Source organism: Schistocerca nitens, chromosome 2, assembly GCF_023898315.1.
Source record: "Schistocerca nitens isolate TAMUIC-IGC-003100 chromosome 2, iqSchNite1.1, whole genome shotgun sequence".
NCBI lineage: Eukaryota > Metazoa > Arthropoda > Insecta > Orthoptera > Acrididae > Schistocerca > Schistocerca nitens.
Genome location: NC_064615.1, coordinates 658923235 through 659499950, shown reverse-complemented (window position 1 = coordinate 659499950; position 576716 = coordinate 658923235). Strand labels below are relative to the sequence as shown.

Here is a 576716-nt window from a genome sequence, read left to right as displayed (position 1 = left end):
GAGAAAGTAGCCGGACTTTCGGATCAGTTCACTAATTTATCTACGAAGGTAGATGATAATCTGAATGACACAAAACCGGTAGTCTTTAATGACACAGAAGAGAGCGAACAAATTAGGAAACTGAAACAAAATCTGAATCAACACCAAAGAGAAATCCGGGAAGTACAAGATCAGCTGACACAGGTAATACAAGAATTACGTATTTTAGAGGACACTCGCGCCCCAATACGGGATGAGGGACTTAGAAATACGGAAAAGCCGCAAAATAATAACACAGGGCATTTCGAAAGTTATGAAAGAAATTGGCAATGTGCACCGAATTTTGAGATGGAACGGCCGACACGACCTAACAATGACCGATATGCGACTCGCCGACATGATGATTTTGACTATAAGCTGTTCATTACTACACGTAAATTCAAAACATTTAAGAATTCTGGCAACGACATTCATCCACAAGCATGGCTCCATCAAGCATGTTTTCCTCCCAACTGGTCGTTAGAACACAGATTAGAATTTATGTGTGGCTACTTAGAGAATGAACCAGCTGTAAGAATGCGATCGGTCATTCACGATTGCCACAGTGAAGGAGAATTTTACCATGCCTTCCTCTCAGCATATTGGTCTCAAGCCACACAAGACCGAGTAAAACATGGCATCATAATGATGAATCATTTCGAACAATCTGAATTCTCCAGTCTTGTGAAATATTTTGAAGACATGTTGCACAAGAATCAGTACCTGTCAAACCCATGCAGCCCCTCAGAACTCATCCGCATTTGCTTAATCAAATTACCTGAACATTTACGACATATTATTTTAGCAGGACGTTGCAAAGAAGACATTGAGGCTTTTCAGGGACTGTTACAAGAACTGGAAATTGACACTGACAATCGGGGAACGCGGAAACAGGAGCACAACAATTACAGGTCACATCTGTCACAATTCCGTGATGAAAGAAATAATAACTGGACACGACAAGGCTATTCTCGCAACACATATCGTGACCAAAACAGACACCACCCGTATGACAACCGTTGGCAGAGTAGTAATAATTACAGGGAAAGATCACCTCTCCGCGGTAGTGACTATCACAGAGACAATCAGAGAAACAGACAATTTGGGAACCAAAATAATTATTATCAAGGGAGACAGAATAACTTTAGACGCAAGGTCCAGCGCGCAGTTACGATTCAGGGAGAAATTCTCCACCACGTGACCGACAAGAAAGAAACTATGGCATCTACCGATATGACGACAGACGATATGATCGTAACGACAGACCTGAATTGCATCAGAACTGGCGGGATTCAAACAGAGCGGGGCCCTCTCGAGGAGGTGAATTTGTAGAAGTTAGGTCTCCAAATCCCAATAACGACGTGCGCCAACAAAGAGACAATAGGCAATGACTCACACCGCTGGCTGCCACAAAACGTACTTATGAAACTGACGACGCAACTGCCGTAGCTAGTAATTACGTAAAAATGGAAGACATTAGGGACATCTTACTCCAGGAACACGACGTAAAAAAAAAACAACATTGCATATCCTGTGATTCACATTACTGTAAATGACGTAAAATTTACGGCAGTACTTGACTCTGGCAGTCCCATCTCAGTAATTAGTGAAACAGCTTTTAGGAAATGCAACAAATCGAACGATTGCCCCACACTTCCGTTACGTAAGATTAAATTACAAGGTGCAATCTTTGGAAAAAGTGTAGATGTACGCCAACAAACCAATTTAGAATTCTTTTGCCAAAGCCACAGCTTTTCTATGAACTTTCTTATTGTTCCATTATTGTCGACGGAAATTATATTGGGAGTAGACTTTTTGAATGAATACAAAGCAATCTTAAACTTTCATGATGCTGAAATAAGTTTAGAGAAAGAAGGTAAGTCAATAGCTTTGAAATTTGAAGATTGGCTCTCAAACCATGACGAAGAAATTAATCGGCTTTACCTCCTGTTAGACAACAGTTCGGAATTTTCGACGGAACTTGATACTAACAATCACTCTGCAAGTACTGACAGGGGTGATATCGACGACGCATTTGATACTAATGAGTTAATTCAGAATAAAATTCAAACAATTGAGAATTGTAATGACACTGATGGGCAGGACCTTTTTGAGATTTTACAAGTACATTCCACAGTTTTTACTCATAAAACAGGAACAATCAAGGGATTTCAATACCAATTTCGTGTTCGTGAGCATACTAAATTTTGTGTTAGACCATACGTAATTCCGGCGCATTATAGGGACCGTGTTAGAACAGAAGTACAATCTATGCTTGACGAGGGCATTATTGAGCCTGCAGTAAGCTCATACAACAATCCATTACATGTTGTTGAGAAGAAAAATGGATCGATCAGGCTTGTCTTAGATTCGAGACAAATCAATACTATCATTATTCCTGAAACAGACAGGCTGCAAACGTTGGAAGAACTTCTTCAAAATTTTAATGGTGTAAACGTGTTGTCTTCCATTGATCTCAGATCCAGCTTTTATCAGATCGAACTTCATCCAGAAAGTAGAAAATACACAGCTTTCCTTTGCTTCGGCGTTTGTTATCAGTTTCGGAAACTTCCTTTTGGTTTGAATATTTCTTCTGCAGCATTCATTCGCGGGCTAAATTCCATATTACCTGAGTTCTTAAAACGTCACATCACCTTATATGTGGACGATATTCTAATAGCAGAAGCTTCATGGGAACAACACAATCGCATCCTCAACAGCGTGTTACATATTTTCGCAGAATCTGGAATTACAGTTAACTTGGAAAAGTCTGAATTCGGTAGGTCAAAGGTGAGGTTTTTGGGACATATTATTTCTTCTGAAGGCATTCAGCCGGATCCTGAAAAGTTAGAAGCAATCAGAGCCATTCCAGTTCCATCCACAAAAAAACAAGTCCGCAGTTTTCTAGGTCGCGTAAATTTTTACCGTCGTTTTCTGAATATGCAAATTCTTGTTACACCAAAACTTTGTTCTCTCACTGGAAAAAATACTATTTGGAACTGGGACGAAGAAGCACAGTTGGAATTCAATTCTTTGAAAGAATCTCTACTTAACGCGCCAATACTAGCTCATCCAGATCTGTCACAAGATTTCTGCCTTAGCACGGATTCTTCTAAAGTCGGACTTGGTGCCCATTTATTTCAAGAAGCCATAGAAAATGACACTACTGTTCAGAAAACCATTGCTTTTGCAAGCCGAGTGCTAACAAAATCTGAAAAAAATTATTCCGTTACTGAATTAGAAGCTTTAGCTATCGTTTGGGCATTTAACAAATTCCGTTTCTTTCTTTCTGGTAAGCACGTAAAAGTATGCAGTGATCATCGTGCATTACAATTTCTTATGTCTTCAAAATTAAATCATGACAGGTTAAAACGTTGGGCATTGTTTCTGCAAGAATTCCGCTTCACAATAGTCTACATTCCCGGCAAGGAGAACATTGTTGCGGACGCACTGTCACGCGCACCAGCTGGGCTTGAGAGAAGTAACATAGAAGGTAACCTCGAGAAAAACTTCAGTATTCTTTACATTCAGAAAGTCGCCTTTGAAAACTTCATCACCACATCTTTAAAGGACATTGCTCATGAACAAGATAAAGATCCGATTTGGAAAGACATCAAAAGCAAATGGCATGAAAAGACACACACACAGATTCGGCATTATTATCTGGTTAGAAACAACATATTATTCAAACGCTGCACTGTTGATGACAAGCTATGGGTACTTTGCATTCCAGACGATTTTGTTAATAAGCTCATTTGGTACATTCATTTCAGCTACGCACTTTTTGGTCCACGAAAATTTTATCATATTCTTCGAACGACTTGTTATTTTAACAATATGGAAAAGAGAATTCGAAGAGTCTTGTCTATTTGTAAACTTTGTCAAAAGGCGAAACCATCTACTATCTCACATCGTGCTCCGTTGTTTCCTATCATTCCTTCTAAATTAAAAGAATTTGCTGCAGTTGATCTATTGGGACCCCTTGTCAGAACATCGAATGGATTTTCGTACGTTCTAGTCGCTGTTGAACTTACTTACAAATTTGTTTCTTTCAATCCGTTACGTAAAGCCACTGGACGATCTGTATCCAACGCCTTTGTTAAAAATTTCTTACGTGAAGTTGGCCACGTTGCTAAAGTCAGTTCAGATAACGGACCGCAATTCAGATCTGCTGTTTGGTCACGCATGCTTCGCAACCATAAAATCAAACCTGTTTTTATTTCATTGTACTCATCACATTGTAACCCCTCCGAACGGATTATGAAAGAAATCAATAAGCTTTGCAGACTTTATTGTCGCAGAAAGCATCAGCATTGGGACAGATATTTACAGTTATTTCAAAACGTGCTGAATGAAATGCCTCATGATTCCACTGCTTTACCACCTACTCTTGTACTAAAGAATGAAGAACCACCGAACAGAATCAGAGAGCTTGTACCTTTCCCGAATACACGTAAACTTCGACACAAAGATATAATTGATTTGGCTTTTAAAAATATAAAATCTGCAGCAGACAAAAGGAGAAAACTACACGGTAAAGCAAATGCAAAGAAATTGTATATTGGTCAGGAAGTTCTCATTAAATCTCATTCATTGTCACATAAGAAGAAACACTTGAGTCACAAATTCTTTCTAGTTTACAATGGACCTCACAGAATCCGACGTATACCACATGATAATTGTGTTGAAGTTGAAACTCTGCGTACTAGGAAGAGTAAAGGTTTACACCACATTTCACATGTAAAACCGTTTATTGAAAAATAATCTGCTTTTTAACTTTGTCTTTGCCATATAACTTTTCACTTTACATTACTAGTATGCTTTGTAAGATTTAAGAAACTGTTAACATGCAACAATGTTTGAAGTTAAATATCCAGTCAAGAACCAAAAGAACTTATTAGAGAACTTATTTAAACAGAAATTACGAATGCATTGTTATTGGGAACAGACGACACAGTGTTATTGTGTGTGTGCATTCTTGCTTGTTTGTTGCACGATTACGTAACGACTATAAGGCTCACATACTTAGAACATTTACCGGTACTGCTAATGAGATTCTAATGCAACATTTTGGTTTACTTGAAAATACATTCTGGATTTAAAGTACTTTCAGTGAGATACCAGATGACATAGTGGTTAGTTTATGTGACAGCTACACGGTTTTATCACGACGCTACTAATGAGTGACACTTTACAATGTTGCTTTTGCAGTGTTTCTGTTTTATATCTGCACAGTTTTCTGCATTATTCTGGAAAGTAAAACGTGTTTTAGTAGCAACTTTTTTGGTATAGCTACAATGATACAGCCTTTTCCGTAGCACAACAATACGTTACAGCACAGTACTTTCTTCAGCGTAATAACTAAGATATCTATTCGCAAAGTATTTCATTTTGTGTATCGTGAGGTAAGTACATTGACTTCTGCAGAACTTAGCTTTCAGAGGACGATAACTACGACACTTCCACAGAATTATCTTACAGCAAGATGCACATTTAGCAATACAGGACACGCATTTGAGAGATTAATTTTGTACTTAAAACATTTATTTTTAAAGATATTTGGAGTACAATGATACAAAGGTTTTCCGTGATACATTTCATTCCATTGCTGTAATCTGTAACACCTGAGGGTATAATTACATTAATCCTCAGGGGGGTACACGCTTACTTTGTGTACCATGTGTGTGGCAACCACAAGGAACCCTAGCTAATATGGTATTTGCTTATGCAACTTTACACATCGGTACCATATTTCTCTAACACATAAATTACACAGCTATCTGATCATTTAACTAAGAGATAAACATTTTTTTTATATACATCAGTGACACATGTTTACGCAATTACACAGTTGGATAACTTCACACTTACGAAATTGTATTTTGTCTGTACTTTGTGAACTGTTCATATTTTTTCGGAACCATTGTGATACTATGAGAGCTATGAATGATGTATTTGGTATGGGATCATGATTTTTAAAGTACGTTTGAGGTAGATGACACTATTGAAATAAGCAGAGAATTTTTTTAGGTTTTGAAATTATTGCAGAGAGCGACGACGATTTTGAGATTTGACTGAGGTGTTATGATGTTATTTTTACGACAACGATGTGTATTATGCTGTTGCGGTATGTTTATGATCAATAAGATGATGCTATATAAGGAATGTGATTACGTGTTTATATGTATATGAATAATGAATAGAAGGTAGGGACTCTGACTGGTGAAAAGGGATGTTGTAAACCGAGAATCGTACTTTAAGAGTTATGAAATGTGTGTAAATGCGTGAATGTATCACAATGCCGGCGAAAATTTTTTGGACACTGTTATATTCATACGATTTTGTTTCTACAGATTTGTAACGCAAATTCTTGACCTATGAAATTTCTATATGAGACTGTCGCTGTAGCGAAAACTGCTGTCGTAAATATTTCGTTAAGAAAGGTAAGTGACTGTGAAGTAATTCGTTGTGAGCGGCCAGGTGTGTCAGACGCCTGGAGAAAAAGCCATTATTGCGAGCCCTTTTCAGTGGCACAGGTAGAAAAAAAAAGGAGGCCATTATCCTCGCTATTGACGTTCCTTTGTAGAGAGCATCGCAAAAACGACACGGTCGAACTTGAAAACATATGTTGACACTGTGGAGCTCTTAATTTATGATATTTACAGAAATGCCTAATGAAATGACGAGAAATATTTTTACATCTGCACACCTGATTATGACAAGCATCTTTCTACGAGAGTTGAGAGAATGTCTACTAACTTATGAAATGTCACATGACTATTGAATGATATTTTTATGCTTTGGTTTGCGTAATTGCTTATTTCATTTGATATCTAGTTTCTAGCTGCACTGCAGCTTTGGTTAAAATAAAATTTTATAGATGTACTAATATAAATATTTTCTGTCTACAGATCGATTAAATAATAATTTTTTCAAAAAAATGAGGGAGCACAAAAAGACATTTACCTTCACAGGAACTGCAATCATTGTTTTCTTTTCAAGTACTTGTTAATTTCTTTTGTAGAATAAATTGTGATGCATCACTCTAGTGTTAAGATGTGACATAGGTATTAGACATGGCCATTTTTAGTGTAATACTTTTTCTGCTTGAACTTTGTCATGTTTAGGTATAAGTTATGCTGTTTGCCAGGCATAGTGTTGTTGAATTTGAATTTGTGTTACTCTGCTAAGCCAGATTTATTTTTCTTGTTTGCTGCGCATTGCCTCATATTAGTTGTAATGTGAATTGCTTCGTAATTTAGATTTACTGTAGCTTGCTTTGTAAATTTCAATTTTTTTTGTCATTGCTGTTTGTGTTAATTGTTTTGTGCTGCTGCATTGCCTCGTCCCTTAGTTTAATATCTGAGCTCAGTAGATTTAAGTTAGCTTAAGAGGGGGTAGACTATATAAGAACCTAACTATGGAGAATAGGGAAAGAATGCTTTGAAAGTTATATGAAAACGATTTGGGCCTAAATGAGTATTGTACAATGAGCCATATTTATTTTGAAAGAAATATGGTTAGAATACAGAAAAGAGGTACAGATAGGACTTTTTGGGAATAATGATGAACGAAGGGAGATCTCCAAGAACAAAAAAGGTTTTGTTCGCAAAATACTGCAGTACCAAAAGTTACACTGAAAACGAACCCTGTCCTTTCCATTGTGTTATCCCCCTATGTGTTTGTGTACCCTTGTGTATTTGTTTTCTTCCTGTCTCTGTGTAGTTTCATAGAATTTTTTTCTAATACTATTCACTATGATGAGGAATACTGTTATCCTCAAATGTAATTGGTATTAATAATATGTTATTTAACTTGTAAATATGCTTAGATATTATTTATTCTGTTTTGTTTTAATGCCCATGTGTGAAGCTGATGTTTCGAAAGTTATTCTGTACTTTTATGTATCTACTTATCTCATAATTCCTGTAACATTGATGTATATGTTTATTTCTGTTCTGTTGTAAAGCCTGTACTACAAATGTTATCTGTATTGTTATGTTCTTTAATAATGTATTTTGTACCTTTGTAATTGTATTCTTATGTTGTAAATTTATAATTGTATAGACACCAGTTCATCATATTATTAACTTGTAAGTTACATTTCACTGCGCACGTTTTTGTTGGTCATAGTATATGGACAATATGTGAGAAGTAGGGACTATCAGTGTTTGCACGTGTGTTAATAATTCAGCAAGGGACTGGATAACAGCATTGTTGGTTCTAAGGACAATTCCAAAAACTTTGTGAGTGCACAAGTGGTGGTTATTGACTTGCTATATTATCCGCAAGACTCTTCAATGGTGATTGTGCACCTGCAGTCACAAGAGATGGCTGCTGGCCATCTCTACAAGGACTACAGTGGGTCTGCATCTTTGATGACCCACCGGTACCATTATCTCTACAAGGACTACAGTGGGTCTACATCTTTGATGATCCATCAATACCATTATTTCTACAAGGACTGCAGTGGGTCTGCACCTCTGGTGGCCCACCAGTACCGTAATTTCTACCAGGACTACAGTGGGTCTGCTCTGTGATGACCTACCCACTAATACTCTTCAAAACTTCGACTGACTCTGTTGTGGGTTTGCTCTGTTGTGGCCCATTACCTGTCTGCATGTCAAGAGTCAGCACTGTCTTTCTGTTGGAAGGACAACACTACTTCTTCAAGACTGCATGGAAATCCACTACTTCCGTGAGCATTTTCTTTTACTGCTCAGACTTTTAGAAAAACACTGATATTTTACTGTGATGAACGATTAGGACTGTCTTTATGGACTGTGAGAAAGTTTAGCTTTTGACCAACATTGTATCAATAAGTGTGTGCATTTGATTTCTTTGTTATTGTAATTATGAAAAATTTTATCAAATCATTATTGGCCACTGTCCAAAACAATTTGTAAAATTTTTTGTGGGGAGCATGGGGGCTATGTAAGTAGGCTGTTTAGGTTTTTTTATTGGTAACGCCACCTCTGTATGAAAATCACTGGCTGTGCTGTGTGCAGTCTGTGGCTGCTTTGCATTGTTGTAATACTCGCCATTGTAGTGTTAGGCAGCTGGCTGGGAACAGCGCGTAGCGTTGCGCAGTTGGAGGTGAGCCGCCAGCAGTGGTGGATGTGGGGAGAGAGATGGCGGAGTTTTGAAATTTGCCTTGAACTGCTACATATATTATGACTATTGAGGTAAATACATTGGTTGTTCTCTATCAAAATCTTTCATTTGCTAACTATGCCTATCAGTAGTTAGTGCCTTCAGTACTTTGAATCTTTTATTTAGCTGGCAGTAGTGGCGCTCGCTGTATTGCAGTAGCTTGAGTAGCGAAGATTTTTGTGAGGTAAGTGATTTGTGAAAGGTATAGTTTAATGTTAGTCAGGGCCCATTCTTTTGTAGGGAATTTTGAAAGTCAGATTGCGTTGCGCTAACAAAATATTGTGTGTTAGTTTAAGCACAGTCGTGTAAAATTGTTTAAAAGGGGATGTTTCAACTGGGTGGATTCATTCGAAACATACAACGGGTTCTTCCAGATGCTGTATAGCGTAAAAGGTGCAGCCAACTGCAGGTAGTACCAATAATGTGTGTCACTTTGGATCGGGAGAGATTCTCTTTGGTTTCCGGTGACTGTCAGAAGTGGTAAAAATCTGCTAGTCTTATTTGCCTTTGGATCGGAAGAGGTATAATTATTGTTTCGGGCGGCTATCTGAAGCGAAAAAGACTACCAGCCTGAGAGATGAAAGCAGAACTCAACACTTGCGGCATAGTCGACAGGACCGACCGTGGACCTGTGGTGCAGATCAAAGTGGAGGGTTTGAATCAGAGGTTCATACGGTTTTACTACGGTGTTGGTAGTAGATTTCTGCAATTGCGCCACCGGATGGTGGGGTTTCAGGTTCTGCTAAACAGTCCCACGTGACACAGAGGCGGCTCCTACTCGGAGCTGTGTGGCGTGGACTGGCAGGTTTTTTATGCTGGAGGGTCTCAGGGAAACAGAAAAAGGGCTTCTGTCACCAAGGGTGTAGGTCGAACACAGGCAGAACCGTTCTGAGTTGTAAACTGTCGTAGTTGTGTTGGGAAAGCACGAGAGTTCCAAGCGCTCAACGCATTATAGACACTGAAAGCTGGCTAAAGCCGAAATAAGTTCAGCAGAAATTTTTTCGAAGAACCTAACGATGCTCAGATAAGATAGGCTAAATACAGTTGGCCGTGCCATATTTTCTGCTGTAGGAAGCAGTTTATCTTGAAACGAATTTAAGTAGGTCGTTTCTGTCAGTATTCGTAGAGGTCATTCACCCCCCAACTGAGTTGATACAGTTGTTGAAAGAAAACTTGAGTCTAAATTCAAACACATAATCGGCTCACAGACATATAATTAATGGTGACATCAAGTTACCCTGACATGTCGGCGAAATTGTGTTAAACGCATTCTCTGAAAGTTATTTCGAGCAGCTAGTTCATGAGCTCACTCGAATAGTAAATGCTTTTGATCACTTGGCAACAAATGGTCATCAGCTTATAATTAGCATCATAACGGATACAGGAATTACTGAACACAGGGTCGTCGAAGCGAGACTGAATGCCGTAACTCTCAAATCCTCCAAAGATAAACGAAAAATGTGTGTATTTAAGAAGGCGAATCAAAGTTCGCCTGACGCCTTCCAGAGAAACAATCTCCACTCGTCCCAAATTAACGCTCTAAGTGTAGACCAAGTATGTCTTGAATTCAAAGAAATAGTACCGACAGCAGTTGAGAGATTTATACAAAAAAAAAAAAAATGGAGCTTATCTCCCTTGGTAGACAAAACGGGTCAGAACAATGTAGCAAAAACAATGAAAAAAATTGTTGTTGTTGTTGTGGTATTCAGTCCTGAGACTGGTTGGATGCAGCTCTCCATACTACTCTATCCTGTGCAAGCTTCTTCATCTCCCAGTACCTACTGCAACCTACATTCTCGTAGTGAGACTGAATGCCGTAACTCTCAAAACATCCAAAGATAAACGAAGAATGTGTGTATTTAAGAAGGCGAATCTAAGTTCGCCTGACGCCTTCCTGAGCAACAATCTCCACGCGTCCCAAATTAACGCTCTAAGTGTAGACCAAGTATGTCTTGAATCCAAAGAAATAGTACCGACAGCAGTTGAGAGATTTATACTAAAAAAAATGGAGCTCATCTCCCTTGGTAGACAAAACGGGTCAGAGCAATGTAGCAGAAACAATGAAAAAAATTGTTGTTGTTGTTGTGGTCTTCAGTCCTGAGACTGGTTTGATGCAGCTCTCCATACTACTCTATCCTGTGCAAGCTTCTTCATCTCCCAGTACCTACTGCAACCTACATCCTTCTGAATCTGCTTAGTGTATTCATCTCTTGGTCTCCCCCTACGATTTTTACCCTCCACGCTACCCTCCAATACTAAATTGGTGATCCCTTGATGCCTCAGAACATGTCCTACCAACCGATCCCTACTTCTGGTCAAGTTGTGCCACAAACTCCTCTTCTCCCCAATCCTATTCAGTACCTCCTCATTAGTTATGTGATCTACCCATCTAATCTTGAGCATTCTTCTGTAGCACCACATTTCGAAAGCTTCTATTCTCTTCTTGTCCAAACTATTTACCGTCCATGTTTCACTTCCATACATGGCTACACTCCATACAAATACTTTCAGAAATGACTTCCTGACACTTAAGTCTATACTCAATGTTAACAAATTTCTCTTCTTCAGAAACGCTTTCCTTGCCATTGCCAGTCTACATTTTATATCCTCTCTACTTCGACCATCATCAGTTATTTTGCTCCCCAAATAGCAAAACTCCTTTACTACTTTAAGTGTCTCTTTTCCTAATCTAATACCCTCAACATCACCCGACTCAATTCGACTACATTCCATTAACCTCGTTTTGCTTTTGTTCATGTTCATCTAATATCCGTCCTTCAAGACACCATCCATTCCGTTCAACTGCTCTTCCAAGTCCTTTGCCGTCTCTGACAGAATTACAATGTCATCGGCGAACCTCAAAGTTTTTATTTCTTCTCCTGGAATTTAATACCTACTCCAAACTTTTCTTTTGTTTCCTTTACTGCTTGCTCAATATACAGATTGAATAACATCGGAGAGAGGCTACAACCCTGTCTCACTCCCTTCCCAACCACTGCTTCCCTTTCATGCCCCTCGACTCTTATAACAGCCATTTGGTTTCTGTACAAATTGTAAATAGCCTTTCGCTCCCTGTATTTTACCCCTGCCACCTTTAGAATTTGAAAGACAGTATTCCAGTCAACATTGTCAAAAGCTTTCTCTAAGTCTACAAATGCTAGAAAGGTAGGTTTGTTTCCCTTAATCTAGCTTCTAAGATAAGCCGTAAGGTCAGTATTGCCTCACGTGTTCCACCATTTCTATGGAATCCAAACTGATCTTCCCCGAGGTCGGCTTCTACTAGTTTTTCCATTCGTCTGTAAAGAATTCGTGTTAGTATTTTGCAGCTGTGGCTTATTAAACTGATTGTTCGGTAATTCTCACATCTGTCAACACCTGCTTTCTTTGGGATTGGAATTATTATATTCTTCTTGAAGTCTGAGGGTATTTCACCTGTTTCATACATCTTGCTCACCAGATGGTAGAGTTTTGTCAGGACTGGCTCTCCTAAGGCCGTCAGTAGTTCCAATGGAAAGTTGTCTACTCCGGGGGCCTTGTTTAGACTCAGGTATTTCAGAGCTCTGTCAAACTCTTCACGCAGTATCGTATCTCCCATTTCATCTTCATCTACATCCTCTTCCATTTCCATAATATTGTCCTCAAGTACATCGCCCTTGTATAGACCCTCTATATACTCCTTCCACCTTTATGCTTTCCCTCCTTTGCTTAGAACTGGGTTTCCATCTGAGCTCTTGATGTTCATACAAGTGGTTCTCTTATCTCCAAAGGTCTCTTTAATTTTCCTGTAGGCAGTATCTATCTTACCCCTAGTGAGATAAGCCTTACATTTGTCCTCTGGCCATCCCTGCTTAGCCATTGTGCACTTCCTGTCGATCTCATTTTTGAGACGTTTGTATTCCTATTTGCCTGCTTCATTTACTGCATTTTTATATTTTCTCCTTTCATCAATTAAATTCACTATTTCTTCCGTTACCCAAGGATTTCTACTAGCCCTTGTCTTTTTACCTACCTGATCCTCTGCTGCCTTCACTACTTCATCCCTCAAAGCTACCCATTCTTCTTCTACTGTATTTCTTTCCCCCATTCCTGTCAATTGTTCCCTTATGCTCTCCCTGAAACTCTGTACAACCTCTGGTTCTTTCAGTTTATCCAGGTCCCATCTCCTTAAATTGCCACCTTTTTGCAGTTTCTTCAGTTTTAATCTACAGGTCATAACCAATAGATTGTGGTCAGAGTCCACATCTGCCCTTCGAAATGTCTTAAAATTTAAAATCTGATTCCTAAATCTCTGTCTTACCATTATATAATCTGTCTGATACCTTTTAGTATCTCCAGGGTTCTTCCATGTATACAACGTTCTATCATGATTCTTAAACCAAGAGTTAGCTATGATTTAGTTGTGCTCTGTGCAAAATTCTACCAGGCGGCATCCTCTTTCATTTCTTAGCCCCAATCCATATTCACCTACTACGTTTCCTTCTCTCCCTTTTCCTACACTCGAATTCCAGTCACCCATGACTATTAAATTTTCGTCTCCCTTCACTATCTGAATAATTTCTTTTATTTCATCATACATTTCTTCAATTTCTTCGTCATCTACAGAGCTAGTTGGCATATAAACTTGTACTACTGTAGCAGGTGTGGGCTTCGTATCTATTTTGGCCACAATAATGCGTTCACTAATCATCGGATTTAAAAGAACGCAAAATTCCCAACGCTGGCAATCTTTTACAGAAGCTCGAAATTTATCGCGTACTTCAATGCGAGATGCCTATAATACTTTCCACAAAGAAACATTGTCTCGAAAACTGGCAGAAAATCCAAAGACCTTCTGGTCGTATGAGCAGTATGCCAGTGGAAAGACGCAATAAATGCCTTTTCTACGCATTAGCAATGAAAATACTAGGGATGACAGTGCTGCTAAAGCAGAGTTACTAAACACAGATTTTCGAAATTCCTTCACCGTAGAATATGAAGTAAATATTCCAGAATTCGATTCAAGAGCAGTAGTGTTAGAAGTAGATATCCCCAGAGTAGTGAAACAAATTAAACCACTTAATAGAATCAAGTCTTCCAGACTCTATACCAGTTATGATCCTTTCAGAGTATGCTGATGCAATAGCTCCATACTTGACAATTATAGGCAACCGCTCTCTCTAGGACAGTTCCCTGCCAAAGAATAGAAAGTTGCCCAGCTCACACCAGTATTCAAGAATTATTCCTGGTTGAACAAGTATTCCTGGTTCGTAGGAGATATCCTGTGAAGTTTGGAAGGTAGGAGACGATGTACTGGCGGAAGTAAAGCTGTGAGGACGGGTCGTGAGTTGGCTTGGGTAGCTCAGTTGGAAAAGCACTTGGCCACATATGACAAAGGTGCCGAGTACGAATCTCGGTCCTACACTCAGTTTTAATCTGCCAGGGAATTTCATAGCACCTCCCGCTTCGCCGAAAAGTGAAAATTTCATTCTCGAAATACTGTTAACTACTGGGTGTCAAGAGCGACAACATAGAGAGGCACAACATAGTTATAACATAGCACACTTAGCGGTTATGTAACGATGATGGAACATAATCATACCGGAAGGTAAAAGAGGGAATGCGTGTGTTGAGATGAAATGTATGGTAAAGAAAGAACTTCCCACCCACATGACATAAAAAGAATGTTAGAACAATATAAGATTAGACATTGATTCGGAAAGAAATACCCCTTCACGTGTTCACAATAATTGATTTAAAGGACTTCCGCAAGGCGTTCGATACAGTCCCCCACAGTCCTTTAATGAACAAGGTAAGAGCATATGGACTATCAGACCAATTGTGTGATTGGATTCAAGAGTTCCTAGATAACAGAACGCAGAATGTCATTCTCAATGGAGAGAAGTCTTCCGAATGAAGAGTTATTTCAGGTGAGCCGCAGGGGAGTGTCATAGGACCGTTGCTATTCACAATATACATAAATGACCTTGTGGATGACATCGGAAGTTCACTGAGGCTTTTTGCGGATAATGCTGTGGTATATCGATAGGTTGTAACAATGGAAAATTGTACTGAAATGAAGGAGGATCTGCAGCGAATTGACTCATGGTGCAGGGAGTGGCAATTCAATCTCAATGTAGACAAGTGTATTGTGCTGCGCATACATATAAAGAAAGATCTCTTATCATTTAGCTACAATATAGCAGGTCAGCAACTGGAAGCAGTTAATTCCATAAATTATCTGGGAGTACGCATTAGGAGTGATTTAAAATGGAATGATCATATAAAGTTGATCGTCGGTAAAGCAGATGCCAGACTGAGATTCATTGGAAGAATCCTAAGGAAATGCAATCCGAAAACAAAGGAAGTAGGTTACAGTACGCTTGTTCGCCTACTGCTTGAATACTGATCAGCAGTGTGGGATCCGTACCAGATATGGTTGATAGAAGAGATAGAGAAGATCCAACGGAGAGTAGGGCGCTTCGTTACAGGATCATTTAGTAATCGCGAAAGCGCTACGGATATGACATATATTCTCTAGTGGAAGACTCTGCAGAAGAGACGCTCAGTAGCTCGGTACGGGCTTTTGTTGAAGTGAGGAGTCAAGCAGTATAATGCTCCCTCTTTCGTATATATCGCGAAGAGACCATGAGGGTAAAATCAGAGAGATTAGAGCCCACACAGAGGCATACCGACAATCTTTCTTTCCACGAACAATACGAGACTGGAATAGAAGGGAGAACCGATAGCGGTACTCAAGGTACCCTCCGCCACACATCGTCAGGTGGCTTGCGGAGTATGGATGTAGAAGTAGAAAGGTAACACGGGTAAGACAAATTGGGGTCGATAGCTGGAAAAATTCTTGCACTGCCTGTAGTAGCGTGGTTCTGGAGTACTAGGGGCCGAATACCCAAAGTGATTTCGTTCTCTCGTGGCGCTGGTAGAAATTATCACAAAATTATTCAGCACTTAACCGATACTTGTACGCTGGTCTCTCCAGCGTGGTTACGGCGCTCTGAGCCAGGTCGTACTCGAAGTAATGGGCGGGCGGCACACAATTTTCTTCAGTCGTCATTTGGGCAATGCGGCGAGCGCAGCGACAGGTGCCGTGAGCGTGCGCGGCGGCCGCCCGCCTGCCTCTGCTGCCTTTGTGCGCGCCACGCGCGGCCCCGCGCGGCGTTTCATTAGAGGCACTTGCTTGCCGCCGGCCACACCCCGCCCCTGCCCACCCCCTACGCAGACCTCCGCCAGCAAAAGGACACCTTGAAAACTTCAAAGCAAACGCTCTCTTCCTTTTAGCCCGCCGCCCTTCGCAACGGGCTCCTCATTACAGCAAAATCTTCCCCACGCTCGCAGCCAGAGGACTTGCTGTTTGCAGGTGCATTACTGGCGGTCTGGGGCTTTACCGGATAATATACCACTGCTCCGTGAGGTGAGTTAACGGTTCTCGAGGCAGATGGTGCCCACCTATCAGAGCGACAAAACTGGTAGCCTTGTAATTTTCAACTTTAATAACGCGTTCCGTAACGTTACCTACCAAGTGGTAACATGAAAAGAGAGCGGGAATTGTATTTGTAAGCAGGAATCTGGGATTAAGGTCGATGTAGTAGTTACACTCACTCGGTAACAATATTCTACAATAATACGTACGTGTACACTATCCGTTCGAAAGCGCAGGTTAATATGGGACGTGTCCACCCTTCACCTTTAAGAAGCTTTAACTGTGTTGTGGACACTTTTAGTTTGGTGCCTAAATGTTTGTGGAGCAATTGGAGCCCACCTTATTCAAGTCCCCAAACCAGAGAAGCTAGCAGTGTTCCAGTACTGGATGGTTCAAATGGTTCTCAGCAGTATGGGACTTAACATCTGAGGTCATCAGTCCCCTAGAACTTAGAACTACTGATACCTAACTAACCTAAAGACATCACACACACCCATGCCTGAGGCAGGATTCCAACCTGCAACCGTAGCGGTGGGGCGGTTCCAGATTGAAGCTCCTAGAGCGGCTCGGCCACAGCGGCCGGCCCTCCAGTGCTGGAATCTGGAGTGAATTCAACGTAATTTATCCCAAAATGATCTCTTGCTTTGAGGTCGGGACTCTGGGCGTGACAGTCCCTTCCAAGAATGTTTTGGTTCATACATTACAGAATTGAGTAGTGGGTGCTTATAAACAACAGGCACTTGGTTTGGGTTGGGTTGTTTTGGGGGAGGAGACCAGACAGCGAGGTCATCGGTCTCACCGGACTAGGGAAGGAAGTCGGCAGTACCCTTTCGAAGGAAGCATTCCGGTATTTGCCTGGAGCGATTTAGGTATATCACGGAAATCCTAAATCAGGACGGCCGAACACAGTATTGTACCTTCGTCCTCCCGAATGCCAGACCAATGTGCTATCCGCTGCGAATAGGGACTAAACAATATGTTGTTATTGGAAGTGAGATATGTGAGGATTGGGATTTTGAGTTTGACCTGGTAGGAAATGTGGAAGTATTTGTGTCTGGGTTCATTAATCGATAAGACTGGCCAATGTGAAATGGACATATTCCGCAGCCTAGCTCGAGCGAATGTGGTTATTGGGTCATTAACTGGTCTCGTTGGGAGTTAGAACATGTCCGGACGAACGAAGCTGGTATTGCTACGTGCTGTGTCTGAAAGCATTCTGACATATACATCGGAGTATAGATCACTGAAAGAGGGACTAAGAGGGATATCTGAGCCTATCGATTTGGATGGGTTACGGCGAAGCTTGAGAGCGACCAGCTCGGATCGACTGACGAACGAGTATGTAAGAATGGAGATGGATACAGTGGAACTAATCACGTATTGGATCGATGCTCGAGCACTGAGGTGGTATGGACACGCCCGACGGATCGACGGCAGCAGTTTTTGCTCACTGGGTCTCCACCATGGAGAAGGAGACGAGGGAGGCTGACGGCAATGTGGAGGGGATATATACAAAAGTCATGGAAAACAGAGTCTGACGGATGAAGACAGTATATTTCTGAGAGCAGGCAGATGTTGAAAAGTGTAAACGCCTGCTACAGTGGAGTATGTAGGTGCTGTCCACATGCCATTGCCCCGGAGATACTACTATATGACTGCGTGCATTGTCATGCTGATTCAATCATTGTACCCGAACTGTTACTCCACTGTAAACAGCACACTGAGCTCTAAAATATGTTTATAATATTCGACATTAAGCATTATCTTAAGCGCAATAAGGGGAACACAACCTAACAACGGAATACACCCCTTACCGAAACACCACCTCCTTCGTACTTCCACTGTTGGCACTGCTCATGACACAAGATAAGGATCTGTGTGCGTCAGCCAAATGCAAACCTTTCCATCTGATTGCCACAGAACATAGTGTGATTCATTACTCGTTTACTGTCATCCACTCTCCAGTGGCGTTGCTCTTCATACCACATGAAGCTTCGCTTAGCACTGACTACAGAAATATTCGGCTTATGAGAATCTGCTCGACCATTCTACTTCATTTATTTTACCTCCCCACCCACAATAATTATGATACTTGGGCTGCTGGCTGCCCTTTGGAACTCTCGAGTGATTTCTTACGCTGATTTCATGTGAATTTTTACAAACATCCTCCGCAATGCTCGATACTCCCTACCAGTCACTGCAGTCCAACAATAACCATGCTAGCATTGTCATCGCCACAGAAGATACGGAATCCAGTTAATTTTGGTCCGCTGCACACGAAAACGGTTGTGGATGGCAGATTATGTTCGGGGCTTGAAGATGACACCATGTGGTGTCGAAACTGGTAGCATGTTTTAAAAAGAACAAATGATGTTAGATTCAAATACAGCCGCTGGCTTTGTCGTCATTATTGAAGTGTTTTAGCTATGGTTGTTCCTTCGCGTATCCAATTCATAAACATATCACTAACAAAATGGTTCAAATGGCTCTGAACACTATGGGACTTAACTTCTAAGGTCATCAGTCCCCTAGAACTTAGAACTACTTAAATCTAACTAACCGAAGGACATCACACACATCCATGCCCGAGACAGGATTCGAACCTGCGACCATAGCGGTCACGCGGTTCCAGACTGTAGCGCCTAGAACCGTACGGCCACCCCGGCCGGCCAAATCACTAACAGTTGAGCAGTTTTAGAAGCATTGAATGCCCTTGAAAGATATATTAAAATGACATCCAGTGTTTATTGTGGTTTACAGTCCGAAGAATGGTTTGAGTCAGTTCTCCATCCTACTCCACCCAGTACAAGCCTCTTCATCTTCAAATACCCACCGCAATCTACATCTTTCTGGATCTGGTTACTATATTCATCTCCTGTTCTCCCTCTACGTCCACTACACAGTCAACTGTGGCAAGTTAAATACACCGAGATGTGTGGAACAACTCGTTAGCTGCCACGAGCAGTAGGGCAGAACTTTCCGGTAGATGCCTAGAGTTCTGAAGGTACTGACCTCCTTTGCATTTGCCTGAAATTATCTATGGAGACTATTTAACCTCATGGCCCTTCCTTGGACGAGTTATTGGATTTGCCGTGTGACAAAAAGTTTAGGGCGCGCTGCCTAAATGTAGGCACGTGTGGATCATGTTTGTGCACATGCTTGTATTTGCATACTTACTTATGCCGTGTTGAGGAGTCCTTCGGATTAAAACTGTCCATTTTAACTGGCCATCTGCCATTTAGTGCGTACCCCAATTACAGTGTCTATTAGCCTTTGTGAGGCACTAGTAAAGGCATACCTTGGCCTTTTAAATCTTGTTTGAATCATTATCTAATTCTTCTTTTAAATAACCTTGTACATACCTTCTTGTTATTGCTGGGAACGTTAACTTGCAGTGTTATGAGAGGGCCGCCCCTATACTGAAGTTTTAATTCTTGAATCTTTAATTGCCCGTTTAAGTATTACTGTGTAAGTTAATCGTTGTCAAACTTGATTTGCTTTTTGTTGCTTGGTCGTGCTGACAGCGTTGTATCGGCAGCGGTTGACGCACTGCTGTTCTGCTAGTCAGGGACAAGAACGCGTTTTCCTTCTGCTTCGGCAGCTTTCCCGTCATCGCAAGATACCTAAGTGTTGGCGGGTCACAGCGATTCTGCGGATCTCCCCTTCCAGCCGCAAGTTGAGTAGTTTGTTATTATTCTTTGGGTCTCGTGCCACGGCAGGAGTGTCGCCAGATTACGAAGTAAGTGACTCAGTATCCCTATTATGGAAAGGCTTTTGTGGGCGTGTGATGAAAGTTTTTTGGCAAACTGGGCACTGAGCCTCTTGATTTCGTAAAAAAAATTAAGGATTTAATTGCCATCATCATTTTACTTGTGTTTTAGAGGCACAGTTGTTTATTTAAGTACTTAACTTGATTCATGTGCAATCAGTGAAATACTACTGTTCCTTCGGTCTTACAAGTGGGTAGTCTTCGGACAGCTTGACCACATCTTGTTTATGTGAGAGCAGAATAACAAGGGGAGATGTATGTATTTTAATGTCATTTAGTTAATTTTCGTTGAACTTACATACTGGTCCTATTGTGGGATTAGCCACAGTTGTTATCTAGCTCCGTGGACAGAATGCCGCCGCAGGTTTATTTAATTAACGGTTTGTAATCGGGCCACAATTGCTTTGCTCATCGACGTTTTTTAGTATTATTTGTAATTGTATGTATAATGCAAATGTCCTTATATATTTTGAATTTAATTCGCAAATCTTAAATATTTTATATTTTTCGCAAAATTTTATTAATTGTCATTATGCTAATGACCGGCCTTGCCGCAGTGGATACACCGGTTCCCGTGAGAACACAGAAGTTAAGCGCCGTCGGGCGTGGTCGGCACTTGCATGGGTGACCATCCAGGCCGCCATGCTCTGTTGCCATTTTTCGGGGTGCACTCAGCCTCGAGATACTGACTGAGGAGCTACTCGACCGAATAGGAGCGGCTTTGGTCAAGAATACCATCATAACGACGAGGAGAGCGGTGTGCTGACCACCTGCCCCTCCTATCCGCATCCTCAGCTGAGGATGACACGGCGGTCGCATGATCCCGGTAGGCCGCTCTCGGCCTGACGACGGAGTATCACTAGGCTCATGATTAATTGTTATCAAATAAAAATATTTGTTTAGGAATGATAAGTGACGCATACAGTTGGGTCATCCTCCCAAGTATTTTCCTTAAATTAAACCCGACCGTTGTTCTGGATCTCACATTCATTAAACGAATTGTCATAAAACAAGTTACACCCGAACAGCTAATCCTGATTCCCACCACTTGGTGTTAATTAATTACAATACACCCCTTTCCCATTTTACAAATTTTCATCTTATGGAGAAACTGCAACAATTAATACTACTAGCAAAAGACTCGTTGCGCGTGACCGGTTACGATAGCATAAGCCGCTTAGCCAACTAAATAACACAATCGGGCACTGTGCCCTAGGCAAGACAGACAACGAACAGCTAGATCTATAACATAAGAAAACGCTATTAATACACAGAAGTGATCTCAGAAACTAAACATCGCTACATCAACCAGTAGGCAATTTACAACCAGTCGTGAACAGGGGCTTTATGGGTAAAATTATCGGCCTAGTTATAGTTAGTTCTCGTGCTCCAAACTATTTTTCAAAAGGAACAGAGAAGCGGGAGCCTTAAACATGCCACCGAATACAAAATTTGCACCTGTAACTTTCTTGTATGGTATTTCATAACAGCGCCTTTTGTAGTACGCTTAAATAACCACTAGAAATATTAATTCATGAACAAGTTTTGAACTCTGCTTCAACAGCATTTGGTTAACATCTTAACTAGGAAAGTGCCAGAGTAGCATCTCCTAACAGAGATATTACAGAATGAAATACGTGCCTGTAGCACAACAAGAAAGCAGTCAGTCAGTTTCCTTTCTATAATCTTAACGCTACGTTCAGAACTTCCAGGGCAGTGTTACAACCAAGAAAACGAGCTCCGACAAGGCACAAGATCGATACAAGTATTAATGCTGGATATAACAACTTTAACGCCCTAACAGCACAGAGCAGGAGCCCGCTAGTCAGAAGAAGAGGAGGAGGAGGAAGAGGAAGACGAGGAGATTGGTGTTCAGAGTTACGTCAAGAAAGAGGCCATTAGAGACGGATTAGGGAAAGATGGGGAAAGATAGCGGCGGTGCCGTTTCGAAGGGACCATCCCAGCAATCACCTGAAAATATTTAGGGAAGTCACGGAAAATCTAAAGCAGAATGGCCTGGCGTGTGTTTGATCGGTCGTCCTCCAGAATGCGAGTCCAGCGTGCTAACCTTTGCGCCACCTGGCTCGTGATAGATGAGGAGCAGTGAATGTCACTCACCGTTTACTATCCATTCGAGAAGCGCAGCGAGGAAGCAACTCTGCCTCTTCCCTGGACAGGCTACGGCAGACACAGACAAGCTCCGACAGCCATCGGCAGCAACCACGTCTGCTTCACTCCCCCAGCCAAACACCAGTTCCACATGAGGGAAAGCGTCAGGATGCTGTCCCACAAAGCCATGCTGCCTAAACTAACCGCTGTGACACTCAGTGCCCAATGATTGGTACCGACTGCCTCCCTGACGAACCCCGTGCCCTCTCTTTAAGCCACTGCCATCCACCCGCAGCGGTTGCTAGCAGACTTCTACACTCTCGCAGGCAGACCAGTGGGAACTGAGAATATCATCGGGAGTTACGGCTCATACCTACCTTGAGTCATCGCACCCCAGCCTTCTTATGTCAAACTACGTTTCTTTCGTGACACTGCCTAGCGAAATGGCGTATCTTGCTACAGTTGTAATATGGTGAAGTCACTATCTCCCCCTTCTTGAATTGAGCATTCCTATCTTCCATCACGGGATTTAAATCCTGGTGGTATCACCCTACGTAACACTTTCGATTTGCAAACTCACCCTCTCTTATTGACCGAGCCCTGTCCCCCGGCTATAATCCTATTTTATTTTGAAAAATATCAGATTCACGCATACGTATCTGCTGGAGGGGCTTGCCACCCACAAATGGTTCATTGTTTCCATAAAAAACATTAAAAGACGACAAAATGTCAACTGAAGTCATATGCAGCGAACGTGCGCTCTAACTTCGTTAACAAAATATTATATGTTGCTAATTTATTATGGTTATGCACTAGATTAAATATTGTCCATTCCACGACGCCACTCACTACTATAAGAACGAACAGGAAATGCGATCCGGAACCGCAGCTAAGAAACTCAACACCATGAAGAAACAAAAATACCTGCAGAACGGGATGATTCAGACACTGCCTCAACACTCTCCTGTACCTCACCAAAGCAAAAAATTGTCTCTACTGAGTTCTGGAGACCGCTGAGCCACTCACTTTCAAGAGAGTGACTCCTCGTCAATCCCAGCACTGCCTCGTGAACCCTATGGGGCGACAGCCACAGCCGTTGCAGTAACAGTTTAATTAACCTTGTTTCAGTTGTCAATGCAATCACATACAGATAGTGCTTTTATGACATGTGAGTTAAAAAAAACTGGGTGTACCAGTGATAATCATTTCACCTAATAACTATCACCTGTACATGAGGAGGGTTCAATGATAAATTATCCATTGAACTTGCCTCTTAAATTTTAAGTTGACAAACCAGAATAACTCGAAAAATATGTTGTTGTTCTTGCGGTCTTCAGTCCTGAGACTCGTTTCATGCAGCTCTCCATGCTGATCTATCCTGTGCAAGCTCCATCTTCCAGTACCTACTGCAACCTACATCCTTCTGAATCTGCTTAGTGTATTCATCTCTTGGTCTCCCTCTACGATTTTTACCCTCCACGCTGCCCTCCAATGCTAAATTTGTGAACCCTTGATGCCTCAGGACATGTCCTACCAACCGATCCCTTCTTGTAGTCAAGTTGTGCCGCAAACTTCTCTTCTCCCTAATCCAATTCAATACCTCCTCATTCATTACGTGATCTACCCAACTAATCTTCAACATTCTTCTGTAGCACCACATTTCGAAAGATTCTATTCTCTTCTTATCCAAACTATTTATTGTCCATGTTTCACTTCCATACAAGGCTACACTCCAAACAAATACTTTCAGAAACGACATCCTGGCACTTAAATCTATACTCGATGTTAACAAATTTCTCTTCTTCAAAAACGATTTCCATGCCATTGCCAGTCTACATTTTATATCCTCTCTACTAGGACCATCATCAGTTATTTTGCTCCCCAAATAGCAAAACTGCTTTACTACTTTAAGTGTGTCATTTCCTGATCTAATCCCCTCAGCATCACCCTATTTAATTTGACTACATTCCATTATCCTCGTTTTGCTTTTGTTGATGTTCATCTTATATCCTCCTTTCAAGACACTGTCCATTCCGTTCAACTGCTCTTCCAAGTCCTTTGCTGTCTCTGACAGAATTACAATGTCATCGGCGAACCTCAAAGTTTTTACTTCTTCTCCATGAATTTTAATACCTACTCCGAATTTTTCTTTTGTTCCCTTTACTGCTTGCTCAATATACAGATTGAATAACATCGGGGAGAGGCTACAACCCTGTCTCACTCCTTTCCCAACCACTGCTTCCCTTTCATGCCCCTCGACTCTTATAACTGCCATCTGCCAGCTGTGACTTATTAAACTGATAGTTCGGTAATTTTCACATCTGTCAACACCTGCTTTCTTTGGTATTGGAATTATTATATTCTTCTTGAAGTCTGTGGGTATTTCGCCTGTCTCATACATCTTGCTCACCAGATGGTAGAGTTTTGTCATGACTGGCTCTCCCAAGGCCATCAGTAGTTCTAATGGAATGTTGTCTACTCCCGTGGCCTTGTTTCGACTCAGGTCTTTCAGTGCTCTGTCAAACTCTTCACGCAGTATCTTATCTCCCATTTCATCTTCATCTACATCCTCTTCCATTTCCATAATATTGTCCTCAAGTACATCGCCCTTGTATAAACCCTCTATATACTCCTTCCACCTTTATGCCTTCCCTTCTTTGCTTAGGTCTCTTTAATTTTCCTGTAGGCAGTATCTATCTTACCCCTAGTGAGACAAGCCTCTACATCCTTACATTTTTCCTGTAGCCATCCCTGCTTAATCATTTTGCACTTTCTGTCGATCTCATTTTTTAGACGTTTGTATTCCCTTTTGCCTGCATCATTTACTGCATTTTTATATTTTCTCCTTTCATCAATTAAATTCAATATTTCTTCCGTTACCCAAGGACTTCTATTAGCCCTCGTCTTTTTATCTACTTGATCCTCTGCTGCCTTCACTACTTCATCCCTCAGAGCTACCCATTCTTCTTCTACTGTATTTCTTTCCCCCATTCCTGTCAATTGTTCCATTATGCTCTCCCTGAAACTCTCTACAACCTCTGGTTCTTTCAGTTTATCCAGGTCCTATCTCCTTAAATTCCCACCTTTTTGCAGTTTCTTCAGTTTCAATCTGCAGTTCATAACCAATAGATTGTGGTCAGAATCCACATCTGCCCCTGGAAAGGTCTTACAATTTAAAACCTGGTTCCTAAATCTCTGTCTTACCATTATATAATCTATCTGATATCTATTAGTATCTCCAGGATTCTTCCAGGTATACAACCTTCTTTTATGATTCTTGAACCAAGTGTTATGCCAATAATTATAAAATTAACTGATTATAGTGAACATTGGCACTTATTGGCCGGTTATAAACCATCAGAAGTCATCATTGAAAAGGAGAGTCAATTGTTGGCATAGCATTAACATAATTCATTTAATTGTGCCAATAATTAGTATAACTAAATGAATTATGTTAATGCTATGCCAATAATTGACTCTCCTTTTCAATGATGACTTCTGATGGTTTATAACCGGCCAATAAGTGCCAATGTTCACTATAATCAGTTAATTTTATGAACATTATTCTGTCATACTGAATATGCTTTGTAACTGGCCAAGGACTGCCACTGTTTATTGTAATACGATTACCCATGATGCCAATAATTGCTATATTCAGTTAATTTTATGAACATTATTCTGTAATACTAAATACATGGTACAGAAATGTTCAATAACTGGGCTATGAATGCCGCAAACTACTACTGTAATTCCCAATGAAGACTACTATGTGACTTAATGTCCTTCACCTTCTGAGCTAACTACCCTGAATTACTGCAATATCCATTTGTCCTGTCCATCCTCATGATCATGGAGCACTATATTTGGTTTTTGCACTAATTCTACGTTGGTGTGCCTTGTAAGAGCGTGGTGTTGACATGACATGCTGTCCACCACCGTGAGCGATGAAGACGTTATTATGGTTCCACTGTTTGGTGTACCTGATGTACTGCCAAAATGATAACATGGAATATTACTACGACATTTCAGTGTCTTGGCTACGCTGATAAATACTTCTGGGAAAAGAACTTCAGATTGTCTCACTTGGTGTTGTACTTCTGTGGAAAGATATGGACTTCCAGTGCAGCTGCGTGCAACCTAAGTGCTAAAACCATGACGCAATCCTTCCTATTCCTTTCCTAATTCTTGTAAAATGAAAAAGTCATATACAGTGCGTGTGCACTTCCTTTCATTTGTTAATAAGATCAGTTATCCTGAAATTACTAAAGACTTCTATAGTGCATGTGCACCTTATTACACTGCATGATTTGTTTGTTTGTTGTAAAAAAAAATACTAGAGAGTATTACAGTGCGTGTGCACTTTTGTCATTTCTCAATATGATTTGTACTCATTAGGTTTATTTGTCGTAAAAATATTAGAGAGTTTTACAGTGCGTGTGCACTTTATTCCATTTGTACTCATTACGTATACATTTTGTGGTTTTCTGATATGTTCTGTACTACAGTGCGTGTGCACTTTTGTCATTTATCAATATGATTTGTATTCATTGTATATAAACCTTAAAGTTGACGAGATAGAGTATACACAGATTTTCAGTGTGTATATTTCGCTTTATTCTAGACAATACACCGTATGATTGTCATTATGGTCGAATTACTACTTCTAAGATAGGAGGAAGCGCAGCATCGTCGTTTGTTTTTCATCTGTTTATTGCAGGTCAATTTCTTTAGCTATGTACAGTACTATGTACTGTTTAGCTATGACTTGGCAGAAAATCCTAAGAAATTTTGGTCTTATGTCAAAGCGGTAGGTGGATCAAAACAAAATGTCCTGACACTCTGTGACCAAATTGGTACTGAAACAGAGGATGACAGACTAAAGGCCGAAATACTAAATGTCTTTTTCCAAAGCTGTTTCACAGAGGAAGACTGCACTGTAGTTCCTTCTATAGATTGTCGCACAGATGACAAAATGTTAGATATCGAAATAGACGACAGAGGGATAGAGAAACAATTAAAATCGCTCAAAAGAGGAAAGGCCGCTGGACCTGATGGGATACGAGTTCGATTTTACACAGTGTACCCGAAGGAACTTGCCCCCCTTCTTGCAGCGGTGTACCGTAGGTCTCTAGAAGAGCGTCGAGTTCCAAAGGATTGGAAAAGCGCACAGGTCATCCCCGTTTTCAAAAAGGGACGTCGAACAGATGTGCAGAACTATAGACCTATATCTCTAACGTCGATCAGTTGTAGAATTTTGGAACACGTATTATGTTCGAGTATATTGACTTTTCTGGAGACTAGAAATCTACTCTGTAGGAATCAGCATGGGTTTCGAAAAAGACGGTCGTGTGAAACCCAGCTCGCGCTATTCGTCCACGAGACTCAGAGAGCCATAGACACGGGTTCACAGGTAGATACCGTGCTTCTTGACTTCCGCAAGGCGTTCCCCACAGTGGTTTAATGAATAAAGTAAGAGCATATGGACAATCAGACCAATTGCGTGATTGGATTGAAGAGTCCCTAGATAACAGAACGCAGCATGTCATTCTCTATGGAGAGAAGTCTTCCGAAGTAAGAGTGATTTCAGGTGTGCCGCAGGGGAGTGTCATAGGACCGTTGCTATTCATAATATACATTAATGACCTTGTGGATGACATCGGAAGTTCACTGAGGCTTTTTGCAGATGATGGTGTGGTGTATTGAGAGGTTGTAACAATTGAAAATTCTACTGAAATGCAGGAGAATCTGCAGCGAATTGACGCATGGTGCAGGGAATGGCAATTGAATCTCAGTGTAGACAAGTGCAATGTGCTGCGAATACATACAAAGATAGATTCCTTATCATTTAGCTACAACATAGCAGGTCAGCAACTGGAAGCAGTTAATTCCATAAATTATCTGGCAGGACGCATTAGGTGTGATTTAAAATGGAATGATCGTATAAAGTTGATCGTCGGTAAAGCAGATGCCAGACTGAGATTCATTGGAAGAATCCTAAGGAAATGCAATCCCAAAACAAGGAAGTAGGTTACAGTACGCTTGTTCGCCCACAGCTTGAATACTGCTCAGCGGTGTGGGATCCGTACCAGATAGGGTTGATAAAAGAGATAGAGAAGATCCAACGGAGAGCAGCGCGCTTCGTTACAGGATCATTTAGTAATCGCGAAAGCGTTACGGAGATGATAGATAAACTCCAGTGGAAGACTCTGCAGGAGAGACGCTCAGTAGCTCGGTACGGGCTTTTGTTAAAGTTTCGAGAACATACCTTCACCGAAGAGTCCAGCAGTATTATTGCTCCCTCCTACGTATATCTCGCGAAGAGACCATGAGGATAAAATCAGAGAGACTAGAGCCCACACAGAAGCATACCGGCAATCCTTCTTTCCACGAACAATACGAGACTGGAATAGAAGGGAGAACCGATAGAGGTACTCAGGGTACCCCCCGCCACACACCGTCAGGTGGCTTGCGGAGTATGGATGTAGATGTACAGTGCAGTTATTTTCAAGTATGATAACACATCGTATATATAATTGCACACGGTATCAGTTGACATTACAGATAACAATGTAAGTTAAACAGATGGTTTTAACTGATATTTGCTATCTGTAATGTGAACTGATACCGTGTATTGTCATACTTTCGACGAGTCATCACCATTTAACTATAACTGCGCTCTTGACAGCTACACAGTATCAGAAATCGATGTATCATGAACGGATTTAAAATCTTCAGCCGATGCTGCCCTCCCACCTGTCTTGGATAATATTGATAAGATCGTGAAGCACTCTGTTCCTGATTGAGACAAACCTGAATAATAACACTTCAGAGAATTACCATATCCAGATCATGGTTGAGGTCGAGATGCGTTAGTTTGTTATAAGAGATTAAAAGTATAAATAGCGGCCAAGACGGAAAATTATGGTGACTAATGATAGTGATGAGAAGTAGACGATTTTATGTCAGTTAGAACCATAGGATACAATCGTTTGCGCCGGGAAGAGATCCGCGCCATTCAATATGGCAGAATATCGTTCTTCCCCCACCACACACCCCTCCTGCAAGTCATCGTTGCCAACAGAAAGGAAACATCAAAATATTACACATTAAGAAATGTATAAGCGGTGACAGACAAGTCGCACTTTTACAGTTACAATTAACTGGTTAACAATTAACTGGTGTTTTAAACCGCATATCTTCCAAGAGCCGCTTGAAAGTGCCACGAGATTACCCCTCAGCCTAGCTTCCGCTCTACTCAGCATACCGGAGTTACAGAGAACTACCTGATTCCCTACCTTATACGGATTCAGTCATCTAACTTTGCTGTACCGACGAGCCCCCTGTTCATGGGCCGCCACATCCCTCTTATCTTGCCTAGTAACACATCTTCCAGAGAATACAAATTAGCTAATCAGGAATTACTCTTTAAGGCAGTAATTAATGCCACAGTGGTATGTTCATCGTGCCTCGTGGCATTAAAGAAGAAAATGAGACATTCCATTAGCCATAAGAATGGTGATTCTATGAGCAACATAGGCTCAAACAAAGCATAAATAATACCTTCTCTAACCACAAATACCAATGTAAATACACTGTTCAGAACACGTCATAAATATACACCGTATTACGATGATGGAAACAGGAATATTGGTCCCAAGTCAGCGCTACATGTTTGCCAACATAGAGAATGAGCACTCTCACGCCAAAAATTAGACTGCATGTTCAAATGGTTCAAATGGCTCTGAGCACTATGGGACGCAACTGCTGAGGTCATTAGTCCCCTAGAACTTAGAACTAGTTAAACCTAACTAACCTAAGGACATCACAAACATCCATGCCCGAGGCAGGATTCGAACCTGCGACCGTAGCGGTCTTGCGGTTCCAGACTGCAGCGCCTTTAACCGCACGGCCACTTCGGCCGGCGACTGCATGTAGCAAGGAACATGAAGGCCAAGGATGTTATCTTAAAAGAAGAAAATAGGGAAATATAGAATCGCTGGAACCGTAAACATTATAACGATCAGCAGAGAAAATGAAAGAGAGCGCCTTGAACGCAGAGGATTGTGTGGACCGGGGTTAGGAGAAAATCAATATTGAAGCACCAGCTCCAGAATCAATAGGTACACGATTTATAAGGCATGACAGGTAAACAAAAGAACATCACGGTTTTGTAAAGAGGTTACAAAAATGTACAAAAAAGCATTGGGCTCAATTTGATAGATAAAATACTTAAAACACAAGCGTCTTCTACAGACTTCAAAAGAACTCATAGTGAGACAAAATCACTATGGGATCGTCGGAGAACTGACTTTGAGAAATCGTTTCTGAAAACGAATAGCATGACTTCTAAGGTCTGCAGAAACAGATGACAAGAATGATACATCAGAGAATTTGACAGACTACTTGAATGTTAATTACATAATTACGCATTAAATGTTTAATAGAGATGCTTAAAGGTGAAAAATCCACCAGAAAGCGGAAAAAATCAGAAATCAGCATACAAGTAATGGATGATGCGGATGAACGATAGTCTAACTGTTTCACGTGGTGAGGTAAACAGTCCACCACATTAATGTGGCCATCAGCTATGTTCGACGTCAACGTGCAATACTTATTCACAGACTTGTGTGGCCACATTAGTAGTTGAGGGTATATAAGGAGTGTCGGGGCGACGCGGATATCACGGCTGTCGTTGTCGTAATGCGGAAACGGGGCGGTATATATGGCGCAAAAAAGGATATGACCATTGCCTTTCGTGCCAAGGGTGGAAGCGCTTCCGAAACGGCTAAGTTAGTAAACTGATGACGTTCTTCTGTGGTTAAAGAGTACCGTGCATCGCAAAACGGCGCCATGCAAAACCGGTTCCGAGGCAACGGTGGTTGACCAAGGGGCGTAGATCACAGGGTTGGACGACGGCTGTGGATACAAAATTGTTAAGGCTTCCGTGGCCACTTGTTGACAAACTGCCTATTGGCTTCTGTCTCGGGTTCTTCGGCCGACGTTCATCTAATGATTTTTCTGACGTTTCGCCAGCACGAGTGGCTGGCATTGTCAAAGCTTCACCCTCCATTGGAGGGTGAAGCTTTGACAATGCCAGCCACTCGTGCTGGCGAAACGTCAGAAAAATCATTAGATGAACGTCGGCCGAAGAACCCGAGACAGAAGCCAATAGGCAGTTTGTCGACGGCTGTGGAGTTGTGTAGGGGCGAATAGACTAGCAACGGTTGAGCAGCGGACGGGCCAGATGAACCGAGGGACTACCAACACCGCCTCCTCAATGACTGTTCATCGGAAGCTGCTGCGCCTGGGCCTCCGCAGCAGGTGCCTGGTTCATTGAGCCATGCTGACTACCGTTCTTCGGCAACAGAGGTTGCAATAAGCACGCCAACATCGCAACTGGCCGTCCACTGTGTGACGACAGGTGGCCTTTTCAAATGAATCACGGTTTATGCTCCACCGTGGCGTGCACTAATTGTCATAGACATCAGTGTTTTCTACTGGTCCGTTTGGTAACCGTAATCAAAGAACTGTACCGAAAAAAATGTTAAAATACCTGTAAGGACCTTATGTTGCCAGCATGCGTGTAAAGCAGAATGCAGTTTATGTCGCTTGTATGCTTTTGATCGTGATAGGGCATCCGTGCATTCAGATTCACATATGCACCTCTGCTCCACTACTTGCGCTATACTATTCCTGTGTTACTACAACATCATGTTCGTTAGATTATGTTAACTCATGAAATATTCGCCAGTTGGAAATACCAATATACCAGAAACAAAGTAAGCAAAATGTATCTCATCAAGTGCAGTGAATTACAAATTAATCAGAGGCAAGAACTGATTAAAATATGTGTCGTATATAAAAATCACCTCTGGTCACAAATTCTTGGGTTCGCAAGTCTTTAGATGGTAGATAATTACAATTGTTGTATAGGATTCTTAGAGCTTCTCGTGAAACAAGAGTACATGATATAAAAACCTGATATGCCCACTGTAAGTGTTCCTTTGGCTTACACTTTATGTCTTCATGTGTATCCAACAAACAATATCTGGACAAGCCCCTTCCACATTTTTATAATTTTTGTTAGCTTACACTTCTTCTCACTGACACCATCATTGACGCTAAATACTCGTTTATTATGATGTGACAGGTGAGCTATTAATGTGTTCATACAGGGTGCAACTGGCATAACCGCAGAAACTTTCATATCTCGTTCTTTAATATGTACAAAATGGGCGTGCTGGTTATTTTTTCCTCTCATCGATCAGTCTTCCCAAAAGCTGGTCACAAGCTTTTGACCTGGTGTTTTCTGCTTGATCGTAGTTACGTAACTAAGCGAACGACGCCTGCCAGTACAGAGTAACCATTTTGTGTCCACACATCCTCATTTTAACACCTGACCTGCTGCACGGGAAAATAAGCAATAATGGTTTGCTCTTGCTGTATGCCTGTAAACGTCTGACTTGTAATAGCTATCATTACTAGTCTGAAGATGGCGTAAATACTGATGCAGTATTGTTCGGTACACCGTCCTCAGTCGCCGATACAAATATCTGCATTTGTACCCAGTATAGTACTTACGTTGTCTCATAAAAGTTTCAAAGCGCTTATAGTGATTAGAGTATGCAGAATGTATTCGGAAGCATCCTGCAAACAGGTTGATATACCTTGGCAAAAGCCTAAAAATCCAAACCGCGATGTCTGTAGCAGCCAACACTCCAGATCTTCCACTTCAAGGACCACATTTCTGATATTAGAGCCATTTTAGTAACTGACCGTAATAATAAGTGCAGTGCAACTGACCTAAAAGGTTCCTACACACAACAGAATACGCTACCCAAAATATCAGTGGCCATATAAGTGGCCGCTTAAGCTAGATTCTGCGTAAGACAGTCGAAGGCCAACGCATAATTTTCTAAGCTATACATGAGGACGTCATGCTGGCAGAAGCCGGCCGCGGTGGTCTAGCGGTTCTAGGCGCTACGTCCGGAACCGCGCGAATGCTACGGTCGCAGGTTCGAATCCTGCCTCGGGCATGGATGTGTGTGATGTCCTTAGGTTAGTTAGGTTTAACTAGTTCTTAGTTCTAGGGGACTGATGACCACAGATGTTAAGTCCCATAGTGCTCAGAGCCATTTGAACCATTTTTTTTTTTTTTTTTGCTGGCAGAAACACAACTTGTCAATATGTGAAAGGTTTCGTGAAGGTTTGAAATTTGTATGACGTTTGTTGCAGTCACTAAGTACTCCCATTTTTAAATAGTTTTCGACGGCTAAAGTGCGGGAATACGACCATCGCTTTTCTTACCCCCACCCGTACCCCATTGATAGGTGCATGATTTAAACCATATACCAATTTTTTGCAGACATTAAGTGATATGTTTACGAAGCTTAGTTGAAATCGGTCTAATTCTTTAGGAGGAGATGTGGAACATACATACGTACTTGCAAGCATACGTAAATTCACTTTAACATTATTATGGATGAGGAAGAGATGTTAGCCGCAGTGCTAACAGTTTGGTTGACATACTAATCGTTTCAGTTTAGTATTTGATTCTTGTTACATATTTACTCCACGTACACTGCTCTGATCTGGGCCATAGCACTGCAATTTCCACAGGGCGAGATCGACTGCGACCCGCTCCTTGGTGCGGGCAGAGGCATTACAGGAAACGGCTTACATGACCAGAGGACAACACCGGATTGCCTTACGTAGCTGCCCGCATCTCGTGGTCGTGCGGTAGCGTTCTCGCTTCCCACGCCCGGGTTCCCGGGTTCGATTCCCGGCGGGGTCAGGGGTTTTCTGTGCCTCGTGATGGCTGGGTGTTGTGTGCTGTCCTTAGGTTAGTTAGGTTTAAGTAGTTCTAAGTTCTAGGGGACTTATGACCACAGCAGTTGAGTCCCATAGTGCTCAGAGCCATTTGAACCATTTTTGAACTTACGTAGCTGCTCCGTTCCTGCACTACTTCTGTTAGTATCCCAGAGCTATCTGTGCTGTGTTTTCGTCTTTTGGAACATTGAGTGAGATTACTTAGGCGGCTAGTGGAATACGGCCATAAATGGCGCAGCATGATCCCTGAGAGTTTCACTTAGGAGCTCAGTCTGCTGTTCCGCCGACAGCGTCAAATGCAACAGAACGTATCAAAAAAATGGTTCAAATGGCTCTGAGCACTATGGGACTCAACATCAGAGGTCATTAGTCCCCTAGAACTTAGAACTACTTACACCTAACTAACCTAAGGACATCAAACACATCCATGCCCGATGCAGGAATCGAACCTGCGACCGTAGCAGTCACGCGGTTCCTGACTGAAGTGCCTAGAACCGCACGGCCATAGCGGCCGGCCAGGACGTATCACAACACAGACGCAGCTACGCTGCGCGAACTGCCGGTAATTGCTTTAGCCAGCTCATGGGAATGTTGCTACAGTTGTTAGTTAGGTAACTGATCATTCCAGACATGCTGGAAAGTTTGCTTGATGCCGTGGGACCCAGCAACGATTAGTCGGCGACATTAAAATGTTTTGTCTGCTGGGAGAGCAAGCCAGGCAGCAGGTTTCAGTTCATTGATCGGCTTTGTTAGACTGTAGAGGAGAGGGCTGAAGAGGAGAGAGGAATTCACAAGCATTTGCTCATATTGCTCTACTCCAATAAATCCCCTCATAGGAGGAAGAGAGAGGGCAGCGAGCATTCGAGGTGAGCTGGAGAGAAGAGCGCTACCGTTCTGGCGCGAGCTTCCGAGTATGGCTAGTATTCTTCTGTGGATCTGGACGCGAGTTCTCTGGTTCCTGCCTTGGGTGTTAATTTTGCGGACTCCGATTTTGATTGGTAAGAGTACGCTGTCCATTCCACAACGCTTGGAGTGCTTGCTTCATTCACAAGAGCGTTTAACTTTTGGTTCCTGTGAATGAAACGGAAACTCAGTTGAATGTTGATCGGCTTGGCTGGGTACATTTATCCATTTCCTTTCAACATGAGTTGCATTGCAGATAAGCATGAGGCAACTATTAATTTTGTTAATGAATCGCTTAGTCTATGTACCTGATATTTTGCGTGTAATGGTAAATAATCCAAACTCCCATCCCTACACCACAGGTATTTAATTGTTCAATCTCGTTAGTGGTGGCATAGTTTCATGCTTTTTTGTGTATATGGCATTTATTCTCCGAGAGAGGACAGTGATAATCTCCTTGTGTATTATGTTATTTATTTACCTGTAATTTGGTAATAAATTATAACTCCAAACTCTACTTTTAATATAACGACGACTCTTTTTAACTTCTGTTAAATAATAATGTGCATAGGGGCACACTACACCTACTTTGCTATGGCCATCCAACGAGCTATTCAAATTTCCGTTACGTACAGTTATTAACATCACATTTGAGTCAGTGGGAGGAGAAATAATTCAAAATGATCTCCCATTCTGCATATTCAGCGATCATGGCTGAAGTTCATTTGGATCCCTTCCATAAACATCGGACCCTGTCTTAAAAGTTTAACTCCCACTGCAATACACTATGTGATCAAAAGTATTAGGACACCTCGCTGAAAATCACTTACAAGTTCGTGGCGCCCTCCATCGGTAATGCTGGAATTCAGTATGGTGTTGTCTCACCCTCAGCCTTGATGACAGCTTCCACTCTCGCAGGCATATCTTCAATCGGGTGCTGGAAAGTTTCTCGGGGAATGGCAGCCCATTCTTCACTGAATGCTGCACTGAAGAGACGTATCGATGTCGGTCGGTGAGGCCTGGCACGAACTCGGTGTTCCAAAACATCCGAGAGGTGTTCTATAGGATTCAGGTCAGGGTCTGTGCAAGCCAGCCCATTACAGGGATGTTATTGTCGTGTAACCATTCCGCCGCATACGTGCATTATGAAGAGTGCTCGATCGTTTTGAAAGATGCAGTCGACATCCCGAATTGCTCTTCAACAGTGGGAAGTAAGAAGGTGTCTAAGACATCAATGTAGGCCTGTGCTGTGATAGTGCTTAGCAAAACGACATTGGGTGTAAGGCCCCTCCATGAATAACATGACCACACCATAATAACCAACGCCCCCGAATGTTACTGTTGCTACTGCACACGCTGGCAGATGGCGTTCACCGGACATTGGCAATACCCACACCCTGCCATCGGATAGACACATTGTGTACCGTGATTCGTCACTAGACACAACGTTTTTCCAGTGTTCAATAGTCCAATGTTTACGCTCCTTACACCAAGCGAGGCGTCGTTTGGCATTTACCGGTGTGATGTGTGGCTTATGAGCAGCCGCTCGACCATGAAATCCTAGTTTTCTCGCCTCCTGCCTAACTGTCATAGGACTTGCAGTGGATCGTGATGCAGTTTGGAATTCCTGTGTGATTGTCTGGATAGATGTCTGCCTATTACACATTACGACGCTCTTCAATAGTCGGCGCTCTCTGTCAGTCAACAGACGAGGTCCGCCTGATCACTTTCGTGCTGTACGTGTCCCTTCACACTTCCACTTCACAATCATATTGGAATCAGTGGACCTATGAATATTTAGGAGTGTGGAAATCTCCCGTACAGAGGTATGAGACAAGTGACAACCAATCACCTGACCACGTTCGAAGTCCGTGAGTTCCGCAGAGCGTACCATTCTAACCTCTCACGATGTCTAATGACTACTGAGGTCACTGATGTGATGTACCTGACATTATATGGCAGCACAATGCACCCAATGTGAAAAACATATGTTTTTGGAGGTGTTCGGATACTTTTGATGACGTAGCGCATCTGATATACAAGGCGAAGACGGTAAAACGAACAATTCCGGATATAAAAGTCACTATGATAAAAGCCATATAATGTAGAACTGTTACGATTGTGACATTACACTGCCCAGAGTTTGGTAGACCGCAGCTCGGAAACAGTACGGTATAACTGTCTAGTTGTGCACTAAAAGAGTCACTTTAAAAAATAAAGCTCACTACAGCAATATTGATTTGCGTCTTCTGAATTAGGTTTCCTTCCTACACATCACATGAATTCTAGAAGAGTTCTTTCAGCAACAGTAAGATTGATTCCCCATATCAGCCGTTGTCAAATCCGAGTTGCATCACCATATCTGATGGCATCTAGGTGTACTGCTTAATAATCATCCTGATTCTTTGCAGGCATTCAGTATTTATCCTTGTTATGAAATAATACTATATTGAATGATGATTGAAAACCAAGAGAAATATAAAAGGCCCTGGATGCAAGCTGAGGAAAGCAATGGGGGAATCTCGGAGATCTGCTCATGTGATAGGACATTTCGTAAATCTTAGGGAAAAGAGCGATCTCGAGAAACTATTGTCAGGCACATTAATTAAAGCGGACTTTTGTAGGACCATACACCCAAGGACCCGAGGAAGCGTTGACTTTTAAATATTTGGTCAATAAGATTTTCAGATGTGGATAGTGTAGCTGCTGGTGTATGGGAGCACCAGTGGAGACTGGCCAGAGGTATATTGGCCTATCAAGCTGCTTAAAGTACAGTAAACACATGTATGCGAAGTGCACACGAAAATGAAAATGGGAGGCAATCTGCAAATGGAACGGTACTCAGCGCTACGTGAATGTAGCTAATGCACCCGAGGGCGAGCGTGGTCCTGGACTGCGTGTTCCCCGGCGTGCACTTTCGCCTGCCGACATAGGAAGTGGTTGCTGGTAAAAATACTGTGCACGTGTCTGGCGTTGCCAATGATGCTGCTTACATTTGTGGATTCGACAGAGTCGGCATCACTGTCACTCACTGGTGACTACTTTAGTGGTTTGTGTAAATAGTATCTAATACCATAATGAAACGTAGACAATTTATATAAGAAAATTAGGAAAGCAACTACAGTTAATGAATATATCTGGTAGATGACATAACCATGACCGACACGCTGCTTCTATCAAATTATATGACGGTCCCAACCTAAGCAAATTTCGAATTCAGGATTGTGGTAATAGAGATGACAGTGGCTGAAACATAGGTCTGTTGTATGAGAATTTTTGCAAAATGGAAACAGAAATTTTATGGACATACACAGAATCTTATAATATTGATGCTGTGGTAAAGTTCTATTTACTGACACTTTCTGAGTCCTAGCGCAGCTGGGAGAATTATTCTGTTTACAGCAAAATAACTGCATCTCCACGGAAACTGGAAAACCACGTAAGAGGAAATAGTAATACGTCTTCTCTAGTGTCCCACGCATCTGCCAAATATATTGGAATGACATACAAAATTCGTGAATTTCAGAATTTCCTGACTTTTTCTGGGTAACAAGTAATGCTGCTCCCACTGTAAACCATGGACCTTCTCGAGATGGGATAGCTTGTGTGTCACAATGATACAAACAACCATATAGTATGTGCAACAACGACAGAAGGTTATCTGTGGAGATGAAAAACAAACATTGAGGTTCCTGAAGAGGGGCAAAACGCTTTTCAGTTTCTGGGAACAATTTTCTTTTTTTTTTCCTGATTCGTTTCATGTGAGTCACCAGGAATTCCTCTCCAGCACCAACCTCTTCATCACAGAGTAGCTCTTGCACCCTAGTCCCAAATTATTTGTTCCATGTATTACATACTCTTTTATCCTCTACTGACTGCAACCTCCTCTTGTCCCACGGAAGTTACTCCCTGTTGTCTTATGTCCTTTCATCCTGTCGCTTCTTCTTGTCTTTGTTCCCCGTATGTTCCTTTCTTCGCCGGTTGAATGGAGAACTTCCACATTCTTTACATCAATCCATCTGATTTTCAATAATATTCTGTAGCAGTATATCTCAAACGCTCCGATTTTCTTCTTTTAACGTTATCCCTCAGCCCATGATTCTCTACGACTATGCTATGCTCCAAACGTACTTTCCGAGAAAGATTAGTTTGATGCAGCCCTTCACTGTAGTTATCCATATACAAACCTCCTCATCTTTGCATAGTTACTGCTACCTTCATCCATTTGAACCTGCTTACCGTGGTCAAGCCCTGGACTTCAATTCACTTAGAACACTATTCCTTAATGCTTCAGGATGTGTAGTATCAGTCAGCCTCTTCTTTCAGTTAAATTTTTCCATAATTTAATTTTCTTCCTGATTGGATTCAGTGCTTCTCCATCAACTATCGGTTGTACCCTACTCATCTGCTGAATACTTGTGTAGAGCGACGTTTCAAAAGCTACTACTCTCTTCTAATTCTTCTTTTTCAGAAAATTTCTATTTTCTTGAATATCCGAATTCGGAGCACGGTAATTTCAGCTCTAGAATGTCACCCCAGCGGATATCATCGTCATTAAGTTGTTCTGTAGAGATCCACGTGGTGAGGAAATACAACTGCTTTAGCCTCCTATTGGTTTCAGCCATTCGCACTACAAACATAGCGTTTTTGTGTGTAGATCTGTCTTTAAGCTGACCAGGTCAAATAAAATGTCATACAGCAGGTGAAGAATGACTTTATTGATCACATACTGACGCGCTTGGGAATTATTTCCATCTTCAGAGTTCCAATACCGACTGTCAACTCGTGTTACCAGCAAATCTGGTAACACTCTTGTCCTTCTGCTACATTTGGCCTTGGAACTCTGAAAATGGAAATAATTCCGAAGCGCGTCACTTTGTGATCAGTAAAGTCATTATTGAACTGCTACCTGACTTTTTATGAGACCGAGCCAGCTACGTACAATGACGAAAATGGTCTTTAGCCTCCTACGTGACATTATCACACCTTTATTAAACATACCGTTGCCATTTTGGCTAACGTTACAATGCCAGGTAAGCCAATCATCCCCTCCATGACTGCTGAGAGGCTGCTCCCCATCTTCAGCTATCACAGGTCAGTCCGTCTTTCAATGCAGTTCACTCACGCAACGGCTGTTTGCACCGCTGAGGCTAACAAGCCACCTCATTAAAGCAAGGGCTTTGGTCCGTAAATGGACAACACAACTCTGTACCAGTAATTTCCTCGTCAAGGCACAGTTTCTACTATTTAAGATAATAGCAGACTACAGATAAGTTTATTGGAAATTTGGCTCAAATGGCTCTGAGCAATATGGACCTCTAATGTCATCAGTCCCCTAGAACTTAGAACTACTTAAACCTAACTAAGCTAAGGACATCACACACGTCCATGCCCGAGGCAGGATTCGAACCTGCGACCGTAGCGGCGGGCGGTTCCAGACTGATGGCCCTAGAACCACTCAGCCACACCGGCTGGCCCGGAAATTTGGAAATTTGTGGTAAGTTCTATGGGACCAAACTGCTGAGGCCATCGGTCCCTAGTGCTACACACTACTTAATCTAATTTTAACTTACGCTAAGGGCAACACACACACACACACACACATGCCCGAGGAAGGTTGGTTGGTTGGTTTGGGGAAGGAGACCAGACAGCGAGGTCATCGGTCTCATCGGATTAGGGAAGGATGGGGAAGGAAGTCGTCCGTGCCCTTTGAAAGGAACCATCCCGGCATTTGCCTGGAGCGATTTAGGGAAATCACGGAAAACCTAAATCAGGATGGCCGGACGCGGGATTAAACCGTCGTCCTCCCGAATGCGAGTCCAGTGTCTAACCACTGCGCCACCTCGCTCGGTGCCCGAGGAAGGACTCGAACGTTCGACGGGGGGAGCCGCGCGGACCGGGGCGAGGCGCCCTAGATCGCACGGATACCCCGCGCGACATATAAGTTCATTGTTTGAATGGATAGGAATAAGGAGAAAATTCAGGTGAGTCATGAATATAAAATACATCTGCTTGTTACTGCTTCACAGAGGCGGATCGTCCCTAACAGTCCTCGGCAAGAAAGGGACTGCATTTCATACACCAGCTTACTTGGCGGTAGTGGGACATTCCTCAACCGTGTATTAATCAGACAGCGGTGTTGGGTGCTGTGGCGAGTATGTGACAAATTATTTTGGGGAAAAATACGACTGCCGGGTATAGCAGCTATTCCGCTTATTCAGTGTGGGCTCGTTGGAAGCGTCGCGCTCTACTATCGGCAGCGGAGTGCGCTGGCGCCCATTTATTACTTCCAGTTCACAGTTATGGACTCCAGCGCCTACCTTTCGGAATTAATCCAGCGACCTGGAGAGGGCGCCGGGCCGCGAACTTGGAGGCAAGCTTCGCCGAATATTACTTTATTGCCCGGCTCGCACTTTTAGTGGCGGGTCCGTTTCTCATTACCGCGGCCGTAACGATTATCTTGCCAGCGAAGAGGACCGACTCTAACTTTAATTTCAAGCTGGGTCGCATTTGGCAGCGAGCCATCTTTCACCGGTAGAATGCCGCCTCGTTCACTTCAAGTGCACCGGATATTACAACTTACCGCAGGAGCTCCTGAGCGCCGTATAAAGCCTTTGGAGGGGACCTCGGGCAATTTTAATTGCGATTTATTTGCAACTAGTCAATTCAAAATTTCTGGAAATTGGTTTAAAAATCTTACTATATGAAAGTGTTAAGCCACCGACTCAGCAAAGACGAGCTAAAGAGGCTTTCATATAAAGCACTGCGCTGGTAACCTTCCATTCCTTAACGAATCGAATTATAAAGCAGCTTTAAATGTCTAACTATAAATGAGCTAATGTGTTAGTAATTTGAAGCTAACCCACTGAGTCCCAACAATATGGGAAGATATAAAATATTACAAATTTCTAGAAAATTATCATATTATGAAATTAATGCATGGAAGCACTGGCAAAATGTAAACAATCTATTGGTTTAAGGAGATGGTTTCACTTTGGAACTACCGGAATATACACTTTTAAAGCACCCATCATTTAATGTGACACACATGAAAGCAGTTTTTCCTTTCTCCTATGCGCAATACTATATCTCGAACTTCCGTGATCTCATAATGCCTAAATCGGTAATATGGAAGCAGCCTTGGGTATGGAAACAGCGTAATAATACTAACTCAGTCTGTCTTCATATCTAGCGAAAGTACACTTCCGTTGCGGAAATTATTTCCTCGAGTAGGTACAGTAGAAAAGTATTCAGAGTTTTGTACGGAATACAGCTTTTTGCCTAACGAGGAACAACAAAGAGATTGCAACAAACGTCATGGTCAGGCAAGCGTTAAAGTTCTCCGTTCGAAATGTATTGTACATAATGTTAAAAATGGAGGTCAATAAGGAAGAAAACTTGGCCTAATACGTCAAAATCTACCATTGAAAAGAGTGTTATTATCGTTTCATAGGTGAGAATGTATGCATTAGACGCCGCTACTTCTGAAAGACAAGTTGACAACTGTGTGTGACTATTACGGATTTTGTCGCGAAGTGTGTTATGTCATTGTCACAAACGAAAGTGTCCCCGTCAGTGGTCACAACAAAACGCTACGAAACTGATAAGTCGCACTTTGCGACTCGTAAGCACTGTGAAGGAAAACGGAAGGAAAACGGAATCAAAAACATTCGAGTTTCTAGTAGGATAGAGAGATAATCGAAGAAGTTCTTTATCCCTCGCGTGTACTATCGGGAAAACGCAACTCCAGTACTCCAGATAAAGCACTTTATTTCACCTGGTACGTGACTCGTAACAGATGGGTGGAAGCTATTTCACAATATACGAAAGGAACGTATTAACCACGATTTCGTTAACCATTCTATAGTGTAGGTTTCATCCGACGATTCATTTGTCCACAGGCAAAACACGGAGCGTTTATGGAAATCCGTTTACGGAAATCCTCTTGGTCATTTTTTAAGAGAGAAGTTCGCTTAGGGGAAGAGTATGAACTCTATATATCCCATTACTTATATTTCCAATACTTACGCCTGTCAGGATAATATCTCCCGTCTGAAACTCCACATATTTCACAGAGACATTGCTTGATTTTATCCTAGCTACGGAAAACGAGGAATGTTGCCGGCTGTCTATACCACACGTAGCATTGTCCACGGAGAGGACGAGTAAAGTTCAGTAAAATTACTCCTTTCCTTTACTACATCGCTGTTACTTAAACGAGTAATATTACGCTCCCATTGGACATTTTCTTCGTTTTAGAATGCGTTCTTCGTTTCTCGTCTATGTTACCGATTGTGAGGCATTCGATAAACTATATATCGCTCGTAGTGCGCAGACGAACTCAATAAACAAGGATTCTTCCTACTTCCCCTAAATCAAATTTTAGTACTAAATGACACGCAAAAAGGGCCCTAAATTTAATGAATTTATATTTAATCACACAAATTGTAGAAATGCATGGGGCCACAGTGCTTCCATTTCGAAACCACTCATAAGAGGGGTAGCAGAACCTCAAATTTACTTACTTTAAATTTCAATTATTTCCTCGGTATGATTACTGGAAAAAAAAAGAAAATAAACATGTTACTATCTCCTACAGCTATGTAGCAATAAGGCTGCTCTCACTATTTCTTTGAATGCTGTAAGTGACAAACTACAGTGAAGTACATTCGTAGAGATACCTCATTGCACGGATTGATGTCCCCGACATGGAATAGCATCGTTAGTTTCATGCGAATGGTTCCGGAACTTCGCCACAAAATGAATACAGTGATAGTTTGAGGCAGAATCCACCTGTGCTCTAAGGGGTTGGTACATAAGTTCATAGCTTTTTTTTCATAAGTTTAATAAACAGATCACATGCAAAAGATGGGGACTTTAGTCAGTAATAATATACACTCCATAACTAATTAAAACTGTCTGCACCTTTGTCCATAACGACCACCCCTTCCCAACAACACTCGTAAGGCCAACCACTTCGCTTCCCACCTGCTAGAGGTCTTCTCCATCCCTAATGATCGCCACTTTGATTATTCCCTTTTTTCATCGCCATGAAACGCCCTGATACCTCGGTCGCTCCACTTGCTCCCAGTCTCCAGTACTTTGGGCAATTAACCCCCTCTGACATCAACACTCCAACCACAGCACAAGTCATTGAACTTATCCTCAGATCAAAACGCAATATGGCCCCTGGTGAAGACTGTGTCATCTACTGCCACCTCAAAAAATGCCCTTTCTGCTTCCTGACTGTCCTTGCCGATTTATACAACGTCATCCTCTCCACCAGCTTCTACCCGACATATGGAAGACTTCCCACATCCTCTTATTCCTCAAACCCAACCTTCTTCCGCCGCCTCTTCTTATCGTCTCATCTGCCTCACCTCTGTCTTCAGTAACGTCTTTGAATCCATCCTGGCCGGCCGAAGTGGCCGTGCGGTTAAAGGCGCTGCAGTCTGGAACCGCAAGACCGCTACGGTCGCAGGTTCGAATCCTGCCTCGGGCATGGATGTTTGTGTTGTCCTTAGGTTAGTTAGGTTTAACTAGTTCTAAGTTCTAGGGGACTAATGACCTCAGCAGTTGAGTCCCATAGTGCTCAGAGCCCTTTGAACCATTTGAATCCATCCTCTCCCGTCAGATCCATCACCATCTTAATCATCACCAGCTTCTCCCTCCTACTCAGTGTGGCTTCTGACCCTCCTTCTCCGCCAAAGACCAACTCCTTAACCTCAACCACCTTCTCTCTGTCTAACTTAACTCCTGTGACTCAGCCATTTTTGCCTCCCTCGACCTCCAAAATGCTTACAACCATATGTGGCGTCCTGTTCTCCTCTTTAAAGTCAAAACCTACGCTTCTGACAAATTTTGTCCGTTTGGTCGCTTCCTTCTTCTCATGCCATCCTTCCTATATCACCCTCCACAATACCCACTCCTGTATTTTTTATCCCACCACTGGCGTCCCCTGAGGCTCTCCCCTCTCCCTTCTCCTGTACACTGAAGATATGCCCAAGCCACCCCCACCTGTACACCTCCTCCAATACGCTGATGACACCACCTTCCAGGCCCTCTATCCAACAGTCCCAAAGCACTCTCGAAATCCACCTTGACCGGTTCACCAGTTGGTGCAAGGTGTGGCTCCTATGCATCAACCCCTCCAAGATCAGGCAGTCATCATAGGCCACACCACCCACTCCCTCCGCCTCCATGATTTCTACCTAACCATTTATGGTTGTCCCATCCAGTTCACTCCCTCCCCCCCCCTCCAAGATATTTTGCCTCACCGTTGACTATCACCTCACCTGGACCCCTCATCCCCTGACCATTCAACAGAAAACCCATACCCACCTCCACCTCCTGAAACCCCTGTCTGGCCATACATGGGGATTGCACCCTTCCACCACCTTCCACACCTACAAATCCTTCATCTGTCCTATCCTGTGTTATGCCAGCGGTGCCTGGATCTCCGTGCCCTCCTCCACTTTGTCAAGGCCCTCCAAGTCTTAGAATGCCATGCCCTCCACCTTGCCTTCCAAATCTGCCATCTGTCCCCCACATAGCTCCTGTATGACCTCATCCCCTTCACCCACTTGCTCCTTTCCACCAAAATATCCTCATCGTTTACACTGTCTGAAGGCTTGATCCCCACACTCCCTGTTCTCCTCCTTCACCTCCACCCCCCACCCATTGCTGCGCCCCTACAGCTGCACCCCTCCCTTTCTCCACCTCCACAACCTCTTTCATCAGGGCAATTTCACACACCTCCCCTCCTAGACAATGAACTTTGCCATGTTGTCTACCCTTCCTACCAACTTCAGCCTGGCGTAGTTCCCCCCATCCCCAAGGCCCTTCCCTTTCATCTCCCCTCCTTCAGAGTGGTTTTTCCTCCTTCGTCTCCACCCCTGAGTCTCTGCACCCCCTACTCGGCTGTTTCCCTCTCCTGTCCTTCTCTCCCCAGGCCCACTCAGTGCGCCTCCTGCCTGTTTCCCCTTCTCTCCCCACCTCTAGCACAATCGATTCCCCCCTCCTCTTTTCCCTTCTCCCTCATGTCTGTACCCCTGGCAGATTATCCCAGTTGGCTTTTTGTTATCAGTGTGCAATGTCAGTGTTTGGTTCAGTGCTGTACTTCAGCGACGTCAAGTGCTGTGATTTTAATCATGTGCTGGACTTGTATGTAGTGTTGCTGTCCGTGATTGTTCTATGTCATGCCACCAATCACAACTTTAATGCTCCAGCCATACTTCGCCTTGCGTTCTTTTAATCGTCGCAGTTTTTGTGTACACAACTTTTTTCGATTTTTATCTCCATTTTTACAGTCACCCCCTTTTGTACACTATCTTCCATTACGTTCCTACTTTTTTATATCTCAGTTTTGCCATATTTCTCCTTCATGTTGTTTAAAATATCTCCCTGTCATGTATGTACTGTCTCTCGGCTGAAGAACGGCGCCTATGCTGCTGCCAGAGCATCCCAGATAGGAAACTGAAATCAATCATGAAAAAAATAAACAACAGTCTGCAACGCTGGGATAACTTTTCAATTCCGCTACTGTGTAAATCACGTGGTTTTGAGGCGAAGAACTTGCCATGCCACGTTCAGGGTTCATCTTCATCTGAAAAGGAAGTCCCATGGAGGGTGTTGGATAGAGAGCAGAAAAGGTGAAAACGTGCGGCCATAAGATCAGCTGAATAAGATGAGTGCTGAAAGGCTTCCTGACACAACTCCTGTAGAGAGTTTCTTGTCCATCAGGCAGAATTCGGGGTTGCGTTATTGTGGAATAGTATCACTGAAGGTAGGTATCGTCGGTCGTTGTTCTCGGACAGCATCTCAGTTGATGACCACAAATATAGCAGTGATGGTTAAACCTCGGGGAACCAATTCCTGTTATGCCACACTGTAGCTGTCCCACAAGATGCAAAACTTTCTCTTTTGTAGATGCGCTCATGTCTTTGTACAGGGAGTTGCTGCTTTGTTTTGGACCAACTACTCCTTTCTTTTCCTTGTGTTATTTTAAATACAATATTTCTCTTAAGCAGTAATGTTACAGAATAGAAGTGGTCGGTGGCGTTCACGAGACAATTAATTACAAGCAAGTAGAGATGCACATACGACGACTCACTGATATTTGTGATTTTGGCTTACAGCATGCAGTACCCTAATATACGATGTTTGAACCTACTCCATTGTGTGCACATGTCGCATAATAGTAGAATGAGCACAGTTCAACACATTTGCCATTTCTCGAGTACAATGATATGGTTAATTGTGGATTAATGTGTTTAAACGAACATCATCAAACCCAAAAGTTCTCCATGAACGTGGAGAGTCACTTATGTCGAAATGATCTATCTTAAAAAGTGAAAACCATTTTCTTTCGTCATGTGTCTAATGGCATTTTCCTCATAAACGATACAAATGTTTCTGGTTGCCTCCACTGCTGCCACCCCTTTACTGAACTCAAACAGAAGAATATGAAGCAAATGTTTCGGTTTCTCCACTTGGAACTGCATTTCCCATGGCTCACAGCTCCACTCACTATATCCAGATGACAAAATAACTATATGTAAACCGAAATAGTCAAATAAGAACAGTGAACTACAAAAAATAAAAAAAAGAAACGGCACTCGGAATACAAAATGCAAACCACAAACGCTACGAACCTATACACCAACATAATAGTTGAATACGTAAAATACTACCAATTATTCCTTCAGTAGTATGGAATTGTTCGCCCATAGACTAATGAAAAAGTCAAAACCGACTTATGTTTAGAAAGCGTTTCAAATTACGTTTAAAATTTGTTGGCAGTAGCTAAGTGCTCTCATTTCAAACAATCGCTGAATCCGAGATACGAAATGATGAATTTACCGAAAACTAAGTTTTATAGGCCCTCTCACGAAAATGATGAGAAAAGCACATCAATACTCTTCTGAGATCAGATTCATATCTTTCTCAGGTCCATTCTAGATCTTCCATAACAAAAAAACTGTCTTTAAATATAATTCTCTGACTCTCAGTACTGAGTTGAATCCTTGATTGGAGATGGTTATCATACGAAAGCTATTCTGACTTGTACAGTAACAGATATCAGATATCTCAGTAGTTCATAACTTACTGAACAACACATTTGAAACCTCTATGTGCCCACGATATTTCTCTAAATAACAACTACTATCATCAGAGATATCATTTTCACTGACATGTTGGTTTGTGTCTCAGAAATAAAATGTAAAAAGAAGCATACAACAAATGATAAACGATTTGTACTATCCTGTATGAATCAATCGCTATGTCAAAATAACATGATGCAGCCGTGACTGGTTCAGCTGAAATTCTAGAAAAAGCGAATATTTCCTGAAATATTGCAACTGGGTATGTCTACTGAATGGAAACGTTAAAAAGCTAGGAAGCTCCCCCTTGTGCTACTGGAAGGCTTAGAACTCTCCACCAAGTCAGTAAAATCACTTTGATAATTTAATGGGAATACTAAATGCCAAAATGATGATGGTTTTCTTTAAAAAAAAATAAGTAGTTACATAGAACTGCGATGATCTGCCAATTAGAAAGTGAAATATCAATAAATACCTTATGATTAACACATAAGAAACATTAAATTACTGATTCATATTCAGTTGTTTATGTCGCCTTCTGGAATATTTCCGTAATTAACATTCTCAACGTGGATTAAATGTCAGTATGCTATTGCCTCTATTGACTACAATAATTTATATCTGTATAATGGGTAATAAATGATTTCTCCAATATCTAAATATGATAGTCATAAAATATCCCGAGTGGGGATTAATCGATAAAATGTAAACTATATATCGTTCAGAATGTTCACAAAGAACATATGAGAGAAATGCAGTGAAAAGATTTACGATGTAGGCAGTGTACAAAAAAAAGTTTCGTTCCTTGAACTATCCCTATACTTATATAGTTGTATAGGTTGTGGAGAGGACTTGGTAGATCAAATTACAAAATAGGAACCCATGTTCAGCAACGAGACTTACTGGTGTTGGTTTGTGTCTGTGCTGAGGCGCCATGACTGGTCTCATTTAAACTCTTCTGTTAGGAGAGGTAATTTAGAAGTGGAATAGCTGCTTGGATCAGATACGGGGTCTCATATTCGTGTTGTTCCTGTTGACTCTGTCAGCAGGTGGGACAATACTATGGGCGGCACTGTCACATGTGGTAAAGTACCAGTGGTTACAAGTGACAGATTAGCATTTTTTTAGGGTAGGGAGGTTAGAAACAAAAAAATGTACCGAGACAGGCTGAAAATGATATTCATGTTGTTAAAACAGGCAGCCAGAAAGCTAATTTTAATGTACGCAGTTCATGTAGACAGCCACTAATTGAAACGAGAAATACTCAATAACTGGCAGGAAAATTAGGTTCATTCAGTTGTAATTCAGCCACTGCACAAAATCAGTTATCGTTATGGCATCAGAATATCCGAGGACTGAGGGGTGAGCTTAATGAGTTACTTATTTGTGTTGAAGAATTAGAGTTGAGCAAGCCAGTTGATATAATCTGCCCCTCTGAACATCATGTGACCACTAGTATAGATATCTTAAATGTTACGGGATTCAAGTTAGCTTCTTATTTCTGTAGAGAAAATATGGAGAAATGGAGTAAAGAGGAGTTGCCATATTTGTCAGAAATGGTATTGATTTCAAAAATTTATATATTAATACATTTTGTTCAGAGCAGCACTTAGAAGCTTGTGCAACAGAAGCAGTGTTTCATAATATGTCCTTTATAATAGTAGGTATATAAACACTTCATAAAAAAACTGGACACTCTCATAGTAAAAAACAAGGAAATAGTGCTTGCTAGTGACTTTAATGTGGATTTATTGAAAAGCTGAACAATTATTGTAGTCAGTAACACTATCATTCAATTTAATTCCTACTGTGAACTTTGACACTATGATATGTAAATGGTCTGAGACTACTATTGATAATATCTTTGTAGACAAATCTTGTGAAAAAGTCATTCACAAAATTAATAGTAAATGGGGTATCTGATCATGACATGCAGCATTTTGTGTTAAATGTCGAAACTTGTCAGGATAAAAAAATCTATTAAATCTGAGTACAGGAGGGCAATAAATAAGTGGAAACTGAGAATTCAGGAAATGGCTGAAAGACATGAACTTGATACATGTTTGGCCCGCATCTCGTGGTCGTGCGGTAGCGTTCTCGCTTCCCACGCCCGGGTTCGATTCCCGGCGGGGACAGGGATTTTCTCTGCCTCGTGATGGCTGGGTGTTGTGTGCTGTCCTTAGGTTAGTTAGGTTTAAGTAGTTCTAAGTTCTAGGGGACTAATGACCACAGCAGTTGAGTCCCATAGTGCTCAGAGCCATTTTTTTGATACATGTTTTCAAAACTTCTCACTTAAATGGAAAATACAAAGCAATCATTAATGAAGTTACCTCCACTTTTGTTTTCCCTTAAGATAACTCAGATCACACAGAAGTAAAAAATAAAAAAAATAAACTGTGGATTCCGCAAAAAGTAAAGATATGATGTGGGACCAAGAGCAGACTGTATCTACTACCTAGGAACAGCTATGATGTGTGAATTGTAATGTATTAAAAAGAGTACAGCGAAATATTGAAACATGTGATCCACAAATCGAAGCAGTTTTATTATGAGAAAAAGTTAATTACATCAGTCAACAAAATAAAAACTGTATCGGATATAATGAAGACAGGGACATGTGGGACCAAAAAGGAAGAGGAACAGATAGCTCTAAAAATAAATGAGACTTTGGTAAAAAATACATGGAGTGTTGCAAACCTCTTTAACAAGTAGTTCATTTGTGTTACTGACAGCTTGGGGTTATCAGGTTCGGTTAACAGTGCAATGGAGTATGTGAGACCAGTCTTTAAAAAAAACTTCAGAAAAATGGAAATGACACTCGCATCTCCCAAAAAAGTAGCATCCATTATAAAATCCGTAAAATCTCAGTATTCCAGTGGGTATTATAATATATCAACAAACTTAATCAAAGAGTGATCATGTAAGTTGAGTTCTGTCTTAAGTTATTTGTGTAATCAATGTCTTGTCACACGAGCATTACCATACTGGTTAAAATACGCTGAAGTTAAGCCTCTTTACAAGAAAGGAAATAGCGAGATACCATCAACCGATCAGCCAATTTCACTTTTGCCAGCTTTCTCAAAAATATTATAACAGGTTGTGTTTAAGCATCTCCTTAAGCAGCTGACTGCAAATAATATATTGTCCGAGTCATCGATGGATTTCTTGATGGTTCTGATACAGACAAAGCAATTTACACTTACAATGAGTATGTACTTAATTCATTAGTTAATAAATTAGAGGCTACTGGCATTTTCCATGACCTACCAAAAGCCCTTGACTGTGTGAACCACAGCATTCTCTTAAGTAAATTAGAGTATTATGGTGTCAATGGCAATGCTATGAAATGGTTTGAGTCTTAGCTATCTAACAGGAAAGAAAGGGCGTCGTTGTGAAGTACCTGTGGAGTAGCAGTCAGTCTTGATCTGACTGGGAATTAATTACATGTGGTGTTCCTTGAGGTTCCATTTTGGGACCATTGCTTTTTTTTGTGTACATTAATGACAATTCAACTGTTACATTGCCAGATGCTAAGTTTCTTCTGTTTCAAGATGATACTGACATTGCAGTAAGTAGCAAGTTAAGTTCAGATTTAGAAATTAATAAGTGGCTGAAAGCTAATTCACTGTCATTAAACTTTGGGAAGACCCACTTTATGCAGTTCAAAACCTGTAAGAGATTTCCATCCAGCATGTGTAAACATGCGAAGCCATGCAGCTCGAAGAGGCTGACAGTATTAAATTTCTTTCATTACAACTCGATAATAAATTCAGTTGCTAAGGCATACCAGAGTAATGCTTAAGCGCCTAAACAACTCTGTATTTGACGTGAGAATATGTCTTATGTAGGGCATATAGATGTAAAATTCTTGCATACTGTGCTTACTTTCATTCTATTATGTCATATGGGATCATATTCTGAAGCATCTCATGAAACCGAGCAAAAGTTTTTAGGGTGCAAAGACATGCGATAAGAATCGTTTGTTGTGTAAATTCAAGAACATCATGTAGAAACCTGTTCAAGAAACTTTGTATACTAACCACTGTTTATCAGCATATTTATTCCTTAATGAAATTTGTTGCAAGTAATAGATCTCTATTTCCAATTAATAGCTCAATACATAGTATCAGTACTAGGAATAAGAACAATCTACACAAAGACCTAAAATGACTTACCTTGGTCAAAGAATGGGTCCAATATTCAGGAACACAAATTTTCAATAAATTGCCAGCAACCATTAAAAACTTGGTTTCAGATAAAGCACAGTTTAAACAGAGTTTGAAAGACTTTTTGATAGGCAACTCCTTCTACTCCATAGATGAATATTTTAGCAGAGACTGTTAAACCAGCTTAAGTAAAAATATCTGCTACAATTTGTTTTGAGAGCACTTGGTGACAACAGTCAAGATTAGGTATTTTGTGTATGATAAATTTATGAAAAGTACAAACCGTGTTTCATTCTGACAGCATGTTAATTCTGTAAATGTTAGCTCTTCCAGTTTACCGCATTGTGTTAACCTATTTCGACAGTCTCCTAACATATGATCAGGGTAGTAAGTATTATATTCATATCTTTTATGTTATGCTATATTTTATGACATGATCCACACCCAAGAAAATCGTCTCATTTTTTGGTTCTAGGGAACGAAATCTGAATCTAATCTAATCCAGAAACATCATCCAACGACGCTATAGAGTGTCAAAGTTCCAGGCACCGGTGCTTGTAAATGAATGCAATTGCCGAATGATTCTGTGACGATGCCACAAACTTTCCACAATGATGAAGAAGAATAAACGTATCAATCTGATTTAAGGATCCCTGTACCAGAGACGAAAGAGTCAAAAGTTATAAGCAAAAACCTATCTGATACCTCTGACAATGGAACACATGTGCAGGTACTGTTGGTGCTAAGACTGTAGGGTAGGAAACTTTCAGAGGTAGTAGTATGGATTAGCACAAAGAAAAAATGTCCAATAATCATGAGCAGTAAACTGCATACCTGAAAAGCTATGACCACTTGTTCATCTTTGCCACTGTGAAACACTATGCATTTTAGAGCCCATGTTTACTGGACACTTTATCTTGTTTTGACCCATACTACCACGCCCGAAAGCTGCCTACACTAAAATCTTACCAACACCAGTACATATATTGTATTGTCAGATGTATCAGAACAATTTTCTCTTATAACTTTCGATTAGATGGTTCCCGGTACAGCGACTCTTACTTCAAATTCGTACATTTATTCTTCTCCATCATCGTTGAAAGTTTTTATCATCTTCACTAAAGCACCCTGTACGTACATACATTTACAGCCGCCATCACCTAAAACATTGACTTTCGGTCGCGTCGTTGGATGACGTTTCTAGACATCGATTCCAACGTAAAACTTGATCTACTAATTCCCCCCTACAACCTCTAGAAGTGCGTAACATGAATTGCGAACCGCTTTGTATAATACAATGACTCGCATAGTCTTCGTTACTGGCTCAGTTGACATTTTACACTTCCATACATCACGTACTAATCACCTTAACGAACTGTTAAAGCTAAGCAACTAGGAACATTGTTCTTAGACGATGATGTTTTCTACACGAGTGCATCATCGTTGGACGATTTGTAGTTTAATGCAAGAACACTTACACGAAAAAAACGAGGGTGGATAAAGAAAAACTTTAAGTAGTGTGGGAAGGCAGAAGGAGAAAAACCATGTGAGTCTATGTCATTAATATGGCGGTTATTATCTTGGAAGAAACTAGTAAATTTCAAATGGAAAAGAGGTCACACTACATATCTGAAAACTCAACAAGAAAAACTACTTGAGCGTAGCTTTATGCTCTCTGCAGTTACGTTACGTCTTCTTACAGAACAAGGCAAATGATGATGATAACACATACAAGAATGTGTACAACGCGTTGTCCCCCTAATTCAAATTATAAAACTACCTGGCAGATTAAAAATGAGTGCCAGACCAAGACCGGAATTCTGGATCATCAACAACCCATTCCCTGAGATGTGCAAGGTGGCAGGAAATACTTCCTGTAACAACTATGGAACCAGATCGAATAATGGTGCGTTGCCTTATAAATAAACTTGTAGTACATGGTGTTACTCATGCTACAAACCTGAAGATGAAGCGATTGAAACGTCGTAACTGGTTGCCAAATAAAACAATATCAAAATAACGGCTGTTGAGACAGCAATTCAGCAGAGCCCCGCCAATCCGAACCCCGGTAATCCGAACGTTCGGTTCATCCGAACATGGAAAGTGTTAGTCTAAGTATGGAAAACTGTGCGATAAACTGCTGTACCTATACACTATTTTAATTTACACAGTACAATAAACATATATTAGAAAAATTGGCAAGAAAACATGCATAACAATGAAAGGAAAGCTGTCCAACTTACTAAAATACAGTGGACATGTTATCCCTACCTTTCAGATGACAAAAACAAACACAGTCATTGTATTTTGGCGTAATGAAGACAGTCTGTTACATGACACATAGTTGTGCCATCGTCTCATAAATATCAAATCAGCAGGTGTAGCAGTAGGCTGTTGCTCCAAATAGCGTAGCGCGAGTTCAAGGGATTCTACTGCGTCACTGTATGGTACCAGCTCTCCTTTGTCACTTCCGTCCATCACTCCACCTCTTCCCGGTCTTAAGTCACAGCATCAACTAAATCAGCCTCAGTAAGGTTCACCACACATGCTCCATCCGCTGCCATCCACTCATCTACGTCTCCTTCACTAGCTTCTTCACATCCAGGGATTGTCTGTATCATTTGTAGCAGATTTTCCTCTTCATTTGCAACTAGGTTGTCCTGAAATTCAAGACATTTCCACAGTTTTCTCCATTATTTTGTCAGAGTATTTTCTGAAATATTCTGCCATACCTCAGCAGAAAAATAAACAACATTATTCACACTGGTCTCTTTTATTTTGTCCATTAAAGGAATGCTGTCATCTTGGAACAGCATTCTTAAAAATTGTTTTCTGTAAATCAGTTTTAATGTTTGCAGTGCGTCCTGGTCCATCGGCTGTAGAAGTGGTGTAACATTCGGCGGCAAAACTTCGCCACTATTTCTCCATCACAAAATTCCTCAGTGCTGGGATGAGATGGTGCATTATCAATCAAAAGTGTTGCACGAGGGGACAAATGATTTTCCTTAGAAATATATCCAGCAGAGGGAACAAACTGGCCGTGAAACCATTCTTTGGTCAGCTTCCAACCCGTCCATGCTTTTTTCTGGTTGCGATGATATATGGGCAGGGACTTCATGTTGCAGTTTTTAAAAGCTCTGGGAATAACAGATTTGCCAATCAGCATAAAGGGTAGCTTGTGTTTACCAGCACCGTTGCTGCACGCTAATGAAGTCACAAGATCTTTGCTCATTTTAAAACCAGGAGCATGGGCACCTGCTTTTGACGTCAGGCTTTTTGTTGGCAATGCCCTAGAATTAAGGCTAGTCTCGTCGGCGTTATAAATTTGTTGGGGAGAATACTTTCTCACTCTTATCATTTTTTCAAACTCATTCAAATCACGTTTAGAAGAAAGCTTCTCTCCGGTAATTGTTAGCTGACGGATTGCATAACGTTATTTGAATCTGTCAAACCAACCTGTACTCGCACTAAAAGACTCATCACCATTCATTAACATGTTCAGGTAAACAGCCTTCTCCTGAACCAGTGCTGCACTTAAAGGAGATCCCCTTTCTCTTTCTTGTGTAAACCTAAGGAAAGGAGCTTCATCCACTTGATCATACTGGGACTGTTTCAAAGTCAGCCGATTTTCGAGTCTTTTTCCCGAAGACGTTGCACAGGGCTGTCCAAGCTTCACTCGGTTCTTCTTCCAATCACAAATGGTTGCTTTACCAACGCCCAGTTCCGTTGCCAGTTTAGATACATTCTCACCATTGTCTATCCGCTTCTAAGCATTCAGTTTTCCTTTCAGCGTTAACGTTGTGTGTTGCCGTTTACTCATGACGAAAATATGTCCACCACTACACCTGAACGAATACAATAAAACTGTTACGCGTGCCAGCGATCAGTAACTAACATAACGAACCCTTTTGCGAGCCAACTGGCAGTGCACTGACTTGACACACTACAAAGGTCTCAACAATGCACCAGAATAATGGCAGATAGTGAGATTGAGCCATTGTTCCCACACTTTTTCCCAGTTGTTACCACGATGTACCTACTTATCTGCTTGTATACTTCATTCTAGAAACTCGTCACCGTAATTCCGGCTAATCCGAACAAATCGGTAATCTGAACAAGGTCCGGTCCCAACTAGTTCGGATTAACGGGACTCTACTGTATTACATTTCATCGACCGGCCACTGTCCTAAGCTCTTGAGCGCAAGATGGAGCTGCAGTTACTAGGGAGGATTGCAATAATGAGCATGCAGCGCATTGTAAACCCTTCACATCTGTGACCGCGATCCGAGAATAAGTTATAGATTCTCTGCAACATTCTGTGTACCCCACACCACTGGTTGGAGACTGATAGCAGCTGAACAGTAGAGATATCGTCCCTTGCGTAAGCTCCAGTTAACACCACAGCACGGGCAGCTGCGTTTACAGCGCTGCCATGACCGGGAAGCATTGGCTGCTGACGTCGCTTTGTGTTCAGCGATCAGTCGCGGTTCTCCACTGCCCTGAATGACCATCGCAGGCGAGTATGACGGCGACCTGGGGAGCGTTAAGTTGTGAGGAGAGATCTGCTGTATCTTCAGGTCAGTGTTGGTAATGACCGATGGAACTCTGACGCCACAACAATAAGTCATTGTCACCTTGTTTACTGATGTGTTCCCTCTTATATTCCAGTATCGTGGCGTCGTTTTTCAACATTACAATGCTCGTACACAAATGGCACTTGTCTCCATGAACTGTCAGCATGCTGGGTGATGTACCTCTGTTGTCAGCAGGAATCCCCAAAAGTGTCCCCTCCTGAGGCAAGCTGGCACACAACTTTGTAATTGGTCTTTGATATCTGGATACTTGGAAGGGATGTAGTTCACTCCTGAACTGGTCTCACACACTGTCCTTGTCACTTTCGTCCCAATCGACTTATTGCATGCACCAAAGGCAGAGAAGGAGCAGTGACATACAGATAAGTAGGCTTAATTTATTTCAAAAACTGATATACAAGCATGCTAATACTACAGGGTATTTCCGTAAGAGGATGTCAAAACATAACAGGACTCTCGTACCGGCCCCTTATCAGTTAGAGAGTCCGCAAAAGAAACAAGCGAGGTTGGCTGCCGCCCTCCCTTCAGGAGCCCGCCAGTGAATGTAAATATCAACAGACTTTCCGCATAAACATGGCATTACTCCTTGAAAAGCCGTGTGACAGAGATCCACCAATTGGAACTAATGTGACTACGTGTAGCACTCCGCCGAATCGGTGTTATAAGCACGCCAGCAGAGACAGACCAGCTGTGTGTACCTACAGCTAGGACAGCTCCAGCCTGCAACGACGCAGGCTCTAGCCTAGTAGACTCTAGCCATAGCCTTCGGTGGAAAGTTTCATCTTGTCGGGCGTAACGCCACTTTGTAATTATGTAGCGTAGTTATAACACTTCTGTCTGCTACTGTTATACCATAACCTTAAAGTTGGAAGCAGGTCGTGAAATAACACTATCTTGTTAAAGCAACTATGGTATAAAGCGACAGAGCAGTCTTACCCTCTGAGAGGAATTTTGTTATGTTGACCGTGTTGTACCTAATGGAGGTGGCTTATCGGAAATGAAAATCAGAATTGCGTAAATATTCGAACAGTAACAAACAAACTTTTGCCTATCTGCACTGTTTAACTGATAAAGAAAACGGTCGCCAGCCTAACTAGGCAAGAGAATGATTAACATTCTCGTTCAAGAAAATAGTTATTAGTAACTCTAATGGATAAACACAACCTATACTTGGCCACACGCGAGTGCAATAGACTCTGACACATACATATGTTTACGTTAAGATTGAAGCTAACAACTGGAGCAGCACAAACTATTTGCAAAATTATAACAGATACCGAAACACACTAATACTTTCAGGGCTTGTTCAAACTGAATGGTATTTATATCATTACTATTAACATTCACTGCAGGATCATAAATTGTACGTATGTGAAGTCTCCCTCATTTAAATACTTTACTATTTAAAATGAAAGTTAATTGGAATCCACTCACAGGTTGCTTCTCATTATCATTTGAATAAAGAAATTATGGTTTTTATAATTAGTGGTCTTCCCATTACTTGTTACCCAGCATTAATACAATAGACAAACTGTGGATCCTGTTATATTATTAATATGCACTTCCTATACATACACTTAACAAACATGAATATATAAAGTTTCACAACTGCAGTTTTCCACTTTTACTACAGTGAAACACAATGTTGGCAAAATTGCAAGAAACTAACTCACCTTTTAGAATTTACTACTGACAGCAATGTGATCATTTACTAAGCAAAACTTTATAAGCCTCAGTCTTGAGAAATTTTAATTTGAAGTTGGCAACAACACATTAATAAGCAGTTTTACTTGGAAAATTATTTTCAGCAAGCCTCATTAACTTTAACTTTCTTTTTACTATGTTCAAGAGGAATCAATTAGCAAAACACTGGGCTGTAATGTACTTTCAGTAAGGACACTCGGAAATCACTTTAGTTCAAACGGAGAGGAACCTGAGAGATGTTATGATGAGGAGGAAAATGAAGGTAGGTACATAAATTCAGATATAAATTACCTTATATTTGAGCACACTAACACATCCATTAAGCTGATCCTCCACTGCACATCATTGTAGCATTCCGATGTAATGATTGCGCAATAAGGTGGCGATTGCATGTTGGCAGGTGGAATTGCAGGTAGATTTGCTGGACTCATTTCTTAGTGGCGATGATAGATACAAATTCCAGAATAGTTCCAGCTATTTATCCATCCATCCGAGGCATTGGAAAGTAGCAGAAAAGCCTCTCTCGGAACCATCACAATATGCAATTTTTACATGGCAGTGCACAGTTTGGTAGCTCGTCCCCGACTCGTATCTCGTCCCCGCCTGTTGGCTCGTCCCCGACTGACTCTTGTTCCACCTTTTCTACCTAGGCCAACCAGAATTTGCGCGCGCTACACAGTTCCGTTCCCGAGGGGAACCACACTACCTTTTACATACAGAATAACTAAGAACCCTAAGTGAGGATCAGCAGTTTACATAACAGCAACCAAATTCATTCAATAAAACAGAACATTTGCACATATTGACATTTCTACGAAAAATTATTCACACAGAAATTATAATTATATAGAGTAAGTTTCGTTCCCTCCAAATGGTACAAAGAATTTAAATGACAGATATACTACACAGCATAGAATCAAATCATGACATCAAAGTTTTAACAAAGAAAGGAGTATACAGTTTTGTGTTATCGTTCAATCAAACAATATTTACAGAAGCTTAACGATGTAATATTAAATGAAACAAAAGCAAAATAAATCAGTAGAGAATTAGGGCTATGGTGTTACATAGTATATTGGTTATTATTTCTGTTCATTGTCTTGTACACTTATCTGGTTTTTGCCGCCACAAGAATTGTTAGGTTTCTTGTTGTTCTTTCCTTTGGAAATTAGTGCACGCCGAGAGGGCCTTTAAGTTACATAGAGTGCGTTCAAGCTTGATCGTTAGTTCTTTCTTGACTACCACAGGACGCTACAAGAACATAGGGAAGTCTCCAGAGAACAATTTTACGTAGGGAAACTGGGGTCGGAGAGGCTATCTTATCGATATATGGAAGTAAACTTGTCTACCGTTTTGTCTAACATTACTGTTTTCCAGCTTATTTACAACTAACATGCGTACAAATATACGTGTACTGCGCTGTTTATTAGAAGTACATTCTTTATTTGCTCCAAGAAAACAAGAAGGAAGAGTCTGATTTATAGGAAATACTGATGCAGGTTTTGTTTACCTTACTTATCAATGAGGTGGCTCCTTTTGTTTCGTGGCAACGGCCTTGCCGCAGTGGATACACCGGTTCCCTTGAGATCACCGAAGTTAAGCGCTGTCGGCCGTGTTCGGTACTTGGATGGGTGACCATCCCGGCCGCCATGCGCTGTCTCCATTTTTCGGGGTGCACTCAGCCTCGTGATTCCAATTGAGATGATACTCGACGGAATAGTAGCTGCTTCGGTCAAGAATACCATCTCACGACCGGGAGAGCAGTGTACTGACCCCACGCCCCTCCTAACAGCATCCTCAACCGAGGATGACACGGCGGTCGGATGGTCCCGGTAGGCCACTCGTGGCCTGAAGATGGAGTGCTTTGTTGAATCGTATTTACAAGGTCCCACGACAGAACACGCTATGATACAACGACAGACCCTTTCATCACTCAGTGATATTCAGAGACCTAAGGTACAATACAATGGACCAATACTGGCAAGTTTCGCAGAACTCACTGACATGCACTTTCTGTTTCGGGAAGTACATTGCAATGCTCTCGCTGCTGAAAGGCTGTACAGGGAAGAATTTCCTAACAGGTCTGATCCGTCATGACGTGTGCTTATTTCCCTCGATCAACGAATGCTGGAGATTAGTACAATGGAAAGTAGAAACGGGGAACCTGGAAACATGAAGACCACTTGCACATACGATTTTGAAGAGCAGGTCTCCAATGGCTTGCAGCGGACCGTATTACAAACACTCGTTGTATAGTACGAGAAATAGGCGCTGCTTGTACTAGTGTGTGGCGAGTACTCCACCAATAACAACTACATCCACATCACCTACAATATGTCCACGCATCGCTTGTTACTGACCTTGCACCAAGGATCGCATTGTATCAGTGGTTGTAAACCCCTTAGGTTGTTTGATTTTCAAACAGCTGAGCAAAACTGAACGTACTCAGACATTTCTCTCTTCACTTATTCTGATCATCACTATACTGACACACAATATTTTTAGCGCAACGCAATCTGACTTTTAATAATCTCTACAAAAGAATGGCCCTGACTAACAATAACATATACCTTTCATGAATCACTTACCTCACAAAAATCTTCATTACTCGAACTAGAGCAATACAGCGAGCGCCAATACTGCCAGCTAAATAAAAGATTCTAACTACTGAAGTCACTAACTACTGATAGGCATAGCTAGCAAATGAAAGATTTTGATGGAGAACAAACAATGTATTTGCCTTAGTAGTGTTCAAAAGTCATCATATATATATATCAGTTCATGACATCCAGTCTTACAAATGTACTCTCTCTGATGGACACACGTCCAGATCATCCGCTCTCAAACTCCGCCATCTCACTCCCCACGTCCACCAATGCTGGCGGCTCACCTCCAACTGCGCAACGCTACGCGCTGTTTACAGCCAACTGCCCAACACTACTATAGCGACTATTTCAACAATGCCCACCAGCCACAGACTGCACACAGCACAGCTAGTGATTTTCATACAGAGCGCTAGGTGACGTTACCACACTTATATAGGAAGTGAGTCTGCACCTTTGATGATCCACCAGTACCATTGTTTCTACAAGGACTGCAGTGGGTCTGCACCTCTGGAGGCCCACCAATACCATAATCTCTACCAGGACGACAGTGGGTCTGCTCTGTGATGACCTACATACCAATATTCTTCAAAACGTGGACTGACTCTGCGGTAGGTTTGCTCTGTTGTGGCTCATTACCTGTCTGCATGTCAAGAGTCAGCACTGTCTTTCCGTTGGAAGGACAAAACTACTTCTTCTAGGCAGCATGGAAATCCCCTACTTCCGTGGGCATCTTCTTTTACTGATCAGACTTTGTGCAATGAAATTATACTGTGATGAATGATCAGGACTGTCTTTATGAGAACAATTTTTGGTTTTGACGAACAGTATATCAGTAAGTGTGTGCATTTGATTTCTTTGTTATTGTAATCATAAATTTTTTTTCAAATATGTATTGGCCACTACCCAAAACAATTTGTAAAATTTTTTGTGGGGAGCATGGGAACTACATAAGTAGGCTGTTTAGGTTTTTATGTTGGTAACGTCACCTAGCGCTCTGTATGAAAATCACTGGCTGTGGTGTGTGCAGTCTGTCGCTGGTGGGCATGGTTGAAACAGTCGCTATTGTAGTGTTGGGCAGTTGGCTGTTAACAGCGCGTAGCGTTGCGCAGTTGGAGGTGAGCCACCACCAGTGGTGGATGTGGGGAGTGAGATGGCGGAATTTTGAGAGCAGATGATCTGGACGTGTGTCCATCAGAGAGAGTACATTTGTAAGACTGGATGTCATGAACTGATATATATATATATATATATATATATATATATATATATATATATATATATATATATATAATGACTTTTGAACATTATTGAGGTACATAGATTGTTTGTTCTCTACCAAAATCTTTCATTTGCTAACTATGCCTATCAGTAGTTTGTGACTTCAGTAGTTAGAATCTTATTTAGCTGGCAGTATTGGCGCTCGCTGTATTGCAGTAGTTCGAGTAATGATGATTTTTGTAAGGTAAGTGGTTCATGAAAGGTATAGGTTATTGTTAGTCAGGGCCATTCTTTTGTTGAGATTATTAAAAGTCAGACTGCGTTGCGCTAAAAACATTGTGTGTAAGTTTAGTGAAGATCAGAATAAGTAAAGAGAGAAATGTCTGAGTACATTCAGTTTTGCTCAGCTGTTAGAAGATCAAATAACGTAAGGGGTTCACCAGCACAGTAATTCACTAATTTTTCTAAGGAGTCGTTTCATATGTCGACCCTTAGCCGAGGATATCTCACTGGAATCTTTTGACTTTTTTCTTGTAGTTCTTGTAATTAGTGTAGCTATTGTTTGTTGCTAGCGTGTAATTATAGAGAGAATTTTCTTTGTAGTTATAGTTTTCCATTGTTGTACAGTACAGCAGTTGTGGCATGCATGTTGATTTGTACCAAGTATTTCGCAGCTGCACTAGCAATTAACGAGATATTATTTTCAGTGCTACGTTAATGTGTTTTCTTTAGTTTGCTCTTCAAATTGTGCTTTTCTGTGTTATTGTGTGAAATATTGCGACAATAATGTCGTGTGAAAGACGCATTACTAGGCTCCAAAGTAGACTGAGAAATAACAGTGAAGACGAAAGCAGTGTGTAACGCCACCGAGTAATGAATTAACTAATGTTCAAAGTAGTAATTTGGTAATTGTGCATAGGGAAATGGAGCGGGCTGCAAATAATGGTGTAGACAGTGAAACAATTAGTGAACAATGAAGCATTATCGATCGATCGGTCGGCAACAGCTCGCCTCAGGAATCTGAAATGAAAGGACACAATCTTGCAAATACTGTAGATTGAGGTTTTGCGTCCTCACCGTTTTCTCAAGTAAGACAAGACACATTTTCTGCTTTTCAAAATGAGAATATTGCCAGTTCAAATGCACTGCCGAATAGCACTGAGGAACCTGTTTCAGACACCAGTGCATTGTTATTATAGTTAATGCAACAAATGGTACAAAGGCTAAAGAAGTTAGACAATACGCTTGAACAAAATTAGAAACAAGTGGGACAAAATCTTCAAAAGTTAGACGCAATGGAACAAAATCAAAAACATTCACAGCAACAGCTTCAAAAGTTAGACACCACGCTTGAACAAACACGTGAAGATTTAACTGCTGAGTTACTTAAAATCGAATCGAAATGTCAAAAAGTCTGTAATGACTTAAAAATACAAATTTGTGAGCATTTCCAACCTATTTTTTCGCGTCATGAAAATGCATTACAGAGTCACGAAGCAACCATAAAGTAACTGCAGGCTATTGTTCACAAAAATCACGACACCTTGCAAGCTAAAATTGACTCAGTTGCATCTACCGATTAGATTACGCAACTTGTAATAACTCAGGAAAACTTAAAGGACACAGTGGATACGTTTTCAACACAAATGGACGCACTGAAACTTGGTTCAGAAAAACACACTGAGGAAATCAGTTCATTATCGGAGAAAGTAGCCCAACTTTTGGATCAGTTCACTAACTTATCTACAAAGGTAGATGATGATGTGAATGACATAAGACCCGTAGCCTTCACTGACACAGAAGAGTATGAACAAATTAAGTAATTCAAACAAAATCAGAATCAAATTAATACGCAACATAGAAGAGAAATCCGGGAAGTACAAGATCAGTTGGCACCAGTAATACAAGAATTACATATTTCAGAGGACACTCGCGCTCCAACACGGGAAGAGGGACTTAGAAATACGGAAAAGCCACAAAATAATAAAACAGGGCATTGCGGAAATTATGAAAGAAATTGGCAAGGTGCACTGAATTTTGAGATGGAACCGCCGACACGACGTAACAGTGGCCGATATGCGACTCGCCGACAGGATGATTTTGACTATAAGCTGGTCATTACTACACGTAAATTCAAAACATTTAATAATTCTGGCAACGACATTCATCAACAAGCGTGGCTTCATCAATTCTCTCATTTATTTCCTCCCAACTGGTCATTAGAGCACAGATTAGAATTTATGTGTGGCTACTTAGAGCATGAACCAGCTGTAAGAATGCGATCGGTCATTCACGATTGTCACAGTGAAGGAGAATTTTATCATGCCTTCCTCTCAGCATATTGCTCTCAAGCTACACATGACCGAGTAAAACTTAGCATCATAATGATGAAACATTTCGAACAATCTGAATTTTCCAGTCTTCTGAAATATTTTGAAGACATGTTGCACCAGAATCAGTACCTGTCAAACCCATACAGCCCCTCAGAACTCATCTGCTCTCAAAACTCCGCCATCTCGCTCCCCACATCCACCACTCCTAGCAACTCACCTCCAACTGCGCAACGCTACACGCTGTTAACAGCCAACTGCCCAACACTACAATAGCGACTATTTCCACAATGCTCACCATCCCCAGACTGCACACAGCACAGCCAGTGATTTTCATACAGAGCGCTAGGTGACGTTACCAACATAAAAACCTAAACAGCCTACTTACACACTTGCACATACGATTTTGAAGAGCAGGTCTCCAACGGCTTGCAGCGGATCGTCTTACAAACACTCGTCGTATAGTACGAGAAATAGGCGCTGCTTATACTAGTGAGTGGTGAGTACTCCACCAATAACAACTACATCCACATCACCCACAATATGTCCACGAAGCGCTTGTTACTGACCTTGCACCAAGGATCGAATTGTATCAGTGGTAGCTTCAACCATGAATTGATTGGCCATATTTGCTCCAAATCACATGTTAACTGACGAGGACCCATTTAATCGTGCTGGTATTTTGAACGGCAGGGGTGGCCTTGTGTGGGATGAGTAAAACACTCACGCTGTAGTAAACTCACAGCATCAAGTACGTTTTGCTGTGAATACCTGGGCCGACACTGTAGGAGACAGTCTCATTGGGCCATATCTTCTACCTGGCTGTCTAAGTGGCCACATGTACTTGAGGTTCTTGCAAAGAGTTATACCTGAGTTGATGGAGAACGTATCCTTTGCTGTTCGTGAAAGGATGTGGATACACATGACAGTAGAGTGCCTCACTTCAGTGTGGGTGCCCACAACCATCTCAGTGAAGTGTTTCTTGGTCGCTGGATTGGGAGTTCCTATGCCATGGCATGCGAGGTCACCTGACCTGAAACCCCTTGACTATTTCCTAAGGTGATATGTAAAGTCACTTGTACATGAGATCCCAGTGGATATGGAGATGGAAGTAGTTGCCAGATTTGTAGATGCCTGTCATGTGATTCGAAACACACCAGGGATATTTATCATGGTGGGTCAGAATCTTGTCAACGGATTTCATACTTGCATAGAAGTTGATGGCCTTCAGTTTCAGCACATTTTGTAGGATACAGTACAAACGGTACGTTCATTCTGCTAATGAACTGTAACTAATGTAAATGAAAGAATGCACTTTAATGTGACTTTATTCATATTTTCTCGCTAAGCTTGGTTCTCTGACCCCTGGTTCCCTACCTGAAACTATGGAACGTCCTCTACGTCCCGTTAAATTCCTGCACGCTATTATAGAAGCGTCCGGCATAAATTCTCCGCAGTTATACTCTGTTGAAAGCAGCAGTACTTCCCCAGAACCTTATCATATTCCTAATTGAGAAGACCCAAAACTTTCTACTTGATATGCATTGATTAGTTATGTAAATGGCCAATAACAAAAAATTTTATAAAACCACCATGGAGGCTGTAATTCCAATTAATAAAATAAATAAATAAAAGAAATTTCTCTTAAGGGTCAGTATACATGTCTTAATACTAGTCTTTAAGCCTACATGGTTTTTGAATCTGGTTGATGAGTTACTTAATATTGTATTGATTTTATCATAAAAGATAGCATAATGATAGAAGTAATTTTAACAGTATTCTAATATCGTATAAGTGTATGCGTTTAGCTTTATATATAAACAGTGTCTGAATTTAAGTATACAACATGGATTTAGTAGTGTATAACGTCACAGGAAATACTTCAGGGCGAATTTTAGGATTGCGTGGAATTTTCAATGTCAGTGGTCATTGTGCTTTGCTCTGTCTACATTATTCTTTGACCAATGTTCATAAATTTGTGGAGAAAGCCATAAATCCATACCAACTGTAAATCAAAGAACTTCAGTAAATTTATTTATCAAATTACATATAAAATGAGACTATCTAGAGGACTGTACGTTCCAACAGATGCGTGAAGTACATCCTTTAAATTTTAGTTGAAATAATTTTGTGAGCGGACTATTTACGAACTTTAACTTTGTTTATGGACCTACTGTATATTTTCGCAATGATTATTTGGGGTAATAAACTTAATTTATGCCGCGACTGATGGTGGGAAACTGCAGTTTCGGATTTGGAGTGCTTGCTGTCGATTTTCGTAAATTAATGTACAGCTAAATGAATGTTGCTCGCACGTTTTCTGCATTAGACGCTCTGTTCGCATTTCATACATGAAATATTATTTAACTGTTTTTAGATTTGAATCGGAAATTCATACGAGACCATCATTTAATCGTATGTGAATATTATTCACTAAGCATGTGTTTGGTTTAAATTACCATCCTCTGGCTCAGTCAACATAATGAATCATACGGGATTTATCCAGTCATTTCTCTTGTTTGTATATCATTTGCTAAGTTGCCCACTCATAAAAGGGTAGAGAATCAATTACATAAAAAATGTACAGGCTTCGGAGCGTCAGGGAAAGACCGATCCCTGTGATACCGTTAAGAGCTAAGCCAACAAATTAGGTCGTAGATCGCTAACAGCGGCTAATAAAACCACCTGTGCGGATGTACTGTTACTTACAAGTCTTTCCTCGGTCCTTCCAGTCAGTTAAGAAACGGCTCGTTGGACTAATTCCTTCGCAAATTACCCTCTTCCTGCCCAAAGTCTTAAGAATTTGGCCAAATTACTACCCTGGAAGGGAGAACTGACTCAGCGCAACCATGCTTCGTCGCCTGCGATTAAAGCAGAAAAGTGAATTAAAAAGAGTAGAAATACTGTTGAGCTCTCGAAAACTGACATAAGGCCGAGAGATAGGTGTCTGACCACAGGCTCCTCCATACCAGCATCCAGTGACACCTATCGGCTTCGTGTGACATGACCGTCGGGACTTTAAGGGACTTCCGAGGCCTATTCGGACGAAGAGAAATACAGTACTAACAACATTCAGTTGAATCCTATGCTGTGCCATCCATGTAATTACACGTAAGTATGTGCATAATTTTACCATTCAATCATCCATCTTCTGACTAGGTTGGTGCGGCCCGCCACGGATTTCCTTCTTGTACCAACCCCTTCATGTCACAGCAACTCTTGCATCATTACGTCTCAACTAAGCTCATGCTCATACATTAAGGATAATTGCAGAATGTGGGGCGACACAACATGGCACTACACAAAACTGGCACTAATAGCATAGGCACATAGGGAACACACATGACGCACATCTGTAAGCCACGGTGTTGTGATAAGTTGAGAAAACCGTCCCGAAACACATGTGCTACAAAACGCCACTGTTTCCTGCGCATGAACCCCGACATCAATATGGGATATGATCACCAAGCACACATACACAGGCCGCACAACGGGTTGGCATACTCTGGACCAGGTGGTCGAGCAGCTGCTGGGGTATAGCCTCCCATTCTTGCACCAGTGCCTATCGGAGCTCCTGGAGTTTCGTAGGGGTTTGTGCAGCGATCCCAGACGTGCTCGATGGGGTTTAGGTCTGGAGGACAGGCAGGCCACTCCATTCGCCTGATATCTTCTGTTTCAAGGTACTCCCCCACGAAGGCAGCTTTGTGGGGCCGTGCCTTATCATTCATCCATCAGGAGGAAGGTGGGACCCACTGCACCCCTGGAAATGCGGACATGTGCAAAATGACGTCCCGATACATCTTACCTGTTACAGTTCCTCTGTCAAAGACATGCAGGGGTGTACGTGCACCAATCATAATCCGACCCCACACCATCAAACCACGACCTAGATATACGTCCCTTTCAATGACATTAAGTGGTTAGTATCGGGTTCCTGGCTGACATCAGATGAAAACCCGTCGGGAATCACTGTTCACACTATACCTGGAATCGTCCGTGAACATAACCTGGGACCATTGTTCCAATGACCATGTACTGTGTTGTTGACACCGGTCTTTACGGGCTCTCCTGTGACCAGGGGTCAGTGGAATGCACCTTGTAGGTCTTTTCAGTCGTCTGTAGACTGTGTTTCTGGAGACAACTATTCCAGTGGCTGCGGTAAGGTCCCGAGCAAGGTTGCCTGCAGTACTCCGTGGCCGTCTGCGATCACTGATGATGAGATAACGGTCTTCTTGTGGTGTTGTACACTGTGTAATTCCCGTACTGTATTGCCTGGACACGTTTCCTGTCTGCTGGAATCGTTGACATACACTTGAGATTACACTTTGTGGCACACAGAATGACAGTGCTACGAACTGCTGTGTTTGACCAGCCTCCAGTCGCCCTAGTATTCTACCCCTCACAACGTCATCAATATGTGTTCTTTGAGCCATTTCCAACACACAGTCACCAGTAGCACGTCTGAAGACGTCTGCACATGTACTTGCTGCGCCGTACTCTGACATGCACTAACAGATCTCTGCGTATGTGGACTGCTGCCAGCGCCACCGTGCGACGACCACAGGTCAAATGCACCCCATGGTCATACCCCGAGATGATTTAAGCCCGCAAACCGGTCACCAGAGCGTTGTTTCACCATGAATCAGCATTATCCTTAGTTTATGAGCATGGGTGTATTAATTTGATGTACTCCTACCTTTGTCTTGTTTCACATTTTCTATCCTCCACAGCTCGATGTAGTCGCACGGAAATTACTCCTTAATGTATTAATACTTGTTTCGTTGAAGTCGTCTGTAGACACCTTTCTTGCAATATATTCGATAAACACTTCATGAAGTAACGAACCTAGAGACACTCTTCTGTTAGTTAGTGTTGCTTTATCTCTGCACGGGAACTGTAAAGGTATGTCTTAAGCGAGTCGCTTAAACTCTGCAGTTAGCCAGCCAGGGTATCGAGTAGTAAGGACTGCATGACCTTTGGAACACACTTTGCTTTCCTGACTGCTGCCGTATGTATGAGGACCTCTTTAGTATAGATAGTCTTTTCTTGTAATGAAAGAAATGTGCGAACTGAAGAAATACCGTTATGGGTTATGGTGGCGTTGTTGCTTTAATGAGCTAACTTTGCAAAATTTGAAGATACGTGAATCGTCAGCTTTATTTTCTGGAGATACTTTGCAGTTGTATTTGATGAGGGCGGAGTAAGCCTTTTGTTCGTGTTCATGTTTATATTAGAGTAAGTTGGAAAAATGTCCCCTCTCTGTTTAGTCGTCTACGTCTACAATTTGCTTATGTCATAGCTTTTCCACTCATTAAATATTGCATGTGTTAATAAGAATACAGGGACATTTCAGTAGCCTTTCGGAAGCATTTAAGGGCACTTGTACATATGACATGAGAATTGTATTCTTTTCAGCACATATAGACAGGTTGTTTCGAATTCCTTGCAACAACTGAACAAGGGAGATATATCATGTCATGGGGAACTACTTTTGCCCGAGGTGAAGTAATATCTCATACTTCGCAGCGACGCTAGGTTTCCTCAGTACTGACGGAGTCCACGAACCAGGTCTGCAGCGTATTAGCATCCCCAGTATATTGAGATAGATTTTCGAGAGGGAAGTTGTGATAATATGCATCTCTAAGTGGAGAAAGATTTTTAAAAGGTAATCCGACATTTTAATTTTACTGGACCTACTGCCTTTCACATGGAGCAAATGATAGGATGATAGAGGGCACACACTACACTCAGTGTGCCTACATTTTTCCACCTCTCAAGGGCATAACCAGTCTTAAACGATGCATTGTTTCAGCGTGAAATGTCGGCGAACATTTTGTCACTAACAGAAGTTGTTATCCAAGACATGCTGAACCACCGCTACATCTTAGTCGCGAAGACCACCTGAGGTTCTTATCTTTGATTTTTATTATAATTCTCATCATTTTCTTTATCATCAACTTCGTCCTTTCAGTACTTAGACCCTTCCGCCTGTTCTGGCCTCAGTCCATCTTTTCCTCGGTAGTCTTGGTCTTTGCGGCCAGTATGTCTGTATGACACTGCCACTTGTGGAATCCTCGTAATATCCATTCTATCCAAACGGTCTTGCCACTTTTCCATGTCAGTCCAGTTTATCTCGTATTTCCAATAGTTGTAAAGGATTCCATACATTCTGGTTTCTAGTTTTATCAAGGTAAGTGTGTCCGGGTAGTGCTTAAAGAAATTCCGTTTTGTGGCTTGTTTAAGGCTGTGGTATTTCTGTCCTAATGTGCACAGTTATTTGCCGTGTAGCAAAACCGGCACTGCTATCATCTTGTGTAGCTTCATTTGTATTTTGGTCCACGCTGTGTTCAGTGTTCTTTAAATAGTTCCACACATTGCTCGACATGTTCCTAATTTGCATCCTATAGCTCTATCGTAATCAGACGAGATATCACAGACTAAATAATTAGTATCTTCAGTCTGATCAAGAATATTCTCTACCAAAATAATGTTTCGTCTTATTGGGTGTTTTCCATGGAATACCATGGTTGCTGATTCTCAGGTAGAAATTTTAAAATTATGTGCTTAACAAATACTATGTAGTAAATAAATAGCTCTTTGATAATTATCAGCAGTGTTTTGCATAATCGCTAAGACATCAGCGTATGCTAGCACATTTAAAGTAGTCCGTCCTGATTTCCCTGAGACAGGAGAGATTCTGTCCACCAATCAGCATTGTTTTAGAAAGCATCGCTCATGTGGAACTCAGCTTTCCCCTTTCTCACGTTATATCGAGCGGACATACTAGATTTTCGAAAAGCATTTGACAGTGTGTCCCACTGCAGACTGTTATCGAATGAATGAGCTTAGGAAATAAGTTCCCAGACTTGTAACGTCTTCTTGAGTAACGGAAGCAAGTACTTTGTCTCGTTACCTAGTGTTCATTAGAGGCATGGAGATCGTCAGCAGTGCACCAAGGAATTATGATGGGACCGCTGTTATCTTCTATATGCATAAATGAAAATGGTTCAAATGGCTCTGAGCACTATGGGACTCAACATCTTAGGTCATAAGTCCCCTAGAACTTAGAACTACTTAAACCTAACTAACCTAAGGACATCACACACACCCATGCCCGAGGCAGGATTCGAACCTGCGACCGTAGCAGTCCCGCGGTTCCGGACTGCAGCGCCAGAACCGCACGGCCACCGCGGCCGGCTGCATAAATGACCTACCGTATATGGTGAGCAGCAATTTGCAAATTCCTGATGATGCTGTGGTGTAGCAGAAGGTGTCGTCGTTGAGTGACTGTATATGGTACAAAATGATTTAGAATTTAGAGTTGATGTGGTGAATGGCAGCTGGCTCTAAACGTAGAATAATGTACATTACTGCAGATGATCAGGAAAAACAAAACTTTTTTTTATTTTCGAAAGCGGCATTCGTAACGTGGTGCTAGACACAGTCACGTCAAGTAAACACCTAGGCGTAAAGTTGCAAAGTGATATGAAATAGAACGGGCGTATAAGGATTGCAATAGGATAGGAGAATGGTCGACTTCGGTTTATTGGGAGAGTTTTAGGGTAGTGTGGTTCATTTGTGAACGAAACTGATTCTGGATTGTTTTGGATTCCTAACGATCCGGATTAAAGGACGACATCTAATCAGTTTAGGGGCGGATTGCGAGATTTGTTACAGGTAGGTTCAGTCTGCACACAAGGATTACAGGATACTTCGGGAGCTCAATGTGGAATCCCTGAAGGTAAGGCGAAGTTCTTTTCGAGACACATGTTTCAGAAAATTTAGAGAACCAACCTTTGAATCCGACTGCAGAACGATTATACTGAGCAAACGTATATTTCACGCAAGGACGATGAAGATAAGGTAAGAGAAATGAGGGGTTGTACAGAGACATATCGTCTGTTGTTTTTCCCTGGCTCTGTTCGCGAGCGCAACAGGAAATGAAATGATAAGTGGTGATTAACGGCACCCATCGCTACGCACCAGATGGTGGCTTGCGGAGTAGATATGTGGATGTAGAGTAGGTGTGGAATATGATTCTGGCCTTCCACTTTTCTAGGATATCATCCACATCATAGTTGAAAAGCGTGGGTGATAGGAAACACCAGCCTTAGCCCTCACTGTCGGCCGGTGTGGCTGAGCGTTTCTAGGCGCTACAGTCTGGAACCGCTCGACCGCTACGGTCGCAGGTTCGAATCCTGCCTTGGAGGTGTGTGATGTCCTTGGGTTAGTTAGGTTTAAGTAGTTCTAAGTTCTAGGGGACTGATGATCTCAGCAGTGAAGTCCCATAGTGCTCAGAGCCATTTGAACCATTTTTAGCCCTCACTTAAAAACTATATTACGCCCAATGTAATTTGATAATTTGAGTTTGAAGCATGTGCCATTATATAAACCCTCTGTACAAGTGTATGGAGCGTAATGCCGTTAGCCATTATATTCCATACTCGGTACCTTCTTACCACATCAAAGACCTTCTTTAGAACTGCAAAAGAAAAATAGGTAGGCAAATTGTATTTCCTTCTTGTTTCTGCTAGCTGTTTAATAATAAATACGTAGTCTGTACAACCTCTACCCTCTCTGAAATCATTGTTTTCATCTTGCAAGATTGACTCTACAATTGGCCTTAATCGATTATTTACTATACGAGAGTAGACTTTATAGGCTGAATTTAATATGCTTCTATCTCTGTAGTTTACGGATTTACTTCTCTCCACTTCCTTAAATACACAAAAAATAGCGGTCGTTAACCATGTAATGAGGAACCTCAATGTAAGGCAGCAGACGATGAATAGATGAAGATGACGGAAGCTGATCCTCTGGTCCTGGTTGCTTTTTAATCTTCTGGTTTTTTAATACGACCTCTAATTCTCCTAAACCACGTAAATGAATATTTTTTACAAATTCTTCTGTCCTCCCTTCACTATTAGTAGAAATATCTGCCTCAAACTTAAACCACCTACTTTTATTGTGTTCAGTCTCTTCATCATATGTCATCACATGTATTCGTGCGTTGCGTCATTTTGGTTTATTTAATGTATTTAATAATTTATAAGCGAATCCTTGTCTCCCGTATATATCGTGTACCAAATCGTTCAAGAATTCTCCCTGGCAAAGCAATCGCAACACCAAAAAGTATTTAACGTAGAATACTGAAAGTTCAAAAATACATTTATGTAGTTAACATATTTAAGTGTTTAATAATGAAAAGTCACAGGTAAATGTAAGCGTGAGATACGTGAAATTGTGGTATGTTAACTGCCGGTTTAGCCGCCACAGTGTTAAATGCAAGCATGCAAACGTATTTGTACAAGAGCCAGGTAGTTTGTGGGATGAAGTTCGAAGCCTGTTGCACTTGGTCAGTCATCACAGAGACGGTTCACGCTGTTTGTGACTGTCGCTCGACGATGTCCCAGATGTACTCGACTGGAGATAGGTCTGAAAATCGAGCAAGCCAAGGCAACATGTCGACGCTCGGTAGAGCATGTTGGTTAAAACAGCGGTATGTAGGCGAGCGTTATCCTGTTGAAAACACACCCTGGAATGCTGTTCATGAAAGGCAATACAGCAAGTCGAATCACCAGACTGATGTACAAATTTGCCGTCAGGGTACTTGGGATAACCACGAGAGTGCTCCCCAGACGATAATTCCAGGTGTGCCGCGCGGGATTAGCCGAGCGGTCTCAGGCGCTGCAATCACGGACTGTGCGGCTGGTCCCGGAGGAGGTTCGAGGCCTCCCTTGGGCATGGGTGTGTGTGATTGTCCTCAGGATAATTTAGATGAAGTAGTGTGTAAGCTTAGGGACTGATGACCGTAGCAGTTAAGTCCCATAAGATTTCACACACAACTCCAAGTGTACATCCAACGTGTCTAGTATGCTGACAGGCTGGTGGCTGGCCCTCCACTGACCTCTTTTCTAGAAACACACGGCCACACTGTCATCAAGGCGGGACCGGCTTTCATTAGAAACGCAACAGATCTCTACCCTGCCGTCGAGTGAGTTCTTACTTGGCACCACACAACTCGCAAAAGGTGGTGGTCTGGGGACAATGGAATGCACGCTTGAAGCTGGGATTGGCACGGGAGTGCTCCTGCTGCCATAGGATATCGCACCCCAGACCTTAAATCCAGGTGTAGGTCCAGTGTCTCTAACACATCGACAGCTTGGTTACAGGCTCTCAATTGGCATCCTTCTAATATACGGCCAAAGTTGGAACCGAGGCGGAACTAGCTTTCATCAGAAAACACAACAGACCTCCACCCTGCCTCGAATGAGCTCTCGCTTAATTTCAAATGGCGGTGGTTTGGGGTCAGTGGAAAGCACGCTACAGGGAATCTGACTCGGAGGTGTCCGATTTGTGACAGTTCGTTGTGTCACTGTGGAGCACAGTGCCGCCCAGATCACTGCCTCAGATCCAGTACGAGGCACCAGAGCCATACGACGAGCACGACGGTCTTGCCTGTCGGTAGTGCCACGTGGCGCTCATACCTCAGTTGTCTTCGGAATGTGCATCCTCGTCACCGCCGAAGCCAGCAATCATGTACCGTGTCTATATTCCTGCCAGGTCTTGGTGCAGTATCGCACAATGAGCATCCAGCCTCCAGCAGCCCTATTAGACTACCTCGCTCAGATTCAGAGAGGTGTTGATAATGGCACCTTTGTCGTCTTGTCATTCTTGACTAACCATCAACTCACCACGTTCAATCTTACGGGCAACTAACGCTCACGATCATAACACCGTGTGTTTCAAGCAAACCTGATTTGTATCTTCATAGTGGTGCTACTAGCGCCACACTTATGCGACTGTCGCGAAATTTGAATAGACATCATCTTTAAATTGAATAAAAACGCCTGTAAATATCTTTTTTTCGTATAGAATGTATTCGTTACCTTTAAGGCATAACTTGCGCAAAACTGTAGCATTAGTTTACTCATACTGAGTGTGAAAGGAGAAGAAAAACTCCTTAGCCAAGATCACAATAAAACACTTTATTATGGATAACTGGTTTCGATAAACTATGTTACCATCATCATATCTTCCCACATGTTAATATAAACATCTGGTGCAAACGCACACAAAATCATTCCATTAAATCTGTAGATGACATGGGCGACGAGTTAGCACGTCATAATTTTAAGTTAAAATTACTATGTACACTGATCGCCACAACATGGCATCCATATAATCACACGTCATGCCTACTAGGGCGCCACAACACTCAATGTGGCACTGAATGTGACACGGAGAAACAAGCTATTAATATCGTGGCTCATCGGTGTAAGTCCTTCATTTTAAAAAATATGTGCTGTTATTCTTTATCCGTATTTCTTCTTCGGTTCACTTACCACTACTATACTTAACTTCATTATGAACTTCAGTAGTATATTTGTAGTGACGTTCGATGTCAGTATTAATTTCCTATAAATTTCCACCACTCATCCGTGCTTCTTTTGTAGCACTGCAGTTGCTTGCAGTGGCAGAAAATTTTAAAGAGTAGATGAAAGAAGCGACACCTCCTTACCTGACAAGTTGCAAGCTACAACCTCCCATCGCCATCCACCACCACCATCCCCTTCCCACACCATTGCCCTCACCTTCCCATCTCCTCCTCCTCCATTATCCAACCAGAATTAGTGTGGAATTAAAAGCAAAGAATCAATCACAACATAGTATTTCAGGAGGCATTAAAATGAAACCCCAATTTATCATTCGAGTATGCCTCGTGGCTGAGCTCAAAAGAATTCGAACAACCTGAATTTTTGCCGTATGTTCAAAAGGATTTATACGCAAATTTACGTGAAGGTTGTATTTTGCACTCAATTCTTTACTTTTTCCTGTCCGGAGCTGTCACTTTCTCGCCCCAATACTGGGCTAAGTCAAACGCTCCACGCTTGTTCAGGTAGAGGTCGTTTAGGGAGCAACGTGCAGGACAAATTCGGAATGTTAGAAGACGTTCCATGTTTTGTATTTCTCCGCAGTCACCGTTATTATCATCAGTTTCTAATAGGCTCCATTTTATCAAACTGACTTTTATAGAGGCCGCACCAGTTAGCATTTTCCTTGACTCGTACTTTAATTCCACACCACATAGTAAATATTCTGAAGTAGAGTGCCCGACAGTGCTTCCATTCAAGTTGTTGTTGAGGAACCGATATCTTAATTTCACTCTATTTATCCATAAAGGCTACCGTGTAGTGGATGACGCTTTTCGTAAGTATTTTTAAACGGCTCATTAGGCTCATGATCTATCCCACGAAAATTGGAACTGCTGAAACCTTCAGCTTCGTGGGCCTTCTCCAGTGGAGGGCGCTTGATGCATCCTGTGACTAACTAGACGTTTCTTTAAAGCTTATGTCGATTTTCTTTGCATGCGCTGATCTAGAACAGACAGGGCATGCGTACACAGTTACGGAAAAGCAAAGTGATAAAGCGGTAGTCCTAAGCACAGAAGGTTTTGCACCCCACTTACTGTATGTTAGCTTTTTGAAGGATATTGTTCATTGCAGCTACCTTATTTTAGGTTTTTTCGCAGTGATGTCTGTATGTCAGGCAAATGTCATGCGTCCCTCAGAGGAATGTCGGTGGGTCTGTGTCCTCGAAGGTAGACCCATTCCAGTTAACATACAGCTTTCTATTTGCTACGCTTGCGTGGAGGTAGAAATGGCACACTTTCGTTTTAGTGGTTCTTCTTTGCGCTGTGATATCCAAATCGGCATCATAGAGAAAAAGTCTCTTATATTTCGATACTGACTGATCGTTCGTGTACATATCAAACGGAATGGGAGCTAGAGACTTTCTGAGCAAGGTCGTTTTCCTGCTTCTTCAATCGACTTTTTCCTCTTCTAGAGTGACGTAGGATTATCGGTTCTGCAGCAAGGATAGTACAAGTTTTGCTAGTTGATCTACCTTAGCAATACGGTAGATTTCGGGTAGTTATTTTCAGTGGTTTACTGTATCGCAGTAGGCACTTAGGTCGGCGAGAGCCAAGAACGTTTTTATTTATTTTCATATTCCTCCTCTGTGTGCTCTGTGAGTGCCAAGATCTGGCCAGTACAAGATTTTCTTGGCCTGAAGCCAGCTTGCTGCGGGATTAACTTTGAGTCAATGACGCTGTTGATCCGATTAGTGGTGGTAAGGTCTTATAGGACCAAACTGCTGAGGTCATCGGTACCTAAGCTTACACACTACTTAATCTAACTTAAACTAACGTACACTAAGGTCAACACACACACCGATGCCCGAGGGAGGACTCGAACCTCCAACGGGGGGGGAGCCACCCGGACCGAAACAAAGCGTGTCAGACAGCGTGGCTACACCACGTCGCTGCTCCGATTAGTGATCAGCCTCTCATGGAGTTTGAAGAGGTGGCACCAAAGGATATGGGGCGATAGTTGCTTGGTGAGTAATGCTTTTTTTACTGGTTCTATGAGTGCTCTTATCTCGAATTTCCTCCATAGTTTAGGAACATTAAGTATTTCTTGGCAGTTGTTAAATCGGGTTAACAGCCAATTTTTGGCATTCAATCAGAAATGCTTTACCTATTCCACTCCCACCCACCCACCCACCCACCCACCCACCCACACACACACACACACACACACACACACACACACACACACACACACACATCATCATCATCATCATCATCATCATCACTAACACCAGGCGCCTTTCCGTGGTTCATAGAGTTTGCACTCTCACTGATCTCTCTAATTATGAATGATGTTGTGACATCCTTTTCTCATGATTTTATTTTGTTTGTCTTGCCATTCGGTAGTAGTTGGTGCGTAATTTGATTGGGTGTTGCTCTAACAATTATTTTCTCTCTTTTGGCTCCCAACTGAGCTTTATGATCAGATTCGATGCAGTTTTGCTGCTACGTCGCATGTCCATCTTCTCCTAGGTTTCAACCTATATCTTTTGTCTTCTTTCACTTAGCGCTGTCGTAATAGTTGTATCACAAGCTATCGTGTCGACACTGAAAGAGTTTTTTTCAGTATAATTCTTCTCGTACGGCTATGATGTGTTTGGTAGCCTCAGAGAGCCCTGGTATTAAGTTCTGTATACAGCCTCTTTGAATGACATTATTTGGCACTGTAAGGAGAATTTTTGTAAAAAAAAAAGTGTGCAGTTTTCGTTTACTGGATTTATACAGTATTTTTAATTTCCTGGTCTAATTCCCTAGAGAAATTCGTTCATGTGGTTTTTTTTAAAGCACTCAACCTTCTTCGAAAGTGTATGTTAAAATGTCTGACTGATGAGAAGACCTGCTTTGCAATGGGCCTACGCTGAAGTCTTGTGAAAGCTCCAAATACATTTTAACACAGTTGGCTTAGTGTTGTTGCTCACAAATCATTTGTCACGGTTGTGGCCTCGTTTCCAAATTCTGCTCATGAATGACTAGGGCAGTTCTGAGTCATGTAGGGAAAGAAGATATTCAGCGGAAAGAAGATATTCACTTCCTCCATTATTTTGGCAACTAGCGATTGCCATTAGTTTCGTTGTATTCCCAGTTAAATTCACCACCTATAAATTGTGTATTTCGGTTTTTGAAGTTTTCTGGCGTAATAAGCTTATGGTTCTCATCTGCGGCATTATAAACTGATGTTACTATGAGGGTCCCGCATTAGACCCCTATGATCTCAGTGCCATTTACTGCTGTTTTCCCTGTGGAAGTTACGGCCACGTCAGGTCTAGCGCAAACTCCACAACCATAAATAGTGTGTGGAACCCTATGGCTAAATGCATCCCGTTAATTTGGGACCTTTGTGCTTGTTCATCTCTGTGCGTTTCCTGCAGACACAATGTGTTCCATTTACGCACTTGGCATAGCTGTGAAAATATGTCTTTTTGTTATCCCCACGACATACAAGCTAGCAATAGATAGAAATGGCTCTGAGATGTGTCTTTAGATTTTTCCGTTGGAGAAAGGACTGGCCGACACTCTCGTCACCAGTCTTGCAGTATTACCGTATCTAAAATACGTGCACTCTCTCTTCCTCTCTCTCTCTCTCTCTCTTTCTCTCTCTCTCTCTCTCTCTCTCTCTCTCACACACACACACATACATACATACATACACACACACACACACACACACACACGCTCGCATATGTCGAATTTTTGCCTAAAACATGATTGTGAAATGTCATATTAAATGTCTTAATGCTATTTTCATATCTATTTGTTTATAAAACACATGCTGATAAAAAAATAACATCCTTAGTTCCTGATTCTTATGACTACAGTTGGAAACCCATAATGGTCATCCAGATCAAACATTTCCAAATCTAAATTGTTTCATGGTACGTCAAGTGTTATAGTGATAGATTTATGTAAACGGTTTTATCATTTCAATCTGACGTATGTTATTTGTGACTCAGAATACGGACTGCCATCGCTTGACGTATATACAAGTTTTTCAACAATATTGCACCTTAGCAAGCATCAGTTTATCAGGGAAGAAGAAAATGTATCATGTCCTGCACTAGAAACATCTAACTGGTGTTAGTGAATGGCATTTATTACTTTTTATTACGCATGACTGGGCCTTGGCGAGCATATATACAATAAAAAAAATTTCAATGAAATTCATGCAGAATTATGGTGCCGAGACTTTCTAAAACTGTACTTCCCACAACCAGCTACTAAATGAGACCACCATCTAATAAAAAATGCAATGTAAAAACACCACAGTCACAGACAATATATCAGACTGACAAATGTTCTGGGGAAACCTGATTTGACTAAGGAAGAAGGTATTTTCACAAGATTTTGTGATACTGGCATGTATCCCATCGCTTAATATGCGTGTTTTTGCAGTACACGAAGAGAAATTCTTTCATGCTTACATAGACAAAACACGACGAAAGACGGTGGTGGAAGAAGACAGAGATGACACATTGCCAAAGGCCATGGGGTAACAAGACGTAGTTGGGTGGTAAATACACCGAAAATAAAATATTTCCTATCGAAATAAAGTTGTGTGTTACTAGCTATACTCCCGTGTTTCATAACGAAAGTTAAAGAAGGGCCTTTTCCATACCGACTCTCCTTAGTGTTCCATACCTCATTTGCTAAAAATGGAACTCATACAGAGTCACTTTCTCAATAAGTTCACTTTTCCTAGACCAAAGTCAAATATAAATTACACCTGTCGAAAGATGCAAAGCAATCCCGATATATTGTAATACACACAGAAAAATCTGTAAATCCATACGTCCCAGCGAGGTATATTCAATGTTAGTGCGTATTTGTAAAGATAATTACTGCCCTTACTTCTGTCACTGCCGTTAACTTCCAAAAGTACTATCACTAACGATTTTCTTTCTTTTATATTAAAAACCCGAACAGTGACTTGACGAAACTAACAGCACCACCTACTGGCTTCTGGTGAAGTTCGCTATCACTGAGGTAAACAACCGAACTATTAAGCTGAGCACACTTCTATAACTTTAATTACGATACACTTTTTCTTTCATGATCCGATATCGACGAAATGAAACTTTTAAGTTGTCCCAAGGTACACTCAGGATACCTGTGAAAATTCCATGAAAATTCGTCTAGCAATTTTTAAGATTAACGTCTTAACAGACAAACGGGCAGACACCATGGTTTTGCAGTTTCATTATTAGTGTTTATTTATCGATTTGCAAAACATATATAGGTTGCTTATCATATTGCACAAATGTAATTACATGATTCTGATCGTGAGCAAAAATTCGAACTTCATAGGAAAATTAAATTCCATTCTTTCTCAACATGTGGTAGACTTTGAGCACAAAATAAGCGTGGCTCTACTGTCCAGAATTAATCGTTTCGTAGAACGGCACTTTAGACGAGAACAAACAACGCAAGCAGTGTTATTCTCACGTGCATTTTCTTCAAAAACTCTTCTCTAAAGTTAAAAGTTTGGTACCAAAACATCACTTTGCATGCATAACGTGCCTTCAAATTAAATGTTTCCATATATAAATCACATGCATGCACTAGATCATGTTAGCAAGAAATTTTGTTCATCTTTTCTGAGATGCAGTAGGAATTTTTCCTACTGATGTCCTGTTAAGAATAATATAAAATATGGAGAATATGGGCAAGACTTATGGGCCAACTGGACGACTAAATACAAGATATATATGTTTAAATGTAAGAAAAGTAATATTTCCTCGTGAAAATGCACCTGCGCACAAAAGTTATTTTTTTTTTATAGTGGAAATACGAACTTACTGTTGAAACAGTCGTCGTATGATATCTCTTCCCCAGGCTGACTGAAAGAAAATGTTATGACAGCTGTAGAACTGTAGGTATCAGGGGTGGCATCCACTCATGTTGAACGAATCTAAATGACCTATTATGAAATCTAAATTCAAATATCCGTCTGAATTCGTCCACTTTCCGCCTTGCCATGATGATGACAGGATTTCTCGTGGATGTTTCCATTAGTGCCTCAAGTTAGTTACAATGGGTTAAGATTCCCGTAATAGATGGCTGATACGAATAAATCAAGAGAGTCTACAGCTGACACGCAATTGCCGAAAATTTCATGCCCTTCCCTTAGAAAGTACTTATAAATATAAAATCTAAGCAACTATATCATTGAATTGGCTGTCATTACGCAATATTTCGTTTTTGTGCAGTGCTGCAGCCTCTGCTCGTTTCCTTCTCTGCCAGTACTTTTCGCCTCGTTTTCTCACTCAGGCGCAACGAAGATCCAGGGATGAGGAGTCAATGGTGTGCTCTGCCAACGTTTTGGGCGCTCTGCAGAGCAGTAATTGTCTGGGCTTGGTTCCAGAATTGTCGCTGTGATCAGTTGGCACCAGCAGAGCGCTGTCCGTAAAACTGCAACGCTGGTACCACTGAAGCACCCCGTCACGTAGGATCGGAGTGACCTCGGACGCGAAAAACGTTTCCCGGACAGCAAGACATAGCGGCGGAAACACAGTGTCTGTAAATTGTATGTGTGTGATACAGACAGTGTCGCTGCAAAGATACTTCGACGTGACTCACCGCAGCCACATAGGAAACGCTATCTGGATCTGTGCAGAAACCCAAATCTTAACTGAAGACTTTAGCATACTAACAACGACATTATGGAATCACCACTAACGCCTTAAACATTCTCGTTCTGTTAATTCAGTTCAATCTGTTCTGAAATATATTGTTGTAAATCGCAGCATTGTTTTATAGCACTCAACTGGTTGCATAAATTACCGCTGCACTTAATAAGCTGCGAAGCTCTCAAAACATCTCTTGGATAATCTCATGTTGTTTAGTGTATATCGCCTCAATAGGGTGGGGTATGAACAATAAGAACCTTTCTTTCACAGATGATACTAAAAATAAATCGAATGCATGGTAAACAGGTCGCAGGAAACATAAGCAAGTTATTAAAAAACAACTTATTTTGGAGGTAAAACCAATAGTTCAATTTGAATACCTTCTCATCAAACTCTCAGCAGCAAAAAGTGAATTTAAGTCTCAGATGACGTTCTTAGAGCAGCCTTCTGGCTATATATTCTAAGGGAGGTAATCAAGCTATCTCTTTACGTCTACATCTACATCTACATTGTTTCTGAGCAATTCAGATTTAACTGCTCAGCAGAGGGTTCATAAAGCTGCTGCCTACAAACTATTTCTCTACCTTTCCACTCTCGAAAAGCCCGTGGGAAAAACGAACACTTAAACTTTCCCGCGTAAGCTCTGATTTCTCTTATTTTATGATGGTGAGCATTTATCCTTATGTAGGTGGGCGCCAACAAAATATTTTCACTCTGAGGAATAGTTGGCGACTGAAATCTCATGAGAAGATCCCAGTACGACGAAATCGCCTTGCTTTAATGATTGATATCCCAATTCGCGTATCATATCCGTGGTATTCTCTCCCCTATTTCCTGATAATACAAAACGAATTTCATTTACTGGACAATTTCGATGTCCTCCGTCGAACCTACCTGATGGGGATCCCACAACGCCCAGCAGTTCTCCAGGTGTAGGTGGACAAGCGTAGTGTAAGCAATTTCTTTAGCCGTACTGACCCATGTTCTAGGTGTTCTCCTAGTAAGTGGCAGACTTGGATTGGACTTCCCCGTAAAGTTACCTCTGTGAACGTTGCAGTTTAAGTCGTTAATAACTGTAATCTCTCATTATACAGTTGAATTTACAGCTTTTAGGTTCGTTTGATTTACCGTGTAACCGAAATTTAGCGGATTCCTCACAGTACTCATAGGGATGACTTCACACTTAGCGATATTTAAACTGAATTGATACTTTTCGCAACATACAGATATTTTGTCTAGATCATTTTGCAAGTGGTTTTGGTCATATGACGATTTGACACAACGGTAAGTGACTGCATTGTCATCAAACTATCTCAGACGGCTGCTCAAACTGTCTCCTAAATCGTTTGTATACGTCAGAAAGAGTAGATGGCCTCTAACACTTCCATGGGGAACACCTGATGTCACTTTTGTTATAATTAGAGAAACGTATGTACAGCTACTTCGGATGCACAAAATTTTGTCAAATGACCACGGTTTCGACTGCACTAGAGTAATCTTCATTAGAATAAAAAGTTACATGGAATACATGTAATCACACCATGGTTTAAAACATCTGAGCAAACCATGGTGTGATTACATATACTCCATGTAACCTTTTATTCTGATGAAGATTGCCCTAGTGCAGTCGAAACCGCGGTTAATTGACAAAATTTTGTTCAACCGAAGTGGCTATACATACGTTTCTGTAATTAAATAGCGTACGGTTGCTGGATCATAGCCAACAAAATGTTCCAAATTTCAAAACTTCTGTTTTACTCGAAGATACTTCGTCAATTGCTACGAATTATGTTTAATTTCTGGGCTCTCTTACTTGGCGGGTCCAGGAAGCCTTTCATGTGCTGTCACATCTTTAACAGAAAGTGTTTCGTCCGCCCCCGGTAGCTGCGTGACGGATTGTTATTCCTCTGGGACCGCATTCGATTCCCGGCTGCGTAGAGGAATTTTCTCCGCCCAGGAACTGGGTGTTGTGCTGTCCTCATCATCATCCTATCACCTTCACCGACAAGGTCGCCGAAGTGGCGTCAAATTAAAAGATCAGCACCCCCCGAACAGTCTGCCCGAAGGGAGGTCCTAGCCAGACGATTAAATTTTTTTAAAAAAAGTGTTTCCATGTAATACAACGTGTTGGATAGATAATACTCCATTCAAATTTGTTCCTTAAACGAATTTTAACATTAGTAGCTACATGCAATAAAACTGATTTCTGTATTTACTGCAGCGGATCATGTTATGTTATCATAGATTGTTAGGAAAGGCAGAGGAAACGTGACTGCTGATGTGGTACTATTTTTGGAATTGCTTATACATAGATACAAATTTCCTGTCGAGCTTTCACTGAGTACTATCACCTATGTACAGTTCTCTATAAATATACGTTATCAGTACATAACTGTAGACATCCGTTTCACTCGTCAGCACAAAATTATTTAGGTCTTTTATATCTGTATTTAAATTGGATGCTATTTGAATTGGAACGCCAGGAGTCATAACCGTTACGAACTTTTACTTTACTGTTCATACACATCACAGTAGGAACAATATGCAAATAATTTAGTAAGTGTAAAATATACAACATAGAGCTCACACCTCTGGCACCAACAAAGGCTCTAGCCCACATGGCTATCGAGTCGAACTACGATTCGATGACGTGTATGATTACTCCATGTTGTTTCAAATCTGTGCTATAATTCATCAGTCAGAGTGGCTTGCACGCGGTGACCACCTGTTTTCGACTGAAATATCTGGAAAAAGACTGGCCAGGGTAATAATAGTACGCCCTCGCTATCAATGCAGCTGAGCACAGGTCTTCACAGGCATTATGTCATTTGTAGGGCGTGGGGTGAGTTGTGGGGAAGCACTATTGATAGTTAAGAACAGCTTTCATTGACGTCAGTACGTGACCGCCCTTCCCCTTTGTCCCAGGCTGCTGCTGATGAGCGGGTAGCGGCTTCCATCCTGGCTGCGTTTTTGAAGGAAGGCCTTTGGTGAGCCAGCAGTCTTGGAAGGCCACGGCCATTGACGTCAGAGGCTTGCTACTTTCCTCAGTGCCCCGTTTGCATCACCACGATGGCGCACGAAGATGCTGGACGTGGGGATACGACTCGCTGCCCTCTGGCAGGAATCGGATGGCGGCAGGCGCGGTGGCACGAAGTCCTGCTAGAAACTCAGTCTTGACAGCAGCTGACATGGATGGCGGGTCATCAAGACTGAGGCACCAAATCACTTGAGGGACAGTCCTGGTGACAAGTGCAGCCTGGTCTGGAACTTATAGGTGCCGACTTCTCTCGCTGTCCAGCCTAGCTGTAGCGCAGTGGTGGTGCTGCCTGTTTCCAGCGACGAGGAGTGACCTGTCGCCTAGAAATGGACTTATTTATATGACTCTGACGCTCATTTTTTTTTACTAAAACCCGCACCTAGGAAGTCGCCTATAACAGGAGACTTGTCCTGGCGTGATGAATCGCCCCGTTGACTTCCATCCTGGCTACACTATAATGAGCAAGTGAAATCAGAATAATAGCAAGTATTATGAAAAACCATTTACTAAATGCAGACATTTTGAAATACAAACTAGTGGCAACTAAAACAAATTTCCATTTCCAAGACAGAAAAATCATTAAGACAGTGAGGAAACTCAGACCATTTGCAAATATAATGTTTTCAATGTAGACTGTCTTCTTACGTTTCAAGATGGTGCACGACTGACGAAGGATGGAGTATCTCACTTACCTTGAAATTCTGTAACTGACGAATTAACAATATCCTCCTGGTAGTTCAAATGGTTCAAATGGCTCTGAGCACTATCGGACTTAACATCTGAGGTCACCAGTCCATTAGAACTTGGAACTACTTAAACCTAACTAACCTAAAGACATCACACACAGCCATGCCCGAGGCAGGATTCGAACCTGTGACCGCAGCGGTCTCGCGGTTCCTGACTGTAGCGCCTAGAACCGCTCGGACACTTCGGCCGGCGCGCCCTGTAATACTACGGTTATTTATGCACGGCGTAAGATTGTACTAGGGAATTTTCTATCTTGTGTTTTACACCATTTATCACTGTGTCGTATAACATATTGTAGAAAGCTAGTATAGCCATTATTACGCATGAACAAGAAACATTGCTTAGTATGGCGTTTTCTGCATTATTTTTTCGTCTGAAACACCCCATGAACCCAGGTGGTTTTCGCGTACGTTTCTTGGTAGCCCTGCAAAGAAACGGAATAGATCAGTACAAGAACCTTCTATTAACTCACCTGTCAATGAACAGTTACTGCCGCACGGGATTAGCTGAGCGGTCCCAGGGGCTGCAGTCATGGACTGTGAGGATGGTCCCGGTGGAGGTTCGAGTCCTCCCTCATGAGTGTGTGTGTTTGTCCTTAGGATAATTTAGGTTAAGTAGAGTTTAAGCTTAGGGACTGATGACCTTAGCAGTTAAGTCTCATAAGATTTCAGACACATTTGAACATTTTTGATCAGTTACTCTAATAAAGGAACAACATTTTCGTAGCCACAATTTAATGTGAACCTGTAGTACCGCCAACCACAAGCACTGATTATGAGTGCATCAATGCGTAAAAGAGTTATGTAATTATGGCAGCTGGTTAACGAGCGTAGATAGTGTTCGCATTATTTAGATGTACATCATCTTATTGTTCTCTCTGATTTATTCTTCTTAACACAGAAAATTGACGGAATAGCATCTAGCCTCCCATAAATAGACGATATAATAAAACTTCCTGGCAGATTAACCGCCGGACCGAGACTCGAACTCGGGACCTTTGCCTTTCGCGGGCAAGTGCACTCGGTCCGGCACACAGTTTTAATCTGCCAGGAAGTTTCATATCAGAGCACACACCGCTGCAGAGTGAAAATCTCATTCTAGACGTTATAATGTCTCCACTGACATTATTTCTCCGTACGTCATAGTCAAAATATCATATAGTGATTTGTGTTCATACATTCATTCATCAGTCATGAGCACTAATATGTGAAAGCTACTCCTCAAAGGGGATAAAGAATATTACGAATGATAACGTTTTTGTCTGTCAAGAGTACATATTGTGCATTTTACTGTGTGATTTAAAAATATTTACGAACTGAGCTGTTAACAAGTTGGTAATTATTTGCAACGATTGAGAATCATGCACATACATTCCGCAAACCAAGTAACTAAATTTCGCCACACGTAGATTGTAGTGCTAAATATATCTCATGTGTTATATGCTCTGATGTTTAAGAGCGCAAGCACATTCCCCCATCACATTTCCTCTAAACATAACTGGAAGGAAAATTTCTGATCGAATGGACTGGCGATCATGAATCGCTCACCATGCACTGACTGCAGGACTGCCAGGCAGCCACGATAACAAAAGCCTTGTGAGTAGCTGCATGCATGTCTCCCGGTAACCACAAACACTTGGAGGCTTCAAGAACTGTCGCCGTGATAGCCCAGCCATCAACCGATAATTTTACATGGGGAAAACAATCATCCAGCACAAACACATGCCATGTTGCATCTTATCAAATTTCCACTTAAAAATCGAAGAATACACACAGTACACATGTCTCTTTCTGCTGCCACTGAACCAGCTTACTGGCAAGTTCGCTATTCACCCAGCCACACAGGGGGCGCTACAAGCTCCACTCCTGGGACTAATCCCCATGGGTGCAGGCAACGGCCGACCAGCTGATGAATTTCTTTGTACCCACCACACAAGACTAAGCTGCTACTTCTAGTTGGCCAGCGCCTCATGATGGATCCTGCCGCTGGCCGTGGCACACTGCAAGACAAGCAGGTGGGACTTGGGCATATAATTACTTCAGTTACACACCTAACATAAAATCTCCAGTTCAAACAATCCATTGCACACAATCCTAAATGGGGATTATATGGTCCATTCGCCGCGAATTTCTCTCAAGAAATGTTGAGTCCTTTTTCGAAGACAGAAGTAATAAGAGCATTCACACTTTCTCACATCGGTGAAGGACCACTGATTGTTGGGAAAATCTTGTACAGTAGTATGGCACATGCTACATTTCCTCTAGGTGTCTTCTCATGTGGTAAAAATTTTTGTTCCTTTCAGCTCAGTTCGTAAATTCGGTGAAACTGCTGTTTGTATGTGGGAGACGTAAATTTCGTTAAACGATCTCGCCCCAACGAAAAGAATGTCTAATTACCATACCAACTCACAAGTCATATCTGTGACAATCTAAGCCTTTCTTCCATCCATGCAGAGTCATGTTAATGGTACCAAGTCGATTGGCTAACAAATTAAATTGATCATGAGAGCCCCTTTGGATGGTGAGTAATTTCTTTGCACTTGGCAGGTAACTCAAATGGAGATCCTTGGAGGGAAGGCGATGCTGTTTACCAGGAATGCTATTGAGAACATTTCGCCTAAGGATCATGAAGATAAGATACAAGAAATTCACACTCGTACAGAGACATGTAGACTGTTTCTCTTCCTGTCACTCCATTTGCGAGTGGAATAGAAAGGGAAATGACTTATAGTGGTAAAGGATACCCTGCATCACACACCATACGATGGCTTGAAACTATGAATGTAAATGAAGATGTAAATTTACTCTACCTATTAAGATGTCAGTCTGTACAATTAGAGGCACACAGAACTCATGAAAGGATGTTGATTCTCATTGTCAACAAAACAAAAGATCGATCTCCTGGTGCTGACTGTCTCTCAGTAAAAATACACACATATACATAAATATAGTGCAATCGTGGTAAGCGCTGATAATTGTACTACATTTACAAGCAAATTTGGACTACATACCCAGAAGTGCCTATATGATTACGTGAGCACGAAAGTCACCATCTTGGAACTATATGTAAAGGGAACTTTGAAAGCAAGTGGCTTTGTAACGTAGTTTATTTCTGAGGGTGTTTTGGAGGTATATAGGTGGGCCAAACTGTTTGTTTTGCATCAGAATTGTATCCTCTGCAGAATGGAGGTACTCCCACATTCACCTCCTGAATCAGCATTGTTATGCAGTTCTGCATGTGGTATGTGTGCCATTAGGTTAGCTCAGCCTAAATATAAAATATGCTGTAAGGCTGGCATCTTTCAAAGTTTCTTCTTTAGCTGCGAAGCAACGTCCTGACTGACTAAGTGAAGCTGGGTTCTTTTGTACCAGTGACAAAGATGACAACGTGTGTTTCTATTGTGATGGAGGGTTTAAATATTGGTATGAAATGAATAACCCATAGTTTAAACCTTCTGTGTTGTTTTCCAAGTGCAGTTTTGTGCTTCTTCCGATGGGTTCAGATTTTCTGGATAATATTTGCCATAAGAGAGATGCAAAAATTACTGTTAAGTTTGCAGCTAATATTAAACCTCCATCCAATTTCCTGAAAGCAGCATCAGAACACCATGCGACTGTGCGTGCTTCTGACTATGCTCATCTGTGTAAAATCTGCTTTCAGGATGAAGAGTGAGTGGTATTCCTTCCATGGAGATATATTTCTGCTTGTGTTAATGTTGACCTCTGTTCTGTGCGTCAGAGATCTGTTTTACCTACGCAAAGAACGCTTTTGACGAATGTAATGGTGTTGTAAGAGATTATTTTATTTTAACATGTACTTTTTACACTTTGTTAACATCATTGTGACAAGGCATTAACTTTAAAATGTGTTCGCTTCTTTTTTTCTACATCAGCCTCATGTAAGTCTGCTCTTAGCGGGGTGGTTATGATTACAGTGCTATCACAACTCCTAACCTGTGTTGAAAAATCGTAATTTTTTAATTGTGAGGCATGGAACTAATATATAATACCACAGTCCTGTCAATGTATACAGTCTTCCATGGGGTTAAAAAACGTCATTTGGTCCACCAGCAGCGTACTATTGTTAAGATCTGTGTTATTAGAGTGCCATATGATCCAATAACAAGTGCTTTGCGACATTGTCTGCCCACTGAGCTAGTAGCGACCTACATTCTATATTGGAATATACTGCAGGCAGAAAAAGAAAACATAAGTGCTGCCTATGGCCACGTGTAAAATTACGTTAGTATAAGCATTACACATGAGGTGTAATCTGAATGGGTGGTCGAAGTTGCTTGGTTTCTTAATGTAGACATTATATGCTGGATGATAGAATGAAGTCATATGTCAGTAGTTTAACAGGGGCAAGTGTATGCACTCTAGAGACATTGTACCAAATACCACTGTCAGGAGCATGGTATATATTAGGAGTAATTGGTATAGATGTAGTGGGAAAAAGCATCTAAAGCAGAACTGGTTTATGTTGAAATTGACTATCAACTTGCAATATTGCAATGGCTTCTTATGGATGACTACTAGATTTTGGATTTGGATATAGAGGGTGGACTTGTGGGACTAAATGTTTGCAGAAACTTGTACATCTTCCTCAAGAAAAAAGAATACAGTTTTTAAGCTCTGATCATTATGTGTGTAAATGGAGTGTAAGACTGTGGTTTTAATAGCACTTTTGTTCATGGTGAGAGGGAGAACCACACACACATCATCAATTTACTTATTAGCACTGTCAAACGTCTGAAAACTATGCGACAGTATTTTGCAAATAATCGTTTCTTGTATGCTTTGAATTCCACATTCATTACATGCAAAACCTGTTGGAATAAGTGTACCACTTTTCGATGAACTTTCGTTTACGTTAGAATGATTGAGTGACCAAAATCACAAACGTCACATTCGCATCTTTATGGCGCCAATAGCTTGAGCAAAACAATACTACAGATCTACTCTCGATTCACTGTAATGCATGCCACTCCCTGCAGACCATTTGTGTTCACGGCTCTTTGTTGCTTTAGAAATATATCCTGTGATGGCTCTCAAGCTGTTAATTTTAATGGAACAAATCCAAGCACAATGAATATTGATGCACTAACACTTCTGCAATCCAAGCTGGGAATGCTGAGATAGAATCCGCCCCGTGTTATAAATGTCAGTTCGCTGCACCAGTTCCCCCACTCTATCTGAATGAGCCCCACTTTAGTCCCACACTATAAATTCTCAATTTCTACTGTAACTTTGGTGTCATTTTCGGCTGCTGTCCTCAAATTAACACACATAGATCGGTTTGTGGTTAAATGATATTTACTGGTGAACAGTAACATCGATCTGACAGCTCGACGCTAGATAGTCACCGTCTACCAATCATGTGAGCCCTCATGTGTTCATGTCATATGACTGAACTGCAAAGAAAAAGTACTATGCGGATGTGGTTAGACTCATATAGGTTGGTGTGCTGCATTCAAATGTGTGACGGAAAAAACATTACATATTTCTCACGGAAAGATAAGGGCAGATTAGCGTATATGTGGAAGTAAGCAGGCAATATTTTACTCAAACAGCGTATGAGACTAGGATAGATGGGTAATCGATAACATTGGTGTAATGTATCCTCCAATATACACTGTACTGCTCCTTGCAGTGTATTTGTTTTAGATGTGGGATGTTCGTAGGTCATGGAGTCACCTGCAAATAGATGGGAAGACCTGTGGTGGAACTGGTAGTTGACGTGAATGGAACTGAATCTACTGAAAATTAATATATCTTGCTATTAGGAGTGTTAACTGCCATATAAAGCCAAGTAGTAAGCATCTGGGGATGAGCTGAAGTAGAAAGCATGTGTCGGGCATTTATTCATTTGCTGGAATCTTCAGGAAAGCAACCCAAGCGCTAAGAACTTATAATTCACTAAGCAAAAGCAAAAGGATAAGTCAGCCCAAATTCATCACCATGGATTTTTAAGAAGGGTGTGATCTATTCCCTAAAGGGTGATGCTGTAAGAGGCAATTAACTGCAGATCCAGTCGGTATGTGAGCTAGAGACTGTTGGATTATAATTCGGATTGAGGTGTAAGAGTTATTATGATGACTGCTGTTGCTGGAGGAAACATTGACATTGGTTGAAAATTTGGAGTTGTAAATTCTGGTAAAGAATGATTTTTAACTTGGAGATCAGATGCTACTAAGTACAATTTCAAAAGCCTGTTTATATTTAATTCATACCAGGGATATAATCCTTGGCTTTTGTTCCTACAGTAATGTCTTACAGTGGCTTTCAGTTTTTATAAGAATTCTACCACGTGCTTTCTTTTAATATCATACTTTACAATCTTATGATCATCTGTTCTTTTATCTTTTATTCCTCTCCCAGATACAATTCCTTTCACAATGGTATTTAATCTTGTTTCTCCAATACCAAAGAGTTCCCGATAGAATGCAGCACCTAAAAAATTTTTCTCACCCCATCCCCCCCCCCCCCCCCAATCCCGATTTCACCCTGCAATTTACTGAAACCCATGTTAGCATGTGATAGTTGCTTACTTAACTTCGTGGAATAATAATTTTTTTTTGTTTTGATTAGCACGTTGGAACATTAACTGCAGGTGTTCCAGAGTCTGTTGGATCATTTACTCTTTAGACTCGGTACAAAGATACACTTCATGAACAAGAAAAATTTTAATGAAAAATAGTTCGAATCTGTATAAAATCCCAATCTTACGTGATATTTCACTGTGACAACTATTGGTTTTACTTTGGCACTCCTCGAATGCACCGACGCTTGGACTGTTTACATCCAGAAGATATGATAATTTTTGATCTTTTTGTTTTCTATTTGGTGTAGAGCAGCAATTAAAACAATCCTCTGTATGTTAGCAGTGAGGCTCAAAATTCACTAAATGATGATCTTTATCACGATATCTAGGACAAAAAGAATCATAAAGTGCTATTTATTGTGGCATTATTTGCTGATGAATGTTACGGAAACAAATTTTATTTTTCTAATAAGAACGTATAAATAGAAGATTTACCTGACTTCTGCTTCCACTTCTCTTTTTAATTTCTTCTTCATTATTTTTCTTACTCCACGATCTTCGCGCTTCTCCCTCAAACTCAGACTTTCCTCAAATCCACTGAATACAGTACACACACAAGAGAACAAATTACTGGTGTTATGCAGTACTAACAATAACGATTTCCTAAAACGATGTCAAATACTACCAGAAGGCAACAGTGGCGACTAAAACTTAGAACAGCAAGCATTGACACAAGTTAAAGTCGACAGTACTGCCAAAGTAGATGAATCAAAGGCAAACAGAAACTTAAATGGTGGACATTATACATTCTGACTCATTACATCAAGTAGACAACATACGATTTGTTTTAACCGCTCATTTGCAACATACTTTTTCGGTGTTACGGTATACAGATAGAAGCAATCTGATTGCTGGGGCATGTAGAGCACATAAAATACCACCGGAAACTATATCAAACTCAATTTTGTCCAGAGGTGGGCAATGTACGTATTGATTGGTTGCTCCTAAATAGTAGGCATCTTTGATTAACCGAGGGATGGTTCGTGGAAATACATGATAGTCTAGAAGAGGATCCCCTGTATAAAATAAATATAGATTCCGTGACTAAGAGGAACAATAGTCGAGAAGAAGAAAAATACGCAGCATAGAACCTATTTAGATACTCAAATCTGATAATAAGTTGGTTTCAAACAGTAAAGAAAGAAAAAAAGTACCAGTAGGTATTGTCTTTCTTCTGTTGGTATCAGTTTAAGTGGGTCACCTAGAAATTCTCTTTTGTCCGAAATTATCGCTCGATTTTCAAGTATCTTAATAAGTGAAATTTACAATTCAGTCGTATTTAATGTTGGAGCAACAGCGTACATCATGGCTCCTGGAATACTCTTTCGAAATTGTTATAATTGTTTTCATGCTAATAAGCAGTTTTCACTGGTACAGAAATATACGTGCGTGCCCCCAGGTCCTCGGATATTGTAGAGGACACAGCGTAATGTCGTTCGACGTAAAATTCCTATTATTTGAACACTGAATTCGTCAGCCCTCAAGGGAGATTATTTGCATCGGATTTCGCAAAAACAGGTGCGGGTTCGGCTGCGCCGTCACGCCTGATTAAAATTTCAATAAGTCCAACCCGCCACAGGGTGAGGCCAGGGAAAGCACACGGACTGTCGGAGCTGTCTATCGGCGCTGATTTTTGTCCGGGCGTTCCCTCTGTTCGAGAAATTACTGTGTTCCCAACAACGTGGTGAATGCGATTAACGGAGAACCTCGTGGTGAAATTAAAATGTTTCTACTGTAATGAGAAATGCCATTTCCCGTTGGAAACTCATCAGCCAATAGGCAGCAAATTTCTCACGTCATCGATTCAGTAACAATGGCGGCAGTTCCCTGCAGGTTTCAAAAATTGGTGGTTGCTTAAATGCCTCATTGGTGTAGGGGCTCTGCCGTTGCTAAATTTATCTGTGTAAATGTATAAATTATGCTGTCAAAAAAATATATGCCCTGAAGAGCTTTAAAAGTATGCTACGTCCCAAGTTGCCGACGCCCTCACAACACAACACTGTATACTGAAAATATGTAACACATCTCTGCACCTGAAGCATGAACATTTATTCTGAGAGATTTTCTGTATAGATCCTCCTCCTTATTTTTACTTTAAAGTAGAATTTATCGTTAGCGATATTGGTATGAAACGATTTGAAGCTCAGAACACTTACACAGGTCTCGTTTTGTTTCTGCGATACCGTACTAGAGTTATCCCGCCAGGAATTCCAAGAGCCATGGAAAAAAAATTGTTGATTACCACTCTGGGAATAAGTCATTTCCCCGTTCCATGGTCATGAATAAAGTTACAATGCCTTTGGCACTGTATCATTCCGAGTGAATGGGTGCATCAGGTAGCATGACGTTACGTCAGTGCCGCTACCGTTTTGTGGTATCATCTCGACAGAAGTCACTTCGGAAAAACAATACGTAAATACTTGGTATTAAATTTACGTAGTTACGCTGCCTGACAAAAGATGGTGCGTCTGCAACACATATATTAAGAAATATCAGGAATTTCGCGTTACCTCGGCGATCATGTAACGAAATAGAGTAATCGATGTCGCGATATATGAGTCCTTGCTAATACTGACTTGTTGGTCACTAAGGAACAATATGAAATTAATTACCGCCATTTTAAAATGTCTCTCGTCCTTAGATTCTCTTACACTACACTCGTCTTTATACAGAGGTATTCGTACGATATGCAGTAACAGAAACACTTACGAGTTAACATATAATATCATGTACCGCGTTCGCATCGCATTCCTCCGAGATTAGAAAATATGCCAACTGAAAGACATGATGGTCTTTAATGAGACTCCAAACTAATCAGAAAGATATGATACGTCGCGTATTAGACATTACCTGGAAAAGGAGTTACATGAGATGTAGCAAATCATTAAGACCCAACGTCAAATCATTCAGGTGCATTAACTTTACCTCCTGTGCGTATTCTACCATGTAAGGGAATTTTCTTTTCTAATATTTTCAAAATCTGTACAACTAACTCTTAATCTTCTTCGTCTTCGATTTTCTACATAACAACTTTATGAATATTTTGCTAGCGAAATTTTATAATGAAATAACAACGAGATGCCAAAAATTATGTAGGAGATATATATTTAGTACCATACTCACCTAATTGAAAGTTTTTAAAGTTCGTGATGGAGGTATGTTCTCCCTTTCGAACTAAGTGAAAGACCGTTTGTGTTTTGCCATGTATATTTCCCTCCTTTCATTTGTGAAGCTTTTTCAATGCCGATTTTCAATGTTTCTAATGCTTTTGTGTGGTACTGGAGATGTGTTTACCCGGTCCCCATACTCCAGATTAGGAGTGTTGCTATTTTTAAAAATTTCGGGACTCCCATATATGGATACTTAAAAAAAAGGTCTTTATAGGCTGTGGACGTATCGAAAAAATTATCGATAAAACGACGGTAAAACATCGACGTACTGGCTATAAAAATGTCTACTGCACATTGTAAATATACTGCTTGCTTTGGTAGTGTATATTGAGTATTGGTTTGTACATTAACAAGCCAGCAACCTGCCTATCCCCCTTAGAGCATGAACTGAAAGGAAAACGATGTACATTCATGCTTGGCGATAATCACTTTGCTAACAATGGTAACTGCATGTAAGTGGCATGTTAAAAGGTGTCCGATGGGTCGTCGTTCGGTTTCATCACACACCGGATTTGTCCGTGCCACTTCGTGTTGATTTCCCGCTTTTTTTTTTATTCATTTCAGCGAACACCAGCGATCTAGCAGTTGTAGTGTCAAAATGCCGTGGTGAAGCTAAACGTTGCAGTTTCTATTGGTACCGCCGAGACCAATTACGTCAGCATTTTCTCTCACACATCTCCGCTAGCTGCAAAGACCAGTAATGTGATTTAGAGTTCTGTTCATAATTTTCAGCAACCATTTTTAAAGAGTTTCGGTGTTTTTTAACGCAAATCGTGTGGTATTTCTTCACATTGGGAATCACGTTATTCCATATATATATTTGGAAAAATATCGAAATATCGATATTTTATCAACAGCTCTACTCCAGATGGACGATTTCTCACGTATTTCTCACAGCACTTCACGTGCGCTTTTCATTATGTGTTGAACCATGGCTCATTAGAGCCTGCAGGCTACTGGTTTAACAAAGTTCCATTATTATTACTATTTTCATGCAAATCTTACGTTCTGCACCAGCCGTAACAACTACACGGTCCAGCGCGACCATGCGTACTGTTTTCCAGCTATGATCTTTGGCTGTAATAACTCACAGGTTCCGACAAGAAAAGGATTGTATGTCACTAAAGGTAAGCTTACCACATCATTAAATTTAGCAGAAAAAAAGGTTTTCATTTTCTTGTCACCTATGCGAGGTACCACTCCTTTGTCAGAAATTTAACTTTCAAACATTTATCCAGGACACATTGGTGCACAAAAATTGGGATATAATACCCTGGCGACTCACGTAAGGGACCAGTATCTGATGTAAATTTGTGTACTAAATTTTATTGTCAATACAGTGTTACCAGTTTCATTGCGTCTGATGTGTCATGAGAGCAATAGACAATGAGAGAAGATTGGAAGAATCACATAATTCTGGAAAGTAGCTATTGTAACGCGAATTGCAAGATATTTATAAGTACAGATAAATTAACCAAAAACATTGTAGACAGCAGTCTTTGTTGCTACGTAACACAAAAGCTTAGGGCTACATTGTTTATTCTCCTTTGCCCATGCTAGTAGTAGATCCCGCTAAACAAGTGTAATGACCCAACGCCCAATTCTCTTCGACATTTTAAAAGCTTTGTATTCATTAGTTTTGACGATAGTTAAATTGGTTTGTACAAGATAGCTGATTTTACATCCCGTGGCGCAGCATGGCGCGCCGATAATCGGTTCTTTCAGGATGTTAGTACCGTCTGTCGCGAAAGTTCATTTCAGCAATATTATTGATTGTGTGCTGATATTAAAACAAAAATACATAATTTTACATACGTAATTTCAGTAACTTTATGTTACGTTAAAAATAGGGAATCCCTCAGAACTGGAAACTGAAACATGCGTTGAGACAGAATTAAATGCCCGCAATGTTGAATTCGTTGATGTGATCATTGAAAACATCGAGGCTTTAGTTCGCGGGACATAGAACGCTATGAGCGAGAAAAATAATCCTTCACAAGATCTATATACCGCATTCTGTCGTTAGAGGCACTGATGAAATCAAGGACGAACAATCCGCTATCAAATAAATTGAAATGTTAACTCAGTGAACGAAATTTAGACTAGTTGTAATGAGACGACATCTAAGCAAAATAAAATGTTTACTACTCTGGATGATGTTGTCAAAAGGAACTGGGTCCTACGAAACGCTGACTAACCATAATGGAAGATTAGATTTAGAGCTCGCACATGTAGTACAATGGTGTGCAGCTGATTTATTGCTTCAGAAAGACGATTCGGATGAAATAGTTAAAAACCATCTGAAATTGTGTTGAGTAAAGATTTACCAGAGTGTTGTGATAGTACCATGTCGAACGTCAGTAGCAAACAATACACACACACGAGTTATCTGTTGTTAAGCACACTACCTGTGTTATTAGAAGAAGTTATGAGAGTATCAGTTCCACACTACATGGCGGAACGTATACAGGGTGTTACAACAAGGTACGGCCAAACTTTCAGGAAACATTCCTCACACACAAAGAAAGAAAATATGTTATGTGGACATGTGTCCGGAAGCGCTTAATTTCCATGTTAGAGCTCATTTTATGACTTCTCTTCAAATCACATTAATCATGAATGGAAACACACAGCAACAGAACGTACCAGTGTGACTTCAAACACTTTGTTACAGGAAATATTCAAAATGTCCTCCGTTAGCCAGGATACATGCATCCACCCTCCGTCGCGTGGAATCCCTGATGCGCTGATGCAGCTCTGGAGAATGGCGTATTGTATCACAGCCGTCCACAAAACGAGCACGAAGAGTCTCTACATTTGGTACCGGGGTTGCGTAGACAAGAGCTTTCAAATGCCCCCATAAATGAAAGTCAAGAGGGTTGAGGTTAGGAGAGCGTGGAGGCCATGGAATTGGTCCGCCTCTACCAATCCATCGGTCACCGAATCTGTTGTTGAGAAGCGTACGAACACTTTGACTGAAATGTGCAGGAGCTCCATCGTGCATGAGCCACATGTTGTGTCGTACTTGTAAAGGCGCATGTTCTAGCATCACAGGTAGAGTATCCCGTATGAAATCATGATAACGTGCTCCATTGAGCATAGGAGGAAGAAACTAAAATGAGCTCTAACATGGAAATCAAGCGTTTCCGGACACATGTCCACATAACATCTTTTCTTTATTTGTGTGTGAGGAAAGTTTCCTGAAAGTTTGACCGTACCTTTTTGTAACACCATTTATAAACGAAACAAGTCATTCGTATCTTTCCTAATCATGTATTTTAAGGCGCTGGGGGTAACTCGTTCGTTACAGTCAGTCTTTTTATGTGAATATCTTTTAGAAAACAAACAATAACAGCAACAGGAATGGCGCGACGCAGTTCTCTCCTCCGGGCGGGCTGTTTTATCGTCACGGTGGATCAAGAGACTGTCGCGTCTATCCTGTACCTCAACAGCGACGCCTCCGCCACGTTGTGCTTGGCAGGCCCGAAGCGGTCCACCATATTATAATTGGAAGAGAGTATTACAGATATCACCCAGGTTACTATAGCACAGGATGTTGCAACAGCAGAATAATAACAATAACAATCGGTCTAAGCGAAAAATGAGAAACCGCAATCATCCAAAACCTAAGACGCAAGGAGGTCTTGCACAAAACCGTTCAACTGATTGGAAGTGGCTAACACAATCCCGTCGTAAATATTACTGAGATGGAAAAAGAGTATCGCCCAACAACGTCGATATCGAAAAATTAAACTCGGCGGCATTAAATGTCGGTCGTGAGATGGAGTGGAGGCAAAGTAAGTACTTCCGTAAATCATTGAGTATATAACTATGACAAGGACATTAGGAGTGTCTGAAGCACAAGTGCCGTGACTGTGGCAAAGAAGTATTTTAAGCTTACTGTTTTGCAACTGTGCATGACCTCTTTCTATAATAATGTCATTCTTCCGACTAGGAGAGGTATTTTCGAGCACTAAAGATAAACTTCGCGCAAGTCACTGAATTTGCCCGCAAAACTGTTACCTTTTCTTGTCGCCTAACTGATGCGTCTCTCCTTTGCCAGAAATTCAACTTTCAGATATTTAACCTATGAAGTACGTATTGTGACATGAGATGGGGATACATTATAGAAACGAGAAATCAGGGCTCATATTAAAAATGGCAAACTAAGAACCTGCGTGCCTTATCATTTAATCCGGAAATTATCTTTTATTCAATAATATTCGAGAGAATTAAATTCATGGTGTGCCACTTGATATGGCATGAGCATAGTATTAATCGTAAAGTATGTTATAGATACCCCACTTACCATTCGGACTTCCGGTGACAGGGCCATTTGTTAATTCAATTTTATACAGGCTGTTTAAGATGTGATGTTTAGGGATGTGAAAGGAATGATAATTTGAAACAAAAAAGTCAAGTAAACATGGGCTGTAAAACTCATCCCCTAAGAGCTATGAGCATGTCTTGATCTATGGCAGTGTGAAACAAATCTCTTCTACTGCAAGCTCTTTGTTTTCCTTATTTTGGGAAATTGTAGTATGGACCAAAATAAGAAAAAAATGCCTAGTGAACATCTGCTCTAAGAATCATACCTTAAGAGCTAGGAGCACTTGTTCATTTTTGCTGCTTTGAAACACAACACTCCTAATGAACAAGTGCTCGTAACTTTTAAGTTATGCATTTTAAACCATATGTTCAATGGACATGTTTTTCTTGTTTTGGTCCATAGTAACACTTCCCAAAATATGGAAAATAACGAGCTTGCAGCAGAAGAAATCTGTTTCACAGTATAGAACATCAATAAATGCTCACAGCTCTTAAAGTATGCATTTTAGACCCCATGTTTTCTTGATCTTTTTGTTTCGAATGGTCCTTTCTGTCATATCCCTGAATTTTGACCATCCGTTCTCAATCACCCAGTGTATGGTAATGTAATTGTTTGTTATGTTTCGTGTTTTCCTGAGCGGATAAACGCTAAAAAAGATAACCAATAAAAATTAAATGCACCGAGACACAAGGAAATGATCGTTCCTGCACCAAAAAAAATGCAAGTTAAAATTTTCATGAATTTTTACTAACCTTGCTGCGTCATGTTTTAAGGTTTTAGAATATTAAGTATACAAAGTAATATGACAAGAGTTTTCCTTCAATGTTATTCTCTCTGTCATAATGCAATACAATGATCAGCGAGTACATTATGACCACCAACCAACTATTGATATGAACCCGTCCAGGCGATAGCAGTGTCGCCTGGCGAGGGATGACTGCTCGTCATACAGACACGCAGTGAATGTAGCATTGGTGCGCCTGCGTCGCAAAACAGGACAGGGGGCGAACTATGGCGGAACTAACAACGGACTTTAATTCTGAGCCCAGTACAAGTGCCTCTGAATCCACAGTGCACCGAAAACTTCTACCGATGGTCCTCTGCAGCCGACGACACATGCATGTGCCAAATGTTAACACCACGGCATCGACATCTACGACTGAAACGGCCACGTGACCATCGGCACTGGACGTTGGCGCAGTGGCAGAGCGTTGCATGGTCTGATGAATCCCGATACCTTTTACATTGTGCTGATAATAGGGCGCGGATCTGTCGTCTTCCAGGGGAACGGGTCCTTGATACCAGTACTACAGGACAGAGACAAGCAGGCAGCGGCTCCATTACGATCTAGCGAACATTCTCTTGGGTCTCCACTGTTGTCCGTGCCAAAGGAGGACGAAACGACTATTAGGTAAGTGGTCATAATGCTCCTGCTAATCAGTATATATCTGCACAAACTGAAGATAAAAACCTTTGCAAGCTGACAACTAACAAAACGTAATGATGACAATATAATAATAAAATAAATTAAAATTTTTGATAACTATTCATATGGAAGGAGAGGCTTCTACCTGTTAATGGAAAGACACCCCTCCCCATTTAACCTTCCTTTTCGCCTCTTTCCTCTCCTCGGATAGTCGTAAATACATGCGGTAATATTGTAATTTGATTTAATCTGATTAATAATTCACTATTTGCAATGGTATCTACAATCAATGTAGTATGCTATAGATGTACTTTATATTTTCTACTATGGAAAAGGTGTTTCAGGAAAGACAACGTTGCTCGAAAGCCATCAGACCATCATAATCAGTGGTGGCCAGTAATTCGGTCCACGAGCCATGCTCGAGAACGAGTGCTATAGTGCTAGACCTGGTTGGCACATTATCCCTACCACCACACTACGCTGTGTGACTCTGAAGAGGGGGAAATGAGGGAAACAGCGTACGCGCCGCATTTGAAAGGCAGTGCAGTCGCACTTCATAAAACTTGGTTTTATATTTAACGTTTCTCAACAATTTACATCAAATACAAAACTAATTAATTTTAAGGTTTATTTAATTATTTCAGGAGTGTGGAGATATAATTTTTCAGATACAAACTGTCAGCATACGGACCATGGATATTCGCACTAGTGTTGCGACGTAATTGTGACTTAATTTCGTGATCAGAAGAAACGTTTTTAACACACATTGTTGAATGAGACATTGTAGCACTTTTGCACCCTAATTACAGAAAAGTGGAAAGCCTACTTCAGGAAAGCAGTGTAGATGTCCTAGACAGTTTTAACGTTAAAGGAATTTCTATTTAAAGCGGGAATAGCCATACAGGTAAAACAGTTAGATCAGCAGAGGCAAAGAGGTCCTTTCATCTGAAAAAGCAAACGATCCCGAAAACAGCTAGAAAAATGTAAAATTTGCAATGTTCTCAAAACGGTTGGGAAACTATCTTCGTAATCCTTTCACGGCCACGATGAATTCTTCAAACCTCGCGTTTTCTTTTCCGCCAACGAGCTTAGGGAAGTGGACTGTCTTCGTCAGAATGTGTCTCTTCAGCAACGCAATTTTCTTTTTAAATGCATCCCTAGCAAATCAGAAAGAAGTTTTCTTGCACAGTCTGACCTAGGACAGTGTACACTTATGTGCTCTTAGAATGTGAAGCCTACAGGCCATTCCGGATATTCTAATTTTCGTTCCTGCACTCCGTTTTCCTTCATAAATTTAATGACAGCGAGTTTTAAACAAAACAAAAAAATCGTACCAGGCATGATATTTGAAAAAATGTTCAAATGTTTGTGAATTGTAAGGGACCAAACTGCTTAGGTCATCGGTTCCTAGACTTCAACTAACTTGTGCTAAGAACAACACACACAAACACACCCATGCCCGAGGAAGGACTCGAATCTGCGGCGGGAGGGGCATCCAAATCCGTCACATGACGCCTGAACTTCGCGGCCACTCCGTGCGGAAAGCCGGCTGCCGTTTGACTTAACCATCGTACTTTGCAGTAATACATGAAATCTTCATACTTTTCTTTCAGTCACTTTGAAAAGTGGTGCAGCTGACAATGGAATAATGAGTGCGAGTTCAGAAATTCAACTATTCGATCCACCAATTTCTTCACGTGCCAGCAAATTTAGCACAAACTGCTCTTTGACTTACGGAACAATGAATCCCATCTGTAGCTTTTTGCTCTTTCGTTGCAACTATGTCTTTAAATTCATTCTGCATGGTATTGTAATGACGTTTCTATGCATTACCTGTCGCTTATGCGAATTGAGAATTCTCATCCACCTCTTCTGTCATCCCCATTCATTTTAGAAGACAGACGAGAGATCGCTAGGCTGCCTGTTTTTGTGTAAACAGTCTCTGGACCTGTGAGCGTCCTTCACACTGCGAACAAATTGCCAAGGGTAAACAGCGCTGACAGCACGATTCTGTGGAGTTCAGAGATCTCTGAAGGCCGAAAACTGCCGCACGGCAGCGTTAAATAAATTGTCGCGGTGTTCCGGGTACTTCCGAGAGGGACCGAGCGAAGCCTAGTGGCAGGCCGGGCCTTGGTACGCCAACCACACCCGAGGTTTGGCACATCGTGGCCGGCGTACCATTTACCGTTCATTTCGTTTATCGAACAATGGCACTAAAATGCTGTTGGGAACTGGTGTTGAGTGGGAAAGTGCTGAGCCATTATGAATTTATCGAAGTTTCTAAAAAAACACTTACGAATTTATTTTTAAGAAGCAAAAATCCAAGAAGAACACTAAAAAATTGCCTCCAGAACAGAAAAGACTAATTTTCAATAACAGAACTGATAGCAAACACCTGAAAACGGCAACACTATAAAATCACTTCCATTTAGTAAAGATACATTTACATTACAAACAGCAAAACAGTTGACGAAATGAATATGTCACAAAAATCAACCAGCAGCTATTCCCAGTAATTATCAAAACGCCATTGCCTTCGATGTAGCCAAATTGACTGAAAAATGTGGTTCAAATTTATGATGATGGAGGCAGTGGCACAGGCAACGCTAGTAGCAGTAATTACTACTCCTCCACTAATACAGGACGGTGGTTGCCGCTACCACAGTACTAGAAACTGTAATCAAAAATTTCAGTTGTGGCACACAGGCATCTTTAACTAGACCACAGTTAACAAGAGATACCATCACCTATCCAGTAACAGAGACTACTCGTTAATTATTAGTATAAATTAAACATACCACAAATGCAGAAATGCACGAAAGTTACGCAGGAAACTAACTTGACTATAGGCATGAGTAACGGGATACGGAGCCAAAATTGCCACCACACGACACCAAGTGACGTGCCCACTAATCGGGTGCTCACCGTGACCTCTCGTAAAATCCAGCGCCCATTGATCAACGCTTGATTAGAGAGCGCTGAAAGAAGGATGTAACGAAGATTACTCGTACTCGGAAACCCATAGGTATCATTCAGCAGACACCACCGGGTCTAATGCTTGCAAAGGGCAACCACAATGGACACGAACTGCTTGCAACTTCAATAGCAGATGACGCTCCGAATACCGTGCATCCTGCCGAAGTTGCTTTTAATGAATAATGTTCACGGCTGCGCGCAACACCCAGCCCCGCCAAACCTGCAGTGAGCAAAGGTACCACTCTCGCCAACGGACAGACGCTTGGCTTCTAGAACACGCCGCCTCACTTGCGCTACTTGCCGCCCGTGTTACACTCTCCTCGTCTCCAGGTCGCCGCAGCCCTTAACTACCGTCTCCTCTGACCTGCCCTCTACCGGCGACAGTAACGCTCCATACTCTCTTGTGGCCAGAGGGATTCCATATCCACGGGAATTACGTGAAATTAAAATCGGATCCACAGCACTGGTACATTCTGGAGAGGTGCATCACTTCGGTAATGGAAGTAACTTTCACAGTCTTAATAGAGTCAAAAACACCAGTAAATATCAAATGCATACATAACTTTGGCTAGGATGAGCAAGTGGGTGTGAAGCCGTAGTCTCTAATCCTGTGAGGTTAGGATGACTGTTCTGTATAATCTGAAAGCTGACAAATACTCGTTGCTGTCAAAAGTTTAACTGAACATAGCTAATACGAAGTCTCAATAGCAAACTAGCCCACTCGGTAGTAGAAGCGATATTTCCAGGTCGTCTAGTCTTGTTGAAATGGGGCGAAATAAAGACGGCAATCGCTGAGCTCCAGAGGGCGCTGTGGTCGTCGTAGTTAGTCTTCTCTCGTAGTGCCAACTTACGAGAGCGTGCACCTACGTTGTGGCATCGTAGCCATCGACGCCACACGTTCAGCAACAATAACGGAATGATGCACTCATCAAACAGCAAATAGGCGGCTGTTTTATTTTTTCCGGAAAACGAGTCAACAGTTAACAGAGTAATTATTAATTTGGTGTGTAGACTTAAGGTTAAATCATCATGCATCGCATTTGTAATTTGTGTTTCTAACGGCAAAACGTTTACTTCTGCACTGGATATCGTTCAGCAGATTTATTTCTCTTATAATAATGGTTCAAATGGCTCTGAGCACTATGCGACTTAACTTCTGAGATCATCAGTCGCCTATAATTTAGAACTAATTAAACCTAACTAACCTAAGGACATCACACACATCCATTCCCGAGGCAGGATTCGAACCTGCGACCGTTGCGGTCGCGCGGTTCCAGACTGAAGCGCCTACAACCGCTCGGCCACATCGGCCGGCGTGCAGGCCGTAGTTTACAGCTAATTTACGTTTTTTCCCATACGGTTCAGTAAAATTTTCACCCTGTATGTGTGCGAAATAAATATAAGCTCATCATCCGCCAAAATAGTGCTAATTATTAGCAGTTAATTTAAGAGAAACGACATGGACGTATGTTAAATCGGCCCCTTGAACGAATATGACAAGGGCCACATTAGTTTGTGAGAGCCACTCAGAGTTCCACTAGGGAATTGTTCCGTATGACATAGCAAAACACACATAATTGCATTATTGCAGATGTAAGCACTTATAACGGTCATATTGTCCAAAAATGTTTGATAGTAATTTTTAATCAAAGTTCAATTTTTTTATGTAGTGACACAACGCAGTGTTTTGCAGTTAGTCACTCAGTGAGTTCATAAGACAGAAGAGAAGACATGAATGACAGTCTGCAGTAGGTACTTAGGAGTATTTTATAGTCACTCCATGGTGGCACTTCTACCCGGTCTACAATGCCCAACCCAAATAAAAAATCTTGCACCATTGGCTAGTGTCTGTGACTTTCATATATTAGGGTCACGGTGTGTTAGTCAAAAGTTCATTTTATTTCATTACGGTACGGTGAGTAATGATCCATTTTATAAGCGAAGGATGTCAGGACCAGGCTGATATTGCGGAAGTTAATGTCCACAGGATTTCACCTACCAAAGCGAGGGCACAGGCGATACCATTCCACTGTGTTAAGATCCATCTTCGTAGCCAGGCTCTGGTTTGGTCATCGGCCAGAACAGTATGCAGGAAAGATCAGTTTGATTCTTCCGTAATCCCAAGGTTACCTTAATCAGCTTGTCAGATTTGAAGTGAGTGAAACAGTGTTAGCGTAGAGTTATAATACCCTCGGCATGCCGCGCACAAGACGTAGTTAGTTAAAGATAGTTCAGTTATACAGGGATAATATTTTACATAAGAAAAAGAAGTTCATACATATTTACAAATACATTTGTCATGTAGATAATGGATTTGAATTAAATGTAAGATGTACTTAAGATTATTATGATTAGAGCGTGTATTCGCTGTTTTACATTGTCACATTTACTGAGCCATGTCACGACCAAAAATAGTCGTGTCACGCTTTAGATGAAGTCTTCGCTTAAGCTAGGCGAAACTGGTCTGGGCCAGGGAGCAAGGAAAGTGGCTCTGCATTTGTTCTTAGCGAACGTGAAGGATGGAGGCAGGTCTGGGTTCAGCGTCTTTGCTGAGTTGGCTGTGCCTCACCGGCAGTAACGCGTCCGGAGACCGTCACTGAGTCTGGGAGTACGAGCCATGTGTTGTGAACGCGAGGAAGTCTATCTCGATCGGACTTGGATTACTCTTGCCTTCCCAGTGGAGTTCACAGCAGTCTTCCTCCGTGGCTTCTTGCTGTCAACTATGGCTTCCTAGAGGCTGTCACCATTACGGCCGCTGCACGGTTCTGCCGTTTGAGCATCGCCACAGCCTCTGGTTATTAGAAGAGGGAATTTTAAAGTTCTCTTTGATGATTTGCTAGCTGCTTAGCCTTCTCTAACTTTTGAGGAATACATAAAGTTAGCACGTCCGTCAGTTCGTTGCTGTTCTGAGTGGTTTGAGTGCCGGATTACCTTGCGCATTTTAGCCGGTGTTATCTTGCGTTGAGCTGAAATTAACTCTGTCGAAGCCCGGTACTCCTCTCAGTTTATCGATTGATAAGCCTGCATAATTTGCCCTTAAGGAACCCTTAACTGATAAAGGGTGCTAATATTGGTAAGTTGTTCTCGCTGATTAAGCAGGATCTAGTAACTATAGAATTCTTTCCTCTCGTTGGGGTGCTATTGAAATTTTGCTCTAATAAATTATTTTCATAAGCGGTTTTTGATATATTTCCTGTGTGTGTTGTGGATTGAAAAGTTGTTGCCATTTTGAAGAAAATGATTCGGTTATTTGGGTCTGCTACAAACGTAATTTTAAAGGGGCTATTGGCTAGTGCATAATCCTATGATTTAAACTTAAGTGGAAACTAAAGAAAGCCTTGAGCCTTATAATCAATATGTGATTTCTATTTCTTGAATTTCCATTGGCACTTCTATTTAAAGAAGCATGGACTTTAAAGGATTTTTATTGTGTTTGCAGAAGAGGCAGCTCCCAGTTGTAAGGCCACCAGAAATTTTTTAGTGACATCGGGCTGGTACCCCTAATCCGGAGGATTTTCTTATTATCTGCTTACTTCAAATTTTGCTGTTGTGACTGAAATTTTCATGTTAGTTGTAAATTTTGTCATGAATTAATTTGATTACGTCATTGGTACTTATAAACGTTACAGAATTTCTGTTTAACTTGTGAAATTGTAAACGGTTACAAAATTTCTGTTTAATTTTTAAATTTTCGAAGGTAGCAAACTTTCTGTTCACTTTGTTTTATTTGCTAGCTTTAGGGCAAGAATAGAAGGGCACAAAGGAAGGTAGTTATTTCCTTGGAATTTAAAATTACATCCTTAACTGATTAAAATTAATGTTCATGTTTAGCTTAATTGTTTTCTTAATCCAGTCTGTTGTAAGGTAATAAAAAATTGTGATGCTATTAATAAATGCCTATGTAATCGTTAACATTGATGTTCAGTCACTTGAGGCCCGATCCTTCTTTCCAAATCAGCCAAAACGCAAGTAGCACGTTACAACCACGAATCAGTTCATACACTCCTGATTAGAATTTCCTAAACGGTTTGACATGCACAGTGCGATCGTCCGCGCTAAAGATAAATTTCTTACATCGTCTTATTCATAATTTAAGTCAATAATGATGGCTGGCAAAGCCACCGACACTCAGGGCTGACGTCACACCACGCAGAGCGATTATCTCAAGTTCAGTACGTGGTTGGTTGTTGTTTGACGGATGCGTGGAGTTCCTCTGTGAGTGCTCATGAAGTATTTGACGAGGTGCTACAGCTCATACGTATTCCACCTCCACACAACACCAGAAGCGTCTGACGAGACACTAAGTACATCACAAGGTGAGCTCAGCGCAGACCCAGTGCACACGCCTACATCACGATTTGTTGTCCACAACAATATGTTTCAATACTATGCTATTTTACTGCACATAATATGCGTCCATCACTCTTCTACCACCTATAGTATTAAATATTACGGTATTTCCTTGAAGCTGTACTTCAACATAGCACCGTTTATTATAATACTTTTCACAGTTCTGATCTCGCAGTTTTCCTCCCCAGATTCCGAGATTTCCGAATATAATATTTTTGGTGAATTGTTAACAAATTTACTATGCACACCTCTTTTCATAAGAATATTTTCCATTGGTTTATACATGCCCTTTTCACTGTCAGTTCTTAGATTCCTATAAAAGAACGTGGCCTGATTCATCTGTGATGATTTGTGGAAAGTATCATACTTACTCAGAGAGGACAACAGGGTCTGTCACAGACTAAAAAATTCAGTCTCTATACAGAGTGTCGCTGTAGCAGAAAACAAAATATGAAGAAAAACTGGAAAGTAATAAAACAAACGCTCAAAGCAGAGCAGAATGTGTAATCACACGTATAGCTCTATGGAAATCAAAGTAGATTACTCATTCAAAGCTTACTTAATATCTCATCCTAATATTTACGCAACTTTGATATGAATCGTACCGATAATATTCTGCACACATACCAATTACGGAGGTCAGAACACCTCCCTCTTTGTCTTGAGTTTGCGGGCTTTGAAGAGACAAAGGTAATGATTGGGTGGTGGTGTGGCCCTCAACTACCTACCCTCATACTCAGAGTTGAAATATTAAAAGTTTTGGCTAGTTTCGTTGTTTAGGGGTTGGGATACGTAGTTGCCACATTACAGGCCAAATACTGCTGAGTCTACAGTATACGATAAGAATACAAACATGAATCGAATGGTCGTAGGTTTCTATCACTCGGCAATTGCGAATTATGAATGTAACATATAAATTTATAAATGATATATTGCAATCCAATAAAATCTGCAGGTACTATCTTAACGACTTTAAATGATGAGTACGATAGTAGAGCTAGTTTTGAGAATGTGGTATATTTCTACAAAACACTTATTAGTGTCTATGATGCAGCAAGTAAATAAAATGTAAGTTGAATAACAGGTAAACAACGGATTCCGGCAGCACGTAATTGGTTATAAACAACAACACAGCTCTCGAGATATTCACTTCTAAGTGCACACTACGTCTTCACTGTAGAAGCCACGGAAATCTCACAAGTGCACAAGTCGGCACTCTCAAGTATTTCTATCCTCCACGACCATGCGCAAACTGCTCCACTCTCCAAGTCTTTCCGCCGACTCCGCGTCCGTAGAGCCTTCGCGTCCAGCACTTCCCGTGTCCTGTGCCACACCGTCAAGAACTGCCCCCGTGTCCTCTCTTGAAACGCTCCTCCTCCCCCACTTCCATACAATCTCACCATTAACAGCGCTGTCACTGGCTAGAGCGCTCCCTCCATGTCTCCAAGCCAACGTACACTCACAAACATATTTAAGCACATACGAATACTGGATTTACATTTAAATACTTGAAATTAAATAAATATTCCTACGGCTGGACCATAAATACCTTCTAACACACATTATTAAATACATAAACAAATTAAATATACATACATCACAGTAGCCTAATGTCTCTGTGCTTCCTATAACACACTAAATAATTAACCAATTTCTTTATGGATCGCATATATCGGATATAAACAAAGACATGGATGAATAAATATGTTTATAAGCATACTGCTACAGTGTTCTCGTGTAACTGTGGAGTACTTATGGCCTGACGCGATCGATAGTAATCGGCCACTTTGACCTACAATAACTCATGTACTATCCAGGTTACATATCTGTAGTTTATACCAATTTAGGTTTAGACTAACAGCTTTCTATGGACCTATCGATCGACGAAATAGGATGAAGCGTTTAAATTTGGGAAATTCGTTTCTGGGTGTACTGTATAATTAACCGTCAGATACTAAATTTTAAACTAATGAAGGTATTGAAAATCTGATTACACCATCAGAATCGTTGTGCAAATAATGATAATGTACATGTTTCTCTTTGAGGTATCATGATTCACGTAGCTACTGTTAATTTCTATACGAACTGTGAAATGTCTGCCATTAAGGTTTCACAAAGTCTGCCATCTTTGGCCCTCCCGGCGCCCAGCATCACCAGGGAAATCCCAGCCACGTGCTCGATGTGCTCGATGGGCCACACACTCCGGCCGTTGCGGATACTAACGAACTCGGCCCGGCCGTGCGGCTCGAGCAGTGGCCGCCAACTCTGAACTTACAAGGGAACCTCCCCATCGCACCCCCCTCAGATTTAGTTATAAATTGGCACAGTGGACGATGGCAGTCAAGGAGTGCCGTAGGTTCAAGTCGTCCCTCGGGTGAAAAGTTTAATTTTTTATTTTTCAGTTTGTGACAAACTCTTATGTTATCATCACTTTTTTGGGAGTGATTATCACATCCACAAGGAAACCTAAATCGGGCAAGGTAGAAGAATCTTTTTACCCATTCGCTAAGTGTACGAGTTAGGTGGGTCGACAACATATTCCTGTCGTGTGACGCACATGCCGTCACCAGTGTCGTATAGAATATAGCAGACGTGTTTTCCTGTGGAGGAATCGGTTGACCTATGACCTTGCGATCAAATGTTTTCGGTTCCCATTGGAGAGGCACGTCCTTTCGTCTACTAATCGCACGGTTTTGTGGTGCGGTCGCCAAACACAGACACTAAACTTATTACAGTGAACAGAGACGTCAATGAACGATGTTACTAATTTATTTCATAGTTCCGCACAACTTCTTTCTGTTTTCTCGATTGATCTGTGTTCAGTTTTTCAAGGCCTATCCACTGTGCCAACTTATAACTAAATCTGAGGGGGGTGCGATGGGGAGGTTCCCTTGTTAGAATATATTCAGGGCGCCACAACTCGCCCGTTACCTCACAAGTTTAAGGTAGTGATATTCAAGCTACAATTCCTTTTTCTAATATTTACATACTCATATACAAATGGGTAAAGATTATAATAGTCAAGGCAGCATCGTGGATGGTAAAGTGTTTCTCCTCCAACTTAGTGTTAAGAAACCAATGTTGCTTTCAGCTGAATATCTATTTTCAGTCCTATCATTATCATCTTTATGATAAGCAAGAATATAGCTCACCAGATGTGGTATTCGTACAATCCTATAAGGACCAGTATGAGAAGTTACCACTTACTACACTACTGGCCATTAAAATTGCTACACCACGAAGATGACGTGCTACAGACGCGAAATTTACCCGACATTAAAAAGATGCTGTGATATGCAAATGATTAGCTTTTCAGATCATTCACACAAGGTTGGCGCCGGTGGCGACACCTACAACGTGCTGACATGAGGAGAGTTTCCAACCGATTTTTCATACACAAACAGCGGTTGACCGGCGTTGCCTGGCGAAAGGTTGTTGTGATGCCCCGTGTAAGGAGGAGAACCCTGAATACCTATCCTCAAGGGGGCGTTCATTGTGAATGCAACTTCGCTAAAGCATATTACTAGTAATGAAAGTAACACATAAATCCTGGTTCTTAAAAAACTTAGCCAAATCATAAGAGAGGCTTCTGATGAACGGGATCTTCACAAATTTGGACCTCGAAAACCACGAGATTGGGAGATCTCTGTGCTCAGTTAGTGATAGTTTTTCTTTATATAGCTTACCAACCAGCACAAGACTATAGACATTATTCACAGCGATGCGTTCCAAATTCACTAGCTCTATATCTATGGAAGAAAGGCTGAATGATATCTCACTAACACTGTACACATGGATTTGCAAAAATCGGCGTACACTGATGAGGTTGGCGGGCGGAAGCATGGAATATTGAATCGCTAATAGTAGGTTGACGATAGATGTTATACGACAACAAGCTGTAGTCGCAAGGCTAAGTATTTAAGCGTCCTATTACGGTTCATCGCTTCGTGCGTAAATACTGTCTTTTCGTGCAAGGTATTAAATTCTTCAGCTAGCAACGTCATGCCAGACATAAGATCGCTGGAGACAATAAAAATGTCATCTACGTACCGGCGATAAAATGGTACCTGTTCAGAGAGACTAGTGTTTCGTCTTAAATATTTAATCTCAAGATGACTGACAACAATATCCGCTAGACAGCCTGCTTAACCGTGGCCCATGGAAAGACCATCTTTCTATTTGGAATACTGGCTGTAGAAAGTGAAGTAATTGTGGGACTTTACCACCCTAAGTGAGGTCATTAATCCTGCCATGTCAGCTGCTGTCCGACGCCGATGTTTGAGGAAATTTCTCTGTGTGTTTAGGATCGTTTATCCAGAGTTTCGTTTGTATACAAATTTTTAATATACAAGGGCAGCAAACAGTAATCTAGTGGGAACGTTTTGCCTTAAGCTATACAAAGAAAAAAACCATCCGTAGCTGAGCACATAGGTATCCCAGTCTCGCTTATTTCGAGGTCCAAATTTTTGAAAGTCTTGGATGTCTTAAGACAAGTGGGCACCAGTCTGCTACACTAGAAAATTTGAGAATACTACACCTTGCTGAGAAGGAGAAAATGTTTAATCTCCTCGAGGAGAAATAAAATGTTAATCGTCCCTATACCGATAAAGACAAGTTGATGAACGATCAACCGATTACGAGAACCTAGTCATATTATAATACAATGTCTCCAGTGTTTGAAAAGTTGCTACGATTATACCTTCATTTTGTCGACAATCCAGCTGTTAACTTCTATGTTTTGTTGTGTTCGAGCTCGGAGAGTTCTATTATAAACGGGGCTTATTAGTGACGCTATTTTAGCATATGTGACTTTACCATTTTTCAATATCCTGCAACACATATTTCTATTCCAATGACTAGAAATAGGTCTTTGCCATGGGTCTGCAATGCTTACGACTGCCCTTGTTCTTGATATCTTGATGTTTAGGTTGTTTTTGTATACATACGCTGTCATAGCACTTTAAAACTTAGTTCTTTTACTCCATATGATAATTTTTGTGACATATTTTCACTTTCTGTTTTGCCATCATCTTACATAATTGTTCCATTTTGTACAGAGGTACCTTATTGTACTTTTGGTTTCATGGGGTACCACTGGTTTGCTTATGTGCAACTTAAGTTATTGGATTTACAGAGTTTTTGTATTTTGTAAATACGACTTAAGCCAATCGTGCGCACCACCTGGCACCTCTTGCCATACTTGTTCTGTCATAGCTATATTTGTGTGGTCGCCAAAAATGCGTTGTGCTGCCTGCTGCACGTGGCTCATACCGAGTTTAATTTGTAAGCATGGTCATATTTTATACTACTGTGGTCGAATTAGCGGGTTTTTCAAGGTAATATGCGATGTTCAGTGATATTTTTCAGCCACTTTTCTATACCTTCTTTAACTAAAATCATCTTACATTTTATATGTCTTATGATAAACGTATTACATATCCAGTTACTGTTGAAAACATTTTCCATTTTATGTGGCTTGATGATGGATGGGTTTTACATTCAGCTACATTTACGTATGGTTCTATTACATTCAGTTCATTTTACCTGTGCCTCTGCTTCTATTAGTTACTAATTAAGTACCCTATTGCCTTATAAGATACGTTCACTAAGTGATGTTATTCGCTAAAGACTAAAAAGCAGTGGCTCCTATCGTCATGAAAAAAGTGTCATTATATTCAAACATGCCACACTGCTATCCAAGGACATATCTAATTTTACTTGTCACGCTTGGAAAACATTCCTACGATTATATGGCACTAACCACGACTCGCACTCTTTCATCCAAAAGGAAATCCATGCGAATATTTTTAGAGGGTTCAGTAGGTATTTTAGGACATATGAACAAAGTCATAAAACAAAATGGGCCGAATACTTGGACTTTTCTGAACATGTGGTAAACAATCTTCCCGTGCATAAGATACAATTTACAGCAGCTGATCTGATAAGCATATATAGTGAGAAGAATGAATGGAGAAATCAACTACCCAGAGTACGCAGAGAAGATTATTCCTGGTGACAAAGGCAAGGAAACAGTTAATTACTTTCACACAACAGGCAGGCTTACATAAATTACAATATGATAGGAAACTACGGCAGATACAGACATGTCAAGTAGAAAACTACGTGAAAAACACACATCAAGTCATCACTTCTGCAAAGAAGGTACACTACTGGCCATTAAAATTGCTACACCAAGAAGAAATGCAGATGATAGACGGGTATTCATTGGACAAATGTATTATACTAGAACTGACATGTGATTACATTTTCACGCAATTTGGGTGCATAGATGCTGAGAAATCAGTAACCAGAACAACCACCCCTGGCCGTAATAACGGCCTCGATACGCCTGGGTGTTGAGTCAAACAGAGCTTGGATGGCGTGTACAGGTACAGCTGCCCATGCAGCTTCAACACGATACCACAGTTCATCGATAGTAGTGACTGGCGTATTGTGACGAGCCAGTTGCTCGGCCGCCATTGACCAGACGTTTCCAGTTGTTGAGAGATCTGGAGAATGTGCTGGCCAGGGCAGCAGTCCAACATTTTCTGTATCCAGAGAGGCCCCGTACAGGACCTGCAACGTGTGGTCGTGCATTATCCTGCCGAAATGTAGGGTTTCGCAGAGATCGAATGGAGGGTAGAGCCACTTGTCGAAAGACATCTGAAATGTAACGTCCACTGTTAAAAGTTCCATCAATGCGAACAAGACGTGACCGAGATGTGTAACCAATGGCACCCTGTACAATCACGTCGGGTGATACGCCAGTATGGCGATGACGAATACACGCTTCCAATGTGCGTTCACCGCGATGTCGCCAAACACGGATTCGACCATCATGAAGCTGTAAACAGAACCTGGATTCATCCGAAAAAATGACGTTTTACCATTCGTGCACCCAGGTTCGTCGTTGAGTACACCATCGCAGGCGCTCCTGTCTGTGATGCAGCGTCAAGGGTAACCGCAGGCATGGTCTCCAGGCTGATAGTCAATGCTGCTGCAAACGTCTTCGAACTGTTCGTGCAGTGTGTAATAAATTAACTACATTCACAAATTTGCTTTTAGGTAAGAAACAGAGTCAAATGTGTGACTCTGCACTGCAGTATTTCGTCATTTTCGGCACATAGGTTATGGCTACAGCTAGTGATATTTAATGCTGAGACAGTTTAACATTACTTTAAAAGGATCTACGCTTTGTTATGCATACTGCAATTCAAGCTTATTTTTAATAGAGATTTCAAAATTAATTAGAGAAGAACTTTATACATTGTCCGAGTACATTTCAGCAACAACTTGCATGTTACTCAGTAACATGGCCAATCAAGTTATATACAATATGGCGTTGACCCATTTAAAAGCAGTCCACCTCCCCTTTAAATGTGGATGCAATAATTCGACTTCTGAAAACTGTAAACTGCTACAGCAATGGATAGTTTCAAAAAAAGTGGTTCAAATGGCTCTAAGCACTATGGGGCTTAACATCTAAGGTCATCAGTCCCCTGAACTTAGAACTATTGAAACCTAACTAACCTAAGGAAATCACACATATCCATGCGCGAGACAGGATTCGAACCAGCGATCGTAGCAGACTGAAGCTCCTAGAACCGCAAGGCCACACCGGCCGGCGGACAGTTTCATGCAGTAATCGATTGTTAACATTATTGTGTCGCCATTACAGTTTATGTCATATATTGAAGTTAGACATTTCCCTTTACGGTCTGCCAAATGACTTTATCGATAGAAGATATAATTGAAATTGTGAAAGTATATGCGAAAAAGTGTTCGATTTATGAGACTTGCAAATCTTTAGGGGTCAATTATCCGGGTACATTACTACCAGCAAAGAGGGCAATATAGAGTGTGTATAAAAGCTGGCAAATCTACAGATCTATGCTAAATGTAAAACTACAAAGAATTCCTACAGTTTGCACTCGAGAAGTTACTGCACACATTCGTAGACGAATTATTCAGAGCCCAAAGAAATCTACACGTAAACTGGACGAACAGGCGCTTGTAAGTAGGAGGAGTTGCCACCATATATAGAAATGTCTTAATTTGAAGCCCTATCGTGTGAGGTTATGCAGCAATTACAGGAAATGACAGTCAGAAACGTGTAGATTACTGCACGTGGCTTTTGAATAACATCAGCTATGGTTTGCTAGATATTTCACATTACATCATGAGTGAGAAGAGAATGGTTTCCTCTTTCCGGTCATGTGAACTGAAAGACTACATGATACTGGGCAAAGAAGAACCCTAACGTCTTTTGTCAGCAGCCACTCCATGGTGAGAAACTTGGCGTTTGGTGCAGCGTAACAGGAACGGGCGTCATGTAACCGACATATTTTGATAATGCCGTCAACATGGTTGCGTATATAGAAATTTTTAATACACTTTGCGCTCAAATCACTGAAAATGAAAGACAATACTGCTTCTTCCAGCAAGACTGGGCAACATGCCATGCGTCTAACGTTACCTGGGTATCCTGGAACGAGGCCGTGATGTCTTCACTGAGGACCGAACTGTCAGCAAACATTTATGGCCACAACGTTCGCCGGATCTAGCAAGATGTGGTTTATTCCCTATGGTGACACTTGAACGGCAGGTTCTATGAAGCAAATTCACACCCAGTATAGGCACTGGAAGACAACATCAGCAGTGAAGTTACGGCCGTCGATATCCGAGCTTCAGCTCATTTGCAGTATGCATAACAAAGCATAGATCGTTTTAAAGTAATGTTAAACTGCCTCAGCATTAAATATCGTTAGCTAAGCCATAACACATTTGACTCTGTTTCTTACCTAAAAGCAAATCGTTGAATGCTGTTCAACTGTTACACAGATTGATTGTGGCCCTGGCTTCCATCGTTACTAATCAGTTGCATAAAATTATCCTTAGACGCTCACAGCTGTGTATTGATGTTGCAGAGGGTCACATTCAACAACCTATATGAATGTCCTTTCCACTGAATTTTTCATTGCAAATGAATGGTAAGTCCATTTAAGTTCTTCATATCAGTAATTTCGCTGCATTTGTGTCGTACTTACACCGGCTATTTTCATCTGCGCTACGCTGTATAATTTGGCGCTAACCCGCACACACTCCCCCTCCCACACTCGAAGGTATACACTCCTGGAAATGGAAAAAAGAACACATTGACACCGGTGTGTCAGACCCACCATACTTGCTCCGGACACTGCGAGAGGGCTGTACAAGCAATGATCACACGCACGGCACAGCGGACACACCAGGAACCGCGGTGTTGGCCGTCGAATGGCGCTAGCTGCGCAGCATTTGTGCACCGCCGCCGTCAGTGTCAGCCAGTTTGCCGTGGCATACGGAGCTCCATCGCAGTCTTAACACTGATAGCATGCCGCGACAGCGTGGACGTGAACCGTATGTGCAGTTGACGGACTTTGAGCGAGGGCGTATAGTGGGCATGCGGGAGGCCGGGTGGACGTACCGCCGAATTGCTCAACACGTGGGGCGTGAGGTCTCCACAGTACATCGATGTTGTCGCCAGTGGTCGGCGGAAGGTGCACGTGCCCGTCGACCTGGGACCGGACCGCAGCGACGCACGGATGCACGCCAAGACCGTAGGATCCTACGCAGTGCCGTAGGGGACCGCACCGCCACTTCCCAGCAAATTAGGGACACTGTTGCTCCTGGGGTATCGGCGAGGACCATTCGCAACCGTCTCCATGAAGCTGGGCTACGGTCCCGCACACCGTTAGGCCGTCTTCCGCTCACGCCCCAACATCGTGCAGCCCGCCTCCAGTGGTGTCGCGACAGGCGTGAATGGAGGGACGAATGGAGACGTGTCGTCTTCAGCGATGAAAGTCGCTTCTGCCTTGGTGCCAATGATGGTCGTATGCGTGTTTGGCGCCGTGCAGGTGAGCGCCACAATCAGGACTGCATACGACCGAGGCACACAGGGCCAACACCCGGCATCATGGTGTGGGGAGCGATCTCCTACACTGGCCGTACACCACTGGTGATCGTCGAGGGGACACTGAATAGTGCACGGTACATCCAAACCGTCATCGAACCCATCGTTCTACCATTCCTAGACCGGCAAGGGAACTTGCTGTTCCAACAGGACAATGCACGTCCGCATGTATCCCGTGCCACCCAACGTGCTTTAGAAGGTGTAAGTCAACTACCCTGGCCAGCAAGATCTCCGGATCTGTCCCATATTGAGCATGTTTGGGACTGGATGAAGCGTCGTCTCACGCGGTCTGCACGTCCGGCACGAACGCTGGTCCAACTGAGGCGCCAGGTGGAAATGGCATGGCAAGCCTTTCCACAGGACTACATCCAGCATCTCTACGATCGTCTCCATGGGAGAATAGCAGCCCGCATTGCTGCGAAAGGTGGATATACACTGTACTAGTGCCGACATTGTGCATGCTCTGTTGCCTGTGTCTATGTGCCTGTGGTTCTGTCAGTGTGATCATGTGATGTATCTGACCCCAGGAATGTGTCAATAAAGTTTCCCCTTCCTGGGACAATGTATTCACGGTGTTCTTATTTCAATTTCCAGGAGTGTATTAGTTGTTGCCATTCTTTGACTGCTCGTGAAACCTTCAAAGAAACTAAATCTGATGACCAAGAAAATGGGTTGCTTTCGCTACTAATTCTGATGTACTTTGTGTACACATTGTTCTCTAGGGACTCCTCTGACAGCCCAAGCGGCAGCTAATGTTGATTGGGCCTAGGCCGGCCCTTCTGGGCTAGGTGCGAAGGGCTGCTGGCAGCTAAAAATACTTATGATAATGTATTGGAAGCAAGAAGACTGGTAAAATTCAACGATCATGAAAACAATCCAAGGAGACATATCGTATTTGAGAATACAGCACAATGTGAATCAGTTTCAACCCTACACCATTGTAGATCGACGTCGGGCTTAGAGAAAACAGTGGTAACGAATGGCTTTATGAAATGACGTGTACCAGACACCAACATAGATGATGTAGGAAAACCTGTTCTACGATATGATCAAGATAGTAAAATAAGATGTGGCATAAGCTACATAAATCAAAATTAAATACAATTGTTCCAAGGAAATGCTTACACCTGTACAGCAAGGCATATTAATGCGAGACCAAAATATTAGTTCACATTTAAAAAGTCATACCAGAGCGCTAATGTTTGTCACGTCAACATGGTTTAAGCCACGTAATAAAAATTAAGTTACACCTGCAAAGTGGCAGTTATCGTAATTAAGGAATCTAATACACAAGATGGAGGATTAGAGCTATTTTTCAAGTATAATGTAGGTATCACTATTGCATGTGTGGTGTCTGTTCTTTTGCACATGTCAGAAAGAACAGACACCACACATATGACACTAATATGTAAGCTTTGACGGCAGTTCATGACATCTTCAATGAGGATTCTCCATAGCTCCGACGTCTTGCGATAACAATGCGAAATGCGGCAAGCAAAGAGGAAAATGGACGGATGGGCTCTACGGTAGTAGTGTGCGACAAGTTGGGAATTTGGACTGCAACCTAAGCGTGCTGGGATATTAGAAACGTTTAAGGCCATCGTTCGAGTGAAGACCAAAATTCCGGTTTGAATTTCGGTCCCGCACAAATTTTCACTTGTCGTCATTGAATTGTTTGTTTCTCCTATTGCGGCTGACGTTGGTATTTCTGTCTTATCACATTCATGATGGGGCACCATTATGTCAGCTACACTACGCTTCTCTGTCTTGGTGTTCTAGTTTACACGAATCGAAGAATAAAGATTGGCCAGTAATATACAATTCAAGAACCTTAACGACGTTTCCACAATATTACGTCGTAAACTGTTCTTAACGCTAAATACATTTTTTGATATAATATTCGTATCAATGACAACATGCCTTTCTTTCTGTCTCTGCATCTTGCTCCTATTTTCTTTTTCCGCAGTGATCATGTGCGAATTTCCACTATATTCCTTCAACTCTGGTAACGAGCCAAAATATTAATCTCTTTACGAATTTTACACAAGATCTATACTACGTGACAAAAAATGGTGTGTCACTGGACTCACATTCGGGAGGACGACGGTTCAATCCCGCGTCAGGCCATTCTGATTTAGGTTTTCCGTGATTTCCCTAAATTGCTCCAGGCAAATGCCGGGATGGTTCCTAATCCGATGAGACCGGTGACCCCGCTGTTTGGTCTCTTCCCCCTAAACAACCCAAAAAATGGTGTGGAGGAAGGAAACGAAAGGGAAGCCATAGTTGAGAAGGGAGTGACAAAGGGTTGTAGCCTATCCATGACTTTATTCAGTTTCTGCTTCGAGAAATTTGTGAAGGAAAAAACAAGGAATATTTGGAAACGAAATTAAAGTTCACGAAGAAGAAAAATTATTCCGGTCTGAAAATATCACTGCAATTCTGTTAGAGATTTCTAACGACTCGAAGAGCAGTTGGACGGAATGATGGCGTCCTGAAAGGAAATAATCAGATGAATATCAACAAAAATGAATCAAGCACAGTGGAATATCGTTGAAATAAATCAGGAATTAGATTAATATATGAAGTATTAAAAGTAGTTATGAGATTTGTGTTTAGACAGTAGAACAACTGATGGCTACTGAAGTTAGGAATATATAAAATTCAGATCGAGAATAGCAAGAAAGGTATTTGTGAAAAACAGAAAATTGTAAACATTTAGTATAAATTTTACTGTTCAAAATTTTTTCTGAATATGTTCATATAGAGTGTAGCCTTGTATGGAAGTGAACCAGGGACAAAAAGCATTTAAAACAAGGAGACCGAAATATTTGGTACCTGGTTCTGTAGAAGAATGTTGAGGATCAGATGGGTACATCGAATAAAATATGTTTAGGTACTGAAGACAATTTGCAAAAAAATTCTTTGAAAACGTTACTGAGATCGCTTCATAGGACACATCTTGAGGCATCAAGCAATCGTCAATTTCATAAGGAAGGAAGTGTCAGGGGAAAAAGTGTAGAGGGCAACCAAGGCTTGTTCATTCGGATGTAGGCTGTGGTAGTTACGAAGAGGTAAATAGGCCTGCACAGGACAAATTGGCACAGAGAGCTGCGTCAATCCAAACTTCGGACCGAAGACCACAATAAAAACAACAACGACAGCAGTACTTTGAAATGATTTATGCTAATAATTTAAGCCCTTTATTAAATACCCGTAGTTTTTCTTCGCAGGTTATCTTGTCTGCCTGCTATAATGAGGTGCCATGTGTAAAAGATCTTTTCACATATTTTTGTTGCTTCTCAGGCCAATACTTCCGTAAGGTTTATTATGCAAATACTTGATTTCACATTTTTATGATACGTCTGAAGTACACTTACAACTATCTCCGTTTCATAAAGCTCATATGTCTCTAAGTTTATTCATTTCTGGCCAGTCTTTGGTGAAACTATTTTTCAGCCTATTAATAGATGCTATAGGAAGTTAATTCTCCTTAGGATCATTGCCTAATTTTAAAAAAGCTTTTTTTGCTTTTAGGTATACCGTGTGGTTTCATTACCACCCAATTCCACTGTACATTCTCCTCCAAAATATCCATAAGGCCTAAATTTCCTGAAGTAATATTAACCAACCCCGTAACTTCCTCTCCGCAACTATTTGCGTGATCAGTGATCATATGGCGATAAAAATATTTAATTTTATATTTTCTTTTCTTGTACTTATTTGCCTGGACCTCTAGATTTTTATCCAGGTTCACGAATTTCTCAGTTACTGCTGAGTCTGACTCACCTTCTCATTTAATTCTTCGATAGCCGTATCGAGCGCATTTTTTTAATGATCTAATATATCTTTCTTCTCCCCCTATTTCCACAAAAGGGATTTTACCATCTACTTTTGTTTCCAGATATTTTTTTAAATCATTAATACGTTCCTATATTTTCTTATCAAGCTTCCTCATTTTCTTCAGTAAGAGCTCATTTTAACGTATCTCTTCGTGTGTCTGTTTTTTTCTGTGTTTTACCCTCTTACTTCTTCGCACACTAAGGTTGCTTTTTCAACTCAGTATTGTCCACAGAAACTAACTCTCTGATTATTTGCACAGAATTTTGTTCTAATGACTTCCACTGTTAGATATTTTCTAGTACATGTTTCATTTTCGAATCTTCTACTTAGACACCCTACAACTAGATTCTTTGTGCTGCTTTATTTCCAACTTAGATATATTTGCCGCTGAAATTGTACTTAATTTGTCAGTAATTGCCTGGATCTCGCTACCAAAACTGCAATTTTGGGACTGTTGTACTATTATTAGTGTAGTCGTATTACGGCACAGTTAATATGAGTAAATTCATTGACTTTATTATGCTAGTTCAATTTTCTTTCATGTTACAATCGTCTTCTCCAGTGCAAAGCTCTCAAACGGTCTATAAAGTACTGCACTAATTAAAATTTATATCGATAATTACCTTAACATGCAGTTCGCATCACAAAAGAGAAACCGTCTAAATGTAACGCCAATCTGCCTCGAAATTAAGTGTCATAAGCTGTTGCTACTACTTATTTGTGGAACATTCCAATTACTGCAGTGCGGCAACACAGATTTGATTCTATTTCTGAACCAGAGAGCTAATTACTGAGTGCAGTGAAGCTGTTATCTGGACTGGCTGTAGCCCCGAGTCCCATGGGTAATCACACAACAAGACACAATAATCGTGTAAAACTATCCTCCCAAAAACAATGCACAAAAAAGCATAGAAAATGGCGCAAACAAATTTAGTTATACATCTCTCACCAAACCGTTGTTTTAATGGACAGAATACCTTGTAATACCAATCTCAAACGCCAATCTACTCACAACGCAGTAGTATGAGAGCAAATGTTTCCGTAAGAGTAAGACCAAAAATAGAGAATTACATTCACCCTTATATTAGCATCAGCACCATCACTTTGTTTTCATATGTTCTCAATCGTACTATATTGATTATTAATGATTAGAGCAGTAAGACTAAAAATAGAGAATTACATTCACTCTAAGATTTGCGTGAGTATCATCACTTTGTTTTCATATGTTCTCATACTACATTGATTGTTACTGATTATGAGAGTACCATCTTCAGTAGTGAAATGTGATGAGGAAGAAAAATCAATCATTATTCCTGTGAACAAGTTGCCAGGTGCGATACAACTCCACCTTTTGGTACAATTTGAAGCTAGTAACTATGGTAACAGGTTTTGAATAATTCTTCATAAGGTACAATACTAAAACAGCGATGACTCATGATTCTAATAGTATAATACAAGACAAAGCAACAGATTTGAAAACAGTACAACATACTGCTTACTGACAAAAATTATTCTCAGTTGCTGAGTGTATACAGAGGGACCAATCTGCAAAACTGAAAGTGACGTAATTGAATTATAGGAGTTCTTCATCATGGTACTGTAGCTGTTGTCCACGCCTACAGTTTTGACAATGAGCAAATCCACGGTTTTTTAATCGCATCTTCTGCACTCAGGTAATCCTCTTGACATTGCCCATTATGAGATGCTCTGAACGCCATCACACATCGACTGATAGAAAGCCACCTTACTAATGACCAATGTCCGCCTTACCCTCACTGGCAACCAACAGCTATTTTAAAACTACTAAAAATCCCTAATGATAACAAGAAAAATAAGTGTTATTTACAGCGGTATTTCTAAATAAAAGCTTTCATTGCGTCACTATGCTTCCACAACAAGTGACCCCACATGTATAAATATCGAACAATATCTTAATATGGTAATTTATAAAAATTAATCTTATGTGTTTCAATGCAACACGAACGGTCGAAAGACAACACTACATACTTGTCAATCAGATTAGGTTTTAATTTCGAGTGCCCTCGCGCTCCCTGCTAGGTGGCCACAAGGCCGCAGGTTGGGTACATCCGCTGTCTGGCCTAGCGTTTGTGAAGATAGCCTAGTACCCTACTCCGATGAATTTTTTTAACTTTTTCTTTCTTTTTTTGTTGTTTGTTTCACATCAGACCGAAATGCAGTAGTGCAGGTTCTGTGGATCTCTCCATGTACGCTCTGTAACGACGCTCTACAGCACTGCAATTTTCATTTTCTGCTAAGACAGAAGAAAAGAAAAACAATGCACCACGAAGGAATCTGTACGTGTGATGTACATACAAAACCAAACAAATTACAACAGCTTCAGGAAAACTGGATGCTTTGCTCAAGAGAAAGAGCTTTACAAATCGAGCATGTAAATAAAGCTTTGGTCCACCTCTGACCCATATGCTAGTAATTATTCGGCTTGACATTTATTTATAGAATATTTTGATGTCCTCTTGAGTGAGATCGGGACAAATTCTGTCCAACTGACATCTTAGATACCAAGCCGATGCGAGGCTCCTGCATATAAGCTCCAAAGGTTCTCAGTTGAGGATGGACGCGGTGACCATGCTGCCCAAGGTAGGTTCTGGCGAGCACGGAAACAAGCAGCTGAGAGACTCGCCGTGTGCGAGTGGCCGTCATCTTGCTGAAATATAATACCTGACTGGTTTCCAATTTAGGGCAATAAAAAGGGGCGTAGAATGTGTATGACGTACCGCTATGCTGTAAGGGTGACGCGGATGACAGCCAAAGGTGTCCTGCTATGAAGAAAATGGCATCCCAGACAGTCACTCCTCACTATAGGGGCGTATGGAAGGTGATAGTAAGTTTGCTATTCCATCGCAATCCGGGATGTCTAGAAACCCTTCTTCAGCCGTTAATTTCATTTAGTGAGGTAGAACTGCCTTCAGTGATGAATCTCTCATTGAACTGTAGCCTGATGGCCAGCAGAGATGGATCTGGTGACATGTCGGACAATGGTGGGGTACCGGCCTGACTGTCGCCCGACTGACGGCTCGACAAGTAGTAGTGTTGGTCTGCGATTCCATTCATTTTCATAGCTGGACCCCTTTGGTTGTCATCCGTGGTACTCAAACTGCACAGTCGGTTCTCGACGATATTCTCCGCTCCGTTTTATTGCCCATTATGGAAAGCCATTGAGTGCTGACATTTCGGAAAGATAGAGACTTCCCAAACACGCTGAACGTTTCTACTAGTTGTCTTCTTGATTGCTAAGCCCTATACTAGCCAGCAAAGTCGCCGGATCTATCCGGGTCTTTCCCCAGTGTACACAGATCGGATCATTATGGGCCGGACCCTCCACCCATATTGAGGTTTTGACCACCTACCGCGCCAGCTGGACAAAATTTGGTTCGATATGATCAATCAGGGGAACATGCTTCAACTCAATCCCAAGCTTAATAACTGCTTGAATGAGAACCAGATAGGGATCAATAAGTTATTGACTTGCTCCATTTGTAAACCTCTTTCTGCTGAATAAATGATAAAAATTTCTGAAGTTGTAATTATTTGTTTGCCTGCGCCTTTACATCACATCTACGGATTTCCATCCCATTCAAATAAATCCATTGTGTGATGTCGATTTTTTTCTTAGAGTGTATTCCTACATGCATAAAACTCTAATTTTTTGAAACATTGTACTGTACGTAATACTTGGGGAGAGAGCCTGATTATTATTGTGTGCGAGTGAGGGCATAGCATGTTTATAGAAGTAGCTTTCGACTGTTTTCTCGATTTGCTATGCGAACTGTTTACGATACATATCGCGAGATTTGAAGTTAAAATATAAATTCATGAAAGTGCTTCCTGTAGCGGACTATTGTTCCACAAACTAACGTGAAAATTACGATGTACGTGCAGCGGAGTAACGTGTTTGCTGAGTGGATTGTATTACGTATGTAGCGTGGAGTGTGAAACTGATGGACGTACATGTCAAGAGATTTTCACTGTAAACTGTTATATCAGGTTATACTAACTGAAAGCTACGGGATAGAAAAAGTGAAGAGGCAGGTTTACCAAGTGGACTGCTTTTGAAGTATAGCGCCTACTGTGAAATTAAATTACAAATATGCTTCTTGACATACCAATAATTCACACAGTTATTGAAAAGCTATGCTATTCCGACAGTGTAGTTACGGATTTCCTGAGTGGACTGTTTGGACGCTAAGCACGTGCTATAAACTATAAATAAAAGCGTGGAGCACGTTTAGTCTACAGCGCCGACTACAGATACTTCGATCAACGAGGAGGCGGTAAATAACTCACTCACTCGCTATACAAGTGGCTAATTTCAAGAGGACCACTACAGCGGCAGTGCTTGTTAAGGATTACTCATCACGTTTAAGTGCCGCCAACGTGAGACGGCGACACGCCGTGTCGCACAGCTTTGTGTTTCTTCATCGGTTTTTATGACGGTTAAATATAATTTCAAAAATAAGTAATTAACACTTTCTCCTGGTGTTACTATTACAACTTTCGCTGTTGCCACGATCTCACAAAATTTAAATCCTAGGCAGTAATGCAAGCATTCAGTAATTTAGATAGTTTAAATTAAGACTCGTTTCATTTATTAAACAATTTTCTGCAGCAAGGCATTATATATACTTTCGACATCGCTTTAACTCGTGTAGAATTTACATGCGCTACAGGCCTACATTCGTCTGTAGTGATAAAGAGTTTTACTTTTATTGTTGTCTACCCATGTTTCATATAGCATAACACATTTTTAATACTGATAGTACAATACGCATGTCATTATTATGTCCGCCAGTAAGCCAGTTGTCTACGACTGATCAGGAAAGAGTGTGTGGCTTTTGTTGATGAAGCATTTAGACAGTGTGAAAACTTTAAATGTAACATATGCGTGTTGCTAGTCGTTTTTTAAGTCTAGAAGTCGTCATGCTATGGTATTCAAGGACTACGGCTGGACCGTGCTTACCTGTTTGGATGAATAATAGTTCAAATGGCTCTGAGCTCTATGGAACTTAACATCTGAGGTCATCAGTCCCCTAGAACTTATAACTACTTAAACCTAACTAACCTAAGGACGTCACATACGTCCATGCCCGAGGCAGGATTCGAACCTGCGACCGTAGTGGTCACGCAGTTCCAGACTGAAGCGTCTACAGCCGCTCAGCCACACCGGCCGGCTGAATATTAGTAACTGTGTCAGTCGAATTGAGAGTAACATTATGTAGATTCTGGAAACAGTCAAAATATTTTTTAGTTATTCCAAGGTGACATACTATTTATCCAATACTTAGGTAAATAAAGACGTATCAGATATCGTCCATTTAATAGTTATTTGGTAAAATTTTTCAGTTTGAAAGATAAATTATTTTTGTTAAGAAATTCGGTAGTTTCTGGTAGAAAAAATATTAGGGACGTTACTGTTTCGTTGAACACTGCCGGACCCGACAAGCAATTTCGTCACCAAGGATGCTCTGATGCTACTAGCTGCTGTTACGCGGCTGGCACCGAGCCAGCACTCTGCCGTCATGTCGTCACTCATACCCTGTGAGACACGGGTCACACCACGACAACTACCACTGTGTTGCTGCATGGAAGGTTGGTCAGTAAATAATGGACAAGTGGCTACCCCATTACTGACTACATGACCACCGCAGTACTGGAGAACCCAATCCACACATGCGGCATTGATGTCAGAGGTGGCTGCAAGGCAAAACAGGTCAGTAGCACCCTATAATTACCTGCTGAAAACGCTTCTCTTTACACAAAACTATAGTGTTGATAATGATTGTATGGGTATACAGAACGCCTTTTACTTGTCATACAGAATGACTGCTCTGTCCAGATGTGAAAAAATGAGACTATTCAATCACTAGACTAAGACAAAAAAAGACGCACCTCGAAAGAATAGCCCAGATGAGACGGAAATCGGTAGATGTGATACACATATAAACAAAAATTGGGTGATTTATTCAAGAGAAACAGCTTCACAATCTCAGAAAGTCGGTAAAGCGTTGGTCCACCTCCGGCCCTTGTGCAAGCAGTTATTGGGCTTGGCTTAGATGGACGGATGGTAGTAGCTGCCCGCCTGACGGATGTCGTGCCAAATTCTGTCCAGCTGGTAATTTAAATCATCAGTATATTGAGCTGTTTGAAGGGAGTCGTCGATAATGCTCCAAATGTTCTGTACTGGAAAGAGATCCGGCGACCTGGCTGGCCAATGTAGGGTTGGGCAAGCACGAAGACAAGATGTAGAAACTCTCGCCGGGTGCAGGTGGGCATTATGTTTCTGAAATGAAAGCCCAGAATTGCTTGCCAGGAAGTGCTACAAAACAAGGTCCACAACGTCTTCGACATATCGTTCTACTGTCAAGAGGCCGCGGATGACGACTGAAGGGGCCCTGTGATAAAAATAAATGTCAGCCCAGTTCATTACTACAGGATGTCGTGGCACAGGTCGGCGAGAATCAGGATGGTATCCCACTGCTTCCGGGGCGCCTCCAGACTTGTCATCACTGGACACGGGACTGTCGATTAGGTCTGATTTCTTATCTGCTGACGGTCGGAGAAATGTGTCGTAGACACATAGATCAGACTAGGGTTTAGTAACTAAAACCTAGGAAATCATTCTTCAGGTCTCATTCAAACGAGCAGCACCACAGACGTAGTGGGAGTGGACCACCAGACTAATGCATAAGTTCAAAATCTCCGAATCGATGTAAAAACTAATTAGCCTCCTCAAATTCCCCAGCAAGCAGAGACAACAATCTACGTCGAAGTTAAATCACTCCGATTCAAATTAAAAGACCCGTTACTGACTGAGCGATCAAAGAAATTTTAGTTGTTGGACAAGAAGCATCGTTATGTCGCCAGAAGTATAGGCGTGGCTACAGTGGTGGAGCAGAATGTAGCTGGAGTCATAATAACGGAAACGAACAGGAACAACTAAGAGATTGTATTGCCATGAGGAATAAAGATTACTAAAATATCGGGCATAATCAAAAGCGGTGTAACACTAAATCCAAAAGAGACATCGGACGTGAACTAAAGTACAGGATTTGGTAGAACATAAAACATTTGACAACTGATGAGCAGAAGGTGTTAGCTAAAGTTTTGCTGTCGTACACACAACATTTCCGAGAACATTTAAATTTATTTGCCAACCATTTAGTTGAGCATCCTACTCGTATCGCAAACGCACCACCGACCACTCAGAAACTTTATCGAATACCTTAGAGCCAAAAAAAGTTGGTAGAAGGAGTGGTTAAAGAACAAACAGTAATTTTGAAACCAAGATATCCCGCAGATACACCACGGTTTCTGGAGAACCACAGTTCCGTTTTTTCTTTGATTACCGAGCTCTGAATGCAGTAACATCATCAGCCCTTTGCCGCTTAACGAGCTTCGTAGAAACTCCGGATTACTTGGACAGATGTGAAATTTTTCGGTTCTGATCTGACATGTGAATGTCTTCAGCTGATAGTGTATCCAGATGAACAAACAATAATTTCTTGTGTTACTGCAGATTTCGTATGACATTTGGACTTCACAGTGCACCAGCTACGTCACTTCACCTGATGAAATCAGTTTTCCGAAGGCCCACACCAGCGTAAAATGTTATATACCCCGACGACGCAATAATTTCCGGTGAAGACGTGAAGCAGCACAACACGAGACTTCAGAGAGTTTTAGAGCGCGTAAGAAGCGCTAATATGTATTTATCAATAGAATAAAGATAATTTTCCACAAAGCCAAGTGAAAGCGTCTTCCCTGATCCAAAATTAACTGAAGCTACAAGAAATTTCCTGAACGCTTGAAAGGGACATACCATTGCTGGGATTAGCGAATTTCCACAGACATTCCTAATTGCCGGTTATGGAAATATAGCACATCCAGTGACGCAACTTCTGAAAAAAGGAGGAAGTTAAAACCACTCTAACCACATCTCCGGTGTTACCCTATGCAGCTTTGAGCAACCTCTTCATTCTTTCAGACACTGTAAGCTAGGACGAGTTCCGCATGCGGCTGTATCAAGACGGTGTGCAAGCGCGGTATGGATGATGGGCTCTGGGAGGACATGCTCCATAATCTCTCCTTACAGCGGCGAACACTTCAGCATACAACATGCACAGTAACGATTGCCAACCTGAAAAGGTGCTGGGATTTTCAGACTAGAGCTGGCTTTGTGACTGGTAGGCACATATAAATTCTTCGGTTCTTACATGGTATTTCCATTACTGCTCTGGTCTATTTCCATGCGGTGGATTCCGGCTCTGTTTCTGCTAAGAAAGTAGTTCACAGAGGTGCACCTGCTGTGAGAGCGTTATGGCAGTCATTATCGACATATAATGTAACTTAATCGTGAGCTTACATGTGCTGTGCCTCATCTTAACTGGTTTTAGTTGTGCCATTGCAAATGAACCTATTACTTACAGGAATAAACCCCGACAGTCCTGTGAGATCTGCCGCCCCGTGATTTACTCGTCGACGAAAACTGGTTCAGTGTCTGATGTATAGAAACCTGGTACCAACTGCAGTATGACGATATGTTGAATTTATGCGTGCGTTTTATTTCACATTCCAAAGGGAGTACAAACAGTAACTAGTGCTCTCATGTGATATAATGTAATCTATAAATATGGCTCCCCTAGGTTGGATCTTGCAGAAGATTTCACATTAATTTGAACTGGCTGCGGTGGCCGATGGATGTCGTACAGTTTTTTAATTATTGTGTCTTTTGTGGATACGTATTGTCAGTGGGGGTGAATTTATTTTACGACATCAGTCGAAAATAAACTCATCGGGTCGGGTCTCTAGGTATTACTTGGTACTCAGTTAAGATAGGTGGGACTGGGCCAAAGGAACTGTGTAGTTCACCGGGTTTCTGAAATAAAGAAATAAAGTACTGAATTACGCTGTTGGTTCATTGAAAAGGGCAACACCGGTTCCTTGCTTAAATTTCAGGTGGCTTTTTAAGCTTGTACAAATTCTTCCTATTGAATGAAGGTTTTCAAGAAAAGTCTACCTATCTTCGTCGGCGATTCGTCTTCTGTTTTGGTATCTAAAGTGTAAATCTTGTTGCTGGAATTCCGTGAAATACTAGTTTTGAATTAATTGAAAGCTGAGATATGAAGAACTTTTAAGAGAAGGTATTTAGCTGTTTAATGCAATTTACTTAACGGTCATTTTAAACAATTCAGTACTTCCCTTACGAGTGCTTAAGTTAATAATCAAGTGGGCCAAATGTACCAGCATGGACCTTACAAAAGCTGTTCGTGTGAAATGAATTGTGAAATGGGCTCGGCAGGATACCACTACTAGATCCTCGCATCCTAACCATATGGTAATTTTTCGGAGTTTGCTATTGGCGCTATTTTGTCTGAAGAAATTGAAGGCGATGAACACCAAGTACAATTTGCTGCCAGACAGTTAAAGCAGAATGTATTACACCACCATAGAAAAGGAACTTAACGTCTTCGTCATTGATACACCACACAGTAGATGTTTCTTGACAGGAAGAGTGATTATAGACAATGCTGCACCAAAATGGTTTTAGAGTTCTTAAACCTGAAGTTCCAGTTTAACACGGTGGGCATAAAATCTAATTGGGTTCCAGTATAAGTTTATCCGTCGAACCGATGAACAACAGGTGAATGCTGAATGATGAGTCGAAAGCTTCATGTTACGCGTAACTATAAGTCGGGAGGAAAATCACCAGTAAAGGGAACCGACTGTTTGTTCTCGATAGCATTAGAGAACAAATCATGACGGAACTACATAATCCTTTATTTCAGGATAGATATACTGGTGGCCAAACGGTAAAACTGACGTTTCTCAGCCGGTTACACAATGTGATTCCCGCAACGTATGGAATAATTTGGAAAGGATTAAAGCACCATTTTGAGAATTTCTCGTGATCAGTAAATACTACAAAAGGAGGATTGGATGTTACTGGACCGTTAAGTAAGACTAAGGACATTTGACCATGTTAGACCATTTTTACAGATATCTACATCTATATCCACACGACCTCTCTGCTCTTCGCCATTAAGTGAGTTTTAGGGGATTCATCAAACCACATTCCGCTCTTTAAAAGACTGCGAGGAAAATGAAGACTTATTACTTTCCTTGCGAGTACTGATTTATTATACTACAATGATCATGTAGTAGGGCACCAAGAAGATATTTTCGCATTTGGGACAAAAATGTTTGGTTTACATTTCGTGAACTGATATTGCTACAAAGAAAAATATCTTTGTTTTACTGGTTGCCACCCCAACTCGAAGATCTTATCCGTGACACTTCTCACCTGGTTCGCGATAATACAGTTTGAGGTGTCCTGCTTTGAATATTTTTGATGCCCTTGTGAATAAAATCTGATACGGATACCATGATGTGCAGCAGTACTCCAAAAGAGAACGGACAAGCTTACTGCAGGCAGACTGTTTAGTGGATCTGTTACGTGTTCTGATGGTTTGCCAGTAAAACTTAGTCATTGGTTCGGTTTTCACACGACAATATCAGTGTGATCGCTCCACTATAAGTTTTTTTGTAACTGCAATTACTAAGTTTTTAGCTGAATTGCCTACCTTTCATTTCCATGATTTATGACGTAACGAAGAGTTAACGGATTCCTTTTAGTACTCATGTGGTTGACCTCACACTTTTCTTCAGTTAGAGTCAGTTACCAGATGCTGCACCATACAGGTATCTTGTCGAAATCATTTTCAGTACCTGATCAAAAAACCACGACTATAACAAAAGTGCTTTTTAAAAGAGTGAATTCCAAAGTCTGGAGCATCAGAAGGCATAATAAGTGACCAATGACCGAACTTTATGAGTTAACTGCTTAATCAGACATGTCGGCTGATGCAGATAACGTAGCTACGAACTAACCAGCACACTGTGAAGGAAAAGGCTTTTACGAGCAAGTCCATAGAACAATCTGGAAGATGGTTAGGACCTGGATGAGCAACGAAATGTTTTTCTGCTGCATGTCGTAAATGCCGACAACTCAAAAATTCACGAGTCAACTGACCTGTCTGTATGAAGCAGCAAAAAGTTTCAAATGGCTCTCAGCACTATGGGATTTAACATCTGCGGTCATCAGTCCCTTAGAGCTTAGAACAACTTAAACCTAACTAACCTAAGAACATCACACACATTCATGCCCGAGGCAGGATTCGAACCTGCGACCGTAGCGGTCGCGCGGTTCCACGCTCAAGCGCCTAGAACCGCTCTGCAACATCGGCCGGTGCAGCAACCAGGAGGAGGATCCATTCACCCGTAGTGTTCACTGGATCAACTGATGATGTCCTCAGTAAACACGTAAATAAATCAGTTCACAAACTAAAGGGGGCATGAAGGGGAGTGAAATAGCGAAATCAACGATTTTTTCTTCAAAAAGCTAAACAAACACGATCGCCAAGCAGTCACGCCACACTATCGCGTTGGCTATCTTGTCTACCTGAGCACCGTAGTGCTGAAGAAGAGTCAGGTCAGAAAGTATGAGAAGTTTTCGGAAGGCCATACCCAAACCTGTAGCGGTTGCTGCCAGTCGCTCTTACTCCGTAGCCGCCTTTCCTTTCGAATGCCATTCATGTCAATAGTGCAAAGCTTTTTCTGAGTAGACTGACTGAGGAACCGAAATACGACGACGATAATCGAGAGCGGAGCACACCAATTTCTAAACCCAGGAAGCGAGCATCACAAGGTCGCAGTACAGAGTTCAGGAGCAAGGCGCCACCACTCAGCGAACGAACCAGTCCCAGACATCGGTACAAATTCTTTAGATGCTGTGTAGTGTGAATGAATGCAAGGCGTGGGTCTGTTTTCAGCCAAGTATATGTGTGAATGTGTTGTGGAGATACAGAGTTAGCAGCGCGGAGTCACCGCGCTGTTTGAGGCGTCATATCACGGACTGCGTGGCCCCACTTGCCGGAGGTTCGAGTCCACCCTCGGGCATATGTATGTGTGTTGTTCTTAGCATAAGTTAGTTTAAGTAGTGTGTAGGTCTAAAGACCGATGACCTAAGCAGTCTGATCCCTTAGGAACTCACAAACATTTGAACATTTTGAGATATAGAGTTCCAACAACTTCGTAGAGTGCTCATTGATAACTGAAACGTATTCCACAGTTTACCACAAGAGAACTAATTATAAATGTTCATTGTGAATCTAATTTTTGCTACGAAATTGTGTTCCATTAATGCTGTAGTAACAGTACCACAGAAAATAGGTTGTAATTTGAAACACGATCAGACACGGTAGTTCCAACTACTAGTGCTGAACTAGTACTTAAGTACAATTTAACTATGATTCAACAGCGATTCCATTAAGAAACCAGTTGATCTAATGCACTGCGTTAAGGATAAGGATACAGTTTTGCAAATGAAATGAAATGGCTCTGAGCACTATGGGACTTAACTTCTGAGGTCATCAGTCCTCTAGAACTTAGAACTTCTTTAACCTAACTAACCTAAGGACATCACACACATCCATTCCCGAGGCAGGATTCGAACCTGCGACCGTAGCGGTCACGCGGTTCCAGACTGTAGCGCCTAGAACCGCTCGCCCATCCTGGCCGGTTCTTTTGCAAATGGAAACGTGTTGGTATAATGAGAGGATCACACCCAAAATGCAGGTAGAGTGTAAAATTTGCTAATTATTAACAAGATATTAAATGCTTCTAGAGCCTTCTGCAGAAAAAAATCTTGATTAGGCGCAAACATGCATGTCCGTAGGAACATTGCATCTTACTTCTTCACAACACTGGCACAGCAATTTTGTAAATAAACTGCTCCTAAGCTTCATTAGCGACTCGATTCGTAGCGCCACAGACATGTCTTACCATTGCTGAACTGACAATTACGACAGCAAAGGAAGCGAAGCTGCCACTGAGGTTTCGCCAGCGTCAGTAGGGAGACGCTGTATCCTTCCACCTCCTACGAGTCATCGGCGTAAAAAATACCGAATTCGGCTCACAAGTCGAGTCTAAGACTCCTCGCTGCCGAGTAGACCAACTTCTCTCCAACTCTGCCGGTGACTAATAGCCCAGCAGACTTGCTCGCTTCTCTCCTCGAATAAAACGATTTATTGACATGTAGTTAGCTCGGATTCAGAAAATATCGTTCTTGCGAAGCACAACTAGCTCTTTATACTCATGAAGCGATGAGTGCTATCGACAGTTGATGTCAAATCGATTCCATATTTTTAGATTTCCAGAAGGCTTTCGACACCGTTCGTCACATGCGTCTTCTTACCAAACTGGGTGCCTATGGAATATCACCTCAGTTGTACGACTGGACTCGTGATTTCCTGTCAGAAAGATCACAGTTCGTAGCAATAGACGGAAAGTCACCGAGTAAAACAGTCCGCACTGATAGCTGAGTGGCAATGCGCAGTTTTATAGCTGACTCGGTAGCTCAGCACGTTCGGTCAGGGAGCTGGTTGGCCTCTGTAACAAATAAACTGCCGGCCAGAAAGGCCAAGCGGTTCTAGGCACTACAGTCAGGAACCGCGCGACCACTACGGTCGCAGGTTCGAATCCTGCCTCGGGTATGGATGTGTGTGATGTCCTTAGGTTAGTTAAGTAGTTCTAAGTTCTGGGGGACTGATGACCACAGCAGTTAAGTCCCATAGTGCTCAGAGATATTTGAACAAATAAACTAAGTGGAAGGATCAACAAACTAACTTGAATGGATGTCATGTGACGTCCGTAACGACCAAACACAACGATCGACACCGATAAAAATGAAAAAAAAAAAGGAAAAGTGGTCAGCGTGACGGATTGCCGTCCTACGGGCCCGGGTTCGATTCCCGGCTGGGTCGGAAATTTTCTCCGCTCAGCGACTGGGTGTCATGTTATCCCCATCGTCATTTCATCCCCAACCGGCCGCAGGTCGCCAAGTGTGTCATCGAATGTAATAAGACCTGCACCAAGGCGGCCGGACCTGCCCCGCTAGGGACCTCCCGGCCAATGACGCCAAATGCTCGTTTCCATTTCCATCGAGTAAAACAGAAATAATATCCGGCCTTTCCCAAGGAAGTGTTATAGGCCCTCTATTGTTCCTGATGCATATTAACGACATTGGAGTCAATCTCAGTAGTCGTTTTAGATTCTTTGCAGATGATGCTGTCCTTTACCACCTTGTAAAATCATCACATGACCAAGAAGAATTCCAAAATGATTTAGGTAAGATATCTGTATGGTGCGTAAACTGGCAGTTGACCCTGAATAAAGAAAAGTGTGAAGTTATTCACATGAATATTAAAAGAAATCCGCTAAATTTCGATTACGTGATAAGTCACCCAAGTCTGAAGGCTGTAAATTCAACTAAACACTTAGGGATTACAGTTACAAGTACCCTAAATTGGAACAATCACGTAGATAATGTTGTGGGTAGAACACATAGAAGGGGCGATACAGTCTGGAACCGCGCGACCGCTACGGTCGCTGGTTCGAATCCTGGCTCGGGCATGGATATGTGTGATGTCCTTAGATTAGTTAGGTTTAAGTAGTTCTAAGTTCTAGGGGACTGATGACCTCAGAAGTTAAGTCCCATAGTGCTCAGAGCCATTGGAACCATTTGAACAAATATTAAGTCAAAATTGACTAGATTTCGACGCTACTATGAGCGTCGTCTTCAGAATTAAACTAACTGTTCTAAAACGTATTAGGTGTATAATACAGTAATAAAATTATAGTTTGTACTGACTGGAAAGAACTGCAGTACTTACAAGTCACATTTTAAAAAATCTAAGCCGGAAAGGCGACGTCATGAATAGTTGTAAATAAGATGGCGATCCGTTAAGGGCTGCTCGTACTTGAGTGAACAAGGGTTGCAACAGCCCTTAGCGGCTCGCCATCTTATTTACAACTATTCATGACGTCGCCTTTCCGGATTCGATTTTTTTAAATGTGTTTTGTAAGTACTGCATCTCTTTCCAGTCAGTACAAACTTTAACTTTATTAATGTATTATATACCTAATACGTTTTAGAACAGTTAGTTTAATTCCGAAGACGACGCTCATGGTAGCGTCGAAACCTGGTCAATTTTGACTAAATATTTGTGACCGAGGTCTTATTTGTTCTAATATAAAAGAAATCAGGGCTCGCACAGAAAAATGTACGTGCTCGTTTTCCCCGGAGTGGAAGAGTGGCTCAAAATGGCTCTGAGCACTATAGGACTCAACATCTTAGGTCATAAGTCCCCTAGAACTTAGAACTACTTAAACCTAACTAACCTAAGGACATCACACACACCCATGCCCGAGGCAGGATTCGAACCTGCGACCGTAGCAGTCCCGCGGTTCCGGACTGCAGCGCCAGAACCGCTAGACCACCGCGGCCGGCAGTGGAAGAGTGGAGACAGCTTGATGGTGGTTCATTGAATCCTCTGGCGAGCACTTCATTGTGAATGGCTGAGTAAAAAAAATGGTTCAAATGGCTCTGAGCACTATGGGACTCAACTGCTGTGGTCATAAGTCCCCTAGAACTTAGAACTACTTAAACCTAACTAACCTAAGGACTGCACACAACACCCAGCCATCACGAGGCAGAGAAAATCCCTGACCCCGCCGGGAATCGAACCCGGGAACCCGGGCGTGGGAAGCGAGAACGCTACCGCACGACCACGAGATGCGGGGTAATGGCTGAGTAATCACGTAGATGTAGATGTAAGCTTTTTCTGTGGCTCCTGACAACCCCAATAGCCAATGGAAGCGCTGGTCCAAAATTTACTGCCAGTGAAAAGCTTTTGCAATAACATTTCAGTTCGCAACTACTCAAACCGTAAGTAAAAGCCAATCAAAGACATTTCTGCGTGTAGTGAGAGCGTATCCAAATCTGTCTCCCGCCTCTGCACGGAGGTGACATCTTCCGCCCCCACAAACATACGAAAAGTATGTAGTCCTGAGTGCTCTTCGCTTTCACAAAACATAGAAAAGATGTTACCTGCTCAAAATGTTCTACAGTCACATTCCAGGGACTCACCGTTATTAACAGAGATTGTGGTCGTTGCATCTTCTGGAAAGACATTATATTGTCCAGCTCAGTCCCTCATACTATCTGCAACCGTATATCAGGAGAAAACCTTCGTCCTGGAGTCTGCAACTGTCTTGTTTCGCTAGTTGGCTCCACAATGACTGCGTCGCCCTGTTGGCCGAGGCCGACTCTTCGGCTGTATCGTCCCCTTGGTTTCCTTTCAGCACATAGGATGTGGCTCTTAACACCGCCCCGTTGACTACATCGGGGCCCACAGCTTTCCACAAAACATGCGTCCTGTATCTCCGAAGCCAGACACAGGAACTATTCAGTATGAAACGAAAGAAGTAGAGAAAACAGACTAAAGAAACAATTACAGACGAATATCGCAGTCGCACATTATCCCCACGGAATCAGTTCTAGTGAAATGATCGGATCTCAAATTAGCATTAACATAGTAAACGAATGAGGAAAATGAGAGAAGGAAGCCCATTCTCAGGATGTGAGGGAACCGCTACGAGGCACACGTTCATACGTGATGGAGCCTCCCAGCACAAGTGAACTTATCAGATCCTGAGAATAGTAGACAGAATGTGTGCAATGAAATGGGGACTATTGGCTGTGACGCGACTCTTTTTGATTTTGGCGCCAATCAGAGAGACATTATACGATTGCTGCACGTGTGTTTGACCTGGTCGCCGTGTGGACATCGGGGTGGCGCGTGCGGGGGGGGGGGGGGGGTGGGGGGGTGCGTGGTAATAATCGGGTACTTAGCGCCTTCCCTGCTTGCGCGGTGGGAGGCACGGTGGCTTCCCGTTTACGACGCCGGGGCGGCACTTGGTGGATGGAAACACGGCTAGATAGCAACGCGCAGCCAGCAGTGCCACTTCGTTGACATGCGACGAACTATTGCTTGAATGATTAAATGGAAGTTCTTGGACCAAATCGCTCCCGAGTGCGCTGTACGTCAGTAGTGATCACAAGAGGTTGCTGTGGGCTATGAAAAGTTGATGCGTAGCACCGGAATGGGAACTGGTGAGCATATGTCTCGGGGAAAATCTTGTGACTGTGTCAACATCCGCTTGTTTCTATAATGCCCCAGGCCATGTTCTAACACTTACTGCCTCCATGTTAGTTTGCTTGCCCAGTGATATGAGGTATTCATTTGAACTCTGGCAATCAGTTACGATTGGACGAGCGTGTAAGGTGGAACCAACAAGGCACAATTTCTCTCAATCATAAGGATGCCGTTTCATTGTCCACCTAGGTTCATGTGTTTCTCATTATTGAAGCATGTGGAAGTAGGGCTTTCTAAGTTTTACGTTTTATCTGATTAATTGAGTTTTATGTCAATACATATGAAAGCATTACAAAAGTCCATTTCCGTTCAAATAAGCTAGATTTTTTTAATTATATTTTTTATTTTAGTTGAAAATATTTTTTTCAAATTAAGATAAAGGCATAAATAAATAAATGACCTCAGTAGATTAGTTTGGTGCTTTAATTATTGTTAATGAAGAATTGAATTCATCTAAGGGTTACTCGTGTAGCGCACTTCTTTTTTTGAGAGAGTGAGAGAGACAGAGAGAGAGAAGATACAAAACCACTCAGAGAAATAAATGCGTTACTGTTTCACAAAAATATTTCTTTTCTTGGTAACTAGACTTTGTCATTTCCCTCTCCATGCCTTTGCTAACCAGTACTACAACTATACTGGCAAGTGACGGAAAAGATAGTAGTTTAATATAATGTCGTGCTTTATCTAAAACATAAAGATTAAGGATCATGGAAATGCATGTATTTTTCATATGTAAAAATGCCGCGTGGCATACAACGCAACCGGACCAAGTGGTTAAATGACATGAGATTTCGATGCACCCCTTGGACATTTCCAGGTGGAATGACTGCTGATGGCCTGGTGGTATGCCCTTATGTACCCTAAGTAACAGCTGTGACGTTACTGGCGCCTGTGGTGGCGCCGTTTATGGACCTACGCTGACAGCGTTCGATGTACCTGTTTGAACCTCGCGATCGCTGGGTCCTAAACCGCGCTCATTGCAGTGGCTTCCCTAAACACACAATTCCTGAAGTTGTTAATGCCAGACACGAGAGAGGTGTCGTCAAATTAGAACCAATGATGGTTTTCCAATGTATGCTCAGGTAGACGATAAAAACCTCTCACAGTTCATCAGCGTCCACTGTTTGTCCAGCGCACGACTGGTTACACTTGCAAGGTGGTTTTTAAACCACAGGTGGTCAAAGACCTATAAACCGATTAACTGATATCAGTAATTGCCGAATTTTCTACGGATGCCTGCAGCTCCTCAGCAGTCGGCATATTTCAACCGACAAGGAGTCACAGAATGGCATGCCGGCCGGAGTGGCAGTGCGGTTCTAAAAACCTCTCACAGTTCATCAGCGTCCACTGTTTGTCCAGCGCACGACTGGTTACACTTGCAAGGTGGTTTTTAAACCACAGGTGGTCAAAGACCTATAAACCGATTAACTGATATCAGTAATTGCCGAATTTTCTACGGATGCCTGCAGCTCCTCAGCAGTCGGCATATTTCAACCGACAAGGAGTCACAGAATGGCATGCCGGCCGGAGTGGCAGTGCGGTTCTAGCCGCTCCAGTCTGGAGCCGAGCGACCGCTACGGTCGCAGGTTCGAATCCTGCCTCGGGCATGGATGTGTGTGATGTCCTTAGGTTAGTTAGGCTTAATTAGTTCGAAGTTCTAGGCAACTGATAACCTCAGAAGTTAAGTCGCATAGTGCTTAGAGCCATTTGAACCATTTGAGCCACAGAATGGCAAAGTTACTTATCCTCATGTGATTACGTAGGTTTTCCCGGCGTAATAAGTCTTGAAAGTCTCTTCGGGTTTGCTGCCGGATCCTAAAATCAACTTGATATTTCGGCGATCCATCTGGCCGCCATCTTCAGGAGAATGCTCCTTCTGCTCATGAGCCCCGCTGAGAACTTATACTCCTCCTCGTCGCTCCTATTGTGACATTTAAGTGGTCAACCACCTACAAACGCCACTGTACAGATATTATAGGCGAAAGGTACCCCAGCAGAGAGGTAAGGACCCGCACATCACCTTTCCGAGGCGGCTGGGAGGATTGTGTAGACATGGTCGCCGCAACGCTCGCCGAGTGAAAAGCTTCCTCTAGGAGGCAAGAATCCATCAAGTGGAGATGCCTGTATCCACTTCTGAGTACTGGACATAACTTTTCCTGTTCCCATCTCTGTCTCCACCTGTTTCTTCTATACTATGAAACACCTTCTAATTGCACCAAAGTCAGTTCCTGATGTTGTAACAGATGTCCTGTCATCCTATCTTGTCTTCTTGCTAGTGATCTCCGTACGTTGCTTTCCTCGCCGATTCTGCGGGGAACAAGCTCATTTATTATCTAGTTTTCAGCAAGCTCCTGTAGCACCACACCTGAAACGCTTCGATTCTCTTCTTTCGCGGTTTTTCCATAGTCCATGATTCACTACCGTACAATGGCGCACTCCAGATGGATGTTCTCAGAAACTTCTCTCTCAAATAAAGGCCATTGTTTGTAGACGCCTTTTCACCTGAAATGTCCTCTTTACCTGTGATAGTCTGCTCTTCATGATCTCCTTCCTCAGTCCGTCATCTGTTATTTTCCGGAAAGTTAGCAGACTTTCTTCATTTCATCTAATTCACCGTCACCAATTGGCATAAAAAATTGGATACCCGTTAAACTTACGTCTGCTACTCGTGCTTTTTTTTTCTTTTATTTGGTTTACCTTCAATCCATATTCTATATTCGTCAACTAATATTTTTATACTTTCACTGAAGATGGCAATGTCATCAGCGAATCTTATCTACATAAACAAAATGCAAAAGTTCGTTTGGTGAAAATCGTATATTTTCTATATTTCTATAGCCATTGCTTTTAAGTTTTGACACAACTTTGTATTAGAATACGCGTGTGTTATTATATACCTACTAGAGCGCACTTGTAATTTCCACACATCAAAAAAAGTTTTGCATCAAACCGGTTCCCAGATGTCCTGAAGATAGACTTTGACTATGGATATTGTATCACAGACACAATCGCTTTGACTGTCGCTAAACCCGCCAAAAGACTTAAAAAACAATGTACGAGCAACGCCTATTACACGTATGCGGTCCGACAGTCGATCAGTTCCAGACATTCCACCAGGAAGGAGGTACACGGCTCGTGTTGTCTGTAGTTCAACCATGCCTAGACGGTCAGTACCGCCGTTCGATCGCATCCGCATTGTTGCTTTGTGACAGGGAAGGCTTTTAATAAGGGAAGTGTCCAGGCGTCTCGGAGTGAACCAAAGCGATGATGTTCCGACATGGAGGAGATACTGAGAGGCGGGAACTGTCCATGACATGGCTCACCCAGGCCTCCCAATGGCCACTACTGCAGTCGATGACCGCTACCTACGGATCATTGCTCGGAGGAACCCTGGCAGTAGCGTCACCATGTTGAGTAATGTTTTTCGTGCAGCCACAGGACGCCGTGCTACGACTCACGCTGTGCGCGATAGGCTGCATGATGCGCAACTTCACCCGACGTCCAAGGCGAAGTCCATCTTTGCAACCATGACACCATACAGCGCCGAACAGATAGAACCACCAAAATGTGGAAAGGACCGTTCAGGGTTGGCATCACATTCTCTTCGCCGACGAGTGTCGCATATACCTTTAACCAGACAATTATCGGAGACGTGTTTGGAGGCAACCCGGTCAGGCTGAACGCCTGAGATACACCGTCCAGCAAGTGCAGCAAGGTGAAGGTAGCATTATGTTGGGCCGACGTACACCGCTAGTGGTCATGGAAGGCGCAATAACGGCTGTACGATCCGTGAATGTCACCCCCCGATCGATAGTGCAACCATATCGGCAACATACTGGCGAAGTGTTCATCGTAATGGACGACAATTCGCAACCATAATGTGTACATCCTGTGAATGACTTCCTTCAGGATAACGACATCGCTCGACTAGAGTGTCCATAATGTTCCCCAGACTTGAAACCTATCGAACATGCGTGGAGTGGATTGAAAACGCTTTTTATGGACAATGTGACCCACCAACTACTTTGAGGGATCTACGCCGTATCACCGTTGAGGAGTGGGACAATCTGGACCAACAGTGCCTTGATGAACTTGTGGATGGTACGACACGACGAATACAGGCATGCATCAACGCAAGAGGACGTGCTACTATGTGTACAGCAATCTGGACCACCACCTCTGAAGTTGTCGCTGTATGGTGGTACGACATGCTATGTGTGGTTTTCATGAGCAATAAAAATGGCCGAAATGATGTTTATGTTGATCTCTATCCCAATTATCTGTACAGGTTCCGGAACTTTTGAAACCGAGGTGATATCAAACAATTTTTGACGTGTGCATAAATAAATATGTAATGATCGTTGGCTAAGCAATATGACTGTTTGTTTGTACAAAATCATCATATATTGGAAGTTCTTCACTGATTGCTTCGAAATTGTGGTACAATGTGGCATTCCAGTACGCTCGTATTATTATATACCTATGTCTAATATATACGATATACAATTAAATATGTAATATGTGAAGAGGAATCGTTATTACCTGAAAAGTAGAAACGTTCTCGACTTATTTAGTTTAAATTTTGACACACTCTAATCAACATTCAGACAAGCATTGGTTATATATTTTTAATATATGTAACAGACCAACATGAATAACATATAATAATGAAACGTTTTTAGCAAGGATGAAAGCTGTTTAATGGCTTCTCAGCTTAAGATTAGAATACCACTAGAGAATCTGAATAAGCAATACCTATAAACGAGGCTCAAAGTCAGAGAGAGAGGAGATGTAGTGGCACTGGGAGGAAATGCACACAGAAAGTGGAAAAGAGTAGATGGACAGAGAGAGAGGAGATGGAGGGAGAGAGACGGGAAAGGGAAGATGGACGTATAGAGGGGGAGGAAGCGGGAGGAGGTAGAGAGGGAAAGGGGAAGATCACAGACAAAAGTGGAAGGAGCCGATGTACTAGGAGAGGGGAGAAAGGGAGATGGCAGGAGGAAATTGAGAGGGAGGAGGGAAGAGATAGTTTACAAAGCGGAAGGAAGAGGAGGTGGACAGAGAGAGGATAAAGAGCTGGAGAGAGATAAGGGGGGAGAGGAGATTGGGATTTTTATCCAATTCCTATGCCTATTAGAGAAATGTGTTCTTTCTGTTTTCTTCCTTTTCCATTTAACCAGATTGAGCCACAACAACTCGTGGCTGGAAAAGCTAGTCATTAGTATACTTCTGCTCTGAATGTTAATCCCATTCTTTAACCCTCGTTTTATTTCCATCTGGCCCCTTCGATGTACAGATTGAGAATTAGAAGTGAAGACTGTATCCCTGTCCTTCACTCTTCTATTTCCAAAGTAACGATTTTTTTTCACAGGAACGTTTCAGTTTTAGTCTGGCAAGACATATTATATACCACACTTCCTCAGAATTTCTGCCCTTATTGGTTTGCATGGAAGCAAGTGATGTGAAGCGTTGTATTTGTTTTCAATAATTTATTTATCTGTGATAGCGTATGTGTTGTGCAGACGCACACAGTGTACAAGGGGTGCCTGCGAGTGAACAGTAGCCGTGTCGCCTGTACCGGTGAATGGAGCATCGCGGGCGTGGCCGTCGCGCACCGCCGCTGCGCAGCCGGAGCCTCGCCCCCCCCCCTCCCCCTTCCCATGCCCTCACCGTCCACCCGCGGGCCCGCTCCTCCGCCCCCGGTCGCGGCCTCCGCGCGGCGCCCCAGTGAGTGGCGGGAGAGCGCGCTGTCGGGACGTGCTCCTGCCTCGCCTGCGTCGCTCGCGGGCAGTGCCGGGTCGCGTAGTGTTAGTGCGGTGCTCGCAACACCTGCACGTCCCTGTCGGCATAGACACCTGAGCATCCAACCGGAGGACACATAGGTAAGGCACCACCCCTGGCGCATCTGTGTTCCCATCTACTTCTCTTGAACAGTCGACTGTTGGAGCTAATGGTACAGAGGTAATCAAGACCTTGTCTCTGTAAAACCTCACTGGAAATGTCGTATATAATGCTCTGAAGAATTGATAAATGCTGGTTTAGCCAGTAACATGAAGCTCCTGGAGTAATAACTGCCAGTGTACAGTACTAACGGCTTACGGTATAAATAAACGGAATAAATCCCGATATTCGTATCAAATATCGACAGTCGCTAAAAACAATCCTCCTAAGTTCTTGTATCACTGAATTTTTGCATCGGCATGCATAGAAAGTGATGGAATGCGCATCTAGTGGTGTTGCACGGAAAACACAAGCTCCTAGGAGAATGGTATTCGACAAATTGCAATGACGTGTTAACCTTGTGGAGCGCTTTAAGTTTCACGCAGTTAAGTATTATACTTAAATTTAAAAATTTCACTTGTTTAGGAATGCGAGACTTAGAAAATCATTGTGAGCCCTCATTGTAGTTCTTTTATGTTTGAAGCGACACTGTTCCCGTACGAATTGATATTTTCCCATTCATGCAGATTTCATTCTTACTTAAAATAATCATTGAATCTCTATGTACAAATGTATGACGTTACAGAATAAACAGAAAACTAGCTTCAGATCTTCGTTGCGTGCTTATATTCAGCAACTCAGTCGTGCGTTAACGCATACACTGACAGTGTTCAGTTTCATGTCAGCTTCTGTATTTACTAATACTTTCATGGCTGACGAATTATTAATTTTAATTTACACATAGGAACAATATATATTATATATGAATTGAAGCAGATCGTTAATGTTTTTATTAGAAAACCATAATCACATGGATTATTATTTTACAACATCGAGTATGTGCTCATATCATGTACTATCGAGAATGAAACTTCCACGTATTGGGTACATACTGATGTCTTTAACTTAAAGAAGTAAGTTACAGAGTTGATGGATACTCCTTTTACGAATTAAGCAGCCCGTGGTAAAAATATTACAAGCAAAAAGCCTTAACCATGGAACTTTGGTTCCTAATATTCGCCATATCGCTGTCTCCGAAAGCAACAACCTATCGCCCACCCTTGTCCCTGTATAGGCACCCACCCCCCTCCCCTTATCATGAAGATTCATATTTCCTTAAAAGGATAGTCGCAGCGTCTATGAACAATTTATTCTGTCATTAGTTTGACCTTGCTTACGTCTCGGAACGAATAACAGTACACATATCTTTCCTGCACGAAACGCATCTACCTGTGTGGCTCCGATCTAATTCATCGTAACAGCCACCTGTACCACCTGAGCGCTAATTATGACTAAATGAAAGCAGCCTAATTTCATAGAGTAAAAGTAGCAGTTGTAAGTTGCCTATGCAGTGTGTAATCTTGGCTGCTTCGTTGTTGGATCCATTGACGGACCTACTTACTGAACAACCTTGGTATTTATGGTTCCTGATTCTGATAACAAATTCAACTCACCTTTATTTAGTTAAGAAGCGATAATTATATTTATACTAAAGTTTGAATTTTTTCTCTGTTATCAGTGTTATCTAGGCTGTCATCTCAAGCTATGTACAGTCCACTCTGAGCACTGCTTATCAACGTTTATCTAAACATTCAGTACTTGTGGTGTATTATTATTTTTATTTTTTTTTTTTGCGTGAAACATTATTGAATGCGAAAAACATTACAATTACACAAAGTTAATTCTAAATTTTACTTAAGACAGTAACATAGGATAAATGGGAGGAGAACTTTTTTTTAAGTCGATATACTCTCTACACTATTGCTCTTCGAATTACTGAGTAATGTTTCGTGCAAACAGCCTCCTCTACTCAATTTGGACTAATCTCGATATGATTTTTCCCATCGTTACTGCGTATATCCTTAGCCTGAATCTCTCAGAGCCTTTATTTACATTAAATGGGGCTTGGTAGGGCAATGACATTTTCGAATAATGCGTTTTAGCTTCATTAAACAATAGCAAAAGATGACCCTTGCCACTATCCATTAAACATCAATGTCATCTGTAAAATTTGTCAAAGTCATTTTTCTGAATTTTGTACAACACATCTGGCTGGCAGGTGCTGGTCGTTACGTAGAAGGAAGTGGAACGAAGACTGAAGAAATGTTGACACATACGAACGCTCTCTTCCTCATCTTAGTAATGTCAACATTTCTGTGTATTTGTCAACAAGCCGATACTACAGATATGATAAATAGATATAATTGCAAAGCTTTGTTCATCTCGATCATGTTGATGCAGTTCGGGAAAACGACATATAAATCGTTCCAAAGCAAATGTTATCAGTTTTTTGTATGAGCACGTAGCCGGTCACGAGACATTCAGTGTCATTACCAAACATCACGTTGATTTCTATATCTGATTGCCAAATATGAGCTAAACAAAGAGTGAAGTTGAATGTGCTTCATTTTTGTGCGTTCTGATCATCAATGAGGCTCACGAAATTTGAGCGCATGTGTCCCTTATTGAACAGTGTAAATAAAGCACTCAACCTATTGATAGTCACTGAATATATTGATGCTCTAGCAGAAAGGGCATGTAGCTCAATTTGTGGCACATTATGTTTGACCGACATTTACTTAGAACTATAAAGTGCTCCTACGTATTTCAACTCAACTTAATTACCATTTTGTCACCTCTTCCTCAAGTCAAAGCTCTAGATTTATAACTGAAACATTATGGTTATAAATATCTGTTTTGTTGTTCTAAATCCCAGATATATTATTTAGTAAGTTAAGGGAGAAATATGTACAGTTGATGGAAATGTTCATAACTGGCCGTGAAATATTTAGAGTAATACTGTGCGTGACTGAAACAGTTGTGATGAAACTCTTTGCTTAGTTCATACGGGAATAGGAACCCGTCTGTTGACCTGACTCAAAAGAAACCAATCTACTCCCAATAATAAGGATCTGCATGGCTTAGTGTATTTTTAATGCATATTTGTCGACCATGAACTGTGTCCTTACGCTGTGAAAAATTTCAAAGAAAGGTCTGTCAGTTTATCGACAATAGGCGAGTTGTTACTACTGACGTGTTATTGAGTTCCCGCAAGAAAAAGGAAAAAGAAAATAACGTTCTACACGAAAAAATAGCGATTATTGCTGGAAGCATGTGCTGTTGCCCAAATAAGTCCAGTTAGTGTACGTCCCAATAAAACCCATATTAGTAGACACTTTCCTGCATTCTTTCCGTCATTGCAGAACATTTTCGGCGTGAAGTCTCCCATAAGATGAATGATAATTTCTTTGTTTTGCAGCTGTTTTCGTGAACCCGTCTGTAATAACGTGCTGCTCCTACAGTCTCACTACTTTGACAACTTTCTGGCTTATATGGGACAACACAAGGACTCGCGTCAAAGTTCGAGAGGTGTAATTCGCTAATACACGGCGCTAACAATTGCAAGCGTGATGGTTACTTTTAGTCAGGGCAGAATGTTTGGTTGACAACATAAGTCAATCAAACAACAGATGTTAAATGATCTCCGGGGCGACTACTTAGCTGAAGAATACTTGAGGAAATTTTAGAGCCAAAAGTGTATACTCACGATCTCTCTTCTGACATGGCGCGTCCACCATACGCCGAATGGCTCGGGAGATGAAATGGTCCCGTGCACCGTAACATATTTTTCCGCATTGGTTGTCAAGTGATGGATTTTGTGGAAGTACCGAGAAGACCTATAAATTTTATGGGAAAGGGGAAGTCAAATAAAAATGAAACGGATGGAAAGAAGTAAGTAAATTGTTAATCATGTCAAAAGTCTTCAGCATAATTATTAATACATTAATCCCGTTGTGAGACAAGACGGGCAGTTCCTTCGTGAAGAAATGTTTACTGTTGCTCACGGAACCAGGGTTCGTGCTCCTCCTCGTCCGCAACAATTTCCACATTTCTGGGGCCCCTGAAGAAAGGCATACGTGGCCGTCGATGTGTTTTGGTTGAAATGGTGCACTCCAGGTTACTATCATGGTTCTGTAGGAAACTGCAAACAGTTCTCCGTGAAGGCATTGACCAGCTCGTCTCACTGTTCGATAAAGTATTAACAGTTACGGCGAGTACTTTTGGAACTATAAACTGTTAACATACTTTCTTCCATCCGTATTGTCCGCCAGTTTAGCTGAGTGGTAACGTGCTTGCCTCCCATGGAAGCGGGCACAGGTTCGATCCCTCGCCGGGTTGAAGATTTTCTCCGCTCGTGTACTGGGTGCTGTGTTGTCCTCATGCTCATCATCGACGCGCATGTCTCCCACTGTAGCGTCGAATGAAATAAGACTTGCATTTGGCCGCCGAATTTCCCCGAATGGGGCGTCCCGGCCAACGATGACAAACGCTCATTTCATTTTCTATCTGTATTGTTTTCATTTGACTGGCCCTTAGGAATAAAGTGCTTGATGTTGGTCCGACCCGAAACCACTTTTGGCCAAAAAATACGTCTTCCAGACTTTTTCACTGGAATGGAAAACTCAACAGTTGCCCTGCAGACATGTTTAAATGCTGTTTAACGCTGGATAAATTTACGCGAAAAATGCCGCTTTTTCAAGTATTGGTGAAATAATACATTTTGGATTTTAGTATTTGCACGTAAGAAATAATATGGCTAAACCCACCATTACTGTATCACATGATTTAGGACCGATCACTCTGTTAGAAAATATGTTTAAATATTATCATTTCCTTTGCTTTACGTAATGTGACCGTTCAGACAATAAAAAGCCTTACTTCGTTGTTACCATTCGACGATACCAGCTGAATAAATTTATTACCGCTGCTACATTTTAGTATTTTGTAGGTATTAATTACCTCACATCTTAATTAATGATCGTATTTACAAACCTAACCTCTTACGACACTAATTAACGTTCTTTACACTATTAGACGGAATGTCGTATGATAACTAATATTTCTCTTACTTAGAACATCCTCTAATATTATATAAAAAATTTAAATTTCATATCTCCGTTTATTATTTAACACGATTTGCACTCCACTGTCACAGGTGCAGTCCGAAAAAAACCATAACATTTACCTTGTCCATACAAGAAGTACTTCAGCACAAACTGTACGTTGCAGGGTACAAACTATAATTACGTTACAAAATTCATCGGTAGTACTCCAAAATCATGAATTTAGTGCTGTGATTACATAGGAAACCACTAGGGTTTGTTATGAAGGAGAGGCTGACCGAAAATCGAATCAAGTTGCGCTAAACTGAATTAGCTCATTCTACAGGTGACAACAATGGTCCAACATAAGGTGATGTGTGATGGTGGAATTCGAATGAGATCACGTCGTTTGTGGGAAAACCGGGCCCTGATATGTAGTTATTACTCGTAATGGGGGAAAGGAGAGCAGAATTTTCACATGACAATTATTGTAATATATCATTTTCGTTATTACTCATATCAAAATACAGGGTCATTCCTAAAAAGCGGTATCCACGTCAACAGCGAATAAGGACTGCTAAACGTGCAAGTCTGTGTGGAAAAGACTCCATCTGAAGTTCATTCCCGATTAATTCACAAGTCTTCAAATTATCTTCATTTTCCATAGATAATCTATATTTAGATATTTAGCAAATTCACAAGAACAATAACCGTAAAGGCTTGCAGCAGTCAAATATTTATAGGAGATATTTTCTTATTTATCAGTTAAGGGACCAGTCATACCAATTCATAAACAAGGAAAACGGCTAGCCTGATAAAGAACTGCATGGCTTTCGCATTTCATATAAGAAACCTCGAAATCAAGGGAAACAGGAAACCCTGGTCATACACACATAAGCTTCAGTTCTGAGACGCTGAATAGGTTTGAATATATGTGTGTTTGTACCATTTGTGATGAAAAGTTAACAACAAAATTCGTTTCTATGAATTTGTTGATGTCTCGTATACATAAGCCGTAAAATAAGATATATTTTCGTTGAACATAAGCATTCAGTGAACGGTCTAAATAATAAGTGAAAGCGAAATTACGTGAAACGGCGAGTGATTCGACAACGATCAGTTACATATGTGTCGGTTACTTTTTTATGGTTTCCAGTAGAATGTTAAAATGGCGCTCTTTGTATCCTCCAGTTTAATGTTAGCTCTATATAAAACTATATTATGAGCCTTAACGTTTGTATCTGCTGCTTGTATTTGCTACAGCATATTTTGAAATTTCATAACAATATTTTGATCTCTAGAATAATTTTCCATCGTCTACGTGTCCCCTTGAACCTATATTTCCGTTTTGCTGTGAATTTCTGTTGCTTCCTTGTTAGTTCATAGCACTCAAAAGATATCACAATCTTGTAGAACACTCTCAAACTACTTCTGTATTGACCTTTTATCATTCATCCTTCTACAGCTGAGGACAATATATTTTCTTGTTTTCACTTCTTCAGAAACACGTTTCTATAATATTATGGCCCGTTGTTGCGGTTTCCAAATATTTAAATCAGCGGGTACGTAGGCTGTGTTTCACGGGCATCTATTTTTATCTTCAAGCTATGATGCTACACCTTCTGTTCAAATTCCCTCCAACACTGGTATGCAACTGTTTCTTTTCGAGACGAACAAGACCTAGTTTTCGGTTTGACATATTATTGCCCTAGCCTGTGTGTAACACAAAACGGAATCTCAAAGAATATCTACACATCACCAGTACTTCAAAACTTTTAGATGCGGTACATTGACTTATACGGTACTTCTCTAAATATACTAGATTATTCTACAGCTCTATGGTGACTGATTATAGTAAAGAGCACCATGTCAAAGCCAGTATGTTTATTTCGAATGTAGTTAGGATCATACGTGATTTGCTGATATACACTGGATTGCCAACAAGTCGTCAGCAGTAGTTGTACATCCTACTTTCTGTTATAGAGGGAGTAAATTTGCACGATACAGAGGTTACAAATAAAATTTGAAGGCGTGAGTGAGAGAACAGCAGTGTAAATAAGAGGACGTGATTTCTTTCGTTGACGAATTTGTATAGTTGCCGCGGGACACCGTTTCTCGATACTGCCGTAGAATAAATTTATTCTGTAGCGCTTCCTGTACTCGTTTGAGTTTTTAGTAGAGCTGTAAACAAGTATGCTATTATTTTTTTATTGAGATGTAGGCAGATGGGAGAATATTAGTTTGAAACATACAGGTTATTTTCCGTCCATGTGTTAGAAGTGTTGCCTACCGTTTATGTGGCGTGTGAGAACCATGCCGATGCGCAGCCATTGTAAATGCCTCTATTGTCCGTTTGCTGTGCTCATAATGACAACGCATTTCCGCAAAATAGGAATATGATTGTCAGTGCACATCAATATAACTGCCGGGATTAGCAAAGTATGTTTGAAATATTTACTCTGCAGATGCAAACAGTTTGAAACAGCGGTGATATTCGCAGCTGGTGGAAAAATTCAAAGCTGTAGCAACGTTTTACGGTAATGCTTTTCATAAACTATATGCATGAGAGGCCTCTAGGGATGTGTTATTAGAATTTTAAATACTTACATCTTTTAGTGGATAATGACTGTTTGATTTTAGTGCCCACGAACAGAAAAATAGCATGGATATAATAATTTCAATTTTGGGTGACAACAGCTGAAACAACGGAAAAAACACAGTAGCAAAAGGTGCAGAGTACTTGTATTTTGAAAATCACTTAAGAGTACAAAATTCTTGTTACCAAGGCATTTTTTACTTCTCATGACGTACGAGGGACTGTTATCAGATATTCTGACCAAAACGTTTAAAAAATTGTTGTGTTGAGGTATGAATGTTCATCCATTTCAGCTGCTAATTTAATTTGTTGTCAGTCACAAAAGACATATCATGTCTTACCTGTGGTTTTCTTATGCATTAGTGTGTCGGTTTGAAGCTTAATGCAGAAATATTTGTTTGTATCTGACGTTTACAAATGCCTCAATAACGTCGTTTTAATATTTGAAACACACTCGTGACATATAATTCATCATAACATTCAAATGAATGTTAGGTATGCTGTTTCTCGTGTAATTATCATCGCGATATAGCGTTTTGGCGACATGTTCCAAGCACATTCTCAGCATTTCCCCTTTACTCTTCACTCGATTGGGGGCCTGTGCTTAACTAATTGTGGGTGAACGTCGATCGTAGTTTTCCAGACTTTGGCATATTTATACATCACCCCTTACTGCTTTATAATAGCTTGTCTCAATAGGAACGATACGAAGAAGAAGAATAGCGTACTGGTAACTGGTAATATGACTTAAAAGGATTAACCAGTGGAAGGAAGACGCCCACAAACATTTCAACCTCTTACTATTTAAATGAACTGAACGACCGTTATGGTGCAGTTATTTGGGGACTTGGTTATTATTCAGGAAGTGTGGAGTGCAAATCGCTGCCCAGCCATTACGATTTACGTTTCTCACAACAACCTTCACCCATTCGCTGTGAATGTCCTGGTGCGTTGTCCAATAATTACATCTACCATTTGCTCTCGGATCCTTATCCATATAATCTATTTGTTGAGATTGTAGACTGTTAAATGTAAAACCACAATTCACGGTGCTATCCACGAACAAATAGTCACTTCTGCGACAATGATTAGGGAATTCTCTCTTAAAATGAATTGATCCAGAGAGACGGATTTATAATCCTGTACATGTTAAAAACAAATGCGCCGGCCGGTGTGGCCGAGCGGTTCTAAGCGCTACAGTCTGGAACCGCGCAATTGCTACGGTCGCAGGTTCGAATCCTGCCTCGGGCATGGATGTGTGTGATGTCCTTAGGTTAGTTAGGTTTAAGTAGTTCTAGGGGACTGATGACCTCAGCAGTTAGGTCCCATAGTGCTCAGAACCATTTTGAAAAACAAATTCAGTACGATTCTCTTGATATTATTGTTTGCTTCACAAATTATTAGTAGAGAATGTTTCAGTCCCTGAACTGCCATTTTGATCTGTGGATTTAAACCGTGAAACACCACTGGATGTTCATATGTATGCAAAGACTTTTGCAGAAGTTTGTAATTCCTACATTTGTTTCTTTTCATATGCTGCGATATCGGCAGAGATTATCGGTGAGCTGTTTACTTTCCGAAATTGACCAAGTGCGGGTGAGTCTCTCGTACTGAAGGTTGCTGGAAACCTAATTATGTATATACATATCTTTAGTTCATCGATATTGTGGATCGTGAATCTCAACTATTTTTGCCTATTTTCGATATAGATACGGGAATTCCAAGACCATATCAAAATATGCACAGTAGTCGCTCGGATTAGACTAGACACAGAAAAAGAAGAGAGCAGGGGACTTCAGTTAATATATGTAGATATATACGATTTAATAAAATAGTGATTATTTACTAACTAAAATAAGACTACAACTTTGCATGCAGTGATGTTCCTCTATTGAGCTTTTGACAAACGATGAATACAATATACGCTCTAATGGCGAAAAGATACTTTTTATGTGATGTAATTACTATTTAATAAATTTTAATAATTTTTACTTTACTCGTACTTTGAAACCAAATTTTCGAAATTTCATGATTCTGCCTCAACGGAAAGTACACTGTAGGTTCTGATGAGTTTGCAAGTATCAAAGTATATTACATAAATGGCCGAACTTTTGACTGAATTGACATACGAACTCAAAAATTTCGCTCCGCCTGTAGACAACAAATCTTAATATACGACATTAATTTCAACTTGATATGCAAATCTGTTCGAGAACAAAAGGAGCCTTAACACACTAGCAAACATGGATACGTACAAAAAATGACAAAATAGTTTTTCTTATAATATAACTACAAATTAACGATTTTCGGGTGTTTTCTTTACCTGTACCGTGAAACCTTACTTCTTGTGGAATTTCATGATTCTAGGCCAACGGGATGTACCTTATAGGTTTTGATGACCATGATTGGAAGTTTGAAAATATGCCACACAAATGACCGAATCTTTTTACTGAATTGACTTAATTTTTTTAAACCTCCAGGGTATCATACAATCTAGTGTGTGACCTAAATTTGAAATAGAAACGTCAATCTGTTCCAGAGAGAAAGGGATCTTAACGGACGGAGAGACAGACTGGTAAAAAACTGATGCGATATAATAACAAATTAACAATTCAAGGCTTTGTCCTTCGCTAATGCTCTGAAACAGTGCGCCTTTGCAAATTTCAGGATTTTAGATCAACGGGAAGTACCATATAGGTTTTGATGTGTGAGTTTCCGAGTGTCAAAACGTGTGACATACATGATCATATCTTTCGACTGAATTGACTCAGAATCTTAAAACTTTTACACTGCCAGGGGGCCATAGACCATAATACGTGACATTATCATGATACCTTCACTCGATCCCAAGAGAAAGGCTTCCTAATAGTCCGACAGACGATAGACAGGCAGACAGAAAGACAGACAATAAAGCGACAGGACCGACAGACAGTTATACGGACAACAGAGATATCTCACACACATCAAAAAATGTTTTGCATCATTTCCGTTCCCACAGTTCTGGATCCTGTACAGAAAATTGGATTAGAGATCAACATAAACATCATTTCCGCCATTTTTATTCCTCATGAAAACTACACTTTGCATACTGCACCACCATGCAGCGAGACCTTCAGAGGCGGTGGACCAGATTGCTGCACACACCGGTACCTCAAATACCCAGTAGCATGTACTGAACCGTAAAATTAATACTGGTACACCAAAGGTTATTAATCACAATTAATACAGAAAATGTAAAGTGGAAGTAGGTGCCAAGAAATAACTGGTGAAATTACACACAATTTTCAGTAACACACTTTATTCAAATTTGGTGCAAGACTTTACGATATTTAAAAAAAGAACCAACAATCGTTTAATGAATAAGTCATAATTTACGATAGGTAACGACTTTTAAATTATTGAATTATTGTAAAAAATTTCACGCTAGTAAAAGGCAAGTACAGGCAAGCAATTTAACGTATACAACGGGACGCTGTATAATATTTCAAGCAGTGCTAAATTACAGGTGAATTGCACTCAATTAATAAATGAATACAATTTGAATATATGGCTTCACTTTTGGGCAGACAAATTTCCCATTTGGTTACAACAGCCGTAGCTACGGCCACCCACAACACCATCACCCAGGCTCAATAAATGGCGCAGAATCTAACTTATCTACAACATATAAGGACAACCCTGTTTACAAAAGTTCTCAAAATAGAAAAACCAAGACGCATGAATCACGCACACGACACACACACACACACACACACACACACACACACACACACACACACACACACACACACGGTTAATAACAATAACATTTCCAAATTGTATAAAAAACAAATTTTACTAATTTCTGCCAGTTAACTTACGGCAAACACACCCGCTCGCAAGGTAGGACTTGCGAACCTGTACAACATTCTCCCTTCAAGACAACAATTTATACCCGTAATAAAATGGCAAACTTTTGCATGGCAAGAAAGCACACTAATAACCAACAATCTGTATAAAACACTTCAGGACGTTGAGTAAGCACCTTAAAAGGTATTGAATTGAACACACAACACTTTTTGATGACTGGAAACAATATAAAAAAATCCACAACCGCGTACATTAACAACCTTGCTTGATTATAGCCAAATACACATAAACACAAATTTACGTACGTTACAGCTTCCAGATGAGCAGGAGTTCGTTATGTAATTGACTAGTTCTTACCATCAGGCAAAAGGAATTTTTCTTCTTTCTTAGAGTACCTTTTACACGTGAGTCTAGTAATACTAGTTATGGCAGGCGAGAGAATGGATCAGGTCTTAGTGTCTTGCATTTTAGGCCATGCGGTTAAAGGCGCTGCAGTCTGGAACCGCGAGGCCGCTACGGTCGCAGGTTCGAATCCATAAACACAAATTTACGTACGTTACAGCTTCCAGATGAGCAGGAGTTCGTTATGTAATTGACTAGTTCTTACCATCAGGCAAAAGGAATTTTTCTTCTTTCTTAGAGTACCTTTTACACGTGAGTCTAGTAATACTAGTTATGGCAGGCGAGAGAATGGATCAGGTCTTAGTGTCTTGCATTTTAGGCCATGCGGTTAAAGGCGCTGCAGTCTGGAACCGCGAGGCCGCTACGGTCGCAGGTTCGAATCCTGCCTCGGGCATGGATGTTTGTGATGTCCTTAGGTTAGTTAGTTTAACTAGTTCTAAGTTCTAGGGGACTAATGACCTCAGCAGTTGAGTCCCATAGTGCTCAGAGCCATTTGAACCATTTTTTTCTTGCATTTTGAACAGTACAGACATTGGTGCCTTAGACTTTCACAGACATGGCAGAGGCTAACAGTCGAATGAACCAGTAGGTAAGCTGGGAGGGAAAATAATCAATCCGAATCACAGATTTACTCTGCCTCCCCCCCCTTTCGTCCTCAAAAGGGGACAAACGGACCACGCTTTCTAATATTACCACCTTCCCGCGGGCGGGCAGACGAGAATGAATGGCGGGAAACCCCCAAAATATACAGCTGGTATAATTAAACTTCATAAAATCTGTTCACAATCAATACTCAACTTCCGGTGCGTTACGACTCCCAGGACTGAACCAACGCAGCACCTCCAAATGCTCTGCCGAGCCGCCCGCTGCCACCCGTTTCAACGGACGCATGAATGTGCGCCGATTTTCAGAACCTCCTCGCCGGTCGGCAGCATATGGCCGAACTGTAAATTAGGTCCCTCGCGGACCCACGCTCAGGAAGATTCCTTTCGCGACGAGCAGTTAACGCCCCATACCACGGAGCCGCTGCTCGCGTCGCCTACGCTGATGCCGCGGTCTGCGTGCTGTCCCTCTAGCACCGGCAGAAGAAGTCGCTTCTTGATGCCCCGACTGCCAACTTTCCACGAAAGAGCATACAGCCACCTCTTAAGCCCACGCGCACAGCCCACTTTTCCCCTTTCCCGCTAGAGGAAGACACCGAAGCCTTCAATTGCGACAACGGCGCCACCGCCAGAAAACGGAGGGTGACTGCTTCACGCTACGCGCAGCGGCGCGCTTTTCAAACCTAACTTTACTACGGCTCATGCCCTCTTGCATTGATACATGCCTGGATTCTTCGTAGCATACTATCCACAAGTTCATCAATACACTGTTGGTAAACATTGTCCCAGTCCTCAACGGCGATTTGGAATGGATCACTCAGAGTGGTTGGTGGGTCACGTCGTCCATAAACAATCTTTCTCAATCTATCTCAGGCATGTTCGAAAGGATTCATGTCTGGAGAACATGCTGGTCACTCTAGTCGAGCGATGTCGTTGTCTTGAAGGAAGTCGTTCAGAAGATGTCCACGATGGGGTCGCGATTTGTCTTCCAAGAAGACGAATGCCTCGCCAATATGCTGCCGATATGATTGCACTATCGGTCGGACGATGGCGTTCAGGTATCGTACAGATGTTACGAAGCCTTCCATGACGACGGCATTCGTCGCCCCACATAATGCCATCCCAAAACAACAGGGATCCTCCACCTTGTTGCATTCGCTGGACAGTGTGTCTAAGGCGCTCAGCCTGACCGGGTTGCCTCCAAACGCGTCTCCGACGATTGTCTGGTGGAAGGCGTATGTGACACCCATCGGTGAAGGGAACGTAATCCCAATCCTGAGCAGTCCATTCCGCATGTTGTTGGGCCCATCTGTACCGCGCTGCATGGTGTCGTGGTTGCAAAGCTGGACCTCGCCATATACGTCGGATGGAGTTGCGCATCATGCAACATACCGCGCACAGTTTGAGTCGTAATACGACTTCCCGTGGCTGCACTAAAAGTATTATTCTACTTGGTATCGTTGCTGTCAGGGTACCTCCGAGCCATAATCCGTAGTTAGCGCTCATCGGCTGCAGAAGTACACCTTGGGCGGCCTGAGCTAAGCATGTCATCGACAGTTCCTGTCCCTCTTTATCTCCTCCATGTCCTAACAAGATCGCTTTGGTTCACTCCGAGACGCCTGGAAACTTCCCTTGTTGACAGCCCTTCCTGACTCATAGTACGATGCAGACGCGATCTAAGTGCGGTATTCACCGTCTAGGCATGGTTGACTAAAGACAACACGAGCCGTGTACGTTCTTCCTCGTGGAAAGAGTGGAACTGATTGGCTGTCAAACCACCTCCGTCTAATAGGCGCTGCTCATGCATGGTTTTTTACATCTTTGGGCGGATTTTGTGACATCTCTGAACACTCAAAGGGATTGTGTCAGTGTACAATATCCATAGTCAACGTCTGTCTTCAGGAGTTCTGGGAACCGGGTCGATGAAAAACTCTTTTTGATGTGTGTATAAGGGATCCATTTCCACGGATTGGACCACGAAATCCTAAAAATGAAACTGATGTGAGTAAAATTTTGGCCAATCTCTACCGTCCACCCTCGGTAGCTGAGTGTCAGCACGACAGAATGTCAATGCTAAGGGCCCGGGTTCTATTTGTGGCTGGGTCGGAGGTTTCCTTCGCTGAGGGACTGGGTGGTGTGGTATCCTTATCATCATCATTTCATCCCCATCAACGCGCAAGTCACCGAAGTGGCGTCAGATTGAAAGACTTTCACCCGGCGAACGGTCTACCGACAGGAGGCCATCGTCACACGACGTTCACATTCAGCGATCTTTACCGATGGACCTATAAAAAATAAAAAGCAGTGTAAAAGTCTACATACAATATTTCATTTATAAATAAATAAATGCGCAACATTACTAAATAAAATGTACTATTACAGACTTGCGACGGCAACGTCAGCACGTGCTATGATCTACATTCCCGCGATGTTTATACTAAAGGTCCGACAGGGGATAGCTTTTGTAAACCCTTGCATAGAAGTGATGAAGAATTATATGCACGATTTAAAATAGTAATATTACGTATCATTTTTTCACAATACGGTGCGACATAACCCTCACTAATATGATGCCCGCCGTATTCGGAACACTTAACTTCTTTATCTGTGTCTTCACCAAATGAAACTATAGGATCATCACATAAAAATGGCTTTTTAGTCGTTATCAAACAATTTTTGACCACTCTTCAAAATTGTCTAGTGATATTCATCATTTTAACTCTGAACATACTTCAATTCGTAATTTTTTATTTAAGTCATCATTCTTCTGACGGGTTTGAAAAGAGCCGCAGCGACTTCCAATACTGTACTAACCTCTTCAGCCCGAAGTAGCACTTGCACACAAAATGCTCATTTATTTGTAGCGTAATCACAATCTTTACCTTCCGCTACAGTTTTTACTCTCTACAGCTCCCACAAGTATCCTGGCAGGTATTCCTTAACTACACGTCCTATCTCTCTGTCCCTTCATCATGTCAAGACGTGCCCAATGATTCTTTTTCTCACCTATTCTGTGGAGAACCGACTTATTTTGTATGTCAGCAGTTCACCTAATTTTTAAAACATCCCGTTCCATACATACCAAAGGCTTCGATTCTCTTCTTTACCAATTTTTCCGTAGTCCACGATTCACTGTCAAATAATGTTGTACACCTAACGTACATTCACAGAAATTTCTTCCTCTCCACAGAATCCATACAGTGAAGAAAATGAAGACAGAGTCTAGCAACGAGGTGTAAAGGTAATGAGATTAGCGATACAAGTGACACCACAACTGGCAGCTATGAAGTATACGGAAATAAGGAAATCTAATATCTTGAAAACAAAATAAAGGGCTGTAGCAAGGGGGACATATGAAGCAGATTAACTCTGGAAAAGAGAATCATGGACTGCGGGAAAACTGAAAATGAAGAGAATCGATTCGTTTCTCACGTTGTGCAAGAGAAGGATGTCGAAAATTAGGTCGACTAATAAGGTAATGAATGCTGTGGTTCCCTGCAGAATCGTAGCAGAAAGGAAGATATCGAAAAGACTTGACAAGAAGGGACAGGTCGGGGGAAACAGAGACTGGAATACATTCCACAAATATTTAAGGACGTTCGGTACAAGTTTCACTCTGAGATGAAGGTTGACGATTCCAAAATAAAAAAGGAACTAGAGTATACTAATACATGTATAGTAATACTATGTGAGGTGTTTAAGCCGTCACCATTTAGAAAGTACTCCTGCTGTTCTAGCTCTCTCAGTGATCTATTGCCAACACACAATTTGCGTGTGCGTAGTGTGCGTAGTATTGCCTGTAGCCGTTACCATAAGTCACCATAAATCGCACATACAGGAAGTATATACAGATTGAAGAGCACGTACAGGTTTGGAGATGACTTGATTCGTCAGCTAATTCATTTTTGAAACATGGTTAGACGGCGTGGCTTATTCACTGAATGAAATTTTTGAAGCCCGCATCTCGTGGTCGTGCGGTAGCGTTCTCGCTTCCCACGCCCGGGTTCCCGGGTTCGATTCCCGGTGGGGTCAGGGATTTTCTCTGCCTCGTGATGGCTGGGTGTTGTGTGCTGTCCTTAGGTTAGTTAGGTTTAAGTAGTTCTAAGTTCTAGGGGACTTACGACCACAGCAGTTGAGTCCCATAGTGCTCAGAGCCATTTTGAAATTTTTGAAAACCGTACCTTCTGTTCGAACGGTCGTTCAGTTTTCGTTGCTTTACATAGACTCGGCATATTACACACGAACGCATACAGAACACGAATGCAGAGCTGTCATTGATTACTCGAGGACATCAAGCTGTAAAAGCCGGCCGGAGTGGCCGTGCGGTTCTAGGCGCTACATTCTGGAGCCGAGCGACCGCTACGGTCACAGGTTCGAATCCTGCCTCGGGCATGGATGTGTGAGATTTCCTTAGGTTAGTTAGGTTTAATTAGTTCTAAGTTCTAGGCCACTGATGACCTCAGAAGTTAAGTCGCACAGTGCTCAGAGCCATTTGAACCATTTGAACCATGCTGTAAAGTTATTATTTTTACGTAGCTACACTCAAGTGTGCGAGCTTACACACAAACACAAACTAATAAAGTAATGCGCTGAGGTGTTCCGTTCAGTGATGCAATAATAGGAGTACTGGTATTGGTTTCTCAAAGGTGCGACGTTAATTTATCAGTTTTCACATCATGCATCTAAATATAGTATGACAGTCGTAACATGGAGTCATGTTGAGGAGCGATAATCAGTGGGTAAATAGCACGATGCATTACAGCTCATAGGAGGTTCTACGATTCTGATTAACAGGCCATAATATTGCAGCTCCTCCTCGGAGCCTGTATCAGGACAATGAGTATGATGACCGGAGACGGAAACACTAGCCGATCAGACCCACGTAATTCTCTGTGTGAAATATTACGTACAGCAATGAAATGATGGCATGAAGTATCTCACGGGGGTTCTGTCTCTTAATTGAAAAGTAGTTAAGGAAAGAACACTGGTAGTGTCCAGTCGTTGTCTCCGAACAATCCGCCACCAACCTCGCCCCTCTTTCCTTTAAACATATACAAGTCACAAAATTAATTCAATAAATGATAATGAGACAAGGTGGTTGTTCGGATTAATGATGGGCCCAATGTATACATGTAGAAGTAATATACATCCAGCAAACAGTTAAGAGGTTACCTGTTTGCATCTGCTTAACTTGAACTTCCACGAACGCATAAAACGGCCTGGTACGAATTCATCTCCTGTATGCCAAACTCTTCATCTTCTTGCAACCTACGTTGCAATGTACCTCATCAGTTATTTGCCTCATTCCTTACCCTATCAATCCATCTAATTCTCAACATTCGTCTGTAAAACCACATCTCAAATATTCCGACCCTCCCCCTTACCGGTTCGACCGCCGTCCATGTTTCACTACCATACCATATAACACTATACTCAAAACGTAAATTTTCAAAAATTTCTTCCTCTAATTGAGGCCTATGTTTGATACTAGTAGTCGTGTCTTGGCCAGGAATGCCATTTTTGGCAGTGCTAATCTGCTTTTGATGTCCTCCCTGCTCCGTCCGTCATTGGTTGTTTTGCTCCCTAAGTAGCATCTACTCCGTGACCATCAATCCCGATGTTAAGTTTCTCGCTGTTCACATTTCTGCTACTTCTCATTTCGTCTTTCTCAGATTTACCTTCAGTCCCTATTCTGTAATCATTAGATTGTTCATTCCATTCAGCAAATTCTGTTATTCTTCTCGGCTTTCATTGAGGATACCAATGTCGCCGGCCGGAGTGGCCGTGCGGTTCTGGGCGCTACAGTCTGGAGCCGAGCGACCGCTACGGTCGCAGGTTCGAATCCTGCCTCGGGCATGGATGTGTGTGATGTCCTTAGTTAGGTATAATTAGTTCTAAGTTCTAGGCGACTGATGACCTCAGAAGTTAAGTCGCATAGTGCTCAGAGCCATACCAATGTCACCAACAATTCTTATCAATGACATCTTTTCACATTGAATTTTAATTACATTCTTTAACGTTTCTTTTATTTCCGTCATTGCTTTTTTTGATGTATGGTTTGAACAGTAGGAGTGAAAGATTACATCTCAACCTTACAGTTTTTAATCCGAGCTCTTCATTCTTGATCCTCCACTCTTATTATTCCCTTTCAGCTCTTGTATATGTTGCATATTATCCGTCTCTCCCTACAGCTTACCGCAGCTTTCCTGAGAATTTAGTACATCTTGCACCATTTGATATTATTCAACGCTTTTTCCAGATCGACAAATCCTATGAACGTGTCGAGATTTTTCTTTAGTTTTGCTTCCATTATCAACCGGAACGTCAGAAATGCCTCTTAGGTGCCTTTACTTTTCCTAAATCCAACTAATCATCATCTAACGCAAACTCAATTTTCTCTTCCATACTTCTGGATATTATTCTTGTCAGCAACTTGGATGCATGAGCTGTTAAACGGGTAGTGCAATAGTTCTCGCAGAGATGGAAGATAACAAATGAATATAACACCTTCGCAATTTTAAGTGGCTTCACATTCTCCACCTATGGTGTTTCTCGACTCATCGATGTATCAGCTATATTCTGTGGATCTTCGCTCAATATTATACAGGTTGTTTATAAATGAATATCGGGGCTTTAACGCTTTATAATATTTATTACATTAAACTTGCAGGTATAAATGATATGTCAAATGAAAGAGCAACTCAAACAGTTGTGTTTGGCACCAGCAAGATGGTGCGCCGCCTCACTGGCATAACGAAGTACGCGACTGGATGAATTTCACCCAAGTGCTGGATAGGCCGCAAGGGGCCCAATGACTGAACTTGCTTTGCATGGCCTCCACGTTTACCAGACCTAACGTGATGCGATTGTTTCCTTTGGGGCTTCATCAAGGATCATATGTACGTGCCTCCGCTACCAGCATACCCCTCTGAATTAAGAGACCGGATTGAAGCAGCTGTTGCTACAATCACTGAAGACACACTTATCAACGTTTGGGAAGAACTCAGCTGTAGACTTGATGTGTGCCGTGTGACAAATGGTGCTCACATTGAACATATATAATGATCTTGGTAAAACTGTTTCAGTTGCTCTTTCATTTGACATGTAATTTATAACTGTAAGTTTAATATAATAAATATTATAAGGCTTGAAAACCCCCGATATTCATTTATAAACACACTGTATTTCACTATATGATTTTTTTGTCTATAAATGAAATCATCTCCCCTTATTACCTATCATTAATGAAATAAAGAGAAGGCGGAGAAGAAAGAAATAATGAGAAATACTGTAGTGCCCAAGAAGACTCCTTTGTCTCATTCTGGGTTACGCAGAAAGAAGAAAAGAAAACTGAACGATTTCAGATAAGCATTACATATCTTTAGCCGCAGGAGCGAAAAAAGTCTTATGTGCAATTGTTATTGGCAATAATTATTGAGTTAACAAATATAGTATTGATGGGCACACAGAATGTTTTCTCGCTGAGGTCATATTTAGTGTGATGATGATTGAGCCAAAATAAAAATTTCTGCCATAAACGGAAGGATGGAAGAATTACCTGTGCAAAATCTTCGTATTCCAGATGCCTTTGCTAGGAATGAACCGTATGCTCTAGACGTTTTAAATGTTTACGATATTTTCTTTACAGTCTAGCCAGTTACCGCGAACTTCGCATTTAACATACGAAATACATTTGACATGTGCAAAGCACGAATGTAGTCAGAGTGAACCACGAAAAAAGGATCGTTTAGAAACTGATAAAATAAATAAACAGAATCTACTCTCGTAACAATTAAATTAGTTTACGAATTAATCATACACGCTACAACATGTGTCAGTAACAGTCACCATAATAAGAATCGGAAGATGCATTCAGAGGTGAAGAATCAGAATTTGTTTCGTGATTGTGTTACGTTGAATATAATTAATATATGAAAATTACTTTTGGGGATAATTTTTACTTTTTTAATCTATTGAAATTGTAATCTGTTTCAATAACTATGACATAAATAAAAGGAAATATTAATACTAATAATTTTAATACACATTATTAATATCTCTATGTTCCTCAAAGAACAGGCGGAATGTTCCATATAAATGAAATACTCTGAGGATATCGCTTCCTATTGTGCCGCTGTCGTTGAAATACGCATTGCTACTCATCTGTGCAGGAAGCGAATGCCCGCAACAGCCTGGCAACCCAACACGCTCTACTGTCACATTGCAGCAACGGTTCACGCAAGAAGGGGCAATAGCTCACCGACAGGAGTTGTTTAAATCGTTATGTTGACTGAACCGCACAAAAAGAATTCCAATCGATATGTAAAGCATACGATCTCTCTGCAGTGCATCGGCCACAGTAACAGATATTACGGTGCTTTCAGACATGCACACTGTTAGTTGCGTATGTATATCTGGCATTAAATACATGCCTCGATAGATAGGCTGCTGTCTTAGTTGCCTTGTTTAAACAATTTCACAGATGATACATTAGTTGCGACTGACCGTTTCATTATGTAGAATGTAAGTACTGTAACAGTTGTGTTACTAAATGTGACACTTCTGTCACTAAATGTAACTGAGCTTTCTCTTTTGATGCAAGACAATTGTCAGGATGAGCATTCTAAAGCATTAGGATGAAAATATTAAATAAATTAACTTTTCTCTCTTAACAACATGTGGGCAGGGTGGGTTCTTCCTTGGCTCGGGTATGAGGTCGAATGAAACATCATTTTTACATAAGATAACTTTTATTGAAGATTTGTACAACTGTATCTTACGGAATGTTCTGGTTCGGAGAGCGGCAGCTGTGTCGTTTGTGAAGTCTTCTGCTGCGGCAGCGGCGGCGGCGGCGGCGGCGGCGTCTGATTACGCGTAGCGGTGTGTATCTCGTGTCGCTGTCTCGCCCAGTTGACTGGAGACGCACAGCGCGAAGTGGCCCGTTTAATTATTGCGAGCGAAATCGTGCGTCGGATGATACCTTGGGTGTCGCGTCCCAGTGTTTCTCTTCTGTAAGCGGCCGCGTGTGTTATGCGTCGGCCAGCGGAGCGGCGCGGCGGGGGGAAGGCCAGTGTGGCGGACTCGAACCACGGACTCCCGCTTGCCAGTCTTCGGCTGTCAGGTCTTCATCCCAGCTCACAGGTGACTACTGATGTGAGGCCGTCTCCTTCCCGTCCTCACGAGTCACATGACGACACGAGTCACATGACGACACAGCTATCTCTTCATACTTTTAAACATGTATGTGCGAGGCATACCATTACAACAAATGCATGCGTCGAGGAGCGACTCGTCACACCCGGCAAATTCTTAATAATTATTTTATTTTTATTTAATTGTCTTCTCCTGTAAGTCCTCGTTTATAGTTAAGCATATTAGATATTTGTGAAACTCTGAGAATTTGTAACAACAACTGTACACAAATCACCTGAATCTTATTTCAATGATGCATCGATAACGATGACCAACTCTGTCACACATGGCAGCATTCCATTTCAGCCATTACGGCCCGAGTGTTCGCAGGAAAGCAATATTGGTGAGTCGTAACAGCATTGGCTTGAGGGTACTCGCAGTTCCACACGCGGCCATTGAGGTGTTTTCTATATTCAGCATGCTCAAAGAAATCTCATATGTAAATTAAAGTCGTGTATGCGGAAGGCAACTTAGTCCGGGATTTGCTGAAAACATTGAATAAATCCCACACGATTTACGAAATCATATGTGACCATAAGCTTATACTTCTGAAGGTGGTTCATTCGCTCTAAAATGAGTCTTCGTTGCACGTTCGGCGTATAACGCGGCAGTGTGCAAGGGCTATTTGCCAAACGCAGGCTAAGCACGCCACTTGTTCCTACGAGATAACCATTACCTTTTTTTACAGACCTCTATCGTCGAAACGGCGACAATGTCAATACCACTTTGTTTGCACAGATGCATAGTAAAATCTATCGCATTTCTGGACTTTCATGTTTACTTACTTTTATTGAAGTGTTTTCTATGACACATTGATAGGAGGCGCACACGTCACACAATTTTTTTTGCGCAGCACGCTACGAGCACCATCGGCAGTGGAGAAACCAAGCAAATAATTCATACAAAATATTGAAAACAATGTGCCCATAATTTGAGGTACAATTTTTTTCGTTCATAAATTTTCATCAGGAAAGGACGCATCAAAGGGAAATCACTTTGTTTGAAATAAGCAAAATGGTTGTCTCTTAATCTTTATTTAGATCAGAAGCGGGCTCTCAAAACCGTTAATTCTTTTCAGTAACTGTTTCTTGAAAACTGGTCATGCTGGAGTATTTTTGTAGATATAAGACGTCAGCTACAAATATTTGATCAGCTTCAGTATGCTCGTGAGATCAAGAAAGTTTCCATTTCTTGACAGGTTATGTTGAAATAAAATGAGTAGCTATGTAGTAAAACATGAAGAAGGAACGACGCCATCTGGATTGGCCTGACAGAGCAACGACAGTTTCGCTGCTAGCGAAAGCATATTGCCACCTGACATTCTTGTTACGAAGGGGGGGGGGGGGCACGACTTTGTTTTGTTTCCTTTGGCGACATCGTGCGGTACTGTGTGTGGGAATTTAAGTGTGAACAAGGACTCAGCAGTCCTTCAAATAAACTAAAAGCTAATTACATAACTTTTTTCCGAGATAATAGTAGTATCAGTACGCTTCGTACACGACTTTGAAAAACATGGTAAGAAAAAAAATACATTATTTTGCAAAGGTCAGTTGCAGCGTTCATAAATAATAACTCAGAATCACTATATAAATGTATGTATTAAAGTAATACGCCATTTCTAAATGGGCAGAAGCTCGAAAGACATCTTAGCATATGTAAAGTAGCATAAAACGCGGTTGGTTGGTTCGCTGAATGATCTGGGGGAGGGGACCAAATAGCGAGGTCATCGGTTCCATCAGATCGGATTACGGATGGACGATGAAGGAAGTCGGCCATTACTTTTCAAAGGAACCATCCCAGAAATTGCCTGAAACTATTTAGAAAAATCAGGGAAAACCCAAATCAGGATAGCCGACCGTAGGTTTGAACCGTCGGCCTCCCGAATGCGAGTCCTGCGTGCTAACCACCACGTCGTCCCTCTTGGTATATAGAAAGTTATCAACAGATCTCAGTCATAATTATTACGGACAAATTAACGTTAAGATATTTACAAAACCGAATGAGATGAAAGACAGGAAAACAGTTCCAGCGGACCTGAATTATTCTCGTCAAAGAAAAATAGTAGTTAAAAAATGAAGGAGAAAGACACAAGAATTGTATATATTCATTCTGTTTGTACCACGAATGTTCGATGGCTACAACTGATGATCTTGATTGATATGGGAATCACTGCATTACTTTTAAAAACGTAAATAAATAAATAATAAATAAAAGATTAAAATAAGAATTGTTTTACATTTGTGGTGAGATGTAAGTTGCAACTTCCTTCCTGTCTGTTGGGACGTCAGCCATATGTAATTATCGAACGGCTCGTTGATTCCTCGGGAGTTATACGTCAGTAGTGGTCTAAAAACATTCAAGCATCGTCAAACAGTTTTGCACGTCCCTGACGCAGCGTGGTGAATCATTACTACCCTAACAGGCACGATAGCATTTGCGTCGGTGACACGTCGAGACGAATCACCGTCGATACTTCTTAGTATTTGCTGAGCCGATACTAGGATGTTTGCGATCTCTTCGCGCTATTGTTACTATGCACAAAATGGATGATGACTATCTCTCTTGTTAGATAAAGGGGTTGATGGCAGGTAACTTTCATTCTTCCAAAAGTTGAATGAAATCCATAGAGGCGATTCTGGGTGAACATTCACCTGATTCTCCCACTCCAGTTGCAGTCATCCAAACTCAAAAGAATCCCGCTGCTTTTTTCATTTCACCCTGTGACAATAATGCCGTAACGTGAGCAGCGAGTGTCACCGGATCTCCATGAAGACGATATACACTCCGCGCTCCTACCTTCAACCATACTACCAGGTGCGAAACGTCTGTACGAGCTAGGAGGTGGTAGAAATAGAACCCTATCCTTGCTCCTCGATAACATCCATTGTTCCATTGTGGGCTTTTGTTGATGGAAAGCAGCAGCGCCAAGGCATCTGCGGACAGTAAATATTAACCGACTCTCTACTTAATACCATAGCTGACACGGATGACATCTTGGCGCTAGCATCTAAAAAGACTTGATGTAGCTCTATTTATGTACCTTTTGACTAGTACAGAGACCTTCTTTCGTTTCCATATTTTCGTAATTTCTGAGACTATTGCTTCTGCAATGTGTGGAATTTGGTGTATGCGAACACGGTAATGATAACACGCTACGATCATAGAAACGTATGGCATAATTCGGAAAGTTCTGTCTCTCATTATTCATTTCCTCGTCTTTATATAGCTGTTGACGCAAGTCTAGGGGGTCGTACCCTTATTCCAAAACGAAGAGCGGGCAAGTAAAATTGCCAGGTAAAATAAATGCATAAATAAATAAATAAATAAAGAGCGGGCAAGTGTAGCTCGTGACTGTACACATTCAGGCCTTTCTCATGCAATATTCTCCGGAAGATAACGGTTACGGTTGAGATTGAAACATATCTCTGGGAGTGCAGCGACTTGTAATGTCAATATATCATGATAGGAAACTGAAGTTCATATTTTCGACATTGTCTCCTTCATTCCCTCTTGCCCAATAGTAAAATGCAATAACAGTACGCTCAAACCATTTCTATTCTGTGTCCTAGAGTCCTACATGCAAGCTGTAGTTCGTAAGACACACTGATCGCTTCGATGCTGAATGTAACTAATTAGCTCAGACATGATACGGGCCAGTCACACAGTAAAAGCAGGCTACTTTTCAATATCAAAAACGATCGTCGGCCTTATTCGATGGGGTTGGGCAACTTCTTAATATCATAAATGCTGCTAGACTGTGTTAGATACGGACGCGATGCCAACGCAAGTTCCGAGACTAACTTATTTCAACTACGACAACAGAATAGCACACCTCACGTCGTAGGAGTAAAACGTCTCTGTGGCAGTATTTAATCTACAGAATAGTAGATATCAAACTTTTGGGAGCAGGGATGGTAAAAAAGAATGAATAAGACAGAAACATAATGCAATCACAAATAATAAATATTGGTATATTACAACTTAGGGTAGAAGACACCAACAGTTTATCAATTACCACTATGTATATCATTCACGTATTCAAACATATTTCGTATGTTTCACTCGATAACAGTAGCTGAATCGAAGGGCCCTCTGAATTAGAGCTGGGTCATATTTCAGTCACATGTATGTTGGATAACAGAAACTGTCAATATCACGTTAAAAATCTCATCCGTCACTCGAAAATACAGCATCATATTTATCATCACTTACATTCTTTTACACTGAATACATTTAGTTAATTCATGATATTAGCATTTCAGTTTCTGTTCCTCCACAATCACTGACACTTCTTGGAAACCTAATCTCCATCCTCTGCGTCAGCATTTCTTGCTTGATTTCCCAAGCAACATTTTATATCTTTATTTACTGTTGGTGGAGAAACAAACTTTTAAAACTTTCTTCTTGTATATATTACAGTTTTATTCTGATCCTAATTCTTTCACTGTCATTTATTTTACTCTGTATATCATCATCATGAACGTATTTTGTATCGAAACTGATATAGCTGAAACATTTCCCTTGTTATACGTTTTATTACCAACTTAATGTTGGACTCGAGTTCTATGTAAACCAGTGAAAACCATAGTTTAGTTATCTTTATAGAAATCTTAAATATTAATCTTAACATATCTTATTTCATTCCTTCGTTAATTATTTACTTTTCTAGAAATACGTGGACAGCGGACAGAATACGATAGAGCTCTTGATACTTGACGATCATTAATCCGTGGGCCAGCTTTACTATAAATCTCTAATAACGAATAGAATCGATAATCTAGCTATTAAATCTGGTACAGGATAACATAATTCTTGTGTCTCTGCTCCGTATGTTGGGATTGGTATTACGAGTTATCCACTTAGGTCCAACACAAGTTACCTGTTTCGCATACTCTTGGAATGTTTGGTATCAGATGTACCTCTCCTCTGTGTATCATAGCTTTAATCTTAAAACATTGAAATTTTCTTCAAATTCTATAAATTTTTAAAGTAGGTTTTGGCTAAATGCTCGATGATTTTCCATAAGTTATTGGAAGAAAATAAAAATGATCAGTAATTTATTCCACTATATTTCGCTCTTAGATTCTGGATAACACCAGGCACACTCCCGAATAACAGTAGAATAATCTAGCGGCAGGGAAAACTTGTAGATCACACAAATGTTTCCCCAAGTACGTGAAAAGTGCAACATCCACGTAACATCAATAGCTGAATATACTTTTCTACTACACATTTGTTTCACAATATGCGATGAGGTAACCAGCGTTTCCTTTCCTGTGGTCTGCAGATTGTGTAAACTAGATATAATTCTTTATTGTTCTTGTAAATTGTGTTACCACCCGTTTTCCAGTTTTGAGGATAATCTGTTACTTCCAACATTTATTAAAAAAGTTGTAGGAATTAAAAATGAAGCAACAGTCTCTAGTACGTAAATAACACCTTACAAATTCAAATGGTTCAAATGGCTCTGACCACTATGGGACTTAACATCTGAGGTCATCAGTCCCCTAGAACTTAGAACTACTTAAACCTAACCAACCGAAGGACATCACACACATCCATGCCCAAGGCAGGATACGAACCTGCGACCGTAGTGGTCGCGCGGTTCCAGACTGAAGCGCCTAGAACCGCTTGGCCACTCCGGCCGGCTTACAAATTCCATTGCGGTTTTTGCCATTCTTTGTGGCTTCCGTAACAGCTGTTTTCTCTTTTAATAGCACACGCTTTTGGATACAGATGACCAAGTACTTTTCATTCAAGTGGCTTTATAATTTCGTCGCACTGTTCAGTTCTGATATTGTTTTTCGATACTGTTTACTTGAGTTGTTTCTCTCTCCGACTTGAATGCTGCTTTAAGAGTTTTGCATGTAAGCAATTGGCGTCTGTAAATGTCATATGTTACTAATGTATTACTCCCAAGCGTTTTGATGGGATGTAGCCTTGTAATAATATTTCTGTTTTCCTTAGAGATCTCTGTTTTAACGTCATAACTATTTTATAGACACTTTTAGAAAACAGCTTTCTTTTTCTTTGAAACTTCTACATTTATAACTATGGAGGCCTCGTTTTCCGGTATTTTTTATCCTGTTGTTCAATTTCTATCTTTTCATTACGCTCTAGATGATGGGCAATCCTCTTTAACGTAGTCCTTCGCACTTAATTGTTCCCTTACCATTGTTAATCAACTTCGATGTAAGCCTTTAATAATTTCGTCTCCAAGTAACTAAACTTTACACCCTACTTATTCTTGTTTCATTCTCGAATTGTATTTCGCGTTATTCCAGTTGGAATATAGTGAGACATTACAAGGTTGTGATTGGAACTTATGGTATATGATCTGTAAACATTTATGACTCTTACTAGGCTTTCCTGTTGTTTCCTATAACGCAGTCTATTAATAATCGGAGAATTCTTTCGTGTGCAGTTAAATTTATGCATTACTTTTCTAAACAAATTGTTAGGTATTTTTGATACAGAAGACAGTAAACTGACATACTAGTTGACTCTTACTGAACCTCCTGGAAGACTGTAACAGCGTGCCGCACCATGACTCGAACCGGGGACATTTACTTTTGAGTTGTTGTTTACGGTAGTTTTTTTCAAAGTGCCCGCTACAATGAGTGTAGGACTACATCCTACAATATTAGTTTACACTTCACTTCACACCTTAGTTTCATAGTAGGCTGTGGATTCGTCACTTTTTATCTTCTTGTAGAGCATTCACAGCAAGTAGTTTGGTTGTACCTCTTTATTTTGATTCATAATGACCTTTCCTTTCCCAGCTTGTGTGTGAAAGTACTAGTTCTTTTACGAAACCTTTTTACTGACCATTTTTTCATCCAGAAGGCCAGTTATTGTCAGGGTTTTCTCCCCATTTCCGCAAGACAGTGTCGCTAGGTTCTTCTGTTCACACTGCCATACTCACCCCACAGGGGTGGGGAACGATTTTCTTTCGCTTTGAGAGATTGCTGAAAACTGCATTAGCTGCGTAGGAGGGACAGGAGAATGACCCAGAGAACTGGAGAAGTCAAGGGCTGACGTCAGTAGGGTCATTAGATCCCTGAAGGAGAAATATTCACCGGTGATGTGTAGGAATTCCTAGCTGTAGCTCCCGTGCATACAATTCCCTGTTAGAATACAATTTTTCCAGAAGATTCAGTAAGATTAATATGTGTTCAGTAACTTATTTCATTCTGTCCGTGCTACCTGGACCCTCAAGAATACAGTGCTTCCTCATTTCGTTTTTGTGTTTGTATCACCTACAACATCCCAACTCCTGAAGGAGTCGTCTCTCTTCCCTTGCGATCGGTGGTTGATAATCGAAGGAGACATTCTGTAGTACACATAAAAGGTAGCAGTAACACATGGTGTTCCCTGAGATGGATCACGCAAAGATAATTATCATGGTTCTAGGACGACTCAGAAAAATTTATCTCTCCTTCAGTAAATGTGGTAACATGAATTACGTTCCCTGAGGCGTCCACTGAAAGTTTTATAAAATGATTCATTCTCCTTTTGTCACTTTTTTACCGTTTTTTTGGACAAGACGATGTCTTCAGTTAATTTTGAACGTGGTGATAATTTCCTCGAATTGTTTGATAGCTCTATAGACCGAACTGTACTCTTAAGTTCACGAGAAAGTTCTTACAGCGCTGTCTATGCGATCGTTATGAGTTCATTTAACTTTTGCCTTGCTGCGGAACAGCTTCTTCAACTTCCTTAGCAGCCTTCTACTCACAATGGTTGACCTTTGCGCCTCCTCAGTATCTCGCCCGGTACATCCTTAATCACGAGCTAGTGAATAATACATCTCAAATTCAGTTGAAGATAGTCTGCTTTCACTTCTCCAGAACTGAAAGTCTCTAGTAATTGAAATCTTGCCTGTGCTGGGTTTTCTAAACAGAAAACTTTTCTGCTTTCTTTGCCTGTCCGTTAATTCCTGGTAACCGCTCATGCAACAAAATCTTCAAGGTCACTTAATACGTATGAGCAGCCGTGTGATGCCGTCAGCAACAAATTTCCAATTCACGTCCTTGTAACTTTCGTCACAGCAACCTTCGTTCAAATCAGCTGCAGAAAAATCGGAACTAAACCAGTTAATAGCATGCACATGTGCGATAAGTTTGTCTTGAACGCTTTTAACATCGACACACGTTTCTGATACAGTGATCTGCACCTACATTAGAAAAAAATTCATATTTTTGTATGCTACTGCTTTTTCACGTCTTTTATTTCAGAAAGAACTCTCTAGTACTATTTAGTCTAATATTGTACCGGCAGCTACGGTCGCAGGTTCGAATCCTGCCTCGGGCATGGATGTGTGTGATGTCCTTAGGTTAGTTAGGTTTAATTACTTCTACGTTCTAGGTGACTGATGACCTCAGAAGTTAAGTCGCATAGTGCTCAGAGCCATTTGATATTGTGCCAGTTATGATGACACCCAAGATTTGCAGACAGGCAACGTCTGTAGCTTGCGTATCTGTTCCAATGTCAACCTGGCTTTATTTAACCGGAGACACGAAATTAGCCGCCTGGATGTGAATGTTTCTCCATGGGAAGTTCAAATCGCTTTTAGAAAACGGACGACGCAGCGTGTTGCATTGTTTGCAGTTTCGAACAAACTATCTTTCGTTAACTTACTGTTATGCAACCCAAAGAAGTTTTATAGTAATATATAGTTCGTGCCCTATAATGTCACATGAAAGCAGTCTGTTATGACGTCATTATGGACCTACATCAGAAATGCTGCTTCCTCTCACATTTTAACAGATCCTTTACGGGCCCACTGACGTTTGTCAGACCGCTAAAAACAAAAGTGAAACAGGTCGCTGAACACCACATAATTCCTCTGAACGTCTCAGTTCACTCTGGTATGTCTCTGTTATCTGTGGAATGGTATCAGCAGCAAACGGCGGATGACATCTAAATATCTCAGAATCTAACAATCGGTATCTAGATCTACATCCATACTCCGGAAGCCGTCTGACGGTGTGTGGCGGTGGGTACTTTGAGTAGCTCTATCGGTTCTCCCTTCTATTCCAGTCTCGTTCGTGGAAAGAAAGATTCTCGGTATGCCTGTGTGTGGGCTCTAATCTCTCTGAGCTTATCCTCATGGTCTCTTCGCGAGATATACGTAGGAGGGAGCAATATACTGCTTGACTCCTCGGTGAAGGTATGTTCTCTAAACTTCAACAAAAACCCATACCGAGATACTGAGCGCAGGAGGGAGCAATATACTACTTGACTCCTCGGTGAAGGTATGTTCTCTGAACTTCAACAAAAGCCCGTACCGAGCTACTGAGCGTCTCTCCTGCACAGTCTTCCACTGGAGTTTATCTAACACCTCCGTAACGCTTTCGTGACTACTAAATGATCCTGTAACGAAGGGCGCTGCTCTCCGTTGGATCTTCTCTCTCTCTCTTCTATCAACCCTACCTGGTACGGATCCCACACCGGTGAGCACTATTCAAGCAGTGGGCGAACAAGTGTACTGTAACCTACAGCCTTTGTTTTTTGATTGCATTTCCTTAGAATTCTTCCAATGAATCTGTCTGGCACCTGCTTTACCGAAGATTAATTTTATGTGGTCATTCCATTTAAAATCACTCCTAATGCCTACTCCCCGATAATTTATGGAATTAACTGCTTCCAGTTGCGGACCTTTAATATTGTAGCTAAATGATAAAGGATCTTTCTTTCTATGTATTCGCAGCACATTACACTTGTCAATTGCCATTCCCTGCACCATGCATCAATACGCAGCATGCTGAAATAACGCTCGCTGTTCACAGTTTCTTCAAAGAAAAAGGTTCCAATAAGTCCGTGACTGGAAATTGCTGCCCACGCTGTAATCCTCGGGGCATAAAGTTGTTGTTCATGAAGCACTTGTAGGTTTTCAGTGGCCCAAGAGCGTACATTTTGTTTGTTAACCACACCGTATAAATGAAAATGCGCCTCGTCAGAAAACCAAACGTTGTTGAGAGTTTCTTCCCTATCCTCCGCCCACTGAGCAAACAATAGCCTCTGCTGCTTGTGTTTTTCAGTGAGCTTCTGTGCACAGGTCATCTTGTATGGGTACATATGGAGGTCACTTTTAAGAATACGTTGAACGGAGCGTCTGGATATTCCAAGTTGCACTGCTGCCTTTCTACATAATTTCCCGGGACTTCTCTGTACAGAAACTCCTACCACTTGAATATTCTCCGGCAAACAAACAGGCTTACGCCGAGGTCGCTTCGCTTCCAATACTGTTCCTTCATGTACAAATTTATCGTACAAACTGTGGATGGTTTTCTTACAAGGGACCCATCGTGTGTTAAACTGTTGTCGAAAACGCCTCTGAGTCCCAACAAGGCTTTTCGTTTCTTGAAAAAGTAACACAATATCCGATGGTTGCTGTGTCGTCAGTCTTCCGTTGTCAGCCATTGCTGCTTACTAATCTCTTAGCGGTACTATCATGAATTACACGTCATTTCGTAACTCATTTGTTTTTCCAAGCTCTGCTGGTACTGATGTAAAGATCCCTGCGGGATATCTAATGTGCGTCGTAAATTGTGAAAGAAACAATTGGTAACACATTTAGTGCGCCACCCTGTATATAGAAAGTAAGAGCCACCCTAACACACTTCCCTGTGGCATCCTGACGACACCCTTGTCTCTCAAGAGTACTTACTGTCGAGGGCAACATATTGGGTTCCATCAACTAAGAAGTCTTCGAGCGACTCACACATCTCAAACTAATACCACAAGCTCGTACATTCATTAACAGACTGCAGCTGGGCATCGTGAGAGATACTCATCGGAAATCTGGAAATATGGAATCTTGTATGTTGTTCTTATCCGTAGTTCGCAGAATGTCATGTGAGAAAATGGTGGGCTGTTTCGCGCCAGCGATGCTTTCCAAAACGGTGCTGATTCGTGTACTCAAGCTTTCCGGTCACTTCGAAATTTATTATAATCGAAATCAGAATATGTTCTGGAATCTTGCAGAAAAGCAATGTCAAGAATATTGGTTTGTAATTTTGCTCACATCATTCGTCATCTGTAGTAATGACCCATTTCTGTCTTGACGATACTGAATTACATCGTGTAACGATATTCTAAACTGTCACTTTTATAGCGTTCTGTCACGCCACTCGGGGTGAAACACTCTTCACCAGTGTGTACAGTACTCGTTCCTCTTCTGATGAAATGTCGTTCATTATCAATAGTTTACAATGTGACTGAACGACACTGGATGCGCTGGCGTACCACCTGCTCTATCGCCGCCGGCGCCCCCTGAAAGGAATGCCGTTCTCGCCTGTGTGAATCGCCGTTGTTCAAATCGGAAGGTTGTTCTGGCGCGTACGTGTGTGCCTAGGCAGCACTGCGCAGAGCTGTTAGTGCCGCTGCAGTAATCACGCAATTAGGCGTGTCCTCATTGTCTACGAATGCAAACAGCGTAGTCATTGCTCTGCTAATTTACTCTGCAGTGATTGGCTCGTGAATTACGAATACAGAACAATTCGCCCTTGCTCTGCTCTCGTTCCTTTCACATGTAAGTGATTTCTCGTGTACCAAAAGGGAGATTAGCGCAGTTAGTGGGAGAGAAAATAACATTTGTAACTACTTGAAGGATGGTACATCACGTTTATGCGAAACTGCTGATGTTACATCGTTACATAAACGAAGTGGAGCCCTGAATGTGGTCAGACACGAAAAGGAAGTAACAGGAATTAATTTATGATCTATATGTAACTTTAAAGGATGAAGTAGAGGGTGTGAATGGAAAGTTCAAATGAGATCAGTTTGCTTTAGAAAGTTGAGGTGCAATTGAAACTCACATTAAAATCGTTAAAGTTTGCCTTTTTTAGAATATGTTTCCTTGTTACGGAAAATGCTAACATAAGAGTTAATGTAAGTTACTCAGGTAGAAATCTGAAATAAAGAAATAAAAAAAGGTCACATAGAGAAGAAATACTAGTCACACTGAATTGTTTCCGTGTAGAGTGATGAGGTAGACATCAATAGTAGACATAGTGGCCGATAACTTCTCCCTATCGATTTCTCTCTTACCTATATTGAAGCAAGAGTTTACCAACGTTTTAACAGCATTCTCCCAGTAGTACGATGACCGTTCAGTAAGTAATGCAATACATTTTTCTCTGAGAGTAGTTTGATTTTAATCGTGATTTCAATACGCCAAATTATTCCTCACTCATTTGGCTACAAAACCCTATTTTTCAACATAATTTCTGTAAATTCGATGGCATTAAGCCAGTTTACTATGGGGACTTGTATGCCCTCATGGTACCACTCTATCTGTCGACGTCTTGCTGCATTAATATCCCCCCCCCATCATCCACACACTACTTCCGGCGGACAGGATCCTTCATTGGGCCAAAGGGAACTTCGAATGTGTGCGATCCGGCCTGAACAGTGAATGAAGAAGAACAGTCAAACTAAGTTTAATAAGGTTATATATGATGAAGTGATGAATCCATGCTGATCGCTCCGGCAGTGTTCGTCAAAAAGTTGTCACCATCAGCCTCGTAACGCGAAAGCAATTCCGCACAGAAGGCCCTTCATTTCTCTTTATGGTCTTCTGTTAGGCGCCGCGGAATCCAGAGGGGACACCCCTCTGATTACCCCAACTGGTGGACGAATGTTTCAGCACTACTGATAGCGACGTCCAGTTGAGCAGTGAGGTGTTTGATTGTGATCACCTCGGATGAGGGTGTCCGCACGCTTCAACACTGCAGGAGTCGCTGCTATATGCAGCCGGCCAGCATGCGGCAGATCGGACCCAGTTTCAGCAAGCTTGTTGCAATGACGATAAACGCTTCGTCCAACAATTCATCGTGCTTTTTTTCAGTGCCAGACCTCCGCAGACATCCTGAAAGCACCTGTGAATATCTGCAACGGTTTTGTTTCCACAAAAAGAAATTCATCGACAGCCATCTGCTTGGAACGCATACTGTTACAAACACCATTTTGAAAGGTACGTATAGTGCCGCCATCCATCGAAACTTCACCATTCACCATGAAAAGAAATATGTTGCATTACTTAATTAATGCCCCTCTTACCCATTCACCAGGGCTGGTTTTTGCATTATTTTTTGGCATTACATGGTTACATACAGAAAACGATTTCTCCAAACATTTTTAATCAGTCGAATAAATTTAAGATTTTTTTATATCTTTGTTCTTTAAAGACAAGCGATCCAAGTGTATCAAAAACGAACTAAATGTTTTTAGTTCATCTTTCAAGTGACCATCTACCTAATGAAACTAGATATCTTGATGCGATATTGTTGACTAGAACTAGACACGTACCGCGACAGTCATGGATCACTGTGTCATTGATGACAGTCTAAATAATTCTAATGTGTTTATCCCCAAGACGAGCGACGTACTTTTCCAGTCGGACTACCTTTGTAAACCGAGTCGGTAAAAATTGCAGTAGTACAACGCAAGACTGCCTGTGGTAACACGTAGTTTTCCCAACCTTTAGGTTTACAGTCGCCCCCACCTTGCACATGATCGGAATATTTGGGTGCTTTCAAACTTGACTCAGCGACACACTTGCCTGAAATTCACGACCACCAAAAAACACTAAAATATTTATGAAGATCTAGAGGTGCCTGTGTGCTTTCCTTCATATTAATTTACAGATGATTATTTCGTAGTTCTAATATTGAATATTTCCGTTTGCTAAGGCATCTCCACTTCTTCGGAAGACGTATCTTTCCCATATTCATTCACAGTTGTACGTACCATATATATATATATATATATATATATATATATATATATATATATATATATATATACAAAGATGACGTGACTTACCGAACGAAAGTGCTGGCAGGTCGATAGACACACAAATAAACACAAACATACACAACAAACGGTTGGTTCATCAGGAAAGAGGGAAGGAGAGGGAAAGACGAAAGGATGTGGGTTTTAAGGGAGAGGGTAAGGAGTCATTCCAATCCCGGGAGCGGAAAGACTTACCTTAGGGGGACTGAAGCATGTATTCAGCTTTGTTCATATTACAACGAAGTTACTTGTTTGTTGAGACATCAAGGTGGTGAGTGCTAGACCTAGGGCTTCTGACACACCTCAAAAGTCTATTTGTCTGCAGCACCTACCTGTAACGTGAACACACTTACAAGACACGTTTACATGAGGGTTGTCCAGAAAGTAAGTTCCAATCGGTTGCGGAATGGACACCACAGTGAAAACATGGTGAAGCTTTGCAGAGTTGTGTCTCATCAAGACGCTCTTTTCAGTTGTGAGAGCACTGTGAGCGAGTAAAGGTGCCTAGAATAACGGTGTCTCCCGCCAAGTAGGAGGGCCCACTGTGAGGTTTTCCATTAATGAGTACAGCCCACCTAACACAGCTGTCATGTACTTCCTTCTTCATGGCAATTCTCAGCCGCACTCTGCAGGGGCAGTGAAGACGCTCCAGCAGCCTTTTCGGTTGGAAGTGTTCGATCATTCACTATGAAGCCCTAATTGGGCTTTACGTATCCGCACGATACGTAAATAAATAGTTCTCACTAAGCTTTTATTTATTGAACTGATGCTATATGTAACCAACAATTTCACCTCTGCTCACATGAAACGCTGGATACGAAGACAACACTTAGGCGCAGGCTACGCGCTATAGACCAGTGTAGAGACTTATCAGAAAGCACGGGCGGCTGCCTTCTATGACGATGGTGATGAAAATTTGGTATAACGCTTCGACAAATGTCTAAGTCAGGGCGGCGACTACCTAGAGAAGATCTGGAAAGTGTAGCTAAGTCTTGCAAATAAAATGTTTCTGATTTTCACTGTGGTTTCCATTTAGCTACCGATCGGAACTTGCATTCTGGACAACCCTCGTATACTACATTTAATAGTAACACATCCTACTCCTGAAGCATTTCGACAATATTCTAATCTTCAAGTAGGAATGCTCGTTCCTTCTAGTGATAGTTGTAGATTACTTAATATGTAGCATCTAAACTAACGTAGAGTTATTTCTCTGTGACCACTTATATGCAAGCATTATACCACTCAGTTGTAGACGAGCATGTGAGAGATACACAACGATTCTGACATGTGTTACTGTCTGAAGTACATACACAAAGAGACAGTTTGAGAACTACTGAGAGATACACATCCGTCTGAGGATGTCATTTTGGTTGACACAAACCCTATGAAAGCGTTTCAGAATCTCCAATTGATAGGTATTGTAAATACTCGTGACACTAAAACTAAATCTGTAGTTCACTAATAATACACTCATCTAAAATCAGCACCAAATCCGCACGATACGTAAATAAATAGTTCTCACCAAGCTTTTATTTTTTTGAACTGATGCTATATGTAACCAATACACAAAAAATTGGGATGATACCTGTCTCGTGTATTGTATTTATTCAAAACCTGAAGCAAACACGGATTAAAGAATAAAAATGTTGCTGCATTGTCTGTAAAATTTTGCCGTTGACACTCTATAAGGCTGTGACAAGTTACAGAAGTTACTCGCTCGAACATTTAGCACCACATTCACACACAAGTGAAGACTCTCAGACGAGAATGGCATTACTTGTGGAAGCTTCGTACTTATCCACATCTCTCAGTCGACTAAACTTATAATTCATTTAAAATGTCTCTCTCAAAAGATGACTGATTTCCTAAGTTTTAAGACAACCCGATCATCCTCTTTCTACAACCTAACTACGTGGAGTGGGATATCCTAATCTCACGGATGTATTTCTTTTAACAGGTGCCACAGAAAATCCTCTATTTTAGACTAAGTCAGATGATTGGTCCGTAAACAGTAATACGTTTATGCTTATTTTTACTGCTTCCTTGGACAACATTTTACTTTTACAAAGGTCAAACGCAAAATAATATCGTTCCATGCAAGCTCCGAGTCACCCTACGAGAGGATAATGACAGCACGAGCGGGAAGTAATGCTACTTGACAGGATTTGAATTACATAACAACAATTTAACCTATCATCATGTCTGTCCTTTTGATTGGAGGTCGGCGAGACCACGGCCGTTTATTATTGTAACAAAATGAAACGTCCACAGCCGTCATGACGATCTCATTAATTTTGTATCTACCAGTTTCGGGGCTTCAATGGGCAATTTTCAGGTCTTAGTTGATGCTGATAACACACCGTCAGCATCAACCAAGGCCAAAAGATGGCTCACTGAAAAGCCGAGACTGGTAACTACACGATCAAAAGGACAACTGTAGACGTTTCATTTTCTTCTAAATTAATGTCTTTCATTTTCCATTCACCACCAAATGCTGCTTCTGTGATGTAGTATAGAGTGCATCAATGTTTACTAACAGTCTTTTCAAGCATTTCCATTCAAGAGGTAACTTTTGATTTTAAAAACGATATGTCCAGATAAAAATCACATTTGACATTCTCCACAATCTAGCAATCTTCCACTGTCCTATTTCGAATAAAAAGCAAACTCTCAATAGTTTACTTTCTTAGATTTAATTAGCTTCTTATAGCAAATGAAGGAAATAAAGTTCAGATAGTTACAGTTATAAATTCGATAGGTTGTGTGATAACTACATCATGAGTGTTAGCACCAACGCGTAGCTAATGCTTTTCTACCAAACAAGATTGAAGAATGTGTAGTAAATAATTATATTACATAAAACCCCCTCCTCTGGATGTGGCTAAATGTCTTAAAGGCAAGAGCCAAATTATACTCCTGAAAATTCGGTGTGTGATGCACGGATTCCTACACTCATCACAAGTGCTTCTGTTAAAAGTTTTTAAGTGAACTTTTAAGAATGCTGTTTGCAATGTACGTCCCAGTTTAAGAAACGGAGCACCCACGTTCTAAGGGGTAAGCTAGTAGCAATCTACCACCCGGGAACGTGAGGCGCGTTCCAGCTTTCTAATATGGCACGTTACCTCTTCAGAGTTTTCTGACGTACGTAGATTATTACCGCTTCTTATTGTACAACTAACAAAGTTTCATTTATAGAAAAAACATACAGACCTTTAGCAATGCACTTCAAGTTCTCTTCAATAAATGGCACGCAAAATCTGTCGACTTTAGAGCCGGTAACCGTTATAACGTGGAAACAGTGACACTAAACAATTTTATATAATATTTTTAGTGCTCTAGAAACGTTTGTACAATATTTTACTCTTAATGAATAATGTATCTCTGAGCTTCACTTTAAAATTGTATATGAGTGTCTCTGACATTTCAAATCTAAAACTTGCATATTTACAACTACTACAAGCGAGAGCGAAATATTTGTTACAGGTAGACTTTCCTTCCCCTTTGCAAAAGTGACTGTGCTTTCAAAAGGATGATAGTATCTACAGAAGTCATTTTGTTTTTGAAATCAAAATTGAATTTCATACGGAACGTGCAATGGATTGTAATTACAGATTGAGCTGTTGTGAACTTCTGAACGTAGATTTATAGGCTTTGTCTCTTCACCACGAATGCTTTAAAGCAGCAAATAATGCAACAATGATGGGAACATGTAAAACCAATACATATGCGCTATCCTCCTAGCTATCAGCCATTTGCGTGTCAAAAAGATACAGCATATCAAACCTCGAACTACGTAGACAATATTATTGACTGAAACTCAACAGTAAGAGACTCTACTTAGTTTCAATTTCACCTTTCTTTAGTATTTTAAGGTCTAATAATCTTGAACGTAATGAAAAATTTAGAAAATTTTTATTTGATTCTTGCAAATCAAAGGGGCTTATTTATAAACTTTTATTGTGTATGTGCTGAGGTGAGAAAAAGCATGAGCCTGATATATTCAGATATACAGATGATGGTTCTATCGGTTACACAAGATATGAAACGTTATACATTGGCAGGGCTGTCATTTGTACGCAAGCAATTCATTTGATAAAGTTTCCGACGTGGTTATGGAAGCACAGCGGCTATTAACATATTTTGGATGCGAAATGGTAGTTAGAGTTAGACACATGGGACATTCCATTTTGGAAATAGTTAAGGAATTCAATATTCTGAGATCCAAATTGCCAAGAGTGTGGCGACGATACTAAATTTCAGACATTACCTCTCACCGCAGACAACGTAGTGGCCGACGGCCTTCACTTAACGACCGGGAGCAGGGAGTTGTCAGTGCTAACAGACAAGCAATACTGCGTGAAATAACAGCAGCAGGAATCAACGTGGAACGTATGTCGAACCTATCGTTAAGACAGTGTGCCGAAATGTGGCGTTAATGGGCTATGGCAGCAGACGACACATGTGAATAAACTAAGAGCACAACATCGCCTGCAGCCCTCTTCTGGGCTCGTGACCATATCGGTTGGATAGTAGACGACTACAAAACCATGGTCTGGTCAGATGAGTCCAGATTTCACTTGGTGAGAGCTGATAGTAGGGTTCGAGTGTTGCGAAGACCACATGAAGCCATGGATCCAAGTTATCAAGAAGACAGTGTGCAAGCTGGTGGTGGCTCCATTGTGGTGTGAGTAGTGTTTGCATAGAATAGACAGGCTGTGAACATTCGGGTGCTTGTAGACCTTTGCAGCCAGTCATGCATGTCATGTTCTCCAACTACGATGGGATATTTCTCTGAAGACAATACACCATGTCACTAGGCCGCAGTTGTTGACGATTGGTTTGAACACCATACTGGACAATTTTAGGTAATGATATGGGCACCCAGATCGTCCGACATGAATCTCCTCGAATATTTATGGAACATTATCGGGTTGTCCTTTCATTCATGAAATCCTGCACCTGTAACAGCTTCCCAATCTACATCTACATCTACATTTGTACTCCGCAAGCCACCCAACGGTGTGTGGCGGAGGGCACTTCACGTGCCACTGTCATTACCTCCGTTTCCTGTTCCAGTCACGTATGGTTCGCGGGAAGAACGACTGCCGGAAATCCTCCGCGCGCGCTCGAATCCCTCCAATTTTACATTCGTGATCTCTTCGGGAGGTATAAGTACGGGGAAGCAATATATTCGATACCTCATCTCGAAACCTGGACAGCAAGATACGCCGCGATGCATGGCGCCTTTCTTGCAGAGTCTGCCACTTGAGTTTGCTAAACATCTCCGTAACGCTATCACACTTACCAAATAATCCTGTGACGAAACGCGCCGCTCTTCTTTGGATCTTCTCTATCTCCTCCGTGGGTACGGATCCCTCACTGATAAGCAATACTGAAGTATTGGTCGAACGAGTGTTTTGTAAGCCATCTCGTTTGTTGATGGACTACATTTTCTCTCAATGAATCTCAACCTGGTCCCCGCCTTACCAACAATTAATTTTATATGATCATTCCACTTCAAATCGTTCCGCACGCATACTCCCAGATATTTTACAGAAGTAACTGCTACCAGTGTTTGTTCCGCTTTCATATACAATAAAGTATCCTTCTATCTATGTATTCGCAATACATTACATTTGTCTATGTTAAGAGTCAGTTGCCACTCCCTGCACCAAGTGCCTATCCGCTGCAGATCTTCCTGCATTTAGCTGCAATTTTCTAATGCTGCAACTTCTCTGTATACTACAGCATCATCCGCGAAAAGCCGCATGGAACTTCCGACACTATCTACTTGGTCATTTATATATATTATGAAAAGCAATGGTTCCATAACTCTCCCCTGTGGCACGCCAGAGGTTACTTTAACGTCTGTAGACGTCTCTCCATTGAGAACAACATGCTGTGTTCTGTTTACTAAAAACTCTTCAATCCGGCCACATAGCTGGTCTGATATTCCGTAGGCTCCTACTTTGTTTATTAGGCGACAGTGTGGAATCAAGAATGGCTATAGAGACAACATGATTCAATATTTCTTTAAGGGTCTTCCAAGGCGAGTTTGTGCGTTACGGTGGGCGCACACGATATTGGGAGGTACACCACGACTTATGTCGCCACATTGTATTATCTATTCGTATATGGCTAATCTGTTACGTGTTTGTTTTTAATTCACACTTCTTCAAAATTTTCTAGAAATTTTGCGATGTGTAACGAACTGAATAAATTCTCGACAATAACTGTGCTAGATTTTCTTCTGCTTCATCATATTCTTCTTTTTCTTATTATTATTACTGTTTTAATTTAGCTCCCCATCAATATGTGAATCAAATGAGTTATATTGAAGTTTTCTGTGTTTCACGCTTCACAGATGAGTGCTGGTATCCAAATTTCACGGAGTAGAGAGAAAAAAAAAATCACAGTTTGAGTTACGGTACTCTAGGACGCATACGAATGTTCCGAGAGCTACGAAACCTAAAGTAATGCAGCACAACTTCGTTGTGGAGTGCGGGAACATATGATTGGTCCTTTGTGTGATGTATTAAGTTGCTTTTGCAGAAACTTTATTAATAACCTCAAACTTGCATTCAGTGCTACTAAGATTTGTCAATTTTTGGCACTCGGCCATTTGAAGTAGTCACGTATCAGACATCCGACGCCCACATGGTCCATGAAGTTTCCAACACTTAAAGGAATCGTTCAAGTGGTGCTGTAGTACATTGGCCGAGTATGACCACCAACTTTACTGATTCCAGACTTAAAAGACCGAATGCTTGCTCCTTTGTGTGAGACGCTTTCCATAATCACCCTGTCGCAAATAAAATTGGTTTCACTCAGAACGATTCGTGAAAAGTAATGCACGAGCAGGTGGTAGACCATAATCACTTGTAAAAAGTGTAAGGACAAACCTCGAATCACTTTGAGAACGTAGCTTATTAGTGAATGGTACTGAACGGCCTAACCAGTTTCTTGATTGACGAGGCTATTTCCGCCATGAGTACACGTTAATTTATTGTGTATACACAACGACAGGTGTCGGTCGTGGAGACAATCTGTGGACTGTGTCTGTTAGAATGCGGATCAACATGTGACATTAAGTGATGGTGATAGGCTTCCACAACCCGGTAACAGCTTCCAACGATGCTCAGGCCTCTCAATCTTACGTAATAATTAGCTGTATGGTCGACGAATAGCGGTAATCTGACAATGATGTTTACCAATGCTGACTACAACAAAAATATTGTTTCACAGTTCAATATCGATTACTTGTGAAGAATCTGTCATTCGCAATCAACAAAAATGCTGAGCAGCCTCTGAACAACGCTGGACTTGTTGATGAACTAATCAAAAGTCTTGTGCCCCACACCAACTGATTAACAAACGCTATGTGATTTACTACGAGGGTTGGAACTTTAATGGTGGCAACTAATTATTTACAGCTCGTAAAAATAGACACGTGTTTCACAGTTTTACTGACCTTCAAAGTAGTCACCAGCACGGCGTCTAACCCATTGCAGCTATGTGGAAGTCACCGGTTACTCTTAGCAGTGCGAGTTGTGTCGATATTTCGAGCGGCGCGGTCTATTGCCCGATGGATTTGTAGCAGTTCTGAAGTGAATGTCGTGAAGAGTTTCCTTCAGTTCAGAAATAGAGTTGAATTTACGATGGCTTAAGTCAGGGGAGTGCAGTAGGTGGTATAGCACGTAGCAGTCCCATCAGTCAAACAAATCAGTAACAGCTTGCACTGTACGTGCTTGAGCATTGTCCTGCAAAATGATGGTCAGATCCCGCAGAAAGTGCCATCACTTCTGTCTCTAACCAGGTCGTAGATTATGTTCCAAAAATGAACAGCATAGAGGCAGAAGTGATGACACTTTCTGCAGGACCTGACCATCATTTTGCAGGACAATGCCCAAGCACGCACAGTGCAAGCTGTTACAGATTTGTTTGGCTGACGGGGCTGCTGAGTCCTATACCACTTACTGCACTCCCCTAACTTAAGCCGTTGTAAATTCAACTCGATTTCTGAACTGAAGGAAACACTTCACGACATTCGCTTCAGAAGTGCCAGAAACTCGGTGGGCAATAGACCGCGCCGCTCGAACTGTCAACACAACTGGCACTGCTAAGAGTATCCTACGATTTCCACATCGCTGGCAACGGGTTATATACAATGCTGCTGACTACTTTGAAGGTCAGTACAACTTTGAAACACGTATCTATTTTGTACGAGCTGTAAATAAATAGTTGACACTATTAAAGTTCCAGCCCTCGTACATGTGCAAATAAATGGTATGTCACTCAGAGCAGACGTTGGTGGGTTTGAATCTTGTGAGGTACCTAAGCCATTGGCGCCCACGGCTGATACTGTAATCAGTCTTGTATGTAGCTCCTAGGCCATCCGTAACGTAATAAAGTGCATCGTGAATCTTAATATACTAATGGTGCCACAGCAGATAAGTTGAATGCTTAGCCCTTGACGTTTTTTCATCAACACATGTTCAAATGGCTCTGAGCACTATGGGACTCAACTGCTGTGGTCATAAGTCCCCTAGAACTTAGAACTACTTAAACCTAACTAACCTAAGAACAGCACACAAAACCCAGCCATCACGAGGCAGAGAAAATCCCTGACCCCGCCGGGAATCGAACCCGGGAACCCGGGCGTGGGAAGCGAGAACGCTACCGCACGACCACGAGATGCGGGCATCACATGTTCCCGACTACTTACCTTTCTTACAGGAGGAAATATTTTTATGGCCTCTCCATTATCACTGGCCGTGGCTAAATTTGGAACGCCGTTTTAATATAGCCATATGGAGTGTGCGAATGGATTTTGTATCTCGAATTCCATACATCGCAACAGTACTTAAGTAGCGGGAGCAGAAAAGGATAGCAATTATAAACTGAATGACGTGCTGGTTGAACGAAAATTTAACGACTGGCTTGTCGATTGCAAGTACAGTAAGCTCTCATGCGTAGATCTTTACTTGAATGAGCGTAGTTTTGACTACACAGTTGAAAATAATTCCATTCTGAGTACTATACCTTTAAACCACCGGTGAATTCGTGTTTCACCATTCTAGAATCTCCACTGAACAGCTGAAAGATAAGGTCAAGAAGAGTGGGTAGAAACAGCATCAAATTAAATATGCTTTCGTTACTAACAGTAGGACATGTGCATTCCTCTAAAGGACGAAGACGTACCGCCAGAATTAATTATATCCTGCAGAACTACCGTAGGTTGGACTGGACGTTTGAAAGGCAAATATGACAATAGGTCAGCAATATGACCCCGGCCGAAAATTAAGGAAATAATGCGTTAAGTTTGGTTTCAGCTTCAGTTTACCTGTTGTCCATATTGGGCCTTGTGAATATTGTGAAATATACGTAGGATCTACAATCTACACAATTACCTAGTACTGCAATGAATATAAATGGTACGTCGAGTACACTTAGGAAAGGCAGCCATAGTGGAGCATACGTGTATAAAATGTCACAAGACCAGATCCGAAAACGCGTAAGTACTCTTTCATTCTTGGTATAAATCAAATTTTGTAGTCTCAGAACTAGAAATTCGCATATGGACCAACGTGAACCCTGGCTGTAATCTCTGATATGCCTGGGAACGGATGCTACAGGGAGAACATCCACAAACAGCGAAAATTAAAAACTGATGTCGGATTTCAGATGTGATGCTTGTATTTGACAAAGCTGGCTGCCCCTCCGTAAGTCTGAGGCGAGACTGGAGACAGTATTTGATTCACTGAAGATATTACCTCACGTAGGTGATGCCATTCCATCTATAGTAAGCCGTACCGCCATCAAATGAAACCTACCCTTCGATCTCGACATTCAGATGCCTCCAAACAGTGAAAACCCTGCAAATCTTCCAAACCTGAAATTTTTTCTGTAATTTGTCGCCGTTTGAATATCTAGAGGACTTATACATCCTTAAAACTGGTAAAAACTTTTACGTATATCATTATGTTAAAGTATAATGTACAGGGAGAGTTATCGTTTGAATCAGTAACGTAGTCCTTAAGCTGCGCTCAGTTTTTAAAAATTCGTTTATGTCTCAAGCTTTGTACTTGACGTCTTTGAAAGGTTGTGTGCTACGACGTTTTCAGTTACATGATGCTGATATTTACACAAAAATTTGTCTACTAATACTTTCGAAACATGTTCACAAAAATTGGTGTCCATCGGACATTTATTAACATCCTACATTTAAAGGTGTAAGCTATTCCTAAACATACCTACAGGACGCAAACCCTATGCACCCCCTCAACACACACACACACACACACACACACACACAGTATAACGAGTATAATGAGTGAATGCCACAACACCAGTACATTAGTGTCCTCTTAAACGAATAATGGATTAACCGAAATGCACCATCCAAATTTCCGAAGTTCTTCTGCGATATTTTATGGGTACCTCTGTGTAAGAAACGCATGGTCTGTGGTGGCGTATTGTAGTTTGTTTCATTTGTTACTCTGAGTTATCATTGTATCTGTTTTGCAATGAATGTAACTGCACAGCCGTGTAATTGTTCCCATAGTGACAGTAACCACACCAACACACTTTTCATGTGCAGATAGGCAACTATGACGGAATCCTTCCGTATAACAGTGACAGCAAATAAGAGGTGTTTTCATTGATGTGAAAGTAGTTCCACGGACACAGGTGGAGTCGAGATTCACGCTGTACATGCAATTAAACTCAGCTTCCTTGTATCCGGTACTGTAATAACAGCAAATTTGCAGCAGATGACCGCTCTTACAAACGTGACTGACGAAATGAAACAAACTGTGGACGAACAACAGGCGACTATTTCGTATTTCTTGGGTATCAGCAAAGCTTTCGACAGTGCTGACTTCCACTTTGTTCTTACTAAACCCACAACACAAAATTCTTCTTCTATTGCTGTACAATGGTTCCACTCCTGACCTACATCCACCAACAGCATGTAATGAGTAGAACTAAAATGTCACAATAGAGGGATATAGTATTAGGGGTCACAAAAGGATCAATAACCTGCTTTTACTTTTCTCATTATGTGTTAATGATGTGTCAACTATTCTTTGGCATTGCAAATACCGCCAATACGCAGACATGCTTCAGTTGTATCTATGGGCAATTCTAACAAAGTTGTGCACAGCCATCCACATGTAAATCCTGATTTACTTGCTTCACCTCATTGGGCGCAGTTTGAAACATAACCCATAAAAACGCAAGCGATCCCAATATCTCACAAGAGACTTGTTGGTATCACGCCGCTCAGAGAATCTCTGCCATCCCTAATCCTAAACGGCAATGAAATTACTTTCTTTGTTCTGCAAAGAACTTGTGGTGACCATCACGTAGACTGGACTGAAAACAAAACTTCAGTCTGTAGAAGGTGTCGGCGTCACTTCATACTCTACATAAATGTAAGTAAGTATTACCTTCCGAGCGTATGAGCGCGGAGATTGTCATAATCTATGTCCGCTCTATCGTCTTTTCAATAGTATCACTGCATCTTATTTATTTTAACTCTTACGCTACTACCTGAACACAGATCCTCTCATAACACGGCCATGTTCTCTAAATCATTTCCTGTATCAGGAACCCGACTTTGGAACAATCTTCCTCAAAAAACTCAGATAAATCACATTCCTTCTAAACTTCAAAAGAAAGTTAATTGCCCACTTTCTATCTCAGAAACCACCTCTCTCATAAATTGGTCTGCAGCTCGCTCTTGTCAGTCACCCTTCCCGGACAACTTTTACCTTCCCCATGATGGCAGAGACCTTTATCTAAATCCTTTTTTGTCCCTAACAGCCACTGTCACTCTCATTTCTATCTTCACTTTTTTCTGTATCTCTTCCGCCTCTATAGAACTAAACGTGTACATGAAACTTCCTGGCAGATTAAAACTGTGTGCCCGACCGAAAGTCGAACTCGGGACCTTTCCCTTTCGCAGGCAAGTGCTCTACTGGCAGAAGTAAAGCTGTGACGACTGAGCGTGAGTCGTGCTTCGGTAACTCAGATGGTAGAGCACTTACGCGCGAGAGGCAAAGGTCCCGAGTTCGAGTCTCGGTGGGGCACACAGTTTTAATCTGCCAGGAAGTTTCATATCAGCGCACACTCCGCTGCAGAGTGAAAATCTCATTCTGTAAACGTGTACATATTCAAACGTTTGAAACTAATCTATATCATTCTTAATGCCCTGTACTATTATCATCATCATTATTATTGTTAGTGTCAACTACTATTTTCATTATTACTATTACCATTATTGTAAAATATGACTATTATTATTAGCGTCAGTTATTATTATTTTATTATTGTTTTTATGAGTAATATTATTATTGGTATTATTATTACTATTTCTGTGAATATTTCTGAAGTATCATTGGTATGTAATGTGTCTGACGATCTGGGCAAGCTAAATAAGAAATTAAATAAGTGGTTGTAGCTTCGTCGTAAGTTGCACTGAGAAGTACCTACTTTCTATTTGTTGATGGTGACTAGTTTCATACAAACGAGGCACATATTCGTAATACTAATAGTACTACGAATACGTGCCTCGTTTGAATGAAAATGTCATGTCTGCTATCATCTTGTTTGTGGGATGATTTGAGAATGGACACAAGGCCCAGAAACTGGGCATCATCAAGAAATAAAAAATAAAAATTTCTCAGTGCAATTTATGATGACGCTACAACTATTTATTTCGATTATAAGACACGTTGAGGACCTATATTTCACCTCCAGCATGCTGCAAGTTCGTAAATAAATAAATAAATAACGTATCTAATTTATGATACAAACAGACAGTGTAATTTAACTATTATCAAAAGGGTACCGATAACTGTTAGTAATTTCAATTGTTAGAACAGCGGAAGATATATTACCCCATGTTAGCACAAAGTCAATCGTGTACAACATGTTATTGAATCTGTAGTCCAGTTAAACAGATACATTGTTCTTCATTAACAGCTCTGTAGCAGCCACTGATGAGTAATATACATCTGACAGAATCATCAAAAATTGCAAATTTGCCCCAGCACCCTTTTGAAGGTTTATCGAATGAATTCTGCAGTCAGTAATGAATTAAAGCTACTGAAAATGGAGCGCACGCCATAACCGACATTCCGGCCCTGTTCATGCATTCCGAGCGTGCCAGTGGTTGCCCGCACGGGAAATCGAACTCGTCCGATACGGATGTCAGGCGAATACGATGCTCTCTAAAGGGTTGTCTAATAACGCTGCTTTGACTGCGCATTTCATTAACCGTTACTCGTGACACAGAATTGGTCATCAAGCAGTCTCGTATTGACTCGCGCTGAATGTATACCTCAGAGATTCTCCACTATTTCTGGTCTAGCGCTACACAAACCACCACAGAATATGCTTTTAAATTAGATGCAGAAGAGTCTAGAACTGGAGCTACAAGTAATTTAAAAAGTATGAGCACGTTGCCTATAATTTATGCACAGAACCAATATGCAGAGGACTTGAAAAAAGCTAGGAACCTTAGTGTCTCCAGAACATCGTACTGTCTGAGGCAGCTGCCGGCAGTGTTTCACAGATACAGACAGAATTGCTAGTTATTACCGACAATTTATCTTTGAAGCTCGCTGGTGCTCAAAATTGGATGGAATGATAAGTAATAAATGAATCGTCGAAGAAAGGTACATGTGGAAAAGACTGACAAAAAATTGAGGACGCAGGGTGCAGCTGATACTCTGAGATGAGGAGCATAGGGGAGGAGGAAAGGTGAGGAATTTGTGTTTGCTGCATCAGAAAATTGATAACTCCGAAAAAAGAGGATGCGAGGGAAGGCAAGAGATTGCTGGCCACACTTTTCACAAAATGACGTGGCAGCATCTGATCCTACTCTGAACGAAAGTATCACTGATAGCTGAAGACTAATTTTGTGTGTCTCTTTACAATTCTTCATGGTCGTTGGCTGTGGATTCCAGATTTCTTGTCTTCTTGAGTTCACAATTAGTTGTTAACGAGAAGCTATTTACTAAAACTTAAGTTGTATCTGGGGTTTCCCAACGAAGCTCTATAGATCCTCTACTATTCTTAATCTGTATAAATGACCTAGGAGACAATCTGAGCTACCCTCTTGGTCTGCAGTTAATGATGTCGTTTAGAGTCTAGTAAAATAATCGAAACATCAAAACGAATTACAAGTTGGTTTAAACTAGATGTCTGCAGGGCAGTTGGCCCTGAACAGTAAGAAGCGTGAAACTCTTCACATTATAATTACAAAGAAATTCATTTTGAAGTATTGCTGCACTGTACGAAATCTTCACCAAAGAGAATTGGCGGGCGCCATAGAAGAAGTTCAGATCTGGTCAGCTCGTTTTGCGTTAATGGGGAATACGGGAAATCATGAGCGATCTGGAGTGGCAATTATTTAAACAAAATTATTCTTCCTACGGCGTGAACTTTTCCTGAAATTTATGTCACGAACTTTCTTCACTGAATTCCTAAATACGAGAATTTTATTGAATCCTTCTTACATAGGAGGAGAAATGACCATCGTAATAATGTAAGAGAAACCGGATCTTGCACTGAAAGTTTTAGATGTTCATTTTTGTCACGTGCTCTTCGAGAGCAAAAATATATAGTAGTAATCTGAAATTTATTATATGGACCCTCTGCCAAATACTTAAGGATGAATTGCAGAGTTACCATGTAAATGTAGATGTTAATGTAGAAGTAGCTTCTATACCGAAACGAATACGCATTATTGTGATTAAATTATGTTAACATACAATAAGTCGCATCATTTTGCCCCAGTACTCCCCCCCCCCACCTCCCAGCCCCTATCCCTACCACCGACCCCCTTTGTATTTTTCCAATCCCATCTGCGGCACGTGCATATAGTATACGTCGAAACACTCGAGGGAGACTGCTCTAATATAGTTAACAACGTTTCTAAATTTCACTTTCAATTTTAGTTGTCTATAAAGACAAGTGGGTGAAATACGATGCGAATGTTGGAACGAGGATTTTTTACGAAAATACACTTGACTAATTGAGTTTAGCATGTTGACAACATGATGTGTATTAATGTGGAGCTGATGTTGAAAACGGCTCACGGTGATTTTGGGCTACGTCACAGGTAAACCTGTTAACACAGCTTTCATATTCCATTGTGAGAGTAACTCACCAATAAACTTTGCTAATCCTCTTAATGTATAGTTCCCTAGTACGTTCTTATCGAAGGTAATAAATTTCTTCAAAATAAAATGGCGAAATTAATGATATTTTTTCTGCTGATTCGATCAGCTATCCGTACGCAATATCCTGCTGCAGCTTGTACTAAATACATGTGTGCAGGCTAGTTCCTTTACGGAGTTAATTCACAAACTGAGTATCTCTTTAGAAGGTGGTGTCAATAACGTCTATGCGCAGATAATTAGTTGTTATGAATGGTGAGTAGTTTACATGCAAGCATCTCACAGTTTTTACCTATTCAGGATCTTGTTTGTCCGAAATGATCATTTACGATTAATGTAACACTACTCATCAGATGTAGAATCACGACGTTAAAGGTTTGTGGCACCGTTTACATTGAGATTCAAGATGCTTTGTTTGGAACTCTGAGAACTCGTTGTCGAGCACTTTGGTACTAAGTGGCCGTTCGCAAAATAATTATTAATTTCTTCTGAATACTTCGCTCTACAAAAACTGTATTAGCACGTACGTAACGTAAATGTACTCCTGCATTTGGAAATGAATTCGTCCGGGGTTGTGATAAGGAAAAGCAACAAATTGCAGCGCACAGTTTCAGGTTTATTTACGGAACTCTGGAAGTGAAACGTTAAAGTCCTACATAATCGCTCATTGTTACGTAGCTGTCTTTGGAAGCGTAGGAGACCGCAGAACTATCCGGATAACATTGCCGAAACTAGGAAAAACATGCTCGCCCTGTTGAGGACTGTGAAAAACTATTAACCTAAAACATCGTTTTTAAATTTTCTTCAGATTACTGACCACATGGATAAAAGTGACAAAGCAAGAGATATTTAACATTATCGCCAAAAATTACAATCCTGACCTATACTTCTCAAATGTTAAAGTTGTCTCATGCGTAAGCTTTTTCAAGATACCACGTCAACACTAAAACCATTTTACTCTACATTACCGTCAGTAGATGCAAGAGGTCAACGTCGCAGTGCTAACTGATCGTACAGTACAAAAGTAAAGTTAAATACGCGAGGCTTACATACTTCGAATATGAAAGTAATGGTCTGAGACAACTTTGCTGTAGGCACTAATCGGAACGCAACGTCGAACAAAGCTTGTTGAGTTCACATCTTTCACAGAAGCACCGAAACAAAACTTAAGAGGAGCTTTAGAGCAGATGAACAAAGGTACTTCAATAGAAACAGAATTTCGGAATAAATAACAGATCACGAGAACAATAATAATGTTGTTCCTTTGGAAATAGAGCTTGGTAACCACGTTAGAAATGCCTATGAAATTTACGGCAAACAGCCCCGCTCAAACATTAAGATGATACTGCTGCGAAGATTTCATTACAAATATCGTTTCTTTCTTTTTAAAAGTGTACGAAACGTGCACATAAATACATCTCTAACACAAATAAAAATAACTCATTACTTTAAAACGTAATCCGCTTGTACGAAATTGCAAATGGTGTCATTGAGCCCTCTCAGTAACGCGCTTTGTTTTGAAACGTCTGTCAAAGAGATACAATCAAAGAGCTTTGTTTATTTTTACGTCGTCAATTGGTTTTACAGAAACTCATTTTATAACCATTGTTTGCTCTTCCAGAGCCCACTTTACGGTCGAAGTCTCTAAACCTCACATACATACGATATACAGTGCTCGTATACTGTATATAGCAGAGTAGCCACCTGACAGCAGCTGAGCGTGATATACTGTAGCAATTATTCACTCTCGCTTAGTAACTTGAAACACATGTCTCATGAGCCAACTTTAACTTTAGCGGAGTATACGCTACGATTATAATTTATTGATGTGAAAGTTAAAGTTCGTGTGCTATTAAAAGCGTAACGCACTGCTTGTGAAAAGCAGTGTTGCCTCGTTTGACGTCCGATGAGACACACGAATTGTGGATATAATTTTAAATGTATCTTGCCTTACCTCATACGTGAAGAAGGTTATCGTAAAACCGGAAGAGCACACACTGTGAAATGCTACGGTTACTAAGTCAGTAACGTAAGAAAATCACGTCACGTTTATTACGGTAACTTATAATGAATAATAAACTAAGTAAAAATGTTCCACTGCCAGTAATCCGATGACTGCTCCGCGTAATCGAAACAATACATGGATGAAAGGACTTTATGAAACGACCAATTCGCTTCGTTTATCAGAATCTGAAAAGTAAGTCTAGGTGGTAACAGTAAATGGTTAGATAAATGGTTCTGTCCTTCTGTCCTACCGGTACCAGGAAAACTATGTTTCATTGAAACCCATGGAGACTACAAAGCTAAGGAAGCAAGAAGTATTCCACACGCCTCGTTTCGCACCGATCCCTACTAGAGTCTTACAACCTGAAATATGTTACGAGTGATCCTCTAACTGTGACGCATGGTAGAAATTCGACAGTAGTCTATTTGATTATATCACAGATTACAGAGGTTTTGTTGTTATACTGAACGAAAATATTTGTTATGATATCAATAAAAGCATGGTAGAGGTACTGTTCTAAAAACAGGATTGCATCGACCATCATGTTAATTAGTTCACTTAGCATATGATAGCAAGATCCGTTTTGCGAATTACTGAAATAAAACGTCTGGACCTTTCAAATATTAGGACTCAATATGTTGGAAATATTGTTCTTTGATTTGGTATGTGAATCCTTTACGCTCGCAAAGATTGTCTACTTGCATTGGACAATATTAAAACTAAACTACACTATATTAATGTTTCCCAACAACTTTTTTTCACAATTCGTAGAGAACCGTTTTTTATCTTTCTAGGTCATCTTCAGACAGTTAAAAATCGAAGTGGTAGTCCACACAACATCAGCGAGAGCTTGTAGCTGTAAAATTGTTGTTACTTTCAAAGAGGTGTGACCATTTACGACTGTACATCAATATGAAAAGCAGAAGGATGTTGAAATAAACAAAGAAGGTAAGGAAAAACGTGCTTTACATAAGATTGTTCTCTAAAATTTAAAGTATAAGAATATAAAGCCCAAAACAGTACACCAAATTAGTACTGACACAGACTACTGTCTTGTATGGACAGTCTAATTAAGAACGATGAAATACAGTTTTATTAAGCAGACTATTAACATTTTTCTCATCGTAATATAGTATGTTTATAAGTAGTATATGTATTCCTTACTCCTCACGTTCCATATTTACTCCTCCCATCCCCTTTCCTAATTTTTTTCTGTTCATCACACTTAAGAATTGTTTTATTCATATAACGTAGTCTGCACGAACACTCAGGTGATACTATGTGTTTCAGTTTTTAGTATGATCCTGCATCCTCAAGAAGCGATGGAGTATCCCATAAGTATTGGGAGAGTTTATCTTATAGAAATGGGGCAAAATCTCATTAAATGCTATAACTTAATCAGCATTGTACTACGTGGATGCTATTCTTTTTCTTTTACTGCAGAGGAACAGTTACAAGAGAGGTTTCTCTGGTAGCAAATCAGTAAGGTATTTTGCGACAGCACCAGACTAGCGTTTAATAAGCCAATGAAGGATAAAGAAGTTTTATTGGGGAATTTTCACTAGATTCAGCAAAAAGCATCTTTCTAGAACGTAGCAAAACACACACACAAGTTCGTGTTCGTACCTAGTCATCACCGTATATAATCAAGCAGGTGTTAAATTCCGGAAAAGGAACAGATGTTCACAGAGCGTTATGTGTAAAGTAATACAATACAGAATCTTACCTGTCTGTCTGTTATAATTTATAGGTTGTTAGGGATATAGGAACAGATATTTTGGTTATATACCAACTTCAGCTGCATCTAACGGTCTTCCTACAAACATATCACTTACATTACTAACTGACGTTTTCTGTACGTTCCTAACTGCACTGTGAAGTGGACAACGCCTGTCAAAAAAAATTGCTGCAATAGACCTCCCTTTTGCCTCCACACATCCAGACTTCAATACCTGACCTGACCTGCTGCCTGTGGAAAAATAAACTTTAACGACTGGCTTGTTCCACTCGTACTTGACGTTACTAAACACTTAAAAATGTACTACTTGTAGTAGCTATACTATTGGTCTGCAAATGGTATAAATACTAATGTAATGTTGTTCAGTTCACTATTCTCAGTCGTCACTAAAAATACCAGCATTGATACATCTAACACCTGTGTATCGGTATTCCAAACATAGTCAAATATACCTCTAACACTAGCCTGAAACGTTCACGTCGAGTCTATACATCACACCGAATTTTAAACACATGTTTCAGAACACAAAAACTAATATTATTATAATATGGCTTACTGTGTGGTTCCACAAAACAGAGGTTTTGCTACTAGAATACAAAGCCTACATTTACAAGCAGGACCTTGTGCTGAAGCGAGTCAGACCTAGTTTCTCCAACTAGATCGTTTAGATCAGGTTCTATTCGCTTGAAGTGTTTCCTGCAATGTCTCCTTTCTCGCCTCCTTGGATCCTTTTGTATCTTAATAACCAGGAAGATGAGTATATTCCTACTTACAGATGTAAGGCGAAGCTGTGACGTACATTTTTACTCTCGTGTTTCTTGAAGGACGTAGTTTTCGGCACTGACTGCATATTTTCGTTATACATCCCACCGTTGCAATTTCGGCTCTAAGAATTATGACGCTGTTTAAATGAAGCAACAGAGCAACTGCCGACATGGTTTGGTGAAATAAAATGGATGGCACTTTCACGATACTGGCATAATACTGATCATGAAACACTGAGATTCACAGTGAATATATGCAGGCAACGGCGGCAGTAACGTCCTCCAAAAAATTTCTTAGAGATTGCGAACGCAACTAATTCAACTAAACGCTGTAAGTGATCCAGTTTTCTTCCTCTCAATTAGATACTGTCAGTGCTATGCTGCTGGCAAACAGTGCACGACAACGCCGACCTCTGGGGGAGCTGTACAGGGGACGGGGGACGTGTCCCTAATTACGTGTCTGCAACCAGGCGAAGCCCCTTAATGGCACACGCTTCCCTGCCTGTCTGATTATAAGCCAGCGGTTGCGGCCGTGATTCACTGCGGTAATTAACTTCTAATTTTTCACCCCTAAAGGGCTTATTAGGGACACTCTTTGGGGAAACATAATTATAAACAAAAACCGACACTCGGCTGCAGCACTTGAGCTCTGTGTGCGAGACAAAAGCCTGGGGACAATGGTCGGAGTGGCTTTCCAGGCACCCGGTACATTCACGACAGCGCCGGCACGGTAATGTGTTTCCGTCTGTCAGGGAACGCTGCTGAAACGACCTATTGTGTATTTCTTCATCAATCTCCTTCTTATTACTGCTTCAATGAACGCTCCACTCTGGAATTCCATGACTGAAATTTCCTTCTTTGAGGAAGTACTACGCTCTTACAGTATTATCAAACAAATCAAACATCTGGATATCTAATTCTTCTTCCAGCATTCCATTACAGTAGAAAGCTACGGAAGATGATAAAAGATTGTGTTTTCTTATATTCTTTTACATTTAATTCATGCTCCACGCAAAAGAAACAACTTGTAGGATCTGCCAAAAATTTACGGCAGTCGCAGAATGCCTTTTGTTAATGGATGTTAAGATTGTCTCCAAATAACATACAAGTTTCCAGATATTCCGTTAACAAGCTAGAAATTCATTTAAAATATTTCGGAATCTTACACTATTAAGAATATGGTAATGTAGATAGGTAGAAAACCAAAAGAGTCTGTGAATACAAAGACGAATCTTACACTTATAAATACTAAGAATATGGTAATGTAGATAGGCAGAAAACCAAAGGAGTCTATGAATACAAAGACTGAGTAAAACAGTTATCGACAATGTTCAACTGTTTTAGTTTTCTACATCTTGTCAAATATTTTATCGGTGTCACTCTCAAGGTAACTCTCCGTACATCTTTTCTAGTCGGCACCATACAACATAATTGTAGCTACAAAATAAATTTATGAATATTTTACATTGACCATCATCAATCTCTTTCTTCGATCACACATCGTGTCAACTGTCCGCGGTGTCCTCGTCACTCATAGCAAGCAATAATGTTAATATGATGATTGGCGATTGAACAACGTTCAAATGTCGTTGAAACTCATATCACGTAACGAAAATACCTGAATTTTTGTTGAGATAATGTCACAATTGAATAACTATAAAGCTCGTAGTACACTTAAGATAAAGAATTATGTATGCTTCTTCAGTGAAATCATTCATGGTAATTTATAGGTGGAAATGGAAAAAAATTGTTTAAATGACTCTGAGCACTATGGGACTCAACTGCTACGGTCATCAGTCCCCTAGAACTTAGAACTACTTAAACCTAACTAACCTAAGGACATTACACACACCCATGCCCGAGGCAGGATTCGAACATGCGACCGTAACAGAAGCGCGGCTCCGGACTGGAGCGCCTAGAACCGCACGGCCACCGCGGCCGGCAGGTGGAAATGGATCTTCTGCAGACCAACCAGCAGAGGACTAGGTGGATTTCCTTAGTAATATGTTCCGTAACAAATATTTGTTTATGCTAATCACGGAGCAAAGAAACAAATCTGTTGCAAAAGTGTAGTCGTTTCTGGAAGGCGGACGTTCTACGTTTGTGGTATATCATCCGAATTTACGTTATTCGTACTTTCTCTAAATTAAGTAAGCTGACTCCCCGATTAATTTCAGTAGCAGGACCATGGGGCGTTTATTTAAACGAACACCTTCAACTCGAATACCAAAAATATCGGCGGGTCCATAAAATTGTAACTCCCCTTGTCATTTCATACATCGTTATTGAAAAGAGATGTGGTTCATTTACAAGCATGATGCTGCTTCACGGTTTGTTCCCGATGGTAATTTTGGGCCAGTCTGAGCTTTAAATGTCATTTTCCTCCAGCATAAATTGTGTAAATCCATACAATTGAAGTTTTTGCCTTTCTATTATTTATTCTTGTTGTCCTGGTGTATTCAGTTCACTTGAAGACGAATATGAGATGATGAAATTTAGGATGCATTTGGTTCATTGCGTGACTGAAGGTCTGGTGTATTTAATGTGATGAAATGAAATATTCATTCGGAATCCATGTTTTATATTTCTGTTGTTGTCGGTAGAGGTTAACACCACAGTTGCTGTTTAAACAAGATGGAAATAAAATTAGAGGGAAGTTGCTGATGAATTGTCCGGACTGTATGGCCGTCGTAGAAGAAACTTTTCGGCTCCTGACGTACGTTTCCAGAAGTGCTCGTGGCCGCGCTGAGTGTTGAAGGCAAGACAGCGGCATCAGGAACACTATCGATGTGCACCGCAGCTCTGGAGAAAGGCCAGGAGCCGAAAAGTTTCTGAGCAACCGAAAAGTTTCTTCGGCCACGGCCATACAGCCCAGAAGAGTCATCAGAAAGCATAATTCTGGTCGTGAAAGCCTTCATTGTACAATTAGGAGGGAGTGTTTCATCAATGTCTAGGAGGTCAAGATGGCTTCAGGCTTAATTTGGGAAGAAATCCGCATGCAGTAACATGTTTACCTCTCCAACTGTAACACACTTGTCACAAATAGTATCTACACGTTCATAAATCAATTGTAAAAGGAGTTCCAGTGTGGTTAAATAACATCTATGCTTTCACAGGCAGCTGGAAAATGTTGCACTAATACAGTTCCGACGCATTTCAGTTGGACGCTGAGAATATTGCGGTAGACGTAGCAATAACAATGTAAAAAAGTGTCCTAAGTTAGGCAGAATTTCCGTTGAAACCTTTCATTCTGTGATGCTGGAGCTGTGGTTTGACAATATTCTAATAAGCAACACACATGACACCCCTGTGAGAACTGCATTAGTCTTCCTAAAACACTCTGTGGACGGGGGAGACAGACATCCCCACTGCAAAGTGCGCTTGTATGGCACACTTCATTCAATCTGTAGCGAAACACGATGACACAGTAGACAATTAAATGACCTTTTCTCGCGGGCAGGTACATTGAATAACAACGATGGTCAAGAAACTTCTTGGCAGATTGAAACTGGGTGCCGTACCGAGACTCGAACTCAGGACCTTTGTCTATTCGGACAAGTGCTCTACCGAATGAGCTACCCAAGCAAGACTCAGGATCCGTCCTCACGTCTGTACTTCCGCCAGTACCTCGTCTCCTACCTTCCAAACTTCACAAAAGCTCTCCTGCGAAACTTGCAGAGCTAGCACTCCTGAAAGAAAGGATATTGCTGAGACACGGCTTTGCCACAGCTTGGGGGATGTTTCCAGAAGTTTGCAGGAAGTTTCATATCAGCGCACACCCCGTTGCAGAGTGAAAATCTCATTTCAGAAACTATTATCATATTAACTACACGATTAAGTTGACGAAAAAGGTGCCGCACTATGTTGTCGCCCACATGTCCGCTGGGTTAACATAGGAGCCCATCATACATGCATTGAAAGTCGCCATAAACGTCTTTGTTAGAACAGTGATACTTTCCATTGGGTATTTCGCTGCTGAAATGTGGCTTATGAAATGATCTGAAGGACTTTGAAGTGGTGGCTGTGGAAATTATCTGCAATGCATTGAAGATGAAGTCACATTGCATATCCAAAAGGGTCTCACACCATCATACCAGCCGTTTTTCTACTATGCCACTCAACAATCCATATTACCAGTGTGGGTATTATGTAGTTACTAGCGCGAAAGCTGCCAACACTATTACTGTGTTGGCTCTAAAACATTTTCCCACCTACACCAGCTACGTCATTATCATTCTCCTTCGGGTGTGGGGCATTCCATAACGATGCGGCGGTGAAGTGCCACCAAACATATTCTTAGCACAAGCACTCGAGCCTTCGATGCAGCCAGGTTCTCGGCACTAAAAGTTATTCATGATCCAGCGAACACTAGATAGATTTATACTGCTCGTTTAGTGCAGGCGCTGTCCTCGCAATGAACTAAGGAAGAAAGGAAGAGAAAGAGGGGTAAGATTAATGTTTAGGTCCTACCGGTGCCCCGGCGACGATGATATTAGAGCACACGTTACTACGCCACCACTCAGTACCAAGGAATCAGCGGAGTGGTGTGTTGGGTTTTAAACCGAGGATAGGACGAAACTCCGGCTCCTCCCAGCGATTTGCAAGCGAAGGAGACTAAACAAAAGGCACCGCACCTCTGCTCCGCTGGATCACCTCATGTCGGTGACAGAAGCAGCACGATAGTGATTGCTGCTAGGGGACAAGTACACTACTGACCATTAAAATTGCTACACCACGAAGATGACGAGCTACAGACGCGAAATTTAACTGACAGGAGGAAGATGCTCCGATATGCAAATGAGTAGCTTTTCAGAGCATTCATACAAGGTTGGCGCCGGTGGCGACACCTACAACGTGCTGACATGAGGAAAGTTTCCAACCGATTTCTCATGCACAAACAGCAGTTGACCGGCGTTGCCTGGTGAAACGTTGTTGTGATGCCTCCTGTAAGGAGGAGAAATGAATACTATCACCTTTTCGACTTTGATAAAGGTCGGATTGTAGCCTATCGCGATTGCGGTTCATCGTATCGCGACATTGCTGCTCGCGTTGGTCGAGATCCAGTGACTGTTCGCATAATATGGAATCAGTGAGTTCATGAGGGTAAACGGAATGCCGTGCTGGATCGCAACGGCCTCGTGTCACTAGAATTCGAGATGACAGGCATCTTATTCGCATGACTGTAACAGATCGTTCAGCCACGTCTTGATCCCTGAGTCAACAGATGGGGACGTTTGCAAGACAACAACCATCTTCACGAACAGTTCGACGACGTTTGCAGCAGCATGGGCTATCAGCCTGGAGGCCATGGCTGCGGTTACCCTTGACGCTGCATCACTAACAGGAACGCCTGCGATGGTGTACTCAACGACGAACCTGGGTGCACGAATGGCAAAACGTCATTTTTTCGGATGAATCCAGGTTCTGTTTGCCGCATCATGATGGTCGCATCCGTGTTTAGCGACATCGCTGTGAACGCACAATGGAAGCGTGTATTCGTCATCGACATACTAGAGCATCACGCGGCGTGATGGTATGAGGTGCCATTGGTTACACGTCTCGGTCACTTCTTGTTCGCACTGACGGCACTTTGAACAGTGGACGTTACATTTCAGTTGTATTAAGATCCTTGGCTCTACCCTTCATTCGATCCCTGCGAAACTCTACATTTCAGCAGGATAATGCACGACCGCATATTGCAGGTCCTGTACGGGCCTTTCTGGATACAGAATATGTTCGACTGCTGCCCTGGCCAGCAAATTCTCCAGATCTCTCACCAACTGAAAATGTCTGGTCGATGGTGGCCGAGCAACTGGCTCGTCACAATACGCCAGTGACTACTCTTGATGAGCTGTGGCATCGTATTGAAGCTGCATGTGCAGCTGTACCTGTACACGCCATCCAAGCTCTGTTTGACTCAATGCCCAGGCGTATCAAGGTCGTTATTACGGCCAGAGGTGGTTCTTCTGGGTACTGATTTCTCAGGATATATGCACCCAAATTGCATGAAAATGTAATCACATGTCATTTCTAGTATATTTGTCCAATGAATACCGGATTACCATCTGTATTTCTTCTTGGTGTAGAAATTTGAATGGCCAGTAGTGTAGTTGGGGACATAACCACGCTCTGTAATAGAATCAAGAGTCAGCGCATCTGGTTCTCAGACGTGCCCATTTTAAAGGAACAACCAGTAGAATCACCAAGTGATCATGCTTACAAGTGGAATCAATAAAACTGTAAATTGAGCTAACTTTTGACCCCACCCCCAACCCTTCCCCAAACACACACATATATCTTTCATTATATTAAAAATCCTCATGTAAGAGCTACAACTAAATAGCTTTACAGTTATTAGACTGAATGAAATGTCTCTCAATATTGATACTGAAACCCACTTAAAATCCACTATGACGTGGCGACACTTTCAAGAAACGTCTTTCAATAAGTGGACTGAAATAACAGACTTCACTACATAAGGCCATCACATTTTACAGAGTTGACACGCACTACATAGAAGGTTTTAAGTTAGTTACAAACAGAACCAAGCCGGAAGTTCTCAGCAATAACATCTAGGACTCTCAATGTAGAGGCCAGTGGTTTCATTATAACGAAACTGCCGACATACAGCTTCCTTAAAACCGCTTTCTCTCAATAACTATAGTATTACTTAAGGCAAGGCATTAATTCAATTTATTCTTATAATTTATAACTCGCTGTAATAACCTTTTATTTCTACCTGTACTAAATGTAGATTAACTTAGATCTTGATACCCGGCGCGGTTTATCCGCTCATCATTAGGCAGGCACTAGCCCAGTTAACACAGTGGGCCTGAGCTTAAGGCTTGCCGATGGCCAGTAATATAAGCCTAATAATCATTTATTTACTCGCCCGTAATTAAGGCGCATACAAGACAAGGAGGTAAATGCCGTTATTACACATTAGCAGGATAGAATAACAGCACTCAACTGCAGCGTTCCCTTCATACAATTTTGGTTGAGTACAGTAGGACCATCCTATGTTCTAAAGCCAGCTGAGGTAACCAAACCTTATTTTCAGTCATTTACACGGAAACACGAAACCACCGCATTAAAAATAAAAACAATAATAACATTAGGCTCGCCGACAGAGCGTGCTTAAAAAAGCATTCATGTTATACAAAATCAATATGGCTGATAGTGCCTGTGAAATCTCGCTCGGAATCGGTATCGTCGCAGCCCACGTCCTCGACCAACACACTGAAGGCATAATTTAGAGAGATCCGCTACAGTTGTACTAATATTTATTTAAAAAATGAATATTGTCGAGAATTAAAAATTCCGTCGGTAATACATAACGTGCGGTCGAGTCAGTCAGTGCAATAGTTCCAATAATTGCATGCTGGCGGAAACTGTCCGCGGCTACTGGCCAGCGAACGGTAGGGAATGCCTAAATAGTATAATTTCATGTACCTGAGGATTTCGAGAATTTAAAATCTTATGTGGTGCTCCCAGAGTCAGCCGTCAAACCTCCGCAACAGCGGTGAACCAGGCACTTAAAAATATAAAATGAATCCGGCTTATGTATTCTGTCCCTTCGGTGCTTGACTGCGCAGCCGGATAAGAGGTCTGTTCAAAACTTTCCGGAACTTCGTCCACAACATTTTTCTGCTCTTACCTTTTACTTATTGTGAATGGTTTCCTACGAAATCCTCTCCTTCTCAGTTGATACACCGCTCCCAACGTCGTCTCCATTTGCGGAAGCAGTCTTTTGCTGGATCTTGCTAACCGCCGTATGCGAATATCTTATCATCTGTATTGTTGCATATCCTCGTCCCCTCAATCAGATTTTCATATTTTAAAGCAAAAACAAAAAAAGTCCGTAGGGGCAGGTCTGCAGAGTACGGAGCATGAGGCAGCACAGTGATTTCGTTTTTTGTTCAGTAGTCAGGCACCAGAAGCGATGAATAAGCGAGAGCTTTATCGTGATGCAAGAGCCATGCATTGTCTTGTCACATTTCAATCCGTTTCCTTTCTGATATTTTCTCGCAGGCGTCGTAACACGTCCAGATAACTACCATAGATTAACAGTTAGCCCCTGTGGCACAAATTCATGGTGATCTAATCCTTCAAAGTCAAAGAAAACTTTCAGCACGGCTTCGACGTTTGACCAGACTAGGCGAGCTGTTATTGGTCTTGAATAATGTTTCCGACCCATTGTGAAAATTGTACCTTGGTCTCAACTGCATAACGGTAGTTCCACGTCCATCACCAGTTATGATTCTCATAAGAAACATCTCGTTCTCATTTGAGGGATCCAAAGGCTCTTCACAGATTTCGAGCCGAAGGTCTTTCTGGTCTTGTCTCCAGAGACATGGGAGGAATTTGGCGGCAACACGATGCATTCCAACAGGCTGTGTTAGGATTTCATGACGTGATCCAACTGAAATTTTACATTCTTCTGCAATCTCTCTGACAGTCAGTCTTCGATTGGTAGGCACAATTTCGTTGACGTTCCTGACGTGAGCGTCCTCGGTATACATCGAAGAGCGTCCTGAACGAGGGTCATCTTTAACTTCCGTCCGGCCATTTTAAAGCCGAATGAACCATTCGTAGCACTGAGTACGACATAAGCACTCATCATTGTAGGCTTCCTGCATTATTTGGTGTGTCTCTGTAAAGGTTCTCTTGAGTTTCACGCAAAATGTAATGCAGATGCGTTGCTCGTCTAACTCTGCCATCTTAGAGTTCGCAAGTTCTGCAACACAACGTTCCACTCAGTATATCACTGAACAATTACTAGTAGAAATAGAACAAGAATCTTTCAACAGTTACACATTAAACACATATACGAGCAGGGATGCCAACGGCATTGACGCGACATTACGAATGTTCCGGAATTTTTTAAACAGACTTCTTATCGCCCTTCTCTTACAAGGAGGTCAATGACTTTTTCGTCTCAGTTCAGCGACACCAGACTCAAATATGGTATACTACTGACAGGACAGGGTATTAAACTAAAAACCACTGGATAGCAAACAACATTGTAAGACAGTCCGCTAAACGTCGCTCAGCGTGCAAAGTCACGTTTGCTGTGGAACAAGTGGACTAATGGTAGGCGCCATCGCTAATAATTTCGAAGCTACGTAGCGTCGTTGGATGAGATTTTTGGATAGTGATTCCTATCCTCGATTTGTTCCTCTAGACACTCTCTACAAACCCCCAAAGTTCATAGGTATCGTTTCGCAGCACTCTGTGTATTTGAACAGAGCTTTTATTGTGGATAAATGTTGCAACATTGAAATAATTAAAATTTTGTAGAGACAGGCAGCTTTAGACATGCATTTTCAATTAATATATGGTGTGAGATGTAATGGCAACGGCTAAATGTGACGTGCTGAGAGCGGAGCCCTGCTAATCCCAGGTGAGCCATTAGCAGCTTCTCCCACGTCGCCGCCGGTGCTTCACTCGCCCGTCTGAGCTGAAGAGTAAACAACACACCGCGGGTGGCGATTCCCAGAAACGATAGGATGGACTCCCACCATTCCTCTTCTTCTGTGTAGGCTACACCCTAACGTCTGTTACCACTTGTTACTTTCAAGTAAAATATTTCACAAATGGTCTTGGCAATAACGATAAAATCCTGCTTCTTAAAACGCTATTCATGGCGTAAAGTTTTTATAGTATTCTATAAATTTGGCAGCGGCAATGTGTATGTCGGTTCCGGATTATTAAATCAAATGACTGGGGAATATATTTGTGTTTTCAGGAACAATAACTATACTAGTTTTGAAAAAAAGTTAAATTCTCGAATATCTTCAGGCCCTAAACACACCGATAACGTATCATGGCAAGCTAACCTTACAAATATCACCAGAAATTATATATATATATATATATATATATATATATATATATATATATATATATATATATATGTGTGTGTGTGTGTGTGTGTGTATACATGTATAATGATTTGTCTTTCCCCCCCCCCCCAGGGGGCCCACAGTCCCTTTTGTAGGTACACATGGGCACGCACGATGCCCCGAGCTATTGCAGTCTACTTCCTTTTTCCAGACTGCATTACCGTCCCTGTTCCTCCTTGCCTGTCCTTGCTCCTTTCTCCCTGAGTCCTCCTTTCCCTTTTCGTGGACTTCTTTATATCGACCTGGCTATCCTCCTGGCTTTTTTGTTTGTTTTTTTTGTGTGTGCTATTGTTTAGTTTGCTGTTTCCATCTCCTTTTCGGCGTTTTTGGTCCCCTTGGCGTTTGAACTCTATTTGCAGCGTTTTCCGTTCAATGTGAGCCATTTTGGTGGTGAACTCTCAACATAGTTTCCATGGTGCAGGCTCCTCTCCCCTCCCCTCCCTTTTCCCCTGGCATCGTGGCCCCTTGCTGCTAGGTCACCAGCACGGTAGCCAGTCCGTGTGGTGGGGCAGTTAAGTGCCCACTTGGCTGAGCTCCCTGAGAACGCAGAGATTACAGTGCTAGTACCTGAGCTGTGAACGCCTCGTGTATGCCAAGGAATCGATGCTCATCACTTTGGGACATCAGAACTCCCAGAACTGGATGCGTGCCAGACAGCCCTTGCTGTGCCTGGGTGGTGCCCATGGGGCGAGCCGCAGGTAGGAGTGGGTGGTACTAGGGTGGACACCTGGCACGTGAAGCGACAAGAACTTCAACATCCAGGCCATTCTGTGGCCGTCTCTATGATTAATAGAACACATGACTCTCCTTCTTCTGATCCTTCAGCCCTCCCCTCCCTGGCCATCCCCTGGGAAGAGGGTTAAGCACGCTGGCGTGGGATGAAACCTTTTCCTCAGTACATGATTTTGTACCAGGACAGATGGTGAAAGTTTTGCCATGAACAAGCCTTTGTTTTTCGTGGAGACGATTGAAGATAAGTATGGCGAAGTGGAATCCATGAGTAAAATGCGGTCCAGTTCTTTGCTCGTAAAGACATCTTCTGCTGCCCAATCTGAAGCCCTGCATGCTTGTGACCATCTGTGTCACATCCCAGTATCCGTCGCACCTCACCAATACTTGAATTCGCTACAGGGCATAATTTTCCATTGGGATCTTCTCCAAACTGACAAGGAACTCCGTGCCAACCTCGAGTGGCGAGGAGTCCGATTTATCCGACATGTACAACTGGGCCCTTATGCTGCACTTCGTGGGGGATACCGTCCAAGAGAAGGTAAAGTTGATGGTGTATCAATGTACTGCAATATCTTACATTCCGCCACCGATGACATGCTGTAAATGCTTACGGTTTGGGCACATGTCTTCCCACTGCACCATGATCCCCTCTGTGGGAGCCCCTCCATGAGGGGAGGGCCTGTGCTCCCCCACCAATGTGCATAAATTGTAATGCATAGTATCCTTCACACTCGCCAGCATGCCTGGTGTATGTGAAAGAACGATGGATGCAGAAGTACAAGACGTCAGATCGACTTCCTACACTGAGGCTTGTCGAAAGTATGACCTGTCCCATCCTGTGCCTCTAACTTCTACTTTTGCTTCAGTTACATCCATTCCCCTCCTACCCCCTCCTCTTACCAGCTCCACCCCATTCGCACCACACCTGCCTCACCCTCAGTCTCCCACTCCTCTTCCCCTCCCCATTAGTACCCATACCAACCTCTTCAGGTGCAGCTCCCCCTCCCCCACCAGAGAAGTGCTCCCCTTCTTTGGCAGCCGCTAGTACTGGAGCTCCCTCTTGGGCCTCCTCTTCCCAGCACCCCCCTGAAAGGCGATCTGCAGCTCTACACCGGCCGAGTGATCCATGGCAAGTGGGCGCCAAGATTGCCATATGTAATTCTGTGCCCAACCTCACTGCATTCTGCCCTTCTCTTCCTTCACAAGAGAAGAAGCAGAAACACAAGAACAAGGGAAACGCCCCCCAGTACCCGCTGAGGTGCCACCTTCCCCTACACCAGCCAATGAACTAACAGAGTCTGACCCCACTTACATTGGCATTACCCAATCTTTATCTGTGATGGATGGTGAGTTGGCTGCATGACTGGCTCTGGTCCATTCGCTTACCATTTGGACTCCAGCTTGAGAATGCTCCAGTTGAATTGTAATGACTATTTGCTTCACCTCCTCCTACTCTGCTGCTTGCATTGCTCTCCAGGAGACCTACGTTGCCAATTCTTACTCACCGAACCTTCGTGGGTTCCACGCTTTCTGTCGAAACAAAATTGGCCTCTTGCAGGCTTCTGGTGGTATTCGCACCTTGATCTGCAAGGACATTGTTAATAAATGGGTTCCCCTCCATACCACTCTGGAAGCAATTCCTGTCAAGGTCCATCTGGCCCCTCCAATGACCATCTGTAATCTCTACCTCCCACCTGGCAGGCCGCCCACATTCCTTGCCCTAATCACCCTTCTTCAACAATTTTCTTCTCCCTTCCTGCTTCTATGACACTTTATTGCCCACAACCCTCTTAGGGGTAGTTACACGACTACTGCCCTGGGCAGGGCAGTTGAAGCTTTTCTGGCAGGGCCTGACATCTGTCTCCTAAACACCAGCGCTCCCACACACTTTAATGTGACACACGGCACTTTCTCAGCCATTTACCACTCCATCTGCAGTCCTGGCCTTCTTCCCTCCATTCAACGGGGTGTCCACAATGACTTATTGTTTTGACCTTCGTGCAATATATCTCACTCCGTCGCCTTCCCAGGTGGGCCTTCTCTAATGCTGAGTAAGTTGCCTTCTGCTCTGCTACCCCCCCCCCCTATACCACCACACAGTCTACACAGAATTTGATTCCACCATTCTTTCTGCAGCTGTTTCAGCCATCCCTTCTTCCTCGGGTTTCACCATCGGAAGGTGCTCCCTTGGTGGACTCTGGAAATTGTTGCGGCAATAAAACACTGCCTCCATGCTCTTCAATGCTTCAAGCAGCACCCTTCTGCTGCTCTCCTTCTGGTCTTTAAACGATTCCGCTTCCAGGCCCGTTACCTAATCAGATTTCAGAAACTGAATTGTTGGGAACGATATGTGGCCGCCATAGGACCGCACACCCTCTCTTCACAAGTCTGGGCAAAACTCAGGCAAATTTTTGGCCATCGTCCTCCCACTGGCGTTGCAGGAATTTCTGTGCATGGTGTTGTCCTTACCAATCTGTTGTTGCGGAGCACTTCACTCAACAATGTCCTCAAAACCTCTGCATCGACTCAGTATACGCCCACTTTCCTCCTCCTGAAAGAGCGCTCGGAATGACTTCCTTTGTCTTTCGTTTCTCGCTGCTTGGAGCCTTATAATGCCTTATAATAGTGGGAATTCGCCAGCGCCCTCGCTCTTTGTCCCGACATGGTTCCGGGTGTTTGAACCTTTCACCTTGCACCTTTTCCGGATCGGATGTATAACCAAATGCTCCAACACTTATCGGTGGCTGGCAACAGTTGCATACTGACTCTCTTCAACTGTCTGTGAAGTGAGGTGGTACTTCCTACCCAGAGGCAGGAAAGCATTGTTATTCTGATGTTGAAGCGAGGGAGGCCACCTCTTCAGTTGGATAGCCTTACCAACACCAGCTACAAGCTCTATGAATGCCTGGTGAGTCGGTGGCTGTTTTGGGTCCTTGAATTACCAACGTTTTGTCATCAGCTCAAGGTGGTTTTCGCTGTGGCCACTCTAAGGTGGATAACTTGGTCCACTTGGAGTCTACTATCCGGTCGGTTTTTTCTCACATCATTGCAGTCTTCTTTGACCTGCATAAAGCCTATGACACCACCTGGCCCTACCACATCCTCACCACCCTTCACAAATGGGGCCTTCGTGGCACTCTGCCCATTCCTATCCATAACTTTCTTTCTTGTCGCTCTTTCTGGGTCCAAGTTGGTTCCTTCTACAGCAGTTCCCATCGGCAGGAAAATGGCGTTCCACAGGGTTCTGGGCTGAGTGTCCCTCTCTTTCTCATGCCATTAATGAACTGGTGGCGGCTGCTGGGCCGACAGTGTCCCCTCTTTGTATACTGACGATTTTCGTGTCTATGTAGCTTCCTCCGTCATGGGCGCTGAAGAATGTCGTCTACAGGAGGCAATCTACCGGGCGAAATCTTGGACTCTCTCCTATGGCTTTCAGTTTTCTGTGGCCAAGTCGTTTGCCATGCATTTCTGCCATCGCTGTGCAGTCCATCCCCGTCCGGACCTGTTCCTCAATGGTCAATCGCTCAAGGTGGTGGACACCCATCGCTTCTTGGGTCTGGTCTTCGATGCATGGTTGACATGGCTCCCTCACCTTAGTCAGCTGAAGAGGATGTGCTGGTTACATGTCAATGTTCTTAGATGTCTGTGCACTACCACTTGGGGTGCTGTCTATTCTATTCTCCTGTGATTGTAGACTATGGGAGTCCTGTCTATGGTTCTGCGTCACCTTCAACATTGCAGATATTGGACCCCATCCACCATTGCTTGGTCTGACTTGCAAGTCTGACTTGCAACTGGTGCTTTCCGGACTAGCCCCATGATTAGCCTTCTCACAGAGGCAAGGATTCCACTGCTGCGAATTTTGTGCCAACAGCTGCTGATATTTTATGCGCTCCGCATTCGCTGCACCCGAAGGCACCCTGATTATGGTCTCCTTTATCCAGACATGAAGCTCTTGCGGCGGCGGTCACGATGTGGGTTTACCATGGCAGCCCGCTTTCAGTCGCTCTTTTTTGAGCTCTGGCACTTCCCTTTACCGCCTGTTTTCTCCTCTCACGCACATACCCGTCCAGGTGCATCCGTCGGCCACAGCTACGTCTTGATCTCTCCATAAGTTCCACTACAAGCCCTTCACCACCTTCTCTACTGTCTCCTCAGTTCATTCCGGTGTTCAGAAGTGATTTACACTGATGGCTCCATGGTTGCTGGTCACATTGTTTATGCTTACATCTATGCGAGACACACATAACTTTAGTCCTTGCCAGATGACTGTACTGTTTTTCCTGCAGTGTTGGTGGCCACTTTTCGCGCACTGGACCATGTCCGCTTCTGGTCAGGACTGTCCTTCACTATCTGTAGTGACTCCTTCAGCAGTTTAGAAGCTATCGACCAGTGCTTCCCTCGCCACCCATTGCTCATAGCTATCCAGGACTCCCTTTCTCTCCTTGATCAACGATGATGCTTAGTGGTTTTCACTTCGACCACCATCCACGTGTTGAGATCCCTGGCAGTGAACTAGCCGATCGACTGGTTGAATTGGCTACTAACAGGTCATCTCTTGCTAATGGCATTCTGGAAACAGACCTTCGCTCAGCATTACGTCGTCAGGGGACTTTAGAATGCAGAGTGGCACACACATTCTTCGCTGAACAAGCTCAGGGAGATAAAGGATTCTACGACTATGTGGCGGTCCTTCTTACAGGCCTCTCTTAAAGCCTCTGTCATTCTTTTCTGGCTCCGTATTGACCATACTTGGTTGACTCACGTTTATCTCCTCCGTCATAAGAACCCCTCTCTCTGTCGTTGTGGATCAATGTTGACTGTGGTTCATCTCTTACTGGACTGTCCTGACTTAGCCACCCTGCACGGACTTTTAGCTCGTTACCCCTGGCGTTAGCTGCCCATGCCTCAGCGGCTGATCGATCTAGTTTTAGGATAACTTTGTGATGAGGATTTTTATCGCTTTATTTAAGGGTGGGACAATCAACCTTATTCGTGGGTGGAGGGGATGTCAGGCCGTCTGGCCCCCCATTCGCCGTAATTCGACTGGATTCGACTGATCTTGGCGGTTCATCCCCGCCCTCTGCCTTCTCACTCCTTTCTTTATGGGGTCTGTTTCATCTAGTGTGTCTATCTTGTCTACCTGTGCTTCTTCCTTCATGCCCCTGACGTTAGTCACTTTCTATCCCTCCTCTCTTCTTCCACCTTCTTCCTTCCTTCTGTGTCAATAATTTGTAATTTTATGGGCAATGTAGTTTCCTCTTATAGTGTGAGGTTTTATGTTTTAGTTATTCCAAGATCGGAGGGACTGTTGACCGTGTAGTTTGGTCCCTTTTCACAATCCAACCAACCAACCAACCAATTGTCCTTCCTCCCCCAAGTAAAACAACGTTCACCTACATGATTTATAAGTTTTGGGTCTCTACCATCGTATAGGGTGCGAAGGGATGCTGCGTTCTTGGAATGTTATACTACAATTCAAGCAAATAACATTAGCAGTTTTATTTCTATGAAACAGATTGACAGTATTTAAATTTAATGTACAAAGATGTCACAAGTGATGAGCGACATTCAAAATAATTCCGGGTCCTGGCTATACACAATGTTCATACAAGCAATGGATATGAATTCCTACAATCTGATATCATAGTACTCTTTGCTAGGCTTTGCTAATGCAATACCAACAAGCAGCGTAAGGTGTGACAAATTATAAAGATATTCAGTCATAAATTTTTTCAAATATTCATTCCGTTTGTGGTTCGCAGTTGAAGTTCCCAATGTTCGTACAACGGTCGCTTCTTGTATTACCTGAAATCGATCTCCGCCCATTACCGTCGCCTCTCCCGTGAATACCGTTAGCCGTAACGGGACCCCAGCTCCTAGTTGCAGCCAATGAGGATGCGAGTGGTATTCCTTTAGTTTCGCATTTAATTACAGCGTCAGTTGCTCGCAAAGCCGTGCCGTGCCGTGTATTAGAAAAACTGTGTGAAATGGTAGAACCAATTGTTTCTGCAGTAGCTCAGCCAGAAGAAGATCCATAAGTAGAGGAGTTGGACGAAGAATCAAAAGACGAAATCACAAATTCCAGAAAATACGCCGAAAATCTACTCCGCAATTTGAATCTCGTAACGAATACACCACCTAACGTGATATCTGCCAAATTCCGTTGCAATTGGCGATGAGATATGTATCGCAATACAGAATCTCTTAGTCGAAAGACAGATCATTATTGATGATGAATTGATAGATTTCAACGAAGAATATGAATTGGGAGAATATGATGCGAACCACAAACGGAATGAATACTTGAAAAAATTAATAACTGACTATACCTTCATAATTTCGCACACGTTGCACTGTTTGTTGATATTCTTTGAAGTAAAATTAATAATTCGGTCGATTTTGAAAGAAAAGGAATTATATTACAGGATTCGAACACAAGCGTGGAATGAACTTCAAAATCGATTTTCTCAAAAACCAAGGCCCGTCGCTAAAATACCGGATAGCCAGGTACATATTTGAAGCGCATCAAAATCCTTGATTTACAGTGTGGAGGGTACCCTTGTGAGTCACAAACGTATTTTCAAGTTGTACTTTGATATGTGTAAAAAACTTTGACAAATGCTGGTCGGTATAACCATGTCCTGCCGATTACCTTAGCAGCACAATAATAGTCAGAGTAACACTAACTCGGTGTAACTCTCTATTGTTAGGTAATTTTTTTTCATCGTCTGGTATCGTCCAGTGCTACGTCTCTCCGTTTGAACGCATCTGCAGCAGCCCAACACCACATGTTCCTCCTGCCTCATTATCGTTGCTAGTACAGGATTACGGCTATTTTCCAGTGTACATAAAACATGTCGCACTATCCGATCCGTCAATTCCATGCCACCAGAATCCGCGGAAATTGCGTGGTTTGATGCATAAAAGGGCCACATTGTAGTAAAGTTACCTGTTCCATCTACTGGCTCTGACGGGCCATTCAGTACCGATCGTCCACCGTGTCGCCCTCTGCAAATGCCTTCAGTGGGATGCGGTATGGAGGATCATAGGGCCAGTACCTTCCTCTCTGGCGTTGGAGGCATTAATTCTCACTAAAGTAGTGCTTCAATCAAAAGCAACGTGCTGCGTGTAACTCGTTCCAGTGCTCTCCCCAAGATATCTCACTCAGTACCGTGAACTGTACCTGGGTCCTCAATACGGAAGTCAGGCACGCTTATCACTCGGCGACACTGGCTAATCTACTAAAACCATACACAACGGGAACAGTAGTCCCTCTTGGCCACCGCTTCTTACTAAAATCTTAATTGTAGACTCATCAAGAAGCGTCTTTTATTTCTATGGGTAACAAATTAAGTTGCATTTCGTGATATACTAAAACGAGCCGAAATCATCTCTATAGACGCAACATATTCACATTTACGTTAACGACTAACGAATCATCAATTAATACTGCAAAAACATTGCAGCTATTGTTTGGATAAGGATAAAATATATTGTTTAAATTACTTATCTACGTTTGTATTCAGCGAAAACTGGGATGCTTATTAAAACATGCACTATCGCAGACTTTAGGACAGCAGATAATTAGAAACATGTTTTATCTGAACGGCCAAGTTTTATGATATCTGTGGATGGGGTTGCCCATCATTGATTCACTTTCAAGACTATTCTTACGCTGATTATTTACTTAAGGCTTTATTAGGAATGTCACTGATCGCAAAAAATTTCCTCACGAAGTTTAGACATTTCTGTTTGATGTCATATACTTACGGATAGTCGTGCAAATTGGTATCGCTGAAGATTATTGTGGCATGTTCAATCCATTTTAGCCTGTGGATGTGGAATTCGCACAAAAGACCATTTATATTCATAAAAGGAGGTAGTGATATGAATTACTTCACGATACAAAAATGGTTTGCCAGTTACAGAAAAGGCGGACAGGAAGTGTAGGTATATGGGACGTGTCCCCTACAAAAAGGGTTATTATTTGTTATTGGACATCTAAATGAAACTGCAGAGAGCAATTAAATGTTGTTGTTATTATCATTTTTAAATGTACGATATTTATGTCGACAGGAGGGCATAGCGACTGACTCATCCACGGTCTGTATTTTATGGCCTGAACATGACCGTTACCGACCGGAACCGGTTGTTAGAAATAAATGCCAATATAGTTTTCTCATTTCGTCTCTAGACATTAATACTACACACACTAAGATGATTAAAGTCACGGGATACCTTCTAACATCGTCTCGGACCTCCTTTTGCCCGCCGTATGCTACACCTCTACGTGACATGAGCTCAACAAGTCATTGGAGGACACCTGCAGAAATACTGAGCCATGCTACCTCTGCAGCCGCCCATAAATGCAAAAGTGTATCTAGTGCAGTATTTTCAGTACGAACTGTCGCATTAATGTTCGCTGTGCTTGTCCAGAAAGTTCGTTGAAGCAATTGCGAAAAATTGTGGCCCAGTGACATGGCAAATTGTTATCCATAAAAATTCACAAAAGTGAGGAATTTGTGGTGAGCCGCATCACACCAGTCAGAAGATCGATGTCTCCAAAAAAATCTTTGTTCGGGAACATGTAGTCTATCAATTGCTGACAATGAAATGTTTAAGTTGGAGCACAGTATCGAGATTGTTCCTTCAAAACACAGCCCATGGCATTATGGATCCACCTCCTGCTTGCACAGTGCCTTGTTGACAACTTTGGTTTATGGTTTCGTGGGGTCTGCGCCATTCTCGAACCCTACCGTCAGCTCTTTCCTACCGAAATCGGAACTCATCTGGTCAGGTCATGGGTTTGCAGTAGCCTATGGCTCAACCGAAAATGGTCCCTATCCCTGGAGAGACGCTGCAGGAGATGTCATGCTGTTAACAGAGCCATTCGTGTCCGTCATCTGCTGTCAGAGTCCATTACCGAAAACATTTGCCGCATTGTTCAAACGGATATGTTCGTTGTACATCCCACTTTCGTTTCTATGGTTAGTTCACGTAGTGTTGCATTTCTGTTAGCACTGACAGCTCTACGCAAACATCGCTGCTCTCGGTCGTTAAGTGAAGCCGTTGAAAGTCAATGCTTGAAGTTCGGTATACCGGCACTCTCTTGACACTATGGTTCTCGGAATAATGAATTCCCTACCCATTTCCGAAATGGAATGTCCCAAGCCTTTATCTCTATCCACCATTTCACTTTCAAAGTCTATTAATTCCTCAAGTGCGGCCATAACAACGTCGGAAACCTTTCCACTGAATCACCTGAGTACAAACCTTAGCTCCGTCAATGCACTGCCCTTGTGTACACGATGCTACCGCTAACTGTATGTGTGCATTTCACATGTACTTTGTCACCTCAGTGTAATTCACTTACGGTACGTTATTTGTGATGAATATTGAATATGAAATATCGAATGGACACTATATCCAGCTGATAACTTAATGAAGTACCAACGTATTTGTTACACATATCAACAGTTTATTATCTTGTCAGCTGGATAGAGCGTTCATTTGTGGCAAAATAATCAACACAGCACTTCTTCGCAGCTCCGAAAGACGACTGCCAAGGTGGAGACGACCATGAGAAAATTATGGAATAACCAACAACAGGTTACACTGTATGTGCCGGTGCATGGAATGTCCGAAGTTTGAACGTAGTAGGAAACAAAAAAAAATCTGGTAACGAAAATGTAAAGACTCAGTCTAGATATAGATGGTTTCAGTGAAGTGAAATGGAAAGAATGTAAGGATTTCTGGTCAGACGAATATTGGTTAATATCAACAACAATACAAAATGGTATCACTGGAGAACGAGTCATTATGATTAGGGATGTAGGGCAGCGAGTGAGGTACTGTGACCCGTTGTTCTCATTAGATTGGAAAGCAGTCCTACGCCGACGACGATAGTTCACGAATACGTGTCATCGTCGCAAATAATAGTTGAAGATACAGAGAAATCATATGAGGACATTGAACGGGTAATCAATAATGGAGATCAAAGCTAAGAGTCTTGGGGGAATGGAACGCAGTTATGGGGAAGGAACAGGTGAGGGGTTAGGAGAGATTATGGACTTGGCATTAGGAATGAGAGAAGAGAAGGACTGATTTCTGCAATAAAGTTCAGATGGTAATAGCGAATACTCCGTTAAACAAACATAGGGGGAAGTGGTAAACTAGGGAAAGAACCCGAGACACTGACGCGTTCCAGCTGGATTACTTCTCGGTCAGACACAGATTCCAGAATCAGATATTGAACTGTAAGGAGTACCCAGGTGCACATATTGAATACGATCACAATTTAATAATGACGAATAGCACAGTAAAATATTAGTGGAGCGTCCGAAGAAATTAGTGTAGAAGGAAATTCGATACTGAAATACTGAAGAATAATGAGAGGCATTTGAAGTTCGGCAAGGATGTGGACAAAGCGATAAGAAACACCAGAGGAGTCCGTTCTGATGAAAAGGAGTGGAGCTTCCCAAAATTGGCACCCACAGAATCAGGACAGACAAACAAAGCTACAAGTAAGATAACTGCGAATATCATTGGTTGACATAGGAAATAATTCAATTGACTGAGGAAAGAAAGACGGACAAAAATGTTAAGGGAAGACAGGAATACACAAAATCCCTTAGGATGGAAATAATTAGTAAGTGCAGAGGAGCGAAGGCCAAGTGGCTGCAGGAAAGATGTGAGTAAATGATCATTGGAAGCACTGCCTCGGCGCATAGCAGAGTAAAAAAAGAGCCTTCGGTGAATCTGAAAACACGGGTAGTATGTACGCAGTGGGAATACCACTGCTAAACATAGAATAGATACTTCAAAGTCTGTGATGGGGAGGACGTGTTTTCTGATTGACAGAAGAAGAAATTGGAGTCAGTATGGATAATATACGGGATCAAGTATTAGAGTTAGTATTTATTTATTTATTTGGAAGAATTTAGGTCACAAGAAGGCAAATGGGATACACAAGGTGTAAATTTTAAGTTGACAAACCAGAATAACACGAAAAATAAGCTTCACACGAAAAAAATGTGTGGAATCCAAAGACGATTATTTCCGAGGGGGGACATCTGCTGGTTCTAAAATTACCCCGCCATCCCAGCCCCTGGGAGTGGGATGGTAGGCAACATTAAAATTTTAAATGCGAACCCCCATTTTTTATTGAAGAATCAGATTCTACATAAAAAACTACGTATATTTTGTCTTACACATTTGTTTTGATTCTTGGTAGTAGACTCTGTAGTTCAAGAAAGTCCATGTTATCATATTTGCGTGTAAAATGGTTATGGATAAATACAAAATACTTATTTACTTCGTAAATTTTGATTCACTGAAACTAAAACTGTCGCTTTCTCCCCATAGCGTGGGGTTTGAGAGAGACGAATTAGAGTTGTACATATGTTGACCCAAATATTAATTTTTTTCGCAGGTTAGGATAAGTTTTGTTTGTTTCGTGGTCATGATGCCACACAATTTTAAATTATTTATTTTAACTTAATTATTTATTTTATCTATCCGTAACCATTTTCCACGTAAAAATGAGAACATGGATTTTGTTGAATTACAGCGCCAACTACTAAGAATCAAAACAAATCCGAAATTTGTACCAAAACAGCACCGATCCCATACCCACTGCCATCTATGAGTAGCTCTGTAGGAGCTCTATCATACAGACCAAGTACAGGGTCAGTCGTCACAACTTTTCACATCACATTGAAAGAATCTTGTTGAGCACCACCTCTGAAAAATTTAGCATCAGCTTTTAACAACACTTGGAAGGGCCTGGCTTCGATACAAAAGTCTTCGACAAAACGACAATAATAAAAACATAATCCGAGGAAGCCTCTCTCATCTCTAATACTCTTAGGAATAGAAAATACTGTTACAGATCTCACCTTTTCTGGGACTGGCCGCCCACCTTCGTGTGACACAAGGTGTTCAAGTACTTTGATTTCTTTTGCTCCAAAGAGACACTTTCTTGGATTAAGTTTCAGTCCGTCTTGTTGGAGACACTTAACAAGGGCCTTTTTATGTGTTCATCAAATGTCTCTCAGAACACTATAATGTCATCTAAACAACAAAGACACATCTTCCACTTCAGGTGACTTAGAAGATTATCCATCATCTGTTCAAAAGTACCTGGTGCATTACACAAACCAAAAGGAATTATCTTGACACATACAGGCCCTCAGGGGTAATGAATGCAATTTTTTCACGATCAGCATCATCTACTTCGATTTGCCAGTATCCCGCGTACATGTCCATGGTTGAGAAAAGCTTAGCCCCCTTCAGACAATCTAGTGTATCGTCAATTCGTGGAAGAGGGTAAACGACCTTTTTAGTTATCTTATTAAGGTTCCTGTAATCAACACAAAAGCGACGACTGCCATCCTTCTTCCTGACGACAACCACTGGTGATGACCATGGGCACTGCGAAGGCTGAATGATGTCATTCTTCATCATTTTCTCCACCTCGTCGAGAATTATTCGACGTTCTATTGCTGACACATGCTATGCTCTCTGGTGTATTGGCTGATGGTCTGCAGTGATAATCCGGTGCTGCACCGTCGATTTGTCTAATTTCCTCTTCACCTGTGGATGGAAGCATTTAGAGAACTCTTGAAGAATTATAAGTAGCTTCTTCTGTTGTTCCTTAGTGAGATGTTGTGATAGTCGAGCTAGAAGATCTTGTCTCGTAGTGGTAGCGCTAATTTCGCCCACACACTCGGCAAGGGACGTTTCTATGACACTCAGGTGTTCGGCAATTAACTGCTCAGAGTTTGCTATGCACATGCGTCTTCGAAGGATCTGCGGTTCTGGGCGACAGTTAAACATCCGCAATTCACCGAATCCCTTCTTAAACGAGACGACAGAGATGTTTTGTTGTCGACAAATACAGTTTTCTGAAACTGGCGACAGTACTTCTCCGAAATGAATGAATATGATGCTTCAGAGTCCACAAGAGCTTCGGCTGGTCGGCCATCCATGAGGATATCGACCTTGTTTCCTGTCCTTTTTGTAGTGATCGACGGCGGAGGATTTTTCTCTTCGGCAACCTCACCTCCAGGGATGGTCGCACCATTTAGTTTTCCAGGTTGCGGCAGCTGGGTGATCGGCTGGAGCTTCTAAACGGCGATGGAGACCTTGATCGTCGTATTGGGGAGCGTCCTCTCCAGTGGCTAGCTTGCGGCAATGGTGACCTATGTCGTCCAACAGCCACATCTTCTTGTTCATCTTCGTCGACCCGGAGTTGGCGTCCGCTAAGATCGGTCTGCTGTTTCTGGCGCGGGCGGCATCGAACATCCGCCGCCTTTCTCGACAACAACGCATCACATGTTCCGGTCGTCCGCAGTGGAAACAAACTGGTTCTCCAGACGTCAGTCTCCCTTGGTTGGTTGGTTGGTTGCTTGGGGAAGAAGACCAGACAGCGTGGTCATCGGTCTCATCGGATTAGGGAAGGATGGGGAAGGAAGTCAGCCGCGCCCTTTCAGAGGAACCACCCCGGCATTTTCCTGGAGTGATTTAGGGAAATCACGGAAAACCTAAATCAGGATGGTCGGACGCGGGATTGAACCGTCGTCCTCCCGAATGCGAGTCCAGTGTCTAACCACTGCACCACCTCGCTCAGTAGTCTTCCTTGGTACCCAAAAACGTTCCTCATGCGGCATTGTAGGAGCGTAACTTTGCGTGGGTCTCTACATTTTTACCATTTTAAAGGGAAATGAAGGACGAGAGATTGGATTCAATGTTTGTTCCACTTCCTCCATTATGAACTCTTTAAACACACGGTTTTTTGCTCGCCGTGCAATCCAAGTGTCTTCTGAACTTCCTCTCTCACTATCTGACGAAGAACACTCGTGAAATCAGTTTCTTACTCCATCACAGACATCGATACAACGTTTGGAAGCCGTGTAATTATTTTTTGATCCATTGTCTCGATGTGCTGGCACCATTTTATGAAGTCGTCCGCTGTCTAAACCTCCTTCAGGAGTAGGGCTTGATACATATCCGCAGCAACACCCTTCATGAGATGTGCAACCTTATCTTCCTCCTTCATTCTAGGATCCACAATTTTAAACAGCCCCAAGACGTCTGTCGTTTCCTCTGGGTGCTGTGTCCAGCACTTTAATTTATCTTCAGTCTTGCACTTCTGTCGTTGTGTGCCGCCCGAATACTTGCGCAGTTCCACTTGAAATACTTCCCAGCTTGTGAAGTTCTCCTCTTGTTCTCATACCATTGCTTGGCAATGCCCTCCAAGTAGAAATATACGTTAGCCAAACACACGGTGTCAATCCTATTTGTTAAATTTGGCTATACGTTCATATAACTTCGGCCACTTGTTTGGATCTTAGCCAGTGTCACCAGAGAACCCGGAAGGTTGTTTCATGTGGTGGCACACAGTTTGTGTCATCGTAATGTCCTCTTCTTCCTCTGTCTCACACAGTTGCGGTCATCGTATCGTCCTCTTCTTCTTCTGTCTCCGATAAGTTGTGATCTGTTGAATATGGCTCGAGCTCTGGTTTCTCGCCACGCAAACGGCGGCTGTCATGGCTTGATGGGAGTCACTGTGTCGTCGATAATGTGCGTTATAACAAGTTCCAATACCCAGAGTCTCCATCAGAATAATGTCACGTAGAAGAAGGTGTAATTAGATGAATGACGAACACTAACTTCACTTAACGAAGGTTTATTCAGCATTTGCACTTACAAGAGCGCGGAGTGAACTGCCTCCGGCCAGATCACATACGGTATATATACAGTTACAGAACATTCAAGTACAGTGATTCCTGACATTTGTGGATAATTCTAGAATGAACCCAATACAGAAATTAAGTGCAGTATCATAACCACTACACCACTGTGCTACTCAGCTTATTCTGCGACAATATTATAATGTTCATCAAATTAAATTAGGACTGCTGATCTCATCTAATTGTTACAATCATTTACGATTTCGTCTTTTCCCTTTTCTTCTATTTTTTATTGATCGTACTGGGAGGAAATGTCCAGTCCCAGCATTCGCCTAGCAACCAAGATGAACCTTAAGTAACTAGTTTTCACCTAAGTTACTTGGAAAGCGGTTTAAGTTTTTTTTTTTTTTTTTTTTTTTTTTTTTTTTTTTTTTGTCAGTCTCCTTAGTGGTTTGATGCTGGCCGGTGCGAATTCTTCTCATGTGCCAACCTCATTATTATTCAGAGTAGCACTGGCAGCCTGTGTCTTCAATTATTTGCTGGATGTATTCCAATCTCTGTCTTCATTTACAGTTTTTGCCTTCTGCAGCTCCCTCTACTACCTTGGAAGAGATTCACTGATGTCTTAACAGATGTCGCATCATCCTGCCCCTTCCCATTTTCAGTGTTTTCCACATATTCCTTTCCTGGCCGATTCTGCGCAGAACCTCCTCATTCCTTACCTTAACACTCCACTTAATTTTCAACATTCGTTTGTAGCACCACATCTCAAACGCTTCAATTCTCTTCTGATCTGGTTTTCCCACAGTCCATGTTGCGCTTGCATACAATGCTGTGCTGCAGACGTAAATACTCAGAAATTTCTTCCTCAAGTCAAGCCCTATATTTGATACCAGTAGACTTCTCTTGGCCAGGAATACCCTTTTTGCCAGTACTAGTCGGCTTTTTATGTCCGCCTTGCTGTGTCCGTCATTGGCTATTTTGGAGGCTAGGTAACAGAATTCCTTAACTTCATCTACATCGTGACCATCAGTCGTGAATTTAAGTTTCTTGACGTTCTCGTTTCTGCTACTTCCCATTAGTTTCGTTTTTCTTCGCTTTTCTCTCAATTCATTTTCTGCACTCATTAGACTGATCATTCCAATCAGCAGATTATCACTTTCACTCAGGATAGCAATGTCATCGGTGAATCGTATCGTTGATATCCTTCCACCTTCAATTTTAATTCCACTTTTGAACCATTGTTCTATTTCCTTCACTGCTCCTTTGATGTATTGTACAGATTGAACAGTAGGAGCGAAACTCTACATCCCTGTCTTATCCCCTTCTTAATCGAGCACTTCGTTCTAGGACGTCCACTCTTATTATTCCCTCTTGGGAACTGTTTATTATCCATCTCTCCCTATAGCTTACCTCTATTTTCCTTAGAATTTCGAAAAATTTGTACCATTTTACATTGTCGGTCGCTTTTTCCAGGTCGCCAAATCATATGAACGTGTCTTCATTCTTTCTTAGTTTTGCTTCCATTATCAGTCGCAACGTTGGGATTATCTTTTGGGTGCCCTTACCTTTCCTAATGCCCAACTGATCGTCATCTAACACATCCTCAATTTTCTTTTCCATTCTTCTGTATATTATTCCTGTTAGCACCTTGGATCGTTGTGCTGTTAAACTGAATTAGCGGTTATCCTCGCACTTGAGCTCGTGCAGTCTTCGGAATTGTATGGATGATATTTTTCCGAAAGTTAGATGATAAATCGCTAGATTCATATATTCCAGACACACACACACACACACACACACACACACACACACACACACACACACACACACACACACACGTGAATAGTTGTTTCGCTGCCACGTCCCCCAATGATTTTTGTAATTCTGATGGAATTTGATTTATCCCCCTGCGTTATTTGGTCTTAAGTCCTCCAAAGCTCCCTTAAATTACGATTCTAATTCTGGACACACTATCTCCTCTAAATTGACTCCTGTTCCTTTTTCTATCACATCAGATAAATCTTCTACTCATAGAGGCCTTCAATGTACTCTTTCCACCTATTCGCTCCCTCCTCTGCTTTCAAATGTTGTAATTCCCATTTCATTCTTAATTTTATAACCCTGGCTTTTAATTTCACCGAACGTTGTTTTGACTTTCCTACATGCTGAGCAAACCCTTCCAACAATAATTTATTTTTTGATTTCTTCACATTTTCCATGTAGCCATTTCGTCTTAGCTTCTCTGCACCTCCTATTTATTGCGATGCTCATCAATTCGTATTTCTCTATTAATGAATTTCCCTCAACATTTTTGCACTTTCTTCTTTCAGCTATCAACTGAAGTATTTCTTCTGTTACACTTGATTTCTTCGCAGTTACCATCTTTAGACTTTCGTTTACCTTTCAAACTTCTGTGATTACCTTTTTTTAGAGAAGTCCATTCCTCTTCAATTGTACTACATATTGAGCTAATCCTTGTTGCTGTGTCTATAGCCTTAAGGAACTTCATTCCTTAATATTTCCCTATCAAACTTCATTTTTTATTGATTCTTTGTGACCAATGTCTTAAACCTGAGCCTACTCTACATCACTACTAATGTGATATATAATTTAACTGAAATATTCCCTCATCAACCGGCCTTTTCCTCCTCCTCTTGTGGCTCTTGAAGTGAGTATTCGCTATCACCAGCTGAAATTTGTAGCAGATGTCCGTCACTGTTTCTTCTCTCTCATTACTTGTCCGAAGTCCTTATTCTCCTGTAACCTTTCTTTAATTCCTTCCCCTACAAGAAATTCTAGTCCCCCATGACTATCAGATTTTCATCTCCCTTTATGTACACTATTAACCTTTCAATATCCTCGTATACTTACTCTACTTCTTTATCTTCAGCATGCGACGTCGGAATGTATACCTGAACTATCGTTGTCGGGGTTGGTTTGCTGTCAATTCTGGCAGTTCCCTTGGATCCGGAAAGGACGACTGGGTGTTCCAGTCCGTTATTGCTTGTGTGTCACATGAGGCTAGGTGGACATTTCTTGATGATTTTTATAGATTTTTAAGGAAATTTCTTGGCATGCAGGAAAAATTGTGGATCCAGGCTTTCTGCTTACCTGACCAGTCGCTAACTATGGCATTTATTTAGACAAGGAATGCTCGGTCTCGTCCATGTCACAAATTTAATACCATGATTTACCATGGAAGTCATTTACTCCTTTTCTCGCTATTGATTGTAAATACACTCCTGGAAATTGAAATAAGAACACCGTGAATTCATTGTCCCAGGAAGGGGAAACTTTATTGACACATTCCTGGGGTCAGATACATGATCACACTGACAGAACCACAGGCACATAGACACAGGCAACAGAGCATGCACAATGTCGGCACTAGTACAGTGTATATCCACCTTTCGCAGCAATGCAGGCTGCTATTCTCCCATGGAGACGATCGTAGAGATGCTGGATGTAGTCCTGTGGAACGGCTTGCCATGCCATTTCCACCTGGCGCCTCAGTTGGACCAGCGTTCGTGCTGGACGTGCAGACCGCGTGAGACGACGCTTCATCCAGTCCCAAACATGCTCAATGGGGGACAGATCCGGAGATCTTGCTGGCCAGGGTAGTTGACTTACACCTTCTAGAGCACGTTGGGTGGCACGGGATACATGCGGACGTGCATTGTCCTGTTGGAACAGCAAGTTCCCTTGCCGGTCTAGGAATGGTAGAACGATGGGTTCGATGACGGTTTGGATGTACCGTGCACTATTCAGTGTCCCCTCGACGATCACCAGTGGTGTACGGCCAGTGTAGGAGATCGCTCCCCACACCATGATGCCGGGTGTTGGCCCTATGTGCCTCGGTCGTATGCAGTCCTGATTGTGGCGCTCACCTGCACGGCGCCAAAAACGCATACGACCATCATTGGCACCAAGGCAGAAGCGACTCTCATCGCTGAAGACGACACGTCTCCATTCGTCCCTCCATTCACGCCTGTCGCGACACCACTGGAGGCGGGCTGCACGATGTTGGGGCGTGAGCGGAAGACGGCCTAACGGTGTGCGGGACCGTAGCCCAGCTTCATGGAGACGGTTGCGAATGGTCGTCGCCGATACCCCAGGAGCAACAGTGTCCCTAATTTGCTGGGAAGTGGCGGTGCGGTCCCCTACGGCACTGCGTAGGATCCTACGGTCTTGGCGTGCATCCGTGCGTCGCTGCGGTCCGGTCCCAGGTCGACGGGCACGTGCACCTTCCGCCGACCACTGGCGACAACATCGATGTACTGTGGAGACCTCACGCCCCACGTGTTGAGCAATTCGGCGGTACGTCCACCCGGCCTCCCGCATGCCCACTATACGCCCTCGCTCAAAGTCCGTCAACTGCACATACGGTTCACGTCCACGCTGTCGCGGCATGCTACCAGTGTTAAAGACTGCGATGGAGCTCCGTATGCCACGGCAAACTGGCTGACACTGAGGGCGGCGGTGCACAAATGCTGCGCAGCTAGCGCCATTCGACGGCCAACACCGCGGTTCCTGGTGTGTCCGCTGTGCCGTGCGTGTGATCATTGCTTGTACAGCCCTCTCGCAGTGTCCGGAGCAAGTATGGTGGGTCTGACACACCGGTGTCAATGTGTTCTTTTTTCCATTTCCAGGAGTGTATAACAGATCCGAGTTGTAGCGAACTCTTTTTTCCAGTTTAATAGCTGACCTCGAAGCTACGATACAGGTCGTTATAACATTAGTTACAAGAGCAACCAAGCAATTCTTATTCAGTATGTCTACGTATGGCTGAGGTCGTCCCTGATGGAAGACTGTGCGTAATATTGATATACACTAAGGGTAAACTAGCAATAGTTGTTTAATAATCCTTAGTTTTAACGATTTAACGAGGTTTAGAATGCATCATATTAGTCGTTATTTTGTAATGTTTAAAACTTTAATCGTGGTGAATAAATAAATTGTTTCTTACTTTGGCGTAGAGCTTATAATTTTTATGCTAATTTACATCATGTTCTTCCACCAAACGTTAGGCTAATGTATTAGCTAAATTTTTAGTTTCTATATCGAAACTCTTAGAAAATCCAATAGCAATGCTGACAGTAAACAAAGTGGGTGCGGTGACCTCAGAAATACAGAGTTGTTGTTTCTCCCTCCGTCAAGACACTAAAAACGTTCGTTTCTTTCTAACTTTGGAGTGGTACATGGCATTAAGATTTAGATTTAGAGAAAAATAGTCTTGAAAGTGCCAACATCTTCAAGATCATCAGGAATTTGATATTCCGTACTTTAGATTAGCTTCCTCCTCGCTTTGCCACACATCCATGTTGAGCCTGAGTCACATTTTAACATTCATTTTTACTGACAGCGTCAGTTCAGCCACCTCCGAGATATTTTCTTATTGTTTGGAGTCTAGCAAAGAACATCTTCCTTTCGTTTGTCTAGATAGACCAATATACAATTCCACATCAGTCATAATTGTGATTCACACAGTGGTCTTAATGATAGATGTATCTGGTTTCCTTCTTCTCTTTTCCATTTAACAGTCTGGGTGTAGTGTGAGTGGCTGCATGAAATTATTCGCTGTTTCTATTTTCTGTGCCTTTCATTTAAGTGGTGATGAAGACAGAAATTGATTAGTAAGAGCCCCCTTGTTGCAAATATGTACTGCTGCAGCTATGCGTAAGTAAGACTAATGCAGAGATGACTTAGAAAGTTTTCTTCTTTTAGAATTAGGCTATAAACTAAATTTCAGTTCTAGTGTATAACTTATTTTAAAGCAATAGTGCAATGGTTCTAAGAGTAGGCATTTTTATTTCCAGGAAGAAGATGTCGGAGGAACTGCTTCATGTTCTAGCATGATTTTCAACGCCGACTGTGACAAATGATGGTTAAGGGCATCTGATAATGCGCTCAGTGGATCATTGCTGGATTCGCTTCTGGAATACGTACGAAAGAAATTTAGATTACATATCGACGACTTTTTCAAGTGTTGGCTCACTCGCTGTGATTAACTTAGGCACCTTCCTCATTAAAGTAAGTGGACAAATAGTTATTTACCGAGGGATAAAGGAGACTTCCTGATTCGGAATTACACCTATTTCCTTATTGACAGAAACACCAGAAGTATGTTAAAGAGACTATTTTACTGTTCAAAGGCCAGTTAAAAAAGTGGAAATGTGTGATGACAAGGTGCTCTCTTATTGAGCTGTGGATAACGTAAAGAAGTCATCTAAGTGCTGCCTAGTGTTCAACACTTAACGTGGTCGTGCCTTCGAGACTCGTATGTGAAGTGACAGTTTCTGTAGGAGGCAACTGTAGGATCTGGTAACTTCACGACTAGTAGTATAGTAGCAGGTGAAGATTTCCAAGGTCGGCGCACAGCAGTAGGCTGGTGGAGCCCGGGTGGCGATGCCCGCAGCAGCAGCAGCTGGAGCAGGAGGGGCGGTCCGCGGCGGTGGCAGCGGGCAGCGATGAGGGCCCGCGATGAGGCCGCGCCGGCGGCATGCCGCTAGCCCCTCCCACCGCCGCCGCCGCCGCCGCCGTCGCTGCCGACGCCCGTCGCCGACGAGTGCCCGCGCCGCCAGTCCCGGCGCCCCACCCCCAGCGCCCGCCGCTGCCACTGGTAGCAGTGCTGCTGCTCGCGCTGGCCACCGTGTCGCCGCCTTGCTGCGAGGCAGGCCCGCGTTACAGCTCCCGCATCGTGGAAACGCGGTCGGGCGCCATCCGCGGGGTCATCCTGCAGCTCAACTCGCGACACCTCGAGCCGGTCGAGGCCTTCCTCGGCGTGCCGTACGCCGCCCCCGCGACGCGCTTCTCACCGCCACAGCCGCCGCTCGCCTGGCAGGTAGGCTGCCCTGTGTAAGACGTGGTGCCACATGTGTAGTTCGTTCACGGCATCCTGAACGAATTTTCAAGGGTTACGGGGAGCTTACAGATGTGCCACACAGATAGCTGTGTGAAAGGCTTGGGGGGGGGGGGGGGAGTGAGGCAACAATCAGTATTTTATACACACAGCTCAACCACAAATGTTCAACGACATGTCGTCACTGCATGGCACGGCAAATAAGGAACGACAATCACTGCGAAACAATTAAAGTACACAGATGTACTTAACTAACATGTTCAGTAAACACATGAACTTCACACTGAGATGGTAAAATTCGTGGGATACATCCCGATATCATGTCTGACCTTTCCTCCGGCATGTGCACCAGCTCGATGTGTCGTAGACTCAACAAGTCCTAGGAAGTCCGCTACATAAATATTGAACCATGAGACCCCATAGTAGCCAATACTTGCGATATTGTGGCCAGTGCAGGATTTTGTAGATGTACTGGCTTCTCGACTGTGTCCCATAAATTTCCGGTTGAGCGAGGTGGCAGAATGGTTAGCACACTGGACTCGCATCCGGGTGGACGACGGTTCAAACCCCCGTCCGGCCATTCTGATGTAGGTTTTCCTTGATTTCCCTAAATTGTTGAGGCAAATGCCGGAATAGTCTCAATGAAAGGGCACGGCCGACTTCATTTCCCATCCTTTCCTAATCCGGAGGGACTAATGACCTCGTTCTTTGGTGCCCGCCCCCAAATCAAGCAATCAACCAAACGTTCCGTGTGATTCATGGTGGACGTTCTTGGTGGCCAAAACCACTTTCTCGAATTGTTCACAATGCTCTTCAAACCAGTCACGAACAGTAGTGTACTGTGTCTTGGCACTTTGTCTTTCAAAAGAATTCCATCGTTGTATGTGAACATAACGCCAATCAATGGGCAAAAATGTTCTCCAAGCAACCGAACATCCAGAGGATACAGTCCATTCCACATAAACAGAGCCAACACCGTTATGGAGCCACCACCAGCACAGTGCCGTATTGAGAACTTGGGTCTACGGCATCGTGAAGTCTACGATACACTTGAACAATTTTATCAGTTCTTACGAACTGAACTCTGGACGTATATGACCAGGCCATGGTTTTCCAATCATCTAGGGCCCAACAGACATGGTCGTAAGGCCAGGACTGGCGGTGTAGGCGATCTCTTGCTGTTAGCAAAGACACTTGGCGTCTGTCTTTCGCTACTATAGCCCATTAACGCCTCAACTAAATCACCTGAGTACAAATGACACCTCCAATAAAGAACTGACCTCTTACACCTTATGCACGAGATATTACCGCCATCTGTATCTGTGCACATCGGTATCCTATGACTTTTGTCACCTCAGTGTATTGTTAGATCACCAATGTCCACAGGATGGTACCATCATGGTCAGAAATCGTCCGGCGTTCACCGGCTTCAGCTGACCCAGAACTAGGGGGGCATCTTATCTTTCAGGGTGTTGTGAACAAACTACACCGCAGCATATACGCTACCCTATTAAGCATCATTTCTCATAGAGCCACGTGAAATAGCCACAACCTCCTAATTATCGCCTCAAATAAATTAATTTTCATATTATCAACAAAAATTTTGTTCGTTAGCGGCTATTTTCTTCTGTTTTGAAGTCATGCTGGAGTTGCAATTTATGCTTTTATAACATAAGTTTTCAAGAAAAAATTTACACTAAAGATGGTCGCAGAGAGTCTGAAATAGATTTGCTGTAATGAATGATTCCAAAACTCCTTCGACCGTAGTTGCCAATTTCCTTGTTTACAATACTTACATTGCGGTCCCTAAGCACACGGTTCCTAATGGAATCCAACCTCAATTAAGTTCCTATTATTGATTTCCTTGTCAAGACTCTATTTCCAGAACGCAGCAACTCCAATAGCCTTGTTGTTTGCCTCGATCAGTTTCTGCCCTGCACGAAGAATGTTCAAGTAGATGATATATGAGCAAACAGCCCGGATCTTCTGTTATTCAGTACTTACATAAACGGTCGCTTCATGTTTGTTTTGCAACGAGGGACGCCCACCGCAGGATGATTTAATTATATCCAAACAGGATACAGCAGATCATTTACTGGAGTTAGATACCTTTGCAGCAATATCAGGCGACAGTTTATTCGTCCACATGGAGATGTAGTTAGACTCTGGAGTTCCCATCACTGGTTGAGCGCTATGAATGAGTTCCTTTCTGGATTTCAGTCGGTAAACTACAGCAAATCTTTGACTTGATTTAGTCTCTCCATATCACCAGTGAAGGTATTTCTGACAGTGGGGGCAGCTGTTCGAACAGTCGAGAATAGGTTGGCGACAGCAGTTTGCTTCCTACATCCTGACAGGTTTCGGACTGTATTATTGATAGCAATGTCAACTTACTAGCTGTGAGCAGTTGCACTGTGTACAGGTGAGGCGTACCGTGCAGGTACCACACACAAAAAAAGAGCAGATGGTCTCAGGACGTCACGGTTAGTCCTCAAATTGTTGTTCTTTGCACCGAATTTTGGTCTGTTGTTCTAGCAGTGTTTCTTGACAGACAGTGTAAGCTGTATAGTAACACCCATGTATGCAAGTGTTCGTCAGTGTTTTCTGTGTGCTCGCACGATCGCATTACCATGTCATGCTGCTAGTGGTTCCTATTAAAAATGGTGTAGAATGCTGATAAGGTTGGATTATCGTGTGGCAATACGTTTCCAGCAAAGGTTGACTTGATGCAGCTGTGTCACGCCCATCCAGTTGGCTTCCTTTTCCCCCAGGACGCCCCTGACAGAACAGCATAATTTCTGCTGCTACTAAACACGATTTACCGCACAGTACTGCACTTCATCAATGTCCTGAGACTTTTTGATTTGGCTCCTCCAGCGCAATGTAACGGTACTTTGACGTTGCGACTGAAGAGTGTAATACGATTTTGTATGCTGGTATCCACCCGGAAACAAAAACATAATTGTAATATTTTCTTTTCTTTTTCCAATGTGAAAACTGAAAATTTAAACTACCCCACTTTACAACGTAGGATGAGCTTCGCATTCTTTATTCTAAACTATGCTACGCAGCAGGCAACCCATATATACCTACATTGAACTAGCAAACGGGATAACAGCATTCACGTACATATTGTCCCTGATGACGACAAAATGACGTCATGCAAATGTGAGCTCATCTGCAGTGCACTGATATTAAAAAGGTAAATAAATAAAAAAAATTCATATTTACACACAAGCAGTGTTATAAACTTCTAGAGCAACAGTTTATAAGTGTAATATCATTTACTTACATAAAGAGTGTATCGTAATTAATAATGAGAACGGACATGAGATAAAACTTATTACAGGTAATCCCATTCGTGAGATAATGGCACCAAAAGCGATCCTTTAGTAATATTGCTTTGAATGTGGGTTACACACCTTTATTGACTTTCGTATGATATACTTTCCTAGTTATTCAAAAGTATTTGATATGTAATCTTTTCGTCTAAGACTAGTTTACTTTAACTAAAACTTTTACCCATAGTCCTAAACTGTAAATACCTTAACCTACCCACTAAATGAAAACTAATAAAGTATTTCTGAGAGTTTGTATATTTAATTAGCTGTTACTCCCAAGGGTGTAGTGTGTAAATGTTGTTCAGCTCTGACAATTAACAAGTGGGGTAATAAAGCAGTCGCTTTTCATTAATACTGAGGAGATATCTAAACCTTAGTAATTGTGTTGGAATGGTCAAGAATCAGATAAAATCTCTAACTACGTGAACCGTGTGCATAATGCCCTTCAGTTGGTTCTAAGTAGGCACAAATATCTATAGCTTGGTGTAAATTTACCAACCCTGTCTTCAGTCAAGCTAGGCAGAATATTTTCACTGCTGGCGTCTAATATCAGCTTGGTTACGAATATGCAGTGGCTTATCTAGAATTATCTAAAATATTATTTCAAATGTTCGCACGCACATGGACGCACTCACACGGAGTCATCTGTGCGCAGTAATGAATATTTTGAAGGATTATGGATGACAGTCGTCAAATAAAACAGTGATTTATATAGACCAAAAAAATGGGTAAAAGCAACTATTCTGCAAATTAGAACAGGACCGTTAGATGCCGTTTCTTTATTAGCATCCAGAAACCAACGATCCAAACGACGTAAGTACACCACGGAAAATACATGGAATCCATTAAATGAAATGACACGATGCACCTTATAATTGTCGATCCATGTTTTGCAACTTAACATATAAGAGCGCAAACACTGACAATAAAATCTGAGGTAATAACTCATAAATTACCGATTGACACGTGGTTTCGCCAATAGCATATCAGATACCTCTCTAAAAATTTCAGTCCCTTTCCTAACACGTCTACTTCTTTCTAGATCTATTCGCCATCCCTCCAAAGTCCATCTTTGACCACTATTCTGCCTCTTCGCGCACGGAATAAGCATTAGGTCTACAGAGTCTCTTGCTTTCGCTGTCATAATTTCCACACTCGCTGTATAATGGTGGTTGGCTGTGTTCCAACAAACTTCAGTAGCTAGGTTTCATTCCCCTCCTAACTGAAACAAAAACAGTCACATTGCCTCCAATGGGAGCAAAGGTTTAGTACTTACAAGACTACGTTACCAGACTGTCCACCTTTTCGTAATCCAGAAGTACTAAAAGTTCAGATCCTAAAGTCCATTGTTTAAATGTGTTGTTAGTCACGTTATGGATGTATGATATATTTAAATACGCTAATAACGAATGCAGGAGTTGCTGGTAAATATGTATATGCCATAACTGGAGATTTTGTGATATGATATATATTTGTTTTGTTTCTCTTAGCCGGAGATCTTCAGATATTACCCGCTTAGTTCCCAGGTTGCTTACGTTTGTGCACTATGTGTGATACAGGAACTTATATGCACTTACTTAAGGAATTTATCTGTTAAGGAACTACTTTCAGCAGGAAACCTGCTGAATATATATTCCCCAACGTTGGTCTCTAGTTACATCTCTTCTTGGATTAACAAATCATATATTTGTAAAACAGTTAAAATATTTAAAAAAATTTGCATCATTGAAGTGGACTTTAAGCAATGTAGATTTATTTCATTCACAAGATTCAACTAACAATTTAGGAAAACTCTCGTCTCAAATATGAGTTTCTGGGCCTAACACTTGTTTCTCTACTTTGTGTGCAGGACTCTTAAAACAGATGGATCTAACAGTAAAGACGTGCGAATGATGAAACAGCATGACGTTCCCAGGACATCTGCTGAGGACTGAGGTAGTAAATTCATCTCTTAATACTTGATCAGATTGGTGGCCTACAGGGACAGGGATGATCCTTGATATGGGCTTCGTCACAGTGGTGGGTCGTGAACATGCAACATAGGGTGGAAAGGGTAATTACACGTCCAATAAAAATAGGCTGAGAAGAATGGGGTTAGCTCAAAACTTTTTCAATTTTCGAAATCTGTTCTGAACTCCTTTGTTTGGGAATTGGTACATCTGCTAATAACAACATCAATTACTGAGAGTTCCATTAGGATAGCCTTTGAATATACATCGATATTATTGTTCAAAATTACGTTTACTTCAGAATCTTTTCAAGTTCACACCAACCGAAATTCGTTGCTCTTCAAACAATCACGGTCACTTCATTCGTCATAGCAACAGAAAACACAATGTTGTCCTCGTCCATATTCCCTCGCACAGTGGTTATGAAGAGAATATTTCGCCGACTCGCAAGCACTGCTTCAGTCTGTTCGCTCCAATCTCCGAATTAATTTACGTGACACTCCCACTGCACTATGCACATGTTTTACTTGATTTTATAAGATTTACAAATTCATCAACTTCATTGGAAGTTCGTTGAAGTCGTCACACTCTTTACTTATTCATATGGACATTCTCACAAAGTTCCACACTTTATTACCTGTCTTCAACTTCTGTTATAATACATTAACTCAGGCCTTCGCATTTGTGGAAGTCTGCTCATCCTGGTTTCTGTATCCATAACTATACATTTTGAGGACAGAACTCACATCACAGCTCCCCCTCCGCCACTTCTACCAGCTTTAAGTCCCATAGTGCTTGGAGCCATTTGAGCCAACTTCTACCAGCTTAATTTATATAGGAGGTATTTGAGGTTATAAGTGGCCAAATTCATATTTTTCCAAATTTAATATCATATCAGCTTTGTCATGTACATCAAACCTTTTTAGGACATAAATTCAGTCATGTATGCATCCCATTTTAAATAAGAATCAGTAATGAAGGTCGAATAAAATTCACTTTCATGAAAGAAGACTCTTAAGTATAAACACTACACACAAATATTATTTAAATTGAAAAATTCGGAAGTAACATTACTCTAACCTTAATACATTTGTACCATAATTTTCACAGAAAAATTATTCAGTCATTGTATTTAATTAATTATAGGCTTTTCATATTACTCAATGATGCAAGGGGACTGAATAGATCAACTTCTAAATGACAAATATAAACCTTTGTGATGCCTAGCTTCTCTTCAAAAATTAGTGAATAGTGAAGGAGAATACCTGAAAACTGATGGGTTCGCTCTGCTGCCACTTGCTCTGACTCCATCATCTCCTGCTGTTCCTTTTGCGCCACATGCTGTACATCTATTGTTTCAGTTTGGTATAGACGCCTGTCTGTCTCTGTGTCTCATCGTCTTTCGTTGCAATCAGTTTAACCTTCGTCTTTCGGCAATACCTGCCATACACTCTTCCCTTCGCACTAAATCTGTCTGGACTTTGTCTCCATCAAACCTATAAGAACAATTGCTATGAGGAGAAGTTGATAAGTCCCTATATCGCACAGACAGTTTTTGTGTCAGAAATATATTATGCTATCAATCCTTTACCGGTGTCGTCTGTTTTAGACCATCTTCAGACGTACCACCATGATGTAGATCTGAAGATGGTCTAAAACAGACCGAAACCGGTAACCTCCCAAAAAAATTTCTTGTGGTTGTGACTGTGCACGTGCATTTGTAAGTAATTAAAAAAACGCTGTTCACCAAGAGGAGAGAAATGTTCTCAGAAATTATATTTAACTGCATTTGCTTTCTAACGTTCCTTGATTTCGTGTCTACTGCTCCAACTTTTTTGCAATTATGTAAGTGGAGAAGTAGCACACTAACCTTGTGCGCTACTCGTTCAAAAATAATACTTGATATAACATTCACCGACCCTTCAGTATCCAAATCAATAGTGACTGGAATATCTTCGACACTTACATAAACTTCACACATAGGTACTAATGGGTACTGCTAGTCACATTTTCCAATATCAAGTACAGCTATTCACGTTTTTCAATATCTTGGCAGAGACCTTATCATCCGTAATACCTTAATACATTTACATTATGTCATAGCCTCTACTCTCTTTTACAGTCGCTCCTCCGGGGCGTGATGCAACCGGATTTAGTATGACAAATTCATATCCCCACGTCGATTAACCTCATCTGTGACAACTGCGATTACAGATGGCTACGACTGCCAATCACTGTGGCTTGGCGTCGTAATTTCCCTCTGAACCTTTGCCTATCGCTGAACGTTATTGTTGCCCCCCCCCATGTTTGATTATTCCGGCATGTTGAATATTTTGATTATTCCGGCATGTTGAATATCCAAGATGTAGTCTTTGGTCATTGTACACGCTGTACTTTTTATTGCGATATAAAGTGTGCCATGTTCTCAGGTACTGTGTGTGCCAGATCCTAACTACATATTAGTTTGATTTCAGAAGCCATCTTTAAATTCGCCTTCGTCTTAAATTCGCCAGAAAAATATTACCTTAGCATCTTAAATTTTGGTACCAGTTCTCACAATTACAACAAATTCATGTTCTAACCACACGTAGAAATCGCACTTATATAAAAATATTTTACACGCAAAATAACCCCTATAATAAAAACATTACCTACTACTGCTTCCTGTAGAGAATCCCTAAGTTTCTAGACGACACAGACTAATCTACATCTAAAAACTTAAAAACTGACTGTAGTGCCACTTGATATAAAGAAAAATGGAAATAACCTAGTCAAGTTGCACAGGAGGTGCGAGAAGAAATTGTAGGCTAGTTACCTTCCATTAGGGACGTGGGTGCAGTCAGCGACTGTGATATGATTTACAAATGATAAAGCTCAGCAATCATTTGTCCTTTTTTGCAGGTTTTATTTGGAAAATATAGATATCGTCTACTGCCTAGCCTAACAATTAACAGTTGATATAATTAAGCAATAATTCTTCATTGATATTGAAGAAATATCTTCACTTTAGTAATACAGGTAGAATAGTCAAGAATAATATGAAACACCTAACTACATAATACTAACTACATAAGAATCTCTTATCAGTCGTGTCATCGATCCACACGCCTATGTATAGCTTAGGGTAAAATTATTAAATCTGTTTTCACCCTAGCTAATCAGAATATTCCCACTGCTGTTCTTGTTGGCGGTGTCTGGTATCAGCTGGGTTACGATGATGGAGCAACTAATCTAGAATTACGTCTGAAATTATTACTTATATTCTCTCACAACATGGACTCTTATGTCTACAGTGATGAATATTTCGATGGTCTGTGAACGATAGTTGTCCATTAAAACAGTGCTTTATATAGAAGTGACAATGAAAACCACAGCTATTCTGAATATGAGAACGGGACCGTTGTTGCAGGTCGTTTACCAGCCTCAACACACCATCCATCCACACGTTATACGAACTACACCGACAAAAAGTGTGTGGGTGCTGCTAATGAAAACTCGCAGGACATACCTTTGATAGTTGTCGCTCTGTATTTTGAAACTATTAACAAATAAAAGCGCTGAAACTGACAAAGTCTGAGTCAATAAATCAGAATTTTCCACATGGTACAGGCTGTTGCTGAATCATGTCTCTGCTAAATTTAATCCCCGTCCTTATACGTCTACTTCCTTCGACGTCGAATCGTTATCCTCCCAAAATCCATGTTACACCACTCTTTCTGTCACTTTATGCATGAAGTAAACATTAGGTCTACATAGCCTCATGTTCTCGCAGTCATCATTCTCACAGACCACTTATAAATTTTGTGAGCTGGAGCTTTACAGTATGATTAAATGATGATGGCAACCTCTGGGGTAAAATACTCCGGAGGTAAAATAGTCCCCCATTCAGATCTCCGGGTGGGGACTACTCAAGAGGACGTCGTTATCAGGAGAAAGAAAACTGGCATTCTACGGATCGGAGTGTGGAATGTCAGATCCCTTAATCGGGCAGGTAGGTTGGAAAATTTAAAAAGGGAAATGGATAGGTTAAAGTTATAGTGGGAGTGAGTGAAGTTCGGTGGCAGGAGGAACAAGACTTTTGATCAGGTGATTACAGGGTTATAAATACAAAATCAAATAGGGGTAATGCAGGAGTAGGTTTAATAATGAATAAAAAAATAGGAGTGCGGGTTAGCTACTACAAACAGCATAGTGAACGCATTATTGTGGCCAAGATAGACACAAAACACATGCCTACTACAGTAGTACAAGTTTATATGCCAACTAGCTCTGCAGATGATGAAGAAATTGATGAAATGTATGACGAGATAAAAGAAATTATTCAGGTAGTGAAGGGAGACGAAAATTTAATAGTCATGGGTGACTGGAATTCATCAGTAGGAAAAGGGAGAGAAGGAAACATAGTAGGTGAATATGGATTGGGGAGAAGAAATGAAAGAGGAAGCCGCCTTGTAGAATTTTGCACAGAGCATAACTTAACCATAGCTAACACTTGGTTCAAGAATCATAAAAGAAGGTTGTATACCTGGAAGAATCCTGGAGATACTAAAAGGTATCAGATAGATTAAATAATGGTAAGACAGAGATTTAGGAAACAGGTTTTCAATTGTAAGACATTTCCAGGGGCAGATGTGGATTCTGACCACAATCTACTGGTTATGAACTGCAGATTGAAACTGAAGAAACTGCAAAAAGGTGGGAATTTCAGGAGATGGTACCTGGATAAACTGAAAGAACCAGAGGTTGTAGAGAGTTTCAGGGAGAGCATAAGGGAACAATTGACAGGAATGGGGGAAAGAAATACAGTAGAAGAAGAATGGGTAGCTCTGAGGGATGAAGTATTGAAGGCAGCAGAGGATCAAGTAGGTAAAAAGACGAGGGCTAATATAAATCCTTGGGTAACAGAAGAAATATTGAATTTAATTGATGAAAGGAGAAAACATAAAAATGCAGTAAATGAAGCAGGCAAAAAGGAATACAAACGTATAAAAAATGAGATCGACAGGAAGTGCAAAATGGCTAAGCAGGGATGGCTAGAGGACAAATGTAAGGATGTAGAGGCTTGTCTCACTAGGGGTAAGATAGATACTGCCTACAGGAAAATTAAAGAGACCTTTGGAGAGAAGAGAACCACTTGTATGAATATCAAGAGCTCAGATGGCAACCCAGTTCTAAGCAAAGAAGGGAAGGCAGAAAGGTGGAAGGAGTATATAGAGGGTTTATGCAATGGCGATGTACTTGAGGACAATATTATGGAAATGGAAGAGGATGTAGATGAAGATGAAATGGGAGGTAAGATACTGTGTGAAGAGTTTGACAGGGAACTGAAAGACCTGAGTCGAAACAAGGCCCCGGGAGTAGACAACATTCCATTAGAACTACTGATGGCCTTGGGAGAGCCAGTCATGACAAAACTCTACCATCTGGTGAGCAAGATGTATGAGACAGGCGAAATACCCACAGACTTCAAGAAGAATATAATAATTGCAATCCCAAAGAAAGCAGGTGTTGACAGATGTGAAAATTACCGAACTATCAGTTTAATAAGTCACAGCTGCAAAATACTAACGCGAATTCTTTACAGACGAATGGAAAAACTGGTAGAAGCGGACCTCGGGGAAGATCAGTCTGAATTCCGTAGAAATGTTGGAATACGTGAGGCGATACTAATCTTACGTCTTATCTTAGAAGAAAGATTAAGAAAAGGCAAACCTACGTTTCTAGCATTTGTAGACTTAGAGAAAGCTTTTGACAACGTTAACTGGAATACTCTCTTTCAAATTCTGAAGGTGGCAGGGGTAAAATACAGGGAGCGGAAGGCTATTTACAATTTGTACAGAAACCAGATGGCAGTTATAAGAGTCGAGGGGCATGAAAGGGAAGCAGTGGTTGGGAAAGGAGTGAGACATGGTTGTAGCCTCTCCCCGATGTTATTCCATCTGTATATTGAGCAAGCAGTAAAGGATACAAAAGAACAATTCGGAGTAGGTATTAAAATTCATGGAGAAGAAGTAAAAACTTTGAGGTTCGCCGATGACATTGTAATTCTGTCACAGACAGCAAAGGACTTGGAAGAGCAGTTGAACGGAATGGACAGTGTCTTGAAAGGAGGATATAAGATGAACATCAACAAAAGCAAAACGAGGATAATGGATTGTAGTCAAATTAAATTGGGAGATGATGAGGGGATTAGATTAGGAAATGAGACACTTAAAGTAGTAAAGGAGTTTTGCTATTTAGGGAGTAAAGTAACTGATGATGGTCGAAGTAGAGAGGATATAAAATGTAGACTGGCAATGGCAAGGAAATCGTTTCTGAAGAAGAGAAATTTGTTAACATCGAGTATAGATTTAAGTGTCAGGAAGTCGTTTCTGAAAGTATTTGTATGGAGTGTAGCCATGTATGGAAGTGAAACATGGACGATAACCAGTTTGGACAAGAAGAGAATAGAAGCTTTCGAAATGTGGTGCTACAGAAGAATGCTGAAGATAAGGTGGGTAGATCACGTAACTAATGAGGAGGTATTGAATAGGATTGGGGAGAAAAGAAGTTTGTGGCACAACTTGACTAGAAGAAGGGATCGGTTGGTAGGACATGTTTTGAGGCATCAAGGGATCACAAATTTAGCATTGAAGGGCATCGTGGAGGGTAAAAATCGTAGAGGGAGACCAAGAGATCAATACACTAAGCAGATTCAGAAGAATGTAGGTTGCAGTAGGTACTGGGAGATGAAGAAGCTTGCACAGGATAGAGTAGCATGTAGAGGTGCATCAAACCAGTCTCAGGACTGAAGACCACAACAACAACAACATGTACATTATGTTGGATGTCAAGAACTGAACTTGCGCGGAAACTTAATTAGTCACAGTTGATGTTAACTCTTGTGATATATTATCCATCTTGGTTTAACTCTCGTGATATATTGTCGATCTTGGTTGGAGGATGTTGATGGTTGCATGAAGTTGATCGTTTCTTCTGTACTTAATTTCTATATTAACTCTTGTGATGTATTGTCCATCTTGGTTGTAGAATGTTGATGGATGCGTGAAGTTGATAAAGGTTGTCTATTCTTTATTTCTGTGCTTAATTATAAGCGGCACCTGGACCTGAAATATTTTATAATTATAAATCCTGAGAATTATAACTCTAAAAAGTTCTCTGATAATGGAAAAGCGTAATGCGCAGCATTGCCACTGATACAGTCGAAAGAAAAGGAGCAGCGAAGTTCCAAGGATATTAAAAAGTTCCTCACACTCCAGAGATAAGACTACAGTAATTACACCTACAGGTGTCTGCATAAACAGGTATGAGCTTGCAGTAAATTGTGTTTGTTGGTAAGGTAAGCTATGAGTGGAATGTAGACTCAGTTACATTGGCAGTTAACCGCAGAGTTAACACTTGAATTATAAATTTACTATTAAGGGCAATAAACCGAGTGATTATAATAAGTTTCAGCTACTTGAGCCAGTGTAGACAGGAAACTGTTCGCCGTATGGCTACCCAACTTTATAAGAAATGTTTTATAACTGCTCCTTAGCAAGCGGCAGTGCTGAGTTGAATGAAGTGCACATGTTTTCAAAACGATTTTTATTTTCCAAAAGGCCATCACAAAAAATTCCACTTTCAGAGGAAAGGCCCAATCATAAATACACAAAATATATCCACCCTCCCGTTTAGACAGTAGCAGTACTATTGATAAGAAAATATCAGGCCACAAATCCATGTCAGTCTAAAACACATGGTCAAACTCCAGCAGCAATCAACATTAAATGGTGCTGAACGTGCTCACCCAAAATTCTTACGTAAAACTTAATAGTTTAAAAACAAGAAAAGTAGCGGATTATAACGCAAAACATAAAGCTGGTCAAGCTCCACTTAACATAAAACCGGCGCTGAAGGTGCCCAGGGAAAACGTATTTAATTCAGTTTATTTAAAACAAGCAACGTTATAAAGCGTAATTCAGAACCACGCCTATCATTCCCCGGTTTCAACGAACTGGCTATGAAGGTAACCACCCAAAATCATTGTGTACATATCTGACTGTAGCCGGGCGCGGTGGTCTAGTGGTTCTAGGCGCTCAGACTGGAACCGCTCGACTGCTACGGTCGCAGGTTCGAATCCTGCCTCGGGCATGGATGTGTGTGATGTCATTAGGTTAGCTAGGTTTAAGTAGCTCTAAGTTGTAGGGGACTGATGACCACAGATGTTAAGTCCCATAGTGCTCAGAGCCATTTGAACCATTTTTGAACCAAGGTAAGTACAAGTTTTTCGAAACATAACTGCTTCAACCAGCTTCAGACACACCCGCTTCATTCAAGGCACAAGGTGGGTACCGGTATTGATAGCGTAACTGCACTTACTACGTACCAGTCCTAATTGTTAATCCCAATACAACCATAGTTGCGAGTTCAGATCCAATTATTGTTACTATCATGGAACGAGGTGGGACCAAGAGCCTCCACTTATAAACAAAATATCGACGATCTTGAGATACAACTACTCGCTTGTCACACTGGCCCACTTGCAAAAATGTAAACCGCAGATCGGTTGTAACTCGACAGTTGTTGCTTTCCTCCCCATAGGGCACAAGTTTTCATTAGCTAGTCAAATGGTTCAAATGGCTCTGAGCACTATGGGACTCAACTGCTGAGGTCATTAGTCCCCTAGAACTTAGAACTAGTTAAACCTAACTAACCTAAGGACAGCACAAACATCCATGCCCGAGGCAGGATTCGAACCTGCGACCGTAGCGGTCTTGCGGTTCCAGACTGCAGCGCCTTTAACCGCACGGCCACTTCGGCCGGCTATTAGCTAGTCACAATCGACATCGAGAGAAATCTTAATTTTTCTTCTTAAAGCAGTACGGAATCAAGAGACAAATTCAGGCGACGCCCAGCACGGCCGTTAACATGTATCTCGTCGCTGATGTACCAGGATGTGTCCGCTCGACCTCCGACTCCGAACCGATGTTTCCACGTCACTGGCCACCAAGCAAGAAAGCCGCTCCAACCAACGTTGCTCCATGTGGGGACATTGCGCAACCAGCAGTAACGGCGGCCCAGGCGTTAGTGACTGTCGCACGCTCTTAAAACGCGGCGAGCAGCCGCGGTGATTTCAACTTGCCACGGGCGTTGTGAAGAGTTGAACCGTCACAGGAATGATGTTCAGATTGGGGGCTGCTAGGTTTGCATTGTTAGTAGTGTTGCTATTATGATGACTGATACGGTGACGTAGATTTGAAAGGCAAGCATCAGTGTGCATTGCAGTTGCATACAGTCGATGTAGGTCTGGACAAGGAGAGCAGGCCTTTAATGTAAAGCTGCTTTATCAAAACAACAGCAGTAGAGCCTCTGAATTTCGCGAGTATTGCCATATTAAAGGAATTCTGACAGATCCTGTTACCGCACCGAGGCTGAAGAACATAAAGAAACATTGGCCGGTAATTTCACACTGCGTTGGGAATAAGGCCATTATATTTGAACCGGTGTCATTTGTGGTGCAGGGTTACCAGAAGAACAACGTTTATCAATGAGACACTAACAAACATTGAAGATTGAAAGTGAGCATAATGAGGGAGTCGCCAGTATCACACCTGAGTTGTTTCGGGCAGTAGTAGAGTGCTATCTAGTGCAGTTGCAGGCAGTCGTGGATGCAGATGTTCGTCACACTGAGTAACATTTGAAACCTAGGACGTTAAACATGGTACGCAATTATCTCAAGTGAAAATTAAAAATCGTTTATTCGTTACTTCCCTTCCGCATGTCTTACAAAAGTTTCCGCAAACATTCACTGTCCTCTGATGACACGTGTTTCATGTGGATTCTCTCAAGCGGGAAAGTGTAATTATAACTTCCTTGTACAGCGCACGAATCAGTGACAGGTCGTCACCGCGTATTTTCAATTATCTCTCAAATTAATCGTTTGTGGTTTCGTATTTACTAGTTCTTGCTTTTACCGTCGCACATTTTCACCTGTGCCAGTTTGTGCTATTGATTTTCACATACACTGTATGTGGACTGAATCTGAAAGTTATCTTTTTAAGTGGATAATGTTACGCAGAACCATTTAAGACTGGAACCAACATTATTGAGATTATTTTGGTGCTGTAAACAGGGGATAACAGAAAATTTCGTAACATTTGACGGATTATTTAGAATGACTTATTACGAAACGACATTTCGTATCACGTCATTGCCTGAAGGAAGTAGCTTGCAGTCTTGCAAAAAAGTTTTCTGTGATTTATAATAGGAGGGGATATACCATCAGTTGACTTTTATGGTGCTAATTTCGAAATCACTGGAAAGTAGGCAAATTACTAGAAGTATAGATCATAGGCTACAGTAGATTTCTAAAATGGAAGAATGTTATTTTGCGAAGATTTCTTCTGAAACTTGATCTATCGGCTTTTTTGTGTTTCCATAACTCACTTTCGGATATCTATCTGTAACAAACAGTTTTGAGCAACTGGGTAGGGGGCGAGAGTTGTCGTCGGGAAATCAAGTTGCTATCGATATTGTGATTATTCGTTACTTCCCTTCCGCATGATCCACGGGCGGCATTAGACTTCGTACCGACCGTCGATGACGTAGTTGAATGGAGGAACACCCTTCATACAGCACAAATATCTTGAGGAATGAGATAAAGGGGAAGTGCAGGGAAATTAAGACTAAATGGCACCATGAAAAACGTGAAGAAATAGAAAAAAGTAACGTCGGAAGGACTGGCTCAGCATACGGAAAAGTCAAAACAACCTACGGTGAAATGAAATGCAAAATGAGGTAACATTAATTCTGCAAAGAGAATTCCACTGTTAAAAGCAGAGGAGAAAGAGGATAGGTGTAAAGAGCACATCAAAGGCTTCTATGAGGGGGAAGACATGTCTGATGTGATAGAAGAAACAGGAGTCGGTTTAGAAGAAATAGGGAAGTCCAGTATTACAATCAGAATTTAGAAGCCCTTTGGAAGACTTTACTTCAAACAATGCAGAAGAAATATATAATACTCCACGAGAATTTCTAAACTATTTGGGGGAAGTGGCCACAAAACAACTATTCATGTTGGTCTATAAAATATACCCATCTGGCGACATACCATATCACTTTCCGAAAAAAATATCATCCACACATTTCCGAAGACTGCAAGAGCTGACAAGTCCAAGAATTATCGTACAATCTGCTTAACAGCTCATGCATGCAAGGTAGTGACAAAAGTAATATACACAACAGTAGGAAAGAAAATGGAGGATCTGTTAGACGATGATCAGTTTTGGTTTTAGAAAAAGATAAAGGCATCAGAGAAGCAGTTCTGACATTGTGGTTGACAGCTGAAGTACGACATACAGAAAAATCTGGAGAGGCTCTTAGGGTTGTGAAACCTGGCAGTCAAGGGAAGGCAGGATTCGGTTACGATTGTGGACGTGGCCGTAATCGGTTAATATTGGTTGCCTTTTACAATTACACACAATTTATTTTAAACCAGCAATTCCAGACTCAACAATAAATAAAAATATCACACGTTATTAAAGAAAGAATAAGCAACAGTGTAAATAACAGTGTTATCAATGAGTTACAGTTTAGCAAATCACCAGTAAATACAGATACAGCAGATAATGTTTTAAAAGCAAGCCACTGTGATCTGGGCAGAAGGCCTTACACGCCAAGAATGGCAATAAATTAAGAATTATTTAAAACTTTCTGCAACTTACAAGTTACAGGTATTGAAATATTAAAGGCAAGTCGCCACAAACACAGCAGAAGGCTTCAGACGCCAGGAATGCAAGTAAATAAGGTTTAAATGGCTTACTGCGTAAATACAAATACCAAATCAGAATTTAAGGCAAGTGACCACAATCTACATCTACATCTACATCCATACCCCGCAAACCACCTGACGGTGTGTGGCGGAGGGTACCCTGAATACCTCTATCGGTTCTCCCTTCTATTCCAGTCTCGTATCGTTCGTGGAAAGAAGGATTGACGGTATGCTTCTGTGTGGGCTCTAATCTCTCTGATTTTACCCTCATGGTCTCTTCGCGAGAAATACGTAGGAGGGAGAGATATACTGCTTGACTCTTCGGTGAAGGTATGTTCTCGAAACTTTAACAAAGCTACTGAGCGTCTCTCCCGCAGAGTCTTCCACTGGAGTTTATCTATCGTCTCCGTAACGTTTTCGCGATTACTAAATGATCCTGTAACGAAGCGTGCTGCTCTCCGATCTTCTCTATCTCTTCTATCAACCCTATCTGGTGCGGATCCCCCACTTCTGAGCAGTATTCAAGCAGTGGGCGAACAAGCGTACTGTAACCTACTTCCTTTGTTTTCGGATTGCATTTCCTTAGGATTCTTCCAATGAATCTCAGTCTGGCATCTGCTTTACCGACGATCAACTTTATATGATCATTCCATTTTAAATCACTCCTAATGCGTACTCCCAGATAATTTATGGAATTAACTGCTTCCAGTTGCTGACTTGCTATTTTGTAGCTAAATGATAAGGGATTTATCTTTCTATGTATTCGCAGCACATTACACTTGTCTACATTGAGATTCAATTGCCATTCCCTGCACCAAGCGTAAATTCGCTGCAGATCCTCCTGCATTTCAGTACAATTTTCCATTGTTACAACCTCTCGATACACCACAGCATCATCTGCAAAAAGCCTCAGCGGACTTCCGATGTCATCCACAAGGTCATTTATGTATATTGTGAATAGCAACTGTCCTATGACACTACCCTGCGGCACACCTGAAATCACTCTTACTTCGGAAGACTTCTCTCCGTTGAGAATGACATGCTGCGTTCTGTTATCTAGCAACTCTTCAATCCAATCACACAATTGGTCTGATAGTCCATATGCTCTTACTTTGTTCATTAAACGACTGTGGGGAACTGTATCGAACGCCTTGCGGAAGTCAAGAAACACAGCATCTACCTGTGAACCCGTGTCAATGGCCCTCTGAGTCTCGTGGACGAATAGCGCGAGCTGGGTTTCGCACGACCGTCTTTTTCGAAACCCATGCTGATTCCTACAGAGTATATTTCTAGTCTCCAGAAAAGTCAATATACTCGAACATAATATGTGTTCCAAAATTCTACAACTGATCGACGTTAGAGATATAGGTCTATAGTTCTGCACATCTGTTCGACGTCCCTTCTTGAAAACGGGGATGACCTGTGCCCTTTTCAAATTCTTTGGAACGCTACGCTCTTCTAGAGACCTACGGTACACGGCTGCAAGAAGGGGGGCAAGTTCCTTCGCCTACTCTGTGTAAAATCGAACTGGTATCCCATCAGGTCCAGCGGCCTTTCCTCTTTTGAGCGATTTTAATTGTTTCTCTTTCCCTCTGTCGTCTATTTCGATATCTACCATTTTGTCATCTGTGCGACAATCTAGAGAAGGAACTACAGTGCAGTCTTCATCTATGAAACAGCTTTGGAAAAAGACATTTAGTATTTCGGCCTTTAGTCTGTCATCCTCTGTTTCAGTACCATTTTGGTCACAGAGTATCTGGACATTTTGTTTTGATCCACCTACCGCTTTGACATAAGACCAAAGTTTCTTACGATTTTCTGCCAAGTCAGTATATAGAACTTTACTTTCGAATTCATTGAACGCCTCTTGCATAGCCCTCCTCACACTACATTTCGCTTCGCGTAATTATTGTTTGTCGGCAAGGCTTTGGCTATGTTTATATTTGATGTGAAGTTCCCTTTGCTTCCGCGGCAGTTTTCTAACTCGGTTGTTGTACCACGGTGGCTCTTTTCCATCTCTTACGATCTTGCTTGGCACATATTCATCTAAAGCATATTGTACGATGGTTTTGAACTTTGTCCACTGATCGTCAACACTATCTATACTTGAGACAAAACTTTTGTGTGGAGCCGTCAGGTACTCTGTAATCTGCTTTTTGTCACTTTTGCTAAACAGAAAAATCTTCCTACCTTTTTTAATATTTCTACTTACGGCTGAAATCATCGATGCCGTAACCGCTTTATGATCGCTGATTCCCTGTTCTGCGTTAACTGTTTCAAATAGTTCGGGTCTGTTTGTCACCAGAAGGTCTAATATGTTATCGCCACGAGTCGGTTCTCTGTTTAACTGCTCAAGGTAGTTTTCAGATAAAGCACTTAAAAAAATTTCACTGGATTCTTTGTCCCTGCCACCCGTTATGAACGTTTGAGCCTCCCAGTCTATATCCGGCAAATTAAAATCTCCACCCAGAACTATAACAGGGTGGGGAAATCTACTCGAAATATTTTCAAATTATCCTTCAGGTGCTCAGCCACAACAGCTGCTGAGCCAAGGGGCCTATAGAGACATCCAATTACCATGTCTGAGCCTGCTTTAACCGTGACCTTCACCCAAATTATTTCACATTTCGGATCTCCGTCAATTTCCTTCGATACTATTGCACTTCTTATCGCTATAAACACGCCTCCTCCTTCAGTGTCCAGCCTGTCTCTGCGGTATACATTCCAATCTGAGTTTAGGATTTCTTTACTGTTTAGTCTGGTTTCAGCCAACTTTCTTTCCCTAGTACTATATGGGCGTTGTGACCGTATATTAATGAGAGCCGGAAGGCCTTACACGACAGGAACGGCAATAATATAAAAAATTTAGATACCTCCTGTAAAACAGCAAACACAATAGCAGAGGTTAATTAAAACAAACAAGCATCTGTTCACCAAACCGGTTAAATAAGATAATGGTAATTTTTGTGACACAACCCCTAACATCCACTGAACACTACGCTGCTATATTTATTCCAAAAGGCCACCAGAACTATTAACTAGACGTATGTAACCTTTAACGTAGGCATTACAAATTATTGTTATTAATAATACAACAATGAAACAAAAGGACCAGTAAAAAAGTTCTTAAAAGGGTACTGAGAAAAATTATACTCGCATGAGGCGTGGACTGAAGGAGCGTTACAGTGGCCATCAGACCTCATTTTAGAAAACACATGTCTTTCAAGAACCAAGGGGCCACAGACGGTGCTTGAGGAATCGACCTCTGAGAAGACCCGGCAACAAGCACTTCCGCGAGCGATGAGATAGGCAGCCAAGAGTTGCATTCACTCCACAAGATGGTAACTTAGAGTAGTGGCAGTCTAATGAATGACTAATGATAATCTTGCTGAAGCTACCTGACGTCCTATAAACCAAATCCAACGGTGGAACAATACGCCAAAGCCGGAACCGGCGGTTTGCACTACGTCCCCAGAATACTGTGCTTAGAGCGCTCGGAACGAGAAAGGGATCAGTACCACCAGAGTAGAAGAATAACAATCGGCCTACAATCAAGAAAGCTGTGAAAACTACTCACCTTACCAGACAGCAGTGGCAAGACGAGGAAACGAACACTGTCATTACATATACTAACCTCCAGGGCAGGTAACTGGCGGCGTTAGTGGCCACCAAGCAAGAAAAATTACCGCTGGTTGAGCTTAACATGTTTCAACAAGTTTAACGCGGTAAATAGTAATAAGTAGTAGAGGAAAGCTAATCAGATCCGCCTTCCCCAACCACTCAACTCGCTGCTCCTTGCCTCAGCGACACTAGGAGCAGCAACACGAACCCAAGCCACTGGAGAATGGGGAGATAACACAATGGTGGAGGTTTCTCTACTTGGATTGAAATGCACTCACCTTAAAGTTTGCTGGATCCGGTTTACGACGAGGTCGTGCGCCGTCGTGACCACAGCCCTTCCATCCGGCAGCCCATGTATGCCGCCAGCAGTCCCGGCGCGTTTTTTCATTGCGCGGACCAGGCTCCTGCGGAATCCCCAACCGAACTGGGCCACTCACAAGACCCTGAAAAACAACGACGTCCTCCAAAGATAAGGCAACAGTTACTACATAACGATAACCACTGCTGCTGCCACTAGCGGACAGGACACGCTTGCGAAACCGGGTGGCGCCAGTCAGCACGAGAAGACAAAAAACAACCGCAACCATGCCAACTAAACGATACCGTCTGGCCTCAAATAGAAGGCAGAAACCTACAAACAGAACCTACAAACAGCACCAACTTAAACCGCAGCACGGCTTAAGTTTGTTGACTTGGAAAAGAGCCCAACAATGTAAAATGGTGCAATATGTTCGAAATTCTGAGAAAAATAGGGATGAAGTGGTAGCCAAAACGTATTACGAAAGTAATTTTACCGTGTGCATGCCGCAAAAAATCAGATACGAGTCCCTGTACGATCAAGCGAGTTACATGGTGTCTTAGCCCTGTACACCCTGCCTTGGAGAAGGCTCCCGCTTTTATCTGAAGGGCCTCTTATTAAGATATAAGGGCTGAAGTGTTTAGCCCTGTATAAATTTCTGTAAAATTCTAGTTTTCCGGATCATTCTAGAGTATTCAGAGTATTCGAGATCATTCCAAAACGTTTCATATTGTTTCTGAATGTTCCACAAGGATCCAGGATGTTCTGGAATGTTCCAGAATGGTCTGGAACACTTGGGAAGATCCCAGAATATTCGGAAACATCCCGGAATATCCCACATCGTCGTGGAATATTTCAGAACACTTTGGAATGTTTTGGAATATTTTGATACATTGTGGACCATTCGAAGCCATTTTGGACCGTTCTGGAATTCGGCAATAGTGATACCCATTGATAGAGGTATATAAAGCAAGACCCGTCGTGGGCTCGAACATCAGTTTCTTATCAGTGACTAAGGGACGAAAAGAAACTGTAGTGCAGTAAGAGAATAAAAATAAACAGTGAAGTGTGAGTAGTCAAAGTGATACAGTAACTGAATATGATTCGAAAATAAAGTGTGAAAAGTGTATAAAGTTTACTTCGTATATTTGCTATTTTTTACTAGTCATCAGTCTTTCGACTGGTTTGGGGCGGCCCGCCTCGAATTTCTCTCCTGTGCTAACCTCTCCACCTAAGAGAAGCACTTGCAACCTACGTCCTCAATTATTTGCTTGACGTATTCCAATCTCTGTCTTCCTCTACAGTTTTTACGCTCTACGGCTCCCTCTAGTACCATGGAAGTCATTCCTTCACGTCTTAACAGATGTCCTATCATCCTGTCCCCTCTCCATATCAGAAGTTCCTCATGTTCCCTTTCTCTCCGATTCCGCGCAGAACCTCCTCATTCCTCACCTTATCAGACCACCTAATTTTCAACATTCGTCTGTAGCACCACATCTCAGATGCTTCGATTCTCTTCTGTTCCGGTTTACCCATAGTCCACGTTTCACTAAGATACAATGCTGTACTCCAGACGTATATTCTCAGAAATTTCTTCTTCAAGTTAAGGCCAATATTCATATTAGAAGACTTCTCTTGGCCAGTCTGTTTCTTATATTCTCCTTGCTCCGTTCGTCGTTAGTTATTTTAGTGATTAGGTAGACGAATTCCTTAACTTCGTCTACTTCGACCATCAATCCTGATCTTAAGTTTCTCGTGGCTCTCATTTCTATTACTTCTCATTACCTTCGTCTTTCTTCGATTTCCTCTCAATTCATATTCTGTACTCAAGCTGTTTACTCCGTTCAACAGAATACTTCTTCATATAACCTCAAGATAGCAAAGTCATCAGTGAATCGTATCATTGATACCCTTTCAACTTTAATTTCAATTCCACTCCTGAACCTTTCTTTTATCTCCATCATTTCTTCCTCGGTGTACACCTTGAACAGCAGGGGTGAATGGCTACATCTTTGTATTACAACCTTTCTTATAAGAGCACTTCCCTCTTGGTCATACACTATCATTCCTTCTTGGCTGTTGTAGATATTGTATATGACACGCCTCTCCATACAGCTGACACCTACTTTTGTCAGAATTTCGAACATCTAGCACCATTTTACATTGTCGAAAGCTTTTCCCAGGTCGTTTTATCCTGTGAACGTGTCTTGATTTGTCTTTAGTCTTGCTTCTATTATTAACCGCAACGTCATAATTGCCTCTCTCGTGCCTTTACCTTTCTTGAAGCCAAACTGATCGTTACCTAGCGCATCCTCAATATTCTTTTCCGTTCTTCTGTACATTATTCTTGTAAGCAACTTGGATGCATGAACTGTTAAGCTGATTGCGCGATAATTCTCTCACGTGTCAGCTCTTGCGGCCTTCGGCATTGTGTGGCTGATGATTTTCCGAAATTCAGATGGTATGTCGCCAGACTCATACATTCTACACACCAACGTAAATAGTCGTTTTGTTCTCACTTCCCCAATGATTTCAGAAATTCTGGTGGAATGTTATCTATCTCTTCTGTCTTATTTGATCATAAGTTCTCCAAAGCTCTTTTAAATTCTGATTCTAATACTGCATCCCCTATCTCTTCTAGATCGACTCCTGTTTCTTCTTCTGTCTCATCAGACAAATCTTCCCCCTCATAGAGGCTTCCAGTGTATTCTTTCCACATATCTGCTCTCTCCTCTGCATTTAACAGTGGGATTCCCGTTGCACTCTTAATGTTATCACCCTTGCTTTTAATGTCACCGAAGGTTGTTTTGACTTTCCTGTATGCTGAGTCTGTCCTTCCGACAGTCATTTCTTTTTCGACGTCTTCACATTTTTGCTGCAGCCATTTCATCTTAGCTTCCCTGCACTTCCTATTTCTTTCATTCGTAAGCAACGTGTTTTTTGTGTATTTCCTAGTTTTGCGGAACATTTTTGTACCTTCTGCTTTCATCGATCAACTGCAGTATTTCTTCTGTTACCCATTATCGTATCTCGTTATTCGTTAGCACTTCCGTATCCCACTTCTTTGCGCATTGATTCTTCCTGACTAACGCGTTAAACTTCAGCATACTATTCATCACTACTGTATTGTGATCTGCGTCTACATCTGCACCTGGGTAATCCTTACAATCCAGTGTGTGAATTTCGGAATCTCTGTCTGACCATTATGTAATCTAACTGAAATCTCCCCATATCACCAGGCCTTTTCCAAGTATACCAACTCCTCTTGCCATTCTTGAACAGAGTATTCGCTGTTGCTTACTTAAACGTGTTACAGAACTCAATCTTTCTCCTCTCTCAGTCCTTGTCCCAGGCCCATATTCTCCTGTAATCTTTTCTTCTACTCCTTCCTTTACAACTGTATTCCAGTCCCCCATGACTACTATATTTTCATCACCCTTTAGATACTCTATTACCCTTTCAGCATCCTCATCCACTTTCTTTATCTCTTCATCCTCATCTTGCGACGTCGGCATGTACACCTGTCGGTGTCGGTGTTGCTTTGCTGTCGATTCTAATATGAACAACCCTGTCGCTGAACTGTTCACATTGACACACCCTCTGCCCTACCTTGCTAATCATAACGAAACTTACTCCCGTTATACCATTTCTGCTGCTGTTGATATTGCCCTATACTCATCTGACCAGAAATCCTTGTCTTTTTTCGACTTGACTTCACTGACCGCTCCTAATTCTAGACTGCTCATTTGCATTTCCATTTTCAGACTTTTTAGTTTCCCTACCATGTTCAATCTTCTGACATTCCACGCCCCGATTCGTAGAACGTTATCCTTTCGTTGATTATCAATGCTTTTCTCATCGTAACCTCCACTTTGACAGTTCCTTCCCGGAGATCCGAATGGGGGCTATTCCGGAATGTTTTGCCAACGAAGAGATGATGACACTTCTTCAGTTAGAGGCCACGTTTTTTGTGTATTCACGTTACGTGTCTTTAATGCAGTGGTTTCCATTGCCTTTTGCATCCTCATGCCGTTGACCATTGCTGATTCTTCCGCCTTTAGGGGCAGTTTCCCACCCCTAGGACAACAGAGTGACCTGAACCTCTGTACACTCCTCCACCCTTTTTGACAAGGCCGTTGGTAGAATGAGGGTGACATCTTAGGCCGGAAGTCTTCGGCCGCCAATGCTTGTTATTAATCAAAATTCAAACAGCGGTGAGATTCGAACCCAGAACCGAAGACGTTTTGATTATGAATTACAGACGCTACCCCTGGACCACGGGTCATATCAATTTGATAGTAAAAAGTTAATTTTATTTACATTTTAGATAACTCCCATACGTGAAAGAGGACGAAATCATGCCATTTCTGAAGCGAAAGTCCTGCTTCTCTTACAGTCAATTAGGAAATTCTAAAAATTGGTACATATTTATTCATAATAAAAAATGAAAAATATAGTTTATGAATGATATTGTAAATAGTTAGAATACGTTTTAAATAAAAAATGATTATTTTGAATCTAATACATTTTGCTATTTTGTCGAAAACTGACGTTCTATGCCTGTGGCGGAGTATAAAATATAGGCTTACTGTTACGTAGACGAAACAGCAACCAGACGCTTTTTACTGTGGTGTCTATTTATTTAAATAGCGCCGTTAGCGGTTTCTAACCGACAGGTTTATCTTCAGACAGCTGCTTCACGTTGAGATACATTTTACATTAGCTTTCACTTTTTGTTTTCCCAAATGATTAAATCTCCTTGGGATGTAAGTGCCGTTGAACACTCCGAACCATTACGTTCCAGTGTTGACCATTTGTGATCATGCAGCAGCGGAGACGGTACGATGCACGGTTTGTGTATGTGTTTTTATGTATAAGGATACATATGCATAAAAATGTGCATCACACAGTCATCGCTGCTGCATTGTCACAAGCAGTCAGCACTGGAATGTAACGGTGCGGATATTTCAACTGCACCACCACCCCAAGGAAATTTCATTTCTTTGGATAGATTACGTCTATCTTCAAGAGTCTTCCTGTGCAGTCCCTTCAGTATATCGTTGACACTCACACACGGATTAAACAAACCTGTGACTATTCGTGCTGCCATTTCCTGAGTACGTTCAATACCCACTTTCATTCCTGCCTAATACGGGCCCTTCACAGTTAAGCAGTATTCTAGAATCGGTCGCACTAGTAATTCGTAAGCAATCTACTTTTTATACGATTGGACTGCCCCAGTTTTGTACCAATAAATCGAGGTTTACCAGCTGGCTTACCCACAACTGGACGTATGTAATCACTCCATTTCATATCACTACGAAGTGTTACATCCAGGTATTTGTGTGATTTGGCCGATTCCCACAGTGACTCATAGTCATAGGATACTACGTTTCTCCGTTTTGTGAAGTGCAAAATTTTAAGTCTCTGAACCTCGTTGAATTCTTATCAAGCTCTGACTGAATATTTTTGCAGCTTCTTTCAGATAGTGCAGATAACTGCACCATCTACAAAAAGCCTGATTTGACTTATAATATTGTGTGCAAGGTCCCTAATAAAGTATATGAGCATCAAGGGTCCCAACACACTTTCCGTGGCACACCCGATGTTACTTCTACATCTGACGATAACTTTCAATGCAAGATAACGTGCTGTGTCCTCGCAACCAAAAAGCCCTCAATCCAGTCATAAATTTCACATGATACTGCATATGATCGTGCCTTTGACAATAATCGTAGGTGCTGTACTGAGTCAAATGCTATTCGAAAATAAAGATATACTGCATCTACCTGGTTGCCTTGATCCAAAGTTTTCAATAAGTCATGTGAGAAAAGTGCAAGTTGGGTTTCACATGGTCGATGTTTTCGAAATCCAAGCACTGAGGTCATTCTATTCAAAATACCTCATTATGTTTCAGCTCAGAACACGTTCTAATATTCTACAACAAATCCATGTCAAGGATATCATTTTTGTGGACCACTTCTACTACTATTGTAGACGGGTATGATCTGCACCTTTTTCCAAGAACTGAGTAAAGTTTTCTTTCGAGGGATCTGCGACAGAGAAGAGGGCCTAACTCGGTATAGAACCTGAGAGGGGTTTCATCGGGGGCTAGAGATATGTTCAATTTGAACGATATAAGCACTTTCTCAACAACACTGACACTAATGCTTGCTTAATTCATTTTTCACTGGTAAGAGGATTCCATTTAAACAGTTCTCCTGAGTTTTCCTTTGTGAAGGGACATTTGGAAACGGAGTTAAGCATTTCAGCTTTTGCTTCGCTACCGCCAATTTCAGCTACTGTCTTATCCACTGGGGACTGGACACTAACTTCGTTGTCACTAACAGCCTTTACATACGACTGGAATTTCATTGGATTCTGTGAACGATCACTTCACAATATTCTGCTACGGTAGTCATTTAAGGCATCACGCATGTTCTCTTGACAGCCAAATGCGTTTCATTCAGCATCTCTCTATCTACAGCTCTACGTTTTCTTTTACCTCTTATTCTGTAATCTCTGTTTCTTTAGAAGTTTCTTTACAATGATCTCTTCTGTTGGGAACATATCTATACATTGCATGGTTGATTATTCTTCTGAAGTTCAGCCAGAGTTCCTGTACATACTCCTGCCCTCTGCCGAAAGTTTCAGGTTCCTCATTAAGATGTGACACCATTGAATTTTTATCTAGCTTACTGAATATATATATATATATATATATATATATATATATATATATATATATATATATGTATATCTTCCAGCTTGTTAGTTGTCCTATGTACTGTGGTAATCATTGTTGCCTCAAACTATCATGGTCACTGATACTATTTTCGATATGGACATTCTCAAAGAGGTCACCTCTTTTTGTAGCATTAGATCCAATATGTTTCCATAGTGAGTGGGGTTCCTAAATATCTGTTCTCGGTAGTTTTCAGATAACGCATTTAGTACTGTTTCACAGCAAGTCTTATCACGCCCACCAGTAAGAAAACCGTAATTTCCACATTTTGTTGGGTGGTTAAGTAGTCCATCAGTGTTTACAGTATGATTGAGGAACTTATGTACAAGTGAACTGAGGTTTTCTCTAAAGTTTTCGGTTATATCGGGAGACGAGTCTGGTGGGCGATTCAAGAATCCAATTATCATTTTATGCTCACGCGTGATACTAAGCCTTGCTCAAAGAGTCTCACATGCAGCTGGAATTTCCACCTCGGTGAATTTGAGTTTCTTGTCTACTGTGACAAATACACCACCTCCATTTCCCATTTGCCTATCCCTTCGATAAACACTTAAATTTTCCCCAAAAATCTCACTGCTGTCAGCTTTAGGTTTCAATTAGCTTTCTGTGTCTTGTATAACGTGAGCTTCCCTGCTTTTCCTGAGCGCCTCAAACTCTGGCACTTGGTTGCAAATGCGTCGGCAGTTTACCATAAGGACTTTAATACCCTCACCTTTTCGATCTTACACTGATCCTTCTGGGTTTTATACAGCTATCGTTATCTGTATCGGGTGGAGAGTCGCCTTATCTAAATAAGCCTTTTGTGCACTCCACACACAGTCAGTTACCTGTGTGGCACTCTGTGATGTATAGTGCAAACCTTTAGGAGTAACCCCACAGTTCTCAACCCTATGACGCAAGTCCAAGAAGGCGCAGTGTAGCTTGTCACAGTCTATTTTAGCCCTTCCACTCGGCTCAGAAGTATAGGGCCACGATAATGTTTTAAATAATGTGGAATACAACAGTACTTAATTGAAAATCTCAGGAACCGAAGATAGAAATCAGAAAATTAACGAAATGTAGTAGATTTTTATACAGCATACCTTTGCCCTTTGTTGTGTCCTACGTTTTCAAAGAGAATATTGTGCAAGAGATCTACTATGAAACGATCCCACTTGTGACCAACAAGTACGTTGTGGTCTGGAAGCGTTCGTAGTAGCTGGACAGTGTGTATGTCAGCGAATGGTCTCGTTCTCGTTCTTTGCAACTCAGATGCAATTACATGTCGAGAAGATCGTTACTTCTGATATGAAACCGTCGTCGTTAGGTCGTCACAATCACAATAAAGAAATAAGTTATAGCTAAAAAGTATTTGTTTCATTGCAAAGACGTAAAATTTATGTAACATTTGAGGCATTTAATTAACGAAATATTGTTCCAAAAATAAAAATAGTAGACGTTAATTTCTAAATTAAGATATATAGGTTTGGCACATGGATATTGATACCCAAAAACCTAATTCTGATAAATGACACATATAAATTGAAAAAAGTGCACTTAATTTAAATCTTAGTTACGTAATGCCACATTTTTTACCTATTGTAAGATGAAATATTACTTTATCAGTTTTTATTAACTTATAGAAATTTCTCTCCTGTTATTTAAATATGGCTAAAAGTAGTTAAGCCAGTGTTACTTGAAATATTAAATAATTATGTAAGATACTTCGTCTACAATAGGATCACATCTACACTGTGTATGTGCCGATTCCACAATCAGAATACATCAATATCTACAAATGATGTATATGTAAAACTCTTTAGTTACACATGCAAATAAAAATGAAGCAAACTGCACAAAACATTCAGTACGTTGAATGTGTGACTGTATCAATTCATATCATTATTATATAAAATGACAGTAATATAAATGATTTTAAATTCATAATAAATAAAATAAGATATAAGCAAAGGAAAATTTAACATTTTCTGATTAGTATAGATATAAATATCACGCAACAACTAATTCAATGGAACATGTGAGAATTATGATCCTTTAAAAAGAAAAAAAAATTATCGAGGGAAATTAATAGTTAATAGAATGATCAGACTGTTTGATTGACAATTTCACACAGATACTAATCTACATTCAAATTTATTTTAATGCCCCACCCCACAGTGGTCTATTGCACTTCCGTTCTCTCGTTATTTAAAAATTTTATTTTAATGTGAAGATACATTGGATACGAAACGACTAGGTTTTGTTGTCGATGTAGAAACAAAGATTATAAGCTTTGTGCATGTTATTATGTCCTATGGTAGCTGTAATCCCAGAAATAAGATCAGCTACCGTGGTACTAATAGAGACAGCAACAGCCTCTTAGCCAATAACATCACAATAAGTGCAGGATACAAAATAATAAGTTGACAGTGACTTAGTGAACTACTTCAATCTGGAACTATTTTAGAGAATCGTATAATCTTTCTGTGATTTTTATTCCAATATTCTGGGAAAAGGTTGCAACCACCAGATATTAACTGTATGTATGCAACAATTATTCAGAAAGTACTTTGAAAAGTTGGAGATGAATGTAGCACATGAAATCCACACTATAGTTTGATATTTTTCATTACAAGAAGAGAGTATAGCTCTACCCTCCAACAAAACGTCATTAATATTGTTTGCAAAGAAAAAAAACTGCCAGCGGAGGAAAAAGTGGCACATATAAGAGCGCTGAGATCACAAGCTCGCCCTTGTATACGGATAAACACCCACGTGACGACAGAGGGAGCACGCCTACGCAAGGATGGTTCGCTGTACTCATTCGTGATGAAAATAATGAACTGGAGGCTTCAAAAGAAGAGCTATTCCTGACAGCGGAAATTGTATGGGAACAACAGTTCATTGAAGAATGGCTCAAAAATACGGAGAGCTCTTACTGTCCAGTGCAATGACGTGGTACATGCGATTCAGGCATTGACGGGTATCGTTGGCCTTTGATACACGGTCTGGAATGTCACACTGTATTACGGATACCATTGTCCAGCAGATAGACGCCATCGTTAGTCAAGACCGTTGAGTTAAGTTACCAACTACTGACACAGTCGTCGGACTGCGCTTCTAAAGTGTTCACGCAATCATTAAGAACAGATTGAAATTTCGCGAAGTACACGTCCCATGGGTGCTTCACAGTCTTCCAACAGCAACAAGAGAGTGTCAAATGGGACTCTCTTGAACGTCTGCAGCACTATGCCAAAGATATGGTTTAGTTCCTGTGATGAGTACTCGCTGAAGACATGACATTATCGCTTCGACCTCGTGTCAAAACGAAAAGTTCTCGACTGGATGCAGGCATGGTCTCCGCCACCCAAAACACAAAAAAACCTTAGTTCTTCTTTCGAAGACTTCATTCCACTGTTTTAACCACAACTAAGCGAAGTGGGAGGTCGACGTGTGCGCGTAATTGCTCTATCGTCGCGTGGGTGTGCACTCGTGTCCTCTTGGGGCGAGATTTGGACCACAGCGCACTTATGTATCTTTTCTTGCAGGCAGTGACTTTACTATCGTTTCAGTGGATTTCATTTTACAGACAAAGACTCGTTTTCTTTTGAATACAAATTATACAAAACTTCACCGTAATTCTTTTGACAGAATCGACACATATCTACATTAATCAGCCAGAATATTATGACGACCAACATAATAGCATTTATGCTCACGTTTGGAGCATAAAAAAGCGGCGACGTGTCGTGGTGTGGAAGCAATGAGGCCTCGCTAGGTCCCTGACGGAGATTTGGAACCAAATATATACATACAAGTCAGCTAATTCCCTTAAATTCCAGGGAGGGTGTCGATCAGCTCTGACTACCTTCAGTTACATTCCAGAAGTGTTCGATCGGGTTCAGATCTGGCAAGATGGGGGCCAGCAAATCAACTGGAACTCGCTACTGTGTTCCTCGAACACTTCATCACTCTAATACTTATTCACACTCCTGACCCTGCGACATGGAGCGTTATCTTTTTGAAAAATGATACTGCCGTCGGCAAACATGACTGCCATGGACGGGTGTAGGTGGCCTGCAACCAGTGTGCGACACTTCTTGCCGCCATGGTGCCTTTGACGAGCTCCAATTAACCCGTAGATGTCCACGTGAATGTTCCCCGAGCATAAAGGAGCCGCCGCCACCTTGTCTCCGATCCGCCGTACAGGTGTCAAGGAACTTTTGCCTGGAAAACGACGGATTCGCGCGCCCTCCCATTGGGATGATGAAGAACGTATCAGGAGTCATCGGACCATGCAACGCTATGCCACTGCGCCAACGTTCAGTGCCGATAGTTACGTGCTCATTTCTGTCGTAGTTGCCGATGTCGTGGTTTTAACATTGTCACATGCGTATGTCGTCGGCTGCGGAGGCCCATCGTTAGGAGTATTCGGTGTACTACATTTTCAGACACACTTGTACTCTACCGAGCATTAAAGCTCCACCACAGGTGGCCGTCTGTCCTGTTTTACCAGTCTGCCCAGCCCACGACGTTCGAAATCTGTAATTAGGGGTTGCCGCACAACCCATCGAAGTCTGGACGTGGTTTCACCTTGGTTTCTCCACGTGTTGAGGACACTCACCACAGCACTCCATGAACACCTGCCAAGTCGTGCAGTATCCGAAATACCCGTGCCGAGCCTCCGGGCCATTACATTCTGTCATCGGTCAAACTCAGACAGATCGCCAGTTTTCCCCATTCCTCACGCGGACAGCACCGTGACGGTTTTGCAGTCATTCCTCACACGACGACGCTGCTATCGCCTGAGTCGATTTATTTGATTTAGTTGGTCGGTGGTCATAGCGTTCTGGCTGATCTGTGTAAACTAACATCTACATCTACATCTCTACTCCGCAAGCCACGTTGCTATGTGCAACAGAGGGTAGTTTGTATACCACTGTCACTCCCGCCCCTGTTCCTGTTCCGGTACTAAATGATTCGCTGTAATAACAGTTGCTGGTAAGCCTGCATGTGGGTTCGAATACTACTAATTTTATCTTCGTGATCTTTCGTATGGTGCATGTAGGAGAAAGCAGTTAATTTGTTGAGTCTTCTAGGAACATTTGCTCTCGAAACTTCAACACACCTAATGCAGAACGCCTCCCTTGCAGCGCCTGCCACTGCACTTAGCTGATCATCTCCTTGACGCATAGTAAATAAAGATGTTACGAAAGGCTGGCCGTGTGGCTTCAGTCTGGAACCGCGTGACCGCTCCGGTCTCAGGTTCAAATCTTACCTCGGGCATGGAGGTGTGTGATGTCCTTAGGTTAGTTAGGTTTAAGTAGTTCTAAGTTCTAGGGGACTGATGACCTCCGATGTTAAGTCCCATAGTGCTCAGAGCCATTTGAACTATTTGTAACCAAAGGCGCAACTTTTCTTAAGATCTGATGTGTTTCTTCTATCAGTCCTAGCTGGTAATGATCCCATGGTGACAAGCAGTATAGAACTCATGGCAGATCGAGGGTATTGTAAGCTGCCTCCTTTCCTGATAGACTGCATTTCATGACAATCCCTCCAATCAAACTCACTCTCACATCTGTCTTCCTTACGATTAATGTTATTTTGTCGTTACACTTTAAATCTCACGGTAAGTAACTATTTCCAGTAGTTCTTCAGCAGTTCGTTACATTTATGTTGAGGGTCAATAGCCACTCTTTCACCAATCGTCGACCCTCCACAGTTTTCCTGCATTGCACTACAGTTTTCTAGCTTTGTGACTTGGCTGTGCACAACTACCTCTTCCGTGTAAAGTTACATGGATATTACGAGATCGTCTACTGTCTCATTTACGTATATTGCAAAATTTAATAACCCTATAACGTTTCTTCGGGGTACGCCCGAAGTTACTTTTACGTCTGAGAACTTCTTTTCGTTTAGAAGGACGTAATGTTTTCTGCTTTCAAGCAACTTTTCGGTCCAATCTCACAGTTGATCTAATAATCTGTACTCTCAAATTTTATTCATTGGGAGGCAGTGACGAACTGTAACGAACACCTTACTGAAGGCAAGTGACACAGGACCTACAGGGTGTCCGTATCTACTACTACCTGGTTTTTGTGGATGGAGAGTGCAAACTGGGCTTCACATGATTGATGGGTTTCACATGGTAAATTAATTACTCCACCTGCCCTTGGGTTAACATAGGAAAATTAAATTCCCTTAACATATAAGTAAATTAAAATTTTCGATACATTAAAAATTGGTAACGACTTCATCAAATTGTATTTTTTCTCTCTATTCACAAATGTTGTAGCCATCGCCCTTTATTACAGATTTCTGTGATGTGCAAAATTTACAAGGCATAGCTTGACGCATTACTCATTATTCATATTTTACAGTTTTGTGGCTACAGATATTAAATAGAATATTATGCATAGCATGTACGCAACCAGTACTTATAGGTTCTCGAATTTATGTTGAATCACTCAGGCGCATGAAATTTCCGTCAAACACCGGTGGTTGGTACCCTCAAACATTTATATTTTCACTAGTGGAAATGTCAACAACGATCTAGTATGAATCACGCCCGTACTCACGAGTAAACCCATCGTACATAAGAAACATGAAGGACATTGTCTTGTTAGGCATCCGCTTTCTGTATGATAAACTGGAAGTGGTATGTAGTCTAGTCATAAGTACTGTCTTGTTGGAGAATCTTTCGACATTTTTTCAAAGGTTACAAAAATGAGGGGTGTAACCCTTACTATAGTTAGATACGAAAAGAACAATTTATGCCAAGAAGGATGCGTGTAATGCATTGTTGACTGGTAATAGTCTCTCTACGGTCGCAGGTTCGAATCCTGCCTCGGGCATGGATGTGTGTGATGTCCGTAGGTTAGGTAAGTTTAAGTAGTTCTAAGTTCTAGGGGACTGATGACCACAGATGTTAAGTCGCATAGTGCTCAGAACCATTTGAACCATTTTAATAGTCTCTCTCTGGCAGTGGCATAGACCTGCCGAAAGGACACTATGCAAGACACAACCGAAAGGCCGTACAATTTCAGTATGGAATACATGTTAGATAATAATTTCTGAGAAGCCAACAAAATATTTATCATAGAGTATTTACACTTCGAGATCAACTATTTTTCAGTCAAAAAGCAGAACAACTTTCTCACTGCGAAGTTTAAAGAAACGCCTTGCATCTAAGGAGAGAAAAGATATTTCATGTGACTGAGTTAAACTTGACAACTGTAATACTGTCCAGTATATGGTTTCCTGTGACCACTCCGACATTAGAAGCTTGTGAACCAGACGCTGGAAGAATGTCGATATCATTCATGCATATACCTTTGTTTGTTCTTGCTTCATTAGAGTACTACTTGAAAGAAAAGAAAACGAACACATCCATACCCGAGGCAGGATCCGAACCTGTGACCGTAGCGGTCGCACGGTTACAGACTGTAGAGCGTAGAACCGCTCGGCCTCGCCGGCCGCCTCCAATGGTTTGAAATGGAAACCATGTGAACACAAATCGCTAATAAGCTCAGTGTCTCAAAAGAAATTTCTGTAGCCGGAAGGCAGGAGACGCACAGAGAATAGCATTGCTTGGGTGTGGAACGCTGCGGTCATAAGAATTGCATTTTCATTTTTAAGAGACTTAATATAAGAATCGCACTCCATTGTAAACCAAGTCGGTGATGATCAATAGAGCTAGGGCAAACAACTGGATATGGGCAAAGTAGTACAGAAGGAGGGCGTCAGGAATGTCTAATCAATGAGAAGACACTACAAATGGAACTGAAACTTGAAATAGGGAAGGAAAACAGCGTATCACTTTCAGATTAACGATCCTGGCACTCGCCTGAAGCATTTTACTAAAATCGCCGAAAACCTAAATCTGGATGGCCGAATTGTAGTTCAATGACTTACCAACTCTTCTGCTAGGCGAAGAAAAGTTTGGAGGATTCTTCCGAAGATTTGCCCAACATATTGAACTTTATGTATCAGGTGGTATTCAGCAGTGGCCACGCTAATCTCAGAAAGTTAACACCAATCACTCCTTAGTTTCGGACAACAATGGGGAAGAGATCGTCGCCTGGGCTTTTGCAACTTTGACACACGGTTTAAAACTCATTTGAAGAAGAAGGATAAAATTATCGTAATATGCTAGATAAAACAGCTACCCTGACTGAACATTAAAACCATTTCACTAAAATTTTAGAAAGCTAATGGCACATTTCACAGGGTTTTGAAAGTCTTACGACATTCGTTTCAGAGTCAGTCAAAATAATTAACAACGTCTGTTTTGTCACAGTATAAAACACAGTCCAGTATAACGTGTTGCTTACACAGCAAGCACAATACATAGGGGTTCTCTCTGACAAGCAAGAAGCCATGAGGTTAAGCACTGTGTCTTACTGTAGACAAATGGGAAGTAATAGCTACTCTGTTGGCTTTACTAGTCGCAATAGCAATATTTCTTCTCATCTTCACACTAACGGGAATATCAGAAGCGAGGTGATAACACGTAGCAGCACAGCACTCTAAACAATGTGAACACTTGCCACCTAATGCTACCACAAGGTCCTGGAAAGTCAAACGTTTAAGCGAGGGATCGACTTTGATGTTCAATGACTACGTTGGTATTTAGTGGACCGCCACACACCTGTGACATCATCCTGTTAGTATCTCTGTTACCTTATTTATAATTATTAACTGCCTGCAACATTGTGATCAGTGGTGACAATTACCCAAACAACCTAAATTACTTATAAGAAGCACATCACACACTTCAAGTATCTTACTGTGTAAAATTATGAATATTTTATCAACTGTATTTACATTATTGAATCCTGATACTGTTAAAAAACTGTCATTATATCATTTACTATGGTATATTGGAATGATCGCATAACAAATTACCCATAAAAATTTAACAACAGATATCTGCTTATCCAATGTAACTAACGAATTAGTATTATGTAGCTGTCGACCAAGCATTTTATTTTAACAATAATATCCTCCAGAGATTAAAGTCAGCTGTTGCTTTTATGCTGTTTTTGCTTATCGTCTTCAAAATTGGCTGCACTTATGATACAGTTCCCCCACATGAACCTTGGACCTTGCCGTTGGTAGGGAGGCTTGCGTGCCTCAACGACACAGATAGCCGTACCGTAGGTGCAACCACAATGGAGGGGTATCTATTGAGAGGCCAGACAAACGTGTGGTTCCTGAAGATGGCAGCAGCCTTTTCAGCAGTTGCAGGGGCAACAGTCTGGATGATTGACTGATCTTGCCCTGTAATACTGACCAAAACGACCTTGCTGTGCTGTTACTGCGAACGGCTGAAAGCAAGTTGAAACTACAGCCGTAATTTTTCCCGAGGGCATGCAGCTTTACTGTATGACTAAATGATGATGACGTCCTCTTGGGTAAAATATTCCAGAGGTAAAATAGTCCCCCATTCGGATCTCCGGACGGGAATTACTCAGGAGGGCGTCGGTATCAGGAGAAAGAAAACTGGCGTTCTACGGATCGGAGTGTGGAATGTCAGATCCCTTAATCGGGCAGGTAGGTTAGAAAATTTAAAAAGGAAAATGGATTGATTAAATTTAGATATAGTGGGAATTAGCGAAGTTTGGTGGAAAGAGGAACAAGACATTTGGTCAGGTGAATACAGGGTTATAAATACAAAATCAAATAGGGGTAATGCAGGAGTAGGTTTAATAATGAATAAAAAAATAGGAGTGCAGGTAAGCGACTACTAACAACATATTGAACGCATTATTGTGGCCAAGATAGACACGAAGCCCACGCCTACTACAGTAGTACAAGTTTATATGTCAACTAGATCTGCAGATGATGAAGAAATTGATGAAATGTATGATGAGATAAAAGAAATTATTCAGGTAGTGAAGGGAGAAGAAAATTTAATAGTCATGTGTGACTGTAAATCGACAGTACGGAAAGGAATAGAAGTAAACGTAGTAGGTGAATATGGATTGGGACTGAGGAATGAAAGAGGAACCCGCCTGGTAGAAATTTGCACAGAGCATGACTTAATCATAGCTAACTCCTGGTTCAAGAATCATGAAAGAAGGCTGTATACATGGAAGAACCCTGGAGATACTAGAAGGCTTCAGATAGATTATATAATGGTAAGACAGAGATTTAGGAACCAGGTTCTAAATTGTAAGACATTTACAGAGGAGCCGGCCGGAGTGGCCGTGCGGTTCTGGGCGCTACAGTCTGGAGCCGAGCGACCGCTATGGTCGCAGGTTCGAATCCTGCCTCGGGCACGGATGTGTGTGATGTCCTTAGGTTAGTTAGGTTTAATTAGTTCTAAGTTCTAGGCGACTGATGACCTCAGACGTTAAGTCGCATAGTGCTCAGAGCCATTTGAACCATTTACAGAGGCAGATGTGGACTCTGACCACCATCTATTGGTTATGAACTGTAGATTAAAACTGAAGAAACTGCAAAAAGGTGGGAATTTAAGGAGATGGGACTTGGATAAACTGAAAGAACCAGAGGATGTACAGGGTTTCAGGGAGAGCATAAGGGAACAATTGACAGGAGTGAGGGAAAGAAATACGGTAGAAGAAGAATGGGTAACTTTGAGGAATGAAATAGTGAAGGCAGCAGAGGATCAAGTAGGTAAAAGGACGAGGGCTAGTAGAAATCCTTGGGTAACAGAAGATATATTGAATTTAATTGATGAAAGGAGAAAATACAAAAATGCCGTAAGTGAAGCAGGCAAAAATGAATACAAACATCTCAAAAATGAGATCGGCAGGAAGTGCAAAATGGCTAAGCAGGGATGTCTAGAGGACAAATGTTAGGATGTAGAGGCTTATCTCTCTAAGGGTAAGATAGATACTGCCTACAAGAAAGTTAACGCGACGTTAGGAGAAAAGAGAACCATTTGCATGAATATCAAGAGCTCAGATGCAAACTCATTTCTAAGCAAAGAAGGGAAAGAAGAAAGATGGAAGGAGTATATAGAGGGTCTATACAGGGGCGATGTTCTTGAGGACAATATTAAGGAAATGGAAAAGGATGCAGATGAAGATGAAATGGGAGAGATGATACTGCGTGTATAATTTGACAGAGCACTGAAAGACCTAAGTCGAAACAAAGCCCCGGGAGTAGACAACATTCCATTAGAACTACTGACAGCCTTGGGAGAGCCAGTCCTGACAAAACTCTACCATCTAGTGAGCAAGATGTATGAGTCAGGCGAAACATCCCTCGAACTTCAAGTAGAATATAATAATTCCAATCCAAAAGAAAGGAGGTGTTGACAGATGTGAATATTACCGAACTATCAGTTTAATAAGTCACATCTGCAAAATACTAACGCGAAGTCTTTACAGACGAATGGAAAAACTGGTAGAAGCCGACCTCGGGGAGGATCAGGTTGGATTCGGAAGAAATGTTGAAACACGTGAGGCAATACTGACCCTACGACTTACCTTAGAATAAAGAGTAAGGAAAGGCAAACCTACGTTTCTAGCATTTGTAGACTAAGAGAAAGCTTTTCACAATGTTGAGTGGAATACTCTCTTCCAAATTCTAAAGGTGGCAGGGGTAAAATACAGGGAGCGGAAGGCTATTTACAATTTGTACAGAATGCAGATGACAGTTATAGGAGTCGAGGGACATGAAAGGGAAGCAGTGGTTGGGAAGGGAGTGAGATAGGGTTGTAGCTTCTCCCCGATGCTATTCAATCTGTATATTGAGCAAGCAGTAAAGGGAAAAAAAAGTTCCGAGTAGGTATTAAAATCCATGGAGGAGAAGTAAAAACTTCGAAGTTTGCCGATGACATTGTAATTCTGTCAGAGACAGCAAAGGACTGGGAATAGCAGTTGAACGGAATGGACAGTGTCTTGAAAGGTGGGTATAGGATGAACATCAACAAAAGCAAAACGAGGATAATGGAATGTAGTCGAATTAAGTCGCGTGATGTTGAGGGAATTAGATTAGGAAATGAGACACTTAAAGTAGTAAAGGAGTTTTCCTATTTGTGGAGAAAAATAGCTGATGATGGTTGAAGTAGAGAGGATATAAAATGTAGACTGGCAATGGCAAGGAAAGCGTTTCTGAAGAAGAGAAATTTGTTAACATCGAGTATTGATTTAAGTGTCAGGAAGTCGTTTCTGAAAGTATTTGTATGGAGTGTAGCCATGTATGGAAGTGAAACATGGACGATAAATAGTTTGGACAAGAAGAGAATAGAAGCTTTGGAAATGTGGTGCTACAGAAGAATGCTAAAGATTATATGGGTAGATCATTTAACTAATGAGGAGGTATTGAATAGAATTGGGGAGAAGAAGAGTTTGTGGCACAACTTGACTAGAAGAAGGGATCGGTTGGTAGGACATGTTCTGAGACATCAAGGGATCACTAATTTAGTACTGGAGTGCAGCGTGGAGGGTAAAAGTCGTAGACGGAGACTAAGAGATGAATACACTAAGCAGATTCAGAAGGATGTAGGTTGCAGTAGGTACTAGGAGATGAAGAAGCTTGCACAGGATAGAGTAGCATGGAGAACTGCATCAAACCAGTCTCAGGACTGAAGACCACAACAACAACAACAATGATACAGTTACAGATCGACAGGTGTACCACAGTGTAAGACACAACATAGCCTCAAATTAAATACTTGCATCATCTATGCTGCTTGTCAAATGCCTCAACATTCTCTCTAGTGTTCCAAAATGCATCTGCAACACAAAAAGTGAAATTTGTATGTCAAATAGGTGTCAAACTGCAATCTCGAAAGTAAGTAACACAATGATATTTTCATGGCTAATCACATGTAATCTGCTAGACAAACTGGGAATCTTCTAATGGAATACTACAACGAGTATAAAACAGACTCTCTTTAAATAGTTAAATACTAATGTTTGCTTAATCAGTGTAATTAACGAATAAGAAAATGTTATAGTTAAACTAAGTTTTACTTTAAATAATATTCCTCAATACTTCGAAAATGTGAAATAAAATCAATTACTGGTTTCCATCCGATGTTGGTTCCCATATGTAAAAGGCAGCGATGATCACAGTTATATCTTAGTACCATATTTTGTTTGAGACACAATAGAGCCTCAAATTAAATACTTTCCACATCTGTGACGCTTGTGAAGCGTCACGCTCTTGGTTTAAAATGTTTGAAAAAATGTGACGGAAACGCTGGAAGTGCTATTTTTACATCAATTATCGCACTTTCATTTCCACATACGCAAATATCAATCAAAACTGTGCCTAAGAGATGACTCAAAACTATAAGGTTAAAATTCCGACGCTATTCCCATGCCAGGATAGTTGCAAATAACCTGATACACTAACAGTTGATGTTAACAGTTAAGACTACAAGACAGATGTAAAACTAACCTGGTGTAGTATATAACTGCAGAATATAAAAGTTCAGTAAAATACCATGCTAAACACTCAAGCACACAAATAAATAGGCTGCCTGATTTACTGGAAGAATGTTATTCATTAGACCTACTTTTCGTGAAGTCTTCCATATCTAAGTTGCTCTCAATCACCATGTTAGGAAGGACAAAAATAATGTATCATGTTACACACTAGAAGAAAGTATTGCTTTTATTACAACTGTATCAGGCTTGTTAGAACTTATACTCAGTAAGAACTTCAGATGAAGGCTGCAATGTTTATCTTTCTGATCTATGGTGTCAAGACTCTCTAAATGTTTATAGACTGCATTTCCTATAATAACACTTACACACACAACATACCCAAAAGACAAGCAAACTGAACAAGAATTACATTAACCCTAGAACACCTAAGGGGGGGGGGGGAGGTTCGCTGAACCTACAATTATTTTATGCCCCCTGTTTTTGCCCAAGTAACTTTCATACTACATATTCCCTTTGAGTTATTGTTTGTTGGTTATTTTATGAAACGTTAGTGTCAATACATTTTATAGAAAATTCCTGCTTTGAAAAAAAAATTAAACTTATTATGGATTCAACAATTCCCCCCCCCCCCCCCCTTGGGCTTCCATGCTATACAAAATTTCCCTCAGTAGGATTTCGTATTTCTCATCTCTACAACAATATGCAAGTTGTTTCTTGTTGGTTGGTATTCTTGATATTCACAACAATCGGTTTACTTTCAGAGGAAGTGATTGTTGATGTCAGTCAGCTGTTATTTATCTTGTAAACTTGCAGTGAGTTAGTGCAGTTCCCTACTGTTCACACCCAGACTTAGAAATGACTAAAAGAATACGTGACTCGTCTTTAGAAACAGTTCTGAATTAAATTTTAGATGAAGATTCTGACTCGGGGAGTGAAAGTGAATATGAAGATGGTGTTATGGGGTATGATTCCGATCGGGAAAGTGATGTGGATGTTAGAGAAGATGAAGATAGATCAGCTTCAGGCAGTGATCATCATGATGTTATTGTGGCCAAGTCTGGAAGAAGGTACATAACCACATAGCCTAGAATTCCTCGGAGGTCTGTTGCTAATATAGTAAGAGAGCAGGCAGGAGTAACACCAGCTGGTGCTTGCCACTCACGTGGAGAAGCCATGAAGTTACTTCTTACGCCTGACATCATGGATGTTATAGTAAAACATTCAAATGAAGAGGCAGTTAGGTGAAATGTTACTTTGACTAATGAGAAAGAATTGTATGCCTTTATAAGAATCCTGATACTTAAGGGGGCAAATAAGGACAATTCTGTGAGTGCACACGATCTTTGGTCAGACCTAATTGGTCGGCCAGTTTACAAGGGTATTATGGCAAGAGAACGTTTCAAGGAACTTATTGCAGTCATAAGGTTTCATGACAAAACTACCCACCAGCTAAGAAGGGAAGCAGACAAGTTCACAGCAATCCGTGATGTTTTCAACAAAGTGAATGATAGGTTTCCACTACTCTATAAACCATTGGTCCACCTCACCATTGATGAGATGCTCAGCTTGTTTAGAGGGCGCTGCCCATTCAAAGTATTTACGAGGGATAAACTGGGCATCCTTACATCTACATTCAAATTTAAGTGCTTGTCAGAGGGTTCATCGAACCACAATCATACTATCTCTCTACCATTCCACTCACGAACAGCGCGCGGGAAAAACAAACACCTAAACCTTTCTGTTCGAGCTCTGATTTCTCTTATTTTATTTTGATGATCATTCCTACCTATGTAGGTTGGGCTCAACAAAATATTTTCGCATTCGGAAGAGAAAGTTGGTGACTGAAATTTCGTAAATAGATCTCGCCGCGACGAAAATCGTCTTTGCTGTAATGACTTCCATCCCAATTTGCGTATCATATCTGCCACATTCTCTCCCCTACTACGTTATAATACAAAACGAGCTGCCCTTTTTTGCACCCTTTCGATGTCCTCCGTCAATCCCACCTGGTAAGGATCCCACACCGTGCAGCAATATTCTAACAGAGGTCGAACGAGTGTAGTGTAAGCTGTCTCTTTAGTGGACTTGTTGCACCTTCTAAGTGTCCTGCCAATGAAACGCAATCTTTGGCTCGCCTTCCCCACAATATTATCTATGTGGTCTTTCCAACTGTAGTTGTTCGTAATTTTAACACCCAGGTACTTAGTTGAATTGACAGCCTTGAGAATTGTACTATTTATCGAGTAATCGAGTTCCAACGGATTTCTTTTGGAACTCATGTGGATCACCTCACACTTTTCGTTATTTAGCGTCAACTGCCACCTGCCACACCAAACAGCAATCTTTCCTAAATCGCTTTGCAACTGATACTGGTCTTCGGATGACCTTACTAGACGATAAATTACAGCATCATCTGCGAACAACCTAAGAGAACTGCTCAGATCGTCACCCTGGTCATTTATATAGATCAGGAACAGCAGAGGTCCCAGGACGCTTCCCTGGGGAACACCTGATATCACTTCAGTTTTACGCATTATGTCCGATGCAGTTGACAGATACTTCTTGAATATGGAACCCATGCAGGTAATGTTCAGAATTTGTCGAAAGAGGAACGGGGTTCAGCTGCTGTCGTCAAATGTCTGGTAGCACCTGCGAAAAATACTGGTCGAAATATTACTACAGACCGATACTACACATCGGTGGATTTGGTGGAAGAGTTACACCAAGACTACAAAGTTACTACAGTAGGAACTCTCCAGTCAAACAGGAAGCAGATTCCAGAGGTAATGAAGAACACGTCAAATCGAGAGCTATATTCATTAATGTTCTTGTTCACAGAGCCGTCAACAGGTAGGCAGCCAGTAACTTTGGTGTCCTATAGAGAAAAAACGAAACCAAGTAAAAACTTACTAATGCTGTCAACAATGCACCAAGATAAAGGCACTGTTGGATGAGAGAAGAATAAAATCGAGATAAATGCATATTACAATTCCACTAAAGGTGGAATTGATACCATTGATCAAATGGCGCGTATGTACACCTGCAAGAGGGGAACAAATAGACGGCCTCTATCTGTATTTTACTCTCTCATCGACGTTTGTGCTATCAATGCAACTACCACATTCATCCAGCAACATCCACGATGGAATGAAAAGAAACACAACAAACGGAAACTTTATCTTCTGCAAGCTGGGATGGAACGAGTGAAATTGCAGTTAGGAGAAAGAAGTACCAATGCAAGAGGGTTATCTAACCAAATTGTTCAATCAATGGAGACTGTTCTACAAAAGAAAATCAAAGAAGTGACAACAGAAGCACGTCAGCTTCCAGCAGGGAAAGGTCGGTGCCACATTTGTGTAAGAGAAGCTAAAACAAAAAAGCATAAGTACAACAACCTAAGTAAATCAAAATAGTATTGTGGACAGTGTCATAAACATGTGTGTAACACACATCAGAAAATGTTGTGAAGTGTGTCTCTTGCCTTGAAGTTGAGGACTCGGAGTAGTCTATTGTATATGAACACATCTGTATTTTGTATTGTAATATGTCAAGTTTTTATTCACTCAATACAATATTTATAACACTTAACAACATTTATAAACCAACACCTTAGTTAAAATACTGTAATTTTTCGTCAGTGAACTTATTTAATAGTTGTGGTCTCGCCGAACCCCATCCCCCCACCCTCCTTATGCATCCATGTTAGAAATGAAGGCTTGGGACTCCAGAGTTAAGAAGGAAAGAAGAGTGCCTTTTCACGAGTTGATTGTGATGTAACATTCAAACTGGATATAGTACCCAGCGAGAAAATCTCGTGTGTGAAGACACATATCATAACCACATATGATGACAGAGTTGAAGCATCTTCAAACAACATGGTACACCAAGACAGAGTCAGTATCTTGAAAGTAACACACACACACATACAGAGCTTGCACGAATAATAACAGACCTTACAAAAACCCAAGTAAAATTAAATAGTATGCTTCCTTGAATAATACATGACGTATTACACTTTGGACACGTATTCGACCATGAAGTTAAATAATTCCACATATAAATTAATTGTATTACTTATTAAGACATCCACAGCTTGCATGCTTTGCGTAGTACGCATATGTATCTTATAACAAAAATATCTCCGCGAAAATTCGAACAAAATAAAAATGTAATATTTCTTTAATTATTTTACAGTTCCCACAGATTGGCTTATGTAAGAAATTAAATATTTTCAGCTCTAAATTCGCTTTACTACTTATTAAATTACATGCAGGTCTCTTATAAGCAGTACAAACACAAATTATACGTTAGAAGACGACTGTAGTTCAATGTTTGCAACATGCATTAAATTAATCTAAATAAGTAGCAATTATCTGCAAAAACTAGACATAAGCACTTCTGCAGATCTAAAAAACACCTCAAAATGCACTATTGAAACCACTGTTACTCTCACGTCTAGCACTAGTCACCAAAACCGTAAGTTCAATATTCCTACCTCTTCTGTAAGCACAATGTTTCTGACATTGATATTTCTCTGCAACTGTGTAATCTGTGTAGTTTATTTAAATACACGTAGCTCTCTTACTGGCAACATTAAATTCATCTAGAGCACTACTGCTGATGAACTTTAACTTGCAGTCTAAAGTACATCAATAATTAGCAAAGCAAACAACGGAAATTTGGCAAAAAGCAGTTTATGATAAATCTTAAAATTCATTTAGCATGGCAGTAAGATCAGAATTCGTGATACTAGAACAGTATAAAATTATGCCTTCTGGCGCTGTTATACAGTGGAAAACTATATTATCTCAGTAATATATATGACAAATTATTTGCCTTATTCCAGTAATACGTATTCTAATAATTAATACAGGCAATGTAGTTCTTGGAATTTCTTTACGATTGTGAGATAACGGATGAATAAAATGATCACTCGGGTGCCAGCTCTCGAATCTACTACTTATTCACAATAAATGTACAAAAAAAATTATGCTTGTAATCTCATTTCAGACCTCTTCCTCCATGTGAATGTAATTAAGTGTAAATAATAAATTATCTCTAGAATTCAAGTTTTGTCACTAACCATTTCCCATTCCTTTGTCATAGTGGCGCATTGGCAGACATTACGTGCCATATAATTACTCACATGATTTTTGTGCTTCACCCACAAGATAACAAAATACTTTAAATATCTAGCTATCAGAAAAAGAAAATATTTTTGCTGTAAGCTTTTCATTATACATACACGACAAACGTAAAGATAATAAGTAATATGAGGCTGAAGATTATTTAGGAGTAAATCGGTGACTGGTAAAATCTTGTTTCCACTGACTTAAATATTATTCAAATCTTAATTAACAGTATAAAAGGTCGGTGCTTAACTCAGAATTTACGTAACATTGAGAATATTAATGCAGCCACGTAGGTGGTTGTATTTTGTCTCTCTCTTCAACAATATTTATTTATCAAGGATTTACTAGTATAATTTCAAACAAACCACACGTATTTCTGAGTTAGCCGTGTGTGTTGACAACGTAAGTAATTATTACAACCCAACCTATTACCTTTGCTCTGGATTACTTCCCTAACCAGCAACATTGCTGATTCTTAGCGCATATTTTCACCGCTACTACGGGTGTGCGAAGTAGATAGAGCGTCACGACTTATAAATATTTTCATCCTCGATTCCAAGAGCAACAAATCGATACCTTGTATGAAGAACAAGAGAGAGAGAGAGAGAGAGAGAGAGAGAGAGAGAGAGAGACGGTGTAGCATGTACGTTGTGTGTGTGTGTGTGTGTGTGTGTGTGTGTGTGCTTGTACTCAATAAATTATAAATAATTTTGTCAAAGCGTTTACTTTCGAGACGTAGACTTTTTCTTGTTGTACCATCTTCTTTAAAGATGTTTCAACTCTGTCACCGGCTTTGGTTGTGTCATGTGTCCCACTGCTCATGCGCCGATTATTAACACCACATTCACACTTACTAAAATGTTGATAACCTGCCATTGTAGCAGCAATAACCAATCTAACTACTGGACCAGACACTTGTTATCTTATATAGGCATTGCCGACCACAGCGCTGTATTCTGCCTGTTTACATATCTCTGTATTGCTTCCCCAGGGCAGCATAATAGATCCGCTGTTTTTCACGATTTAAACGATCTGGTTGATGGTATTGAGAGTAGCATTAGACTGTTTGCTGATGATGCTGTAGTCTACAGGAAAGTGGTATCACACGAAAGTTGTGAAGAAATCAATCAGGATTTGCAGAAAATAAATGTGTGGTGTAATGACTGGCAGTTATCTCTCAATATTAGTAAGTGTAACGTACTGCATATAACAAAGTGAAAATCCTCATTAATGTAAGAGTACAAAACAAATGCCCAGTCTTTGGAAGCGGTAACATCTGTCAAGTATCTGGGCGTGACTATTCGAAATGATCTCAAATGGAACAATCAGATTACACAAGTAATGGCTAAGGCGAACTCTAGATTGCAGGTTATTGGTAGAATTCTGAAGCGATGCAGTCCTTCAACAAAGGAAATTGCTTACAATACTTTAGTTCATCCAGCCTTAGAGTATTGTTTGTCTGTATGGGACTCTTACCAGTTGGGTCTGATTCAAGAGATTGAGAAGGTCCAAAGAAGAGTGGCAAGATTTGTGACTGGTAATTTTAGCCATCATGAGTGCGTTACAACTCTCATAGAAAGTTTGAAGTGAGACACACTTGCAGATAGACGACGCACTAAACGGAAGGGGCTGTTCACTAAATTCCAAAATCCAATCTTCGCCGAGGATGTAGAGGATATATTATTACCAACAACAAATCGCGCAATGATCACCATTCAAAGATAAGGGAAATTAGAGCTTGTACTGAGATGTTCAGACAGTTGTTTTTCCCTCGTGCGACCTGCGAGTGGAATGGGGGGGAAATACGACTTCGGTGTGAATAGTGCCCTCTGCCACACACTGCCTGGTGGCTAGCGGAGTAAATATGTAGATGTAGATGTAGATGTGGCCTAACTATAAGAGAAGTTCTCGTTATATATTAAGAGATAATATTAAGTGTAAATGTTGTATAGCAATTAAACAGTTAAAATACCTTCTTCCTCCATGTTTGCTTAGTTTGGTTGCCGTTTGGCTGTGTTGTGTGTGTCAGTGTGTGTTTTCACGATGTGTAATTTTATTAACTGTTGGGATTTAATAGTCTATGAACGTTTAGAGAGGCTTCGTACCGTGGTCTCAAATGATAAACATGGCAACTTTTGTCTACAGTTGATACTGAGCATAGGTTGTAGGAGGCCTATGATGTTCTTAAAGAAAAAAATGTCCATGAGTATCACTGATTACTTTCTTTAGAGTATAAGGTGACGCATTATCGTTGTCCTCCGTAAAATGGAGCTGGGGGGCCACTTAGATATCTGTAATGTGGCTTACGCCGAAAGTAGGTCTAATGAATTACATTCCTGCAGTAAATGAGAATGCCTAGTTATTTGTGTGTTTTCGTGATTTGCATAGTATATTGTAGTTTTCGTATGTATTGTGGTCACATTAGTTTTACGACCTTGATCGTTTGGATCTAATCTGTAAAGTCAGCAGCAAATCGTTTACTTTGTAGCTATTTAATTTCTAAATGGCAGTCACGTACTCATTTTAGAGTTCTAAATCTAGTTTCTGACACCAGGTTGATATAAAAATTGCAGTTTTAGTATTGCGGATGCATTCGTGCAGTTTTGGAAAGATTACTGCGACATTTGACAAGTTGGTAGATGCTGTAGATAATTAATTTGTGGCTCTGTTGTGTCTTACACACTGCCGCAATACCGAACTTCGAACGTTTTGCCAGTTCACCCACCTGTTCACCAACACAAGCAAAAGGAGCATAAAAGAGGCATGTCATTTTATTTTAGGGTTCTGAAATTTAGGGGAACAGTATTTAAAATAAAACTTAATTTCAGGAACTATATGCTCGTAATTCATTAGTTACATTGCATAAGCATATATTAGCATTTAACTATTTATCGAGAGTATGTTATATATGCATTCTAATATTGCATAGCATATGGTACATGTTCAATGAAATTTAATGATATGATTGGTGAGCCAGTCCACAAACGATTTTTTAAGTCCGTAATGAAAACATATTCACAAGATTTTCGTCATTTTACACAATTTAGATACTTTTTAAATTAGTGACGTATTTTCTGATTTAAATCTTAGGCCATTCGAGTACTTTTCAGGAAAGTCTAGATGGAGCTACATTGTATTTAGTTCATTTATTTTAAGGGTGGCTAACATACTAGGTTCTGATTGGAGGAGAAATGAGGGAGTGCTACATTATGCAGCGTGTGGGAAAGGAAGTGGGGAGAGGAGAAGTGGTTGGTTTTGTTACATTTTCCACTAGCGCACTTGATCTAATTCTTCCATCTTGGTTTCTGGTTGGTTGGTTGTTGGTTGTTTGATTTTAGTACTACAGTCTGGTTGACTGGAGAAGAAGAGTTACGGAACGGTTACAAAGTGAAACCGGATCGTTTGGAGTTTTTAAAGTTCATTTTATTTATTTACGTATTCAAACTGTAGGTCAGAAAGTTTTAACAAATAATCGAATGAAAAGGGTGTCTCCAAGGGGAAGGGAGGGGCTACAAAGCAAATTTGGACTAGTTCTGCTACCTTGGATTCCTCTGAAACATATTTATTTTAGTTGTTTAATACATAAAGGATAAAGCTCAAGATTAATTTCAATGAGGGGAGAAGGATACGGGTGTAAAGGAAGTGAGCTGGGCTCACCATACCAACCCTTAAAATCGTGAATGCAACTTCATGAAAGATAAGCGTCCAATGCTATTACGGAAGGGTTGTAGGCGGTAAGCCTCGTAACTGTCCAATACTAAAGATCTTGTGATTAGGTGACGATAAATTTTACAACTACATCTGATTTTGTTCAAAATTTTAAAGTTTATCAGGCTCTTTGTTGAAATACTTGCAAGTTAGTATAAGATCCTGTATAAGAGTTAAAGCCTATGAACAAAGTGTCGACAGTTTTTTAAGTTTTCAGAACTCCTAGACGAATTTTATAATTAAACATTGAACTAGAATTATAAATTATATTGCAAGTTTGTGCTACTATATAAAGATTATTTGATGACTTATACTCACAAAAATTATCACAATAAACCATCACAGGTGTACACACAGTTCCTTGTCAAGGTACTGTCGTGCTGAGACTACTGTCACTATCGGAGAAAGTAGACGAACGGAGGATAATTGGAAGGTGGTCCTTGGTACACCCTCTAATAATGTTACCGAGTAGATCGAACCGATATACTGACCATTAATTGCATGTGCGAATATCTGTAAGAAAATGAAACTGTTATGAAGCCTAAAAAATATTTCGAAGATATAACTCATAAAATAGTTAACCGTTGAAGTAATGTAAGACCATAGATATAAATTAGAATAAAGTAGGCACGCCGCATTTCATGCCTGTCTCAAACTGGATACGAAAAGATCAACTTGCAAAATTGGACCCTGTCTTCATCGGCTAGCAGGGAACACTGACTGCCCAGGTCAATAATAACTATAACGTGGATGCTGTGTCGGAATTTACATGTGACTAAGAGCGATAGGTTGCTCCCTTACAATATAGTTAAACGTACAAGGAATCAAAGTTATTTAAAATAATATCATTCTTTAAGTACGGCTGACTGAAGTATTATCACAAATTGAGTCCTCCTTGATGCAAAATACCGTGTTATTTGTTTATTTCTTTATTATCCCAAAATAGTTTCGGCGACAAATATCACCATCATCGCACCCGAACAGCAATATGGCATTATATTCTGGATCAGAAACAAAGTGCAAAAGTTTAGGTTTTCTGTGTAAAAAGCAGCCACACACCATCCAACGAACACGACATGATGTTCGCTAAGTAGTAAAGACGGCAACAGAGAAGAGAGCACAGAAAATATGTCACAAACAGCGCCAATAATAGCTTGAAACATGCTGTAGCATACAGTAAATAAGATTTAAAAAAAAAAAAAAAAAAAACACTGATGATGGTGATATTTGTCGCCGAAACTAGTTTGGGATAATACAGAAATAAACAAATAACACGGTGTTTTGCATGAAGGCGGACTCAATTTGTGATATTACTGTTTTTCTATGCAAACACGGACCAAATGGAAGAGTTCCAAGATAATATTATTGTTACGGCTGACTGTTTCACGTAATCTACACACTTCCGGTTTGTATCAAAAAATTTCCACTTACTCAAATAGATTTTAAACGTGAAATTTTCCTTTTGTGTAGTGAATTACATGATTTTCAGTCAGACTTGTGGTTCTGTGCCTCTCTTATCGCAGCTACGAGGTTAATGCAGTTCTGGAATTTTTTAAACTAAGATGTTCCTGGAACCTTTAACTGAAGGACCTACCAGTCGGCCTTATGCATGTTTTAGGAAAAACATTATATTTAGCACAGTAATGAGAGGTTGTTACAGGAAACCACTTCTTATATATGTTTTCCTCTCAGGTTACAAGAAATAAATTATCCAGGTACGATGTTTCGGATCTCATACGCCGGCCAGTTTTCTTCGAGATAGAAACTCAATACGTCAATATACCAAAAAATATCATTTCATTAGACTGATCAGTTGGTTGAAGCGTTCTAACTTCCCACATAGTTTCTATCAGGCAAACAGCATTTCCATTCCTTAATATTCCTTTATTGATTGCATAAATAAGTTTTGTTTCACATCCATTTTGGTAAGCAGCTTAGTGTATAAATGCGTATTCCTCATTCTAGGATTATTTTGAAAGGAAACGCTTATATGTACATACCATACAGCACAGGATGAAAAACAGCAGATTTGAGCTAAAGTGGGTGGTTTGAGTTTTTATAGAGTCCAGTTACGTCGTAGTAAGTGTTCTGTATATGTAAAAAATGTTTCTCATTTTTTCAAGTCAATGAGTGATCCACAAATGGTAAAATGCTATCCCCTGCGTGGTGTAAGGTAATCCGCATTTTATGATGCACACTATCTACATCAGAAATTGATCGAATTCGACGGTGCTACCATCGTATAATATGAAACAATTATCCACACATATATTCCACAGAAACAGTTGAAACGTCCCCTTAGAAAAATTATACATGACTGTGCTTAAACCGACACACAATATTTTTTAGCGCAACGCAATCTGACTTTCAATAATCCCTACAAAAGAATGGCCCTGACTAACATTAAACTATACCTTTCACAAATCACTTACCTCAAAAAAATCTTGCTTACTCGAACTACTGCAATACAGCGAGCGCGACTACTGCCAGCTTAATATTGTTCAGAAGTGTATATATATATATATATATATATATATATATATATATATATATATATATATATATATATATATATGTTCATGACATTCAGTCTTACAAATTTACTGTCTCTGATGGACACACGTCCAGATCATCCAATCTCAAAATTCCGCCATCTCTCTCCCCACATCCACCACTGCTGGCGGCTCACCTCCAACTGCGCAACGCTACGCGCTGTTAACAGCCAATTGCCGAACACTAAATTAGCCAACAACAGAGCAAACCAGCCACAGACTGCACGCAGCACAGCCAGTGATACTCATATAGAGCGCTACATGGCGTAACCAACATAAAAACCTAAACAGCCTACTTACACAGTCTACAAGCCTGATGAGGAAATTATGTCACAAATTCTCGTTCAAAATACGTTATGACAATATTAACTAAGCAATGACGGCAAATCCGTGACCAAACCTTCCTCTTGAGAATAAAATTCATTTCCAAACCTCAAATAATTGAAAGTTAAAAGATCTTTAATATGGCCAACACCTTCTCTACCTCCACTGATCGCAGACGGTATACAAATTCTGGGGTATAGTGTTTTTCACCTGATCTGCTGGTAGACTAGAAAATATGTTTTTCACATCAAATGTCATCATAGTTGCCCCAGGTGGAACTGATAAATCCTGCATGTTCATAATGAGTTGCTTCCCCTCTTCAATTTTAAAATTAGTTGGATGCCGTAAATGCTTATTGAAGTATCCGGCAAGTAATTTTTCAATCTCCTAGCTAGCCACCTCCTCCCTCTCGTGTTCACCATCCGGCGTAGCTTTGTTCGGCTTTGTAGAGCTTTATTGTTCCCGGTAAGGTAGATGCTGTCGGATGCACAGCTAATAGTCGCTTTTATTAGTAATCACTTTCAACGTATTAAAGGATTTTTTTAGTTTGCTACATATTTTTCTGAAAAATCATCTCCACTTAAGGTAATGTTATTGAGTTAGAAAAAATTCTGAAGTCTACTTATACGATGCACTTCTCGAATTACTGCTGCTGTTGTACTTTTGCCTGTTTGCATAATTAGTTCTGATATTCCAACAATTTATTGTTAATAAATAATAAGACCACACAGCCAGAATTCGTACTTTTAATTTTCTCATCCTTTTCATGCCAAAACAATAAATGGTGAACTTTCACTGAGACATCGTTACTCTCAGAAATTGACAGTATTGGCCCATCCAACGTTGCCACCGTATGTGCTCTAACATTACTGGTTTGCGTCTGTGACAAACCTTTCCGCAATGATTCCTCTACTTTTTCTTCGAAATTAGTGTGAGTTAAATAATATGGGAGCAAACAGAAAATGATATTTTCGTGTTGCTTCCATCTTCATTTGTCCGTTTTCCCTTCAAAGCGTTTCTGTAACAAGTATAACGCAGCGGTTATTTTCTGTATTAAATGTAATGATTGTCCAAAAATGTACTTAGGGCAGACTGAGAAAACGGTTCTAGGAACATCATAATGTAAAAAATTCCAAATTTACGTTAACCTCGCACCTACGGGAAGAGGGACATACAGTCATAGTCTGTCTGAATATAGTGTAATACCCTATAGATAAAAAAGGTCACGTTTTGAATCTATCGCAGAAAGCAGTAATTTTTACACACAAAAATTATAGTAAACAGAAAAAGCCGAACACTCATCTGGACTTGATACATCATAATATTTTGACAAACACTGATTGCCTGTAAGGTTAACTGTAACATAATGGAGCGATCCAGCACTGTTAGTATACCTCGACACAGCATCCACGTGATAGTTATTATTTGCTTGGGCAATCAGTGCTTCCTGGTGGCCAGAGAAGGCAAGACGTACTTATATGATCTGCACTTTCCGTGCTTATTTTGACATAAATAAGGCGTGTTGTGTGCCTAGTTTGTTCTACTTTTTACCTACTGTCTTGCATTACGTCCACCGTTAACGATGTTATGAGTGATATCTTCAGAAACGGTTTTAACGCTCAGCACTGACCTTTTTCCCTTATAGATACACACGCTTGTGATGGATGGCCAATATATTGGTTCCAGCTATTGGGCAACATTATTAGAGAATATTCTGTAGACGACCTTCTCAAGTATCCTTCGCTCGTCTAGATTTTTAAATACTGACAGTTGTCTCAGGATGGCAATACTTATGATGGATTAATAATTTTTGTGGGTATAAATCTTCAAATAATCTTTATGTAATACAACAGTTTTGCACTACAATTTATAATTGTAATTCAGTCCTGTATGGAAGTAGCACCTAAGGTTGTAGCTGTAAGCCGCGGAACCTCTGGTGTGGTAAACTGAAACCAAGTTTTACCAGCTGTAAGCGAAAAGTTTGTTTTCGGCAGTAGAATCGTTCTGCCTTCAGCTGCAAATCCCATAATCTCTAATCTTTTCAATACTCTTCCTCGACAAGGCTGTCGTATTCCGTCCATGGATTCCCACCTGAGTTAACGTTGCATCTCCGTAACTCTCGTGTGTTGATCAAATCAGCCAATAGTAAATCTAGCAGCATGCTTTTGAGTTCCTTCGAAGTTTTCCTTTAATCAGCATTGGTGGGGATCAATGAACACACTAGCTTTATTACTCATAAACGAGTCACATATGTGTTCAATACATGGTCCACTTTATAGACGAGATACGTTTTCGCAATATTCTCCTAAAAAACCGTAGTCGACCCTTCCCCGTCCCTACTACAGCCCCTCCATGGACGTTAAATTTTATATCGCTTTGCAACGTACACCTAGATATGCAGTCGACGTGATTGTATCAAACAGCACACGACTAATACTGAATTCAAACGTTACAGCTTTGTTTTTCGTTCTTATGTGCATTAACTTACATTTCTTTACATTTAGAGCAAACATCTATTCAGCACAGAAAATACGAAGTCCAAACCATCCTGTATCCGGTAGCCAATTATTGACGATACTTTTCCGTATACAACAAAGTCATCAGCAAAGGTCTCTGATTGCTTCTACATCTAAATCTACATACATACTTCGCAATTCACCATAAGGTGCGTGGTGGAGGGTACCTCGTACCTCAACTAGCATCTTCTCTCCCTGTTCCAGTCCCAATCAGAACGAGGGAAAAATGACTGCGTATATGCCTCTGTACGAACGCTAATCTCTCTTATCTTATCTTTGTGATCTTTCCGCGAAACGTAAGTTGTCGGCAGTAAAATTGTATTGCAATCAGCCTCAAATGCTGCTTCTCTAAATTTCCTCAGTAGCGATACACGAAAAGAACGCCTCCTTTCCTCTAGAGACTCCCACCGGAGTTCCTGAAACATTTCCGTGACACTCGCGTGATGATCAAACCTACCAGTAACAAATCTAGCAACCCGCCTCTGAATTGCTTATATGTCCTCCCTCAATCCGACCTTATAGGGATCCCAAACGCTCCAGCAGTACTCAAGAATAGGTCGTATTAGTGTTTTATAAGCGGTCTCCTTTACAGATGAACCACATCTTCCCAAAATTCTACCAATAAACTGAGGACTACTATCCGCCTTTCCCACAACTGCCATTACATGCTCGTCCCACCTCATATCGCTCTGCAATATTACGCCCAAATATTTAATCGACGTGACTGTGTCAAGCGCTACACTACTAATGGAGTATTCAAACATTACGGGATTCTTTCTCCGATTCATCTGCATTAATTTAAATTTATCTATATTTAGAGTTAGCTGCCATTCTTTATACCAATTACAAATCCTGTCCAAGTTGTCTTGTATCCTCCTACAGTCACTCAACGGCAACACCTTCCCGTACACGACAGCATCATCAGCAAACAGCCGCACATTGCTATCCACCCTATCCAAAAGATAATTTATGTAGATAGATAACAACAGCGGATCTACAACACTTCCCTGGGGCACTCCAAATTATACCCTCACCTCCGATGAACACTCACCATCGAGGACAACGTACAGAGTTCTATTACTTAAGAAGTCTTCAAGCCACTCACGTATTTGGGAACCAATCCCACACGCTCGTACCTTAGATAGGAGTCTGCAGTGGGGCACCGAGACAAACGCTTTCCGGAAGTTAAAGAATATGGCATCCGTCTGATACCCTCCATCCATGGTTCGCAAGATTTTATTTTTGGTCAACAGTCTACTGACTGGTTTGATGCGGCCCGCCACGAATTCCTTTCCTGTGCTAACCTCTTCGTCTCAGACTAGCGCTTGCAACCTACGTCCTCAATTATTTGCTTGACGTATTCCAATCTCTGTCTTCCTCTACAGTTTTTGCCCTCTACAGCTCCCTCTAGTACTATGGAAGTCATTCCCTCATGCCTTAGCAGATGCCCTATCATCCTGTCCCTTCTCCTTATCAGTGTTTTCCACATATTCCTTTCCTCTCTGATTCTGCATAGAACCTCCTCATTCCTTACCTTATCATTCCACCTAATTTTCATCATTCGTATATAGCACCACATCTCAAATGCTTCGCTTCTGTTCCGGTTTTCCCACAGTCAATGTTTCACTACCATAAAATGCTGTACTCCAGACGTACATCCTCAGAAATTTCTTCCTCAAATTAAGGCCGGTATTTGATATTAGTAGACTTCTCTTGGCCAGAAATGCCTTTTTTGCCATAGCGAGTCTGCTTTTGATGTCCTCCTTGCTCCGTCCGTCATTGGTTATTTTACTGCCTAGGTAGCAGAATTCCTTAACTTCATTGACTTCGTGACCATCAATCCTGATGTTAAGTTTCTCGCTGTTCTCAATTCTACTACTTCTCATTACCTTCGTCTTTCTCCGATTTACTCTCAAACCATACTGCGTACTCATTAGACTGTTCATTCCGTTCAGTAGATCATTTAATTCTTCGTCACTTTCACTCAGGATAGCAATGTCATCAGCGAATCATCTCATTGATATCCTTTCACCTTGTATTTTAATTCCACTCCTGAACCTTTCTTTTATTTCCATCATTGCTTCCTCGATGTACAGATTGAAGAGTAGGGGCGAAAGGCTACAGCCTTGTCTTACACCCTTCTTAATACCAGCACTTCGTTCTTGATCGTCCACTCTTATTATTCCCTCTTGGTTGTTGTACCTATTGTATATGACCCGTCTCTCCCTATAGCTTACCCCTACTTTTTTCAAAATCTCGAACAGCTTGCACCATTTTATATTGTCGAACGCTTTTTCCAGATCGACAAATCCTATGAAAGTGTCTTGATTTTTCTTTAGCCTTGCTTCCATTATTAGCCGTAACGTCAGAATTGCCTATCTCGTCCCTTTACTTTTCCTAAAGCCAAACTGATCGTCACCTAGCGCATTCTCAATTTTCTTTTCCATTCTTCTGTATATTATTCTTGTAATCAGCTTCGATGCATGAGCTGTTTAGCTGATTGTGCGATAATTCTCGCACTTGTCAGCTCTTTCCGTCTTCGGAATTGTGTGGATGATGCTTTTCCGAAAGTCAGATGGTATGTCGCCAGACTCATATTCTACACACCAACGTGAATAGTCGTATTTTTGCCACTTCCCCCAATGATTTTAAAAATTCTGATGGAATATTATCTATCCCTTCTGCATTATGTGACCGTAAGTCCTCCAAAGCTCTTTTAAATTCCGCTTCTAATACTGGATCCCCTCTCTCTTCTAAATCGACTCCTGTTTCTTCTTCTATCACATCAGACGAATCTTCACCCTCATAGAGGCTTTCAATGTATTCTTTCCACCTATCTGCTCTCTCCTCTGCATTTAACAGTGGAATTCCTGTTGCACTCTTAATGTTACCACCGTTGCTTTTAATGTCACCAAAGGTTATTTTGACTTTCCTGTATGCTGAGTCTGTCCGTGAGACAATCATATCTTTTTCGATTTCACTTTTTCCTGCAGCCATTTCGTCTTAGCTTCCCTGCACTTCCTATTTATTTCATTCCTCAGCGACTTGTGTTTCTGTATTCCTGATTTTCCCGGAACATGTTTGTACTTCCTCCTTTCATCAATCAACTGAAGTATTTCTTCTGTTACCCATGGATTCTTCGCAGCTACCTTCTTTGTACCTATGTTTTCCTTCCCAACTTCTGTGATGGCCCGTTTTACAGATGTCCATTCCTTTTCAACTGTACTGCCTACTGCGCTATTCCTTATTGCTGTATCTATAGAGTTAGAGAACTTGAAACGTATATCGTCATTGCTTAGTACTTCCGTATCCAACTTCTTTGCGTATTGATTCTTCCTGACTAATGTCTTGAACTTCAGCCTACTCTTCATCACTACTATATTGTGATCTGAGTCTATAACTGCTCCTGGGTACGCCTTACAGTCCAGTATCTGATTTGGGAATCTCTGTCTGACCATGATGTATCCTAATTGAAATCTTCCCGTATCTCCCGGCCTTTTCCAAGTATACCTCCTCCTCTTGTGATTCTTGAACAAGGTATTCGCTATTACTAGCTGAAACTTGTTGCAGAACTCAATTAGTCTTTCTCCTCTTTCATTCCTCGTCCCAAGCCCATATTCTCCTGTAACCGTTTCTTCTACTCCTTCCCCTACAACCGCATTCCAGTCGCCCATGACTATTAGATTTTCGTCCCCCTTTACATACTGCATTACCCTTTCAATGTCCTCATACACTTTCTCTATCTGTTCATCTTCAGCTTGCGACGTCGGCATGTATACCTGAACTATCGTTGTCGGTGTTGGTCTGTTGTCGATTCTGATTAGAACATCCCGGTCACTGAACTGTTCACGCCGGCCGGAGTGGCCGAGCGGTTCTAAGCGCTACAGTGTGGAACCGCGCGACCGCTACGGTCGCAGGCTCGAATCCTGCCTCGGGCATGGATGTGTGTGTTGTCTTTAGGTTAGTTAGGTTTAAGTAGTTCTAAGTTCTAGGGGATTGATGACCTCCGAAGTTAAGTCCCATAGTGCTCAGAGCCATTTGAACCATTTGAACCGTTCACAGTAACACACCCGCTGCCCTACCTTCCTATTCATAACGAATCCTACACCTGTTATGCCATTTCCTGCTGCTGTTGATATTACCCGATACTCATCTGACCAGAAATCCTTGTCTTCCTTCCACTTCACTTCACTGACCCCTACTATATCTAGATTGAGCCTTTGCATTTCCCTTTTCAGATTTTCTAGTTTACCTACCACGTTCAAGCTTCTGACATTCCACGCCCCGACTCGTAGAACGTTATCGTTTCGTTGATTATTCAATCTTTTTCTCATGGTAACCTTACCCTTGGCAGTCCCCTCTCGGAGATCCGAATGGGGGACTATTCCGGAATATTTTGCCAATGGAGAGATCATCATGACACTTCTTCAATTACAGGCCACATGTCCTGTGGATACACGTTACGTGTATTTAAAGCAGTGGTTTCCATTGCCTTCTGCATCCTCATGTCGTTGATCATTGCTGATTATTCCGCTTTTATGGTCAATTTCCCACCCCTAGGACAAGAGAGTGCCCTGAACCTCTATCCGCTCCTCCGCCCTCTTTGACAAGGCCATTAGCAGAATGAGGCTGACCTCATGCCGGAAGTCTTTGGCCGCCAATGCTGATTATTTATCAAAATTTAGGCAGTGGCGGGGATCGAACCCGGGACCGAAGACGTTTTCATTATGAATCAAAGACGCTACCCCTAGACCACGATTACCCCTTCGCAAGATACCATGTGAAAAAACGGCGAGTTGCGTTTCGCGTGAGCGATGCTTTCTAAAGCCATGCTGATGCATGGACAGCAACTTCTCTATCTCAAGGAAATTTATTATATTGTTACTGGGAATATGTTCGAGAATCCCTCAACAAACCGATGTTAAGGATATTGGTCTGTAATTTTGAGGATCCGTCCTTCTACCTTTCTTATATACAGGCTTCTCACACTATGCGTCAGATCATTTATGTACGCGTATACAGAGAACAAGCCAACGGCCTTGCCGCAGTGGTAACACCGGTTCCCGTCATATCGCAAGAGCTAAACGCTGTCGGGCTCGGCTACCACTTGGATGGGTGACGTACCGGTTTGCCGAGCGCTGTTGGCAAGCGGCGTGCACTCAGCCCTTGTGAGGCACACTTAGGAGCTACTTGATTGAGAAGTAGCGGCTCCTGTCTCGTAAACTGACATACGGCCGGGAGAGCAGTGTGCTGACCACATGCCCCTTCACATCCCCATCCAGTGAGCCTGTGGCCTGAGAATGAGACGGCGGCCAGTCGGTAGCGTTGGGCCTTCATGGCCTGTTCGGGAGGAGTTTCATTTAGTTTATACAGAGAACAAGCAACACCACAACCAAATGCAAACAGCAAAATTATCTCTCTGCACACAAAGGAATCATAGAAATGAGTAACACGAAAGAAAGTTAGAGAAACATATATTTTGTAACACTGCCTCAGCAACGTCTCTGAGAAAGAACAACGTTACAGTATCCAATATGCCTTGATTACACTTTTCCATTTGAGAAGTATCCTGTTCGAAACATTCTTCATAACTATCAATAACGGCGTCAAGCTTATCTTATTCGGTAAGATGTCCAAATGATCGTTCAAGAAACGTAGTTTAAGTAACATCTTGTTCCGCAAAAGGTAGTATGATAGTTCTTAGCTCCAAAGTTCTTTAGAACGCTTCCGCTGCTATGTCACTCTTCCAGCGTTATTCAACAAATGAAGGAAATATTCATCGGACATTAAATCCATGTCAAAAAATTCAGCAGAAATTGTTGAAGGCAATATTTCACTGTGGCCTACCTGCCTTGCAACAAATGATAAATTAGGATATGCCATAGTTCTCATTGTTTGTGAGGTGATAGACATATTTTTGTTAAACACGATAACACTTTGTTTTGTGATAAGTTGAATCCCTATAAATCAGGAACAACCAAAGTATGTGTAATGTCTTTCACCAGTGTGTAAGGAGTGTGATATACGACCAGCAGCAAATGTGATGAGACTTTCTTGTCCTGGTTGCTCAACCTTAAACCCAAACTGAAGTTCCTTTCTCTACTATGCAACAGGTTTAAGTTTCCGTTTTATCGATTTCAGAGTTAACCGTCCACAGATATAACAAAAAGGGATTTATGCGATTCACAAAAGTAGGAGCCATTTGGTCTTTTGAATTGCAAATGCTGAGAGGCAAGTGGCAACAAACACAGCGTCACTCTGCTGTTCAAGCACGTTAAACAGGCAATGCTGCCAAACTACCCTCATTTCCATGAGGCAGATTTTTGAATTCTGAGTCACGTATAGTAATTCCTCGTAAATATTTCGATTATTTTTCCACAAGGGAATATACCTTTCTACTGCCCAACACACTATACGGTGTGTGGAGGAAGGCACTTCCCGTATTCCCACCTACTCCATGCTATTTACGAATGGCACGTGGAAACTATGACTGGCGGTGAAGCTCCGTATGACATCTTATTTCTCCAATTTTCTACTTGTGATAATTTCGTGGGAGAAGGTAGCATGTTGTACAACTCTTCTTGGAACGGACGCTCTCGAAATTAAGCAGTCCACCTCTCCATGATGCGCAGTAACTCACTCGCAGCGTATGCAACCGAAGTTAGTTGAGTACATGACGCCGAGTAAATTAAATCTTGTTCCTAAATTCCTTGTCTGATGGACAGTAACCAAGACGTTTTTTAACCTACTGCTTTCGTGGCTGAATTGTTAAAATTCTCCCATCTACGTCTGACATCTGCTTTTCCTACTGTTCGTGTGATGTGGTCAGGCAACTTTAGAATGTTCCCGTTGGTTACACCTAGGTATTATGTGGTAGCTAATATTTCCAATCATTTTACTCCAGTAATTTAATCGAACAGTAATGGCTTTCTTCGCCAATATCTGCACAATACCTTAGATTTATTTGTGATGTTACATAAATCTACAGAATATTTAAGTTAAACTAGCGTAGCTGCTGTTTGGGGAGCGGTGGTACTGGGTTGAGAGACGGGCAGACATTTTCAAAACTATCTTATTTTTCCAAATAGTCATGGAAAGAAAAGAAATACCACTTTCAGAAGATCAGGCCCAGTCGCATTCATAAACGCTCACGATATATCTACCCACTTTTTCAGACAGTAGCAATACTATTAATAAGAAAATTTCAAAGCACAAATACGAGTCAGTCTGAAACAACCGCTGGCCAAGCTCCAGCCTGAATTAACGTGAAATTAACTGGAAGTGGAAGCGCTGCCCAAATTATTACGTAAAACTCGATCGTTTAAAAACATAAACATCAGCAGATTTAATTCAAAACAACGTTGGTCAAGCTGACCCTTGTATTAACTTCAATACGGCACTGAACGCACCCAGTGAAAGTTATTAAATAAATTTTCGATTATTTAAAAATAATAATACTATCAGATATAATTCATACCATAACGCTGGTCAAACTCCACCCTCATTTAACTTCAAACTTACATCGGAAGTGCGCACCGAAAATTGCAATGTAAAACTTCAGTTATTTAAAAACAGAACATTGGCAGATTTAATTCAAAGCACAATACTGGTCAGTTTCCAGTTTCAGTCCTCCTCAAACCGGTACTGATGGTGCCTACTCAAAACCGATGACGTAGAATTTAAGTTGCCAAGGCAAGTACCAATTTTCCGGAACACCACTCCTCGTCAAATTCTAACTGTTCAGATGGCTCTGAGCACTATGGGACCTAACTTTTTAGGTCATCAGTCAAACTCTAACTGTATAGATGTTAATAGCGTAACTTCAGTAACCATAAACCAGTCCAAAAATTTTAATCGCAGCACAAACACTGTTCCGGATTCAGATATAGTCCACGTTACTATCAAGGAACGAAGCAGGACCAACGGCTGCCACACATCAACAAAATACACAGTTTTGAGACAGAACTACTGGCAGCTCACACCGGCCCACTTGCTCAAACGACCGTCGCAGATCGGTGTTAACTTAATACTCGCCTGTCTCCCCAAAGGCCACACGTCTTCCATTACCTAGTCGCAGTCGGTCTCACGAGCAATCTTAATACTTCTTCTTAAAACGGTACTTACTCGAGTGACAAGTTCAGTTGGCCCCTGGCCTTGGCGTCTGTTACAGTCGCGCGCTCTTCAGGCACGCCAACCATCCGCGGGATTTTCAACATTCCAAGCCTGTGGTGATGGTCTGTACCGTCACACAAACTACAGACGATAGATGGAAATGTTTCTGCAGAGTAGCATGACATAATAATGCTGATGCTGACAGCGAAAAACTGATTTCGTTTTGGAATTCGACACCTTCGATTTTGCGATTCTGGAACAAAGATGTTGTTGACCAGTGTTATCCTTAATTGGACAGTACATGAATAAGTAATTGTGTGGATAAAATTTCAGTTATACACGGCTGTATTTTAATTTCAGTTTCAACTGTGATATTATATTCAGCAGCTGGCAGCGATTAGTGTCTCCCGTCCAGCCCGACTATCGATATAGAGTACAGGCCAGAGATTCTCAAGCTTCATACACTGATCTGTATGGAGGACAGGCCAGAGATACTCAAGCTGCATACTGCGGCTGCAGGTTGCACCCGCGAGTAGTGCCGCCGCCGCAGCAGCAGACATATCACGTCGCCCAGCCGCTGACGCGTGAGTGACGGCAAAAACAGCGACCCGACACATGACATTCAGTCTCATTAGTTCCCTGAAGCCTCTGGTACGCACCATCGATTGGCAGAGTGACTGACCTTGTCTGTATTACATTTTGATTCGGATTACGCACTGGGCTGTTTGTGCACGCCTGTTACGATTTCGCTACACTCTGGACTTTATGTCTAGAAGTTTTTTTTTAAATTTATTTTATGTATCTAGTCCTGTATGTCCAAACTGAGGAGCATATCTGCATTGTAATGAATCGGATCAGTAAATGATATTAGAAATGTAATCCATACATATTACATAACTGGTTGTTTGTATGTGTGTTTGTATGCATGTTCCACGTGTCGTCCTAAACACAGAACCGACTTCGATCAGACATGTTACTGACCCTTCTTCCTATCATGCATGAATCGCTGTTGGGGTAGGAACCACCTACCGTCCAAAGGGACAGGGGTGGGTGTGAAAATGTAGCGTAGTCCTCGACTCCTGAATTCCCAGCCTTTATTCAACCAGTATTTGAAATGAGAACTCTTAGTGATTTGCAACTAACTCTACACATAATTTCACACTTTTACGAATTTTTTTTCTCGGTGACAACTCCTGTAAAGTAATGAAGGGAAATAAATGTGACGCTTACTACTTTCCCGCTGTTGATATATGAAAAGTATCTTTTGAGGCCAGGCGTTATAATTTATTAATCCTTTACTACTAACTGTACTCGCGACACATTTTTTCAGACAGTATGCAAATATAGAACTGAATGTAACTGCAACATTATATCATTGCGCGACACATAGTTCAGGACACATGACGTCACAGAAAAATGTGTAAAAACCTGCCGCATCATGTTTGACGTTCAAATTTATTACTTATTTTCTACCATCCTAGTCGTAAAAAATATCACAGACCGTATCCGCATACACCGGCGAATGGAGCTACAGTATTTTACCATTGTATGACTCATACGCTGGCGATATGACGGCATAAAGTGTGATATGCGTGAAAAACGGCCGCATCGTGGTGAAGTTTTAATTTCTAACTTCATTGCTACTAACTCCATTAGCAAAACATTTTGCAGACAGTATCTATATATGCTGCTGAATGTAACTACATATTTATACGACACACAGTTCAGGAGATACGACATCGTAAACGCTAAGCCAAAGGCGAGACGCTGTGTACTACGAGGTGGACGCGCAGTTATAAACAACAATCTGAGCAACGCCGGGTTTCTCTGCTAGTAGTACCTAAAATAGATAAGGAAAGGAGAAAAAACCTGAAAGAAGATGTCCACGAATACCATGAAAACGAGAGGCTACTACTGTGTAGAGTGGTCAGAAACTAAAAAGCTTGCGGGGTGTTGCAGGGTACGCTGTGCTGAGTAATAATCGTTAACAAAAAATTTGAAACGTTGCACCGTTTCCAAGGTAATTAGCATTGAAGTTAGCCAATAAGGAAGTTTTGCCCGCAAATTCAAGCGGCCCGCCAGATACAATTTGTATCAGTTGTTCTTTATGTGTAGGTGACCGTGCACGAGGCTGTTCAGCCTTGGTTTTGGCTTCATCCTCACTACCGTTCCTTGTCCAATTTTAGTATTGCTCTTTTGCTTGGTTTGAACCGTGATTTATTTCCAAACAATATTTTTAAGAATTTATTTTGTTTACTAGTGATTCATCAAGAGCATTAACACATTTAACCACATTTATGGAAGTAGTTGCCGGGGAGTAACTGATGAAATCATAAACAAATGGAAATTTTATTCACTTTAGTGCCTAAAAGCATTTTTTAAAAGAAACAGATTTAAAATTATAATCAGAAAGCACCCTCTAAATATCAAGTTACAATTTATTCAGAGGCAGAAAGAAACAAGCTTTGACTGTATGAGCTTTCGGGTAGAGAACCTTGCCATCCCTTTTGACACGGCCGTAGTTACGACCGCTCACAACAGCTTCTGAAAGACTACACTGGTGCAAATCTGCAACACACCAGAATACTTTAAACTAAAGTTTTTAACAATTTACACAAGCACATAAAGTGTGCATCCCCGTAGGAGGGATGTAAATGGTACAAAACACAAAAATTAAAATATTAACTTTGCCACCGAAGGTGCAACTTGATTTTAGCCTCCAAGAAAAGTCTTTCGGTGAAAGGGTGTCAGCTTCATATACTAAAATGGTCATTTAAATAAAAGCCCATTAAATGCAATCTTATATAAAATTCTACAAGGTTGGCCAAACAAGTTAAGATGCGCTACAGGACACAGATACCGCCTCTCAAGATGATGGACAAGATAAAAACATATTTCAGGAATTAGGCCATTACACTCCAAGCAATAAATTCGTTAACACATCAAATCCGATAAACATGACAGAGGCAGCTACTAACGTACGGTAGATTGATAGGGAGATTACCGAACAACCCGAACCGCAAGTTGCTCTAACCCACCGCTACACCACAAGGGAAAAACGGACCACCCTATTTATAAATAACTACCTTCCCGCTGGTAGGGAAACAGAAGAATTGTGGGACGACCCCAAATCAAAACGGCTGATGACCTCACCAAGAAAACAAGTAGAATTTAACAAGATTAAATCAAACAGCATATCACGAATCACTTAACTTCTAATAAACTACGATTTCTCGAGAAGACCTGGCGCAGCACCCCCTAAATCGCTCTCCCGAACCGTCCGCTGGCAGCCGCTTCAACGGACGCAGGTAGGTGCGCCGATCTCCCGTCTCAATGCGTCGCGGCTCGCACCGGCCACACCTATGTCGTGGGTTGACTCCTGTTGCTCTCGTGTCGACCGCGAAGCCACTACCCCTCGCTATACGGCGCGGCCCACTGGACTCACGTGGCGACCTCACATGCGCTGACGCTCAAGGCGGACAAGTCATCTTGTGTCTCAGCGCGCGACCGACCAACCGATCGATCCAACCGCCAACGACCATTGCCTGAGCAAACTCGAGCAGAATGGTGGCCTAACGCGTAGACTCAGATGCAGGAACTAAGCCTCGACCGGGCGACCACTGGCAGGGTTCTCTTACTGGCGGAGTGGAAAGACTCTCTCATTCTGCCCGCTTTAAAGGTTGATCCGAACGAAAGACATACTAGCACTCCGGACGACAGACAGACACTAACTGCCTCACAAATGCGGGCGAGAGACAGACTAGCAAGCTGGGGACGAGAGACTGACGCAGACTGACTGGCAAGCTCATAGCGCCCCTTAAATGCACGTGAACAGGCAACCTTTCCTCTTTCCCAACACAGGGAGGCACCAAAGCTGCGACTGCCACAGCGGCGCCACCGCCAAAAACGGAGGGCGACTGCTTCACACTACGCGCTGCGGCGCGTTCTTCAAAACAGCAGTTTTTAACACGGCTCACGGTTTCAGAAAACCAAATGAAAGAAGCGATTGGCGTACCGCTTCTTGCAGGCAGCTCGAATTTCCAAGCATAGCTATCTGATTGCCTAAATTGAATGCTACTTAACTGGACAAGGCGGGATGCATCGACTATTTATCTTAAGCATTATTTTGAGCACAACATATTCTGCAACACCCTTACAAGCTGTTCAGATTGTTCATGATCAGCCTGTGTATTATCGTAATCAACAACAAGATACAAAAAATTACTTTAACTTTCGTGGTGGAGCTGCTCGAGTCAGCCACGAGGAAATTCCTCACTTTTGAATTGAAAATGTGAGGGCTACTAGTTACATTGCGTAATTCTAGTGGTAGCTTACTGAAAATGGATGCAGCAGAATACTAGGCACCTTTCCGCACAAGAGCCAAGGAGGTGCGTTCCAAATACAGATTGTATCTCTGCTATTGATTCAGTGAAAGCTGATAATTCTCGGGAATAACCTCATAGTGTTAACAGCAACGATATTAAAGAAAGTAAATTTTGAGAGGGCAGTGCAAGGACTCCTAGTCTAATGAATAGGTGTCGATAAGAGTCTCGCGAGCTTACATGACATATTGTTCAATCTGCCGCTTTCTGAAACAGAAATACCGAAGTGTAATGCCGTATATCATAACTGCCATATATTGCAAACTTTGTTAGAGTGGTAAACAGTTTTAAACAAGGTCATGAACAAGAACTACCATGACAGCTTTCTATCCAAATACCTAGGAATTAAAATCTCGTTCAGGCTCGTTTGTCTTACCACGTTCTCTGTAATCCAAATTTCAGGTTTGGTTCAATTGTGTTGTAGAAATTGTCAAATACTGAGTCGTCTTGTGATTTAACATCAATTTATTTCTTACGATCAGTGAAGTTGAACTGAACTATTTGGTAATCTATCTGTGTTGTGCTGTACATCCTTCACCACCAAGTTAGTGCCATCAACAAACAGAAATGCTTTAGACTCACAAGCCATATGTGAAGACAAATTGTCAGGACATCTCTTACACTAGACGAGGGTATCTCTCATAGAATACCTTCTGTACATCATAGTTACCTAATAAGGGAACCTCCCCATCGCACCCCCCTCAGATTTAGTATCAAGTTGGCACAGTGGATAGGCCTTGAGAAACTGAACACAGTTGAATCGAGAAAACAGGAAGATGTTGTGTGCAACTATAAAAAAAGAAATAAGCAAAATATACAAACTGAGTAGTCCATGTGCAAGATAGGCTACATCAAGGGTAGTATGGGCTCAGAAGCGTCGTGGCCCCGTGGTTACCGTGAGCAGCTGCAGAACGACAGATCTTTGGTTTAAGTCTTCCCTCGAGTGAAAACTTTACTTATTTTTTCTTTTACAGTTGTGATCTGGCCGTTCGTTCATTGACGTCTCTATTCACTGTAATAAGTTTAGTGTCTGTGTTTTGCGACCGCACCGAAAAACCGTGCGATTAGTAGACGAAAGGACGTGCCTCTCCATTGGGAACCGAAAACATTTGATCGCACGGTCATAGGTCAACCGATTCCTCCACAGGAAAACACGTCTGATATATTCTATACGATACTGGTGACGGCATGTGCGTCACATGACAGGAATATGTTGTCGACCCACCTAACTTGTACACTTGGCGAATGGGTAAAAAGATTCTTCTACCTTGCCCGATACTAAGGCACAGTTACCTCGCATCGGACGGACAGATAATAATTGTCTGAAAATAAAAAAAATTAAACTTATCACTCGAGGGAAGACTTGAACCAAGGACCTCTCGCTCCGCAACTGCTCACGCTGACCACGGGACCACGACGCTCCTGAGTTCATGATATCCTTGATGTTGCCTATCTTCCACATGGACTACTCAGTTTGTATATTTTGCTTATTTTTTTCATAGTTCCACACAAATTCTTCCTGTTTTTTCGATTGATCTGTGTTCAGTTGTTCAAGGCCTATCCACTGGGCCAACTTACAAGTAAATCTGAGGGGGGTGCGATGGGGAGGTTCCCTTGTAAGAAATAACAATAGTAATACGACCAATAGTATTAAAATGATTTGACTGCCTGTAGTAACGAACTTAGTAAGTAATACTGACTATGAACTAATACAGTAAATAATGGTAGTGCTTGTACTATTTTAGCTGCTGCCACTAATGGTAATAATAATAGCAAAAAAATGGTTCTAATGGTTCTGAGGACTATGTGACTTAACTTCTGAGGTCATCAGTCCCCTAGAACTTAGAACTACTTAAACCTAACTTACCTAAGGACATCACACACACCCATGCCCGAGGCAGGATTCGAACCTGCGACCGTAGCAGTCGCGCGGTTCCAGAATGTATGTAGCGCCTAGAACAGCTCGGACACTCTGGCCGCCTTAATAATAAAGATAATAATAATAATAATGACTGTTCTGCGCCGAACAAATTTTTAACCTCAAAACAACAATGAACTATTTATCAACAAGGAGCCAGAAATATTCCATAACATTCATTGATTTCAAAAAAGCTTATGAGTCAATCGATAGGGACACACTCATCAAAACACTTCGAGAATATGAAATAGATGAAACAACAGTCACCATAATCAAAGAAACATTAACAAATACAACATCAAAAGTAAAATTCCAAGGAGAAACTTCACGGCATTTCGAGGTCAAAACCGGCGTCAGACAAGGAGATGCGCTGTCCCCGGTACTCTTCAACTGTGTTCTGGATAAATTCATAGCAGAATGGAGAAAACTCACGCAAAAACATGGAGTTGAGAGAGTCCAGATTGGAGGGAAGTGCTACAAAGCCATTGAAACCAACTGTTTTGCCTTCGCAGACGATCTCGCCTGTTTAGCTTACACACAAAAAGACACAATAAAACAAATAGAATTACTTAAAGAAACTGCTGAAAAAGCAGGCTTGCAAATTTCATTTGAAAAGACAGAAATCATTACAAATATCAAAAATCCACCAAAGAAAATAACTACGAAATACGGGAATATACAGGTATCTAAACATTTTAAATATCTTGGTGAACTAATTCAGCCTGTGGCAAAAGGTCATCCAGCCTGCGGGGCTAGAATACAAAAACTAGAGACAGCAACTCACTACTGCAGACAAATGTATTCAAAAAAATGTATATCCAAAATCATTAAACTCAGACACTACCAGACTGTCATTAGACCGCAGATACTATATGCATCAGAAACACTGGCAAATTTTACATACGCAGAACAGATATAAAATCGTGAAAGAAGAATTGTGAGGACAATTCTTGGACACAGGAAAATAACAGATGATCAAGGCAAGCCTGTATACAGACTAAAAAGCAACAAAGAAGTGTATACGAAGTGCAGCAAAATTACAGACGAAATTAGAAAAAGAAGATGCTCCTTTTATGCTCACATCATGAGGATGAACCCGAATAGGCTTACAAAACAAATATTTTCGTACATCGCAAACCTAAAAAATAAAAATTTATGGTTTATCAACACAGAAAGAGATCTAAAAGAAATGGACATAGATCAGGAAACAATATTTAACAGAAACCTTTTTAGAAAAAAACTGAATTCATTCACGGGTTTAGGTGTGAAAATTAAGAAGACTTGTGGAACTAAATGGTCTAAAGAGAGAAAAGCCGCCTTCAGCGCAAGAATGAAAGAAGTGTGGACTGAGAGAAAGAAGACTTCCCAGAAGCGTAAGAAATAACTGTTTTCACGGTCTTTAACGGCCAAATTTGTGTAATAATAATAATAATAATGACAATAGTAACAATAACGATATTGCCAGTTATAGAAGGAATTTTTAGCGTAGGAAATATATGTTTTCTGATCTAGCGAATTCTGGGGAAATGAAATTTAGGAAGACTGAATCAACTAAAAATACACGGAAATGAGGTAGATCTGGTTGAAAAAAAAAAAAAAGGATGTGCAAGGATAGCGAGTGCGATGAAATTATTGTTCCTTTAGCAGATATGTCTTCTCTAGGTGGAGATGTATTCATTTCCCTAGAATATTGTGGGAGGGTATTCCAGAATCAGGTTCCTGCTAGAGACGAGGACTTCGAAAAAGTGTCTGAATGATGGACAGAAAGGATTTTGCTCTGATGAGAACGGGTTGTTCTCCCATGTTGCACAGACAATAGCGATAAGGTAGCCGAGAGACATGGGGGACAGTGTATGTCAGCAAGACATTACAGAGGACAGAGGATACGGTAATCGAAGCGCTTGTGTGCAGGTAGCTGAGATAGCAGTGCGTGTGATAGTGAGATAAATCCAAGAATCGAACATCACAGATACAACGAACACAGACATTCATAGCCGGTTCCAAGCACCGTGAGCTATCCTGAAAAAGAGCTTGCAGGAGAACGTCACTGTAATCAGACATTCTAAGTTGAAGTGATTGTTTTGCAGATCAAAAGGGAAGAGATTTTCATATTTTTGTAGCGTAAAGAGATATTCTGATGGTTTCTTGCCCGTTGCAGTTACGTGCTCATTCTAATTCTGATTTTCAGTTGTTGTTTATTATTCCTAGATTTTTTGTCGAAGGAGAGAAGTTGATATTTGTCACGTGTAGGTTTAGAGGTGTTAGGGATTCCCGATAGTTTGGGCTAATGAGCCTAGAATGACCAACTAATAGTACCTGTTGGGTTTTGGATAGGTTGATATTGACGGGAAAAAATCGCAGTACCAAGAAAGAGTTGTGCGGCATAAACTGAAGTTGATGATGTCTATTCAAATTTTGCACTTTTCACATAAGGGTCGCACTATGAGGATGCAGATCAGTTTTGCTTTAAAGACACAGTGCAACGTACTTAGCGTTAGTTTTAATTCAGACTGGACATGGTGAGATGATGTTAGTCAAGAATGCCTTTGAGGATACAAAAACGCCATTCTCAACATCTCACTGTGTTTGAACGAGGTCGTGTATTACTGCTGCGAGAAGCTGGGTGTTCCTTTTGTGCTATTGCAAAAGGACTTGGCAGCAGTGTACCAACGCACATGGTTGCTGGCAACGGTGGCAACGAGAATCTAAGGTCCCAAGAAGAACCGACTCTGTGGCAGTGTCGAGTGGGAAGAACACCTATCCGGCGTACGGCTCTGGCGCATTGCACAGCATCTGCGGTAGGAATTTGAGCAGCAGTTGGAAGCACGGTGACACCACGAACTGTTTCAATTAGGTTATTTCAAGGACAACTCTGTAGCATTCATTCCGGAGACCCAAAACCACCGCCATATGCGACTACAGTGTTGGCAAGCGAGAGATGGTTGGAGGAGAGGATGGAGGTCTTTTGTGTTTTGCAATGAAAACTGGTTCTGTCTCGGTGTCAATGATGGCTGTGTGTTGGTTAGAAGGAGGCCAATCAAAGGAAACTATCCTGTTTGCATGCAAGACACGGTAGACCTACACCTGGTGTTTTGGTCCACGGTGCGACTTCATATGACCCCAGGAGCATTCTCTTAAGTATCCCACGCACCCTGACTTTGTTATTCAGTCTGGCAATCCGACCTTCTGTGCTGACATTCATGAACAGCGTTCCAGGAATGTTTCCCAACAAGATAATGCTCGCCCTCATACAGCTATTGTACCCGACATGCTCTACTAATACAGAACAACAACAAGTGTCGACATGTTGTATTGGTCTGCTCTATCATCAGATCTGTCTCCGATCGACCGCGTATGGGACATCACCGGACGATAACTCCAGCGTCGTCCACAACCAACAATCAACGTACCTGTGTTGAGCGACTAAGTGCAACAGATATGGAGCTCTATCCCACGTCTGGTACCTTTACAACACAATTCATGCATGTCTGCATACCTGCATTCAACATTCTGTCGGTTACATCGGTTATTAATGTACCAGTATTTCACGTTTGCAGTGGCTAATCTCACGCTTACCTTAAACTGTGATCTTACAATGTTAATATTATACATATCTAGCCAAACTTATTCCCGAAATTTCATTACTCTGCATTATTTCGTTTTTGGTGTTGCCATTTTTTCCATATATACGTACACGGCCGTTTTGCTCTTGTTTCGTGTAACTGGAACCAGCCCGGATAAATAGTGCTCATCATCTCTTAATGGAATGCCAAGTGTCGGCAGATATGTAAATGTAATGAGAAACATTGTGATAAATGCTAGTCACTGTAATCAAATTTGTCACTGGAATCAAGATTGTCAGAAGAGCATGTAGTTAGTTAATGTTAGAGGTATGTTTTTATATTCTAGTTAAAAACCAGCAAGTAACTGTGAAAGAAAATAGGTCACTATGGGGCCAGTAGCTCCTAGAATTGCTGCTCCATATCCAGTACGATGCGGCAGAGCGATATACTGAAGACGATGGTCTTCCCTCTCGATAATGCCACGCAGGCGTCCAGAGACCGGTGTTCCTGCTACAGTATCTTTCCGCGACCGTCGCTGCCAGCAAGCACGTACAGTTCCTGGAAATTCTTTGTGCAGTATTATGGAAGGAACATCCAGCTTCTCGTAGTCCTTTTACGCGACCCCGTTCAGACCCTGTAAGATAATAATAATGATGTTTCTTGTAGTCTTAAAGGCATTCTTGACATGGCAATTCACTGCGTCCAATCTCAAAGGTAACTAACACTCACGGCAGTTACAGTTCGTACGAGGATCATTCAGTAAGCAAGGAAACACCTTTTTATTCTCCAACTGTTTCAGTTGGACATACAACGATTTTGCTGTGGGATATCGTGGCTCTCGCTTCATGAACTTCCGATACGTGGCTGCAGCTTCAAATTGGCTTCTGTAACGGCGGTGCGTTCCTAGCTGAGAGCTTGACGGAAAGCAAGAGTATCGCAGACAGTCACAGACGCCTGCAGAATGTCTACGAAGACGTGGCAGTGAACAAAAGAAAGGGTGAGTCGTTGAACGAGGCCTCTCTCATCATCTCAATAATGTGCACAAATCTGCCCGGTCTCCCGCTTGCCAGCTGGCTGCACACTGCAGTAGCAGTGTTGGTATGTGCAGACACTCTCATTCGAGATGATCGACGGATCACAATCAAATACCTCGCTGGTCAAGTGGACGTGTCTGTTGGTAGAGCTGACACAAGGTGTTTGCCCACTGGATTCCTCGCCGCGTAACAAAAGACCATAAGGAGCAACGGAGGAGCATCTGTATGGAAATGCTTTCGCGTAACTGGGCTGAGAGTGACAATTTTCGTCGAACATTGTCACAGGCGAGAAACATGGGTTCATCACTTCGAACCAGAAACATGACGACAGTCCATGAAGAGAGGTCACTCAACGTCACTCCTTCAAAGAAACAGTTCAAAGCCTCACCTTAGGCTTTAAAGTCATGGCGACAGTCTTCTGTGACTCTGAAGGGGTTATTCCGTTCGAAGGTCTCAATCATAGTGCATCGATCAACTCGGAAGTGTGTTGTGGTAGCGTCAGGAAATTGAAAAAGAAAATTACTTCAGCGTGTTCGTCACCACAAAAATGCAAACTATATTATCCTAACCCAGACAATACAAGACGTCACAGGAATCTGCGTACCCGAAAGGAGTTCACAAAACTTGATTACATTGTTCTTCCCCATCAGCCGCACAGTCCAGATCTTGCAGCTTAATTCTATCTGTCTGGCCCATTGAAGGATGCACTCCGCGGAAACCAGTATGTGCATGTTTGGGAGGTTACTGATGCAACAAGACGTTGGCTCCGACGTCGACCAGTAGAGTGGCACCATGCAGGTATACAGGCCCTTTCACTACCTTAGAGTAAGACCGTCGCACTGAACGAAGATTATGTTGAAGAATAGGGTTTTGTAGCCAGAAGAGTAAGCAATAATTCTGTGTAATGGAATTCTGAATAAAGCCATCCCAGTCTCAGGAAAAAAAATTATATTGCATCACTTACTGAACGACTCTCGTATTTAAAGCAAATGTCGTTATCATTCTCATAGTGGCAATACTGGCGCCACTCTTATGCGATTGAGATGAAAACAGAATAGACCTCATACTTTTCACGTCAGTGTATGCGAATCGACATGACCAATTACCCTAAAATTTACAGCATTTTCAGTAACTTTTGCAAACACCGATGACACAGAACGTCAAGAACTCCGCCGATATTGACACTAAGAATCGCTTGTGTCTGCCACCGGTCTCTGCGTTGCCAGCAGTATGAGTGATAATAACCTGTGTGGTACCTACGCAGAGTAGGACAGAGAATTGTGGAAACGAACGAACAGCAGGCTGAGTGGAGATGTGTTTTTTACCAGGGGACGCGGCTGGCGGACACCTTGGGGCCGGTGTGCCCGCAGCGTCCGCCAGACATCTCGAACCGCACGGCGGCGCTGCTGAGGATGCCCAGGGGTCGCTACCTGCAGCTGCGCAGAATGCTGCCGCTGCTGCGCAACCAGAGCGAGGACTGCCTCTTCTTCAACCTCTACGTCCCTGCCAGCGGTGAGTGTTCCCCGCTGTTCTAAGCCTTTTGTCGCCCACGGTTGCTAACATTTGACTGTGACTACATCATGTGCTTGTGTTATGCTACTATGTGACACATTAAATCATTATGTATATGTGGAGACTGAAGAGACGAATAAAAGTTGTTACCAAGGCTGGGATTCGAGCCCCCGTCTGCTGCTCACTAGGTAGATGCGCTAACTACTGTGCCATCCTGGCACAGTGGCATAAGACAACTGCCCTAGTGTGCGTCCCTCCTCAGTCCTCATTCCCAATCACGCCTCAGTGTACTTGGTATTACGGAGAAAACTAAGTGGACTCAGGCGTGAAGGGGAATGTGGATTGAGGTGGAACGCATGCAAGGGCAATTATGCAAAGCCATTGTGCCACGATGGGGCAGTGGTTAGCGTACCGTCCCTAGTGAGCAGGAGAATCGCGTTCAAACTCGGCCTTGGTAGAAGTTCTCATTCGTCATTTCAGTCTGCACATATACATTGTAGACGTTTGAGACTTGAAAAGGTCTCTGGAAGCCTATAGTTTCAATTGATTAAAGCAACTGTGCCTTCGTTTCAGGCAGGGTCCTTAGCTCTGTTCGATTTTAAGGTGCTATTACAATACAGTTGGAGAGCATGTGCAATGCTGTTCGAGTGCACGGTGAATACCAACTGAACTGAGGCGTGAATGGGAATTTGGACTGAGAGGTGAGGCATGCTAGATTAGTCCGTGAAGATATGCACAGCTACTCTGCCAGGATGGTTTACTGGTTAGCACATCTGCCAAGTGAGAGGAGACCCGTGTTTGAATCCCAAGCTCCGTTCAAATTTTCATTTGTAGCTTCAGTATGTACATGTACATCATACATACCTGAGACTTGATAAGGTCTCTGGAACCATATAGTTGCAATCGATTAAAGCCCCTATGCCTGGGTGTCTGGCAGCATTCGCTCTCCCTCCCCCAATCCCCACTTTGCTCGATGCTGAGGTGCTATTCCAGTACAGTTTGAAAGCCTGTGCAATACAGGCCACATGACCTGTTTATACATATTATGTCTCTTTAATCCAGTGGTTTCCACTGCCTTCTGCATCCTCATGTTGTTGATCATTGCTGATTCTTCCAACTTTAGGGGCAGTTTCCCACCCCAAGGTGAAAGGGTTTCCCTGAGCATCAGTCCAATACTCCGCCCTCTTGGACAAGGCCGTTGCCAGAACGAGGGTGGCTTCTTATGCCAGAAGACTTTTGTTGCCAATGCTGATTATTAATTAAAATTTAGGCGGTGTCTGATTTGGACCCCGGGACCCATGTCGTTTATCGTTACCAAGCAAAGACGCTACCATTAGCCCACGCCATTACATAAGTCCTCTACTTCGTAGAGGCCTTCAGTGAAGTGTACACACCTATCAGCTCTATCATGTCTGTTTAACAGTGCATTTTGCGTTTCGCTGTTAACGTTCGGCCTGTGCTTTCAGTGCCACTGAAGCTTGTTTTCTCTTTTCTATACACCGGATCAATCCTTATGATAAGCATTTCATTTTTTGTTTTTTCACGTTTCTCCCGTAGCCATGTCCTGCTATTCCTGTTTATTGTATTCGTAAGTGACGAATATTACTGTATTTCTTTCTATCCCTGAATATTTTGTACTTCTTTCTCTGATCGATTAACTGAAATTTTCTTTTGTTACCCAATATTTCTCCGCAGTTACTTTCCTCGGAACTATCAACTGTGATTGTCCTTTTTAGAGATATCCATTCCCTTTCAACTAATTGCATATTGTGGTATTCATTTTCGCAGTATCTACAGCATTAGTTTAGTTGAAACGCATCTCATCGTGCATGTAAACTTCAATATCCCACTGCCTTGTAGATTTATTCTTCTTAAAGACTCTGATGAACTTCACTCTGCTTTTCATCATTATTAAATTGTTATCCTAGTCTGTATCTGAGCCTTATATTCCCCATGCTATTATATTGATATTCGAGTCTATATCTGCACCTTACTATCCAGATGCTTGTTTAGGTATCTCTGATTTAAAAAACTGGAATATTCCTTCATCTTCAAGACTCTCCCTAGTATACCTCCTCCTTTGTCATTCTCGAAGAGTGTAATCGGTAGCTTGAAAATAAATTGGTTGCTGAAGTCCGAAACATATTCCTGCACTCCTTATCGTTCAGAGTAGACACAAAATCAAGCTAAAATGATTATCTTAATGATTTAAAGGAATGTATTCACAAGCTTATTGTTTAGTTTGTGTTGTTAATACAGAGGAGCAGAAATAAAGAAGCAAATGGCACATAAGTAAATGTACTTTGGGTAACATGTATTATGTTTCGAGAGGCTCCGTTACACTGCTATGTGTACTGACAAAATTCAGTTCTAAGGCTTATTACCAAGGCAGTATTACTCTTCCTGTATATTCATACAGTCAGATTCTAATTATTATTTCCTGATATGCATAACATTCCTGTGGTACGACTACATCGATGAATTTATTGTAGGTTTTCGTTCGCCTTTTATTCAAAGACTTTTTAAGTTTGATCGCTGTAATACAATTAACATGAAGGAGTGCGAGGGCTTTCTAAATGAAAATTAGTTAAACAGACGATTAAAGGTTTTACTAGAAATTTCTCAGTACAGGTAAAAACAGCTGAACGTCTCAAAAACCTAAAGGCACACCGATTCAAATGGTGTAATGTCTACGAGTTCCTCTCATTCTCAAAGCTACACGCAAAAATCGTTTCTTTATGTAAATAAGTGCAGCAGTCCGCATTAGCTAGATACCATCGTCAACATATTAAGTTTAAACGCCAGGAATGTTATTACAGTAGTCTATCACCATGAAAGGAGTTGAGGATTGATAAACTCGATGATTGGAAAAAAAGAAAAAAAAAACATGTCTTATCTTCCCCTTACCTCAGTACGAAATTTTACTTTGAAATAAAGTTTACTTTCCCCGTGAACGTACAAACATGCCCCACGACTATGAGACCGTTGACTTTACTGAAAGATGTTCCTTCATTACAGTGATTTTTTTCTGGCTCCAAACAAATCAAATTAACTGTTGATTTCATTCGTAGTTAGCACAAAAATTTATCGAACGCTATTGTTTTTGCACATAAGGGCTGTTTTCAGATTTTGATTTGTTGATTACAAAGTCAACAGTAACCTAAGACTCATTTATCAGTTTTGTTTAGAGAACACCGCAGCTTTTTTCGTAAATTATACTGCAGGAAATACTGCAGCAGTCACAAGCTTATTAATTTTATAGCAGCGATAAAATAGCAACCAATGCCTGAAGATGGTAATTAATTTTATTGTAGCATTACTAGTTTCGAGTCTGGACCCACCGTCATAAGGTAGAGTTGACTTCTTTGCAAGTTTTACATTTTTGCTTTAAACAATTTTTTCTGATGTATAGTTTACAAAAGATTTTAAATTTGTGTCCTGAAGTATAACAATGTTTTTGCGATTACAAAGTTTTAAACTTGTATATGCTCGATAAATTCTACTTACTTCACGAGAATCCGTCCTTTACATATTACAAGACATAGGCTTGAAATGGTTCAAATGGCTCTAAGCACTATAGGACTTAACATCTGACGTCATCAGTCCCCTAGACTTAGAACTACTTAAACCTAACTAACCTAAGGACAGTACCCACATCCATGCTCGAGGCAGGATTCGAACCTGTGACCGTAGCAGCAGCACGATTCCGGACTAAGCGCCTAGAAGAGCTCAGCCACATCGTCCGGCGACATAGGTTCCATCGTCTTTCACAAACCATTCTGATAATGAATACAAGACGGCGCATACATTTGTTTACGTCGACTACTCATTTGCAGTGTGAAATAACGTGATATTTGTACAGATACGACACATTTCTGGATACTTGTTAATCATGTTAATGTGTGTGAATTCCTAAGGGACCAAACTGCTGAGATCAGCGGTCCTTGGACCTACTCACCACTTAAACTAACTTGAACTAACTTATCGTAAGAACAACAAACACACCCACGCCCGAGAGAGGACTCGAACCTCAGGCGGAAGGGGCCGTGCAATCCGTGAAATGGCGTCTCAAACCGAGGGGCCACTCCGCGCGGCGATACATCTTCATAGTACAGACAATGTTATAGAGTTAGACATTTAATTATTTAGGACAAAGTTGTGATACTTGCAGTGAAGTCAACATTACCATCTGAGGATGCGCTCTGGCCCAAAACTAGTAATACTACATTAAAATCAATGTAAAAAAAATTGTGGCTGCTTGCAGTATTTCCTACAAGGTAACCTAAGGTTATACGTGGATAACTTTTTCCTCATGAACGAAATTCTGTGCAAAGCAAAGTGTCCTGTGTGAATTGTTCCGTTTAATTAAAGCACACTGGTCAGATTTAGGATCTGTAGCAGTTAACGTTCGACCTAATTCTACTGCTAAAGTGACTGGAACAAGCGGACGCAGTTAGAGTAGCATGCTTACAACATCTCCTTATTCACATAGAGGAGCCACGTAAGCAAAGCTTCAGAATTTGATCTCGGGTTCATGACTGAGATCGCGTTAGCATCTTCAGGCATTGGTCGATATTTTTATCGCTGCTAAACGAGGCTGCAGAACGAAGCACGCTGCTAAACCCTCAGTGTGTGCTCCTCTGATAAATGTTCCAGTGAAAGCAATATTCCGTAATCCGCTTACTGGTGATTTATGTATGATCCAGGAGACGCTGTATTTATCCCATTCCCAAGAATTTTCCGGAATGTTTCCTCTCGGGTTATCTACCGACTCCACTTTCATTAATTTTTCCATGTGTCTTGTGTATTTTCGAGCAAATTCGCTTGTTACGGCTTTGGAAATGGGTAGTTCTTCTCCTTCTAATTTGGACTACTTGCTGCAGCGGATTATTTTGTTTTATCAGGTTTTATTTAGCGAAAATAAAGTTTTGAAAGGTCCAACTAGAAAACAGTGATTATGAGTGTCATTGACATTGAATTCATTCGAGCATATTCTTCTCAAGCGTCAAATGTGAGCTTGCAGAGCTGGCAGGACATTCATATATGTAAAGACATAATCAGGTAACGTTATGCTTTACGTAAATTTTTATCGCGCCGCAAAAATTAGAAATACAATTTAGTTCTTTATGCTAGGTCGCTTAATACCTCCCTACGTTATACAAAACATTTGGTTCAGTTGAACATACCGCGTAATGGGTTTCATAGAAGTACATCTCGGCTATCAGCGGAGACTAGATTTGAAAGTAATAAGAAACTTGAGTGACGCACTAATTTAACATAATGAAAACACTAAGAAGTTTTAATTCTTGCTGACAAAGGGCCATTCTGAGTACACTACTGGCCATTAAAATTGCTACAACAAGGAGAAATGCAGATGATAAACGGGTATTCATTGTACTAATTTGTTATACTAGAATTGACATGTGAGTACATTTTCACGCAATTTGGGTGCATAGATCCAGGGGAATCAGTACCCAGAACAACTACCTCTGGCCGTAATAACGGCCTTGATACGCTTGGCATTGAGTGAAACAGAACTTGGATGGCTTGTAAAGGTACAGCTGGCCATGCAGATTCCACACGATACCACAGTTCATGAAGAGTAGTGACTGGCGTATTGTGACGAGCCAGTTGCTCGGCCACCATTGACCATACGTTTTCAGTTGCTGAGAGATGTGGAGAATGTGCTGGCCAGGGCAGCAGTCGAACCTTTTCTGTATCCAGAAAGGCCCGTACAGGACCTGCAACATGCGGTCGTGCATTATCTTGCTGAAATGTAGGGTTTCGCAGGGATCGAATGAAGGGTAGAGCCACGGGTCGTAACACATCTGAAATATAACGTCCACTGTTCAAAGTGCCGTCAATGCCAACAAGAGGTGATACGCTAGGTGATGTATGGCGATGGCGAATACACGCTTCCAATGTGCCTTCACCACGATGTCGCCAAACGCGGATGCGACCATGATGATGCTGTAAACAAAACCTGAGTTCATCCGAAAAAATGACGTTTTGCCATTCGTGCACCCAGGTCCGTCGTTGAGTACACTATCGCAGGCGGTCCTGTCTGTGATGCAGCGTCTAGGGTAACCGCAGCCATGGTCTCCGAGCTGATAGTCCATGCTGCTGCAAACGTCGTCGAACCGTTCCTGCAGATGGTGGTTGTCTTGCAAACGTCCCCATCTGTTGACTCAGGGATCGAGACGTGGCTGCAAGATCCTTTACAGCCATGCGGATAAAAGGCCCGTCATCTCGACTGTTAGTGATCCAGCACGGCGTTCCGTATTACCCTCCTGAAACCACCAATTCCAGATTCCGCTAATAGTCATTGAATCTCACCCAAAGCGAGCAGCAGTGTCGCGATAAGATAAACCGCAATCGCGGTAGGCTACAATCCGACCTTTATCAAAGTCGGAAACGTGATGGTAGGCATTTCTCCTCCTTACACGAGGCATCACAACAACGTTTCACCAGACAACGCCGGTCAACTGCTGTTTGTTTATGAGAAATCGGTTGGAAACTTTCCTCGCGTCGGCACGTTGTAGGTGTCGCCACCGGCGCCAACGTTGTGTGAACGCTCTAAAAATCTAATCATTTGCATATCACTGCATCTTCTTCCTGTCGGTTAAATTTCGCGTCAGTAGCACGTCATGTTCGTGGTGTAGCAATTGTAATGGCCAGTAGTGTAGTTGCCATGTTCTCTCAAAAAACTATGCATATTGTTTGAAAAGCGTGAATAGTGGCAGTCGTTCTCAAAATGTCTTCTCAAAAGAAGACACATATAAAAACATAAAAACACACACAGAGAGATATATACATATACTGAAAGATTCAAATAGAAAATAGTTATTATGAGTGTCATCTACTGTAATATCTACTATTCACAGTGATTTAATTCGAGCACATTCTTCCTCCTCGTCTGATGTAAAAGTGCTCAGTTGGGGCGACTTTCAGATATGTAACGACATGATCAAATACCGCAAAGGGACTATTTTAATTTCGCGGGCTTTATACATTCTGGATAGTCGAAAATTTTGTGTGATCTCGAGTGCTCGATGACTTATTGCTTTAGAAAAAGAATGGATCAAAGAATTTAGATAAAATTTGTCTTTCAGAATCGAATAATGCGCAGCACTGCATTCTAAATGTTGACTGAGGCAGATTTTGAGTTTACTATGACTAAGAAAAGTATTTAAGAATATTATAAACGTTTGAAAGAGGGTCCAGAGGACGTTGAAGACGACTACCGCATTTGAATGAAATTACAATTAACGACAGCACAGACGCGGCAATACGAGAGCATCCGTCTGATAGTGTTTGCTGAACGTATCAGAGTGTAACATTTTGCATCTCAGTCGCTTTATTAGCATTTTATCACTTTTGCTGCTGATTCAGTAACAGATCACTATTTCGGTAACTTACACGATTGAGAGACGTTGAGATATCAATTATTCGATGGAATTAGAAGGAGAGCAACCTACACGTGGTACAAAGTAGGATAGATATTCGCACGAGACTAAATCTGTTTCCAACAGCTTCCAACAGGCTTCTTCCAGCTTCATTAATATCTGATCTTACGTAACGTAGTTACTAGATCACAAAAACCATGTGTATCGGATTCAGTCGTGAGGCGGACGAGGTGTTTTATAGAGGGTGATCGGTAACAGTCTGCGAAGCTTCTAAGGGTTTTGCAGGGAAATTTGTGCCGAGAAATAATTGTTCATAAAAAAATTAGGTACGTTGCGTCGTCTCCGAGTTGTATATCATTGCTGTTTGCAGTCAGTGAATACGAGTAATTAAAAATTCGGTGCCCAAGGTACTGGGCCATAACCTGAATTTTATAGTGAATAAGGCCAGTTTACAGCTATTGAAGTAATATGCAGTGAGGTTAACTGCTCTGTTCCACGAGAAATACTCCTTTCGTAATAATATTTCAGTGGTGGCTTCATAGCGTAACAAATGCAATCCGGAGATTGCAAGATAATATATATCAGAATTTTTGGAGAATATTGCTCGTATCTCCCGCGTTATACGCGAAGAGGTCAGAACAACACTTAATAAATCGCCACTACCTCAGTTCATATAAATCTGCAACTAGATATCTTGAAATGGATTTTTAACTGATTTACATAAAGAACAAACGCGAAACTACGGTGCTTTCAGAAAATACAAACGTAATCGATCACCACGTATGATCAATGGGCTCCGATTTGCATTTTATTACACACACCAAGAGCAAAAAACTCTGACAATTGTTTCCCTTAACTGAAAGTTGTAATGAATTTAAAAAAATAAGAGATTGTAACGCTCCCGCCCTAATTGGACGTACGTTAGCTGTATAAAGCCTGTACTGTAATAAGTTCACGGGCTTCACCTTATAAACAAGGATTTTAGTACATAAGTTGACCGCGTGTACCTAATAGAAGCAAGATCGGACTTGTACTCAGTCAATAACTACAGTGATGCATCAAGCAAATGTAAAGTATAATTGCTCGTTCGCATGGACAAGAAGTATACACAGTAGATGCTACCTATAATTAATAATTCGGTCGCCAGCCTGCTTAGGCAATGAATGAGTTTTTCCTTGTACAAGTGGGTGCATGTACAAGCATAGTAACACGTAGTAATGATGCGTTATATGGAAAAGTTTGGAACCAGAAAAATCCACTGAACTAAAGTTTTCTCTTTTTGTACTAATTTGGACGAGATAAATTCACACAACACCACACAGCAATGATTACTACGAACTGCATTTTGTATATTGATCAGACTGAAATCGGGCATAGATTGTCCTAGAATGAGCAGTTTTGAAAGCACACATACAATGTCACTATTAAAATTGGAAAACAACACTAATACACTTGGGATTAATATAAAACTTAACTTTACTGGTCAAATCTGATCAGCACATTTCAAAGTTTGAAAGCATGGACAAGAGAAAGGGGGGGGGGCCTGAAACTGTTATGGTCGTTATACTGAAACTGTTAAGTACTAAAAGGCAAATTAACACTCAAAATTATCGATCTATGGATAACTACTCTTTTGTCTTACTTCTGAATAATTTAACTGTCATTAGTTCTGTCTCAAATTAATTAAATAACATCGCTAACTCAATTCAAAAAACTCTCTTCCAAATTAGTCATACTTTTGTTCTTTACCAACATTTGCAATAACACACAGAACTTTAAAACTTCTTTATAGCATTGATTGATCTACTGATAATTCTTATTAACACTAATTTTTAAACTTTCAGTTCAGGATACTCGGGTTGCACAATACGAGGTAAGGTTCCTGTCTAGGTCAGTGATCAGGATAAGGCAATTCTGGTAAAGTCACGTTATTATTGAACAGTTAGAAACATTTTCGACACTGGTCCACACAGATACACTTCTAAGGATGAAATAAATGTTTGACCTGTGCAAGTCGGTGCGGCGGTTGGCGGGCAGCGAGATAGCGGGCAGCACGGCACACATACAAGCACGGCTAAGGCTCTCATTACATAGGCACTTTCCTTCTTCTTAGCGTCGTAGTCTTTCCAACTTTGTGCCTCAGAATATAGCCATGCCAAGTAGTGGTCGGAATCGGTGCATCCGAGGCTCAATGGAATCCACTTTTCCTGGGTAGCCGCCTCGGTACAGTACGTGTTCCTCTGACCGATTCACAACTCCGACTGTTGCTCGCCTCCGACTGTGTTACTGAGCCCGTTGTGCCGAAACGCGCCAGTGTGCGTCTTCCCGCGCTCGCCTGCCTCCACCTTTTCCCGCTCCCCTACAGGTAGGGTATTCACCACAGGTTTTCTACTACACATATCCTAATGTATTACCTACGTATGGACCAAGTGTATAAATTAAAATTTTCACATCTTACAATAGTTTTAACATTAAGTACACTTCCTTTTGATTATCACAATATTTGAAATCCAACATAAATAATAATATTTATTTCAAAAGTTAATCACAGTTTCTTTAACATCACGATACGAACCGAAAAAGAAGTTCAAAACATTGCTTACATTAATTAATCTAAATTCATAAAGAAAAAAATTATTATATGTACAATTGTCGTTACAAGATCGCAATCTGTATAATAACAAAAGAATCCAAATATTCCAAACCACTTACAGCATTATTTCCGTATAGACTAGAATACAATGTTGGTAACAATATCTCGAAACCTTCCGTCAGTTCTCAATGCTGTTTCGCTTTTCGCTTTGCAGTACCTGAAAAAAATCATTTCCCGTGTGAATATGCTCACGAACAAATCCCTCATTTCACAGAGGTCCGGAACAACATTTACAACCTCAAAACTCGAAAATTTTATGACAACACTGCTTCTCATATTAAAAGACAGAGAATAATTCTATCTTTTAAGATTATTAAATGGTGCTTTACATTTTAAAGGTCCCTGGCTCTTTACGGCACTTATGTTAATCACTTACAGATGTCACTTGTGCTGCCTGACATCGTTGTTTCCTTTGAGTTCCTATCAGGCCCATTGCATAAGATGGCAATACCCTCGTTTCTTACGGAGATTCCCTCTCTCTCTCTCTCTCTCTCTCTCTCTCTCTCTCTCTCTCCCCTCTTCACACACACTCTGTCTCTCTCTCTCTCTCTCTCTTTCAGCATTGTTTTCGACATGAAAAGCGAAATAAATTCGGTACTTAATATACTTCAGCGTTTCATGCAGAATTTCACTGTTCCTCTGCGCCACATAATCACCAATGATGGCAGGCATATCGGACATGTCGTAACCTAAATCAGAATATCTGTAGAGCTGTTTACATGTTGAATAAAGTATGTGCATGCCGTAAGTTTGTAACTAAATTACGTTCAATAATTGTCACCCCGAATCTTATCTGTTTGTAATTTAGGACCTATGAGAGACAAAATTACTTTGTTCAGCCACAACTTTGGAATATGCCACCAAAGTTTATAGATCAATTTATTATGTTCTATGAACAACTGCTATAATTTGTATATGGCTCATTAGTTAATATCTCAGATATTTTATCTTCGTTAAATAATCGTAATCTCAATGACACTGAAATAATCCCGCTTATTTTCTCCTAAATCTTACATTAACATTATTCATTCCTGGAAACAGAAATACTTTGTAGAAGCAACAGTTTGAAATTGTTAATCCAACAAACTTTCACAGCATTGCATACTTATCTTTGTACCCGATGATGGTGTAACAGCTGAACACCTTTTTGTAAAGTAAATAATACATGTTGTTAAATACTACACCAGTGTTGTGTGTGTTATCATTCGTTTGTCACTCCTTGCTCTAGCTACACATTGTAAAATCTGAAACACTAGCGAAAATGCGCCGTAGTAGGAGGGCGAAGGAGAGAAGGAGGAAGAAAGAGAGAGGGAGAGAGGGAGAGGGAGAGAGAGAGAGAGAGACAGTACTAAAAATTATTAAACTACATTTATAACGGTCAAGATGTTGTGAAATAGTATTTACTTCAGCTTGAACACTTACGAAACAGGTTTTTTTTTATGAACTGTCTTGTTATATTGCGAAGAAAATAATATTTGATGAAGCTGGACTTTGAGTTATGGAAGGTACTACAATGTAGCTCTGATGAAATATGGATCAAAATGAAATGGAGCAACATGAGAGAAATGGAAATCTATCCAAGAATAGTAATTTATGTGGCGTATTCTAGGTGGAAATGTGATCATAAATATAGTTCTTGGCAGATTATCTGGAAGGAAGACAAGAGCAGGAAAGAAATTAATTCAGCTCCTAAATTTTCTAGCGGATCGTTACAAACGCCATGCGCTGAGAATGTACTATCCGCCAGAAGTGGAGACAGTAACGGCTTATTCGCAGAGGAGGTAGTTAAAAGAACGAATGAAGATATTTTCGTGACTGCAGAAGAGGATACTAATGTATCGCGGGAGCGTGTTCCTCGCTCCAGGTAGGCCTATGACTAGGATAACGCACTTGCTTAGCGCATTAGCAGCTGCGCAACGCGTGCGATTACATGCTTATATGGGAGACAGGCGCGCCCTGAACAGTATCCACTGCGGGCGGGCGCTGCGAGAAGACAAATGGGGTGGTCGCCGTAAATCTGCCAGGTGCTCGGCCGCTCCGGAGGAGCCTCAAGGGACGGAGCGCGCACAGCCACGCCTAAGCGACCCGTAAGCGACACCGCCTCTGATTTAGGGCCGCCTCGCTCCCGCTGGTTACTGTAGCCGGGCGTCACGCCCACTCCGCATCTACCTGGTCTGCTTGTGCCAAGGTCCTTCTGTGCCATCTCGCCCTGGGTACTTTCGCAATTAACCACTGACAGATTTCTAACCCGAAGAATTATTTTCAGTAGACTAATTTTGCTTATTCGACCACGTCATTGTAAACTACTAAAGCAACTAATTGCTGACGGTTCGTTCGACTTGCTATGGTGGTCTTCAGGTCGGAGTGAGCTACTATTTGTCGACGTTTCTACCGACTTGCTGCGGTGTTCTTCAGGGCGGAGTGAGCAACTAAGTGCCGACGTTTCTATTGTTATTTTGCAGTCATCTTCAGGACGGAGTGAGCAACTAATTACCTACGTTTTGACTGACTTGCTGTGGTCGTCTTGATGACGGAGTGAACGGTCCTGAAGAGGAGAGTGAACGGTGCTGAAGAAGAGCGCAGCAATTGGGTCGAAACGACGGTAATTAGTTGCTTTGTTAGTATACAGTGACGCAGTCTAATACCCAAAATTATTTTATCTAAATGATACCGATAATGGAGGTCTACGAACTTATATGAGGAACTATTCATCTGAATAGAATCCGACATTGCCAAACTGGAACACGCAATCTGTTTGCTAAAGTATTATTTTATTCACATTTATCTTGATTTATTTTGGTTGGCATATGGATTATCACCAAAATCAGTATACATTGTTACGAAACTAAGACTTCAGATTATCATCTAACACCCGCTGTGCTCCATTTGAGTGATTATAAGAGATATTTTTTAGAAGACCTGAATATGCATAATTTTAATTTGCATCTCTTGACGAAACTGTAATATATATTGAGGTACAACGTAGGAGGCCATCTATATCTCACATTCTAGTACAATTCATTATATGACCGGTCGTTTTTTTGATAGGTTTTATTGCTGGATTTCAGCCATTTTTACGCTATTTTTACTTGTCAAGGCCTTATCTTAGCAGCCAGCATATTTTATAGTGTATACAATGACGTGCACTGACAGCAGTTTTTCGTACGACGAATGTCAGATGTCTCCATTATTTCTATTGCGACATTTTGTTACTGCTTTCCTAGGGAAGATGAGTTGACATCCGTCGAAACCGTGGTAAAACGTTGAATAAAACCACCTCTCTGGTTGTCTGCTTTGATTCATTTACAAACATAAACGATTCTACGAGGGTTGGAACTTGAATGGTGGCAACTATTTATTCACAACCGATACAAAATAGTTGCTTATTTGCACCTGTTACTGTCCTTCGAAGTAGTTAAAACCGTTGTGTAGAACCCGTTTCCAGTTATGTGAAAGGCTTAGTATACCGTTAGAAGAGCCTGTTCTGTTGATGATGCGAATGGAGCGGTCTACTGCCTGTCGAATCTCTGGAACAGTTCTGAAGCGAATGCCACGAAGAGGTTCCTTCATCTTCGGAATAAAATCAAAGTCAGAAGGAGTTAAGTCCGGGGACTAAGGTGGATGGTACAGTCGTGCAAAATGATGGGTGGTTTGCGCAGAAAGTGCCACCGCTTGTTTCGCAAAGCTGGTCGCAGGTGATGCTCCAAAAACGAATAGTAATACTATGCATTTGATTCCGAAGATGAAGGAAACACTTCGTGGCATTCGCTTCAGAACCGTTTCAGAGATTCGATAGGCAGTAGACCGCTCCATTCGCACCCTCAACAGAACAGGCTCTGCTAACCGTATACTACCCCTCCCACATCGCTGGCAATGGGTTCTACACATCGGTGGTGAGTACTTTGAAAGACAGTAACAGGTGCAAACATGTAACTCTTTCGTATCGGTTTTGAATAAATTGTTGCCACTATTTACGTTCCAACCCTCTTATTTTATCCTCACGCTACCTCTATACAAAGAGGGTTGTCAGAAACAGTCTGAAAAGTCGGTAAATGTGTTTCAGGGCTGGTTGTGCTGAGAAATAATTGTGGAGAAAATATCTTGACGCGTTGTGCCCTATCAAAATTGATCACCATTGAAGTTAGCCGTTCAGACCGTTATGCGCGAAGATTCAAGCGGACCACCAGAGGCTGTATCATCAAAAGACTCCTTCGTTTACGATATTGCAATGGCTGTGCTGTTCAGAATTATAACGCAATGATCCTTCCGACATACTTGCATGTCTCAAATGACAGGCACAGCGGCGACTACAGCCTTTATGAAACACTTGAAATGTATTCGCAGTTGTGATTATGGACAACTACCAGCTCTATAATGGAATAACAACGATGAAAATTTTCCACTAATCGCCAGCGGCCGCCTTATTTTTAGGCTATACGAGCACACTCCACGGCAGGACCTAAACTTCTAAATGTCGTCAACGGTGTGTCTACAGCTTGCACTCCTACATTCCGGACAGGGGAGACATTATAACTGAAAGTCACTTGCTCGTTTTCGACGAATAAATACAATATCGCAGTGCCTGAGTTCTTCACAATTACGGAGTAACAAGCACTGAAGCAGCTACAGCCATTACAAATACATGAAATGCATTCGCAGTTGCGAATACGGGCAATCATCAGCTGTATAACGGAATGAGGACAGCGAAAATTCGATTCGGACTGGGACTCAACTAGCATTTATCGCTTATCGCGAGCACTATATTGGGCTATCCGAGCGTGATCCACAGTCAGATGCAAATTTCCGTATGTCGTCAGCCATTTATCTACAACATTCACTTATACGTTTATTATGTACATTCCTGTGCAGGGGCGACATTTTAATTCAAAGTTCCTTGCCCAGTGTCGACGAAGGAAGACTATATTGCAGTGTCTGTGTTGTTCGAATTCGTATCATCGGGAAAGAGACTTCGAATTAAAATGTCTCCCCCAACGGGAACGTGCATAATTAATGTACGAGTGCAGGTTGTACACTCACGGTTGACCTCATATGCAAGTTTCGATCAGGCCGTGGAGCGTTCTCGGATAGTCTTATGTAAGGCAGCCGCTCTCGAAAGCGGGAAATTTATGGTTGAGTCCCAGTCCTGTATAAATTTTGACTGTCGTCATTCCATTATGCAGATGACGGTTGCCCACATTCGCAACTACGGATAAATTTCAAGTGTTCTTCGTTTCGTTAGAAAAACCGAACAAGAGAGCGATACAAAAGTTGGACATGGGACGGTAGTAGGGATGGGACCAGCGCTGAGGGCTGTGCAGCCTCGTGCTTTGTCATTTGCGTCCTGACAACAACTGACACTAACTATATCTGGAGAGTCGTTTCAATTTAGACGCACAACAGCCAACTTCAGTGCTAATTAAAGGCGTAATGTATCGAACTTTTTTCCTAACAACTATTTCTCAGCACAACTTAGCCAGAAAACCTACAAGCTTTTCAGACTTCCTGACCAACCTGAGCGTCCAACGAATGACTGTCAGTGACAAAAGGCACATTATATTTTATCTGATTTAGGGTGACCGAAAGCCCCCGAAAGCATTTCGGTGGTGGTTCGCGGACATTTTGTGGCTATTTGACTCCCGTGGTCCCGATATCTTGATTCTGGGTAAGAATTCTTACCTGCATACCTCTATTGCACAGAAAATCCTGTCAAAAGACTACAATATCGATGGTACGCGCTTTCTGCCTAATTCGACAAATTATTTCATTTACTGACGTCAGTTGCTATTGACAACAACAGGGCCCACTCAGTACTTTTCTGTTTTGGGTCTTGCTTGTTTTTCGGCAATGTTAGTTGTACGTTAACAGCTGTACACAGCAGTATGTATAGGATTAACAATGCGGAGTCGGCTGATATTGAACTAGTGTGTAAGTTCTTCGAATGCAATTGAAGAACGGCACTACTTAACTCCTTGAGCCCCAACAATGTAAGAAAATTAATTTTAAATATGTTCACAAAATCGACATTTGATATTGTAGTAAGCAACGAGTACCGGAAGAAATTGTCAAAGAGTAATAAATCAGGCATGTTAAGCAGGTGGTTCAAGTTTGAAATGTACTTTTAAGTTTTTTTCATCATAGTAAGCAAGGAATACAAGAAGGAAATGGAAAAAATTAAACAATCAGTTATTTTAAAGTTTTCTTTTCACTTTGGAACCAGTTGGACATGCAAATTTTAAGCACCCAACATTTTATGAGATATACTTAAAAGCAATTTCGCAGTTGTCCTAAACCCAGTCCCACAGATAGAAACTCTCATGAACTTATAATGCCTAAAACAAATTACAGTCCTAAATAACAAGCAAAAAAGGATCTGTTAGTTAATAAATTGAAATCAAAAGTGCATAATTCATTTATAGATCTCTCATGACAACAGTACTACAAACTCAAATTTTCGTCACTGTAACTTTAGGTGTACGCCCATAATTACGGTCATTGTCAATGATCTCCTTAATAAGGTCGCTATAAAAAAAATCAAATGTCACAATCTTCTGCAATGTAGCACAGTCTCCGTGGCTGCTGTTATTTCGAACACTATGACTTGTACATCCCATTAAATTCGTCAGTACGTCAGTCTAGATTTCTCTCCCTCGTAATATTACACCGGTGATTTCATGCGAATGGCACTGATACTGAAAAAGAATAATAGAATGGTGGTATCGACAGACACCACAGGCACTCAAAGGGTTAAAGGTCAAGTTTCACTTCGCGTATCCCTTCTTTGACAATGAAAGCCTTTGTGTGTTAACATTTATCATGGCACAAACAGTGAATTTAGACGAAGCTTGCTGGATGTGGTCATTACTTTCCCCTCCTCTGCCTCCCCCACTGCTCGCGTCCGCCCTGCCCCCCCCCACTTTTTATGTGTCCCCCCCTCGTTCTTTTTCTGTCCGGGCTCCTTCACCCCCCCCCCCCCCTGTCCTCTGCCTGAGGCTGCGATGTGTGATCTTCGTGTCTATTCCGTAGTGCACTGTTGAAACTGTTGAAGTGAATGTTCAGTATTGTATTGCGAACAGAAACCATACTGTCGCTAGGTGCGATTTTTTTATCTCTTGCGAACAGAAACCACACTGTCGTCGAGGTTTTTTAATTGTCTGGCTACTATTGTACCTGTATACTTACTGTGCGTCTTAATTAGCATCACCTACCCTTTGTTTTTACCTTTCAACTTCCACAACTTTGCCGGCCGAAGTGGCCGCGCGGTTGTGGCGCTGCAGTCTGGAACCGCGAGACCGCTACGGTCGCAGGTTCGAATCCTGCCTCGGGCATGGATGTGTGTGATGTCCTTAGGTTAGTTAGGTTTAACTAGTTCTAAGTTCTAGGGGACTAATGTCCTCAGCAGTTGAGTCCCATAGTGCTCAGAGCCATTTGAACCATTTTTTCCACAACTTTCCGTCATTTTACAGTTTTAAAAAGTCACCGAATTTATCACCTGTTTTTATTGTTTATTATCTTATTATTATGTTTTTAACTATTCTGTACACTGAAGAGCGGCTTACTAAGCTGCTGTGAGCCCGTCCCCATTTGGGTGGAATCGAAACTCAATAAAGGAAAAAAAAAAGGCGCGATCGTTACATATTTCGTACAGCTGCTTTGTATAATTTAGGTTGATTATACTTGAATACACGATACGAAGATGAATGTAGTTGACCGTTGCATTAGATGTCCACATGCGTAATTTTTCACGACAAGGTTAGTCACTTGCTCCTGTTCCACTAATAGTATGAGTTGCAGTAATTAATTAGTAACTACAAGACTAAGTTAACGAAAAACTTAGAAATCATGCATACTAGGCTCTCGTAACACATTTTCTCTACTGAGATATGAAAATTTGCCAGTTCATAATACGACGCAATGTACGTTTTCGAAATTCAGTCATTATTATATAACATAACTATATAAATGCGAAAGAACAACTTAACTTTCGTTAGCAATACTGCTACCATTAAAAGTGATTTTATGGTCACGACACGCTGGCCGAGAACACGTCTCGACAATGATAAATTTTTAACAGCAAATCCTGCTATCGACAATCACACTCGCACTACCAGAAGAGAACGTTGATAATGACTGTACCTTAGCAGTACATCAGTGGCCAGGGTCGAACCAATCCGTCACATCGCGTTCGATACAGTTACACTTAGAATTTGACCGTTTAGGCTACATAAGGAACTTTTGCCGACACGGGAATCGATAATAAAGTTTCCATATTTTTACATTGCGTGCTCTACCTCCGTAGTGTTTGTTAAAACGCTGTACCGTAATCACTTTGACTCATTGCTTTGGAGTTGACTCATCTCTGCTACAGGATTTTCCACGGATTGACCTCACACTAAACACCTCAAAATGTAGCTGCAGCAGCGGCTAATCACGACTGTGGACACAAAGGAATGCTTTAAGAAATAATGTTTTACCTAAGGTACCAAAACTTGAGGACACATGATGACATTAAAATAATAATTTCGAAGCAACCACATATAAAACACAATCACGGACGGATGACGAGGTACTGAATGCCCGACCAGAAACCCACCTATACGTGCGTGTGGATGAACTTGAGATACCTATAGAACATTTAAAAAGGGATTTAGTTGTATATTAAGGAATGAAATTTCAGACAGTCGTTGAAGTTTAATATCTAATTACTGAATTACTGTTGTCAGGTGAAATGAAATACGCTGTCACTGCCGCGCGGGGTAGCCGCGCGGTCTCGGGCGTCTTGTCACGTTCCGCGCGGTTCACTCCGTCGGAGGTTCGAGCCCTCCCTCGGCACGGGTGTGTGTGTCGTCCGTAACCTCAGTTACTTTAAGTTAGATTAGGTAGTGTGTAAGCTTAGGGACAGATGACCTCAGCAGTTTAGTCCCATAAGACCTTACCACAAATTTCCAAATTCTTATGCTGTCACTACGTAGCATGATGTACTTGTACGTTGGTGTCTATAGACGACAGAAATCTTTATGATCAAAATTATGCAAATGGTACTGACCAGGAATTAATATTTAATTTTCGTTTGACGTAAACAACTTGCACCCCATATAAGCACCTTAAGCACAGAGTAACCATTCGAAGTCATTTCCATTCACGGAGATAAAACATACACATTACGTCAAAAACCTGATGCTGATGTCCGCCATCTTCAGTAGCCCGCAACATTAGTTTCACCGCATTCATACCCTCATGGTTCATCGCAGTGTTACTACACCGTGACATCATTCTGTGGTGCCTGTGCCCAGCTTCGACCGTGTTGAGTGCTTTGATTGTGTGGAAACGACTTTGTTCCATCAAAAATGTGTGGTAATCAATCCGATCGTAGTCTCAATTTTGAAGGAATTACATTTCATTCGTAAGTGGAGTCTTTTTTTTTTTTTTTTGTATACATGAATTATGGTTGCACTCTTTACTTTTACCGTAGTTGTTTCATTTCTGTTATTTGAATTCAGATTTGTCTTGCTTTACCCAGTGTCCGTTCTTTCTCTCCTTTCCTGTGTTCCTCACTGCGTTCCAGATCGCAAACGCTCCGACATTCGAGCCACACTGTATCAACTCTCTCGTCCTCGCACAATTCACCGCTACGTAACCGCGCCGATTCTTGGGGCAACATCTCCTGCCCTAAATTTATTCCACCTATGATTAAGTCACAGCTGCAAAATACTAACGCGAATTCTTTACAGACGAATGGAAAAACTGGTAGAAGCGGACCTCGGGAAAGATCAGTTTGGATTCCGTAGAAATGTTGGAACACGTGAGGCAATACTAACCTTACGACTTATCTTAGAAGAAAGATTAAGAAAAGGCAAACCTACGTTTCTAGCATTTGTAGACTTAGAGAAAGCTTTTGACAACGTTAACTGGAATACTCTCTTTCAAATTCTGAAGGTGGAAGGGGTAAAATACAGGGAGCGAAAGGCTATTTACAATTTGTACAGAAACCAGATGGCAGTTATAAGAGTCGAGGGGCATGAAAGGGAAGCAGTGGTTGGGAAAGGAATGAGACAGGGTTGTAGCCTCTCCCCGATGTTATTCAATCTGTGTATTGAGCAAGCAGTAAAGGAAACAAAAGAAAAATTCGGAGTAGGTATTAAAATTCACGGAGAAGAAGTAAAAACTTTGAGGTTCGCCGATGACATTGTACGAGGGCCATTCAGAAAGTAACTTCCGGTTGATTTAAAAAAATACACCAAGTTAAATAAAAATATTTTAATATATACATCTTACAACTACATCTTTGCACTATTTCTCTACATAGTCTCCATAGCGATTGAGGCACTTATCGTATCTCTTCACAAGCTTTGAAATTCCTTCTGCATAAAAATCACCCGCTTGTGCCTGGAGCCAGCCTGTGACCGCATCTTTGAGCTCTTCGTCGTCATCAAACCGCTGTGACCTGAGCCATTTCTTCAAATGCATGAAGAGGTGATAATCACTTGGCGCCAGGTCTGGGCTGTAAGGTGGATGGTTGATAACGTCCCACTTGATGGACTCAAGAAGGGCCGTTGTTCTGCGAGCAGAGTGAGGACGGGCGTTATCGTGCAAAAAAACGATACCGGAAGTCAGCATACCACGGCGTTTGTTCTGTATAGCCCGTCGTAACTTTTTTATTGTTTCACAGTACACGTCTTGATTAATGGTCGTACCACGTTCCATGAATTCAACCAACAACACCCCTTTGGCATCCCAAAACACCGTTGCCATCAGTTTTCTGGCAGAAAAATCTTGCGAGGCTTTTCTTGGTTTGGTAGGCGAATTTGAATGTGCCCACATCTTTGATTGTTCTTTTGTCTCAGGGTTCACGTACTTAATCCAGGTTTCGTCACCGGTCACGATTCTATTTAACAATGGTTCTCCTTCGTCCTCATAACGTGACAGAAAGTCTAATGCAGAGGCCATTCTTTGAGTTTTGTGGTGGTCGGTAAGAATTTTGGGCACCCATCGTGCACAGAACTTACGCTAACCCACCTTGCTGTCACTATCTCGTACAAGAGAGTCTTAGAAATCTGTGGAAAACCAGTAGACAACTCCGACATTGAGAAACGTCGATTTTCACGAACTTTTGCATCAACTGTCTGAACGAGTTCGTCAGTCACCAATGATGGTCTACCACTCCTCTCTTCATCATGAACGTTTTCTCGTCCACTTTTAAATAAACGTACCCATTCACGGACAACTCCTTCACTCATAACTCTTGGTCCGTACACGGCACAAAGCTCATGATGACTAGCTGCTGCAGAATATCCTTTGGCTGTAAAAAACCTTATGACAGCACGCACTTCACATTTGACGGGGTTTTCTATTGCAGCACACATTTCAAACTGCCACAAAAACTAAACTAGCGCAGGTACGACGTTCACTCGACCACGGCTTGATGCCGACTGACCTGTTGAGTGCGTGAACGCACAGATGGCGTCGCTACTCCCCCCACAACCCGCACTGTGACCAATCGGAGGTTACTTTCTGAACCGCCCTCGTAATTCTGTCAGAGACAGCAAAGGACTTGGAAGAGCAGTTGAACGGAATGGACAGTGTCTTGAAAGGAGGATATAAGATGAACATCAACAAAAGCAAAACGAGGATAATGGAATGTAGTCAAATTAAATCGGGTGATGCTGAGGGGATTAGATTAAGAAATGAGACACTTAAAGTAGTAAAGGAGTTTTGCTATTTAGGGAGTAAAATAACTGATGATGGTCGAAGTAGAGAGGATATAAAATGTAGACTGGCAATGGCAAGGAAATCGTTTCTGAAGAAGAGAAATTTGTTAACATCGAGTATAGATTTAAGTGTCAGGAAGTCGTTTCTGAAAGTATTTGTATGGAGTGTAGCCATGTATGGAAGTGAAACATGGACGATAACCAGTTTGGACAAGAAGAGAATAGAAGCTTTCGAAATGTGGTGTTACAGAAGAATGCTGAAGATAAGGTGGGTAGATCACGTAACTAACGAGGAGGTATTGAATAGGATTGGGGAGAAGAGAAGTTTGTGGCACAACTTGACTAGAAGAAGGTATCACAAATTTAGCATTGGAGGGCAGCGTGGAGGGTAAAAATCGTAGAGGGAGACCAAGAGATCAATACACTAAGCAGATTCAGAAGGATGTAGGTTGCAGTAGGTACTGGGAGATGAAGAAGCTTGCACAGGATAGAATAGCATGGAGAGCTGCATCAAACCAGTCTCAGGACTGAAGACCACAACAACAACAACAACATGATTATTCATTTTTCATATTTCCTCGCGCTTTAAAAAAGATTCTGGTTAGAACTGCCGGAGTCAGCGGTCATGTGTGTGAGAGTTTACTGTATATGATTGTATGAACGTATATGTGTGCTTTGATAACTTTCTTAAGGAGGCTTTGGCTGAAAACTTATGAGAACACTCTTTTCGTCGTGTCTGCCTGCTGCTTCGCATGTCAGTAGCAATCTATCCGTTTCACAGTATAGTTATTCCCACATAAAGTCTGTTGTAAATTTTGGAAATTTGTTGTAAGGACTATGGGACCACACTGCAGAGTCCATTGGTCCCTAGGCTTACGCACTACTTAATTTAACCTAAACTAACTTACGCTAAAGACAACACACACACCCATGCCCGACGGAGGACTCCGAACCTCTGAAGGGGGCGGGGGGGGGGGGGCGGGGGGAAGCCACGCGAGCTGTGACAAGGCGCCTGAGACCGCGCGGCTACCCCGTGCGCCAATATTGTAAATAATCCACTGCACTTCAGTAGGAACAACACTGTACAAAATTATAAAACCTTCATTACAAAACATTAAGGCTTTCTTAGCACAAGCAAGGATTCTCAAGGGTGCAACCAAAGGCTTCGATAATTTACCCATTAGTATAAAATGCCTAACGGATAGCAAAGGAAATTTTGAAACTAAACTGAAAGCACTGTATGTCCATTGTTTCAGAGATGGATGTGGGACTCGGCTGTTTAATACAGAAAGTCAAATCAAACGCCTTTCAGCTGTCTAATTTTCAAACTGTTATTTCATTGGGCTATCAGTCTCCAGGATTTACTACGCCATCTTCAGCACCGTGACCGACGTGTAGGAAGATTTCAAACTCCTTTCGGGTCAAAAAAGAGCCTTGCATTCAAAGACTGTTTTTTGTAGATTTCTGCTTCATGCATCGATCACTCTAACTATTATCTACCGACTCCTCTATGCTTACACAGACTAAGCCATCATTACTAAAATAATTACTTACATAAAGGTTAAAGTAAAAATATCCATTTTATGGGGTCTTAAGCGTTTGAGACCATTCCTGAATTACAGCAGTAGCATTCCACAATGCTGGAAGATGTTTAAAAACTTATATGTTCTTATACCCTTTACATTGCCTTTATTGTCCACACACTGAATGACGCCTCATAGGTAAGGTTTCAAAGTGAGAAAATCTGTGAACTACAGTGAAATTAATGCACTGACCATATAATAAAACAAGAAGTCTGTTCTGCGTGGGGTTATACCTCTATATAGTTCTGTTTCTTTGACATTTCAATAATAGTTCACTTTATGGACATGCACAAGATATGACAGCAAGCCTTACTTCTTTCCTCATTACAAACCATTATGGGCTATCAAAGAACACGCAGATAAGTTTTATGCTAACTTCAACATTAAAAATTGTTTTGCATACGAGTTGAATGCTGAAAATGCGACGAACAAGAACTGCTGGAGTACCAGGAAGCAAGCAAGTATTAATATCTGGGTCCCAGCTTATTTTGCTATCGATACAAATATAGTAAAAGTGGAATAAAATGCATTATGAAAGCATCCTTTTCGCATAACATCCTTCTCTTCTTCGCTATTCGAAATGCATCGACGTATAAAAGTTATATTAACGAGGCTAAATGTGTCGTATTACTAGAGCAAATACGCATTCGGGAACAGAAAAAATTCTAAATTTGCTTCCTGGTACTATGTTATTCATGCAAGCACTGTAATTCTTAATACTTAAAACAGCTGCAGCATGCACGCATCACAAATGATGTGCAAGAAGAATCGTAAAGAGTAGTTTGCTAATGTTTTGGGCTACTTAAAATGACGGCAGGACCCGCCCACACTGGCTTCAAAACAACGTACAGACTGAGTCGATAATGGCATCTCCGTTTTTTACTTCGATGTGACCATTGATACTGTAAAATAATCCACTGACAGTACTAAAACGGGTTCTATATCAATACCATTATGCTCCATTGTTTGCTCACTTCGTTTATGTCACGGGAATACTTGCAGCTCCACCACGTTGTAATCTCAGAGGCGTGCGTTTTACGGGCACATCAAACGATGCTTATTTATGAATATCCAACACGATCTCCCAAATCTTTCTCGAGAAATTTTCCCAGATCTCTGTGCCTTACCTACCCAGTTACTCGTAAGCTTTTGTACACATAGGTAAATCTCTTTCACTTACAATGATGCTGCAAATATTTTTGCTCTACACGCGCTTTATAAGCTCTACGTCCTATGGCGTCATACATTGAATGCATGTCCACAGCTTCATCTAACGAGTTTAGCTACGTTTTCGACTACAAAATATGTATTGTAAACAGCAGGTAACTCCGTACAGTAATCGCAAATGATTGCGCTTGATTTCCACTATACTTTTAAAAGTCTTTTGGGCACCAATAATGTAATACGAAATCTAAGCAGATAAAAATACGTAACTCACGCACATAGGTCACTCAGTACTTCGTAAAGCCTTAAATACTTATTTTCTATTATTTGCAGTCATCTGAAAATACTCGCTTTAGAATCTTCTTCGTATGAACGATTTTGTTCGACGATGTATGTTTCATATATATTGGTGGTCTGTAAGCGTGCAAGAGCAGCAAAAAAATCTCAATAGGGAAATGCTAAGGCTCAATCTAGGTTTAGTGGACGTCAACAGAGTGAAAGGGAAAGAAGAGAAAGGATTCTGGTCTGGTGAGTATAGGGTAATACCAGCAACCGCAGAAATGGTGTAACGGGAGTAGGATTCGTTTTGAATAGGAAGGTGATACAGAGAGTGAGCTACTGTGAACAGCTCAGGGTCAGGGTTGTTGTCACCAGAATCGACAACAAATCAACACCGACAGTAATATTTCTGGTTTACATATCGATATCGCAAGCAAAAGATGTGGAGGCAGTGAAAGCCTACGAGACTACTGAACAAGTAATTCAGTACGTTAAGGGAGATGAAAATCTAATAGTCGTGAGGGATTCGAACATGGTTGTAGGAGAAGAAGAAAGGATTAAGGGAGGAATGAGAGGCATAGGAATGAGAGAAAAGAAATACTAGTTTATGTGTGCATTAAATTTCAGATGGTAATAGCGAATACTCTATTCAAGAATAATAAAAGCAGAAGCATACTGGGAAAAGGCCAGGAGATAGTGTAAGGCGCCGGTAATGTGGTCACCTTACATGTCAGAATTATCAGATAAAAGTCATGAATTATGTTAATTCATACATAAATTTGATACTAAGAGAAATCAGTGGTTAGGAGAGTAAAGGAAAGGATTGACACTGGCTAACTTGTCACTAACACAGTAAAATTGTATGCGGTAAAAAACCAAATTTTTCGCTGGCCATAGGAACGAATAGGCAAAGAGCGTTCCTAAGAGCTGTGGACAGCGAAAGAGGTCCCCCACAGAGGCTGACCGGGAGAGCCGTCCCAAAGAAGCCGGACCAGGGTGACATTACAGTTATGGTTCGGTGATCGTGCAGCCGTTGACCATTTCCCGCAAAGCGAAACTGTGAAACGACGCCATTGGTTGGAGGTTTGAGCATGCGTATGCATGAATCTTCGGAGAAACATCTTCAAGGTTCTGTAAGTGCTGTGTAGGCTGGCGAGCTGTTTGACAACCACAAGGACAGTGGAGTAACGAGGGCTTGGTAGCGGGCGTGCGTCCTACTCTAGCGAGAGAAGGCGAGCAGGACAGTTGTAGAGCAAGGGTGCCCTGAGACTTTGCTGGCAACGTATCCAGTGACTAGTTTCTGTCTTACTTAGTTCAGTGCTGATTGCAGTACTTGACGCACGAGCAATTTATTTCTCTATTGGGAGGGGAACAGGTTGGTACTTCATTATGACGTTGTTGGTATTGAGAAATGCTCTTTTACGATCGTGTACTAGGGACACACTTCTGCTACTGGCCAGTAGGCGAGCAGACTTCAGAGAATCGTAAGCGATTCCGGTAACTGAGTATCTTCAACCATAGGAGTTTTTGGACGCAATAATACGTCGATTGTAGCCCTATCTATTTTCTGGACGCCACACTGCACCTCCACGGTATCACAAGTTTTCTACGATGCGGAAGATCCATGCTTTGCTCACTTGGATGACATTTTCGTATCGAGCTAATAAGGGGAACAGTAAAGTTAAATACGTACAGATCCACTAGTTCGTCTCTCTGAAATTTCGTCGTTAATGCCAGCTTAGGTGGTTGATTAGAAATAACCAAAGGGTTAACAGTATTAACTTTTGCAGTGTTCTTAACGAACATAACTGTGGACGTGTTTAGACAGCTTTGTGTTGTGCTAGTCTTGGTTTGGGTAAACTGTAGGATTTAGAAATCTGTATTTATTAGGATTCCATGGTGTGTTTTTTGCACATTCCTTTTGATTTTATAATTACACATTTATTAACAAATACTTTCTTTACGTAGTTAACTAGAATTAGCCCTTATACTTATCCTGACTACATTAGAGAACAAATTTATAAATAGGTTAAGATCAGTTAAATTAGATTTACGTGTCAAGAACACTTCAGTGTTGTCGTGAGAAACCGAGCCAGAGTCAGATAGCGATAAATCCACTACTAATACCACTAATGGCATCTTGTAACAGGAAGATTTAGGTTAGATTACATAGTGGTCAGACAGATATATTGGACGGTAAGACATACCGAGAGGCAGATGTAGACACAGATCGCAATTTAGCAAAGAGGGGGAGGAAGCTGAGCTTTAAGAGATATATCAGGAAGTATCCATGCACAAGGATGTGTGTCACATAATTACAAAGAAACGAAGAGATACGCTTGATGTTCTCTTAGGCTATGGGTACTGTGATAGCGAACAGCTCAGCAGGCAGTTCGCACAGAAGTCAGAGAGAAAGCGTAGGTACAAGAAAGGTAATTATGAAGGAAGCATGGATAACACAATAATTACTTTAGCTGATCGATGAAAGAAGGAAGTACAAAAATGTTCTGGGAAATTCAGGAATGTAGAGATTGAATTAACTTAGGAATAAAATAAATAGTAAGTGTAGGGATGGCTACATGAAAAATGTGAAGAAATCGAAAAAGAAATGATTGTCGAAAGGACTAGCTGAGCATATAGAAAAGTAAAAAAAAAAAAACATTCTGTGGAATTAAACGCAAAGGCAGTAACATTAAGAGTGCAGTGGGAATTCGCCTGTTACATTCATACGAGAGAGTGGATAGGAGGAAAGAGTATAGTGAGGATCTCTGAGTGGGGGGGGGGGGAGACACTTATCCATTGGTGTCATAGAAGAGAAAACAGGAATCGATAGGGAAGAAATAGGGGAGCAGTGTCATAATCAGTCAGTGGAAGAGCTTTGGCAGACTTAAAATCAAATAAGGCAGAAAGAATGGACAACATTCCACTGCAATTTTTAAAATCATCCGGGGAACTGGAAACGATTATTCTCGTTGGTGTGCAGAATGTATGAGACTGGCGAAACTCCATCTGACTACCAGAAAAACGTCATCCACACAGTTCCGGAGATTACAAGAGCTGACAAGTGCGACAATTATCGCTCTGTCAGCTTAACAGCTCGTGCATACAAGATGCTGACAAGAACAATACACAGAATAACGGAAAAGAAAATTGTGTACGTGTTAAATGAGGATGAGTTTGGCTATAGAATGGTAAAGGCAGCAGCGAGGCTGTTCTGACTTTGCGACTGATAATGGAAGCAAGACTGAAGAAAAATCAGTACACGTCCATAGGATTTGTTGACGTGGAAAAATCCTTATACAACGTAAAATGGTGGAAAATGCCCGAAACTCTGAGAAAAATACAGTGTGTATAAGAATCAAGAAGGACCTATGAGAGTGGAAGACCAGGAACAATGTCCTCGTATTAAAACGGTTGTGAACGTATACGTTGAAGAAGCTATGGCGGAAGTAAAAGATGGTTCAACTGTGGAATAAAAATTCAAAGTGAAAGTATATCAATGCATAGATTCACAATTGACACATTTATTCTCAGTGAAAGTGACGAAGAATTACAGGATCTCATGAATGGAATCAACAGTCTAATGAGTGCACAATATGGATTGAAAGTAAATTTAAGAAGAAAGTAATGAGAAGTAACAGAAAGATAATAGCCAGAAACTTAACATCTGGGTTGGTGATCATGGAGTAAATGAAGCTAAGCAGTTCTGCTACCAAGGCAGCCAAATATTCCATGACCGACAGAGCAAGGAGGACATAAAATAGCAGAGAAGCACTGTTACAAAGTGCATTCTTGCCTAAGAGAAGTCTAGCGTTATCAAACATATGCATTGGTTTGAGGAAAGAATTTCTGAGTATGTACGTTTGCAGCACTGCACTATATGGTTGTGAGACATGGACTGCAGGAAAAGCTGAGTAAAGGGGAATACTAGCGTTTGAGATGTGATGCTAAAGAACAATGTTGTAAATTAGGTGGACTGATGAAGTACGTAATTAGGAGGTTCTCCATGGAATCGGTGAGAAAAGAAATGTGATAAAAACACTGACAAGCAGACGGGACAGAATGACAGGGTATATATAGCAAGACGTCACGGAATATCTTCCATGATAGTAGAGGGAACAGTAAAGGGTAAGAACTGTAGAGGAAAACAGAGATTAGAATACATCCAGCAAATAATTGAGGATGTAGGCTGCAAGTGCATCAAACCATTTGGAAGAACGATGACTCAAGAAAAAAAGCGAAATATACAAACTGAGTAGTTCATGTCAAGATAGGCAACATTAAGGAGAGTATGCGCACAGGAGCGCCGTGGTCCCGTGGTTAGCGTGAGCAGTCGCGCGCGAGAGGTCCTTGGTTCAAGTCTTCCCTCGAGTGAAAATTTTACTTTCTTTATTTTCGCAAAGTTATGATCTGTCCGTTCGTTCACTGACGTCTGTGTTCACTGTAATAAGTTTGGTGTCTGTGTTTTGCAAGCGCACCGCAAAACCGTGCGATTAGTAGAGAGGCACAGTTTGTAAAGCGTAAGATGCCCTTTAAGGGAATGAGAAATACTTATACTCAACAGCTACTTACATCTGTGGAAAGAAATGGTTGTTGTAGATGTCACAGGTATAACTGGTTTCATATTTCCTCTCTTGAGTGTCAGTATTGACTTTTTTTCGGAGGTCAGGCTGCACTCTTTGCGTACATGTAGAAAAGGGGGAAAGCTGTTTTCTATGTTTGCCGTACGTTTAGTACATATCTACTATTCACCAGAAATCTTTACTGGCATATCTGTTCATACTGATCGAGTTCTGTATATTCGCTGTGACGGCTGCTACGTCAGTTTAACTTCCTAAGGACTTTGTAGCTATTGCGGCCTCGACCAATGAGAAGCAAGGGTGCTGATATGCTCCAAAATGGCTGTCTAATTTTGAACGGAAGCAAGGCCTTCTTTTCTACTCTGTGTGACTCTTGAGAGAAGGTGCGCTTTTGCCTGTATGTGATATGCTGTGTCATTCAATGAAACTGCACTGCATTATCCTCACAAGGGAACCTCCCCATCGCACCCCCCTCAGATTTAGTTATAAGTTGGCCCAGTGGATAGGCCTTGAAAAACTGAACACAGATCAATCGAGAAATCAGGAAGAAGTTGTGTGGAACTATGAAAAAAATAAGCGAATTATACAAACTGAGTAGTTCATGTGAAGATAGGCAACATCAATGACAATGTGAACTCAGGTGCGCCGTGGTCACGTGGTTAGCGTGAGCAACTGCGGAACGAGAGGTCCTTGGTTCAAGTCTTCCCTCGAGTGAAACTTTTACTTTCTTTATTTTCGCAAAGTTATGATCTGTCCGTTCGTTCATTGACGTCTGTGTTCACTGTAATAAGTTTGGTGTCTGTGTTTTGCGACCGCACCGCAAAACCGTCCGAATATTAGACGAAAGGACGTGCCTCTCCAGTGCCTCTCTACTAATCGCACGGTTTTGCGGTGCGCTTGCAAAACACAGACACCAAACTTATTACAGTGAACACAGACGTCAGTGAACGAACGGACAGATCATAACTTTGCGAAAATAAAGAAAGTAAAATTTTCACTCGAGGGAAGACTTGAACCAAGGACCTCTCGCGCGCGACTGCTCACGCTAACCACGGGACCACGGCGCTCCTGTGCGCATACTCTCCTTAATGTTGCCTATCTTGACATGAACTACTCAGTTTGTATATTTCGCTTTTTTTTCATAGTTCCACACAACGTCTTCCTGTTTTCTCGATTGATCTGTGTTCAGTTTTTCAAGGCCTATCCACTGTGAGAACTTATAACTAAATCTGAGGGTGCGATAGCGAGGTTCCCTTGTCAGAAACAGAAGCCAATGGGTTTGTGTTCGTGAAGTTATTAGCAGGATTATATGCTGCTCTTTTAATGTGTCTGCTCTGGAGACAAGGCAGTATTTCTCCACAACTATATACTTGACGAGCCACGTTGGAATACTGAGATTTCTGAGGGACTGAGAGCAAAAGAACAGCAGAGTGATGTTTATGGTTACGATTAATTTGGGGCAGTTTCTTTTCTATTTACGTACTGTATTCGAGTCACGATTGGTTTTAGCAAGTCAGAATTTCATTTTCCAAAACGTTTTTTGTAGCTTATATGTTTTACAAATCTACATTACATAACAGATACTCTGTCAAGAGCACCATGTGAGCTCTGTAACATTAATCCCCTTGTGTGAAATCTTATTATCCTTAGTATCCGATAATAATAGTAATGTGAAAGAGAATCTCATATCTTTATTTTTCATGTCATGCGCGTTGTGGGATCCAGCAAGGCTTTCTGCTGCTTAAGTAAATATTTTCAGATCAGGGAACGTAAGTTGGTTTCGAAAACTTCAGAGCAGCAGCTGCTTCTTCGTCCTCATAGTGTTTTGTGAAAAGCTGTCACCTCACAGCATCCAAGAGCCATAAATTTATGGCTGGATTCATGATTTGATATTTAAAGCTGCTGATTGGGTGAAATCTCGAGATTACTTATGAGATCCCAAGTTAGGTACAGTAGTAAAAAGTTAATCAATACAAATAGTAAACCATTTCGACTTCAAGGTGTGAAGTATTTTTGTGTAGATTTCTTTGGGGCATTATTTATAAAGAGAGCACCTTTAATGAGAGCAATATGAAGTGAAAATCTAATGTCCACCACTGCAAATGCAAAGTACCCAGTATTCAGATACGCCATACACAGGAAGATTCTTCAAAGGAAAAACAAAAATGTAGCTGATTGCACAATGATGTACACATTTATATGCTCAACCATAGTTACTAGGAAGAACTGCAGAGGAGGATCGTTGTACTAGTTTCCACTTTCACAGACCGGAAAATAGTCCATACCCAAAGCCATTGTCGGACCTGAACGCTATACATGCACGTTATTACATCAGCAGCAAAGCCCTTTGCCTACTACGCTGTAACGCGATGCGAGTGTAAATAACGTGTATGCGTTTAATTAGTCTCGCCCTCGCACAAAATTTTGTCAGTCTCGTTCACTTATTGATTATTCGCGTCATGCTGCCTTTCTGGATAGTTGCACTGTGAAACTTTACTTCATCCCAACAATTATAATTCGTCGTCTAGTCACTTCATTTACGACATCTTTTTTACATTTGTAGATATCTGCACTACAAACGTAAAAATATTTTTCGACCATGTTTACAATCTCCCGGGGCTGATTTCTGACTGTCCGTTATTACACTTGCAACTAATATGGCCCGCATTTCGTGGTCGTGCGGTAGCGTTCTCGCTTCCCACGCCCGGGTTCCCGGGGGGATTTTCTCTGCCTCGTGATGGCTGGGTGTTGTGTGCTGTCCTTAGGTTAGTTAGGTTTAAGTAGTTCTAAGTTCTAGGGGACTGATGACCATCGATGTTAAGTCCCATAGTGCTCAGAGCCATTTGAACCATTTTTTGAACAAATATGGGGACAATACCAGTGCTAGCGCAAAATCCCAAATTTACGTCACTCGGCTGTTACATTTTACACGCGTTCTCTCTTCCCCCACTCTTTCGCCAAGGAACATGTGCTTCTCCTTCTTCAGCCGGCCGTCGTGGCCGAGCGGTTCTAGGCGCTGCAGTCTGGAACCACGCGACCGCTACGGTCGCAGGTTAGAATTCTGCCTCGGGCATGGATGTGTGTGATGTCCTTAGGTTAGTTAGGTTTAAGTAGTTCTAAGTTCTAGGGCACTGATGACCTCAGGAGATAAGTCCCATAGTGCTCAGAGCCATTTGAACCATTTCTCCATCTTCTGTCTGTGGTTTTGCCGCACCTGAAGATGTCAATCAGTTGCGCCGATGAAATACTGTGGGACCTTCACAACACACGGAGATTCGCCTGAGAACCATATCTTCACATAATCAATCTGTACATGTTAGGTGGAGTATAATGAGTGACGCCAACCGGTTCCCAAATTACTCTTAAATCTTCAAGAAGGTGTAACGCTATGGATGAAGAACCATGTTCGTTTTCAATACTACGGTAATAAATTACCAAAATAATCAGTTTCTTTTTCCAGTCCCAGCACTAATTACATTTGGAACTGTTACCCTGAACTGTGTTCTTCCGAGATACCATTGTCAACAATGGTGAAGTTGTCAATAAATGGAATAATGTATTCATTTCAGATCAAAGGTAGTCTTCTGAGAGAGATGAGTCCCGTTGAGGAATACCTTACGCTTACTGCTCTGTATTGTTGCGAAAGATATTGTTAAATCTAATTTAGTGGAAAAGTAACTTTCAGGTAAGAGGAAGGAGAAAATACGCAAGCAGCGGTCGGGCACAAACAACGGCTAAGAGTGGTTAGCGTAGGCTGACTGCAGGCATTTTGAAGTAGACAACGGCCCTAAATTTTCCTTACAATCGCTCCCGCACCAACTACAGTCATGACCACGCTACCGCCTACAGATGTGACGCACGAGGCTAGCCATTGGCAATAATAGTGTACCATTCCGTGTAATACCCGCTTCACGACAGCGGTGTACTTGCTGCGCCTACATCTGTATTTTTTTTTTGTCATCTGTCTACTGACTGGTTTGATGCGCACTTGCAACCTACGTCCTCAATTATTTGCTTGACGTATTCCAATCTCTGTCTTCCTCTACAGTTTTTGCCCTCTACAGCTCCCTCTAGTACCATGGAAGTCATTCCCTCATGTCTTAGCAGATGTCCTATCATCCTGTCCCTTCTCCTTATCAGTGTTTTCCACATATTCCTTTCCTCTCCGATTCTGCGTAGAACCTCCTCATTCCTTACCATATCAGTCCACCAAATTTTCAACATTCGTCTATAGCACCACATCTCAAATGCTTCGATTCTCTTCTGTTCCGGTATTCCCACAGTCCATGTTTCACTACCATACAATGCTGTACTCCAGACGTACATCCTCAGAAATTTCTTCCTCAAATTAAGGCCGGTATTTGATAATAGTAGACTTCTCTTGGCCAGAAATGCTTTTTTTTGCTATAGCGAGTCCTGCTTTTGATGTCCTCCTTGCTCCGTCTGTCATTGGTTATTTTACTGCCTAGGTAGCAGAATTCATTAACTTCATTGACTTCGTGACCATCAATCCTGATGTTAAGTTTCTCGCTGTTCTCATTTCTACTACTTCTCATTACCTGCGTCTTTCTCCGATTTACTCTCAAACCATACTGTGTACTCATTAGACCATTCCGTTCAGCAGATCATTTAATTCTTCTTCACTTTCACTCAGGATAGCAATGTCATCAGCGAATCATATCATTGATATCCTTTCACCTTGTATTTTAATTCCACTCCTGAACCTTTCCTTTGTTTCCATAATTGCTTCCTCGATGTACAGATTGAAGAGTAGGGGCGAAAGGCAACAGCCTTGTCTTACACCCTTCTTAATACGAGCACTTCGTTCTTGATCGTCCACTCTTATTATTCCCTCTCGGTTGTTATACATATTGTATATGACCCGTCTCTCCCTATAGCTTACCCCTACTTTTTTCATAATCTCGAACAGCTTGCACCATTTTATATTGTCGAACACTTTTTCCAGGGCGACAAATCCTATGAAAGTGTCTTGATTTTTCTTTAGCCTTGCTTCCATTATTAGCCGTAACGTCAGAATTGCCTCTCTCATCCATTTACTTTTCCTAAAGCCAAACTGATCGTCACCTAGCGCATTCTCAATTTTGTTTTCCATTCTTCTGTATATTATTCTTGTAAGCAGCTTCGATGCATGAGCTGTTAAGCTGATTGTGCGATAATTCTCGCACTTGTCAGCTCTTTCCGTCTTCGGAATTGTGTGGATGATGCTTTTCCGAAAGTCAGATGGTATGTCGCCAGGCTCATATATTCTACACACCAACATGAATAGTCGTTTTTTTGCCACTTCCCCCAAAGATTTTAGAAATTCTGATGGAATGTTATCTATCCCTTCTGCCTTATTTGACCTTAAGTCCTCCAAAGCTCGTTTGAATTCCGATTCTAATAATGGATCCCCTATCTCTTCTAAATCGACTCCTTTTTCTTCTTCTATCACATCAGACAAATCTTCACCCTCATAGAGGCTTTCAATGTATTCTTTCCACCTATCTGCTCTCTCCTCTGCATTTAACAGTGGATTTCACGTTGCACTCTTAATGTTACCACAGTTGCTTTTAATGACACCAAAGGTTGTTTTGACTTTCCTGTATGCTGAGTCTGTCCGTGAGACAATCATATCCTTTTCGATGTCTTCACATTTCTCCTGCAGCCATTTCGTCTTAGCTTCCCTGCACTTCCTATTTATTTCATTCCTCAGCAACTTGTATTTCTGTATTTCTGATTTTCCCGGAACATGTTTGTACTTCCTCCTTTCATCAATCAACTGAAGTATTTCTTCTGTTACCCATGGTTTCTTCGCAGCTACCTTCTTTGTACCTATGTTTTCCTTCCCAACTTCTGTGACGGCCCTTTTTAGAGATGTCCATTCCTCTTCAACTGTACTGCCTACTGCGCTATTCCTTATTGCTGTATCTGTAGCGTTAGAGAACTTCAAACGTATCTCGTCATTCCTTAGTACTTCCCTATCCTTTGCGTTTTGATTCTTCCTGACTAATGTCTTGAACTTCAGCCTACTCTTCATCACTACTATATTGTGATCTGCTCCCGGGTACGCCTTACAATCCAGTATCTGATTTCGGAATCTCTGTCTGACCATGATGTAATCCAATTGAAATCTTCCCGTATCTCCCGGCCTTTTCCAAGTATACCTCCTCCTCTTGTGATGTTTGAACATGGTATTTGCTATTATAGCTGAAACTTGTTACAGAACTCAATTAGTCTTTTTCCTCTTTCATTCCTCGTCCCAAGCCCATATTCTCCTGTAAGCTTTTCTTCTACTCCTTCCCCTACAACTGCATTCCAGTCGTCCATGACGATTAGATTTTCGTCCCCCTTTACATACTGCATTACCCTTTCAATATCCTCATACACATTCTCTATCTGTTCATCTTCAGCTTGCGACGTCGGCATGTATACCTGAACTATCGTTGTCGGTGTTGGTCTGCTGTCGATTCTGATTAGAACATCCCGGTCACTGAACTGTTCACAGTAACACACCCTCTGCCCTACCTTCCTATTCATAACGAATCCTACACCTGTTATACCATTTTCTGCTGCTTTTGATATTGCCCGATACTCATCTGACCAGAAATCCTTGTCTTCCTTCCACTTCACTTCACTGACCCCTACTATATCTAGATAGAGCCTTTGCATTTCCCTTTTCAGATTTTCTAGTTTCCCTACCACGTTCAAGCTTCTGACATTCCACGCCCCGACTCGTAGAACGTTATCCTTTCGTTGATTATTCAATCTTTTTCTCATGGTAACCTCCCCCTTGGCAGTCCCCTCCCAGAGATCCGAATGGGGGACTATGGGGCTATTCTGGAATCTTTTGCCAATGGAGAGATCATCAAGACACTTCTTCAATTACAGGCCACATGTCCTGTGGATGCACTTTACGTGTCTTTAATGCAGTGGTTTCCATTGCCTTCTGCATCCTCATGTCGTTGATCATAGCTGATTCTTCCGCCTTTAGGGGCAATTTCCCACCCCTAGGACAAGAGAGTGCCCTGAACCTCTATCCGCTCCTCCGCCCTCTTTGACAGGGCCGTTGGCAGAATGAGGCTGACTTCTTATGCCGGAAGTCTTCGGCCGCCAATGCTGATTACTTATCAAAATTTAGGCAGTGGCAGGGATCGAATCCGGGACCGAAAACCTTTTGATTATAAATCAAAGAAGCTACCCCTAGACCACATCTGTATAGTGGCTCCGTAACTGTTGCTGTAATTAGTGTCGTAACCGGTGTTACGCCTATGCTGTGCAGGGGTAGAGGCATGTCACGCAGCGCCAGGTTTCCCACAGGTCTGGCTGCCGCCGGCTTTCTGAAATAATCCGATCTTATACACAACTCGGCCCCTGCAATAGTTTGTTGCTTGCCGGCGGACGACCCTCGGGGCTGAAAAACAAGTTCCGTGTTACATTCCGTCTTGGACGTGCTTTCACCACCTCTCACTACCTGCTGCAGTGAAGATTACAGGTCGCTGTCCACCGTAGGTGCCTGATTGTGGCAAAATAAAGAGGAATGAGGTGTTTTTTCTGGAATTCTCGTTTCGGATGATGTGATCATGTTAGATAATTTCTTTTAACGATATGATTGTGCCGACCAGGCACCTAGAATCTGGGTGACGTGCATGTGCGATAACGTTACAGAGAAATTTATTGTCTTAGTATCAAGCGCCTTACATGCATATAACTCGTTGCACAACTTTTGTTCGCTTCTTATACTGCACCTCCTAACCCAACTCAGGTGGTTATAATTCTCCAATACTTCTGCAAGTTGTGTAAAGGAATTAGAGCTATATCTACAGTAAAATTGCGTGCTTATGGAATATCGTCTCAGTTATGTGACTGGATTTGCGATTTCCTGTCAGAGAGGTCACAGTTCGTAGTAATTGACGGAAAGTCATCGAGTAAAAGAGAAGTGATTTCAGGCGTTCCCCAAGGTAGTGTTACAGGTCCTTTGCTGTTCCTTATCTATGTAAACGATTTGGGAGACAATCTGAGCAGCCGTCTTCGGTTGTTTGCAGATGACGCTGTCGTTTATCGACTAATGAAGTCATCAGGAGATCAAAACAAACTGCGAAACGATTTAGAACAAATATCTGACTGGTGTGAAAAGTGGCAGTTGGCACTAAATAGCGAAAAGTGTGAGTTTACATGATAAATCAGTCTAATCTAAAAGCCGTAAGCCGGCCGCGGTGGTCTCGCGGTTCTAGGCGCGCAGTCCGGAACCGTGCGACTGCTACGGTCGCAGGTTCGAATCCTGCCTCGGGCATGGATGTGTGTGATGTCCTTAGGTTAGTTAGGTTTAAGTAGTTCTAAGTTCTAGGGGACTGATGACCACAGCAGTTGAGTCCCATAGTGCTCAGAGCCATTTGCACCATTTTGCCAAGCCGTAAATTCAACTAAATACCTAGGTATTACAATTACGAACAACTTAAATTGGAAAGAACACATAGAAAATGTTGTTGGGAAGGCTAACCGAAGACTGCCTTTTATTGCCAGGATACTTAGAAAATGTAACAGACCTACTAAGGAGACTGCCTACACTACGCTTGTCCATTCTCTTTTAGTATATTGCTGCGCGGTGTGGGATCCTTACCAGGTAGGACTGACGGAGTACATCGAAAAAGTTCAAAGACAGGCAGCACGTTTTGCATTATCGCGAAATATTGGAGAGAGTGTCACAGAAATGATACAGGATTTGGGCTGGACATCATTAAATGCCGGCCGAAGTGGCCGTGCGGTTAAAGGCGCTGCAGTCTGGAGCCGCAAGACCACAACGGTCGCAGGTTCGAATCCTGCCTCGGGCATGGATGTTTGTGATGTCCTTAGTTTAGTTAGGTTTAAGTAGTTCTAAGTTCTAGGGGACTAATGACCTCAGCAGTTGAGTCCCATAGTGCTCAGAACCATTTGAACCATCATTAAAAGAAAGGCGTTTTTCGTTGCGAACGAATCTTCTCACGAAATTCCAAGCACCAACTTCCTCCTCCGAATGCGAAAATATTTTGTTGACACCGACCTACATTGGGCGGAACGATTACCACGGTAAAAGAAGGAAAGATATATGTGTTCATTCTTTCCGCTCGCTGTACGAGATTGAAATAATAGAGAATTGTGAAGGTGGTTCGAGGAACCCTCAGCCAGGCACTTAAATGCGATTTGCAGAGTATCCATGTAGATGTAGATGAGAACGTTTGTGAACTTCGTGCCCAACAGTTTGTACTATATAAAAATGTCATAATTCCTCCGCCAGGAGCTGATAATAAATACTGCTTCATTGTAACCAGCTTCTGTCAGTAATCATCAGAGGATTGAAACTACTGTAGTGAAATTATTTATTTGCACTTGTGATTTTTTCTCTAAGAGTAGCTGAGTAGCTTTGTTCCGCTTTTTTTACGCTCGTTATTTCTTTTATGCCTAACAATGATGTAATGAAATGAGGAAAGTAAAGTGTGATACGGCGTCCGCGTCAAACTGTCGGCTCTTGTGAATGTCAGGGTAGCTTGGCTAAAGGGAAGTCAAGCACTGGTGTGGTACATCGCATATTCTCCTCTTGTACGGATACTAAGGAACCGGTACCTATTTATTCGTTAGAGAACAATTTTCATCTTATACGAATATGAACAGCATTTGCAAGACACTGTAGTGCAACTCATCAAGGAAGGAATTGAATTAGTTGTTAATTTCTGTTTGTGAGAAGCTGTATTGTTCCATTTATTCGGCACATCAGCCTATTTGAGAAGAGGCGGAGGGTAGCCAGGTGGCGGAAAACCGGATGTAGGTACAGCTCCATCATCAACAACCATGGGGTAGGGAAAGACAGTTGTGCCTGCAGACAGTCATCGTTCGTTGGTACTGCCGCCGGTATACCCCATAAAGTCAAACAACAAACATTAAAACAAAGTCAACGGCATAAAATTAACAACTGAACCCATGAAACTAATATCCTGAGAATCCTTTAAATTATGAATTATTGAAGCAGCACACATAAATAGCAATGCCTTAAATGAGCCAACAAATTAAAAAAAGCAAGCTTTGGGTAACCTATAGCCAAAATTCTCGTTATTAAACCAAGTCTCAAAGTAGAAAGAGCAATAATTTTCTTCGAATCCAATTCAAAATTAGCCTCCAATCCAGCAGCAGTATAGGAGAGACAGACAAAACGTCCATTACGTCATAGAGAGGACTCGATGCCGGTACCGACTGACTGAAAGAGCGCGCAGCAGGCAGCACCGCAGCAAACCGGTAAGATAGGGGTAGGACAGTGGGCGCCGCAGGAAAAGCAACGTCTCCGATCGGCGTCTGAACCAGTGTACGTCGCAGACATTAGAAAGGACACGGCCACGTCCTCAACAGGTCCGCGGCTGGACACACTCCATGACGACGCCCTGCAGCTGGCAATAACCAAGTAGGAAGGCACCTGTTTCCGTAGTTCAGTTTTCATCTGACGGACACCATTGGAACTCGATATGTTTCTAACGTCTTCCGTGTTTTAGCAAGTGAATGACGACGGTGCCGTAAGGTTTAAAGGCGGCCACCACAACGTTACCTCAAAAGGGAGTTCGAAAACCCGCAACGTTCGAAGGCCAAAACCAGCCTGATGAAGTACCGGAACTTCAGAGCGTTAGCGTGGCTCCACACAACGTCGGCGCACAGTTCGTCATTCATCAGCTTTATGTACAGAGTGCAGACACTGAATTCTGAGAACATCTTGTGGCGGGAGACGCATGACATCCCGTATAAAACGTTCTACTTCATACGTCTTCGGTCGCACTTCAATCAAAGAAAAAACTTTTCTAATTAGGGCTTGGTGGTGAGAAAACGCCATGATGGTCGATGAAACCGGACTCTGACACAAGCCGCCACGCAGAAGTAAACAACCGTGTGCTCCCTCGCAAGCAGCGCAACAGGCGAGACGCAAACATGGCGTGTGTGCCTCACCACTGGCGAAGGCAGGCTAATCTTCATCTTGCGTTGTCGGCATGGATACCTAAACTATGGTTGTCGGGGTTGGTTTGCCGTCGATTATGATGAGAACAACCCTATCAGTGAACGGTTCATAGTAACAATCTCTCGGTCCTACCTTCCCATTCATAACAAATCCTACTCATGTTTTACCATTCTCTTCTGCTTTGATAATAGTCTACACTGATCTGACCAGAAACCTTTGTCTTCTTTTACACTTGACTGACCACTATTATATCTATATTGAGCCTTTGCCTTCCACATATCTGATATACTATCTTCCCTACCACTTTCAAATTTCTGACATTAAAGGCCCAGCCTCGTAGAACGTTAGGCTTTCGTCGGTTAATCAATGTTTTTCTCATTGCCACCTCCCTATTGACAGTCCCTTGCCGGAGATCCAAATGGGTTAGTATTCCGGAATCTTTTGTCATTGGAAAGATCATCATGCCACTTTTTCAGTTACGGACCACATGTCTTGTGGATACACATGATGTTCTTTAATGGAGTGGTTTCCATTGCGCTCTGCATCCTCATGCCGTTATTCATTGCTGTTTCTTCCGCCTTCAGGAGATGTTTCCCACCCAAGGGCAAGAATGTGCTCTGAACCACTGTCCTCTCCTCTACCTTCTACCTTCTCTCACAAGGCTGTTGGCTGAATGAGGATGACATCGTCGGCTGCTGTGACCGAGCGGTTGTAGGCGATTCAGTCTCGAACCGCACTGCTGTTACGGTCGAAGTTTCGAATCCTGCCTCGGTCATGGATGTGTGTGATGTCCTTAGGTTAGTTAGGTTTAAGTAGTTCTAAGTCTAGGGGACTGATGAGCTCAGATGTTAAGTCCCATAGTACTTAGAGCCATTTGAACCATTTGAGGATGACACATTATGTCGGAAGATGGAGTTACCATTGTTATGTCAAGTGGGCCAATACATCTACAGTGAAAAGAGTATGTTTCGCTTTTAATATTGTCTGTTACGGCTCTACATACAACGGGTATCCATTAGCGACAAAGTAGATGCGATTTTGATGCAAGAAACGCAATTCGAACTTTGTATTTTCCAAGTTTGTTACAAGAAAGAATTACTGTATTGTCTACTTTTTATATCATTGCAAAATCTATTTGAAAGAAACCAAATAAACAGATCATTCAGTGATGTGGATAAAGGTAGGTCGCAGTTTGCCCTGGGCCCCAGTTAAGCAACTTTACTCGTAATGAGAAATCTCTATAATGCATATCAAAATTTAATTTTACTTGAAACCAAATTATCAGTATTTCATAAAGATTCGAGCGTTTTTGACAGGACTCGTCGGAGTGCAAATTGTAAGCTCGGTGCCAGCACCTAGGCTTTACTTTAGAGTACGTCATCATTCATATTACTCTCTATCATTCCTTGAGTTTCTTCTCACGCTGTATACGCGAATAGAACAGTAAAACGCCCAAAATTTTCACCATTACGAACCAGTACAAACTTGGCACTTCACTAAATAGCGTTTTACCTTGGAAATAGTCTGAAAAGTTTTCCTACAACTATGGAGAAGATGTACATGTGGAATACTGATTGTCGTTGAAAACTTCCACGTAAAAAATTGTACTTATGACACCAGTGAAGAGCAGAAAGCCGACACCAAACATTGAGCTGGGGCCGGCAGGCGTCCGCCCCCGCAAACAGTTTCCAGGGTCTCCACTTTCACGATGGCGGAGGCGGCGACGGCGGCCTGGCCCTCGGCGCCGTCGAGTGGTGCTTCTGGGCGTCCCTCGCGTCCAGTGCCCGGCCTGCTCGTATTCCTCGGCGCCGGCCACAGCTATGCCTCACAATGGCCCGCCGGCACTGCTTCTTGTCAGCAGACCCTCTAAGGTAGCCGCAGGCGTCTGCCACATCGCCACTAAGGGCGTGGCCATCGGAGCCGCACCCGCGAAGGCGGTGGCGGAGCATGTAGAACGTTTCGTAGTCTTCTGTACATTTATACAACCCTCGCATAAACACTTTTGTAGACTACCCAGACACGCAGTTGCATCTAGCTGGATCAACCATACATCTGCAAATGCTGTATGTTTTGGATGTGTTTAGCGCTACCAAATGTTTCTTCTAATAATAAACACAATAGTTGCAAGCGTTTGAAATTTAATTAGATACGTACAAAACGAATTATTTTATATCACATGTCGACAGGCATTGCAAAAATTTGGCATTTTTGAAATGAGACGTCCAATATGTGTGATTCACTAACGTTTCCCTTGCATGATATTTGTCACTAAATGTAATCCATGACAACCGGTGGTTTCTTCAGTATCTTCAGATATGACATTTTACATCTAAATGTCAAAGAACTGTAAATTTCATTACTAGAAAGTTCACTACAAGCGTTTTCCCCTTAGCTAAATCTGCGTACATGTATGTCACATATAATGCACACATCTCTCAATCCATAGCCTCCTCCTGCTTATCCCCCAATTACCTCATCATCATCTCCTCCTCCTCTCTCTCTCTGTCAATCTTCTACTTCCTTTCACTCTGTACCCTTCTCTCCCCTCTCTGTCTATCCCCTCTAGCTCCTCTCTATCTGCCTCTTACCCTCCTTCCCTGAACGTCCCATCCTTCCCATCTGTCCCTAACCAGCCTCTCCTGCCCCCTCTCCCCCTATTCATTCCCTCCTGACCCCCCAACCCCTGTCTCTTTTCTCTCTCTCTCTCTCTCTCTCTCTCTCTCTCTCTCTCTATCTCGACTTCTATCCATCTCAACCTTCCTCCAGGCACGGTCATTCACTCATGTAGCCCCTGCGAAAAAGGTCAATAAAACAGCCTGTACTACTCTCACAACACACACCTAAACATCAGGTGTCAACCTCTGGAAAACCACCTGAAATGTACGCTGTAATCCAAGGCAGGCTGATACTACTCCAGCATGGCACACTTACTGTTCCAGACAGCCTGCATGTCAGTGGCTGTTAAAAACGTTTGTTGCCTCTGGTGTGTACACCGCCCTTCAAAGCGGAGCAGTAAGCTAGATCGATACTATTCCCACACAGTACACCTGTTGTGGTGGGCAGCCTATGTGTCAGGGGTTTTAAAAATCAAACATATCTCTGTAAATACTACAGAATCTAATGCCCAACGTGGGTCAGATTTGATGAACTTCACTTCAGGGGCCTGGGAGGTCCTCTTACACATACATACAGACGCTCAGCGTTATAGATAGATACAAACATGTTGACACTGGAGTTTCAACTCAATGGCCAACAATCAGATATAGGATACATATGCCATTCCGCCATTAGAAATGAACCTCCATACATCAAAATGAGTAATACTCTGTTCGTCTTCGCCAATTTATGGTATGAATTTAGCGATGTGCACCAGAAATCTTCAGTGTAACTCATCTGGTTATGGCTGAATAGTTTTCAAACGTAATATCATGGAAAGCTGTCGATGTCATATTGCTAAAATTCCAAACCTTAATGGAATACATGTCTGGTCTGGTAGTACAAGAGTACCCTTTCATTGGAGCCTGCACAACCAACTACTCCAAACCTTTGGCACTTTTGGAGGACCAGAGAGAATTATAATCATATTCTTCATCTCCTTTTCAACAAGGATTTCAGCTTCATAGGATTTATTCCTATATATTCTTTGGTCTCTTGGGACTGGCTTCTATCTACAAGCTGTTCTTGACAGTCTTCTTCCACTAGTATTCTCTAGATGCTCCTAATACTTTTATGTGCTTCTGTTGTATCGTTTAAATCACGTATTTGCAATGTTGTCTAATCACTTCATTTATATATCAATCACGTTTCGAACATTGCTTTACAGAACACGAAAATTTCATTTCCCCTCAAATGGTTCTAATGGCTCTAAGCACTATGGAACTTAGCGTCTGAACTACTTAAACCGGACAAACCTAAGGATATCACACACATCCATGCCCGTGGCAGGATTCGAATCTGCGGCCGTAGCAGCTTCGTGGTTCCGGAATGAAGCGCCTACTACCGCTCGACAACAGCGGCCGGCACATTTCCCCTCTTTTTACGCAGCTTTTGTCTCTCTCTCTCTCTCTCTCTCTCACTCTCTCTCTCTCTCTCTCTCATTACCCAAGGTTCACGTCAATAGAACAGCAGAGCGACATCCATTACATGATAGGACACCATCTGAGGGTCCTTATGGGTTTTGTTTTTAGTGTGTCTGATAAATAAATGTTGTACCTAAAGTACTGTGACTCACACTGTAAGTCACGTGGATTCTATGGGAAATCCGAGAACAAACTCCAACTGATCTCTCTCTTCAATGTAGCAGCAGACACTGGAAGCAAAAAAAAAATTTGACTAAAAAGTTGCCAATGACCAATATTTCTAATGGTGTGGTACATGAAATATCTGGATACGAGGTGTTAGATCTTATACAGTCAGCGGGGAGCTATCAGTTATGGAGTACTGTGCGAAGATTGAACACATCTGAAATTTTTCCAGCAACGTTGTTGGACCGAAAGAAGTCAGGTACGTGCATTTCAATGAACAAATCAGCCGTTAATGTTCTTACCCTCAGATCACTCTTACTGCATATACACAACATACATCTCATTGGTTTCATGTTTGCTTGCCGGAAAGTAACAGTTTCACATTTAACTGCGGTATAAAGGTATTATTTGGACATCGTTTATAAAATTACTTTTTAGAGAAGTTGATGATAGGCGGTAAGGAACTAACACAATGCTGAAATTACTTCAATCTGTGTTTAGCAAAAGTATGTCACTCACCATTGACATTAAATGACAGCCAAAACGGAGAATAGTAAGATTTTCATAAAGCGATAAAATTTCCAGCACTACCTAGAACTGTTTATTTCACAGAAGATGAACTGCCTATCCAGTAAATAGGGATCGGAAGTTCCTGTGGATAACATAGTTGAATTTAATTTTTATAGGTGTTCTTAAACTGACACCAATTTCATATGCACTGTGAAGAATAACATCCGGAAATCCTAAATATGGCTGACAGAACTTCTCCTTTCGATTATAAACCACAGTTGCATAATCCGCAAGCAGTGAGGACGGTAGTAAATTTCACACGATGTGAAACTGACCCGTAATATAGCTCGATGAAACTTGTACCACACAAATAAAGAACTAGTACAATACAGTAGAGAAGAATACTTCACGTTTTCTCCTGTTCATCTAGTGAGTGAGGTGGTACTGAACACCTATGTTGCGTAACAACTGCAGAATCTTATCAGATGAAGTTCCTGATATATTTCTCGCTGTGCATTTTACCCATAGCTTGCAGGTAATTTCCAAACTGAATCGCTCTTCCTTCATTGGAGTGTCCACTCTTGTGAAACTCACTTAAAATTTTAAATTGTTTTATCTGTATACGTATGAAGGCCTTTTCCAGTACAATAAAATAAGTTTAGATCTACAGGAAATTGTGTAATAACTCACATACTGCTGTTGGGAGAGATATTCCTTACGGAATCAGTTCCCTATTCTCCAGCATAGTTACTTGTATCTGATATCCTTTGTTCTGCAGGTACTTGTCCAGTGACATTAATTAAAAAGGAGGAGGTGGTGGGAATGGAAGTGGATGACAGGTAAAAAATTCGAAGACAACGTTTTGGTATTTCTTTTCGGTTTCCAGCTGTTTCCAATTCGTGATGCTCACTGCATCTACCGGAACAAGAGTGTAAGCCGTGCAACGAGCTCATAACTCTGTCAGTATGTATTGGGCCAAAAGATCATATGTCACAGATGAATACAACAATAGCATTTAACGTCCTCTCATCAGTCACATGTCAAACAGAGGAGAAAGAGACTGTTGATATACGACATTCCTTTCTCTAGAAATGGCAACAGAAATATTGTTCCCTTAAGTGCCTCAAACAAAACAGAAGTCAGTCGTATTCAGCGGAAAAGAAAAGAAAATGAAACTAATGAGAACCAATGGAACATTATCAACGATACCATTGATTTCACGCTATGCAAGATCATGTCACCACAATGCGGGCTAGTGAATATGAAGATCTACGTGGACGTCGCTTACAAAAAATGTGAGAAGGATACACACAGGTTCCTGAATTCGTAGTATGACATGAACATGTATATATATGTGTACAATATGTATGTATGTATATAAGTGTTGTAAATATGTGTGACATATGTTTATGCGTATTTCAAACAGCACACTGAGGGAACATATCCCTCCTTGACACAGAATCTTTACCTCTAGCTCACAGGTCGTTTAGAAGATGCAATGAGCTTCGCTTTCTGCAAAAGGGGCAATCATTGCTCCATCTTATTTATGTGTGTGACATCTTATGGGACTTAACTGCTAAGGTCAGCAGTCCCTAAGCTTACACACTACGTAACCGAAATTATCCTAAGGACAAACACACACACTCATGCCCGAGGGAGGACTCGAACCTCCGCCGGGACCAGCCGCACAGTCCATGACTGCAGCGCCGTAGACCGCTCGGCTAATCCCGCGCGGCCCACCTTATTTAACTGAATACCCAGTCACCAGAACGGTCATCTGAACAGAGCCAAATATGTACTCGATTACTTCTATCTTCCTTATAAGAAGACCGAGCGAGGTGGCGCAGTGGTTAGCACACTGGACTCGCATTCGGGAGGACGACGGTTCAATCCCGCGGCCGGCCATCCTGATTTAGGTTTTCCGTGATTTCCTTAAATCACTCCAGGCAAATGCCAGGATGGTTCCTTTGAAAGGGCACGGCCGACTTCCTTCCCCTTCCTTGCCTAATACAATGAGACCGATGACCTCACTTACCCAAACAACCAACCCAACCTTATAAGAACTGACTAAAATTTAAATTGATTTGTACATAGTTGCAATTAACACATTATCTCTAATTAAAAAGTTACAATGCCGTGTAGTAACTCGCTGAAAAGTAGCTAAATAAACGAAGTTCATAGGTCCGTAGCAAGAGAAACGTTTCCTACATTTCACTACCTAAAGATATATTCGTTTCACTTATTCTGTAAGTTATAGAGAAAACGTACGCAGGTACACACCATGTTTCCTAGACAGTGTCCTGCAACGTAGCGAAAGTCACCGTACTGGCTGGCTGTTTTTACGCTCAACAGCATTAGCACAACAAATGTACAGCGCTGTATAACGACACGTTTGTCTTTCAGCTTCCATTCATCCGAAGTGATTCATTAGACACAACGAAGATGGTAGACGCAACGTCGCGCGGAGTGGCCGCGCAGTTAGAGGCGCCATGCACGAATCGGGCGGCCACTCCTGCCGGAGGCTCGAGTACTCCCTCGGGCTTGGGTGTGTGTGTTGTCTTTAGCGTAAGTTAGTTTAAGTAGTGTGTAAGTCTAAGGTCCGATGACCTCAGAAGTTTCGTCCTATAGGACTTCAGACACATTTGAACATTGGAGTAGATGTAGCAGTTGCTCATGATGAAGTAATGCTCACTCTGGTGTCTGCTGACTCCGGGGCGGAATTATAAGAAACACTGTGTGATCTAGTCATGCGGAAGTGGCAGTGGTGTTCGGGCAACTATTATAGGTTTGTAGGATAATGGAGTCCCTTGCCTGTTGTTCACGTCGTTGTGGCACGATAATCCGACGGCGAAACTCGCTGTCTTTTACAAGTGTTTCCTGAGTCTCAGGAAGCACCTGAAAAAGACAGAGAGGTATCCTGTCGGAATGATGTGAACAACAGACAGAAGACACGATTGTTCAACGTTTCAGCATATTGCCAGGAAAGCCTGAAGAATTACAACTAAAAAAATAGTTGAACAATAAACGGAGTACTTGTTACTCAAGGGAATTCTGGCAATCTAATGGTTGCATGACGTCTGTTTATAAATAACGCTATTTAATAGTATCTACAGGTATAAATCCATATGTGAAAAGTAGTTTTTCGAGTCCCATATACAATGTTTCGCAGAAAGCACGCGATGGACCCTTGTAGCAGTGCAAGTTACAAGATATCACGGCTCGCTGTGCTTTTAAATGATATAACACCAGCAATATGGAATGACATGTGCCGTGGCGGACGAATTAGCACATCGACCGAAACGCCACTGGTCCTTAATAACGTCAGTGCTACGATTTCTATTCCTAATACTAACTGTAGCTGCAGCTGTGGTACTGATTAATGCAGAAGGTCTACTCAATAAAACGGCGAACAATGGCTTTAAGTTAGTTATGGCTACATTTTTTAATTAGTATTTCTGAGATTACAGCTTCCAGAATTACAGTTTTTCTTTTTATTTTCTTCTGGTTTCTGAGAGAGTTCATGCAGCCGCCACGAATTTCTATTCTTTCACAACCCATTCATCTGGCAACCAGAGTATCACATTCATTAAACGCCCTGAGTTGCTGAACAAATTTCAAATTGTGTTTTTCTCTGTAGCCCCTCAAGTTCCACGGAACTCTTTCATGTTTTCCCTATCTCTTGTAAATTTTTCGCCGCACGGGATTAACCGAGCGGTCTACGGCGCTGCAGTCATGGACTGCGCGGCTGGTCCCGGCGGAGGTTCGAGTCCTCCATCGGGCAAGGGTGTGTGTGTTTGTCCTTAGGATAATTTAGGTTAAGTAGTGTGTAAGCTTAGGGGATCATGACCTTAGCAGTTAATTCCCATAAGATTTCACACACATTTGAACATTTTTTTGTAAAATTTTCTTATGTTCCCCTGCCGTCGATCTGTGCTAAATTTCATTTCTTTTCCGTCCACCTGATACTGACCACACTTCTGCAACATCCTTGCCGCAGTGGATACACCGGTTCCCCTCAGATCACCGAAGTTAAGTGCGCTTGGGCGTGGCCGGCACTGGGATGGGTGGCCGTCTGGGCCGCCATGTGCTGTTGCCATTTTTCGGGGTGCACTCAGCCTCGTAGTGCCAATTTAGGAGCTACTAGGCCGAACAGTAGCGGCTCCGGTCACAGAAAACCATCATAACGACCGGGTGAGCGGTGTGCTGACCACACGCCCCTCCTAACCGCATCCTCCGCTGAGGGTGATACGACGGTCGGATGGTCCCGATGGGCAACTTGTGGCCTGAAGACGGAGTCCTTTCTTTCTACAGCACCACATCTCGATTCCCTACTTTTACGGCTTTACCACAGTCCGGGATACACTTTCCTACAATGAGAGCTTCAAATGTATATTCCCATCATTTTTTTCTTCTAATTAAATCATTTATCCGTATTAATAGACATCTTATGACTAGGAAGGCTCTTTTTTTCCTGTGACAGTCTGCTTTTTATATCTTCCTTCCTTCATCCGTGATGCGTAATTTCACTACCAAAATAGCAGGTGCCCTTCATTTCTTCTACTTGGTGGTCATGGCCCATCTAACATATGCCGATGTGAGGTGGAGGTTACACCATTAAGTTAAGTAACGGTTTAGACTTTGTACACATGTACTGTTTGTTTTCCCTTTTTCCATTTATAAATGGATAGCCATGGTGTTCTTTTAATCATTGACCAATGTCTTCTTAGGCACTTGTGGGTTTTATTGTTCTGAAGAAGGTGTAGTTATCTACGCCGAAACCTAGGTTAACACTGGGTGTTTTTTTTTGCAATCGAGGCGGGTTTCTAGTTTTTTAATATATCATCCAACGATTGCTGACGCGCTGCGCAGTTGAAGGTTCTTAAATATTCAGATTCTTGTTCGGTCTACACCCGGATAAAACTGTCACCTGCATGCAACATTTCGCGGTCCACCAGGCTGCCATTTTCAGGTGAGGAAAGCTAAGCCCCCATCGCCGATAACTGATGAAAACCATGAACGGCGGAACCTTTATATGCAGCGAAAATACTTTAAGGTAATGCGCAAGCGCTCAGTCATTGCTTCTGCCCCCTGGTGCAGTAGAGTTGCAACGCCTCCAGAAGTGAATAATGTCAAAAAACGATATATCTTTAAAAATGGTTACTCATAGACGGACGATTCTGATGCTGTTGTTTCTTCATATCTGATAAAACAGGATTCCAATTTTTACTTAGCGTTTATCCATTATTGCTGTCAATGATACTATCTGTTAGTATTATTTCAACAGATTCTTTTAAAACGAAGTTCCGGGAACGCGAGGCGTTTGCAACTACTTGTGTATCATTTTACAGCATCGTATGTCCGTCTGTAAGACAGTGCTAATCCACGGCAGATTTGTTACATTGTAATTATCGCATATGTCGATGATGTTCGATACATCTGTCCTCGACGGTACGATTAGTCTTGCCAATTTACATACATAAAAAAATTTTGCATCACCCTGGTTCCCAGAACTCCTGAAGATAGTCGTTAACAGTGGATATTGTATCACAGACACAGTCCCTTCGACCAGGGATGTCACTAAACCCGTCCACAGATGTAAACAACCATGCATGAACAACGCCTATTAGACGGAGGGGGTCCGACAGCCGACCATTTCCAGTCATTCCAACAGAAGGAGGTACACAGCTCGTGATGTCTGTGGTTCAACGATTCCTAGATGGTCAATGTCGTGGTTCTAACGTGTCGGCACTTTGTGCCAGGAAGGGCTCAAAAAGAGAAGTGTCTAGGCGTATGGGAGTGAACCAAAGCGATGTTATTCGGTCATGGAGGAGAACAGAGGAAAAGGAACTGTCGATGACATGCCTCGCTCAGGTCACCCAAGGGCTACTATTGCAGTGGATGACCGCTACCTACGGGTTGTGGTTCGGAGGAACACTGACAATAAAGCCACTATGTTGAAAATTGCTTTTCGTGCAGCCACAGGACGTCGTGCTACGACTCAAACTGTGCGCAATAGGCTGCATGATGGACAACTTCACTCCCGATGTCCATGGCGACCTACATCTTTGCAACCACGACACCATGCAGCGAGGTATAGAGGGGCCCAACAGTATGACGAATGGACCGCTCAGGTTTGGCATCACGTTCTCTTCACCGATTGTCGCATATGCCTTCAACCAGACAATTGTCAGAGACGTCTTTGGAAGCAAACCTATGAGGCTGAACGCCTTAGACCCACTGTCGAGCGAGTGCAGCCAGATTCCCTGATGTTTTGGGGTGACGCCGCTGGTGGTAATGGAAGACGCCATAACGAACGGCTGTACGATACATGAATGCCACACTCCGACCATATCGGCAGCATATTAGCGAGGCATTCGTCTTCATGGACGACAATTCGCGCCCCCATCGTGCACATCTTGAGCATGACCTTCAGGATAATGACATCACTCGACTAGAGTGGCCAGCATGTTCTCCAGACATGAACCCTATGGAACATGCCTGGGATAGATTGAAAAGGGCTGTTTATGGACGACGTCATCCACCAACCACTCAGAGGGATCTACGCCGAGTTGCCGTTGAGGAGTGGGACAATCTGGACCAACAGTGCCTTCATGAACTTGTGGATAGTATTCCACGACCAATACAGGTATGCATCAATGCAAGAGGACGTGCTACGGTATTAGAGTTACCGGTGTGTACAGCAATCTGGAACCCCTTCTCTGAAGATCTTGCTGTATGGTGGTACAAAATGCAATGTGTGGATTTCATAACCAATAAAAGGGGTGGAAATGATGTTTATGTTGATCTGTATTCCAAACTTTCTGTAGAGGTTCCGGAACTCTCAGAACTGAGGAGATGCAATTTTTTTGTGTGTTTCTATTTTACCGTACTCACGTGATATTTTATATAAGCTGGTTTTCCTCATATGTAAATTTCTCTTAAGGCAGCCATATAATGCCCTAATCTTACCCCGCGGAAGGAATACACATCTGATTTCATGTTTCTTCAAAATCCTATCTTGGCACACACTTTCCTAGCATATGGACGCAAGGCTACAGAACTAAGAGCGTCTTGGTTTAGGTAATGGTTCAAATTCTCATCGAATGTGTCTTCCCGTATAGCCGTTATGATTAAACACGTCAATAAGGTGTTGCAGCTCTTTGGATATGTTCTTAACATTCGAGATAGTATATGCTCTTTTAACCACAGTCCGTAGGACTCTTGTACGTTAAAATGGTGGATGACAGCTGGTAGCATTTAAATACCTATCAGTATGTGTCGGTTTCCTATAAACCTTGTGTCCAAGAGTTCCGTCATCTCTTTCATAAACCAAAAAGGTATCCCCTCATTTTCACCTCCATCTCGAATTTTATGTAGAATGAAGACAATTGAAATGGTCCGACATTCTGTGCAAAAAAGCTCCTCCATGTGGCGAGACAAGAAACATGTCGTCAAGATACCTCAAAAAACAAGTAGGTTTCAAAAAGGATATTTTCAGGGCCGAATCCCCAAAATATTTCTCACTGAATAAGAAGTAGGCGGGCGTCAGTACATGATCGCAGAGCTTTTTCAGTTCCATATCTAGTTTTTCATTAATTAAAATCAGTGACACATCAAGAGATATCGAGTAAAAAGAGACATCACATCGAAACTGACAAGTAAATCAGCGGGACCAAGACGAAGAGACTTTCAACGCTGTAAAAATTATGTGGAATTGGAAATATGTGTTCACATTTATCCACATAGGTCTGAAGATCGACGCTGTACATTTTTCCAAGTTTAAGTCGGCGCACCCAAATTACTAACGGTCGTGAGTAGCGGGATTCGTAACGGGACCCTGGACTTCGGCAATCCGTATTATCTAATTGGAACGGCTTCAGAAGTGAAGACGTTGTCCGCTTATCCGTGGAACCCTTCTGTAATATACGATGGATCAGATCCTTACGTAAATCATAGATCTTATTCACATAATCGGCCTTGGAGATTAAAACGGTAGCATTGCCTCTGTCTGCTGGTAAAATTTACAATTCAGGGTCCTCTCTTATAGATCAAATTGCTGTCCGTTCAGCCGGAGAAATGTTACTCTGTAGAGGCCAAACCCGATGCAAAATGTCAGAGTCCTTCCACCCCTTCTCCCGGAAGACGAGACACTGCTTGCTCAATTGACAAATGAAGTCCATGGTGGGAAAACCTCCAGGACTGGGTGCAAAGATTAAAGCTTTTTCCTCGTTAAAACCGTGACATCATCCAGTTTTTTACTTGCAATTTCGACAAGTATCATTTCCCCATATCCAGGGTTAACGACAATGACGTTGAAATTTAAAGAACTACCTAGTAGCGACACTCGTATGTACCCAGTCTGATAATATCCAGGGAGAAACATCAGGGTGTGGGAGGTTTTAGAAAGTCTGGCGGTTATAAAATACCATGTGAGTGTGGCAAAATATACATTCGTCAAACTATTCGTACCGTCAAGGACATATGTGTTGAACACTGTAACCAAACGCGATTATTACAACCAGACGAATCTGCGGTGGCTGCGCACTGTCTTACAGAGGGACGCAGTACGCTATACAATGAGACACAAGTGGTTGCAAACGCCTGGCGTTACTGGGACTGTGTTTTAAAAGAATCTCGCGAAATCAGACAACAGGTAATATCATTAACCGTCGTAATGGATATCCGCTCTTCCTGTTTCATCGGATATGAAGAAGCAACGCCATCTGATTCGGCCGACTATGAGCAATAACTTTTACCGATGTATCGTTTTACGACAGAATGCACCGCTGGAGGCGCTGAAACTCTTCTGCTCTAGGGAGCAGCAGCAACGATTGAGCACTCAAGCCTTACCTTAATGTATTCTCGCTGCATATAAAGGTTCCGTCGTTGACGGTTTGAATCAGTTACCAGGAAGAGCGGCTTAGCTTTTCTCATCTGATGATGGCGGCCAGGTAGACTGCGGTTAGACTGCGGAAATACTGTGTTCAGGTGACAGTTATATTCGGCTGAAGACCCGGCAAGGATCTGATCTGTTAATACACCGGGGATGTCTACGTAGTCAGACCCTCAATATCCTTTTCCATTCTTGTGTTTGTCAGCAACTTGGATGCACGGGGTCTAAACCTGATTGTGAGATAGTAATTGCATGTCTCTGAGCTTACAATCTTCGGGATCTTGTGGATGATTTTTTCAGCACGTCTGGTGGTATGTTTCCAGATTCAGAGTCTGTAAAACAGCTTCAATAATTTTCCGTTTATACACTCCTGGAAATTGAAATAAGAACACCGTGAATTCATTGTCCCAGGAAGGGGAAACTTTATTGACACATTCCTGGGGTCAGATACATCACATGATCACACTGACAGAACCACAGGCACATAGACACAGGCAACAGAGCATGCACAATGTCGGCACTAGTACAGTGTATATCCACCTTTCGCAGCAATGCAGGCTGCTATTCTCCCATGGAGACGATCGTAGAGATGCTGGATGTAGTCCTGTGGAACGGCTTGCCATGCCATTTCCACCTGGCGCCTCAGTTGGACCAGCGTTCGTGCTGGACGTGCAGACCGCGTGAGACGACGCTTCATCCAGTCCCAAACATGCTCAATGGGGGACAGATCCGGAGATCTTGCTGGCCAGGGTAGTTGACTTACACCTTCTAGAGCACGTTGGGTGGCACGGGATACATGCGGACGTGCATTGTCCTGTTGGAACAGCAAGTTCCCTTGCCGGTCTAGGAATGGTAGAACGATGGGTTCGATGACGGTTTGGATGTACCGTGCACTATTCAGTGTCCCCTCGACGATCACCAGTGGTGTACAGCCAGTGTAGGAGATCGCTCCCCACACCATGATGCCGGGTGTTGGCCCTGTGTGCCTCGGTCGTATGCAGGCCTGATTGTGGCGCTCACCTGCACGGCGCCAAACACGCATACGACCATCATTGGCACCAAGGCAGAAGCGACTCTCATCGCTGAAGACGACACGTCTCCATTCGTCCCTCCATTCACGCCTGTCGCGACACCACTGGAGGCGGGCTGCACGATGTTGGGGCGTGAGCGGAAGACGGCCTAACGGTGTGCGGGACCGTAGCCCAGCTTCATGGAGACGGTTGCGAATGGTCCTCGCCGATACCCCAGGAGCAACAGTGTCCCTAATTTGCTGGGAAGTGGCGGTGCGGTCCCCTACGGCACTGCGTAGGATCCTACGGTCTTGGCGTGCATCCGTGCGTCGCTGCGGTCCGGTCCCAGGTCGACGGGCACGTGCACCTTCCGCCGACCACTGGCGACAACATCGATGTACTGTGGAGACCTCACGCCCCACGTGTTGAGCAATTCGGCGGTACGTCCACCCGGCCTCCCGCATGCCCACTATACGCCCTCGCTCAAAGTCCGTCAACTGCACATACGGTTCACGTCCACGCTGTCGCGGCATGCTACCAATGTTAAAGACTGCGATGGAGCTCCGTATGCCACGGCAAACTGGCTGACACTGACGGCGGCGGTGCACAAATGCTGCGCAGCTAGCGCCATTCGACGGCCAACACCGCGGTTCCTGGTGTGTCCGCTGTGCCGTGCGTGTGATCATTGCTTGTACAGCCCTCTCGCAGTGTCCGGAGCAAGTACGGTGGGTCTGACACATCGGTGTCAATGTGTTCTTTTTTCCATTTCCAGGAGTGTAGATTCTCTGTGTTCCCTACCGCACTCAGATATCTCATATAAAAGCTCCTAAAATGTTATCTATTAATTTCTTATTCAAACTTTTAGCATAGTGACATAGCCCTATGTAGTCTGCTCCAGGGGATACAGTGTATGAGCAATCTTGAATATGTTATCAAGGGAAAGAGCATCATGACAATTTTCCAGGTACAGGGCACATCTCATGTGGTTACAAACTATTCCCCTTTATTAAAGTGGTTTCCATAGTTCTCTATACTTTCATGCCGGTCAAAATATTTGATTCTTCCAAGTTTTACGGGCCGTTTCCCAATCTACTGGCAAGATAGTGCCTTGAACTTCTAACAACACCTCCGCACTCTCTGTCAAGACAGAATGAGGGTGAATCCATCTTCACAAATTATTCGGCTGCGTCATTGTTTTAAGTCCGTGCAAGCTTCATTAGTTTATAATGACAAAATGACATATGTGTGACTGTGGAATGGTGAAACCAACATGCACGTTATATTATGGTATACGTTAGACAGTGAATTGTAACAGCTGACTTGCATAATCTGTGAATCTATAGTCCACATTCGCACAACTACACTAATCGTTTCAGAATTAGAGCTTCATATCTTCCTTGTCCAACCTCTTTTCATTCATTTTTCATTAACTTATGCTTAAATATAATCTGTGTGTATATGACCTTTGGCATAATATTAATATGCATAATGCGTTGGTTTAAGTTCAGATTTAAAATTAGCAGCAAGAGGCTTCAGGAGACTAGACTGGTTCCGAGAAACATAACAGCCGGAGGGTAGGTCTAACTAGTAGGCTGGATATAGTAGTAGCTTCAAACACCAGACATGGGAGTGGCCAGAATCTGCAGGCTTTGTGAAGCAGCAGTGAAACCTAGAACGTGAGGAGAATAGAAATAAAAGCTTAGTTCATAGATAGGATTTCATTTTATGGAACATACAACGTTACGGTAAATGTTTCTTTATGTGATACACGACCTTCAACTGAGAGTGAAGGGGCAAGATGCGATGAAAGGGCAAAAAATTTATCTATACTACTGTATCATTATTCAGACTGATCTTAGTGCAGAACTGGAACTACTGGCAGAAATGCTACACAAAATCATTGGATTTAGACGCTGTCAATGAATGTATGCCACTAATTTCTTTACATTCGGCCGGCTGATAACTTGATTCACGGAATGTACATACTTATCAGGACTGAGTCGTCATGTTGCTTCAATAGTTAATAAAATGAATTGCCTGGTGGCCTAATCTGTGTGTGTTACCTAGAACTGCAAGTTACCCAACCCCCTTCAAAGTCATTTACACACAGATGAGTTGTACAAGCGAATGAAAATATGATAGGCATCGCTATTCCTGGCATGAGAATGCCTGCCATGAATTCCCGAACACGAATCGCGTTCGTGGTTTAGCTGCTGAACTTAACCGATGACAGATATCAGAAGCCACAAGTACCCCTCGTGTGTTTCGAATGTATTAAGCAAATCCTCAGTAACATGAAAGGGAGATGGTAGTGGTAGATTACCTTCGATGGAAAATACTGGATTTCTTCGAAACACATTTATTACTGTTGTTTCCATTACACTAGAATATACTACATCATAAGCTGCTGAACATCGTTATATGAGGACTTAATTTCTTTTCTCTTTATAAAAATGTTGTATGTGTAATCAGGTAGTAAAACACAAAAAATACAAACTAAAGGGAATAACCAGTTTTTATTCTCAGCATGAAGAATATTCCGTCTTCGGATTTCATATAACCGTAGAAAGAATGCTTGATCTTTGTCCATTCTATTTAATGCCAGATTCTGTGTATTGTAAGTCATTTCATACAGTTACAGGGTTATCGGCTCCGTGTAGAGCGCTGAATTGGGAAGTATAGTATTATATTCCAATTGTAAACTTCCGCAATACAATGACAGTCAGTATTTATTGTTTCGTCAATATATCTGTAAAACATTCATATTTATTAATATTAACTTTAGAGTAGGAAACCAGCACGATTTAATATTATTCGTTTTGTAAGGCTAGATTAATAAAATAATTTATTTATTCTTTGTGAGTCTGCCATCATTCTGTATAATTTTTGTGAATAAACCCATCTACATAGCTTATGAAATTTTTTTGTTTCGCCTTTTAGAGCATTCCCGTAATCAAATATCTGCAACTAAAGGTAAAGGAACTTAAACAGCGACAGATGTTTGTTATTCAACACCAGAATTTAAAGATTAACAATTAAAATTATAAAAATTTTTATAAAACCCGACTTACCGAAAAAGAACTTCCAGAGCAAGCCACAGTGTTAACTAGCCTCCTCGACGCATAACATACACTTGGCACTCCCTACGTTCCTTTAATTGTAATTGCAGACATCTACTGATGGCAATAGTAGAAAATGACAAAAAGAAATTTATTAAGCGATCTATAAGGTTGTATTTTAAAATTCTGTAAAGCTACGGTCAAGTCAAATGTTAGTCACGTATATATCACAAGCTTCAAGTCGTATACATCATGTTTCAGAACATTTTCACATCTCTTGCTTGTATGAAAATGTGATACTGAGAAAAAGAGTAAATTCAATGGCAATATAATATATTTCAAAAGCAAGACGAACAGCTTCATACGCGACTGCATTACAGCAATGATGTAGCTGGACACAAACTTCCAGCATCCGAATTCAAGCTAATTCAATTTTGTCTGACCTATATCGGAAGGGTATGTTATTAAAAATTCGTTTTTAATAGTCCTTATATTGAAACTTCCTGGCAAATGAAAACGTTTGCCGGACTGGAACTCGAACCTGGTCTCTCTCTCTCTCTCTCTCTCTCTCTTTCGCGGATAAGCGCTACTCCAACTGAGGAATCCACGTTCGACTGACACAGCTTTACACCGGTCAGTACATTATCTCCAACCTTCTATACTTCACAGAAATTCTGCCACATACCGTACTGGATTAAGACTCCGGAGACATGACTTAGCCACACCATTGGGAACAGTTTCCAGAATGAATTTTCCACTGCAGCGGAGTGTGCGCTGTATTCAAGCTTCCCGGCTCATTAAAGCTATTTGCCGGATCGGTACAAAAACATGGGACCATAGCCTATGGCGGGCCACAGGTCTAACCACTGAAGTATCTAAATACGTTTGACGAGCCGCCCACACATCTTTATATCCGTCGACACCTTATCCCCTACCTTCCAAATTTCGCTGAAGTTCTCCTGCATACCGTGTGGACTACAATCCCCTGCAGATCCAAATATCATTCTAGCATCGTCATATTTTTGACGAAGACAGACTTTCTTTAAACCTTAAGTGACGCCGTCATTTTGTACCTGTTTTTACTCTGCTATTGGAACATCGGCTTGGGTGCCATCATCGGGCATAAGGTTTGATTCCACATTGAAGCGCCAGAGGAACTAGTATAGGCATGATTATTCAAATACAAAGATACGTAAACCGGCAGATTACGGCAGTGCAGTCGGCAACGCCTATATAAGACACAAGTGTCTGGCGCAGTTGTTAGATTGGTTGCTGCCACTACATCGGCAGGTTACCAAGATGTGAGTTTGACCTCGGTGTTGTAGTCGGCGCACGAGCGATGGGACGCAGCATCTCCGAGGAAGCGATGATGTTGGCATTTTCCGTACGACCATTTCACGAGTGTACCGTGAATAGCAGGAATCCGGAAAAACATCAAATCCCGACATCGCTTCGGCCGGAAAAATATCCTACAAGAACGGAACCAACGACGGATGAAGTGAATCGTGAAACGTGACAGAAGTGCAATCCTTCCGCTAATTGCTGCAGATTTCAGTTCTGGGCCAGCAACAAGTGTCAAAAATTCAACGAAACATCATCGATATGGGCTTTGGAAACCGAAGGCTCACTCGTGCACCCTTGATGACTGCACAACACAAAGGTTTAACCTCGCCTCGGCCCGTCGACACCGACATTGTACTGTTGATGACTCGTTTTAAATTGTATCAAGCGGACGACCGTGTAGGGGTATGGAGACAACCTCATGAATCTATGGACCCTGCATGTCAGCAAGGGAGTGAACAAGCTGGTGGAGGCTGTGTAAAGGTGTGGGACGTGCGCAGGTGGGGTAATATGGGACCCTTGATACGTTTATATACCCTGTGGGAAGTGACACGGACGTAAGACTCCTGTCTGATCGCCTGCATTCATTCATGTCTGCTGTACATTCCAACGAACTTGAGCTATTCGAGCAGGATAATGCGACATTCCACACGTCCAGATTTGTTACACAGTGCCTCCAGAAACACACTATTGAGTTTAAACACTTCCGCTGCCGACTAGACTCTCCACACATTAACATTATTGAGCATATAGGGCATGCCGCGCAACGTGCTGTTCCGAAGAGATCTCCAGCCCCCTGTGCTCTCACGGATTCATGGACAGCCTTGCGGAATTCATCATGTCAGTTCCCTCCTGCTCTACTCCAGACATTAGTCGAATCCATGCTACGTCGTGTTGCGACACTTCTGCGTGCTCACGGGAGCTCTACACGATATTAAGCTGATGTACCAAATTCTTTGGCTCTTCAGTGAATATTATACCATGGAAATAGTTTAAAAAACGCCCTTGTAGGGCTGCGTCACCCTTGGTAGATTGGTCTGTGTTATTTACGTCTTCATAAAGTGTTAGCCGTATCACATAAATCAGCAGTTGATCCTATTATTTTCAAGAATGAGAAAGCATTAAGGGACAGTGTTTGTCTTATCCTGTATCTGTGTCGTAGTATATCGAATCTTATGGCAGACCGTGGGATGTAAGCCGAAATTGCAGTACCACCATATAAACGTAGCCAAAAGTGGTAAATGTCATCACTTAAAGAATTTATGGAGGCTGCGGACGAACATTACAAGAAGTTGCTGTAGTCTTTTACACATTTCATCTAATGCCCTATGTGTAATTGTTACCGGATACATTCTGAAAGTATCGATTACAAGAGCTCGCAGTTACTTTCAAATAGATTCTTGCAGATATCTAAGAAGAGGGGAAGAAGGTATTTATTGGAAACGGGCGGTGCTCAGTCTTTACTATATGTGGTCCTCCGATCATCTGACCAGGCGTCTCGGTCTCCTACCTCAATCGATTAACACGGAAATCCATACAAAAAACTGACGGGAAAAAATCTACTGCTATATAAACTACATGATGACTCACTAGACACTAGGGTTTTTCATGAAAGTGAGGTATCACATTATGCACTGTTTTCATAAATGTGCCCTAGTCTACTACTACTACTACAAACAGTTGTCCAGCACAGTTGTTTTTCTTTTTTTTTGTTTCGTTTTGAACATGAACTGCAAATCGTATTTATAAGTAGAAGAGATGTTCACTGTAGATGCGAAGTGATGGTACGTGCTCGCTGGAGAAGTAACAACCGACATTTTACAAGATGAGTCTCTGTGAAGGTAACGAGGACGATGTAGTTCAACACACTACAATTTTTGTAAATTTGGTAGCGTACCTTGGAACATTTTAACATCACTGTGATTCAGATATTGAAAATAGTTTCCCAAATTTTTATTTTTTCCCATTCATTTAAAACTGTCTATTTTCGATTGTTGTGCGCACAGTTTAGCTGTGACAGTTTTCACGCTGACTTATATTTGGTTGGCAATACGAATACAGTTCACATAACTCGCTGTGTGTATCATGAAAGTTTAAGATTTCAAGTTGCTGCTGTTTGCTGTTGAAGATGGGAATCTAGCCCAACACCTGTTAAGTGAATTTCTGAATAAGTCACTTGCCGTTCTGTTTTCGGGCGTTGTTAGTCTCGTTGTCGTTCTTCCAAACCAACGTTATTTCTCTTTAAGTGACGACAAACAATTTCTCGAATACACACACACACCTACGTCTCTCGTAAGACAGCAGCTTTTTATTTCATTCTTATTAAAGTCGGAGCTATAATGGAGTATTTCATCCTGACTTTTGCCCTCGACATAAGGCAAATATACAATCTTGTCAGATTAAAAACTGGTTCAAATGGCTCTGAGCACTATGGGACTTCACATCTGAAGTCATCAGTTCTGTATAACTTAGAACTACTTAAACCGAACTAACCTAAGGGCATCACACACATCGATGCCCGAGACAGGATTCGAACCTGCGACCGTAGCAGTCGCGCGGTTCCGAACTGAAGCGCCTAGAACCGCTCGGTCAGCGCTTCCGGCTATGGTCAGATATTGGTAGTTTTATGTTTCAGTGACTGGAGTGGTCTGAATGCTTCCCTCACCTCATGGGTACTCATTATTTCATTGCGTATAACAGGCATTATGTGATTAAATGTCGAATAGTCCAATCGTTTGGAAGTAAAGAATTTATGGGCGTAAAATAAAGCGGTAACAGATGAGGGGCAAGGGAAGTCTCAGTCGTTCATTTGCCCCATTATTAGAACTGTTGAAGCTATAGTCTCTCGGCGGTCATTTTCTCTTGCATTTTTAGCTACAACGTGTTATTTAATGATGACCTGTGTTCTACTGTGACAACATATAAGGCCAAACACCTGAGTACAATATACGTTGTAAAATTTTATTTAGTACACGTAGTAGTATATGTCATTTAAGTAATCTTACAACTGATACATAAGACAAACAACCCTGTTGGTGGAACATCCGCAACTGAGCATTACACCAGAGATTGAAAATATCGCTTCAGTTGTAAAGGTCTCTTAATATCACAAGGGCGGTTTCGGGCTCTTATAGGGCCAACTTCAGGCGTCGTAACTGGGTGCTGTGACCCCCGAGCAGCGTGGAGGACGTGTACTAGGCGCGGTGTGCTGCCTACAGGGTGTTTCAAAAATGACCGGTATATTTGAAACGGCAATACAAACTAAACGAGCAGCGATAGAAATACACCGTTTGTTGCAATATGCTTGGGACAACAGTACATTTTCAGGCAGACAAACTTTCGAAATTACAGTAGTTACAATTGTCAACAACAGATGGCGCTGCGGTCTGGGAAACTCTATAGTACGATATTTTCCACATATCCACCATGCGTAGCAATAATATGGCGTAGTCTCTGAATTAAATTACCCGAAACCTTTGACAACGTGTCTGGCGGAATGGCTTCACATGCAGATGAGATGTACTGCTTCAGCTGTTCAATTGTTTCTGGATTCTGGCGGTACACCTAGTCTTTCAAGTGTCCCCACAGAAAGAAGTCACAGGGGTTCATGTCTGGCGAATAGTGAGGCCAATCCACGCCGCCTCCTGTATGTTTCGGATAGCCCAAAGCAATCACACGATCATCGACATATTCATTCAGGAAATTAAAGACTTCGGCCGTGCGATGTGGCCGGGCACCATCTTGCATAAACCACGAGGTGTTCGCAGTGTCGTCTAAGGCAGTTTGTACCGCCACAAATTCACGAAGAATGTCCAGATAGCGTGATGCAGTAATCGTTTCGGATCTGAAAAATGGGCCAATGATTCCTTTGGAAGAAATGGCGGCCCAGACCAGTACTTTTTGAGGATGCAGGGACGATGGGACTGCAACATGGGGCTTTTCGGTTCCCCATATGCGCCAGTTCTGTTTATTGACGAAGCCGTCCAGGTAAAAATAAGCTTCGTCAGTAAACCAAATGCTGCCCACATGCATATCGCCGTCATCAATCCTGTGCACTATATCGTTAGCGAATGTCTCTCGTGCAGCAATGGTAGCGGCGCTGAGGGGTTGCCGCGTTTGAATTTTGTATGGATAGAGGTGTAAACTCTGGCGCATGAGGCGATACGTGGACGTTGGCGTCATTTGGACCGCAGCTGCAACACGGCGAACGGAAACCCGAGGCCGTTGTTGGATCACCTGCTGCACTGGCTGCGCGTTGCCCTCTGTGGTTGCCGTACGCGGTCGCCCTACCTTTCCAGCACGTTCATCCGTCACGTTCCCAGTCCGTTGAAATTTTTCAAAAAAATGGCTCTGAGCACTATGGGACTCAACATCTTAGGTCATAAGTCCCCTAGAACTCAGAACTACTTAAACCTAACCAACCTAAGGACATCACACACACCCATGCCCGAGGCAGGATTCGAACCTGCGACCGTAGCAGTCCCGCGGTTCCGGACTGCAGCGCCAGAACCGCTAGACCACCGCGGCCGGCGAAATTTTTCAAACAGATCCTTTATTGTATCACTTTTCGGTCCTTTGGTTACATTAAACCTCCGTTGAAAACTTCGTCTTGTTGCAACAACATTGTGTTCTAGGCGGTGGAATTCCAACACCAGAAAAATCCTCTGTTCTAAGGAATAAACCATGTTGTCCACAGCACACTTGCACGTTGTGAACAGCACACGGTTACAGCAGAAAGACGACGTACAGAATGGCGCACCCACAGACTGCGTTGTCTTCTATATCTTTCACATCACTTGCAGCGCCATCTGTTGTTGAAAATTGTAACTACTGTAATTTCGAAAGTTTGTACGCCTGAAAATGTACTGTTGTCCCAAGCATATTGCAACAAACGGTGTATTTCTATCGCTGCTCGTTTAGTTTTTATTGCCGTTTCAAATATACCGGTCATTTTTGAAACACCCTGTATGAACGCAGAACAGGTAGCACATCGCGCCTAGTACACGTCCTCCACTGCGCTCGGGGGTCACAGCACCCAGTTACGACACCTGAAGATAGGCTTATAAGAGCTCGAAACCAGCCGTGTGATAATAAAAGAACTTTACAACTGAAGAGCTATTTTCAACCTTTGGTGATAAATAAGAGTTTTTAGTCAATTTCGATGGGACTTATAACTGGCTGTCAGGTGGGGCTTCTGGGAATCTTGAGAGAACTTTTGGTGTAATACTATGCCACGGAAATGACAACTGATTTATTACTACAAAAAATGAGTGCTGATGTATCCCTAAAAGACTATGGGTCCCAATTATTAATGTGAGGGTAGTTACTATGTTGTGAGTTTCCTCTGCTACAATGTTAAATACCTTTATGAGAAGGCAATTTCGTCAAAATTAATTGGAATGACTTCGATGTACATTGTGCACAGGCCGCAAGCGAGATTCTCGAATAGTTCTAAGGTATATAGTGGATTACATTTAATAAATAATTTAACATATAAATAATTCTCACTGCTCGTATTACAAGTTTAGCACAATTTTAACAACGAACTATACATACTATAGGAATTCACGGCCTAACAGCAACATGAGTGAATAAAATATTCTCTGTATTCCTGCCACGCCATGAGCTCATATTTCCGCTATAATTTGGACGAGTGAGCGTCAGCCACTGTGGCAACTGATTGCCGTTCGGTTCCTGCCTTCGTCATCGGCTAGCCGTGGTACTGCCTGTGACGCCACTGTTGGTCTAGCGTCTTATAAGTTATCTTATAAGCTAATGAGTGCTGGCAGCAGAAGCCGCATCCGGTTTAACATTGCGATGGCCAGGTTTGAGGCTGTCCTCAGTCGGAAATCGATGCATTTTCTGATAATGTTCACAAGTATTTTGATCTCTATGACTTCTTTAAATGTCCGCCCCGATAGCTGAGTGGTCAGCGTGATGGACTGTCATGCCAAGCGGCCCGCTTTCGATTTACAGCTGGGTAGATTTTCTCCGCTCAGAGACTGGGTGTTGTGTTGTCTTCTTTATCACCAAGTCGCCGAAGTGGCGTCAACTAAAAATACTTGCACCAGGCGACTTGTCTACCCGACTGGAGGCCCTAGCCACGCGACATTTCATTTCACATCTTTAAAGTAAGTTACCAATCAAACCGTTAGTCTTTGTGAGGACAGAGAATGCTCGGAGGACAGTAGAAAGTTGTGTATTTGACATTACTAGTAGAGGCAGAAGAAGGAAAGAACTGACCGGGAAACAGACTGCAGTAGAAGAAGTGATTATTGGTGGAACGAAATGGACATCAGGTTTTACCAGACATACAGTCTGACTAGGAGAAACAGTATACATGGGAGGTATTAGCAAGGACTAATACGCATAAAACGTTGTATGTATCCTGTGAACCACTGTTGTTGATTACAGGGCTGCATCTGTAAGAACGTAAACCCCCCCTTACCCACCCACACCACCACCCCACAGCCCCTCCCCACTCCCGCACAGACACGTGAACTAACATGAACTAATCAGACAGAACATTATGATTACTTACCTAATAGCTGTCAAGTCGACCTCTGGCATGGATAACAACCGCAACGCCTCTTGGTGTGTAAGCAGTGAGGCATTGGCAGGTCGATGGGTGGAGCTAGAACCACACCTTCACATACAAGTCATCTATTTCCCTTAAATTCATGGGCGGGGGCCGATGAGCCCTGACGTCACTTTCAGTCACATCCCAGGTGTTTTCTATCGCCTTCAGATCTGGAGAGTTTGGGGGGAGGGGGGGGGGAGGGCGGGTACCACATCAACTAGAGATCGACACTGTGTTCCTCTAACTACTCCATCATACTCCTGGCCTTGTGACAAGGTGGAATATCTTTTTAAAAAATGAAACTGTCGTCGGAAAACATTATCATCATGAAGGGGTGTACGCCGTCTGAAAACGGTGTGTGATACTCCTTGGCCGCCATAGTGCGTTGCACGAGCTCCACTGAACCGACGGATGCCCACGTGAATGTTCCTCAGAGCCGCCGCCAGCCTGTCAACGTTCCAACGTATATGTGTCAAAGAGTTGTTTCCATCGAAGACAGCAGATTCGCGCCCTCCCACTAGCATGATGAAGACGGTATCGGGTTTCGTCAGACCATGCAACGCTCTGCTGCTGCACCAAAGAACAGTTCCGATGTTCATTCCTGTCGTAGTTGCCGATGATGTGGTGTTCATATTGGGACATGCGTGGGTCGTTGGTTGCGGAAGCCCATCATTAGGAGTGATCGGCACTTATACTCTGCCTAGTATTAAAGTCTGATATTAGTTCCACCACAGTTAGCTGCCTTTGCTATTGTACCAGTCTACCCAGCCTATGCGTCCGACCTCTGTAATGAGGTTTGGCCGCCCAGCCCCATGACGTCTGGACGTAGTTTCACGTTGGTTTCGCCAGGTGTTGAAGACATTCATCAGAGCACCCTTCTAACCGCAGATCAGTCGTGCAGCTTCCGAAATGGTCGTGCCGAGCCTCGGGGCCAGTTCAATCTGCCATCGGTCAAACTCACATCGGGCGCCTTCTCTATTCTACACATGGACAGCACACTGACTGATACTACATGCACATTGCGTGTGCCTGGCAAGCAGTAATTCCTCCCCAGTGATACGGATATCTGCTTGACAGCCTTATATCGGTAGCAGTTCGTTGGTGATAATGTTCTGGGTGATCAGTATATACAAAAGAAAAAGCTCGTAGAAGGTTCCAGTTCTATTGAGGACTCGAACGTACGTACCCTAAGACTGTTTTGACGTGTTTTATGAGGGAAGCACTATTAATTTTACTAACAATCTCGTCACTTGTTTTTCCTTTTCCTTTATAGCCTGTGGCTTTCAATGATGTCAACAGGAAAAGATGTAAATGGTAATCTCCGAGGACCGTTGTGGCTGTGACCTCTTCTGCTGTTCTGTCTTCCATGAAATGTTAGCTTTAGATGTTCTGCTTCTTACGATTAGCAGGTTCTCGGATCCAACCACGCTGGAGGAACACCACTTGTAATGAAGCCTAAGGTTCTTTTCCAGAAGGCCTAGATAACGAGGGCCTGTAAGACTATGAAGTAACATAAAAGGCCTTGTAAGTATCTGTCATAGCGCACCACATATTTACAAGAGGAAATTTTGAAAAAGAGTCTCCAAAAAGGCTTCCAGGTTTACGTCGAACCACCGTTGTGACTTAAGAGCGTTTCTGATATCATCACAAATTAAAGTACCTTCATCAGTAAACAGTATTATTGGGATGACTCACCGATTAGCAATTGGCAGACGAGGATTTCGAATCGTCTGACCTTCATTTCCCTCGTGATGGCACTGAATCCTCTGTATATGATAATGTTAGATATTTTGAGTGTGCTCGTTCAAGAATTACGTTCCGCCAACTGATTAATGTCTTCTACTTAGCTCGCACTCTGTTCAGTTGCTCATTCGCATAAGATATGACTGCTTGGCATTACAGCAACCTTAAACCGATTAGTGAAAACACGAGTTAACGCTCTTGAGTGTGGTAGACTGCGGTTAGTAAATAGTCAACCGTATTCAGTACAAGCAGCAAGAGGATTTTCTTACAAATCACGAACTTAAATATCATGTCGGGTACTTCGAACTTTAAGTGTGTATGCCATGCTTAAGATGCTACTGCCGCCAACATACATAGCGCCTAAGGATGACGAAGACAAGATTCGATAAATTTGGGTCCATACAGAGGCATATAAAAAGTGGTTTATCCCTCGCTCTATTTGCGAGTGTAATAGGAAAGGAAATGACTAGTAGTGGTAGAGGGTACCCTCCCCCACGCACCGTATGGTGGATTGCGAACTATCTACGTAGATGTAGATTAACATGTAGTACTAGTCAATAGAAGCTATTTACTATTCCTCCTGAAACACTTATTGTAGTAAGACTGAGGGATAATGGATCAAGGAAGTTCTCTGATAGATTCCAGAACACAAGATCGGACAACGACGTGATGTTAAATGTGTTGAAGATAATAGAAAGATACATCAACTACATAAATTTATCTAACAGAGTACTATGGTGGATGAAAATGATATAAAAGGTCTTTTCCTAACACCAAATGTTCTACATCTGGGAATAGTTGCTGAATGACAACGATGCAGTTATCAATACGGTATGATTCCGTGTTTATGTTACAACCTTTCCAGGATAATGAAGGGTAAGTGCATCAATTTAAGGTATGGTACACTGGTCCGGTAACGAAGGAGTCGAAAGTTATATGGGAAAATCGTTCTGATACACTGTGTTGTACACCATTGTGAGGGTTCGGAAGTTGGGGGCACTAGTCTGAGCGATGTGCATGGTAAAGGTGAAACTTGAATAGATTTTCGCTTACAACTTTCGACTCGTTCGTTTCTGGACTACGGTTCCTTACTTCAAATTAATGTATATACCCTTTTCCATCTCCCTAGAAAATCTGTAACATTAACATGGAATAACCCTGTAGAAAAAGTTTGTAAATTTCTAACAATAACAGATCAATTTAGGGATGGAAACGTACTGTCTTTTCTTGACAAAAAAATGAAATGTATGTGAACGTCGTTCATTATCAAACATGCACTAAACTTTCTTTATCTAGGGTATTAGTAGGAATGAATGTGCCGAGAAGTGCTCTGTCAAGATTCTAACGCCGGCGGTCCGTACTTGACTTCCCGCACGTAGTCAGTCAGCGTGCTGTGATTGTGCCGTTGTGCCCGCCATCCCCCGCTCTGCCCCTGTCCGTCGCCGCTGGTACTTAGGACTGCCTTGAATCCGCAATGAGGACGAGCAATCCAGGCTTGGACAGTGTGTCCGCTGTCTCCAATACTTCCGTAAAATTTAGTTTAGCGTACCTTATTTTTACGTTGGAGAAATTGAAGTTTGTGATTTTCGAAGTCTCCGCAAAAAGTATGGGAAATGAGATGAATGGATTTCGTACAAATGTGGTTTTTCGATAGTCTGAAAATCATATTGGTTGGATTCACAGTCACCGAGTGTATAAAGAGATCATGTTGACCCACACCATATGTTTGACTTGTACAACTGCTCAATGAAGATCTGCTTCATGGTTACTCAATACGCAACGCAAACATCAGGACTTAGGGCCTGTATCAAGCGGAAATTTCAAATCTGATCAACATTATTATCGCATAACAGTTTCTCAACATCTTACATATTCATCACAATGTATCTGTGTTTTTCAAATATTACATCGTGGTTAATTTATGACACGGGAATAAGGATAATTAACGACACAAAATTTCCTCTGCCGATATGCGAAGAAGGATATGAAATTAAAGTCTGCGCAAGGACACCGCCATTGGACCATAAAAACACTGCAGGAAAGATCGTCTCGAACGAGGAGTCGTGGTATATATTGGGTGGTTTCAATTAAACTTTCCCTGTTTGACACGTTACAACACGGTAACTAATTACCATACGAGTACCAAACTTTGTACCATTAATGTCCTGAGTGTGGGGTGCGTGATTTTCATACGTCACAGTGCCACCGTCGAGTTACAGCTATCGCCAACAGGTGCCGCGATCAGTCATCGTGGTTCATAGTCTCACACACCTACGTGTTACAGTGCACCTGTCGACGTATCAACATGAACTTGAACAAAAGGAGGTTGGCGTTATTGGTCAAAATCTATTACCAAAATAACAGTAATGCTGCAGCTGCACTTCGAGAATTTCTCCGGCTGAAAGGATTACGAAAGGGTGCTCTTTCACCACCTGCTGTACAGGGCATGATTAAGAAGGTCGAACCAACTGGAGAACTAGGCGTCCCTTCGGGAAGAGGGTTACGACCAGTAGCGTCCCAGGTCGTTGATGAAATCGCTGTTGCTATGGCAGACAACGCTGTGCGCAATTCGCGATAGTCAGGCAGTGCGCGTGCTATGTCACGACAGTTGAAAATCCCGTGTTCCACTGTACGGAAGGCGCTTCGAACCATTCCCTGTGACTTATTGTTTGGGGACTACCTGAAGGACTGTGTCTGCGGTACTATGTCGCGGGGATTTCTGTGTTACGTCATGACTGCAGATTGTATCCATTAACAAGCATAAGGTTAATGACGTAACTTTGTTTTCTTGATGTGGTAATTAATAATCCTGAGGCTACCCCTCTTACTTCTGTTTGGGTGTATTAGGAAACTATCAGTTGTAAGTAGCTTCCAGTTAAGACCCTTCAGTGCTTTCACTGCAACTTTTTCTTTTCTGTTGCACGTAATTCTTTTGATTCTCTCAAGCTACCTTATCGTTTTTAAAATCTCTTGAAGAAATTACTGTAAATGCCCGTTTGAACGCCTTGCAGTCCAGAATCAGTATGCCAATCAGGCAAAACTGCCATGAGCATTTAGGCAATAGCCCCAACGACGCACCAGTTTGAAGATACCCGTTTAGTAAAGTACCGTATTCTGCTCCTTAAAGAAATCCGTAAGTGCCTGCTATACATGCTATTCTGACAACAATTGTCGACTCTTAAGCCGACGGTGTGATAATAGCATGGGGAGAGATTATGTCTATATTGCGGGTTCTCATGTATCTCGCACGTGAGTTGATGTGACTTCTACGCTGCGACGTTTACGATAGGAGGACGTGCGTTACCACTTTCGCAGACCACAACGGTGATTTTCGGCGATGTGCTACCCCATACACATTCTCCATTTTCTGATGGATGTCTACCGGTGTTTGTCCTTCAGCGGCAAAAAGAAAAAAAACAATGAATATCAGTACTTTGGTCCTGTTTGGCCGCATTTTGGTAATAACGTCGTCATAGTTCATCGTTTCTACGTTTATACAGTTACCGCACGCACTTGACAAAACCTCGAATTCTCTTGTCTTACATACCCGCATCACATTCCCGCTACCTTGCATATACGCTGCAGCAACGCCCTCAAACGGAAAGTTTTTAATCACCATTTACACACAGTTTTGTTTCTCCTAAGAGACGTCAGACGCATTGTCTTTGGTGCTCCGGCAGGTATGCTCAAGTTCATTTTTGCGTTGGGTAGCTGAAGTGAACCTAAACAATTACTGCTCTTCACATCTTCCATGCGACGCCCAGCGCCAGCAGAGAGCTTCGGTTTGTTTCCCATTAAAAAATTACGTGTAATCGCAATTTTACGTGCCCGTTCGAAAGAGTGCTCACAGATTAATGTAGTACGGTATTCGTTTTATCGATGTATATTTAGAAGGACTGTAAAACCTGAAGAATGAACAGCGGTCCAGCAGGGGCTCAATAACGCTGCTTGCTTCGCGGTAGCTGTCATCGCGATTCAAATAGTTCAAATGGCTCTAAGCACTACGGGACTTAACATCTGAGGTCATCAGGCCCCTAGACTTAGGAAGTACTTAAACCTAACTAACCTAAGGACATCACACACATCTATGTCCAAGGCAGGATTCGAACCTGCAACCGTAGCAGCTGCGCGGTTCCGGACTGAATCGCCTGGAAACACTCGGCCACAGCGGCCGTCTGTCATCGCTGTAGTTTAGTGACATTGCTGGAGCGTTGGTTGTTTCTCGTTTTTTACGGTCCCTGTTAACACATGTTGATTAAACGACTGTTGGACTGGACTAATCTGGGACCGCTCTATCGAATGGGCACGTAAAATTACGATTTGAAAATAATTGTGCCTGTAGCGGGAAAGAAACCGACACATTTCGTCGACAGTGGGCATCGCGTGAAAGACGTGATGAGCAGTATTTGTTTCGGCTGACTTCATCTGAACATTCCAGAAACGGAGTTGCAAATATCTGCTGAAACATCAGAGAAAGTGAGCCTGATGACTCTTCGGAAAGACACCCCGTATATGAATAAGAAGCTTAAGTTGACTGAAAAGTTTAGATCGTTATGTGTACAAATCTTGCGGCCAGTGGAGGATTTCTGCTCTAACTTTTAGTTACTCCATGAAAATTAATCTTGCCAGAAAATCGCTTCACGGGTGGATTAACCTTTCTCATCCACTAGCTTCGCATCTTTGAGAGTGCCTACTGTTTTGCTTTCGGTTCTGATATTTAATGCTTTTCACCGTTTAAGTAAAACAAAGCAGTTTCATGCTTACTGCTCAACACATTTATTTTCTTGTGGTAAGTATCTCAGGAAAACACATATAAAAATAAAAGTAATGATATCTCCCGTCTAATGTGCATGAAACGAAACACGAATCGCGGCATTACCATCTGGATTCGTGCCGGAAATGGGGCCGTGTCAGTGACATTACCACCAAATCACAGAAGCGATGATCCTCCCTGCGGCATAACTGTCGCTCACTAATTGGTGCGAGCAAACTGGCAAGGAATTCAGCAATCCTCTGGGAGGCGCCTCATTAAAATTAATCACGGAACGAGGCGCGGCGACCCGACAACCGTGATGGAGGGAAGGGAACAGAACAGGGCCACCCGCCGAGGCGGAAGGCGGAATCCAATTTTTGGGGCTCAAAGTTGCACTCAGTCCCCCGTCCACTTAGGAAGCCGCCAGCTCCGCCGACCCCGTGAACAGACTGCTCTTTTAATCTCCTAACCACAATAAGCTTTTATTATCTGCCGAAAGTTTTCAAAAAAATCCCGCGGAGGATTTGAAAGAAAGAACGTTATTCTTTAATTGATTTTCCGGAGAGATAGGGCTTACCAGGCCTGCGGCTGTATTTCGGCTTCTTTCTATAGCCCAATTTATATTCTTCTTGTGCCATGTTCCTTTACCAGCATCAATGTCCGTCCCATTAATCTCGCGATCAAGCTACACAGTAAGGAATATGACAGTAGGAAGTAAAAAGCTTAAACATATAGCACTTCCGTGCTCTAAAACGTATTGAACAATCTTAGTACAACGATTACCAACAATTCTATTGCTGTGTGTGCACGAGACTTGCTGTTATCATTGTGCTTACTTACTTTTTTAGCTTCCTGTTCAATGAGATGGGTTACTCCATAGCATAATCGAACTAGTGACTAGTATGGAAATTTTTGCGCCAAGTCATGCTGGAAACTAATGCTTCCCAATTTGTTGCGTAAAAAACCTCTTGGAGCTTTTCAAATAAAACAAACGTTCTTCTTGGCGTTGAAGCTCTTTTCTTCCGTGTTTCCTTTAACAATAAGTATGTTTTTGGATAGAGTCCTCCTTTAGCAAAACACAATTTTGTTTTTTAACCCAAACATGTTTCACTGCAGTTGCATCATCTTCAGTGCGCTTTTATTTTCCATCTGGTAACTAATTTCTACTGATTCCTATCAGTTCATTCTGGGAGACCGAACACGGCGCGGATGATTGATGCTGTGCGACACGCAACGGGAGGATGCACAAATACGTTATCAGCAGCGCTGCTCATTTTTAAATTACTTCTTGACACACTTTCCTCTGAATCACTTGCATATTTTATCACTTTACTGTAATAGCACATGTAGCAACACTTCAACTTCCATACTCACAATGCCTCTCACATGCAGAGCTACCCACAACATAACATTTCCGCGTCCCGTGCTCGACTGCAGACGCGGCTGCCTGCAAAGATACTCCACAACTAAGCCAGCGATATGACAATACACTTACAATACTGGACGTCGTAAATAGCTCGATATTTCACCCACTTACACGAATGACCTCACAGATGGTGTGCAGTTCGCATGTGCGAATGAATTAGAAAATTTTTCTATCACTTCTTCAACACTTACCTGCAACTCTACTTGGATTTATTGCTATGATAGAGCATATAGAAGTACCCTGCGAGGTGGGGCTCTCAAATCTGAAGTACAATGGCTGTTCGGAAAGTAAGGTCTGATCGGTCACGAAATGGAAACCACAGTGAAAATCGAATGACGCTTTACGAAAATGAGCTGGATAGTATTTCTAGTGTGCCCGTCGATCGCGTCACGTCAGGCTTCACAGTTCTGAACGCAAAGTGAGCACTTAGAGATGCCTAGAAAATAGTGTCTTCTACCAAGAATAAGAGCCAGCGAGAGATTTCACCTGAAATTATGCAGCCCACACAACGTACCTGACATGCATTTCCTTCCTCATGGCCGTAAAATTCTTGGCCGCGCACTGCAGGGGCAATCAGGACGTTCCTGCACAGTTGTCTGTTAAAAATGTGTGATCATCCACCACACAACCTCTGCATTTCATCTCTGCTCCGGTTCTAGGCGCTTCAGTCTGGAACCGTGCGACAATTACGGTCGCAGGTTCGAATCCTTCCTCGGGAATGGATGTGTGTGATGTCCTTAGGTTAGTTAGGTTCAAGTAGTTTAAATTGTAGGGGACTGATGACCTCAGACATTAAGTCCCATAGTGCTCAGAGCCATTTGAACCATCTCTGCTCACATGAATCGACTGGCTAGAAGACAACATTTTGTCACAGACAAAAGGCGTAGCGAATGGGCAGAAAGCACAGGCAGCTGCATTCTACGACGAGGGTATTTGCTAGCTGGTGCAATGCTACGACAAATATCTCAGTCCAAGCGGCGACTTTGTAGAGATGTAGCTCGAGGGTGTAGCCAATTTTTGCAAATACTACATTTTTGATTCTTGCTGTGGTCTCCATTTCGCGGACAATCGGACCGTGTTTTCCGTTTCCAGTACATTTAAGTCGCACAGAGACATCCGATAAGTTGTTCGGCAGACTATTGCAGCCTCATTGGAGCCAAGGTTCTCTTGTACCCCAAGAGATAAATAGTGGAAGGCTTCGTTCAGTCTTCACGCCTGAGATGGAGGAAATACCACAACATTTTGTGAACCAAAATCCTGGAACCAATGGATCACGGTTAGCAGCATCGGAAGGTGTGAGTGTAGCTCTAGTCTGGATGGTAGACCCACTTAATACTCTGTCAGTGGTTCTTGTGAAACCGATGATTTTGTTTACCGACATGAAACGATAAGAATTTTACATCATCAGTTCCTGTGGGCTGAAGAAAACCTCCATGAAACTCAGTCAACGAATGGAGCAGACGTTCTTGCCTATTAACGGGAGCTCGTGTGGTACCACTGACATTAAAGGTTGCTCTTTATCTGAAATTTCTTCTTACATATTGCCTGTCTTGCAGGACGGTGAGCCAAAGTCAGCAGAGATAACGCTGTAACAACTGCATTACGATTCCTCCACGTCTTCATTTACAAGACTGCCTGTCATGAAGCAGCCTCAGTCGTTTGTGAAGAACTCTAAACGTCCTCATTTTCACATAACGTAAACGTTTCCTGAAGAAAGATACGTCTAGGTAGACAAACGAATATGCATATGAATGCTACAATCATTTTAAACGACATAACAAACATATTTGAATGAGAAATATGCGTGAACATCGGTCGCTAACATTTTGTGAAGACTGGATTGGGGAGGGAGGCCCTTCTGCTTGGTTCCCTCATTTCCAGATCTTGGCTACGTAGACATTTAATTATGGTGCCGCTTGAACAAATTGGTCTGCGCAACTCCACGAAGCAATGTGGAGACCATACAGGATCGCTCATTCACATCATGCAAGCACATAATGGATTGATTTCTAAGAGTCATACACGCCCGTATTTTCCTGACACGGCATCCAATGACTTCTTCTGTTTCCTCGGATAAAGAAACTATTGCGTGACAGGCATTTCCAGGACGACCATGAGGTGATTTTTCAGGTGAAATGTTTCCCGGACAGCCAAAATGCGACCTATCTCTGAGGTTTCTGTTAAGTCACCCTCTTGTAGCAATGAAATGTCGATGTGAAGAGGACACCAAGTTTTAATGGGCAGCTCGATTTTCTCTGGGTGATACATAATCCTTTGAGACTACTGTTTGTATTCTCATGTCATCACAACGTTATATTTCACGACAATATTGAAGTTAGTTTACTAGACTAGGGTTTACCGTGATTGTCGTCGTTTCGTCTGTAAAACACACACACCCACCCACCCACACACACCCACACACACCCACAAACCCACACACAACACACACACCCACACACACACACACACACACACACACACACACACACACGAAACAGTTGTCGCAGCTAAATGATTAACTGTCGGCCGGTAATGTTTGCAGGGAACAGAGGTCTGGAAGCTCCGTATGCGGTGGTGGTGTACATCCATGGCGAGTCCTTCGAATGGAACTCTGGAAATCCTTACGACGGCAGCGTTCTGGCCAGCTACGGCCACGTCATCGTCGTCACCTTCAACTACCGGCTCGGCATTCTCGGTAAGCGCACTATTTACTGCAAAAATGTGATTACGATTTTACAGCACGAAATGTGTGAGAAATAGCTGTGTTTTCAGTATGGAAACAATAAGATCAATCTGTTTCTCAGATCTGTCAGGAGTTGTGAGGTTTAGAATTGAGCTTCCACCATTTACTTCCCGCTTTTCAATTAGTTTTTTTAACATTTTTCAACAAAAGAGCGTGTATAACATTTTATATGACAGTCTTCTCATAAAAATTATTTAAATATTTTAAGTGTTACAAATATGTGCAGATGTAACGCCAGTCAGTGAACAGGTGACTTCCTTGTGGGATGAATCTATGATTCCATGTCAGCTTTTTGACGGATTGCAACTGTTAGCCAAAACGGGACTGGAAACCAGAACGTTGCCATTCGCGCGTAATGCTCTCACTGACAAAACTTTCCAGGCGTGACACACCCTCCCCTCGCGGATTCTTTCATGACAGTACCTCTCTCCTACATTCTAATCTTAACTGATGCTTCCTTGCATACCTCGAAATACTCATACTTTTTGAAGAAGAGGATGGAAAGAAGACGGTTTAAAGTACTTCCGGGTACAAGGTCACTAGCGGTGGAGAAAGAGATCGGATTAACGAAATGTGTGGAAGGAGATCTGCCGCACTTGTTCTTAGAATAATACATGCAGTGTTTCACTCTGCGCCGAAATGTGAGCTGTTGTCAAACCTCATGATCCATTAAATCAGTTTACCGCGCCATGTCATTAAACTTCATAATGAAGTGAGTTCCCTACCTAAGGGCGTATGCAACGAAGTTATGCTCAACAACTGAGATAACGTAAATAAATGGAAATCTCGTGTTTCTGTACGCGGGAGGTTCGCTCTCGAGACAACTGTTAATTATACCTTACGAAATATTCCAGTGGCTGCTGCCGCAGGCAAGAATGAGATTGTTTTATTTTGAATTCTCTCATATTTGTTACAATGAAAGGAAAAGTTCCTATGCCACAATATAAACCGTGTTTAAAATATTCTAACTATGTGTGTTGTTTTTGTCCACACGAAGTACAAGTGATAACTTTTGTACTGTTGAAACAGAGAGAATACAATAAATTTAACCTATTTAGAATCCTCTCTGTTCTACGGCACACCGAAGTCGATTTTTTGATTGAAATTACCATTTTGTGAAAATGTATAAGGAGCGATAGAAAAGTTGCGGTGTGAGTGCGTTCCTGAATTATATACACGAAGTAGCGCGAAACCGATGCGAGAATATAAGCACCTAAACATTGGCAAGCGATCAGTGTCTTTCCGACGAGCATGAAGTGTATGCGAAAACGTGTGCTATTGCGAAGTGATTACCAAATGTATCGAAACAGAACCATCATGCCATTGGTTCTTGCTTGGCTTACGGAGAATCAAGAATGTCTACGATGGAGTGGTGACACCCATCGTCCCCTCGTCCCAAGAAATTCATCTGCTGGAATGGTGTTGCTCACCTTGTTCTTTAATTACCTATGTGCATTGGTTACTGATTTCAGTGACCCTCGTCTCTCTATTACTGTGGAACGGTACTGAGCAACGCTGGTGAAACTATGGCGTGCAATTAACGCGAAACGTCAAGCCAAACTGAGACAAGGGATGCTGCCCTTCGCGATAATGTACGTTTCCACATCGCAAATATTATAACGCAGAAGTTACGCCAACTCAAGTGGCAGACACTCGAGGAACAGCACTACAATCCTGATGTCTCCTCATGCAATTATCACGCAGTCGCCTCTAACAAGGCCATGAAGGTTCGACGATTCCAGTCGGACGAGAATCTGAAGCAGGTAGTTACGATCCTCTTCAGGCAGCAAAACACAGAGTACTATCAAACTGGCACCTCCAGTCTGATGCGTCGGAGGGAAATAGCCTCAATCCTCAAGGTGATTTTACATGACTGGCTACGAATTCTTAACTGTAGGGTCTTCGAAAAAATTAAATTCTGATCACACTTTATGCGAGGTGACACGATTGTTACGACAGTGACACACATTCGGGAGGACAACAGTTGCAACATCAGACTTCCACCGAGATTTAGGGTATCTTTGTATTGCCTTAATCGGTTAAGGTAAATTCGTTTTTCGTAAGAAATTCAAGAACGAAGAAAGCAAACTTATCACTTGTTGTGATGGACGTCGGCTCCTTTACTTGCCTTAATAAAGACAAAGACCCTCACAGCACCTGATTACAAAAACTATCGTAAACTTCTTGAGCGAGTCGCATCGTACGTTCACGTATGGTACCAAAAACCGAGAAGAAATTGGATAATCACGAGAAGTCTGGCGAAAGGAAAACTGTAAATTTTTTGTAGTCACCAGTCTTCTGACTGGTTTGATGCGGCCGGCCACGAATTCCCCTCCTGCCAACTTCTTTTTCTCGGGGTAGCACTTCCAACTTACGTCCTCAATTATTAGCGAGAGGTGTTACAATCTCTGTCTTCCTCCACAATTACTATCATCAACTGCTCTCTCTGTTACCAGGAAAGTTCGTCCTTGGTGTCTCAACTGATGTCCTATCTTCCCTTCTCGTCAGTGTTTCCATATATTCCTTTCCTTGTCGATTCTGCAGAGAATATTCTTTTCCTTACCTCGTCAGCCCACCTAATTTTCAACATTATTCTGTAGAAACACATCTCAAATGCTTCGAGCCTCTTCTTTTCCGATTTTTCCACATGCCATGTTTCACTGCCGTACAGTTCTGTGCTCCAAACGTACATTCTCATAAATTTCTTGCCCAAACTGTGGTCTGTGTTTGATGCTAGTAGGCATGCCCTTTTTGCAAGTGCTAACCGGCTTTTTATGTCCTCCTTGCTCCATCCGTAGTATGTTATTTTGCTGCCTAGTTTGCAGTATTATTTAACTTCAGCTACTTCGTGGTCACCAGTCCTGATGTTAAGTTTCTCACTGTCCTCATTTCTACTACTTCTCAATACTTTCGTCTTTCTTCGATTTACTCTCAATACATATTTTGTAGTCATTGGACTGTTCATTCCCTTCAACAGATCTGGTAATTCTTCAGTTTCACAGATGATAGCAATGTCACAGCACATAATGTCATTGATGTCTTTCACCCTGAATTTTAATTATCTTTCTTTTATATTCGTCATTGGGTCTTCGATTTATAGATTCAACAATAGGGGTGAAACGCTACATCCCTGTCTTACATCCTTTTTAATCCCTGCAATTCGTACTTCTTCTTCCATTCTTATTCTTCCGTCTTGCTTGTTGTACATGTTGTATATCGAGAATGAGATTTTCACTCTGCAGCGGAGTGTGCGCTGATATGAAACTTCCTGGCAGATTAAAATTCTCCTGCGAAGAGCTTCTGTAAAATTTGGAAGGTAGGAGAAGAGGTACTGGTGGAAGTAAAGCTGTGAGGACGGGGTGTGAATCGTGCTTCGGTAGCTCACTTGGTAGAGCACTTTCCCGTGAAAGGCAAAGGTCCCGAGTTCGAGTCTCAGTCCGGCACACAGTTTTTATCTGCCAGGAAGTTTCATGTTGTATATCATCCGTCTATCCCTATATTGTGCTATTTGCATAACACTTTTCAACATATTACTCCATATAATCCTTTAGAACTCTTTTTACAGGTCGACAAATCCTATGAATGTGTCACGATTTTTCTTTAGTCTTTCTTCCACTATCAATCGCAAAGTCAGATTTGCCTCCCTTGTGCCTTTACCTTTCCTAAAGAAGAAGTGATCGTTATCTAATACATTCTCAATTCTCGTTTCCATTCTTCTGTATGCAACTCTTGTCAGCAACTTGGATCTATGAGCTAATAAGCTGATTGTGCGATGAGTCTCACAACTTGTCGGCTCTTGCAATCTTCGGAATTGTGTGGACGATGATTTTCTCGGGAATTCATATGATATATCACCAGACTCACACATTCTACAACCAGAGTGCATAGCCGTTTTCTTCCCACTTCCCCTTAATGATTTTAGAAATTCTGTTGAAATTTAATCCATCCTTTCTGCCTCATTTCATTTTGAGTCTTCCACAGATCTTCTAAATTCTGATTCTATTAATGGATCTCCAATCTCTTCTAAATCGACTCCTTTTCTTCTTCTATCACATCATCAAATAAGTTCTCCTAGTCAAAGATGCCTGCAACTTATTCTTACCAACTCTCCTCCTTCCTCTACATTTCACAGTTGTATTCCCATTGCAGTATTATTGTGACCGCACTTGCCTTTAGTTTCCACGAAGGCTGTTTTGACTTTCCTTTTTGCTGAGCATGGCCTTCCGACAGTTATTTCACTTTCTATTTCTTTGCATTTTTCATGCGGTCATTTCGCCTTAGCTTCCCTGCACTTCTCTCTATTCCATCCTAAGTCGCTTATGTTTCTGTATTCCCGAGTTTCCTTGAAATTTTTACACTTCCTTCTTTCATCGATCAGCTGAAGTATTATTTCTGTGACCCACGGTTTCTTCACATTTATCTTGTTTGTACCGACGGTTTTCTTTCCAACTTCTGTGACTGCCCTTTTTGGAGATGTCCATTCCTCTTCAACTGTAAGGCCTACAGAGCTATTTGTTATTGCAATATCTACAGCCTTAGAAACTTCAAGGGTACCATTTCATTCCTTAGCACTTCCGCGTCCCAGTTCATTGCGCACTGATTCTTCCTGACTAGCCTGCTGAGCTTAAACCCCCTCTTCATCACTACTAAATTGTGATATGATCTGCTCCTGGGTATGCCTTACAATCCAGTACTTAGTTTCGGAAATACTGTCTGAGCATGACGTAATCTAACAGAAATCTTCCTTTTTTCCCTTGTGACCTTTACATTTCACTTGACTGTTCCTCAATGTGTCTAATTTGAGCCTATGCATTTTCTTTTCAGGTCGTGTAGCTTCCCTGCCACGTTCAAACTTCTGACAGTTCACTCTCCGACTCGTAGAAAGTTATCTTTCGTAGGTTATTCAACACTTTTCTCATGGTCACCTTTCCCTTGGCAGTGCCATCCCGGTGATCCGATTTGAGGGCTATTCGTGAATCTTTTGCCAATGGAGAGATCATCATGACACTGTTTCGATTACAGGCCACGTGTTCTCTGGATACACCTGATATGTCTTCAATGCAGAAGTTTCATTACTCATGCCGTTGGTCATTGATAATTTTCCTCCTTTAGGGGTTGTTTCCCACCCTAAGGGCAAGAGAGTGTCCTGAATCTCTGTCCACTTATCCACTCTTTTTGACTAGGCCGTTGGCTGAATGAGGGATGAGTTTCAATGATGGAATTCTTCTGCCGTCAATGCTAACGAACTCATTCAAAATTTAAGTGATGATACGGTTCTAACTCGGGACCGAAGACGTTTTGATTATTAATCACACACTCTAGTCGTGGAGCACGGGCGACGTAACAACAGATAAGAAACGAGCTGAGAGACGCGCTGTTAAGATCGTAAGGGTAACAGAAATTCTGGGGGAGCACAAATGGGAATAACTCGCAAAAGGCGATGCAGTTCTTGTGAAACTCTTTTCGGTATGTTTAGACAACATGAAAAAGAGGTACCTGACATTAAATCACGCACAGGGGGATGTACATAGTTATTGTTCCTCTTTCAGTACGCTAATGGAATAGAAAAGAGCCGAGCGGGATTAGCCGAGCGGTCTGGGGCGCTGCAGTCATGGCCTATGCGACTTGTCCCGGCGGAGGTTCGAGTCCTCCCTCGGACATGGGTGTGTGTCTTTTTCCTTAGGATAATTTAGGTTAAGTAGTATGTAAGCTTAGGGACTGATGACCTTAGCAGTAAAGTCCCATAAGATTTTACACACATTTGAACATTTTGAATAGAAAAGAATGAACGGAACGGTGGCCTGTAGATGATTCACGTAGATGTAGATTTAGATCTTTCGAAAATGACTCTGCTTATATGCTTCCAAAATTTCTAGAATTAGAGTTCTTGTTCCACGTTCAATTGTTTTATCGTCATCGTGACGTTGAACCCTAGATTCTTTTGTTCCCTATTAATTTTTACGTACTGTTAATACAAAAATCAGACCTTTGACGGTGTAAATGATTGCATAGGTATTGTGGAGATTTTTTTGTTTCAAGGCTGAGGTCCATGCAAACTATAGAGTTTAAAACGTTCGTAGCTATTAATATGTACACCGATTTCTCCACCAAGGGGAATCTTCCTTCGCGAAACATCTACAGTTTTGTTCAGACTGAGGAAAATACCTTCTCCACGGACGAAAGAGGTGACTCCATGCTAGACAGCCAGGAAACCCAAGACATTCATCTGTAAGGAGGGAATTTTAAATATGCAGGCTGTAAAAGTGTCTGACAGTGATAATGCGTTCTCATACTAAAACAAAATATTTGTTGATTAATAGTGCCTAACAAACGAATGAAAAGGAAAATAGCAACACTGGAGCACAAACCTTCACATAAATCCTGTTATGGGGTTATGCAAATTTACAATGTGGGTCGCTTTCATCCAATGTCTAAGATAGCTGATTTGTTGTGACAGTCACGAAATAAGAAGTCGAAGTGTTTTTCTTAACAAGGAAATCAAGTGAAGACTGAAGCAAGATTGTTCCTATCTAGTTTAGTTAACATCGTAGCTTATAGATCTGAGTTTGATTCACCAGTTAATGCAGTACTGTGTTACAGAATGACAAAAAATGTGATCTGTGATGATTCAGAAATATTAATTTCACCTACGCAAATTTATTTACTTTTCGACACTAGATGTGAAATCTCTTCTTTACCTCCACTTTTAATACGAACACTTACCTCAAAAATGGTTCAAATGGCTCTGAGCACTATGGGACTTAACATCTGTGGTCATCAGTCCCCTAGAACTTAGAACTACTTAAACCTAACTAACCTAAGGACATCACACACACCCATGCCCGAGGCAGGATTCGAACCTGCGACCGTAGCAGTCGCGCGGTTCCGGACTGAGCGCCTTAACCGCGAGAAAACTTACCTCCTAAAGTTATTGGGCACAAATCGTGCAACAGTAACAAGTGCTGTAAGGGACATGTGACAACGTATTCACGTTATAGTGCAGAACATTCGCGAAGTGGGACAGTTTGGACCTGCAGATTAGATCTGAGGGTATTATTTCGGATGAGATTGTAGAAATCAATGTCTTGATCAAATGCTACTTTATTAAAAGTACGGCTTTCGGCTTTGGACGTATCGTCAGGTCTAAAGAAACGAGGAAATGAAACTTAAACGTATATTCAAGTGAGGAAGGAGGAAACATTAGGGTTAAACATCCAGTTCACATCGAGTTCATTAGTGACGGAGCACGAGCTCTGATTGTTTCAATGACTTGGAAGGAAATCGACCGTGCTGTTTTAAAAGAACCACCCCGGTATTTGTCCAGAGCGATTTAGAGAAATTACGGAAAACATCAATCTCGTTGGTCGAGGGTGAATTGGAATCGTCGTCCTCCCGGATGTGAGTCCAGTGCACTAACACTGCGCGACCCCGCTCGGTGCACATACATGGAGTAGGGAGTGAGTCCTTAATCCGCTCGGTTATACAGCTGGCTCACACCCAGTCGAATTTTCATGTCCGTTATTACATTGCCGGCTATGAGATGGGCAGAGTAGCTATAAATACTTCTTAGGTTTCTTCTTCTCTGTTAATACGTGAAATGATCTCTTATATACCACTGGAAAGCCGAGAATTCGATATGTTTACTGGTGTCCAATACACTCTATTTCTTTCTATAATTTAGGCATTATAATAAATCCTTTCCTAATGTTTTTAGGTTTAACCCTACTGCCCAGTCCCATCAAGAAAACACATCCCAGGAACTGTGTAGTGTGCAAAGTAAAAAAGAAGGAAAGTGACAACCTGTATGAGTGTGAGAAATATCTAGTGGCGATGCATATGCTTGTATTTCTTCGGCTACATCATACTAAAAAAAAATTCTAAAATAGTATTATCTTTTCTCCTTATCACTTCAATAAGTCAAGAATTCCTATTAAAATTTTATAATTTTCAGAAAAGTGTGTGAAACAAAATATGTTTACTGTCCTAAATTTAAATAGTAAATATAGGGTAGAGTATGGGGAAAAATGATAGTAAGTCAATGGATTAAAAATCGGTGACAGTGGAGCTAGTAAAATCAATAATAAAAACAATAAATTGTTTTATGGATATACTGCTTGCTCGGTTTTTAATCTGTGCTTCGGTGCGTCTTTTAGCTGGTTAATAGAATGGACATTTGATAAGTTTGTGGGTGTTGGAGAAAACAATTCCTTTATTACCACATACATTTAGCAATAACTGAACACTACACACATAAATGAATTGTGTAGACATGAACAGCACGGAATAACTAACAAAAGCTAAGTCAAAGAATAACTATATCACTGCACGTAAATTAACATTTCACGGAATGTTTTTGAAGCTCTGTACACTTGTAGGGATCGATTGTCAGAAACAGGTCACTACGTGACTCCCCTCCTTTAATGCTAACGCTACCGCAGATTAAATTTCACACGCCGTCCAGCTCTTGTAACTACTTCTTTCTTGAAACCGGGCGGTGCGTCACGTGTGTCAGTGGTTGTGTCAGGGAGTGGTGTAGCAGTCCTCGACGTCGGTCTTGGTGTTGCAGTGACTGGTGTTCGCTGAGCGTTGTGGTGTTCGTGGGGTATAGGAACACATCTTGTAGCTTCTCCTGTCTTCTCTGGTTTGTGTTCAGTGGTAGCTGTGGTGTCTGTTGCGTCCAGAAATGCAGGCTTGATACGGTCCGCTGCACCTGTGGTGGGTGTACCGTTAATCATTATGCGGAAAGTATTGGTATCCCCACTGACTACCAGATATGGTCAGTCATATGGTGGCTGCAGTGGTTTACGCACAGTATCATTGCGTAAGATTACATGTGTGCACTTGTCTAGCTCCGCAAAAACGAACTAGTGTCTTCCAAGCTGGTTTCTGGGCATTGTTGGTCTCAATTGGCGTATATGCTCTATTAATCTTGTGGCGAATTCTGAGGCTGTGATTGTATCATCTGCCATGCTGTGCAGAAATTCTCCAGGTAGGCGTAACGTTTGTCCATACACCAGTTCTGCTACTGTTGGTTTCAGATCACTTTTGAATGACGTTCGTAGACCCAAAAGTACGATAGGTAGTATCTCTGTCCAATTCGGTGTTGCGTGACATCTCAGTGCTGCCTTTAACTGTCGATGAAGGCGCTCAACCATGCCATTTGATGCGGGGTGGTATCCCGTGGTGAGTATGCATTTCATACCTAATAACGTAGCCAATGCTTTGAGAACGTAGGCTTCAAATTGTCGTCCTTGATCAGTTGTGGAACTCCAAACCGGGCAATCCAACCACGAAAAAATGTTTGAGCTATAGTTTCTGCAGTGACGTCCTTCATTGGAAATGCCTCAGGCCACTGTACACTTGTAGGGATCGATTGTCAGAAATAGGTCACTACAAGTTGAACAGTCTATCGTGGAAGTTGTAGGTGGAGACAGCAGTGCCAATCATTAAATGCTTTTATTTTATATTAGCATTCTCAGCTGTGCTGACCATTAGGTAACTTGCTCACTTCATTGACACACTTCATACGGCATCTGTTAATTTATGAATTTCTTGATATATTTTTATTCGTAATTTTTAATTGCTTAGGTCTAGTAATGGCCCCAAAGCCGTAACGGTAATCATTTTGAATAAAGTAGCAAATGTCCAAGACGTGGGCTTTTATAATCTGTTTGTTGTATAGTGTAGAACTCGAAGCTCCGAGCATATCCGGTAGTGAATTCTATTTATGATACAAGCAAACAGTTCTAAGATGTTGAACAACCTTCATGTTCCCTACATGGTAAGCCTTCCTTCTCGTATACTGAAAAGAAAAACCAGTAAGAAGTTCTGCTATAGTTGTACCTACCGGTAGTGTTTTCAGTGTACAGAAAATCACCCAATTTCCGCCATTAAATGTGTTATTGTTACAAACAGCATAGAACAGAACTTTCCGGCCGTGTTTTACACAAAATAAAATTCCTAGTTCTTCAATGAGTATAGAAAACATGCCTGGAACTAAATTTTATTATTTCTCACACATAGAACATGAAATTTAAAGAGCTCCTCCAGTTATCCTGAATCCAATGGTGAATTATAGCAGCTGAGACTTGGTAGCTCAGTGTAGCGTAATACTACAACTTTGAAGAATCTCAGGCGTTATTTTGTCTTTCAGGCTCTTTAAGCTCATTCTAACGGTCGTAACACAAATACATAGCAACGAAATATTTTATATCAGTAAAATCTATTGTATGTCAGACAACAGGTGAATTAAAATAAATCATTAACTGAAACTAAAAATTTCCACTGAAACAATAAAGAAGCGAACATCGTATGTATCACAAATTTTATAAGACACTACTGGTTACCGTCTGCGCTGCTGATCATCTTCAAGTCTTAGTGGGAACAATAAGAAGGCAACAACAACAAAATTTATACAAGTGTGATATTACAAACACTGCACATCGAAGGCTGTACAAATAAAAGGAATACGCATTTTAGAACATCGCTATGCATAATAAAGGATTCGTCGATGACGTTGACTTCATTCTTCAACCAGGCACACCCCTCTCATTCATGTCACATAGCTGCTCAGATAAAAGTTGATTGATTCTGAAATTTTGCTATTTACCGATTTTATCATTCACGCCTTCACAACCAAAAATTGCTTTCATGACTCTGCAGTTTTGCTTCTTGCGGATGTTATCATTCAAGCCTTCACAGCCAGAAACTTCTTTCATAGGATATATCAGACGAGTAGCAGTCTCACATTCCTCTTCACTGCAACTATCCAAGCACTTGGACGAAAGTTGTTGTTACATTTACGTTGCCTCAAGCCCTAAAAAATTCCGTACATCGAGCACGTTCAAGCATTTACAAGTTTCTAGAAATTTCGACTAATACCTGTTTCATGAGATTTGAGGTGTAAAGTGTAACAGCTGCGATCACACTATCGTCTATTGACAGTATGCGTGGCGTGTCAGTAGGTGGAATATTGTTTGTTGGTGTGGTATTCAGTCCAGAGGCTCTCCATGCTACTCTATCCTGTGCAAGCTTCTTCATCTCCCAGTACCTACTGCAACCTACATCCTTCTGAATCAGTTTAGTGTATTCATCTCACGGTCTCCCTCTACGATTTTTACCCTCCACGCTGCCCGCCAATTCTAAACTGGTGATCCCTTGATTCCTCGGAATATGTCCTACCACCCGATACATTCTTCTGGTCAAGGTGTGCCACAAATTTCTCTTCTCCCCAATTCTGTTCAATACCTCCTCATTAGTTATGTGATCTACCCATCTAATCTTCAGCATTCTTCTGTAGCACCACATTTCGAAAGCTTCTGTTCTCTTCTTGTACAATCTATTTATCGTCCACGTTTGACTTCAATACATGGCTACACTCCATACAAATACTTTCAGAAAAGACTTCCTGGTACTTAAATCTAAACTCGATGTTAGCAAATTTCTCTTCTTCAGAAACGCTTTCCTTGCCATTGCCAGTCTACATATTATATCCCCTCTATTTCGTCCATCATCAGTTATTTTGCTCCCCAAATAGCAAAACTCTTTTACTACTTTAAGCGTCAAGTTCTCTAACCTAATTCCCTCAGCATCACCCGATTTAATTCGACTACATTATATTATCCTCGTTTTGCTTTTGTTGACGTTCATCTTATATCCTCCTTTGAAGACACTGTCCATTCCGTTCAGCTGCTATTCCAGGTCCTTTGCTGTCTCTAATAGAATTACAATGTCATCGGCGAACCTCAAAGTATTTATTTCTTCTCCATGGATTTAAATTCCTACTCCGAATTTTCCTTTTGTTTCCTTTCCTCCTTGTTCAATATGCAGATTGAGTAACATCGGGGATAGGCTACAACACTGTCTCACTCCCTTCCCAACCACTGCTCCCCTTTCATTCCGCTCGATTCTTATAACTGCTATCTGGTTTCTGCGTTTCTGCCTTTCGGTCCCTGTATTTTACCCCTGCCACCTTCAGAATTTGAAAGAGAATATTCCAGTCAACATTGTCGAAAGCTTTCTCTAAGTCTATAAATGATAAAATCGTAGGTTTGCCTTTCCTTAATCTATTTTCTAAGATGAGTCAGAAGGTCAGTATTGCCTCACGTGTTCCAACATTTCTACGGAATCCAAACTGATCTTCACCGAGGTCAGCTTCTACCAGTTTTTCTATTCGTCTGTAGAGAATTCGTGTTAGTATTTTGTAGCAATGGCTTATTAAACTGATCGTTCGGTAAGTTTCACATCTGTCAACACCTGCTTTCTTGGAGATTGGAATTATTATATTCTTCTTGAAATCTGAGGGAATTTCGCCTGTCTCATAGATCTTGCTCACCAGATGCTGGAGTTTTGTCAGTTATGGCTCTCCCAAGGAAATCAGTAGTTCTAATGGAATGTTGTCTACTCCCGGGGCCTTGTTTCGACTTAGGTCTTTCAGTGCTCTGTCAAACTCTTCACGCAGTACCATATCTCCCATTTCATCTTCATCTACATCGTCTTCGATTTCCATAGTATTGTTCTCAAGAACCTCGCTGTATAGACCCTCTATGTACTCCTTCCAACTTTCTGCTTTCCCTTCTTTGCTTAGAACTGGGTTTCCATCTCAGCTCTTGGTATTCATGAAAGTGGTTCTCTTTTCTCCAAAGGTCTCTTTAATCTTCCTTTAGGCAGTATCTATCTTACCCCTAGTGAGATACGCCTTTACATCCCTACATTTGTCCCCTAGCCAACCCTGCTTAGCCATTTGGCTCTTCCTGTCGATCTCATTTTTGAGACGTTTGTATTCCTTTTTGCCTGCTTAATTTACTGTATTTTTGTATTTTCTCGTTTCATCAATTGAATTCGATCTCTCTTCTGCTACCCATCGATTTCTATTACCCCTCGTCTTTTTACCGACTTGATCTTCTGCTGCCTTCACTATTTCATCTCTGAAAGTTACCCATTCTTCTTCCATTGTATTTCTCTCCCACATTCTTGTCAATCGTTCCCTAATACTCTCCCTGAAACTCTCAACAGCCTCTGGTTTGGTTAGGTTATCCATGTCCCATCTCCTTAAATTCCCACATTTTTGCAGTTTCTTCAGTTTTAGTCTACAGTGCATAACCAATAGGTTGTGGTCAGAATCCACATCTGCTCCTGGAAAAGTCTTACAATTTAAAACCTCGCTCCTAAATCTCTGTCTTACCATTATTTAATCTATCTGATTCCTTCCAGTATCTCCCGGCTTCTTGGATGTATACAACGTTCTTTCATGATTCTTGAACCAAGTGTTAGCTATGATTAAGTTATGCTCTGTGCAAAATTCTACCAGGCGGCTTCCTCTTTCATTAGTTACACCCATTCCATATTCACCTACTACGTTTCCTTCTCTTCCTTTTCCTACTATCGAATTCCAGTCACCCATGACTATTAAATTTTCGCCTCCCTCCACTATCTGAATAATTTCTTTCATCTCATCATACATTTCATCGATCTCTTCGTCATCTGCGTAGCTAGTTGGCATATAAACTTGTACTACTGTGGTAGTGTGGGCTTCATATCTATCTTGGCCACAATAATGCGTTCACTATTCTGTTTGTGGTAGCTTACCCGCATTCCTATTTTCCTATTCATTATTAAACCTACTCCACCACTACCCCTATTTGAATTTGTATTTATAACCCTGTAGTCACCTGATCAGAAGTCTTGTTCCTCCTGCCACCGAACTTCACTAATTCCAACTATATCTAACTTTAACCTATCAATTTTTTTTTAATTTTCTAACCTACCTGCACGATTAAGGGATCTGACATTCCACGCTCCGACCCGTAGAACGCCAGTTTTCTTTCTCCTGATAACAACGTCCTCTTGAGTAGTCCCCGCCCGGAGATCCGAATGGGGGACTATTTATAGCAAGGCCGTTTCGGTTAGTGTTACAAGGCCAGATCAGTCAGTCATCCAGACTGTTGCCCTGCAATTACTGGAAAGTCTGCTGCCCCTCTCCAGGAATCACACGTTTGTCTGGCCTCTCAACAGATGCCCCTCCATTGTGGGGGAAGATATATAACAAAAGCTACTCCATCGTCCGAACAAGAACGTATTCTCAGGACGACACAGTCCGCTACCCAGTAAACCTTAATCCTCCAAATACGCACGCACAGCGGGAACAACAATATTGCGGAACTAGTGTATGAAGATAGCATCGTCTATCCAGGCTCCTTTCTGATCTATCCAATAAAGTGGTAAATTTATTACTCTTTTAAATTAGATTTCTTCAATTTACCGATAAGTAATAGGTTCAGTATGTGATCACCTGCTGAGTTAATGAAGAAAAGCACAGAGAGTTGTTCTCTATTACGTTTATGTCTGGTACCGCGCGTTTCAGTCTGAGGGGCTGAAGTCTGTCTGGAAATGATCTTCGAGTAGAGTCCAGTTTCATCAGCATCCTCTTTGTTCTATCGCTATCTCTAGCTTCCTCTTTCTAAAGTGTAATTTCTAGAACCCCTAGCGATGTTTAAATTGAGTCACTCATTCAAAGGAATCCTTCAGTCTTTCCTCAGTTTTCAGTATTCCATGGAATTCTCCTACTTTCTCTACTAAAGTTGGTCCTTTAACAGGAACTCCACCTACTCTATTCTGCTAGAACCTAAGTGCAATGTTTCATCTAGTTTCGCGTGTGTTGAAGTTCTCAGGCGCCCACTGTGTGACGGTCTGGCTTGGCTGTCAGCTTTGTTGCAAAATTTACCAGTTGTTCTTAATCATCCTTTAAGTGTTTGTATGTCGATTCCTAAAACCTGGGAGCGTTTTATTGCTCAATCGGTCATTTACAAATTGTCTGTAGTTTATAACCCTTGATCGATAGAACAACACCTCTACATCGCTAATAGTGCGCAATAGATTTCTTAACTTTCTTAAGTCAATTTGAATTTCAATTTCACGGAAAAACCTTTTATTTTTGAAAATGGAATTAGAATTGATTTATGTGAAGTGTCATCTAATTATAAAACAAGGAAATCTGTACTTTTGCACATGACTTATATCCTACCCGTAACTTGTTGTGTTGACATTAATGGTTTTCAAATCCGTAATAAACTTGGAATTTAATAATACAACATTGTAAAACGGTGCTTTCTTGACAGGTACTTGCCGTAGAGGTTATCATCAACTATGATAGTTTTTTAGTTGAGTGAGAATAGGAGACATGGGTTTTTGACAGATATCACAAAGGGTTCATCGGCTGACTTTTACATCAGATAAAAATACTGTTCAAAGGAAGCTCTTGTATATATAACTACACTAAGCTAATTAATTCCGAAAAGAGAAAAATTTTAAGAATTTCTCCCTCTGCGTAGGTGACATATTGTGCTGCCAATACTTAGATGGCTCAGTATATGAGTGGTGACGTAACATGGCAGTGTTATCATTAAGTTAGTAGCAGTACGCAAAGACTGCGATTTATTGGCACAACAGTCATGAATATACTAAAGGGGTTTCTTACACTACACTTGTCCACCCTGTTCTGAGTAATGCTGTGCAATGCGGGATCCGTATCAAATAGGATTGACAGAGAACATCGAAAAAGTTCAAAGAAGACAGCTTGCTTCGTGTTACCGCGAAGGAGGGAGGACAGTGGCACAGATATAATGCACGAATTGCAGTGGCACTCATTAAAACAGAGGTATTTTATGATGAGGCAGGACCTTCTCATATAATTTCAATCACCAACCTTCTCCTCGGTGTGTGAAAAAGTTTCGTTAGCGCCCACCTACATAGAGAGAGATGATCATCAAGGTAAAATGTGATAAATAAGTGCTACCATGAAAATATTTAAGTGTTTGTGAGTGGAACGGTAGAGAGGGAGAATGAAGGTTGTTCGGTGAACCCTTTGCCAGGCAATTAAATGCCATTTGCAGGGCAGCCATACAGATGTAAATGTAGACTTACTGAAGCCACTGTTACAATAATTCATGCTTGCTCCTGTAAGTCTCAATCGCACTTGGTATCCTTGCCAGATAGGAGAGTCGGCTGCTACAACGCTCGTCGTGTTAAATGGTTTCTGGTCGATTTATTCTACATCTACATTTATACTCCGCAAGCCACCCAACGGTATGTGGCGGATGGCACTTTACGTGCCACTGTCATTACCAACCTTTTCTGTTCCAGTCGCGTATGGTTCGCGGAAAGAACGACTGTCTGAAAGCCTCCGTGCGCGCTCGAATCTCTCTAATTTTACATTCGTGATCTCCTCGGGAGGTATAAGTAGGGGGATGCAATATATTCGATATCTCATCCAGAAACGCACCCTCTCGAAACCTGGCGAGCAAGCTACACCGCGATGCAGAGCGCCTCTATTGCTAAGTCTGCCACTTGAGTTTGCTAAACATCTCCGTAACGCTATCACGGTTACCAAATAACCCTGTGACGAAAGGCGCCGCTCTTCTTTGGATCTTCTCTATCTCTTCCGTCAATTTCTGCAAGTTGGTACTGACAGTCAGTATCTTAGGCCACATAGGTCTAAAGGGTTTAGTAGCGCAGTGCGTTACTGATTAGATCTGTAGACTTTATGAACTGTTTAAAGAACGTAAATAAAGTGTGGAATTGCGTTCGCTCGTCACATATGTGAAGAAGCGGTCGACGGTCGACCGTGTGTAGCGTTTCGCAATTCCATCAGCCGCGTCGCATCAGCCGCGCAGCGCACCCGCAGAGGCAGTGGCGGCAGCGACAACAGCAGCTGTAGCACCGCTGTGGCATTCGACATCGAGTAATTAGACATGGATTTTGTAAAAGTATATAGATGCATATGCTTACCTCCCGACGAGCTTTGTTCACACTCTATACGCATACAAGAATAGCAGTTGAATGCTGCGCAAAGTGAACAAGCTATGACTGAAACACGAAAACTAATCGACGAGTAGGCTTTTGAAACAGTCTGTTTACAAGAACCCTGCTGTAGAAACAGTATTTTTCCATATTCTCCTGCGGGTACGGTAACACTTACTGACCACGTAGACGCAATGTCTGCCACTGTCAGTGCAAGTAGGAAATTCACCTTGACTAAGATGCCACCCTTATGTACAAACCATACTTTCACAGGATAAGTGAACAACTGGAATACATGTGGGTTGTAATCAGCATATGTATGTAGTATTCTAATTCCATGGAACCTTTTGCATATGAACTCAGTGTGGTAGCTCTGTATGGAAAAGGCGCTTGTTTCCTTGTGACAAAAGATGCGAATGCATTATCCTCTCTGTGGGGAAGTACTGCTTTAGATATCAGTACAATGGGTTGTCATGGCGTAGTTTTCTACACTCCAGCATTTCCGATGCGTACCTAGGTACGCATTTACAAGCTGAACTCTTAGAAAGAATACATAAAGACTCAGGCTAACATCCCAAGGAGCATAGAAATTTCCACGCTGAGTTGAAGGGCTAAAAAAAGAGCTTATTACAGGGCTTTAAGGTAAGCACAGCGCACTGCGAGGCACCATGAATACAGGGCAAATAAGGTGCGCTACAAATCAGTACTTCAGGAAATTAAAAGAATATTCTGAGAGAATTTTCAAAGAAGACAACTGAATAATGCTACGCAATGTGGGGTCCTTACCAGATAGGACTGACAGAGTAGATCGAAAAAGTTCAAAGAAAGGCAGCACGTTTTGTATTATCGCGAAATATGGGAGAAAAAGTCACAGAAATGATACAGGATTTGGGCTGGACATCATTAAAAGAAAGGTGTTTTTCGTTGCGACGGAATCTTCTCACGCAATTCCAATCACCAACTTTCTCCTCCGAATGCGAAAATATTTTGTTGACACCGACCTACATAGGGAGGAACGATCACCACGATAAAATAATGGAAATCAGAGCTCTAGGTATTCATTCTTTCCGCGCGGTATACGAGATTGGAATAATAGAGAATTGTGAAGGGCCGGCCGGAGTGACCGTATGGTTCTAGGCGATACAGCCTGGAACAGAGCGACCGCTCCGGTCGCAGGTTCGAATAATGCCTCTGGCGTGGATATGTGTGATGTCCTTAGGTTAGTTAGGCTTAATTAGTTCTAAGTTCTAGGCGACTGATGACCTCAGAAGTTGAGTCGCATAGTGCTCAGAGCCATTTGAACCATTAGAATTGTGAAGGTGGTTCTGCGAACCTTCTGCCAGGCACTTAAATGTGATTTGCAGAGTATCCATGCAGATGTAGATGTATTCTGATATATGGGTAAGATCACATGAGTTGTTGAGTGAAACAGTTAAGGAGCCTCCTGTCTTGTCTATAATTCGCAGAGAGAATGGCTCAATAAAGTCTGGAGGGGGCAGGTAGATCATCAGATAACAGCGCTTTTTCCTGATGACAGTATAAACACCGATAGTGTCACAGGTCCACTGATAGTGCCTTATTACACAGTAGTACTAAACGAGGCGTTGCGAGTAGGTAGGATTCCGGTGATTAGGAAAAGCTAACACAGAGGTGATTAAAAAGGTAAAGGGTAAATATCCGGCACAACCGAAAAGCTATAGACCCAGTTGCTGATTTAGCGTTTTGGCCAACGTTCAGGAGCGTCAATTTTTTGACCGGGTGCAGGTGTTGGGTGTGAACCAGTGCTAGCATGGATTCAGAAGAGGAAAGTCCATGGATGATGAGATTAATATTCTTAAAATTCTAAAAAAATTTCTACTTCGAAACATGCGATTTTGCTCATTATTGGCATCTTGGGGACATTCGATAATCTTCGCACGCCTCTGAGAGTTTGGGTTCCCAAACGTCTCAACAAGGGCTTTGCCCATTATTGTAGTAGACGTACCGTCAATTGTACTGCGAGGCAGAGCGAGTTGAAAAAGATTACTAAGTCTTGCCTCAGTGCTCCATAAGTGGCTTCTAGTAGTGAACCCCAATTATATTTGATAGACGGGGCAGGTACTTTCTAATGTGACGTTGTGTACACAAATCATACCCCAGTACTTCCGTATGTGGACTCCATGACGAGACACGAGGAAAAGAACATTGGTGAATTTGTTCGTATGCAGTAGTGTAGCACAGGAAACAAACTGAGTGTAGCTGTTCATAGAATATGTGTACTTCGGAAGGGAAAAACCTTGTTGAGTCAGAAATGCGCCAATGAGGCTTGACGGAACCATTATAAAATACAGCACTGTTTACAGGAATATGGACATTCTTCTAGAAGGGAAAAGGAAGTTTTTAAAACACGTAAAATCCGTTACTAAAAATGCAAGACAAATTATAAAAGAACTGCCAGGGCTGGCACCACCGAATAAAAATTATCATTGCATGCGATGCATTCATATTATGAAGGAAACTTCAAAGCTACCCATGGTTTCTTCAACTTTTGTAGTCCTGTCTTCCTCACTTGCGTGTAATATCACGGTATACTGATAATATTTACTTATGGACCGACTGACAGCAACTGAATAAAATACAATTTTAGTGCCATACGCGTTTCCCCTTTATTTTCTGCAAGGCACATCAGTGGCATGGAATATGCACACACGTTAGCTATTTAATTTACATTTTTGTCACTGTGCCTATAGGTTATAAACAGTTCTGGTGGTATTTCCTATTAAGTAGTAATGTTTTGAACTGTACTTACAGGTTGCGTGGACAATTTCTTACATATTACGCTCCTGTTGCATTTTTGGTGTTGTTCTTCTCCTTATGAATGCCAATTTGCGGTTTTTTCCCACATTCCCACATTTCGCTACTACCCTCTGGGCGTGCCGCCTTCCGAGAACTACAGAACCGTACTGCGACGAATTCAGTGGACCCTACTTCTGAATCTCAGACGTGGCTTTCGCACTCAACCTGTCGACAGTATACTGGTGATTCTCGGTGGACGTACGGTGGATATTGTGGTACGTTACAATGCAGTGTTGCAGTCACTGTGGCTAGAACAATACGAATGTGTGTACGAGATCACAGGAGCTCATGTTGCTAATAAAAGGCATTTACGAGCCAAGAAAGTAGGTTAATCGCTGTCTGGAATACTAGAAGACATTAGGGCTGTTATACAGCATATTCCCAATAATCAGAAACATGATTAAGCGACAAGGTGCACGTCATGTTTCATATCCGTTGTCTTCTTCTTCTTCGGTTATCAACCCACAGGTTGGTTGGCAGCAGCACGCCATTCCGTTCTTTTGTCAACTTTCTTCTTCATATCTGCATAGGTCTGGCACCCGATGTCATTTATTACTTGTTGAATGTAGCTTAATCTAGGTCGTCCTCGGCGAGTTCTTCCTTCAATGATTCCTTCTAATATTCTCTTAATGAAATTGTTATGCCGTAAAATGTGACCTATGAAGGTTATTCTTCTTTTCTGTATATTTCGCCAAAGAGATCTGTTTTCTTTCACTCTTCTGAGGACATCTTCGTTTGTAGCCTTGTCTCGCCAGCTGATTTTTTCCATTCTCCGGTAGCACCACATTTCGAATGCCTCTAATCTTCTCTTTTCTTCTTTTCCACTAGTCCAAGTTTCACATCCGTAAAGGGCTGTACTCCACACATAGGTTTTCATGACTCTCTTTCTTACGTCTAAACTAACATTTCTACTCGTCAGTAAGTTTCTTTTTCCATTGAATGCTATTTTGGCAAGTTGTATTCTGTTTTTAATGTCACTTTTGCTCCTTCCATCTGCTGTTATTTTGCTACCTAAGTAGTTAAATTCTGTAACCTGCCCTAGTTTCTCTCCCTTTATTGTTATTCGTATGGGTTCATTGTAGTTCAGGGCGCCACTCACCATCACTTTAGTCTTTTTCTTATTTATTTTCATTCCATACTGTTCTTTTAAGGTGTTTTCCATTTCATTGAGTGCGGCTTCTAAATCTTCTTTCCTTTCTGTAATTATGGCGATATCATCTGCATATCGCAACATATCTATTTTCATTCCGTTAAGTTTTATTCCTACTTCAATATTCTCTCTTATTTTATCTATTGCTTCTTGGATATATGCGTTGAAAATTACTGGAGATAGTGGGCATCCCTGTCTCACTCCTTTCCTTATTCTTGCTGTTTCTTCTTTGTTTTCCTTCTTAACTAAGGCTGTTTCATTTTGGTATATTTTAAAGATTATCCTTCTGTCATTATATTTCAGACCAGCCTTCTTCAGAATTCTAAACATTTCTGGCCATACAACATTGTCAAATGCCTTTTCGAGGTCTACGAAGGCTATAAATACTTGTTTGTTTTTGGAAATTTGTTTCTCAATTATTAGTCTTAAAGATAAGATTGCTTCCCTCGTCCCTACACCGCTTCTAAAACCGAATTGGTCTTCACTTAGAGTGCTATTCAATTGGTTTTCAACTCTTTTCAAAATTATTCTTATTAGAATTTTTGATGCGTGTGAAAGAAGACTGAGTGTTCGATGGTTTTCACAGTCCATAGTAGATGCTTTCTTAGGTATGGGGAATATGATGCATTTCTGATAGTCTTCAGGAACTTCACCTGTTTTGTATATTTTCTGTATGAGTTGCAGTAATGTAGCTTTCATTTTGTCTCCTGATTTCTTAATTAGTTCAGAAGGTATATCATCAACACCTGCCGCTTTCTTATCTGGTAGTTCTTTTAGTGCTTTTTCAAATTCATCTTTCAGAATTGTGTCCCCTAGTTCTTCTTTCTCTACTTCTTCGCTTAATTCTATCATATTATCTGTTAGAGGGTCTCCTTGATATAGCTCTTCAATGTATTCTTGCCATCTCTTCAGCGTGTCATATCCAAATAGTACCTTGCCCTCTTTGTTCTTTATAGTTCCTGAAGATTTTACTTTCCGTTTAGCAAAGTTTTGTTTTATTGTTCTGTAGGCCAAGTCAGTTTTTCCTTTAACCATGTTTTCCTCCACCTCTTTACAAATGCTGTTGAGGTAATTTTCTTTTGCTTTCCTAGATTCTCTGTTTATTTGGTTTCTAAGCTTTCTATATTTGTTTTCGCTTTGCTCGTCAGAGGCATTTTTGTATAGTCTTCTTTCTTCCATTAGACAAATTATTTCAGGTGTTATCCACTCTTTCCTGTTTACAGGTTTGGCTTTCCCAATAAATTCTTCTGCTGCTTTATGTATGCCTTCTTTGATTTGTTTCCACTCCTCGTTAGTACTCCCGGGAATAATGTTTGATGCCATCTCATCAGTTTTCCGTGCATAAGGGATCACTAGTTCTTCAGACTTTAGGTTATCTCTGTTCCATACTTTGTTCGTTTTTCTCTCTAATCGCTTGAGTTTGAGTAAGCATTTCATCATTACAAGGTTGTGATCACTATTAATATCCGCAGACGGGTAGCTTCTGCAATCCTTGATTTGGTTTTTAAAACGCGATTTTACTAATATATAGTCGATTTGGTGTCTTCTAGTATCTCCTGGGGCTTTCCACGTGTACCTTCTTCTTTTATGGTGGTTGAAAAGGGAGTTCGCTATGACCAACTTGTTTTTGGCACAAAATTCAATTAGCCGGCTTCCTCTTTCGTTCCTATCTCCTAGACCATATTTCCCTACAATTCCGTCAACTTTCTCTTCTCCAACACTAGCATTCCAATCTCCCATTATAATTAAGTTCTCTTCACCTTTAACATAATTTATAACTTTGTTGATGTCTTCATACACTGTTTCTATTACATCGTCTTCTTCTGCCGATGTCGGCATATAGACTTGTACTATTACCGTGTTCTTTGGTTTGGTTCCAATTTTGACTAGTATTATCCTAGAGTTAAATTGCACATATCCTGTGACTAGATTCCCGAGTTTTCCTTTTAGAATTATTCCAACTCCACCGATTCCAGTTGTTCCTTGGTTAGTACCTGTATGAATGATACGATAATTTCCTGATCTGAAGTCTCCTGGTTCAGGCCATCGCATCTCAGATATTCCTATTATGTCTGTTCCCATTCTGTCCATCTCTAGTTTGAGGTTCTCTAATTTCCCGCATTGGAGGAGTGTTCTTACATTCCATGTTGCTATTTTTAGTGTATTCTTCAACTTTGCCTGACCTTCCATTGTCCCCACCCGGAGATCCGATTGGGGGACTATTACTCCGGATTTATGTTTAACAGAAGATTCTGGCATGGTGCGCTACTGATTCTTGGGATATCTTGAGTGATCTTTAATGGAGTGGTTTCCCGTTGCCTTCTCCATCCTATGCCGTTGACTGTGAAGTTCTTCCGCCTTTAGGAGCAATTTCTCACTCCAAGGACAAGAGAGTGCCCTGCCTCTATCCGCTCATCCGCTCTCTTTGAGACCGTTGGCACTTGATAGGGGGGGTTTCCTTATCCCGGGAAACATTCGGTCGTCAGAGCCTCGTTAGCAATAACAGGGTGTACCGTGCAGCAATCCTTAGCTGCAACTCGGGTAGGTGAGGTTGACATTTGTACAGGAGAGGCTGTTAGAGTCGCTTCACTGTACCTTACGCCCCATATCCGTTGTATCTACGTATAATCACACATCAGTTTTCGAATGTGAACGGAAAGGTTCTACTGATCAAGTTGTTTCCAGTTGCCCTGTTTCCAGATAGAGAGAGAATGGAGACAGAGTGCGATATGGAAAGAACTGTAAAAGAGGAGAACTTGCAGGCTACAAAAAAATGGTTCAAAAGGCTCTGAGCACTATGCGACTTAACGTCTGAGGTCATCAGTCGCCTAGAACTTAGAACTAATTAAACCTAACCAACCTAACGACATCACACACACCCATGCCCGAGGCAGGATTCGAACCTGCGACCGTAGCGGTCGCTCGGTTCCAGACTGTAGCGCCCAGAACTGTACGGCCACTCCGGCCGGCTTTGCAGGCTACAGTTAATATAATTGCCCACAGATTATTTGAAAGGTAACTGTTCAACTACCAGGCTATAAGATTACATGGACGCTCTAAAAATCAAAATAACGGCAACGGGTCACGAGAAAATGATAAAAACAGACAAACACCGTTCGAACAGACCTTGAAGGGTCTTGGGCGTCAACGGATGCGGATACTGAGGGGCATGTGGTCAGCACACCGCTCTCCCGACCATCATTGGTTTTCGTGACTGGTTCTGCTATTTTTCAGTCAAGTAGATCCTCAATTGGCCTCACAAGTGCTGAGTGCAGCCCTCATGCCAACAGCGCTCGGCAGTCCCACACGGTGACCCTTCCGAGACTAGCCAAGTTCGACAGCGCTTAACTTCAGTGATCTGACGGGAACCAGTGTTTCCGTTGCGGCAAGGCCGTTGGCCTAGAGAATTAGAGACACCAGTAAAATGTAATCAGGAGAAAATATGTACCGATTGAACTACAACTCCACCGAAAACATTTCAGAGGCAGTTGTAAGAACCAAAACAAGAAACAATGAGCAGAGATGTGTTACACAGTGGCGAAGGAGAAGAAATACTGACAGTTTTTAATATATACATTTTAGTTCCCAAGTTTACTAAATATATATTTTCATTTTTTTCCATACTACACCCCCCTGAGAGTTTCTCAGGCTTCTCATTCTCCATATACATGCAATGGCCATCCACACGGTATGCTCTAGGATTGCGCAGTCGGTGACATGGCACGGTCGGCTACTAGATCCAGGAGTAGATATAGTTGTAGTTAGTCAACTAAGCTTCGAGTTCTTCCAAAGCGGGAAATAACTCACTTAGAACTCGAATTTTATTCCTTTTATTGTATATTATTTTTATAGGATTATATTTTCGATATACTGTTTTACTTCTACATCAGTATTAACAATAGCTGCGGTTAACGTTAAAATATAAAGTATTTTATATCACAATGGGTATTTAATGTTTATGGCCTCTTTAGAGTTTCTAGATAACAATTGCACAATTCGTGGCAATCGATTTAATTGAAAAAGCATGCAGCGGAAGCATAAATGCAATGATAAAGGTATCTACCATATATACGAGATATTTTCGTGTTTATTCGGAGTCAGGTGGCAGAGTGTCTGGCACACTGTATTGGTATTCAGAAGGACGACGTTTCAAATCCCAGTCTGGCCATCGAGATTTAGATTTTCGATGGTTTCCATAAATCGCTACAAGATAGTGCTGAGATGATTCCTCTACACGGACACGGTCGAATTGGCCGAATTCCTTCCCCATCCTTTCGCAATCAGAGTTTGTGGTCTAATACCAGGCTATTGACACGACGTCAGACACTAATTTTCCATCCTACCTTTTAATGCTTGTGTTTACAGGGTGCGGCAAAAGGCAGCTACAACAAATAAAAAATCATAGAGGGAAAATGCTTTTATTTGTGAACTACAAGTACTATTCTGAAATGAAACTTCCTGGCAGATTAAAACTGTGTGGACCGAGATTCCAACTCCGGACCTTTGGCTTTCACGAGCAAATACTATACCATTTTACATTAGTCTGTTTTGAAAATTACTTTCGTAAGAGCTGTACGCCATTGTTGACGAAGCATTGGCTCTAAGCACTGTGCGGCTTAACATTTGAGGTCATCAGTCCCCTAGACTTAGAACTACTTAAACGTCACTAACCTAAATACATCACACATATCGATGCCCGAGGCAGGATTCGAACCTGCGACTGCAGCAGCAGCGATGTTCCGGATTAAAGCGCCTAGAACCACTCGGCCACAGCGGCCTACTGGTGATGCATTTCCCAGAAGCAATCCATAGGTTTCTGTGTCATTCTGGTGGAATAGCAGATACTTCCTGGGTGATTGCCTCCTGATGTGCTTGCAGCTTTATGGGGCGATGTTTGTACGTTTGAGCCTTCAAGTGTCCCCAACGAAAAAATCGCAGGATGATAAATCGGATGACCTTGGGGGCCACGCGATATCTCCTCACGACGAGAGTTATGAGCTGAGGCTACGTATTGTTGCAACCAGACTTGTCCCTCTTCATGATCACTAAATAACTGATTTACCCCGGGTTGCTATAATGTGATACTAGCAATCTGAATAGACCTTTGCCGTTGCAATACCTTCTTCGAAAAACTACGGATTTCACACACCTAATTCAGCATGGTGTACCAAACTGTCACACAAAGGCTGTGAACTGGTCGTTGATGAAGCCCTTGAAGGTCTTCTGCTGCCCAATTGGATGTATTTTCTTTACTTACAGTGTGTGACGATTTGAATCAGACTTCATCAGGAGAAATGAAAACAGCACCAGCGAAATGTTCTGAGCAGGTTCCGCATATGCAGCTTTGCGAGTTTCAAAATGTACCTCACATAATTCTTTGGTAACCATCACGTTGTAGGGGCAGACGGACTTATGAGAGAATCCCACCGCTGCTACATTTTTAAGTGCTGGACACTTTGGAGGTGGTTGGACGGATGTTCTCACATGTGCCAAATTTCAGACGTTGCTACAGTCAGAAGTCGGTCAGTAGGTTCTCTTTTCGGTGTAGAAACTGGTGCTCTAAAATTTCATACCCAAACTAGAATAGTTTTTCTGTCAGGAACAGAATCGTGTAAGCCAAGTGCGAACCAAATGCGAAATTCCAGCTGAGAAGTAAATTACAGATTCACCATCATAAATATACTCCTCTACAAGAAACACACTACCCTCACTTTGCCAAGCCACTGCAAGTTCTGAAAATGGCACGTACACCACCATCGATCAATACCTCCTCAACAACAGTAAGCCCACAACTCAAACAGTGACTTCTCCAAATATGGGAAACCTTTTTAGTGGACCCTGTTTTTTGCGCTATGACATCTAGTATAGTTTTAATAATGTTGACTCTGACATCGGTAGTGTATGTGAATTCGTAGTGTCTCTATTTATAGTGCAGTTAAAATGGTGGAGGTGGAGACAGAGCTGGAAGTGGAGCGTGGTTTGTGGTGGCCGCAGGGTTCCTGAGGACGCGCAGCGGGCCGAACGCGGCGGGGGACCTGGCGCTGCAGGACGCCGTGTCGCTGCTGACGTGGCTGCGGCTCAACGTGGCGGCCTTCGGCGGTGACCCGCAGCGCGTCACGCTGCTGGCGCACGACACGGGCGCCGCGCTCGCCCACCTGCTGCTGCTGCTGCCTGCCGCCAGGGGTCAGTACCTCTGTCTAGCCGAACCCCTCTTAGTATTCACACTACGTGGTGGTGGTGGTGGTGCTGCTGCCATCTGCCAGATGTCAGTGCCTATCTGTGCTGCTCTCCCTACTTGAGCCACTCTTACTACACACACAACACCTGCTGCAGCAGCTGCCGACACTCGGGCTGTGACAGGGCATAAATTAATTACTTGTCCTTCATGTGCAACATGATAGTGCAGTACCCGCATCTGCAGTAATTACCTGAAATAAAATAACAGCTTAAGTTGCAATTATGTTTTCTGGGTTCAGCCACAAAGTCCATTTTCTGCCGCGCGGGATTAGCCGAGCGGTCTATGGCGCTGCAGTCATGGGCTGCGACTCCTCCCTCAGGAATGGATGTGCGTGTTTGTCCTTAGGATAATTTAGGTTAAATTGTGTGTAAGCTTCGTGACTGATGATCTTAGCAGTTAAGTCCCATAAGATTTCACACACATTTGAACATTTGAAAGACCATTTTCAAATGGTTGTGAGCCTAGTGTTGTGGAGACAGGAACAAAATCTGTTAGTAACTGCTCATCTCTCCCTCTTTGTAGGTGAGCCATGCTAAGTACACACAGACACACACACTCACACACACACACACACACACACACAGACACACAATCTGCTGCTGCTGACAGCTGGGCCGGTACTCGTTCACCTGTCATTATCTGCACTGAACTTCACCTACGACATAATACAAGCCACTGGTACTGACGCCTTCTTTTAGGTCTCGATTACTTTCAAACTTGACCCTCCGTCTGACCGTCATTTAGTAGATAACTATGCTGCTCCTGTTGTTGCTGCCCACCGCTAAAGGTCCACATTCCACTCTTTCCAGATGACTAATTGGGACATATACTATCTGTTGTTGCTTAAACTACGGCTGAAAAGGCATCAGTAACAAGTGCCACTTAGCATCTGTCCCACCTATAACTTGTTTCGCCCTGACTGTTAGTGTATACACATATGTAATTACGTTATCCCACAGCATACAGCACAGCTGTAGGAATCTAGAAAGTTATACATGTATACACCTCATGTTTAATATACATCTGAAGATGACTAGAAGACCCAATGCAAATAAATCAGTCACCTGAAATATCACCAAACCCCATATCTTTTGTTTCATTTCAATGGGTGCCTTAAAGATAGATTGCTACTGCCGAATACAAGGACCTGGCAGACAATATTAGCAGTAACCTTAGAGCACGGGCGGCCAAGATTTCGGCTCTCGAACATGAGTGCCGAAGCACTCAGCCTGGCTGCAGATTTCTTCCACCACCACGGCACACTGAGTATGCGGAGGGCCCAGAGTGGAAACACATCGCATTTAAGTGGAAACTCAGTCGCTCTGCTTACGACGTCGTTTTTTATTTCACATTTCTCAACAAAACAGACGCCAAACAAAACACATCTGCAGTAACATGTAATTTTTTTGGCTTGCTGAAGACCTAATTTTTATCTCGTACGGACTACCTGCTTACATAGGGACATAGAAAATTTCAGTGTTTCACTCTCAGGGTGCCACACAATCATGACTTATTTAGTTTCGGAACAAAAAAAGTCTTTCACACCCATATGTTGACCTCAAAACGGAGCACGTTAGTAACCTAGTTATTTACAACCTGGGCAGTTGCACAGAAGCACTTTCAAGAGAAACGAGAAACAGTGCGGAAAACAGCTTTAAAACCGAAATTATATTGGCTGTGTCCCAAAAACATTCAGAAAACAGTTTTTTTTATTTTTTTAGCTGTTTCAAGGCCTCAATGAATTCTTCAGCCTTTGCGTGTTCTTTAACACCGGTGAGCTTAAGAAACTGCAGTGTGTCAGAATATGTCCCTTCTAGAAGGCGATTTCTCTTCTAAATGCATCGGTATCAATTTAGAAATAAGTTTTTTTCTCATCTTTCACTGTCTCACCGTGGGCAGCGTGTAGTAAAGTTCACATACAGTGTTAAGTCTGCAATACTTTCTGGATTTAGTAATTTTTGTTCCTGCACTCCCTTTTCCTTCATAAATTAAACAATAGCGGGTTTGACCTGGAAAAATCTTTCCAGGTATGCCCCTTGACTTAACCAACGTAATTTGCGGTAGTGTATTGTGGTGTGCGTACTGTAAGACCTTCGGTACACACACCATCATATTATTTGACTTATCGCTCTAACGAAGTTGGCAAGTGTCAGCAATAAGTCTCGTAGTCTTATCGTGGCGTGTTTATCTTCTGCCGTTAGGTCAGACGATAGAAATGCCACTTGCGCGCTTAGAGTGGCAGATTGACGGTGACCAACTTTAATCAGAACTTGATTAATTTTCACACATATTTATTAAAAATAATAAAAATCATAGATATTACGTAACTTGATTCTGGATGCTGTTTCCAATTGACAGTCTGAAGTTCCTTTAGTCTTGATACTTGACAAAGTGTCTGTTCATTTCTCTTCATGGCTATATACAGGAATATGGTAATCCTATTAGGCGCAGACTGAAACTTGACTGCAGACTAATGCAGACTGACTAATCGGAGGTCTGTACACTCGTTATAATACCTCGCGCGTTCAGGTATCACTGCGCGAGTGTGATCCGCGAGGAGAAAAGTTTCTACGTTAGCAGCAATTTTTTTTTTTTACTTTATTGTCATTTTAAAGCCTATACAATAGGCAGGCTGGCAGCAGCACACTACGCTGCTCTTCAGCCAAAGAAGACATAAGCAGCAAAAACATGAGAAAAACATAAAAGTTACAAAATGGTGGGCGATAAAACAGGAGACACAGAGAGACAAACACGGAGCCGTTCACACTCGACGATAAAAACCACACTGCAAACTGTTGAGACGACGCACAAACACCGAAGAAGACGATGGCACTGGTGAACAATGGAGTGTGACGGTGAACACTGAACACTAAACACGACGGCACACACGAGACACTGATGGCGGCGGTTAGCAGCAATCTCGTTGGCTGCGTTATATATTAATACGCGGATCGGCGGAAGCAGAATTTGGTCCGTCTTTATGGCTGCGCCATCTCGTAGTGCGGAGGCGGACGAGCGCTGCGCCTGCGCTGTTGTGCTTAGCAGGGCGCGCTCTAGTGGGAAAGTTGTGTACGCTCTGACTACGCGGAACTATTTACACAACATGTATAAAGTCTCCACACTCTTCCTCTCCATAGGAAACTGTTGCAGCAGATATTGGAATAATGCATGTGACTTGAGAAACTTTACTGTTAATGCCACGAATTGCTTCAAATTTAGCACAATTTTCCTTCGTGTGCTCCAAGGCTGCAAATGTAGCACAAAATGCTTTTTGATGTACAGTACAACGATATATGTCTGTTGATCGGTGTAATTTTCTGCCCTTTGTTTCTCAACCAAATCTCTAAATTGTTTCTTCACGGTATTTTAATGTCGTGTCATAGCAAATTTTTGGTAATAGTCGATTATGCGACTGTATTGTCAGTACAGAGAATTACCAGCTCTCTCTTTTGTTGTTCCCATTCTTTTTGAAAGCCTCGTGTCAATAGATAGATTTCACCCTTTTGTGTAAATAGCCACTGGACCTGTGAACGTCCTTTGTACTACGAACCAATAGCGAACGATAAAAAGCGCTGACACAACGATTCTGATGAACGGCAAAGAGTGGTGGCGATCGCAAAATACCACACTGTAATAATAAATGAAATGTCACACTGCGCTGGGTATTACAGAGAAAGACCGGGCAAATACGACATACGCCAAGCGTTGACCCACACGTGACTCCCACACGTGCAGCATTACGTGCGGTTTTCCACACCGTGGCCAGCCCTACCTTAAAAGTTTCAAAGATGATGTACACACTTGTACTGAGGTTTAGGCATCATTCGTAAGAATGTGTCTGGTTTCAGGAGACGACTGCGCGAAAGCTGCAAAGCATACAGAAAACAGCCTCGTGTCATTCGATGAAGCATCCTAGTTTTCAAATTATACTGCGTTTGCTCAATGATGACACCGTTTATGACGCGAAAAACGTCAATAATTGCCAGCAACTCAATGAAATCAGTGACTCGAATTGCCCAGAAAGGAGCGTTGTGGCCCGCTCTGGCAACATGTTCAGTGAGTTGCCTACATGCACGGGCGAACTACTTCGTTGCGACAATAAGGTGTCGTCGATCTGTCTCTATATTATTACATGCACTGTTGTACTCTACACCTGTTAATTTCTCCATGTTTGGAGCACGCTGACTCCGTAAATAATACGAGGGCTATCCACAAAGTACATTACGTTTTGGAATTAAAAATAAATAAAGTATTGGAAATTATTTTATTATATACAGATGAAAGCCACACTTAAATACTACTATTCTACATAGTGGCCATTTAAATTAAGGCACTTATCGTAGCGAAGGACGAGCTTGGAAATTCCTTCGTCGTACAATTCGGCCGACTGCGCCTTCAACCACGTGGTTACCTCTTCTTTTGGGACAGAAAAGGTGTGATTTTTGTGGATTTCCCGGAAAGAGGCACTACAATAAACTCTCAAAGGTATTGCCAAACTCTGCACAGCCTCAGAAGAGCAATACAAAACAATCGCAGGGGAAAGTTGGGCTCAAAGATCTTGCTGATTCACGACAACGCCCGGGCCCACACGGCAAATGCCACTCGTGAAGTTCTCGAATCTTTTAAGTGGGAGTTGTTTCCTCATCCGCCGTACAGTCCAGACCTGGAACCGAGCGACTTCCACTTATTCCCAGCAATGAAGAAGTTGTTGGCTATGCAGCGTTTTGATAACGACGCACAGCTTCAAGAAGAGGTAACCACATGGTTGAAGGCGCAGGCAGCCGAATTTTACGACGAAGGAGTTTCCAAGCTCGTCCATCGCTACGATAAGTGCCTTAATTTAAACGGCAACTCTGTAGAAAAGTAGTAATTAAGTGTGGCTTTCATCTGAATGTAATAAAAAAAATTCCAATACTTTAATTGTTTTTAATTCCAAAACGTAATGTACTTCGTGCATAGCCCTCGTATAAAGCTGCTCCAGTCACAGTCGCATCAGTCCACTTTCAAGTGGCTCCGAAAACTGTGTTGTAGAAAAGCAAAGAAAAAAATTACAGTTTTCTGAGTCACTGGAAAAGGGCCTCATAAGTGACAGAAACCGGTCATGGACTTAATAAAGTTCTTATTAGCAGTGGAAGCTGCTTTTCATGGTTCTCCACATCAGTGACACGGCGCTCATTACGAATCTAAACTCAGAGAGATGTTTCATCCACTGTGATGGCTACTGATTCACTGTGTCTTGCAGTTTTCGAGCAGTCGTCTTCTAAAACCGAAAATGCGCTAATGAATAACCAAGTAACATTTGGAAACAGCTGCAGAATATTTCGGCAGTCCTTGACGTGTTTTAAATGTGACGAAACAGTTGGTTGGTTGATTTGGGGGAGGGGACCAAACAGTCAGTTCATGGGTCCCATCAGATTAGGGAAACATGGGAAGGACTTCAGCCATGCTCTTTCATAGGAACCATCCCGGCATTCGTCTGAAGCGATTTAGGGAAATCTAGGAAAACATAACTAACTGTGGCCGGATGCCGGATTGAACTGTCGCCGTCCCGGATGCGAGTTCAGTATGCGAACCACTGCGCCGCCTCCCTCAGTGAAACGGTGTAAAATTGCTTTACTTGTACAAAAATGTAAAAGTTAGTACTTCACAGAATACAGAAATGGCTTCCCATATGAATGCAACACCAGTGAATCACAATTGGTGTCAATAAACTGACACACCCGCGAGTAGAAGTTCATTGGGATAGGCTGTATCGAAGCTAAGGCTGGGAAAATGTACGGTGGTCAGTCGGAGTAATATGATCTTCTCAAGAAGACTGAATAATCATTTCAGGCAGCATGAGACACGCAAGAAGAGAGTCATATAGGTTTCGGAACGTACCGACAGGGACGTCGACCCACGGCGACTCGACTACCGTGGCCAGCCTATGCTATGTTTCTTGGCTGAGAATCCATGGCACGCACAGCCCGATCTATATGGTTCCACAGATTCTCAACAGGGCTTAAATCCGGGGAGTTTTTTGACCAGGGGAGTAGGGTAAACTCTTCCAGATATTCTTAACTACGTACTTACACTGAGAGCTGTATGACACGTTGCACTTTCCTGCTGGTCGGTGTCATCCTGCCGAGGAAGAACAAACTGCATGTAAGGGTGGGGTATGGTCTCCAAGGATAGCTGCATACTAGTGTTGGTCCATTGCACTAGAATGATGAGATCCACAAAAACATTCCGAAGACCATAACGCTCCCTCCTCCAGCCTAGACGATTCCGATTAGTTTCAGCATATTTGACATCTGTCCGATGACGCATAAAACGTTTTTCATCTTGAAAGACGACTTGTCACCACTCAATGGTCGTCCAGTTACTAAATAGGAATGCAAATTCCATCATTCGTCGCAAGCAGCATGCGTGAATGAACCATGCACTTGCTGCAGTGGTCTGTGCTTCCCCAGTTTTGGGTAGCGCCATTGTGAATGCACGTTGTACTTTAAACCCGGTTGCACGGAAGCAGTTTATAAACAGAGTCATTTCGGAAAATCTTCCACTCATAGCCTGAGAACCAATGATTAGATAAATCAATTTCCGCATCACGACAACGACTGCACTGTTTTCCGCGTCCAAGCGACACGTTTTATTAATCCTCCACTGCTGGTGCTGCCACCAGCCGTTGTGAATGTTTACTGTACTTTGAAATCTAAAGCACGAGTTGGTCACAAAAACGTGACTGGGCCATGTAGCTAGCGACAAAGAATACTAAGTACAAAACTCTTTGAAATCTTGATTCGCAGGACAGAGCGGTTAAAGTTGTGTTTGTGGAAAGGGGCCAGAATCAGTTACTGTTAGTTGCACAAAGTACACAAACTTTATTTTCCTAAGGACACTTAATCACACATGCCCTTGAAACGATTGAAAAACCATTCTGCTAAAGGCCCGAACACAAATTATTAAAATTGCTTTAAGGAATACACACAGCTGAGGCCTTTGTCAAAAAATAAAGAAACAATTTTTACATAAAAGCTCCGCTGAAGGCCACAGACTGAACACTGAAGAAGGCTTAACCCTTTGTTGCCTGACAGTACTTAAAAGTACCAGTAAGTTTTGACTCTCATTATTTTCTCGTGGTGCAGTTTCGTGATCTGAGAGCCTGCCAGTACGTAACAGTAACTCTGCTCTACTGTTTCATAGATGTTATTGCGCAATACATAGACCTCTCTGGCGGTCAGAGCTTGAAATTGTTTTTCGCGAGCTGCTGTGAAAACAGAAGATTGTATGTGCTTGTTTCCATGGAGTTGCCTGAATTTGTGCGCAATTTATTGAAACTTCCGTTGAGTTTTCCATTGTATGTACTTATCTTCTTTGATTTTTTTATAATAGTTTGAAGCATTACGTTGCATGTGAATGAGATAAAGTGGAAAATATAAGGCGGACTTATTAGCACCGTCAGGTTGTGTGAACACTTTATTGTAGCAACAATGCTTTACCTCTCACTAGTTGTTCTGTCCACTTTTTCTCACATAGAAATCGGTAAATACATTTGCCTGTGGAACAATTAGAACACACAGGAAAGGTTTGCCTTGCAATTTACCTAAAGAAAAATGTCTAAATCAAATCACAGAGAGTCATCTTTAGACCTAACAGTATTTCAATGGAAGGAAAATAAAGTAGTGTATTTTGTGTCAAACTTCCATGGCACTGAACAGAGCGTAGTGACAAGAAAACAAAGATGGAACTAGTATGACTATACCATGTCCAGTTATTGTATGTGATTACAATAAAAACATGGGTGGTGTGGATCATGCAGACAGATTACGTTCAACTTACGGTCTTGACATGCGATCAAAGAAATGGTGGCACCGTCTCTTCTGGGGAGCAATAGAAATTGCTTTTGTCAATGCTTACGTCATTTTCAGTTATCTACATGGGGCGCTGCCACTGCTGGAATTCAGGCGTTCTGTGGCACTAGGGCTAATGAATGAACAGCAAGTGACAAATCTCAAAAAGAGAAACTCTGGTAAAGATGAAATAACTCTCCGAAAGAGAAGGAAGGATAACTTTTCTGTTCCGAAGGATGTACGTCTTGGCAACAGAGGAAACCATTTTGTAGTGTTCATTTGTAAAAGAGGACGATGCGAAACGTGTGCGAAAAATAAAATTCAGTCGAGACCACATTCACAATGTAGTACATGTAAAGTGTATTTGTGCTGCAATGAGAAAAAGAACTGTTTCCTACAATTTCATGAGGTATCACTAAATATGTGATATGTATATACTGTCAAAAATGTATAGCAAAGTTACTATGTATTGTGAAGTTGCTCTAGAATAAATTTATGTGAAATTTAAAAAAAAGTTCAGGAATATCATATTTCTGTTAATTAATTTTCTAATATAAAAATATTTAATATTTATGTGGAATAAAGTACAACTTATAAAAATTGGAGCATTTTTCTGCGCATGTTGTGATTCTGTCCATGTAGTCTGACGCTACTTCTGAGTACCAGGAGAGAAGAAAGTTGTAAAAAATAAAATAAAATTTTACAAAAAGTCCTACCGTCATTTGAGGCCACAATAGCATAAATTCTGCAAAGAAAATGTTAAAAAGTAAATTTTTTCTTATGTCAGGAAACAAAGGGTTAAGGCCAGAATAAGAATGATATAAAATAGAGCACAATCTCCTTTTTTAAAATAAGTTTTAGATAATTCACTTTTGAAACCTTAATTTCAGTTGGCTGAAGGCCTTATTAAATTCAAGCAACTAAATTAATTACAGCTGAAGTCCTGGCACAGTACGTGAGATTAAAAGAAAATCACAATCTAAAAACTACAGACAATGGTGCGCATAAGTGCTCCAAGGGTCGGCATGAGGAGGTAACTCTAACGTAAGCTTAGGTGAGATAGACAGCCAAGAATAAGATTAAGTAAGCAGATGGAAAACCGACCCAGGGACGGCAGAAGGACCGACCAACAAGCTAATCAATTCCCTTCCGGCCGACCAACGGCACAACAACGGATAATGTCAGCGAGGACGAAGATACCAGCAGCACTAGGCACAATAACCACTCAAAAATATGAAAAAAACCAATGGTTGTCGAACTATACTCCGTGCTGGGCAGCATCATACGACGAGGAAAAACACTGCGGAACACTATACCAACGAGCTCACCGCGGAGACTTCCTCGCTGCTGTGTCCCAACCGACCGACTGCCTACTCCAGTACGCAGTCAGCATTAAAATTAACTCCTCAGTCGAAATCCCGCAAACTAGACACGGTTCCACGAAAACACTTCCACAAGAACTAGAACAATGCTAAAAGCAACCACTTTGTAACAACAAGGACGAATCACAAGTCGACACACACAGAGAACCAAGAAGTAGTCGGGGACCAAATACACATTGTCCAGTGAGACGACCGACCGAACGACCAACCACGGTCGTCCCCACTCAAGTAAGGTGTGTTAGCAACGGTCGGGCGATTCTTGGCTCTCCGGACATCACTGCAGCTCCATCCCGATTCAACTCCATGTCCGTTCGGAACTCGGAGACACGGTGACCCGGTCACACCGGCTCGGACCCAACCATGCAGAGGTAACACTTGCCCATCGGCCATCCGACATCTCTGCACAAGTAAGGAACCGACCCACATCCGGCAAGATGACCAACTGACGAGGCCCAGAAATAGTCGACAGACCAAATACACGTCGCCTGATGAGACGGCCGACCGTACGACCAAACAACGGTCGTTCCCGCTCCAGACTCCTTCCGTCGGACACTGCATGTGTGTCGCCAGCGGTCGGCGAGTACTGGCTGTCCGCATCTCACTGCACGCTCCGTCCCAACTCCTTCAGACGCACGACAACACGGAGACACTGGCTCGGACCCATTCATGAAGAGGGAACACTTGACCACTGGCCACCCGACATCTCCGCACAAGCAAGGAATCGACTCACGTCTCGCAAGATGACCAACTGAAGGGGCCCGGCACCGGTCGGACTTGTACTCGCAGTCCGGACCTCACTGGTGCTAAATCCCGACTGCCTTCGGACGCAAAACGTCTCAGAGGCACTGGCTCGGACCCAACCATGCAGATGGAACACTTGCCCAATGGCCACCCGGCATCTCTGCACAAGGAAGGAACCGACCCACGTTCGGCAAGATAACCATCTGACAAGGCCCGGAAACGGTTAAAAGACCAAATACACGTCGCCCGATGAGACGGCCGACCGAACGACCAACCAACGGTCGTTCCCGCTGCAGTCTACATCCATCGGGCACTGCATGTGTGTCGCCAGCGGTCGGCGAATACTGGCTGTCCAGACCTTACTGGAGGTCCATCCCGACTGAACTTCCGACAGACCAGGACCCGGAAATACTAGCGGTGCCTCCAGAGATAGTACGGCAGTTTTCTTATCTATAAGCGCTTCTGCTGCCACTCACGGGCAAGCAAAGCAACAACATAGTGATGCCAGTAAATCGATAAGAAACGAGAGGCTGCAACTGCAAAGACAAGCTGTCAAGCAATAGACGGCTCAGTCTTGTGAGTTTCATCCTAGAATAGGACTCAGGTATTTAAGATAGAGACGGCGAATATGCATAACAGAGCATATTGTGAAAGTATTGTCAGAGACATAATTGATCACTTCTGTTTGACTCAGGAGAGAGCGTCATGGGTATAAAATAACTTCCTAGGCTGAAGAGTCTAGAAACTTTCAAATATTCTTCAGGCCCTACGTACCGGGCGTGTAGATACAAGAAACCCAAGATGAGCCTAATTGTAGCGCGCACAGAGACATGTAAACAGTAGTTCTTAAATTGCAATATATGATACGTTTAGTGTTAGCAGAAGAGCCAACACCGTATTACGAGTGGAGGCCGAAATGCACGCGTTTTAGCTCACGCAGGCTGGCGTGAGGACGGAAGAACTATACTGACGTGAGGTCTGGAACATGGCAAGGAATGAGAATTAAGAAAGCGGACATAATTAGTTTGATACTTAACTTTAATCCATTAATGATGAACGTCGTTCTTAACGGTACATGATTCACAATATTATCTGTTCAGAATACATTCTTGAAGATAGTTCTTATAGTAACTGAATATGGCGCCTTTCTAGGTCGTAGCAAATGACGTAGCTGAAGGCTATGCTAAACTGTCGTCTCTGCAAATGAGAGCGTATGTAGACAGTGAACCATCGCTAGCAAATTCGGCTGTACAACTGGGGCGAGTGCTAGGGAGTCTCCCTAGACTAGACCTGCCCTGTGGCGGCGCTCGGTCTGCAATCACTGATAGTGACGACACGCGGGTCCGACGTATACTAACGGACCGCGGCCGATTTAAAGGCTACCACCTAGCAAGTGTGGTGTCTGGCGGTGACACCACAGTAAGTTTCTTAGTAATCCTTGCTATGCACCTCAGTGGTTTTCAGGGAATGAGTATATGTACATTCATTTTCTTACTGGTAGGATGATAACCCATTGTTTCACATCACTGGAACGTGGTTTAGAACCGCGTAACATCTGCCACTGATGTGCGAATCGACCGGTGCGACACGTATTCCGCGCGTTGCTGATTCGCCCAGATTGATCATGAATCTCATTTCGGTGTTGCAGACGTATTCTGGCTGGCAATATTGTGGCGCACGCCCGCTACACCCCAGGGCTGTGAGTTATTCCTGCAGAGCCGTGGGCGGCGACGGCGGCGGCGACACGGGTGGCGGTCGTTACGGCCTGGGGTCGCATGTCTGTCGCAGGCGCTGCCGCCGCTCACTGCTCACGTAACTTGCGCTGTTTGCCTGGCTGGCGGCCAAACGAAATTACACTTCCCATCAAACTTGTCTTATCGGATTGGAGCCCGCCGCCCCAGCGCAACACGACGCAGGCGCCCGACAAATCTGCTTTTGCGCAGAACTGTACGAGCCGGCAACAGGACGCCGCGGGCGCAGCGACGCTCTGCCGTGCCGTCACCTCGGGGCCTTCGTGGGAACACGGCACACTTGTCGGCCCTCAGATTGGCTATACATCGCGGAGCCAGATACAGCTTCGCTCTTCGGCCAACTTATTGGTCCGAAACCTAATAATATTGGCGGCAGGGTTCGTTGCACACACCAACACACACACACACACACACACACACACACACACATACGCTCAAACACACGCAGACACATACACACACACACACACGTACACGCACACACACACGTACACACACACACACAAACATACACTGGAGCGCCAAAGAAGTGGGTACAGACATTTGTATAGAAATACAGAGATATGTAAACAGGCAGAACACGGCGCTGCGGTCGGTAACTCCTATATAAACCAAGTGTCTGGTGCAGTCGTTAGATCGGTTACTGCTGCTGCAATGGCTGATTATGAAGATTTAAATGAGTTGAACGATGTGTTATGATCGGCACACAAGCGATGGGACACGGAACCTCCGAGGTAGCGATGAAGTGGGCATTTTCCCTTAAGAGCATTTCACGAGTATACCTTGAATATCAGGAATCCAGTAAAACATCAAATCTCCAACATCGCTGCGGTCGGTAACTGATCCTGCAAGAACGGGACAAAAGACAACTGAAGAGAATTGTTCAGCGCGACAGAAGTGCAACCCTCCCAGAAATTGATGCAGATTTCAGTGCTGGGGCATCGACAAGTGCGAACCGTTCAACGAAACATAATCGATATCCGCTTTCGGAGCCGAAGTCCCACTCGTGTACCCTTGATGACAGCACGACACAAAGCTTTACGCCTCGCCTGTTCCTCCCAACACCGACAGCAGACTGTTGATGACTGGAATCATGTTTTGCCTGGTTGGACGAGTCTCGTTTCAAATTGTGTCTAACGGATGGACGTGACTGTTCAATCAGCTGAAGGTTCTTTAATGGTGTAGGGTGTGTGCAGTTGGAGATGGGACCCTAATACGTCTAAGTAAGACTCAGAAAAGTGAAAAGTACTCAAGATCCTGTCTGATCACCTGTATCCATTCAAGCCATAGTGCATTCCTACGTACTTGGGCAATTCCAGCAGGGAAATGTGACACTCCACACGTCCGGAATTTGTACGCAGTGGCTCCAGGAACACTCAACTGACTTTAAACACTTCCGCTGGCCACCACTCTCCCCAGAGATGAACATTATTGAGCATATATGGGATGCCTTGGAACCTGCTTTTCAGAAGTAATCTCCACCCCCTCCTACTGTTACGGATTTATCGACAGCCCTGCAGGGTTCATGGTTTCAGTTCCCTCTAGCACTACTTCAGACATTAGTCGAGTCTATGCCACGTCGTGTTGAGGCACTTCTGGTTGATCACGTTGGCCCTACACTGTATTAGGCAGGTTACCAGTTTGTTTGGCTTTTCAGTATATCTGAGGGTCCAAGGACAGTGTAAGCGAACCACTAGACAGCATCATACCACTTTATTTCTAATACTATCTCACTGGACAAAACATTAATACTATAACTACCGTCGGCTCTCAGACGCCCGTCTGTCATTTTTATTATCTTCTCTGTTATTAGCTACACATTTTGTCGGACTTCTCCTAATTTGTCTTGTTAGCTATAATTTAGGAAAGTAATTATAAAAGTCTTCCTGTAGCTTTATGTTGAAATTTTGGCTGACGGTTCTTTCCGTACGGGTCTCGCAAGTTCGTGATGTTAGAAGCAAGTTTTAAACAACCAGAGGACTGTGTGGGGAGCGTCTTTTATATCATTTGCTATTGTTGACTCGTGCTGTTATTCTTTGAGTGTGCCACAGTCCTCCCTGTGATAAGGGCATGTGTTACTTTGGTACATTATTTCGTTATACTTGTCCGTTCTACAAGAGTAACTTTATGGGGAAGAGGAGATACGGGATTTATTGTAGCAGTCTTCTGTTTGTCAAAATCCCACTGAGTGAATTCGAAGTTTCCACTGATGTTGATAGTGAGTTAGACGTTGCTGAAAACTCAGAACAACACGAAGATGACAAAGATCATGAAAAATTATTTTACGAAGAGGCAGAACAATTAAGTGGAACTTCTGTTGAGTGTGACCTGTTGTTTTGTCGTAATGAGAATGAAATATGGACTATGGACGCTCGTACATGAATTTCTGGTAGGTGAAGCAAAAAGATTAAATGGAACGTCTTGTGACTAGGGCCTTCCGTCGGGCAGACCGTTCACCGGGTGCAAGTCTTTCGATTTGATGCCAATTCGGCGACTTGCGCGTCGATGGGGATGAAATAATGATGATTAGGACAACACAACACCCCGTCCCTGAGCGGAGAAAATCTCCGACCCAGCCGGGAATCGAACCATTAGGATTGACAGTCCCTCGCGCTGACCACTTTTTTTTTAATCTCATTTTGTTCGTTTTCGTTCGTTGATCTGCTCGGGGCGGACGTCGTAAGACACCCGTTTAAGTTCGTTGTTGATCGATTAACTCAGTTCTTTTATTACAGAGGGCAGCTAACCCTCTGACCGAATACGCTGAGCTACCGTGCCGGCATCACTCAGCTACTGGGGGCGGATACTAAATGGAATGAAGACCGGGGACGTATAAGGTATTCGATTATGGACTGTCATAATTAAGAGTCTTGTTTTATGGTGTTTTTTCGTGTATCCCTTATTGAGAATGTGTGTATGTGGACAAACAAGGAGTTACAGATTGAGTGCAAGGAATAGTAAATACAGATCTGCATGAAATGACATCCTTCTTTGTGTTCTGATCCTGTCTGGTGTTTCCCAGAAAAGATATAAAGATATTAATCTTCTCTGGAGTGTTGAGAATGGCCGACCATTCAATGAAATTAAGTCTCGCAACCGCTTCCGTGCTATTCTACCTTTGATAGTGCAGCAGTCCGACGTGAACATTGGTCAAGTGAAAAACTTAAACCAATCAGAGAAGTATTTGAGATGTTGCGAATTACTCTGAGTGATGGTGCATTTCGAGACCATTGTCCATTTCGACAATACATGTCATTAAAAGTTAGTGGATTAGAAATAAAGTTCTGGGCAATTTGTGACAGAGCAACGAGGTAGTGCTGTAAGAGGAAAGTGTGTTTCGGGAAGGAGGAAGAAATCAGAGCCATGCTACTTGGAGAGAATGATGTGAAAACCCTGCTGAGTGAACATGAAAGGTTTGGACGTAATACCGCGCCTGATAATCCTTCTACATCTATCTATGTAGCTCATTATTTGTTGTGAAAAGAACTCACAGTAGTCGATGCTGTCCGAAAAATGAAGGCCAACTATCTTCCGATCTCATTACAGATGAAGGACGTGAAGTGCCATCTACATTATATGCTTTCCAACCAGATGTGATGATAGCGTCTTACGTTCCTAAGAAGAACAAAGTTGTTACCGTGTTTACGTCTCTCCGTGATCACCCAACGGTACCACCATCGCAAGAAGCCAAAAGGTATAATGACGCACAATGGAATCAACACCATGGACCAGAAGAGGCGATGCCACAGTGTAAAGAGAAACAGGGTGCTGACCATTGTTCGCTTTCTTTATTATGATCTATGCAAGTACAACGAATGCTTGCGTAATTTGTATGATGCTGTATAACAATAAAAATGAGACGTAGGACTTTCAGGATCAGTTTGGGAAAACGACTAGCGGTGGATAGAAAGTAGCTGAATTCATTAGTAACACTGGATCCAGGAAGGGCAGCGAAAGCTCGAGCTAAGAAACGGAGAAGATGTGCACATTGTTTAGAGAGGAAGGATAGAAGAATTCAAATTATATTTTATAAGTGCACCACACCTGTATTCTCGGAACTCTCTGCTGTGGTCTGTGGAACCTGGGCAAATTCGCAATAAGAATTATATTATGACAGCACTTGTTGTAGAATGCGAATAGACTGTATATCCTTAAACAGCCACCAGTAAAAATAAGAAATTGTGCGTTTTAAAATATAAACTTCCAATAAGTAGTGTTATTTCGAAATAATTTATGCACCGAGGTGGTTCACATCGTAAGTAGTCAAAACAGAGTCAGTTTATGTAAATTTTAACTACATTGTCTGAGATGCCCGATTGGTAGGTAACGTTACACAGATTTTCTGGTAAGCGGACAGTTAATTACCCCCTTAACAAAGTATAATGTTTTCTTTGGAATGCAGTAGATAGCGTAGAACTGATACCAGATGGTTTTGTTACCTTCCGCCGCAGACATGACAAGGTAGTGACGTGGTATGCAAAGTAACATTCGTTTGTATGGAGTCATCGTTGGAAGTTGGATCAACATGACGAGTGGAGGAAAGGAGTTCCCGCGTTCTGATGAGACAAAGACCACATGGTCAATGAAGCTGCCCCGTTACTTGCCGTGTCACGGCGATGTGTCCAATGTACCTGCTAGGGACAATGTGTCGTTCGCAGTCGTGTTACACGGTGGCATGGCAGTGGTTGTGAAAAAAGAACCTAACCGCAGCAAACAAGTCTCAAACCTGGATGCTGTAGCCATTTGCAACGGTGTACCTGGCAAACGGACCATTGTTCACAGCTGCACATAAAACTGCACGTCTTCAGTGCACATACCTACGTACAAATTGTAGAACAGCATAGTGTGATCACCATTTTGCCTCTTTTCAGAAGACATATGAAACCCGTTTAACGAACAAGGTCTGCGGGTTTTTTCTCAGGCCGGAGGTGTCTCTCTACTCTTTCGGGAGGTTTTTGCGTACCATTAATTGGTCAACTAATAGAAGTTAACGTGAGATGGGACAAGTGAAGTAATTTCAAAATTCTTGGAAACCAAGTTTGTGTGTTCCTGATACATCTTTATAATGCATATGCTGTTGAGACTCCCGTCTTCCAAGATTACACCAGCTTTGTGGATATAATCCTGGACTGACGACCACTATGGTTCACTGTCGGACACCGACTGGACTCCTGAAGAATCCAGTCTTAAACGCACGGAAAATGTCTAGGACTACTCGAAACAATGGATAAAATGAAGTAATCAACACCCTCGCAATTTTACAGCTCTGCAGGATCTCTTCATTAGTAACTGGCTTTAGCCGGTTAAAGCATACCTAACAAAAGTTGTGTGATCCATTCATTCCACGTAAGGTATACTGATTAGGGTTAACAAATAATGTGACAGACCGCCTGCTGCATCTCTATACTGATGAGGCTTACGTAAGTTATTTATTTATTTCCTCAGTCATCTCTCTTTCGAATGGTTACCTTCTCATTTAGAACATTTTTGTACTAATATTTTAGCTTTCTAGAAATCCTCCAATAATCGTTTATATCTTGTAAAGTTCTGTTTCCTACATAAGGCCACCCACTCTTCTCATTTTTAGGTTGCCGTTTTCATGATTGGACCCTGTAGAAGGATTTCTATGGACTTTCTCTCGGCTATATGGAGTTCTCTAATCCTAATCGTTCCCGTTCTGTCATGTTGCTAATTTGCGGTACAATTTTTTAGACATTTGTATCGTTGGTTGAAAATTTCACAAACGTAATGGTGCGATCAGATTACGTAAGGATGGTCATGGTACGTGAGAAACCAAAACTTGAGGAGAACAAATGTTACGATCGTTTTGTATATCATGAAGCTTTCACGGTTTTCTCGATTATTTTCCGGGGTTGCAGTCAGTAATAATGAAATGGCAAACTTCCGGAAATCTTTAACAAATTATACGTCAGTACGGCCTATTGAGAAAGGTGGGAACTACTACTTTCCCTTCCGACCACTCTAAATGCATCTTGATATGTAGCCAAAGCACGATCAGCAATTCTACCAATGCTAAACAAACTAAGCAGTTTTAGTTTTATATGCGCAATACCACACAGTCTGTTCAAAAGTATTCGAGGAACAACATGAAGGCGTTGTTGTGTACATAGTTCCGCGTAGTCAGCGCGTACACAACTTTCCCAATAGAGCAAGCCCCGCTAAGCACAACAGCGCAGGCGCAGTGCTCGTCCGTCTCCGCACTACGAGATGCCGCTGTCTTAGAGACGGACCAAATTCTGCTTCCGCCGATCCGCATATTAATATGTCTCGCAGCCAATGAGATTGCTGCTAACGTAGAACCTTTTCTCCTCGCGGATCACACTCGCGCAGTGATACCTGAACGCTCGAGGTATTATAACTAGTGTACAGACCTCCGATTAGTCAGTCTGCATTACTCTACACCTGTCTGTACCAGTCTGCATCAGTCTGCATTAGTCTGTAGTCAAATTTCAATCTGCGCCTAATAAGATTACCATATTCCTGCACATAGCTATGAAGATAAATGTATGGACACTTTTGTCAAGTATCAGAGATATGTGAGAATAAGATTAATGTACCAAGACCAAAGGAACTTCAGATTGTCAATTGTAAATAGCATCCAGAACCAAGTTAAGTTATTTTTATGCTTGTTATTATTTTAATAAACTTGTTTGAAAATTAATCAAGTTCTGTTTAAAGTTGGTCACCGTCAACCTGCTACTCTAAGCGTGCAAGTGGCATTTCTATCGTCTGACCTAACGGCAGAAGATAAACACGCCACGAGACATATTGCTGACACTCGCCTACTTCGTTAGAGCGACAAGTCAAGTAATCTGATGGTGTGTGTACCGAAGGTCTTACAGTACGCACACCACAAGCGTTTATACGTAATGAGTAGAGCTATTCGCTGTGAACCGCGTAGGAAACCTAGACTTGGGCGCGGCCCGTTAAAATGATCAGAGTTTACATAGAAAGACGATCTTCACTGAAGAAATGGAATGCGCAAATTATAAAACAGAAGTATATATGTGATTAGTGTAAGTAAATGGACAAATGCGTACATGAGTGCTTAACTACAGTGAGACCATGATCCGCATCAATATCGGTCGTTTCCATTTTACTAACTAATTAGTCTGCCATATTCCCTTCAGCCAAAGATTTTATAGACTCAGAATGTAGATTATCTCATGATAGACGTGCTGCTAGATTCTACGTAAACGAGAGACATGCTCCTAGATCTGTAGAGAATTGGCTCACTTTCATTTTGATAATATTTTGCACTTTTGGCACATTATAAAAGCTCACTGAAATAAAGCTAGGAACTACATTGGATAATAAACAGCCATGTCTACTGTTTTATTTGTAACTTTCGATTTCGGTCAAATTCAGAACACATACATATCACAAAAACGTATTCAACAATGTATACCACAATACCATAACAAAATCTTTCTTGGTATTCTTGATTTAAATAAAACATGTATTAATGTTACATTTCAAGACCGAGCACATGACTGCATAACACATTGTATGTACAGACACAACATTTCAAGAGTGACAAAAACAATTAGGTTTTGTAATTGCGGAATAAACCGTTGAACACGTTTGTTACGATCTGAAGAAACTGTCAGTTTAAATTAATACGACAATGAAAATTAAAGTATGTCCAGCTGTGTTTATATGATGCAGTTCCTAACATTGATGAAAACTGACGAACATCACCTACACGGAATCTGTTACTGGAATATGTAGAAAACATGTTTTTCATTCCACGTGATAAAAAGAGACGGTGAGCTGAGCATTATAGTCGACACAGCTTCCATTGTTGAAAGCTCTCGCGGGGCTGTGTTAAGGACTGGATGTTAATCCGGTATTATATAAGGTAACAGATGCAATGTCAAACAATAATCAAGTGATATAAATCTTATTAACCGACAGTAGCTGTGAAGGTTGAATAGAGTCTTCTATTAAGTACGTGAATTTTTTAATGTATCATTCCAAAACTTTATTTCTAACCTAACTGTCGCTATCTAGAATTTCACTGCAATGTCAAAGATAATGTCCTAAATATTTATGCAATGTTTGCGTAATTATCAGTGCGTTTATGAAGTGGAGCTTCCTTCTGGCATTTCCTTTCTGAAGCTCTTGGAAATTAGTTTTCTCCTGCGGCCGACGTGCGGGAACTAAGTCCATCGTAGATTACGAACTCCAAAGGAAATCAAACTTCTCGCAATAGAATGTCGGGAAGTTGTCTGTACAATGACATCATTCTAGACTGCAATCTGGTAGCAGTACCCGTCCAAGAACAACCTCAAACAGGAGGGAATCACATTTTCGGAGAATAAAAAATCTCCCTTAATAAGATCTGACAGTGTCCAACCTAGTGGATTTTCTACCAAAATCCATCCTCGGACCGTCAATCCCGATGTGGAACAAGTCGGAATTCAAATATAGACTGCATTAGCTGAAATGAAATTGTAGGTACCTTTAAAAAATGATATAATTTTCCTTACTCTTGTTATGCTGCAGGAATTAGCATTCGTATTTCACTTATTTCGATTTTATCAATTCAACAGCTTTTAGAATTCGAAAATTCACAAGATGACTGTCAACAATATAGTCAGTTAGCTTCGTACAAAAGGCAGTACACGTTTTCCCCGTCGTATAATTAACACCAGAGTGAGTTAGTTCATTTCGTTAACTGCTTATTCTCCAAGACCAGAGAGAATTTCGCGCTACAGAGCGCATAGCATATCCCTCGCAGTAACGAATTGAAGATTGTACGTTATATAGCAGTTCAGAAAATAAATTGTACGCATCATTGAGATGTATACGCATTATACACTGTGTCTCAGGAATATCGTGGAATTTTAGTCGTATCAGAGTAATGATTTGCATCCGATAGCTGAAAGCATTAATGTAGACACCCTGTTGTTACGTATCGAGCTGTAAACAGCCGTTGAATGTTTGAATGTTACACATCATTACGTGCGAGGCACGAACAGTGATCCACAACAGTATGTGCGAGGCACAAACAGTGGTTCACTGCCTCACTGCAGCTTTAAATACTAAAGGTTGTCGAATGTAATTAGAACAGGTGGTTCACTGCATCATTCTGCCTTAAAATATCAAAGGTTATCGAATGGAATTAGAGCAGGTTTGAAGAGTCCGTCCTCATTAATGTTATATTACGAACCCCTAAACTGTAATATCGTCTACACAGGTGTTACTGCACAGATACGTTTTTAGCCGTATTCATCTTTGGCAAAAATGTTTTGGTGTATACTGCTTCAGTGAACCAATGAGAACTTACGCCTCACATTTTTCCAGTAGTAGGAACTAACATAGTATCTTCAAATTTGGGCTAACAGTTTCATCTGCGATTTTTGCGGCATTATTAACTAATCAAAATTGTATTAAATATCGGCTTACGTACCTCAGTTACTTCATGCCCATAATTATGTAGTGTTCAGTGTTAATACCTAACTTTTGTAGTTATTTTGTCTACATTTAGCCGTAATTTTTTATTCTAATTAGTACCATTTACAGGTTGACAAGTATTATGTTACATTTCTTTTACTTAAAAAGTGAATAGTACAAAGTATTTCTACTGTGTATAATAGATGACATAATGTGTACAATAATAGACACAATTATTTTCTGCATATAAATGGAGTTGGTAAGACGATAAATGAAAAAAATTGATTCTATTAATTAATGAAGACGATGAGCTCTTGGCCATTTAAATTAGATACAGATGCTGACCTTCACATTGTGGATATATTTGGTTCTGAAACCTACCGACAGTAACTCAGGAATAGAAGCTGGCGTCTATAAATACACAAACAAGAAAGAGCACGTTCTAAGAAGGACAGCGGAGAATCTGTATCTCCTGTCTCATTTTAGCTTTCCGTGTCTTTCAAACTGTGGGTAGAAATTAAAGTCTCTATGTGTCAGTTTAGACTTTTTTTATTTCAGACATAGTGATGTATTTGTATTTTCAGCTCTCTTCCTTGGAGTTGTATGAGTAGTTGTTTTCGAAAATATTAGACGTATTCTTTCAAATGTCAACCATTTCATAATTAACCATAGCTATTACAGTGCAGTTAAAAACATGTGGTCATCTTCGCTTCGTTTCTATTTCAAACTCAAGATATAGGCCATTAGTTCCACCCGAAAGGGATTTCATACTCTTTATCAACAATCCAATTTAGACTGGAACAACTGCTTCGGAACAACTGCTTCTCAAGAAATATCATTCATAAAAGGACACCAACACGAGTAGAAGTGCTTCTCAAATAACTTCATTCATAAAAAGATCCTAATACGTAAATATTTCCCAACATATTTATAAAAATTCGCAACACGAAATACTGTCTTTGACCGTCATAGACGATCTTTAGATCACATGAGAAGAGCCATGTTTCTGCCCTACCAGAGTGGAAACCACATTGTCAATCATTTGTCAGTGCAATATCACACGCAACTTAGTTTCAGGCACGACTGAGTATCTCTAATGATAGTATATACAAACTTATGTAGTCCGCTATAAGCGCGCTTTAAGATTTCTGTCGGCGAGGTGGTTGGTGAGACTAGTTGAATCGATGGAGAGCCCAGTACGCTAAAAGGCTTTGAGTGTGTTCCGATTGCTACCATCTCAGTCAGCAAACAGCTGACCTTAATGCGTTTAACATGTCAATGTCGGCGATCGGTAACACTGTGTGTCGTTTCTGCCTTCGCAGATGTAGAAGCACTGAACGGTGTTTATAACTAGTTTGTATTAGCAGTGTCCAGGAAACATTCACAGCTGGTCAATAACATCCGATTTTTACCGACGTGGCTACGGTCATCAGCCAGCTTCGATTGCGGGTTTAGCACTCCTGACTGTTTAAAGAATCGAACTCTCGTGTATATAAAAGCTTTAAATTTCTGATTAATTTACAAATCAGTTAAGATGTAAAATATCTGATGTTAAGTATGTTAGCAAGAAAAAGTAAAAAAAAAATTACCATTTTGTGTATTGTTGGAAGTTGCTAACTGCTCTCATTACGAAACGCTGCAAGACTGTAGTCCGAATAGGAGACCAAAGGAAGCCGTTTTTATTTTTTTATTTTATTTTACTTCTTTTTTTGTGGTTCGTGAAATCAATAACCAAAGCAGTTTGATCCTATTCTCCAAAATTCTTGGGAAAACCGACTGTGAACTTTTCCGAACGCCTTTAATACCCAACGGAATCTCATCTTTCGGATAAGACGCGTGGCTCCGTGGTACAACTTTCGGCTACCTGCTGGTAACACTTTAAGCAAAGGTGCATGTTCCAAGCTCAATCTCGTGAAGCATAAAGCATCTAAACATGATAAATATAGCCAGTAACGCTTTTTTCTTTAATTTAAACAATATTTATTAACAAGCTGTTGTAAAAGTTCGATAATTAAGAATGTATATTTGCAATGAAAATTGGATTTTCGTGTGTGATATGCAATTAAAGGAATGAATATGTGTATGTTCCGCAAAAATTACAATAGATATGCGTTAACTATCATCTATTGGATGAATTTTATATTTAAACGTCATTTCTATTCGAACTGATCGAAAAAGAACGAAAAAAATTGTGACTGAAACGAGTCTCGAATCAGCAGTTACCAGCCTCAAGCGCTACCGATTTTTTCAATCTTCATCTGTTTCATCCAACTAGGAAATGGTAGTAGAACACGCACCTCTGTTCAAGAATTTCCATTTGGTACGAGTCGAATCCAGAACTCCCTACATCACAGTCATCTATTCCACCATAGAACCACCTTGCTGATAGCAGTATCTCACATCAGAGTATTAAACGCGGTCGGATAACTTGAAAGACGATTTCCGCGAAACTGATTGAGAGTTGCATCGAATTGTGTTTGGATATTGATATCTGAGTTCCGTATTTGACGTACGACTAATATAAAGAATTACAAGAATCCAGCTGATGTGCGGTCTCCTTGTCAGTAATTTGCGCCATGTCTTAAGCAAACGATATTTTTTTTTCACATAACTTCCGGGAATTCAACCAGGTAACACTTTCAGCGACAGCCGATATTTCGGCGGGAGAACACCCCGCCATTTTCAAGGCAAACTGCAACGAACAGGCGGCGTACATGCAAATTTAAAACGTCGGTCCTCGGACTGAATCAGGAAAGATAACACACACACTGAACACTAGTGCCACCAAAGATGACCAAAGTCAGAACTATCGATAGTGAGACGATAAATTCGCAGGTGAGGTAGCATTGACTCTGTCCCTCGGTTTTTTTGACAAGGGAAAGAGCCGGATTCCAAACAGAGTTTAAGCAGAAACCTCCATTCCTGTTAACGAGGTTGCTCGCTAATTTAATCTCAACTGCCTCCCTAATAACACTGTCCCAATATCTGGACGTGCATGCCAATATCTCGGTGTTATCATATAACATGGGGTGACCAGTATCCAAGCAAAGTTCGGCAATAGCAGATCTACTTGGCTGCTGTAATCGTGTGTGCCGTTTATGCTCAGTACATCGGTCCTCCACGGTCCTGATAGTTTGACCAATATATGCCATGCCGCAGCTACAAGGAATGCGATATACACCCGCCTTACGCAGTCCAAGATCATCCTTAAGGGAACTCTAAAGTGGTCTAATTTTAGATGGAGGTCGGAAAACACATTTCACATCGTATTTCCGTAAAATACGATCGATATTGTTGGACGTGTTTCCTACGTAAGGCAAAGAGGCAGTAGACTTAGGTGTTGACTCAGAATTATCATCAATCACTCGATGCACAGTTGGTCGATAGTGCAACGCACGTTCAGTCTGTCTATCACTATAACCATTTTGACGAAATGTAACTTCAAGATGGGACAGCTCAGCTAGCAAAGTCTCAGCGTCAGAAACGACATGTGCCCTGTGTACCAAGGTACGAAGTACCCCTTCAAGCTGAGCCTGATGGTGACAACTATTAGTCTGTAAGTACAAGTCGGTGTGAGTACGTTTCCTGTAGACTGCATGTCCCAAGGATCCATCATCCTTCCTCCTAACCAACACGTCAAGAAAGGGAAGGCAACCATTCTCTTCCACCTCGATCGTAAAACGAATGTTCGGGTGGAACAAGTTCAGATGTTCTAGAAAGACATTCAAATTCTACCTACCATGAGGCCAAATAACGAAGATATCATCAACGTATCTAAAGAAACAGGCGGGTTTCAAAGGCGCCGACTCCAATGCACGCTCCTCGAAGTCTTCCATAAACAAATTTGCGACCACAGGAGACAACGGACTACCCATCGCAACTCCATCTGTCTGCTCGTAATACTGGTCATTAAATAAATATTTTATTAATGAATCTCAGTGTTTATGACGTCATCTTTTGCTATACATCGTAGAATGGTCTAATTTTGTGGGTATCGTAAGTCCCACATGTGAATACTGTCTGCAAAAATGTGTTGCGAATAGAATTGACAGTAAAGAAGCAATTTACCAAGTTTTTATACATGAACAGCGAAAATGTAGGAAGTGTAGCCTAGGTGATTCGCGCGCTGTTACTCTGCCAGAAGACATAAGAGTATACTCAGTTTTCAAGTGTGAGACCCGTCTTACAGTGCTAAAGCTATAAGGCTAAATTTCTTAATGAGTTGGTTATGAGAGCATCTAAGTTTTGTAACTCGGTCAGCTATTATATAAAATACTGAAGATGAAACTCCTAGTTGCCTCTGGAAGCCTTTAGATAAGCAACCTTCAACTGGAACCGTGCACCGTAAACCAGATTATCCGGTTAATGATATAGACCTGTTACGAACGACTTCTGCCGTAAGTCACTAACCGCCCACTCAGAGCTCAGGAGATATACGCCACTATCCTGAGAGCAGTGTATTCGAATGACCTGCAGTAACGGCCGCAGACGGCCCCGTGGCTCTAACGTGTCGAGAGAGCACCGACTCGCTGCCTGGCAGGAATATCAGCGCCATCTTGGTGCTAGTGCGGGCGGCGCGCAGCTGTTTGCAGCGGCAAAAACTGTGCGGGCTGGGATGGGAGGTGGAGGTGGGCGGTTATCGACTGCCGTTGTCCGGCGCGAGCCTGGAGCGCTGGAGCGGTGGGCGGCCTCGACTCCAGCGCGGCGCGGCGCCTGGAAAAACGGGACGTCACGTCGCCGTGGAGCCGCCTCTGTTTGCTCCCTAGGGGCCACTCTTTCACCCGCGTGACATGGCCGCAACCCGCCATCACGGCTAGATTTAATGGCAGGGCGGCGCTGCCCGCGGCTCGCCGGTGAAGCCGCCGGGAGACGGAAAGCCGGCCGGACAACCCGAAAAAAGTGTCCTCTCCGGCCTGATGCACGATGTATCACATTTAGGGGTCTGTTTTAGTAGATACTGAGGCAAGATTGATGTAACATTACTTCGCACAAAATTCTTTCTTCGTAGTATAACTGAAAGATCCTAGCCAGGGTAGCCGTGCTTCGTGACGCAAGCGTGTGCCTTCGTGATAGGCTGCTTGCAAATAGAGGAAATGCAGAAAATTAATCAATGCATGTATTTGCATATATTGCTTCCATTAATAACTAACTCACGAGTGAACACATTATCTGGTTATCAAATATATTTAGATATTCCTCCAAGCAATAACGCAAATTAACTGTTAGGTTTACAACTTTGCTTCCGCCGTTTTGCCATAGATGGCAGTAGTGGCAGTTGGGGGTTCAGGTGGTTGGTCATAGGTGTAATACTATAAGCTTAGGCATCTGTAAACATAGTGCCATAAAAATATTTGTCGATTTGTGACTGCATCATAAGGTTATTCTCGATTAAGTAAGCCAACTTACGTAACCATTTCTCGCCATTTGCGGGAAGTTTTAATTTTCTACTTTAACATGAAGAAATCTGCGGCTGTGGCTCTTAAAATGCTCGGTAAGACCAATGGTGAGGGATCTATTAGTGGAAGAACGTGCAGCGAATGTTTTTAACGCCTTAAGAACGGTAATTTTGATGTCGAAGCCGGTATGGAGGTGGAAGACAGAACGTTTTCGTAGATACTGAAACAGACGAAGACAGTCACAGGACATAATTATCGAAAGCAATTGATGCGTTCGAGCCCAGCACTGAAACACAAACGGCCACAATACAGCGATACACACGTAAAGGTAATTTTGCAGCAGGTCAGCGCTCGACCCCATGTCGCAAAACCCGTCAAAGTATACACGGGAACGCTGAAATGAAAAGTCCTATCTCTCTCTCTGACTACCACCTTTTTCGATCCGTGGCATAGAGTATGGCTGACCAGCACTTCCGATCATATGAACAAGTACAAAATTGAATCGATACACCACGAAAGAATCATCGCAATGGGACGGAAATCGGAAGATGCGATGTACAAGTACAGACAAACAGATGATTAAAATTTGAAAAAAAAAAAAAAGAAAGTGGCTGATAATCAAGAGAATGAGGTTCACAATCTGAGCAGGTCAATAACGCGTTGGTCCACCTCTGGTCATTACGCAAGTAGTTATTCGGCTTGACATCGATTGATAGAGCTACTGGACGTCCTACTGAGGGTATCGTAACAAGTTCTGTCCAGACGGCGCGTTAGATAGTATCTTGAGCTGGTTGGAGGGCCTGCTCATAATGGACCGAACTTTCTAACTGGGGAGAGATCCGGTGACATTGCTGGTCGATGCAGGGTTTGGCAAGCACGAAGACAAGCAGTAGAAACTCTCGCCGTGTGCGGGCGGGCATTATGTTGTCGAAACGTAAGCCCAGGCTCGCGTGCCAGGAAGGGCGAAAAAACGAGGCGTAAAATATCGTCGACATACCGCAGTGTTCCAAGAGTGTCGCGGATGACAACCAAAGGGGTCTTGCTGTGAAATACAATGGCACCAGAGACCATTACGCCTGTATGTCGGGCGATATGGCGGGCGACAGTCAGCTTGGTGTCCGATCTCCGTCCGGGGCGTGTCCAAACACGTCTTCGACCAGGAATCTCATTGATTGGAGTGGAAATGTCTACAGTGATGCATACGATCTGAGCCCCAATGATCTGCGAAGACGTGTCTGGAGGTGCTGTAAGACGTCGTTGCGTTTCTCTCAGTACTGATCATTCTTCCAAGATGCTATGCCTCGTTAGACAACTACGTGACACATGTGACAGACCCACACGGGACTTCCAGAGGAGTATCTATTTCAAACGCACACTCTTTCCACATGAATTACTTATTTACAACGTGATTTTCTTGGAATAAAAGAACAATGTAAGCTTAACCATTGGGTGTTTCAAAAGTAATTTTAAAGATACTGGAGACAGGTTCCTTACATGAAAACAAGAAAACAATTCATATAAAAATACGTCTAAAGTCCTTCATTTTCTCACCTTTAGTGATGAAGAAGCCGAATTTTCTATTTATTATTGAAAGTTGACGTTCAGCGCCTTTCGAGGTACAAGCCAACATCTTCACTTATGAATTGACAAATTTGACTGATTGTGTGGTAAGCTGCTTGCTGTTGCCAGGGACATTTGCTTACGTTCAGCTGCTATATATACAGGCTGCTGTGTACTTATACGGCTGCTATGTTGATGTACGGCTGCGCGACTGATAATCGACACGATGCTGTACTTCTGCATCCGATGGGTTTTCCAGGCCGAAGACAGGTGACTCATCCAACCTTTGCTGCTGTGCATTGTCTCATTACCGAGACAAGACCCATAGTATCACAAACTACTGACGGAGGAAGTCCACTTGTTGCTCGTACGCCTTAGCAGGCTGTCGACGAAGGGCCAAGTATGAGCGCAAGGCAAATGGCTCTGGCAGTCCAACTCCAGGATACAGGATACTGTACGAGCAACTCATGTATCTGTATCGTCTTCAACGTCTGATTAACCTCACACCTACCGATCACCCATCAAGGCATTACTTTCAGCTGATGGTTTGTCTCTTCAGCTTTTACAGACGAGGAAACGAGTGGAAGAACTGATATTACAAATTTACACAACCAACATGTTGGGGCGATCGTAATCCTGCTGCTACAGTCCAGGTCAGATATCGGCATCAGTTTTAAGATTAATATGTGTTCTGGAATTGTTGGTGACTGTCTGTTAAGGTCTTACGTTTTCCCAGCACATATTACAGGTGTACGGACTTTATGTAGAACATCCTCCAAGACTTACTAGGAGATGTGCCCCAGCAGATAAGAAGAAACATGCGTTTTATACACGCTGGAGCTCCAGCACGTTTCAGTCTCCGTGTTCGAGATGTGCTGGCTGGTATTTACCATGACAGACAGACTGGTAGAGGCGGAACATTTCCGTGGCCTAAGATTACAAATTGGTCAATGAAATAGGAGGAGTTGTCCAGGAGAAATTATTTTGAATTGGATTTAAAACTTGCTTCGCCACATGTCAGACATTTTATCTTACTGGTCAAATAATTAAAAAAATTTGTTGCTGCCATGGAACTCCTTTCTGAGCCATTGATAGCTTTAACAAACGGCAATTAATGACATTTTTCTCACTAGTGTTGTTCGTATGGACATCACTGTTCTTTTCAAATTGTGGTGGATTGTTTATGAGGAATTCATTAGTGAATATATGTATTGTGACGGCGCAGTTAAAATACCTAGCTCCTTGAAGAGGTAACTGCACGACATACGTTGGTGAACACCACATATTATATTTAGTGCTTGCTTTTGTGCAATCATTACTTTATATACAAATGTGAGCTACCCCAGAAAATTATTCCGTAAGGGAGTAGCGAGCGGGAGTATGCAAAACGTGCCAGGAGATGGTACGTTTATTACCAAGATCAGCAATAATACGTCTATGCCTACAACAAGGATTGGACCTTTCGGCCCGTCCCGTCTCCTTCAAAAATGGTCAAGCCATCTCTTCATTGGTATTCCTAAAGATCTTTCGCCTCTTGGCTTATACTTTTTTATGGCAATTATGCGAAGAGTAGGCGTCACTGAACTTGTTTGAGAAGCTCATTAATACACTCCCTGCAGTTCAAATTTTCAGCAGCATGTACGACCAAAAATTTGGAGTAATCTACCATATTTACTGATTTATGATGATGTACTAAATTAGTTGTTGGTATTACTCAATTTCTTGTACAGAAAAACATATAGATTGCTTTTTCAAAAGTCATGGAAAATCCATTTTCAGAGAAACACTTAACAGTATGGAAACCACAGGTCGCACTGTTTACACTCTAAATCGTAAATGTTTCTCCCCATTAACAATTTTGATGATTAACAGTCCAAAATATAATTCAGACGAGCGTACGTGTAACCGACACGACGCGGGTGATTGCTGATGATGCGGAAGCCGAATGATCGAACGAAAGTTCTTACGCTAGTGACACATGCAGATACCTGGTAATAGTCCTCCTTGTCACTAGTAATGATATAACACTGTTCGTAAAGTTAATTATTCAGTTCTCAGTTCTCACTTGTACGAGCGTGCGCGTAACCGTCGCGGCGTGGCTGATTGTTGATGATGCGGAACGCGATGATCGTACGCACGTTCTCACGCTCGCTACAAGATACTGGCACTTGATTGCACTCTTTTGTGGTAGTTAGTATTACTGATTCTCATTTGTTGATTCTTGGAGACCGAACACGGCGCGGATGATCGATGCTATGTGACACACAACGAGAGAATACATAAATACGTTATCGACGGCACTGCTCAATTTCAATTACTTCTTGACGCACTTTCCTCTGAATCAACTCCATATTTCATCACTTTACTGTAACAGCACTTGTAGCAACACTTCAACCTGAATACTAAAAAAGCCTCTGACTTGCAGAGCTACACACAACAGAACATAACAGTACCCTGTCCCGCGCTCGACTCACTACAGACGCGGCTGCCCGCAAAGATACTCCACAACTAAGCCAGCGATATGACAATACGCTTACAACGTGAGACAGTCCATGATTCGATGAGTTCGTGAATATTTAGAAGCAAGAGGAGATTTAGATAAGTAATATGCCTTTATTTGTTGACAAACCCCGATCAGCAAAATTGTAAAAATTCATTAATAATCCTCAAACGAGGATTGTCGGACACATGTTTACATGACCTTTTTTTCTCTCAAAGTTAGTAAAAGTAGCTTTGGAAAACCCCGCAAAAAACAACCCAAAAGAGAAATCATCGTGGCCTAGTTGCATCAGCTATTACAGCAGTCATACGTTGCTGGCTTTAGGAAATTAACTCCCTCGTGTTACTGCTGAAGAATATCACTCTGTTTTTTGGTGTTCAGCTAAGATAAAAAATTTGAGTGATCCCGTATCCTCTTTTCTATGCCGTAATTTCTGTCGTATAAACGACAGCTAGCTTCCTTTCGTGTGTTCTATGTTTGTTGGACTAAAACTTAATCAAATGGTATGTTGACTGCAATGGATAGTTGCTATTGGATAACGTGGTGTTTTACTTATTGTTTTGTACAAATCAATTCTGATTCTGTAATCTCCTTGTGTTTTAGCTCTGAAGACGGTTAATTATGGCTGAAATATGGATGTGCGAAAATTATAAAAAATAATGGGACTGGGACTGATTGCTGTGTTCCTCTCCTTCCTCATAAGACCAAATCTCCCGTGACAAACTGGGTACACTTATGTTGTCGGTCACAACGTTCATCCTTTTTCTTTCCTTATTTCTTATATCTTCCAGAGTTCTCACAATCTTTTTTCCTCACGCTGGTTGTGAATGAGAATATAAGTCAACAATTTCTTCTATGCGAATTTTCATTCATTCAGCTTGGTCAACGTGTTTGGTGGACAGTGATGCCCACTCTCCTGCGTCCCTATCCAATGTACGACTCTTTGTGGCCATGATACTGATCGCGAGAGTGGGGAGACCTAGTTCTCGTTTTGCAGTCGCAGCTTGGAACTCAATCTCGGTAAGGATGTATGAGTAGGACCCGTTGCCTCGGCTCGACCCCCGGAGATAGCTAGCTCCTGATGACAGATCAGACAGAGAATTGTTCTCATGGCTGCCCTTCGCAAACTCGATACGGAGACGCATTAGCCATGCACTAACCGATTTAACTGGAACTCATCCAAATCAATCAGAAGCTCTAGCGCTTCGTCCGTCTCTCTAACCGGCACAGTGAGTTGCTGTCTACGTACCCAGTCAGGAAAGGATCGATGTATTTTCTACAGTAGTTCCTCCACGTCCAAAGGGGTGGTCGACATGCAGGGCAGCAGACACTTCCGAGAGGAGAAATTCCCGCACTGTTCCGTACTCCGCATGGTGAGAATTTTCTGTCATAATTCGGAGGTTTATCCCCTGCTGCTGCAGCCTGGCCAAGTACAGCAATAGAAATTCAGTCCAGCAAAAACGCCCTGGTACATAACACCAGAGCTTGGCCTCTTGCAGGGGTAACGACCGAATAAGATGATCTGTCCGGCTGGCTAGAAGGAAATAACTCGATGAGCTGTCTCATGAAATCAGATAGGTGAATGTGAGGCCCGAAATATCGGAGATGAAAGACTTTCCGTTACTCTTGGCACAGTATCACTTGCGTTAGTGCCTCCGCGTTTATACAGATAGCCGTACTAACACCACATGTCTTATCGAGTCGGCAGTCGCGACCATTGCGCTGAGCGAGCGTGCCGGCCGCTCCGACGTTTGGACGCACTGCCTGTCGGCGTTGTTCGCCACCTGAATCAAAATCGTTCTGGAAACGTGAGAGATCCTCTCTGATCTGTTCAGTGAGGGTGCTTTGTAAGGACTCACCATGCGGTGGTGCGACGCCCCTGACGCTAGGCGGAAATTGAGACGCGCATAGCATGCGTGGCACGGCGCAGGGCAGCGCGTGTGTTTGTTAAGTTAACAGCTTCAAGCGCGACCGCGCAAATTGGGAAGCGACGTGATGGTGGCGCGACACGCGCATGCGCCAGGTCGTGCGGCGTAGTGGTTGTGGCACAGGTTCTCGCACCACTATGGGAGAAGTGAAGAGGGGCGTAGGGAAACATCGTCTCACGCGCTCCCTTCGGCACCACGTGTTTTGGGAGTGGTAGTGTGGGCCTTCAGAAAAATATTGACTTACTGCTCAAGATTATTGTCATCGTGCAGTGTTTCGTTTTCCGCCATTTAAGCTCTCGATCTTCTTCCATTACCGCATCATATTTTTCAGTTATTTATATCTCTATAGCTTCGCTTTTTTGCTTCGTTATCGTTTTTGTTTCCTCAGAAATAGCGACCAATTGAGCGACTCGTGAGCCAATCGCCACTGGGATTAAATTTTCTGTCTTCACAGTGGTGCAAGAGGAGACAGAATTCTGAAGCAGTGTACCTCATTAAACAAGTGCATGGTGAACAGAGAGGTATATAGCTTACGGTAAACCTAATTTTTGTCAGTTTGCAGTAACATAAGAGAACAAATTTCATGTTTATTGTAATACTAGAAAATTTCCGTTTCACTAGCTGTTTATTAAACTTAAAAAATTATAGTACTGGACTGAAAAAAAATAAAAACTCTAACCATTGGCATATCGCTGTAGATAAGAAGTTCCATGTGTTCACGATTTGTAACAATAGTCGCCCTATGTACTATCATTTGCCAAAATCTCGTTTCGATACCTCGACCGCTTTAGGAGATAAGAGAGATGACCTGAATATTTCATTCTCGTGCTCCTGTGATCGCGTGTGAACGCGATACATATGATCCATTATCTCGCGATCGGAGAAGCCAGAGACCTCCTGCCAAGTCCAAAGAAAAAAATATGTTGGCTAAATTTCATACACAATAACATATGGTGGAATATGCTCCGAACGTAAAATCATACCGCCATTTATTTTTCATTGAAAACTTTTATAATTTTGCGTAGTGTCTTACTTCTACATCTACATCTACATCCATACTCCGCAAGCCACCTGACGGTGTGTGGCGGAGGGTACCCTGAGTACCTCTATCGGTTCTCCCTTCTATTCCAGTCTCGTATCGTTCGAGGAAAGAAGGATTGTCGGTATGCTTCTGTGTGGGCTCTAATCTCTCTGATTTTATCCTCATGGTCTCTTCGCGAGATATACGTAGGAGGGAGCAATATACTGCTTGACTCTTCGGTGAAGGTATGTTCTCGAAACTTCAACAAAAGCCCCTGTACCGAGCTACTGAGCGTCTCTCCTGCAGAGTCTTCCACTGGAGTTTATCTATCATCTCCGTAACGCTTTCACGATTAGTAAATGATCCTGTAACGAAGCGCGATGCTCTCCGTTGGATCTTCCGTATGTCTTTTATCAACCCTATCTGGTACGGATCCCACACTGGTGAGCAATATTCAAGCAATGGGTGAACAAGTGTACTGTAACCTACTTCCTTTGTTTTCTGATTGCATTTGGCTAGGATTCTTCCAATGAATCTCAGCCTGGCATCTGCTTTACCGACGATCAAAAATGGTTCAAATGGCTCTGAGCACTATGGGACTTAACAGCTATGGTCATCAGTCCCCTAGAACTTAGAATTACTTAAATCTAACTAACCTAATGACATCACACAACACCCAGTCATCACGTTACCGACGATCAACTTAATATGATACATTCCATTTTAAATCAATCCTAATGCCTACTCCCAGACAATTTATGGAATTAACTGCTGACCTGCTATATTGTAGCTAAATGACAAGGAATCTTTTTTCTATGTATTCCCAGCACATTACACTTGTCTACACTGAGATTCAATTGCCATTCCCTGCACCATGTGTCAATTCACTGCAGATCCTCCTGCATTTCTGTACAAATTTCCATTGTTACAACCTGTCGATATACCACAGCATCATCCGCAAAATGCTTCAGTGAACTTCCGGTGTTATCCACGAGGGGTAAATCACAATAAGTAGGACCATTAGCAAGACAGTGGATACTTCGCTATAAACCTGACATATAAAGTTTCAGATAAAGTAAATATCAAATATTTTACCGAATAGTTCCGTACAATCGTTTAAGGAATACGCACCGCTTCGGTTCTGTCAGCTCAGCGCATCGCCAACGGACGCAGGTAATGAAATCTACGGATGCGCAGCTCCTGTGCTGACGTACGAAATGTGCGAGTCGTGCTGCTATGTCGTGAATCTTCATACGTGCTATACGCGTCTCAATATGCCCTTAGCCCGTCTACATCATAATCTAAGAACGAAAATTCATCCTAGAACCATACAATAGCGTTACAACGTGCGTGAACCACAGCAGTTCCACATAAGACTGTGAGTAAAACATTCTTAGTCGAGAAAACATTTTCTTCTTGTCAGTAACAAGAACAGAAGTGTAGCCGGAGGAGATGTTGTTGCCTGCAGTTGGCCACAGTCGCTCGGTGTGCCGACGTCGGCGGTTGCCTGCCAGGCAGATAGAGCACACGCTGCCGGCGCCCGCTGCCGACGACAGCGTAGCCACGTAGACCTGGCTTAGGCTCTGTCCTACGCAACGATCGGTTGCAACCGACAGTGAGCGACCTCTAGATACGCGACAAGCAGCACAATCTGGAGAAAAGTTCTGGCGTCCTGCGTGCGAGCGACCATTTCGCTCTACAAGACGGCTGCTTAGTGCCGATCACCTGTTTCTATAAAACGGCGCACCTAATGTGTAGAATACTGTAGCCGGAGAGTAAGGCCGCAAAATTTGCTTTACTTAGGAAAATATAGCGAAAAGGAATTATGTGCATGAAATTTACAGAGGGAGGGACCTTCATGGAGAATTTCATAATTTATGTCAACTACCAAGAACACAAGCAGGAAACCGATCTTACCACAGCCTAGCACAACTGATCTGGTTCAGATATCTCTCCAGACAGTTCAAGATTCGACTGTACAACATCCTGATCCGGCTGTTAGACATGGAGCATCGGGAAAAAGGACTTCCATAAGCTCGTTGTTTTTGAGAGGAAAGTGCTTCGGAAGATCTTCGGTCCAGTTCTGGATGCAGATACAGGGGAATGGAGGATCAAATACAACCAACAGCTTGAGGAACTATACCAGCAGCCCAACATAGCAGGAACTGTCAAAGACAAACGAATGCAATGGGCCGGCCATGTAGCCCGGATGGAGGATCACAGATGGCCTCGGAAGCTCCTGGACTTCACACCTACAGGAAAGGGACCGCCAGGGAGCCCCAAGAAGCGCTGGAGGGATGGACTCCATGAAGATTTAAACCAAGTGTCCATAGATGTGAACGGATCGCTGATAGCAGCAATGGACAGAATACAGTGGAGGAGGAAACTTGTAGCTGCGTGCGGTCCACTGGGCCTGATCACGTAGTGGTAGTAGTAGTAGTAGTAGTACCAAGATCACCAGACAGTTCTTCGAATACACGTGAATGAGCAAAGGAGCATTCTACTATCTCATAAATAAACTGAAGACAAACATTTTTTACATGATCAGGAACTTTTACCAGCCGATAAGTGCGCAAGAATGACCTATTTATTTCTTTTATTAAAATAATTTCACAAAATATGTGACCGACTTCTATCATTTTTTATTTTCAACTTTCATTCAGAAAGCATGATCTTCCTGTCTCCTCGTTTACCTTCCTAACGCCTTCTGTTCTCGAAAATCCTGACTTTGGTATTTGATTCGAAGGAAGCCTATTTGACATTTAAATACCGATCCAGTGTATGTTTTTATGTGCCAAATAGATAGGCCTTGAACATATGAAGTTCTTGACACTTCATTTACATAGCTTGGCAGCAATTTTTCGTGAAATATATCAATTTTTCCTCAACATATTAATTAAGTTTTTCTTAGTTATTCTGATTAATTTCAAGCAGTTAAATATTTTCATGCTAAACTAGACTCCCGCTGGTCAGTTAGATACCCCATTTGCCTGTTTCTCTCTCTCTTCGTTTAGCTATGAAAATTCGAACAAAATCTCTGCGTGTAATTTGTAGTGTGTCTTGTTTTCGCTCTGCTCAAGCGTTTACGAAAACTTATCAATTGTTAATCATACAATGAAACAGTCCTTTCTGCGTGCTGTCATTTCCAAAGAAGGTCGTTTCGATGCCTTGAACCGTTTATGAGGTACCACGATCGTTACGACCACTTGATTCCAGACGCGCAGGAATGGATTCGGACACGCCGCAAGAGATCCGTCGGCGTATGTAACAACCACTATCTCACGAACCAAAAGAGATATAATTGCTTTTACTTTGTGTTCTGCCTTACGGCAGGTCTTGTCATGGGGGAAGCCTCGTCAGAGAGGTCCACCGCATCAGTGTCTAGGGAAGTGATTCCCGTGGTGGTTTCCCATTGCCTTCCCCTGATGATGACGAAATGATAATAAGGACAACACAATACCCAGTCCCTGAGCGGAGGAGATCTCCGACCGAGCCGGGAATCGAATCCGGAACCCTTGGCGTGACAGACCGCCGCGCTGACCACTCAGCTACCAGGGCGGACGATATCATTGCGATCTCAACTTTATATACAGTTTAAGTATATTCGTTACATTTCATACGCAATAATGTATGGCCTTAAATAAGCTATACGGAAAGTCTACGCAATGTGATTTTACCTGTATAAATTCTTAAAAACTGCCTGCAGCCATGTACTCAGTTTCATGCAGCACAGTAACTATGACGAATAACAAAGATAAATTAAGACCTTTATAGAGCAATGATATCAAGCTATAAGACGCGGAAGAATCAAATTATTTCACACAATAGTTTTCTTAAAATCGGATGATGAGTATTTCATAGCTACCGTCACGTCCGCTCCACTACTTTGCCGAGAGACACACGTGGCTGTCGCTCTTCACTGTCCCGCGAGCTGCACCGACAAGACTCAAACGAGTTTGACTGCAGACGTCGCCAGTTGTAGCAGAGAACAGGCATCGCCACGGACGGCGCCCACATTGGACACTTCCGTAACCACACCTGCGGTGGTGTTCCGTCATCTGAAGCTGTCGCGAGCTGTCGGTCGCTTCTGTCGCTTACGTAGGACGCGCGTCCTTCAGGTAGTGAACCGACAGCGGCAGAAAACAGACGCACCCACTCTCTTCTCTGCCACATCGCGGCCGCAGGCGATGTTTATATCTGTATGACCGAAGACGATGTCGTGTATCTGCCCTAGGTGATTGTCGGCAGTATAGGTTCGCATGGGGCAGAAGAAGGTGAATGTGTAGCTGGCACTATGTGGCCATCAGCAGGAGGTAGTCAGCCAGCGAATGACCCAGCGGTGCGAAGGCAGCTAGCTCACTGCATGGAGACATTACCTCTGGCAGAAACCTGCAGCTACGGGGGATTTAGTTGGCTTCCTCATCGGCAGGCCTAGACGACGTCACTCGTCATACTATACACGCTTGGATACTGTTCTGCTCATGGAACAGTCAGGTTTGAGTTTCTAAATTAGATGGTAAATATGTGAGCCAGACTCGGTAGCGTATTTCCTATGACAGCACTTCTACCCGGAAATCATAATCGGGTGGATTATTGGCCATAACCTTTAGATTATGATGGCTTCAGTCATTCAGGTTTTCCCGCTTTCTAAGCTCTTTGAAACACCCTAACGCTGCTGTAAGGTGCCTCACCTTCATCCTTCACCATATGCCGCAACATTAGCGTACTGGATGAGTGCGCTTGGGTTCTGCGTACGCCCCTCGCTACACAGTGCCTGGTCTGTTGGCTGACGGACGCTGCTCCCCGAGGCCGAGCGACCGGAAGACTACAGACCTGCTACTAATTTGCTACGGCTGTACTGTGTAGAATGATACTGAAAGTACGTCTGTTGCACGAGACACTACACCTTGTATGAAGTGAAAGGCGAGGGATCGAGCTCAGACCTACCTCCATTCATGACATACACGACCCGGCCTGTCATTCTCGTCTACCACTGGTCTCCCAATTTGGTGCTGTTTTGCTGAATTGATAAATTAAAAAGTGAATGAAAGGAATACAATTTTCCTCAAATGTCTGTTGTGTAATAGTAAAAGATGACATCGTGTCAGTATCATGTTCGACTGACTTGAATATTGGACACGTTTTTGATAAATAATGTTGTCTGCTGAGCTTATTCTAGTCGTCAATCTCGCTTTAAGCTATGTGACTGCCATTGGTAAACTTGTGTGTTTTGTTGTGTTATTTTTAGGTAGTTAGATAAATATAACGTATGTTACAGATATCTACACTACTGCCCATTAAAACTGCTACACCAAGAAGAAATGCAGATGATAAACGGGTATTCATTGGAAAAATATACTATACTAACACTGAAATGTGAATACATTTTCACGCAATTTCGGTGCATAGATCCTGAGAAATCAGTGCCCAGAACAACCACCTCTGACCGTAATAACGTCCTTGATACGCCTGGGCATTGAGTCAAACAGTGCTTGGATGACGTGTACACGTACATCTGCCCATGCAGCTTCAACACGATACCACAGTTCATCAAGAGTAGTGACTGGCGTATTGTGACGAGCCAGATTCTCGGCCACCATTGACCAGACGTTTTAATTGGTGAGAGATCTGGAGAATGTGCTGGCCAGGGCAGCAGTCGAACATTTTCTGTATCCAGAAAGGCCCATACAGGACCTGCAACATGCAGCCGTGCGTTATCCTGCTGAAATGTAGGGTTTCACAGGGATCGAATGAAGGGTAGAGCCACGGGTCGTAACAAATCTGAAATGTAACGTCCACTGTTCAAAGTGCCGTCAGTGCGAACAGAGATGACCGAGACGTGTAACCAATGGCACCCCATACCATCACGCCGGGTGATACGCCAGTATGGCGATGACGAATACACGCTTCCAATTTGCGTTCACCGCGATGTAGCCAAACACGGATGCGACCATCATGATGCTGTAAACAGAACCGGGATTCATCCGCAAAAAAATGAGGTTTAGCCATTCGTGCGGCCAGGTTCGTCGTTGAGTACACCATCGCAGGCGCTCCTGTCTGTAATGCAGCGTCAAGGGTAACTGCAGCCATGGTCTCCTAGCTGATAGTCCATGCTGCTGCAAACTTCGTCGAACTGTTCGTGCAGTTGGTTGTCGTCTTGAAAACGTCCCTATCTGTTGACTCAGGGATCGAGACGTGGCTGCACGATCCGTTACAGCCATGCGGATAAGATGCCTGTCATCTCGACTGCTAGTGATACGAGGCCGTTGGTATCCAGCACGGCGTTCCGTATTACACTCCTGAACCCACCGATTCCATATTCTGCTAACAGTCATTGGATATCGACCAACGCGAGCAGCAATGTCGCTATACTATAAACCGCAATGGTGATAGGCTACAATCCGACCATTATCAAAGTCGGAAACGTGTTGGTACGCATTTCTCCTCCTTACACGAGGCGTCACAAAAACGTTTCACCAGGCAACGCCGGTCAACTGCTGTTTGTGTATGAGAAATCGGTTGGAAACTTCTCTAGTGTCAGCTCGCGTTAGGTGTCGCCACCGGCGCCAACCTTCTGTGAATGCTCTGAAAAGCTAATCATTAGCATATCACAGCATCTTCTTCCTATCGGTTACATTTCGCGTCTGTAGGACGTCGTCTTCGTGGTGCAGCAATTTTAGTGGCCAGTAGTGTAACTAGGCTCTTCTATCAAGCTATAACTTATTTGAGTAGTACCAATACGTGAGCTGTGAGAATTTAAACATTTAATAAAGGTATTTTTTATGTGGAAAGTGATAAAATAAAAGTCCACTGAAGTTGTGTAGTATGGTTTAATAAACGAATTTTTGCCGTTATCAAGTACTGATTAACCTACGTTTTGGGCAGTAGTATCAACAGCCAAATTTTACAGTGTAATTCAAATATGACACAAATGTCTGTGTGTTTCGTGATGAAAATATTTACCGTTTGGAGAAAAAACACATTTTATTTTGCTGCAAAGTTTGAATTTACTTTTTCTTACATTTATGAAAAGCAACCTGTGCGTGTATGTGTTTTCGAGAGATCCAATTTCCATCTTTGTTTTGTTTCACCATCATCTTGTGATGTGTTCCGTCTCTGTCCTGTTGCAGCGCTATCTTTGGCCGTGTTCTGATGAATGTAAGCACATCAACAGTGGTTCTTGTATAAAATGCAGATATGAACTTCAAGTGATACATTGGAATAAGGAAACAACCTCTTCTTTCCTTCGTAAAACCGTGTTCATCCGTTTGCCTGTCTTTTACCTGAGTTGTGTGTCTGAGCATGATTTGATTAGATTTTTGCGTTATTTAGTGGCTGATAATTGGAAATATAGTTTTAGAAACTTTTCGCGCCACTGAGCCGACAAAGAAACACTGCAGCCTTCCACGACAGTTGTCGTTAGACATAACCTTAACCAAACCAAATTATCTGCAATAAAAACCAGTAATTACCAATCAGTGCCATTGACTACATTTTATAGAGTGGAACTTGTTGCATATTTCCCCCGACCCCCCTTTCACCCTAAAATAATGTTTTCTACGGTGAAACATTACTGAGAATCTTGAAAAACTTACTGGTGCTCGAAGTTCGTTCTGTCAAACACAAATAACATTTCCTCAGATTGGAATACAACAGCCATCAGGTATTTAGACGCGGAGTTATCACTGCAACAACTGAGAAGTATCGTAGAAAGCCTTAGCTCATCATCGTCGTCGTCGTCACTGTCACCGTCATCATCATCATCATCATCATCATCTACAACAGGAGTTGGGCCTGTCAGTCTCTTCCATCTCATTAAAAATGTGTCAAGCCATCTCTTCATTGGCCTTCCTAAAAGTCTTTTGCTTGTTGGTTTATGGTTTCAGTTATTCACGCATCTAGCATATGTTTATGTATCCATTCCGTCTTAACTGATATTTTATTCTGTGAACTATTTTCGGCACATTCGGTTCAGCTACAGTGTCGCCGTATCTCTTTTTATTCATGAGAGTACGTCCAGTGAAGTATCTAAGGCTTATTTCACTTGCTTTTATTTTACTTTCATCTCCCTTCTTAAGTGACCAGTTTTCATATTCCCAGAGTAGCCCAGTCATAGCGATAGCCTCACAGATTTTCAGTATGGTGTCTCTGTGGACTTTCTTTCCCAATATTCTGCATATAGTTCCTCAGAAATAGCTGACTAGGTCTAACTTATTTTGCATTTTATTATTGGCCCTGCGTGTTATACTGTACCCCAAACATTTATACTTATTAACTTCCTCCATGATCTGCATATCAATTTCGGTGTAACTCGTACGGGATTGTGAACGAAATATACTACTGATTTTGTCTTCGTAATAGAGACGTTCGGATTGTATTCTCTGCCTGCTTTACTTCAATTTAGACCAGTTTTATACGTTTTTTTCATGTACTAACACCCACAATGGTCACTTAAAAATTTTTCATTGTCTGTATCCAAATCTCAGCTCTACTGTCGATACATACTTTAAAAAGAGGTGGTGTCTAGTTCCTTTAGTTTATTTCACCCATATAACGTCTGCTCACCAGTATTTTAGTTTGTCTTTTGTTATTTATGCATAAACCCTGTACAGTTCTGATAAGATGATACGGGTTCCATACGTTTCTTAAAATTTCCCACATTATCTTTAAAGTTACTTGTTAAAACGTTTTTTCGTATTCTGTTATGGCAAGGAAACGTAGAAAAATGAATTCATTGTTTTCCTGTTAGTTGTACATTAGTGGAGTTACAATTCTATTAAGATTTTCATTGCCAAAACCACGTTGCGCATATGATAGTACTGGTTTCAGCGATTGGCGACAGTCGATTGGTTAAAAATTCTAGCATGAAGTTTGTAATAAGCGTTTAGAAACGTGATAGCTCTGTAGATCTGACTTTTGTGTTGCTTGTCTTTCTCGTAAATTAGGCATTTTTCAGCTGTAATCCATCCTTCATGTATATACCAATACACATAAAATTGAGAATTCTTAATTTTGCTAAATTTCGTGCATATTTTATATTTTACAATCATTTTATCATGTAATAATTTTTTTGTTCTTGCTAGGTATTATAGCATCCAGTAGTTCCTTGAGCGTTTTAAGTCTATATTCTTATAGAACCATGCAAAATTGTTCAGAGTGCTTTGTAGTATTGTAACGAAATGGTTTCAGATATTGAGCTTATTTCTAAATTCTCCTTATCTCCTTTGTTTAAAAGTTTCATTGTTTTCTATTCTCTATCTTGGTATGTTTTTACATGTTCAGTATCTGTCATATAATTTTGCCCAGCAATGGTTTCTAGGTTGCGGGACATCCGTTTTCACTAGAGCTGGTTTTCTTCTATAATTTTGTCTCAGATCTTCATATCAGCGGAATTAAAAATTTATTAGTTAAGTGTGTTTCATATCTTTAACTAGACGACGTAATTCAACGTGACTATCCTGCAGACCCATTAATGAAAAAACCTTTCTTGTACCAAGTACTTCGGCTGCTGCCTTAATTATTGCTTCTTTCAAATTATTCGAATACTTGTTGATGTTATTCAGTTTTGATCTTAAATTTTTTTTCTGTTGTAGTAACCAGAGAATCCCACGTTCAAGTAAATGCGTTTCAAATGGTGGGACATCAATAATGATTTCTGTTTAGAACTTATCTTTTACTAGTTTCATTTCTGAGACTCTAGAAAACGGGTGGAGAGTCATCTTGACCTGAGAACACTCTTGTGTCTGAACTAGAGGTCAAATCTTCTTAAATGCTAACAACGTATAATTGTAGAAGAATCTTTAGCTGATTGCATGTATGGGGGCTTATTGTAGGCTTGAAATAAGTTTCTATAACCTTTAACTCGTTATTCAATGAGAAAGTCTTCAAACTGCTCATATATCAATTGTCATTTATTACATTGTTCTATTTAGAACGAATAACATGTGCCTGGGGGGGGGGCGGGGGGGGGGTGGTCCTGGGGAGGGTCGGGTTGGGGGAAGAGTTTGCTAGCCAACACTGCGTTTAGATCTCTTGCTGCTGATAGATATAAGTTTTTGTTTATTTTGTATAGGGTTCCTTGCAAAAACGTATAGAATTTTTCAGGTTCTTCACCCAGTCACTCTTCCGGAGGTTGTACTCGATTTTCCAATAGATAAACATTTTACGTCTTTTCTGATACCATAACTGACCTTTAATTGATTAAGATGGAAGAGTATATTTTGTTGCTTCAAGCAAATCCTCTACAGAACATTAAATCCAGCACAGATTCTATTCCTTTGAATAACGCTACTGCAGGTCATGAAATACCTATTTATTGTCGTAGAACCTCATTATTCCTTTTTTGTTTCTGTTATAATGACTTAATAAACATTTTGTGAATATAGTATCGTTTTCAGTTCCGCTTCCTTATCGCTGAAACTGCGGTCATTCCAAATGGCCTGTTGGAAGCCATTGACTATTCCAAGTCGTTTGTTCCATGCGAAGATATCTTCAATTTATCCACTCCGCTTGCTTTTTCCTGAGATTCGGTGTAATGTAATCCCCCCGTCAAAGAGTACTGGCATTTCACCATGGTAGCTAGGTGATGGGACTGTCGCATTTAGGTATCCCATACAAATGTTTTCCCTTTGGGGTTGTCTTTCTTACATGGTTGCCTTCACTGTGCCTATGGATACTCCACACAGATTTTCTAACGTGTCCGTCCCTGGTTTTCATCCAAGTTCTCTCTTCCAGAAGTACTGGCTTCCCCAGAGCTTTCTCTGCCCCTCTAAGTTGAGGATTGCTCCCACCAAAGAGACCTGTCTCTCTTGGGAGGCCCTGCCAGGAAGTTAAGCTCCCAACAGAATAGTTCTTTGGGTAATAGCAGAGTGAACAAGCCACACCCTCATTGGGCAGACGGAGGTCGCCGAGATGAAACAGCTTCAATGAATTATTAAATTTGAGGGTGCATCTTATCTTACTCCAAGAGTATGCTTGAATTATGGAATTAATTACATTCTTCCAATAGCTGGGAATAGTTCAGACTACTTAATTGTGCATCTCTGCTTAGCGTAGTATTTTAACCAACATGCATATTATGTAGTTATAAGCTTGTTCACGTTAGTTTTACTAAATTTCCTCATTTACGTCTAACTTGAAATATTAATTGCCTGCTTAGCATGCTATTTCTTATCCGAATGTGTTTAGGTGCAAAAATAACATTTAGGCAGTTACTTTAAGAGCCCACAGTGGTTTTTTCGCATTTGTGTGTGTGTGCATGTGTGTGTGTGCGTGCGTGTGTGTGTGTGTGTGTGTGTGTGTGTGTGTGAGTTGATGTATTTTAGATTTGCAGATACAGGAAGATACAACGTACATACAACTTTTTGGGTAAATTATTTGAAACATGATGAAGAAAGTCAGATCATTCGGGTACTTTTAAGTACAGCCACGATCCTTACTCTGGGAGTATATTCTGATTTTGTTTCAATGGCCAATAAAATACTACACTCTGAGGAACGATTTCGTTTTAATACCATTCTGATACAGGCTGGAGAAAGGGTTGGGAAAGTGATGGGAGTGGACTAGTTCCGCCATCTCGGACTTCTCCTTAATTTCTTATACTTCATTTTTAACCTCCACCTAGAACCACTCAGCTGGTTCTGCCATGTACGTTTGTTACAGGATGTTTCGTTTTAATGGCTGGTGGTACTTTGTGAGAGGCTGTTTCATTTCAGTGACTACTACATAGCAGTCTGTGCTTGGCAAATGTGGGGGAGGGCGATGTTGAGAAAGAAAAGCATGGCCTTTTATATGATGAAGCCATATACAAATAGGTATGTCTCGAGGATCGAAGTCTGTAATGTTTACATCACAGTAAGTGAGCCAGGTAATACCTAGCTATACTGTGTAGTTGCACGATAATCACAAAATCAATACAAGAATGGATGTATAAAACGCTATTTAATCACCATCGTCTCTCAAATATTATACATGGGGGCGAACATGTCGCTATTGTAATAGACAACGAAATGAAATTCTACGCAATTCACCACTGTGATTGTGAAACATTTTATTTTATAAATTACCAGCCGTTGTTTGAATATGCCCGCTTCTGTTGACGTCTCGAATGCTAGTAAATACAGATAACAGCATGATCAATCCATATGCCAAAGCAGATATGACACGTTCTGTGCGTAGTTGAGTAATTGTATGTGCATTTTAGGGTAGAGCACAAACGTAGTGAAAACTTTTAATCAGAATATTTCGTCGGATGAGATCCATCAAGCCTCCATCTACGGTGTGGCCACTTTGCCTGGAGCCGGACAAGACTGTAAGCTGTTGTACAGACAGGCATTTTTAGAAGCGAGTGCCACCCTGGGCTACCTCTGGGCTGTTGTATGTGGATTAGTTTCTGTTACGGTAATCCCCTTATAGCAATACATAAAAGGAGTAATGACGGAAATAAAAGAAAATATCAGCAGTGGCACAAAAATTCAGTCTTAATGACACAAATACTCATATTCATTCATGTCATTGCACTCTTCCATGAAGATAAAGAGGAACTAAAACATCTATTCGGTGATACAGTGTCAAACATGGATGCCTCTCAAAAGGGGAACCTCCCCATCGCATCCCCCTCAGATTTAGTTATAAGTTGGCACAGTGGATAGACCTTGAAAAAATGAACACAGATGAATCGAGAAAACAGGAAGAAGTCGTTTGGAACTATCAGAAAAATAAGCAAAATATAGAAACTGAGTAGTCCATGCGCAAGTTAGGCAACATCAAGGAGAATATCAGCTCAGGAGCACAATAGTCGCGTGGTTAGCGTGAGCAGCTGTGGAACGAGAGGTCTTTGGTTCAAGTCTTCCCTCGAGTGAAAACATTAATTTTTTATTTTCAGACAGTTTTTATCTGTCCGTCCGTCCGGCCGATGAGAGGTAACTGCGCCATAGTATGGGGACGCTACACCTAAACAAACATCGAAACACACGACGTAGCGAACATTCAACTGCCAGCCAGGGAGCCTCGTTAGCAGGAATACTCCCTCTTCCGTGCGCTGTAGTCAACAGAGGTCGTGTGTTTCGATGTTTGTTTAGGTGTAGCGTCCCCATACTATGGCGCAGTTACCTCTCATCGGCCGGACGGACGGACAGATAAAAACTGTCTGAAAATAAAAAATTAATGTTTTCACTCGAGGGAAGACTTGAACCAAAGACCTCTCGTTCCACAGCTGCTCACGCTAACCACGCGACCACGGCGCTATTGAGCTCACAGTGTTCTTGATGTTGCTTATGTTGCACATAGACTACTCAGTTTGTATATTTTGCTAATTTTTCTCATAGTTCCACACAACGTCTTCCTGTTTTCTCGATTGATCTGTGTTCAGTTTTGCAAGGCCTATCTACTGTGCCAACTTATAACTAAATCTGAGGGGGGGGGGGGGGGTGCGATGGGGAGGTTCCCTTGTCAGCAACCGTGTAATAAGTTCCTACATAGGAATCACACAGCCAACCAGCTGCAGATAACAGTTTGATACATTGACACCGACAACAACAGACTTTCCTTTGGTATTCTTCGAAAAGTCACTAAAACAGATCAGGTTGTACCCACTAGTTCAGTAAATCCTCATGCCCACAAAAACGCAGTTTTTTTCTGCCATTCAGCGTGTAGTTTCTGTACATTTGTCACCTGACAAACGTGATGATGACATGAATATAATAAAAACTACCGCAGTTAATAACGGTTAGTATCCCTCGTTAGTTCAATATATCTTCGAAGTTAAAACTGACGCTAAAGCAACCATTTTAGGCATTACTACTCTTTCTGACAGTAAAGAGTATAAAAAAAGTTTTTTCGGTTCCATTTTTAGGCCATATTTCTTATGGAATTTGTCGTCTTCTGTTTAAAAAGTATGGATGCAAAGTTATCTTTTCCGCTAACAATACCTTGCAAAAAAATATCTTATTCACGCTCCACAGTTAGTTCTATACACAGTTCTGGAGTTCATAATATCATCTTTGATACGTGTCTCTTTTATTACGCTGAAGTGCCAAATAAACTACTATAGGCGTGCTTTTTCAAGTACAGAGACATATAAACACGCAGAATACGGCACTGCGGTCGGCAACGCCTATAAAAGACAACAATTGTCTGGCGCAGTTGTTAGGTCGGATACTGATACTACTATTGCAGGTCGTCAATATTATAGTGACTTTGAACGCGGTGTTATAGTTGGCGCACGAACGATGGGACACAGCATCTCCGAGGTAGCGATGAAGCGCGAATATTCACGTACGACAATTTCACGAGTGTACCGTGAATGTCAGGAATCGGTAAAACATGAAATCTCCTACATCGTTGAGCCGGAGAGAGATCCTGCAACAACAGGACCAACGAGAGCTGAAGACAACGTTTCAACGTGACTGAAATGCAACCGTCGCGCAAATTGCTGCAGGTTTTTGTGCTGGGCGATCAACAAGTGTCAAGGTGCGAACCATCCAACGAATCATCGTCGATATGTGCTTTCGAAGCCGAAGGCCCAATCATGTGACTGCACGACAAAAAGTCTTACGCCTCGCCTCGGCCCGTCAACACCGACATTGGACCATTGATGGCGGGAACCATGCTGCCTGGTCCAACGAGTCTCATTTCAAATTGTATCGAGCGGATAGACGTGTACGGGTATGGAGACAACCTCATGAATCCATGTACCCTGCACATCAGCAGGGACTGTTGAAGCTAATGAACGCTCTGTAATGGAGTGGGGCGTGTGCAGTTGGGGTGATATGGGGCCCTGATACGTTTGGACACGACTCTGACATGTGACAAGTACGTAAGCATCCTGTCTGTTCAGCTGCACGGGTTCATGTCCATTGTGCATTTCGACGGACTTGGGCAATTCCTGCAGGGCAATGCGACAACCCATATGTCTAGAATTGCTACAGAGTGGCTTCAGGAAGACAGTACTGAGTTTAAACACTTCCTTTGGCCACCAAACTCCTATGACAAGAACATTATTGAACATAGCTGCGATGCCTTGCAACGTCCTGTTCAGAAGAGATCTCCACACATTCGTCCTCTTACGGATTTATGGACAGCCCTGAAGGATTCATGGTGTCAGTTCCCTCCAGCAACTTCAGACATTACTCGAGTTCATGCCACGTCGTGTTGCGGCACTTCTGCTTGCTCGCGTGGCCCCTATGCGATATTAGGTAGGTGTACGAGTTTCTTTGGCTCTTCAGTGTATGTAGGACAAACTGTAAGATCTTTCAGTGTCATGTATAATGGACATTTATTGAGAAAAAGAGGCACTAATTTACACAATTCCACTTTCGGTGACCATCTGTTTATTTCCGGTCACAAATCGAAAAGCGTTGAAGCAATTTCCATTTTACATAGGGAAAAGGAAAGTCATAGGCTCCAGGTATTCGAAGATCTGGAGAATTTTAAGCAAATGTCTAAGCGTGATGCCCTCATCCTCAATGAACAGTTACAATTACAAAACAAAAATTTTTTCAATGTTTTTAATCCAGTTCTATCGGAATTTTGATTCCTTTATTTCTGCTACTTTTCCTTCCTCTAGTTCCTGAAACATATTTTTCTTCGAATCTCATAGATATGTTTTACTGAACTTACTTTCATGCGGAATTTTTTGGATTGTACAGCTGTTTATATCAATATTCCATTATATTCTGCACTTTACGTAATGAGAATTTCTGTAAAGCCTAATACGCGGCTTTCAGTTATACTTCGTTTGCTTGACTGCCCTGTATTTTCTAAAATACATTGAGCTTTAGTCCTTCATATTTTGTTTTACATATAACATTTGTTTAATGCAACCTCATATGGGCACATGTCACTGTCCGCGCCCCATAGGCGACGCCACTTGTATTGTTTTCGTGGCAGCAATGTAAGCTACTGGGCCGATCAATCTGATGTTGTTCCTAGCGTGGAGTACGTTCCAAAGTCCGGAACGCATATAATTTTAATTTTTGACATGAGCATATCTGCTCTCAACTTTGGGCATTGCCTTCTTGTAATGTAATTTTACGTAAGTAACCTTTGCATGTCATGACAATTGTCATCTTGGTTACTCTTTGGTCAAACATTCTTTCTATTTGTTATTTTATCGGGTTTCATAAAATTTCATTCTGATGAAGACTTACTTAGAAGTGTCGAAACCTATGTCAAAGCACCAAATAGTTTTTTGCAAGGGGCTGGCTGTATGATTCCTATGTTGAGATCTATTCAGTGTGAAGAAGAGATTACATCAGTACGAAGTTTGCATGAGTTGATGATAAACAAACCAAAGACAAAATTAATAACGAGCATCAGAAACGAGATTATCGATAAAAATGCACGTAAAACTTGCTGTCCACGAAGTCGATGAAATTTAGGAATACTGCTACCTTGTTAGCGCGATAACGCGTGAGCACTGATAAAACACAGTTTAAACATATTGTGATACAACTGTATCGGTTTCGCTGAGAGTTGTTGCATCACCCCCTTTTTGAGTAGGACGTTTTGGTGCTTGAATATTAGAGGCAGTTCTGCCGTTGGGAAAATATTTTCGCAGGAACAAAGGTAATTGAGGGAGCAACGCGAAAAAGGCATAATAACCTTATTACTCCGTAATGAGCCACCGGAAACCAAGAGCCCCTGCTACAAAAACACCAAGCAAATATCTTCCACCTGATCCGAAAGTTGTTGGTGTTGTCTGGGGTCGCTCTGTATGTAAAAACTTCGTTACTTCTAATGTACATAAGTGGCACTTTAATTACGCCGTTGTTACCTCTGGTAACTGGAAGTGACAAAAAAATTTACTCGCCTTGGGAATTTTCATGCGTTATATTTGTCAATGAAGCAAAGACACCGCACAATCACTTCACACTCATATGTGGCCACATCAGTATATATACTGGATCATTTATACTGGAAACTTAAGCACAAAAAAAGTTACACTAAAATTATTTATCTACAGCGTGAAAGGTTCTGAGATGGAATGTGAAGGTGTACTGGTGAACTGCTAGGCGATAGCAAAGCCAGTAGTGGGGATGATAATTCAGTTGAACATATCATACCAGCATTCACCCCAGTGATTTACAAAATAGTTTTAAACGCAAATGAACATAGCAGACCTTTGATTTTAAATTCACTAATACCCAATTACGTTGAAAATTAAGCAGCAGCTACTAAAGGACTTATATCCAATATTTTTTTTACAATGAAGGACATAATTACGTTGTCAGAGTGAATAAAAGGTACAGATACTGAAAAAGTTGACAACTCCTTCTATTCCAGAGAAGAATTTATTTTACTGTAATGTGTAAAAGGTAGTGGACAGTGGAGAGTAACTACCAATTAATATCTGTATATTCATATACGTGAGCTTTTCTGTCATCCTGAAATTTTAACGTAACGTGGATAATTTTTTCTCCTTTTTTATTTTAAATTACCAGTTGTCTGATTCGTCTGATGCGCCCCGTTATGATCTCCTCTCCTGCGCCAATCTCTTCATCTCAGATTAGCACTTGCACCCTAGGCCTGCAGTTACTTGCTAGATGTATACCAGTCTCCATCTTCGCCTATAGTTTTTGCCCTCTGCTGCACCCTCTAGTACCATAGCCTTTATTACCTGCTACCTTAACACAGGTTCTGTTATCCTGTCCTTGTTTCTTCGTCGATTCTGCGGAGAACTGCCTCGTCCGTTAACTTATCAGTCCATTGAATCTTCCATGTTCTTCTACAGCACCACATCACAAACGCTTTGATCTGCATTTCCAACTGTCCATGATTCACTAGCATATAACGCTGTGTTCCAAACGTCCGTCCACAAATGAAGGCCTATGTTTGACGCCAGCAGACGTCTTGTTGCCAGGAAAGCTCTTTGTTCCTTCACTAGTCTGCTCTTTATCTCCTCCTTGCTTCGTCCATCATGGGTTATTTTGCTTCCAAGGTAGCAGAAGTCCTTATCTTTGTCCACTTCGTGATAGACAATTTTGATATTAAAGTTTATCCCTAATCTCGTTTCTGCTACATCTCTTCAACTATATGTTTTTCCACTTTACTGTTCATTCCATCCAACAGATTTTATAATTCCTCCTCACCTTCACTGAGCGCAGTAATGTAATCAGCGAATCTTAAGCTTCATATTTTCATCGTGAATTTTAACCAAATTCTCGAAGTTTTCCTGTATTGCCTTCATTGATTCATCGACGCGCAGATTTAACTGTGAGGGCGAAAGACTACATTCCTGTCCTACTCCCTCATGAACGGGAGCACTTTTTTCTAGGTTATCGGATCTTATTGTTCCTTCTTGGTTCTTGTGCATATTGTATATCATCCGTCTTTCCCAGTAGCATATACCTGTTTTCTCAGAATTTCGAACATGTTGCCCCATTTTTCATTGCAGATCTCTTTTTCTAGGTCCTATGGGTGTTTCTTGATTTTTCTCCAGGCTTGCTTTCATTGTCAACCACAATCTCAGAACTGCCTCTCTGGTGCCTTTACCTCTCCCAAAGCCAAACATTGTCATCTAAGACATTCTCAATTTTCTTTTACATTCTTCTGTATATTATCAGCAACTTGGTGCATGAGCTGTTAAGCTGATTGTAAGATGCTTCTTGCACTTAGCAGCAATTGCTGCCTACGGAACTGTGTGGCTGATATTTTTCCGAAAGTCTGATGGTGTGTTGCCAGGCTCAAAGATTATACCCACCAACTAGAATATTATTTTGGTTGCGAATTCGCCCAGAAATCTTAGAAGTTACGTTGCAATGTTATCCTTCCATTCTACCTCATTCGATTTTATGTCTTCTAGAGCTCTTTTGTATTCTAGCTAATACTCGTACAGGATCCCCTAGCCTTCGTTATCGACTTCCACTCTTCTTTTACTACGTCGTCAGACAAGTTCAAAATGGCTCTGAGCACTATGGGACTTAACAGCTGAGGTCATCAGTCCCCTAGAACTTAGAACTACTTAAACCTAACTAACCTAAGGACATCACACACATCCACGCCCGAGGCAGGATTCGAACTTGCGACCGTAGCGGTCGGGCGGTTCCAGACTGAAGCGCCTAGAACCGCTCGGCCACCACGGCCGGCTAAGACAAGTCCTCAGATGCCTTGAATGTACCCGCTGTACCCTTCCATTCTCTCCTCTTCCTTTAACAAAGGAATTCCTATTACATTCTTAATGTTACCATCCTTGGTTTAAATTTCATGGAAGGATGTTTTGGTTTTTTTATACGCCGAATCAGTATCTTCGACTATAATTTCTTTTTCGATACCTTCACTTTTTTCCTGAAGCCATTTCGCCTTGACAGCACTGCATTTTTTTTATTTCATTCCTAAGGGATTTGTTTTCTATATTCCCGCATTTTACTAAATACTTATTACGTCTTTGTCTCACGTTAAATTGAAATGTATCTTCTATTACCAACGGTTTCTCATCAGTCTCCTCCCTTGTACTTAGATATGACTGTCCAACATCTGTCATTCCCCTTTTTAGGTAAATACATTCCTCTTCAACTGAGCTGCCTACTCTGGTATTCCTGACCGCACTAACCACATACTTACCTAACATAAAACGCATCGCATCATTGCTCAGTACTTCGGTATCTCACTTCCTTCAACACTGATGCTTCCGGGTGATTCTTTTAATTTTAATTGGCCTTCTTGTCATTACTAAATTACGATCTGAATCTGTGAAAAGATCTGTGCGCCAGCATACATCAACTACCACCGTCTTACCTTACCTAAAGATATGGCAGGGAGCCTGAAATATTCTGTTTGTATGTAAAATCGCTAAGCTGGACTAAGCCTTCCATCGACTCCCTTGTTAACCAGTCTGGTGTGTCTGTTAAAGATAGCAAAACGAAAGCCAGAGTTTCAAATCCCGCGTTCAAGAAATCTTTCACGCTGGAGAACTATACAAACAGACCGTCATTTGAGCATCGGGCTAACTCGCGAATGGACGACACAGAAATAAGCATACCTGGCGTAGAGAAACACCATAAAGGATTGAAAACAAATAAATCTCCGGGTACGGACTGTATCCCAGTTCGAGTTTATGAAGAGTGCAATGCGACATTGGTCCCTTACCTAGCATGCATTTATCGTGAAACTCTCGTCCAGCACAAAGTCCCAAGCTCCTGGAAAAAAGCGCAGAGGACTCCAGTATATAAGAAAGGTAAAAGAACGGACCCGCAAAGTTACAGACCAATACCACTAACTTCTGTTTGCTGCAGAATCCGTGAACACATTCTCAGTTCGAATATATTAAGGCTAAGAAGCTTACGTCCACGCATTAGCATGTTTTTAGAATGCATCGCTAGTGCGAAAGGCAACAGGCAGATTTCATATTTACAGATTTACGGAAAGCATTTCACACGGTGCCCAATTGAAAACAGTTTACCAAGGTACGAGCATATGGAATAAGTTCATAGATATATGAGTAGCTCGAAGACTTCTTAAATAGTAGAACCCAATACGTTATCCTCGACGGCGAGCGTTCATAGGAGGCAAGGGTATCTTCAGGAGTGTCGAAGGAAAGTATGATAGGATCGCTGTTGTTCTCTATATAAATAAATTATTTGGCGGACAGGAAGGGCAGCAGTCTGCGGTTGTTTCTGATGATGCAGTAGTGTTCGGTAATAAGTCGAAGCTGAGTGACTGTAAGAGGATACAAGATGACTTAGACAAAATTTCCAGTTGGTGTGATAACTGGTAGCTAACCCTAAATGTGGAAGAAATGCAAGTTAATGCCGGTGAGTAGGAAGAGAAAACCAGTAATGTTCGTATGCAGTATTCCTAATGTCTAACCGAGCGGGGTGGCGCAGTGGTTAGACACTGGACTCGCATTCGGGAGGACGACGGTTCAATCCCGCGTCCGGCCATCCTGATTTAGGTTTTCCGTGATTTCCCTAAATCACTCCAGGCAAATGCCGGGATGGTTCCTCTGAAAGGGCACGGCCGACTTCCTTCCCCATCCTTCCCTAATCCGATGAGACCGATGACCACGCTGTCTGGTCTCCTTCCCCAAACCAACCAACCAACCTAATGTCCAGCGTGACACAGTCAAATCGTTTAAATGTCTGGGCGTAACGTTCCTAAGCGATGTAAGGTGGAACGAGCATGAAAAAATTATGGTAGGGAAGGCAAATGATTTAAGGGAAAAGTGATCCACTAATAAAGGCGACCGTAATTAGGACTCTAGTGAGACTTATTGTTGAGTACTGATCGAGTGTTTGGAATCTGTACCTGGTCGGGCTGAAGGAAGACATAGAAGCAGTGCATAGGAGGACTGCTAGATTTGTTACCGCTTGGTTCGAACAAAACGTGTTACGGAGATGCTTCGGGAACTCAAATGGGAGTCCCTGGAGGAAATGTGACGTTCTTTTCGGGAAACACCACTGAGAAAATTTAGAGAACCTGCATCTGAAGATGCTGCCAATATACATCGTGCGTAAGGACCGCGAATCGCTCCACTTGCGAGTGGAACAGGATGGGAAATGACAAATAGTGGTACAGGGTGCAATCCGTCATGCACCTTAAAGGGGCTTGCGGAGTGTCCATGTAGATGTAGATGTATTTGCTGCGGGTTACGTCTTACAATCCAATATCTGATTTCTTGCCTGACGATGAGATCCTCCAGTGCCTCTCTGTATTTTCCTATGATACCTCCTGATTGTGATTCTTAACACAATATTTTCTATTATCATCTCAGGTTTATTGCAAACAGCAATTAGACTTTCTCCTTTCTCATTCCCACTGTCAAGACAATATAAATCCGTAACACTTTGGTCTATTCTTTCCACTACAACAGCTTTGCAATCCTCAAGGATTATTAGATTTTCATCTCCATTACGTACTGAATTACCCGTTGATCTCGTTAAATGCTTTCTATGCGTCTCCATTTCCTGGTTTTGATGCCGGCATGTATATCTGAACTATTGTTGTCGGCGTAACACTGAACATTACACCGTTGCTCACACCTCTCTTCCCTATTTTCATGTTCATGAAGAATCTTACTAGGGTCACACCATTTTTCTGCAGCTGTTGATATTACCTTTTTTTCGTCTGATCAAAAATCCGCATCATCTTTCCCTTTCACTTCACTAATAACCCTCACTACACCTTGCTGGAGAGCTTGTATTACGTTCAAAACTCTTACAGTCCATGTTCCGAGTCGAAGAACGTTATCCCTTCATTGGTTATTCAGATTATTTGTCATGGTCACCTTTATCTCGACCGTCTCCTCCCGAAGATCCGAATGGTGGATTAATCCGGATTATTTAGCCTATGGAGATCCTCATGACAATTTTTGTATTACAGGCTACATGTCCTGTCGATGCACATTATGTGTCTTCAATGCAGTGGTTTCCATTACCATCTGCATCCTTATGCCGTTCAATATTGTTGATTCGTCCGCCTTTTAAGAGCACTTTTCCGCCGCAACGGCAAAAAGAGTGCCCTGAACTTCCGTCAGCTCCAGTGCCCTTTTCGATAGGGCCGTAGTCATAACGATCGCGACTTCCCATGCCGGCACTTATCGCCCGCCATTCCTGATGATATTTATGCAAAATTTAAGCAATCGCTGTGTTTCAACCCGGGACCGAGGACGTCTTGATCACTAATTGAAGACGCCACACTTAGATCTCGATGGTACAAAAGCTGATTTGTTCAATTCTTCCTTTTCCGCTAGTTGAGACGGCTCAGATGAGAAACTAGTAGTAATCGTAGGAGAATGAAACATTTTGGAAACATTTGTAAGGACATGCCGATGACCGATAATGATTGAACCATTGAAAGATACACATTTTAATTTTCATAATTGCGTATCATGTTTAAGTTCCAGGCTACAACCATTGCTCACTGTGACGGCCATCTGCATCCACAATAGCCTACAACAGCACTAGAAATTGCTTTGATACCGCCCGAAAAAATTGTTCGCAGCACTTTTTCGAACGATTGACCATGGAATATTCGGCTGTTGCGACACAGCTTTTACACTGCTTGAAGATTGCATATTGCATCCAGCATTCTCAGCCATGGCAACAACTACAACAATTTGTAGCGCAATTAGCCTTGTGACTCTCCAAGGAGCAGTACTCAAACCGCCAGTTAGTTCTCCAACTTTCGAATCATGTTTTCCAACCCCACTGGGAAAGACGATCTCTCTGTATTCCTTAATTGCGCCAATGTTCGAGAGGAGAAGTAGCACTATTGGTGCTGTTTTGATAAAAGAGCTTTAGAGTAAAAAACTGCTCATCTTGTCCAGACCCATGTCGAGTGTCTGCAAATCGTAATGCACGCTGATGCTTGTGCTTAAAACCTAATTTGACGTACCAGACCGGCGTCTAACGCCAGGTAGTGACACTCACATTTTTAACAATGCAAATCCTGCAGCGTATAGCCTGAACATCATTCTTATAAAGTTGAGTACCCTATGGTAAATACACTCCTGGAAATTGAAATAAGAACACCGTGAATTCATTGTCCCAGGAAGCGGAAACTTTATTGACACATTCCTGGGGTCAGATACATCACATGATCACACTGACAGAACCACAGGCACATAGACACAGGCAACAGAGCATGCACAATGTCGGCACTAGTACAGTGTATATCCACCTTTCGCAGCAATGCAGGCTGCTATTCTCCCATGGAGACGATCGTAGAGATGCTGGATGTAGTCCTGTGGAACGGCTTGCCATGCCATTTCCACCTGGCGCCTCAGTTGGACCAGCGTTCGTGCTGGACGTGCAGACCGCGTGAGACGACGCTTCATCCAGTCCCAAACATGCTCAATGGGGGACAGATCCGGAGATCTTGCTGGCCAGGGTATTTGACTTACACCTTCTAGAGCACGTTGGGTGGCACGGGATACATGCGGACGTGCATTGTCCTGTTGGAACAGCAAGTTCCATTGCCGGTCTAGGAATGGTAGAACGATGGGTTCGATGACGGTTTGGATGTACCGTGCACTATTCAGTGTCCCCTCGACGATCACCAGTAGTGTACGGCCAGTGTAGGAGATCGCCCCCACACCATGATGCCGGGTGTTGGCCCTGTGTGCCTCGGTCGTATGCAGTCCTGATTGTGGCGCTCACCTGCACGGCGCCAAACACGCATACGACCATCATTGGCACCAAGGCTGAAGCGACTCTCATCGCTGAAGACGACACGTCTCCATTCGTCCCTCCATTCACGCCTGTCGCGACACCACTGGAGGCGGGCTGCACGATGTTGGGGCGTGAGCGGAAGACGGCCTAACGGTGTGCGGGACCGTAGCCCAGCTTCATGGAGACGGTTGCGAATGGTCCTCGCCGATACCCCAGGAGCAACAGTGTCCCTAATTTGCTGGGAAGTGGCGGTGCGGTCCCCTACGGCACTGCGTAGGATCCTAAGGTCTTGGCGTGCATCCGTGCGTCGCTGCGGTTCGGTCCCAGGTCGACGGGCACGTGCACCTTCCGCCGACCACTGGCGACAACATCGATGTACTGTGGAGACCTCACGCCCCACGTGTTGAGCAATTCGGCGGTACGTCCACCCGGTCTCCCACATGCCCACTATACGCCCTCGCTCAAAGTCCGTCAACTGCACATACGGTTCACGTCCACGCTGTCGCGGCATGCTACCAGTGTTAAAGACTGCGATGGAGCTCCGTATGCCACGGCAAACTGGCTGACACTGACGGCGGCGGTGCACAAATGCTGCGCAGCTAGCGCCATTCGACGGCCAACACCGCAGTTCCTGGTGTGTCCGCTGTGCCGTGCGTGTGATCATTGCTTGTACAGCCCTCTCGCAGTGTCCGGAGCAAGTATGGTGGGTCTGACACACCGGTGTCAATGTGTTCTTTTTTCCATTTCCAGGAGTGTAGTTTTCCATCTGCACTGGGTCAAGTAACGAAAGTTTAACTATATCCAACCTGTCTAATTCATTTTAAATGTTATAAACATTACTCCGGAAACTATGAACATATTTTAAGGTGCAGAAAAGTGGGTTTGTAATTCAGTCCCTTTCGATGTTCCATTCCTTTAATTTTTTCATGTAAAAAGGCGCTAATGCGGGAGTCATTCCCTCGGAAGCGAATTTATAATTTAAATCCAATGAATGGTTCATTTCACAGTATTTCTGACAGATGTGGAGATACAGCACTATCCTTTGATTGATTTCCTTGACGGTTGCTGTCTCTTCACAGCTCAAACCGACGACTTGCATCGATATTGGATCTTGCAGGGGAGCCGACGAGGTATCCTGTCCGCTGGGGAGAAATCTCGTTTCTGGCACTGAATGGTCTCCTTCACGCCCACCGGTTTTCAATTTCCCGCTGCTTCTGAGGTCTCCGGCATTTTTGTAAACATTGACTGTCGCTAGGCGACGCGATTCCGCGAGGAGTGACTGCGCTGCTGTTGCTGCCGGCGGCCGCTCTTTGCCGCTCTGCCCTTCACATCGAAGTGGCATCTCGACAGTGCGGGGCTTCCGTTGTGTTCGCATATTTCTTTGCACGATGAAGTTCAATAACGTACCAAAAACGTATGGAATATATAGTTCAACCTGAATGTGGCACATAAAGGCACATGTACTAGTGTTACTCTACGTTACATGCGTTCAGTATAAAGGAATAGGAGTGTTTTGTGTGATTGCTGTTTGATAAACAGCTGCATCTCACAGCCAGCCTATCTCGGTGGTAATTTGCTGTTATACCCGATAACGTATTTTTAAGACGTTACTGTTCGTTTTTAGCTTTTCTTGTCCTTTATTTTTCTTGTTCTCGATGAATGCCAGGCACTCATTTTTACTGGTTGATTTTCCGCATCTAAGTTATTAGTATACTTTGGATAGCACGATTTTCTCAGAATGTAACATGAAAATACAGTGTGAAATCTAACGAAGTGTCAGCGATTCGCACTCGGTAAGTTATCTATGACCAAAATTTAGATAGTGACTGTTACCAGTGGAGGAGTGGAGGTGACAGTGTGACCAGCATTTGAAATAACATATAAAGGAGAGCCAATACGCCTAGTGCATGTTGCTTTACGTGACACGCAAAAGAGAAGACCGATATGAAGCTCTTCCAACATAAACTAAGCTCTTTATTTGGGCCACTCTCGTAGTTCCAAGGTTTCTTGCATACATAAGCAACTGACATATGGATTTACTACTGCAGTCTCTATGTTTTTTTTTTTTCTTTTTCAATAACTCGCATTTCATAAAACGGTTCACTACATATTCTCTCTCTCTCTCTCTCCCGTTGGTTCGTCTTTGATTCCTACTTCTACTTTATTTTATTATTTCTTCAGTTTCTACATCAATTTCTTTTCTGATACATTTCAGGGGCAGGTAAGCTGTGTGGTGGTTTTTATGGATTTTGATATTATCACTAAACTGTGTATAAAATAATAATATATTCACTTCATATATAGCGGCATGAATAATAGACGGTCCACTGAGGCTCCTTAGGTAAAGTCGTGCCTAGAAACAACAAATGTAAAAAAAATAATAAACGATTAAGTATTTTGGAGCAAATAAATGCTACATAATAAGTAGATTTTTTTTTTTTTTTGCAATGCCGAATAATTTTAAGTCTTAGATCATATAAAGATATCTCCCCAAATACGCACCGCAAGCATGTCAGATACAGAATAATTGCCACATTTCTGGCACGATAGGGTATTTCAACCATACAGCTGCAATTGTTCAATACTTCACATTGAATAACTGCTATAAATGTTGATGCTCAGTTTCTTAATCATTCTTTGCAGAATCATATGTCAAAATACAGCCGTACAAATCTGTATGCCATCCATAAGACCATCGTCAGTGGAATGAGATCCCACCTGATCTATGTCCTAAATACATAAATTATACTTTCCTAGTGAACTGGTACAATCTAATAGCAGCACAATTCTATGCGAGGTTCGTCACGTGGGAAAGTGTTGTTTGGGCAATTTGTATTTGATTGTGGTTTTATGCCCTTGAGAGTCTATCCATATAACAACGTTTCATCTTTCATGAGGGCACTATTGTACACTCCTGGAAATGGAAAAAAGAACACATTGACACCGGTGTGTCAGACCCACCATACTTGCTCCGGACACTGCGAGAGGGCTGTACAAGCAATGATCACACGCACGGCACAGCGGACACACCAGGAACCGCGGTGTTGGCCGTCGAATGGCGCTAGCTGCGCAGCATTTGTGCACCGCCGCCGTCAGTGTCAGCCAGTTTGCCGTGGCATACGGAGCTCCATCGCAGTCTTTAACACTGGTAGCATGCCGCGACAGCGTGGACGTGAACCGTATGTGCAGTTGACGGACTTTGAGCGAGGGCGTATAGTGGGCATGCGGGAGGCCGGGTGGACGTACCGCCGAATTGCTCAACACGTGGGGCGTGAGGTCTCCACAGTACATCGATGTTGTCGCCAGTGGTCGGCGGAAGGTGCACGTGCCCGTCGACCTGGGACCGAACCGCAGCGACGCACGGATGCACGCCAAGACCGTAGGATCCTACGCTGTGCCGTAGGGGACCGCACCGCCACTTCCCAGCAAATTAAGGACACTGTTGCTCCTGGGATATCGGCGAGGACCATTCGCAACCGTCTCCATGAAGCTGGGCTACGGTCCCGCACACCGTTAGGCCGTCTTCCGCTCACGCCCCAACATCGTGCAGCCCGCCTCCAGTGGTGTCGCGACAGGCGTGAATGGAGGGACGAAATGTGTCGTCTTCAGCGATGAGAGTCGCTTCTGCCTTGGTGCCAATGATGGTCGTATGCGTGTTTGGCGCCGTGCAGGTGAGCGCCACAATCAGGACTGCATACGACCGAGGCACACAGGGCCAACACCCGGCATCATGGTGTGGGGAGCGCACTGGCCGTACACCACTGGTGATCGTCGAGGGGACACTGAATAGTGCACGGTACATCCAAACCGTCATCGAACCCATCGTTCTACCATTCCTAGACCGACAAGGGAACTTGCTGTTCCAACAGGACAATGCACGTCCGCATGTATCCCGTGCCACCCAACGTGCTCTAGAAGGTGTAAGTCAAATACCCTGGCCAGCAAGATCTCCGGATCTGTCCCCCATTGAGCATGTTTGGGACTGGATGAAGCGTCGTCTCACGCGGTCTGCACGTCCAGCACGAACGCTGGTCCAACTGAGGCGCCAGGTGGAAATGGCATGGCAAGCCGTTCCACAGGACTACATCCAGCATCTCTACGATCGTCTCCATGGGAGAATAGCAGCCTGCATTGCTGCGAAAGGTGGATATACACTGTACTAGTGCCGACATTGTGCATGCTCTGTTGCCTGTGTCTATGTGCCTGTGGTTCTGTCAGTGTGATCATGTGATGTATCTGACCCCAGGAATGTGTCAATAAAGTTTCCCCTTCCTGGGACAATGAATTCACGGTGTTCTTATTTCAATTTCCAGGAGTGTATATTCACTGTAAGTCGTTATTGGTCACAAAATCGCACTCATAGTTAGCTAAGCCACATTTTAATTCCTCTGCATTAACTGCCATTACATGAAGAGCAAAATTTAATATCCGTACTATGAATGAAGAAATAAGGTGAAATACCTACAAACCCATACGAATTATGGAATAACGATTAAATTTGGTTTCACTACAGTTGTGCTGTTCCCGCTAATTTCAATTTTTCATAATCACGAGGAAAACACGACAAGTGCCATGAACACGTGTCTCTGCTTATTCGTAGATCTGGACCGTTCCTCGAAAAATGACGGTCGAGGTTTTAGAGCTACTTTCCAGGTAATTTACACTATGTGATCAAAAGTATCCGGACACCTCAAAAACGTCTTTCGTATTATGTGCATTGTGCTAGGTACTCCACATCACCGACCTCTGAGGTCATTAAACATAATGACAGAGAAGAATGGAGCCCTCCGCAGAACTCACGGAATTCGAACGTCGTCAGGTGATTGGGTGTCACTTGTGTCATACCTCTCCACGCGAAATATCAACATTCCTAATCATCCATAGGTCCACTGTTTCCGATGTGATAGTGAAGTGGAAACGTGAAGGGACACGTACAGCACAAAAGCGTACAGGCCGACCTCGTCTGTTGACCTGACAGAGACCACCGACAGTTGAAGAGGGTAGTAATGTGTAATAGGCAGACATGTAATAAGACCATCACACAGGAATTCCAAACTGCATCACGATCCACTGCAAGTACTATGACAGTTAGGTGGGAGACGAGAAAACTTGGATTTCATGGCCGAGCGGCTGCTCATAAGCCACACATCACGCCGGTAAAGGCCAAACGAAGTCTTGCTTGGTGTAATTAGCGTAAACATGAACGACTGAACAGTGGAAAAACATTGTGTGGAATGCCGAACCACGGCACACAGTGATGAACCGATGGCAGGATGTGGGTATGTCGAATGCCCGGTGAAAGTCATCTGACAGAGTGTGTAGTGTTCAAAAAAATGTTCAAATGTGTGTGAAATCTTATGGGACTTAACTGCTAAGGTCATCAGTCCCTAAGCTTACACGCTACTTAACCTAAACTATCCTAAGGACAAACACACACACCCATGCCCGAGGGAGGACTAGAACCTCCGCCGTGACCAGCCGCACAGCCCATGACTGCAGCGCCCAAGACCGCTCGGATATTCCCACGCGGTCGTGTGTAGCGCTACCAGTAAAATTCAGAGGAGGTAGCGCTATGGTATGGTAGTGATTTTCATGGAGGGGGATTGCTCCCCTCGTCGTTTTTCGCGGCACTGTCAGAGCACAGGCCTACATTGACGTATTAAGCATCTTCTTGCTTCCCAATGTTGCAGAGCAATTCGGGGGTGGAGATTGCATCTTTCAATAGAATCAAGCACCTGTTCATAATGCACGGCCTGTGGCTGAGTGATTACACGACAGTAAAATCACTGTAGTGGACTGGCCTGCATAGAGTCCTGACCAGAATCGTATAGAACACACTAGGGATGTTTTGGAGCCCCGACTTCATACCAGGCCTCACCGACCATCATCGATACCTCTCCTCAATGCAGCACTCCGTGCAGAACGGTCTTCCATTCCCCAAGAAACTTTCCAGAACCTGATAGAACGTTTGCCTCCGCGAGTGGAAGCTGTCATCAGGGCTAAGGTTGGGCCAACACCATACTGAATTGCAGTATTACCGATGGAGGGCGCCACGAACTTGTAAGCCATTCTCAGCCAGGTGTCCGGATACTTATGATCACATAGTGATCTATTAATTATGTAGCATTTATTTACTCAAAAATATTAAATCGTAATTTATTATTTAGCATTTCTTGTTTTCAGGCATGACGTCTACCTAACGAGGTTCAGTGGCCCGTGTGTTATTATGTCCCTATACACGAAATGGCGGCACACTGATTAGCGTCGCGGCTACATTATTCTGCGCCTATTGTTCAAAACCCGTGTATTACTCTTTGTTTGTTATTCATTTCTACACCCATGTCTGTACAAGACTACTACACGAATGTCTTCCATTGTATATTTATATAACCTACTAATGATAAGTTAGATGAATGAATAAGAAAATGATAAAGTTATTTGAAATTTTTTTCGGTGAAATCCCTATAGTGTATCTTGATTCATAATCAACTGCAAGTGCCAGTTTTTGGAATAATGATCTGTTATTCATGATTTGCTGCAAAATTGTTGCCAGCTCGCGAAGTCTTTACCAGTGTTAACGACGTTTCTTTCTCTACTGTGCTTCATGCGAAGGAATGTCACTACTTTCTCTCGTCGCTAGTGGTGTTCGGAATATTCCCTTGCTATCACAAATGGTGTGGGTTCCTGGTATCATGTCCTAGTTCATGAACCACGGGCAGCGTATGAGTGGCCAAATAAGTGGTCCTGACAGTCGGGATACCAGTTACTTTAGAATAAGGCTGGGCATCCCGGACATATTCCGAGTCGTGGCCACCTTTGTGCTCAGACGGCAAAGACTACCAAATCCACCGGTTAGTCCCTCAACCGTTAGGGGTAAACTCAATGGGACCCGGGGCAAGTAAGGCTAGCAACCTGCTTCCCTGGTACTATAAATTTGATGCTGGCAACAATCAGAGCAAAATGCCTCGGACCTTTGGAGGTGACGGAGTCCCACCTCTAATTGACAAATCAGGGACTCCTAAGATACGACTCGGCAAACGAATGGTAACGAGATGGGGAGCTATTAATATCAATGGGGGCTACTCTGGGTAGAAGGTAGAGCTGGCAGAGGCTGAAAGTAAGATGGGCTTGGACGTTTTAGCTGTTAGTGACATTCGGGTAAGGGGTGAGAAAGAAGAGGAAGTGGGAGAATACAAGGTCTACCTGTCAGGAGTCAAAGCAGGAATAGCACAATGGGGTGTAGGGCTTTTCATGAGGAAAGAAATGGAACCCAGCGTAGTTGCAATAAGGTATGTAAACGAACGACTGATGTGGACAGATTTCACAGTGTCTAGCGAGAAAATTAGGATTGTGTCAGTATATTCGCATTGTGAAGGGACAGATCAAGATAAGATGGATAGTTTTTATGACGCACTCAGTGATGTAGTTGTTAGAGTAAAGGACAAGGACAGTGTTCTGCTCATGGGTGATTTTAATGCCAGGGTTGGAAATCGAACAGAGGGGTATGAAAGGTTATGGGTGAATTTGTATCGGATATGGAGGCCAACAGGAACGGAAAACAACTCTTGGATTTCTGTGCCAGTATGGGCTTAGTAATCAGAAACTCCTTTTTTAAACGTAAGAACATTCGCCGGTATACTTGGGAAGGCAGGGGAACCAGATCTGTCATTGATTATATAATAGCAGATCAGGAATTCAGGAAGGCTGTGAGGGACACACGTGCATTCAGGGGATTCTTTGATGACACTGATCACTATTTAATCTGCAGTGAAATTGGTATTGTGAGGCCGAAAGTACAGGAGGTCAGGTCCATGTGTAGGAGGATAAGAGTGAAGAAACTTCAGGATAAGGAAATCAGACACAAGTACATAACAGCGATCTCAGAAAGGTACCAGTTAGTTGAATGTAGTCAATTGCAGTCACTGGAAAAGGAATGGACAAGGTACAGGGACACAGTACTAGAAGTGGCCAAAGAATGTCTTGGAACAGTAGTGTGTAAAGGTAGGATGAAGCAAACAGCTTGGTGGAATGACACAGTCAAGGCTGCCTGTAAAAGGAAAAAGGAGGCATATCAAAAATGGCTACATACTAGAACTCAGGTAGACAGAGAAAGTTATGTTGAAGAAAGAAACAAAGCCAAACAGATAATTACAGCATCCAAGAAGAAATCTTGGGAAGACTTTGGAAACAGGTTGGAGACCTTGGATCAAGCTGCTGAAAAACCATTCTGGAGTGTTATTGGCTGTCTTCGGAAGGGAGGTAAGAAGGAAATGACAACTATTTTGGACAGATCAGGAAAACTGCTGGTGAATCATGTTGATGTCTTGGGCAGATGGAGGGAATATTTTGAAGAGTTGCTCAATGTAGGTGAAAATACGATCAGTAATGTTTCAGATTTCGATATACAATGGTACAGGAATGAAGATGGAAATAGGATCACATTGGCGGAAGTGGATAAAATGGTCAGTAGATTGCAATGCAATAAAGCGGCTGGGGTGGATGAAATTACGTCGGAACTCATCAAATACAGTGGAATGTCAGGTCTTAAATGGTTACACAGGATAATTGAAATGGCGTGGGAGTCGGGACAGGTTCCATCAGACTGGACGAAGGCGGTAATCACACCAATCATTAAACATGGAAGCAGAAAAGATTGTAACAACTACAGAGGTGTCTCTTGGATCAGTGTTGTGGGTAAAATCCTCTCAGGTACTGTTGAAAGGAAACTGCGAGTATTAGTTGAGGACAAATTGGATGAAACTCAGTGTGGGTTTAGGCCTCTTAGAGGTAGTCAGGACCAGATCTTTAGCTTACGGCAAATAATGGAGAAGTGTTACGAGTGGAATAGGGAATTGTATCTATGTTTTATAGATCTAGAAAAGGCATATGACCGGGTTCCTAGGAGGAAGTTATTATCTGTTCTACGTGATTATGGAATAGGAGGCAAACTTTTGCAAGCAATTGAAGGTCTTTACATAGATAGTCAGGCAGCAGTTAGAGTTGACGGTAAATTGAGTCCATGGTTCAGAGTAGTTTCAGGGGTAAGACAAGGCTGTAACCTGTCTCCACTGTTGTTCATATTATTTATGGATCATATGTTGAAAACAATAGACTGGCTGGGTGAGATTAAGATAGGTGAACACAAAATAAGCAGTCTCGCATATGCGGATGACTTAGTTGTGATGGCAGATTCTATTGAAAGTTTGCAAAGTAATATTTCAGAGCTAGATCAGAAATGTAAGGACTATGGTATGAAGATTAGCATCTCCAAAACAAAAATAATGTCAGTGTGAAAGAGATATTAACGGATTGAGTGCCAAATAGGAGGAACAAAGTTAGAACAGGTGGACAGTTTCAAGTGCTTAGGATGCATATTCTCATAGGATGGCTACATAGTGAAAGAACTGAGAGCGAGGTGTAGCTAATGCAGTGAGCGCTCAGCTACGATCTACTCTCTTCTGCAAGAAGGAAGTCAGTACCAAGACTAAGTTATCTGTGCAGTGTTCAATTTTTCGACCAACTTTGTTGTATGGGAGCGAAAGCTCGGTGGATTCACGTTACCTTATCCATAAGGTTGAGGTTACGGATATGAAAGTAGCTAGGATGATTGCAGGTACTAGTAGATGGGTACAATGGCAGGAGGGTGTGCACAGTGAGGAAATCAAAGAAAAACTGGGAATGATCTCTATAGATGTAGCAGTCAGGGCGAACAGGCTTAGATGGTGGGGTCTTGTTACACGCATGGGAGAAGCAAGGTTACCCAAGAGACACAGGATAACTGAAATGGCGTGGGAGTCGGGACAGGTTCCATCAGACTGGACGAAAGCAGTAATCACACCAATCTTTAAACATGGAAACAGGAAAGATTGTAACAACTACAGAGGTATCTCTTTCATCAGCAGTAGACGGTAGGAGGAGTCGGGGTAGACCACGGAGAAGGTACCTGGATTCGGTTAAGAATGATTTTGAAGTAATAGGCTTAACATCAGAAGAGGCACCAATGTTAGCACTGAATAGGGGATCATGGAGGAATTTTATAAGGGGGACTATGCTCTAGACTGAACGCTGAAAGGCATAATCAGTCTTAAATGATGATGATGATATCACACAAGGGAATGCACCAAATCAACCTGAGTAATGAATGTATTAGTAAATTACAAGAATAATACATGTATTTATATAGCACTAAATATCACAATATGAGAGTTTGAAAATATTGTAACCCCTCAACATGCCATACACACGTATACAATATATTAAATGTGTGAAACATATTGTGCAATGCAGTTGTAATTTTACAATTAATATGACGCCCTTGTATCCCCTAATTTGATAAGAAACATTCGTGAAGTATCCTTCTACGAACATGGGAGGATAAATAAAAAAAAAATAGAAACAATGGTCAGCTTTTTGAAGGCGGGACGCAAAATTACGGATCCGCGATGCTAATCACTCAAGCTATCATTTCGTAGGAGGGTATCACGCGGTTAGAGGCACATAAAATACTTCGAAAATTAATCGTAAACCTTGATCGTCGTCTTTTTAGGAACGGTCGATAATCTACTGTTAAGCCTGTCGCGGTGGCCGAGTGGTTCTAGGTGCTTCAGTCCGGAACCACGCACCTGCTACGGTCGTAGGTTCGAATCCTGCGTCGGGCATGGATGTGTGTGATATCCTTAGGTTAGTTAGGCTTAAGTAGTTCTAAGTCTAGGGGACTGATGACCTCAGATGTTAAGTCCCATAGTGCTTAGAGCCATTTGAACCATCTACTGATAAGCTGAGATATATTTTCGCTTTTTTTTGACTGTTTCACTTTACGAGGATCCTTGGAAATCCGATGATGGCACTTGTCGTGTTCTCCTCGTCAGTGATGCCTGTAATTAATGAGAATGATGTGCGGAAGCCTTATTGCCTAAGTAATTGTAAAATGGTTCCTTTTTTATGAAGTGCCGTTAAATAAACGTGTGTAAGGAAGATTAACACACCGCAGACGAAGAGGTCATTAGGTATCGCAAACACAAGCTTGAATTGATACTGGGATCAAAGCGAGGTCAGACACGTCCTTTCAAAAGGATCATTCAATCATTCCATTTAATTAAGGCTGTGAAATCGTGGGAAACCGTCATTTTGACGTCTCGACGTGGGTTCTAATCCTGCTTGTCTCGTATGTGACTTCTGTGTCCTACCGTCTGCACGATCTTTCTCTATCCCGTATATGTGATTTTGTAAACTTGTTCTACTATTCCACACTGAATATCCGTTAGTCATTATGCACTCTGAGAAATAAAAGATGCACCACGAAGGACATATCCGAATGAGACGACAGATTGCAGTGTACACGTACAGACAACAAGACGATTAGACTTTCTGAAAACTGAATAACTTGTTCACGAGAAAGAGCTTCAAAAATTGTGCAAGTCAGTTAGTCCACCTCTGGCCTTTGTGCATGCAATTATCCGGCTTAGCACCAATTGGCAGAGTTTCTGGATGTCGTCCTGATGGATATCGTGCCAGATTCTGTCTGTTAGAGTGTAAAAATCGCGAGATGGTTGGATGGCTCTTCCCATAATACTCCAAAGGTTCTCAACTGGGGAAAGATCCTGTGACTGTGTTGGCCAAGGCAGGATTTGGGATGCAAGAAGAGAAACAGTAGAAACTTTCGCCGTGCGTAGACTGGCGTTATCTTGTTTAAATGTAACCCGAGAAACAAACCAAGGCACAGAATATCGTCGACCTACCGCTCTGCTGTAAGGTTGCCGCGCCGGCCGGAGTGGCCAAGCGGATCTAGGCGCTACAGTCCGGAACCGCGCGTCCGCTACGGTCGCAGGTTCGAATCCTGCCTCGGGCATGGATGTGTGTGATGTCCTTAGGTTAGTTAGGTTTAAGTAGTTCTAAGTTCTAGGGGACTTATGACCTCAGCAGTTGAGTCCCATAGTGCTCAGAGCCATTTTTTTTGTAAGGTTGCCGCGGGTGACAAACAAAGGGGTCCTGCTATGAAGAGAAATGGCACCCCAGAGCAGCACTCCAGGATGTCAGGCAATATGGCGGGCGACCATAAAGTTGGTATTCCACCGTTGCCCGAGGCGTCTCCAGCAAGTCTTCGACCGGGAATCTCACAGACTGAAGTAAAATGGTCTCCGATGATGAGTCTCGTTGAGAATTAAACCCGAAGGCCAGCGAAGCCGTGTCTGGAAACACCCCACGTATCGGTGGGATACCATCCTGATAGTCTGGGATACCATTTCCGTTCACAGCAAGACACGTTTGGTTGTTAGAAACCTAACAGAGTCTAGATCTTACAAAATATTCCTTCATTTCAGGCATACGGTTTCAACAGATTAGTTGTCACCTTGAGGTATTAAATATATTTTTGTTGTGAAACGTGTTTATTTTACTTTGGACATCACGTCAAATTTTCATGTGGGTAAAAATTTCGCTTGCCTCATTTGCAGCATTTTTATGTTTTCTCCTTTCATCATATAAGTTAAATAACTCCTGTGATACCCATGGATTTCTACTAGACCTTCTATTTTCACCTAGTTGTTGCCCTGCTGTCTTCATTATTTCATCTCTCGCACCTACTGCCGTAAGTAATTATTAAGCACGTTGCTGATATTACAAATTATATATCTCGTTTATCTGGTTCATGTACTTTGCAAAAATAGATCCAGACATCATATTCCATAAATACATTCAGAATAAATCAAAATTAAGAAAGATACAAGTTTTCCTCACACATTGTTAACGGTGCTCAACGGGCTACTTACTACACCTCAGTGAGCTGTTTTTTAACATTTTTGATGTAGATTTATTCCTAATGTACTAACGGAATATGAAATCTGTTTCTGTTTTTGAAAAGTAAGAGAACCTGATATCAGTTCAAAATGGTTCAAATGGCTCTGAGCACTATGGGACTTAACAGCTATGGTCATCAGTCCCCTAGAACTTAGAACTACTTAAACCTAACTAACCTATGGACAGCACACAACACCCAGCCATCACGAGGCAGAGAAAATCCCTGACACCGCCGGGAATCGAACCCGGGAACCCGGGCGTGGGAAGCGAGAACGCTACCGCACGACCACGAGATGCGGGCCCTGATATCAGTATAACAATATACTGATATAGTTTGTAACATTAAAAATGTGGTTGAAAATTACTTGAGGACGAGATTATCTAATCGAACGATATAAGTAAAGAACTTTTAAGTTACAGCCTCCTACGGAATATGTTTTCTTTTATAGGGTATTTGGAAGCTGTTGATTCTCACAGGAACAAAATTACAAAATACATTCTGAAATCAATCTGAATCCTTCTAGTGTATCCATGTCTCTTCCACGAATACTATCACGATTCGTAAGTTAACTGCTAGCGAGGATTAAGTTACCCTCCTTGCAAAATTCAGTCAGGCGGCTCTCTCTTTCGTTCCTATCACACAGTCCATATTCAACTGCTATTTTTCCTTCTCATCCTCTTTCTGCTATCGAATTCCAGTACCACAATCCAATTAAATTTCCCTCTCCATTATCTAACTGTATCATTTCTTTTATCTCATCATACATTCTTTCCATCTCTTCATCATTTGCGGAACTAGAGTAGGTGGCATATAAAGTTGTGCTAATGCGATGCGTGATGATTTTGTGGCTATCTTGGCTACAATGAAACGTTGTCTTTGCTATTCGTAGTAGGTTACACACACTCATGTATTCCTATTCATTATTAGACCTACTCCTGTATGACTCCTATATGATTTTTTGCTTTAATCCTGTACTCACCTGTCGACAAGTCCTGTTCATCCTTCCACTAAACTTCACTAATACACACTGTTTCTTGACTTGAACCTGTCGAATCTGAATTTTAAATTTTCTAATCCCATGCACAATTAAGGGGTTGGGTTGTTTGGGGGAAGAGACGAGACAGCGAGGTCATCGGTCTCATGGGTTTAGGGAAGGACGGGGAAGGAGTTCGGCCGTGCCCTTTCAAAAGAACCATCCCGGCATTTGTCTGGAGCGATTTAGGGAAATCACGGAAGACCTAAATCAGGATGGCCGGACGCGGGATTGAGATGTCGTCCTCCCGAATGCGAGTTCAGTGTGTTAGCCACTGCGCCACCTTGCTCGGTCACAATTAAGGAATCCAACACTATGTTCTGCGACCTTAAAAATGCCAGTTTTGTTTCTCCTGATGACGTCAAATGGCTCTGAGCACTATGGGACTTAACAGCTATGGTCATCAGTCCCCTAGAACTTAGAACTACTTAAACCTAACTAACCTATGGACAGCACACAACACCCAGCCATCACGAGGCAGAGAAAATCCCTGACACCGCCGGGAATCGAACCCGGGAACCCGGGCGTGGGAAGCGAGAACGCTACCGCACGACCACGAGATGCGGGCCCTGATATCAGTATAACAATATACTGATATAGTTTGTAACATTAAAAATGTGGTTGAAAATTACTTGAGGACGAGATTATCTAATCGAACGATATAAGTAAAGAACTTTTAAGTTACAGCCTCCTACGGAATATGTTTTCTTTTATAGGGTATTTGGAAGCTGTTGATTCTCACAGGAACAAAATTACAAAATACATTCTGAAATCAATCTGAATCCTTCTAGTGTATCCATGTCTCTTCCACGAATACTATCACGATTCGTAAGTTAACTGCTAGCGAGGATTAAGTTACCCTCCTTGCAAAATTCAGTCAGGCGGCTCTCTCTTTCGTTCCTATCACACAGTCCATATTCAACTGCTATTTTTCCTTCTCATCCTCTTTCTGCTATCGAATTCCAGTACCACAATCCAATTAAATTTCCCTCTCCATTATCTAACTGTATCATTTCTTTTATCTCATCATACATTCTTTCCATCTCTTCATCATTTGCGGAACTAGAGTAGGTGGCATATAAAGTTGTGCTAATGCGATGCGTGATGATTTTGTGGCTATCTTGGCTACAATGAAACGTTGTCTTTGCTATTCGTAGTAGGTTACACACACTCATGTATTCCTATTCATTATTAGACCTACTCCTGTATGACTCCTATATGATTTTTTGCTTTAATCCTGTACTCACCTGTCGACAAGTCCTGTTCATCCTTCCACTAAACTTCACTAATACACACTGTTTCTTGACTTGAACCTGTCGAATCTGAATTTTAAATTTTCTAATCCCATGCACAATTAAGGGGTTGGGTTGTTTGGGGGAAGAGACGAGACAGCGAGGTCATCGGTCTCATGGGTTTAGGGAAGGACGGGGAAGGAGTTCGGCCGTGCCCTTTCAAAAGAACCATCCCGGCATTTGTCTGGAGCGATTTAGGGAAATCACGGAAGACCTAAATCAGGATGGCCGGACGCGGGATTGAGATGTCGTCCTCCCGAATGCGAGTTCAGTGTGTTAGCCACTGCGCCACCTTGCTCGGTCACAATTAAGGAATCCAACACTATGTTCTGCGACCTTAAAAATGCCAGTTTTGTTTCTCCTGATGACGTCAAATGGCTCTGAGCACTATGGGACTTAACATCTATGGTCATCAGTCCCCTAGAACTTACAACTACTTAAACCTAACTAACCTAAGGACATCACACAACACCCAGCCATCACGAGGCAGAGAAAATCCCTGACCCCGCCGGGAATCGAACCCGGGAACCCGGGCGTGGGAAGCGAGAACGCTACCGCACGACCACGAGATGCGGGCCCTGATGACGTCATCCCCTTGAGTAGTCCCCACTCAACGATACAAATGGGGGACTATTTGAACTGCGGAACGTTCTGGCAAAGAGGATGACATCATGATTAAGACGAACAGCTGCATCTACTTGGGATAGAAACAAACGTCTGTGCTATCCCTTTGCTTTCAGCCGTTCGCAGTACCAGCACAGTAAGGCCATGTTGGTTAATGTTTTGGCAGTTTATTGCGGGTCATGGCTCATCGAACATAGGCCGGTGTGAGGCGGAGCTACACCATTAAGTTAAGTAGTGGTTTTGACTTTGTACATATGTACTGTCTGTGTTTTCCTTTTCTTTTTCGTTCATGAATGTATAGCTATGGTGTTCTCTTAATCATTGACAAAGGTCTTCTTAGGCATATGTGGGTTTTATTGTTGTTCTGAAGGAGGTGTAGTTATCTACGCCGAAACCTGGGTTAAAACTTAACACTAGGAGCTTTTTTCGCAATCGAGGCGGGTTTTTCGTTAGGTTAGAAAGCCAAATCAGTCGATCATCCAGAGTGTTGCCACTGCAACCTCCAAAAGGGTTCAAACTCCATGGCAGATTAAAACTGTGTGCCGGAGCGAGTCTCGAACTCGGGACCTTTCCCTTTTGCGGGAAAGTGCTCTTGCCCGAGAAAGGCAAAGGTCCCGAGTTCGAGTCTCGGTCCGGTACACGGTTTTAATCTGCCAGGAAGTTTCATATCAACGCACACTCCGTTGCAGAGTGAAAATCTCATTCTGGAAACATCCCCCAGGTTGTGGCTAAGCCATGTCTCGGTAATATCCTTTCTTTCAGGAGTGCTAGTTCTGCAAGGTTCGCAGGAGAGCTTCTGTAAAGTTTGGAAGGTAGGAGACGAGGTATTAGCAGAAGTAAAGCTGTGATGACGGGGCGTGAGTCGTGCTTTTGTAGCTCAGTTGGTAGAGCACTTGCCGGCGAAAGGCAAAGGTCCCGAGTTCGAGTGTCGGTCCGGCACGCAGTTTTAAAGTGCCAGGAAGTTTCATATCAGCGCACACTCCGCTGCAGAGTGAAAATCTCATTCTGGATCCAGAAAAGTTTCTGCACTAGCTGCACTTTTCAGGCATCACACATTTGTTTGGCCTCTCAACAGGTACCTCTCTGTTGTAGTTGCACCTGCAATACCGTACATGTCATGAATTTAGAAGTCAACATTCGCAACATGTTTGTCAGTTGATGTAGTAGGTCAATCACGTGTAGTCGATTGTAGCTGTTAGCGCCTTGTGTAAGATGGTCGTGACATCACAGGCCGACAACGTGAGGTGAGAGTGTGTGTGTGGTGTGGTGACGTGCGCAGGTCTGGTGACGCGCGCGGTGCTGCTGTCGGGGTCGGCGCTGAGCCCGTGGGCGTCGCCGTCTCCGGCGCGCCACGACGCGCTGCGGGCGCGCGTCACGCGGCTGCTGGGCTGCGACCCCGGCCTGCCCGACGTGGCGCCGTGCCTGCGCGCGCAGCCGCTGGCGGCGCTGCTGTCTGTGGACGTGTCGCCGCCGCGCTTCCTGCCGCGCTTCGGGCCGTCGCCCGACGTGCCGCCCGGCCTGGCCACCGAGCGCGCCGCCGACCCCTTCGTCAGCTGCGACCTCATGCTCGGCATCACCAGCACCGAGAGCTACCTCGACTTCAGCGCCTCCGACATCCAGTACGGCTTCGAGGAGGACGAGCGCGACCGCGTGCTGCGCACGTATATCCGCAACACGTACGTGTACCACCTCAACGAGATCTTCTCGGCGGTGCGCAACGAGTACACGGACTGGGATAAGCCCATCCTGCACCCCATCAACATCCGGGACTCCACCATGGAGGCCCTCAGCGACGGACACACCGTGTCGCCCGTGATCCGCACCGCCTACCTGCACTCGCGCCGCGGCGCCCGCACCTACCTCTTCCACTTCGCCTACCAGACCAAGGACAGCGACTACCCACAGGTATACTCACAACGGAACATAAACACACTTTACGCATCTACAAGACTTGTATTTTTTGGTTTCCACATTATTCGTCACAAGGCTCCACCTTCAGGCAAAAAATGTGTTATACAGTCCATCTACGAGTAGGACTGCATCATCGGTAATTCAAGCACCTGTAATGCAAACTCCTCAAATGTACGGTTATGTCCCGTTGTATTCTTCACCTAAACATTTTTCGTTGCTATCAACTACTTTGAAAATCCCGTCCGCTCTAATATGACGGAGAATCGAAAGTTAGCTCAGTTTATTTCTTTTCTAGTTTGGCATACACAGAGACAATAGTCAATCAATGTTTTAACTACCATATTCTAATAGCAATATACTGAACTACAGTATTCTTTACTTATGTTCTTGTAATGTGAGGGACAATCAAATTAAAAAGATGGAAACGGAAAAAAATGAAATAAAATATTTATTATTTCAAAAGTAATCGAAATGGCTCTGAACACTATGTGGGATTAAAGCTCTACGTACTATGGAAGTTGGGGTCTTCATTGCCTTCTGGATTTTCGTGGTTAGGTAATCGACAGCACTAATAAGATTGGCAGGCCTGGTCAGGTAGAGGTATGGACAAGTGGTGTTGCTGAGAACCGTGGCAAATTTGTCCCAACCAGTGACGGTCATTGTAAAGTGGCTGTCGAAGGACAGTGTTACGTTAGTAATATGCCAGAGCTTTGAGTCATGGTCTGACAGCAGTTTGTCGAGCGTTTCCAACGAAACTGTACAACCTTTTCTTGAAAATCGCCACATCCAGAACGTCTGGCGTGGGATTTAAGTGGGGTGGTATATGTGTGATAATGTGGGGGCGAAAGACTGACAGGATTCACGATGCGAGAATGCCAAGCCGGCTGATAGGCTCTGAGATCAGTCCAAACTATGAGTCTGTCAAATAATGTCAACTTGTAGAGGTATGCTTCGGGAAATAGCTGGTTAGGGTTGGAATACACTGCATCAAAAGTGATGGCTCCTTGGTGTGTCGAGACAGTAACCACTGTGGACTCTATATGTTCCATTTCTGTGACAGCCTATTCTTACGTAGGAGCACTGCTATGCCCCCACCACAGCAATGGAGCTCGTCCATGTTATAGCATATCACATTGCTTAGACGAGAATCATCCCCTGGTGTGAGGTGTGTTTCTGTAACATGTAAAATATGCACACAGTGCTCATGAAGGAAGGTGATTCAGTTCTGTGCCCATCTACATAATGCCATTAGTTCTAAAAATACCGATGACTAGATCCGCATGGGGTTTATAGTATTGCAGTGTCGCCGTTGCAACAAAATGTTGCTGAGCCCCTCAATCCAAGCAATGACATTTGTGAACCCATCATCTGACCAACGGATTTTCAGAGCTGTTTCAGGAATGATTGCACTGATGGGGGCTACGTGAACAAGGAAATGATCTGGAAGAACTCTTGCTTGTCATACTGAACTGAAGCACCTGTCTCTGTCATTGGGAGGGATATCTCAAGTCGGCTTGACCCTTCGGCAGGTAGAGGTGGGTGTTGTGACAGATGGAGAAAGTGCAATTATGGAAGGTTAGAACACTTCAACAGATGGGTGTAAGGAGGGTGTAGTAGGCCTTTCTGTTTGGTGTGTATTGGTATTTGTGACAGGAGAAGGATTAGTAGGAGGAAAACGAGCTGCAATGGCAGAAGGGCTCTTCGGGAAGTGAGAAGAAGGCAGTGCCTTTACTGCAGATATGTCAGGTGCTTGAGCATCTTCAGTTTCGTGTTCGTTTGATTGGTTCTTTAAGATGGTGCCTGAGGTGGCAGATTCATTTTCAGTTCTCTTCTTGGAGAATGGGAAGACTTCATCACCTTCTGGTATGTAGGACAACCCTCCAGGAGGACAGATGATAGGGTTCATGAGGGGTGCACAAGAATCTGGTACAGGTCGGTTTTTCTGAGGCTTGAAGGTTGCAGTCCAATGATGCATGCAGGCCCTGCATTTGACACACTGCAACAGAAGTTAGCAGTAATTACTGGTGTGTCGCAAATCTTGACACTTATAGCGAATGGATCGTCCATAGCAGCATACAAATGATTCAACACGCATCTTGGTGCACAGGAGATACCTGATTTGGTAGATACATTCGCGAGACCTCCCAGCCTCTACGAATTACCGAAGATACATAAGAAAAATATGCCTCTTTGGCCAATTATTAGTGTAATCAGTTCGCCTGTCTACAGACTGGAAAAACATATTGCCAAATTGTTAGCGCCTAAACCGGGATATCTTGAACGCCATATAAACTCACAGTAATTTGACGAAATAAATCTCGGGTGAACAGCTTTGTGTGAGTGTACAAAGGACACAATATTTAGGCAATCGACCTTGTTGCCATCATCATGTGTGCTGATGTCCTGCCAGAGGACGGCAGGCGTGAGGTATACATCAGATTCACTCACCCCCTCCCTCGGGCGCTCTCTCCGCCGTCCGCGCCGCGGGTGCTGTCTCGGTCGTCCACGCCGGGGTTCGATACCCGGCTTGTGGCCCAGCGTCTGGGTGTTTTCTCGTAGGACCGCGCACAGGGAGGTTTTCCGGCGGCGTTTCGGAGGTTCCTCCCTTTGCCCTCGAAGTCAGTACACTCTGGGAAATTTCTATCGTCTAATTAATCCGAGTAATGGCTGGTTCCCGAGCTTGGTTAACGGAAAGGCGGCTGTCACGATTCAGTTCATGTTTTCTTACTCTGATCTCTATGGCTTATTTGAAGATACAGTCCCAATTCCAAAGTCTGTGGTAGGAACTTGGTCTTGTCATAATCCATGCCGTGAGTTCTGACAGGCAATGCTCGGCGATTGCAGACTTATTAGGCTGTTGTAATCTTGTGTGCCATTGGGGTTTACGGCATCGGCCTTCAATGATGCGAATTGTCACTTACCGCATTGGCATGGTATTTTGTAAGCCCCTTGTCACGTAAACCAAGGTCGTCCTTAACACTGCCAAGAAGTGCTCTGATTTTAATTGCAGGGCAGAACACGGTTTGTACTTGATATTTGAGTAAAATCGTCCAACTTTTCCCTATAAGGCCCCATAAAACGGAATGTATGCAATCGCCGTGTTTTTCTCAGGTTCTTCATTAGTTTCCACCGGTTGTGTTTGTTAAATCACTGAAGAAAATACGCCAAAACGACTTGACGGTGAGACAGGACGTTGTGTCACTTTCTTCGAGGGTGCCAGTACAAAACACGCTGGATCTTTTGGCACAACAGTTTCGAACTGGAATCATCAAGGTTTTCCGTCTAATCATAATATACTCCTTGTATCGCAACGAATATTATGAAATAGTGGAAGGATGGTGAAGGAACAACCACTCTCCCTGGCAGTCACGAATTTGTTCCTGGAGCAAATCGAGGATTAGGAGCTGAACTCGAGGTGTTAGGTATGTCTTGCTTCCTAAGCTACGTTGATGACACCTTCCTGATATGGCATCAAGCTGAAAATGCTACGCAGCAGTTCGTTGGTCACAAGAGCGATGTCTATCCCAACATTAAGTTCACCATAGAGATGGAGAAGGCTGACAAGCAATCGTTCTTGGATGTTTTGGTTGAGCGGAAGGCAGGAGGCAGCTTTGTCATTCAGTATACAGGAAACCGATATTCACTGATCGATACTCGAAAGGAAAAAAGTTGCAGCACCCTGTACACAAGAAAGCGGCCCTGAAAATGTTTTTACACAAAGTTATTTCTGACGTTTACCCACAGCCTGTAATTGCAGCACTTGAGATATGTGTTCAGAGAGAACGGTTGTAGCATGAGAGACATCCCTATCACTTTCAGGTGCCACCGTAGAAGGACGTCGTGTGAATGGGCACAAGGTGCCAAGATAGATACTTTAATGCCATACTGTGAGGCAATGAACAGCAAGTTAGGACCTGTGGTGCCGAGACATGGACTGAGATCAGTGTTGCAGTCAGCCAGCAAAATAGGAGATAAGCTGCGCCTTGTTAAAGACGACAAAGCTCTTCGTGCACCCGGTGTGTATGGTTTCCCCTGAGAATGCGGCAGCATCTATGTAAGTCAGGAAATTCGCACAGTTGCGGAGCTTTCTACCAAGCCACAAGTGACATATTAAATAAAGCGTTCTTGACAAGTCGGGCATAGCTGAGAAAAGCGATACAAGATAAAGTTTGGAAACACGAGAGTGTGGACTCGTGTGTCAACATATTGGAATTCAGTTATAAAGGAGGTATTGGTTAAAAAGCGGCCTTGGTTGCAATTTTAGTTTTCTTTACTTTTCAACGACGCGTTTCGCCTTGTTTAGGCATCTTCAGGTTATCTTTTCTACATAAGATCTGCATAACAGGAGCTCCTGCAACAGGAACGCGTTGTGCAGATCTTGGTGCCTCTCGCGTCCATTTAGAAAAGATAACCTGAAGGTGCCTAAATAAGGCGAAACGCGTCGTTGAAAAATAAAGAAAAATAAAATTGCAGCGAAGACTGTTTTTAACCAATACTGTTAAGCACTGGTTTGCTGTATGCCACATATGGATTGTATAAAGGAGGTGGCTGAGATCAGAATAAACAGCAACAATTTGAACAGAGACCAAGGATACGCAGTTAGTTTGGAGTGGGGACGGCCTTTGGATATCGAAAGGAGACAAAGGTGGATGCCTGACGCTTGTAGGGAGGCGGGAGCGGCAGTTTCAAACGCAGCGCCGGACCCTCGCGCCACGCAACGTCACTAGATCCCGCTGAGGGACGGAGCTGCTATGAGCTGCCCAACTCACCTTCAGCGAACGCGTCGTTACGGCCCTGTTCGATTTGTGCCAGAGGCTTATATCGCAGAAAACCGTGTCAATCCGGGATGGTAGTGATCTCTACTACTGACGACAATGGCGGAGATAGCCATCGAAAGCTCGGGGATTTCATTCGAACTGACGCGACTTGAAAACCGGGCAAATTTTATTTAATTTCTGAGAATGTACATAATGTGCGCAGCACTGTGTGGTAGTGAAACAGGAGATAACAGGAAGGGAAGAGAATCGAGGCATTTGAGTTGTGCTATAGATGGGTGTTGAAAATTAGGTGGACTCATAAGGTAAGGAATGAGTAGGTTTTCCGCAGAATTGGTAAGAAATTAACATATGAGAAAAACTGACAACAAAAAGACAAAGGCTGATAGGCGATGTGTTAACACATCAGGGAATAACCTCCATTGCACTATAGGGAGCTGTAGAGGGTGAGAAATGTAGAGAAACACGGAGATTGGGACGCATCCTGAAATCAGTACAGGATGTAGGTTTAAAGCGCCAATGTGAGATGAAAAGTTCGCACAGGCGAGGAATTGGTGCCAGTCCTCATCAAAAATGTCAGAAGACTGATGAAAAAAATATAAAAACGAAATAAGAGAAAGATATGCCACACTTTTGGCATCCTGTTACGAGGGCTATACACAAAGTACATTACGTTTTGGAATTAAAAATAAATAAAGTATTGGAATTTTTTTTATTATATACAGATGAAAGCCACACTTAAATACTACTTTTATACATAGTTGCCATTTAAATTAAGGCACTTATCGTAGCGATGGACGAGCTTGGAAATTCCTTCGTCGCAAAATTCGGCCGCCTGCTCCTTCAACGACGTGGTTACCGCTTCTTTTGGGACAGAAAAGGTGTGATTTTTGTGGATTTCCTGGAAAGAAGCACTACAATAAACTCTCAAAGGTATTGCCAAACTCTGCACAATCTCAGAAGAGAAATAAAAAACAAGGGCAGGGGAAAGTTGGGCTCAAAGATCTTGCTGAATCACGACAACGCTCGGGCCCCCACGGCAAATGCCACTCGTGAAGTTCTCGAATCTTTTCAGTGAGAGTTGTTTGCTCATCCGCCTGGCACCGAGCGACTTCCACTTATTCCCAGCAATGAAGAAGTGGTTGGCTATGAAGCGTTTTGATGACGACGCACAGCTTCAAGAAGAGGTAACCACGCGGTTGAAGGCGCAGGCGGCCGAATTTTACGACGAAGGAATTTCCAAGCTCGTCCATCGCTACGATAAGTGCCTTAATTTAAATGGCAACTATGTAGAAAAGTAGTATTTAAGTGTGGCTTTCATCTGTATATGATAAAAAAAATTCCAATACTTTATTTATTTTTAATTCCAAAACGTAATGTACTTTGTGTATAGCCCTCGTATTTCTATCATTTCCGCTGCGTAAAGATTTTTATGTGGGGTGAGAAAACTTTGTCGTTACTTTTTTTATATCCATAGGCTATAACTTTCAGTTCTCGATGCTTTCATCTTGTCCTTGTATAACAAATAAACGCAATGCATTTGCCCACTGAGATAAACTGTTATCACGAATTGAAAAACTGACATAGGACTGCTGTCCATTTCAAAAATATGGCGGAGTGAATGTTGGTTTGATGTGATTTCAAGACTGTCAGTGGAACACTTTATCAAAGGAGAACTGTGTCTGGAGAGTGGACTCTTCACAGCCAGAAAGGCAGCGACCCCGGCTGTCAATAAGAGGCGCGCCCCAGTGCCCAGATCCAGCGGCAGATCTCTGCAGACGGAGGCGCGGCGCCGCTCATGAAATAAACATGGCGAGCTGCAGCCGAGCCGTGTATCCGATTCAGGGGGCTCGCCCCGTGTGCACGAGTCGTTCCGCTCTCCAACGCCCGCCCCCACCCTCAGCCGCCGCATGAAACCGACTCCAGATGGCGTTAGCTGGCACCGGCTGCGAGACGCCGACAAGTCTGCATCGTCCTCGTTTGCCTTCTGCAGACGTGTCGCGTCTCTGGTGCCACCGTCTCTTCTGTCACGTTTAACGAGAGGCAGTAATTTAGAAAGGCAACCTACAGAATCTATTCAAAGGGACGAATGTAATGCAAACTAGAACAGGTAGAGACTCATGGTACTATGCACGGGGTTCTCTATGCACGAGCTTACAGATAATTATGGGAATTACCTACAGGTTAAAACCGATACCGGTATTTTCACTCAGACTAACCGGTGTTTTTCAGTATTTGATTCGTCTAATGACATGATGGTCGAAGTAGAGAGGATATAAAATGTAGACTGGCAATGGCAAGGAAAGCGTTTCTGAAGAAGAGAAATTTGTTAACATCGAGTATAGATTTAAGTGTCAGGAAGTCATTTCTGAAAGTATTTGTATGGAGTGTAGCCATGTATGGAAGTGAAACATAGACGGTAAACAGTTTGGACAAGAAGAGAATAGAAGCTTTCGAAATGTGGTGCTACAGAAGAATGCTGAAGATTAGATGGGTAGATCACATAACTAATGAGGAGGTACTGAATAGGATTGGGGAGAAGAGGAGTTTGTGGCACAACTTGACTAGAAGAAGGGATCGGTTGGTAGGACATGTTCTGAGGCATCAAGGGATCACCAATTTAGTATTGGAGGGCAGCGTGGAGGGTAAAAATCGTAGGGGGAGACCAAGAGATTCATACACTAAGCAGATTCAGAAGGATGTAGGTTGCAGTAGGTACTGGGAGATGAAGAAGCTTGCACAGGATAGAGTAGCATGGAGAGCTGCATCAAACCAGTCTCAGGACTGAAGACCACAACAACAACAACAACAATGACATAGTGAAAATTCGAAATATTCATTACCCATAGCAGCAGTGGTAAAATTTTTCGTTTTTAAATAAACTTTTTTTAAAGGACATAGTAATTTTTATTCGTAAAATTTGCTTTGGTTTGAAATACGAAAATGGGAATAGCGATCAGTGCTATTCTAATGACAACGTCACCAGTAACGAGCAACAAACTCACTGCATAAGAATAGGTACAGCATTGCTGAGACAATAATGTCCCTGTCGCCGTGTGTCCCAGCTTAAAGTGTGCGTGTACGTGAATTGTGTAAGACTTACCCCCTCTTGGTCTATATCTTCGTTTCTCGCTGTCGTCGGTCGACGTTCATTGTAATGCAGAATTGCATCAACCCTAGTCTGGGAATATTTCTACAACTAACGTAGCAATCAAGTAGAGTTATGCAGCTCTTCATTCGATTTAAAATATTAATGATATGTCTACCACTTCCATGATCTAATTAAAGAAAAAGGAAATTATGGTAACAACAATTTATTCTTCGTGTAGAATTGGAATCGAAAGTGGACAATCTACTGCCTCTGTCCACACAATTTTCCTTTACCTGCTTGCAGGCCTTTAATACGGACAAATGAACACGAGTTTTCCAACCTCAGTTTTTACACATAAGCAATGACTATTCATTATGCTCAAATAGTGGTGTAATGCTCGATTTCAACACGATTTTTCAGAAAATTTTTATAAGACTAGAAGCAATAGAAAAGTTCCGATGAATTTTTGTGGTATTCAGCTACGTACCATTTTTCGAGTAAAGCAGCTAACCTTTAACTCTCAGGGTCCTCTCTTATTTGCCTATTTATTTTAATGTATTAATTCCATATATTTTAAAACTGAGTGAGTCAAAATTTTTCAGTCTCTGTCCGATTTATAAATTTATTACAGGAAATAATAAAAAGTAAAGCTGATAATCCATTATTTCAGAAACAGGTTACTTTGAATAGTTGTATCACAGATTAAAACGTTGTGTTAAAAAAACAATACAAGCGAAAACGAGTTGTTTTAGCGATAACCGCCATCCCTACTTACAGATGGCTGTTGTTTTTACATCCAATTTCTCGTTTGTTGTTATTGAAAGTGATAGTATTAACTATAAAAACCATTAGCTGGTCTGTTGTTGATATTCAGGGGTTTCGTTCTCCCATTACGCACTTTGAGAAGCAGCTGTATGACGTAAGAAGCAGTGATTCGCTACAAAAAACCGTTCCCATGCTTCCTGGATTATTCCATAAAATAATGTATCTCACTCGCAGTTCTTTGCTTCGTGGAAGGACAGTAGGGTTTCGCTGAGTTCTGATGGGTAACAGTCGAAACCCAATGTGTTCATGTGTCATATTACTCGCTCCATTTCTCATTAAGTTGACATAATGCGGCCCCCTCTACTTGCACAATAATAGTTACAACCGGGCACAGCTACGACACCAGTTAGCTGGCTCAAATAGAATAATCCACGCGACACAGTACATTACCGCCGTTCTTTCACTTAAAATATGTGGATGACTGGTATACAATGATTCTTCTATCATTCTTCTACATTATACTCCGGAAGCCACTTAATGGTGTGTGGCAGAGGATACTTTTTGTACCACTAACTGAGCCCTCCAACCCTGTTCCACTCACGAATAGTGCGTGGGAAGAATGATTTTTCGTAGGCCTCTGTATTGGCTCTAATTTCTCCAAATTTCTCCTCATGGTCATTACGCGAGACATATTTGAGTGAAGTAATATATGTTATCGGACTCTTCCTCGAAATTTATCTCTCGAATTACACTACTGGCCATTAAAATTGCTACACCAAGAAGAAATGCATATGATAAACTGGTATTCATTGGACAAATATATTATACTAACACTGACATATGATTACATTTTCACTCAATTTGGGTGCATAGATCCTGAGAAATCAGTACCCAGAACAACCACCTCTAGCCGTAATAACGGCCTTGATACGCCTGGGCATTGAGTCAGAGCTTGGATGGCGAGTACACGTACAGCTGCCCTTGCAGCTTCAACACGATACCACAGTTCATCAAGGGTAGTGACTGCCGTATTCTGACGAGCCAGTTGATCGGCCGCCATTGACCAGACGTTTTCAATTGATGAGAGATCTGGAGAATGTGCTGGCCAGGGCAGCAGTTGAACACTTTCTGGATCCAGAAAGGCCCGTACAGGACCTGCAACGTGCGGTCGTGCATTATCCTGCTGAAATGTAGGGTTTCGCAGTGATCGAATGAAGGGTAGAGCCACAGGTCGTAACACATCTGAAATGTAACGTCCACCGTTCAAAGTGCCGTCAATGCGAACAAGAGGTGACCGAGACGTGTAACCGATGGCACCCCATACCATCACGCTGGGTGATACGCCAGTATGGTGATGACGAATACACGCTTCCAATGTGCGTCACCGCGATGTCGCCAAACACGGATGCGACCACCATGATGCTGTAAACAGAAGCTGGATTCATACGAAAAAACGATGTTTTGCCATTCGTGCACCCAGGTTCGTCTTCGAGTACACCATCGCATGCGCTCCTGGCTGTGATGCAGCCTCAAGGGTAACCACAGCCACGGTCTCCGAGCTGATAGTCCGTGCTCCTGCAAACGTCGTCGAACTGTTCGTGCAGATGGTTGTCGTCTTGCAAAAGTCCCAATCTGTTGACTTCGGGATCGAGAGGTGGCTGCACGATCCGTTACAGCAATGCGGATAAGATGCTTATCATCTCGACTGCTAGTTGGAATGGAGCACGGCGTTCCGTATTACCCTCCTGAACCCACGGATTCCATATCTTCACCAACGCGAGCAGCAATGTCGGGATACGATAAACCGCAATCGCGATAGGCTACAATCCGACCTTTATCAAAGTCGGAAACGTGATGGTATGCATTTCTCCTCCTTACGCGAGGCATCACAACGACGTTTCACAAGGCAACGCCGGTCAACTGCTGTTTTTGAATGAGAAATCCGTAGGAAATTTTCCTCATGTCAGCACGTTGTAGGTGTCGCCACCGGCGCCAACCTTGTGTGAATTCTTTAAAAAACTAAACATTTGCATATCACAGCATCTTCTTGCTGTCGGTTAAATTTCGCGACTGTAGCACGTCATCTTCGTGGTGTAGCAATTTCAATTGCCAGTAGTGTATCAATAGAAACTTCCACCATGATACACATAGCCTCTCTTGTAACGTCTGCCAATTGAGTTTTCTGAGCATCACCGTAACGCTCTCGTGCCGACTGAACGGTCTCGTGACGAAATCTACAGCTCTTTGTTGGATCTTTTCTATCTTTACTATCAGTCCTGTCTGGTAGAGAACCCAAACAGATGAACAATACTCAAGAATGAGTCGAACAAGCGCCTTATAAGCCGCTTTCTTAGTAGATGAGCTACGTTCCTTAATTTTTTTCTTTTAATGTCAGTCTGGCATCTGTTTTCCCCACTATTTATTTTATATGGTTATTCCACGTAAGGTCGTTACTCCACGATATTTTACAGCAGATGCTGTTTCCAGCGGTTTGTCATCAATAGAGTAGCTATACAGTAGTTGATTTATTTACGTTCAGGGTCAACTGCCACAACCTGCACCATTCATTAACTCTCTGGAGGTTTTCTGCACATCGTTACTATATTCTACCGTTGCTACTTATAGACAACTTCATCATCTGCGAACAGCCTTAGAGAGATTTGTACTAGATCATTCATATACATTGTAAACAGTAAAGGTCCTATCACACTTCGTTGGGGTACACCGGAAATTACGTTTACATCTGTCGACTTTGTTCCGTTAAGAGCAACGTGTTGAATTTTGTTAATGCACATATACGCGTTTCTCTTGTTAAAGATATCGACTCGGTCTTCACTTTCGGCTGTCCAATTGCATATATGGTGTTTCTGAACATTCCGCATATTTGTTACTAGAACACAGATCCAGTAAAAATAACTCAATATCTACACAACGGGAGCAAAGTGAAGACACTCTATAATTATAAATTATGATATAGGACAACCCACACAACAAGTAAAATAAGTGGCATTCTGTATTCATCGTATTATTATGTTACTTTCTGAACTTAAACTTAAGTACTAGAAAGCTTTGTTACCACGAATTACAGGTATATAACAGGATATAACGTCTTAATATATCAGAACATGAATGAATAACAGAACAATATAATAAAATGTGCAGATCTTACATACTTTAAAAATAATTAAATTCTTTATAGAAACGGCACCTGCTGTAATAAGAAGCTGAATATAATATATTGTCACGTGCACTTGACAGAATTAATGAGTAAGTGAAAGCTAAAAGTAAGAGTTTCTTTTAAGGATTAACTACAAAATACACTTCATAGAATTACTATGAATTCAACTTCCTTTTTAACCGGTACGAGTATTAGGACAGAGCTAATACCTGCATCACGAGATACGAAGAAAAATGCGAGTATTCTAAAGAATGCACAAATACTTATTCTTATCAGTGTGGTAATAACAAAGCGATAGAAAAGACCAAAAGCGTCTGTAGTGGTGAATGGGCAGAGTGTCAGGCTGGTGAGGCTCGGTGACAGACTGGTCGTCGCGAAAAACAATATTTTTTTTAATCATCTGTCGTCTGCCTGGTTTCTAGAGCTGTATTAGTCGCTTAGCTCTCTCATTCATGCTACCAAGTCCATAAAGTTCAGTAACCCTCCCTTCTACTCCTCCTACAACCATATTCTAGTCCCTCATCAATATCAGATTTTCATCTCTCTTTACATACTGATCCAACCGTTCCTAAACTTTCTGTATATCTTAATCTTCTGCTTTCAATGTCGGTATGTATACCGAAACTATTATTGTCAGTGTTTGTTTACTTGCGATTCGTATGAGAACAACCCTATCACTTAACTGTTCACAGTAACTCACTCCCTATCGTTACTTCCTACTCACTGCAAATCCTGCTACCCTTATACCATTTTCTGCTGGTGCTGATATTACCCTATACTCGTCTAGACAGAAATCCTTGTCTTCTTTCCACTTCACTTACTCGCGCTAATCTACAACGAGCCTTATCATCTCCATTCTCAGATTTTATATATTCCCTACCGCGTTCAGACTTCTGACATTCCCGCCCAGTCTCGTAGAACGTAACGCTTTCGTTTGTTACTTAATCCTTTTCTATGAGTCACCTCCCACTTGACGTTCTCCTCCCAGAGATCAGAATGAGGAAGTAGTATGGAATATTTTGCCACTGGAGAGATCATTATGAAACTTTTTCACACACGGTCCACATGTCCTGTGAATACACGTTATTGTTCTTCAATGCAGTGGTTTTCATTGACTTTTGCATCCTGATGCCGTTGATCATTGCCGAATTTTCCACCGTTTAGGGGCAGTTTGCCAGGACAAGAGAGCTCCCCTAACCTATGTCCGCCCCTCCACCCTCTTTGACAAGGCCGTTGGCATAATGAGGGTGACTTCTAATGCCAAAGGTCTTCAGTCACCGATGCTGGTAACATTTATTCAGAATTTATGAAGGGGAGACTTTCGTACATGGGACCCAGGACATTTTGATTAGTAGACATTTTGATTAGTAGACAAAGACGCTACCCCTAACCAAGTGTCTCGTAAAAAACGTCTTTATTAATCTTCAATTACTCAATTCATTCCCGTCAGTGTGAGGAAGTCGCGGCCGAATCGGGCGACTGCGACGGTCAAAATGGTTCAAATGGCTCTGAGCACTATGTGACTTAACATCTATGGTCATCAGTCCCCTAGAACGTAGAACTACTTAAACCTAACTAACCTAAGGACAGGACACAAGACCCAGCCATCAAGAGGCAGAGAAAATCCCTGACCCCGCCGGGAATCGAACCCGGGAACCTGGGCGTGGGAAGCGAGAACGCTACTGCACGACCACGAGATGCGGGCTGCGACGGTCAGCGGGCTGGCTTCTGCCCCATGAGGAAGCATTAGCGTAGGTGACCTGCGTTGCTGACACTGGCAGGCAGCGGTTAGTGGTGCGTCAGTAATCCAAGGCACTCACATCTAAGGCGTATTATTTCTTCTCGCTGCGTCTTTTCTCTACTCTTGATCACTAGCATCCGGGTGACTTGTATCTTCCTCGGCGGCGAGGGAAGACTGCCACGCACCGCCAACTGGCACGAGCCTCTACGTAGCAGGGGCAGTCACATAAGGTTAATTCGTGCGAGAGACGATTGTCCCGATCCAGTCTCAAACACTCTGCTGATGGTGGCGGCTCGTCTTCCCGTCGTCTATCGTAGCTCTGGCATTGTGATAGTGTCCATGTGTTCTGAAGGCACGTGTCTCAAATTTCAGTTGTTAATAATGCTGTGGGACTCGTCTATTGCATCCTTATCCGGCATCTGCTAACGTAGCTCATAACACGGTTCTTGCCTTGGTGTGATGACACACTCCTGCCTGCTCCAGCTTTTTCAGCTGCGTATTGCACGTTTCGTAGAGCAAAGCTACCCATCTCAAAATCCTTTTGCGTACATAATGCTACAACACACGTCTCGCGTTACTACATTTAACAGCCAGCGGTAGCTAATGCAACGCTCCATGGCTGCTTTCATATGAATTCCTACAAGCTTCACTTAAAACTATGTATCTGCGTTAGATAACTTAGAAAAAGCGACCGGTAGGCTAATGCTGATTATTTTCTATGAAGTGATGGGAACTAGAGAATTAAAAGAAGAAAATTTCAAAATCAGATTGTGTGCTAAGGTTCCCTCTTTCCTCTTCTCGCTCTCTGCAAGCTGATGTCATTACTATAAATAAACATTTTGATTATTCCAGTGAAAGTGTATCGGTTTGTACAACAATCCAAAAGTAAGTCGCAGGCATATCTAGATTTCATTTGCAGTCACCAGTCATTTGAATATTTTGTGGCCATACTCCTTTTTTACTATTTTATTCCACTGTGTTTCCCTGGAATACCATAGCTTCGTCTACTACTTCCATACCGGCTGTACCCAATGCGTAGAATTTCGGCAATGACTTCGTCAATCTTTATACTTTACAGGCAGCTAAGGTACACCATACTACTCATAACACTTTAAAAGTCTTACTCTTCTTCCTTGTCTCGACGAAACATCTCTTTTAATATCAGTTAATTTCGTACTTTTGTTTCTCCTCTGATATTGTCTTTATTTCTTTCAGTATGTTTGTGGTATCGAAGTTAAATACTTGTTGTAGATAAGGAGCAACGACGTCTCACAGCTTCATGAACTAAAATAAGTCTTAGTTTAGTATCGACTTACATTTCTACTTCTTCGAATATGTATTGTTATAGACAAACTCCTTGGCGAAGGTCAGTATCAACAGACAATATGGGATACAATTCTGTAAATACAGATATTTTTCTTTCATCTTAAGTTCGCTATATCAGAAACGGCATGGAATATACATTTTGCTTCTTCCATGAAGTACGTGTTCCTGATAACGATCATCAATTCCGTGTTATCCGTATTTCCTAAATTATTCGCACTTTTGGACCTTAAAATTCTTATCAGCAATTTGAGTGCATGAGCTGTTAAGCTGATTCTGCCGTAATTCACGAACTTGTATTGGAATCTTCGGATTTTTAAGGACGATATTTTTCCGAAAGCCTGATGATATACCACCTGTCTCATGCATTGCTCCTACTAACGTAAATAATCTTGTGTGTTTTACGTTTCTTCTGCAGGTATAAGTGTCGTTAGGCATAACAAATTTGATGCCGCCTGTTGCTGCTGCCAAATTTGTACTTCTTTTATTTACAAGTCCTCCATATGGGTTCTGGAGATGGTGCGCCCAACGTAAAATGAGGCGGTACTCGTCTTTGATGCCCAGGTTTTTATATTTGTATGTTTCCAGATCTATCAGTCTGTCGGTAAAATTATCCAGCAGCTTCTCGATATCTTTATTTCAGCCACAGTACATCAATCACTAGAGGCAGTTCTCGCATTGGACATTCCGTCCAAGAGACAGTCGAGCAGCCCTGTTACGGATTCTTTCCCGCCACCGAATGTGCATATCTGCTCCACGCGACTGGCCCATATTGATGAAAGGTCGCTTTAGACACTCGTAGATAAAAGGAACGTCATGGGTGGGGTGCGTAGAGAGAGGTTTGCGCACTGGGACTTGTTCCCTGAGTCGCCCAATATCCTTCAAAATGGTTCATATGGCTCTGAGCACTATGGGACTCAACATCTGTGGTCATAAGTCCCCTAGAACTTAGAACTACTTAAACCTAACGACATCACACACATCCATGCCCGAGGCAGGATTCGAACTTGCGACCGTAGCGGTCACGTGGTTCCAGACTGAAGCGCCTTTAACCGCACGGCCACACCGGCCGGCCAATATCCTTCCACGTGCTACTTGTGCCAAGACATTTTTCAATTTGACGCCAGTGTTTCAGGCAGATGATGGACAATTTACGGATTTTCTCCTCACGCTACAGGCCTCAGAGGTGCTGACACCACCGTGTTCGTAATTATGGTGGCTTGTGTTTTGTTTGGATTCTCGCCCAGTAGTCGAGTTGATTTATCGCCATCTGAAGTTGCCGTTGGATTACTTGCGCTTCAGGACTCTTGGTGCACAGTGTCATCAGTGCATGAAGCCAGTTCAAAAATGGTTCAAATGACACTGAGCACCATGGGACTTAACATCTGTGGTCATCAGTCCCGTAGGCTTGGAACTACTTAAACCTAACTAACCTGAGCACATCACACACATCCATGCCCGAGGCAAGATTCAAACCTGCGACCGTAGCAGCAGCGCGGTTCCGGACTGAAGCGCCTAGAACCGCTCGGCCACAGCAGCCAGCGCATGAAGCCAGTTTCATCCTTGATATTGTGGGGATATTCGCCGTATACAGCAGATTGGGATTGGGCATAGCATCGACTATTATGGTTTGCGGTAGCGATGGGGCAAAGTGATGACACTCCGTAATCTAAGTAGTTGTGCAATCGTCTGACTATGGCGTTTGAACTCCTCGTATGAGCAATTTATACATTAGTTCTTGGTGTTATACATCGACCAGCATGGCTCCAAAGAACTTATGGTGGTCCAAGACCTCCATTACCCATACCACCAGTGCGTGACTTGGCAAACAGGCTTGGGTGGCAAGTGTATAAGTATGCTATTGTCGATGAGGTCTATCCCTCCAGCCTTCCTTGGTTGTGAATCTGGCAGCGGACCTCTTCAGCAGTAACTGGCGCTGAGCCTTCGTCATGTATGTGAAATATTACTAGTCTTTGATGAAGCAAGTCGACGTGTGCTAGGCCCGTCGGATCTTGCATTCTGTGGAAATTGTTCTAAAAGAAATCCATCATGTCGTCGGATTTTTCATTGGGCTCACTCCCTACCACTTTTCCAATAATTGAGGGAACCATCTTTTCTCAGGTCGGGCCTTGTCTGGGTTTTCGGGTGGAAACTCTGTGGAGTCCTTTCTGTCAAAGCCCCTTTTTGCGATGAACGTAGCTTCGGCATCGAGAAGAAAAATTTACGGAAAATCCATGCGGGGGTGTTGGTTGCTTCCGCTGGGATGACATACGAAAGCTGACATCGAACGCGTCAGCTTGTCCTCAAGGCGAGTAGATTGTGAGGTCTTCAGGGTCTACAGTAGTTTCCGGTTGTCGCTTCCCGACATGTTGCGGACTCCTGCCATTTACGTTCATTAGTATTTAATTCCATGCAGAACATTTTGCATCGAAATCTCCTTTAAAAGCCGGCCGCTGTGACCGAGCGGTTCTAGGCGCTTCAGTCTGGAACCGCGCTGCTGCAATGGTCGCAGGTCCGAATTCTGCCTCGGGCATCTATGTGTGTGATGCCCTTAGGTTAGTTAGGTTTAAGTAGTTCTAAGTCTAAAGGAATGATGACCTCAAATGTTAAGTGACTAGAGCCACTTGAATCATTTTTGTTTTTTTTTTTTTTGCTCCTCTGAAAATTTGTGACAGAAAATATAGCAGTACTACGAAGATGGTGAGCTCTTGTACGGTCCATGGCGGTCTGTATCCCGCTAAGGTCATTCGTCCTCGGGTTGTGTCGACGGCGATGAAGGTTCCTTGATATCCGTCAATGTGGTATTATGTTTGACGTAATAAGTACAGAGAGTTCAAACTGAAAAAATATTTATTGACACCAGTATTTTGAATGCGCACAGTTCTGAGCCCCTAGCTAAATACGAAAAAAAATGCTTCTTAAAGTGTCTCCCAAAAGTCACCAGTTAACACCAAAAAATTCAAAACTTGAAACCTCCTGGCAGATTAAAACTGTGTGCCCGACCGAGACTCGAACTCGGGACCTTTGCCTTTCGCCGGCAAGTGCTCTACCAAATGAGCTACCGAAGCACGACTCACGCCCGGAACTCACAGCTTTACTTCTGCCAGTACCTCGTCTCCTACCTTCCAAATTTTACAGAAGCTCTCCTGCGAACCTTGCAGAACTAGCACTCCTGAGAGAAAGGATATTGCGGAGTCATGGCTTAGCCACAGCCTGGGGATGTTTCCAGAATGAGATTTTCACTCTGCAGCGGAGTGTTTAAAAACGTACAGCCCAAAAAGTGCCTAAAGTGACTTAGCAAAAGTTTGCAATCTTTTTCAGTTTTGTTTCTCGAAATAAATATTTTTCTTATTAACTTTCGTGTGTAGCGAACACGAGTTTCTATTGTGATGTTTTTATTGCTCAAAATAAAATGTCTGTGACAAAATTGCCGAAGGAGTCGGGTTTAATTTCGTGTACGGCAATTAAAAAGGCTTACGTTCGTGAAATTTCCACTTTAACGTGCTGTAACGAGTTGGCTATTTTTTTGTACATAAACATTCAGCAGATGCAAACAGTTCATTGTTCGTTTCGATTCTTTATTAAAGTTGCTGTCTGCTGGTGTTCTTGTGGGATTTTATTCCGCATACTTCAAGCATTATGTTCATAATATATCCATGTCTTAGGCTGACATAACATTTAATGCATACTTTGGCAATACATGGAATATGACTTTTCAGAGTTTTACAGTCGGCCGAAGAATGAGTTTCCAACATTTTGGCCATTTGCTGCTCAAATAGGATACAATAATTATTGAACTGTCAATATTTTCCATACAGTCGGCCTCAGCGAACTGCGTGTGGAGGTGGAACCACGTGACCGGCCTTTGGCCGTTGTGGAGGGGAGACTGCAAATTCCGTGTGAAACTTGAGTCTTGCGCTTGGCTGGGTCACAGAAGCAGAATCTAGATCGGAGTGACGAATGAGATTTTGGCACGGTCGCGGCTTCGTCCTCTGATGGTGTACTCGCTGACTTCTTGGCTCTTCTGCGGTTCGAGTGGAGTCTCGGGCGTTTGAGTTGTGCAGCCGACAGACATGTGACCGTTGGCGCTCCACGGTATGCGCGCCACAGCAGACAGGCAGTTCTGTTCAGCAGCGATTCTCCCACAATGGACATGAGGATGTTATCTTTGTGAAGGAACTGTACGAACCCTCCTTGTTATATGTAGATGAAATTCACATTGTAGACACGTACAGTGAGATATCGTGTTTCTAGGTCCTTGTATTTGACAGCTTTCTTGATGAACGGTCTGTAAACCTCTTCGTAATGGAGCTGGGATGAGATGAGACAGCTGCTTGACGAAGGCGAGTTTCGCATCCGTGGTTTGTTGCACCATAGTCAGTATTTTATCCAAGCCTTGAGGGCCAGTATTGATAGCTCTGTCCTTAGTGGCTCAAGCTCGATCACAAATTTCGCGACTGTGTACGTAACGAGCTGCAGCTTCCCAGGGATAATGGGGGAATCTCGGCGTCCTAGCTTGATTGTAAATTTTCGTGGCCAGTAAAGGAGACACTTAGTAATTCACAACACTAGTACCTCGGTGATCGTACATGCTTTTGTTTGAGATGTCCGGTTGAAGCACAAGGCTTCAATTTACATCAGTCTTCTAGCTGTGCGGGATATGGAGTTCTGCAGCCTAAAAATGGTTCAAATGGCTTTAAGCACTATGGGACTTAACATCTGAGGTCATCAGTCCCCTAGACTTAGAACTGCTTAAACCTAACTAACCTAAGGACATCACACACATCCATGCCCGAGGCAGGATTTGAAACTGCGAACGTAGCAGCCGCGTGGTTCCGGAATGAAGCACCTAGAACCGCTCGGCCACAGCGGCCGGCTCTGCAGCCTAAAGCGATCCATTTGAATACCTTGCATCCTTGTAGTTGGCGGCTTGCCCAGGTTTATTTCAGCTTACGTAGAAGGATTGTTATGCTTCTTTGTAGTGTACAATTCTTGCTCCGGTGTTGTTGGTCGCATTTTACGCTGCGCACAGGCACTATACATCGGCGCGCAGTATGGTCTATCACCTGGCGTCAGAAGCAATTTGGAGGTCCTTGTTTAGCACGCAAGTTTTCAGCGCCTGTATCACATACTTCGATAGACGTCCTTACAGAGGATTTGGCTGTATTCAATATCGATAGCACTAACGAGAACGATATTGTAGATTTCATCCTGGTGGCCGAGCGAACTTCATAACTTTCTACATGTAGGTCCTGTTTTGCGACGTCCAGGCTCGTCTCGAGACGGATGCTTCTCTCGTGTCGTGGGGGTGGTCCTCCGGTGGGCGTAGGAAAATTTTATAGACGTTCTTACCACGAGTTTTGACAAAAAACCTGTGTCTCTGCATGGTTTCATTCACAAGGTGTTAGACTGTCAATAAAAGATCCAAGCGCAACAGTTGGTGATAGTGCCGTGCCTCGTTCCCTGGTGTAATGGCACGTGACCGTTCAATATCTTCAATTGCTGTGGAGGTGTAAGTGATTGTTACACGGTGTGCTAACGTGAGCTCGGTTGAGAGCGTTGTCTTGTATGGCTCCATGAAGCCTTCATCAACCTCAGTTGGTGGACGAATCGTCTCTTTTCTAGCAAGCCCCCTTCTTTTGCAGAAGAGTAGCACTCTTTTTACTAGAGGCGGCAGTTGATTTTATCCAGATTTTGTGATGGTTGTCTTCAGTAAGAGACCGTTTCGTGTGATATTCTGTGATCCACTTTTTCTGCTTCCACATCAGACGTAGATGTGCCTAGTATCAGTCATATTCACGTAAAAGCAAAAGTAAGTAAAGCTCTGCAGAGTTACCGCTTTCTGACAGTACAAGGTATGGGACCTTGAGATTCCTTTGACCGCAAATGAGGGGAGCTCGAGTCGTGACAGCAGAGGCGAATGGGCGTCAGGACCAACTGGGACCGATCGACCGCCGTGTCGCCATCTGCAAATGGCGTCAGTGAATGTGCTACGACGGGGCGTGTGATCAGCAGATCGCTATTCCAGTCGCTGTCGACATTCTCTAGCTTGCAGGCGCTAGTTCTCACTTACGTAAGGCCTCAGTTGGCATCATGGGGCTGAATATACCCATTCCCAGTCCTCCCGCCAAGGAAAAACTCTTTGTTGTACCTCGAACCGAGCCCTGGTCTTCCGCATGGCAGTCAGAGGCGCTGTCCAGTGAGCTAAGGAGGTGGGCCCCATTAACATGGCTATTACTACATTTTAATGTGACATGTTCATTACATAAATAAATAAATAGCAAGACCTCCATTAATGCTGCCATCGCAGAAACCGTAGCGATACCTATTCCATTGTCTGCGTTCGTCAAGAGATTGCGGTATTGAGGCCACCTACTGTGACTTACGACGGTCCGTGGACGAAGTCACGCGCACTATTTACACGTTCGCCTTGAATGTCGCGACTCGAGCACCCCTCATGTGCGTTCAAAGAAACCTAGAGACCTCATATCTTGTACTGGCTGAAACCTCTATCTCTAGCTTCTTCGGTATTGAAATGCCAGTACTTGTATTATCACCGAGTCCCAGAATGATGAAGTCGACGCTAGAATTTCGAGATTGTCATACAGCATAGTTTAGACCAATGTCGCTGCAGTGTTCTTGCATAACAGATTTTTTGTTCTGTAAGAACCGGATGTGTGCCTTCGGTGCTCTATGCATCTTTCATAGAGTGTAGTCGACTGCTGTCCAATGTATGAAAGCTGTGGAACTCATAACATATGGATTTGCGAAGCGGCAGATCAGCCTTCGATGGGGAACGAAACATAATTTCGTGACTGATGAGGACCCGACCTGCTGACGACAGATTTTTATACACGGCAGAAAAACCATGGATTTAAATATCTCTTCATCATCGTCGTTCCTTAAGTTGAGATCTTTTATGAATGAGGCTTCCCATAAATTGGGAAACTGACGCGACGGTCTATGAAAGACGCTCTGAACACCAGAACTCCGGCTGTACACCCGGTTCTTCGATTTTCTAAAACGGTTTTAGCATAACATAATATGAACACTGGCCCCTCTATCCTGCATGAAAGCGTCGAGGTTCTTCCGTCGGCTACAGCGTTTTGGAAGTGGATAGTGAAGAAAGCAGTGGTAATTCATTTGACGAATAATTTCATGAGGAGTTTCACCGTCGAGTAAGCAACCAATCAAGCACCATCTTTGATTAACTCCCCAAGACGTAGCTACAGGGAACCTCCTATTGACGCATCTATATCCCAGCATGGATCCGATGTCCAACCACAGATGCGGTTGATAAAAAAACTTTACCGCCGAACGATATCTCTGACACCTTATGTGTTCTATGTTGTTTAAAATAACGGACGCGTGTACTGTAGCTTCAATCTGTTGACTCACTCGGAAGGTGGCCGAATGGTACGAGTCACAAATGTCCGATGAAAGAATGGAGCTTCTACGGATGCAAGCTGGAAACCTAGCCGACGGGTTGTTGCACCACGAAAACATGAAAATGGCCAACTTTTTGCTGGCATTTATATGTCTACAGTCCTTATAGGCTCTGTAATCCCTGCTACTCGGTACGTTTGCACCGCTGGAGGAAGCACAATCTAGTGGTGATTGTCCGCGCCATTTTGTTTAGTGTCTCCTAGCTACGTGCTACGACAAGGGATCGCGTGGTTTTCACTGCGTACCGGGACTGCATCAGTTACGTGAAGAAAACAAAAATTGGCTGCAAAATTCTCGGTTAACTTTCCCCGTCAAATTCGGAGAAAGTCCAAAATTTTCGATGGCTGTCTCAGCTACCGTCTTTACGTGATAACTTTGACTGTCGCAATACTGGCGAGGCTCCCATGTCTAAGCCCAGAGATGGCTCCGACATTAATCACCAGACTTGGATGCTGAGAAGGGACGGGTGTTTAGTCTGTGGTATTAGGTGAACTCTGTCGAAGAAACCTGTACGCGATGCCGTTTGACCAAGCCAGGACGACCAACACTTAGCGTCGATTCTATTCTGTGATGAAGCGACGACGGAGATAGAGTCAGAAACAATAAATAATCAGACAAGTCCTCCAGATAAGCAGGAAAATTAAATAAATATTGCGATTTGTTAATGACAATCTCTGTCTGACAGTTAAAGCGATTTGTGGCTTTTCTTGTGAGTGTGCAGCAGTTACGCGGGACTGTTTGTATAGGCTCCGATCTGCGTATTGTATTCAGTGCCTCTGTAATTAAAGGAATTTAGAAAATTCAGAAGACACTTTTTTGTGATTTCATTGCCAATTTCAGGAGTGGGCTAGCAGCAGCGAAGTAGCCACTCTTAAATCAACAGTTTATGAAACGCGACAGTGGTGTATAGAAACATAGACGGTTGAGAAAAATATTGTGTTACTGGTTGAGGGCTGTGCTGATGAGGTGAAGCTGACGTTTTATATCAAGATGCTCGAAAGCTAATGTAGTTTCTTGTTTAGCGACCAACTCCAGGCAGTGAGAAGATGTGGAACGTGAAGGGAGAGATGGAAGAAAATCTGTAGTGTGTGGTAAGGGACATTTGTGTCTATGGAAAGCACTGAGTCATGCTGTGGAGTGGGGATGGGTTCTGTTGTTTGCCATGAGATGCTCAAGGTTTAGTAGGAAAGTACTAAACGGGAGTGTGTAATCGGATAAATAGGAAGTTGGAGTTGATTTTGGGAATTTATGGCTGTGGTATTTAATGGAATGCGAAGTGAACAGTTGGGTTGGCTTGATGGAGGACACATGGATACTCTGATTGTTGGATATTTTGAAGGGAAGTAGCAATGAAATCGCTGACGCCTCAGCGGCAGGAGCTGGATAGATGAAGTCATGTGACAATAAGGCAGACTTGGATGGTCAGTTCAGGTTGGTATGTGGGGTATTTAGCTGTACGCTAACGAGAAAGGTGAGATGCATTTTGTTACATGTGTTAGAAAGCGACAGGTAATGAGGATTAGAAGAGTGTTGGGATGGTTGTCTTTTCACCTGGGTGCTTTCTTCCGCCTGCAATTAAATTGGCATTGTGTATGAGGCATCTGTGGGAATGTCAGGCTTGTGATCAGAAAGGTTCTGCCTTGTGTTTGTAGTGATATATGTGGATTCTACATAGAAGGAGGAACATGCGTCTTCAGAAAAGATGTGGATGAGAAATGTGGTACCAGATTGGTGATGAATTCAGAGTTTCGGAGCTACGGTTGTAATTTACCTCCCATTCGAGTTCCCCTGCTGTCGTCTCAGGTAGTCACCCTTGATCACAACAGATGGGAACGGTAGGTGGGTGAAATTTCGGACTGTCTCTGACTTGTTGGTCTAAGTGGAAGTGGAGAGGACTGTGGGCCAAACGCTGTGGCATGATGTCTTTGTATTAAGTGGGTTTGGACAACAGGATTAGACGATTACTGTGGAATCATAGCACGGTAGGTCTTGCTGTGTAAGTATGCTGGGGTGGAGGGTTTCATGGAAAGATGCATTGGCTGTTCTGAGGTTTCTTCATGATAGATTGTGTGAGGTTATGTATTGTGAAGTCGGATGTGCTTTCGTAAATCCTTTTTCCTACATCGAGATGGTGGAGTGGAAGCTGATACCGTTGTGACCGGTATCGATAGCACTGCTACATATGAGGTTTGCTGCAGGTGTGGTTGTGGCTGGACTAGGTATGACTGGGCTTCTACATCTGAGCATAGATGTAGTGACAGTGGTAATGGCAAAGGAGCAGCAATAATGCCAGGTGACACTGGTGGTGGGTGCAGTTCCAATGATGGTGGCAGTGTCGGTGGTGGCGGCAGTGGCGACAATGAAGCTACGGCGCATGCTGAATTCACAATATCTAGGAGGGTGGCATCTGTCAAGATTATGGATGCAGTATGTGTTGAAATAGAGACTACGAAATTCGAGTAGCAGGGAAAATGGGAAGGTAGGAAGAACAGGTGGGGAATGTATGGGTTGAAGGATTGAGTAGAGTTAGAAGTGTAGTAGAAGTGTTTCTAGGTGACTGTAGACGGTGTAGTCGCGTGTTTGTATATCATACCATGCGGGCAGCTGGAAGCAGTAAGAACGTCGGCGATGGCAGTAAAAAACAGGAGGTGAAACGACGATAGGGTGGCGACTGGCGATGGTGGTGGCCAAGAATTATGGAGGTGACAAGTGCAATGACTGGCTGCGAGGGTGGTGACTGACAGTGAAGACGACGACAAGCAGTGAGGGCGATGACGGGCAGTGCGACTGAAGACAGCGAAGGCGATGACTGGCAGTGAGGATGATGACTGGCAGTGAGGATGACGACTGGCAGTGAGGATGATGACTGTCAGTGAGGATGATGACTGGCAGTGAGGATGATGACTGGCAGTGAGGATGACTGGCAGTGAGGATGATGACTGGCAGTGAGGATGATGACTGGCAGTGAGGATGATGACTGGCAGTGAGGATGATGACTGGCAGTGAGGATGATGACTGGCAGTGAGAGCAGTGATTAGCAATGATAACTGGCGATGGTTGTGGTGACCAACTAAGCAATGGCGAGGCTAGGCGTGGAAACTTTCACTATCGTGGTTACAACCCTGAGAACAGCACAGTCAGTGGCTTTCCCAAGCCGAAGTGGCGTTGCAACATTCGGGTATAATAGGTGGCTGAGGACAAGCTGATAAACAAACAAACATGTTTGAAGAAACGACAATTTCTGGTCACATACCTGTTGAGACTCTGTGATCAACATAGAACTTGAAATTAGACTACGTAATAAAAGATTTAATATATAGTTACATGGGCTATGCATGTAGCAATGAACGGAAGAGTTTACTTGGTCAGGAAAGAGCACAGATGAGAGCTTCCCCTAGTTTACCGCCTGATGTAAGTGTTGGTGCTGCAAACGACATTGGTCAGCATTCAGAGACGTAATCTATGGACGCGAAGTGAAGTAGCTTTGAAGTTTTCATTCAAGGGCTTTTGTCTCGAATGACTTCATACACAAACCAAAAATTAATTACGTAACTGGTTTTCGATTTGTCTTCCCCTCGTAAATTATTGCCATGCGTTGTCCGCCACGATGTCGTGTTCCCCTCTAGCCGAAACTTTTGCAGAGAGACAGTGACTGGCAGCTGGCCGCCGCCGTGAGTCTGGCTCTGACACAGGCGCGTGTTGCAGCGGCTGGGCAGCGTCCGCGGCGAGGACGTGAGCTACGTGCTGGGCCTGCCGCTGGTGGGCGGCGTGCCCAACTTCCCACAGAACTTCTCCCGCCAGGACATGGGCGTCGCCGAGGCCGTGCTCACCTTCCTCACGAACTTCGCCAAGACTGGGTACGTGGCCTACGCTATCGCTCACGTCTGCCGCACTTCCAGGTATCACGTCGTCTCTCTTACCTGCGTACGACCCCTAGAGTGAACGTAATGCAACCTGCACGCTTCTCATTTCTATGCTGGCTCAAGGGCGAATATCTGTCAGATTATAAAACGTGTCGTCACGACGGATACAATAGTCATATTACTGTGATGTCCACTTAAGATTGCACAGTCAATCTCATTGCGTCAAAATAAGAATTTCAATCGTAAGAGCGATACATAAACTGTGGAAGATTTATGAGACGTCATAAATAGCTTCTCCACATGATCCCGTCTAAAGCCACTATGTTAGAAAAGTAATTTAAAGTTAAGTAGAGTTATGAATACAGACGGCGTGAGTGTAGAGTGTTTAGAACAGGCAATTCTGTTCCACTCACGTCAGTTATTACAGTGTAGCAAATGATCTACTCTCCAGTTTGGCATGTACATTCTATACCCATACGAAAGCCAGTTTTCACAACCTGTTAAGAAATTCTCTTCTTGCAACCTTAAATGAACATAATTCACAGGAAGTCATCTGTTACCGCAACGGGAAATAAATCTAACTAGGAATTAAAACTATATGTAATATTTATTTCCGGAAGAACGTCCTCATAGTGAAGAATTCTACAGAAATTCTCTATTCTTTTAGTAATATGATTTGTAAACCAACTCTGGAGAAGCGTTGTTAACCACAAAATAGCAATCCTGATAGTCTACGCAGACATGGCATATTAAATGAAGTCAGTGATTCACAGTTGGAGATTCACCAGGTTTTTCTTCTTGTTATTTTCTGTGTGAATACTTGTGTGATGCTGCTACCCATGCCAGTCTATCTTGTACAGGATAGTTTATCTCTGATACCTACATAAATTTGGAATTCCTTACTGTTTCCTTCCCTTCGTTTCCCTCAGCAAGTTCTGTGCCACCTTCATCCTTTCCAACATTTACTTCCATTGCCAAATTGACAATTACGTGATACGTCTGGAGGTATCCCGTCAGCAGATCATTTATTTTGGTCACTTTATAACCTCAGTCACTTTTTCCATCTGTTACACACAGTGTCTCCTCATTAGTTACTCTACCTACCCAACTACGTCTACATCTGGATGCCAGCTCTTTAGGCACACTTAAATGTCAGGTGTAGTGTCTTTCAAACTACTTCAAACTCTTTCTCTACCGATTCACTCTCTAACAGCGTATGTGAAATATGAACACTTAAATCTCTCCGTATAAGCTCTGATTTCTCTTATTTCATTATGATCATCGCTTCCCCCTATGTAGAACGTATCGGATAGTTTAAACCTTCTCATGGAAATTCTGAGTTATAACGATCAAAACGAATGATTTATATTTCTGACCTTTCATTAAGTCGTTTCTTATTCGGTGGCCTCGCACAGTGACATTAGTGTTCAGATTTATAGAATTTGTGTAAATAAACTGTTTCACGTAATGTCACTATAGTTAATTGTAACATACAAGCACGTTTGAAATAGCACAAATACGATCATACATTCGACACAATTACTGATCTATGCCTTGACGACACTAATTAGTATTCTGCCTGAGGTTCGTCGCATGGTATGCTGAGTCAGATGACGTTTGGTCAGGCGACGTACTTGATTTGGAACTATGACTCACACAATTTGGGACCGGATCTCAAATCTTCATTCCAGAGTGACATCCTTCGAAATGCTATAAAGTCCGTTATGTCTCCTTCCTATGCCATACACAACTGTATCGTATATCCGAGGCTTCTTAGTTATAATTATTCTCGCATCAGGTTAGCCTCCCTCCGACCGAGTCTTAACTGCTCTATAGCTCCTGTCCGACAGTGTCCGCGTTGGCTTCGTGCACACTCACGTCAAATATTCTTTTTCTTCACCTGGCATCATTGCAGTTCCCAACCATAGATATCCTTTCTACCCCCGCCCCCCTCTCCTGCTTCTCCTTACCTAACGTTACATTGTCTTTAAATCGACGCTACACATAAGCTATCTTCACTTACTCATCGTATAGGTCCGAAATCCTAGTTATATCTGGAGGTTAAATTAATGGATTTCAGCTCCGTCTACTGTTAATGTTGTTTATACATGCCTAAACATGTTTCAGTACCTCTGTACCATCATCAGCGGATAGTTTTATTCACTTCTTATTTGTATAAAGTGTTGAGTTCTGTATGTCTCTTTACGTTAGTGTTCACCGGTAGCTTTTCATTTGTAGAGTAATTTTTAGGTTATTCCCTCTCATCTGTATGCGCCTCTAATGTAGAAATGCACATGGGGACACGATATATATTTTAACGAACTTCACTAGCAAGCTGCACTTCTGTACCTCACAAAACGAAGCCAAGATGAGAAATGAATAAAATTACCCTCCGATATTCGTACATCGATGCTGAAGCATGTTTTAGCATTTATAAATAACATGTTTCTTGCATTTTAGGTGGACCTAAACGCTTCTAATACACTAACATCTATTTGTATTACAATATGCATTCAATAGATTCACACCAAATAATGCAATCAAGAGACCGTTTTGTACAAAATGAATCGCAAACGACAGCAGGAAGTGGCTCGTGTGAAAGTGCATTATAATGGCCATATATATTTGTGTCCACAGATGAGCCATTTACGAGATCACTGTTCCCAAGTAATTACGGTAGATAATTGCGGTTGACACAAACGTATTTTAAATGTAAACTTCTCGATTACGTCCCCATATAATTGCGCCCGAATTGTACCCACGGCCCATGGTTGGAGAATGCGGTTGACGCATAATACAGCATCGCCACATTTTGCTAATGATGAAACAAGATAGCTAACACACCAATGTGATCACTTGTTCAACCTTCCCGTTGATCCGGCTGAACAACAATGGCGCGATATGTACAGGCTTGCCAAAATATACAAAATAATGCAGGCACGTTTGGATGTATACCACATAACAGTGACGATTTCAGTGTTGCATCATATGCGAGGACGTCAGGAGTAACACCTCAGTTAACACGTACAACTGAGCAGTTAATTGTAACAAGTAAAGTGCTCAAGTAGTATTATACTTCTAGTTAAGGTTGGTAAAGGGAGAATTTTTAACACAATTAGACGTGCCTTAATCGAAAATTTGGCCTTTCAAATACATTTGTATTAAGTAAAAAAATATTTTAAAATGAGGTGAGAGGTGGTTTATAAGCAGAAACTAGCACTTATGTAGACATTGGCTCCTTCGAGAGCATATGTTCACAGAAAATGTTTTCGCTTCTAGTATCATTATATTATCACTATCTCAGCTTTCACTGTTATTTTTGGTACAAACTACACTTGTCGGTCGCCGTACCAGTATAGTAATGAATGTTATGTGCTCTATATGTTGCTGGTGTAATTCCCGAGAGATTAAACACAACTGGCAACTGGTTTGGCAGGGACCCGAACGAGCCCCGTGAGCAGAACACGGACTACGGCACCCCGCAGGAGAAGACCCGCTACCGTGCGCTGCACTGGGACGCCTACGAGACCGGCAACCAGCAGTACCTCAGTCTAGGTGAGTTTGGCGGGCTCTCGCCTTTCTCTCGATCGTGTGTGCTCAGTGATATATTCCTAGATTCGTCTACGCTTCACTACAGCTTTGTTTCCTACATCATTTGTTATATTGACAGTCAGTCATATACAATGGGTTGCCGAAACAACAAACTGAAGTTACGTGTTGTGAGGAAATAATAGGACCAAACAAAGTGCATTTACGGATGTAATGTTTTGAATGGTAACTATATAATGTGTTTACCTCTTCTCTTTTCTGCTCTTCGACTTCCTTGTAGTTTAGACATCGTGAGTCGTTCTGGTTGCTGCCACTAATTCTTAGGCTTGATCTCCGAATATTCCCTCGACCCACTTACTTTTAAACTCTTTTTGGTATTCTGCTGTATTCCTATGACTTCCTTAAGCCATCTTTTATTTTATTATTCATTCTTAAAGCTTTATGCAATTATCTACCATTTTCATTATATTACACAGTGCTGCATACATATTGACTGACGTGCTGCCTCTGTATGGCATTTTGGTGATTATCCCTGTTTCATCTGCTCAAAGAAAAACAAGTACTCTCATAACTTTATGAAATTTGAGTTAAGTATCTGTTCGTAATTTTCCTGCAACACTGTACATAGTAGCCCCGATACTAACTGGTAATCTATTTAATTTTGTGCGTTTACCGTTGTCGTAACTGAAACTCCTAAATAGCTAATAAGACACTACAAAGTGGATTACTATAGGGAGCTATTTGTCAATTACTTGTGTATCTTACTAAGAATGTCACTATTTTTATGTTAGTTTTAGTCAGTAAAATAGAAGAATGAGCACATCGGATTGAGTTTTTGAATGCCAAATTGCAACATTCTCTGTGTTGCCTTCAACCTAAACATTAAGAGCCAGAATAGGAATATGTAACGTACTGTTGACATCAATGTTTGCTCCTTACTTCATATTTATAAAAGCAATACCATAACAGCGACTGAATCTATAAATATTATACTATCGCAATGCTGTATTTTAGTTGGAGCTAAAAGGTAAAACACTTGTAGAGTAAACTGGATAATATCCTCAGCAAAACTATCCTTATTAAAAAGCCTGCATACACAGTCATTAAACGACTATGTACATACTTATCATCCTCTTATTTCACACAGATCAAGGAAACTTTGCATACATATCTCTTCATATTTTGGGAAAGTTTCGATTGGATATGCAACTAAGAGGAAGTAAAAAGTATTAAGATTCCGTTACGATGTAAGGTGGACTGTTTGACTGTCATTATAATTATACGTTCGGCAACTATATGATTTATGCTCTCCAGTCACGGAAAGCAGTTCTCTTTTGCAACGAAGACTGCAATATTGATAAGTCGGATTTTATTGAGTGCATCCGAAGAGAGCCTTCAAGCAGATCAGTTGATCCTCTCTTTGTAAAAAAGATTAGAAGAAAAGAATTAGTATCGTTGATTTATGTACTTCATAGGAAATCATCTGGGGTGTTGCCCTTAACGACGGATTGACGAACGTACATCATAATGACGTACGGTACTCTCTAACTGATCGTTAACGTTAAATGGATCATTAGATTTTGTAACCTGACGACACACGTCATTGCAGTAGTGCTAAGCAGCGTAAAATGGAAAACTTCAGTATTCTTGAGAGCGAATTTACTTTATCGAGTTTCCTGTTTACTTGAAATTGACAGCAGCACCTCTCACTATCTTCCACAGCGCTGAAGCCTCGGATGAAGAGCCACTACCGCGGGCACAAAATGGCCATCTGGCTGAACCTCATCCCACAGTTGCACCAGGCGGGCGACGGTGACGTCAGCATGCGGCACCACAACTTCCACGAGCGCGACGAGTCCTACTACTCAGGTGAGTCTTGCATCAAAACAGCCCTTCAATAAGCGCAGCATCTCTGTGTGTCATGTCGGAAATCAATCACACTAGAATTCAGAGTATACGTTCTCCAAGTGCCCACACTTTAATACAAATATAGCAAAACAGCGATATCTGCCGCTAGAACAAAACTGTACATTGCGGTGAAAGCCTAAATAACAAGCACAGTATTATTGGGTTATTCTCCAAAACAAGACGAAAGTATTGGGTAAAAAATATGGTGGGCATACAGATCACAGTATGATGTTAGTGTACAAAGAGTGCCGAAATGTTTTTGCTCATTTGTACTTCAAAAGGTCAAAAAATTAAGAAACAAATATGTAGTAGTGTTAGACATCTAAAAGATCCTTTCCTCAATTCCCAGCACCTATTCACAAGTCTCCTTCAGTCATTTGCAGGGTAAACCACTACTACGTTAGGTGTGTGATGTGGATGACACCAACAACTGAGCGAGCCAAGTGAGAAAAAGGAATTTTTCTCTCTACATAGAATAAAACGGTGATCGATAAGTAACATCACGTTTCTATAATTGTAGACTCAGTTTCGCATTGTGGAATTCTGCACATCGTTCCCATCCTAAATACTCAACGAGTATATGTAATAACTTGCATATAACAACAATGATGCTTTATCTCTCCTCTAGTACTTGCATGGCAGTATGGGTCAGCTTTGTAAATTTTAACCTACGTAATACTCTTTTCTATGAATCGAAGAAGATAACAAATCTGTATAACATACTCAGTAACTGTCAATACGTACCTAAAGCAGTTCTACAGGCTTTTATACGATAATCTATTTTTGGAATGGTTTGATGCCACCATATCTGTGTTTCATTGTTAGGCTGTGATTTCGCTTTTAAATACCTACAACATTCAACGACTTCTGTGATATTGTGAGACAAGACTGCTGATACAAATTCTTCACAGGACTGTTCCTTCGAAACAAAAAGTTAACTACTTAGTATAAGTATCATTAATCTGTAACACTTTCTCCCTTGTATTCTTCGTTTCTAACATCTTTTTCTACTAGCACATTTGAAAGAGCTGCTTCTGAATTATAAAGCTGTGCACTAAGATACAGATTAAACGGACAGGTTTAGAAATTTGTATTAAATTTCTATAAAAATAATTGACATCATCTTCAGAATTCACGATCTACACGCCCAGCTATCTCGCAATCTTGCATACTTTGACCCTCCTCCTCCTTTCGCCTCCCTCCCCCCTCACACAACACACACACACACACACACACAAAACTCCGGCGTCCCCGCCCGCCATCCTAATCCCCAACACGTGTACATAACGTTTCTGTTATCTATTCAGTTACGTCTCATACACATTTGCCTGCGTATGTAATTGAACACACGGTTTAGACGACTTCTGCGACTTTGACACAGCATTTCTGCAACACAATACATGGACAGAATAGAAACTACTAGTATTGATATGATGTTTTCAATATAAAAATGCTGTAAGACACAGCAGTACGTATGTATAATAATTGTTTATTTTTGTATCGTAAAAAGCGGTATCGCATTAAATTCTAATACTGTCTTACGAACTGATCCGACAGATATCTTTTGAAATTTGTTTCTTGAAACCATTTGCAGTGTTAGGATATAATGTAATTTTGATTTTTAGTTCATAATAATGAAACAGTTTTGACAGAAATCAGGCTCAGCTTATGATACTGGCTGTAGTACTTCTGTTTGAATCTTCACAAAATCCTGTACGACTGTAAATACTACATATGCGCTAATAATATCACTCGGACTAACTACCTTGAAGTCGATTAAATTATCCAAATGCGTCCAGAATTTCGTTTCAACATTCAGTTCATCTACAACACAAGCGGTTCTGCTTTGTCATTCTAGGCTCATTAGAACAGACCTTGTGGAATCGAACAAAGTTGAACTTGTTTCCCAAAATGAAGTGAACTCTCAAACATTGCAGAATACAATAAGCATCTGCTTCTCCGAATTCCCGGCAAAAATCTGTTATATCTGAAAAAGTAACGATGCAAAGGCTTGTTTTTCACTTGAATATTTGCTGTGTTTATTAACCCGACAATGTTTTATCTCGCCTTTTGGAGTTGTGATAAAGTCGGAGTTGTGATAAACGCTTGGGTACAATATGTTTGTAGCGTCTCCCACTCTGATCATATTTCACAATCTTATGCACGACTACTGTATTTTGGCAGTATACTTGAAGTGCCGACATCTTAATACACTCATCCCCCGATATCAACAGATAGCCGTATACTGTTCCTCATGTGTCTCCTCTATCTTGACACTCTTGTCGGTTTCATCAGAGCAGAATCATTTCTACCTTACCTACATAATTTTCGAAGCATTAATGTAACTTGTAAAGGATATGCTGCACCGTATGACAGGTCGGAATGACATCTACATCTACGAAAGACAGGGGTTACTGACGAGAATGATGTCAGCTAGTACGTGCTCCTTACCCCATCACAATTACGTATCCTTATGATCCTCAATTGAGTCCCAGGCTGAGAAATCTGTAAGGGGTAATCAAATTAAAATCGAGCACCTGCCACAACTTAATATCGCTTAAGACATTTATCCCACTGGAAGACAAGATGAATCCTGTGTCGTAGAACGCTATCAGCCACTAAATAGGTCCGCACCCGCACCGACTCTTGCACTCCCTCGTCAGACTGAAAACGACGTTTACAGTTGTCTGTCTTCAGGTAGTCAACGATGGGAAAATCACATGGCTGTGCGGAAATTGTTGCAGTGTTTCCCAACCAAATCGCTGGAGCCTAGACTTCGTCCAACTAGCTGTGCGAGAGCGATTTTATCGTGCAACATGATGATTTCCTCAGACAGCGTTCGAGTGCGTTTTGACTTTATGGCGTGCACGGTTTCTGCACAGTGTCTTCACGGCGCAGCGGATTGATAGTGGTTCCACGATCGAGGAACTCGACGTGTAGAGGGAACCTGCAATCGAAGAATAATGTCATAATTTCTATCGAAACTTGTGTAAAAAGATTTGGATTTCTTTTGCGGGTAGATGTGGGATGTTTCCACTGTTGGCTCTGTCATTCGGAAAGCTGTCGGAAAACTGCCGAACAGAAGCATTATATTTCACGATAACGACCGCACCCAAGCTGCCAGTCGGCCAAAGACTATGCTTCAGCGATTTGGTTAGGAGGCATTGGAGCATCTTCCGGATCTTTCACTGTGTGAGTTTCACACCATTGGTGACATATAAAAAGACGGGCGTCGTCTTCAGTAGGACAAGTGTGTGCAGGAATAAGTGTGGTTGTGGAACTGTCTTTCGCCTACCGCGTTCTACAATACATGATTTGATTGTATCGTCTCTCAGTGGAATAAATGGTTTAAAGTGATTACTTTTGAATGGAACCATTCCATGGTCCCTTTGATGTGGATGCCTGGTTTTCATTTGACAGCCCCTCATAGCTGAATTTCTCTCGTAAAACTTACTGTATCAAAATAAATCACTTTCTTTATAACGTCTACTTCCGCTGTTATTATTATCTTTATTATTAAAATTTGTACTACTGGTGGTTACTGTACAAGTACTGTCCTACCAAATCAGGAACAGGAGGCAGATGGTGTTAATTTTTTACCGAGGACAATCAAGAGGGCCTTGTTCTGTTGTGAAATTTACAGGCAGTTGGTTGGCCGGTGGTCAGCGGAAAACATGTGTCAGGGCGGCGACATGGTCCGGCTACAGTTCGAGGTCTGATATAAATTATTGGGATAACTTCAAGATGAACAGTAGTAACACCGCTATTACAGTTACCTTTATTGATATTGGGTCTTACTGAGCACTGCATTACAAATCGACTCAGATACAGACAAACCTAGTTTCAAACATTCTTTTCACTACAGATGTTATTAACATTTTTCTTGTAGTTGCTTGAGGAAACTGCGGTAAATAAGGTACTGGGCATGTAAAACCTTGGTAGAATGTAAGACACGGTTAGTAGACGCGAACTTATCAGATGAGCTTGGTTGGTTGTTTGATCTTGGGGGAGGGGACCAGAAATGGAGGTGATCGGTCCATCGGATTAGTGGAGGACCGGGAGGAAACTTGGCCGTGCCCTTGTAAGGAAACCATCCCTTCATTTGCTTTCAGCGAATTAGGGTATTCACGGAAAACCTAAATCTGTATGGCCGGCCGCGGGTTTGAACCGTCGTCCTCCCGAATGCTGACCACTGTGCCACCTCACTCGGTCAGGTGAAGTAAACAGACCAAAAGAATAAATTCTTCATTAACTACTTTTTAAAGTCAGTATCGAGTTTTCTGAGTATTGAAAGAAATGAAAATAAGGACGGAGTAATCTTACAAATCTTGATGGATTCTTTAAATACTTTGCAGTGTTACCAATTGGTCCCCTTTTATTGCTAAATGACTGTGTTTATGTAAAACTTAAGACTAAAAATATGAAAATCAGCCTAACGCTACCACAATCCCATCTCACAAGGGTCCGTACGACGGCGTAAAGCGTTAGGAAGTGGAAGCGACCCCTAGAGGAAACAGCACGCAGCCCCGATTCGGCCATCGGCACGCAGCTGCGTCGTTAGGGGGATGCGATGCGATGCGATGGGGGCGAGTAGGGGCGCTCCTGGAACAGACTGTCGGCACGTGGGGGCGCCGGCTGCCTCCGAATCAGGCGATCTGGGGCACGTAGGCCCTCTGCTCCGGCAGGGCGGGTTTTACTCGCTCGCGGCGAATAGCTTACCGCCGTTCAGAGCTCGTGGAGCAGTCCTTGAAATGGACTTTTTATAGCCAAGTCTCGGATTTATATTCACAGTTGAATTTAGTTGAGCTCTTCACAAGTTCTGAGGAACAGGAATATCTTTTGAAACTATGTCAAACCATTTCTTTTACTGTGGTTCGCGCGTAGTATATGACAACAAATGTAAAGGCAGCTCTAATACATATGACACAGTCTTTATTGAAATGTCCTTACTTTAAAATCTTAAGCTTCTGGATAGAAGGAAACTATTCTGAGGGTGACTGTATGGACTGTAATAGGATGGGTTTGCCAAAAGTTTAAAAAACAGAATGAAATGCATATTTTGCCATCACTGCAGTTGCTAAGTCTTCAAACCTCTTTGAAATGATCAAGCCCAAAACAAGATGAAGATGAAGCAATTCATATGTATGGTGAAGTTACGTTTTTAGCCGTGTTTTAAGGTTTTTCTTTTTTTTACCCCTACATTTTCACAGTATTGTAACTCTTATCAAACTATGTACCAAATGGCTTCATTGATCATTATCACCACCAGCAGCAGCAGCGGCACCAGTGTTATGTAAGAGCATTTTCATCAAATCCCTTTAGAAAAACCTATAAGCATGCGGAATATAATCAAGTAAACATCAAATTTCTTTGGTTTTGTTCCTGTTAATAGCCACTGATCCAGAATAAGCATTTTCAGAATTACAAACAAAAGACATTCATAAAAATAAAAGATCTGGCGTATGCGTCTATAATCATCCCATGTGTTCAGAAGCCACAAAGCTAAATGTAAGTTATTATGTTCCAAATGCGTAAAGGAACACGACTGAAATTTAACTTCCTTAAGCCTCATAACCCGCACAATGTTGGCCACCACTTCTAGAAGTCTTAGTTATCTTTAGTTTCTAGTAGCTCTATGATGAACCTACGATTTTGGAAGCACTGGCAATCATTTCACGATATTCCTTAACCGCATAAACTCTGTCAGTTACCAGTTTCACTGTACAAAATTTCATGTCGCATACATTATATGAAAGTCCACGAAAAGGAAAAAAATTGTTACACTTTATCAAAACTTTTGGTGTCTCGCACAGACTTCACATTCGAATCCTACCGTCATTTTTATTTTTCCCAACACAACCGTCGGAAAACAAATGTACCAGTTTGACGTTTTCTGGTACGTGTTCTTTTAGATATCAAAGAGAAAGGAGCACACCTCATTTGCACCTTTCTTCGCAACGCCTTCGTGGTATACGTTCATTACAGAATAATTATTATTCATGTTACGAATACAAATACACTTACCCATAGCTGTTGAAGATTCAGTGCATCCTTTGTAGGCATATTGGGCAGTGGCAAGTTTTGCGTGAAGGCAAAACAAATACCACGAACTAAATCAGTATGTTTGCATTATTCTTCAGCAATTTTCATGCTCATGGAGAGGTTAACAGCTCGATGATACTGTACAATAAGCTGCGCAGAGTTACTCTTTTAGTAGTATCGTTGAACATAGAACTTTTCATTTTTAGTGTTAGTTCTTTGCATTTAATGTATGTGACAACTAGTGGTGGACCGAATGTCAGATTGAAACGTATGTAATGCCAGAATTTAAGGTTTTGTTTTAGACAAGTCGATCATAGCCTTGGTGTTCAGCCTGGAGTGCAAATATCTAAATTCACATGAAGAGTACAATGAATCTGGTGCAGAAAATGCTTGTGATCGTGAAGGAGTTTCACATTATACGATTCTTATTACCATATCGTCGCATATCTTGTGCAGCCATCTTCTCATGCTTTTATGACTGAAGTCTTGATACTCTTTGCACTGCTGTACCAAAAAGAGAAACGAAAGCAGTACTGCATACTTTACGTCGTTTAATGTTTACTGGCAAAAGAAAATCGTACAGAAGTGTCTGTGATCGTTTCCTGGAACTCACCTCCCATGGCCGTCCTTGTAGTACATATTGATTTTGCAGCAAGAAGAACAATTAAGAATCCATTCTGTTTAGTTTTTGTGTCCAAATCTTGGAAGAACCGCAGTGTAATAGTAGTCACTTTCTGTGAGCCTTGCAAAACACTTTTCACGCAAAGTAGAAGGAACCGAAACGAATAAAATTCTACTTTGTTGTCCTATTTTCAGTCGCAATAGCACAGTACTAATCAGCAGTGTTCACCGGTTTTTCTTTCTGCAACATGTTTTCCTATATGAGTCGTATACTCATGATCTTTCATTCTTGCTGTTTTTATAACACACTGTTCGTAATTTCCAACATTACTCTCTCCTTTCTTTCTTTTCTTCCAGAATGTTCCAGCTCAACACTTGAGGTACTTTTATATCTCGGAACATATTTACAGAATAATAGCTGAACTACAAAAAGCGAAACAGAACTCATAGTGCAATATCGTTGAAATGGCTCTGAGCACTATAGGACTTAACTTCTAAGGTCATCAGTCCCCTAGAACTTAGAGCTACTTAAACCTAACTAACCTAAGGACATCACACACATCCATGCCCGAGGCAGGAGTCGAACCAGCGACCGTAGGGGTCGTTCGATTCCAGACTGTAGCAGCTAGAACCGCTCGGCCACCCCAGCCGGCTGTGCATTATGTATTCGACAGATGACCTCCGTTGAATGAGCGTTATTCCAGGAGTGCAGTCTTTTCAAAAATGATGTCGCTGTAACGAAGCTGCAAAAACGCATTTACAACGTATGGAGTGAAGCTGTTTTCAGACAAAAATGTGTTTCCGTGAGTATACAATTTCGTATCGTTATCAACTCTTGACTGTATAAAACAGATTTCAGCACAGCATGAAGAGCGTCCATTACACAGGCATATCTAGGCATCAGAGTAAAATCAAATTCTGTAACATCGCCGCTTGCAGGTTGTCAGTTTAAATTTATGTTTGATAGATATGAATTTGGTTACGCATTGCACGAATGCAAAGATTTAGTACATACACTTGTTGACAGCATCTTTCCAAGCTCTTAAATTACAGGCGTTCATTGTGAGCTTCGTTTACGATTCGGCAACGTCAATACATGCACGCTGTTCACAGAAGTCACTGACACAGAAGACACTGACACAGCCAAATTCGGAATTCTGTTCCCTAGCTGCAGGTATGAACTAATTTACGGTACGGAATGTATTGTCTGTCTGCGTGATCAGACACGCCTCTCTCCTACTGTAATAACGAATCGAAACTTGGAGAGATGAACTAGTCATTGATGTGTATCATTTTCCGGTATATGATGTTGTTTTCGCGTAGGTATCTTATGAAATCCTGGAGATGCATAGGAATACCGTAGTATTTACTGTACAGCACTCGTTGTATTCAGATTATGACCCACGTCCGTATATGGTGTCTAAAGTGCAAACATTTTATTCCATACTAGCTATTAAAAAATATAACTCTGACGTGAATGACTGGTACTTGCTGAGCTAATGAAAATAATAAGATGAGTTGCTGAAATAGAAAAAAGTTGAGTGGACAGTATAAGACCACATAATTACAGTGTCCAGAAACCTGAATAAAAATCTTACGTAGCGCAGATCGCTGCGAGGCGTGCAGGTAGAGAGTCAGTATATTCTGGAAGGTACCGATAGCCATTTCTACTCCAGTGCCGTGGGCAGGTGCGCTGGGTAACTCGGTTGAGGATCCATGGTGCCAAGTCGGCCGCTGTGGCGGAGCAGTTCTAGGCACTTCAGTCAGGAACGGCGATGCTGCTACGGTCGCAGTTTCGAATTCTGCCTAGGGCATGGATGTGTGTGATGTCCTTAGGTTAGGTAGGTTTAAGCAGTTCTAAGACTAGGGGACTGATGATCTCAGACGTTAAGTCCGAAAGTGCTTGGAGCCATTTGAATTTGAATTTTGATCTATGGTGCCAAGAGCCCGGCCCATAGGGTCCTACAGATTGACTTTAAATTCCGGGAGTTTGATGACCAGAGATGTACGGTAAAATTATGCTGGTGCTCTCTCTTTTAACCACGCAAATACACTGCGAGCTGTGTGACACGCTCCATTTTCCTACTGGTAGACAGTGTCGAGCCGAAGAAACCCAAACTGCTTGTAGTGGTGGGCGTGATTCCAAAGTATAGATGCATACCTGTGTTCATCCATTGTGCTTGCTAAGTAACGCAATCGAAACATTCCCCAGGCTATAATTGTTGCAGAGCGTTAGCCTTCAGACGTTTCACGCCATACGTTCCAACGCCCACTTCTCCGATAGTGCATAAAATGGGAGTCATCAGAAAAGGCCACCTGTCACTACCCAGTGGACGTCCAGTTACTGTACTGGAGTGTAAATTCTAGGCTTTGTCGCAGATGAACAGTAGTCAGCATTGGTCATGATCCAGTCGCTTGTTGCGGAGGCCCAGACACTACAACGTTCGCTGAGCGTTCGTTGAGGATAAACTTCCGGTAGCTCCTTGGTTCACCTGGGTGGTCGGTTGCTCATGAGTTGAACGTCTATTCGCCCATACATATCTGCCCAACCGTCGTTCACCCCTGTGGTCTATGGCCGGTGGTGCATCACAGTGCCTCGGCGCCGATTTCGAATACAGGTGTTTTGCCATACACGGTATACTTTAGCCACTGTAACACGCGAACACTTAACAAACATAGCAATTTCAGGAATGCTTCCAGCTTTTGCCTGAAATCCAATTATCGTTTCTTTTAGGACATCAGATAAATCGCTCCATTTACGCAGTGTGACAACGACAGCACTCTTTTACGCGTCTCCTCGACACGCTTCATATGCCCTCCGCTGATGGTGCCGACACCTGCCGTCTGAGTGTTATTGCACTTCAACGTCGAAAATTGGATGTGGTCATATTAACATGACTGGACCTTGTAAAAGGGTACATGCACATAAAAAGTTAATTCAGCATAAGAAACACATTACGCTTGGAAGTCTCCCATCCTGAGAGAAGTAATTAAAGTACATCAAAAGTCACATCCAGGATGATACTTTTTCGAGCTGACCACAGATTTATGCTATTTAACTCAAACGAATACGATTGACAAGTAACATAGCCATGTACAGATTTCAATAAAACAAAATACGATATACTTTGGCAACATTTTATACTCCACTCCAACTTACAGTATCCATCGTCGTAGAGAACAAGTAGTCTAGTGCCCTTCAGTTCCTATACATGCCTGCATAATTCGAAAAATGGTAAATAGAAAGCCGAGGTAATCGATTTTGAATGAAGACTTCTTATGTATATAGACAACAAAACCACTACCAAAGCTAAAGATTTCTGTTATTTGACTTAAGAGCTCTTTTAGTTTAACCTAGCTAAACAAACACACTTCGTCAAATGCTAAGTTCCAATCAGTCATAGATCACATCAAAGTAAGTATACATTCGACTAGAAGAGTTTTAAATTCACAGTGATACTTGGCGACTATAAACCTCAATGGGGAAGGCAAATAGAATTAGCGAAGACAAGAGGTAAACATGTACTGAGGGATTTCGAAGTAACAGTTCGTGTAAAAATTCTTTCAAGATGTCGCTGATAAAACAGGAGAATTCTATAGTCGGTATTCTTTGACGGGGTGGTCAACTGTAATAATTCTTTTCAGGCTTCGTTGTATTTCAATAAAAGTTTTGCTACCTATGGCCACACCTTATCAGCGATCGAGATCATTACTAAAGTCCCAATCTGAAAATGATACAATGTTGCAGAAGTGATGCATACCTTCGGCGTCGTTGAGAAGTACTTTGTAACAAAATAGAGAGTTACAGACATGCAGCTTTGGTGTTGAATTTAGGTCGGCATTTACGTGTGTGTGTGTGTGTGTGTGTGTGTTTGTTTTTGTATTTGTGTGTGTGTGTGTGTTTGTGTTTAGCCGGCCGCGGTGGTCTAGCGGTTCTAGGCGCTCAGTCAGGAACCGCGCGACTGCTACGGTCGCAGGTTCGAATCCTGCCTCGGGCATGGATGTGTGTGACGTCCTTAGGTCAGTTAGGTTTAAGTAGTTCTAAGTTCTAGGGGACTTATGACCACAGATGTTGAGTCCCATAGTGCTCAGAGCCATTTGAACCATTTTGTTTGTGTTTCCTGTGTGTGTGTGTGTGTGTGTGTGTGTGTGTGTGTGTGTGTGTGTTCATGGATAGTTTGGTGGGTAGGTTGGCGTGTGTGTGTATGAGTATATTTCTGTCCGCACATGCAAGCTCCTGATTGTTGTGACACTGTTTGTTCAATTTCCCGTGTTTTGTGATTAAGGCGGGCTGTATTCACCATAAATCTCTACGTGGGTGAGTGTTGTATCAGCGTCCTAGTACTCTAAGCAAAAGCGATATGAAAAATCGCTGAATGTCTTCCATCTCTGAAAATATTTCTGTAAGTACCTCTTGCTGATTCGATTAATTCACTGAGTAAACTCCTACAAATAATTCAAGATAGTGTCTCCTGTGGCTGTGAACGTACATTTTCATTGTTCATGCAGAGCTACGGAAATGGAGGACGTGAACAACAGCAGGCCTTAAAAAATATCCCCACAGTAAAGAGCATTCGTAACAGGAAATACACTTGGGTAGCCTCTGAACAAAACACAATTATCAAGTGGCAGAAAAATCCATCTCAAACCCAACGTTATGTTATTTTACATCACAATCAGCCTTAGGTTTTTGTAAGACGATTGTATTTAATTAGTCACACGATTATTTCACATATTTTATGTAAAGGAACTATCTAACGAATAGTGCCTCTCTAGACTCGACCACTCCGTAATAACATTCCTGACATTGTATCACGTTTGCTCTATTCCACAAATCTCTAGAATAAAAAATATTACCTCTCTACGTATTTGCTGTCTTTAACGTTTTCTTTATAGGTCATTAGTCTTATTACTGATTAGATGTGATCCACCAAAATATCGTATTTTGTACCAGTCTCGTCATCTTAAGGTAGCACTTTTGTCCAACATCATGAATTATTTGTGGACATATTCCAGTACCCGTTTCTCAATGAAGATTTTACCCTCCACACCTCCTTCATGTTTCATAGAAGTTGCTTCTTTAGGTCTTAACAAATGTCCTATCACGTAGTTGTTCCTCGTACACAGTATTCTCCAAATAATCGTTTCATCGCCAGTTTTGTGAAGAACTTCCTCAATTCTTGTTTCATGATCCATTTGTTTCCAGTATCCCTCTGTGACATCACATCTCAAATACCTGGAGCTCCTTCTTTTTTGGTTTTCCTATTGTCAGTACGGTCATACGATACTATTCTTCAGACGATTTCACATCTTAACCTAGTCTCACATGAACACCCCATTATTTTTTCTGAGGGCAAAATGCAAAATAAATGGTTCAAATGGCTCTGAGCACTATGGGACTTAACTTCTGAGGTCATTAGTCCCCTAGAACTTAGAACTACTAACTAACCTAAGGACATCACACACATCCATGCCCGAGGCAGGATTCGAATCTGCGACCGTAGCGGTCACGCGGTTCCAGACTGTAGGGCCTAGAACCGCGCGGCCAACCCTGGCCGGCAAAATGCGAATTATACAGTCCTCGTGCTCATTGGTCAAATGTGATACTTCACTTTCCTGGGACTCCTGTCGTAACTGCCTATTCCTCACATTCACGGTACCGCTGTTTCTGCATCTATAATATCACATAAAAATTACATGTGAAAATTCTTTTCCTCAGATAGTCTTAAGCCTTTTGTTAATTTGAGGCCGCACCTCACGTCTTCTTCTCCACAGTGAATTTGTTCATTTCTGTATTTTCATTGCTCTTTAAGCTTGTATAGCCTAACTTATTGCATTACCCATTGAGGCAGCTTAGAAAATTTTTCTCTGCTCCATCCATTGCGAAGTATACACGCGAAGGAGATGTACAGGTTTATAAATTTTATTTTCCATACTCGTTATTTCTTCCCTGCGTTTTCTAAAACATCGATAACGAAACGACGTCGTGTTAGAAAAATTAAGGAAAAATTGCCGGAAATGGAAAATTAAATTCAGAAACTCGCAGAACTCCTTTGTGTGTATGGTGTAGTTATTGTTGACGTCCCCCTACATCTCTAGGTTTTAGACGCTAACAGCTGCTTCCTACCCAATTTTTGAGACTTAACTCACAAAACTGCAAATCCCTTATGCCTTTACATCCATTCGACCAATACTCTAAACCAACAAATTCCGTTTCTACATTAAAGCTTAATACAGCTGTCTCAGTTTGTTCGTTTCAGAAATTATATTCAGTTATGTCGTTACCTAGATGACACAAACTAAGCCCGCACTGATGTTCAGGGAGTCGTAGTTCCGTTTTCTGTAGCCTGTCGATTCTTGCATTCAGCATGCCAGTAAATAAATTCTGTAACTCACAGAACTAACGTGTATTTTCTGCCTTCGTCTCGCACTTTCATATTTTTGTATTTCCGGATTTGTCTGTATTGTCTATGCCTTTATACGCATCTTATAATACTGTCTTTTTCTTTTTGTGTCTTAATCGGCCACCCACGACAAACAACGAAAGCACATCTATGATACAATGTTACTCGAAACTACATGCTTAATATGAGGAACGTATCCGTAAGCTTTATTACTTAAAACTCGTTTTGTAAACACATTCTACGGTACGATACGTCATAGCTATTCTTCACAGTATTGTTAATAGTTTATTCCACCAACCTTTACCAAAAATACATGACGCACAATTGGCCTGATATATTTAGTTTCATTTATCTTTTCTTACTTGCGTTATTATGCATAAAGTAAGAATTTATTTCTGCTTTTCATTTTATATGAGTGTCCACTGATCTTTACCGGCTAAGCTGAGAGTTTTTCGCATGTCGATTAAGAAAGTGCTTACTGAAAAGTTTTTTTTATTTGCTATAATGGTAGATTTCATACCTCACTATGTGTTCTCTCATTAAACGAGAAAGAATGGAAGAATACTGTTCAGTTTTACAGTGAAAACCTGTATTCCTTGTGTCTGAAAAGTTTCCTAACTTGGTAGTTATTTTCACTATACCGACGCTCTGTGTTCGTCTTAAAAGCGATTCCTTATCTTTTCAGGTGCTGACATACCCGATGGGATTCAGCCTCAACAACAATCCACCACAATCTCTCTCCACATGTACCTATGTTTGTCTCGTCCATATTTTGACCTCCATCTCTAATAGGGCAAACAACACATTATACATTCTTCTTCCTTTTCGTCGCTTCTTCTTTCTGAGGTAGTATACAATGAGGTGACAAGAATGATTGGATAATTGCTTGCATTATGTCGGACATCCCTTTTCCCGGCAAAATACAGCAGCTCAACGTGGCGACGACTCAACAAAAAATTGTCTGTGAGCACTGTGGGACATAACATCTGAGGTCATCAGTCCCCTACAACTTAGAACTACTTAAACCTAACTAACCTAAGCACATCACACACATCCATGCCCGAGGCAGGATTCGAACCTGCGACCGTAGCGGTTGCGCGGTTCGGAACTGTCTCCCCTAGAACCACTCGGCCATACCGGCCGGCGACGACTCAACAAATCGTTGGAAGCCCCCTGCAGAATTTCTAAGCTAACCTGCCTCTACAGCCGTCGAAAATTAGCAAAGTTGTTGCCGATGCAGGATTTTGTGCACGAAGTGATCTCTCGGTTTTATCCCATAAATTGCAGATGGGATTCATGTCGGGCGAGCAGGGTGACCAAATCATTCTTCCGAAATGTCCAGATTGTTCTTCAAACCAATTTCGAACAATTGTGGCCCGGTGACATGGAACATTGTCGTCTATAAAAATGCCACCATTGTGTGGGAACATGAAGTCCGTGAATGGCTGAAAATCAGCTCCAAGTAATGAAATGTAACCATTTCCAGTCGACGATTGGTTCAGTTGGACAACAGGATCCAGTCCATTCCATATAAACACAGCTCACACCATTATGGAGCCCACCACCAGCTTGTAGAAAGCCCACTTAACAACTGGGACTGCGCCACACTAGGACGCTACCAACTGAAATCGGGATTCATCTGACTAGGTCACGGTTTTAAAGTCGTCTACGGTCTAACAGATACGATCACGAGGTCAGGAGGGAGGAGAGGTGCTGCCGCCGATATTTTATTGTTAGGAGAGGTAGTCGCGTCGGTCGTCTGCTGCTATAGCGAATTAACGCCAAATGTAGCCGCACTGTCCCAACGAATATGTTCGTCGTATGACCCACACTGAATTCTGCGGTTGTTTCACGCTTATCTACGCAGACGTCGCTGCTGTCGGACGATAAGTGAAAACTGTAGGCCACTCCGTTGTCCATGTCGTGAGGTAAAGCCTGAAATGTGGTATTCTCGGAACACTCTTGACGCTGTGGGTCTCGGGACATTGAATTCCCTACCGTTTTCCCAAACGGGATGTCCGATGCGTGTAACACCAACTAACATGCCGCGTTTAAAGTTTGTTAATTGCCGTTGTGTGGCCATAATCACGTCGAAAACCTTTCCTATTCCATCACGTCCCATTCATTTTAAGCTGATAACAGATCTGGCGATCTTGGTGGCCATTGCAGTTACTGTGCGCCACGAAGAGCAGTTGCGTCACAGGGGCCGTATGTGGACGTGCACTACCCTGCTGAAGAAACGCTTCCTCTTCCTGTTGAAGAAACGGCAGTAGCCTGGCCGCGATATCACCGCAATCTCGATATGTGCATCTGGTTTTACACGAAATAATACTGATAAACTTCTTACAGTTGCTTTGTATATAAAGTCCGCCAAAAGCGTAATCCAAAAATTATCTACATGTGAAGTAGGTGGCCCTCTATGTTATTGTACCGACTTTCGCCTTATAACAAGGACTCTTCGAAATTTGGACGATTATTAATTGGTTATTAGCCCTAGTCATCATACTAATGATTGAAATGCACAGCAGATATTTAACTAGTTTATTTTACAACGACTCACCATGGTTTACATTTTACTAAGCGAGTAATTTTTCTTCTTTAACATCTGTATTTTGACTGGTCGACGAGTTCTTCTCTCACGTCAACCTCTTCATTTTGGAATAGCACTTGCAACTTATGTCCTCAATTATTTGCTGAATGTATTCTAGTCCGTCTCTTCCTTTGCAGTTTGTACCCAGTACAGCTCCCTCTAATACAATAGAAGCTATTCCGCGATGTCTTAACAGATGTCGCGCCTCTCCTGTGTCTTCTTCTTGTCAATGCTTTCCATATATTCCTTTCCTAGCCGATTCTGCCAAAAACCTCCTCATTCCTTAACCCAATTCTCTAATTGACAGTGCTAATACGCTTTTTATGTCCTTCTTGCTCCCTACGTCATAGGTTACTTTCCTGCGTACATAGCACAATTCCTTAACTTCATCTACTTCATGATCACCATTCAAAATGTGTTTCGCTGTTTCTATTTCTGCTACTTCTCATAACTTTCGTCTTTCTTATTTACTCCAAATCCACACCCTGCAATCCTTACACTGTTCATTCCACTCAGCAGATCCTGTAATTCTTCTTCACTTCACTGATGATGGCAGTTTTGTCAGAAAGTCTTATCCTTGATATCCCTTCACTTTTAATTTTAATTGTAGTCTTGAATCTTTCTCTTATTTTCGTCATTGCATCTTGGATGTATAGACTGAACGGTAGGGGCGAAAGACTGCATGCCTTTCTCACATCCTTTTTATTCAGAGCGCTTCGTTCTGGGTGTTCCACTCTTATTGCTTCTTTTTGGCAACTAAACATTTTAAATGGTACCTGTCTTTTCCTAGAGCTTATCTCAATTTTTCTCAGAATTTCGATCATCTTGCCCCATTTTACATTGTCGAACGCTTTTTCCAGGTCGACAGATCCATTTCTTTAGTCTTGCGTCCATAGTCAGTTGCAATTAGTGTGCGATAATCCTCGCACTTGCTAGCTCTTGTAATCGTCGGAATTATGTAGATGATGTTTTTCGTAAATCACATATTATATCGCAAGACTCATAGATTCTACATCCCAACGTGAACATTGATTTTGTTACCAATTCCCCCAGTGACTTTATCTATCCTTTTTGTCTCATTCGATCTTAAATATTGTAAAGCTCTTTTAAATTCTGATCCTGCTGTTGGACCCCCTGTCTCTTATGTATCAACTCATGTTTCTTCTTTTATCACGTCATCACGCAAGTCTTCTACACTCAGAGGGGGCCTTCAGTGTACTCTCTCCACCTATCAACTGTTTCCTTTGCATTTAACAGTGGAATTCCCATTGCACTCGTAATGCCACCATGGACCAATCCTTCAGATAACCACTTCTCTTTCGATTTCTTCATATTTTCATTTCTTTTTCGATTTTGTCACCTTTTTAATGTTGACATTTCCCCTTAGCTTCCTATTTATTTCATTGCTAACTAACATGTATATCTGTATTCCTGAATTAACCTGAACATTTTTGTACTTCCTTCTTTCGTTGATATGACTAAATATTTCTTCTCCTACCCATGGTTTCTCCGCAGTTATCTTCTTTGTACCTAAGTTTTTTACCAGTTTGTGTGATTGTACATTTTAGAGATGTTCATCTGAGCTTTCCTTATCACAGCACCTAGAGCCTCAGAGAACTTCAAGCGTATCTCATTATACCTTAGTCGTTCTGTATCACATTTATTTACAAGTTGATTCTTCCTGGCTAGTCTCTTAAACTGCAGCGTACTCTTCATCGCTACTAAATTATGATCTGAATTGATATCTGCTCCTGTGTATGGTTTACAATCCGACGACAGATTTCGTAATCACTGGATATATGCGGTTGAAAATTTCAGGAAGAGGGAAAGTGTGCTGTCATTCACGTTGTGGTGAAGTTTAACTAAGAAAGTTTGCTGAAAATGTGTAATTTTTTTAACAGATGGAGCGTACTTCCGAAACTGCATTTAAGTGGACCACACATGAGAATGCTAACACTGTGACGCCATAGATGGGATAAGTAGTGAACAAAGATTTGCATATCAAGGAAACACAAGTTGTACTTAAAGATACTCACACACAAAGATTCGAAAGTAAAGTTCACAATTTTCCATTAATAAATGAATCATCAAAGACAACCCGTGGCTCACAGTGAAAAGTATCACTAGAATTAACCAGATAGATGATACATAAAGTGAACCGTGACCAATTAAAGACCTAATTCAGGTCCATCTGAATTTACGTGAGATGATACTGCAGTCAACAGCCGTGAGAAATCTCCACTGACTCTAACGATAGAGTTTCATCGTTATAGAGGACCGTAACTCATATTCGAACAAAGTATCAACCAAAACGCACTACTTACTTGATCAGAGAGCTGAGACAGCATGATGTGTTTCACCACGACCGCGCTCCAGTGAGCTCCCCCACAAAATGTTCAAATGTGTGTGAAATCTTATGGGACTTAACTGCTAAGGTCATCAGTCCCTAAACTTACATACTGTTGTTGTTGTTATGGTCTTGAGTCCTGAGACTGGTTTGATGCAGCTCTCCATGCTACTCTATCCTGTGCAAGCTTCTTCATCTCCCAGTACTTACTGCAACCTACATCCTTCTGGATCTGCTTAGTGTATTCATCTCTTGGTCTCCCTCTACGATTTGTATCCTCCACGCTGCCCTCCAATGCTAAATTTGTGATCCCTTGATGCCTCAGAACGTGGCCTACCAACCGGTCTCATCTTCTTGTCAAGTTGTGCTACAAACTCCTCTTCTCCCCTATTCTATTCAATACCTCGTCATTAGTTACGTGATCTACTCATCTAATCTTCAGCATTCTTCTGTAGCATCACATTTAGAAAGCTTCTATTCTCTTCTTGTCCAGACTATTTATCGTCCATGTTTCACTTCCGTACATGGCTATACTCCACACAAATACTTTCAGAAACGACTTCCTGACACTTAAATCCGTACTCGATGTTAACAAATTCCTCTTATTCAGAAACGCTTTCCATGCCATTGCCACACACTACTTAACCTAAATTATCCTAAGGAAACACACATACAAAAATGCCAGAGGGAGGACTCGAACCTCCACCGGGACCAGCCGCAATGTCCATGACTTCAGCGCTAAGACCGCTCGGCTAATCCCGCACGGCTGAGCTCCCCCAAACCGAAACTCCTCGACTCTGCGTACAGAGAGCGTATAAGCTGGGTACAGGTGCAATGACCAGTCTCCAAGATGCTTTGGCCTGCAAGAACAGGTCATTCCATTAATCAGAAGAAATGAAAGGAACGCATGTTCCTTTCGGCTTAAAATTTTCCACTCGGTTCTACGGCTGAAATTATGGAAACTAAGTCACAATGCTTCGATTCTAAGATATCAACCGCGAGGCCTCATGTGTGGGGTAGCGCAGCCGTGTGTGGCGACAAACTGTCGCCTCCGCATCTGTCTTCCAGGACTTCTACTGCAAAGCTAAACCAAGAACATCCACTCGAGTCTGCCTAGTTGCATGCTTTTGTAATTACACGCACTTTCATTGAAAACGAGCGATCAGCCATGTTTGGGACATGTGTTTAGAGATGCATGTTGTGCTGACTATTATTTATGCTTGAGAGGAATAAATACACACACACACACACACACACACACACACACACACACACACACACACACACACACACAATTCTAGTTGTCAGCGGATCTTCATCCCTGACATGGAAGTTTTCAGCATGAAAAATATGAGCTAATGCTCGCAGGGAAAGCTTACTCTGCACAACTTGATAAAGGGAAACTACGGAAGTATATGAGAGGCGGAGTGATTGGCGACTTTCTAAGTCATAATCATATGTCGCAGTTCACATACACATGGGAGGAAGAAATGTTGTTTGCAGGTTTTCAAGAACTGTGGAAAGCGATAAATGTTACACCAAAAACTCTTTTTTTTAAATTATCTTTCTTATTGAAAAATATACGCAACAAGTGACTTCTACACGAGCAAACTGAAGCATTATTTTACTAACGACAGTATCAAGGGAACATGTAGTAATGAAGGTTATCTGCACTAAAATTTTTTAACGTTAATGAAAGAGAAGTAAGTATTATATTACGTACTATAAATGCAATCCTTAGTCACACTATCAAATTTCTACATGCTAATTTGCTGCTGGCTCTACGAGAACGCGCTGAAAAGTAATTCCCTCCAATTTATTATATGAAAACACTTAATGCTTTTTAAGTAAGACAAACTTAAAAAAAGTTTTATTAACTTTCCATATCTCTTTTCTTCATGACTATATGTTTATTTCTCAAGATAGTCACCCTGGCGGTGAGAACGTTTCTCTCAGCGAGAGACCTGTCTGTTGACACGGTAATTGTAGAATGTTTAAATTTGTTGACAGAGCCACAACCTCGCCTCTGCTTGTACCGCTTCATCACTATCAAAGTGAAATCCTCGAAGGCGTTCTTTAAGTTTTGGAAACAGATGAAAACCGGATGGGGCCAAGTCGGGACTGTATGGGGAACGATCGATGACAGTGAAACCCAGGCGTAGGGTTGCTGCCGATGTCGCAACATTCTTGTGTGTTCTGCCAATGTTATGCTGAAGGAGGGGTGCTCCATGTGTGGACGAACTCTTCGGAACTGAAACTCGTTCACAGCATACAGTTCCTCAAGCACCGACGTAGTTACGTAACTCACGACCAAGTTACACCCTACAATTTGGAGCTCTCTAGCAGCAGAGGACTGCAGGTACGTAGATGTGATGCATAAAGATGTACAATGTACATAACGTTTGTTTTATTTAAAATATTTCGGAGTTTTTACATAAAAATGTCGGAGGCATTACTTTTCAACATGCCCTCATACATAAATCATACCATTTCAGAACCTGATCGTTACGAACATATAGTTAGACGGTGTTGTGAGTTTAGAGTGATATGACTAAATCACTTCAACGGGAACTGACTAGAGAAACCGAGAGAAAAGTGTTTGTGTCATATTCTAACCTTAAATATTACGTGCCACATGCTTTGTATTCCTGTTTTTCATTTAACTGTCCCTCGATAAAAACCTCGTCAATTTTTAGGTAAGAACACGCAGTTTTTCCCTGAAATGGCTGAATCCCCGGCTGCAATTACTTTGGCGTCCCTCTCTGTGTGTCTCGCAGCGGCTGCTTTAATAATTAAAACTCCGTCCGTCAGCGGCAGATGGCTCTCACACTCTATCTTTCCACGTTGCTTGGAGACGTCATATCTCACTCATTACACGAAGCAACAAACACGCTTGCCTCACTTTCATCTCCTTTAAATCTGTGTGAAAGAAAACTATTTTCCTTTGACAGAGTACAGTGTCTACCGGAGTGTAGACAATGCATTGACTACAAACCAAGATCAGATAGTACGGAGTGTCTTCGCAAATATGTGATGCGCTCAAAGAATATCTGTGCACCAAGCCCAGAACTTTACACTGGATGATGAATCCTCCAGAAAGACGAAATAACCTTCTGATCGCCCACAAGAAACCGCAATTTAGATGTTGCCAATACGCATACCTGATTTATCAGGCCGGCCGGAGTGGCCGAATGATTTTAGGCGCTTCAGTCCGGAACCGCGCGACCGCTATGGTCGCAGGTTCGATCCTGCCTCGGGCATGGATGTGTGTGATGTCCTTAGGTTAGTTAGGTTTAAGTAGTTCTAAGTTCTATGGGACTGATGGCCTTAGCTGTTAAGTCGCATAGTGCTCAGAGCCATTTGAACCATTTGATTTATCAAATGGAAACAGCAAGATTATACGGCTATTCCCTAACTATGCTGTTGTGTGCAGGAAAGTATCGTTGATAGTGAATCGTACGGAACTGCAGAAAAAGTTGTAAAATTGCTTACCTGGTATAATGCATGTCAGATCTCTTTAAATACCATATACGATAATCCTTAAAACAGAAGAACCCAGTACTCAATGAGGACAAGATTAGTCTCCGACGGCAACAAAGAGTATAACAAGCGACATGAAGCGAGACGAACACGTAACATCAGTATTGTGGGAACGCACTTGAGAGACTCAAATTTGTAGGAAGGATTCTGGGAAAATACCATTGAAGATGCCAGAGCGACCAATTTCATTGTTCCACAGTTCGGACACCTTATCTTGTAGACAAGAGAAGACATCGCATAAACACTGCACTGCTAGGATCGTAACAGATCGTTATAGTCCTTACGAAAATGTAACAGAAGTACTAGAGGAAAGTTAATGAAAACCATTAGAAGAAAGACGGTGTAGTTCTAGCGAAACATGTATGGTTATATTTCGCGAACCTGTATTCAAAGGAGACATACCTCCGGAAGCGGTCATGACAATGGGACAAAAAAGATAATGACAAGTTGAGGACCATATAGACAGTCATCTGTCACTCAGTCACAACGCGAACAGAATAGGAAAGGGGAATGGATGGTATTATACTCGTACGGTGTACGTTCAGCCATGCACTGTGCAGTGGCCTGCAAAGTACATTTAGATAAACAAGTTGACCCATATTAAGAGCCGCGAGCGTTATCACTTCGGTTCCGTGATTCGGAGAAACGTGCCACCCGCAGATCGAAACTACCCTGACGGTTAACGACGGGAGCTGGTGTGGTGAGCACCCTGGATGTGGCTGTTAGGCGGTTTCTTACATCCAATTAGACGTAAACATCGCTGGTACACACGTCCCATCACACTTACACGATTCGTGAGCATTTCGGAAACGCCTCATTGTTCAGTATTGGGTATTACTAAACTTCGGATAGGTACGGGGTGGTGACAGGAAGGGAAGTGTCAAACTCTATCACAAACATTGCGAAATCTAGTTTAACATGCCGACCCGTAAAGATACGAGATAAGGCCAGGAAAAAGGCGAAGATATTCACTAGTTGAGTATTCACCTTAGTTAATAGACGATCGTATGATAAAATATAACATAATCAGAAAATATGGAGTGAAAAGTGCCTGTGTGTCTTATTGGGTAAAGTATCACAGGGGCTGGACAAAAATACGGAAATACAACGATGCCAACCCTCTCAAGACGTGCCTAAGACCAGCAGAAAAAGCGTAGATATGTGCTCACTGAGTATTCGAGGCAGTAAATGGGTCTTGGAAGCGTGCCCGGGTAGCCGTTGCGGTACGGGTAACCGCTCACAATAAGCGGAAATTTGGGTTTGAGTGCCGGTCCAGCATAAATGGCACCTCCACAATGACCTCAGTTCTATGCAAATGTTAGTCATGGTGAGATCAGTTTGGTATTTGTGAGTGCATTGTGTCAGAGCTAAGTCAATTGGGACATGTACAAATTAATGATGTTTCCGTAACCTAGTTAGCCGAACTGTTTGGTGTTTCAAGAACTACTGTACCGAAGATTCTTACCGCACTAGGTGAGTACCCGGTGTTGCTCGGGTTAGTAGTTACTTCAGTCCTATATTAATCCTTCTCCACTTTCCTCCTCTCTCTGTCCATTTCCTTCTCTTTCCATTCTCTGTCCGTCACCTCCTCCCGCTCTCTCTACCGCTCCATTTCTCCCCTATCTCTGTCCATTTTCTCCTCCTTTCGTTCTGTGTCCGTCTCCTCCGCTCCGCCCCTCCCTCTCTCTCCCCCCTTCCCCACTCTCTGTCCATATCCATCTCCCCCTCCCCCTCTCTCTACGTTCCCTCTCTCCCTCTCCCTCTCTACCTACTATGTCCATATCCTGCTCCACCTGTCTCTCTCCAGCTTCTCCTTCCCACTCTCTGTTGATCCATCTTCTCCACCTCCCCCCTTCTCTATCTACGTTGTCACCCCCACCCCAATAGAAGGCTCGTGATTATTGCCCTCACAATACTTCTTTACAAACCGTATAACAAACATGTGTAAGAAAATTTCGTTGAAATACGTAGTTCCAGGGGTTAAGATGGGCTTCCTACCTGTGCATTTGCTCGAATGCGCCAATGTCAAATATATTTCAAACATATTGTACACATATACCACCTAAATCTCCAATGAATTTGAGCCTGCAGTTTCATTTTCACGCTGCTCAATGTTTATAACTTCGTATCTCCTGCAGCTGAGTAGTACTTTGATATACACTGTGATTTTTACTGCCGGAAAAAATTCGCAACAGCGAGGACGGGTACTGCGTCATAAAAGAAAGTTGGTCGGCGAGTGTCTACGTGTGAAAGATGATGTCTGTTCAAATTTCACGCCATTCGCATAAGAGTGGCGCTAATAGGGTCACTATGAGATTGCAAATCAGGTTTGCTTGAAGTGCATGCTGTAATGGTCGTTAGCGTTAGTTACCAGTGTTCTAATGTGTGTGAATTTCTAAGGGACCAAACTGTTGAGTCATCGCTCATTAGACTTACACACTACTTAAACTAACTTAAACTAGCTTATGCTAAAATGAACATACACACCCTTGCCCGAGGGAGGACTCGAACCTCCTGCGGGAGGAGACGCGCAATCCGTGTCATAGCGCCTCAAACCCCGCGGCCACACCGCGCAGCGTTAATTATCTTTCAGAATGGATGTGTTGAGTTTATGTGGGCCAATAATGCCTTTATTCATGATGATGATGTTCGGTTCGTGGGGCGCTGAACTGCGTGGTCATCAGCGCCCATGCAAAGTTCCAATGTTTAGACAATCCAGTTATTTTGTACACAGTCCAATCTAGCCACTGCCACGAATGATGACGATTATTATGAAATGATGAGGACAACACAGACACCCAGTCACCGGGCAGAGAAAATCCACAACCCGACCGGCAATCTAACACGGGACCAAGTAATAATGCATTTAAGGCTACAAAGAGGCCATTACAAATACCTCACTGAATTTGAACGAGCTCGCGTAATAAGGCTACAAGGAGATGGCCTTACCTTCTGCATACGATCGCTAGAACACTGGGCTCCCGACCCACGTGGCACTATTGAGAGGGACGACAACAATTTTCGGCGTATTGCTCTGGCACATCATACTACATCTGCAGCAGCAATTTGAGCAGCAGTTGGCACTACAGTGACACAACGAACAGTTCCAAATCTGTTGCTTTAAGGACAGCTCCGAACCAGACGCCCTGTAGCGTACGTTCTGCTGACGCCAAAAAAAAATGGTTCAAATGGCTCTGAGCACTATGGGACTCAACTGCTGAGGTCATTAGTCCCCTAGAACTTAGAACTAGTTAAACCTAACTAACCTAAGGACATCACAAACATCCATGCCCGAGGCAGGATTCGAACCTGCGACCGTAGCGGTCTTGCGGTTCCAGACTGCAGCGCCTTTAACCGCACGGCCACTTCGGCCGGCTGACGCCAAACCACAGCCTGTTGCAGCTATAGTGGCGTCAAGCGAGAGGTAACTGGAGGGCAGATTGGAAGTCTGTTGTATTGTTTGATGAAAGATGGATCAGCCTCGGTGTCAGTGATAGCCGCGTGTTGGTTAAGGGGAGGGTCGCCACTTGAGGGCTTGCAACCGACCCGTCTGCGTGCCAGACACATCGGACCTACACTTGGAGTTACTGTCTGGGGTGCGATTTCGTATGACAGCAGGAACACTGTCGTGGTTTTTCCACACACTCTGACTACAAATCTGTGCGTCAGACTGGTGATTCTGTGCTGCCGTTCATGAACAGCGCCGCAGGGGATGTTTTCCAAAAGGGTAAGACGCAACCCGTGTACCGCTGTTGTAGCTCAATATGCTCTAAAGATTGTCGACACGTTGCCTTGGCCTGCTCGATCGCAATTTCTCTCTCCATTCGGGCAATATGGTACACCATCGGACAACAATTCCAGCGTCATCCACAACCAGTATTAATCGTCCCTGTATTTACCTACCAAGTGCTACAGACATAGAACTCCGTGCCATAAACTAACGCATGTACCTGTAGAGCAATAAAGATGCATGTTTTCTGTGGTGTCACTGCGACGCACCACACTTGCTAGGTTGCAGGCTTCAAATCGGCCGCGGTCCCTCAGTACACCTCGGACCCGCGAGTCGCTACTGTCGACGCTAGCAGACCGAGCGCCGCCACTCGGCTGGTCTTACGAGATAAGCTAGCGCACTGCCCAGTTCTACAGCCGACTTGAATAGAGAAGGTTCACTTGTTATAGCTTCAGAGATCTCATTTGCAGAGACGCAAATTAGCATAGCCTTTAGCTAAGTCAGTAGCTACGACCTAGCCAGGCGCCACATACGGATTATGCATTGACAATTGATCTATATGTGTGAAGCAATCAGAATTATAAAGAAGTATTCGCAGTTCAGTGTATACTTGCACCTGTACATATTATTGCACAAAGTCAAGGTTGACGTCCACAGCTGATGCTGAATTTAAGCTAAGTATTTAATTGTATTCCTGTTTACTAACTTTCTACTCAGCTAAGATGTTCCAGATACATCCCGTCAAATACAGTTCATTGAGCCTCACATCTGCCTACGTGATCAACGCGTGCAATAAATGGCCACACCTCGTGATCATACTAAGAGTCAAATAGAGTGACTCAGCCGGGTCACCCTTTTTCCATGAGGCCCATAGTTCAACATCATACATAACATTTTCCTACATCTACTTGATTACTCTGCAATTCACATTTAAGTGCTTGGCAAAGGGTTCGAACCACAATCATACTATCTCTCTACCATTCCACTCCCGAACAGCATGCGGGAAAAACGAACACCTAATCCTTTCTGTTCGAGCTCTGATTTCTCTTATTTTATTTTGATGATCATTCCTACCTATGTAGGTTGGGCTCAACAAAATATTTTCGCATTCGGAAGAGAAAGTTGGTGACTGAAATTTCGGAAATAGATCTCTCCGCGACGAAAAACATCTTAGCTTTAATGACTTCCATCCCAACTCGCGTATCATATCTGCCACACTCTCTCCCCTATTACGTGATAATACAAAAGGAGCTGCCCCTTTTTGCACCCTTTCGTAGTCCTCCGTCAATCCCACCTGGTAAGGATGCCACACCGCGCAGCAATATTCTAACAGAGGACGAACGGCTGTAATGTAGGCGGTCTCTTTAGTGGACTTGTTGCATCTTCTAATTGTCTTGCCAATGAAACGCAACCTTTGGCTCGCCTTCCTCACAATATTATCTATGTGGTCTTTCCAACTGAAGTTGTTCGTAATTTTAACACCCAGGTACTTAGTTGAATTGACAGCCTTGAGAATTGTACTATTTATTGAGTAATCAAATTCCAACGGATTTCTTTTGGAACTCATGTGGATCACCTCACACTTTTCGTTATGTAGCGTCAACTGCCACCTGCCACACCATACAGAAATCTTTTCTAAATCCCTTTGCAACTGATACTGGTCTTCGGATGACCTTACTAGGCGGTAAATTACAGCATCATCTGCGAAAAACATAAGAGAACTGCTCAGATTGTCACCCAGGTAATTTATATAGATCAGGAACAGCAGAGGTCCGAAGACGCTTCACTGGGGAACAGCTGATATCACTTAAGTTTTACTCGATTATTTGCCGTCTATTACTACGAACTGCGACCTTCCTGACAGGAAATCGCGAATCCAGTCACACAACTGACACGATACCCCATTGACTCGCAGCTTGATTAGAAGTCGCTTGTGAGGAACCGTGTGAAAAGCTTAAATCTAGAAATACGGAATCAACTTGAGAACCTCTGTCGATAGTGCCCATTACTTCGTGCGAATAAAGAACTATCTGCGTTGCACAAGAACGATGTTTTCTGAAACCATGCTGATTGCGTATCAATAGATCGTTCCCTTAGCGGTGATTCATAATGTTTGAATACAGTATATGCTCCAAAATCCTACTGCCAACCGACGTCTATGATATAGGTCTGTAGTTCGATGGATTACTCCTACTACCCTTCTTAAACACTGGTGCGACCTGCGCAATTTTCCAATCTGTAGGTACAGATCTATCGGTGAGCCAGCGGTTTTATATGATTGCTAAGTAGGGAGCTATTGTATCAGCGTAATCTGAAAGGAACCTAATCGGTATACAATCTGGACCTGAAGACTTGCCCGTATCAAGCGATTTGAGTTGCTTCGCAACCCATAAGGTATCTACTTCTAAGAAACTCATGCTAGCAGCTGTTCGTGTTTCAAATTCTGGAATATTCCATTGGTCTTCCCTGGTGAAGGAATTTCGGAAAACTGCGTTCAATAACTCCGCTTTAGCGGCACAGTCGTCGGCAACAGTACCATCGGCACTGCGCAGCGAAGGTATTGACTGCGTCTTGCCGCTTGTGTACTCTACATACGACCAGAATTTCTTCGGATTTTCTACCAAATTTCCAGACAATGTTTCGTTGTGGAACCTATTAAAGGCATCTCTCATTGAAGTCCGTGCCAAATTTCGGGCGTTTGTAAATTTTAGCCAATTTTCGGGATTTCCGTTGCCTCTGCAACAGAGTTCGGACCTGTTTTGTGTACCATGGGGGATCAGTTCCATCTCTTACCAACTTATGAGGTATGAATCTCTCAATTGCTGTTGCTACCATATCTTTGAATTTGAGCCACATCTCGTCTATATTTGCATTGTCAGTTCGGAAAACTGTTTACATTCTTGCAGTTACATCAGTAATTAATGTTCCAACATTTCACATTCAGTGGCTTATTCCAATCTTACATTAATCTCTGATCTTGCAATCACTTTACTATGTTACCTACACAAACGAATTCCCGAAATTTAATTACTCTACATTGACAGTTCCTTTTTGAGATGCAGCTTTTTTTCAGCAGTGCAATTTTCTAGGTACATTCAGTAACACACCTGAGTACTGTGTGGGAAATGTGTTCCTTGTAGAAATTGTAGCAAAGAAATAAGAAAACGTCATGCATGATGTGACAGTTTTCCATGCTTTTCACTGTTTGTGAGGTCATATATCCCGAAATATTTGCTTTACCATGATATAATTTTCCTGATGCATTCAGCGGTATATTTCAACACTGTCTGAAAAAGGTTTTGCGAGTGCAGGTAGTAGTAAAGAAGCAATAAAGTAATATGTTATGCCTCATGCGGTAGTTTCATGCAGTACATTTTGCGCGTTGCCAGCGAGAAAATGTTTTGTAACGGCTTGGACTATGTGGACAGTATGTTGCAAGTCATTAAACACCTTTATCCTCACATAATGGTAGAGTGAAGTATGGATATTGCTGCATCGTGAGCTACACTCCATTTTCACCCTTACGCCGTGGATAGCTAGGTGGTCCTTACACCCGCAGGCATTGTCTACCGAAAGTAAGTGAGATGTGGTCCAAGGCTGACTGAAGTCAGTTCAGTGGTTTAGGAACATACGGACATACTTACATACATGAATTCATGCATACGTATATGGATACATACTAAGGTTCAATCATTCTTATGGTATGTATGGGAATCAGGAGAAACAGTGTACGCTAAATCACAACGCAGACTGAAGTGTGTGTTGCCTGATCGCGACAGGCAGTGAGTGATGAGGACTGTTGTTGTTGTTGTTGTTGTGGTCTTCAGTCCTGAGACTGGTTTGATGCAGCTCTCCATGCTACTCTATCCTGTGCAAGCTTCTTCATCTCCCAGTACCTACTGCAACCTACATCCTTCTGAATCTGCTTAGTGTATTGATCTCTTGGTCTCCCTCTACGATTTTTACCCTCCACGCTGCCCTCCAATGCTAAATTTGTGATCCCTTGATGCCTCAAAACATGTCCTACCAACCTATCCCTTCTTCTAGTCAAGTTGTGCCACAAACTTCTCTTCTCCCCAATCCTATTCAATGCCTCCTCATTAGTTACGTAATCTACCCATCTTATCTTCAGCATTCTTCTGTAGCACCACCTTTAGAAAGCTTCTATTCTCTTCTTGTCCAAACTGGTTATCGTCCATGTTTCACTTCCATACATGGCTACACTCCATACAAATACTTTCAGAAACGACTTCCTGACACTTTAATCTATACTCGATGTTAACAAATTTCTCTTCTTCAGAAACGATTTCCTTGCCATTGCCAGTCTGCATTTTATATCCTCTCTACTTCGACCATCATCAGTTATTTTGCTCCCTAAATAGCAAAACTCCTTTACTACTGTTACGGAAAATAAAACGACGATAGCTGCAAAAGTTACAGGACGTCTGAAAGTCACATTGTCGAATTCTTTCAGCACCGAAACTTCAGGAAGAGAGCTCCTTAAGCAGGGAATTGCAGGTGAGCTGGAATTCCAAAACCGCTCATCAGTGGTGCAGACGTCCATAACACGAAAACGTGGTGCCGAAGCCATAAAACCTCAACTCTGGAACAAGGAAGTAATTCTTTGGTTCGGATGAGTCTTGTTCCACAGTGATTCCAACTTTTAGCAGAGTTTACGTCCCAAGAGGAGACAAGGCTTGGATTCTGTGATGTTTTAGGCAACCATATCGCAGTATTACGTAGGCCTGGTAATTCGTGTTCCCAGTGGTAACTCTGTAAAATAACGTTACGGCGAAGGATCATGTGACTGCTCTGGCTGATCAGATCCGTCTCAAAGTATAACGTTTATTATTAAGTGGTGAAGCTTTGTTACGAGTCGACAAGGTCCCTTTTCACACGGTTCGCATCGTCCAGGACCGGATTTATGAGCTCGAGGACGACGTTTCGAAACTGTACTGTACGCAACAGTCACCGGATCTGAATAATATTGAGACTCTTTGGTCTGCTTTGGAGACATGGAGTGGAAAGTGCGTGGTCACTAGTCGACTCTGTCATTGTTACTTGAATCTTCCACTATTTTACTGGAAGAATGCTGTAAGATTCCCGTAAAAACCACACAGTGCTTGTAATTAAAGACTGCGAGCCAAACGGTAGCTGTTTTGAATGCCAACGGGTTTCCTACACCGTATCTGACGCGGTAAAGTGTTGAGTCTTGTGTGTTTGCATATTTTTGTCCAACATCCGCAAATTATTAAAGAATGGAAACATTTTTGTGAAGAATTTTATGTTTTTGTAGTAATTAACTTTAATGCTTATCTCTGCACAAACGATTTTTACTTTTCACTATGTATTACAATTTAGCTGCCACTGCTGTGTTTGCTGTGTAACGTTCGCCCGTTTGGTAACTAGAGAATAGTGCTACCTGGCAAACTGGAGCAATAACCAAGCCGCTCTGTCAGCGCACTATTTGCCGCTGGGCCTCAGGAGACGCACTTTGCAATGAGATATCCTGTGGACGCGTCCCGTGCTCTGCGGGCGCCGCGAGGGACGCCTGCGGTCGCGTCAGAGGCCACACAGTGACCGGCTGCGTCCCTGGACCTTTGCTCGCCCCCTCACAAGACGTCCAGCGACGTCTCGCCGTGCTCTCTGTGTGCCTCACAAACACTGTCCTGTTCCACGGGACAATTTTTCCCACGGCCACCCTGTTTACATTCATGTCTATGAAACGATCTCTGGTCGCTTCGTCTCAAGGGAATCTCTACCACACTTTCGTACAGCCTGTGCCGACATGGTAATATTCTAGCAACTGGTTTCAGATCTCATTCGTTGTCGCTGTTACGCCTATTTAATAGGCTCGTCAGAAGCTGGAACAGTACCCTATGACTCGTACAACCAGTACCTTGTATGCTTCACTGCTTAACGGTTGCTAAGGAACAGAGACAATGTGAGATGGGAATAATCACTGGCAATGAAACACAATACATGCATAGAAGTGGAATGCTGTTTTTATAACGAAAAACGGTACAGATTTCACTACATGACAAAACAGGATAACAGACGTAAACAAAGTTCATATTTGATACAACTAAGGTACCCAGCATGAAGGCCGATATCAGACTCAGTAAGGAACATGTTAACTTAGGGCAGTAATGTACGACTCGCACATGTTATTCATGCCGACTACCAAACTGTACTTGGGGGATATTGTCCCACTCCTCTGTCAAGGCGGTTTTCAGTTCTTGCTCTGTTCGGGGAGGAGTGCTCGATGAGAAACACTACTGCCAAGAGCATCCCAGGCATGCTCTATGTTTTGTCACCGCCAGACACCACACATGTTAAGTGGTAGCCTTTAATTCGGCTGCGGTCCGTTAGAATACGTCGGACCCGCGTGTCGCCACTATCAGTGATTCCAAACCGAGCGCCACCACACGGCAGGTCTAGTCTAGAGAGACTCCCTAGCACTCGCCCCAGTTGTACAGCCGACTTTGCTAGCGATGGTTCACTGTCTACATACGCTCCCATTTGCAGAGACAACAGTTTAGCATAGCCTTCAGCTACGTCATTTGCTACGACCCAGCAAGGCGCCATATTCAGATAATATTGTGAATCATGTACCGTCAAGAACGACGTTCATCATTAACGGATTAAAGTTAAGTATCAAACTAATTACATCCGCTTTCTGAATTCTAATTCCTTGTCATGTTCCAACCCTCACGTCAGTATAGTCCTTCCCTCCTCACGCCAGCCTGCGTGAGCTAAAACGCGTGCATTTCGGCCTCCAATAGTAACACGGTGCTGGCTCTTCAGCCAACACAACACTCTATAATATACGGGTCCGCGAAGCCCGCAGGTCATTCCATACTTTCAATATCTTCACTTTGCAGTGTGTCCGACACCTGAGCGATCCTCCATGGGCGTGAATTGTCGTCTATAAACGGAATTTTGGAACCTACCGCACCCTCAAACTGACGCACATGATACAGAATAATCTCTCTGCTGTAACGGTATCTCGTACAAATATATGCAGCGCTGCTGGTCTATTCTACATTATCCCTACCCTCACCATAACGCTTATGCCACACCGATGATGTTCGTGAACGTCCTGTGGTGCTTAACTTGCTTCTCTCTCTCCTCACAGTAACTGGTGGTCAGCATCTCTTGACACAGTGAAAGGGATTAGTCGGAGAACATGACTCTGGACCTCCGTTGTTGACCCCAACTAACATTCTCCCTGCATCAACGAACTCTTTCTCGACGACGGCTTTGTTGAAACGGGATGCATTTGACAGACTTCTTACCATACAAACCAGTCTTATTTAATCGACACGAAATAGATCGGGCAGATACACGTGTATCGCTAGCAATTACTAGGACTCCAACGATCTGCCTAGGAGTTAGATGTGTGTTCCTTTCCGCCACTAAGGCTACGTGTTGGTCTTAATGCGGTGTGGCGGTACATCTGCGACCACAGGTATGCTTCCACTCAGAATTTCCACACCCAGCTGCCTGTTTAATCATGACATGACACACTCATTAATGCGGGCAGAGCAGTGACACTTTGATTGACTTCGAGCCGTCCAACTGCTCGTGCACGATCGAAATCACTCAAATGATGTCTTGCAGATACGTTGCCGTAGCCTACGGAACGGCGCACAAACCATGTCCACAACAATCTCCGTACAACACCCTAATGTACGAACGGTCGAAGGCATCCTACCCTCTACATTTCCTTTTTCTATCTTTGGTCGGGTGTTCCGTAGTAGTAATCAAACGGTTTATTTCTTTTACAGAGGCACTGCACTCTAAAAAATTGTAACTCTTCCATTTACCTTCCCTAATGATGCTTATACATCTAAACATCTACATCAATACTAAGCAAACTGCTAGATGGTGTGTGGCAAAGGGTATTTCTCGTATCACTAACTTATCGCCTCTTCCCTGCTCCACTTGGGAATGGTGTATGGGAGGAATACTAGTCAGTAAGCCTGTGTATTACGTCTAATTTTTCGAAGTTTCTCATCCTAACCATTTCGCTTAACATGTGTGGGAGGAAGTGATATGTTGTTCGACTCTTTTCTGGGAATACTCTTCGAAATATCTGAACTAGACCTCTCGATGATCTACAATGCCTCTATTCTAACTTCTGCCACTGACTTTTGTTGAGCATTTCTATAACGCTCTTGCACCGACAAAACGATTGCGTGACGAAATGCGCCGGTCTTCCTTGGATCTTCACTTTCTCTTGTATATCCTACCTCGTAAGAGTCGAAGATTAATGAACAGTACTCAGGGATCGACCGGAAAAGTGACTTGTAGGCTACTTGCTCCGTGGTTCACTTACATTTCCTTAACATTATTCCTATGAATCTCAGTGGGGCATCGGCTTTTCGTCCTACTTGTTTTATGAAGTCATTCTACTTAGTCATTCTCCTACATATTACGGTGATACTGTTCCCAGCAATTTGTCATCAATGATGTAGTTGTACATTTGTGGATAACATCGCCTATATATGAGCAATATATTATATTTATATACGCTCAGGGTTATCCGCCAGAGCCTGCATCAATTATCAATCCTCTGCAGGTCATTCAACAAATCGATTCTGCCTTCTGGCGTTGCTACCTTCTTGTACACGACTGCAACATGCACGAACAGTCTTAAAGAGCTTCCGACAGTTTCCACTGCATCGTTTATGTATACTATAAACTGTGACGGTCCTATCACGTTTCCTCTTGGTACTCCGGAAATGACCTTGACACTTGTCGATTTTTTTCGGTTTATAGCGACGTTTTGAGTTTATCTGCAAAGAAGTATTGCATCCAGTTGCAAATCTGGTACGATACTCAGTAATCTAGTATTTTTTTTTCACTGAAAAGCACAGCGGGTCGGCATCAAATGCGTTCCTGAACACGGCATCAACCTGAGAACCGTTGTCTACAGCGCTAAGGATCTCATGGAGGAACAGAGCGAGCTGAACTTCGCGAAATTTCTGTTTGCAGAATTCATGCTGATTTTTATAGAGAAGATCTTCGCTCTTCAAGAACGTCATAATATTTATTTGCATGAGCATTCTATTACATTTCGCATCTTTGTATTACCCCTAAGTATTTATGCTTATGTGCTGCAGACAAATGAACTTTAAGTTGGTACTGTCGGGATTTTACCGTTTGCTTCAGCCACACTCTCTTTACTCGCGGTTACAATATCCCACAGCTTTATCCTCCTGGCCATTGCTATTTACGTCTTTATCAACATATTCTTTTGGTATTGCAAATTATGACGTCCTACTCCACATACATCGATATTTCTTCCTTGACTTTAATTCAAACCTATTTTGACGCAGTGAAAAGTAAATCAGTCGACTGATTTGAAGCGTAATACATTATAATGATTTAGCTTCAATATAAGTAACATTACCGCTTTACGTAGAGTTCTCTGTAGACAATTCCCACAAAATTGGATAACTTGATTGTCCTTGGGGTTGAATGCAAAGGAGCTCAGGCAATCATCCTGTGATGTTGAGGGTTCTTTCAGGGAGGGTCTGCGTTGGCACTTGGTCGTGCCTTATTAAGCTTTCGACAGTGAGTGGTAGTCATCTTTAGAAAGTAAATATTGTGGCTAACATATCTCCGTAAAGGAAACACCATTTCCATGAACATATTTTGAAGTAAGCCTCGGAATATTATGTCCCAAGTCAGACGCTATATTCACACTCTAAAACACATGTTTTTAACAGTAAGAGAAGGAACAGTTTCAATGGACCATGGTGAAAAATATTCATATTTTTGTTAGAATCTATCTTCGCTTCAATAGCTATTACATAATGCAAAATACCTTTAGGTTTTGTTGTTGAAATGTGTGCGAATTCCTAAGGGACCAAACTGCTGAGGTCATCTGTCACTAGACTACACCCTACTTAAACTAACTTATGTTAAGGATAAAACGCAAACCCATGCCAGAGGGAGGACTCGAACCTCCGGCGAGAGGGCCGCGCAATCCGTGACATGGCGCCTCTAACCAAGTTGCCACTCTGCGCGGCTAGGTGTAATTCAAACATCGTGTACGCACTCTCAGAGTTCGGTACAATGTGGCATATTCCATCTGCCTGAAATGTTCCGAGACTGATTTTATTCCTGGCTTATAGTTTTCCCCTTCTAAATATTATATAATGTTTCGTACCATGTATGTAATGCTAAGCACTACTGACACAAAACTGAAATATATATGACAAAGTTTCACAAATTTGTACTGATACAAACAGTTTAAAAGTGAGTACAAATTACAAATCAAAAATGAAAATAACAAAGTACATGTCACGGTAATCAGCAAAATATTCAACACACAGAACAACATTATACTTCTTGTGCTGGGTATGTAATGATGTACATTTTATTCCAAAACATTGTCTTCTTTTGAGTTGTTGTATTTTCACGATCAGATGGTTCATTCCATCAATCTGGAGCTCATCTGCTCGGGATTCTTCCAGGTACTTTCAGTAGCACCGCATACCACTTCAAGTATAGCTGCACAATTTTCTCTTTGAAAATTCACATGACTTATTGTATTTCCATTTTTCGGTAGAGTATCCAGGTATTGTGTACATTCATATTCAGTAAATTATGAGAGTCCAGTACTATTTCCCGTTATAGATACATATCTTGTCCTATTTCACATTTAGACCCCCAATCGATCAATTCCACCCAATTACTTTTTGGATTCTGTCAGAATGGAGGGTCGAGGAACTTCGAAGTATTTCCTTGACCATTGAAAATATCTATTAACGTTATTTGATGCTGCAGAAAAAAGAGTTTGTTACGCCATTTGCAGAGCAGCAAACCATTTCTCCTTTGTATGGCAGTGTGAATAGTACCTCTTCCATATTTCCTCACTCCGTTTCTCTTTGAAAGTAGCCATTTTGAGGAATATAGTTTTCTGTTACAGGTCTATGCCTGAAAAGCCTCTTTCTTTACAAAAAATTAACAAACTTGTAAACAACTTTTTTAACATCTAAATGCAAAATTTATTGAAAAACTCTCTTTAGTGCTCAGCAATACATTTGTGTAACTGAAAATGTTGCATGTGTTCCTGCAATACAAATTATGTTGCATAATTTTCAACGTAAGACTTGTGTCTGTTTGTTTGTGGAGGATCTATTTGCAGTTTACGAACCTGAATTACAAAATATTGTATTTGTTACACTTACTTTAAATTCATGGTATGACGTGATTCTGGCTGTAGAAAAAAATATTTAAATTCAACTGCCCGTTGACCATAGCAGCAGTTTTCTTCTCACAACTACTAACACAAAACAAATAACATGAGCTGAACAATATTTAAATAAGCGAAACAAGATTATAGTTGTTCCTTTTCCTCCAAAACGTCTATAAAAGTCTAGTGCTGTCACTTTTCGGGGAGACCGGGCCACATTAATGCGGATTTATTTACGGAGATTTTAAAATGTTGTGGATGGATTTGTTCAAAATGGTTCAAATGTATGGTCATCAGTCCCCTAGAACTTATAACTACTTAAACCTAAGTAACCTAAGGACATCACACAACACCCAGTCATCACGAGGCAGAGAAAATCCCTGACCCCGCCGGGAATCGAACCCGGGAACCCGGGCGGATTTGTCGTAAGTAATATTGTATAGCCTTACACGTGGTTACTAAAGTATAATCTGGTATATGTGCTTCTCACTCTGCATTATGGTACTGCAATACCTTTGTTGTTTAGAAGTACTATGCAATGTTCCTTCTAACATGCATATATATCCGAAGGAACATTGCGTCGCACTGCTTAACAACGCAGGCACTGCAATACTGTATTCCACCGACGATACCAGGCAGCGAGTTTCGATTAAATTGTCCACCCCTCTCCCCTGTACGGGAATTACGTAATGTGTACGAGTGCAGGTTGTGACGCATGAACGACGACATATAGAAGTTTGTATCTGGCTCTGGATCGTGCAAGGATTAACAAAGTGGTTCATGTGAGCGCCCGAGTAACGCGAGAAATCCGGATTCGAGTACCAGTTCGGCACTCATTTTACTGTCGTCATTCCCCTATCCAGCTGATGGCTGTCCGTATTCCCAACTGCTAATAGATTTCATGCACTCAGTATTACATTTAAGAGCACAAAATTGTTTTATAAGGCTCAAGCAAGGGTATAAACGAGCTCAGGTATGAGGAAGGCTTATGTACCTATAAAAGCAATATTATACAAGTCAAGAACACAACAAAGAGTAAGCAAAAGCACATTACTGAAGTTTTCAAAAGTGTTTTATTGACAGTTAACCAAATTACAGGAATAATTAATTAACATGCAAACACCCAAAAACTGTATTGGTAGTAAACTAATTTTTGCCGAACTTCCACCTCTTGGCATAATATGGCCTGTATAGAAATCTGATTGATTGATATTCGTCATTATTATCCGAGGTGCAGTTGATGCACACAAATAATAATGTGCATCCTGTGGTGCAGTCGCCGTCCGCCGACCAATTACTTCTACGGCACTCGACCTAATCTTAATTTCTTCTTAACTGGTTGTATCGTCTCAATCAGGAAATACACATAATATTTTGGTCCTATCCATGGAAGAAGACCTATCGTAATTTTCTCTTGTTCTTGCTTTTAGCAATTTCATCCCCTTATCATCGCTTGCTCTCATAGAATTAACATTTTCTGCTTCAGATTCATTAGGTTCGAATAGGACTTTTTGACAATTTCTTCCATTTAAGGCGTCATTTTCTTAGACTATATTTTCAACTGGTGGTGTCCTAAATATTCCTTGACGGGGGTATCAGTTACGGGAGCTGATTTCCCGTTTAACGAAATGCGGAATAGTGCATAAACGTGCGTAATTGCCCTCCAATACGAAGTTTGAATTAGTTTCTATACTACAGTAATAGCTTTTAGTCTTTCGGTTTCTACAAATACGCCTTGTGCAGTAGAATAATGTTCTGTAAACGAACGTATATTTATCTTTTCTCAAATCTATAAGATAAGTTCGATAGGAACTTCGATATTATAGTAAAATATTTACTCATTTTGCACAGAGACACAGATATGTTCTTCACATCAAGATGTTCACGCGGCTGGTGCGGCGCAATTTGTGAGAAGGCCCTCTAGGTGGCACCACTAATATTCCATCCAACCTAGCAACAATGGTTCCCGAGAAACGTGTCCCGTGCGTAAATGTGCCCCGGTCTCCTGCACCCTCAATGTAACATTGAGCGTAATGGGTTAATTTGTACGCCATTTCCTGAAGAGGTACTTTTATTTGAATGACACCACAAAAGATATTCTTACATCGGCGACAAACGTTTCTCCAATACACACTGATGGAAAAAAAATCTCTACACCAAGAAGGAGTTCTATGACATAAACGAAAGTTGTTAGGCATGTTTGTACATTTTAAAGGTGATGTCTATTTAAATTTCGCCCCAGTCTCATAATAGTGGCGGCAGTAGCGACCCTATGAGGAACCAAATCAGGGTTGCTCTAAATACGCTCTCTAATGGCCGTGAGCGCTAGTTAACTTTTACACTGGACGTGATGACTTATGTTGGTTAAGAATGCTTTTAAGGCGGCAAAGACGTCATTATCAACACCATGCGGGGTCCTGTAATAGGGCTACGAGAAGCTGTATGTTCATTCTGCCATACTGCAGAAAGACGTGGCAGGAATACAGACACTGTACGTGACCACTGGCTGCAGTGTTCAATAGAATGTACGGTCGCAAGAATACTGCGCTCCAGACGGCGATGTGGAGCTAGCCAGAGGCAAGACCATCGTGGTCGAATTAGGGCTCTGACGCATCGTATTGCATCTGCAGCAGGAATCTGAGCAGCAGTTAGGATAACAGTTACACAACATTTACAGATCGTTTACTTCAAAGATATCTCCGAGTCAGACGAACTGTAGCACGCGTTCCCCTGACCCCAAACCACCGCCGTTTGTGACCTCAATAGTGTCATCGCAAGAGCTCATTGGTGAGCAGGGAGAAGGTCTGTTGTTTTCTGATGGAAGCTGGTTCTGCCTTGGTGCCTTTGATGGTGGTGTGCTGCTTAGAATGAGACCAGCTGAGGGTTTACAACCAACTTGTCTGTGACCTACGGATACTTGACCTACACCTCGTACTATAGTCGGGGTTGAGATTTCTTATGACAACAGCAGCACCCCCGTAGTTATCCTACGCCATCTGATTGCAAAACTGTACGTCAATCTGCTTATTCGACCTGTTATGCTGCCATTCATGAACAGTACTGGATACGATATTTCCGAACAGTATAACGCTCGCCCATATATCGCTGTTGTAACCTAAAATGCTGTACAGAGTGTCGACATGTTACATTAGCCTGCTCGACCGCTAGATCTGTCTCCACTAGAGCACATATGGGACATCATCGGATAACAACTCCAGCGTCAACTACAACCAGCATTAACCGTTCCTGTATTGACCGACCAAATGCAACAAGCATCGATGTCCAACCCAAACACTGATATCTGGCAAAGTGCAACATAGTGCACGCACGTTTACATGCTTGCATTCAACATTCTGGCGCTTACAACAATTATTAATGGGGACTGATGACCTCGCTGTCTGGCCCCTGCCCCTCCCCCCTCCCCCGACCTAAAAAAATTAACCAAACAACCAATCGGTTGAAACTCCCTGGCAGATTAAAACTGTGTGCCGGACCGAGACTCGAACTCCTTTCTTTCAGGAGTGCTAGTTCAGCAAGTTCCGGATGAGAGCTTCTGTTAAGTTTGGAAGGTAGGAGACGAGGTACTGGCAGAAGTAAAGCTGTGAGGACGGGGCGTCAGCCGTGCTTGGGTAGCTCAGTTGGTAGAGCACTTGCCCGCCATTGGCAAAGGTCCCGAGTTCGAGTCTCGGTCCGGGACACAGTTTTAATCCGCCAGGAAGTTTCATATCAGCGCACATTCCGCTGCAGAGTGAAAATCTCATTCTGGAACCAATCGGTTATTAATGTCCAAGCATTTCACATTTAGAATGACTCACCCCGCGCTTTAATTAATCTGTGACCTGGCAATGTTAGCCGCTTAAATATGTTACCTAGACAAATGTATTCCCGAAATTTCGTTATTATATTTTTTTATGTAACGATACTTTTGGACAGTGTTTTCTAAGATAATATGGTAGTATGTAGCAGCTCATGCTTTCTAATTATAAATTCAATGAATATAACGAGTAAACTGTGTTAATCATCGCCTAAAATAATAATACTAAAATATAATAAACGACTACTGATTTCATAAAATTAACACATCTTTCCATTACCGTAGCGCACGAGATATCGTAATCTCACTGCTTAAGACAGCTTCTGTACATGTCGTAAGTGTGCTCTTGCTTCTCGACTCACCTGTAACTATAGCAGCCGTGCTCGTACCAACAGTCATTGCCTGAAATAAAAGTTGTGACGTAAATGTGTCCCTGTCCTGGGATGGTCCAGGAGACATTTCAGTTTCGTAGTTCAGTAACCCATTCCATAATGTTCCGAAATGACTGTGAAAAAGTGATGTGGTACTTAATACTCAAGGTAAATCGATGACACCTTTAACCGTTCAGAATATAGCAAAATGATAAACTTTTCCACTGAATATTGGCCAGGTTCGTTAGGAATGCCTAATGCTGGTGACCCCAATTTGGGCAAGTATTATTGCATTCAATAGTTGTCGCACACATTACACAGATTAATTTCACAAGAAACTTTCTTTCGGAATAAATACGAACAGCATAAAAGTACGAGTAGGTTAGCTATACATATCTAAAACCACCAAGACACGAGAGGGGTCACACTGTCTCAGACACATATAGATTGACAAAGAAAGCTAAAATATCTCAACATTAAAATTCAGTCTTAAATATACGTATATAAAGATCAAAAATCAGAGTTATTCAATAACTTATTTCCAAAGACTGTCAAATACACAACGTTTTACACAGAGAGTGACTGACATACTACCTAACATACAAACTCGACTTCCACCAACTGTTTTTACCACAAATATAATTATGAAGGCAGCAAGAGCGTGTATTGTTCCATTGGTACAGCTGTCGAGTGCAGTACCCATGGTTCAAAAATGGTTCAAATGGCTCTGAGCACTATGGGACTCAACTGCTGTGGTCATAAGTCCCCTAGAACTTAGAACTACTTAAACCTAACCAACCTAAGGACAGCACACAACACCCAGCCATCACGAGGCAGAGAAAATCCCTGACCCCGCTGGGAATCGAACCCGGGAACCCGGGCGTGGGAAGCGAGAACGCTACCGCACGACCACGAGATGCGCAGTACCCATGGTTTCGTCACAAATGCCGCATGAACTCACATTAAGCAACTCACCAAGAAACTCCGATGCCAATTTCGTAGTGCAAACTTACAAACATTTTCGTAAAATCACAACAGGCAACCACTATAAAGTTCGTAACATTGATCAAAAAATTGGGAGGGATCAAAATTTAATTACCCACTCGGGTCAGTGCCATGTGGTTCGCTGAAGGAAAGATAACACGACACCCTGTTGTGAGCATTACAATAAGTTGGGTTAAGCGACCACAAACAAATAGTTGGCAAACGCCTGGGCACGGGGTGAACACAAACTGAAGCAGGTGCGAATTGTAAAACAATGTGTGCGAGTTTTAACAGCTAATTTTATCCAATTATGTACGCTCTTCGGAGGCTCAACCATTTATTTATTTTTAAGATAGAAGTATTAGTTGGACTGAGTGACTGGTAGCTAGTTGACTGCTCATGTGTGGGAGGCTTTCACAGTTAGTGTCGCGTTTAAGCCACATCTCTTGAGTTGTGAAGCGCTGCCAGAGGTATACATATATATGCGCTATCACAATTTCTCATCCTAAGAATATTATACTAATTTCTTAAATTTAAATTCATTAAGCTTGGAGGAAATGTCATTAATTTGGAATTCTTCATTCAGTCACTCACCATTACGCACCCATTTCAGTTCTCCCAGCCATATTCCAAATATTCGTCTGATTAAGTAGTTCAATAACAAAATGTAATACGTTGTCAGTAGTAAGTTTTCGCCGTTCTGATGATCATTTTATCTCCTTACTTTAAAAAAGAAGGAAGTTCACGGTTCAATGTGTGGTGCACAACGAAGTCAGCAGAGTTGGTTCCATATAAGAGTGTTATTTATTGTACTTTGGCTATGTAGGTGTATTTTACATAAGTCCCATGGAGCTAAAATTGACTGGATTATTTGCATACAAGTTATACCCAGTCATCATAACTTGTTTATAACAAAATGGCAAGCTATGAACTATAAACAGATACAATATATATGAAAAATCTCGTCAGAAAGAAACAGATATATCGGCGATCGGATCTTCCCCTCAGTCTAAGCAATTAACCTATAATAGCCGTTACGAGATCTAGACTCTTCATTGAGAAGTGGCCGAGACTGTTTCAGCCCTGTATGGTTTTACTGCGTGGTGATCATACAGCTGAAGAAATTTTTTCAGCTGAAACGCACTTACAACACCAACTATTTGAAATCTGGTCACATAGTAAATGAGGCGTTTCGCATGAGAAAGCTTCGGTTTTCAGATAAACGCTACCACGAGAAACAGAATACCTTATCTGATAAAAGCTACCAATCAAATGAAAAGTAAATTAAAATGCAGTGTAGCCTCTTTTGACATCCCTTTGAGTCCTCTTCTCAACCACTATCTCCGACATGCTTATACGTTATTCTCAACGTGCAGAGTCTTTAGTTAGTTCAGTGTATTATTCGGTATATTTTCAAGGTATGCGACAGTTTCTCGTCTTGCAGCCGCCATGTGGACTGCCAAGGAAGTAAAGGAAGACTATGTAGTCTGAATTTTTTTTCTATTTAGGAACCGAATTGTAGCTTTAATTCGAGGAGATCATCTGATTCTTGTAATGTTGTGTGTCTGTGTGTGTGTGTGTGTGTGTGTGTGTGTGTGTGTGTGTGTGTGCGTGCGTGCGTCTGTGTACTGTAATTATCGTATGGCAGAGAAACTTGGTCGATATTGTAATGCTTGCAATGCATGCAGATTTACGCTGAAAAAAAGAAAGGTTCCAATTGTGGCCACTAGGTGCCAGTCTGGCGCAGTGAATGCAAAAAAGACGTTAGCAGCGTTTCCATGTGCAATGATTAGGAACGTGACACGAGCACAAATGGTCAAAGAATTAAGAGAGGAACTGTGAGTGTGGTCCCGCCGGAGGTTCGAGTCCTCCCTCGGGCATGGGTGTGTGTGTTTCTCTTTAGGATAATTTAGGTTAAGTAGTGTGTAAGCTCAGGTCTGATGACCTTAGCAGTTAAGACCCATAAGATTTCATACACATTTGATCAATTAAGAGAGGCATAATGTTGACATTACCAAAAACCATTACTCACAAAATTTGTTTAGTTTGAGCACCCGAGACTTGGACGTTATGCTGTACAGCACCGGATTTGCACCTGGTGGCCAAACATAGAACTAATTCTTTTCCAGACTTAATCAATTCCGCGTTAACGCATTAAATATCTAAGAAGATTAGCTGTCGTACTATGATTACAGACCACGCTGACATCTGTGAGTGGCTGCACTTAAATTGTAACCACCCTGTATAAGAAATAGTTTACTGATTTTTTTTCCATCTGCTTCGTTTCCATTCGACTGCCCTTACACGTGAAATACTGGTGGCATAGAATTAAATTTCGGTGTGAGATTGAGGAACATTGGCGTGAAGTACAAGGATGTGTTTCAGGTGTGGTGCGAGCGGAGTCGTTCACCCGACTGCCGACGCCGCAGCACGTGTCGACGGCGGCGTCCTATTCGCCCGCGGGGGCGGCGGGCGAGTGCGCGCCAAACGCGACCGGCACGGCGTTCCCCGACGACGGCGACGTGGACACGGTGGACCCGGAGGACGGGCTGGCGGGCGGCGACGGCGGCGACGGCCGGCTGCTGGCCACCACGCAGTACTCGTCCTACACGGCGGCCCTTGGCCTCACCGTCGGCATCGGCTGCCTGCTGCTCGTGCTCAACGTGCTCATCTTCGCCGGCATCTACTGGCAGCGCGAGCGGCGCACGCGCCGAAGGGCCGGCGCCAAGGACGCGCTGCCCGAGGACGTGCCGCTGGCGCAGCTGACGCCCAACGTCATCAAGCTGGAGGAGCCGCCGCCCAGGTACTCGCCCGCGCACGCCACCGCCGCCGCCGCCTCCTCCGCCAAGTGCGTCGTGCCCCACATACACAAGGGCGGCGGCACCAAGCTGAACGCGGTGCCCACGTCGCCGCCCGTGCCGCCGCTTAGGACCTCCAGCAATCCGCAGCCGTCGGCGACCGCTACCGTCAAGAAGAGGGTCCACATCCAGGAGATCTCCGTATAGCACTTGGAGGAAGGCGCCACCGCCGACTGCGACCCTCCGCCGCCGCCGCCGCCCCCGCGCCGCGGCTCGGTCACGCTCGCCGTGTCGCCTTCGAGAATCGTCGAAATCTACGCCACCTGCCCCAGATCTTCGGCGCAGGTCAAGAAGAGGGTGCGCATCCAAGAGAACCCCGTGTGACACAGTCGTGTTGACAGGTGACCCAGTGTTTAGGTTGGAGGGCAATGGACGTTACAGACGCTCTAAGAGTGTTCTTTCTTTTCTCGTTTAAGCGGGACATATGATCAAACAAGGCCAATAACTTCTCTCGTGAGTCGTTTGACTCGCCATCGAAACAAGTTGACTTACTCGCATCGCGAAATAACTGTCTTGAAGAGCAAAAAGGGATATTGATGAGATGACATGTTCGTAAAATAAAATTAATGTACTTTGAAGCCATTTGCTGTTTCACTGTGTATTCCCTCCTCCTAAGTGTGAGTATATTCAGATCCTGCAAATTGATTACTATTCGTTAGGACTTATACTTCTTATGAAATCATAGCGAAACAAACGCAAACCGTACCCATAAAATATGTCGAAAACTTTTAATGTGACAAAAAATCGTGGTGGTGATTATACAGCGACACCCCAATAAAGACTCGGAGATACGTCAGGGGTGTTTTCTGAGTATTTTGGTGTAAGTGAGTCGAGTAACCAGTAGCTTTTTACTGAATAATTCAATTATGATCATTTATCTTCATAGCTGTTCTACAGTAAATTCCTGCAGAACAATCTAAATGTCAAAGGTACACGCTTTATTTGTCTTGATAGCTGTTCTATAGCAAATTCATGGAGAACAATCCAAATGTTAAAGGTACACGCTATATGTGTCGTGTCGTGTTTTCCATTAACGCACGCTACTTGGAATCACTTTAACCTTCACCGGCGACTTTGTTTTCAGTACTGTTTGGTTATGTCTCGGGTTGCTTTAACCGGCAATGGTTCACAGCAGTATCAGCTCTCATTGATGAATTAGCTAATACGTTCTTCGTAAGTGGATTTACTAAAAGCAACAGACGAGTGTCAAGAAGATGACAACCATTTCACAGATCTAATACCGGTTGCATTATCCTATATTTTAAGATGAACATTTTTGTGAATGCATTTTACAGACTTTTCATTGTTTTCAAGGTATTTTCAATAAAACAAAGATTACTACGGCAAGAAACGGAATAAATTTACTTTAAGAGCCGTAGAGAGCCACCACAATACGCGGGGCCATTATACCAAAATACTTAGAAAATATCCCTCAACAACCTCCGAAATTTAGTCTGTGGGGTACGAGTTCACACTCTGTAAGGATACGATGTCTCCATACAAAGAAATCAGTGGCATTTTCTAGCCCTCTTGTGTCATAAACGGCAGCAAAATATAATACTGTGCCAGTAAATATTTTTTCCGATTACCTAACTTCCGTATTTCTGGTCCAGAACTGCAGATAAAATTTTCACTACGTAATTCGAGACGCTACTGATGCCCAGAGAACATATCGAGGTAGACAATCACTTGCTGATTGTAACACAAGAAGCAAAGAGGAGAACGAATCACCCGTATGGTTTTTGATGGTTACATAAGGTATCTTCCCATAACGATGGAGGATTTATTCATTTCAAGAAGTGTAATGCAGCGGGTAATGTTCCCTGTTTTCGAAATATTCATTAAAATTACTTATTTACGTGAATGAATTGCTGTTATTACTGTTCTAAACATAATCTCATTAAATTTTTCTCAGATTTTTAAGTTACACTTTTTTCAATTTTTATCTCCCAACAAAACGCATAATCTTTTGCATGCTTCAAAATGGTTCAAATGGCTCTGAGCACTATGGGACTTAACTTCTGAGGTCATCAGTTCCCTAGAACTTAGAACTCCTTGAACCTAACTAAACTAAGAACATCACATACATCCATGACTGAGAGAGGATTTGAACCTTCGATCATAGCGGTTGCGCGGTTCCAGACTGTAGCTCCTAGAACCGCTCGGCCACCCCGGCTGGCTTGCATGCTTCACCACAAATATTTCATTCACAACAAAGCACTTAAAATTATACTCTGTACATTCTGCATGAAAACGTATCGTAATGTTTAGTAATTTCTGTAATACTAACTGCACGTAAGTTACGAGAAATTCCGCCGAATAATTATCAGAGTATGTTCAGTTGGCCCCATACAACGACGAAGTGAAATACTTTCTACAGTTCACAGTATTCCGCATTTACAATATTCAGAGAGATAAATGTGTAAGACTCTCATCTGATACCGATAAAAATCAAAATTTATAACAAGCACACAGCACACCATGTGAATGAAAATTAAAAAATTACCGCATTCACAAGTATGACCCTGATCCCGTTTTATGTTAAGTTCTTCACACCTTTCTAAAACGTGCCCTGCTTGAAAATTTTTGTTGATTGTCACAATCATCTAACATTGCAGAAGAGATTACTTCCATGAAGCGTCTTCTCTCGTATTTGAAATACCATAATGAAGAAATACATATATATTTTACGCAGTGATGTTTACATTTCAATACATATCAGGAAAAACAGAACTAATAAAATTCTCCACCAACAAAAACAGGAAAAAAATTATAAAAATCCGTATAAACAGTTCATGACTGTCAAAATATTAAACGATAACTTTGATTCACATAAGAACTTTAAGAGAGGCTATGTTAAGAATCACTTTGGATGGCTACCATTTTTTCCTTCTACGTCTATGAGTACAGTCACTTGACGGAAGGTATAATGCAGCATCTGCTCTACTTCCACAAAACGTTAGTAGTTACACTTTTCGTATAGTATCATCAAACAAAAATAAGACAAATTAGGCATTCGTGAGAAGTGCAGAATAAGCTGCATAAAACTATTTCTGCTGCCTGTGGCAGCGAATAATTTTACATATTTGTTATACTACTGGACACTATGTATGTTCCAAGTGTCGCTATTTTCTACTTTTGACAAACATGTACTACGGATTCCAATGACGTTTTCATTCTGTGTAACTTTGAAGTTAATCAGGTATGTTCGAATGAAATTACATAAAAAGGACCGAAACTTTCCGTTCTGGTATAATTGGCACAGCTAAAATTTTCCAGTATTGGTTATTCCCAAGAGCAAAAAACTCAATTTTTGGAATATAGTGAACAGACGAGAATGCGAAATAGTGTGCTACATGAAATCATAGTGTGTATCCATATTGGTGATTTATAATAAAGAGATAAATATATTAATTTTCGTCATTGCGTATGTGTCATTAATCCACACAGAAAACGCAACTCTACAGAAATTTCGAGTTTAGTTCAAATGGAGTGTATGTCAAGAAAATTCATTTACGTTATTTAGAATTTTGTTCTGTGAAACAGTAACTTTGTTATATATTTTTGTACTAAATAAAATACATTATTCAAATAAAATACATTGCCCCAATGGAGGACTTACTTTTTTGTAGTGCAAAATTGTACAGCTTGTATTGTTTAGAAGCACATTACTTCCTTTAGTTATTGATGGAATTTCTTATTATCACAAATCTCAATTTCACATTTGAAGACGTAATTATATATGTGGTTCCCCGTGAGACCTATCTGCACTTGTCGGAATATGATACATGTCGTAAGCATAGCAATTGTAGTCCAGAAAAGACTGCACCAGTCGACTGAGACAGTAAAGTGATATGAACAGTCCAGAGAACAGGACGAATTTCATTCTATGATGTAATGTAATGTATTAGTCCGTTTTAATGTCAATACACAATTTCAACAAAAATTGGGAGATAAGATGATTTATACAAAAAAACTTTAACCGATCTATGATTTAGAGAATGTACTCCACAATATATTCCGGAAAGCACTGAAGTTGAAAAGATCAAATATTACCGATATTTACACCTTCTTACCTAGCGTGAATACGACAGAGATGAATCTCGACATCCAGCATGTTGTACGCTATCGGTGTAATAGAAGGAATGCTTTAACTTACTACTCTAAGATAATCAGAGCTTTAAAAGGTTTCTGAAGAAAAATGTTATTTAAATTAGCCGAAGGTAAATTCCAAGCCATCAATGGGGCAATGTTGACGAATTTGGGAGTTTAAACTTAAATATTACTGAAACAAATAAAATTAATACATTGATTTTCCTTCCAGGTCACAGATACTTAGGTAAAGTAATAAAATATTTTATCTTTACTACCTTTTACTTTACGATAAAAATACTGCCCCCATCAAGTTCCTCTCACTTTGGGTGAGTTTGAAAGATTAAGTGTCATATAATAGTTGTGGATCACTGATAACATTATGGCGACTTTAATTGTTCTGAAACTTTATCCATAATTAAAAAATAAATCTAGAACAGTAATTAAAGTTTAATACTAACTTCAGAGTCACTTAGAAAGACCGATTTGGAGAAAAAATGCGGTAGCGACTTGTTTTATGAAATTTTCTGAAGAAACACACAAAAAGAAGTTTCCTTTACATTGAATTCTGACACTCCAACATCAAAGGAAAAATCCTTCTTCCTTCCAACTATTGAGTTAGACAAATTTTTTACAACATCTGAAACCTTGATTGTGTCTATATCAGTTCAGACAACACAAAATGAGACAGTTTGTACGATGGAATGTAAGTTCAAGCAGTCCTCGCAATTTCGGATAGTCATTTCACAGGTAATGCTTCACCATTTTCTTTGCACACGAAAGGAAGAAAAAATACCTGTGCTATATATAGATGGACCAATGCACAAAGTGGAAGCCCCTGCTTACACAATGGCGAGGTCTCGTCAGTAAAGCCTCTTCCTTTGACAGAAATTCAGTCACATATAAAAGGACACATTGTTTATTTCAAAATTTCAATTTTAAGGGGCTGAATCCCTTGACTTGGCATGAAACGCTCACATGCCACAACTACATGTCCATCCCCTAGCAAACACACGCCTGCCGTACCGAATGCACACAGGTCAGAGCGACTGTCCCCAAGCTGTCAACCGACCATTTTACATCGGGGAAACCACAGTCCAGTGCAAACACCCGTCTTATTGAATCTTCTCACGCATCACACACGTCTGCGTCTTTCACCACTCATCCAGCACACAGGCCACTTCGCGAGCTCCGGACAGGTCAGCGATTTCTTTGTACCTAACTGCCCGTCTCAGGCTGACCTTATTAACAACGTCCAGTCGCTGAAGCCTCGTGAGCAATCCTGCCGCTAACCATGGTGCGCTGCAAAACAAAACCGATGGAATGGTTGTATACATTAGTCCTAACCACATCAACCCTGACAGAGAACCCCCAGAGAAGAAGTCCACTATACTCAAACCGAGACAACGATGGTTTTGACCACACTCCTCGAATTTCTCGAGCGAAATTTAATTTTTTCCGTGTTATACGAGTTATTTTCGAAGACAGAAGAAATAGGAGCATACACGCCATTTCACATCGCAAAAGTTTTGTTACTTGACAGAATCCTGTAACATACGGTTCAAAAAGTGGTTCAAATGGCTCTGAGCACTATGGGACTTAACATCTTACGTCATCAGTCCCCTAGAACTAACCTAAGGACATCACATACATCCATGCCCGAGGCAGGATTCGAACCTGCGACCGTAGCAGTCCCGCGGTTCCGGACTGAAGCGCCTAGAACCGCACGGCCACCGCGGCCGGGCTGTAATATATGACATAGGCTGTATTTCCTCTTCATATTCTCACATCAGGTAAAAAAGCTGTTATAATCAGCTTAGTATCTGTTACGTCCTCCATCACAGGACTACTGTATTAAACTCATTTCTGGCTCATGACTACTCAGACGAAATACAGCCTATGCCATACCTTACAGGATTACGACAAGTTACGATACTTTAGTTATTTAAAAACTAGTATATGCTATTATTTCTCATGTCTTCGAAAATAAATCGTATAAAAGGGAGAAATCTACATTTCACACGACTTATTCGAGATATGTGGCGAAAAACAACGCTGTCTTTGATTGGGTAAAAGGGATTTTGTTAAACTGGGATGGGACTATGGTGGGGTGGAATTGGTAAGAATTGTTGTATACGTCCTAGCCACAGCGGTCTGTTTTGCAATGCACCGTGGTTGGTGGCAGGAGCGCTCATGAGGCTTCGGCTACAAGAAGTTACAGGTTAGCTCATCCTGTGAGGGGTGGTTACGTACAAAGAACTCGTCGACCTCTCTGAGTCGCCCAATGCAACGTGGGCTGGGGAAGTGGCCACTGGGCTGCGTGAGCTTCACCAGAAGCAAACTTCTGTATTGCTCAAGAATATTCAATATGACAGGCGTTGGCTCTGGACGATTATTGCCACCCACCAAGTAAATTGATAGGTTGACTGCTTCGTAATAGTCTGACTGCTTGGTGGTAGTCACTCTGACCGCTGAGCGTTCAGCATGGCCAGCAAGTGGATACTGGGAGACGGATATGCAGCTGCCGGCATGGTCAGCACAGGTGCAGGGGTCTCCCAGTTGGTGTGATTGGGGATACCTAGCAGTCAGCAAAACAGCATGCGGTAAGAATTGCGAGTTTTCGTAATTGGTAGTCATGGAGAGTATCATGATGGTCTCTCCATTGGCGAAAAATTCCAGAATAGCCGCCACTCGGATCACTGGGAGGGGTCTGCCTAGGGGGAGGCGACCTTTAGAAAAGGATTGAATAATCATCAAAGGGATGGTTTACGAATCGGTCAATGAAATGAAATGGAAAGACGACAAGGTTCTGTGGTCATTTGAATAAAGGGTAATATCAACAGCAGAAGAATATGGTATAAGGGAGTAGGATTCCTTATGAATAGGAATTTAGGGCAGCGAATGCGTTACTGTGAATAGTTCCGTAATAGGGTTGTTCTTACCAGAATCTATAGCAAACCAACAACGACAACGATGGTTCAAGCATACATGCCAGTGTCGCAAGCTGAAGATGAAGAGATAGACAAAGTATATGACGATATTGAGAGGGTAATGCAGTACGCACAGGGAGGCGAAAAATCTAACAGTCATGGGAGACTGGAATGGAGTTATAGGGGAATGAGTAGAGGAAAAGGGTACAGGAGAATAATGGCTTGGGACAAGGAATGAGACTAATTGAGTTCTGTAACAAGTTTCAGCTAGTATTAGCGAATACTCTGTTCAAGAATGACAAGAGTGCGAGGTATATTTGGAAAAGTCATGCCCATTATAATTATCCGGGCTGTTATGCCGTGGTCGGTTGATGAATTCTCTGCAAACTCCCAACGTTTCGTCCCCGTCTGCGGAGGACATCTTCAAGGGGGTCTGTAGCTCGATGGATGGTCCAACACACCCACTGGCTCGCTACTGACTGCCGCTAAATTCCGTATCCGCACGCTCCCGCATCGAGGCTTGACGTCACGTGTTTTGAAAACGTCAGTGCAATTGGCCGCTGTCCGCAGCCGTCGATCGCCGTTGCCATCACCCAGTGGTGGACGGGTGGTACACATCATTCAACATCGGCATCCATATACCGTTTAATATCACGCCCTCCTCTTTCCGATTGAAATTATTAGGGTGTTTGGCGATTTCGATTGCCTCCCTGTAGAGCCTTTCGTAATATCCGCTTGTCGCCGCTAGTACTTGCGTCTCCTCAAAACGAATATGATGGTTACCTTGTTGGAAAGCAAAGAAAGCATGGAAAGGTTCAGGAGCGGAATTAAAACACATGGTGAAAAGATATGAGTGACACGATTTTCGCTGATGACATTGCTATCCCGAGTGAAAGTGAAGAAGAATTACATGATCTGCTGGACGGAATGAACAACCTAATGAGTACAGAATATGAATTAAGAGTAAATCGAAGAAAGACGAAAGTAATGAGAAGTATCAGAAATGAGGACAGCGAGAAACTTAACATCAGAATTGATGGCCACAAAGCAGATGAAGTTAAGAAATTCAGCTACCTCGGCAGTAAAATAACCAATGATGAACGCAGCAAGGACATCAAAAGCAGTCTATCAATAGCAAGAAGGGAATTCCTGGCCAAGAGAGGCCTACTGGTATCAAACATAGGCCTTAATTTGAGGAAGAAGTTTCTAGGAACGTACGTCTGGAGTGCAGCATTGTATGGTAGTGAAACATTGACTGCGGGAAAACTGGAACTTAGAGAATCGAAGCATTTGAGATGTGGTGTTCCAGAAAAATGTTGAAAATTAGGTGGACAGATAAGGTAAGTAATGAGGAAGTTCTGCGCAGAATCGGATGGGAAAGGAATATGTAGAAAATGCTGATAAGGAGAAGAGACAGGTTGATGGGATATCTGTTAAGATATGAGGGAATGACTTAGTGGTACTATAGAGAAAGACAGGGATTTCAATACATCCAGCAAAGAATTGAGGATGTAGGTTGCAAATGCTACTCTGAGATGAAGAGGTTGGCACAAGAGTGGAATTCGTGGCAGGCCGCATCAAATCAGTCAGATGCCTGATGACAAAAAGAAAAGAAAAAAAAAAAGATATTGTTAACCAGATATGTTGAGTGAAGACATTGTGGTGTATGACGAGGGTGTTTGTGTTGTCAAATGCTGGTACATACAAGCCTTCAGATGTATTTCGTGGTACGATCTATTTGTGAACGTAATTTCATTGCCTGACTTGCATAATGTTTGTGTGTGTTACTCAAACTTTGTACACAAGTTTTATTATAAAGAAGGATTATTCTAAGGTGGAGGTAGGTGTTTTGAGTGATCTATTTGACTCCAGTAAATAGTTAAACAATTAATTTGATAGCGAAGTGCAAAAGGATCATTTCACTCTATTTTTTATATCAAAATTAACTCAGCTCTCCTTTTTGTCTCCAGTATTATCTAACTGCAATAAGTACTCGGAGGATACATGAAAATCTCCATGTGCATGTTTGGAGAAAGTTGATTGACACAGACAAACAGTAAATGGCCTCTTGAGAGACAGAGAGAGAGAGAGAGGGAGAGGGAGAGAGAGAGAGGGGGGGAGAGAGAGAGAGAGAGAGACAAGAAGGGAGTCAGAGATTGCCTGATCAACAGAGTGCCGCCACTTGATGCTTTGTTTGGAAGCTGCAAGATCAAAGGTGGCTGACATCTGGTCTGTGGTTGGTGGCATTTTGTAATATGATGTGTAATTGACCTTCCTGATGGTGCACCCAGGAGACTCCTAAAGGTGGCTAATGTACCAGACTTCATTCCACTCCTCCGTGAATACAGTTATTACGTCATGGGAGGCGGGGCTGCGGGGTTCAGACGTTATTTCTACGTAATTAGGGGAGCTCTGTCTACTGCAGACTGATTAAATAAGGAATATGCATCAATTGTTGACTTTGATTTGAATTTACTGTCGTGAGATCCTTCCTCTCCTGCTCAGAGTGCACACTTTTCCCGTCAATTTTTTATGGGCGGTGGGGGGAGGGAGGAGGCGATGGGTGACAGGGTGGGATGTTCTCTGGTGGTGGCATTGTGCACTAGCTCCACCGGTCCCTTCATGTCAAGATGAGTACACACACGAATATGTCAACACCTCCATTATGTAGCAGTGTAATTACATAATCAGGACATTTAGTTGCTGGATGTGTTTTTTTCCCGAAAAATAAAGGGATTCATCTCCTGAAAACTGAAATTTATAAATAAAGGCCATATCCTTTGCAATGCAATCAAATCTCTTGTCATGAGATTCTTCCTCTCTAACACAGACTGAGTCCTTTTCCTGCAGAAAAAAGCCTAAAATTCGGGATAAAATTCAGAGTGAAAGGATAAGAATGTAGAAGTTACTGGTGACGTCGTTAGCCTCAATTAATGTAATGGACAACTGAAGGAACTGTCAAATGGGATCTTGTAATGAGCGCTCACTATGGACTGATGGTAAACCGAAGAAAGGCGTAAGCATTGGTGAGTACAGAAATAAGATTGGCCATGAGACTGACATCAAAACTGGTGAACGACTATTTGTTTTAGTTCATATTTTTGATTAAAGTATTTGTGAATAATCTTGCCAGGTAGAAAACAATTACGTCTAGAGACTAAAGCATAAAATATTTCTGATTGTGTTGATCACTGTTGCAATCGACTTATGACGGGAATGTGGAAACAAGAAATGCTGCTAACCTTGAAGACAAATGACACAAAAATGGAAAGCGGAAAGAAATCAGTGTTTACCGTCCCGTCGACATCGAAGTTGTTAGAAACGGAGCACAAGCCTGAGAAGTTTGAAGGATAGAAAAGCAAATAGGTCGTGCCACTTCAATGGGAGCAACCAGGAATTTGCATTTAGCGATTTAGGGAAATCACAGAAGTCCTTAATTTTAATAACCGATCGTGGATATGAACCGACGTTCTCCCGAATGGCGGTCCAGAGTACTAACGCACACAACATACGAAGCCAGGAATACATAAAATGTAGGCTAGCACAACCGAAGAGGGAATTCCTGTCCAAATGAAGTCTATTAGTAGTAAACATTGACCTTAAGCTGACGACGAACTTCCAGGGAAGGATGTCTGGAGCACAGAATTGCAGCATTGTATGGAAGCGAAAAACAGAAAAGAAGTTATCGAAGAAATCAAGACATGATGCCATAGAAGGTTGTTCAGAGTTACGTGTAGTGGTAAGACAAGAAATGCAGTTTTCTGTAGAAGCTGTGAAGAACGGAACGTTTGAAAAATACTGTCAATAAGAAGCGACAGGGTGATACAACATCTGTCAAAATACCCGGGAGTGAATCCCATGGTACAAGAGAGCCCGTAAAGGGTACAAAAACGATATCTTTGGAAGAAGAGAAACTGATCGATCACTTGTTGCGAACAGTCAAGAACCTTTTTGCCGCAGAATCAATGAAAAATGGAGCATTTGGAAAAAAAACTGTCAATAAGGCAGGACTTAGTTAAGACATCCGGGAGTAAACTTCAAGGTATACGAGGAGATGTACAGGGTAATAAAAGGACATCTCTGGATGAACAGAAATGGGTTGATCCTGTGTTGCGAATAGCCAAGAGACCAACAGACTCATGTCCTGGCCGTCACAAAAGAGCATTACGATAGCCTATATAGAAAGGCTATAGAGATCGTTAACGACTTCAGTTAGTTAAATCCGAAGGACGAGAGTGTGAAAGCGCATGGTGTTCAAAAACACGCGTACCAACCTTCACCGTAGGGTGGCAGCATGGCGGATACCAACAGAATATCGGAGAACAGGGCGCAAGATTTACATCACGCCCCTGTGCGAGAGCCCGCGGAAACTAAGTTTTACTTCAGTCAGTAGCGAGCCATACTACGAAATGAACATTCCTAGGAACTACAATTCTTCTTCGAAATGTTCTCAGTGGATTAGGACGAAATGTTAAGTTTCTCCAAGCAATCAGAAGTTTCGAAACAGTGTTCCGTGTTTTATCAAATATAAACATGTCCAGTTAAGCGTTCTGACTGAACTACGCTATCGTGACGTAATCCAACACATCGGTATCGGTGAATGCTGTAACTCTTTCAACTAACCATGAATGCTTATGTTGGTGAGATATGCAATTCGTCTATTTTACCACGTCAGTGTTTCATGCTGTCAACTAGGATCGTAGCGGCCACACCAGTAACGAGACTACCATACCCTGTGCCTACTTTTTCATCTCCTTGCTGCACTTGCAGGTATTACATGTCACTTATATAGTGTACTAGTAGTTGTACCCGTTCATAAAACATTAACATTCCGAAACTCCATATCCGTTTCTGCTGCTTCCTTCAGGGTCGAGCTCCTCTTTGCTCTGAGCGCAGTTCCATGTCCAATTATATTTAACTACCTGTTAAAGCACTTCTTTTAGTGAAAGTGGTAGCCGGCCGCTATGACCGAACGGTTCTAGGTGCTTCAGTCCAGAACCACGCTACTGCTACAGTCGCATGTTCGAATCCTGCCTCGAACATGAATGTGTGTGATGTCCTTAGATTAGTTAGGTTTAAGAAGTTCTAAGTCTAGGGGACTGACGACCTAGGATGTTAAGTCGCATATTGCTT

General features: G+C 42.0%; 1 protein-coding gene and 1 pseudogene across 1 annotated transcript; one reads left to right on the top strand and one right to left on the bottom strand.

Annotated features, from left to right (window-relative positions):
- The first annotated feature begins 233257 nt into the window (after positions 1-233257).
- Positions 233258-565340, top strand: LOC126235227 (neuroligin-4, X-linked-like). The gene is made up of 10 exons (XM_049943958.1): positions 233258-233275; positions 233392-233631; positions 309274-309457; positions 385898-386050; positions 412875-413063; positions 487781-488406; positions 514437-514588; positions 518031-518149; positions 519866-520012; positions 564089-565340. The coding sequence occupies exons 1-10, from the start codon at positions 233258-233260 to the stop codon at positions 564706-564708; spliced, it is 2448 nt and encodes an 815-aa protein (XP_049799915.1). The 3' UTR covers positions 564709-565340.
- Positions 410162-410279, bottom strand: LOC126238135 (5S ribosomal RNA; annotated as a pseudogene).
- Positions 565341-576716: the final 11376 nt, after the last annotated feature.

What these genes read in the sequence shown, in the direction of transcription:
- LOC126235227 (XM_049943958.1), top strand. An exon ending in ACGAACTTCGCCAAGACTGG is followed by an intron (nt 514,589 to 518,030) that starts GTACGTGGCCTA and finishes CTGGTTTGGCAG; the next exon opens with GGACCCGAACGAGCCCCGTG. An exon ending in CGACGAGTCCTACTACTCAG is followed by an intron (nt 520,013 to 564,088) that starts GTGAGTCTTGCA and finishes GATGTGTTTCAG; the next exon opens with GTGTGGTGCGAGCGGAGTCG.